This window comes from Microcaecilia unicolor, chromosome 8 (genome assembly GCF_901765095.1).
Source record: "Microcaecilia unicolor chromosome 8, aMicUni1.1, whole genome shotgun sequence".
NCBI lineage: Eukaryota > Metazoa > Chordata > Amphibia > Gymnophiona > Siphonopidae > Microcaecilia > Microcaecilia unicolor.
Genome location: NC_044038.1, coordinates 171,286,804 through 171,863,519, shown reverse-complemented (window position 1 = coordinate 171,863,519; position 576,716 = coordinate 171,286,804). Strand labels below are relative to the sequence as shown.

The 576,716-nt window shown below is 42.5% G+C and overlaps 1 protein-coding gene across 2 annotated transcripts; it reads right to left on the bottom strand.

The window, feature by feature from the left end:
• Positions 1-104,625: 104,625 nt before the first annotated feature.
• On the bottom strand, positions 104,626-521,246 carry FSTL4 (follistatin like 4). Of its 2 annotated transcripts, XM_030213353.1 has the most exons (16): positions 521,069-521,246; positions 507,572-507,707; positions 471,138-471,171; positions 381,541-381,789; positions 284,365-284,555; positions 266,291-266,411; positions 174,673-174,839; positions 162,437-162,557; positions 151,133-151,294; positions 148,718-148,852; positions 145,007-145,033; positions 133,464-133,582; positions 129,807-129,956; positions 127,529-127,636; positions 109,068-109,177; positions 104,626-106,321 (listed from the first exon to the last, which is right to left on the bottom strand). In XM_030213353.1, exons 2-16 carry the CDS (start codon positions 507,695-507,697, stop codon positions 105,619-105,621), a joined length of 2,523 nt encoding a protein of 840 aa, XP_030069213.1. In that variant the 5' UTR covers positions 507,698-507,707; positions 521,069-521,246; the 3' UTR covers positions 104,626-105,618. The 2 variants fall into 2 exon arrangements, with proteins under 2 accessions (XP_030069213.1, XP_030069214.1); XM_030213354.1 differs by lacking the exon at positions 145,007-145,033.
• Positions 521,247-576,716: the final 55,470 nt, after the last annotated feature.

The following is a 576,716-nucleotide window of genomic DNA, read 5'->3' as shown; positions in this document are numbered from 1 at the left end:
ATGAATCAGTGAGTCATAGGGTGTTCCTAAGAGTCACTGCTGAGGTCTGAATATTGATACTTCTCGAATAATATTTGAAGGTGTTGGGTTCTGTACAGTATACTCAGAGTACAATACCAGGATTTGAATGCACATGGCTTCTCATCAGCTTACTGAACCAAAGAATCTTCTAAATCATTCTCTAGACTGAAATACTCAGCTTTTGAGGTTCCACGTAGAAGATTCTCTCATCCTTCTTGACCTGTGTGGAAATTGTTTAGATCCTGTTTCACTTACTGCTCCAAAATCTCCCACAGGTGAGGTTTGTTTATTTATTTATTAGGGTTTATACACCACCTTTTTGAAAAATTCCACCCGGCGGTGCTGCATGTTCCTCATAGAAGCTCAGGGTTTCACTATGAGATTGGCATGTTCTTTTCTATTATTCCACCTGTGAATTTTCTGTCTCTTATTCACTGCGGCTGCTCACACACACTGCATCATATGCTAAACTTCAACTTGAGACTGACACACTCCCTTTAGTGGACAGTACCACCTGAAACATGCCCTCTAGTGGACAGTACCACTAAGGTTCAAACTGTAGGGGTCCACAATCTACCATGCGGCAGAGATGTTATATTTACTATTTATGGTATTTCATTAATATGCAGGTACTGAACCAAGAACCCAAAGAACTGGCAGTATATTCATTTCTATCACTGCAATTTGTTACATTCGCATAATTGTGTGAATCAATATGAACATTAAGAATATAAAAGGTTATGAAATAATGAGGCATACACCAGTATTCATGACTTTTCTTTGGCACAATGGGTAGAACTGCCTAATTGTCATAAATTGTTAGCATAATCAAATGTCAAATGCCATCAATTATACTTATTAAATCCATGCTATGATTTTTAATTAAAAAGCTCTAAATCTCTTTTTCTGAAATGTAGATTTATTCCAGATGGCTAGAACTTATGATCTTATGCAAGACTAATAAATAAATTAACTAATTACTGATTTGTGATTTTTCAGTTCTTATAAATAGTTCAAAAAAGTTTTGTTATGCTGCTTTTGATTTTCACACTAGAAAGGAGATGGGACTTGATATAATGCCTTTCAGTGGCTACAATTAAAGCAGTTTACATATTATATACAAGTCCTTATTATTTTTGTATCTGGGGCAATGGAGGGGTTAAGGGGTCCTTTTACTAAGGTGCGCTGAAAAGTGGCCTGTGCTGGTGTAGACACGTGTATTGGATGCACGCAGGTTCATTTTTCAGCGCACCTGCAAAAAAAGGTCTTATTTTGGGCTGAAAATGGATGTGCAGAAAAATGAAAATTGACCCTGAGACCTTACCGCCACCCATTGACTTAGCAGTAAGGTCTAACGCGTTAACCGGGCAGTAATTGTCAGCACGTGTACAATGCCGATAACTGCCCGGTTAGTGTTGTGCGCCGGAAAATTTCCAGGACGTCTACTGGATGTGCGTGTAAAATGAAATTACTGCCCAAGCCATGCATTAGCTGGGTTGTAGTTCCAATTGGCATGCATTGGGCACACGTAGGCACCTATGCGGCTTCACTTGTCCAGAGTCACAAGGAGCTGCATCAATACCCAGATACTTCAAGACAGGAAAAAAGGTGTCCTAAGTTGTCCAGATTCATTTCCAGATAATGGTGCTGCATATCACTATGATCTGGATGTTGGCAGTGGTCAGCGCCACACTCAGATCCTCAGCACTGGCCATTGAGTTTAAATATTGCCTCAACAGAATATGATGTTTTGGTGGATTGGTACATACTTTATATTTGCTGTATTGTATACTTTGCTTTTTATTGTAAATTGCCTTGTGACTCTTCTAGAGAGCCACAAATGCAAATGTTATGCTTCATTATTGCTGAAAATGAGACAATTCATTTTACTGTATTTCTTCTCTATCTTAACATAGATAGCTGCACAGTGAAAAAGGCACGGCCATTTACAAAGTACAAAGCTGTCTAATCTGAGATTGTATTTTTGAATAGATTGCTAGTTCTCTTTTAAAAGAATTCATGGCCCATGAAAAGAAAAGCATAACTAGTTCCCAGATCTTGACTTCAAGAAATGGGATCATTGTTTGCACTTTCAAAACAGTTAGAGGCATGATGCTAATCTCTGGAGAACAGGGGAAGGGACCCTCTCTGACCTCATGTGCACATTTCTTTAAATTAGTCACCGTATTTTCTAACGCCTCTTACTCTCTTATATGTTCTATCTTTGCTTATACCCTACACTGTCAATTAAAATGTTCTATTACGTATTGTGTTGACATTGTAAGTAGTATACCATGCCATACGTTGTATTGTTATTTGAATACTTTTACTGCTGTAATTGTCCATTGCTCATGTTTGATTTATTCATACTGTACACCGCCTTGAGTGAATTCCTTCAAAAAGGCAGTAAATAAATCCTAATTAATAATAATAATAATAATAATAATAATAATAATGTTTGATCACATCCATTGTTATAATGGCTGGTTGTTCATGTGTTTGGGTCACAGACCATCTTGCCATATACAGTGCAATTTCAAAGCAACTGAATTATCCGATCTGACTCTGACTACCTCCTCCTTTAAATTTAAATTTAATAAGACCTTAACGTGCATATCCAAAGCCTGACCTGTTGGAGGGTAGGTACAGGAGAAAGTGCAGAAGCATTATAAATAATTTACTCTGCTGCTTTGATACCATTCATTGCGGCTTTCTTTATACCCCATAAAACCAAATGTACCATGCTATTTCTCTCAGTTGCAAACTGCTCTTCTGGGGAAGAAAATGGAATAGTACTATCAGACCATATGCTGTGGAGACCTAAGAGCAAAGGAAATTGCAGTGGTACCGGCAGGAAAACAAGTGCATGGTTCATGTGGTCAGATATAGCTCATTTCCTTGCCACTGCATTGTAGCTGCCAATAAACTTTTAAGGTGGCAAATTGTATTCGCATCAGGTCCAAAATTTTGGGGTATTTACTGAGCATAAGACAAACAAGAATTTGCAAGGAGCTTGAACTCCAAAATGATTTGGAACCTAAAGAACAGATGCAACATGGCATTCTAGGTCCAGCACAGTATTTCCAAGAGAAAGGATTTTATTTATTTAGAATGTCTTCTCTGAGGACAAACTTGTTCCGACATGTTTAACTAGTAGAAGAGTCCCACTGGGGAAGTAGTCTACATGAAATTTCAGATAGTTCACTCATACATAGTTACACGGTTCAGCTTAAAATTCAGTCAGCAGAAATGAATACCAGGCAAGCTGTCATTGTGGGAAAAAAGCCTGTCTAAAAACATAAGGGGTCCTTTTACAAAGGCGCACTGAAAAATATAGGCACGGGTTTTGAGCGTGCGCAGATCCATTTTTCAGCATGCCTGCAAAAAAATGCCTCTTTTTTTTTGCTGAAAATGGACGTGCAGCAAAATCAAAATTGCCACACATCTATTTTGGGTCTGAGACCTTACCGCCTGCCATAGACCTAGCAGTAAAGAATTTGGGCGGTAATGACCTACTTGTGTCAGTTGCCAGTTGGCGCCCATCTGCTATGCACCAGAAAAAATATATTTTTCAGATGCGCGTAATGGATGCATGCCAAAATTGAAATTACTGCAAGGGCCACGCAGTAACCGGGCGGTAACTCCAATTTGGCATGCACCTATGCAGCTTAGTAAAAGGGGCCCTAAGTGAGGTTTAAAAATATTGGTGGTACTGTAGACTTTGAATATTTGGATTATTAGTTATTGAACCAATTGCTTACTACTGATCTTCTGTTGTGGCTGAACAGACTGGTGGTTATTTCTAAGATACAAAGCAGGGAGGGAACAGGGGGGCAAAAGGAGCGACTAGTCGACAGCTCCCCTCTTTGAGCAAATTACTAGTAGCACCATGTCCCAACCTTGCTCTCTGTTGAAGGTGATAGTTTAGCCCTGCAAAGCTTTTGTCCCAGTGCATTTTTACCCCCTTATCTATAAAAAGCGAGAATTATTCTGAAAAACCTACACTGTTGGGACAACAGCATGGAAACCAGGGTCAGATTGTGATCACCAGGGACATGGAGTTAAACATACTCCCTAATTCTATAAACTTGCGTGTCTAATTTTATGCTTAGCATGCAAAGCTGTGTGTGCAAGTTACGCACATAACATAATCAAACATATAAATGGCAAGTGACCGACTCACCTGCAAATGCGCAGTAGAGATTTCCCTCTCTGTCCTGCCCCCGTGTCAAGACATGATGACGGAACAGAGAGGGAAACTGCACTGAGGAGTGCACCACACGGAAGGGGAGGGAGAGAACCGCCGAGGTCGCTACTGCTCCCCCCCCCGAGGTCGCCGCCGGCCCCCCTCCACCCGGGCCGGGCCCTCTCTTCTCCATTGAACTTACAGCGCTGAAACCGCAGCAGGCAGATCAGCTCCCCTCGGCCTTCCTTCCCTGCCTGTGTCCCACCCTTGCCGATGTTACGTCACATGAGAGCGGGACACAGGCAGGGAAGGAAGGCCGATGGGAGGCGATCTGCCTGCTGCGGTTTCGGAGGTGAAGCGCTATACGTTTAATGGAGAGGAGAGGGCCCGGCCTGGGTGGAGGAGGGGTGGCGGCGACCTTGGGGGGGAGGGGCGGTGGTGACCTTGGGGGGGAGGGAGGGGAGGGCAGGAGAAATGCTGGACATGGGAGGTCTCAGAAGGAGGGGGGACTTGGAGCTGGGAGGGATGGACGGAGGGGAGCCTTGGAGCTGGGAGGGAGGGGGGCCTTGGAGCTGGCTAGGAGGGTTGGACGGAGGGGGGTCTTGGAGCTGAGAGGGAGGAGGGGGGCCTTGGAGCTGGAAGGGAGGAGGGGCCTTGGAGCTGGGAGGGGAGGGGATGGGGAGGGACAGAGGGCCTTGGAGCTGGCACGGAAGGAGGGAGGATGCTGGACATGGGAGGTCAGAAGGAGGGGGGCCTTGGAGCTGGGAGAGATGGACAGAGGGGGACCTTGGAGCTGGCTGGGAGGGAGGGATGGAGGGGGGCCCTTGGAGCTGGGAGGGAATGGGGCCTTGGAACTGGGAGGGAGGGCGGGGGCCTTGGAGCTGGGAGGGGAGGGGGGAGGGGAGGGGGAGGGATGGGGCCTTGGAGCTGGAAGGGAGGGATGGAGGGGGGCCTTGGAGCTGGGAGGGAGGGACAGAGGGCCTTGGAGCTGGCAGGGAAGGAGGAAGGGCGGGGGAGGGAGTGGGGCCTTGGAGCTGGGAGGGAGGGAGTTAGACATCAAAATAGAACATACCAATACTCACCCATTTTAACGGGCTTAATGGCTAGTATAATAATTAGCTACTAATTGTCATTAACTACCAAACTGCTCTTAGGATTCTGTAAATTGTGTGCACAAAATCCATAGCATGCAATTGGGATGTTCAAATCTGGAACTAGGATAAAACCTCCCTCCTGGAAATGGGTAACTTGGCAGCTTTACTTAAGTTGAAGGAGTATAAATTGTTGATTTTGCGTCTTTAGTATTAAATTATTTGTTTCAGCCAGGATTGGAATCAGCCTTAGTTACTTTATCGCTAAGAAAAAAAAGCAATGTTGCTCACCTGTAACAGATGTTTTCCATAGACAGCAGGATTGATAAGACACAAATGGATGATGTCATTGAATGGTGCTGGGACTGAACTAGTCTCCCAGAGCTAAGAAGACAGTGTTAAGTTCTGAGCATGTGTAACCCTTCCTGCATTCAGTGGTCTCCTTAATACCTCAGCTTTTAAGAAGGGTGGCTCTAGATTTTCTTTTACATTTCTTAACAATTCTTCCTTCTAAACATTTACCCCCCACTTTTAAAAAAGCCACTCTAGTGGCTGCCAGTGAGATAATGCTGACACAGCCCATTCAAAGTGTAAAAAGGGGGAAGGGGTTAGCTAGGCGATGCAAACATTATTTATTGGAATTTCTTTTCATTGGAGGAATTAGATTTAAATATATTTTTGATTTCAGGTTACTAAACTCTGGCTTGATCTTCCCTGGGAAATTAGACAGATTCCATTTTTTCCTAGGCATTTGTCATACTCTGAAGACATTTTAGTTTGCTAAATATTATTCTAATGAACAGTTTGGGCTCTGTTGTATCTTTTATATGTTTTGGAAATTCCTGGTGAATTCATTGATTGGTTCTTCTCCAGATTAGTAAGTCAATTAGAATCTTTGTTGTGGAGTGGGCGACTAGTAAATGTAATGAATAGAAGAGACTAGAAAAGTAGAACTAGATTTTCTCAGAAACAATTTCTCTTGTAATTTATTTCATATTTGATGCATGGTGCATGAAAGAATTTTACTTTGACTCTCTGTCATCAACTATATAACATGTACCTCCTGCAGGTACCTTGAATAGTGCTCTGGGACAAGAAGAACATATTAGTACCTCATCTGACCACTTCCATCCATCACCCACCTGCTAAATAGCTATTAAGATAAGTCTGCCATCCCTCAGAGGCTTGACAGCTGGAGGAAATTACTCTTGTTTTGGTTATCACCCCTTTTGGAACTGCATCTGCATTGGGACTTTGTGCTGTAGTCGCACATAGTGGAACAGACCCAATTTGACACCTGGCCCACTGCTGCATCTTGTTCTCCAGATAAGACTCATCCTAAATTAATTCACCCATCCAGCAATAAAGCAAAATGTATTATTATATATAAGCACGGTGTCCCTGCTGACCTAAGGCCTGAAATTCTCACTGTGGGTGAACATCTTTTTCAAGGTCTTCAATTTCATAATTCACTTTAGGGTTTTAAATCCTCAGAATGACACTGAAGGTGCTGGGAAGCTTGCCAGCCCCTGGCCTGCCCTTTCCTGTTCTTAGGAAAGAAATCTATTTGCAGCAAAAGAGGAGAGAGAAAAAGAAAAGAAAAGAAAAAACAAAACATAGCCTCAATTAGAACAATTTCAGAAGTGAGACTGGACGGCAAGGAGTTTGACTTAATGTAGCTCTTTTTGTATTAGTTTATCCTAAAGCAAAATGTCACAGTGAGAAAAATAAAATGGCACTCATTTATAAGGCAGGATGCTGCAGAATTGGGTGAAATTCTGCAGCATCCTGTAGGTACTGCGGAGGAGATTTGAACCCAGGCTTCTGAGTTTTGGCTTATGATTCTTATCCTCAGTGCGTTGTTTCTAGCAAAAAGGTGCCGGTACTCAAATGGTAGGCCACTCTTCAGGGGTAGGGTGATCACTGAGGGACGCACTTCACAATAGCCAGGCCCCCTGAAACCAGTCACAGAATCTATGACAAGGCAGAATTGGTGTGTAGAGTCTGAGCTCTTTCATTAAAACTTGGAGACCATGGGTCAATTTTAGCAGACAATGGAAAAGGTGCCAGTACTCAGTACCCCCTCAAAAAAAGAGGGTGAGATCAACTGCCAGGCTGCTGTGGTAGCCCGGTGGTACTTCCCTTGTAGTGAGCAATAAGCCCACATTGGGCTTAGCGCCACTTTGTAAAAGGATCTCTAAGTGCTGATGTTCAGAACTTAACTAAGCCAGGTAACTGCTTAAATCGGACTGCAAAAAAGTCAGCCCTATCTTTATGTGATTCACCATAGTCACATTCATTATTCAACCAATAATGAATGAGGTATAAATGTGAAATGCACCCTATAGGTCTAGCTTCATCAAAATAACCTGCCTTCCCTTATCTCGTTTCAGGTGTAATTCACGCATAATTGATGCAAGAACAGTTTTTGTACTAAAAGAATGTCTAAAAGCAGATTGAGCACTGTCTCAGAAATCATTCAGCACAGAATAGAAAAAAGATGCGAATCGCCAATGACAATGTTGAGAAAAATAATTTCTCAACATTGCCAATGGGGATGTGCATCTTTTTTTCTATTCTGTGCTGGATGTTGAGAATCACCTGCCTATTTGTTTTCTCAGAAATCATTCATACTGAGATCCTGTGAAGCAGACAGATTCCTTCAAAAAGATGACTAGTTCAGAGGGAGGCTACTATAATGGTCAGTGGTCTTCATCATAAAGCGTATGGGGACAGACTTAAACATCTCAATATATATTCTTTGGTAGAAAGGTGGGAGGGGGAGATATGATAGAGACATTTAAATACCTATGCGGCATAAATGCACAGGAGGCGAGTCTCTTTCAATTGAAAGGAAGCTGCGGAACGAGGGGGTATAGGATGAAGGTGAAAGGGGACAGACTCAGAAGTAACCTGAGGAAAGTCTTCATAGAAAAGGTGGTGAATTTGTGGAACGGCCTCCCAGTGGAAATAGTGGAGACGAAAACAATATCTGAATTCAAGAGAGCTTGGGTCAACTATATAGGATCACTAAGGGAGTGATGGGGAGAGTAAATGGCATGGATGGGCAGATTGGATGGGCCATATGCTCTAAATCTGCCTACATTTTTCTTTGCTTCTGGTAAGGAAGGAGGACCTGGTACATCTAGCGTAAGTAACTAGAACCTGTGTGTGCACAGAAAACTTTAGCGTTCCTTTTTGTCACCTTTAGTTTTTAAAGTTTTCCATAAATTTACTGTCCCTGTTTTTAATGATTTAAGTTATTCCTGCCTTGGGCTTTGACACCATGGTTTTAGAACTAAAAAAAATACCCATTTGTTACTGAAAGCGAAAGGGGAAAAAAACTGATGCGGGGCTCACTGTTATTTATTTATCCGTTTTCTCTTGAAGTGAAGGGCACTGTACATCTTCTTGATTACATTACCCCACTGAGAGGCAGAAGTGATCCTGAATGCACCAATTTAAATCACTGCATCCTAATTTACTGAAACAACACTAATATGAAAAGATTTTCTTCTTCTCTCGTTTCTTTATAGCAATACTCAGCATTAAGCTGTCTGGATTCGCAATTCATAACGATGAATAAGTAAAGAAAAATGCCATATCTCATGCCACACTTTAGAATTTACTATTGAAAGCAGTAACAATTTCTCAATGAAAACAAAAAGGTTTCAGAGCGTCTTAAGTACTGCAGTAAGTCACCCCAATTTATGAGTTCCATAGGAAGAAGAGTGTATATAGTGCAGCTCGACAGCATAAAAAATTGATGAAGACCTAACACACACACACAAAAAAAACCAAGAGCATCATTAACATCTTGATTTAATTCTCTCCATCTTACAGAAGGACAATGACCACAGGCAGGGTGAAATCAGCCCTACAGTTCTACTGCACTGTTGAATCACATGAAAACATCTGTGTGTGCACATCACAGCAATTATACCTGAGGGGCAATTGTACAGCTCAGACCAGATCATGCAATCCCATGAGTACATTGTGCTTGTAGGAATGCAAGGGGTTTTCCGGGAGAATCTGGCCTATGCCTTGGTATTTACCGTTGCACCCACTTTGAAGCACATACGGATGTATATTACTTTATAGTAGACATTTCTATCCTGCAAATACTTTTTCAATTCAGCATGACTAACAAAACAAGAGGACTGGAGATTCCCAGGAAAATTACAGCCTTTCAAGTTACTGGTTTACAACAAATTTCCAAAAAGAAAAGATAGCCATATTGGGTCAGATCAGTGGTCCATCTAGCCCAGTATCCTGTGTCCAACAGGGTCCAATCCAGGTCATAAGTAGCAACATTCCATGCTACCAATCATAGGGCAAGCAGTGGCTTCCCCATGTCTACCTCAATAGCAGACTATGGACTTTTCCTCCAGGAACTTGTCCATATTTTTTTTTAAACCCAGATACGCTAACAAGCTAACCTAACGCATCTTAACAGTAGCCCTTATTGGTAACTATGCCCCTTAGTGCAAAGTTTCCGTATCTGATAGCAGATATTGTGATGTCATAATGCCTTATTCCACTAATGCCTGAGAGCCAACCTCAACAGTGATGTCACAATGGCTTGATTGTCCTATTCTTGCCTCACTTTTATTAAATACAGCAGTGATTTGGATTTCTAGAGACATTTCTGTTTTCTTTAATTAAGGGGGAAGTTATCAACGTGGGCTACTGTTAAGATGTATTATCTTACTTTCAACCCCAGTTATTAGTAACTAGGTCTCATTGCATAAAATGGAATCTTTGTTAAAATAGCATGAGTAGGTGATAAAATAAGATGTCTTAATGGAAAGCCAACTTTGATAACTTCCACCCCTAAGGTTTTTTTCTAATGTTACCTTAGTTCATGCACTGTTTTGGCACAGTATAGAATATCAAATCTAATTATATTTTCTGTATGTTTGACCTTGTATATGGGACTGCTAAACACCCAGAAATCCGTAGTTTCAACTTTTAATATTTCTTTGTAAAAGCACAGAATTTGCCTGCATAGTGGCAAAAATGATAGGCTTGCATTTGAACATTTTGTGTTGTATGTGTGTATATTTTTGCAGACAGGACTGGCTATAAGTGTATATTCCCATTACCAATATTACTGTCTCTGTGGTCTAAATGACTTCCATAACCTTTGGCAAAAATGAGAAAATGCAGAGCCCACCTGGAAGCTATAGAGAATGAAGAGAATGCGTTACAAAACCATGGATGGAAAACCCCCACAGCATTGTTATTTCGAAACTACCCTGTCTTATAAATCACTCTGCTAGGATGATAAATGGGGTCCATTTTGGAAAGGCAACATTTTTACTTGACTGGTACTGTGTGTTTAACATAGCCTAGCCCCGAGTCTGAAAAGGGTGATGTGGTAAATGCATCCATGCATTTCCTTTTCTATTAGGACGGTATTTTTTCTTTCACATGAAGATCCTCCGAACTTTCTATCGAGCTGGCATTCTGTCCTCTGCTTTATTCAGCTAAAGTCTCCTTGCTGACTTTGCTTGGTTGGTGAACAGCTTCCACCCTAGCTGCAGTCGGCAACTCTTGTGTACTTGGTTACACAACACAGAGACCCTCTTGTTTTTAGGGTTTGCAGGTTTTCTGTGAGTTGCAGTGATCGACAACATTATACTGTCATTTGCAAAATAAATGTAAGATCCATATAGGTCTTGGTTTGCTTGAACAGGTTGCCATGCATTTGCAACTGTCCAAGCCATTACAAAAGTTTTCTGATTTTGAGAGGAAACTGGGACGAATTGTCTTTTTCCTGTGGGCCACTGTAGAAGCCTGGAAATTTTTATTTGTTGTACCCTATGGTAGTAATAGGCACAGAAATGCAACTCTTTTATACAGGAATTACAAATAGGAGGGCACCTAATAGGAGCCTATTCTATAAAGGTAAGTAGGCGCCTACTTTTCTTTAAAGAAGACTTACCTAGCTGGTGCCCAGATGCTCAGAAGCGAATGCAGCAGCTAGAGGCCATTAACGCCAGACTGGGGCCCGCATTTGCTACCATAAAATGTTCATAGTGAGTAAGCACATAAAATAAGGAGCTCGCCAGCTCTGAATGCTAATTGTATGCAAATGCATGCTAAACAGGGCCATTAATATTCCTCCCCAATGCTCAGCGGGCAGCAAGCCAAACAAGGGCACTGCTACCATGGCAAACCCTATGCCAGCTCGGAGCTGGCATTAGGGTTTGCCAAGGCATTGGGGAGGAATGGGGAGACCCTATTCAGCATGCATTTGCATGCTTCCAGGCTCCCCCCCAAAGATATGAGGGCCTGGTGGTCCGGTGGACCCCAGGTCCCCGCCTACCTCCCAAAATAACAATTAAATGGTGGTCCAGTGGGATCCCCCACCCCCTAAATGACTTTAACCCTACCGTAAAGACCATCCCAGGGGCACCGGGCACCAGGGCAGGGTGCTGCCATTTTGGGGAGGTGCCCGCAAGAGAAGGGAGCAGGACAATAATGGTAGTTTTATAGTGCAAACATTTGCGAATGCACAAAAATCGCTGAGTGGTCATGCTAAAAATAAAGTCTGTAACTTTGCCATGTTTAAAGATGATCTCATTCCACTCAGCACATAAAAGTAGATAGTAACAGCATATAAAGCTATAAAATTTCACATTGAAATTCCAAGCAGTTGCTGAGAAAACTGCAAAAAACTCTAAGGGGTTACTTTTTTTTTTTGGCCTTGCTCGGTATAAGCTGCATGTTCAAATTCCAGGATGCGCAGCTTCAGAATGTGAACCTGGGAGGGGCATGGGCGGGTCAGGTCGTCAGGCAGTTAGGTGCTCAGCTTATAGAATACTAGTATTTACCTGCCTAATTGCCTACTGTTAGGTGCAAACAATTACACCAGCCATGGTGCTGGCATAAAAGCTCATATTTAAAGTTAGGCAAATAAATGCAGACTTAAACTAGTATTCTCTAATGCACATCATCCTGGTACCTAACTTCAGGCAGCCTTTTGAGAATTGCCTCCATGAGTGTGTAATTGTTAACTTAGTGCCTGTGTTATAGAATTGCCTCCTCCCCCCCCCCCCCCAGTGCATTATAAATCTGCTGAACTACAATAACAATCAACTTGAGTCTACATAGAGATCTACTGAGTGGCAGGTGAAATGAACATATTATATTATCGTAACGTTAATAAGACAATTGCATACCCTTGCCTTAGTGGCTTGTCTAGCAGAAAGCAAGACTGCCACCAGTTTGGAGATGGAGGAAACTTAGATCAGAGCAGAAAGGAGATGAGAGAGGGGCTTTTGATCTGTTGCTGTGAATCTGGGTCTGTGCTCTTCCAGCAGAATGATCTGTCGGCATCACAGAACAGAATTTCTGAACCTTAGTCACTTTCTCTGATCATTCGTATTCTGTTAATGTTACTTTTGATGTCTGGTAACTTTCCATCTGCAGACATGTACTGGCCACCGAGAATGGTTGTTTTTTTTTCTTTTTGCCAATTCATTTTCTTTGATTAAACTTTCTATATCCAAGGACACACTTGTTCATTCCAGTGGTTTTCTCTTAAAGTGCTGGAGCACTTTACATCACTTTCATCAATTCCTCCCATTTCAGAAATCTAAACAATTCTAGTTTTGCTGAAAATGGCCGAGGGGGCACAGACCCCAATGTGTCTGAGTAGATCAGACACAAGCAACATACTCAATGCCAAAGGCTGGTTTAAATTGTCACGCCTAAAGTTGGCAGTTATATTCTATAACGTACACATGCAACTGCCAACACATGCCCCTGTCCTGCTTACATGTACACTGTAGCATTTAGGTGCTAAGGTCTCGATAGTCAGCCGGCGGTCCATTAAACCCGGATATTCAAAACCAGGCCATTTGTGGCAACCAGCATTGAATATCCAGGTTTTTTTTTTTAACTGCTAAAAAGTTAATTTTTGAGCAGTTAAAGACAGGACAGCTATATATGTAGTCCTATCAGTGGCACAGCTGCATGGGTCCATGGGGGCCTGGGCCCCCCTAAATTTCCTCTGGGCCCCTGGTTTTGCTGGTGGTGGTCCCCAACCCCTGCCAGCTGAAGCCTTGTCCAGCATCGGTCTCTGGTACCGCTGCATTGCCTGCCGTGCTCTGTCTTCCCCTTATGTCCGGCATGCTCCTTTTAGTGAACTGAGCATGCTCAATTTCACTAAAAGGAACGTGCAGGACATGAGGAGAAGGATACAGTAGGGCAGGCAACGCGGTGGTGGCGCTGGAGACCGGCGCTGGACAAAGTTTCAGCTGGTGGGGGTTATGGACCCCTGTCAGCCAAGGTATTTGCTATGGCAGTGGGTGGGGGCAGCAGGGCGGTGAGGCGGCGGGGGCGGCAGCCCAAAATGTGCCTCCCCCACCTTGGCCTCTGGCCCCCTCTCACTGCAAGGTCTGGCTACGCCCCTGGGTCCTATATGACCACTAAACTTATCTGGTTAGGTGCTGAATATCAGTGCCTAACCAGATAGGTCACGCAATATAGCTGGTTATGAGCTCAGTGCTAATCGGCAATATTCAGTGGAGATAACGGGTTATCTCCAGCTGAATATTAGTGGTTAGACAGTGATATAGTATTTAACCAGTCAGCAGCCATGTCTGGCCAGTTAAATAGCTTTGGATATTGGGGGTAAGTTTATAGAATAGCAGCTAAGAGGCCCTTTAACTAAGCTGCAGTAAAAGGGGGCCGTGCGTTAGCGGAGGCAGCTATTTTTGCCGCATGCTGAGGCCCTTTTTACCGCAGTGGGTAAAAAGGCCAAAAAAAAAATGATCATGTGATAAGATCATACTTACTGCATGGCCATGTGGGGTGAGCACTTACTGCCAACCATTAAGGTGGTGGTAAGGGCTCCCACGCTATCCCGCTGGTAACCAGCCAGCATGCTGCGCTGCCCGATTATCATCGGGTAATGTCCTGCTGAAATATTTTTCAAATATTTCCACTAGTGCCAGCAATGCTCCACGCTGGGGTGGAACTACCACCGGCGCCCGTGTTGGGGCAGCGATAGTTCTGGATTACTGCATGGTAAGTCTGCCGTGGGTTTACTGCCGCTTAGTAAAAGGGTCCTTAAGTGCAGTTACGTGCAAAACTTAAGGGTTATTATTGATAGTTAACACCAATTACCACCTAATTTAACAATTAACCCCGTTTACAGCTGCTGTGCGCTCATGCCAAAACAGCTCATTCACTTTGAATGGGCTGTGTCGGCATTGCCACGTGGCAGCCACTAGTGTTCTGCTGTGCTAGTTTTAGTTCATTTCAATTCTTTGTTTTTTTTTTTTTTGTCATATGGTTCTTCATTTTCAGTGTAATTTGTCAAGTATTTAAAAAATAAATTGTAAATCTCCTTTTCTGACTTCCAAAAGGTGGTATTTAAAGAATCTAGGAGTCCTTTTACTAAGCTGTGGGAAAAAGGGTCCTGCAGTAGTGGCGGGGGCCATTTTCCCCGCACCACCAGGGCCCTTTTTACCACAGTGGGTAAAAAGCCTCCTCCCCAAATGGCTATGCAGTAAGATAACTCTTACTATGTGGCCAAGCGGTGAGGAACACTTACCATCACCCATTGAGGTAAGGGCGCCTACGGTAACCTGGCGGTAACCGGGCAGTGCATGGCGATGTCCGATTACCGCCACTCTAGAAAAAAATGTAAAAATTTCCAGAGCACTGGAAATGGCGCACGCTCAACCCAGAACTACCACCAGCAGCTGCGTTGGGCTGGCAGCCATTCAGATTTAGGGTGAGGTAAGCCCATGTTGGGATTACTGCCTGAAACACCCCCCTAATAAACCCGAGATCCTTGGTGGCTTAAGGAAAATCAGAGCACAGTAACTCAATCTCGGTTATATGGGATAAACTTAGATTTTCATTCATACATTAACTAGGGAAAAGCATTTGTTTGAAATAAAACAGGGTGTTTTAGAAAAATGGCCCATTTTTTCAATTAGTTTTTAAACAAAAGAAAATAAATTAAATTTGATTGATTCTAGTTAAAAAAAAAGCTGGTGGCTATCAGGGGCGTGTCCAAGATGGCGACTCACACCCGAGGTTGAACGCTCCAGGCGTTCTGGATGTGAACCTCTTTCCTTTTACTAACAAAACAATAATGCCTCACACTAAGAGGAAAGGCGTAGTGAAGAGTAAACCGCCGGTGCTCCTTACCTCTACGCCCCTCCAGACAAACTTGGACCGTTTCACCACGAGCTGCCCTCGAGTGACCGGCGTGTTGCAGGCTGCGTCGAGAGAAGTCGAGGGAGTGACTTCTCCCTTGGCCACGGAAACATCTCTTTCACCGCCGGATGTTAACATCCCTCCGTGTCCTGCCCGTTCGAGAGGGAGGATGTTAGACCCGATCTCTTCGGAAGGTGATAGAAACGGCTCTGAAAATGGCGGCGCCACCCCGGAGCGAGCAGAGGAAACAGCTTTGGAGCTTTTTACTCCACAGGAGGTAACGCTGGACTCGATTTGGAAGGCTATTCAAGGTCTGACAACGATAGTGACGAACACTGCTCGGAAGACTAAACTTCTTGTGAGTAAAGTTAACTCTTTAACTGAAATGGTAGAAAATATTAAAACTGACTGCTCTGAAAAGTTTGAAATGATTCAGGCTGAGATAACAACGTTGAAGGTTGTAAATACGACTTTAATTAAAGACAAAACAGTGATGATGAGGAAAATTGAACAAATTGAAAATTATAACAAACGATTGAACTTAAGAATCCTGAATTTTCCTGTAATCAAAGGCATTGGCCCGATGGAATTATTCCGAAAATATTTAATTGAGGTACTACAATATTCCCCCTCTCTTATACCTCCTGTAAATAAGATTTTCTATATTTCTTCTTCAAAAAAAAGTCAGGGGGAATTGAAGGAAGGATCTCAACCTGAAGGTGAACACAATTTACAGGATATATCAACATTCCTTGAGCAATCCTTTTCTGCTATATCTCAACAACAAACATTATTAATATCCTTTGTTTTTGAACAAGATATGACTTCATTGTTCAAATTATACTTTAAGAATTCCACGAAGACCTTTTGTGGGTCAAGACTTTGGATATATCCTGATGTTACAAAAACTACTCAGGACAGAAGGAAATTATTTCTATCTATGAGAGAGGAAACCCGAGCACTTGGAGCCACTTCTTTGTTGTCTTACCTATGTAAATGTTTAGTTAAATATTTGAATGTTAAATATGTTTTTTTGAACCACAACAGCTTAAATGTTTTATAGAACAGAAAAAGCTTTCCAACGTGAGTCCAGCTTAAGATAATAACGGTTAACATTGAAAAATAATTGGGTAGATTATAGAGTCAGGCCATTTTCTTTTATTTTAATTTTCTTTAGATCTCTCTAATTAAACGACTAACCCCCCATACTTGTGGTCTAAGGAAGAGTAGCATAATTTGATTTATAATTTTAGAGAGTGGGAAAATATTTTCACTCCTATTTCCGTTTGTGTATATTTTTATCTCTGTTTTTCCTTATACAAGATATTGATGCTTGTAAAATATTTAAATAAATAAAAAAGCTTTCACAGCTACAAAGACCCTCTGCCCCCAACACCTCTTATGACTTCACCTACAGACCCTGAGAATGACATGGGGACAAAGTTTGTCTCCGTCCCTGCCCCGTTTCCTTTGGTTCTGTCTCCGTCCTCACCCCATCCTCGCAGGTTCTGTCTCTGTCCCTGCCCCATCCCTGCAGGCCCTGCCTCCATCCATGCCCCATCCCTGCAGGTTCTGTCCCCATTCCCCGCCCCATCCCCGTAGGCTCTGTCCTTATCTGCATAAGTCTTGTACATTTACGATTTTATTTTTAAATATTTTTATTAAAGTATAAAAAGGAACAATATGTTGTGTAACTGTTGTGTATAAATTACAAATAGAAAACAATAATAACAATGAGCAGCTATAATAACTCCACCATCAGCCTCTACCCTTCCAACCCCAACAATAGCTGATTTCTACTACCTAAGGAATCCTAATCCACCCTGTTAAAATGCCCAGGGGTACAAAATGCAACCCGTTATGTATGCCCTAGAGGGGAAAATATGCCCTATAAAGCACGTTTATGGTTTTTTAATCTGTGGATGAATAAGAAGTCATCAACAATCTTAGGATTCAGTCTAGCTTGCCTGTCTTCAACAGTCCTTCCTGGAATAGAAGTTGTCTTCTTAGAAGATGTGCTGGTAGCAGGATGTACAGGATCACCCATGAAAATTTTGCTAGTTGTGGACAGTATGTTTGCTTGTTTTTCCAAAAGATCAAAATATCTTTGTAGGCATCACTTAAACATAAATAACAGTCCAGTTCATTAACAGGCTTCAAAGTAGAAAATGACACAGGGACAATGTTTGTCCCCTGTCCCTCTGGGGTCTGTCCCCATGTCGCCCCAGCCCTGTGGGATCTGTCCCCGCCCCATCCCCGCGAGCTCTGTCCCTGTCCCCATCCCCATCTCCACGGTTACTGTGGTTCCCCATCCCCGTGTCATTCTTTAACCCAGACTCTCTAGCCCCCTCTTACTCAATGGAAGAATCTTCTCAAAGCAGGAGCAATCCTGGGTTGATGCTGGTACTGCAGTTACAAAGAGAAAACCAGCTTGAAAAGATTTTGTGGGCTGATTTTCCCAAACAAGGATAATTATTCCCAGTGATGTTTAGTTTTCTTTTTTCCAGGTTCCCCCACAGCAAAGTTTCTGGCAAAAGTTTGCTGTTGAGCTCATTTGTTTCTGTATCAAGCTTTTACCAGAATTGGGCTGGTAATGCACGGAAATCCTGTGGGCTCGTGCATTAACCCCTTAGTGACAGAATACCTTTAAGGGTCACAGAAACCTCACAAATATAATTAATGTCTACTGCTAAATATAAAGCACTCTTTCAGACTTGCGTTCTATAGAGTCATTATTTTATGATGTTAAAGCTTATTTTAATTAGAATCTTTAATGTAGTTGAACTCAACCCCTGAACTCTGAAACAAGCACATTTATGACTACTAAAACAATTAGCACAGCTAACTGATTTAAGTCAAACACAATTTCTCAGAAATATTTCAAATTGTTCCTGTCAGTTTACAATAGCACGTTAAAGTAACTGTACACAATTACTGAAACTGAATATTGTAGATGTGATTTTTAGAAATATCTTGTGCCTGAAATAAATCCATCCATATCCCTGAGCTAGAACTAAAAAACAAAATATTCAGCAGATGCTGCATGTGAGTTCTTGATAACCGCTCTGCTTTGTTACTGACAAGGTTTTTTTCATCTTTGAAATAATGCACTGGTGTTCCTTTTCTCTTGCTTTTATTCACGAGGAGAATTGTTGGATGGAGTTTTGAAAGAGGTTTTTGATCTTTCTATTGTCTTTCTACATAGTTCAAGCGCAATGTATGCAAAGTGATGCACATAGGGAAGAATAATCCAAATCATAGTTATCTGAGGCTAGGATCTGCTTTAGAAGTCAGTAGTCAAGAAAAAAAACCTAGGTGTTATTGTAGACAATACGCTGAAATCTTCTGCCCAGTGTGCAGGGGCAGACAAAAAAGTAAACAGGATGCTAGGAATTATTAGGAGAGGGATGCAAAATAAGACCAAAAATATTATAATGCCTCTTTATCGCTCCATGGTATGACCTCACCTTGAGTATTGTGTATAATTCTGGTTGCTGTATTGCAAAAAAGATATAGCAGAATTAGAAAAGGTTCAAAGATGAGCAAACAAAATGATAAAGGGGATGGAACTGCTCCAAATGAGAAAAGACTAAAGAGGTTAGGGCTTTTCAGCTCGGAAAAGAGAAGGCTGAGGGGGGATTTGATTGAGGTCTACAAAATCCTGAGTGGTGTGGCGTGGGTGGGGAGTGTCAGACCTGATACTCAGCTGGCTTGTTTAGCATATAGGATTAGATTCTATAAATGACACCTAAAAAATCGGGCGCTGAACCCCCCTACTTAAGCGGTATTCTATAAGCTGCACCTAAAGTTTGATGCAGTTTATAGAATAAACTCTTAACTAGACAGGTTGTGCATAAATTTAGAAACCTCCATTTCCACCAATGAAAACGTGGTATAAATGCTCGTTCCTAAATTTACATGCAGAGCACCGTTATTCTATAATTACGTGCATAACTCAAAAGCACGCCCTGATCCATCCCGAAACACACATGACCCTCCCATTTCCATGCCCCCTGTTTTTGGGCCACGTGTAAATTTTAGTCATGGATTCCATGCCTAACTTTACGCACGCAATCTACAATTAAATCTAATTAGAGCCAATAATTACTTCTTAAAAAGCCAATTATTAGCACTAATTGGCTTATTATTTGATTAAATTGCATGTGCAAATCAGAGCTGCATCTTAATTTGCCCGAGCAATTTTTGGCAACCTTTACAGAATCAGAGGGATCACGTTAAGCAGTGGTGCTTAACTTTGTATATTCAACGATGCTGGTGTTTAACTACTGCCACTGTATAGATATATCTGACCAGTGACCATGCTGGCGACTGCTGTTTTAAAGTTAGGCCTCATTCCAAATTCCTAGTTTTTCTGTTTAAGGGCTGAATATTGCTGCAAAATGTACAAATGTTTGTTCTATTTTTGTCCCTCACCAATTCTAGTCCCTTATTCTACTGATAAAATTGGGTCAATTAAAGAGTTAAAATGCCAAGTTTTATCTATGTGGAGAACAATTTTAAAGGGGTGTCTCTAGGTGCCCATTTGGAATCTATTCTACAGAATATTAGCCTAGGAGTGCCAAAATGCACGTGTAAATTAGTGCAAACGCTTTCACTAAAGATGGCAGTCAGTTCTACCCCCACTGATTCAACCTACTTGCCAAACATTAAGACATGCCCACTGCAGGTTTGCCCTCTTCTCCCAGTTTCATGACCATAGTCACAGAGTCAAAAAGGGGCAGGAGCAATCTCCATTTGCATCAATTTTCTCTTTTGGCCATTGATGAGGTCCAAACCTTCCAACAAATTGAACATTTTTGATGTGGGTATTATAGCGTATTCCCTTTATTATATAATATTTGTGTTGTCATATAGCAGGTGTTTCCTTCACAGTTGACAAAGTCATGTGATTTTAGTTTTGTGACATGTTTAATCGAGGGTCCTTGCCCATTATTTTATTGAAGGGACGTGTGTTTTATATATAAATTTGTTAGTGAGATTTAATTGGCTAGGGTGCAGGCTGGCTATGCTCTGTGAATGTAAGAAAAATGAATTTTTGTGTTATTTCATTTACAATATGAGACTAATTAAATGAGATAGAAAATTGTCATGGGAAGCAGAAGCAAATCTATAACATTTTCTTGGATTTTAAGAGATTTTAAACATCCTGTGTCCTTGGGGAAATATCTTAGTAAATCAGGCCCCTAGTTCTGTCTAGGACAGAGCACGTATCCAGCTTCTTAGTATGTGCAGTCCGTCAATGTACACCCTACAGTAACTTCATCATCCACAGAATCATTTTTTATTGTAAGATGTACGCAACCAGGTTCAGACTTCAGAGTAGATTTTACTTGGCTCATAGCAAATGAGTCAAGAAGACATATTTTTCAATTGTTTAGACATGTCCTTGCTTAAAAAAAATCATAGTGTAGAATATAAAGAACATGGTTGAACACATCCTGTCCTCTGCTGCACTCGTCATTGTCTTTGTTTCTTGCCCACAATGACCCTGCTGTAAGAAGGATTGTGTGAAGGAAACTAGGAATGTGATTTCTCTCTTCTTGATAGCAGTCAAGCTGCCTAGTGAGTGAAGAGAGGCTCCTGGTCTCTGAGGTGTGCTGATAGACTCCATTAGTATAGAAACGAATGAGTGGAGAACTGGGCTGTGACGGGCAGTGAGCCTGCTTTGATCTGAGAAGACATTGAGACATGCTTTAAAGTTATCAGGCTTATGTTCTAGTATTTCTTAGGCACACATGTGTACCATTAAGTAACACGTAACCTGAGCCTCAGAAAAGACATATCTTCCCATGGGACTTCTTATGAAAGAAACTGAGAGAGGATAAAACATGCTGATCTGAGGCTTGGCAGGATATATACAATGACATAGGGGTGGGGATGGGGACAGAGCCTGTGGGGACTGGGCAGGGTGGGCACTGAACCCACGGGAATAGGGTGTGGATAGGGACAAACTTTGTTCCTTTGTCATTCTCTAGCAGGATGGATTTTTTTGCTATTGATATACATGAGTTCAATAATCAAAAGCACTTATCCACTTAGCAGCATGTGCTCTCCAGATAAATACTGCTAAGTGAGATATGCAGAGGAACTATCCAGACAGAGCCTCTGAATATCCTTATAGACCTCCTCGTTACTATCCGGATAATGCCTCTGAGTAGACCACCTGAGCACTACCTGTATGGTGCCAGGGCAATATTGAAACTTACTGGACAGTAGCAATATGGAAAAATGAAATTCGAAAGAGCCAAACTCCTATGAGAAAAACTGCACTGGCTCCCAATCAAAGAACGTATCGCATTCAAAATCTGCACCCTGGTTCACGAAATCATTTACAGAGAAGCCCCGGGATACATGACAGACCTCATAGACCTACCAACCAGAAATATAACCGGATCAGCACGAACATACCTAAACCTCCACTACCCAAGCTGTAAAGGACTCAAATCCAAATCAACTTATGCATCCAGCTTCTCCTATATAAGCACACAGCTATGGAACGCATTACCAAAAGTCGTGAAAACAACATATAACCACTTGAAATTCTGGAAATTACTAAAAACTAACTTGTTCAAAAAGGCATACCCTAACGATCCAACTTAAATGCCTTAACCCAGCAACACAACAAAACCAAAGCTCATACTGGACATTACCTAACTCTTCTTCTTACGATTCCCCAATGTGTCTGTCACACATGAACTTTACTTTACCACAACCTCACTTTGTATTTGTTATAACCGGTATTGGCGATCGCCTCTAAGGTACTATGTAAGTCACATTGAGCCTGCAAATAGGTGGGAAAATGTGGGATACAAATGTAAGAAATAAATAAATAATTTATCTGGATAATATAGGACAGCAAGTGGAATGGAGGAGTCTCCTATCCCTTCATTGCCTCAGGTACAAATTTAGATTTTGAGTCCTCCAGGGACAGGGAAATATGTACTGTACCTAAATGTAACTCACCTTGAGCTACCACTGAAAAGGTGTGAACTAAATCCCAACAAATTGTGAAAAAGCAGTCCTGGGTTATAGGTATAATGAAATGAATGTAGCCACTGTTTGGATAAGTTCCAGTGCTGACTGTATTAGCTCGATATTCAATGCCAGCCACTATGCAGAGAGTGCTACTGAATAGCTGGATATATTTTTAACATTGAAGCTGGTGTTAAAAAAAATTGCTGACCCTGGTGGTCCAGCAAGAAGGAAGCACGAAGGGCCTCAAGAATTAGTGTAGTAGAACAACCTTTATTAAAAGACCCGACACGGGCCATGTTTCAGCAATATGTCTGCTTCAGGGGTTTGAATTGTGGTAGAAAACAGTGTGTATAAAGCATGAAGAGCTTTCAATGGCATAGGCACATTGATTTTATTAAGGGCTCTTTTTACCAAGCTGTGGCAAAAGGGGGCTGGTGCTGGCGTCAGTGTGTGTTTTACATGCGCGCTGAGGCCCCCTTTTACCGCAGCTGGTAAAAGGGAAGTCTCGCTTTCCAACAGGAAATGGCCAGGCGGCAAGTAAAGCACTTGCCGTGTGGCCATTTCGGGGGGAGCCCTTACCACCACTCATTGAGGTGGCGATAAGGGTTCCTGTGTTAACCCGGCGGTAACCGGGCAGCGCATGGCACTCCCCGATTACTGTCAGGCATTGGAGCCGACTCTGTGGGTGCTGTGGGTGCTTGAGCACCCCCAATATTGAGAAAATTCCTTGTATGTGTCCAGGGAGGGGTTATTTACATTGGGCTTAGCACCCCCAATAATTTTGAAAAGTTGGCTCCTATGCTGCCAGGGACACTCCGGTTCTACAAAAATAAATACATTTTTGTAGCGCCGGAAATGATGCTGCGCTAGGAGTGGGAAGTACCGCTGGGCTGCTGTGGTAGCCCGGCAGCACTTCCTTGGGCTTACCACTGCTTAGTAAAAGGAGCCCTTAACAAATTCATAGAATATTACTATTCTTTACCTTCTTATCATATAGCATTTGCCTAATTTTGTACATTTGTAATATTGGATGAAATTATACATGAAAACAGCGTTGTTCTTAGAAGCTGATAGTTTTTCTTCACAACCACATATGTTGCAGCATTTCATATGCTTCTAGAAGTGTAAACCTTGCAGCTCATCCACTGCTTAAATGATGCAAGTCTTGCTTTCTTCAGCTAAGACAGAAAGTAGATGTTTAAAAATCTTGATTGGATTTTTCTTAGCTGGAATGTAGCAAGAGAGGCAGATCAAAGGAAGTGGATGATGCACTATTGAAGTTCGCGTGGTGATGGAGGCTAATTCAATTACAGTGATGCTATGTGTAGCTACAGTTCTGCTTAAATATACGCTGTTCAAATGTTTTATTGGCTGAGGGGAAAGATGACTTCAGAAAAAAACAAAAGAACTTCTGTTGTCTGAATCACAGAAACCCGACGAAAAAGGCAAAATGCTCTCTGCTTAAATATTGTTAAATATTAAGCCTACCTGCTTTTCAAAGGGGTGAATATAGAGGAGCCATGGATTTTGCATCCTGCCGAGTCTCTTCTCCCAAAAGGAGTGAAACTGAAGTAGTGAAACATAAATGACTAGAAGTGAAAAAAGCAGCAGCAGGAACAGGCTTTTAGACAAAGGATCCAAAGAAATCCCAGGACATCAGTCTGTCTGCTTTCTACCATTGCCTTTCTGTGATTTCTGGCAAGTCATTTCATACTTTTCTTGGTGAATCAGGAAGGAGGGTAGAGATGTAAAAATAGGTAGAATTTTTTTGGGGGGGTGGGTGGGTAATTTTTATTAGAGGATGGGCTGGGATTTTATTCTATATTTCTGCTCTGTATGGCCTTTTGGCTGAAAGTGTGTCAGGTTATAAAACACTACATTAAACTAAATTAGTTTAACTTAAATCTCTCTGTGCCTTGTACCCAGTTGAAAATGAGACACTTTCACCTGGATGTATAATGAAATGATGATGTTGCCAATGGCCTTCTTTCCTCTTGCTTTGAAAGTTACTTTGCCAGCTCTCTTTTCCTTTTCTGTCCAGCTCTGTTGGAATCAGGTTGGGATCTGGCACATGTGGAGGGGCATTTTCAATATCTAAATCCAATTTTGGACATTTTGTGAAAAACGCCCCAAAATCCTGTAGCGAACATGGCCATTTTCAAACCAGAAAAACATCCAAATTTTTGTTTTGAAAATGGCCATTAGGACCAAACACACAAAACAAGCCACTGGTCACACAGATACCCCAGCAGAGCACTGGGTCACCCTAGGAGGCACTACAGTGGACTTTAGATAATAGGTCCCAGGTATGCATCTCATCATTGCTCCCTTATATTGTATGAGGAGCCTTCCAAAACCCGCCAAAAACCTACTATATCCAACTGTACACCGCTACAATAGCCCTTATGCCTACAAGTGTCATCTATATGTGGGTACAGTAGATTTTTGGTGGTTTTTTTTTTTTTGGGGGGGGGGGGAGGGGTTGACACTTTCCACCACAAATGTACCAGTTAGAATGGGATATGGGCCTGGGTCTCCTTCTCTACAGTCAACTGCACCAACCACTAGGCTACTCCAGGGACCTGCTTGCTGCACTAATAGGACTGGCCATAACATCTGAAGCTGTCATAGAGGCTGGTATTACTATTTCATTCACATCTTTGGTGGGGGGGGGGGGGGGGGGGGGGTAGGAGGGGATCAGTGACCACCGGAGTAAGGGGGGGGGGGTCATACCTTAATCCCTTCAGTGGTCATCTGGTCATTTAGGATACCTTTTGTGGCTTAGTCATGATTGAAACAGGTCTAGACCAAAGCATCTAATTTTTAGCCCTGGATGTTTTTGTTTTGTTCCATCATGGCAGAAAAACATCCAAGTTGTGGGAATGCCCAAATCCCACCCCCCAACACGCCCTCTTGTGATGCTGTCTGTTCTATAAAGGGAAGTAGGTATTAGCATAACCAGGTATATATGTGCCTATAATTTAGACATGAGCATTTACAGCAGTCATAGAGTTCGTGTCAGTGATAGCACCTAAATGCCAGAGATATGTGTGTATCTTATATAACTTATGAGTGTAAACATGAGTCCTGCCCATGCTCTGCCCAGATATCCATCTATGTAACATAGTAACATAGTAGATGACGGCAGAAAAAGACCTGCACGGTCCATCCAGTCTGCCCAACAAGATAACTCATATGTGCTAATTTTTGTGTATACCCTACTTTGATTTCTACCTGTGTTCTTCAGGGCACAGACCATATAAGTCTTCCCAGCACTATCCCCGCCTCCCAACCACCGGTTCTGGCACAGACCGTATAAGTCTGCCCAGCACTATCCCCGCCTCCCAACCACCAGCCCCACCTCCCACCACTGGCTCTGGCACAGACCGTATAAGTCTGACCAGCACTATCCCCGCCTCCCATGTGTATGCCTACCTGTAAAATGTATGCAATGTAAGATATGCACATATTTATGGAAAAGCGTTTAGGTCGTTTTTTGGCATGTATGCATGTATGTGCACACACTCGTGCATATATACCACTGTTCTAATAATTACCCCTTTTGTGTGTATGTTGGTTCAGTAGATATATAAATACATGTTTTGGACTTTTGCGAATGCTTCTTGCATTCGGTTAGGTTGCTCATTATCTAGATTACACATAACAACGTTGATGAACAATTATCTCTAGGAAAGCAGAAAAACATGCAGTGAGGCTCTTATCTGAAGAGACAAGCCTTCAGCACAAATTGATAACATTCAGAATTGACCCATCAACCTGCCCCATCACAACCGCTGGGCAAAATAACTGGAAAACACACTGCCAGTAAGGATAGTTAGACTCTAGGTCAATCTTATCTTCCTGACACCTGGCCATGGGAAATGAATGAGTTAATTCAGAAGCCAAATCAAATACAAAGCAGTTCTGAAATTGGTCTGTCAAGAACAGCAGCAAAATGAGGAGCTTGCAATGAGGCAAGCAGCTGAAAGGGTCAGAAGGTATGTTCTGCCTCAGTCAATCTTGCATGAATATCAATTTACTAAAACACTGCAAAATCATTGCTTGACAAAAATCATTTTGAAAACAGAATTTGGAAGGCCTCGGAGGTGGAAAAAGATACTGTACAATCATCAATGTGACCTGCAAGAGCCCCAGCATTGGACAAATAGAAGAATGAGATGCTAATAACTTGGCCATGCTGAAAGTTGGCCGTTATCGCTCCTGTGATAAGTGTAGAAGAACTCGCCATGAAGGAGAAAGGTTCTGACTTTGATTTTGAACTGCCCAGGCTGAAGCTACTTCATGTAAAAGACTTTAAGGAAAATGAGTGAAAGAGCTTTTAACTGAGTGGATAAAATATATTTGAATCTGAGCCTATTCCCCAGCCCTGACAAGGAACAAAAATCTTACCATTATTTAGCCTTATAGGGAGTGATTTTTTCTAGAAAAAAGGTGGCTGTTTCATTCATTTCATTTATTCATTCTTATATCCCACAATAATCCAAAACAAGTTTCAGTTCAATGTGGCTTATAATTAACAGGAGAGGTTACAGTGTTGTATTACATTTACATTCAGTATGGAGCATGGGGAACCTTAGTAGCATGTGAAGTTAACCATAAAATTTCTTGAAAAGATATGTTTTTAATTCTTTTCTGAACTGAAGGTAGTTTGTTATTTTTCTTATGACCTTGGGTAGTGAGTTACACCATTTGGAGCTCAGATAACTAAATCCAGCCATATAGATGGATTTGTATATTGTGTTTCTGCAGTTGGGTAAGTGTAGTAGTAGGTAACCACTTGATTTTGGACTTGCATTTCTTGATGCTAGTTCAATCATGTCTAACATGTATTCAGGAGCCAAGCCAAACAGTCTGTAAGGATATACACAGGACAAACCTTGGTTCCATCCCTCCCTGTGACCCCACATACCTGAGCTGGTAGGAACCCCAAGTCCTGCAGAGTGGAAGCTGTCTTTCAGCTGAAGTCTGGCACGTATCCTGGGCTGTTGCCACTGTGTAAGGCCCCCGCCCCTGTGCATGCTTGGTTTTCACAAAACTGAGCATAAGCAGGAGAAGCCCACCATCTATGCATGTTTGGTTTTCCTGCATGAATAGGGGGAGGGCCTTTTTCATGCATGCTCAGTTTCCCAAACAAAGCATGAACAGGGGTGAGGCGGTATGGCAGTGGCCCAGGAAACATGGCAGCCTTCAGTTAGAGGAGGGATTGGGGACCACCACCAGCCAAATCAGAAGACAATGTCTCAATTTGGGGGGGGGGGGCTGAACCCCCCCAAGGCCCCCTGTGGCTATGCCACTGGTGCATACCTTTGATAGCACAAAGTTTGCAGGAGGGCATTCACATGGGTAAAATATGGGTAAAACAAGTGCAAGACTCACATACAAGGAACTTATACTGTAAGTTATGTATGTATCTTCCAAATCTAGGCAGAAGAATTTATACCAGCTCCGTGACTGTCCTAGCCACGTGTGCATGTATCTATCTAGTTACACTAGTATTTTATAAGAAAAGTAAGCGCCAACTTTCCTTTAAAGAAAACACTCCACACAGACTCCCTTTTCTAGAATTACTCTCAGTTTTTTGGACTTCTCAAATAGGCCTTTTCTTATAAAATCTCCCATTAGTATCCAGTAGAGCAGGAACATAACATAAATCAACTGAAGGGTTCAAGTTGTCGGCACTGATGTGCCAGTTTCTTAATGAGGGCATCTTGAGAGTTCTGCTTCACTCTGAATGATGCTGTATGTTTTCATGACATCATTTTACAGAGGGCTTCTGATCCCTCACAGTACCTCACTTGCGGCACGTTTCTGTTTTACAGACGCTATACAGTAAATCTGAGGCTTACAAGACGAAATAGGATCTTGCTTACCAGGCTAGGAAAGTTTTAAAGAGGGTAGCTGATAGTGTATTGCGTGCGAACCCTCCATTGCCCCAGGTACAAATACTTAGATTGTGAGCTCAGTAGGGACAAAGAAATTACCTGCTCATAATTGGGGGCATTCTAGAAACAGCGACAAGGCGAAATATGTTGGACTCGACTGACATGAGCTGTACATTTTTCCTGAGAAGAGTATTGTTCTATACTAGTTATATATTAAAGAGAATTGAGTATGAGTTTTCTAATTCCTATATATTTGCATAACTAAATTTGACTCGATTTTGTAAGTGTTTTGGAGATTTTGAAAATTTAGAGCTCACTCGGGTCAATGAGGAGGTGGGTGCGGAAAGCTTGTTAGAATCAAATTTAATAACCTTTGAGTGGCACCGCTGAGACCTGTGTTGGCTGTAATGTATAAGTGGTGCTTCCTTTCTTATTACATTGGCCAAGATATTGGAACCAGAAAAAAAATCAGAGTGGAGCGCTAGTTATAGACTAAGACTTAGAGCCCATTTCTGCGTTAAAGGTTGGGTGCCGGTATTTACACAAGCTGAAATCCGGTGAGATTTTGGTGTGGAAATGCGGCTGTTCTATAACCCTTCATGTAACTTTTAAGAACGCCCCTGCCGTGTCCCTGGCCACGCCCTCTTTTAAATTGCACATTAGGGGATTTAGACGTGTAAATTTTGGTGCCAAAATCTCGGCACTCTATATAGAATCCAGGGGAATATGTAAACTGCTTTGGTAGTACCATGGAGAGATATATATCATATTTCATGACCCATGACCATGACCCATAATCACAGAGGGAAAAATGACAAATTATGGGCCCCATTTGCTAAGCCGCGCTAGAAGTGCGTTAGTGCTTTTAGCGCTCACTAACTGTGTAGGCGCCCACAATATTCCTATGGGCACCCACACAGTTAGTGCATGCTAATTTTGTGCATGTGCTAAAAATGCTAGCGCACCTTAGTAAACAGAGCCCTATGCATTTCCCCACTGGGAAAAGCAAAATAAAAACAGAAGAAAATAAAAAAGAAAATATAAAATAATAAAAAAAGAGAAACACTGAACTGAGAGAGAATTTCTCTGACATGCTCAGGGTTTTATTATCCTTGTATCACATTTACAACCATGACCTAACTAAAAGGAACATTTGCCCATATATTTCCAAACCTTGTTTCTGTGATTACTATAATGAGAGAATTTGTATTTTTAAAAGCTCTACCACCAGGGTGTTTGAGTGTCCCAGACACAAAGACATGACAAGCAGGACAGTTGATGCTATTGGATGTTATTTTCACTAAGCAGAGAGAGAGAGAGAGAGAGAGAGAGAATATCACAAGAGTCCAACCTACCGAATGACGATGCTGTTGGTGGCGCACCTTGGTGCATTCCAGTAGAATCCACAGCAGTTTGTTAATGTTTAATCTGCATGTATAAAATAGATTTGTTGGGTTCCTATTACACAGGAGGTCCGCTGGTGCATTGCATTTCAAGGTTCAGTGCAAAGACAGAGTAGAGAGACTGAAGTAATTGAAACATTGGGAAAATGATGTGTTGAGGAAACCTGGGTAAATAACTGTGTCAGCTGTGCCTATTCATTTCTAACAATCTTCCCCAGAATGACACCGTAAAGAACTTTACCGAGGCTTATCTCCCAGATGTTACTTCCAGTAATTTAACTTTTCTATGACTGAGTTTGGAACTCCAATGGAATGCATTTCACATACAATTACTGAAATGTATCGGGCATGCATATGAAACATTACAGATTTGTTTAGTTTAAATAACCCTTCTACTGTGCAGAACTTATCGAGAATACCTAGAAGTTGTTTCTCTGATCAGTGAGTAAATGTACCAGGGGTGTAGCCAGACCTCATGGTAGGAGAGGGCCAGAGCCCGAGGTTGGGGGCACATTTTGAGTGCCGCCCCGCCGCCCCCCACCGCTACGCCTCCTTGCTGCTTCCCCTCACCTCCTTGCCGCTTCCCCTCACAGTCCTGCTGCTTCCCCTCACCGCCTCGTCGCTCCCCCCGCAAAAACAAATACCTTTGCTGGCGGGGGTCCCCATCCCCTGCCAGCCGAAGCCTTCTTCAGTGCCGGTCTCCGGCGCAGCTGCGTTCGCTACCCTGCTCTTTTTTCTTCTTGCTTCTCCTGTGCACGCTGATGCTCCTTTACCAGGGGCCTGGATGAAATTTGCGGGGGCCCAGGCCCCCGTGGCCCCCATAGCTACGTCCCTGAAATGTACGGAGTAACTTTTCTGATTAGAATACTTTCAGTGTCCATCTTAATTGTATTTCCAATTTTATATTGTTCTGTACAATGCCTTGAGCTTCTTGGAGAGGCTGTTTAAAATCAAAGGGTCAATATTCAATGAGATTTAACCAGCCAGAAATGGGTCTTGGCTGATTAACATAGAAACATGATGACAGATAATGGCCAAATGGCCCATCCAGTCTACCCATCCTCTGTTCCGTCCAGTCTGCCCATCCTCCGTAACCACTTCCTTTTCCTAAGGGATCCCACATGCTTGTCCCATGCTTTCTTAAATTCTGACACAGTTCCAATTGCCCTTTGCCCTTTCGGGGCTAACAGGTCATTTTTAACAGCACTTAACCAGTTAGCACTGCTAAAAATAATTGGTTAATACTAAACTCATAACTGGCTATTTGGAGGGGGGAGGGGTTCTGGGGGTGGCGTCAGCAATTAAGAGCTGATATTAGAATTTAACCAGCCAGGTTAACTGCATAAAGAGGACCACAATAAAGTCAGTCCTATCTTTACGCAGTAGCCCATAGCCAGTTAAGGGGTCCTCTTACCAAGCTGCCATTTTTTCCCGCATGCCAGGGCCCTTTTTACCACAGTGGGTAAAAAGCACCCCCCCCTCCCAAAATGGCCATGAAGCAAGATTATGCTTACCATGTGGACATACGGGAGGGGGGGAAGCACTTACCACCACCCACTGAGGTGGCAGCAAGGGCTCTTGTGGTAACCCGGTGGTAACTGGGCAGCGCACAGTGCTGTCCGATTACCTCCAGGATAATGCCGCACTAGAAATTTGGAAATATTTTCCAGTGCACTGGAACTGGCATGCGCTCAAGCTAGAATTACTGCCAGCAGTGGTATTGGGCCAGCGCTAGTTCCAGGTTGCCGCACAGCAACCCTTACATAAATGGGGCCCCTAAGTGCTACCAGTAGAGGGTAGTGCTTCAGTATTATGTTTTCAATTGCAGGTTCCCTGGACCCCTGCAGAGCTTGCCTGTCTCTCACTATTGGATATGAGATAGTGAAACAGCACCCCCCACTGGCAGGACTGTAGCTGGAGGACTCCTGCTCAACTTAGAGGGAACAGTACTGCAAACTTGGAAATTCAATGCTGGTACCCAGACATGGCCTGGCACTGAATTTCCAAGTTTAGTGCCGGTGGCAGTCAGCAAAATGCTGAGTGTTGCCGGCTAAAATTGGCCCAAAATAAATAATGCAGTTTTTAAAAGCTAGGTCTACTAGAGTCTCAAGTACAGTTCAAGTTTGGGACTGTTCCTGCCACAACATTTTAAGTTCAGCAGAAAAAATGGTCCTTAATATTTAAGTTAATGATGGAAACACCCCCCAACAAATACTACAGGATTTATAAAATCTTACCACATGTGTACTACACTTGTAGACTCAATTCACACAGCATACTTCAATGTAAATGCAATAATGATACAAAATTAAGTTGCTCTGTAAACGTGCACATCTTTATCTCAGTTATTACAATAGACTTTGCGATTGATTGCTACCAAATAACCATAGGCGTAGTTTGACTGTTTCATTTGGGGGGGCAAAGAATGGGCGGAGCATATTAGCATATCATTTGCATATATAAATATGCAAATGAATATGCTAATATGGAGGAAGGAAATGAAATTTACAGGCAAAATATCACAGATGCATATTTCAAAAAGCTGACACATTTCAATTAATAAATTATGAATAAAATACTTTTATTTACCTTTGTTGTCTGATCATTTAGTTTTTCTATTCGCTTTGATCCCAGTGTCTTCTGTTTTATGCAGTGTCTTCTTTCCAGTAGGCTTCCCTCTGCTCCCCACCCTCCCAGTCCCATCCATCTCTTGCTCCTTCCCTCTGCTCCCCAACCCTCCCAGTTCCATCCATCTTCTGTTCCTTCCCTCTGCTCACCATCCCTCCGTCCCATCCATCTTCTGCTCCTTCCCTCTGCTGTGCCTGACCTCTCCCAATCCCATCCATCTCCTGGTCCATCCCTCTGCTCCCCACCCCTCGCAGTCCCATCCATCTCTTGCTCCTTCCCTCTGCTTCCCACCCCTCCCAGTCCCATTCATCTCCTGCTCCTTCCCTCTGCTTCCCACCCCTCCCAGTGCCATCCATCTCTTGCTCCTACCCTCTGCTTCCCACCCCTCCCAGTCCCATCCATCTCTTGCTCCTTCCCTCTGCTTCCCACCCCTCCCAGTCCCATTCATCTCCTGCTCCTTCCCACCCCTCCCAGTCCCATCCATCTCTTGCTCCTTCCCTCTGCTTCCCACCCCTCCCAGTCCCATTCATCTCCTGCTCCTTCCCTCTGCTTCCCACCCCTCCCAGTGCCATCCATCTCTTGCTCCTACCCTCTGCTTCCCACCCCTCCCAGTCCCATTCATTTCCTGCTCCTTCCCTCTGCTTCCCACCCCTCCCAGGCCCATTCATTTCTTGCTCCTTCCCTCTGCTTCCCACCCCTCCCAGTCCCATCCATCTCTTGCTCCTTCCCTCTGCTTCCCACCCCTCCCAGTCCCATTCATCTCCTGCTCCTTCTCTCTGCTTCCCACCCCTCCCAGTCCCATTCATTTCTTGCTCCTTCCCTCTGCTTCTCACCCCTCCCAGTCCCAATCATCTCCTGCTCCTTCCCTCTGCTTCCCACCCCTCCCAGTCCCATCCATCTCTTGCTCCTACCCTCTGCTTCCCACCCCTCCCAGTCCCATTCATCTCCTGCTCCTTCCCTCTGCTTCCCACCCCTCCCAGTCCCATTCATCTCCTGCTCCTTCCCTCTGCTTCCCACCCCTCCCAGTCCCATTCATCTCCTGCTCCTTCCCACCCCTCCCAGTCCCATTCATCTCCTGCTCCTTCCCTCTGCTTCCCACCCCTCCCAGTCCCATTCATCTCCTGCTCCTTCCCTCTGCTTCCCACCCCTCCCAGGCCCATTCATTTCTTGCTCCTTCCCTCTGCTTCCCACCCCTCCCAGTACCATCCATCTTCTACTGCCCCCCCCCCCCCCCCGCGAGGTCCAAGATGGTGACTCCGTTTACCCCCTCTCTTCCTCCCTCCCTCCGGTGCAGGCAACAGTCTTCAGCTTTTCCAGCGTTCCTGGCAGCGGTAGCGATGTACACGCTGCCTTCGGTCTGCCCCGGAAGCCTTCTCTTCAAGTTCCTGTTCCCACCTATGCGGGAACAGGAACTTGAAGAGAAGGCTTTGGGGCAGAGCCGAAGGCAGCGTGTACAACGCTACCGCTGCCAGGAACGCTGAAAAAGACTGCTGCCTGCGGCGGAGGGAGGGAGGAAGAGAGAGGGGTAGACGGACACGTTCCTCTCCGTCCGCTTGGCTTCCCTGCCCTCTCTGTCTGCGTCCCGCCCGAAAGGAAATGACGTCAGAGGAAGGCGGGACGCAGATAGAGAGGGCAGGGAAGCCAAGCGGACCGAGAGGAGCGCGTGCCTGCCTGCATGTGGTTTTTTTTTTTTTTTTTAAACTAATGGCGCGGCGGCGCCTCGTGTCGTTTGGGGGGGCATTGCCCCCCCCCTCGCCCCCCCCCCCAGTCTACGCCTATGCAAATAACTATAATTACTTTCCATAACTCTTAAATTGGAAGGGCAATAATGATCTCCCAAAAGAACATTTAAATAAGATATACTTTCAGACGTGGTGTTTGCCATAATATGACAAAGTACTAATAGTGATAACATGTACTGAAAGAGCAATGGAAACTGCGTGTTAGAATGATTCCCAGGGGCACAAATCCATGGAAAATAAACCTCATAAACAGGAGATATTGGCCCTTATTTGAAAAAGACTTTTCCACATTTCATGCCTATGGAATACATCTTTATAGGCTAAGGCTGCTCTCTATGAATGTGCTCAGTACTGAGTTAAATGAACGCTGAGGAAAATCATCCTATGCCACCCAAAAGTCCAAACTTGCAGAAGTCCTTGGATCTGAGCTGACCTAGAACAAATCCCATCTTGATGTCTCCAGAGATCAGCCTGATCCCCATGACCCAGGCTGTAATTCATTGCTCGTTCGTAAATAGCCTCCTGTCGTTACTGAAATGAGATGCATTTGGTTAAAGAATCTCTCTATCCACTTGACACATTTTAATAGGGCTCTGTTGGAATCCTATTACTATTATCTGCCTTAATGGAGAAATTAAGTGGCTCTTGTACCTGTTTGAACTCAGAAGGGCACATGTACTAATGGCAGTCTACACATTTGTAGATATTGCATTTCAGTGTCTCATCACCATTAACAGGTGTCATTCATGTTAGCCACAGAAGATTTTACTTACCCCACTGCACCTGCACGCTAGAATTAAACTATTCTTGTATGCTCCATTCAGCCATTGTTTATCAGAATCACACACAATTGAGGCAATTCTAACCTAGGAGCTAACATTTACTCATGTATAATGCATGTATCCTTTATGGTCCAGATTCTAAATATGGTGCCTAAAAATTCCACACAGAAAACATTTCTTCTTAAGTGTATTCTATAAATGGTACCTAGATTTAGGTGTGGTATATAGAATACGCTTAGTTGATTTCCTGGCACCTAAAACTATGCACTTCCATTTACACCAATGAAAATGTGGCATAAATCCCGGTGCAGAGGGCCATATTCTATAACAGCATGTGTAAATTTTGGAATGCCCATTTCCCCATCCAGAACCAAGGCGCTTGTTGCCTGCACGCATTTGAAGTTAGGTGCACTGCATTACAGAATATGCTTAATGAATTGTGCATGTAAATTCTAATTATTGCCAATTATTGCTCTTTATTGCTTGTTAAGTGCTTTTATCAACGCTGACCAGTTTCTTAAGCCAATTAAGTTACTCGCGTTGTTCTAGAGTACATCTGGATTTCGATGTGGATCTCTAGGTGCGCTATATAGAATTTAGGAGTATGCGTGCATCTGTGCAACTTATATGCATAAATGCTTGCATGCTTCCTAACTTACATAGCATGTATTTGCAAGGGGTTATACACGGAGGCGGAGCATGGGCGGGACTTAGGTGGGTTATGTTTGTCCATATATTGCATATGCAATATTTGTGTTCTTGTTAAGAACAGCGGATAGTGTGAGTAATAAATATTTTTAATAACTAAATAAATGGCGAGGAAAAATCTAACGGTGGTGAACATTTTAAACATTCTCCTTACAGCAGCACAGAGAGGGTCCAAAGCACAGAACAAAGTCCAAATAGCAAAAAAAAGTACCAACAGCCTTCAAAGTAAGGACATAGTTCCTTTAATCGTATAACTTGAACATCAATCTTGCATAAATGACCTGACACGGGCCGTATTTCGACGCACAGAAGAAGGAATCTCAAAAGCATAAGCATTGTTACTGGAATCTTCACACTTGTGCTTCCAGGGGACACAGGGTAACGTGAGCAGGCAGACTCTATGGGGCAGGGGCAGGAGAAGATAGAGCACAAGAGCCTGGGCAAGCAGACAGCCTAGGAATGGAAAATGAACCCTCAGAAGGGTATTGCAAAGTCCTTGCTACCTGCTACATTCTCTTTAAACATCAGAAGTGCAGAATAATTTGGAAACCAAGGTGAGAGCAGCAGTACTACTACTACTACTACTACTTAACATTTCTAGAGCGCTACTAGGGTTACGCAGCGCTGTACAATTTAACAAAGAGAGACAGTCCCTGCTCAAAGAGCTTACAATCTAATAGACAAGTGAGCAGTACCCTTTGCCTGAACCAGGGCCGCCGAGAGGGGAGGGCAGGTGGGGCAAAATTCCCCGGGCCTCCAATGGGGGCCCGGTGCTGGGGTCTCTCTCTCTCTCCTGCTTCTGACGGGACCTGAGTGATCGAGTCCTGACAGGAGCAGGAGAGAGAAAACTCCGGCGCTGGGCCCCCCTTAGAGGCTGGGGAAGACCTGGAGCTTCCTCCAGCACTGTTCTTCTGCCCATTGCTGAGCGGCTGCTTTTCCTCTCAGGCGCACATGCTTGGTTTTGAAACCGAGCATGCCCTGAGAGGAAAAGCAGCTGCAGGGGCACGCAGTCAGTGCTGGAGGAAGAAGACGTGTTCTACTGGCGGGGCCTCGGGATCCCCGCAGCCAGTGTACTTCAATTTTGTTCTGGTAGCAGCTGCGATCCGGGGGGGGGGGGGGGGGGGGGGGTTAGCAGTGGCCCTGCCCTGGGCCCGGTTCAGTCTCTCAGCAGCCCTGGCCTGAACTGCCTTAAGAAAGTAAGGAGTCTTCTAGTAAAGGTTAGCGCCTGTTATCTGCCACAGGAGCCATCTTACTTTTATGTACCCTGCTGCTGATAACATGAGCTAAATGTTTAGTAAAAGACTTGCTAAGTGATAAACTAAGCCTTGTGTTTCTTTAAAACTAAAATGGAAATAAGAGCACAACACGCTCATTCTATATCGGACCATGTTCTGTTGGAATGAGTAATAGCCCGAAGATGTTTGCAATCAGGAAGTTCAAAGACCCTTTTAAGGAGAACAAGCTCTCTCAGCTTTCCTGTGATCGACCTTCATGAGATTTACCTACAGCTTCCTATTCAAATCACAGGTCTCTGCTGGAAGGTTACGAAGGTCGGGGCCTGCCTTGGTTCAGCAAATGAAAACTCAATTGACTTTGAAACTAGTGTGCTGTTGCCTTTGTGTAAGTTTGTGCTGTGTCTTTTATAGAGCTTGTACTTCAATAATGTGTTTCAGGGTGAAAAGGATATGTGCAAATTCCGAAGAATGGTGTATAATACACATCGCTCGTGAGAGGAAAAAATACCAGCTCTGCAGAAGCTAGAAGAATGGTCTAAGGTTTGGCAATTAAAATTCAATGCAAAGAAATGCAAAGTGATGCACTTAGGGTATAGAAATCCACGGAGACGTATGTGTTAGGTGGTGAGAGTCTGTTATGTACAGACGGGGAGAGGGATCTTGGGGTGATAGTATCTCAGGACCTGAAGGCGATGAAACAGTGTGACAAGGAGGTGGCCATAGCTAGAAGGTTGCTAGGCTGTATAGAGAGAGGTGTGACCAGCAGAAGAAAAGAGGTTTTAATGCCCCTGTATAAGTCGTTGGTGAGGCCCCACCTGGAGTATTGTGTTCAGTATCTTGCTAAGGATGTAAAAAGAATTGAAGCGGTGCAAAGAAAAGCTACGAGAATGGTATGGGATTTGCATTACAAGATGTATGAGGAGAGACTTGCTGACCTGAACATTTATACCCTGGAGGAAAGGAGAAACAGGGGTGATATGATACAGACGTTCAAATATTTGAAAAGTATTAATCCGCAAACAAACCTTTTCCGGAGATGGGAAGGCGGTAGAACTAGAGGACATGAAATGATATTGAAGGGGGGCAGACTCAAGAAAAATGTCAGGAAGTATTTTTTCACGGAGAGAGTGGTGGATACTTGGAATGCCCTCCCGCGGGAGGTGGTGGAGATGAAAACTGTAACGGAATTCAAAAATGCGTGGGATAAACATAAAGGAATCTTGTTCAGAAGGAATGGATCCTCAGAAGCTTAGCCGAGATTGGGTGGCAGAGCCGGTGGTGGGAGGTGGGGCTAGTGCCCTGAAAATGGCAGAAACAAATCAAAGAACCGCAGAAACAAAAAAGGTCCAAAATTTCCACAAAAGTCCAATACAAAAAAAGAAACAGGTGGAAAAACAACTTCAAGAGATCAATCCAAGACAAGGGGTAAGATGCTCCAGAAAAACTTTATTAGGGACCCAACACGGTCCGTGTTTCGGTTTTTAAAAAAACCTTCATCAGGGGTCTATAAAATAACAACAAAACGCATATATAATTAAATGAAAAATTAAATAAAAGCAAATTGGATCAAGTATGTTACAACAAATATAAAAACTTAATATAAAAACGTAATATTAAAAATATTGGTCATTCTTAATATAAATCAGATTTTCTAACATAGAATCAGATATATTGACTAAATCAATACATATACTATTGCTATACCATCAGACGAACAACGTAGAAAGCAAAAGGTAGACTATATATAATTTAATTAGCATTATAAAAACCTATTTCCAAAAATCAAAGTCAGGTATACACAAAAAGTAGCACATATGAGTTTATCTTGTTGGGCAGACTGCAGATCGTTTTCTGCCGTCATCTACGATGTTACTATCCTGCTTATTTTTGAACGAGAAGGCCAGCCATCTTCCAATACAAATCGGGAGATGGCCGGCCATCTCCTGAAGCTGGTGAAATTGGTATAATCGAAAGCCGATTTTTGCCGGCTTCAACTGCTTTCCGTCGCAGGGTCGGCCAAAGTTCAAGGGGGCATTTCGGCAGGGTATGTAAGGCGGGACGGGGGTGTGGTTATGAGATGGCCGGCTTCAGTCGATAATGGAAAAAAGAAGGCCAGCTCTGACGAGCACTTCGCTGACTTCACTTGGTCCATTTATTTTCAGGACCAAGCTTCAAAAAAGTGTCCAGACTGATCAGATGACCACCGGAGGGAATCGGGGATGACCTCCCTGTACTCCCCCAGTGGTCACCAACCCCCTCCCACCCTAAAAAAAAAATTAAAAACATTTTTTTGCCAGCCTCTATGCCAGTCTCAAATGTCATACCCAGCTCCATGACAGCTGTATGCAGGTCCCTGGAGCAGTTTTAGTGAATGCAGTGCACTTCAGCCAGGTCCATCCCCCCCCCCCCCTACCTGTTACACTTGTGGTGGTAAGTGTTGAGCCCTCCAAACCTCCCCAAAACCCACTGTACCCACATGTAGGTGCCCCCCATTCACCCCTAAGGGCTATGGTAGTGGTGTACAGTTGTGGGGAGTGGGTTTGGGGGGGATTTGGGGGGCTCAGCACCCAAGGTAAGGGAGGTATGCATCTGGGAGCAATTTTTGAAGTCCACTGCAGTGCCCCCTAGGGTGCCCGGTTGGTGTCCTGGCATGTCAGGGGGACCAGTGCACTATGAATGCTGGCCCCTCCCATGACCAAATGCCTTGGATTTGGCCAGGTTTGAGATGGCCGGCCTCGGTTTCCATTATCGGCAAAAACCGATGCCGGCCATCTCAAACCCGGCCATCTCTGACATTTGGCCGGCCCCAACCGTATTATTGAAATGAAAGATGGCCGGCCATCTTTTTCGATAATACGGTTCAGGACCGCTGTTTGTGGTGCCGGCCCTATAGATGGCCAGCGCCATTCAATTATGCCCCTCCACGTTACTATGTAATGTAACCAGTCTTCAGACAGGCTGCAGGCACGATTATACATACTGCATCCATGCACAGAAAGGCCTTTTATTTTAAAAATGGCAGGGAAATAAAAAAACAGTTTAAACAGGGTTTTTGTTCAATATATGGCAGGTTTTGGTAGTAGAATCCTTGAGTTTCAGCTAGTCGTATATTTTGTAAGACTTACAGTCCCAGCATTGAGCACTGTTAAACAACAGTCTTTCTAAAGACCATCTCTGTTCTTACTACAGTTCTCATGATTTTAATTGTTTGAGGTTTTAATTCTGTTTTGCACACAAATTCTGATGCAGGCCCTCCGGCTGAAACACAACGTTGTATTGAGTCGCTTTTGATTTTCAATAAAGTCTTGTTTTAATTCAAGACATTGTGTGCTCCAGTCTCTGGAACCCATGGTCTTAGTTCCCACATTTCCTTCTCCAGCAGATAAAGACCTGCATGGTCCATCTAGTTCTGCCCAACAAGGTGGTCAGAGTTGAATCTGGCACTCTGCACAGGTTCCACCATTTCGTAATTAAACACTGGCAATACTTAATCTCTGCTCAGTGTGCTGCAGTGGCTAAGAAAGCAAATAGAATGTTAGGTATTATTAGGAGAGGAATGGAAAATAAAAATGAGGACATTATAATGCCTTTGTATCGCTCCATGGTGCGACCGCACCTCGAATATTGTGTTCAATTCTGGTCACTGCATTTCAAAAAAAGATAGAGTGGAATTAGAAAAGGTAATGAGAAGGGCGATGAAAATAATAAAGGGGATGGGACGATTTCCTTATGAGGAAAGGCTGAAGTGGCTAGGGCTCTTTAGCTTGGAGAAAAGATGGTTGAGGTGAGATATGATAGAGGTCTATAAAATAATGAGTGGAGTGGAATGGGTAGATGTGAAGCGTCTGTTTATGCTTTCCAAAAATACTAGGACTAGGGGGCATGCGATGAAGCTACAAAGTAGTAAATTTAAAACGAATCAGAGAAAATGTTTCTTCACTCAACATGTAATTAAACTCTGGAATTTGTAAATGTAGTAAAAGCAGTTAGCTTAGCGGGGTTAAAAAAAGGTTTGGATGGCTTCCTAAAGGAAAAATCCATAGACCATTATTAAAATGGACTTGGGGAAAATCCACTGCTAATTTCTAGGATAAGCAGCATAAAATGTATTTATTGGGATCTTGCCAGGTACTTGTGACCTGAATTGGCCACTGTTGGAAACAGGATTCTGGGCTTGATGGACCTTCGGTCTGTCCCAGTATAGCAATACTTAAGCACTTATGTCTCTCCCTGCCAATTTTGGGGCACAAACTGCAGAAGTCTGCCTGGCTCTGGTCCTACTTCTCAACTTCTGGGGTTACAGTTGAAGCCCACTCGATCTTGATCTATTTTTGCCATTTATGGGTTCTAGACCATATAGAAATCCGCCTAGCATTGGTCTTACCTCCCAACCTCTGAAGCTGCCATCAAAGCCCATGCCAGCCTTCATCCTGATTTGTTTTATTTATGTAATACATTTATACCCCACATTTTCCCGCTAGTTGCAGGCTCAATGTGGCTTACACAAAACTGTAGGGAAGGCTACAGTACAGAAAAGTACAATTAAACAGTGTAAAAGTAAGATAGTAAACATATAGGCATCATTTAAACATTTTGCCATTTACAGGACGAAAACAGATCAGGATCAAGACTGGAATGTGCTTTGATGGCAATTCTGCTAGTTGGGAAGTAGGACCAGTACCAGGCACACTTGTATAGTCTGTGTCCTAAAGTGGAAGAATAGCCTAATGGCTAGTGTAGTGGCCTGAGACTCTGGGAACTGGGTTTGAGTCTCACCACAGCTCCTTGTGACTGTGGGCAAGTCACTTAACCCTCTAGTACCCCAGGTACAAAGTAAGTACCTGTATAGAATATGTAAACTGCTTTGATTGTTACCATAAGAAGGCAGTATATCAAGTCCCATCCCATTTACCTTTACAAAGACAGATTGAAAGATTGTGAAAAATACCAATAATTTCTACTTATAAATAGTTTTCTATAATGTAGATTTATAAGGAAGCTTGTATACTAACAGCATGCAATATTTAGCACATATTTTTATTTGATAGGCAGTATGTCAAGCTTATTAAATTGTAATATGTTAAATTGCTCACCTTTTATTTATTCCTTAACTCTAGTTAACACCAATTAAAGTAGGTCTAGGGCTGATAAAACTAGTGGTGCTTAAATGTACGATACACTGATGTCAGGTTAGCCTTGTTTTCTGTAACCAAATCTGGGTGGTCAGATGCTGTTATAGAATAGAATCTCACTGTGCATCATTGGGGGCACCTCAAAGGAGGCCCCCACTTATTGAATTGCCTTCACAGTGCATAAGAACATAAACATCACCATACTGGGATAGACTGATGGTCTATCAAGTCCAGTATCTCATTTCCAACAATGGCCAATCCAGGTCACAACTACCTGGCAAGATCCCAACTGCTTTTATGATGCTTATCCCAGGCATAAGTAGTGGATTTTCCTTAGTCTATCTAAAAAATGATTTACCGACTTTTCTTTTAGGAACTTTTCTAAACCTTTTTTTAAACCCTGCTAAGCTAACTGGTTTTACTACATTCTCTGGCAATGAATTCAGAGTTTAATTATATATTGAATGAGAAATAGTTTCTCTGATTTCTTTTCCAGTGGTTCACTGATGCAGTGCTGGAAATTATGACTTACTTATAGATCTGGATCTTTTTCAGGCACTCGTCATGAGCCTGGTGAGCCATGTGAACTTAGTTCAGTGTTATAGAGGACTTAATGCATGTAATAATGGTTCATATTTATTCTCCTTAAATTATATAATATTGAGAGGCTAGTAATAAGACCTCACAGATATGAGCAATTGCTGCCGAGTCAATATGAAAAATTGTTGTACTGATGCAGAGCACAAAAATCCTAATTTTGAGAAATGTTGCCTATTAAAGAAAGCTTAGCACTGGTGACATTAGATGATACTTAGAGTAGGTGGCTGTATTAAATGTTTCATCTTAATTTGTTTAGCCTCATCTGCAATGTTTTGAAAATAATGTACTTAGTGGTGAGTTGATATGAGGTCAGTGGCAGTGAAACCTCACATTAATCAGTTGTGCCACTGCTAATTAGTGGAAACAATTAAGAAGCTTCACTGAATAAAATTATTTTTCTTTCTTTCTTTTTTTTTATTTAGTATGAGAGATGTGTCAGTTTCCTGAGAGAATGATAACAGAGAAGTTTTAAAATTGTGCAATGCTGTGATGCCAAGGAGGTTGGTCCAATTCAAACCGTTCACACGTCTTTTACACTGAAGGGAGGCACATTGGAAAAACCGTAACTGTGGAGATGCAACTTACATCTGTGAAAATCCTAATCAGAGGTCCCCACATTTTTACCTTACACCACGGGTAGGCAATGTCAGTTTTCAAGAGCCTATGGCAGGTCAGGTTTTCAGGAAACCCACAATGAATATGCATGAGATAGATTTGCATGTACTGCTTCCTTGGTATGCAAATCTATCTCATGTATATTCATCAATGGGTATACAATAAAGTTTCAAAATGTTTTTTGAGTGCTTTATCTATGTATCAGCCTATACGGTCACTGCGTTCTGAAGTAAATAAATATATATTTGCAGCACCAGATATGAAGGCATGCTAGGGAGTGGGAAGTACTGCTGTATTGCTGCGGCAGCCCAGCAGTACTTCCTTTTTAGTGAGCGGTAAATCCACGTTGGGCTTACTGCTGCTTTCTAAAAGGGGCCCTCAATAAATAAATGAATAAATATCCTGAAAACCTGAGCTGCCTGGGGCTCTTGAGGTTCTGAAATTGCCTACCTCTGCCTTACACTACCTTCCTCTATCTGACATGGTGCCACCCCTCCCCTTATCTATCCATTATCCTCTCTACCTCCCATCCTTTCTTGTTCCTCCTAACTCTATGGTATAGTTATGCCTTTTGGTTAATACTAGCAATCCCAGTGGCACTGCTCCTATAGGGAATGGGCTCTGATGGCCACCACTGGTGACTGGCAATACATATCTCTCACCAGTGCTGCTTCTATCTCCTTCCATGGCATGGCCAGATAGCTGAAGCAGTAGGGCAAGGGACAATGCCAGAAAATGTGGTAAAGACGGTTAGCTTAGCAGAGTTTAAAAAAGGTTTGGATGGCTTCCTAAAGGAAAAGACCATAGACCATTAATAAATTGGACTTGGGGAAAATCCACTATTTCTGGGATAAGCAGCATAAAATATTTTGTACTTTTTTGGGGATCTTGCCAGGTATTTGTGACCTGGATTGGTGACTGTTGGAAACAGGATTCTGGGCTTGATGGACCTTTGGTCTGTCCCAATATGGCAATACTTATATAAGTGCTTTCCAGCTCCTGTGGCCACTTATATGTCAGCAATCTGGTTCTTTCCTATCTACTTTCAGAATATTTGGGTCTCCTTTTTGGTTTCTGGACATTGATCTTAATTTCAGTATAGTCCAGAGAAAAGCACCGGTACAGTTGGCAACCCTATCTAATTGACCAGTCAAGTAGGACAACTCATTCTTTTGCTGCATATGCTGCCCCAATATATCAGTGCCTCAAGGAATAGGACATGTTTAGTACAATGCAACAGAAATGATTCATTTTACAGGAGTCTGATGCACTTATTATTGGGCAAAAGTTCTACATAGAAACAGAGAAAAATGAAGGCAGATGAAGAACATGGCTTATCCATTCTGCCCACCTACACCATTTACTATTCCTTAGAGATCATCTGTGGTGGTCCCAAGCTTTCTTGAAATCAGATACAGTCTGAGACCATTTCATATATTCATCACCCTTTCCCTGAAGAAGTATTGCCTCAGTTTACTTCTGGGACTATCTCCTTTCACCTTCATCCTATGCTCCCTCATTCCAGAGCTTCCTTTCAATTGAAAGAGACTCTCTTCCTGTACATTTATGCCATGGAGGTATTTAAGTCTCTCTCATATCTCCTCTCACCTGCCTTTCTTCTAAAATACAATTAATTGACCCAAAAGATTTTTTAAAACAAATATGGGGACTTAAATATAGCTAAAGTACATGTGCAGGGGCATAATCGAACACGAACGCCCATCTCCATGGGCGTCTATGTCCGAGAACGGGTACGGTTTGTGCCTGGCAAATGCATCGGATTTGTGCAGATTTGAGATGGGCAGTTTCGTTTTTCAGCGATAATAGAAACCGAAGGCGCCCAGCTCAAAAACGAACATATCCAAGGCATTTGGTCGTGGGAGGGGCCAGGATTCTTAGTACACTGGTCCCCCTCACATGCCAGGACACCAACCGGGCACCCTAGGGGGCACTTGTAACAATTAAAAAAAAAGTAAAATACCTCCCAAGTCCATAGCTCCCTTCCTTTGGGTGCTGAGCCCTTCAAATCCCCCCCAAAACCCACTGCCCACAACTCTACACCATTACCATAGCCCTTATGGCTGAAGGGGGGCACATAGATGTGGGTACAGTGGGTTTTGGGGGCATTTGGAGGGCTCACATTTACCAGCACAAGTGTAACAGGTAGGGGGGATGGGCCTGGGTCCACCTGGCTGATGTCCACTGCACCCACTAACGATTGTTCCAGGGACCTGCATACTGCTGTGATGAAGCTGGGTATGGCATTTGAGGCTGGCATACGGGCTGGAAAAAAATTGTTAAAGTTGGTTTTTTTTGGTGGGAGGGGGTTAGTGACCACTGGGGGAGTCAGGAGTGGTCATCCCCGATTCCCTCCGGTGGTCATCTGGTCATTTTGGGCACTTTTTTGGGACTTATTCATGAAAAAAAGGGTCCAAAAAGTGACCTAAATTCGCGGTAAAAACGCCTTTCTTTTTTCGATTATTGGCCGAGGGAGCCCATCTCTCCTCGGCCGATAAACACGCCCCAGTCCTGCCTTCACCACGCCCCCGTCAACTTTGCCCATTTCCGCGACAGATTGCAGTTGAAGATGCCCAAAATCGGCTTTCGATTTTACTGATTTGGGAGCCTTTGTGAGATGGGCGCCCATCTCCCGATTTGGGTCGAAATATGGGCGCCCATCACTTTCAGAAATAAGGCCGAAAGTGTCCCAAACATTGATATTGCAGGAGAAAACTCAACTGCAAAATCTACAACAACATGACATTTTTATATGAGAATATTTTTTTGGGGGGATCATCAGATCTTAATGCAACTCACACCATTAGAACATCATGTTCCTTCTTCATATTGAAAAAAATGGTTGCGGTGCAAATCGTCATTAGATCACCCTGATTTTGTGATTTTTTGGCATATATCTTTTGCAATATTTTATAATTCTTTTTAGAAAAAATGTAGTATAGCACAGCATAACACTTATCTTAATAAGCTGGCGACAGTATCTAGTAGCAGGAGAACCTCCACCGACATGGCCAGGTTTCGTAAAAAAACTTCCAAAATATACATATTGAGATCTTAAGTCTTGTCTCCATAGGCTTTATGACAAAGACAACTGACCATTTTAGTAGCCGCTCTCTGAGCCAACTTTATCCTCTTTATATCTTTTTGAAGCTGCAGCCTCCAGAATTGTACACAGGTACTCTAAGTGGCCCTTTCATTAAGCTGCATAGGTGCATATGTACATCCTACGTGCGTCAGTTTTGAACTACCGCCTGGCTACCACATGGTCCGGGTGATAATTTCATTTTTTATGCGTGTCCACTAGGCACAACGGAAAATATTTGTTATTTTCTGGGGCGCAGTGCTAACTGGGTGGTAATCAGCATTGTATGTGCGTAGACCATTACTGCCCGGTTTACGTGTGAGACCTTACCGCTAGGTCAATGGGTGGCGGTAAGGTCTCTGTCCCAAAATGGATGCGTGCCAATTTTCATTTTGCCGCATGTCCATTTTTGGACAAAAAAAGGCCCTTTTTGCAGGCACACTGAAAAATGGACCTGCGCACGTCCAATACATGCATCTACACCAGCGCAGGCCATTTTTCGGCACACCTTAGTAAAAGGACCCCTAAATGAGGTCTCACCAAAGACTTATTTAGAGACAGTACCACTTCCCTTTAGACACCATCTAACAATATCAACAAGGCTGATTCTGACGTTTAAAAAATAAATTAAGGAAAATATTTTAGTCATATTTTGTGTTTGATGTTGATATAGACAAACCACAAATGTCTATTTTTAAAAAAATCTTTGGTTAAATGGACAAATCTATAAATGCAGTAACATAGCATCATGATTGTAAGGCTTCAGGAGTCACCCTCTCAAATGTAAAAAAGATAGTGGAGACATGTGAGCAGTGTACTAGACAGATCGGCTAATGATTTTCAGTTCACTTTTTAATGGTCTATAGAATTTTTGTATAGAAAAAGGTAAGGGCTAGAGTTTGATGAATAGAAAAGAATTGTTCACAAAGCCCTTCAGTGAGGGAAGCATTCTTTTCTAAAGATTAGCCGAGAATGACTCGCTGTCTCCAACTTAGTGACAAGTTCAATGCACACTCACAAAAGGAAATCAAGGAACTACACAAATGCAAACCCCCCCACCTGTCTATCAAAGGTACTCTAGGCGACTTTCAGCTGAGTAAAATTCCAGAATATTGATCAAATTGCATGCTTCAGGACCTCAGTAATCAAAACTAATGATTATTTGTCTCAAATCTGTAAATGTAGAAAGTTGGTGCAGAAGACTCTTCCTGTTTCTAGTAATAATGGATATTTTTTTCAGTCTTCTTAAATCTGTAACGTTAACTAGCTTATAATGTTGTTGTACTTGTTTGTATCATCTCAACTTTATCTCTTGCATGATCTGTTTAGTTTTTTTAAAGATGTTAGCACATTTAAAATAATTCTAATTAATTTATTTCTAACATTCTAAGAGATCAATGTAATATATTATATATAATGGTTTGCAAACATTGAAAAAATATACAACTCCCCAACTTGTCAATTTCAAGGGTTTTAAATATTTTTCCAAGTGTACTGAGGGCTCTCAGGGGTCCTTTTACAAAGGTGCGCTGAAAAATGGCTTGCGGTAGTGTAGACATGAGTTTTGGGTGTGCGCCGATCCATTTTTTAGCGCGCCTGTAAAAAAAGGCCTTTTTTGCCGAAAATGGATGTGCGGCAAAATCAAAATTGCTGCGCATCCATTTTGGGTCTGAGACTTTACCGCCAGTCATTGACCTAGTGGTAAAGAATCCAGGCGGTAATGACCTACGCATGTCAAATGCCACTTGGCGCGTGTTTGTTACACGTGCCTGAAATTTAAAAATCTTTTTCAGATGCACATATCGGACAGAGCCAAATATGAAATTACCACAAGAGCTATGCGGTAGTCGGGTAGTAACTCCATTTTGGTACGCATTGAGCATGTGTAGACGCTTACGCGGCTTAGTAAAAGGGCCCCTCAGTTTGCTTATAAATCACTTCTGCAGAGCTATGTCCAGTGCCTTGCTGTAATCTAGATATACAGCATGTAGTACTCTCTTTGATCAACTCATGGGCTACTCAGGCAGAGGCATGATCAGATTCATCTGAAAAGACCTACTTCTAGTAAACCCATTCTGTCTTCTTGGATCCTGTAAGCCCAAACTCCGCTGTTCTCTGTTTAGCAGTGACTCCATTAATTTACTTCCCTACAAGGTCAGACTAACCAGTTGTAGTTCCCAACTCCTTACTTCTGTTTATGTTAGAAGGAACCCCATTCACCTATCTGCAATCTTCCAGGGCCATTCCAGACTCTTAAGAAGTGTCAAAAAGATCGGATAGTGCAGTTTGCAATAAAATTGGTGTCATTATTTTCCGCCCCTCAAAGAACTCCTGCATCTCTGTAAGACACACTGATCACAGAAACATTGCCTTTGAATAATCTTTACATGATATGTTGTCACCATTTTGATATCACATTTTTTTGAGCTTTGCTTGATTTGGTGCCTCTTCATGGCAAAGATTATTGTTAGTCCTGAAGACCACAGTGAGGCATTATTGCCATCCCCTGTGAAGGCCTGTTATGATATCCTTGAGATCTTATCTGACCTTCAGATATAATTCTGTCAGCAATAAGACTGGGGGAGCCAGTTATGCCTTAAGCTTCAGCAGAATCACTAACAAGGTTATCAAACTAGAATAAATGAAGCCTTTCATCAAATGATGAATGAAGCCAGCAAATGGTGGTGGTGATGTCACATTACATCTGAGATGATAACAAAGATGTTGGAAGGTTTAAAATAAAAGAATATTTCACCTGTTTGTTAGTTAAGATTTCGCTGTTAATATTTAGCTGTTGCATGCACACTCCTGGATTCTATATGGATCACCCAAATTTGGGCTTCCAGGGCAAATGTGCCCATAAATTAAGTAACATAGTACATAGTAACATACATAGTAGAATTTGTACCTGTCTTTTTCAGGGCACAGACCGTATAAGTCTGTCCAGCAGTATTTCCCGCCTCCCAACCACCAGTCCCGCCTCCCATCACCAAAGTAGTTAATGAGATGTTAACAATCAATTATTGATGTTAATAGGCACTAATTTGAACTTATATGCACTTATATGCACGCAATGTGGAAACTCAAACGCGTGAAACAATACCTCCCGAGGGAACATTTTGCAATCTGATACAATCAATGGTACTAAGCCATTTAGACTACTGCAATGGAATCTATGTGGGATATAAGGAACAAACCTTAAAGAGACTCCAGACCGCTCAGAATACGGCAGCCAGACTTATCTTCGGAAAAACTCGATACAATAGCCCAAAACCCCTCCGCGAAAAACTACATTGGCTCCCAATTAAAGAATGCATTGCTTTCAAGATCTTCACAATGGTTCACAATATTATCTACGGTGAAGCCCCGGGATACATGATAGACTTGATTGACCTACCTACAAGAAACACATCCGAATCATCACGAACGTACCTAAACCTGCACTACCCAAGCTGCAAAGGACTCAAATACAAATCAACCTACACATCCAACTTTTCCTACATAAGCACCCAACTGTGGAACGCATTACCAAAAGCCATGAAAACCTCGTACGACCACCTACATTTGCGAACAACACTAAAAACTTATCTTTTTAAAAAGGCATACCCTACCAACCCAACAAATGCATGATCTCTGCAACACAATAACACTAGAATTCAAAATGCACAAAACACAACTCTCCCACTGTTCAACGACCTTATGTGGCTGTCCCACATGAACTTTATCTCATCTCAACATCACTCTGTATTTGTAAACACCGGAGACTGCAAACGCACCTCCGTTAAGATGTAAGCCACATTGAGCCTACAAATAGGTGGGAAAATGTGGGATACAAATGCAACAAATAAATAAATAAATTTGCCTAAGTGCTATTCTATACCACTGTGCACGTGGAAGGGCATTTTTGATATGACATCCAAGTCTGACTTTGGACGCTTTGCACAAAATGCCCAAAATCCGAATAGGAATGAAGGCCATTTTCAAAAAAAGGAAAACATCTATCTTTTTTTTCTAATACCATTTTGAACAAGGTTTTGTGCTTTGTGTGATTTTTTAACCAGTTTTGAAAAAAAGTCCAAGTGTAAATCGTAGAAAATTAAGCTGGGATGTAGGCAGGGCCAGCATTTTTAGTAGACTGGTCCCCCAGACATCTCAGGAGAGAGATGGGGCAGCTTTTTACCTGCTGTGGTAAAAGGGGGCCTCAGCATGTGTCAAAACACATGTTGATGCTAGCATAGGCCCCCTTTTACCACAGCTTAGTAAAAGGACCCCTTAGAGAATAAGCTCAGATAAAACATAATTGTAGCACCCAGTTCTAGAATTGTCCCTACAGTGAGAAACTAATGTGTAAAAAAGCCCAACACTGTTTTATTCATAAACTTTACAATAATCTCATACTGACTCCATTATTTTTTGGCATAAGGTTAAAAATTTACAAATGTTATTAATAAGCAAAGTTTTATGCTTGTCATGAAATAATATAGTTAGATGCTATAAGAGCCTTAATTGAGCACTGCATGAGCAACTATTAATTAATGACTGGCTTAAGAAAAAAGTTCATTGGACTTGGGAAGCATTGCTAATAACCCATTACAACATGTCTGTGGGTCAAATAACCATGCTGTGTCCAATGTGAGATTTATGACTATTGTGTTCATCAAAATAATTAAGTATTGTGTTATGCCTTTGAGCGCACAGACATTAATTGTAAAATCATACATCTGCATTACTAGGTAAATGAGCCGTTTGCAGCAAAAATGAGAAACAACCAGTGTATGTGTTCGTTCAGTTGAAAAAGTCATCATTCAGTTTCTATAAATCTATTTTCCATCATTAATAGCAAATATTAGTTAATGTTTGATGTGCCTTCCCTTCAAAATATTACTACTTCTGCACAAAGGAAGGAATATTGAAGAAGCAGCCAAGAAATGAAAGCAGGCTTTTTAAGGTAGGGGAATAAACAGATAGACTGTACTTAGGAAAAATATTAAATATACAATTGAGGCAGTTGTTGTCTGTATTGGCAGATATGCATGATAATGCACCATGTGCCATTTCATAAGGTATTGCATAAGTGCCTTAGGGGCATTGTTATCAACATGGGCTACTGTTAAGACATGCTATTTTACCACTAACATGTTATTTTCGCACAGGCCTCATTTTATGCAATAAAATCTAGTTACTAATAACTGGAGTAATCAGTAAAATAACACATCTTAACAGTAGCCCACATTGATAACTTCCATCCTTAATTAAATAAAAATAAATGTCTTTAGAAATTGAAATCACTGCTATATGTAATAAAAGTGAGCCAAGCATAGGACAATCAAGGCATTGTGACATCATGATGAGGTTGGCTCTTAGGCATTGGTGGAATGAGGCATTATGACATCACAATATCAGCTCTGGTTACTACTAACAAGCTATTTTGGCACAGGGTATCATGCTTAATTTATATTATTTATTTATTTATTTGGATTTTGTTCACAGCTTTTCAGTAGTAGCTCAAGCCGAGTTTTATATATATATCTATATTAATAAATCCCACCTTGAACGTTCTGAAGCTCACTCCAAGGCAGAGAAGCTCACTCCAAGGCAGAGAAGCACAAAAATCCTGTAGTCTTCATAGGCTAGGACCAGTCACCCTCACTCATAGACCCGCCCTCAGCCACACCCCATCTGTACATAAAACGCTACCTCAACATTCTGAAGACAACCTGCTGAAGCCATCTGCAAAATCCCTAAACAGTTCGTAAGTTCATGGTGGTGAAGCCATCCAACTCACCATGTCTCTCTGTCCCGCCCTCGAGGGCGGAACACAGAGAGTAAAGGGATCCATAAAGGCACTCCTACCAACTTGCAACCCCCTCCAACAAACAACGACCCAGGCAGGGGGAGTGTTTCCGTACTCCTCCCGCTGCCTAGGAATCGCTACAGACTGCTGGCAAACTCCCCAACCACACGACCACAAAAGCCACCCGCAACCCCCCCACACACACACAAACACACACACACACACAAACATATACACACAAACAAACAAACACACACACACACACAGAAACACACACATAAACACACACACACACACACACAAACACATAAACACACGCAAACACACACACAAACACACACACACACACAACGCACACACAAACACACATACAAACACACACACAAACATAAACACACACACAAACACACACACACACACAAAAACACACACACAAACAAACACACACACAAAAACACACACACAGAAACACACACACAAACAAACAAACAAACACACAAACACATACAAAAACACAAACACACATACATACAAACACACACACACAAACAGCCTCGACGGTGCACCTCTAAGTGCCCCCCCCGCCGCATCGCCACAACAACCCGTGCAACGGGGCATCAGAAAGCCCCTACCCCCTTCCCTCCTTGCCGCATCACCCAACCCCTCCCTCGCTGCTTCACCAAGCCCCTCCCCCCCACATCGACCGCCTCGCCACCCACGACCGCTAATACAAACTCTGTCCGGCAGCTGCTGCTGCTTCTATTCAGCAGCAGCAGCCCATACATAAAGAAAACAAACAAACAAAAAAACAACCTCCTAAAACGCACCTCCGTGGAGAACCATCTTACATTGGCTGACGTCTCTGCAGCCGCTCCTCCTCTCCCCTCAACGTCAGTGCCCCTGCCGGAAGATCCCGGAGAAATGCCGAGACGTCAGAGGGGAGAGGAGGAGCACATGCTGAGACTTCAGCCAATGTGAGATGCTTCTCAACGGAGGTGCGTTTTAGGAGGTTTTTTTTTTTTCCTTTATGTACGCTGAATAGCAGAAGCAGCAGCCGCCGGACACAGTTTGTATTAGCGGTTGCGGGTGGCGAGGGGGTTGATGAGGGGGGGAGGGGCTTGGTGATGTGCCATAGTGGGGGGGGGGGGGGGTTGGGTGATGTGCAAAGGGGGGGACAAGGAGCTTTCTTTGGGTGCTGCGCTGGCTGGGGGGGGAAGGGGGGGTCTCGCTGGACATGGGTGGCTGGAAGGAAGCAGGGGAGGGGAGGGTCGCTGCACATGGGTGGCTGCAGGGGGGGCAGGGAATAGGGAGATAGGGATGGGGCTCCACACACCACATGGGTGCCTGCAAGGGGGACAGGGGATACAGGACGGACACTGCAGGGCGGGCAGGGGGACAGAAGGGTTGGTGGTCATCAGGGGGGACAGGTGGATCGATGGACATGGCTGGCCACAGGGGAGGAACAGGGAAAAAGGAAAGGAGTGTCCTCAGACATGGGTGGCTGCACAGGAGAGGAGGGCCGCTGGACATGGGTAGCTGCAGGGGGTGCAGGGGGACAGAAGGGTTGCTGGACATGGCTGGCTGCAGGGGGGACAGGGGAGAGAGGAGGGAAGCTGCACATGCATGCCTGCAGGGGGACAGGAGGGATGCTGAGGGGGGCTTAAGACCACATGGGTGGCTGCAGGGGGAGCAGGGGAGACAGGAAGGACGCAGCAGGAGGAGAGGAGGGTTGATGGGCATGGGTGGCTGCAGGGGGAACACAGGGAGAGGAGGGTCGCTGCACATGCCTGGCTGCAAGGGGGCAGGGAGGGGGTTCCTCACACCACATACGCAGTCACTCATTCTCTGTCTGCCACATACACTCTCACTCACACACTCACTGTCTTTGTCCCTCTCTCTCACACAGTGTCACACAGAAACACAAACACTGTCTCTCACACACACTCTCTCTCGCACAAACACATACACTCTGTCTGTCTCTCTCTCTCTCTCTCTCTCACATTCTCTGTCTGACACACACGCTCTATCTCTCACACATGTTCTTTCTGAAACATACACTCCAAGGAAAACCTTGCTAGCGCCCGTTTCATTTCTAACAGAAATGGGCCTTTTTTACTAGTATATATATATATATATATATATATCTATATATCTATATATATATGCATGCATGTAGCGTATTTTATAATCTATACAATATTTATGAACTCTACCTGTGCTCTGCCTATACTCTGTCCTTGAACATGCGTACTGACAAAGTGCACATCATCACATCATGGCATGTTGGTATTTTATATGAGGCCACATAAACATGTATGTGGTCACACATGTGAAAATGACTTTATAAAATTAACTCCCTAAAGTGTAGCTGTCTGAAACAACAGGAAGCTGAAATGACCATACTGAGTTATCAGATGAAGCACTGGATTGAACTTTGAAACTGGTGTTACTTAAGCCTATATCTCTAGAAGTGTAAACTCTTTGCCAAAAAGGGGTCCAGTTTGAAATCAAATTAAACAGAAGAGTCAATATTCAACATAGTTTATGTTAAATTGTCTCTGTGTGACTATCTGGGGATATTCAGTGGCAAGTTACTGGATAATGCCACTGAATATCTCCTCTAACCACCTAAGCCAAAACTATCAATTTTGTGGGTGGTTCAGGGGTGCAGTCAGTATTTATCTGGCTAATGAAACTAGACAAACTGGACACCATGAAACACAGTCCTGTCTTTGTCCTATCTGGTTAAGGGCTGAATATTGGCTCTTGACTGGATAAATGTTGGCTGTCTACACATACCCAGATTTTCAATGCCAGTGCCCAGTCATAGCCCAGCACTGAATATCTGGGCATAAAGCTAGTGATGGCTAAAACATTGTTGACCACTGCCAGCTGAATATTTATCCATCACAATATTAAATAGCCTTATGGCCTAAACCATTGTTTCTATTTGTATTCCTACTGGGTAATTGATATAGATTAATATTCAAATGTTGTGGTCAGCATTTAAATGACTGCTGTGGCGTTAAATTGTCTATATATATATTAAGTGCTGCTGTCCACAGAAGCAGAAGTGCTGAATACATGTATTCAGTGGTAAATTGGCACTTGCTCTATGGATAGCAGCAATATTCAACCACTGTCCACAGTGGTGGTACTGAACACATGTATTCAGTGGTGACTGGTACTAGCTCTATGGATAGCAGCAATATTCAGCTGCTGTCCACAAAAGCAGTGATGCTGAATACATGTTTTCAGCATTGACTGGTACTAAACTCTATGGATAGCGGCAATAATCAGCCGCTGTCCACAGAAGCAGAGGTCCTGAATACATATATTCCTTGGTTCCTGGTACTAGCTTCATGGAATACAGCAATATTCAGATGCTGTCCACAGAAGCATAGGTGCTGAATGCATTAATTTAATGACGACTAGCATTAGTTCTATGGATAGCCACAATAGTCAACTGCTATCCAGGTGCCTGTGTGGTAATATTAGCATTTTTGCAGTGCTAACCTTACTTCATAGCTATCTAGATAAAGACTGAATATTGCCAGCTATCCATAGAGTTGATTGGAATGTCCTGGCTCCACCCTGAAACTATCAAAATAGTGCTGGGGTGGTCTGTAATAATTTTTAGTTCCATTATCTGGATACCATTACTATTTTACACACACAAAAGCTATACTACATGGATGCCTATTGGATCAGTATTTAAACTCCATGGCTGGCATTTAAAATATTCATATATATTCAGGAGCATTCTTCATATAGTCAGCACTGAATATACATGGACAGCCTTGAGTGAATTCCTTCAAAAAGGTGGTAAATAAATCCTAATAAATAAATAAAATAAAAGGAAATTTTAGATAGAACATAGAAATTGGAATTGATGCGTCCAGGTTGGGATGTAAGCAGCTCCAGGATCCGCCAAAGTAGAGCGTGTGAATTTGCAGGTATGTGCAGTAGGAGCAGCCATTTCAGAAAGATGCATGTTGAAAAACTGAACAGAGGAACACAATAACTTATATGGGTAAGTTGGTATTGCGTAACTTATATGTGGAAGTTACATTTGCATTCTGCCATTTTGCAAACCTAAATGTATACATGCTGCTAATTGACAACAAAAGGCTGCAATCCTTTTTATCTATTTTAAAGGTAGGAATAAGCAATGGGGGCTTTAGGAAAGATTCCCTCAATCCCTCCTTAAAGGGTTGCCCAAAATGAGCATTTTTAAAGATATATACATACAAAGGAGCAGCTGTTAATCCTGATGTTGAAATATCGGGACATACATGTGCATTTCTTTGCTGAAAGGGAGAATGCATGTCTATATATTGGTTCCACACAAACCCTGCCTAAAGCACACCCCATTGCAATCTACACATAGTGCAGTAATCCATGTGTAAACACCAGCTTTCTAAAATCAGGTTTTGTACATGTATTTGAGATACATGTGCAAATGCTGGAATTTACACATATGGATTGTGAATAGGTTTTCCAGATTAAGAACTCTACATTTAGCTATATAGATAATAGTGATACTCAGCTATTAACCAGATAAGTGCCCTTGAAATATACCAGTATTGCAACAACACTCTTTCTGGTGCTTATGTAATAAAGCCTATACTAACGAGGAGCACTACATTTTTCATGTAGATTATTTAAAGTTCCAGGCTACTGATTTAATAACATAATGATATATATTGCATAAAGGTGAGCCAGTTGATGTAGTGTATCTAGATTTTCAGAAAACTTTTGACAAAGTTTCTTATTTATTTATGAACATTTATACCTCACTTTTTTCCACATAAAGCAGACTCAAAGTGCCTTGCAATGTACAGATTGCATGAGATTCCTGAGAAAATTAAAAAGTCATGGGATAGGAGGCAATGTCCTTCTGTGGACTAGGAATTGGTTATTGTACAGAAAACAGAGGGTAGGGTTTAATGGCCATTTCTGTCAATGAACAAGGGTGAATAGTGGAGTGCCACAGGGATCTGTACTGGGACCAGTGATATTTAGCATATTTATAAATGATCTGGAAATCAGAACAATGGGTGAGGTGATTAAATTTACAGATGACACAAAGCTATTTAAAGTAGTCAAAACACATGTGAATTGTGAAAAATTGCAGGAAGGAACTGGAAGACTGGGCATCCAAATGGCAGATTAAATTTGGGGGGTATGTTTACTAAGGTGTGTTAGCATTTCTAACACCCCTTTAAATTTAAGGCATGTTAAATGCTAACACACCTATACATTTTTATGGGTGCTCTAGCATTTAACATGCGTAAACCATTTACACGCGTTAAAAATGCTAACGTACCCATAGCGCAACTTAGTAAACATAGGCGTTAATGTGGACAAATGCAAAGTGATGCACATTGGGAAGAATAATCCAAACCATGTTTACCTGAAGCTGGGTTTCACTTTAGGAGTCAGCACTCAAGAAAAAAGTGTCATTGTAGAGAATATGATGAAATCTTCTGCTTAGTGTGTGGCAGCAGCCAAAAAAGCAAACAGAATGCTAGAAATTATTAGCAAAGGGATGCAAAATAAGACCAAGAATATTATAATGCCTCTATGGTGCAACCTCACCTTGAGTATTGGCTGCGTTCAATTCTGGTTATCACATCTCAAAAAAGGTTCAAAGAAAAGCAACCAAAATGATAAATGGGATGGAACTTCTCCCATAGGAGGAAAGGCTAAAGAGATTAGGGCTCTTCAGCTTGGAAAAAAGACAGATGAGGGGGGATATGATTGAAGTCCACAAAAACCTGAGTGGTGTAGAATGGATAAAAGTGAATCGATTTTTCACTCTTTCAAAAAGTACAAAGACCAGGGGACACTCAATGAAATGACATGGAAATACTTTTAAAACAAACCGGAGGAAATATTTTTTCACCCAAAGAATAGTTACATTCTGGAAATCATTGCTGGAGAATGTGGTGACAGCAGTTAGTGCATCTGGGTTTAAAAAAAAGTTTGGACAATTCCTGGAGGAAAAGCCCATAGTCTTCTATTGAGAGAGACGTGGGGAAGGCACTGCTTGCTCTGGGATTGGTAGAATGGACTGTTGCTACTAATTGGGTTTTTGCCAGGTACTTGTGACCTGGACTGGCCACCATTGGAAACAGGATACTGGGCTAAATGGACCATTGGTCTAACCCAGTATGGCTATTCTTACGTTCTTATAGTAATTAAACATGTTCCTGAAACGTTTAGGAAAATAACAGCACCTCTCTTTTAACTGCAGTACTTAGAGTAGGAAATTACATTTAACTCACATATCTAACTACTAAATTATAAAAAAAAATTAAGTAGAAAGAAAGAATAATAAAGAAAAACAAAGAAAACTAAATTCTATTTTCATGTATTGAAGTGGACTAATATGTCATTCTCACAATTTTATGCAAAAATAAGAAACCCCCTGGCCCTGATTGTCCACGTTCATGGGCCTTGCACTGTGGAACCTGAGTCTGGGAGCCCCACATTGAGGAAGCCCAAGTCTGGGGACTTCTGTACTTTGGAAGCCCGAGTCTGTGTGCGTTGCTCCTAGAATCTGAAAGTCTCACTCTCTTTTACATCAGTTTGTTAAAGCCCATCTTGCCTTTCTGTATTTATCTCTCTCTCCTGGCATGACACACTGGAAATTGCTCTGAGACTGAATCATGAATTCTGAATTTCAGTACGGCAAGAGCCTACTAAATCTTCATGGCTGGGTTGGATGATCCTTTTACAGTTATATGCACAAACTTTTTAAATTCAATATATTATACATTTTAAATCATTTCAGCAATGGAAATCATTATACCTATCAATCTGAAAGCACATTGAGTTATATGGTGTTTAGGAACCTTATTAAACATTGCATATTGGGATATTTTCCAAAGCCACAGCACAATTCCTTAATTTGAAGAGTTAGAAATATTTTAGCAATGACATTCAGTTGCTAGTCAAATCACAAAGGGGAAAAACATTTATCTGAAGGCCAGTGTATACGCTAACAGAATAGCAAACACAGACACAGCCTTCCTAGGCAAAACAAATTCATGAAATACAAAAAGAGCCCTGGTTTGTCAAGGTTCCTATCATGGATATATGATAATTGCTGATAAATAATACTTGGGCCATAGTACAAGATACATCTATTTAACTTTGATTTGTGTGCAAGGAAGGGAAAATGCAGCTTCACAGTACAATCTGCTGAATTTTTCCCCGTGTGGTCAGGCAGTATTGCAAAATTTTATGCTGTAAACTCGCTAAACTTCCAAATACACACATTTGCATTGGTTGCATTAGTGTTTCAATGAGTAATGTTATAATTTTGAATAGTGTTACCAAACTATACTGAGCACAACATTTACCCATGCGTTTGGTTTAAAAGGTCCTGAAGTGCATAGTCTAGAAAAATGCACTCATCTTAATCTAAAAGGCCTTCATATGCAGGATACATTCACACTTCCACTAATTGCTATATCTAGTTCCCGTCTTATAGGTCCCATTAAGGAGGCTGTGAGACCCTGAACGAAGGTTGGGAGTGGGCTGGAGAAATAATGCAACCAAACAAAAGGAATGTATACAAAATAAGTATTTATTTACAGAACTCCCTGGGCCTGTTCCTTCACAGGGCCAGAGACATAGTGTGGGTAAACTTCTGTGGTTTTAATACGCAAATGAATCTTTTCCGGAGATGCGAAGGCAGTAGAACGAGAGGACATGAAATGAGATTGAAGGGGGCAGACTCAGGAAAAATGTCAGGAAGTACTTTTTCATGGAGAGAGTGGTGGATACTTGGAATGCCCTCCCACGGGAGGTGGTGGAGATGAAAACGGTAACAGAATTCAAACATGCGTGGGATAAACATAAAGGAATCCTGTTCAGAAGGAATGTATCCTTGGGAGCTTAGCTGAGTTTAGGTGCCAGAGCTGGTGGTGGGAGGTGGGACTGGTAGTTGGGAGGCGGGGATAGTGCTGGGCAGACTTATACGGTCTGTGCCAGAGCTGGTGGTGGGAGGCAGGGCTGGTGGTTGGGAGGCGGAGATAGTGCTAGCCAGAATTATACAGTCTGTGCCCTGAAGAGGACAGGTACAAATAAAAAGTAGCACATATGAATTTATCTTATGGGCAGACTGGATGGACCATGCAGGTCTTTTTCTGCCGTCATCTACTATGTTACTATGTTTATGAAACACGGTTATTAAGCAGATCTCTAGTGGCAGGCCTCACAACTTGTGACTGCTGGGGTTGCCAGGGCCGGTCTTAGCAAGTGCGGGGCCCTGTGCAGACCAATTTGGTGGGGCCCCATCCTAGCCCCGCCCCCACCTCAGCTCCACCCCATTGATTATTACATTTTTAGAACATTTTTTATTTATGAAATTTCAAATAAAGACAAATGAAGCTAAATTTGTACAGAAAAACTGATTGAAATAATAAGCACAATTAAATCATGAAACCCTCCCTCCCCAGAAATTATTCAGTTCAAGTCCACTACAATTAGTAGTTCCAGTTCTCATAACCTCGGGGGGGGGGGGGGGGGGGGGTCAGAGGTGCGGACACACAATCTCTCCACCGCAAAACACTATACACAAACTTGTACAAAAACGCACTCATAACCTTACCAAACCGTAACAGCACTAATTCCAAGGACAGGATGAGCTACAACCTTATGCATGTAGAGGAGTGTGTTAGCCGTGTTAGTCCACTCTTAAGGTTATCAATAGAAATCAAACAAAATAAAACATGGAAAAGAAAATAAGATGATACCTTTTTTATTGGACATAACTTAGTACATTTCTTGATTAGCTTTCAAAGGTTGCCCTTCTTCGTCAGATCGGAAATAAGCAAATGTGCTAGCTGACAGTGTATATAAGTGAAAACATTCAAGCATTACTATGACAGTCTGACAGGGTAGGAGGATGGGGGTGGGTAGGAGGTATGCATGGGGACATCAAAGCATATCATTAATATTCTAACAGGATGGGTGAGAATCCTGAAAGGTAACTTTAAAACCATACAAGAACGTAAGACCTTTGAAGTCAGAATGATTGAATATTTTAACACCCAACAGAAAGGACTTAACAAGGATCTGGGGTTCCTAGCCCATTATAAACCATAAAGCTGTATGTCTCTGTTGATCACCCCACCCCTCACCTATCCACACCCATCCTGTTAGAATATTTATGATATGCTTTGATGTCCCCATGCATACCTCCTACCCACCCCCATCCTCCCACCCTGTCAGACTGTCATAGTAATGCTTGAATGTTTTCACTTATATACACTGTCAGCTAGCACATTTGCTTATATCCGATCTGACGAAGAAGGGCAACCTTCGAAAGCTAATCAAGAAATGTATTAAGTTATGTCCAATAAAAAGAGATATCATCTTATTTTCTTTTCCATGTTTTATTTTGTTTGATTTCTATTGATAACCTTATGCATGGAAAGACAGAACTGTAATTACACCAGGCTCTAAAACACCAATACACTACCTCGTGAAAAAAACAAAACAAAAAGGGCTGCAAATACTACACGCTAGCAGGATACTGCACCTTGATCACACATGAAAATCACATGACACAACAGATATGAAGGCAAAATACTGAACTGGAAAGTTACCTCAAGAAGTCAGACCCAGCATGCAGCAATACTCAAAGCTGCTAGTGTTGCCTACTCAACTCAAAGCTGGGACTCCCTGCTTCACAACTGTGAAGAGAGAAAATGGCAACGGTCAACGATGAAGTTTTGCTGAATGGTGACTTTCGTTTCAAGGACAAGACAACTGTTGTTTGCAAATATTGTGGTAAGGATTTCAAATATCATAGCAGCCTCACTACGCTGTCCTACCACCTTAAAAGCAAACATCCTTTTGTTCACTCATTAAAAGCTTCAGTTCCTGGAACTTCAGATTCATCTGACAATCAGAAAATTGAAAACTTCTTCAGAAAATCAGCTGTTGTAAGTAAGACAAAAGCTGATGCAATGACCAAAGCGTTGATACAATGGATTGCTATGGACTGCAGACCGGTTAATGTTGCAACAGATTCAGGGCTGCAGAGACTTCAGGTGGCCATTTCTAACTCTACTTATGTGTTGCTTTCACGAGCTACCGTTAGGCGAATGTTATCTGAACTTTATGATCATAAAAAGCAGGAAAAAACAATGCACATCAAAAGCTACATGTGTATCTATAACAGCAGATTACTGGGCTTCTGCTGGGAATGATAGCTATCTTGGAACAACTGTGCATTTCATCGATGAAAACTGGTTTCTTCAGTTGCTGGCTTTTGGAATTTGTAATTGTAAAGAAAGACACACATCCCTCCCGCTCCCATGTCCACCTGCCCGCCCTCTTCTCTTCAAATCTTCAAGTATTCAAATTTACCTCCGTTGCAGGCAGCTTGGCAGCGTCATTGAAAACGCTGTCTGACGTCCCACCAGCCTTCCCTTTGCTCGTTCGTTCCCTCAGTGGCCTGCCTTCTTCTGATGTCATTTCCTTGTGGGCGGGGCACTGAGAGGGAATGAACGAGTGAAGGGAAGGCTGGTGGGACGTCAGACAGCGTTTTCACTGATACTGCCAAGCTGCCTGCAACGGAGGTAAATTTAAATACCGCTGGAGCGAAGGAGGCTGACTGAGGCCCCCTTAAGCGTGAGGCCCCCTTAAGCGTAAGGCCCTATGCGGCCGCCTTGGTCGCCTCAGCCTATGACCTGCCCTGGGGGATGCCATGCCCCAAACATAGCCTATAGTTCTTGTTTTCCCTCAGAGGTCTAGGTCTGGCTCCAGCCAGACCTCAACAAAGCTTGTGAGTCATAACAAAAGCAGAAGGTTGGCTTACCTCAGCCAAGTCACAGCAGCTAGATGTAGTCAGTCATGGCATAGACAGTGGCTTCTGTTCTTCCTTCCCTGGACCTCCTTAACTTCAGCCTGTCTCTGTCTTCTATACTTCCTGGTATGGGCTCCACCCCTCCCAGTTCACCTCTTCCCAGGTTTCTGCTCTTAAGCTGGCCTAGGCTATTGGAGGGACTGTTCTTAAGGTGGCCAAGACTATTGGAGGGACTTTTCTTAAGGGAGAGGAGCAATGTTCTGTAGACCCCCTCACAGAGGCCATTTATAATTTTGGTTAGAGATAAATAGAACACACTACACTGTTAGCATGCACTATGAGCCCTGAGGCAGACAGTGCACTTGAATGATGTCAGTAAAGACCTTTTTCGTGTTTTTTTTTTTTTTTAAATTGCAAGAACAAACCCAACTATGATGATAAGTGGGGAAAGAGGTATGGCAATGATATGAAGTGCTAACATATTCCATATATGACAACCCCTTTGGACTAATATGAGTGCATTTTTCTGGATTATGCATCTATGAGGATTTTATGAAATCAAATATAGGCAACGATTGTGCTGAATATTGATCAAGTTTATCCTTGGATTTTGTTTTGGTAATATCTAAATTATTTTTCACATTGAGACTCCAGTAGTATATTTTACAAACACACCTTTTATTGCATCTGTGTGTCCTTACAAATCGAAAGACACAAATAATCTATAAAGAAACATAGATACACCACCATTCATTCACCAATGTGAAAATTAATGGTATGACTCTGGTGTTTCAGCATTTTCCCCTGGTTAGTAGGTTTTGATATCTAAATTATGTCAACATCCCCTTGATTCTATACATCGTGCTCAAATTTCCAACTAGTGTGCAAATTGTAGATTCAGACCAGTTGCGCACAGAATTTAGGGGTCCTTTTACTAAGCTGCGGTAAAAGGGGGCCTGCGCTAGAATTAGCATGTGTTTTTGACTTGCGATGAGGCCCCTCCCTTTTACCACAGCAGGTAAGGGCTGTCTGTTGTTCTGGGAAAGAAATAGCCATGCAGTAAGTGAACCACTTGCTGCATGGCCATTTTGGGGTGGAGCCCTTGCCGAGCTAACCCGGCAGTAACTGAGGGAAGCACCGGTGCTACAAAAATAAAAACTTTTTTGTAGCACTGGAAATGGCATGCACTGTATTGCATTTATAGTCCTACACAAAAACTCTAGCCAGATCCAATTATAATTATATTTGAGACGTTGATGGCTCGCAATGGAAAGTGAACATCCATGAGTTGAAAACTAAGCTCAACATTTCATTGTTTATTCAGGCCAGAACATTATAAACAGAATTGTAACCACAGAGAGTTTACCATAATACTTCCAAATTGTTGCTCTTCCAGCTATAGTTACATTTAATGGTGGCTGAGTCTGCTGGGGCTGGACTGTTACAAGTTGTCAGAAGTCAGAAATCTGCTATTTGATGAAAGAAATTGCAACACTGTACACATAATGGGTTTGAAAGCTTTTTCTTTATCTTTCTAATGGCGTAAATGTTGTGCCAAGAAACCCCCCCCCCCCCCAACAATTTATGGGCTGCTTTCATTTTTGAAGTGTTCATTTCAAGCCTCTAATACTTGTCTAGGACAGACATTAAACAAAAACAAAATAAAACAAATTGATCAGTGGCTAATTATACAATTTCAAATCATATCAACAAGATCTGGGCATTTTTATATAGATCTTCATATATCAATAGCTGGAAATGCCTGGAGGTCTAAAGGTCAAGTTTAAGTAAATCTATACAAACACGTTTAAACACTAGTCAATGATGAGCTATCCGAACTCATGTGGTATTTCAAAAGGAGAAAATCCCTCAGAAACCTATTGGATTTAAACATATCCTAGGTTTACAATGGCAGAATGCTTATGCCGTTGTTAAGTTTCTATCATCGGGAAAAAACCCGTTGGACTTAAATTAAGTACTGTTGTTTCCTTATCTGTCGCTGATATATAGAGTCTGATTTGAATACAAGAAGTGAATATAAATGTTTTGAATTTTCAATTGAGCTACAGTACTTTAAAAGATTACACGCACATATAAAAAAGTAAAAATAGGGAGTTTTTTCCTCGATGATAGAATCTTAACAATGGCATAAGCGTTCTGCCATTGTAAACCTAGTATTTGTTTAAATCCAATAGGTTTCTGAGGGATTTTCTCCTTTTGAAATATCACATGAGTTTGGATAGCTCATCACTGACTAGTGTTTAAACTTGTTTGTATAGATTTACCTAATTATCACACTAGTCATCACTGCACATTTTTGCATAGTCAAGTTTAAGACTCAGAGAAACTTCAGTAATTTGAGCTCAATGCACCCCATGTGTTTATTTAGGGACCCTTCTACAGAGCAGCAGTAAGCCCAATTCGGGCTTACCATTTGCTCTTTCGGGACTACCGCCGGCCCAACGTGCCCACTGGCAGTAGTTCCACCCTGAGCGTGTGCCATTTCTGGAGAAAAAGAAACCCCCCAGAAATGGCTTGGACGATGACTAGCCAGCAATCATCGGGCTTTGCTGCGTGCTGGGTGGTGGTAAGGGCTTCCTGTCACATGGCCATGTGGTAAGAGTTCTCTTACCGCATGGCCACATGTGTACCTGTTGCAGTGAAAAGGGCCCTGGTGCATGGGAAAAATGACACCTGCCACCAGAGCACGACCCTTTTTCCCGCAGCTTGGTAAAAGGGTCCCTTATACATTTTACAACACAAACTGTTCTGAGCATGTGGGGAAAGATAGTTAAGAAATTGTAGTGAATAAATAACAATGCAGACAACAAAAATAGTAATTAATAAAAATAATGAAAAGGCAGCGATAGAGAGAAAATGCATGTTTAGATTATGCAATAATCATTTTGTAAACATTTAGGGCCCTGTTTACTAAGGTGCGCTAGCGTTTTTAGCATACACTAGAAATTAGCACACGCTAACACTAAAGACACCCATAGGAATATATGGGCATCTCTAGTGTTAGCATGCGCTAATTTGTAGTACACGCTAAAAAAGCTAGCATGCCTACAGCGCGGCTTAGTAAACAGAGCTCGTAAAAAGCTTCATCATTAATCCCAACCTCAAATTTAATTCCAGTTTTATAACATTTTCACTTAGTTTATGTTGCTTAATGATTAAATAATTGGTCGGTCTGTCATAATCCCCATTGAATCCCTGATGTAGAAAAGATTTTGGAACACAGTTCTATGGTGGATCATTTTTATTATAAGTAATGTTGGATATGATTGCAGCTTTTTAAGCCAAGTATTTTTGATATTTATGCACATGTTAAAAGAAAAGTTCATTCAAAAGTATTTGAATAATTAGTTTTTTAGACCCCTAGTTATACAATTTGCAAGTCTTACAGTGAGACTTTTGTCTACTGTTTATACGCTTGCACATGAAAATCCATCTGAATGTACATAAAATTTGAGCTGAATCCTGTTTTTCAGGCAATTTAAGTGTAATGGTGGGTGCTGTGAAAGGTGTAATGTGAAAGTGCAATAAATCAAATCAAATCAAATTGTATTGTCTGACAGCAATTTTCAAGCACATGGGAGAGGAGCAGCACTGGAACTCTGTAACAGGAGGGTAATACATTGCAGCCACAGTGAAGCCAATACTTGGCCAAATGCAAAGTTGACCATTCATCTGGCCCAGGAGAGCATCAGATGGGTGCATTGTAACAGGGACCAGGGACCATATACACTGCAGCTGCAGTGCTGACCAGGCAAACCCACCTGTACTACTGCTACTACTACTGCTAATCATTCTATAGTGCTACTAGATGTACGCAGAGCTGTACACTAAACATGTAAGAGACAGCCCCTGCTTGACAGAGCTTACAATCTAATCAGGACAGACAAACAGGACAAATAAGGGATGAGGATAAAGAGTGGCAAGATTCCGGAATCCCAATCACTAATACTAATTATCATTTCTATAGCGCTAATAGACGTATACAGTGCTGTACAATGGACATGAAAAGACAGATTGTAAACTCTTTTGGGCAGGGACTAACTAGGACAGACAAACAGGACAAATAAGGGATAAGGACAAAGAGTAGCAAGATTCTGGAATCCCAAAGAGAAGCAACATTCTGTGCAGAATTCCAAAGAGTAGTAAGATTCCAGACTACCAAAGACTGCTACTACTACTTATCATTTCTATAGCACTACTAGACGTTTGCAGCGCTGAACACTTGAACATGAAATGACAGTCCCTGCTTGACAGAGCTTACAATCTAATCAGGTCAGACAAACAGGACAAAAAAAGGATAAGGGAAATACTTAAGTTGGGAATGATAAAACAGACATGGATACTGTAATACTGCAAGCTGCTGCAATAGGTCGTGGCCGCCATTTTGCAAAGGTGCTACAAGGGGCAGGATCAAGGAGGCTCTGCTCCTGTGTCACGTTCTCAAAGCAGGAACTGGGTTTGTGAGCCCTTGGGCCACTGCCGAGGAGTGGCAGCAGGCAAAACCACCCCACGCTAGAGACAGGGCAAATCTCAGGCAAGCAGTTAGGCTTCACCTGCACTTGGCCACTTTTCACCCAGAGTTGAGCTCTGGGCTTCAGGTGGCCGGCAGGACTTGCTGGACAGGGCAGGACTGGATAACAGCAAGGCAGCACAGGAACTGAGGGTCAGAGGGGAGAGGGAGGAACATGGGCAGCAAGGCAGGAGACTGGGCAAGGAAGGGAAAGCTAAAGGGCAGAACAGAAAGCTGCAGAACAGCCACTAAACAGGGAACAAACACTGACTAACAAGACACAGAACTAAGAGCTGCAAGCAGCCCCAAAGCCAGAACACAGACAAACAGAACCTAAACACAGAATTACAAACAAGAAACCAGGCAAGGAAAGCAAGCAAACCTAAACTAAACACAGACTAACTAGAAACAGGCAAGAATCTCAGGCAACAACCGGACTAGCAGAAGTGCAACAAGCACCAACATACCAGGGCCTTAGACGCAATGCAAAGGCAAAGGCAGAGAGGATTCAAATGGCTAATAAGTCCAGCAGGCAGCTGAGACTCAGGTGCAACAATCACCAGGCAACTAAGGGTCGGGCAGCCTGGAAGATCCGGACTGGACTAAGCTGAAATCTGGAACGGGAGACAGCACACCAACAATCTAATACAGCCAGCACACAGAGACAGAGACAGAGACAGAACTAACTCACAAAGAACAGACAGAAGCCAGCTCAGAAGCTGACCACAGGAAATAAGGTGAGTCTGAGAGGGGTCACGGCCACAGACGTGACATCCTGCCCCCAGAAACCACCACTGGACCACCAGGTATTAAGGTAGGCCTGGGGGGGCCTATATAAACTACGGAGGGAGGAGGGATGGGGGTTTGGGGACATGTGGAATTTGGAGGGAACGGGGAGAGGCTTCTGAACACGGATTGGGTGGGGGAAGGGGAGGGAATGCGACACTTTGGCGTCTAGGGGCTTCAATTAAAAAAAAAAAAAAAGCTTATGCGAGTCCATGACTGACCTGATATTCAGGCAAACAAAAAAAGCAAACACTGGGCCTTCAGGATTGAGAAAAATGTAGTCCTTTAATATCACAAATACCCGACATGGGTCGTGTTTCGGCGTACAACCGCCTGCATCAGGGGTCAATAAACTCCTATCGGTCAACTTGCAAACTGTGGCGCAAGAGGTAAGTGAAACAATCGGGGTAAAACTCCCGTTGTTTGAACAGCTCGTCTATATTCAGAAAGACGCCTCCAATACTGAAAACCTCCAACTGATGCAGGCGGTTGTACGCCGAAACACGGCCCGTGTCGGGTATTTGTGATATTAAAGGACTACATTTTTCTCAATCCTGAAGGCCCAGTGTTTGCTTTTTTTGTTTGCCTAATTGTATTTGTATGCTGTTTTCCCTCTCTTTTGTGACTGACCTGATATTCAGCCAGGGGCTGCATAAGCCATGGATCCTCTCCAACATGTCCCCTGGCCTACCTCTGACAGGCTCAATTTTTGGGGGGCCAGTCAGAGGCGATATTCAGTGGCACTGCCTGGTTTAATGCCTCTGAATATGAGCAGTTGGGTGGGACAGGTGATTTAAGTGGGCCAGAGCCTCTCCATCCTGCTTAAATCGCTCTGAATAACAGCCTGTCAGTTTGCAGAATGGGGTATAAGTTACATGTGCAGCTGCTTATTAGTGTCAATTAGTGCTTGTTAATGACAAATATTTGTACTTAATTAAATGCCAATTAGCTACTTATGTTACATGTGTAACTGATTGTATTCTATAACTGGGCACACAATTGCACATCTAACTTTAGGTTCCATTTATAAATTTGAGAGTTTATGGCACTGAATCTTGCTACTTCCTGGGATCCTGCTAGGCCCTGGTGACCTGGATTGATCACTGTTGTAAGCAGGAAACTGGGTTAGATGGCCCTTTGTCCTGTCTCAGTCTGACAATTACGTACAGGACAAGAGTGACCCAAGGACAGAGGAGAGCTTGGATCTTGCCACAGGCAGAAAGGTGAGAAAGGGTTCAGAAGTTTACTGCTGGGCGGTGACACAAAGAAGCTCGGTGGAATGAATGCTGACTCCTGTACAAGTGCAGAAAGCAAAGCAAAATGAATGACTGCAGCAGCTATTGAATACTAGATTATCGTAGTATACATGCTGCTGGAGTGCTCTGAATTGTTTCTCTAAGGTACTGAAAAGACAAAAGAATCACTCTAAATAAACAACAGCTACAATAAGCCAAAAATGTAGAATAGTTTCTTTTTTATCAGATGCAGAGATTTATGTACACAAATACATCAGCTATGAATTTTCAGTCATACAACCAAGGTTTCATAAATGATTTAGTCAACTGCTTTTGAAATCCTCATGCACTCTCTGCTCTCTTTTTCTTGGTACATTTCATGTTTATAAATATGTGCTTAGTGCACTCTTAACATCCATCATACATGCAAATTTAAATATTCACTGAAATAAGATGAAAAAAAAATTTATTCCAAACCTGGGCACTTCCTTTATGAATTCTCGTTATGCATACCTAAAAATTGGCATCTTGAACACTAGCCATGCTTTGCCTTTTCATTTTCTGTGATGATTTTTTTTTTGTTCAGTAGTTTTTAAAAGTTTATTTATAGATTTGCCTCTTTTAGGAACTCTAGGGTCCTTTTACTAAGGTGCGCCAAAAAGTGGCCTGCGCTGGTGTAAACGCGTGTGTTGGATGTGCGCAGGTTCATTTTTCAGCACACCTGCAAAAAAAGGCCTTTAAAAATATTTTTGGCTGAAAATGAACATGTGTCAAAATGAAAATTGGCGCGCGCCCATTTTGGGCCTGAGACGTTACTGCCACCCATTGACTTAGTGGTAAGGTCTTACTTGTTAACCGGGCACTAATTGTCAGCACACGTTCAATGCTAATTACTGCCTGGTTAGCGCCATGAGCTGGAAAATTTCCAGTGTCCATAAAAAATGAAATTACCACCTGGGCCATGTGGTAGCCGGGCAGTAGTTCTGAATTGCCCTGCATTGAGCGCACGTAGGCGCCTATCCTGCTTATTTTTGAAGGAGAAGGGCGCCCATCTTCCGACACAGATCGGGAGATGGGCGTCCTTCTCCTAAGGTCGCCCAAATCGGCATAATCAAAAGCTGATTTTGGGCGTCCAAAATGTGGATGTTTCTGTGAGAAGGACATCCATGCCTTTGCTATGTCTCTGACACCCTCTTTATTTATTTGGATTTTGGGTCACAAGTAGCAACAGTGGAATTTGAACTGGCCACCTCTGGATTGCGGGACCAGTTGGAGTATCTGGATACTGCAGAAAGAATGACATTCAACAGGGGAGATGTGATATAAACTGAGAGAAATATTTCTGAATCATTTTCACTATGGGATCCTTTTACAAAGACACACTGAAAAATGGCTTGCGGTAGTGTAGGTGCAGGTTTTGGGTGTGTGCCAATTCATTTTTTAGCGCGCCTGTAAAAAAGGCCTTTTTAAAATTTTTGCCAAAAATGGAGGTGCGGCAAAATGAAAATTGCCGAGCATCCATTTTGGGTCTGAGACCTTATCGCCAGCCATTGACCTTGTGGTAAAGACTCATGCGGTAACCAGGCAGTAATGACCTACATGCGCCAAATGCCACTTGGCGCATGTTCATTACGCACGCCTGAAAATAAAAAAATATTTTTCAGGTGCGCATATCGGACGCGCCCAAAATGAAATTACCACAAGAACCATGCGGTAGTCAGGTGGTAACTCCATTTTGGTGCGTGTTGGGCGCGCGTAGACACTTATGCAGCTTAGTAAAAGGGCCCCTATGTTACTTGAAAGATACTGTGTGATACTCATGGTGTTTGGATTGGTTCATATATCATTTCTCTAAGTTCTTTACTATTTTTGTCCAGTAATGATTGAACTTAAGTGTCACAGTTTCTAACAAATGTGATGGATGAGAAAGCATCAAATTAAACCGACTACAATCTTCATTCAGATCTGTGAAATTGAAATAAAATGAAGACAGATTTACAGATTTATTCCCTATTTTTCCAATCTCACATTGGCAATAGCCATGAAATCATTGTTCCAAGAAGACAGAGTGCTCATATTATTGACTTTTCAACTCTCCTCTAATAAGATGCATAAAACGGAAAAATTAGTACATTAAATTCTACATAAATAACGAGGGATCAAAGAGGAATTGTTAAGACGTGGAGTAGAAGGGTGAGGTGGGGGTCTTTAAAAGTGAGAAAAGTGTTTTATGTTTTATTTATTAGGATTTACTTACCACCTTTTTGAAGGAATTCACTCAAGGTGGTGTACAGTGACCTTAGTTCCCCATGGAAGAGTAGCCCAATAGTTAGTGAAGTGAGCTGAGATCCTGGGGAACTGGACTCAATTGCCACTTGCAGCTCCCTGGGTAAGTCCCTTAACACTCTATTGCCTCAGGCACAAAATCTTAGATTGTGAGCCCACCAAGCACAGAGAGAGTACCTGCAAATACCCCTGGATTCTATATATGGTGATTAAAGCTGCATGCACAAATCAGCGTATGTTGCTGATTTTCACATGCAACTTAATTGATTAATGAGCCAATCAGTGCCAATTATTGGCTGCTAACAACCAATTATTGGTAATAATTGACCTTAATTGGGAGTTGCGTGCACATCGTATTCTATAACACTGTGTGTGGAACTCCTGTAGAATGTAATTTCAAGGGGGCATGGACAGGAGCATTTCAGGGGTTGTTCCCAGAATTTACATACATTGTTACAGAATAGACTCTTTTTGCGCCTAACTTAGGTGTTGGCATATACACTTGCTTTTAGAAGTGGTTAGGCATCATTTATGCACTTAGCACTATCCTTTATAGAATAGCACTCTCTTGTTTGACTCCATTTATAGAATCTAGTCCTTAATGTGTACAGCACTGCATACATCTAGTAGAACTAAAGAAATGATAAGAAGCAAAAGTGTGATAGTGATTTGATAAACATGTCTGCTGTCCAATTTGTTGATAAAATATCTTTTAAAAAAACAGGCACTGTATATTACCATTCAGAAGGTCATCTAATACCATATCAATCAGGTTTCTACTTTTCACCCAGTATACTTCTGGCTCTCACATCATTCATCGAAAAGAAGAAGCATTTTATTTTATTTATTTGTTGTATTTGTATCCCACATTTTCCCACCTCTTTGCAGGCTCAATGTGGCTTACATAGTACCGTAATCGGCGTTAGCCGATTCCGGTGTGAACAAATACAAGGTGTGAGTAATATCAAGGTGATATTATGGTAGAAAGAGATACATGTATGGTAAAGACAATTGGGGAGAACTTAGTGAGGGAAAGGAAGAGTTAGGATTTGTCCGTTACGATCTTTGGTTACGTTGTGTTGCAAATGTCCAGGTTTTTTATGTTGGGTGGGTGGGGTATGCCCTTCTGAACAGTTCTGTTTTTAGTGCTTTCCGGAAATTCAAGTGGTCGAGTGTGGTTTTTTTTACTGCTTTTGGTAGTGTGTTCCACAGTTGTGCGCTCAGGTAGGAAAAGCTGGATGCATAAGTGGATTTGTATTTGAGTCCTTTGCTGCTTGGGTAGTGGAGGTTTAGGTATTATCGTGCTGATTTTATGGTGCTTCTGAGTGGTAGGTCGATGAGGTCTGTCATGTATCCCGGTGCCTCGCCATAGATGATTTTGTGAATCAGGGCCGTGTCAACCCGGTAAGTGGGGTAAGCATGGCAGGGGGCGCCTGCCTTCATGGGCTCCACACCGGCCACGTCGCTGCCGTCCAATTGTATTTAAAAATAATAATTAAAAAAAAACCTTACCACGTCGGCGCCTATGCGCATGCACTGCTGCCTCACCCGCGGATGCAGAGCACATTGTGAGTCGCCTCCTCTCCCTCTGCACAACTCCTCTGTCTCCTCCCTCTCAGTGAGACATCCCGCCTTGCTGGAAACAGGAAGCCGCGTGAGCGTCAGAGATGAGCGGGCCCAAGGAGGAGGTTAGATCAGATTGAGACCAGGTGGTAAAAGACTATAACATAAGTGCCAAGGGGGAGGAGGCTGTGAAAACAGGGGGTTATTTAAAAAAAAGAGAACAAGGAATTTGGCTACTTGTAAGCAAAAGTGCTGCAGGGCACACGCTACCCAAGAGCATACCACGCTTCCAATAGTCTGTTTTGTTTGTGAAGTCCTGTAGTTGTGCTCATCAGCTTTTGTGTCTTGCGATTAAAAGGATGAACGGCTGTACAGTGCAAATGGAGAACTGTGATGGTGGTGCAGTGGAGGTGGTGCACGGTGGCTGCCCCAGCTCCGGCTTGCTGAACCTTGGGCAGTGCATGATGCCACGTGCTGGAGGAGGAGAAGGACAAGGATGCCCGCTGCCCACAAGCTCAGGACTGAAAAGCAAAGGTCCAAAGCGGCGTTGCACCTCCCCGGTGCTTCTGCACTGTAAATGGCGGCTGGCTTTCCAGGGACTGGATGCTCTGAATGCTCTGTCCTTCTCAGACTGCGTGTGCACCACTGGGGGAACTGAAGCAGAGGGATGTAGAATAAGATGACTGAATGGGCTGTTGGTGGCATGGAGGAAGGAAGAGCATATGAGGGGGGAGGGGTGTGGTAGAATAGGTAGAAAGTCAGTGAAGGGGAGAGTGAATGGAAAGGGGTATAGTGTGTGTGAGGGGGTTGGGGGGGTCTGTGCTTCAAGAGGTGCAACGGGTAGAGTTAAGGAGAGGGGGGGTGGGTTTACCTTCTCTTTTCTGATTTCGTGTCCAATCTAGAGCCCCCTCCTCTCCAGTCCTCACCCATCAATTCCCTGCAATCCCTAATCCATTCCTTATCTCTCTGTTTCTGCTACTTGAGACACCTTCCTTATTTCTTCTTCAAAGCCCCTGCCCCCCTCCTCCGCTACCATCCTTGCTGTCCCCTCCAAAAAAAAGTTCACCCCTCCTTAAGTTAGCTCACGAAAAGTATATTTTTGCCATTGGGGTTCAACATTCAAATAAGTTAGACAACCCTGATCCAGCAGTCTTGCTTTTCTGCTACCTGGATTTGGGGGGGGGGGGGGGAGCTAATGGGTGAAATTCTACACCTTAAACCCAATTCTATGCTAGGATAGGAGCAGAGAGGAAGGAAGAAGGGGAGAGGCTATGGATTGTCATGATTTTAATAGGAAAGTGTCTACTGAAGGGAGGAGTTAGAAGGGAAGGGTGCCTTCTGTAAAAGACTACAACATAAGTGCCAAAGGGGGCAGGGTGGGAGAAGAGGGAGAAGAGGGAGAAGAGAGAAAGCAGATGCCACATGGGGGGCGCCAACTGATAGTCTGCAGGGGGGTGCCAGAGACCCTAGGCATGGCCCTGTTGTGAACTGTCACGGTCACGGTCTTACTGTGATTCTGCCGCTTCAACAACCCCCCCCCCCCCCCATTCCACTCTGACATGCTGCAGGATGACACCTCGCCTTCCCCATCTGTTGAGTGCCGCCCTCCTAGGGTGTGTGTGCTAGCCACAGCCCTTACTTTATCTGGCCTGTGGCGGGAACATCCTGGGGATGCATCTGGATGATGTCAAGAGTCTGAGAATATTTATGGAGGCCCAGATCCTCTTCCAGTGGCTTTGCAACTCACTTACTCCTAAGGTCCTGCCTCGTTCTTAGTTCCTGCCAAGCCTGCCTTGTTCCTGGTTCCTGCAAACTAGCCTTTTTCCTGGTTCCTGTCAAGCCTGCTTTGTTCCTGGTTGCCACCAAACCTTCCTCATTCCTGGTTCCTGCCAAGCCTGCCATGTTCCTATTCCTGGGTTCCAATTTCGCCTGATCCTGAGGTCCAGCCTTGCTCCCTGTATTGGTTCCTGAGTTTCAACCTTGCCGATCTTGACTTTGCCCTTTGCTTTGAACTTAGCAGTGACCTGTTTGCTTCAGCCAGGGCCACGATTGTGGTCCAAGGACCCACTACTCCGAACATAACACATTTATTTTTTTTCTAATTTTTGCAACAATTACATAGGATACAATATTTTCTTTCTTAGTATTTCTATTTTTAGCATTTGCTTTTTTGATACTTTGCTTAAATTCTGAATCCACAATTTTTACTGGACAGATTTTATAAGCTTGGAGGCTAGAATGGAACGTTTGTAAAATAGCTCATCACTAGAAGCACTTTTTCAGGACAAATTACCTGCTAATATGTACTGTGGAGTTGTGACAGATGTTTCAGAGAGCTTGCAGGCAATTTCATTACATTAACTACTATACAGTAACTGCTTATAAGCAGTTTGCTGCTCAAAGGTTTGGAAGGCAAATCACCTAATTATTTGTTAGCTAATTAAAATGATCTTTATAAGATAATCCCAGCCTTGGGGATCTTCGCCTACCAAAAGTTATATTTATATTACCTCTCTGCTGTATTATTTAGCACCTATTACGGTACCTCATTAGTTACTTATTTCAGCTCCCAAAAGGCCATATGACATTATTTGCTGGATACCATTGATAATAACCTGAAAGATAGGTGACATCATGACTACTTATGAAACTTTAAACATCTGTATCTCACAAACAAGAAATAATGGTGTATACATTTTTGAGAGAGGATAATTTGGATTATATAGTAAATAGGGAAAGATGTCTGACAATCAATTGACAAACCTTTGAAAAATCACAGGCTTGTGGATTTGGGTTTGATAGACCTCTCTCAGCAGATCTGTATTTGTGGCACCATCCAGAGCAGATGTCCAGAAAATGCCATTTCAATCTGAGGAAACCCACTTCCCCAGATGCACAGAGAGATTATTCAGCAGCATTTCACAGTGGCCCTTGGAGAAAGTTAGCATTTTACAGTGAACAAGAAGAAAGCTGAAATCCACAGGGGTTCATACAACATCAAATAGCTTAGAGCCTCCCTACAGTAACTGGAAAATACTTTTATACCATTTGGCAGGGCTTAAGAGGATTTAGAGAGCATTTCCATAAATCCATTATGTTTGAATTTTAATTCAGTTTGACTCTAGTTTAAGAACACATTTATAATTACTTAGCACAAATAAAAAAAAAATCTCAGTTCATAATGAAATATTCCTGCTTGCAAGTAGGATCATATCTTGTCCACAAAACCATGCCAATTGTGGTAATCTGGTGGTAGTTCTGGATTACTGCCACTTCGTAAAAGACCCTCTTAGAATCTTCAGACACTGACGCTGCGACAGCTTCAACTTTACTTGCTGCTTTTGTTCTTGCACCAGGTAAATATTGGTTGATGAAAATGTCCTTTAAAAATAAAGATAGGCCTTTTTTGGACTTCAGACTTTGGAGTGGAGGAGTAGCCTAATGGTCAATGCAGCAGGCCTTGATCCTAGCAATGTGGGTTCAATTCCCACTGCAGCTCCTTGCAAGCTTGGGCAAATCACTTAACCCTCCATTGCTCCAGGTACAAAAACGTACATTGTGAGCCCTCTAGTGGACTGAAAACATACCTGCATATAATGTGTACAGCACTGCATACATTTAGAAGCACTATAGAAATGATTATTATTAGTAGTAGTAAAATTCAGATTGTTCCAGATGTATCAAGAGATACTCAGAAGTGATGTCACCAGTTTCTATTGCTGAAACCAGGTATACTTCAGATTGGCGTCACATTTTATTTGCGCTATAGCTGTAGTTATAAATGTGTAGTTAGGTACCAGTTTGTAAATTATATATTTTTTGAATCTTCTTACCTCATTGTTTTTCTCGAGGGTCTAATTTTATCCTTGTGATTTTGTTCTGTTTTGAATATTGGAATTCGGTAGCATGTCAGGTGTAATTTTTCCATTATATGTAAAATGATTCGCTTTATGTAGTCTTGGATCTGGCAATGTGGAATTGAGTGTAACTTCCTTAATTATTTACCTAAAACATTTCTATTTCTTTTTTTAAAATTATATTATTTGGATACTTAAAATTTAAAATGTTGATAAATAAAAAGTTTGAAAAAAAAATGATAGGCAAACACTGACAGATGAATGTTCAGGAAACGGAAGTAGGCCTAGTGGAGAAATTCCTTCTGTTTATGCTACATTTTTCCCATTGTAGACAACACAAATATGCCCCCAGATAACACACCAGATTTCCAATTAGCATCTTCTGACAGTTTCACAGCCGCACATAAAAATATACCACCCACTTTTTGTTTCCTTGACAGAATGTTTTTAAAACTCTATCTCAAATGAGGAAGAGATAGGCAAGTTAAGCACAATAGTCAGAAATTCCATGCTATCATAGAAAATAACCATCAAATAATAAGCCATAATATTAGAAAGTTATTATATAGAGTTTAATGAATTAATGTAAATAAATTTCCCAGTCTAAGACACATAAAGATAAAATATTAAGCATGATATAAAGGAAAAGAAATTTGTCAAAGTGAATTTAAATTATTCCAGTGCCAATGTGATACTTCTAGACTGCAGTTTTCCCAATACTGGGGTTCAATGCAGTATACATTAATAAAGAATAAGATGACATATAATCAAAACAATCTAATGAGACATAGAGGGGCATAATCGAACGGAAACGCCTATCTCCATGGGCGTTTATCTCCGAGAACGGGTCTGTGAAGGGGCAGGCCGAACCGTATTTTCGAAAAAATGGACGTTTTTGAGCTGGGTGGTTTTTTTTTTTTTAGCGATAATGGAAAGTAAAAATGCCCAGCTCAAAAACGTCCTAATCTGAGCCATTTGGTCATGGGAGGGGCCACGATTCGTAGTACACTCGCCCCCATGACATGCCAGGACACCAACTGGGCACCCTAGAGGTCAGTGCGGTGGACTTCAGACAACGCTCCCACATGCATAGCTCCCTTACCACGGGTGCTGAGCTCCCAACCCCCCTCCCCCAAAACCCACTACCCACAAATGTACAACACTACCATAGCTCTTAGGGGTGAAGGGGGCACCTACATGTGGGTACAGTGGGTTTTGCAGGCCTCCCATTTACCAGCACAAGTGTTACAGGTGGGGGGGGGGGGGGGATGGGCCTGGGTCCACCTGGCTGAAGTGCACTGCGGTACCCACTAAAAGTGCTCCAGGGACCTGCATACACACAGGCCTCTAGGACTTGTTGCTGCTGTATAACGTTGGCAAACCAGTTGACACCTGAAGACTAATCTCTCCGAAAACATCCTTTATTGGAATAACCGCCTTCACTCACAGTTAACTGCAGATCAGAGGTTGTGCCCCACTGGCAACGAGTCTCCCTGGTACTGAGATGAGCAGTATGTCAGAGCTGGCAGAATGCTGTACAATGCCCTTTTTCAGCCACATTCAAGGTAAGAACTAAGTTGTCTAACGTGGCTAACACAGGAAAGGGAAGTAAAACTGGCTTACAAAAATGGCCACTACTGCATGGACTACAACAGGAAACACAACAGGGCACACTCTGACCCAGTAGGCAGGGGGAAAAGCACCATGGGAGAAGAGCCTACCAACTACCAACATCGTGAGACTGTAACACAAGCTAATGAAATCACGGAGCCCAATACCCTACACCCACCACAATGCAATGCTGATGTGACCCTGTACTGCACCCGAGAGCCACATCTGACCCAGGGAAAGGCTGTGACAGGATCGAACACATTCTGCTGTCATGGAGGTGGGTACGGCATTTGAGGCTGGCATAGAGGCTGGAAAAAAAGTTTTTAAAGTGGGTTTTTTTTGGTGGGAGGGAGTTAGTGACCACTGGGGAGTCTGGGGAGGTCATCCCCGATTCCCTCCAGTGGTCATCTGGTCAGTTGGGGCACTTTTTTGGGACCTGTTTGTGAAAAAAAGGGTCCAAAAAAAGTGACCCAAAATCATGGTAAAAACGTCTTATTTTTTTGTCGATTATCAGCTAAAGACGCCCATCTCTCCTCGGCCGATAACCACGCCCCAGTTCCGCCTTCACCACGCCTCCGACACGCCCCCAGCAACTTTACCCGTTTCTGTGACGGATTGCAGTTGGAAACGCCCAAAATCGGCTTTCAATTATACCGATTTGGGCGCCCACGGGAGAAGGACGCCCATCTCCCGATTTGGGTCGCAATATAGGCGTTTTTCTCTTTCGAAAATAAGCTGGATAGCAATCCACAGTGTCAATAAAAGAAATTAAGCCAAAACACATAAGAACATTTTCATCATCTGACAAAACTTAAAATAATTCTGTTCAACTCTAATCATTAATTGGAGACAATTCCTTTCAGGAAATTTCTGTTAACTGTAGAACTCCAGTTTGCTGAAGAATATCATATTGTAAATCCTGTTTCTCTCACTAACATTTCCTTATTTCTTCTAGGTTTTTCTTCCACACTCATACATCAAGTCAATGTGGTGTGACGTGCTCTATTAAAGTGGAACCAAAGGTCAAGGATTTCAATCTCAGTGTACCCAGAGGGACATGTTTTTGTGCAACACCTGACTGATTTGAAAATGAAATTCTAGTTACCAAATCTATAGAGGCCTGAAATAGTCTAATGTATCTATAACAAGAAAGAAATGAATACAGTGGGAGTATAATATCTACACAGTTTCCTTCATCTCGTTAACACCCCTTTCCTTCTAAAATATTTTAATGACAAATTCATTTATAACATGCTTAAAGATGAATATCTATTTAGGTAAAAGCTATCCTGTGATATTTTTACACTTCATTAAAATACATGCTCTGATTTCTTTCACAAATAATAGCGTAATATGAGTTAGTGACAGAACTGCTGTTACTGCTCTTTCGTTTTATGTTTACATTATTATTAGGTGGTATACTGGTGATTCATAATAATACCAGATATATGCAACGCTGTACAGAGACACATGGGGGTCATTTTATGAGGCATTTTCTACATGCTAAATACGTTTTACAAGCTGAAAATGTCATAAAATTATGTGGAAGTAAAAAGTAGATGCACTATAACGTAGAGCCTACCTTTTTGTGGTCTGCACCTAGGTCTTCCCAGCGGCATAGGGGCCCTTTTACTAAGCTGATATAAAAGGGGCCATGCACTAGCAGCGGCGGTCATTTTTGCTGCGTGCCAGGGACCCTTTTACCACAGAGGTAAAAAATGGCCTTAGAGCATGGAAAAGACCCGCATAAGGGTGCGCTAAGGCCACTTGGTAAAAGCTTGGTAAAAGGACCCCAGAGTTTTGCTTGAAAAGCTTGTAGTTATAGGGGGAAGTTATCAATGTGGCTACCACTGAGATGGGTTAGTTTACTGTTTAACCCCAGTTATTAATAACTAGGTCTCATTGCATAAAATGGGAGCTGTGCTAAAAGAGCTTGGGTTAGTGGTAAAATAACACATTTTAATGGTAGCCCACATTGATAACCTTCCCACCTTTGTGTGAAGAGTTTCCGTCTCTAGTAACCAGAGCTGATATTGTGATGTCATAATGCCTCATTCCACCAATAAGAGCCAACCTCGTGATGTCACAATGGCTTGATCGTCCTATACTTGGGTCACTTTTACTACATATAGAAGTGATTTTGATTTCTAGAGACATTTCTTTTTTCATTAATCAAGGGAGAGGTTATCAACATGGACTACCATTAAGATGTGTTATTTTACTGTTAATCCTAGTTATTAATACATAGGTATCACTGCATCAAATGGGACCTGTGCTAAAATAGCCTGAGTTAGGGTATAATAGCATGTCTTAACAGTAGCACACATTGATAACGTCCCCCTTAGTGTGAAGAGTTTCAATCTCTGGTAACCAGAGCTGGTATTGTGATGTCATAATGCCTCATTCCACCAATGTCTAAGAACCAACCTCATCAGTGATGTCACAATGGCTCAACTTTCCTATACTTGGCTCACTTTTGCTACATACAGTAGTGATTTTGATTTCTAGAGACATTTATTTTTTCTTTAATTAAGGGAGGAAGCTATTAACATGGGCTACTATTAAGAAGTGTTGTTTTTCTGTTAACCCCAGTTATTAGTAAGTTGGTCTCATTGTATAAAATAACATGCTTTAATGGTAGCCCATGATGTTAATTATGCCCCTATGTTTCCTTCTCTGTAGTATCTATGCTCCTAGGAACACATCCCTCCTTCAGCTTGGCCAAAAATATGTGTAATATTGAACCATTGGTAGTAATCAATTTTCAAATAGTTGAGGGATGGGGTAAAACAGTTTGGAAGTTGTGCTCTGTATGGATTTCATATTGCTGGGTGTTTGAATTTCAAATTCTGGGGCCTTTTTACTAAGACTCGGAGCCGCCTACGTGCATCCAACATACATCAATTTGGAACTACCACCCAGCTACCGCGTGCCCTGAGCGGAAATTCCATTTTTGACACGTGTCCAAAACACACGGTAGAAAATATTTTCTATTTTCTACCTCATGGCACTTACCTGGCGATAATCAGCAGTTTATGCACGCTGCTGCTTACTGCTCGGTTAACGCATGAGACCTTACCGCCAAGTCAATGGGTGGCAGTAAGGTCTCAGGCCAAAAATGGAGGTTATAATTTTATCACACGTCCATTTTCGGTCACAAGATGTGCTGAAAAATGGACCTACGCACGTCCAAAACACGTGCCTACACCAGCATAGGCCATTTTTCGGCATGCCTTGTAAGCAGTCTTTATTGCATCTGGTACAGTGTGTTTCCAGATTGTTTTGGGCAACATACAGAAATTTTAACTGCAATCATTATATCTGATCTGTTGCCTACAAGGCTTAAAGACATTCAACATTAGACACAGCTTAAAATATTTACTGGGTTATCAATATTTTTGCCCAATTTCAAACAGAGTAGTTTAGGATGAGAAGAGTATCTTATTACAGTGAAATCCCTGCAGACAGTGTTTTGCTTTCTACAGCTCATAAAACCGTGGTTTTCTTTCTGATGGGTTTTAAATTATAGCACATTTTAGAATTATAAGGTCATCTTTAAAAGAAGACAGTGGAAAGAAATGTATTGTGTTGACCCATGAAAAAGAAATGCAAAGAATTGCATCAAAGTGGTGGGGTTAGGTGATATTTCTAAGACTAATGAATGTTTAAAGATGCAGGCGCAGGCATTCATTTTAGATTTGCTGACTAGGATAGACAGATTAAGACAAAAGCTTTGATTTCATTTGGATCCCTGGGGAAAGTGGAGGAGTATAAAAAGAACTTGGAATACATTAAGAGGGAAGAGATTTTTAGATTTAGCTCACACTTTTTCAGTAGTAGCTCAAGGTAAGTTACACCCAGGCATAGGAGTCAACTTTTCAAAATGATTGGGGGTGCTAAACCAAATGGAAATGTCCTCTCCTTGGACACATTCAAGGAGTTTGTCCAATATTGGCAGTGTTCAAGCACCCACAGAGCTGGCTCCTATGCACTCAGGTACAGTGGGTATTTCTCTGTCCCCAGAGAGCATTCAAAGAGGCCCCCTGATATTTAAACTCCATGGTTGGCATTGCCACTTTTCTAATTTAAGGCCTTTGTATGTGTTTCCCATTAAAAGGCTTGGTGCACATTCACCTGTGTGCCAGATAGCACCATTGGAGAGGGTCTACAGTGCAACTGGTTTCAGCATGATAATTCACCTGCCTAGGGGGGGGGGGGGGCCCTTTTACTAAGCTTTGTATGCGCCTACATGCGCCCAATGTGAACCAGTTCTGAATTACCACCCGGCTACTGCGTGGCCCAGGTGATAATTTCATTTTTGACATGCTTTCGATATTTTTATTTTCTGGTGTGCATGCGGTAATCTGCATTTGGATGCATGTTGACCATTACCACCTGGTTAACGTGTGAGACTGTACCGCTAAATCAATGGAAAGTGGTAAGCATTCAGACTCAAAATGGACACATGCCAACTTTCATTTTGCTGCATGTTCATTTTCAGCCCTCCCCCCAGTGGCGTTCCGTGGTTGCCTGACACCCAGGGCGGATTGCCACTGCTCACCCCCTCCCCCACAGTCCCCACTTGCCTTCCAAGTTCCAGCTCTGTCCACCCCAGCGTGGCGTCTCGCATCTGCAGCACTGCTGTAAAAAGAAGAAAATCGCCTCGTCGTCGGCCCTTCCCTCACTGTATCCCGCCCTCGAGGAAATAGGAAGTTATGTCAGAGGGCGGGACATAGTGAGGGAAGGGCCAACAACGAGGCGATTTTCTTCTTTTTACAGCAGCGCTGCAGATGCGAGGCGCCACGCTGGGGTGGATGGAGCTGGAACCTGGTTGGCAGGTGGGGACTGTGTGGGGGGGGAGGCGGCACCACGCTGGGGGTGGACGGAGCTGGAACCTGGTTGGCAGGTGGGGACTGCGTCGGGGGGGAGGCGGTTCCATGCCAGGGAGGGTGTGGATGGACGGAGCAGAGCACCCCCCCACCTGTTGACACCCGGGGCGGACCGCCCCCACCGCCCTTGCTATGCCACTGCCCCCTCAAAGGCATTTTTTACAGGTGCGGTGAAAAATGATTCTGCGCACTTCCAAAACTCGTGCCTACACTAGCACAGGCCATTTCTCAGCACACCTTAGTAAAATGACCCCTAGATTTGGAGATTAAGCGGGATATAAATATTTTTAAATGAATGAATCAAGAAATAACTAAGTTAGGTTAGGTCACCTGTTTATATGTAAAAAAAAAGCTTTTGATAAAGTAGTGTGGTTGCTGTGATAGTCCATTTAAACGATTAATAAATAAAAATAAGTTTAAAAAAGAATATAAAATGATGGGCTCCATCTTAACCAGAGTGGGACCAGGCTGCTGGCATCGGCGTTTAAGAAGGAGATAGAGCAGCTTTTAAACTAGAAATGGGGGGAAGGCCGACAGTCGCTCAAAAGAGCATGGTTCGGGATAAGGTATCTTTCAAAGATATCACCATAACAGGGAAGATAGAGTATCCTGATAGTGAGGTTGCAAAAGAGATTGTAGTAGATCGGGTATCCTTAAATAACAATAAAAATCAGACAAAAGATTGCCAATTAATACTGTCAAGTACTAAGCATGATGTACTTAGGAACAACAAACATAGTTTGAAATGTCTATATGCGAATGCCAGGAGCCTAAGAAATAAGATGGGGGAGTTGGAATATATTGCACTAAATGAAAAATTAGATATAATAGGCATCTCTGAGACCTGGTGGAAGGAGGATAACCAGTGGGACACTGTCATACCGGGGTACAAATTATATCGTAGTGATAGGGTGAATCGGATTGGTGGAGGGGTAGCATTGTATATTAACGAGAGCCTTGAATCAAATAGATTGAAAATTCTGCAGGAAACAAAACACTCCTTGGAATCACTGTGGATTGAAATTCCATGTGCAAAGGGGAAAAGGATAGTGATAGGAGTGTACTACCGTCCGCCTGGCCAGGACGAACAGACGGATGCGGAAATGTTAAAGGAAATCAGGGACGCAAACAAACTGGGCAACACAATAATAATGGGGGATTTCAATTACCCGCATATAGACTGGGTTAATGTAACATCTGTACACGCAAGGGACATAAGATTTCTTGATGAAATCAAGGACAGCTTCATGGAACAGCTAGTTCAGGAGCCGACAAGAGAAGGAAAAATACTAGACTTAGTCCTTAGTGGTGCTCATGATCTAGTGCAGGGGGTAACGATACGAGGGCCGCTTGATAACAGTGATCATAATATGATCGGTTTTGATATTGGCATTGAAGGAAGTGAAACTAGGAAATCAAGTACGCTAGCGTTTAACTATAGAAAAGGTGATTACGACAAAATGAGAAAAATGGTAAAAAAAAGACTGAAAGGAGCAGCTCGCAGAGTAAAAAACTTGCATCAGGCGTGGATGCTGTTTAAAAACACCATCCTGGAGGTTCAGGACAAATATATTCCACGTATTAGAAAAAAGGGAAAAAAGACTAAACGTCAGCCGGCGTGGCTAAACAGTAAGATAAAGGAAATCATTAGAGCCAAAAAACAATCCTTCAGAAAGTGGAGAAGAGAACCAACTGAAAGTAACAGGATAGATCATAAGGAATGCCAAGCCAAATGCAAAGCGGAGATAAGGAGGGCAAAAAAGGACTTTGAGAAGAAATTAGCGTTGGAAGCAAAAATACATAGTAAAAATTTTTTTAGATACATTAAAAGCAGGAAACCGGCCAAAGAGTCGGTTGGGCCGCTGGACGAAAATGGTGTTAAAGGGGCGATCAAGGAGGACAAAGCCGTAGCGGAGAAATTAAATGAATTCTTTGCTTCGGTCTTCACCGAGGAGGATTTGGGGGGGACACCGGTGCCGGAAAGAATATTTGAAGCGGGGGAGTCGGAGAAACTAAACAAATTCTCTGTAACCTTGGAGGATGTAATGGGTCAGTTCAGCAAGCTGAAGAGTAGTAAATCACCGGGACCTGATGGTATTCATCCCAGAGTATTAATAGAACTAAAAAATGAACTTGCGGAGCTACTGTTAGAAATATGCAATCTGTCCCTAAAATCGAGTGTAGTACCGGAAGACTGGAGGGTAGCCAATGTTACTCCGATTTTTAAGAAGGGTTCCAGAGGAGATCCGGGAAATTATAGACCGGTGAGTCTGACGTCGGTGCCGGGCAAGATGGTGGAGGCTATTATTAAGAATAAAATTGCAGAGCATATACAAAAACATGGACTGATGAGACAAAGTCAGCACGGATTTAGTGAAGGGAAGTCTTGCCTCACCAATCTAATGCATTTTTTTGAGGGGGTAAGCAAACATGTGGACAATGGGGAGCCGGTTGATATTGTATATCTGGATTTTCAGAAGGCGTTTGACAAAGTGCCGCACGAAAGACTCCTGAAGAAATTGCAGAGTCATGGAATCGGAGGTAGGGTATTATTATGGATTAAGAACTGGTTGAAAGATAGGAAGCAGAGAGTAGGATTGCGTGGCCAGTATTCTCAGTGGAGGAGGGTAGTTAGTGGGGTCCCGCAGGGGTCTGTGCTGGGTCCGTTGCTTTTTAATGTATTTATAAATGACCTAGAGATGGGAATAACTAGTGAGGTAATTAAATTCGCCGATGACACAAAATTATTCAGGGTCGTCAAGTCGCAGGAGGAATGTGAACGATTACAGGAGGACCTTGCGAGACTGGGAGAATGGGCGTGCAAGTGGCAGATGAAGTTCAATGTTGACAAGTGCAAAGTGATGCATGTGGGTAAGAGGAACCCGAATTATAGCTACGTCTTGCAAGGTTCCGCGTTAGGAGTTACGGATCAAGAAAGGGATCTGGGTGTCGTCGTCGATGATACGCTGAAACCTTCTGCTCAGTGTGCTGCTGCGGCTAGGAAAGCGAATAGAATGTTGGGTGTTATTAGGAAGGGTATGGAGTCCAGGTGTGCGGATGTTATAATGCCGTTGTATCGCTCCATGGTGCGACCGCACCTGGAGTATTGTGTTCAGTACTGGTCTCCGTATCTCAAAAAAGATATAGTAGAATTGGAAAAGGTACAGCGAAGGGCGACGAAAATGATAGTGGGGATGGGACGACTTTCCTATGAAGAGAGGCTGAGAAGGCTAGGGCTTTTCAGCTTGGAGAAGAGACGGCTGAGGGGAGATATGATAGAAGTGTATAAAATAATGAGTGGAATGGATCGGGTGGATGTGAAGCGACTGTTCACGCTATCCAAAAATACTAGGACTAGAGGGCATGAGTTGAAGCTACAGTGTGGTAAATTTAAAACGAATCGGAGAAAAGTTTTCTTCACCCAACGTGTAATTAGACTCTGGAATTCGTTGCCGGAGAACGTGGTACGGGCAGTTAGCTTGACGGAGTTTAAAAAGGGGTTAGATAGATTCCTAAAGGACAAGTCCATAGACCGCTATTAAATGGACTTGGAAAAATTCCGCATTTTTAGGTATAACTTGTCTGGAATGTTTTTACGTTTGGGGAGCGTGCCAGGTGCCCTTGACCTGGATTGGCCACTGTCGGTGACAGGATGCTGGGCTAGATGGACCTTTGGTCTTTCCCAGTATGGCACTACTTATGTACTTATGTACTAGTAAAACAGGCCCATTTCTGAGACAAATGAAACAGGTGCTAGCAAGGTTTTTCTCGGAGTGTGTATGTTTGAGAGAGTGTGTGTGAGAGTGAGTGTGTGTGAGAGAGAGAGATAGAGAGAGTGAATGTGCGAGTGTGTGTGTGTGATAGAGAGTGAGACTGCTGGATGCGAGTGTGTCTCCTCTGTCCCCTGCCCCCCCTCCAGCCACCCAGCAATTGTCCTCTGTCCCCTGCCCCCCCTCTAGCCACCCTGCGATTCTCCTGCCCCCCCTCCAGCCACCCATCGATTGTCCTCTCTCCCCTGCACCCAGACAATTCTCCTCGCTCCTCCAGCCACCCATCGATTCTCCTTGTTCCCCTGTTTACCTCTGTCGAAGCGGCCGTGTCTTTGAAAGCCCTGCCCGTCTGTAGCCTTCCCTTCGACTTTGTTCCCTCTGAGTCCCGCCTGCTGACGTCATTTCCTCTTTCTGCAAGGGAAGGACTCTGAGGGAACGAACTCGAAGGGAAGGCTATAGACGTTGAGGTTGTGCCTCGTGCTGCTATCTTGTGGTTGGTCAGTGCTGTTTGTGACGAACCCGGAAGTACGTGACGTCAATTCAGGAGATGGATACAGCGTTAGAGGCAGCACAAACCCTTCAAACTTTCACTGCCATGGAGTCAGCTTCAGAACGTTGGAGGTGCTTTTTATTATATAGGATACCTTTTCATTGGACTAACAATACATTTTTTGACTTCTTCACCCCCAGAACTTTAAAACTTTCTACCATTCTTCAAAAAATAGTAGAGAATTATGCCATCACAAAATTCTTTTGATAAAAAAGGAATATTCAGTGCCAGGTTTGCATATTTAAATGAGTTAATTTAGGACAGCTTTTGATCTATCCTAAATTAACCCACTTATTTATGCAGGTGCTGGCACTGAACATTGCTGGCACCCGCATAACCCTGGGGTCCTCCCTAATGCCGCCCCCTTTACCACCCCTGACCTGCCCATTTTTTTTATAGTGGGTAGAGGTGATATTGAATGACACTGCCTGGTTTAGTATGGTTGAATATTGGGGGTCAGGTGGTCCTAGGGGATTTAAGGCAACAGGAGCCTCTCCTGCCTGCTGAAGGGCCCCTTTTACTAATCTGCGACAAAAGCGGGTCGGTGCTGGAATCGGCGAGTGTTTTACATGTGTGCCAAGGCCCCCTTTTACTGCAGCTGTTAAAAGGGAAGGTCTCACTTTTCTGCAGGAAATGGCCGGGCAGCAAGTAAAGTACTTGCTGCACGGCCATTTTGGGGGGATCCCTCACTGCCACCCTTCGAGGAGGTGGTAAGGGCGCCTGTTCTAACCCAGCGGTATAAAGATAAATACATTTTTGTAGTGCCAGAAATGACAGTGCTGTAGGGGTGGGAAGTACCGCCGGGCTGCTACAAGAGCCTGGCGGTACTTACGATATAACAAACGGTAAGCCCCCATTGGGCTTACTGCTGCTTAGTAAAAGGAGCCCTAAATCTCTTTGAATATTGGGGGGGGGGGGGCTTTTATGTTTACCTATTATGCTGTATGGTTGTAGCATAGGGAAATAAACTGCTGAAAGCTGTCACTTCATGCAGGTAAAAAATAATCATTAACACTGAATGGAAGGAACTACACCACTTTGCTGTTTTCTATCAGTAATCCTTTTCGACAGTAAGTGCTCATGTCCTTTTTGTTTCGGTAAAAAAGCAGCAAAATTGTTTCTGTTCCTTTTGAGTTGTAAATTTGCTGCTCTTTAATAGATGTGTTTTAGCTGCCAATTGTTTAACCCCTCGGAAAGGCTGCCAGAGATTGTTTTAAAAGTGTTATATGATTTTTGATATATTTTTTACATTTTAAGAAAAAGTCATACTAACTGCCAACTGTGGTTTTAGAATTTAATTATGAGATCAGGGGAATTTTTATTTATATGCTTTTTAAATATCCATAGAAACAGAATATGTGGTTTAGACCTTTACACGTAATGGTAATTATCTTTTAAGCTGAATGAAGTGACAGCTTCCAATGACTTATTTCTCTATGCTACACCTATATGGGACTAAATTCAGTGAATGGTGCCCAAATGTGGGCACCGGAAAAAGTCAGAGCACCCTATATAGAACAATGCTGCACACGGAGTCGTGTGCCGTTTATGGAATAACAGGTAACGCCGGGATCCACACCAACTGAAACCAGGTGTAACTCCTGGCGCATAAAGTTAGGCGCAGATCCCCCGAATTCTATAATACTGCGTGCATCTTTAATGAATGCCCCTGACTTGCCCATGCCCCTCCTGTGGCCACACCCCCTTTTGAGTTGCACATTAAAATATTTGCATGCAGATCTTTATAGAACAGCGCATAGCAAGATGCATATGTAAATCCAAACTGTTGCCAATTAGCACCAATAACTAATAAGAGGAGGAGGCATAGCACTAATCCATAGATCCCACTTCACCGTAACAACAACAGCCAAGTCCATAAGACCCCAACTTGAAATCGCCTCAGTTAGAATCCACCATACAACCTTGCTTGACCACCTAAACGTTGTCTTGTTTTATAGACCACCAGACAACTGGCATGAATGCCAACCACTCTTCATGGATTTCATATCGAATACTTGTGTATTTAACTCCAATCTACTTATAATAGGGGACATAAACCTACACCTAGAAGACCCTAACTCAACCAATGCAAGTGAAGGATTTCCTCCAATTATGGGACCTCAACTGGCTAAATATGCAAGCAACCCATGTCAAAGGACACACATTCGACCTCATCACACACAAACTATCCTCAGACTTAAACCTAAAACTAACAGATACAAAATGGACAGACATACCATGGTCAGACTACCACAAATTAAACCTAGCTCTACAATGGTGAAAAAAAGGCTCATACCACAATCAAGAACGCACAACCTACACCACGAGAGGCCAAATTGACCCTGTAACATTCTGGCAACAGATCTACAAGAACGAATGGATAGCACAAATGGACTCGAAACACTATCTCCTAGATTGGGACAACACATGCAGAAGCATATTGGACAAAATAGCACCACTACAAATAAGAACCTCACGAAGACACAACTCGACACCATGGTTTAACGAAGAACTGAAAAAATTAAAACCACAAGTTAGGAGACTTGAATGAGCATGGAATAAAATAAAAGATGAATACACACTTAACGCATGGAAACAAATGCAAAGAAAATAGAAATATGCAATAAGACAAACCAAAATGTCATTCTACAAAACCAAAATAGGGCCAGACTACAAAGACATGCATAAACTTTTCCAACTCGTGAACAAACTACTAGATACCACACCGGTTACCACAACCAACACAGACACCCCATCAGCAGACAACCTTGCTAAATACTTCAACGAGAAAATTATAAAGCTACGAATCACGCTACCACTTAATACCACCGACCACGAAAAATTCATTGACTGTCTGGACCCAATCCCCAATGAATATCCAGCAGACCGTATCTGGACAAACTTCGCTCTACTTACCGATGAAACCGTCACCCAAGCGATCAACAGATTCGCCAAATCCCACTTCAAACTGGACATATGTTCCAACAACCTAATAAAATCCGTCCCTCAACATTTCATAGCAGACCTCACATCACACCTAAACTACATATTACAACATGGACTTTTCCCTAAGGATAAAGGAAACATACTACTCACCCCAATACCTAAAGATTCAAAGAAAAAAGCAAATGACATAACCAACAACCGCCCGTAGCATCCATCCCCCTGGCAGTCAAACTAATGGAAAGTATGGTAACCAAGCAGCTTACCGACTATTTAAACAAATTCTCAATACTACATGAATCACAATCAGGATTTCAATCCAACCTCAGCACCGAAACAGTGCTAATCACTGTCCTAACCAAATTCAAACAAGCAATTGCAACCGGCAATAGTGTACTTCTCCTACAATTTGACATGTCCAGCGCGTTCGACATGGTAAACCATAAAATACTATTAAACATCCTAGAATACTTTGGGATTGGAGGAAGCGTACTTAATTGGATCAAAGGCTTCCTAACTGCAAGAACATACTAAGTGATATCAAATTTGAATACATCATCACCATGGAAACCAGAATGTGGAGTACCCCAAGGATCACCACTTTCACCAACCCTTTTCAACCTAATAATGACACCTCTAGCCAAATTGCTATCCAACCAAGGCCTTAATCCTTACATCTATGCAGACGATGTCACGATCTACATCCCGTTCAAACATGATCTAACAGAAATCACAAATGAAATCAAACACAGCCTCCAAATAATGAATTCATGGGCGGATGCATGTCAACTAAAACTCAACGTAGAAAAAACACAATGTCTCATCCTTTCATCACAATATAACATGAACAAACCCACCACTATAAACACCCCAGACTACACCCTTCCTGTTTCAGATAGCCTGAAAATTCTCAGAGTTAAAATTGACCGAAATCTCACACTAGAAAGCCATGCGAAAAATACAACAAAGAAAATGTTCCATTTAATGTGGAAACTCAAAAGAGTAAAACCTTTCTTCCCAAGGGAAATATTCCACAGCCTGGTACAATCAATGGTGCTAAGCCACCCAGATTACTGTAATGCCATCTATGCTGGATGCAAAGAACAAATCATTAAGAAACTCCAAACTGCCCAAAACACAGCAGCCAGACTCATATTTGGAAAACCGAAATATGAAAGTGCCAAACCCCTAAGAGAAAAACTATACTGGCCCCCACTTAAAGAATGTATTGCATTTAAAATTTGCACCCTGGTTCATAAAATCATTCATGGCGAGGCCCCGGTCTACATGTCAGACCTCATAGACTTACCAACCAGGAACACAAAAAGGTCAGCACGCACATTCCTGAATCTCCACTACCCCAGCTGCAAAAGACTAAAATATAAATTAACATATGCATCCAGCTTCTCCTACATAAGCACGCAACTATGGAATGCACTACCAAATGCCATAAAAACAATACACAACATAACTAACTTCCGAAAATCACTAAAAACCAACCTGTTTAAAAAGGCATTCCACAATGATCCATCCTAAATATCAGACACCGAAACTTATGCCAGAACTGGACAAAACCGAACTCTCTATACTTGACTGCTTCATTTACTTTGTCACTAATGAACTTTAACGCAATACCACTTTATTTCTCATTCCGGAAATGAACTCTCTATACTTGACTGTTTAATTTACTCTGTCACTTATGAACTTTAATGCAATACCACTTTGTATTTCTCATTCTGGAAATGTCGATCGCCATTACGGCATAATGTAAACCACATTGAGCCTGCAAATAGGTGGGAAAATATGGGATACAAATGCAACAAATAAAATAAATAAATAGAAATAAATAAATAAATAAATAACTGATTGTTAGAGCCCAATTATGCCACTAATTGGCTTGTTAGCCCATTTATTTATGGATGCATTTCAGTAGCACGCAATTTTGCAAGTGTAAATTTGGGCACCATATTTAGAAAGTGGGGGATGGTGTAATAGGTAAGAAAAAATTTCAGTGTTATACACAAGGATTTTGATAATGGCATAATTATCTACTATTTATAAGGAATGGAGGAAAATTTGAAAGTTCTGGAGGTCCTTTTGCTAAGCTGCAGTAAAAGGGGGCCTGCACTAGCATCACTGCTTGTTTTTGACATGCATTGAGGCCCCCTTTTACCACAGCTGGTTAAAGGCCTTTTCTGTCCTTAGGAAACGGCCGTGTGGTAAGTGAACCACTTATTGCATGACCATTTTGTGGGGGAGAACTTACCGCCACCCATAGCACCACTGTGTACCCAATGGTAATCAGGCAGTGCCGTTACTGTCCAGTTACCGCAGGGTTAGTGCGGGAGCCCTTACCGCCACCTCAGTGGGTGGTGGTAAGGGGTACCCCCTGAAATGGCTGTGCAGCAAGTGCTTCACTTGCCATACAGCCATTTCTTAAAAAAAAAAGAAAGACCTACCTTTTACCCACTGCAGTAAACGGGGGGCCTTGATGCGCATCAAAAACATGCACCAACGCCAGCGCAGGCCCTTTTTTACTACAGCTTGGTAAAAGGGGCCCATAGTTTGTTGAGAAAACAAATAGCATATAGAAAGGACAAGGTCTAGTAAATAATTAAAAAAAAAGTTTTTTATTATGAAATTCTCAGAAAAGGATCATTTACAATACATTATAGTTGGTGAAGTGTTGATCATCTTTCGACAAGGACCACTGGAAAAACAGGGTGTGCAAAGTATTCTCAACCCAGTCCTTGGGGCACTCTCAGCTAGTCATAGTTTTAGGATAGCCACAATAAGAACACAAGAACATAAGAATAGCCATACTGGGTGAGACCAATGGTCCATCTAGCCCAGTATCCTGCTTCCAACTTTGGTCAATCCAGGTCACAAGTACCTGGCAGAATCCCAAATAGTAACAAGATTCCATGCTACCAGTCCCAGGGCAAGCAGTGGCTTCCCCCATGTCTGTCTCAATAGCAGACTATAGACTTTTCCTCTGGGAACTTGTCCAAACCTTTTTTCAACCCAGATACGCTAACCGCTGTTACTACATCCTCCGGCAAAGAGTTCCATAGATTAACTATTCATTGAATGAAAAAATATTTCCTCCCATTTGTTTTAAAAGTATTTCCATGTAACTTCTTTGAGTGTCCCCTAGTCTTCGTACTTTTGGAAGTAATAAAAAAAATCAATTCACTTCTACTCGTTCTACACCACTCTATACTCAACAGTTACTGCTGTCATGTTATTAAGTGCCAGGAGTTCAAATAGCTTAGATTCATACCTCTCAATATTCAGACAGTGGCGGGCAGTGCTCTGACTGCCTGCTGCTGGAGTTCAACCCAGTTATTCAATGACAGGCCATTTCCGGCAACCAACATTGAATATCTGGGGTTTTCAACACTGGCTAGCACATGACCTGTTAAATCAATATTCATATTTAACCAGCCATGGCTTAGGCAAAGATAGGTCTCTTTTTTATGTAGCCTTATTTGACCCCTAATCCTGGTCGGTTAAGTTTCGAACATTGGGTCTCAACCACTCATGCCCCTGGAATGCCTCTAACATCGCAGGCTTTATTTTCGGTACTAACCAGGCATTTTCAGCAGCAATAAACCAGTTGAATGCCACTGAAAATGACTGGTTATCTGCCACATTGACCACCCTACACAGGTTCCGATACTGTTGTAAATGTGTATGCATGAGGTAGATCTGCATACAATAGAGGCAATATGTACAAATTTTCATGCATATTCATTGTGGATATCAAAACCTGACTGGTTGGGTGTATCTTGAGAACTGGGTTAAGATCCACTGCAGTAATGCAAGCACATATGAAATTTCAAATGCCATACACTATTAATTGGGTGATGACAACTTTCTGTTGAAGTTAATACATCAAAAATGATTTTTATTATTTTATATACAATAGACATAGGCTAGTTGCTATCAAAGTGTGCCTTTGGAACAAAGCTATACTACTCTGATGGGTTTGTAAAAAATTGTAGTTTTCATTGAAAGATGACCTTTTCAGTCTGTTGCTCTATCACTCTACACCAAGACACACAAGATACACAGTATTAATTGAACCAAATTATTAAATCAGATTTATGGATACCCTTTATGCTTAACCTGTGACCAATCATATGCCAATGATTAAATATGTCATAGTAACATAGTAGATGATAGCAGATAAAGACCTGAATAGTCCAGTCTGCCCAACAGTCACAACCATTATCAATTTTTGATTAAAGCAACAATTAATGTGGTATAAAATAATCAACAATGAACATGAGCATGGTTTGGTACAGACTGTACTGTTCTGGATTATAAATTTATAAGTCCTTCAAAGGTGGAGAATAGGGAATCTGGGGACCTCATAAACAATAGAACACACATGGGTGATTTGCCATTGGTATCAGAACCCAAAGAAGGGTTTTACCCAAGGATGTTTGATAAAGACAGGAGATGGCATGATGTCAAAAAGTTGAAGCCGGTTTCCCCCAGCAGCCATCATAATGGTGTACCCAAACCAAACCCCTGAAAAACTTCCCAACCCCCCCCCCAACTCCCCTCCTAAGAGAAACAATGCAAAATCAAGAAGGTTTAATACAATACAAACCTCACAAGTTTGCAATTGTTTTTCACTAGCGTCTGCAAATGTTTTGGGTCACTCAATATGGCAGCAAGCTTCAGCCCACATAATGGGCCAGATAGGCTCATGTCTCTCCTATCTTATTAAACCTCATAGCTTTTACCAGCAATAGCTCCCATTTCACCAGCTCATTCAATCAGCCTGATCTAGCCCTGGTTTGGTCCTATTGCTTAGGGAAATGAAAGTGAAAATAAGAGCTATCGATCCATCCACAGAATGGGGCAACACCAGGATTGGATTCAGCCAGTTCTGTTCTTCTGGCCTGATTTGGAAACCTTGCTTACAGTCTGTTTTATAATTATATCAATTCACTTTGTGTAATCCATGTACATGTGCCCCTTCTTGCTGCAATCTACTTCTGTTTTTTCAGCTTAGTGTGGTGGTGCCTCCTTAAACTTCCCTCAAATAGGTGATGGTTCCTTACTCTTTTGCTTTTCCCCCATTCCTGCGGTGAGATCCTCCAGACATTTTAGAAATCTCCTGGTTCATTTATCTCTAAGATCCAACTCTTCTCCTGCCCTCTCATTCTATCTTTTCTCTCAATTAAGGCCACCGTATGGTCTATTATTTTTGTTTACTTCTAAGGTTGAAGCAAGACTTTACTGTTGAACTGGAACTGATTTACAAACTCTGCCAACCATTGTATGTTTTTGATAGGAAATCTCTTCTACCCCTTTTATTTCTTAATAATTTCTCCCACCACAGAATTTATGAATAAAAAAGAACCTTAAAAGGCAATTCTGTGAAAGGTTTAAATTTAGGTGCCCATATCATGCAAAAACATATAGAATACTCACACTTATGTGTGTGAGCAGTTATGCGCTTGAGTGCTAGGTGTTACTCTATAAACAGTCTGCCTAAATCACGTAGGACTAGATTCAGTAAATGGCACCTAAATTTGGTCACTGAAAAAAATTGCACCCTGAGTGCTATTCCATAAATGATGCTCTAAGTTGGGCTCTGTTTATAGAATAGCGAATGGTGCCAAGATCCATGTCCAACTTTGGGTGTGAGGATTTACACCAACAGAAAACTGGCGTAAATTAGGTGCAGATTCCGCCAATTCTATAACACTATTAGGCTTATTTTCAAAAGAGAAGGGCGCCCATCTTTCGACACAAATCGCAAGATGGGCGTCCTTCTCACAGGGTCACCCAAATCTCATAATCGAAAGCCGATTTTGGGTGTCTTCAACTGCTTTCCGTCACAGGGACGACCAAAGTTCACGAGGGCATGTTGGCACCATACCGAAGGCGGGATGGGGGCGTGGATAAGAGATGGGCGTCCTCAGCCGATAATGGAAAAAAGAAGGGCGTCCCTGACAAGCATTTGGTCGACTTTACTTGGCCCCTTTTTTTTCACGACCAAGCCTTGAAAAGGTGCCCGAACTGACCAGATGACCACCGGAGGGAATCGGGGATTACCTCCCCTTACTCCCCCAGTGGTCACCAACCCTCTCCCACCCATTTTTTCCAGCCTCTATGCCAGCCTCAAATATCATACCCAGCTCCATGACAGCAGTATGCAGGTCCCTGGAGCAGTTTTTAGTGGGTGAAGTGCACTTCAGGCAGGCGGACCCAGGCCCATCCCCCCCCACCTGTTACACTTGTGGTGGTAAATGTGAGCCCTTCAAAACCCACCTGAAACCCACTGTACCCACATGTAGGTGCCCCCCTTCACCCTTAGGGCTATGGTAGTGGTGTACAGTTGTGAGGAGTGGGTTTTGTTTGGGGGGATTGGGGGGCTTAGCACCTAAGATAAGGGAGCTATGCAGCTGGGAGAAATTTGTGAAGTCCACTGCAATGCCCCCTAGGGTGCCTGGTTGGTATCCTTGCATGTGAGGGGGACCAGTGCACTATGAATGCTGGCTCCTCCCATGACCAAATGCCTTGGATTTGGTCATTTTTGAGATGGGCGTCCTTGGTTTCCATTATCGGCAAAAACCGAGGTCGCCCATCTCTAAGGTCGACTATCTCAACATTTAGGTCGACCATCTCTAAGGTCGACCTAAATGTTGAGATTTGGGCATTCCTGACCATATTATCGAAATGAAAGATGGACGTCCATCTTGTTTCGATAATACGGGTTTCCCTGCCCCTTCGCTGGGACGTTGTTACAGATGGACGCCCTTAGAGATGGTTGTCCCCATTGAATTATGCCCCTCCACGTGCATCTTTAGAGAATGTTCTGACTCATGCCCCTGCCATGGCCACACCCTCTTTTCAGTTGTGTGCTAAAATCTATGTATGCACATCTTTATAGAATAGCGCTTAGCAAAATGCGCACCTAATCCAAATTGTTGCCAATTCCAATAACTCATTGTTAGCGCCCAATTATTGGTTCAATTGGCTTGTTACTCAATTAAATTGTGCATGCAAATTGGCTACACACCCAAATTTGCATGTGCAATTTTGAGCGCTATTTATAGAATTTGGGGGGGATAGCGTGCAACTTCAAGGAGGGGTTAACATGGGCAGAGCATGGATGTGTCATGGACATTTTGCCTAGTGACACGTGCAACTTGTTGAATACTATCAGTCGTGCACATTGCATGGCACGCTTAGACACGCCCACTTTAACCTTTGTATTGAGATGACATACGAGATTGTGCCTAAATTTATGTGTGACAAAGTGGGTGCACCTTTCAAAGCATTGTAACTTGGGGCTAAGTGGTGCACCCCTTTGTGGCACATGAAAATTAGAGAATTTTAGGACCCAATATTGAGCTAGTGGTGGGCAGTGCTGTTGTTTTCCGCCACCAACATTTAATCCGGCATTGAATATCTGTGTTTTTGATAACTGCTAAAACGTTAACTGGCTATACCGATATTCAGCGCTAACCAGTTAAATTTTCAGCAATTGAAGATAGGACAGATATTTATATGGTTCTATTTGGCTGCTAAACTTATCCAGTTAGGTGCTGAATCTCGGTGCCTAAGCGAATAAGTCACGTGATATAGCCGGTTAAGTGCTAAGGTGCTAACCAGCAATATTCAGTGGAGATAACCAGTCACCTGCCACTGAATATTAGTGATTAGGCATCGATATGCTATTTAACTGGTTGGTGGCTGTGTCTGACCAGTTAAATAGCTTTGAATATTGGGGGGGGGGGGGGGGTAGTGTTCTGTAACTTAGGTACATTTAGTTGATAAAATAATATGCAATTATCGTATTGTGGTTTAACACAGGTGTGTGACTTGTGAGTAGCAAACTTGTCAATGCTCCAATCTATGGATGAGAATCTGGAACTACTTTCACCCCGGCGATCAGGGGTGATACAATTTCTATTACAATATGCCCTTGTGTATACTATTTACATTAGCAATTCCATGAGTGGAAATTGAAAGGCGCAGGATTATCTCTATTTATAACAGGGTGCAACATTATCATTTGCAATAATTTTCTAGAGTTCAGACCCTTTTTTCAAGAGCTGAATTGAGAGTGTTCTCTAACAGCTGAAGTAGAGAGATGTGGTAGCCATGTTAGTCCACTTTTAAAGGTAATCAATAGAAATAAAACAAAATAAAACATGGAAAAGAAAATAAGATGATACCTTTTTTATTGGACATAACTTAATACATTTCTTGATTAGCTTTCAAAGGTTGCCCTTCTTCGTCAGATCGGAAATAAGTAAATGTTGGTAGATGACAGTATATATAAGTGAAACATCAAAGCATTTCAGTGACAGTCTAACAGGATGAGGGAGGGTTAGGTGGCTCTCCCAGTCTCTCACCTAACCCACTCTCATCCTATTCGAAAGCTAATAAAAAATGTATTAAGTTATGTCCAATAAAAAATGTATCATCTTATTTTCTTTTCCATGTTTTATTTTGTTTTATTTCTATTGACTATCTTTAACAGCTGGAGGAAAGTAGAATTTTCAAAGCCTTGTCTAACAGGGCCTAACACAAGCTCGCTGGGGTGTGCATTGGAAACCTTAAGTGTGTTATTTCAGGGGGTTTCTTCATTATTTATGCACACTATTTAAAAATAAGGCACACTAATTAAGTAATTGGCACTATGTAGGAATAGTATAGACTATATGCTGGATTCTGTATAGGTCACTCAGGGGTCCTTTTACTAAGCTGCAGGAAAAAGTGCCCTGTGGTAGAGGCGGGGGCCGTTTCCCCATGCGCCAGGGCCTTTTTTACCACAGCCGGTAAAAACCACCCCCCAAAAAGTCACCTCCACATGGCCATGTGGCAGGGAGCCCTTATCGCCACCGATTGAGTTGGCGGTAAGGGCTCCCACGGTAACCTGACAGTAACCGGGCAGCACACGGTCATGCCCAATTACTGCCACATTACCACCATGCTAACCATTTCTGGGGTTTTCCCGCTGGAAATGGCACATGCTCTAGATGGCCAGCGGTAGACCCGGAAGAGCGAGCGGTAAGCCTGCATTGGCCCTTCAATTTTGGATGTACAATTTTGAGCACAGATCATAGATCTGCACATAAGCTAATTAGGCAATAACAACCAATTACTGATGTTGACAAGCACTTAATTGGCAGTAATTAGGAGTTACGCATGGATCTGCCCTTGGCCCTAATTCTATAACATGTGAACCTAAATTTCATAGCACACAACTCCTAAGGGGGGGCATGGATGGGTCAGGGCATTCCTAGAAATTGGGTGCGATATTATAGAATACCTGCATTTGTGCATCTAACTGCAATTAGTTGGGTGTGAACATTTATACAAGCCTTTGGCAGGCATGAAATGTGCACTGAGCTAGCATTCTGTAAAGTCTTAGTATGGATCATCCCAGTGCCTAAATTTGGGTGTAATTTATTGAATTTCCCACTTAACGCATCCTAATGTGGGACTTTTTCCCCTATAAAAATGAATTAAGAAAAATATAATATATCTAAAATCATACTTGAAAGGCAAACATACGGTAACTTTTATCATACAAGGAAATCTCAAGTAACTTTTTATTGCAGCAAAAAATAAGGGTCCCATATCATAAAAACACTAGCTTTTGGGCTTCTAGGTGGTATATAAGAAATTAAAAATAAATAAATAAGATGAAATTATATGCAACATCTTAAGATCAGATTAACAGTAACTGGGGTTGTTCAGAAGTTGAGCCTAAAGCAACATTGCTTTATGCTGTTGCTATGAAACTAGAAATCCTGTCTTCAAAATGTTTATAACAAGGGATTTTTTTTTAAAGTTAATGGTTGTCAAATGTTTTGCAATAAATGAAAAGAAGTTAACATACCAATTAGTATCCTAATGTCAATAAAACCAGAGACCCATGCTAAAATGCACAGAGCTGCAGTACAACATGGCGATGTGCTCTTGACACATCCTACTTCCTCTTCTCGCTCCCAGCATTGCTTTCCCCTCCACTACTTCAGGCTGTAATTTGAGACTCAGTGGGAGTGACATGTTGGTTTATTATGTTGTCTGCACCTTCATCATAGGGAGTTCATGATGGTTGTACGGGCAAAACAGGATTGGCAGTGCCCCATGATGCAAGAGATTCTGATGCATTGAGAGCACGCACGATCCTCCTAGTCAGAGACTTCCCTATTCTCTGCATCATCTTTCCTTAACATTCCTTGTACAATCGCATGCAGATTATCTGGCCACAGTTACTAAGGGGCCCTTTTACTAAGGCTTGTAGGCACCTAGATGCATTCAATGCGTGCCAAATTGGAACTACCATCCGGCTACCATGTATCCCGAGCAGTAATCCCATTTTTGATGATCGTCCAAAGCACACAGTAGAAATATTTTCTACCTACCATGTGGCACTTACCTTGCAGTAATTGGCAGTTTACGTGTGCTGGCTGCTTACCCCCCGGTTAGCACATGAGACCTTACCGCTAAGTCAATGGGTGGCGGTAAGGTCTCAGGTCAAAAATGGACACGTGCTGGTTTTAATTTTGTCGCATGTCCATTTTCAGCCACAAAAAATTCCTTTTTTCCAGGCGCACTGAAAAAATGACTTGCGCACGTCCAAAACACATGCCTACACCAGTGCAGACCACTTTTAGGTGCACCTTATTAAAAAAGCCCCTAAGGTAAACATGATGTTGGTATTCATTATAATTCAGTTGGGCTTAAAGAATTTGGTAATGCTAATGGTAAACCAGTCTTCTATCCTGCTATTACCTCGTAGTTCTAAGCGGGTTACAATTCATAAGAAGCCAGTGTCATTTAACTGGGATGAAAAACAATGTTAGTAGTGCTAACAATCAGAATGAGATACATATTTCTGAAACAAAAGAGTTTTCATATTTTTCCTAAAACCAAAATAGGATTGGGAGGATTGAAAAGTAGAAGCCATAGGTTTGGTGGTTAGGTGGTTAGGTAATCACAATCAAGAGAACAAACAATTTATGCAATGTGATGTGGTCCAATCGCAGACTGTGGTTGATAACAAAAGTATTCTAGGACTATAGTTAAAGGACAAGTTATTCTAGGACTATGGTTAAAGGACAAGTTATTCTAGGACTATGGTTAAAGGACAAGTAGACAAACTAGTTGAGATCCAGAAGCAGCAGATTTGGTATAAACAAACAAGAGTCAACTTTTTCAGATCTGTATGGATGATTAAATGCACTACTGTAGTCTCTAAATTAATGGGAGACCAAGGGAAAGGCTACAGTATGACTACCCAAGGTCTACAGTAAGTTATCTGAGCTAAATGGTGGAGTTTATGAGAAAGACACACTTGAGGTCCAAATCTTCAGTAGGTTGGGCCCCTGAGAAATAATGTTTACCCGCATGGGGTCTTATTGCTCAAGTATGTTAAGTTTTTGCACCTGAACTGCAAAATTTAAGGTACGATATGTGCAAAGCCTGTGCGGTAAATGCAGACAGGCTAGCCTTGCCATTGGGTGTACTAGGCATCTGCCTAGGGTGGCAAAATTTGGGGGTCAGTGGTGTGGCTCTGACATGCTGGCCATCGGGGTGGGGGTGTGACTAGACAGGGAAAGGAACATGCTGAACTAGGAAGGGTGGAGGTAGGGTCTTGAGCCATCTTGGGTGAGGGTCACACTCTTGATGGTTTGACTAGGGCATCTGAAATCCTTAGACCAGCTCTCAATACAGGGGGATGCCCAGCATTGCTCTACAATTACCACATAGGTCCAACTTTACATGCATTGGCAGGTAGCACAGTTGCAGCTGGCAGGCTTCTGGTTCAACAACAACAAAAACAACAACAACAACAACAACAACAATAACAATAACAAACAAAAGCCTTGTTTACAATCCAAGTCCCCTTGCCCAGTCTGGTACCCCTCACGATCACCCCATTGCCGAATTAGGTGTCTCCCAAAACAAGCCATACCTATTAAGTGTCTTCTATTATGAGCAGAGGACCTCTTCAACAATCTCTTACCCTCTTGTGCCCCCTGATTCCTCCACAAGGACTCACTTGGGGGTTGCCCTGGTAGTCAAGTGAATGGGCAGTTGTTGTCCCCCTCTGCTCCCACTCCATAGCTGCTTTGGGTTCAAAATGACAGCTAAGACCTCTATTGGTAACCTCATGATACTATTACTAGAAGTCAATCTGCCATGTAAGGAGTGATTGCCAGGGTGATCCCCTGGGTGAGTCCAGGGGCATTGAGTGCAAGGTCATGGATTATTGAAGGGGTCTTTTACTTTGGGGGGAGCATGCTTACTGGAGGGCACCTGATTTTTTTTTTTTGGGGGGGGGGGTGTACCTAATCAGAGTAAATTTCAGGTGGTTATAAGTTTTCTTTCAGGATGAATAGAGAGATACATTTTGTTCTCTAAGTTAATGCATATTATAGAGTTGATTTATGTCCTTCCCAGTCAATTATGTTTTGCATTATAAGCTCATAAATATTATATATTATTTTGGTGCAGATGAAATCTACTCAGTATGGCATGTCCTCTGTAACTTCTTAATAGACAACATAAAGAAAATGAATGGATTTAGGTATGGTTTTATCATTTCTGTAGTTACGGGTGCATCGTGGTTTCATCTTCATAATGTGCAGACCAGTTTTTCATAGTAATCGAATGTTGAGTTTATTTACATTCACATTTGCAGCAGTTCTTGTCTAAAAAGTCTGATGTTCAAAATAAGTAATGTGTTCACTTGAGGCAGCATTCATGTTTCCAGATAAGACACTGGATCTTTAATGTATCACCATATACTGTACATTTAGTGAATAGTTATAAACAGTGCAACAAGGTCATGATAAGGTACATTAAAAATAGCTTTGGAGGATGGGGATTCGAAGGTGCAAACTGCATGGTTGTTAGGGCTGCTGTTATGATGTTTTATTCACATGTAAATCACTGGTTTGACAGCACAAACCTGTAAAAGGGAATAAATCCCATAAAAATATCACAGAAACTTCAGACGTCCTTTACTTTTGGGATTTATGGAGTTGAGTATTGAGGTTGCTGTGTTAATCTACTTGCATGTGTTGCAATAAGAAAGCCCCCTATCGGGGGTGGAGTGTATGAAAATAATATCCCAAGGGATTTTTCTCATACCAGCTCATCCCCTCAGTGTTGGCTAAAAGGGTCCCTGAGGCCTGGCCCAGAGCATCAACAAACTCCCCTCCACCCCCGCAGGGCCCCTGAGCTTCTGGTTCTGCTGTGTTGTTGCCTCCTCCTTCTGTGCCAAAGGAAAGGATGGCAAGGCCTACAGCGTAGCAGCAGCTCAGAGGCCTCATGTTTCTTTTTCTTCTTCCTGGGCAGTGCAACCTGAATTGTGTGCTGCCGCTACTTCCCACTCCCAGCTCCTAAGCAGCAGTCAGACCACCATGGAATGCCCAAATGCCTGAAAGGACAATCTGTCCCTATCACCTACAAATTGTTTGGGGATTTATAGACGTGTGTGTGTGTGTGTGTGTTGAAGGTGGGTGGGGGGGGGGCAAGAAGGAAGAAGAGTGGAGGTGTTCATGAGAACAGTGGGGGGGGGGGTATTAATGAGAACAGCTAAGACCCCTAAGTGGTAATCTCACAATACTAATGCTAGAGGTCTATCTGCCATATAAGGAGTGATTGCTAGGGCAACCCCTGGGTGAGTGAGGGGGGGGGGGGGTCATGGGGCAGATGAGGCATTTTTTTTCTTTAAGTGACTAGTAATGACATTCTTTTCCTTCCTCTTTACCCTTTGAAGCATGCAATGGGGATCCAGAGCCCTTTGCAAAATTTTAATTCAGTATAGTGTTGGACCAGGTATCAAAGCTTCTAGTAACAGAGACATATGACTGAGAAACATCTATTTACACCCTCAAAAAAGACTGGGGTGAGGGTCTTCTCATGCTGCCAACCTGTTTAACTGTAGACAAAGAGTTCACAAACCCCAGAAAATTCCTCGCTGGTGAGAAGTTTGAGTTACATCTACTGGTTTCTCTGGTATGGCTTTCGTCTGTCTCCCTACATCTTAAAGAGAAGGTTAGGTTACCATCCTATGATTCATGAAGAGGCAGAGCTTCAAAACTTGCCTGATTCTAAAACAGTCCACAAAGTGACAAAACTCTGCAAACTTCTATTGTCTTTCTTCGGCTTCTCTCTGCATTTTGGTAACGGACCTACTTTCCAATGCTGCCTGTTGTGGTTTTCTTATTCTAAAATATCTGCATTCAGCTTGTTGGACAGCACAGCCAGATTTGGATGGATATCACATGAATTCAAAGCCCAAATGAAGTGAAAGAATTATTAACCCTAAAGCTACCACGTTTACTTCTAGGTATCCCAGTATGTGGGCAGGTCTCTACCTCTGTTGCAAAGATCACTGTAGTTACAGTATACTTAAAAAAAAAAAAAACTCAAAGTAGAAAGTATACTTCCAAACAAAGCTGAAACAAAGCAAGAACCTAATGAAACCACTTCTTATTAGAAAAGTAAACCTTATACCATCAACCTTGTGAATAAAGCAGTGTTGCACCGTAAAGTTAATCCTGGAAAAAAAAACCTATGTAAAAATATACAGTGTTACTTCAGTGTTAAGTCCAATTTGCACTCATTAGCTGAAAGCTCTGCTTTTTGTCATTTTATATGTCTCCGATCCAAACCACTGTATTGCCTCTCCTCATCCCTGAAACTTCACAGTGTAGAGTATTTTGCCTCCCATTGATAACAAACAGTGACTCGTTAGCTGGGGTGATGAGGTACTGTCCAAATAATCCACTGTCTCTTATAATTCTGTTTTGGCTGTCCCATGGCCAGTCTTTTGATGCTATAGGATCCTTTAAATTCTTCAGCATGCCCATCCTTCCAGTAGACAGGTCTACGAAAAGAACATCTGTTTGCAAATGTGATGTGACATAAATGTAATATTGGTTGCCTTCCGAGAAAGAGGCTTGAAATGTCAGGTCAGATATTAGTAAATTTGTTTGCAAGTTATAGATCATCTCAATTTTGCCCTGGAAGTTTATTGCCTGAATTTGTATTCTGCCAGTATCTTCATCTGTACTAACCAAATAACGCCCATCAGGGGAGATGTAAGGCTTTCCAGATATGTTGCTGTTAGGGCCAATCACGGTATCGGTAACACTGTCAATAACAAGCTGAAGTGACTCCGATATTGATGTATTCTTTTTACACTGGACAAAGAAATAGCCACCCAAGTGCGTACAAGCCATGCTCTGTGGGATACAACCATAATTCATGAAGCTGATAGTTTTAATGGGGGTCACGGTTTCCAGGTCAATTTTATGAAGGGCAGAGTTGGATCTATTGAAGATGAAACCAAACCTGAAAAGGAGAACATGACACTGATGTTATTTTCTTGGGAATTAGGCTCTGTTGGGGCAATTCTATAACTTGGCTCCTCAAATTAAATGCCTTGATGCCTTCTGTTGAGTGTTAATTCTAAAGTCACCTTGGTGCCAAGATCCTATTATAGAATACTAGGGCAAGTTAGCATTGATTCGCCTACATTTAGGTGTGACCACTTATACCAGTTCTATAATTCTGTTTATAGAATTATAGACCTGGTGCCATGCAGTGAGCATAACTTATAATATTCTATAAGTAATGCATGTAAGTTGGTGCCACATCCATGGCCTGCCCACCCTTGTATGTAATTGCATGTGTCCAGTTATAGAATTGCCTTTTTGTTTAGAGAATGCATTAAGGAGTCTGATACAATACAAGGGAGCTGATGCATAACTCGGTGGTCTGATGGACTACGAGGAGGCTGATATTCAGATTGTGGGATTTAGCCTAGCGGACAATAACAGTGGTGGAATTCAAAAAGGTGTGGGATAAACACAGAGGATCTCTAATTTGAAAATGAATGGTGTAACAAACAAAACTTAAAGGGTTGCATATGTGTTTGCATGTCAAGTGGTGCTTAGAAGGCAACTCTGGCTGTAAAAGCTGAGGCCGGTGCTGGGCTGGCTTGTACGGTCTATGTCCTGTATATAGCAATCTGTTTTAGGATAGGCTGGGAGCTCAAGTAATTTGGAATGTGAGGACATTCCTGAGCAGACTTTTACGGTCTGTGTCTCGTAAATAACATGACAGATTCAGATAGGTTGGAGTGGACTTTGATGGCAATTCCAGCAGTTGGAACATAAAGACAGAGCCGGGTGGACATCTATGGTCTATGTCCCAGAAATACCAAAGAAATACCAAGATCAAATATATAATCTCATGTTCATTGTTGACTTAATCTTGAATTGATAATGAATGTGACTGTTGGGCAGACTGGATGGACCGTTCAGGTCTTTATCTACCGTTACTTACTATGTTGCTATGTTACTATTATCTCATTATTCTACCATGTTACCACATGCTAACATGCATTGACATTCATTATTTACTGTAGATCCCATTCTATGCAATAGGACCTATTTACTAATAACACGTTAACTGCTTTAGCAGATGCTAATGGTAAATCTGCCCTCTGTATCAGTTTAAAAATAATCTCTTTTTTAAAGGTTTTCACATTGCAGAAGGATGGTATTAATCCTAGAAGTTCCATTAAGCATCTAGAAGATTTCAAAATGTTCCAGAAGTTTCAGAAAAATCAAACCATGCCTCACATCTACCACCAAATTATACTGGGACTTTCTTTAAATTTCAAAGTATTATTAACTTTACTGTACTGTAAATATCTAAAATGCTCAGAAATGTAATCATATTACTCCTCCCTTGGTCCACCCGCTTTGGCTTCCAGTGGAGTTCAGAATTCAATATAAGATGCTTTAGCCCATAAAGCTCTTCATGCAGGTCTACCACCCAATTTATCTGTTCTTACTGTTCTAGACATACCTCCTGTTCCCTTCGCTCATAAACTAACCATTACCTACTCCTTCGAGGCTCTATGTTGGCTTTTTATTTCTTAGCACTTTTTCTGTGGAATAATATCTCTTTACCATTAAGCTTTGAGGCTTCTTATCTCAATTTGGAAAAGGACTGGAGGCTTATCTATTTCAGAAGGACTTTGTGATACTGGTAGTTAGCTAGAGCAGTTTATCATATTATGTGGCTCAGATTGTTTTGATGTTGCCTGATTGTATCTTAGCTGTTTCTTTTCTTTTCCATTGTTTGATTAAGGAGTTTGCTTTTCTGTTTCTTGCCTCTAGTCTCTAACTCTGCTTTGACTTGCTTGTGCAAATAAAGTGGTATAGCAAATGCAAATAACCAAATAACTAAATGGTGTATCCCCTGCGCCAACTTCTTTTCTTGCAGAAGGTCCTATGCCTGTTGCTTAGAGAAATGTAGCAAAACAAACCTATTCAGTAACTTGACTGGGTCATAGTAACATAGTAAATGACAGCAGATACAGACCTGAACAGTCCATCCAGTCTGCCCAACAAGATAAACTCATTTTACATGGTATGCGATACTTTATATGTATACCCGAGTTTGATTTGTCCCTGCCTTTCTCAGGGCAAAGACCGTAGAAGTCTGCCCAGCACTGTTCTTGTACTAAAAGTTCTGAAGCTAACGTCAAAGCCCCTTAAAATTTACACTCAAGCCCATCCAAATCTATTCAGTCACAGGGGTGTGTCCGGTGGTAATTGGACAGTACCATGCACTGCCCGGTTACCGCCAGGCTACCACAGAAGCCCTTACTGCCTCCTAAATAGGAGACAGTAAGGGTTCCCCCAGGAAATGGCCACAGGGTGAGTGTTTAACTTACCGCACAGCCATTTCCTTCCTTAAAAAAACCCATTTTACTGGTGGCAGTAAAAGGGGACCTTGGTGTGCGGCAAACTCGCATGCTGACACCACTGCAGGCTCCTTTTACCACTGCTTGGTAAAGGGAGCCCTTAGTAAATCAGGAAGGACTATTTCAAGAGAGTTGGTTTATATGCAGAAACTGCTATTTACATGTGGAAATAATTTTGAAAATTGTCTTTGAAATGCCCAGTTTTCTCAAGGACCAAATCATTACCTTTACTGCAATCTCTGCTTACTTCATTATAATTGCATTCTATGTACCTGCTCATATTCTCAAAATGTCATGTATTCAAATGGCATTTCTTACCTAACGTGATTAATTATAAGATTTGTTGGAGGAATAAAAAAATCGTCCACTCCTTTAAATGGTGTGCGAATGACATGTTGATCGTCTCCTGTGCTTGCCTCCGATATAACCTGGAATAAAAATGCTATGGTTGATTAGGCAAAAGGACTTGGTATAGGAGATAGTTTTTCCTATTCTGGAAAAAAGCTTAGCAATCAGGTCAATAGTCAAGTTAGAAAACAACCAGATAAGCCAATGACTAGATACTGCTTGTACAAATTCTCTGATAAAAAAAAAAAACATTATAAAAAATATACTTAAAGGTTAGCAGGTTAGATATGAATTGTCGAATAATGTTTCTGTATAAAATGAAATAATCATGAGGTGACAACAATAAAGCTTCAAGAAGTGGGGGGGGGGGGGGGGGGGGGGGGGGAGAGATGGGACTTGATATACCACCTTTCTGTGATGTTAATCAAAGTGATTTACATATTATGTACAGGTACTCATTTGTACCTGGGGCAATGGAGGGTTAAGTGACTTGCCCAGAGTCACAAGGAGCTGCAGTGGGAATTGAACCCAGTTCTCCAAGATCAAAGTCTGCTGCACTAACCACTGGGCTACTCCTCCACTAACACTGTATTGATCAACACCATTAAAATACACAGTGGCTTGAAAGAGTAAAAATCAGCTGGCGGTGGTTACTGCTTTAACTCAGAAGACCAGTTCACTTTCAGTACACAAAACTGAAACATGAAAAGATGAGATTTACAAGGCACTGCATTGTAGTGAAGTCTATCAGCACTTCTACAGAAATTTATTATCATAAACTGTGCCAACATATTACTACCTTCACTGAAGATAAAGATCACCTGGGACATCCCCATCTCGACTGATAAAAAGCTGAATGCAAGAAAAGCGAAAATAGTAGTAAATGAAGAAAACAGCAGTGCTGGCATTGTTTATAGAGGTATCAGTCCCAAATGATTTACTCAGTGACTTGCTTGGAGGGAGAGAAGATCCTCAAGTACCAAGAGATGCAGTCCGAGACCAAGAAAATGTGGCAGAAAGATACAGAAATATTTACCGTCCCTGGCCGCCTTCAAATCCGGGCTAAAGGCCTACCTGTTTGATGCTGCTTTTGACTCCTAACTTGTCACTTGCTCGTAACCTTTATCTTGTCGTCCTCTCTTCAATAGTCCCTTTTCCTATGTGTCCTGTCTGTCTGTCCTGATTTAGATTGTAAGCTCTTTTGAGCAGGGACTGTCTTTTTCTTCATGTTCAATTGTGAAGTGCTGCTTATGACTGGTAGCGCTATAGAAATGATTTAGTAGTAGTAGTAGTATGGTATATGTAAGACTAAGCGGCAATAAAACAGAAGAACACAAACCCTTGCAATCACACAAGCGAGTCAAACACAGTGAGGGTGACAAATAATTGAACAGCAGACGATGTCCGATATATTGTACCTTTATTTGCAACATCCAAGACTCGACACGAGTCGTGTTTTGACCAAAAATGGCCTTCCTCAGGAGTCTTCCATTGGATGTATGGAATTCCTAGCTAGCCTCTGTTAAAATACATTTAATGTCATATATCTTACTGCTGATTCCACATAGAAAAAAGTAAACGCTTGAACTCACCAGTGTATGTACAAAACAATTACACCTCAGGTTTGTTTTAACCGACTCCTGGATTGCGCTCTTACAAACAGTACTACTGAAGGTCGCTGTATTTTTTTTTGTACATACACAGTGACTCATGGCATTATTTACCCATTCAGACTCCTGAGGCAGGCGCCTTCTGCGCTGAAACACCCCACCGTGTCAAGTCTACATTTTGGGATAACAGGTTGAATAAATTCTGTGTATGACATTTTTGGCGCCCTCGTGCTCTTGTGAGTGTCATTTCTCTGCATTTACCATAAACATGACAAGGCAATAATTAATACGCTGTAAGTGTAAAGGCTGTGTGCTAATTGTTGGTGGTATGTCCAGCAGGTCTACTGTACTATCACATGTAAACCTGGTTGCAATTAGTGTCTCCTATTGAAGAGGCGCTAAGTAAACCCATGCTAACTTCAAACCCATGGTCAGGGCCGTGCCTAGGGTCTCTGGCGCCCCCCTGCAGACTATCAGTTGGCGCATGTGCGCCCCCCCCGGACTTTTAAATTTACCTCCCTCCGACGTCTGCGCAGCGTCAGTGAAAGCGATGCTTGTCTGACGTCTCTCCACCAGCCCAGCCTTCCCTTCGCTCGTTCGTTCCCTCTGTGTCCCGCCTTCTTCTGACATCATTTCCTTGAGGGCGGGACACAGAGGGAACGAACGAGCGAAGGGAAGGCTGGGCTGGTGGAGAGACGTCAGACAGGCAGCGCTTTCACTGACACTGCGCAGATGTTGGAGGGAGGTAAATTTAAAAGTCTGGGGGGGCGTGTGTGCGCCAACTGATAGTCTGCAGGGGGGTGCCAGAGGAGTAAGGGTTTTTAAAAAAAAAATACAATGCGACAGCGCGGCACCCTTGAAGGCAGGCTTACCGCGCTTACCATGTTGGCACAGCCCTGCCCATGGTAAGTACGTGCTAATTTTAGCATGCAGTTTATACCCATTCTTCACCCATGATCCTCCTAGTTCTCATCCTCTAACACAACATGCAGTTAAGCATGCGGATTAGCACATGCTGTCTTGTCACTGCGGACTGCGGTAACCTGTGTGGAAGCAGCTATGTGCTAATTCACATATGACCTGCTTAGCACTCTTTAGTAAAGGGCTTCATAATTTGTTCTTTGTCTAAAGAAGGGACCTATGTGGTTTCATAAGATTTTTCATGATGTCATCTTTTCTGCGAGACCATTAAAAGGTATAATTGTTAATAAATGATTCCAGTTCTCTCCAGAACCAATATGGCTGCTAACCCACTGCAATAGACATTACTGTGTAATTATGGAACTTACAGCAATTATAAAAGCTTACTCAAAAGTAGGGGTTCTCAGCCCAGTCCTTGGGACACCCCTACCCAGCCGAGCTTTCAAGATATCCACAATTAATATACATGAGATAGATTTGCATACAGTGGAGGCAGTGCATGTAAATTTATCTCATGCATATTCATTGTGCATATCTTGAAAACCAGACTGGCTTAGTGTGTCCCGAGGACTGGGCTAAGAACCCTTGCTCTAAAGCCACTGGTACTTAGAGAGCAGAGAGGTAGATTCCTTTCATATTTAAGAAAATACGAATACACATTTAGCTAATGCTAAGTCACGTCTTTTAGGTGCAATTTGCTAATCACAAAGCATCTCTTGGGATCTGCTTAAGGATCTATAAAAGGCTGTGTCACATGGCTGAATTCATTGGTTTCAGAATTGGAGAAAAAATCGTTTGAAAAGATCAGACATTAAAGCTAAAAGCTGTAGTGGTTGCTGATAATTATCACAAGCATGTGTGTGTGCGCACATGCATGTGTTTTCTACCTTCCAATATTACAGATAACACATCTGAGAGCTGAAGACTTTCAGTCAGTTTCCAGCTGTGCTGACAGTGTGTTCCTGCTAATAATCACTTGCCTGTACCGTCTTCCCTTTAATTATAAGAACCTCTCACAGCAGGGAAGACAGCAAAGAACGCAATCCTGTTTTCTTACTCCCCCAAACATTGTAAGATGGTTGATCCTGCTGGAGGTTCCTCACACAGATTCTATTATTTCTGCATCATTTATGTAAAATATTAATGAAGAACTCTGCAGACACAATTGTTTCTTTGAACCTCAGGCCATTGCATTATGCTGAATTCCCTCCATCTGCTACAGCTTGCAATATGTAATTGGCTTCTATAATATACTTTAATGGGATGCACATAGCTTGATCATCAATGATGCAAAAACCAAATCCTTATAAATTTAACTATTGTACTTTTCAATAGTTTTCTGTTAACTCCTGTCAGTGATTCTCCATTCCTTACAGATGTGGTGTTCTTTGGTTCATTAGAACAACGATAGACTTTTAAAGAATGGCAGGCAAGCATATATCAAAGAGGTGCTGTTTTCTGTACGCCGACTATTTGATTCTCCAAAAGAGATGGAGCTTGCTTGAATATAATCACTTGGGCCAATATGCAAAGCGATTTAACCAGCTAGAAATGGCTCTTGGCTGGTTAAATCGCCTGTTCAGGGTTAACACATCATTTTCAGCAGCACTTAATCGGTTAGAAAAGAACCAGACATTTTGGAGGTGTTCTGGAGGCAGACTCGTTGGCTGAATATTTATTTATTTGTTGCATTTGTATCCCACATTTTCCCACCTATTTGTAGGCTCAATGTGGCTTACATCGTACCGGAAGTGTGTTTGCAGTCTCCGGTGTTTACAAATACAGAGTGATGTTGAGATGAGATAAAGTTCATGTGGGACAGCCACATAAGGTCGTTGAACAGTGGGAGAGTTGTGTTTTGTGCATTTTGAATTCTAGTGTTATTGTGTTGCAGAGATCAGGCATTTGTTGGGTTGGTAGGGTATGCCTTTTAAAAAAGTTTTTAGTGTTTACTTGTCCTGTCTCTCTGTCATAATTAGATTGCAAGCTCTATTGAGCAGGGACTGTCTCTCCATGTTCAAGTGTGAAGCTCTGCGTACGTCCGGTAGCGCTATAGAAATGATAAGTAGTAGTAGTAGTAGTTCTCCGGAAGTGTAGGTGGTCATATGAGGTTTTCATGGCTTTTGGTAATGCATTCCATAATTGGGTGCTTATGTAGGAAAAGTTGGATGCATAGGTTGATTTGTATTCGAGTCCTTTGCAGCTTGGGTAGTGCAGGTTTAGGTATGTTCATGATAATTCGGATGTGTTTCTCGTAGGTAGGTCGATCAAGTCTGTCATGTATCCCAGGGCTTCACTGTAGATAATCTTGTGAACCATTGTGCAGATCTTGAAAGCAATGCATTCTTTAATTGGGAGCCAATGTAGTTTTTCGTGGAGGGTTTTTGCGCTATTGTATTGGGTTTTTCTGAAGATGAGTCTGGCTGCTGTATTCTGAGCGGTCTGGAGTCTCTTTAAGGTTTGTTCCTTACATCCCGCATAGATTCCATTGCAGTAGTCTAAATGGCTTAGTACCATTGATTGTATCAGATTGCAAAATGTTCCCTCGGGAGGTATTGTTTCATGCGTTTGAGTTTCCACATTGCGTGAAACATTTTCTTCGTTGTGGATGCCACTTGGTTTTCTAATGTTAGGTAGCGGTCTATTGTGACGCCGAGGATTTTCAGGCTGACTGAGATAGGGAGGGTGTGGTCTGGAGTGTTGATAATTGTGGGGTTGTCCATGCTGTGTTTAGATGAGTCAATGAGACAGTGTTTTTTCTTTGTTGAGTTGCAGTTGAAATGTATTTGCCCAAGTGTCCATGATGTTGAAGCTGATCTTGATTTTGTTGGTGATTTCAGATAGATTTGCTTTGTAAGGAATGTATATTATAACATCGTCAGCATAGATGAAAGGGTTAAGGCCTTGGTTGGATAGGGTCTTGGCTAGCGGGGTCATCATTAGGTTGAAGAGCATTGGGGATAGTGGTGATCCTTGTGGTACTCCGCAGTCTGCTTTCCAAGGCTGTGATATGTTTGTGTTTGATATTACTTGGTATGTTCTTGTGGTTAGGAAACCTTTGATCCATCTTAGTATATTACCACCAATCCCGAACTTATCTAGTAGTCTTAGTAGTATGTTGTGGTTACCATGTTGAACGCACTAGACATGTCGAATTGGAGGAGGAGGATGTTTTTGCCTATTGCTATTTCCTGTTTGAATTTGGAAAGGAGAGTGAGCAATACTGTTTCTGTGCTGTGTAGGGGATGGAAACCTGACTGAGATTCGTGTAGAATTAAGAATTTATTTATATATTCTGTGAGTTGTTTGGCTACCATGCTTTCCATCAGTTTGACTGACATCAGGATGGATGCTACAGGATGGTAGTTATTGATTTCATTTGTTTTTTCGTGGAGTCCTTTGGTATCGGGGTGAGTAGAATATTGTCATTTTCCTTAGGGAAGAGACCTTACTGAAGCATGCAATTTAGGTGGTATGTGAGGTCTGTTATGAAGCAGTCAGGGGCAGATTTCAGTAGGTAGTTGGGACAAGTGTCTAGTTTGCAGTGAGTGTTGGAGAACCTGCTGATCACCTGTGCAACTCTATCGATGGTGAGAAGGTCAAAGGTTAACCAAATTCGGTCAGCCAGGTATCCTCCATTAGTTGGGTCCAGTTCATTAAAGAAGTATTCGATGTCAGTGTTGTCATGAGGTAGTGTGTTGCGTAGGTTTATAATTTTTTCATAGAAGTACTTGGCAAGTTTGTCTGCGGATGGAATGGCGGTTTTTGAAGTTGTGACCAAGTTGGTGTCTAGGAGTTTGTTCATAAGTTGGTATAATTTCTTTGTGTCTTTGTAATCTGTCCCTATTTTAATTTTGTAGTATGATCTTATGGTCTGTCTTATTGCGTATTTGTATTTTCTTTGTGATTGTTTCCATGTATTGAGTGTGTGCTCATCTTTTGTTTTTTTCCATGCTCCTTCAAGTTTCCTGGCTTGTGTTTTTTGTTTTTTCAGTTCGTCGTTGAACCATGGTATCGAGTTATTCTTTTGTGATGTTTTTGTTCGTAGAGGTGCTATTTCGTCTAGTATGTGTTTGCATCTTTTGTCCCATTCCAAGAGATAATGTATGGAATCTGTTTGTGTTGTCCATTCATTGTTGTAAAGCAGTTGTCAGAATGTTTTTGTGTCTACATGACCTCTTGTTTTGTAGGATGTGTGTTCTTGGGTTTGGTGTGATCCCTTCTTCTGCCAGTGTAGGGATAGATTTAGTTTGTAATGATCAGACCAGGGCGTTTCTGACCATTTAATATCTGTCATTATGAAGTTCTGGTCTGTTGAGAGTTTGTGTGAGATGAGGTCCAGTGTGTGCCCTTTGATGTGGGCTGTTTGCATTTGCGGTCATTTGAGATCCCATAAATGGAGGAATTCCTTACAATCTCGTGTGTTAATTGAGTTTGGGTCTTCTAGGTGAAGGTTGATGTCTCCTAGTGCTAGTACATTGGAGTCGGCTACACACATGTGTTTGAGATGAAGTCCATGAAGTTAGTTTGGACTTTGTTCCAGTTGCCTGGGGGTCTGTAGAACAGGACACAACTCAAATGGTCATGTAATGTTTTGCTATGGATTCTAATTGATGCTATTTCAAGCTGGGGTGTCAAGGACTCGGCATTGATTTCGGTGGTGAAGTGGGATCTATAAATTAGTGCTATGCCTCCGTCTCTCTTTCCCTTTCTGGTCCAGTGTATGATTTTGTATCCTGGAGGGCACAAGTCTAGGATTATGGGGTCCTTTTGGACATGGATCCAGGTTTCATTGATGAAGAGTAGGTCAAGGTTTTCTGTCATGATCCAGTCTGTTAGTATTTCTGTTTTGTTTACTGTGGATCTGGCATTGATGTAACCCACTTGGATTCTTTGGTATGGGTCTTCTGCGTAAGGTGTTGTGTGGACCTTTATTAGTTGTCGTTTGTTTGTTGTGGTATGCTTGTTTGGACCCTTCTTTGCATTCTATAGTAATTGTCTGCATGTTGGTGTTCTTCCTCTGTTTAAGTTATTGTCCGTTTGATGAGGTGTGATGTGTCTGATCAGTCTTTGGTGGTTGTACAGTATGCGTACAGTATTATGTTCTGTGAGAGGTGTGGTTGATGTAAGGTGGAGCAATGTTAAGGAGTAGGTTATTAGCAGTAATTTAAAGGTGTTCATTTAGGTTATTATTTACTGTGGGCTTCTAGGAAGACCGTGTTCTGATGGCTGGATGCGTGAGTTGCTTATGTTCTTTGGGTGGGTCTGGTGAGGGTATTCATTATGGTATAATATAATGAATGGTATAACCCAGGTCAAAGTTTCGGCCTGCCTTTCAGACATCGCTGCCTGGATGTCCAACCGGCATCTGAAACTGAACATGGCAAAGACTGAGCTCCTTGTCTTTCCACCCAAACCCTCTTCTCCTCTTCCCCCACTTTCTGTCTCTGTTGACAACGCCCTCATCCTCCCCGTCTCTTCAGCCCGCAATCTCGGAGTCATTTTTGACTCCTCCCTCTCCTTCTCTACCCATATCCAGCAGACAGCTAAGACCTGTCGCTTCTTCCTCTATAATATTAGCAAAAGTCGCCCATTCCTCTCTGAACAGACCACCCGAACCCTCGTCCACTCGCTCGTTACCTCTCGTCTTGACTATTGCAACCTTCTCCTCGCTGGCCTCCCGCTTAGCCACCTATCCCCCCTTCAATCTGTCCAAAATTCCGCCGCACGTCTTATCTACCGCGTGAACCGATACTCTCATATCACCCCTCTCCTCAAGTCGCTTCACTGGCTCCCGATCCGCTACCGTATACAGTTCAAGCTTCTCCTATTGACCTTCAAGTGCACTCAATCTGCAGCCCCCCATTACCTTTCTACCCTCCTCTCCCCATATGTTCCCACCCGTAACCTCCGCTCTCAGGACAAATCACTCCTTTCTGTACCCTTCTCCACCACCGCTAACTCCAGACTCCGCCCCTTCTGCCTCGCATCACCTTATGCCTGGAACAGACTTCCTGAGCCCATAAGCCATGCACCCTCCCTGCCCATTTTCAAGTCCTTACTCAAGGCCCATCTCTTCTCCCTTGCTTTTGGTGCCTAACCACCTTCCCATTCCTGATACCTACACTGACTACATAGTTTTTACCTTTAGATTGTAAGCTCTCTTGAGCAGGGACTGTCCTTCCCCATGTTTAAACTTGTACAGCGCTGTGTAACCCTGGCAGCGCTATAGAAATGCTAAGTAGTAGTAGTAGTAGTAGGTATATATTTCCTGTGGTTACTATTAAGACCATGTTGCCCCAATCTGCTTTCCTCACAAGCCTGCCTTCTCCGGTTGATCAAATGCAGTGACTCCACTGTGTCAAAATGAGAGGCTGACTCAAACAGGGCAGGCGGCGCCTTGGCACTCTCTTTTTAGCCCACCCCAAACACTCCATCTGTCAACACTTGACACATTATCCGAGAAGAAGAGTGTAATTTATTATGACCCCAGCATTTTACTACCTATATATGCAAAGACATTTACAGTATCATGCAATTACATTCATGCATGCAGTTTACAATGTCAAACAGTTAAGTACATGACTAGATCTTCTATCTAGAGCATTTTGGGGCAGGGTGTCTAGCGTTTTCAGTCTCACAGCTCCAACTACTTCCGCCTTACTTGCGAAGCACATTTCCTGCTCCGCCTGTGGCATATACCGTAGAAATGCTGAGGCGTTACCATCACTTCCTTGATGAAGGGTTGCCATACAAGCACATTCCCTTGAACTGTTGACTCTCTTTCTGCTCTTCTCCTGTGACTTCTGGGTCATGTTTGCTTAGTTTGCTGGTTGAAACAAGGTAGGCTTTCTGCTGGCCCTTAACCCTTAACACTGGGTCAACTCAGCTTGGGAAAGCTGTGGGGGTTATTTTTTTCTGGCTTATACACTACCTCACACCATCCTGCAGCCAACGTTCCCCAATCTGACAATCATGTTCTGCTGAAAATTTGTGAGCAAGTGATCTTGGCAATAAAACCATGTTTTATTTTTTTTCACTGTTGATTTTGTTCAGTCATTTTAAGCAGCCTACCTATGTTACTAGCTGAAATACTATCATAAATGTTAGATTGCTAAAGGCAAAGAATCGATCTTTTGGTGTAAGTTTATTGTGGGTCTCGTAAGACACACACTCCTCCCATCACTTGTTCTCTCTCACTCTTTGCCCCAAGCCAAGGTTCCACCACATTCTCTCTCATATCCCTTCCAGCAAATTCTTTCTTTCTCATTTGGAGCTGATTGAAGTGGAGGGTTAACTATCACTACCATCGCTACTACTACTACTAATCATTTCTACAGTTCTACTAGACATAAGCAGCACTGTAGACAAACATGTAAGAGATAAACCCTGCTCGACAGAGCTTACAATCTACTTAAGGCAAACTGGAGAAATAGGAGGTAAGGAAGTTTAATTTATTATGGGAAATAATTAAAATGACATGGGAATTAAACAGGGGAATAAAGGGTTAAGATATAAAAGCAGCCTCAAAAAAGTGGTCTTGTAGCCTGCATTTGAATAGGAGCAGAGAGGGAGCATGATAGACTGACTCAGGAAGCCTATTCCAGGGCATATACTGCAGGAACGTGGAAGAAAGGAAGACTGGAGTTGAAAGGCATAGGTAAGAGTGAAATACTGTTAAACATATTAACCCCTCAGAACATTTGGCTTAGACTGAATATTTTCCTGTGGTACCCAGGCAGGATGCAGGTTTCATGGTTTTCACTCATTGGCCCCCAGATTCTATATAGCACAACTGAAATTGTGCATGCAAATCCAGGCATGGTCTGTACTTGTGCATGCAATTTAATTAGTTAACAAGCCAATCACAATTGGAGTCACAATTGATCACTTTCTCACCCTGGAAAGTCATGCAAAAAATGTAACAAAGAAAATGTTCCATGCAATGTGGAAACTTAAAAGAGTTAAACCTTTCTTCCCAAGGGAGGTATTTCGCAATCTGGTGCAATCCATGGTGTTAAGCCATTTGGACTACTGCAACTCCATTTTTGCCGGATGTAAAGCACAAATTATTATAAAACTTCAAACAGCCCAAAATACTGCAGCTAGACGTATATTTGGAAAAACAAAATATGAAAGCGCCAAACCCCTCAGAGAAAAATTACACTGGCTCCCTTTAAAAGAGCGAATTATATTCAAATTATGCACTCTGGTTCATAAAGTTATTCATGGCAAAGCCCCGATATATATGTTAGACATCATTGTTCTACCAACAAGGAATACAAAACATTCATAACGTACATTCTTGAACCTCCATTATCCCAATTGTAGAGGACTTAAGTTTAAATCAATATATGCATCCAGCTTCTCTTACATCTGCACGCAACTTTGGAATGCACTGCTGAATGCCATAAAAACAACACATGATTTGGCAACCTTCTGGCAATTATTAAAGACTAAACTGTTCAAAAAGACTTATCATAGGGATCCTTCTTAAAAACATGACATTGAACTGTACTACAATTAGCTAACACTGAATCATTCTTATTTGGTTACTTTATCACATTGTTATTATTGAATGCTTTTCATTACCCTTGTTCTTAAATACCTGAATTGTACTGTTTATCTATTTTTCTACCAATTTATATTGTGTATTCTCTATTCTTTAACTGGAATGTTACTTGTATTTCTTATTCCGGAAATGGCGATCGCCACTATGGTATTTGTAAGCCACATTGAGCCTGCAAAGAGGTGGGAAAATGTGGGATATACAGTGGTGGAAATAAGTATTTGATCCCTTGCTGATTTTGTAAGTTTGCCCACTGACAAAGACATGAGCAGCCCATAATTGAAGGGTAGGTTATTGGTAACAGTGAGAGATAGCACATCACAAATTAAATCCGGAAAATCACATTGTGGAAAGTATATGAATTTATTTGCATTCTGCAGAGGGAAATAAGTATTTGATCCCCCACCAACCAGTAAGAGATCTGGCCCCTACAGACCAGGTAGATGCTCCAAATCAACTCGTTACCTGCATGACAGACAGCTGTCGGCAATGGTCACCTGTATGAAAGACACCTGTCCACAGACTCAGTGAATCAGTCAGACTCTAACCTCTACAAAATGGCCAAGAGCAAGGAGCTGTCTAAGGATGTCAGGGACAAGATCATACACCTGCACAAGGCTGGAATGGGCTACAAAACCATCAGTAAGACGCTGGGCGAGAAGGAGACAACTGTTGGTGCCATAGTAAGAAAATGGAAGAAGTACAAAATGACTGTCAATCGACAAAGATCTGGGGCTCCACGCAAAATCTCACCTCGTGGGGTATCCTTGATCATGAGGAAGGTTAGAAATCAGCCTACAACTACAAGGGGGGAACTTGTCAATGATCTCAAGGCAGCTGGGACCACTGTCACCACGAAAACCATTGGTAACACATTACGACATAACGGATTGCAATCCTGCAGTGCCCGCAAGGTCCCCCTGCTCCGGAAGGCACATGTGACGGCCTGTCTGAAGTTTGCCAGTGAACACCTGGATGATGCCGAGAGTGATTGGGAGAAGGTGCTGTGGTCAGATGAGACAAAAATTGAGCTCTTTGGCATGAACTCAACTCGCCGTGTTTGGAGGAAGAGAAATGCTGCCTATGACCCAAAGAACACCGTCCCCACTGTCAAGCATGGAGGTGGAAATGTTATGTTTTGGGGGTGTTTCTCTGCTAAGGGCACAGGACTACTTCACCGCATCAATGGGAGAATGGATGGGGCCATGTACCGTACAATTCTGAGTGACAACCTCCTTCCCTCCGCCAGGGCCTTAAAAATGGGTCGTGGCTGGGTCTTCCAGCACGACAATGACCCAAAACATACAGCCAAGGCAACAAAGGAGTGGCTCAGGAAGAAGCACATGGAGTGGCCTAGCCAGTCACCAGACCTTAATCCCATTGAAAACTTATGGAGGGAGCTGAAGCTGCGAGTTGCCAAGCGACAGCCCAGAACTCTTAATGATTTAGAGATGATCTGCAAAGAGGAGTGGACCAAAATTCCTCCTGACATGTGTGCAAACCTCATCATCAACTACAGAAGACGTCTGACCGCTGTGCTTGCCAACAAGGGTTTTGCCACCAAGTATTAGGTCTTGTTTGCCAGAGGGATTAAATACTTATTTCCCTCTGCAGAATGCAAATAAATTCATATACTTTCCACAATGTGATTTTCCGGATTTAATTTGTGATGTGCTATCTCTCACTGTTACCAATAACCTACCCTTCAATTATGGGCTGCTCATGTCTTTGTCAGTGGGCAAACTTACAAAATCAGCAAGGGATCAAATACTTATTTCCACCACTGTAAATGCAGAAAATAAATAAATAGATCAGCACCGATAATTGCCACTTAACAGCACAAGTGGTGTGTGTAAATTCTAATTAAAGCCAATTAATGACACTAATTGGCTTTAATTAGAATTTACACTGATCCTTTGCTCGGCGTATTCTGTACAGTGGTGCACGTAAATTCTAAGGCGTGCAGCCAAAAAGGGGGGAATGGTCATGGGCGTGGAATGGGTGGATCATGGGAGTTACAAAACAATTATGTGTGTGGTTATAGAATATCCCTGTACCGCGTCTAACTTAGGTGCCAGTATTTATTACCATGATTAGGTTTAGGCGTGCGCAAGGGCTCTAGGTATATTCTATAAACCGCACCTAAAGTTAGGTGCGGTTTATAGAATTCGCCTAGGCAGAAATTTTTTTGGTGCTCATTTTTTAGTTGCCATATATAGAATGTAGCCCTAAATGTGCCCCGATTTTCAAAGTGAAAGCAGGTGTACTCATACATTCAGGTTTTGAAAGGTGGCAAAGAAAAAATTAGCCTATGATGCTTGCAATTCCCTTTTCCTGAGCATATGTCCACTTTAGAAAATGCAAAACCAACCCTCCCCCCCCCCAAAAAAAAAAAAAAACACATGCACTGTTTAAATCCTTGCCCTAACCGTACCCTTGGGAATATTCCCAATGAAAACGTGCATTGTGAACAACATCCTTACTTTAATCTGTAGGATGACCAGTTTACAAACATCCCATTTCTATGGACAAAACACTGTGTTACCCATGGGAACAGCTTTGAAAATTGCTCTCTCTTTTTCAGAAAAATAAGAACTTTGAAGCCCTGGGTATCTCCTGAGAGTAGGTTGATTGCTTCTTCCCAGCTCCGATAGACATGAATCTGCTGAATGTGCAGACCTGTCTCCTGTGCCTCAAAATCAATGTCTTCATTTGAATGATAATCAAATTTGAAGGAACATTTTATTCAGCAAGCAACATCATACCAGGGCACAAAGGGGGCAATTTTCAAAGACATTTATGTGAATAATACAGAGATTTGTGCATGGGAATAGCTACTGCACTCTGCACACATAAAATTATAGGCATATAGTGGAGGTATTCCTATGGATGGAGTTGGCCACTTATACACATGTTTTTGCAATTTCTGAGAAAATTGGTGTGGTCTTTGCTTAAAAAGTACTTGTAGATTTACACACAAGCAAAGTCTGAAAACTGCCTCTAAACTACCATTACTAACATAGGCTACTGTTAAAACCAGGTTATTTTACCACAAGCTGTGCCATTTTAGCACAGGGTCTCATTGCATGAAATAGCAAACTTATGGTTAAATAACACACCTTAATAGTAGCCCACATTGGTAACTTCCTCTCTTAGTTCCTTTTTCAGAATACATGAGGGATTTTTTTTCTTTTCAATTCTATTTTTTTCTAATATTAATATTGCTAAACCTCTTTTGAGTTGAGCATTACTGTATGTGACTGTGTGAATCTTCTCCTTCATAATAAGCATCTTTGCTCATAATTCATCATTTTTCCTTCATGTCCTTATATGCCTCCACAGTAGCCCCAGTTGACCTTGGAAGTGAAAGGGTTGACTTGAGAATTGAACTTGGGCATCTTATGCAGGGTAGTGTACAGCATTGTTGCTGAGCAACTAGGCTAGCCTAGTAAAACTGATATTAATCTTGAGCTTTGGCCTTCAGGATCTTTTCACAGGATTCAAACCGCACACATTAAAGGAAGATTTGCATAGTTTATGCAAATATTTCTTGACACTCAACTGCAGTGAATCCACATTTCTCTTTATGGGGTCCTTTTATTAAGCTGCGGTAGTGTGTGTGGGTGTGTGTTTTGGAGGCACGCTGGACCGTTTTTTACCCCAGCTGGGAAAAGGGCTTTTTTTGATGGGCCGTGAAATGGGCGTGCGCTGAAATTAAAACTAGTGCGTGCTTATTAATGGCCTGAGCCCTTACCACCACCTATTGACTTAGTGGTAAGGGCTCACGCGCTACCTGTGTGGTAACCATGCAGCATGCACCAACTGCTGATTACCACCAGGAATGCCCCTGCAATAGAAAATAGAAAATTATTTTCTACTGTGGGATTTGGCGCGTGCCAAACTCAGAATTACCACTGGGTGCATGCGCTAACCCAGCGGTAGCACCGATTTGGCACACGCTACCCATACGATAGCCCTCATGTGTCTTAGCAAAATGGCCTTTTACTGAGCACTAAAGGTCTCTTCTGCATTACCAGCTTGTCTCTGCTTGACAGAGCTGACTAACCTTTCCTCTTCTGGACGCTCAGCCAGTGGTAGAGCTGTTCTGTATTTTTTAAAGTCTCAGTCAGTAATGCAGGTTTGCTGCTTTTTGCATATTGATCAGTATACGAGAGCAGGCCATAAAAGTGAAGTGTTTACTCGCTGTCAACATATGTAGATTTTCAGCTTTGTATTTCAAACAGCTTGCAAATAGATTGAAACTTAGGTGAGCAGGCAGAAAATTAATGCACACTGGACATGCATACTAATGAGCAGCTTAAATGCCAAACAGCAAAACTGATCATCTGATTATACATGCACAACCAACAGGGCAGGAAAATGAAGATGATTTGGGCACTTAGGGAAAAGTAAAAGAGAAACAAAATACTTTGAACGATTAGAATCAAATCAAATGCATTTTAATGCTTTAAAAAAACTTTTATTGCGCCTGTGATTAAGCAGACAGAGTGGCAGAAATTTTGAGAAAATGGCTGCTAATTATTGAAAGGGAAGTGTGCATAGATCTGAGAATGTATCCCAGCCTTGTGTAAATGGAAATTTAGGGGGCAACATTTGGCCAGCAGTGGTCGGCATGTCTTTAAACACTGGCTGCTGCTGGCTGAAATAGAACCGGCTATTCAGTGCTTTTCTGCTCTCCAATTAGCCATATAGTTTTTCAGGTAGTGACTAAAAGATATCAGTGCTACCCAGGTAACTCCCGGCTCTGCCCCTGGAGTGCCCTGGCACTAAACAGAGAGTGAAACAGAAAACAATATAGAAGGAGAAAACCTCATGTTGTCTTCTGGAGAGCAGAATAATGAGAAGATATGGTCCAAGAAAAAGGCAGAAAGCCTTACATTCTTAAAAAGTTTATTAATACCAACAGTAAATCACAAGGTACTTCCACTTGACCGCGAATAGTCATGACACAAAAGAATGGACTTAAAAATGGACTCAATACGGCTGTGTTTTGGCGGGGATGTCTGTGTCATGAGGTAGTCAGTCTAAAAAGAAAATGTACAGTCAATGAATATATCTGCACAAATCAACAATCAATAAATAAAAGACAATGTTCACCCAATGAATACATTTACACAAAATCAATCAATCAATCAATCAATCAATCAATCAATCAATCAAGGACATCTAACAGCTTAAAACAACAATAGTGAATTTGTCCATATCTTACAATTTTCCAGACTGGAATGTTAATGACCAAATGTGTTTGTTAAAGTTTTTATCATTGAGCTTTTAATATTGAGCATTCCATGTTGATGTTATTTTCTTTTTTCTCTTATATATTGCCATCAATTCTACTACTGTGTTTTTAAGCTTTCAGATTACCTTAATTTATTTATTTGTATAAATATATTCATTGGGTGAACATTGTCATATTTATTTATTGATTTACTTGTGCAAATGTATTCATTGGGCATAATTTTCTTTTTAGACTGACTCAGGCATTGCCGCAAGTCCATTTTTTTTGTGCTACGACCGTAGTCGAGTGCAAGTACACTGCAATTTACTGTTGGTATTAATAAACTTTTTAAGGATGTAAATCTTTCTGTCCTTTACTTGGACCATCACTAACCAAATAGTGCCACAGAAGTCTGTCAAATACTCAGCAGCACTATACCAACCTGCACATCTGGGGTTGGTTTTTGCAACTACATTCAAAGCAGTTTACATAAGGAGTCCCAAGGAGCTGTAGTGGGAATTGAACCCAGTTCCTCAGGATCAAAGTCTGCTACACTAACCACTAGGCTACTCCTCCATTCCGCAGAGCCATGAAGGATTTTCTTCATATTAGGAAATATGAAAGGGGAATGATAGCCATAGACTATAAACAGGATTAGAGAAGGAGCTTGGAATCAGGAGAGAATCTATAGAGAACAGTATACTGTTTGAGAAGAAGTTGTAATCTAGGAAAATGGTGGTCTCAGTGGAAGAAGCAGGGCTCGGACCCTACTGTTGAAAATCATGAACAGAGTTAACGGAGCAAAACTTGAAGAATTATTTCAGGAGTATTTTCTCAAAGATTTTGGAAATAAAGTGATGTGGCTCACCTGATATCCCCTAGTACCTGACTTAGCACTCATCATATTATGAAAGGACTAGTTCCTTTTCAGGAATGTATTACCAACCTTAGTGTCAAACTGGATCCCCTTTTAACCTTGGAGCCTCAGATTGCAGCAGTTGTAAGATGTTCATTCTTTACCATCAGACAGATGCATTGAATTAAACATCTATTTAACGCCTGGGATCTCAAGATTCTTGCATTTGCCTTTGAGTACTGTAACTCATTGCACAATGGTTTAAATCAGACTATCCTTCAATGATTTCAAATTATCCAAAACACTGCTGCAGGACTTCTCAGCAGAGCCAGCCTATTTGACCACATTTCTCCCACCTTAATGCCATTTCAAGACTACCAAATCAAAATCCTACTGAAAATACATAACAGACCACTCAGGACTCCCCATCTATCTCTCCATCCTAATAACCCACTCTACTCATGAAATACGATCTCAGTATATAAAACACATTGGTTCTTCCTCTTCCCTTCACATTATTGCCTAGATACTAACTCCTTTTCTTATTTTGTCTCACTTTACTGAAATGCCGTGCCCCCAAATTTAAGGGGTGGGGGGAACTGTAGAACTTGTTATTTCGTCAAATTTTTGGATATCCATGAGGTTCTCCCTGGCTGAGGAAATTGGGGGATGAGTTAACACCACTTTTCTCTTTCTTCTTACTCTTAACCAAAACAGAAATTGCAGTTTTCTTGTGTCTTTTCCTTTTTTCTACAAATGTTTTATATTGTGTATTATAAACTGCTGTGATGTCCCAGAAGACCTAATGACAGTAATGGCAACTGACCAAATTAAACTAAAAAGAGGAAGACGTATGGGTGATAGGCTAATACCCAAGAGAAGTTAAGGGATGGTATTTTTCAAGAGTATAAAGTGAAAGCAGTGGCATAGTCTAACTTAGTTTTTGTGTGGTCTGAGGTTAACATAGGTGGGAACAAGGCAATATAGATGTTGACACCACTTCCAGTTCTCTTCTTACTGACCATTACCACTGCCACTGACTTGTTGAGCCAGACTGCAAATTGGAGGAGCCATCACCCACCCAGGCCTACCCTTGGCTATGCCTCTGGTGGGAAGAAAGAAGGGATAGGATGGATTGGGCAAATGAATGAAATTAGAGGAAGTGAAAAGAATAAGTCAATGGGCGAATACACACAGAAAGAATATTAGAAATTTGATGATGCTATTCAGACTTACCTGTAACGTTGAATGGGACTTCTGGATGTCCCCCCAGCTCAGAACCCAGACTTGGTCATGCGACTTGTCATAAAACAGTTTTGCTGGCAGAGAATCGACATCCAGAGACTTTAAAGAAATATAAACATTTAGAAGCATTCAAAACCCTCCTCCCCCCCCCCCCCCCACAAGGTCTCCAGCAAGCAAAAAGAAAGACTGTTCAGGAAATATTTTGTGTAGCTGTTTAGCTGAAATCAAATGACTGCTCAATAGCTAATGACAGATTTAATGGCACATTACAAACCAGGATAGACTCTCAGCTTTCACATCTACCTTTTTCTTTTTAGACACTTGTTTTCAACTGACATTTCTGTCTGGTTTGCTCAGTAAGAAAAACATCAACCAGAATCTGTTTTCTTTTGAGCAGGCAATGAAACCAATGTCCTAATTATGTAGGTTTTTGGTCTTTTTGAAATGCCCTGGCAAAATTTAAAAAAAACAAAACAATAACATTGTCACTGATGTACAGTTTTTTTGTTTTTATTAAACCAGTGCTCAGAAGAATAAGATTTAAGGTGTAGATATTCAAAATGATTTAAGCAGGCGGGAGAGGGTTCTGACAGGTTAAACACTGATGTTCAGCAGCAGTTTACCAAACAGTACCACTGAAGATCACGGCATTATCTGGTTGGTGCCAGGATGGTCTGAAGGCAGAGTCAGGGCAGAGGGAGGACTTACCCAGCTAGTGACAATTTTCTGACCTTTAACTGAGTAAGTCCCTGGATAAAATTAGGCTGAACTAATTTTATTCACTCTAGGCACCCTGCTGAATATTGCATTGCACCCATATAACTGCTGGTGGCCACACATGACCCAGATATTCAATGCCAGTTCCTACTTCAGGCTGACCCCTAATGGTAGTACTGCGAGACTACCACTAGGTGTCATGAGCACTATTTTGGTTGCTATGGGCCTGGATGGAGTGGGATAAGAGGGGAACTGCTCCTGACTCCCACCACTAGACTACCAGGATCTTCTCTGGGTAGGATCCTGGGGTGGATGGGGGGCAAGGATGTTGGGGAGGGGTTGGGATAGCTAGGAGGGGCTTACAATAGGGTGGAATTCAAGATGGAAGGATTGTATTATGAGTAAGGCTCAGAGGAGGGATGGTTTGGGGTTTTTTTTCAAGTGGAGGGAACAGTTCTGTGGGGAGGGGGTGTTCTGGAGTGGTCGGATGAGGTGGGAGGATTCCAATTGGGGGATGTGATTGGAAAGGAGACCTCTTCTTGGGGGGGGGGGGCTTTATTAGGTTGGTCACCTCTTCGGTTTGAAATGGGGATGGAGACCTCTTCAGGTGGGCTGATGCCAGGGGGGTGGGGTAGAGTGGAAGATCAGATCGGGGGGGGGGGGGAAGATCATATTGGGGGGCTGATGCCAGGGAGAGGATAATTGGACTGGGGAGGGGGATTTCATCAGATCTGTCAGTGGGTGCTATTTGGATAGGTTTGCAGGATTGCTTCTTATATGTGTATGTATTGCCTTGCAGACGTTTGGCGGTTTTTTGCAACCTACACAAGTATGTGACAGTAAACATACATGTGTAAGACCTTGTGCTTTCCTCATGTATATTTTCCAAATTTGTAATTGTAAAATTGATCCTTCTCCCACAATACAGGTGCCAGTATTATTCCTGCCTTAAATATAGGCACATTTTCAGTATTCCATAAAAAAAGTAGGGGTCTGCTGGTGGGGGTCTGATGAAGCGGGAGGATCCCAATCGAGGGACTTGTGATAAGGAAGGAGACCTACTATTTTTTAAAAGAATAGGCTTGAAACAGGCCCCCAAATCTAACTGCTCCCATCTACAAAGGGATTTAAAGGGTGCAAAGAATGGGTCTACCTTAATATAGAAACCTTTGCTGATAGTTATCAGGAATGAATCCCTAGAAATAAATGCCAATAAAATCTCCATCCTCAAATATACATGTTAAGAACCCCAGTAATTTTCACCAGTGCCAATTTTGGACATTTCTCATCCAAAGGGTAGACTATCTGATATTCTAATATTTTGGCTTGATACATAGGGGTTGCCCTACAAAGTTACTGATGCACATAGTTATATACTCAAATTTGAAAAAGGTGGGTAATTAAGTCTAGAATTCAAATCCCAATCTCAATCCAAATTTCCCACTGTTTACAAAGAAACATATCTTTGAAAGTAATGCACCTAAATTTTCATAGCACATCACAGATATCTATCTATTTATATTAATCAAATCTCCCCTGCATGACAAAGTACCTGCTTGACTTTTTGAGTTTGGATGTCAACAATCAGGACTCTGTTCTGCTTGGGCTGCGTCACATAAATATACTTGTCCCTGACATTGACGGCTGAAGCCCAGAGGCAGGACTGAAATGATTCCCCTCCAGCTCCAAGACAAATCTCTTCCTTCAAAGGACAGAGAGAGAGAAAGAAAACACAGTTTAACTTCATTGCCCTGCTTAAGCACAGTGTGAACATGTCAGCTCAATGAAATTATCATACTTAGCAAAAATTCTTCCAGTCATACTAATTCTTCTGAATGTCAATTTTTCTCTGAAATCCCCGGATGGGAGCAGAAATCATGGCTCATTCCTAATGCCTCTCTCAATCGCAGAAAACCATCGAGGATCAAAGAAGCACTTTTAAAAAGTTTATTTTTAAAGAAAAATAATATTTTAATCCCAAGACAAAAACTCTTGTAACAGAAAAAGGACAGAGTAGTACCAATATTATAAAAGAAATGTACATAAAAGAGAAAGAAGCACTTTTAAGCAGGCCTGACGTTAAGGGTAACTCCCTCCTTCTTCTCCCTCATGTCCCTCCAGTAAGATAATGTATTTGTCCTGGTGACCGTATAGCTGGAGAAAAAGGCAAAATCCCAGCAACTCCCCTCTCTTCTATATGTATTTTACAAAAGGTGATAAGGGGTCCTTTTACTAAGCCATGTAAGCGTCTACGCACGCCCAACGTGCGCCAAAATGGAGTTACTGCCTGGCTACCACGTGTCGCTTGTGCTAATTTCATTTTTGGCATGTGCACGATATTCACATCTATAAAATAATTTTTATTTTCAGACGCGCGTATTGGACACGCACCAAGTGCCATTTGATGTGCGTAGGTCATTACCACCCTGTTACTGCATGAGGCTTTACCGCTAGGTCAATGGCTGGTGGTAAGGTCTCAGACCCAAAATGGATGTGCAGCAATTTTCATTTTGCTGCCTGTCATTTTTGGCAAAAATAAAAAAAAAGTCACAAAAGAGAGAGAAAAACAGCATACAAGCATAAACAGAAACAGAAAAAAGCAACACTGGGCCTTCAGGTTGGAGATAAATGTAGTCCTTTTTATTCTGAGAATGACCCGACATGGGCCGTTTTTTTTGGCGTACAAACGCCTGCCTCAGGGGTCAAAACATTCTTATAGGTATAGTAACTATCCTGACAGCGTTTATTCACGCAATATACCCTGATTGTTTGCTTCTTTCCAACTTTCTATGACTATACCTATAAGAACGTTTTGACCCCTGAGGTAGGCATTTGTATGCCGAAACGCGGCCAGTGTCGGGTCATTTTCAGAATAAAAAGGACTACATTTATCTCCATCCTGAAGGCCCAGTGTTGCTTTTAAAATTAAAGAAAGGCATTTTTTTAGAGGTGCATTGAAAAATGATTCTGAGCGCGCCCAAAACATGCATCTACACTACCGCAGGCTATTTTTGCACCATTTTTGCAGGCCAATTTAATTTACATAGACATCATATGAAAAATGCCAGTACCAACCAGGATGTCACCTCTGTGGGGCAGCACGTTACAAAACCAGAACACTGTACCAGTGATTTTGTGGTAAGAATACTGAAAGGGAACTTTAAAACAATATAGGAATGCAAGACCTTTGAAGTCAGAATGATTAAATATTTTCACACCCACAAGACGGGACTTTAAGATCTGGGTTTTCTAGCCCATTATGTACTGCTTTGTCACCCTCTTATCTCCATGCATATCTCCCTGTCCCTTATCCACCCAGTTCTCCCTGTCCCTCACCTAACCCAACCCAACCTCAACCTGTTAGACTGTCACTGAAATGCTTTGATGTTTCACTTATATATATTGTCATCCATCAACATTTGCTTATTTTCGATCTAACGAAGAAGGGCTACCTTCGAAAGCTAATTAAAAAATGTATTAAGTTATGTCCAATAAAAAAGGTATTGTCTTATTTTCTTTTCCATGTTTTATTTCATGTTCCATGTAAAATAGGCTTTTTATTGTTCTAAGATATATACTTTTGCAAAAATGAGATGAATCCTCTAGGTTTAAAGGCAATTTATCTCAGAACCAGATCACTCCAAGCTTTGTATTACCGTGAAACCACACATATCTGATCAATAAACATATTCAATGCCAACTCACACCTCAGAGAGTCCTGAGGGAATGTGTTATCTGAATGTAACACATGCCTTCTTATGCCCCCTATTTAATTTCATTGGCTGTGAAGGTAAAGTGTCATTTGCATGAAAACTAATTGTGTTTTGAATTGTTATGGCAGTTCATATGACTGTGGAATCAACCCAGCCTCATTCTGTAGAGATAATTTAAATCTACAAAAGGCAGCATAAACAGAGATTGTTTATTTATTTTATTAAATTTGGTTATGAAAAGTTATCATTTTTCAAGTTGGATGTATGCTTAAGTGATTACTAGCACAGCAACCACATTGAACCTAAAGCTGTCCCGATAAAAATGGTGAAGGGTCTACATTATAGACTATGAGTTCCAAAGACGATCAAGTTTCCTATTAAATATGATCTTACATAAACAATTAAGCTCAACCATGTCTAGTTAGTTAGTAAGATGTAATGTAATATTGTTAACTGTATACTGAACAGTTCCATTGTAAGTTATTACTAATTAATGTTAGCTAGTCTTTTGATAACATACTGTTAAATGTAAACCGCTCAGAACTTGTTGGTAAAGTGGGTTATAAATGCCAAATTAAATTAAATGTTATTATAACTAGTTTTAGGGTCAGATGAGTGAAAATACCATTTTGTAATGTCCAAATGCCCGGTAGGGCAGTCTGTCCCTATGCATATGTTCATCGGCCACCAATGAATGTATAAGTTCTTTTGGATATTGGGTTGAATGGAATTTATTCTTTTGCTTTTTCCCAATTCCAATCTGAAATGACAACCACTGAAATGTATTTTTGTTGATGGTTTTCATTATAGCATGCGCTGAAATAAAAAGGAATTAAAAACAAAGCAAACCCAATTATGAAACGCAACACAATACAACAAAATAACAAACACCCCTCCCCCCCCAACAAAATGGCATCTGTTTTCAAGTACACCACTTCCTTACAATTACAAAAAGCCATTTTTGTCACTGCCAATTCTTTTTCCATAGGGATAGGCCTCCCTAAGGGGTCCCTTTACTGAGCTGCAGTAAAAAGTGGCCTGCTGTAGTGTAGGCGCGGGTTTTGGGTGCATGCAGAATAATTTTTCAGTGCGCCTGTAAAAAAGCACTCTTTTTTTCTCAAAAATGGACGTGTGGCAAAATCAAAATTGCCATGCGTACATTTTGGTTCTCTGACCTTACCGCCAGCCATAGACCTAGCGGTAAAGAATTTGTGCGATAATGGCCTATGCGTGTCAGATGCCACTTGGTGCACGTCTGCTACATGCGCCAGAAAATTTTTTTTCAGTTGCGCGTAGTGGACGCGTGCCAAAAATGAAATTACCACAAGAGTTGGGCAGTATGTTCATTTTAGTGCATGCTGGGCGCATGTAGACGCTTACGCAGCTTAGTAAAAGTGGCCCTAAGTGCACAATTTTGGTCACAAATGCATTTTAGCAAATAAACAGATTTAATTTCAAGTTATGTGTCGAATGTTTACAAGATAATTCCCACTTACATAGCTGGTAAAAATCTTCTCACTGGGCTTAATGTGCCTTCGAATCTCACAGTCAGTCGGTTGAATTATTGTGATTCCATCATCAGAAAAAACATAAAACATATTTCCTACGCTAAGACCTTTAAGAAACAAAGAGATAGGACAAAAAAAGCAGCATTACTAAATAAAAATAACTTTTTTTTGAGGACCAACAACAACTCATGATAAATAATAATAATAAAATAAAAAAATAAGTGCCTTGGATGCAGTTAGAATTTTATTAATAAAATATAATTTCATAATTAATATTTCAAAGACGTGATGGAAGGAGGCACAGGCATGCCAAAAAATGCATTGACTTGGTGGCATGTGGGGTGGCAAAAATCATCATTGATGAAGCTGCTATTTCCAGCTCAATTCCCCCCCCCCCCCCCCCCCAGAAATATTAGGCTTGTTTTTGTTAAGGTGCTATTATTTCAGTCGATCTAATCAGGAAATTTCAATTCTGTTCACTGGGCCGATGTGTTTTAAACATTTTTAGGGTGGTTGTTTACACCATTTAATTCTAAATTAATAGGCAGTTTTATAAAATGGGACATATGCTCCTCTGGCTACGTTTGATAATTTATCAGTTGCAATCAAGGAATTTCGGGTGAAATGACCCAATAATACAGTGAGACTGCCAAGGAGTCTGGTGTTGGAGCAAAGGTTGTTTTGCGCAGACAGCATTGGTAGATAATTTGGTAAGTGCAATGGATGGTCGGAGCCACCCGACCATATTTAGGGGCCATTTTACTAAGGCGCAGTAGACCTAACGTCGGTCTATTGTATGCTAAAAGATCGGTACTGTGGGATGCGCTGAGGCATCCTGTGGTAGTGTTCCACTTAGCGTGTGCTAATCCCACACTGAAAAATATGTTTTATTTTTTAGCGCAGGAGGCGTGCCCATAGGCAGATAGTAGGCGTGCCTGTGCTAATCGAGTAGTGTGGGCACATTACCACATGCTACCTGAATATTGTGGGAGTAGCATGAGAGCCCTTTTTGCCTCCTAAATAGGTGGAAGTAAGTGCTCCCGCAGTAATGGCCATGCGCTAATAGGGGAATTAGCGCATGGCCATTACAAAAAAACCCTCATAAACACAACCATTTTATTGGTGTGTTAATGGTGGCCACAGCGCATAGGAAACCCATGTGTTAAAGGTAGCGAAGGCCACCTGTTAATGCACCTTAGTAAAAGAACCCCTTATTGCCCTTGTACTTTTGGCGCAAGTTTCCCTAATTTTAGTGCTCTGACACCAGACTTCTTAGCAGTCTACCTGAAATGTTTTCACTGTGGGGCCCTTTTGCTAAGGTGTGCTGAAAAATGACTTGTGGTAGTATAGATGCGTGTTTTGGGTGCACGCAGAATCATTTTTAAGCGCAACTGTAAAAATGCCTTTCTCAAATTTTTGCCGAAAATGGATGTGCGGTAAAATGAAAATTGCCGTGCGTCCATTTTAGGTCTGAGACTTTACCGCCAGTCACTGACCTAGTGGTAATGTCTCACACGGTAACCGGGCGGTAATCGTCTATGCAGGTAAAATGCAGATTACTGCCCGATTACTGCCTGCGCATCAGAAAAGAAAAATATCTTCCGGCGCACGTATCGGACGCACATCAAAAGAGAAATTACCGCAAGGGCCAAGCGGTAGCTGAGTGGTAACTCAAAATTGACTCTCATTAGGGCAGTGCTTTTTTTGTGCCGGTACGCAACGGTACGGCGTACCGGCACCTTTTTTTTTTGCTCCCCCCGCCCCGTGAGTCCATGTCCCGCACGCAGTGCCAGCCCCCATTTCCGGCCGCTGCTGCTTCTCCTGTTGAGCAGCAGCGGCCGCTACACAAAGAAAAAGATTTTAAAAAAAATTCAAACCTGGCTGAAACGCGGCACCCTGGCACTGTAGACAGCCATTAGGCATTGGCTGTTGCCCCGCAGCCGCTCCTCCTCTTGCCTCTACGTCACTGCGCTCCTCCGGGGTCTTCCTCCAGGGGCAGTGACGTAAGGCAAGAGGAGGAGCGGTTGCGGGGCAACAGCCAATGCCTAATGGCTGTCTACAGTGCCGGGGTGCCGCGTTTCAGCCAGGTTTCAATTTTTTTTAAATCTTCTTTTTCTTTGTGTAGCGGCCGCTGCTGCTCAACAACAGGAGAAGCAGCAGCGGCCGGAAATAGGGGCTGGTGCCGCGTGCGTTGCGTCTTCGCGCCGTTCGCGCCAAACTTGGCAGGGAGAGGGAATCCAACAGAGGGAAGGATTGGGGAGAGAGGGAAAAACAGATGGAAGGATGGGGAGAGAGAGGGAAAAACAGATGGAAGGATTGGGGAGAGAGGGGAAAACAGATGGAAGGATGGGGATAGAGAGAGAGGGAAAACAGGGAAGGATTGGGGAGAGAGGGGAAAACAGATGGAAGGATGGGGATAGAGAGAGAGGGAAAACAGGGAAGGATTGGGGAGAGAGAGAAAGGGAAAACAACAGAGGGAAGGATTGGGGAGAGAGGGAAAACAACAGATGGAAGGATGGGGAGAGAGGGAAATACAGATGGAAGGATGGGGAGAGAGGGAAAAACAGATGGAAGGATTGGGGAGAGAGGGAAAAACAGATGGAAGGATTGGGGAAAGAGAGAGGGAAAACAGATGGAAGGATGGGGAGAGAGAGGGGGAAAACAGATGGAAGGATGGGGAGAGAGAGAGGGAAGATGCTGGATGGAAGAATGCAGAAAGAAATAGGGGAGACACTGGAAGGATGGGGAGAGAAAGCAGAGCTGCTGGATGGAAAAGGGGAATAGAGAAAGACTGGAGAATAAGAGGAAGGGGCATGGGGAGAACAAGGGTGAGGAAAAGATGAAAAGCCACAGGTAGATGAAGGAAATTAAAGAATGGATAGTAAGAATGAATTAAATCTGGACAGAGAGAGAGCCTGAAAAATATTGAAGAAAGCAAAGAAAAAGGAGACAAAAATGACATGGCACAGAAGAGTTAAGCGAAAAGAAAAGAAAGCAGAATCACAGACTGGGACCAATATGGAAAGAAAAACAGTCACCAGACAACAAAGGTAGAAAAAAATCATTTTATTTTCATTTTAGTGTTTGTAATTATGTCCAATTTGAGAATTTACATTGGCTGTCTTATTTTGCACTGGGTATACTGGAGCTGTAAGAGCTTACAGAGATTATTTATAATGAAAAAAATCACTTTATTTTTTTCTCCTATAGTACTATAATATTTTCAATGATGTCTGTTTATATGCGCCATGGCTGGTATAGGGGGTGTGGTTAATGTGGGTGTGGCTATCATAGGGGTGGAGCCATGTGTGGTGACCCCGCCCATAATGAGTACCGGCACCTTTTTTTCTACAAAAAAAGCACTGCATTAGGGGCATGTGGAGGGGCATACTAAAACGGTGCTGGCGATCTATTTTGGCGGTGACGCAACAGCTGGCCGTAACTGTATTATCGAAAAAGATGGCCGGCCATCTTTTCTTTCGATAATGCGGTTTGGCCTGGCCAAATGCCAGAGTTCGCCGGATTTGAGATCACCGGCTTTGTTTTTCAGCGATATTGGAAAAAAAATGCCGGCCATCTTAAACCCGGCGAAATCCAAGGCATTTGGTCATGGGAGGAGCCAGCATTTGTAGTGCGCTGGTCCCCCTGACATGCCAGGACACCAACCGGGCACCCTAGGGGGCACTTCTAAGAATTTAAAACAAATATACAAATACCTCCCATGTGCATAGCTCCCTTACCTTGGGTGTTGAGCACCCCAATTACACCCCAAAACCTACTCCCCACAACTCTACACCATTACCATAGCCCTTATGGGTGAAGGGGGGCACCTACATGTGGGTAGAGTGGGTTTTGGGGGGGTTTGTAGGCCTCAACACTTACCACCACAAGTGTAACAGGTAGGAGGGGGATGGGCCTGGGTCCGCCTGCCTGAAGTCCACTGCAACTACTACTACTACTACTACTATTTAGCATTTCTATAGCGCTACAAGGCATACGCAGCGCTGCACAAACATAGAAGAAAGACAGTCCCTGCTCAAAGAGCTTACAATCTAATAGACAAAAAATAAATAAAGTAAGCAAATCAAATCAATTAATGTGGACGGGAAGGAAGAGAGGAGGGTAGGTGGAGGCGAGTGGTTACAAGTGGTTACGAGTCAAAAGCAATGTTAAAGAGGTGGGCTTTCAGTCTAGATTTAAAGGTGGCCAAGGATGGGGCAAGACGTAGGGGCTCAGGAAGTTTATTCCAGGCGTAGGGTGCAGCGAGACAGAAGGCGCAAAGTCTGGAGTTGGCAGTAGTGGAGAAGGGAACAGATAAGAAGGATTTATCCATGGAGCGGAGTGCACGGGAAGGGGTGTAGGGAAGGACGAGTGTGGAGAGATACTGGGGAGCAGCAGAGTGAGTACATTTATAGGTTAGTAGAAGAAGTTTGAACAGGATGCGAAAACGGATAGGGAGCCAGTGAAGGGTCTTGAGGAGAGGGGTAGTATGAATAAAGCGACCCTGGCGGAAGATGAGACGGGCAGCAGAGTTTTGAACCAACTGGAGAGGGGAGAGGTGACTAAGTGGGAGGCCAGCAAAAAGCAGATTGCAGTAGTCTAAACGAGAGGTAACAAGGGTGTAGATGAGGGTTTTGGTAGAGTGCTCGGAAAGAAAGGGGCGGATTTTACGGATGTTGTAAAGAAAGAAACGACAGGTCTTGGCAATCTGCTGGATATGAGCAGAGAAGGAGAGAGAAGAGTCAAAGATGACCCCAAGGTTTCGAGCTGAGGAGACAGGGAGAATGAGAGAGCCATCAACAGAAATAGAAAATGGGGGGAGCGGGGAGGTGGGTTTGGGGGGGAAAATGAGAAGCTCGGTTTTGGTCATATTTAATTTCAGGTGGCGTTGAGACATCCAGACAGCAATGTCAGACAAGCACGCTGAATCTTTGGTTTGGATGCAAGGTGAGATATCAGGGGTAGAAAGGTAGATTTGGGAGTCATCAGCATAGAGATGGTAGGAAAAGCCATGGGATGAGATTAATGAACCAAGGGAAGAAGTGTAGATAGAAAAGAGGAGGGGACCAAGAACAGAACCCTGAGGTACGCCGACAGGCAGAGGGATAGAAGTAGAAGAGGATCCACCAGAGTGAACACTAAAGGTGCGGAGGGAGAGGTAGGAAGAGAACCAGGAAAGGACAGAGCCCTGGAATCCAAGTGAGGACAGGGTATCGAGAAGTATGCTGTGATCGACAGTGTCAAAAGCAGCGGAAAGATCAAGAAGAATGAGAATGGAATATTGACCTCTGGATTTAGCCAGTAATAGGTCATTGGAGACTTTAGTAAGCGCAGTTTCGGTTGAGTGGAGAGGGCGAAAACCAGATTGTAGTGGGTCAAGAATAGCATGTGAGGAGAGAAAATCAAGGCGGCGGCGGTGAACAGCACGCTCAAGTAATTTGGAGAGAAAAGGAAGGAGGGAGATGGGTCGGTAATTAGAGGGACAAGTAGGATCGAGTGAAGGCTTTTTAAGGAGAGGTGTGACCACAGCATGTTTAAAGGCAGCAGGGACAGTCGCAGTGGAAAGTGAGAGGTTGAGAATGTGATAGATAAAAGGAATAAGAGCAGGAGAGATGGCATTAAGAAGGTGGGTGGGAATGGGATCAGAGGAACAGGTGGTACATTTTGAGGAAGAAAGGAGAAGTGTAGTTTCCTCAATAGTAACTTCAGGAAAGGAGGAAAGGGAATGAGGGGAAGGAGAGAGAGGGGAACGGACTAGTGGAGGGAGAGGTGGTGAGGTAGAGAAAGCAAGGTTTATCTTTTCAACCTTGTTGTGAAAGAATTCAGCAAGGGTCTGAGGAGATAATGAAGGAGGAGTTGGGGGAGGGGGCACCTCAATGTGGTGAAGAGAAGTCGAGGATTAGAGCCAAGAGAGTTGGTCAGTTGGATATAATAATCCTGTTTGGCATGTAAAAGAGCAGATTGGAAGGAGGTCAGCATGAACTTAAAGTGTAGGAAATCAGCAAGGGCCCGAGATTTCCGCCAGAGGCGTTCGGCGGAGCGGGTACAGGAACGTAGGTAGCGGATATTAGAAGTCAGCCAAGGTTGGGGTTTTGTACGCCTTACAGGGCGGGTCATCAAAGGTGCAAGAGTGTCTAAGGCAGAGGATAGAGTATTGTTGTAAGAAGAAACAGCCTCGTTAACAGATGTGGATGGTGCCACAGTAGAGAGGAGGTTTGAAACATGGGAGGATAGAGATGAAGGGTCAATATCGTGAAGATTCCAAGATAAATGAGATAAGATAGGACGGGACTGGGAGGAAGGAGATTTAAGTGTGAAAGTTATAAGATGGTGATCAGAGGAGGGAAGATCAGAGGCAAGGAAACTAGAGGGTGAACAGTTGGAGGAGAAGATGAGATCAAGACAGTGACCATTTTGATGAGTGGGGGAGGTGGAGTATAGTTGGAGATTAAAGGAGGACATTAAAGCGAGTAACTTGGAAATATAAGAGTTGGAAGGATCATTAGCAGGAATATTAAAGTCACCAAGGATGAGAGAGGGGGAGGAACCACCAATAACTGTTCCAGGGACCTACATACTGCTGTCAGGGAGCTGGGTATGACATTTGAGGCTGGCATACAGGCTGGCAAAAAAGGTTTTTATTTTTATTTTTTTGTGTGTGGGAGGGGGTTGATGACCACGGGGGGAGTAGGGGGAGGTCATCCCCTATTCCTTCTGGTGGTCATCTGGTGAATTGGGGCACCTTTTTGAGGCTTGGTCGTGAAAATAAAAGGAACAAGTAAACCTGGTTAAATACTGATTAACGCCGCTTTTTTTTCCATTATCCGCGAAAGCCGGCCATCTGGTAGCCACGCCCATGCCCGCCCATGTCCTGCCTTCGCTACGCCACCGACATGCCCCCTTGAACTTTCGCCGGCTCGGCGACGGGAAAGCGGCGAAAGTGTCAAAAAAGCACCATTTGATTATACCGATTTCGCCGCTTTTGAGAGATCGCCGGCCATTTCCCGATTTATGTCGGAAAATGGCCGGCGATCACTTTCGAAAATAAGCCTGATAGCCACCTACGTGACTTAGAAAATGGGCCTCTGTATTAGTGGATCCTTTCACCTGAAATGACTTTATATTCAAATTTCAAATCTTCAAAATCCATTCATATAAACAGAAGCGCTTCCACCAAAACACATACATTTTTTAAATTTGAAAACTATAATTCACAGAAATGATATTTATAGCATTACAATGGTGCTCATCAAAACTGGGGCATTTCGGAGATATTTATATACAAACAAGTTGGTGGATTTGTTCCAAAGGCACATATTTCCATTTCCGTTTGACAGAAATATCCAAAACGTTTGGACTCTATGACACTATGAACTCTATGACTCTTCATCTAAGTACAACACAGGTGATTGTGTCCTGGAAACTCGGTTTGAGGACATTTGTGCATATTCTGTTCCCCCTCCTCAAAAACCTTAGCTTAATCTGTTTTGCGACACAAGAAAATTCTAGCAATGTTATTTTCATTGCATGGTATACAATCGATAAACTTATCAGCCAAATTTTTATGACTCGCCCATGTGAAACACTTTTTTGCAGATATGATTGAGAGACCTGGAAAGTTTACAAATTCAACAACAGCCATGTAACTGATCCATGTGCTGATGTATATGTCTACATTTAACATCTAGATTTAGGAACTGAGCTCACTTCTCTGTGGTCCTTTTGCAGACATACTGCTTCTCCTGTGCTGTGCACTGTGTTTTCTGTACCTGAAAACTCTGAGCTGGACAAACTCGGCAGATGTAGGCTTTATGCACCCTAAGTAACGGAAGATGTCTTTCTAGAGCATGGAGACTGGGAATTAATTACGTTTTCAGATGTTTATCATTTTGTGGCTCCTTTAACATTCTTATGTGTTAAACTTTAGCTTCTAATCTAAAACATACTTTGGAAACACCCCAGTTAAGGCATTGCGCATATGAAGGACTTATGATCCCCCGTCTGATGCCACAGGTAGAGATCATGCATTCTAGATATATATATGGACAAAATTCTATAAATCAGAACCAGAAAACCCAGCTCTTAGTTCTATTCTACAAACGGTGCTTACAGTTAGGTGATGTTTATGGAACAGCGCTTAGCGCCAGGAACCATGACTACATTTAAGGTGACCATTTATACCAATAAAACCTTGGTGTAAATCCCGTGCAGCAAATCCCCTTTATTCTATAATAACATACGTAAATTCAAGGAACGCCCCTGATCCACCCCCGACCCTCCCGTGGCCACGGCTCCTTTTTAGACCCATGTGTAAATTTTGCACGCGTAATTTTTAATTAAATCCAATTAGTACCAATAATAGCTTGTTAAATCTCATTTATTGGTGCTAATTGGCTCGTTATTCAATTAAATTGCGCTCAAATTCGTGCACACAATTTTTTTAGCAACTTTTATAGAATTTGGGGGTAAGAATCCCTTTTACTAACTCTTAGCATGTTCTAATGGGTGTCTGCACGTGAAATTTGCTGCTGAGCTCATAGGAATAAAATGGGCTATGGCAGCAGATGGCACACGCTAATGACAAAAAGGGCCCTGCATCAGTTTGCAAACTCATGCCTCACCATCTAGGGCTCTGGAGATTTATACATTGATGAGCATTCTTAAATTCTACTTGTTTCCTATAATAGAATTTTTTTTTCTCTCCATTTTATGTTTATGCATTACAAATGATGTGAATTTGGTCATTTTAATGGGGTCAGTTCCAACAGTAAAGTTATGATTATGACTTTTTTACAATTTGCATTTTTCTGTTCAATAGTTAATGATGACCATAAATTTGTTGACTAGGAAAGCCAAATTTAAACAAATGGCTTGCTTTCCATTAGGTTCCAAATGGTAGAGAGTAGCTGGCTCAGAGCCTAATGTACTAGTAAGTTAGGACCCCTTTTACCAAGCTGTGGCAGAAGGGGGCCTGCGCTGGCATTGGTGCATGCGCCGAGGTGCAGCTGGTAAAAAAGGCCCTAACTTACTAGTACTTTTCTGCAGGAAATGGCCATGGGGCAAGTTAAGCACTTGCCGTGTGGCCATTTCGGGAAGGAGCCTTTACCGCCACCCATTGATGTGGCAGTAAGGGCTCCTGCGCTAACCTGGCGGTAACCTGGCAGCACATGGCACTACCTGATTACCGCTGGGTACACCCTGGCACACTGGGAGTGGGAAGTACTGCCTGGTTGCTGCGGTAGCCTGGTGGTACTTCCTGTTTAGCAAGTGGTAGGCCCGTATTGGGTTTACCACCGCTTTGTAAAAGGGGCCCTAAATTACACATCTTCACTAGGGTTAGAACAAGAATTCTATATATGGCACCGAAAAAAATGAGTGCTAATAGTTGGGCTTGTTTATAGATTAGAGTTTAGAGCCGGGATCTGTGTCTAAGTTTTAGGTGAGAGGATCTACCCCAGCTAAACCCGCTGCAAATCCTTGTGCCTAATTAGGTTCGTATATGCCGTATTCTGTAACTCTGTGTGCCCCTCCAAATGAACACACTTGAGAAAGATTTGAATGCCCACTGTATGCAGATCTCTCTCATGCATATTCATTAGAAATATCCTGAAAACCTGGTCTGCGTGTAACCCACGAGGACTGAACTTAGACACCTGCATTAATTGCTGCATTAAACAGATAACACCCTAATTTCTATCAGGTTGCAGGATGGGTGGGGACTACGCAGGGAATGTGCCTTGCAGCTAATGCAGAGGTCAATTACCGTATGTGAAATGCTAACTGCATTCTGTGTTATTGGCCATGTCATTAATGCATGGTAGCAATCATTGCTCTGCATTCATGTCACAGCTACCTTGCCTGAAGCGTTGGGAACACCCTGAACAGTTAATACAGAGGTTTTGCACCTTAATGTTGGTTGTTAAAATTCATTAGATGCAAAATCTTAGCGCAGATGAATAAATAGGCCCACAGAATTTTTGAGTCCCAGAAAAAGTTAAATCAATCAAATTAGTTATTATGTTTTGAAGATAGTATTATATTCTATTTTCTTTAGGATTTACTTTCTGTTTATTTTACAATAACACAATGGCCATTACAATGACTTGAGTGACACTGCGCTAGATTCAGGTCTCTAGTCTTGAGGTTGGGTTTGGGATGATGGATCTTTGTAATTAAGCCTTGGTAGGACACAGATGGTTACACAGCACTGGTGTAGCCAAGGGTGGGTCCGGGTGGGCCCAGGCCCACCAACTTTGGACTCAGGCCCACCCAGTAGCAGCACACCTATGATGTGACTGACAGGGACCCCGAAGCCCCACAAGCTGAAAACTCCCAACAATTGACCCTCCTGCATACCTTGTAAATAGCAGATCTTCACCTGGAGTGAACAGCGACTGATACATACTGCTCGCACTGGCCCCACAGCCTTACCTCTGACGTATTTCCACCTATGCAGAAACAGGAAGTTCATCAGTGGAAAGGCTGTGGGGCCAGCATGAGCAGTGTGTATTAGTTGCTGCTCGCTGCCGGTGAAACTCTGCTATTTAAAAGGTATGCGGGAGAGAGGGGATGTTTGAGAGACCATATGGCATGCAAGTGAGAGAAGGAGAGTCCGAATCACTTGTGGGACGGGGCAGGGTTCTTCTGCCCACCCATCTTGGGCAAAGGGCCCACCCAAAGTTGGGTGTCTGGCTACGCCCCTGTTACACAGGGCCCCTGCAGTCATTCATGTGGTGTACTAAGCTATAATTTCAGACACTAGAGGGTCTTTTACTAAGGCGCGCTCACGTTTTTGGCGCGTGCTAAAACTGTGGGTGTGCTAAACGTTAGAGACGCCAGTGCATTCCTATGGGTGTCTCTAATGTTTGGCGTGCCCACAATTTTAGCGCGTGCTAAAAACGTGAGCGAGCCTTAGTAAAAGACGCCCTCATTCTCTTCCAGTACTTATGCAGCAGTGAGAACTGTATCATATGGGGAAATCATCTTGGTGAGATGTAGGGTTTGGTAATGAAGGGAAAGTAGGACAAAATGTGAAAGATAATATATTGTACAAAACCTTTTTAACAGGTAATATAAGTTTGTGTCCTGAGTTTATTCTCAGCTTTATTCTATTCTGTATGAGTTTAGTTTTATGGGAAAATGTTCTTTGTGGATTGAAACTGTTAATATGAATTATTTATTTAAAACCTCAAACCAGAATCTATGCATTTTAAGGATAGAAGGAAGAGATCAATGCATTTTAAAAGCCATTATTTATAAAGTTTAATCAAATGCATTATAAATGTAATGATTTAAAAAAAAAATAAATGACAATATATTATCTAGAAGGAAAGGAACATAGTATAAGATATTGGATGTCTAAACAGAAAACATGAGATGAACAATTAGATTAGGAGACTTTTTTAAATTTGTAGCTTGTTAGCCTTAGAACTGTCAGAGCTGATAGAGGGATAGTGAAGAATGGCCCATTATGAAATTATTAAATCAGACAAGCACATTAGCATTACAACAAAACAATATTACTGCAGTACCTGCCTCTCGCCACAGTATATTTGCAACTGCAGCATCAATGAATTGGGAAAGCCAAAAAATAATCAAGAAAAACAAGAAAAACACATTGTCAACATGTTCAGTTTTAGCAATTAAATTAATACTTTAGGGTCCTGTTTACTAAGGTGCGCTAGCGATTTTAGCATGCGCTAAACATTAGCATGCTCTAATGCTAGAAACACCCATGGGTGTCTCTAGCATTAACGCATGCTAATTGTTAGCGCACACTAAAAATGCTAGCACGCCTACAGCATGGCTTAGTAAACAGGGCCCTTAGTTCGTAAATTAACTTTTTAAAATAAAGAAGTTTAGCCTTCTGCATCATGTGTCAATTATACTCGTATGGGGTTTGAAGGAGACATTTACAGAATCGAAGCATGCACTTTAATATTTCGTATAGATTACTTAGTCCATTTACCCAGATTTTGACATACTTTGTACTTCCAGGAAGTGAAATGTGCACTAAATATTTCATGAGTCTCTTTGTGGCTATTAGGAAGGATTTCATAGTTCTAATTTCTATAGAAAATAACTATATTTTTGTTTAATTTACCCTTACTCTACATTTCTATCACTGCTCTCATGCAGCGAAGCCTAGGTTGTTTATGACTTATTAATGGGAAAATATCGTTATGTTTGGGTCAATGTGAGATTCTATTCCATGAACATTTGTGACAATCAAAATTCTACTGAACTCTTTTAAAGATAGATAAAGAAGGAGGGTAAGCAAATACAAGATATAGCTTATGTTATGCAAAGCAGCAACAATAAATTATCTATTAAAAAACTATAAAAGGCTAAAATGAACTTTGGTGCTCTCATTCACATGAAAAAAAAAAAATCACCTCTTGCTCACAGCTGCTTATTTTACCAGTTAACTCTCCCCTCTCCCAATGTTTATATGCTGACATACTAAGGACCCCATATACTAAATAGTGTCATACATTAATTGACAAAATGAATGCACTTTCACTGCAAAATCTCAGTGTTCACTGTTTGGGTTGTTCCCAGTATTTTCCCATTCACTTAATGCTGAAACACTTTGGCTACCCTGTGTGAACTGCACTACAGATAACACAGTGCAATTTGTTGTAACTATTCAGGTGTGTCCCAATGGCGCTGTGTTAACAGTTGATGTGTGGTAACTACCTCTGCGTTAACTGTAAGGTGAAGTCCCCACTCATTCTCTACTTATTCCAAGTCCTGTTTCCAAATTGGCCGTTAACAGTGGCAATTACAGTATGTTAACAGTTAACATGCTGCGTTAACTGCTAATGTGGCTTAGTAAATGTTTTGAAGTCTGGAGGCATCTTTAAATAAGTAAGTTTGTTCACTTTGTGCATGTTTCTTTTACATATATTATTAGCACGGATGTATTTTATATCATTTTTTAGGTTAATTCAGCATATACAGCACTTAGGACCCCTTTTACTAACTGGTGGTAAGTCCAATGTGGGCTTACCGCTCGCTAAATAGGAAGTACCGCTGGGCTACTGCAGTAGCCTGGCAGAACTTCCCACCCCTAGCATACTGTCATTTCCAGCACTACAAAATTATATTTATTTTTGTAGCACTAGAGTGTACCCAGTGGTAATCAGGCAGTGCCATATGCTGTCCAGTTACAGCCAGGTTAGCTTGGGAGGCCTTACCGCCATCTCAATGGGTGGCGGTAAGGGTTTCCCCCTAAAATGGCCACACAGCAAGTCCTTTACTTGCCACATGGCCATTTCCTGCAGGAAAGTGAGACTTCCCTTTTACCTGCCGTGGTAAAAGGGGGCCTTGGCACATGTGAAAAACACATGCTGACACCAGTGCAGGCCCCCCTTTTGCCGCAGCTTGGTAAAAGAGGCCCTTAGTCCCCTGAAGAAGCTTGAGTAAAAGTGAAACAGAGAGCCCCCGTTGGGTGTGAAAGTAAAACGCTAAGGGTCATGTTTACTAAGCTGCGCTAGAGGTGCGCTTACATTTTAAGTGCGCACTAACCATTAGCGCACGCTAACTGTGTAGGCGCCTACAATCTTTGATATGTCTGACCCATTGAACGATTGTTTCCTTTAATGTCTTTCATAGAGAATTCCAACAACTCAGACTGAATTTGGAAAAGTTCAAAGTGCCTAACTAGGTTGTGCTTGACTAGATTTCTCAGATCCCTGTAATGTAACCACGTAGGTGGATGTCTGGGTTTTACAAATCTCTTTGTAAAAATGCTGACTACAAGTTATATGGCTATTGCCTTCTTCTAAAGGTTCCTTTTGAATAATGACCCATAGACCCTTAAGTCTCCTGTGCCCCTTCTTTCTCATACTATAGAAGAATAGACAAAGATATTTTCTGTTTGAGAAAATCAAACATTTAAAAAAATCCCCAAATTTGGAAAATCATCAGAATGGTTCAATTTAGTTGACACAGTTCCTTAGTTCTGTGACCCACTTTTGAAATCAACTAGACTAAGGGACTCTTTTACTAAAGCTTAGCACAAGCTAAATGCTAAGATACCCATTTTATACCTATCGGCTTCTTAAGTCATTATAAAATGTTCTGAAAGCAGCTTTTATCATGTTAAATAATTATTTTTTAACCATCTCCATCAGAAGTGGACCTCTCAAATCCTTATGAGCTCATTTTTCTCCTCTTGTGTAAGAAAGTAGTGAAAAAGAATTAAAAGCGATTTGTTCGTGCTCTAAGGATACTAATTTCTTAGACTTGTGACCATTTGGCAAGTTTTATATTAATGCATTTCAAAAGATAAAAGATCACTATGAACAGAGGGAAGCAAACTAGTATATAAATCACAGTGTCTGCAACAGAAATGTGTGTTTCTCTCATAGATCAATATATATATATTTAATGAAATATAAGTCTATTAATTCTTCTCTGTAGCTCAAATGTCCTCCCTAGGATCCCAAGGTTACTGCTTCACAAACACATTTCAGAAAATATTCCAGTAAGTTTCATGTGCTATTTTGTTTGCATATATGCAGTGCAATTTAAAATATGCATGGTATATAAGCTATTACAAACAAAGAAGGCCACTATACTTTGTAAACCTCCATACTTTCCAATATCAATGAACAGAGTTCTGGTGCCAGTAAACCTCAGTAGCAATGCACAGTGCTTAGTTCTTTTAACCACAGTGTCTTATTTGTTGCAATCCTCACTGCATCTTTTGAGTGCAATATTAAGTCTAGTGGGCTCGGGGGGTCACTTCCCTGGACTATAGCCTCTGACCATCTTGACGACTTTCGCCTGCTATAGCAGGATGGTCAGAGGCTATAGTCTAGGGGTCTTCCTTGATAAAGCTACATAGTGAAACGGGAAGCGACCCCCGAGCCGACTGGACTTAATATTGCACTCAAAAGACGAGTATATAGTCATTAAGAGCATTTATAAGCATTTAAAAGTAAACACACAGTGTAAATCATTAAAAGAGTACCATTACGATACAAACGACAAACACTACATGGCAATGGTGGTCAGAAACCGGTGAGGATTGCAACAAATAAGACACTGGTTAAAAGAACTAAGCACAGTGCATTCTTACTGAGGTTTACTGGCACCACAACTCGTTCATTGGTATTGGAAAGTAATTAATTGAAATCCAGGACCTAACTATACACGCCTAGGCTAGTGGTATATAAGCTAGACATTGACTGCTAAACAAATAGAATGGAAGGGAGAAAAAAAGAGGTGCTTACGAGTCTTCCTAGCTGAGTCTTCTACAAAGAGGGAGGAAATGTCCTCATCCACTCCCACTTCATTCTTGGCGATGCAGGTATAAGCACCGGTGTCTTCATAACGAACGCTGGGGATGTGAAGCTCACTCCCATTGGCTGGAACAGAGATATTCATAAACAATGCTCTACACTAGGGGGGGGCATAACTAAATCCATCCTCTTTCCTCTCCTGAGGGCTTCTTCTTCCTAGAAAAGTGCACCCTCTTAGAGAAAATGCACACGTTTCCTTTCATAATAAGACATTTGGGAGGATAGGGGTGAGATTTTCAAAGTCATTAAAAATAAGTTTGAATATATTTCAAACTTGCTAGTAGGATGGAGCAGATATTTAAGAATTTCTGTTGAAGCTTTAGAAATGCACCTTGGGATTTTCCAAAGTGGATTTTATTGCATTTATCCCCCTAGATCAGCCTGGGACAATAATTTGAACACCTCCTCTCAAATGTCTATTACCAGCTTCAGCAAATGATAGGAGACATACAGAACTCAATGGATTAATAGAATTTAGGGGCTCTTTTATAAAGGTGAGGTAGGGTTACTGCACTGGTAGGGCACACCAAATCAGCCTTACCACCAGTGTAGCGCAGGAGCCTGGCAGTAGTTCCGAAGATGGCGTGCACAGTTTCCCACGGTAGAAAATAATTTTCTATTTTCTACTGCAGGGGGAGTTCCTGGCAGTAATCAGCAGCACAGCCACATTGCCTTGTGCTGGACGATTACCAAGGGGTTAGCGCATGAGCCCTTACCGCCAAGTAAAGGTGGTAAGGGCTAATGCGGTAAATGGCCAGGCACTAATTATGAACTTAGCACCTTGTCATTATTACTGTAATTAGAAATTCATCTTTTTGGCAGAAGCGCTAAGAGGTGGCCTGAGCACACGGGGAAATCACGCGCTAAAAGTAGCAGAGGCCACTTTTTAGTGCATTTTTGAAAAAGGACCCCTTAGTGAGCACTGATTAGAACACGCTAAATGATAAGACATCCACAGGAATATAATGGGTTTCCTATCATTTAGCACATCCTAATTGATAAGCGCGTGCTAACCCCAAATTCTATATATTGTACCTTAATTTCTACACGGAAATCAAAGCATATTCTATATCAATGCGCATACATTAATTGGTTAACTAGTTAATCAACACTATCAATTGGATGTTAACAAGCAACTATCAGCACTAATTGGCATTAATTATGATTTATGCACACAACTTGCTAAGCGTATTCTGTAACATGGTGCGCATAAATTCCAATTTGCACAGTTGAAAAGGGGGTGTAGTAATGGGTGTGGAATGCATGTTGTTATACAAACACCTGGTCTGCCCTGGATTCTATATAGCGTGCGTAAAGATTGGCACCAAAATGGCGTGGATTCTATAACAATGCACATAATTTAACAAGCTAATGAGCGCTGATAACAGCACTTATCAATAATGAGCACTAATTGGCACTGATTACAATTTAAACACACAACTCGCTAAGCGTATTCTGTATGAAGTGTGCTGAACTTCTAACGTGCGCAGGCAAAAAGGGGCATGGTTATGGGTGGGGAAATGGGCGTTTCATGGGCAGTCCAAAATTTACATGCCTAGTTATAGAATATGACCTAGTACACCTAAATCTATGCACAGGGATTTACACCAAGCTGTCTTTGGTGTAAATGGATGCATGTAGATTTAGGCACTGAAATATGAACTAAACGTATTCTATAATCAGAGCCTAAAGGCACTCATTATAGAATATGCTTAGGGCCCCCTTTTGCCAGCGCAGGCATCGGCATGTGCTTTTCATGTGCGCCGAGGCCCCCTTTACCGCAGTGGGTAAAAGGGAAGTCTCTCTTTCTTGCATGAAATGGCTATGTGGCAAGTAAAGCACTTGCTGCTTGGCCATTTTTTTTTTTTGGGGGGGGGGGTAGCCCTTACCACTCATTGAGGTGGCAGTAAGGGCTCCCATGCTAACCTGGTGGTAACTGGGCAGCATGTGGCACTGCATGATTATCACCAGGTACACTCCGGCCCTACAAAAATAAATATATTTTTGTAGCGCCGGATATGACAGCACACTAGGGGTGGGAAGTATCGCTGGGCTATTATTTTTAGCATGTGGGTAGTGCACACACATCCCCAAATTACAGCAGGATGCCTCAATGCACCCCGTGGTAACCACAGCTTTGCAAAAAAGCAGACTCTTAATGTTCTTCTTTTTAAAAGACTGCAGTGAATTTCATTTGAGTCTCAAATACATTTGGATATATGTGCTTCAAACTCAGACACCAAGCAGTTCGAATGCATTTGAAGGGAAATGAGCTGACATGGTTATCATCTGATCTCTGCTTCCCGTGCTTAGACTGGATCATAGAAACCCAAGGCATGATCTTACCTAACAGTAACAGTTGCTTTGGCAGTTTTGGCATGATATCAATGCCATTCTTTAGCCATGTGATTTTTGGGTTGGGAATGCCTTCCGCGTGACATTTCAGACTGGCAGATACTCCTGGCTCCTGTGCCTGAGTCTCAGGGTATACTCTAATCACAGGAGGCACTGTGGAAGAGAGAAAATATTGCTGATTTCAGACTAACTATGACACGCAACATCTGGTGAAGCAGTGACTTTAGTGCAAATGAAACAACTAGCACTAATGGAAGCCAGATTCCTATCCTAAAAGTAGGCTTATTTTGAAAAGGCAGTACAGGAAGTTTCAATTTTGTACCAAGAACTGGAATATACAAGATTATTCAGTGAGGAAATGTATATCCAGATTTAAACAATGTCAAGTAATTATATATTCATTGCACTAAAATGCCCTTAATAATTTACTGCATATCTTTGCCAATGAGTAGAATACAAATGAAGCATTTCTTCCCATCAAAAATAGTCAAAATAGAATTAATGTCCTGCAGAAAGCCTTTAATGAAGCATTCTATGTACTGACTAGCAGAACTACTAATTATTTTGCTTTTTCAAGAGAGTCCATTGATTTTTCAGTCTCCACAACATCCAGTAATTCACCTCATCTTTATTCCCTTTCATCCCTTTATAACACTTTATTTATAACCTTTACATCTGCTTTCATATTAATTCTCTTGTTAATAATCTTAATGAAATAATATGGACTGCACTAAGGGGCCCTTTTATCAAGTTGTGGTAAAAGGAGCCCTAAGCCGGTGTTGGCGTGTGGATTTGCCATGTGCCGAGGCCCCTTTTACCACAGCAGGTTTAAAAAAAATTTAAAGGAAATGTCTGTGCGGGAAGTACAAGCTTGCTGCGTAGCCATTTCCTGGGGGAGCCTTTACCACTTCCTATTTAGGAGGCCATAAGGGCTCCGGCGCTAACCTGGTGGTAAAAATTAAAAATATTTCCAGTCGCACTGGAAATGGTATGCACTGGGGGCAGCCAATGCACTTGGGACATGCGCCAATGCTGCTGTAGCTATACTGCGGCATTGTAAAATGGCACCTAAACTGGCTAGATGGGAGGACCTTAAAATGACAGTTTATGCCTTTTCAGTCTGGAAATAGTTTATTCTACAGGTTAGCAGTGTGGCAGTCCAGTAGAGACTCTGGGGTTCATTTCTGGAGGTTCATTGATGTCTTTCTGTGTCTCTTGAGGAGCCTAAATACCCTGGGGTAATTCCTAAAAGCCCAGTACCAAGAAATCAGAAATCCCCAGGTCAATATTCAGCTGCCGTGGTCGGCAGTCAGTTAAAACGCTGACTGCCGTGGTCAAAATATATACACATATTCAGTGCCACTATCAGATAGTGGCTGACACTGAATATCCAGATAAGGCAGACTGTGGTGGAACTTATAGAGTTACTGGCAATATTTAGTCTACTATCCAGATAACTTAGAATAACTTTTTATCTGCCCTAAGTTATCCAGATAAGATCCAGGATGATTCTGGCTCTGCTTCTGCCCCACCCTAGCACTACAGTCTAGATTCAGTAAATGGCGGCCAAATTTTGGCACTGAAATAGATCGACACTCAATGCTGTTCTCTAATGGGCACTCAAAGATGAGCTCCCATTAGAGTACAGCATTGAGTACCGATTTGGATGCCAGCAGGCTTATTTTCGAAAGAGAAGGGCGCCCATCTTCCGACACAAATCGGGAGATGGGCGTCCTTCTCTCAGGGTCGCCCAAATCAGCATAATCGAAAGCCGATTTTGGGCATCCTCAACTGCTTTCCGTCGCGGGGACAACCAAAGTTCACGAGGGCACCGTAGCGAAGGCGGGACTAGGGCGTGATTAAGAGATGGGCATCCTCGGTTGATAATGGAAAAAAGAAGAGCGTCCCTGACAAGCACTTAGCTGACTTTACTTGGTCCATTTTTTCTTGCGACCAAGCCTCAAAAAGGTGCCCGAACTGACCAGATGACCACCGGAGGGAAGGGGGGATGACCTCCCCTTACTTCCCCAGTGGTCACCAACCCCCTCCCACTCTCAAAAAAAAACTTTAAAAAAATGTTTTGACAACCTCTATGCCAGCCTCAAGTGTCATACCCAGCTCCCTTACAGCAGTATGCAGGTCCGTGTAGCAGTTTTAGTGGGTGCAGTGCACTTCAGGCAGGCGGACCCAGGCCTATCCTCCCCCCCCACCTGTTACACTTGTGGTGGTAAATGTGAGCCCTCTGAAACCCACTGTACCCACATCTAGGTGCCCCACTTCACCCCTTAGGGCTATGGAAGTGGTGTACAGTTGTGAGGAGTGGGTTTTGGGGGGGCTCAGCACTCAAGGTAAGGGAGCTATGCACCTGGGAGCAATTTGTGAAGTCCATTGCTTTGCCCCCTAGGGTGCCCGGTTGGTGTCCTGGCATGTCAGGGGGACCAGTGCACTATGAATTCTGGTTCCTCCCATGACCAAATGGCTTGGATTTGGTCATTTTTGAGATGGGCGTCCTCGGTTTCCATTATGGCCGAAAACCGGGGACGGCCATCTCTAAGGTTGACCATCTCAACATTTAAATCGACCATCTCTAAGGTCGACCTAAATGTTGAGATTTGGGCGTCCACGACCATATTATTGAAACAGAAGATGGACGCCCATCTTGTTTCGATAATACGGGTTTCCCTGCCCCTTCACGGGGCCGTCCTGCGAGGACGCCCTCATGAAAACTTGGGCGCCCCCATTTGATTATGCCCCTCATGGACTTACGCTTACTGAAACCAGATGTAATTCCTGGCCCTGAATTGGGCATGGATTCCTTGTATTCTATAATACTTGACACAAATTTTAAGAACACCCTCGACCTGCCCCATGCACATTCTGTGGCCATGCCCCCTTTGGGTTGAGTGCTATAGGATTTGGGTGGACATTATTAAAGAATAATGCATAGCAAAAATGTGCGCCGAATTCCATCCAAATTTGTGCTAATGCCAATTAGCACCTAATTATTGGCACTAATTGGCTTCTTAGTCAATTTAATTGGGCACACATCATTTGGGCACCATATATAGAATCCAGGGGTATCTGGATAGCACAGAGGTGATCTGTAAGGATATTCAGAGATGCTGAAAACCACTTTGCAGTCTTTGTGGGCCTAACGCAGAATATCATGCAACCATGTAGTTCATTTGAATATCCCGCTCAGCAGCACTTAGGGGGTCTTTTACTAAGCTGCAGTAGCATTTTTAGCTCACAATAGAAATCAGCTGGCAGTAAATGTTGAGATACCCATTGGAATATAATGGGCATCTCTGCGTTTAGTGTCAGCTGATTTCTATTGTGACCTAAAAATGCTACTGTTTCTTAGTAAAAGACCTCCTAATACAGATAGCAGAGCTGGTGTTAGACATTCAGGGCCAGATTCCATATTCCGTGCATAAAAAATCTGCGCAAAAAACATTCTGCCTAAGCGTATTCTATAAGCAGCACCTAGCTTTAGGTGGGGTATATAGAATACACTTAGTTGATATCCTAGCACCTAAAACTATGCGCATCCATTTACACCGATGAAAACATAGCGTAAATCCCGGCGCATAGATTTAGCTACAGAGGTCCATATTCTATAACACCACATATAAATTTTGGAACACTCATGAAATGCCCATTTCACTGCCCATAGCCATGGCCCTTTTTGCCTGCATGCATTAAAATTTAGACGGCAATGCGTTCAAGAATATGCTTAGGGAGTTGGGCGTGTAAATTCTAATTATTGCCAATTAGTGCTCATTCTTGCTATTAAGTGCTGTTAACAATGCTGATTGGCTTGCTAAGCCAGTGAAGTTGCACATGTTGTTATAGAATATGCTTGGCTTTTGCGGGGAATGCTAGACGCGCTATACAGAATCTGGGGGTCAGGGGCCCCGAAGTTGGTTTTTAGCCTATGCCTTCTTTAGCTTGAGGCATGTTTGAAAGCCCCCTGTAGTATGGGAGCCTGGGACAATTGCCCTGTTTGCCACCCCCTAACACAAGCCCTGACAGAAAGCAGGTGCTGTTATCTGGATAAATGCTTTTGAATATTGACCCATCTGAAAACAATGAAGAAATTACATAAGACATGATGAGGCATATTTTCAAAGCACTTAGACTTACAAAGTTCCATAGAAACCTATGGAACTTTGTAAGTCTAAGTGCTTTGAAAATGAGCCCCCATATCTCCCAGACTCTTACAAATTATGGGGAGAATATTCAAAAATTTTAACGTGGGATAACAACATACTAGCTCAAATCACTGCTTGAAAATGATCTCCTTGTATGTTGTAAAAAAAAGTGAGTCAGGTTAGGTTGGGGGAGGGAAAATGCATACTGCATTACATTTTCAAATCACTGTGCATACTTTTAGGCATGTGCTTTGTTATAATGCAAGTGAAAATACTTGGATACAAAAGTTCTTACGATGTGTGCCCTATCCATATTTTCAAAGGGAAACGCTGTGAGTTGATGAAGAGCATGGGTTCACTTTTTGCTCTATGGACCATGAATAACTTTCAAAGGAAAAGATCACGTGTACTCTTGCTTTGAAAATTATTCCAAGCAGTTACAAGTGTAAAGGACAGTAGACAGCGGTACACTTTATTTTAGGTCCCTGAATAAAAGAAAAGGTACAGAGTGAACCAACAAATTTGTCATAACCGTGGAAAGGGTAAAACAATTCTTGCAGCAAAGCCTGTACCAAAACTTGGGTATCTTCAACCACAGCCCTAAAAGATTGTAGTTGGGACAAGAATTATCTGCCAAAATGCAATTTCTCATATCTTTGATAATGTACCAGCCTGGTTTTCACCACTGGGTTTTAGAATTGCATTAATGTCAGTTCCTAAGGCGCATTAGTTAAATTTCTCTCTGCAGCCTCTTTTATAGCTGCACTATAATTCAATTTGGAAATGAATGCAACCTGAATACATATGAACTTTGAAACACAATCTCAGAGCTCACTCATCTAAACATAGTAACTGACGGCAGATGAAGACCAGCCTGGCCCATCTACTCTGCCCAGGTGGGTGGACGGGGTTTAACCTATCAGTCCATGCAAATTACGCTCTCTGTCTGTCTGTCTCTCTCTCTCTCTCTGTTCCTTTATTTGTATGAGTCATTTATGTTTTACTTCAAATAAAGATAATCTGAGTGGAGGGGAGGTGATATTCAGCCAGTAGAGGCCAGTATTATTTTAAATGGTGACCGTGGCCGGCTAAATTAGCCCTAGACATTCAGTGCTGGGCCATGTGCCAACACTGGCACTAAATATCCGAGACTAAGTTTGGTGGGGTCCCGGCTCATATTCAGCCACGGCCCGAATAAGACAGTTATGAATACTGGTCAGGACTCACATAACTATTAAAAAAGTGCCTGGAGCCCTAGGAGCCCCCTCTTAGTCCTGGGAGCCCCCTGCTTCTCTTCCCCCCCCATCCCGCAACAATCAGAACACCCCAGTCTCCTTGGAATGTCCCCACAACCCCAAACCCCTCCGGTCCAGACTGGCACCCTCGGGCCTACCTTCCATCCCTAGTGGTCCAGTGGAGGCGACGGGTGCAGGAGCAAAGTCCACTTACTCCTGCTCCTTGTGGCTGCCTGCAGAAAATGGCTTCCGTGACCTCTTGTGGCAACTCACAATACTTGTATGTGCACTATTTTTTGATACACACAAAAACTAATGTATTTGCTAGAAGTATAAGCAAATATCTATGTTTGGGTCATAATCAAATGATGGTTTTTATTCTGTACCTCCTGCATAAATTCAAGGAGCTAAGGACTAGCCCAACTTCTCACCTCCTGTGAACAAATAATTTATTGATGTTAAGAAAAGAGTCAAAATGTTCAATATGCAAGCTATTATATACATCAACCAGTGTTCATACACTCGTTCATAATCATAGACCCTCAAATGCACGACAGTGAAGCTATAGTGGAGGAGTGGCCTAGTGGTTAGAGCACTGGTCTTGCAATCCAGAGATGGCTGGTTCAAATCCCACTGCTGCTCCTTGTGATCTTGGGCAAGTCACTTAACCCTCCATTGCTTCAGGTACAAACTTAGATTGTGAGCCCTCCTGGGACAGAGAAATAGCCAGTGTACCTGAATGTAACTCACCTTGAGCTACTTCTGAAAAGGTGTGAGCAAAAATCCAAAGAAATAAATATAAGAAAACAAATCTATTTTAAGTGTACAAAACATAGGGGTCCTTTTACAAAGCCGTGGTAAAAAGTGGCCTGCGGTAGTGTGGGCGTATCTTTTATGTGTGCACTTGGCCATTTTTTACTGCATCTGGGAAAAAGGCTATTTTTTAATGGGCCTGCGCTAATATTAAAATTAGCGTGCGCATATTTATGGCCTGAGCTCTTACCACCACCCATTGACCTAGCAGTAAGGGCTCATGCGCTACCCATGCTATAGCTATGCAGCGAGTGCCAACGTGGGCGAGCTGCCGGTTACTGCCAGGAAAGCCCCTCGTGGTAGAAAATAGAAAATTATTTTCTATTGTGGGATTCGGCATATGCCAAAATTGGAATTACCATCGGGTGCACTCGCTACCCCAACAGTAGTGCCGATTGAGTGAGCGTTACCCACGAGTTAGCACTCCCATGCCTTTGTAAAAGGGTCACTCGGTTTACCCTCATATCAAGAATGGCAGTTTTCTGTGTATCAAAACATTGTGCACCATGTTCCAACTGGCATGTTACACCAACTTCCTTAGTAGAAAAGAAAATTTAAAAAGGCATAATAGTGTACTGAAGGCCGCCGATTGAATATCGACCCCGATTAGGATAAGCCAGTTATGTGCTCACTGTATGCCAGCCAATGTATATCTTGCTTTGAAAATTGTTCCATAGCGTGCAAAGAAATAGAAAGAAATTAAGTATGAAATAGAACATGCATTAAGATCCTATTGCATCAGGTTACCTGTATCTAGAAATTAGATCAAGCTATTCTATTAACATATACTTAATGCAAACTGAAGATTATCAGGCTTATTTTTAAAAGAGGAGGACGCCCATCTTTCGACACAAATCGGAAGATGGGTGTTCTTCTCCCAGGGTTATCGAAAGCCAATTTTGGGCGTCCCTAAGGGCTTTCCATTGCGGGGATGACCAAAGTTTACAGGGGCGTGTCGTAGGTGTAGTGAAGGCGGGACTGGGGCATGCCTAACACATGGGCGTCCTCGACCGATAATGAAAAAAAGAAGGGTGACCCTGACGAACACTTGGACGACTTTACCTGGCCCTTTTTTTCTTACGACCAAGCCACAAAAATGTGCCCTAAATGACCAGATGACCACCGGAGGGAATCGGGGATGACCTCCCCTTACTCCCCCAGTGGTCACTAACCCTCTCCCACCCTCAAAAAAATTTTTTAAAAATATTTTTTCCAGCCTCTATGCCAGCCTCAAATATCATACCCAGCTCCATGACAGCAGTATGCAGGTCCCTGGAGCAGTTTTAGTGGGTGCAGTGCACTTCAGGCAGGCGGACCAATCCCATCCCCCCCCCCACCTGTTATACTTGTGAGCCCTTCAATACCCACCAGAAACCCACTGTACCTACATCTAGGTGCCCCCCTTCACCCATAAGGGCTATGGTAGTGGTGTACAGTTGTGGGGAGTGGGTTTTGTGGGGCTCAGCACACAAGGTAAGGGAGCTATGCACCTGGGAACAATTTCTGAAGTCCACTGCAGTGCCCCCTAGGGTGCCTGGTTGATGTCCTGGCATGGGAGGGGGCTCAGTGCACTACGAATGCTGGCTCCTCCCACGACCAAAGGGCTTGGATTTGGTCGTTTCTGAGATGGGCGTCCTCTGTTTCCATTATCGGCGAAAATTGGGGACGACCATCTCTAAAGGTCGACCTAAATTTCACGATCTGGCGTCCCCGACCGTATTATTGAAATGAAAGATGGACGCTCATCTTGTTTCGATAATACGGGTTTCCCCGCCCCTTCGCTGGGACGTCCTGCGAGGACGTCCTCAGGAAAACTTGGGCACCCTTTTCAATTATGCCCCTCCACATATGCTAAAGCTGGCAGGTCTTGTTCCTAAGTCTCCTGCCACTGTTTTAAATTTAGCATTTATTGTTCTCTCTGCTGCTCTGATTTTCTTGGCTGTGTATAATTTTGCACACTCATACTTTGTATGCCACAAAAAGAAGGTGGGCAGGGAAGCATTAACCCATCAATGTTTGTTTTGGTTTAACAAATATTTTGACTAGGTGAACCAGTGGAGCGTAGTCTGGTCATCAGTTTTGATCCAATATCCCAGAATGAAACGTAGACCAGAAATCCATCTGAGGATAAATCAAGACCTTTCAAGATGTAGGGTTATCCAGGCATGATAAGAGCAGCAACCAAGCAGTTCTTTATAACTTTCAGGCTCAGAAGGGAATTCTAGATGGAGGACGAGACAAGGAGGTCTACTGCTCTTTCTGACTTTTTTCCTGTGACATTTTCCGCACATTAATTTTCTCTCATGTACTCGTGACCTACTAAATCACCAGCACTCAACTCTCCCATGCTAGTCTCCTTTCCCTGAAGTAAGCAATAAAGGGTAAATTCTAGTGCCTAAAAATCGGCGCCGATAATGTGATGTATTTAGCATGATTCTATAACAAGTATACTCCCTTTATAGATTCATGCTTAGCATTAAGGAGCACCTAACTGTAGGCGGATGAAATTAGGCCTGCTATAAGCAAACCTAAATACTGGCTCCTGAGTTCACATAGGCGTGATGCTGTATCAACACGCATAAAATCCAGGAATGCCACCCAGGAATGCCCCTAACCATGCCCCAAAATTTTTATGCCAATAGGATTTAGGCACAATCTGTTATAGAATTGGATATGCATCTAAATTAGTGCTGATAATTAATTGTTATCTCCCAGTTATCAGTGCTGATTAGCTTGTTGCTCAATTAAATTGTGCACACTCTTTATAGAATCACGCTAAGCATGTCTTTAATCAGCGCCAATTTTTCAGGCAATATATATAGAATTTGGCCTTAAATCCTTAGGATGCACAAAATGTGGTAGAGGACCTCAAAGGAATAATTGCAAGCATGCGTGAAGCAAGCATAAAGCAGAACAATCCTACAGTATTTTGCTTCTGTTGGAGTCAATATGTTTATTCTTTAAACCTTTTATTGGAAATTCCAACACCAGAAAGCAATCAATGTCAGGACATATATTTGCTCCTGATAAACATCCTGAAAAATCTAAATTGCCACATTAGTATTAGCATTCGTGACATCCCATTAAAGCCACATACCACGAGTTGCAATACCAGGTCTTGTTAATACAGCTCCGCCTCCTATTCACCTATCCAAGAACACTCCCAAACTGTAAGCTAACATTTTTAAAAACGGTATTTTTCATGCTTCCTAGTTATTGAAATGCGTCATTATCGTTACTGCCAATTTCATATCCATTTGTTTTCATGTCATTTTTCTTACCGTATTATTTCACATAGGCCATAAATAAAATAAACATATGGAATGATGGCAATACTGTTTACCATTTTGCAAATTATTCCAATATTAAATACTAGCCGTTAAACCCGTAACAACGGGCTAGTTTTTTTGTTTTCCTATGACCTCCCCCGTCCACCAACCCTGCTCTCTCCCCTGCCCTACCCCCATGCCCAGCAACCCTCCTCTCCCCCCTCCCATTCGCTCCATCCACCCTTGTCCATCAACTGTTCTCTCCCCTACCCTCCATCCTCGGGCTCCCATCCACCGCGATTGTGACCTCCTGTGCCCTGCCATCCCCGCCGCCACCATTTTGCCATCCCCGCTGCCACCATTTTGCCGTCCCCCCGGCGTCGCCCCCCTCTTTCTGCCGTCATCATGTCGTCAGTTCTCCATCGCTGCGTCTGTTTCCCTCAGTTCTGCCCCCTCCTTCCCTCCCTGCTCCTTCCTCCTCCGATTTCCACGCCCATGTCCAAGCCCTCCTCCCTACTGGGCTGTACTGCTGGTGGAGGCGGGGCTTGGACTTCTACACTCTCAGCGTTCTGACTCTTCTGCGCATTTGCAGGTGAGTCGGTCACTTGCCATTTATATGTTTGATAAGTAGGGCTTCTGGTTTTAGGTTTTAACTGGTAAACATTAGGGATGCGCCTTAATTTCCCATATAGTTGACAAAAGAAACAGAAAAAGCATGAAATTTCAGTTTTGTGTGTGTGCTGGCAACAGTTTGCACTTTTCCAACAGGCATGCAAATGACAGTAGTCTATAACATTACCCTAACTTTTAGGAATTCCCCAGATCCACCCATGTCCCTCCCATGGCCATACCCTTTTTGAGTTGCACCCTACGAAATAGGCATGCATTTTATAGGACAGATCCATGCATAACTCCAAAGTGTTGCCAATCAACATCAATTATTAATTGTTAATGGCTCATTAACTAATTAGTTTCCATGCCGATCCAGGCTTCAAATCCAAATTTGGATGCCCAACTTTGGGTGACCTATATAGAATCGAGGCATTAGTGGGTATGATCACAAGGGATTGGAGTCCACAGTGATACAACTGCATAGGATACCCAAGTTTTTTTCAGCTGGTTTGAAGATAACTGGCTATGCTGATATTCAGACATAGCTGGTTATCTTTAAACCAGTCAAAGATATACCAGGGATTGACATGACCAAATATGACCACCAAACCCAGTTTAAAAATTGGTGGATAGCTGGTTATATCGCATGATATAACTGGTTTTCCATGGATATTCAACGGAGGATAACTAGTTTATCCCCCACTGAATATCCATGGATAGCTGGTTAAGTGCTATTTAACTGGTCAACATCCATTCTGACTGGTTAAATAGTGCTAAATATCAAGCAGAATGGTTTTACATGTATGACAAAAGTACATTAAAATTCAATAAAGCAGTCTAACACGATGCTTCCAGTGTCTTAGGACACAGGCTCAGAACATGAGAAAAGCCCTTACTAAAACAGTGTTTAGAACAGCTAAACTGCCGAAGATGTAGTTTCTATGATTTACAAACTTTCATCTGAATTTAGAGGCATGCCTCTAGCAGAATGACTGTAGCTTAAAAGTTAATGTTGCTTTTCATTTTTACCTGCCGGCCTCTGTTCCACAATATGAGTGAGTGTTCAAATGACTGTGCTGGGTTTCACTTTTGAACATTAAAGAGAAAATAGGAACGGGTCATATCTCATTGCTTTGGCATTAATTGTATTAATGACAGGAACGACTAATGGGCAACATTTGCAGTGGATTATCACTTGTGCCATTTACTAACCATTCACCTGAAGGATATGGGTCTGATACAACTCTTCATAGCCAAAGGCGTGACACGTATAATTGCCCAAATGGATAGTCGTTACCTTGGTGATGTAGAGAGAATCATCTTCCCCAAAATCCTACAGACATCAAAAACAGAAGACGAATGCAGATTATTGGCAATCTCTTGTAAACAGGGGGATGCAATTTGCATGCGGTGACTCTGGGAAGAGTTCAATACCCAGGAATATGATGCTCCCTTAGGCTTGTCTTATGGAATTTTCATAAAATTAAGAGCAAGAGAATACTAAGAGAAAATCCATTTAGCTTTCTGGCACAGTCCACAGCCCATCGAGCTGACCAAAGAAATACATTTTAAAGCAACTTTATCAGCTTAGAAACATATTTTCCCAGCTGATGGCCTCAATTATTGCATTTAGCAAGCTTAACAACAATGTCTAAGATCAATTATCCCATAAGAGTGCTTCCAAAGGAGTCCAGAGGTAAACAAACCAACACACAGGATCAAACAGTAGCTCAAATACTCCCAACTTTATAAGCAAAATCAGGCAATGTTGAGTTAATTGCTGTTGGCACATGTACAAAGCATGTTTACCTGTGGAAATCAGCATGTATGTATAAATAAATAACAATTTTAGAAAAGGCGCTACTTATTCATGTATGCTGTGGCATGCAAGGAGATAATGACGATTTCTGTCCATACATTTGATATTCTGCTTTTCAGATAGCATTATGCAGTTTACAAATTAAAAAGATATCAATTACAACTATACAAATAAAAAAAAATTAAACTAATCTCTTCTCCAGTTTCAGCTGTGTTTTGGGCAGTGCTGGTGTCCCCCTCCCCTGAATTATCATTCTTGCCACTAGTCTCCCCCCCCCCCCTGAGATTTCTACAGTTAAACTCAACAATCATGATTACTCCAACATCTGCCCTACCAGAATAGTCACGTAAAAGTGCATACAAGTGTGGAAGGGAGGAAAAATTCCACAAGACTAAGGCAAACTAGAAATAAGAGCTTCTACAATGTTTATTTGCCAAAAATAGTAATCTATAAGATAGCACAGAGGTAACCCAAGTGACCCTAAATTGGCTGTGTTTTTCTGCACAAAACCTTCATCAGGGGTCACTGAAGATAAATGTCACAGCTTGTGGAAAAAGGTATTTCAGAGTGCTATATAGAAGCACCTTTTGCTTTTTAAGCATCTCTATCTTTCTGCGCTCTGAAATACCTTTTTCCACAAGCTGTGGAGTTTAACTTCAGTGACCCCTGATGAAGGCTTTGTGTTGAAACACAGCCCATGTAGGGTCACACTTGGGTTTCGTCTGTACTAACTTGTGGATTACTATTTTTGGCAAATAAACATTATAGAAGCTTTTACTTCTAGTTTGCCTGTATCTTTTGGAGCTTTTCCTCCCTTCCACCCTTATTCTGTACTTTGGTTTTTCATGGAAGCTGTGAAGACCCCCTTTTTTGGCTGAAAGTGCATAATTGGTCACAAGGAATGCAATATTCAGCAGGATGGCTGCCACTTAGAGATATCTGGATAAGTTACAATTTTTACTGTATATTGACTTACACAATAACGCAGTAAATGATGGCAGATAAAGACCCACATGATCTATCCAGTCTGCCTAACCTGGTGGCCAGATCTGCTAGTGGTCAAGTCTCCACCATGCCTACTTTATAGGCGGCCAAACATGATGAGTCTTGGTTATACTCACATATCCACAAGTATTACTGACAGTATTCAACTGACAGTAAAGATGTCTCTCCCCTGAGCTGTACAGCACTCTCACTTGCAGTACACGACAATAATGTGATCTACAACTCTTGCCGAAGTTTCACCTGTCTTTTGTCATTTGTTGGACACAGACCGTAAATGTCTGTCTGGCACTGGCCTTGGTTCCCCCAGAGCTGGAGTTGTTGAATCTTCTTTCAGTCTTTTGTCATTTGTGGAACACAGGCTGTAGAAGTCTTTGCAGCATCAGCCTCAATTCCCCCATGCTGGATTTGGTGACATGTAAGGTCCACCACCTTTGCACCAGGCAGGCAAGTGACCAGGCAATCCTCACTTCCACCAGCCTTCCAGCTATCTACATGCCTAATGATCGAATTACCAACTACAACAGCTGACCTAACATTTCCCTCCTGGGCAGAAGCTCCAGGAGACACATCAGAAGATCTGAGTTTAATCAGGGGCCTTCCAGGACAGCTCCAGATAACATTGAACATAAAATATTATTTCAATTTCATATTTGAAAATCACATGTCACACTTAAAATGTTGCTCCCTTGTATTATTTCATTTACTGGATTTCTGGAAATCTGATTTCCTCAAATCTAATTAAGTAATTACATTTTAAAACCTTCAAACAATGCTTGAAATAACTTGAAAATGATTTGCCTATAGTAATCAAATTCCTCTGATGTGTATGTGTGGAATACATTAATGAGCCTTTCACACAAAGACAATAAAAACTAATGAAGCAAAAGAATTGAAATCGCTTTCCATGGCCTGGCCGCTAATGATTCATTTCTAGAGGAAAATCAGATCTGGAGAAGAATGTTCATTTTGAGCTGCCAAATTGTTACACGTGTTCATCATGTTACCAATTTAGGGCCTCTTTTATCAAGCCGCGATAGCGGTTCCCGCCCGGCAAAGCCGATGAAGCCCATTCAAAATGAATGGGCTTTGTCGGGATTACTGCACTGGGGGCCCCTTTTATAGCAGCAGGTAAAAGGTGGGTCTTGCTTTTCTGCAGGAAATGGCTATGTAGCCCTTACCGCTACCCATTGAGGTAAAAAAGGCCTCAGCCTGCAGCAAAAATGGCCGCTGCTGCTACCGCAGGGCCTCTTTTACCGCAGCTTGGTAAAAGTGCCCCTATGTGGTATCTTCATAAAAGAGCGCAAATTATTCCCAACATTGCCTTTGAACCCCCCCCCCCCCCCAAAAAAAAACCCTAAAACCAAATGAAATGTTCTACGAATGACAAATGAAACCAATGAAAAATTGTGGGTTGTACACCCCTACATTGTACATTATTTCGTATGTTCCAGTTAGAGCTCAGTTCTGGTGCGGCACTCAAGATTTGAATACATCTATTTCTACATGTGCCTTATTTTAAAGTCAATAGAAAACAGGCAGAGATAAAAAAAAGAATTCTTTTAGGGGGTCCTTTCACTAAGCTGTGCTAAAAGGTAGCCTGCACTATTACTAGTGCATGGATTTCCCAAGTGCTGAGTCCACATTTTAACATGAGGGTAAAATGGCCGATTTTAGTAAGTCATCAATAATGGCCACGTCTAATTTTTCCATTAGTGCGTGGCCGTTAGCAAATAAGCCCTTAACTACACCTATTTTTTTAATGTGGTAAGGGCTTATGCACTAATTACACACTAATGGAGTACCACATGGCAATATCCATGATGTATTGTAAGTCACATTGAGCCTGCAAAGAGGTGGGAAAATGTGGGATACAAATGCAATAAATAATAATAAATAAAAATACCCAGGTGCTAACCCATTAGTGCTGAACACACCCACTCTCCACCCCCAAACAAGACCCTAGCACTAAAAAATAAAAAATGATATTTTAGTGCATGGAAAGTGCGCATATATGCCCAAACTACCGTGGGACGCCTCAGTGAACCCCGTGGTAGGTACTTTAAACTTGTGGCAAGCATGCGTTAGTTTCTTACCTAACATTCTTATTCTTTGCATTTTCCATTTCCTAGATAACTATTGTACATATTAATTTCTTGTCTGCTTTCGTAAAGATAACCTCTGTCTTCACTATCTTTTCCAAGCAGCTAACCTTTGGCGCTCCATTAGTAACCCACTGTGAGACGGAGCACCATCAGTTTGACAATCTATGATGCACAGTATTAGAGCATTTAAAGCCCTCACAAAGAAGAGGAGACATGAGTCGTATATTGCGTCAGGCTGAACAGAAGTGGATATTTTTCTTTAATTTGATGGAACCTGATGGACTTAACGTCAAGGTAGAGTGGTCAGCATTTTTTTGAGAAAGGCTGTCTTTACAAAGTAAAGAGCTTGTTATGGGACTGTGGGGTTTTCCTTGTGATTCAGGATGAGAAGCAGTGGAGTAGTGAAGCTGGAGGCCAGCACCACTTTGGATTGGTTGTTTTGAATTGGAAAAGGAGGAGCTTGATCTATTTATAGAAGGATGGAGGCGTCTCTGTGTCAGTTACATGGTTATTTTTCGAGTACCGCAGAATCACAGGATTGGCATCCGAGATGGAGCATGGAACCCCTGATGCAGCGGAAGCAAAAAGGGACTCCCTGTTGGGTTAAAGCTGGTGATTTCTTGGACAGCGTAAACACAATAATGACTGGATTGAAGCTAAGTGGTTTATGGCTGGAATCACCGTGAGTGTAAAAATGCAGGATTGACTGGATATTGAACTATTATAAACTGCATGAATTGTACTGATTGAGATTCTGTGCTCTAAGGAATATATGTATAGGTCTGTCACTGAGAAAGAAATTTTTAGGAAAAATGGTTTATAAGATATGCTTGGAAACACTGAGTAATTGTGGAGGGTTTTTTTGAGCCAGATGATGGTGTGCTGGGCCCACGCCTTATAGTCTGATTTTGGGCTGGCTGGGTGGCGTTACTGAGGCTTTTTTTCTCCACCACTAAGTGTATGGTAGTGTTAAGCCAGTGGTGACAGCTGTGATGTTTATGGTCAATATACGCAGCCGGTGTGAAGCTGGGTTTTGAGTTTTGAAACCTTTATTAAACCCAGATACGCTAACACTGTTACAACATCCTCTGGCATTGAGTTCCAGAGCTTAACTATTCTTTGGGTGAAAAAAAAATGTCCTCCTACTTGTTTTAAAAGTATTTCCATGTAAATTCATTGTCTTTGTACTTTTTGAAAGAGTAAAAAATTGATTCAGTTCTACTCGTTCTACACCACTCAGGATTTTGTAGACCTCAATCATATCTCCCCTCAGATGTCTCTTTTCCATGCTGAAGAGCCCTGACCTTTTTAGCCTTTCCTCATATGAGACGAGTTCCATCCCCTCTATCATTTTGGCCGTTCTTCTTTGAATCTTTTCTAATTCCGTTATACCTTTTTTGAGATACAGCGACCAGAACTGAATGCAATACTCAAAGAGAGGTCGTACCATGGAGCAATACAGAGGCATTATTCAAACCTCCAATTACTGTACTTTTTAAATCGTCCTTAAATATGTTCTTTGCTCTGTTCTGGTTTTGAAAAGCTTCAATATTTCAAAGTATAATGCCATGCTGAGTATCTAAGTGAGGGCTTACAGAGGTGAACAAAAATACCTCTGAAACTATTTAGTTGAATATGATGTGGTCACCTCCAAAATTTGCAAAGCAGAAGTAAAGAAAATAGAAAAAAATGAAGGATTGAAATAGATGCATATCCTTTTTTTTTGTTAACAATATTGACAAAGAGGTTGTGTCAAGCCATCTTGTAAGTATCAAATGCTTCAGATGATTGGTGACATTTGATTTCTATTGGACTTTGCGCTAAACCATAAATTGTAGAGCTGCCTCCTACAGAAGAAGGATTTTCATTGCTGTTATTGCCTTGAATCAAATTGAAAGATTCACAAAATGTTCTGTACAGATCCAACATTCCTTGATATATCAAGTACAAACTGTGCATGCTAGTGAAAAAAATATCTGCTCTTTTTTTTGGAATGATGACTGCCAGGCACATTAATTTGTGACATGTGACAGTAACCCTGTTCTAAAACAGAATGTGGTGTTAATCTATGGCTACCTGCACTGTTCTTGCACATTTGCCGTGGATTGAAATGCCAGTGATTCCAACAGAGCTGATTGTCGGCTATCTTGCCAACAGATTTGCATGAATTTTATTTGCAAAGGCCCTGGGGTGCTTTAGAGCTGTTATTCATATTTTAGATGGTTCATAATGCATAAACGTCTGCATCCCAGTTTCAACAAAGTTGGGATATGAATGTCTAACACTGAATAATGTCCATATGGCAGGGGGCGTGGTCTGGGTGTGTTTTGAGCACCGCTAAGGTGGGATAAAAAATAGACATTTGTTTCTCATTTCAGAAGGGAAATTAAATCTGGTATCTGGGATGTTCAGGTTTCAAAAGCATGCTCCTATTGAGCAGTGCTCCACTGGAGGGATTAGGGGAAATCACCTCCTTAATCCTTCAGTAGCTGGTGTCTCTCCTCACCCCCCCCCCCCCCAAAAAAAGTGAAACTGTTAAGGGATATGGGACTCTGTGACAGTCTTGGGAAAAATAAACCTTGATGGGGTTGTTATTCAAAGCGAATTAACCGCCCAGAAGCGGTCCCTGGCTAATTAAGTTGCCTGTTTGGGCAAACCGCTAATTTTCAGCGACTCTTAACCAGTCAGTGATAAACTGCAAACCAGCTATTTTGGGGGAATTCTGGGATTGAGTTGGCATGTGGCCAGTTATTTATTTTTTTATTTATTACATTTATATCCCACATTTTCCCACTGATCGCAGGCTCAAAGTGGCTTACAAAGTCTGTAGTGCAAGCTACAGTCCAAGAAAAACAATTATACAAATTGAGAATAAGATATAAAATAACAAACATCAAAACGCAAGTGCTGATATTCAGCACTGAGGGGCCTTTTTACCAAGCTGTGGGAAAAAGGGCCTTGCGCTGGCAGCGGGGTCCTTTTTTCCTGTGCGTCAGGGCCCTGTTTACTGCAGCGGGTAAAAAGCCCCCAGCACACATGGCCAGAATTACCACATGGCCATGCATTGGGGAGCCCTTACTGCCACCCATTGAAGTACATAAGTACATAAGTACATAAGTACATAAGTAGTGCCATACTGGGAAAGACCAAAGGTCCATCTAGCCCAGCATCCTGTCACCGACAGTGGCCAATCCAGGTCAAGGGCACCTGGCACGCTCCCCAAACGTAAAAACATTCCAGACAAGTTATACCTAAAAATGCGGAATTTTTCCAAGTCCATTTAATAGCGGTCTATGGACTTGTCCTTTAGGAATCTATCTAACCCCTTTTTAAACTCCGTCAAGCTAACCGCCCGTACCACGTTCTCCGGCAACGAATTCCAGAGTCTAATTACACGTTGGGTGAAGAAAAATTTTCTCCGATTCGTTTTAAATTTACCACACTGTAGCTTCAACTCATGCCCTCTAGTCCTAGTATTTTTGGATAGCGTGAACAGTCGCTTCACATCCACCCGATCCATTCCACTCATTATTTTATACACTTCTATCATATCTCCCCTCAGCCGTCTCTTCTCCAAGCTGAAAAGCCCTAGCCTTCTCAGCCTCTCTTCATAGGAAAGTCGTCCCATCCCCACTATCATTTTCGTCGCCCTTCGCTGTACCTTTTCCAATTCTACTATATCTTTTTTGAGATACGGAGACCAGTACTGAACACAATACTCCAGGTGCGGTCGCACCATGGAGCGATACAACGGCATTATAACATCCGCACACCTGGACTCCATACCCTTCCTAATAACACCCAACATTCTATTCGCTTTCCTAGCCGCAGCAGCACACTGAGCAGAAGGTTTCAGCGTATCATCGACAACGACACCCAGATCCCTTTCTTGATCCGTAACTCCTAACGCGGAACCTTGCAAGACGTAGCTATAATTCGGGTTCCTCTTACCCACATGCATCACTTTGCACTTGTCAACATTGAACTTCATCTGCCACTTGCACGCCCATTCTCCCAGTCTCGCAAGGTCCTCCTGTAATCGTTCACATTCCTCCTGCGACTTGACGACCCTGAATAATTTTGTGTCATCGGCGAATTTAATTACCTCACTAGTTATTCCCATCTCTAGGTCATTTATAAATACATTAAAAAGCAACGGACCCAGCACAGACCCCTGCGGGACCCCACTAACTACCCTCCTCCACTGAGAATACTGGCCACGCAATCCTACTCTCTGCTTCCTATCTTTCAACCAGTTCTTAATCCATAATAATACCCTACCTCCGATTCCATGACTCAGCAATTTCTTCAGGAGTCTTTCGTGCGGCACTTTGTCAAACGCCTTCTGAAAATCCAGATATACAATATCAACCGGCTCCCCATTGTCCACATGTTTGCTTACCCCCTCAAAAAAATGCATTAGTGGCGATAGGGACTCCTGCACTAACCCAGCAGTAACCTGGCAGCAAGCGGTGATGCTCAATTATCCCCGGGTTACCACTGTGCAAACCATTTTCCATGGAAATGGCGAGTGCTTGGGGTGGGTCTACCGCTGGCGGCCACAATGGGCTGGCGACAGGCCCGAAAGGGTGAGTGGTAAGCCTGTTGGACTTATCGCCGTTCTGTAAAAGTGCCCCTTATTTTATTTTACTGATAATCCCATTAGAAAGTATCAGTAGCCCATATTGATAACTTCATCCCTAAATTCCTATGGGTATGGCAGCAGATAACGCACATTAATGCCCCTTTTGCGCACTAACAGTAAAAGGGACCCTTTTTACTGTTGGTTGCTGGTGCACAACAAGAGGAGTTAGTCTTAATATTTTTTTTTTCAATCACAAGGAAGCCAGAACAACAAACCTTAAAAACATTTCAACATTAGTTCAAATTCTACAATATCTAGTGATCTTGAGGTACTTAAACAGCAGAATGTCCATGTTATTTTACAGTTAGACATTCCAACTGCTGCTTTCCTGGTAATCCTTTCCATGATTGGAAGAAAGCTCTGTTTATCGGAAGCTAATATTCAAAATCCTCTCTGCTTCATTCTCGTAAGCAATGGGGAACAGAACTGCAGGTGAAAGCAACGGTTGCCAAAAAACAGACTGGGTTTCTTCAAGTTAAAAAGCTTCAATTAACCTCCTGTTGCACTTACAATTAACTGAATTGCTAACCTTATTGTGAAAAGTAGAAATGCAATTGTGCTCATGCTGGAGGCACAGAAAAAGAATGAAAATGGAAATAATTGAATTAGCTGTCTGAGTGTATCAACAACACACTGCCTAGGATGTTTTTGGCAATGTGTTTACGTGGACTATGGCATGATGGGAGTTCTTGCACACTCTACAGACTTTGCAAAAATATTCCCAGTGGGAAAACATGCACATTATATCTTTCATCAGCAAAATCAATTTCTATTTGAAAATCTCTACTGGTCATGCAGTTTTCCCATGAGGAATGTACTTTGTTAGCAGGAATACTAAATAAATGGCAAAGACAGGTGAGGATCAAGTTTGTGTATATTATATCACATTTATATCATATGCTATGTGTGTAGGTGTTATGTATTTCTGCGGTTAGTGTATCTGGGTTTAAAAAAGGTTTGGACAAGTTCCGGGATTGGTAGCATGGAATGTTATTACTCTTTGGGTTTCTGTCAGATACTTGTGACCTGGATTGGCCACTGTTGGTAGCAGGATACTGGGCTAGATGGACTATTGGTCTGACCCAATATGAATATTCTTATGGGGGGGATGACATCTTAAGGTTGAAATTAGTGAATAAAATGTTGATAATTAGCAATATGCTTAGATTCTTGGTTTAGTAGTTATCATAATGAATCTGACTATGCTGAGACCATGATAATAAAACCACTCTTCAGACAATTGGCATGGTGTTATGATATTATGGCATCAAATAGAACTGCCTATATGTGGTAGACATGGTAACAAATTGCCAACTGCACTGCTTGTGATGCCAGTGTTCAATCATGAAGGACTATAACCTGCACAGAGCAGCAATGTGACTCTAGTCACCTTGTTGGGCAGATTGGATGGACCGTGCAGGTCTTTATCTGCAGTCATTTACTATGTTACTATGTTATTCTTTGGGGTTCTACATGGAATGTTGCTACTAATTGGGATTCAGGAATCTTGTAACTCTTTAGGATTCCAGAATCTTCAGAACTTTTAGTACAAGAAGAGTGCTGGGCAGACTTCTACAGTCTGTGCCCTGAGAATGACAAGGACAAAATACCATGTAAAATGTGCTCATCTTGTTGGGCAGACTGGATGGACCGTACAGGTCTTTATCTGCCGTCATTTGCTATGTTACTATCCAGCTCGTTTTCAAAAGAGATCGCCGGCGATCTCCTGACACAAATCGGAAGATGGCCGGCGATGTCCTGAAAGCGGCGAAATCGGTATAATCAAAAGCTGTGAAGACGGGGGTGTGCTCATGAGATGGCCGGCTTCGTCCGATAATGGAAAAAAGAAAGCCAGCCTTGATGAGCATTTCGTCAGTTTTACTTGGTCCCTTTTTTTCAGGACCAACCTTTAAAAAGAGGCCCCGACTGACCAGATGACCACTGGAGGGAATCGGGGATGACCTCCCCTTACTCCCCCAGTGGTCACTAACCACCTCCCACCTAAAGAAAAAAAACTGAAGTGCTCGTCAGGGACGTCCTAAATCAAAACTATTTTTGCTTGGCTTTTTTAGTAGTACCAGTAGGATTTGAACTGCCGGTGCTCTAACCACTTGGCCACAGCTCCACTTACTTGGATCACAGACAGGGGTCTTTCTCAGCCAATCACAGTGCATTTAGCTGTCTGTGATTGGCTGAGAGAGACCCCTGTCTGTGATTGGCTGAGAGATACCTGAAGGGGCATAATCAAAAGGGAGGGACATCCAAGTAAGTGGAGCTGTGACCAAATGGTTAGAGCACCCGAGGTGGCTGGTTCAAATCCCACTGGTACTACTGAAAAAGCCATCCCTGACAGCACTTGGATTTTTTCCCACTTTTTTTGAAGCCGGCCATCTGTAAACCCGGCGATCTCAACATTTGACTTAATGTTGAGATTTAGCCGGCCCCAACCGTATTTTGAAAGAAAGAAAAGATGGCCGGCCAACTTTTTCGATAATACAGTTGGCACTGCCCCTTTGCAGAGCCAGCCCCGAAGATGGCCGGCCATATAGATGGCCTGCGCTGTTCGATTATGCCCCTCCATGTTACTCTTTGGGGTTCTACAAGGAATGTTGCTATTAATTGGGATTCCAGAATCTTGTAACTCTTTAGGATTCCAGAATCTTCAGAACTTTTAGTACAAGAACAGTACTGGGCAGACTTCTACAGTCTGTGCCGTGAGAATGGCAAGGACAAATCAAACTCGGGTATAAAGTATCACATACCATGTAAAATGAGTTTATCTTGTTGTGCAGACTGGATGGACCATGCAGGTCTTTATCTGCCGTCATTTACTGTGTTACTACATCGCTGCAAACATTCAGGAAATTATATAAAAGTATTCCCATTCAACTATTAAGCCTGTTCACTTTGATGATTTGCAAAAACAAAATGGACCAAATGTAGATAGTAAAAAATATATATATATAAATTTCTAATTGCACTATGATTTTGATTCTTTGCTAGTAGTCTTCATAAACTGAATGGAATGGGCCAACATAATGTTTTCTTCAATGTACAGATTTCTTGCAAATTCTGCTGTGCATGATGGGCTAAATCGATCCTCATGGAATTTGGTGGGCAGGACCCACCAGAGGAAGTCACTGCTGATATTACATTGGGACCAACTCACATTTTTTTAATATTTGCTGATTTAAGGCTTTTATTGCAAATATACTAATGCCCTGTGTCCTTCTTTAACTATTAATGCCTTTGAAGGTTCCAACCTTGTAAACAGTATCTGGGCAAGAAGCCATATAGAGTCTCACAGTTGCTAAGACAGGACCATTTTAATCAAAACCTTAAAGAATTATTCTAAGAAATCTAAGCAGGTAAGCTTAGTTTGTTTTTTTTTTGGTTTGGTTGTTCTGACTCTTTTAATTAGTCTCTTCATGTCCCTGTGTCGATTACAATCTGTTTGCCTGATCCTGTGGAATCACAATGTGCCATTCCATGCAGGAGTTACATGTGGCTACAAAAACTAGAAGAAAATAGCCTTGAAGCATTCATCTGAGTTGTGGAAACCAGGAGCTTTCTCTATCAAGGGAAATATTTGAAAACCATGTACTGTATTCTCAGAGGTGATTTACAGCTATGATTGTGAGATTTTCAATTCCTGTATGTTATCGATTGAGTCCAGTAAACATTTTACAGCTCTTCAGAAGGGGACATGTATGACGATGATGGGACCTAAGAAAAAGAAACCCAATAGTGCACATGGGTCTGGGGAAGGTGGTAGGCAGATAATGAAATATTATAAGGCCCATTGAGGCAATGCAGAGAGCCAGGTACTGCCCAAGCAGGGAATTGCTAACATATCCATTCATGGAAGCAGACTTACATTGATATCTTCCAAATCTAAAAAGTTGAGTGCAACTCCATTGCGTTTCCAGATGATGGGAGGCCTCAGAAATCCATGGATGGCACATGTCAGAACAGCACTCAGCCCAACAGTTACTGTGACTGTTGTGACATTTTGCTCCTCAGGTAACATTAGTTGAACGACTTCTGTAAAAACAAAGCAACAATAATGTTAAACAGAAAGAAGGAAATAACTAAAAAATTAACATAAATCTAAGCCTGGTAAGAACTAATGCGTGCTTACTGCAGGGTAAAAATCACTCCCATGGGGTGCGTTCAGGCATCCCATGGTAGTTTTGGGATTTGTGTGCACTACCCATATGCCGAGGCGGACTGACCATTTGGGCAACCGGGCAGTGCCCGAGGGCTCAGAGGCTCTGGCCAGATGCCAGGCACACCGCTGGTGATCTAGTGGCCTCAGCTGGGGGGGGGGGGGGGGGGGACATGTTCTTTTCTGCCCGGCCGCTGGGCTACTGCTATTCCCCTTCGCCTGGCACCACCGTATTTTAAAAATGGCGGTCGAGACTCCCTGCAGAAGTCTTGCGAGACTCTCAAGACCTGCGAGACTACCACAGGAAATCTTGGATGCCATTTTGAAAACACAGCAGCGCCGGCAGGCAGCGGAATAGCAGCAGTGCAGCAGGTAGGAAAGAACATGCCCCCCCCCCCCCCGCAGAGGCCACCAGATTACCAGAACCCCTCAGGTAGGACCGGGGCAGCGGGGACATTGGCTGCGATGATAGGGGCAGCAGGGGGGGTGTCGGGCAGGAGCCAGGCAGGGGGCCCAGACCATCCTCGGTGCCTGGGGGTCCAGACCACCCTCAGTCCACCCCTGCCACATGCTAAAAAACATAATTTATGTTTTAGCACTGAGGGCGTGTCTGGGGTGGAAAGTAGGTGTGTTCTGTGGTAATCAGTTAGCACAGCTACATCACTGTGTGCGAACCAATTAGCATATGGTTAGTGAAGGAGCCCTTACTGCCTACAAAATAAGGACTCATACGCTAATAGGAAAAATGGAAAATGGGGCCATTTTACCACTGCGCTAAAAGTGACCTCAGCGGTCGGGAAACACCCGTGCTGGGAATAGAGCAGGTCATTTTTTAGTGTTGCTTGGTACAACGGCCCATAGTGTTCAAAGACCCCTGTCCTGAAAATCTTACGATTTTGGACACATTTGAGTTTTCCATCAACTTTTTTTTTTTCAAAGGGCTAAATTAGTTTCTGATAATGATCCAGCATTTCATTGTTAAAACAAACTTCAACAGACAATATACTGTAGCAGGAAGACCCTAAGGGCTTCTTTTACAAAGCCGCGCTAGCGATTCCCGTGCGGCAAACGAGAGGAAGCCTGTAGGAATTGAATGGGCTTCCTCTCATTTGCCGCACCGAGAATCGGTAGTGCATCTTTCTAAAAGAGGCCCTAAACTTGCTCAATGAAAATATTACAGTACCTTTACATCAATCAATTCTACCTTATCATTATTATAAGAGTCAAACCTGTCTAAGAAGACCCACAATAGGCTATAATTCTTGCCTTTTTTGGACCTGTGGTTTTATTCCACAGATGTCTGATAGCATAGGATCTATTGACTGTACTTGTGCTCTTAAGAGAAAAAAAGAAACAAATTTCCCTCCCCCAAAGGTGTCTTCAAGTCATTATATGTATTGACTCTACTTAATCTATCCAAAATTTATTTATTAGGATTTATTTACTGCCTTTTTGAAGTAACTCAGCCTGTTGCTGTCTTTGAAAGAACCCTTTGTAAAATGCATATAAGGCCATGGAGAATATATTTGGGGGCATGTGCCAAGAGAACAGCCTTTATACAAAATAACACTCAGAAAAAGCTTAATATTCCTTAATCTCCATTTATTCGTAGTGTTTTACTTAAGTACAATATACTCTTTAAGAACATTCATATCTGCTGTCACTTAGGGGATAATGTGCTGATATGAATTCATGTTCCGTCTCTGGCTGATTCAAGTCTTTGTTCTTGTATTGCTCCATTGTGTGACCGCACCTCGAATACTGTGTGCAATTTTGGTCACAGAATCTCAAAAAGATGTGGAGGGGCATAATCGAACGGGGACGACCATCTCTAAGGGCGTCCATCTCTAAGGACGTTCCGGAGAAGGGGTGGGGAAACTCGTATTATCGAAATAAGATGGACGTCCATCTTTCGGTTCGATAATATGGTCAGGGATGCCCAGATCTCAGCATTTAGGTCGACCATAGAAATGGCTGACCTAAATGTTGAGATGGTCAACCTTAGAGATGGTCATCCCTGGTTTTCGGCCATATTGGAAACCGAGGACGCCCATCTCAAAAACATGGGAGGAGCCAGCATTCGTAGTGCACTGGTCCTCCTCATATGCCAGGACACCAACCGGGCACCCTAGGGGGCAATGCAGTGGACTTCACAAATTGCTCCCAGGTGCATAGCTCCCTTACCTTGTGTGCTGAGCCCCCCCAACCCCCTCCCCACAACTGTACACCACTACCATAGCCCTTAGGGATGAAGGGGGGCACTTACATGTGGGTACAGTGGGTTTTGGAGGGCTCACATTTACCACCACAAGTGTAACAGGTGGGGGGGGGGGGGGAGATGGACCTGGGTCCGCCTGCCTAAAGTGCACTGCACCCACTAAAAACTGCTCCAGGGACCTGCATATTGCTGTGATGGAGCTGGGTATGACATTTGAGGCTGGCATAGAGGCTGAAAAATGTTTTTAAATTTTTTTTTAGGGTGGGAGGGGTTGGTGACCACTGGGGGAGTAAGGGGAGGTCATCCCCAATTCCCTCCAGTGGTCATCTGGTCAGTTCCTTTTCGAGGCTTGGTCATGAAAAAAAAGGGACCAAGTAAAGTCAGCCAAATGCTCATCAGAGACGCCCTTCTTTTTTCCATTATTGGCCGAGGACGCCCATCTCTTAACCACGCCCTCATCCCGCCTTCAGTACACTGCCGACACGCCCCTGTGAACTTTGGTCGTCCCAGCGATGGAAAGCAGTTGAGGACGCAAAAAATTGGCTTTCGATTATGCCAATTTGGGCGACCTCGGGAGAAGGACGCTCATCTCCTGATTTGTGTCGAAAGATGGGCATCCTTAAATATGCTAGATAGTGGAATTAGAAAAGGTACAGACAAAAATGTAAAAGGGGATAAGATGATTTCTCTATGAAGAAGGCTATGGCTGTTAAGCTTGGAGAAGAGACAGCTGAGGGGAGCTATGATAGAGGTCTATAAAATACTGAGTGGAATGGGTAGGTGTGAATCACTTGTTTACTCTTTCCAAAGATATTAGGACTAGGGGGCACGCAATGAAGCTACTAAGTAGTAAATTTAAAACAAACTGGAGAAAATATTTCTTCACTCAATGTGTAATTAAACTCTGGAAATCGTTGCCAGAGAATGTGGTAAAAGCAGTTAGCTTAGCGGGGTTTTTAAAAGTTTTGGCTTAATTTCCTAAAAGAAAAGTCCATAAGCCATTTTTTAGATGGATTTGGGAAAATCCACAGCTCAATTCTAGGATAAGCAGCATAAAATCTGTTTTACTCTTTTGGAATCTTGCCAGGTACTTGTGACCTGGATTGGCTGTTGCTGGAGACAGGATGCTGAGCTTGATGGACCTTCAGTCTATCCCAGTACGGCAATGCTTCTGTTCTTATGTTAGTCCCTTTTTGACTCTTGGCTATCCGTATTGCTCTTCATACTTTTAAAAACAAAGGATTCTACATGCAGTCAGCCTGTCCTAAAATGCCTTGCAAATTTTGAACATCCCAACTTGGATTATCCCTTTCTGACCTCAATGAGCTGTAAATAACTGTGCTGCTGAAATCAAAACCAATACAATCAGACAGTGAGCCTTGGCCGATTCCTCGTTATGCTGTCAGCTCTTTCTGCCTTATACAATCTTAAAAGATAACTATGATTACAAATGGTCTTTTGCCATGCCAATAGTAAGTGTCTGCCCAAGTAGACAAATAAGAGTAATTTTCCAAGCCATTTATGTGGGTAAAATGCATTTTAGCAGAATAAATTGGTCATCTGAAAATTGCCCTCCCTCAAAGTGGCTAAAAGTATATATAGCGTTCCAGAGGGATTTCTTCCTTACGGTTTTCTAAACTGCAATATACAGGGCTTTGGGTACATCTGCATTAGTCAAGGTTTCAAAATGAAAACTCCTGGCCAGCACATTTTAATTCTCAAAAGACCTCGCTCCATTTGAAGGATTAACAGCCTGCCAGCTTTATTTTCTTTTTTACATAAAGCAGGTTTCTTTCCATCTCAAGGTTGGAAGAAAGCTATCGGAGAGCGTGACCAGGGACTTGATGAAGGGAGAACAGCTCTCAAAAGCTAGCCACAAACGCATTAAGTTAGTCCACTACAAAGGTTTCACCTATAACTCATTTGTTGACCTATATTTCTGCCGAAATAACTAAGCTTAACTGTGAGCAGTGTCCTAGGTGTCAAAATTACTTATGAAACAACCTGTTTATCTTGACAGCGAATCTGACATCTGCCAGTTCCGCAACTGCACTGTAAATTTTTTCAAAGGTGTTGGAGAGTAGATGTCAGGTTTCTGTTTCATCAGTAACACTGCTGCCACCGCTGGCAGTAAACATGACTCATCTCTCTTCATTATCGGGGGGAAAAAGAGGCTCTGCCTTTGAGACTGAGAATGCAAATACAAATTATTTCTTGTATTCCGCAAATACCACTAGTTTTGATGCGGATCTCAATTAATTTAACCGATTATAATTGGGAACTACAAAAAGCAATAAAACAGATCTTACAGGAAAATTCTACAGCATGTATCACAATTCCAAATCCAAATATTTCTTAAAAAGATACGACTTCAGGTGTTTTCAAAACTGAAGATGTGAATCTATTCTCCTAATGTGAATAGGGAAGGAATTCTAGTGGGATAGTATTAATAAAATTTCTCTTCAAGCGATTGCCTTTAGGATTAGGGAAATGAAGTGTCCTAATATCTCAGATTGGTCTGGAAACCTCCCTATTTGGAAAACTGATAAAATCTCTTAGGGGTCCTTTTACAAAATGATTGGCCTGCAGCATTAGGCTTGCCGTGTACCAATCTGGAATAACCACCAAGCTACTGCAGCAGCCCGGCGGTAATTCTGCCCCAGCATGCGCCAGAACTATGGAAATTTATTTCTGTATTTTTTACTGCCAGGGATACCCGGTGCACAGTGCGCTGCCCGGTTACTGCCAGGTTAGTGTGGCAGCTCGTATTGTCCTCTCAATGGGTGGAGTTAAGTGCTCCCTCCCAAAATGTCCACACAGCAAGTGTGAACTTCCTGCATGGCCATTTCTTTTTTTGGCCTTTTTAACTTCTGCGGCATGCGGCAAAAACACACCCTGCTGCCAGCGCAGGGCCCCTTTTACCATAGTTTGGTAAAAGAGCCCCTTAGGATAGAGCCAGACCAAAAATAATTCAATATACCATTGTACAAATCTTAAAGAGCTGATATTCAGCCATTGGTAGTTGGTGTTTTTTAAAAATGCCGGACACAGTGGCCATAAAAAGCCTAAATATTCAGCGCCAGTATCTGGCTAGTGACCTGTGTTAAATATCCATAGTGGTGATAGAGTACACCATCTTGATAGTTAACTGGAAAAATTAGGGAAGCCTTTGTTTGCCATCCTAATTTTCGGACCCTTTCACTAAAGTGCAATAAGCACGTAGGAGTAGATTTAGTAAATGGCGCCCAATGGTGGGATGATCTGCGCTAATCTCAAATTCTATAAAGGCAGTTCTGCATGGAGCTGTATTTATAGAATACTAGTTTAAGTCATTTTCATGCCTAACTAAATGTTTTTGATCTAGCAGAACCTGCTACCCTGATGAAGAAACCAAAATCTGGCTATGTTGGCAGCAGGCCAGGACTGCCTAGTCTTCCAGTTTCCTAAGATATTCTTGCAATTTTTCACAATCTGCATGTGTTTCGACAACTTTGAATAGTTTTGTGTCAACTGCAAATTTAATCACCTCACTTGTCGTTCCAATTTCCAGATCATTTATAAATATGTTAAATAGCACCGGTCCCAGTACAAATCCCTGTGGCACTCCACTATTCACCCTCCTCCATTGAGAAAAATGGCCATTTAACCCTACCCTTTGTTTTCTGTCGAATAACCAACTCCTAATCTGCAGAAGGACATGGTCTCTTATCCCATGACTTTTTAATTTTTTCAGGAGTCTCTCATGAAGAAGTTGTCGAAAGCTTTCTGAAAAAGTATTTCCTGATGTTGCTTTTCAGTTTCCTCTCTTGCTTCTTTATTTCATGTCCTTGAGTTCTACAGCCTCCCTGTTTTGGAAGAAGTTTGTTTGTTCATTTATATCCTTCAAGTATTTAAATGTTTGTATCTGGATTCTTAAATCGCCCTTATCAGATGACCTTTCCCTCCCCAAATCAAGTATGTGCAATGTATCAAAATGAAAAAGGCAAAATAGAATCAAACATATAAATGGCAAGTGACCGACTCACCTGCAAATGCGCAGTAGAGACTTCCCTCTCTGTCCCGCCCTCGCGTCAAGACGTGATGACGTCAGAGGATGGAACAGAGAGGGAAACGGAGTTGGACTGTTGGACGCTGCCGCTGGAGCCTGGAAACGAACATCGCACGCATCAACTTCCACCCCCCCCCCCCTTATCGGGCCCCCTGCACTGACCTGACAGCGCCTCTCACCTCCATGTGGAAGCACTGCAGGCACCAGCAGAGCGAGCTGCTGCCTGCTGCGCTTCCACACGGAGGTGAGAGGCGCTGTCAGGTCAGTGCAGGGGGCCCAGCATGGAGGGGGGAGGGAGTGGCGGCGAGGAGGGTAGTTGGAAATCTCGCTGGTTTTAACGGGCTAAATGGCTAGTAAATAAAAGAAAGGACCAATTGTTTTCTCTAACTGGGTCCTGATAAGAATGCTTCACTTGAACCTCCTTCTGGGGTTCTGATTCTTTACATCAAGATTCCAGAATGGGTACCCCAGACTTCTCAATAATCTTCTTGCAGAAGTCAAGACAATCTCACTTAAATTGTAAGTGGGCTGTTTCTCCAAATGTATTAGTTTTGCACATAGCACAACAGGAATGATTCTCAAAGCCAGGGCATGTGGATTACGATCTCAGTCTCTCAAATTCACTGCTAATGCTCACTGTAAAACTTGCATTGTGCCAAAGAGATTCCCTCTGGAGTTCATAACATGTAACATGTATGAGCAACGTGTCCAGATGTATTTGGAAATTCTTTTTGATCGAGCCCATGGCACCCCAAAGGATGGTAAGTATTTCTCTATCTTTCTGCCACATTTTCTTGGTCTCAGACTGCATTTCTTGATACTTGAGGATCTTCCCTCACTTAACACGATTCACAGAGTAATTGCGTGGGACTGACACCTCTATGATTAATGTCGTTCTGGTGTGTCATGCATCCAGCTTTTTATCTGTCAGGATGGGGATGTCCCAAGTGATCACAACCTCTTCATTTTCCACAGTTCTCTTTGGGTCATGATCCCAATGCTTCAGCGATATTGTAATGTTTACAGAGTTCCAATGAATGAGACATGTCACCTTATGCCTTTCTGTATAAACATTTTCTGCCATCAGCACTTCACAACCAGTTACTAGATGAGTAACCATTTCCAGTTCTTATAGATTCTAAAAATGTTGGATGCACCAACTGTAAGCTCCATGAAGCTGGGACTGTCACTCTTATTTACATCTTTATTTCACTGCATATGCCTGGTAGTGCTTTAGATTCTGATAAGCGGTAATAGTACAAGGTATTTATTGCCAGCATTCAGTACTTTGCATCTATTTCTAGTGTGGACATTTTGCTGGAAACATCCCCAGAAGCTCCTCCCAACACACCAGCTAAAAGTATGCATGATGTAGGATCCTCCCGTAGTGGAGTAGCCTAGTGGTTAGTGCAGTGGATTTTGATCCTGGAGAACTGAGTTCAACTCCCACTGCAGCTCCTTGTGACTCTGGGCAAGTCACTTAACCCTCCATTGCCCTTGGTACAAAATAAGTACCTAATTATATGTAAACCACTTTGAATGTAGTTGCAAAAACCTCAGAAAGGTGGTATATCAAGTCCCATTTCCCTTTCAGCTGCAGTGAGGAGCACAATTTTCAAACCAGCAATTTACCAAAGAAAAACTGAAAATTGCCTTCTTAAAATACAGGAGGACAGTGACTACTTCAACCTTATAAGAAGAGATCCCTGCTTTAAAGTAAATTCTTTCAGGAGATTTACCTATATCATTGTTTTAGTTCTGAATTCGTTCTACACTTCTGCTGAGACATATTTCCAGGGGTGTTAAATTACCTCATATATTGTGGTTATGCTAACCTAGGTGGGTATTGTGTATGGGGCTCTTCTTATCATGGAAATCGTTCCTTTCTATCATTTACAGCCTGCCAATGGCAATCATAATTTCAGAATGAAGACATCTATAATTGAGGTCACTAGAAAGTGGTCATATGTTGAGCAAAACTTATTGATTTAACAGGGCTTAGAGATAATTTACACAGTCGATGTAGTTGCTTTTCTTGGGCTCCTGTACTTAAAGTAAGTTATTTGACATGATTTTGAAAATGATGGCTGCTGATCTTTAATTAGATCTTTCCAGTGCAAGACTTATAAGCATATTTTTCACTCTTAATAGGCAATTGTTCTTATATTTGCTCATAGATACAGTGCCAGCCTTTCATTCCTTCCAGCGAATTGTGTTCATACTGTGGATTTGTTGGGCTCGGGGTGGCCTGACCATTGGGACCATAGGGCAGTACCCGAGGGCCCACAGCAGTAGGGGGTCCACTCTCCCCTAGCCTCTATTTAATTTAATCACTTTTGACAGGTGGTTAGGGGCCCATTGTCTATATTGCCTGGGGGCCCAGACCACTGTCAGTCCACCACCAGCTTGGATTGCAATGTAGCTCCACTGAGGTCCATGGATTTAATCAGGGGCTACTACGGTAGCCCTGGCAGATGCTGCAGATTTCAGAAATGCTATGTGATGGAAACAAAATTGACAAGACTTTCTTAAATACCTTGAATATAGCTCCCACCCAAAATATGATGTAAGTTCTTTTTTTTTTTTAACCGAAGTCCTTTTGTTAGTAGCGTTGATGAACAGAATTTATAATCTGCTTCAACAAAAACTGAAGAAGTCAGTGGTAGACACAGGAAAAGAAACTAAGAGGTGAATTTTCGAAAGAGAAAGGCGCCCATCTTCCAACACAAACCAGGAAATGGGCGTCCTTCTCTCAAGGTCTCCCAAATTGGCATAATCAAAAGCCGATTTTGGGCGTCCTCAACTGCTTTCCGTCACGGGGACAACCAAAATTCACGGGGGCGTGTCGGCACCGTGCCGAAGGCGGAACTGGGGCGTGATTAAGAGATGGGCATCCTCGGCCGATAATGGAAAAAAGAAGGGCATCCCTGACGAGCATTTGGCGGACTTTACTTGGTCCATTTTTTTCCACGACCAAGCCTCGAAAAGGTGCCCGAACTGACCAGATGACCACTGGAGGGAATCAGGGATCACCTCCCCTTAATCCCCCTAGTGGTCACCAACCACCTCCCACCCCCCCCCCCAAAAAAAAATTTAAAAACATTTTTTCCAGCCTCTATGCCAGCCTCAAATGTCATACCCAGCTCCATCACAGCAGTATGTAGGTCTCTGGAGCAGTTTTTAGTGGGTACTGCAGTGCACTTCAAGCAGGCGGACCCAGGCCCATCCCCCCCTACCTGTTACACTTGTGGTGGTAAATGTTGAGCCTTCCAAACCACCCCCAAAACACACTGTACCCACATGTAGGTGCCCCCCTTCACCCATAAGGGCTATGGTAGTGTTGTACAGTTGTGCGGAGTGGTTTTGGGGGGGGGGGGTTGGGGGGCTCAGCACCCAAGGTAAGGGAGCTATGCACTTAGGAGGAATTTATGAAGTCCACTGCAGTGCCCCTCGGGTGTCCGGTTGGTGTCCTGACATGTGAGAGGGGACCAGTGCACTACGAATGCTGGCTCCTCCCACGACCAAAGGGCTTGGATTTGGTCATTTTTGAGATGGGCGTCCTCGGTTTCCATTATCGCTGAAAACCAGGGATGACCATCTCAAAAACAACCTAAGGACAACCATCTCTAAAGTCGACCTAAATTTGCTGATTTGGGCGTCCCTGACCCTATTATCAAAACGAAAGATAGACGCCCATCTTGTTTCGATAATACGGATTGCCCCACCCCTTTACGGGGTTGTCCTGCGAGGATGCCCTCATGAAAACTTGGGCACCTCGTTCGATTATGCCCCTCCACGTATCCCTGATATCAGTAGCATAGAATCTTTAGGATGCTCCTGGATTGTCTTAAGTTTCCTTTTAGTATTCTCACCATAAAATCATTGATGCAGTGTTCTGGTTTTGTAAAGTGCTGTCCCACAGAGATGACATCCTGGTTGGACATCATATGAAAAATGCCAATGCCAACCAGGATGTCACCTCTGTGGGACAGCACTTTACAAAACCAGAACACTGCATCAATGATTTTATGGTGGGAATACTAAAAAGAAACTTTAAGACAATCCAGGAACATAAAACCTTTGAAGTCAAAATGATGAAATATTTTGACATCCACCAGACAGGATTTGGGTTTTCTAATCCATGATAAACCATAAAATTCTATATCAACCATCCATCGTTCCATGTCTCTCATCCACCCAGCTCTCCCGACCCTCTTCCTGTGATACTGTCATTAGAATGCTTTTGTGTTTCATTTATATATTCTGATATTTATCAACATTTGCTTATTTCTGATCTGAAGAAGAAGGGTTACCTTCGAAAGCTAAGTAAAAAAAATGTACTAAGTTAGTCCAATAAAAAAGGTATCATCTTATTTTCTTTTCTATATTTTGTTTCATTTCTATTACCTTTAAAAGTGGACCAACACTACATCACTTTACTCAATATTCAAAGAGAATCTATATAAAAAATTGTACTCATCTGATTTAAAGAAGAAGTCATCTAGGGGATACTGTTCCGACATGGTGCATGTTTCGCACAACTGTCTTCTGTTCACTCTGCAGACTAGGTCTGGCTGCATAAGTGGTTCTCTGATACAGCAACTGTGAAACAAGTGCCAAGTCTGAACAGTATCTCCTAGCTGACTTCTTCTTTAGAACAGATGAGTGCAATTTTTTTATGTAGATAGTCTTTGAATATAGAAAGTATAAAGATAAAAATACTGACCTGTGATGATTAAATGCATAATGCTCTTCAGTAAAGTATAAATCCATTGAGTTGCACTGTTGAGGTCATAACAAAAATAGCTGATGAAGTTTGAAGTTGCTTTGAAACTATAATCTATTGTGGATTGCTTGTCCTGTACATTCTATAAAGCACAGTACCTAACTTCAATCGTGAGTATCTGAAAAGAGTGTGTGGCCAGGGGTGTGTTGGGGGCATTTCAAAATGTTAATCATCTCCTGAGCATCTCCTAGTGCAGCTTGGTAAAAGGGCCCAAAATGTGTTTTTTCTGCTTATTTTTGTTTAACAGCATGAATCGACATGAGATTTGTTTTTGACATTTCCTATGTCAGTGCAAATAGCAGCCCATCGATGGCAAGAAGCACCTCCATTTCTTTATAGAATAGACTCCTAAATAAAGGCTCCCGTATATAAATTTCAGTGGCGTACCTAACTTGATTGCCACCTGGGGTGGAGAACCCTCTCCCCTCCAGGTGCGTCACCCTCCCTACCCACCCTCCTACTTCCTTCCTCAAAGTAAGAGGGTGCTCTGAGCAGTTTCGCAGCTGTCAGCTCTGCCGGTCCCCTGCCCTGGAACAGGAAGTTGATGTCAGAGGGGGCAGGGGACCGGCTGAGCTGGCAGCCACACAACTGCTCAGTGCACCCCCTTGCTGCCTGCCCCCGGGGTGGACCACACCCACCACCCTGCCCTTGGTACACCACTGATAGAATTAGCACCAAGGTTTACTAAAAGATTGGAGCACACAGAAACAGAAGTATTAAACTTAGTCTGAAGAAGAAATCCTTGACCACGTCCTTGAGTGTCTAATAATGATGCATCTTGTTACGAGTACCAGGTGTCTCATCTCATTATGTAGTAAATTATTCGGCAGAAGGATTTAACGTGAATGCTGCAAGAAGTGGCATTAAAACTCCAAGCTTTACACTCTTATGCAGAGAAAGAGATTAAATGATCTTAGTGAAGTAAGTTTCAAGAAGGAATATGCCATTCATCTTAAAAGAAAACTGCCAAGTCTGGCTAAAATCGGCAATACAGTTTGAAGCAGTAACAACAAAATTATATAATCAAATGGCAATTATTTTTAATTTTCCAAATTTTGTATTCAGTTTCCACTTGAAATGGAAGTTCATTGTATGTAATTGTGATGTCATTAGTGACATAAATTATGTCTCATTGTTCATGTTTCTTCTTTTGTGGTCTGATGATTCAGCTGACATACTATGCACAGTCTAAGTAAAATGCAATTTAAATAGGATTCTACTGACAGTATTCCAATACAGTCATGTCTTTTTTTTTTGCTAAACCAGTTATGTACCTATTTATCACTTTAGTTAATAAAGGGGGCAGTTTCAGTCTATCCCTATGGGCTGCAAGCCCATTTTCAAATGGAAACTTCCTACAGGGTTTTCCTATGAAAATACCACTGTCTGAGTGGAACGGATAGATGTGAATCGTTTGTTTACTCTTTCCAAAAATACTAGGACTAGGGGGCACACGATGAAACTTCAAAGTAATAAATTTAAAATGAATCGGAGAAAATCTTTCTTCATTCAACGTGTAATTAAACTCTGGAATTCGTTGCCAGAGAATGTGGTAAAGGCGGTTACCTTAGCAGGGTTTAAAAAAGGTTTGGATGGCTTCCTAAAAGAAAAGTCCATTAGTAAAACGACTTGGGGAAAATCCACTGCTTATTTCTAGGATAAGCAGCATAAAATGTATTGAACTGTTTGGGGATTTGCCAGGTATTTGTGACCTGGATTGGCCACTGTTGGAAACAGGATGCTGGTCTTGATGGACCTTTGGTCTGTCCCAGTGTGGCAATACGTATGTACTAAACTTGGTCTCCTGTTTTGGCACCTAAATTTGTATCTGCTTTGAAGTAAGTGCAAATATATGTGAAGGAAGTACACAGGCGGCTTTTGCAATCTGCATGTGCCTTTCTTTCTTTGGCTCATTCTGTGAATGGATAAAGGCATGCACAATATCTGCCAAGGAAGGGGGCAATTTTCAGAGAGATTTTTTTGCATACTTTGCAGTTCTAATTTTCAGACTAATAAAGGACTAGTTACTCTCTGAACATTTGCTTAAAGTATGCATAAGTGCTTACACAATTTGCAACTTTGCCGACTGTCTGAAAATTGACCCTTACAGTGTTTCTGATAGTGAGGACATTATAATGTTTTTTAAACACACAAACCCAAAGGAGCAGCCATAACAAAGTCCATTTAAGCTTTGCCTCTATGCTCTTCCCATGTGGAAAACTTGGACATTGCCACTGATAAAGCTGGAGTAATGCAGTACCAAATGGAAAGGACTGTCCCACAGCTCAAATCTGTTTATCTGATTGTGCTGACAGGGGATTGGTCAGTTTTCCAACAACAAGATAAAAGTCCAGTGTAATAACAACTGTTTGATTACTATAATTGTTGACATGTTTATCTTTTAAGCCTTTGCCAACTCATTGACATTTGTTAGAGGGTACAAACCTGCAAACGTAGTTCAATGATGGCCAGGAAATATACCATTTTAAGATAATAAATAAAACAACCATTTTTACAAAGTTAAAGTTTAGCCATGAAAGTATGCTGTGCTCCACTGTGGTTCAGTGATTCTTCTCATTTATTAATAATAAATTGTATTCACTACACAAAGCAGCAAGGTGCCTAATATATACATTGATAGCAGCGGGGAATTAACTGTTCATTGGAAGTATACTTGGCATAAGCAAAAGAAGATTACTCATTCTGTCTCAAAGGCATATGAAAAAATCTAACTTGCTGCAGCTTAATTATCTCATCTCCAGAGGGTGATAAGTGTGTATTCATTATACAAATAGATGTAAGTACACTGTTTTTGGAGAATAGGTTACAGTAATGTATTTGTTTGGGTTTTAAATCCCACTTTCCCAAGCATCCAAAGACTGATGTTCATCCGATTAATTTTTGATGAAGCATTTTCTATGTTGTGTCAACAGTACCTTGTACAGATTGTGAAGGTCATGGACACATTATTTTCTAAAATAACTCTAATGGCTTTTACACAACATCTCGGTGCTCATAAGGCTTAGTAAGGGCATGACATATGGACCTTCTTGCATACGAGTCAGTCATAACTGATGTTTTCAAACACTGCCCCAGAAAATGATATTTCATTAATGAGAACATTAAACTAAAACTAAACTGTACCAGTTCTACGCAGTTTACATCAAAGAAATCCAGGCATACCTGAGAATAACAAACAGCAATGTAACACGGAGAAAACCCAGAAAAACCCAGGATAGAAATTGACTGAAAGCTTATTTCAGAAATTTCTCAAATAACCATGTTTTGAGAGTTTTTCTGAATAGCAAAAGACTATTAAGAGATCAAATGATCCCCAGAAGCTCATTTCAAAATTTTATTCCCATGAAGGTAAAAGAAGACTGGAAGACTGCTTTGAATCTAACTACTCTAGAAGACACAATGGTATCCCGTAAGTGATGGAGTTACACTGATAATGGAGAATAAAAAAATTGCAGCATATGTTTCTGGAGCGAGACCTTGTAAAGTTTTAAAAACAATGGTGCAAACTTTAAAATATATCCTAGCTGGAGCCAGACCTGGAACTTAGAGAAGGACAGAGATGAACTTACAGGTTGTGTTTGGGGTGAGGCAGCCCCACCAGCCACAGACTGCTTTGGCCCTGCCAGCTAGAGGCCTGTTTGAGACTGTATGTACTGAACTATAGAAGGGTTTCACCTTGTGTTCCTGACCCTGTGACATAACAGGACTCAGGATTCACTTAATAAAACACTTGTTTTCGTTTATACACCTTTGTCCGGCTATGTTATTTTGCAGGCCCACCTTTAACCCTCGCTTGGGGTATGACACCCATTATCTTTCCACTTCCCTTATTTCCTTTACCCTTTCAGCTCTTCCTTTAGGTACTTCGCTATTTTACTGAAGTCAACATGTTTGAAATCGAGGACTTTGAGTTTGGTGGTACTGGACTCCACCTTAGCTTTTATATCAAGACACCTGAGTGACAGTATTGGTCACAATCACTCAGGTGGTTGCCCATCCAGACATTAGACCCACTTTCTTCATTTGTGAAACCTAAATCCAGTGCTGCACCTTCCCTGATGGGTTCCATCGCCATGTGTCTGAGCAAGGCCCCTTTAAGGCATCAATGATCTTTCTGCTTCTTTCCAGATCTGCCAATGGGATACTCTAATCTACTGGGTGTGGATTGAAGTCACCTCCTCTTTCTTTCTCATCTTTGAAATAACATTGGTCAAATCTCTGTCTAGTTCTTTTGTTTACCTCAGAGGTCTGTAGAGGACACCAGTGTGAATGAAAATGCCATCTGCTCTTTCCAAGACTATCCACAAGGCTTTCTCTTTTTCCCATAGTCCAGTGGTTCCCAAACCTGTCCTGGGGACTCCCCAGCCAGTCAGGGTTTCAGGATGTCCACAATGAATATTCATAAGAGATTTCCATGCAGTGGAAGCAATGCATGCAAATTTTTCTCATGAATATTCATTGTGGATATCATGAAAACTTGACTGGCTAGGGAGGTTTGGGAACCACTGGTCTCTGAATTTCAGCTGCTTCACTACTGTTTTTGACATTGGCAGCTATTCCTCCTCTCTTGTTTGCCTTTTTAAAAAACATCAATGATTTATGTTGTATCATGAAAACAAATGTGACTAATTCAGAGAATGGTTCAATTAAAATGAATGTTTACATAAATGGTTAAAAATCTTGGATAAAGTAGTATGGTTGCCGTGCTAGTCCACTTCAAAAGTAATAAATAGAAATAAAACTAAACAACAGAAAGGAAAGTAAGGTAATACCTTTTTCATTGGACTAACTTAGGGCTCCTTTTACATAGCCACGTTAGTGATTCCTACGCGGCAAATGAGATGAAGCCATTAGGAACTGAATGAGCTTCCTCTCATTGGCCACGCAGGAATCACTGGTGCAACTTTGTAAAAGAAGCCCTTAATACATTGTATTATTAATGTGTTAAGCTAGTCCAATAAAATGATTTATTTTGCTTTGTTTTATTTTTGTTTATTACCATTAAAAATCTTGTAACTGCTATAATAATAGCAAACACTTGTGCATCATTTGTCATCATATGCCAGCTACAGACCAGTGGCATCTCTAGACAGAAATATTTGGGGTGGCAACAGGGGGGTAACTAGGTATGTGGGGGGGGGGAGGGGGGAATCAAAGCAACATTTTTGGACATTATGTCTTTCCCCTCTATCTTTCCCTTCCCTTTGTGTGCAGCATGTCTCTCCCTTCTCCCTTCCCTTTGTGTGCAGCATGTCTCTCCCTTCACCTTTCCCTTCCCTTTGTGTGTAGTATGTCTCTCCCTTCACCTCTCCCTTCCCTTTGTGTGAAGCATGTCTCTCCCTTCACCTTTCCCTTCCCTTTGTGTGTAGTATGTCTCTCCCTTCACCTCTCCCTTCTCTTTGTGTGCAGCATGTCTCTCCCTTCACCTCTCCCTTCCCTTTGTGTGCAACATGTCTCTCCCTTCACCTCTCCCTTCCCTTTGTGTGCAGCATGTCTCTCCCTTCACCTTTCCCTTCCCTTTGTGTGCAACATGTCTCTCCCTTCCCTTTGTGTGCAGCATGTCTCTCCCTTCACCTCTCCCTTCCCTTTTGTGTGTAGTATGTCTCTCCCTCTATCTTCCTGTGCAGCATGTCTCCCCTCCCTCCCACCTCCATTCTCTCCTGGGGATCTAATCTCCCTACCTCCTTCCTCCTCACCTCTGGGATCTGGTTTCTTTCCTGTCAGCTATGAATTTGCTAACTTATATCTGTTGCTGGCAGGGATTATATCAGACTTTCCCTCTGGCCACCCCAATCCTCTCCCTCTGCTGTGCCCCACTCATGCAGCAAAATGAAGTTGTGTCTGAGGGAAGGAAGCGGGGGCTGGCTCAGATGTTTGGGGAGGCTAAAGAAGGACGGGACTGACTGGGCAGGGCTATGGTGAAGTGAGTGGGGCTAGGAAGGGGTGGGATGGGGTGGAGTGGGGGGGTTGACACCTATATTGGCAATTAAAGGGGCACTTTTGAACATACCAACTATTTTGATTGCTAGTACCTCTATTACTGATGGTAATATGCACATTCAATACACTTCAGGGAATTATGTGCCAAAAACAAAGAAAAGAAAAGAAAAAGAAAACAATGTACCAGAACAATACAATATATTAAACAGAACACTAGTGCAGTATTCTGGAGACATATGCAGATACTTTAACATTTGACTCTTAGTCGACCCCAGCCTGCCAGTTCAGGTGCTCCTGTTGGCCATCTTCACCGTGATGTTCAGCAGCACTGTAACAGAAATCCTGTGGTTACTGGCAACCATAACATAAATTGCCTATCAATGTTTTTGGTAGGTTGCCAAATGACCATCAGGCTTCAGATCTGCTCAGCTGCTCCCCTCCCGCCCCTCTGATGTAAACTTCCTGTGTCAGAGGGGTGGGAGCTGAGTTAGCGGTGGCATGTGTAGGAAAATAATCCCGCACATCTTGGCTTGTAAAAATGATACCGCCCAACTGAGAAAGCAGCAAAGCGTGAGTGGGAGGGAAGGAGAAGAGAGAGAAAGGAGAGGTGCTGGGGGTTGTTGGAGTAGCGTGGAGGGGCATAATTGAATGAAAACGTCTATCTCCATGGGCGTTTATCTCCGAGAACGGGTCCGTGAAGGGGCGGACCGAACCGTATTTTCGAAAAAAATAGACATCCATGTTTTATTCGACAATTTGTGAGCTGGGCGTTTTTGTTTTTCAGCGATAATGGAAAATGAAAGCACCCAGCTCAAAAACGAATAAATCCAAGGCATTTGTTCGTGGGAGGGGCCAGGATTCGTAGTGCACTGTCCCCCCTCACATGCCAGGACATCAACCGGGCACCCTAGGGGGCACTTTTACAAAAACAAAAAAAAAGGTAAAAGAGCTCCCAGTTGCATAGCACCCTTCCCTTGTGTGTTGAGCCCCCCAAATCCCTCAAAACCCACTGCCCACAAGCCTACACCATTACTATATCCCTAAGGGGTGAAGGGGGGCACCTACATGTGGGTACAGTGGGTTTGGGGGGTTGGACGACTAATAAGCATTAAGCAGCACAATTGTAACAGGTAGGGGAGGGATGGGCCTGGGTCCACCTGCCTGAAGTCCACTGCACCCCCTAATAACTGCTCCAGTGACCTGCATACTGCTGCCAGGGAGGGTGGGTATGACATTTGAGGGTGAAAATAAACAGTTGTGAAACGGCATATTTTGTGGTGGGAGGGGGTTTGTGACCACTGGGGGAGTCAGGGGAGGTCATTCCCAATTCCCTCCAGTGGTTATCTGGTCATTTAGGGCACTTTTTGGGGCCTTATTCGTGGAAAAACAGGGTCCAGGAAAAGTGCCCTAAATTCTCGCTAAAAACGCATATTTTTTTCCCATTATCGGTGAAAGGCGCCCATCTCTGATCGGCCGATAACCATGCCCCAGTTCCGCCTTCACCGCGCCTTCGACACGCCCCCGTCAACTTTGTATGCTTCCGCGATGCAGTGCAGTTGAAAACGTCCAAGTTCCGCTTTCGATTATACCGCGTTATTCGTTTTTGGGAGATAAACGCCTATCTCCCGATTTAGGTCGCAATATAGGCGTTTTTGTCTTTCGATTATAAGCTGGATAGTAACATAGTAGATGACGGCAGAAAAAGACCTGCACGGTCCATCCAGTCTGCCTAACAAAGAGAACTCATATTTGCTACTTTTTGTGTATACCCTACTTTGATTTGTACCTGTGCTCTTCAGGGCACAGACCGTATAAGTCTGCCCAGCATTATCCCCGCCTCCCAACCACCAGCCCCGCCTCCCGATCTTGACTAAGCTCCTGAGGAAGTGCTGGTTCGCGTTGGGGTGGCAAGGCAATTTTTGGGGGTGGCACTTGCCACTCTGTAGTGATGCCTATGCTCCAGACTGTCCTGTATTGTGCAGCCTGGCTCCATATTTCCCCCAAACTCTCCAGCAAGGTCCAAGAAGTGTGAGGGATCGAATGATACCTGCTGTATCAGAGCTAGGCAGTCATTTTGTGCAGCTAGGACTGGGACAGTGGTGTGTTGTGGCCACACCCAGCAAAGTTGCCTTTCTGGGAGGGAAGTTAAACACTAAAATAGTTAAGTTGCCCAGCATTTGGAAAACCTTGGATACTTCCATCTGCACATTCTTTTAATGACAGAAGTTCAGCAGTTAATTGCATTATGTTATGTGTTTTCCCATTTTCAATGTTTATTTTACTGTTGGTGCACAGCAAGGATCCCAACATTTGGAGCCATTAAGTTTTTCCCAAAGCATCTTTGTCTTACTTTCAAAGGGTACCAGATGGCTCGAAATGTCAGTGTTCTCCTCTAAAACAGAAATTGAATATAATAAAGTGCTACCTAATAACTCAAAGACAGAATTCGACCAGAAGGGCATGTTGACTGTGATGATGTGGATTGCAGCACTGCCTGCAGTGTACCATACATTGTTGATGATATAAAGTGGTTTATGAAGGTTCACACCATACATACTGGGAGCGATTTTCATTAAGCTGCTTAGAGGCAAGATTCAAAGGCAAGTTTATTTATTTATTAGCATTTTTACACCATGTTTCACATTTCTAAACAGAATGGTCTGGGGGGTGTAAACTGAAAGAAATGGCAGTTACAACCAGAGGTGCAACCAATCCCCAATTTGGGAGGGGAGCATGAGCCCAAAGTGGGGGGGGGGGGGGGGGGGGGGGGGCAAAATTCCCCGGGTCCGGCACCGGAGTCGCTCGCCCTCTCCTGCTCCCAGGCCGCTGGCGCCGCAGTCCTGTCTCCACCTGCCTACCCTCAGCTCCCTTCTGCCTGTCATCCGACCCCTTGCATTTAAAGAAAATCTCTAAAGCAGCAGCACAGCACCTTCTCTGTGAAAGTGGCAGATCGCCTTGGACGGGTCTTCCCTCACTGTGTCCCGCCCTCCTCTGATGTAACTTCCTATTTCCACGAGGGCAGGACACAGTAAGGGAAGGCCCGCCCAAGGTGATCTGCTGCTTTCGCACAGAAGGCGCTGTGCCTGCTGCTTTGGAGATTTTTTTTATTTAAATGAAGGGGGCGGATGTCAGGCAGAAGGGAGCAGAGGGTAGGTAGGTGGAGACTGGGAACTGCACCGCTGGTGGCATGGGAGCAGGAGAGGGAGGCGACAGCAGTAGCGATTGAGGGGTGGGGGGGGGGGGCGATCCTTGGGAGGGTGGGGCAGCGGCAATCCTGGAGGGAGCATGGCAATCCTTGGGGGCTGCGGCCTTGCCCCTGGCCCGGCTCAGTCTCTCGGCGGCCCTGGGGGGGGGGGGGGGGGTTGGCACATTTTGCCCGTATCTCCACCACTCTCGACTCCTGCTTTAACCCCATATACCTGGGCTGGAGGGGGTCCCCAAGCCCCGCTAGCAGAAGCTTTCCTGTGGCGATATTTGCCACCATGCTGCCTGTCCTGCTTTCCTGCTCTGATGTGCATACTCGTTTTTAATGAAATTGAGCATGTGCAAAGCTCGTGCATGCTCAGTTTCACTAAAAACGAGCATGCACACAGGGTAGGTGGAAAGCGGGGCGGGGCAGGCCAGGCCAGAACAGGGTTAGGAGTAGGACCCAACATTTATTTTCCTTTCATTCTGTTTCTTGTTGTCTTTTTTAAATTATTGGTGTTGCTTCAATAAATGCACTGAAAAATAAAAACCAGTACTGAAAGACAAAAATGAAAAAAATGTCAGTGTCTATCCCTAGACTTCATTATCTTTTAATAAACAATTTTCAAGTTAGTTTGAATTCTTCCATTGGGGTTTCTACGCTACTGTTTCTTTCTGACCTTACCATGACTTATCTCTCACTCACCAGGTTCCATAATCTAATTGATTATTAAGGGGGAAAAATACTTGAATTAAGAAAAGATAAAAGTCCCCATCACAAATGAAATCCACATGAAACATTTTTATGCACAATGGTATCATAATGTTCTTTTATTTATACTTTCTTTAAAGTTAGGGCCTCTGCAGTTAAGCCCTTTTCATGTTATTGAATAAGCTGAATAAGTAATTTACCAGATCTCCTGCTTTATTCTTGGGAGGCACCTGGAGCTTTTTACAATAAAAACCTTGCACCAACTTTTCAAAGACAGTACAGTGCAGGGTCTCAGGGAACTTAGTGTCCTTAGGGAGGGACTAGTGGAGAAGCCTTGAATTTAAGCTTAAGGTAGTTAGAGAATTATTAGAGGTGGGGGGAGCAAGGGGAATTTAAGTTTAGAGTGTGTGAGTGAGAGATTCCTTCCAAATGCATGGAGTGGAGGAGTAGCCTAATGGTTAGAGCAGTGGGCTTTGATCCTGGCAACCTGGGCTCAATTCCCACTGCAGCTCCTTGAGACCTTGAGCAAGTCCCCTAACCCTCCATTGCCCCAGGTACAAAGATAAAAAGTAGCAAGCAAGATTAGATTTGCATATATAAAAATAATATATGATGGAGAGCCTTAGAGCACCAGTCTTGACATCCAGAGGTGGCCAGTTCAAATCCTACTGATGCTCTTTCTGATCTTGAGCAAGTCCCTTAACCCTCCATTGCCTTGCCTTAGGTACAAACTTAGATCATGAGCCCTCCTGGACCAGGGAAATGCCTGTTCTATCTAAATGTAACTCACCTTGAGCTACTACCGAAAAGATGTGAGCAAAAGTCCAAAATAAATACATAAATATTCTGGGCCCCATATTGAAAAGCACTTATCTGATTAGCAGCACCTGCCAACTGGATAAGTATTACTGATTGAATCTATCCAGTGATTTTCAGTAGTACTACCTAGACGGTGATGCTGAAAATCATTACTGACAGCCCCACGCTATCTGGATGCTGCTGGACCAGGGTTTAGATGGAGCATGGGCAGTCCTGGAAATGATCTGGATAGTGGCAATATTCAATCAGTCATCTAGATAACTCAGGAGAACAAAAGGCTATCCTAGGTTATCTGGACAGCAGGTTGAATGTCACCACTGTCCTGATAAGTACATAAGTATTGCCATACTGGGAAAGACCAAATGTCCATCAAGCCCAGCATCCTGTTTCCAACAGTGGCCAATCTAGGTCACAAATACCTGGCAAGATCCCCCCCAAAAAAGGACAAAATATTTTATACTGCTTATCCCAGAAATAGTGGATTTTCCCCAAGTCCATTTAATAATGGTCTATGGACTTTTTCTTTAGGAAGCCGTCCAAACCTTTTTTAAACTCTGCTAAGCTAACCACCTTTACCACATTCCCTGGCAACGAATTCCAGAGTTTAATTACACGTTGAGTGAAGAAAACTTTTCTCCGATTCGTTTTAAATTTACTACATTGTAGTTTCATCGTATGCCCCCTAGTCCTAGTATTTTTGGAAAGTGTAAACAGATGCTTCACATCTACCCGTTCAACTCCACTCGGGTAGATGTGAAGCGTCTGTTTACGCTTCTGTACCTGGTTGCTGCTGTACCTGGATACTTGGTGTCATTCACTATCCGACTAGCAATGGGAATATTCAGACTGAAAGCTGCCTTAGGGGCTCTTTTACTAAGCTGTGTAGGCACTTACGCATGCCCAATGCCTGTCAATTCGGAGTTACCATTCAGCTACTGCGTGGACGGGCGGTAATTTCATTTTTTACGTGATTTGGTTACACATGCCGGAAAATAATTTTTCTTTTCCGGCGTGCAGCGGAAACTGGGCGGTACTCAGCATTATAGGCGCATAGACAATTACTGCCCGGTTAACGCGTGAGACCTTACTGCTAAGTGAATGGGTGGTGGTAAGGTATCAGGCCCAAAATGGACCTTTTTTCCAGGTGTTCTGAAAAATGGATCTGTGTGCACCCACAACACGCACCTACAGTAGCGCAGGTCATTTTTCAACGCACCTTAGGAAAAGGACCCCTGAGCTGGCTAAATCTTGACTCCCCTATGAGAAAAGGCTAAAGAGGGGAGGATTTTTCTGCTCGGAGAAGAGACGGCTGAGGGGAAACACGATAGAGATATATTAAGTCCTGAGTGGAATGGAATGGGTTAAACATGAATCACTTGTTTACTTGTTCAAAAAATACAAAGACTAATAGCATGCAATTAAGTTACTAAGGGGCCCTTTTACTAAACCTTAGCATTTGCTAACAGAAGTACTGCGCCTAAATCTAGGCACCGCTTATAGAATACGCTTAGGCAGAAATGTGTTTCATGTGGATTTTTTAAGCGTCTGTTCCTCATGCCCGAAAATAAAAAAAATATTTTTCAGGCGCTTGTATCGGACGCGTGCCAAAAATGAAATTGCCGGTAACTCCATTTTGCTGCACGTAGATGCTTACGCAGATTAGTAAAGGACCCCTTAATGTTACTGAAACCCAGTCTGCCATTTTCTAATGTGTCTTTTACTTCCATTTACAGATTTCACCATTCATTGACCTCATCCTTGAAGCTATACTGAAGACATCTAATGGATCCTAGGATGCAAACTCTCTCACTCTGATCTGTGTTGAGTGACATAATTGAAATCAATGATCTTGCGTCATTGGGTTTACTGTAACATATCTGGAGAATGAGCTGTGAAAGACGACAACACCTTACTGCTTTATTTAGTACTGAGAAAAATATATTTGTCTAGCAAATCGAATAAGGGCCCCATTCTCCTTGACTTCAATTTTAATTGGCACATTATGATAGCTACAGCGTGAAGTGTGAAACTTTGATTAGGGGGATTGCATATTATTGAATTATCGGGCCGTCTCTTTCTTTCAGTTTACACCCCCAGACCATTCTTTTAGTTATACTCTAGAATGCATGCTGCCCATTTGCACTTCAAAAGCCCTTATTAACATATAATAAACTGGCCTGGATCTGAGCAATTGTAGTACTGAAGCATTGCCTTCAAGATGCAGTTAATAAAGGGTGAAGGGTGAAGGGTGTGGTTAGTTGTGGGTGAACGACTTATAGTAGGAAACGAATCGCTTTTATGAGTGAATGCGTAAGAAAAGTCTATTGTTTTGGTTAATCATCAGAGCTGAAATTGTAAATGTAGCCTAAATAAGATGACAGATTATGATTTGAAAGATTTGAAAAAAAAAAAAGTGAGTTTTTTGAAAATCTAAAAATGTATAGCAAAGGAATCACACTTTTCTCCAGTAACTTTGTAATTTTTCTTTTCATCTTTCTCCGTAAACTCAACTCATTATCTTTGCCGCCTGAACTGAGCTCTGTATAATATCCCTTCAATCCAACCTGACCAGCTCTAAAAAGCTCTGAGGGCCCAATATTTAGACTGTGAGAGGCAGCCCACACAAGTGCCGCAACCAGGGCATTTCCGGTGACCGGCATTGAACATCCGTTTTTTATTTGGCTGGCTCAATCTTAACTGGCTAATTCAGGGGTCCTTTTACCAAGCTGCAGAAAAAAAAACCCTGATCTAGCGGCAGGGGCCATTTTTCCCACGTACCAGGGCCCTTTTTACCACAGTGGGGAAAAAAAGCCCCATTGGGTCAAATTCTATATATGGCACTTAAAAAATCCACATGGAAAACATTTTTGCCTAAGCATATTCTATAAGTGGCGCCTAGATTTAGGCGCAGTATATAGAATATGTGTAGTCAATATCCTAGTACCTAAGGGGCCCTTTTACTAAGCCATGTAAGCGTCTAAGTGCACCAAAATTGAGTTACCGCTCAAGTACCGAGTGGCTCTTGTGGTTATTTCATTTTTGGCGCGTGTCCAATACGCGCATCTGAAAACGATTTTTTATTTTCGGGCGCACATAATGGACATGCACCAAGTGGCATTTGATGCGTGCAGGTCATAACCACCCGGATTCTTTACCGCTAGGTCAATGGCTGGCAGTAAGGTTTCAGATCCAAAATGGATGCGCGGCAATTTTGATTTTGCCGCAAGTCCATTTTCAGCAAAAAAGGCCTTTTTTTACAAGTGCGCTAAAAAATGAATCGGCATGCGCCCAAAACCTGTGCCTACACTACCGCAAGCCATTTTCAGCGCACCTTAGTAAAAGGACGCCTGAAACTATGTGCATCCATTTATACCAATGAAAATGTGGTGTAATTCCCAGCATGTAGATTTAGGCGCAGAAGACTGTATTGTATAACAATACATGTAAATTTTGGAACGCGCATAAATCGCCCATTTCCCTGCCCATAACAATTCCCCCTTTTGCCTACATGTATTAACATTTAGGCACAGCACATTACAGAATATGCTTATGCAGTTATGTGTGTAAATTCTAATTATCACCAATTAGTGCTCATTATTGCTTATTAAGTGCTGTTAATGCTGATTGGCTTGTTAATCCAATTAAGTTATGTGCATTGTTATAGAATATGCTTGGATTTTGGTGCGGAATGCCAGGCGCGCTATATAGAATCTGGGAGGTTACGCCCATGACCCTCCCATTTCCACGCCCCCCCTTTCAGATCGCACATAAATTTTAGGTCCGGATACCAATGCCTACATTTTCAAGCATAAATGACAATTAAATCTAATTAGTGCCAATAATTGCTTCTTAAAAAGCCAATTATTGATGCTAATTAGCTCATTATTTAATTAAATTGCACACATGCCCAATTTGCACATGCAATTTTTGGCAATTTTTCTAGAATTAGTAAAAAGACTCCTTAGATTGTAAGTCCCAGGGGTCAGAGAAATATCTCCTGAACCTGAACGTAGCTCACATTGAGCTATTACTGAAAAGGCTTGAGCTAAATCCAAATAAATCCAAATGTTATCATGGGTTTTTTTTCCTACATATACAGTGGGGGAAATAAGTATTTGATCCCTTGCTGATTTTGTAAGTTTGCCCACTGACAAAGACATGAGCAGCCCATAATTGAAGGGTAGGTTATTGGTAACAGTGAGAGATAGCACATCACAAATTAAATCCGGAAAATCACATTGTGGAAAGTATATGAATTTATTTGCATTCTGCAGAGGGAAATAAGTATTTGATCCCCCACCAACCAGTAAGAGATCTGGCCCCTACAGACCAGGTAGATGCTCCAAATCAACTCGTTACCTGCATGACAGACAGCTGTCGGCAATGGTCACCTGTATGAAAGGCACCTGTCCACAGACTCAGTGAATCAGTCAGACTCTAACCTCTACAAAATGGCCAAGAGCAAGGAGCTGTCTAAGGATGTCAGGGACAAGATCATACACCTGCACAAGGCTGGAATGGGCTACAAAACCATCAGTAAGACGCTGGGCGAGAAGGAGACAACTGTTGGTGCCATAGTAAGAAAATGGAAGAAGTACAAAATGACTGTCAATCGACAAAGATCTGGGGCTCCACGCAAAATCTCACCTCGTGGGGTATCCTTGATCATGAGGAAGGTTAGAAATCAGCCTACAACTACAAGGGGGGAACTTGTCAATGATCTCAAGGCAGCTGGGACCACTGTCACCACGAAAACCATTGGTAACACATTACGACATAACGGATTGCAATCCTGCAGTGCCCGCAAGGTCCCCCTGCTCCGGAAGGCACATGTGACGGCCCGTCTGAAGTTTGCCAGTGAACACCTGGATGATGCTGAGAGTGATTGGGAGAAGGTGCTGTGGTCAGATGAGACAAAAATTGAGCTCTTTGGCATGAACTCAACTCGCCGTGTTTGGAGGAAGAGAAATGCTGCCTATGACCCAAAGAACACCGTCCCCACTGTCAAGCATGGAGGTGGAAATGTTATGTTTTGGGGGTGTTTCTCTGCTAAGGGCACAGGACTACTTCACCGCATCAATGGGAGAATGGATGGGGCCATGTACCGTACAATTCTGAGTGACAACCTCCTTCCCTCCGCCAGGGCCTTAAAAATGGGTCGTGGCTGGGTCTTCCAGCACGACAATGACCCAAAACATACAGCCAAGGCAACAAAGGAGTGGCTCAGGAAGAAGCACATTAGGGTCATGGAGTGGCCTAGCCAGTCACCAGACCTTAATCCCATTGAAAACTTATGGAGGGAGCTGAAGCTGCGAGTTGCCAAGCGACAGTCCAGAACTCTTAATGATTTAGAGATGATCTGCAAAGAGGAGTGGACCAAAATTCCTCCTGACATGTGTGCAAACCTCATCATCAACTACAGAAGACGTCTGACCGCTGTGCTTGCCAACAAGGGTTTTGCCACCAAGTATTAGGTCTTGTTTGCCAGAGGGATTAAATACTTATTTCCCTCTGCAGAATGCAAATAAATTCATATACTTTCCACAATGTGATTTTCCGGATTTAATTTGTGATGTGCTATCTCTCACTGTTACCAATAACCTACCCTTCAATTATGGGCTGCTCATGTCTTTGTCAGTGGGCAAACTTACAAAATCAGCAAGGGATCAAATACTTATTTCCCCCACTGTATATATGGTGCAGGCTTTGAAATCTTTCTTTTACAGCCAATACAATCTCAGGTCTTCTACATTTTTATTCCATCTACAATTTCTTGCTGAAGCCGAAAGGGGTGATCAAACCAATTCTCCAGTGTTTGTCCAGCGCTAATAGCTTCAAAAGCTGGTAATAGACACTCTGTACCTCAGATGACCTTGACAAGAGGAGGAACATTTACTGATTTTCCAAACTTCTGCAAATAACAGAGATACATCTTCAGCTGTAATATAATTTAGCAGCTGGCAGAGCAGACTGACTACAGATTTTTAGTTTATTGGTATTAGTTCAGTGAGTAATATATATTAGAAACCTAGTAGAGTGGGAAAATGAATTTGCTTGATCTGAACTTTGATGGGACCGAGACCTCACTTAAAATATTTAGCTATGGCAAATATCACCTAGAGAGGCATTTTGCATCTGGAGAGTTTTACAGTTTCATATTTTACATGACTAAAAACAAAGATCTCCCGGCACTGTCACCTTTTATATGCAGTTCCACATCATTAGCATCAGTGTATAATGTAGATGCACACATTTTCTGTGTGATTTGACAAGATTCATTAACCCATTAGTGCCCAATGTTCCCATAATAAGCCATATGGGAACAAATTGATTTGTTCCCATATAGGGAACGTTGGGCACTAATAGGTTAATGATGTACCAAAAATTAATGCTACCTCTATGTAATCGATATGGTATTTGACACTGTTAGAGCTCCCATCTGTTTCTCCTCCTTGAGGGCCCCTTTTACGAAGCTGCGGCAAAAGGGGGGCCTGCGCGGGCGGGTGTTTTTGACGCATGCTGAGGCCCCCTTTTACTGCAGTGGGTAAAAGGTGGGTCTGTTTTTTTTTTCAGTAAAGCCCTCGCCATGCAGCCATTTCAGCAGGTGAGGGGGGCACTTACCACTGGGTATACACTGACGCTACAAAAATTTTAATATTTTTGTAGCGCTAGATATGACGCACACGGGGAGTGGGAACTATGAATATGTGATGTAGAAGGTCTGGGATCAGGAGCAAATACATATCAATGTCAATTTTCAAACTGTCTGTTTTAGAACAAAGTTTGTGCTTAGCTTTTGCTGTAGACTTTGCTCCAAGTTTCAAAGTGAAAGTAAACACATAAATGACGGAAGATAAAAACCTGTACGGTCCATCCAGTCTGCCCAACAAGATAAACTCATTATACATATAAAGTATCGCATATCATGTATAATGAGTTTATCTTGTTGGGCAGACTGGATGGACCATACTGGTCTTGATCTGCCACCACTTACTATGTTACTCTGTTACTATGTTACTTTCACTTCTAAACCAGTAGCAGATACAAAGATACCATGGACAAGTGAGCTGCATAAAAGTACATAAGTACATAAGTATTGCCACACTGGGACAGATCAAAGGTCCATCAAGCCCAGCATCCTGTTTCCAACAGTGGCCAATCTAGGTCACAAATACCTGGCAAGATCCCCACCAAACAGTTCAATACATTTTATGCTGCTTAGAAATAAGCAGTGGATTTTCCCCAAGTCATTTTAATAATGGTCTATGGACTTTTCTTTTAGGAAGCCATCTAAACCTTTTAAACCCCGCTAAGCTAATCACCTTTACCACATTCTCTGGCAACAATTTCCAGAGCTTAATTACACATTGAGTGAAGAAATATTTTCTCAGATTCATTTTAAATTTACTACTTTGTAGCTTCAACGCATGCCCCCTAGTCCTAGTATTTTTGGAAAGAGTAAACAAATGATTCACATCTATCCGTTCCACTCCACTCATTATTTTATAGACCTCTATCATATCTCCCCTCAGCCGTCTTTTCTCCATGTTGAAGAGCCCTAGCCGCTTCTGCCTTAGGGAAGTTGAATAACCTTAATAACCTGATTCTGCCTTGACAGCCTATAGTCAAACTCTACCCCCAACAGCACCCCATCCACACACAAACACTCAGGCCAAAGATGTACCCTGGACCGGCCCACAGTCATAAGTTCTGTTTTAACCACATTCAACATCAAGCCATTTTCCAACATCTATTCCTGTACAATCCCCATACACAATTTCAACTGAGCAGCCAATGCATCCCCCAGGCATCAATCAGGAAAATAAAAACTGCACATCACCTGCATACATATGAAATGACACATTCATCCCTGGATTATATATAATTTATCTAACGTTATGAGTGGAAATCCAAGCATATTCTATAACAATGCGCACAACTTAATTGGCTTGACAAGCCAATCAGCGTTGTTAACAGCACTTAACATGCTATAATGAGCACTAATTAGCAAAATTAGAATTTACACGCACAACTTCCTAAGCGTATTCTGTAGCGCACTGCGCCTATATGTGAATACGCACAGGCAAAAAGGGGCAGGGAAATGGGCGTTCCAAAATTTATACGTGTTGTTATAGAATATGGCCTGCACCTAAATCCATGCACTGGGATTTATGCAAGTCCAAAAACTAACAAGTGGTGTTTTACTGCAGCCAACATTAGTATATTTTTGCTGCATTAGGGACATGTTAGCGCCTAATGCAGCTCAGTAAAAGGACCCCTTGACATCCAGTTCCACAGGCATCAAGAACCCTCCACATGACCCCTTGCCCCTGGCATGAAGAACCTTCCCAATCAGCCCATACAACATCCCCAAACCCTGATCCCATCTCCTGCCTTACTAGAGACTTTGATATCTAATGGGAGCAGAAGGAATCCCCAGTTTCTCTCTTCTTCAGCTCTGGCTTCCAAAATGGCGCCCATGACCAGTGGTGTCCTGGTAAATATTTAACAACAGGCTCGCTCTATGGGCGTAGCCCTGCAATTTGGGAGAGGGGGACCTAGGGGTGGACTGGGGGGCGGGCAACATGCTCCTCTCCCCCCCCCCCCCCGGGTGCAGGTTCGCTAGTCATTCCTTTGCTGGCAGGGATGCTGAGCCCCACAACTTAATAAATGGACAGCCGTTGCTCCCCACTTCTTGTTTCTGGCTCTGAACAGCATGCCAGGACTTCTCATGCATTCTGACAGCATGCACAGGAAGTCCAGACACACTGCTCAGAGCAGGAAACAAGCAGCGGGGAATGGCAGAAGTTTATTTGACTGGTGGGGGCTTGGCAAAACCAAAAATCTGTATATACAGTGGGGGAAATAAGTATTTGATCCCTTGCTGATTTTGTAAGTTTGCCCACTGACAAAGACATGAGCAGCCCATAATTGAAGGGTAGGTTATTGGTAACAGTGAGAGATAGCACATCACAAATTAAATCCGGAAAATCACATTGTGGAAAGTATATGAATTTATTTGCATTCTGCAGAGGGAAATAAGTATTTGATCCCTCTGGCAAACAAGACCTAATACTTGGTGGCAAAACCCTTGTTGGCAAGCACAGCGATCATACGTCTTCTGTAGTTGATGATGAGGTTTGCACACATGTCAGGAGGAATTTTGGTCCACTCCTCTTTGCAGATCATCTCTAAATCATTAAGAGTTCTGGGCTGTCGCTTGGCAACTCGCAGCTTCAGCTCCCTCCATAAGTTTTCAATGGGATTAAGGTCTGGTGACTGGCTAGGCCACTCCATGACCCTAATGTGCTTCTTCCTGAGCCACTCCTTTGTTGCCTTGGCTGTATGTTTTGGGTCATTGTCGTGCTGGAAGACCCAGCCACGACCCATTTTTAAGGCCCTGGCGGAGGGAAGGAGGTTGTCACTCAGAATTGTACGGTACATGGCCCCATCCATTCTCCCATTGATGCGGTGAAGTAGTCCTGTGCCCTTAGCAGAGAAACACCCCCAAAACATAACATTTCCGCCTCCATGCTTGACAGTGGGGACGGTGTTCTTTGGGTCATAGGCAGCATTTCTCTTCCTCCAAACACGGCGAGTTGAGTTCATGCCAAAGAGCTCAATTTTTGTCTCATCTGACCACAGCACCTTCTCCCAATCACTCTCGGCATCATCCAGGTGTTCACTGGCAAACTTCAGACGGGCCGTCACATGTGCCTTCCGGAGCAGGGGGACCTTGCGGGCACTGCAGGATTGCAATCCGTTATGTCGTAATGTGTTACCAATGGTTTTCGTGGTGACAGTGGTCCCAGCTGCCTTGAGATCATTGACAAGTTCCCCCCTTGTAGTTGTAGGCTGATTTCTAACCTTCCTCATGATCAAGGATACCCCACGAGGTGAGATTTTGCGTGGAGCCCCAGATCTTTGTCGATTGACAGTCATTTTGTACTTCTTCCATTTTCTTACTATGACACCAACAGTTGTCTCCTTCTTGCCCAGCGTCTTACTGATGGTTTTGTAGCCCATTCCAGCCTTGTGCAGGTGTATGATCTTGTCCCTGACATCCTTAGACAGCTCCTTGCTCTTGGCCATTTTGTAGAGGTTAGAGTCTGACTGATTCACTGAGTCTGTGGACAGGTGTCTTTCATACAGGTGACCATTGCCGACAGCTGTCTGTCATGCAGGTAACGAGTTGATTTGGAGCATCTACCTGGTCTGTAGGGGCCAGATCTCTTACTGGTTGGTGGGGGATCAAATACTTATTTCCCTCTGCAGAATGCAAATAAATTCATATACTTTCCACAATGTGATTTTCCGGATTTAATTTGTGATGTGCTATCTCTCACTGTTACCAATAACCTACCCTTCAATTATGGGCTGCTCATGTCTTTGTCAGTGGGCAAACTTACAAAATCAGCAAGGGATCAAATACTTATTTCCCCCACTGTATGTATGTAACTTTATTATACATTATATTGGTACAAAGGATGTGTGTAGTAGAGAATGACACAGGGATACAATTTGTCCCTGTCTCCACCCCGTCCCCATAGGTTCTGTCTTCGCCCTACCCCGTCCCCGCAGGCCCTGTCTCCATCCCCACCCCGTCCCCGCAGGCCCTGTCTCCTTCCCCACCCCGTCACTGCATGTTCTGTCCCCGCCCCCTCCCCATCTGCAGAAGTCTCAAACACTTATGATTTTATATTTAAATCTTTTTACTAACGTATAAAAAGGCAAAATATGCTGTGCAACTGTTGTGTATAAATTAGAAATAGAAAACAATAAAAACAATGAGCAGCTATAATAAACCCTTCCACCACCACTACCCTCTACCCTTCCAACCCCAACAACAGCTGACTTCTACTACACCAAATCCACCCTGTTAAAATGTCCAGGGGTACAAAATACAACCCGTTTCATATGCCCTAGAGGGGAGAAATATGCCCTATGAAGCACTGTTATGATTCTTTAATCTGTGGATGAATAAGAAGTCATCAACAATCTCAGGATTCAGTCTAGCTCTCCTGTCTTCCACAGTCCTTCCTGCAACAGAAGATGTCTTCTTAGAAGATGTGCTGGTAGCAGGAATATACATCATCCCCCATGCAAATTTTGCTAGTTGTGGCCAGCATATTTGCTTGTTTTTCCAAAAAATAAAAAGATAGTCGTGTGCTTCAATCAAACATAAATAACAGTCCACTTCATTAATAGGCTTCAAAGTAGAAAGTAACACGGGGACAAAGTTTGTCCCCGTCCTCATGGGGTCTGTTCCCGTCCCCATGGAATCTGTCCCCATCCCCACCCCGTCCCCGTCGGATCTGTCTCTGCCTCGTCCCCGTGGACTCTGTACCCATCCCCGCGGTTACTGCGGGATTCCCGTCCCCGTGTCATTCTCTAGTATGTAGCATCCAATTTACAATCTGCATGTTTTACCAAATAAATACTCCAAATAATAGCAAATAAAATCCAAAAGGGTCATTCAAAAATGCATTGCTGTAACACATTGCAAGAAAAAAGAAAATTGAAATCAGGTGCAAAAATACACTGCCATGAAAAAATGCATTAGAATACTTTGATGACCTTAAAATACTGCTTTAAAAACAGTTGCACAAGGCCCTGTGCTGGCACAGCTTGCAGTTGCTGTAGTTGTGTGACAGTGGTAGCTTCAAGTTCAGAGGCAGCTGCAAACTGGTAAAGAGAATCGCGGTCACTGCGAGGAGCAGGGGCGGGGGACAGGGGAGAAGAAAAAGACCAGAGATGTTGTGGAAACTCAATTATAAGCCGAGATTCCAAATTCTGGCCTTTTTTTTTTAAAGCCCCCAAATCTCGGCTTATAGTTGAATAAATATGGTAACAACCGGCTCGCAAAATTGCTCTGAAGTTAACAACCAGCTCTGCAGAGCCGGTGCGAGCTGGCTCCAGCACATCACTGCCCATGACCTCTCGTGGTAATATTTTGGTACTACCACTAGGGGTCAGGCTGCCAAACAGACTTTATTATGTAGTCAGGATTTCGCTCTATTCACAGCACTGAAACTGTACTAGTCACGCTCATGACCAAACTCAAACAATTGATAGCAAACGGCAATAACATTCTACTGTTACAATTCGACATGTCAAGTGCATTTGACATGGTTGACCATGGAATTTTACTACACATCCTCGAATACTTCGGAATCGGAGGCAACGTTCTCAATGGTTCAAAGGGTTCCTCACTACACGCTCATATCAAGTGACATCAAATTCGACCACATCAACTACATGGATACCTGAAAGCGGAGTTCCACAGGGATCCCCCCTCTCACCGACCATATTCAACCTAATGATGACACCCTTGGCCAAACTACTATCGAATCAGAACCTAAACCCATATATATATACGCTGATGATGTAACGATCTTCATCCCATTCAAACAGGATCTAAGGGAAATCTCCAATGAAATCAAGCAAAGTCTACATACTATGAGTTCCTGGGCAGATGCATTTCAGCTGAAACTCAATGCAGAGAAAACCCAATGCCTGGTACTCACCTCACAATACAACAAGAATAAATTTACCACCATCAACACACCTAAACTAAATCTACCAGTTTCGGACACCCTAAAAATCCTTGGAGTCACCATTGATCGACACCTAACACTCGAGAACCATGCAAATAACATAACTAAAAAGATGTTTCATTCAATGTGGAAACTAAAAAGAGTTAGACCATTTTTTCCAAGAACTGTCTTTCGCAATCTGGTACAATCATTGGTACTCAGTCATCTGGACTATTGTAACTCACTTTACGCTGGCTGTAAAGAGCAAATACTTAAAAAAACTCCAAACAGCCCAGAATACGGCAGCCAGACTAATATTCGGCACATCAAAATACGAAAGAGCGAAACCCCTACGAGAAAATCTACACTGGCTCCCACTAAAAGAATGCATCACGTTCAAACTTTGCACCCTAGTCCATAAAATCATCCATGGTAACGCCCCAGCCTACATGTCAGACCTAATAGAACTACCACCCAGGAACGCAAAACATTCTTCTCGGACATTCCTTAATCTTCATCCTCCCAAGTGTAAGGGTCTGAAATACAAATCAATGCATGCATCTACCTTTTCCTATATGAGCACACAGCTCTGGAATGCGCTGCCACGTAACTTGAAAATGGTCTATGAATTGACCAATTTCCGCAAACTATTGAAAACCTATCTCTTTGACAAGATATATCACAAAGATCAACATGTGTAACTGTTTAATCTTTAAAACTTCCAGAACTGTCTTATAATGTCTTTTGCTTTAACACCATCATGTATTTCACCACCATGTAACACAAAACCCTCTGTAAACCAAATGTATATTCACTTCTATTTCCAGTATCCATGATGAATTGTAAGCCACATTGAGCCTGCAAAGAGGTGGGATAATGTGGGATACAAATGCAATAAATAAATAAATTACTGTATGATGCTTTTTGACAAATCATAGTGTTTGCTTTTTCTCAAAGAATTTCAAAGAACGAGTATCTTAGCCACTGGGGAAGTGTACTAAATTCACATTTTTCGGTGAGCTTTTAAACTTAGGAAATATCTCTGGAGTAAATACAGTCACACAGTTCTTGCTTTTAAAAATGAAGATAAAAACTGAGCATGATCAGTAAAGTAGGATGAGAAGAAAGTTGAAGATTGGATAAAAGTACTAGGTTTTCTCTTCACAGGTTAGTTTTTGGGTTGAAAAGGCTGCAATAAGAGCTTTGTGAATTAATTTTAAAACTAGAACAATATTTAAAAATATTCCAGTGGTTTTAATCTGTTTTTGTTGTGCCACAATTGGATGAAAGTGCTTGTGTTAGACTACAGCTTCTGATGGCAATGCTTTGATTCATTCCCCTCCCCCCCTGCACCATCAGAAGAGCTATGAAAAGTCCTCTAATCCAATTACAGGCAACGCTGTGAGCCTGAAGAGGCTGCAGGCAGAGCCATAAAGCAAGTGCCAGTTTTGAATATTTGCTCACCTGGGAGTTCCTGCTGCCTTTAACATTTCACAAACTGGGCAGGCGGCACCTTGGCACTCATGATCGCACACTATACCTTAGACATATCTACACTGGACACATTATCTGAGAAAAGTGGAATTTATATTCAGTGCCGGCACCCGCATAGCTAAGTAGGCACAGTTAAGGACTGCTTTTTGTGCAATCCTATCTGCCCACTTAGCTGCAAGGACACCAGTACCAGATCTTGCTATCAGCTGAGCACCTGCTGGCTCCTCCCTGACTCCACAACTTGAAAATGATAATAGTAGAGAACTGCTGGTGAATATTAAAAATTGACACATAAATATCCATAAAGTGAAGGAAAAATGCCTCAAATAGCTCAAAATCTTACAGATTTACAGAGCTGACAGGATCAAACGATCTCTTCATCACTGGCAAAAAACCTTCACCTCCAAATTATCCCTTATAGCTTATCACTTTTTTCAATATTATTTTTCAATGCTTTTTTGTATTTTTTACTTTATCATGAAAGCAAAAATGTATGCACTTATTCTACTAAACACTTAGTAGGCACTTATACAACTTGTGCTGCTCGTTCTCCACTCGCCCCCAGGCCGAAGATGGCCAGCATGCCAAACTCAGAATTACAACCATTTGCACATGCTAGCTGGGTGGTAATGCTGATTTGAAGCATGCTGCATGTGCACAGGCCCTCACGCGCCTCTATAAAAGGGCCCATAAATAAAGAAAGAGTATTCATAGTGAGTGTTAATTTGCAAAACGTGTTTGTGTGTACGTGATTTTTTTTGCAACCTATGTGGATAATTCATCAAGGTCTGAGCCTAATGTTTGGCATAATTCACAACCTTACAGGTGTAATTCTCAACATGTGGTCAACAAGGTGGAAACTTACACACTCACCCCAGATTCTATATATGGCACCCAACTTTGGATGGGCTGCTAAGATGCCCAAACAAATAAATTGGCTAATGGCCTCTTAACCATCAATAATTGGGTGCTAACAACCAATTACTGATGTCAATTGGCATTCATTAAACTTTGCATCTACGGAAAGATATAAACAGGATGGAGTCGGTCCAGAGGGCAGCTACGAAATTAGTAAGCTGTCTTGAATGCAAAAATTATAGACAGGCTTATGAACCTCAACATGTATACGCTGGAAGAGAGGAGGGAGAGAGGAGACATGATAGAAACGTTTAAATATCTCAAGGGCATTTATGTACAGGAAGAGAGCCTTTTCCAAATGAAGGAGAGCTCTGGAATGAGGGGGCATACGACAAAGTTAAGAGGGAATAGGCTTAGGAGTAACCTAAGGAAGTATTATTTCACAGAAAGGGTGGTGGAGGCATGGAATGGCCTCCCGGTGGAGGTGGTGGAGTCTAGGACTGTTCAAGAATTTAAAAAGGCATTGGATAAGCATGTGGGATTGCTTAGGAAAAGGAAGAGTTAGGGGTTAGAGAGGATGGACAGACTGGATGGGTCATATGGCCTTTATCTGCCATCATGTTTCTATGTTTCTATCTGGCTGCGTACAATTCTAGAAGGCATAGCGCCTAACTCTACTACTACTATATAACATTTCTAAAGCGCTACTAGGGTTACGCAGCGCTGTACAATTTAACATAGAAGGACAGTCCCTGCTCAAAGAGCTTACAATCTAATGGACAAATGTACAGTCAGTCAAGTGGGGGCAGCCAAATTGGGGCAGTCTAGATTTCCTGAAAGGTATAAAGGTTAGGTGCCGAAAGCAACATTGAAGAGGTGGGCTTTGAGCAAGGATTTGAAGATGGGTAGGGAGGGGGCTTGGCGTAAGGGCTCAGGAAGTTTATTCCAGGCATAGGGTGAGGCGAGGCAGAATGGGCGGAGCCTGGAGTTAGCGGTGGTGGAGAAGGGTACTGAGAGGAGGGATTTGTCCTGTGAGCGGAGGTTTTGGGCGGGAACGTAAGGGGAGATGAGGGTAGAGAGGTAATGAGGGGCTGCAGACTGAGTGCATTTGTAGGTGAGAAGGAGAAGCTTGAACTGTATGCGGTATCTGATCGGCAGCCAGTGAAGTGACCTGAGGACAGGGGTGATATGAGTATATCGGTTCAGGCAGAATATAAGACGTGCAGCAGGGGTACTTTTAGTAAGCAGTGGTAAAAAGTGGACTGTGATAATGTGGGTGTGTGTTTTTGGTGTGTGCTGGGCCATTTTTTACCGCAGCTGGAAAAAAAAAAAGCATTTTTCAATTGGACAGTAAATGACTGTGTGCTAAAACTAAAAAAAGCAAGTGGTTATTTAATACCTGAGCCTTTACTGCTTCACACTGATCTAGTGGTAAGGGCTCATGTGCTACTCATGTGGTTAATCATGCAGCATGTGCTAATATGGATGAAAATAGGAAGGAACCTCTTCGTCAGGTAATCACAGCAAACAGGATTAGCGGCTGACCAAAGGACGAATCCAACACTGGAAATAGTGTTCAGTAATACTTTTATTGTAGCTGATACACAAGGACACGACATAGTCCGTGTTTTGGCACAGTGAAGTGCCTATATCAGGGGTCAGGTAGTAACTCCTCAGAGTGCACTATGTACTTTAAAACTGAAAGAAATCACAGCTCAGAGGAATGCAGTACAGCAAATGCAGCCGTACATAAGTACATAAGTGTTGCCATACTGGGACAGACCAAAGGTCCATCAAGCCCAGCATCCTGTTTCCAACAGTGGCCAATGCAGGTCACAAATACCTGGCAAGACCCCAAAAAAGTACTAAACATTTTATATTGCTTATCTCAGAAATAGTGGATTTTACCCATGTCCAATTTAATAATGGTCTATGGCCTTTTCCTTTAGGAAGCCGTCCAAACCTTTTTTAAACTCCGCTAAACTAGCCACCTTTACCACATTCTCTGGTAACGAATTCCAGAGTTTAATTACACGTTGAGTGAAGAAACATTTTCTCCAATTTGTTTTAAATTTACTACATTGTAGCTTCATCGCATGCCCCCTAGTCCTAATATTTTTGGAAAGCGTAAACAGACGTTTCACATCTACCCGTTCAACTCCACTCATTATTTTACAGCTCTCTATCATATCTCCCCTCAGTCGCCTTTTCTCCAAGCTGAAGAGCCCTAGCCGTTTTAACCTTTCCTCATAGGGAAGTTGTCCCATCCCCTTTATCATTTTCATCGCCCTTCTCTGCACCTTTTCTAATTCCACTATGTCTTTTTTGAGATGCGGCGACCAGAATTGAACACAATATTCGAGATGCGGTCGCACCATGGAGCGATACAAAGGCATTATAACATCATTTTTGTTTTCCATTCCTTTCCTAATAATACCTAACATTCTATTTGCTTTCTTAGCCGCAGCAGCACACTGAGCAGAAGGTTTCAACGTATCATCAACGACGACACCTAGATCTCTTTCTTGGTCCGTGACTCCTAACGTGGAACCTTGCATGTCGTAGCTATAATTCGGGTTCCTCTTTCCCACATGCATCACTTTGCACTTGCTCACATTAAACGTCATCTGCCATTTAGACGCCCAGTCTCCCAGTCTCGTAAGGTCCTCTTGTAATTTTTCACAATCCTCCCGCGATTTAACGACTTTGAATAACTTTGTGTCATCAGCCGATGCTATCCCTAGTAGGTCTGCTCATTAGGTAAGGTATGAACTCCAATAAACGTATTACTGCACACTATTTCCACTCCTGTTTGCTGCACATGTCAATAAGGCCACACTGTCAGTTACCGCCAGGAATGCCCCCTGCGGTAGAAATCAGAAAAGTATTTTTTTACCATGGGAAATAGCGAGCATCAACTTTGAATCTACTGCAGGGTGCCCATACTACCCCTGTGGTGGTGCCGATTTGGCACACTCTTCCCACCCACTAGCCCTACTGCTGCTTAGTAAAAGGACCCCATACTGCGTATCTCAAAAGGGGATGTGGCCATGGGTGTGTCAGGGTTGTTCCAAAAAGTTGCACATGTAGTTACAGACTACTGCCTCAGTGCATCTAACTTGGATGCAGTGGCGTAGCTAGGTGGGGTGCCAGGAGAGCGGCTGCTCCCCCAAATGGAGTTCTGCCGGCGTCTTTTTTTTTTCATTGTGTTGCACTGAAAATGTGCGCCGGCGGAAGTCCGCTCTTTCTCCCCCTGCGCCAAATGTGCGCTGGCGGAAGTCCGCTCTTTCTCCCCCCGTGCCGTCAACCTGGCTCTGCTTCTGCTTGGACGCCAGCATTTATACCAGATTTCAGCAGGCGTAAGTCTGGTGCCTAAAGTTAAGCGTTGGAATTTGTTCTCCGCACCCTTTATAGAATAGTATTTAGTTCTGATTTTTTTTAGATGCCCATTTCTGAGCGCCATTTACTGAATCTGGTCATCAGCATTTTGCAGATGCACAATTAAAAACAACATAGACAAATAGACAGGCATATAAAGCATTCCACAGTATATGGACTGTAAAGAGCGCTCTGCTAATCAGCTGATTATGCTTTGCAAGATAAAAATACGCCAAAATGACCCACTTCAGGAAATCTGAGCTTGTTAGAGCATGAGGATACAAGTTGAGTTTCTCTTCTTAAGCAGCCGTCAGACATAAATGCTAAAGGCATTATTACTAAGTACAGATACAATGCCATTTGTGCTAAGATGTGGTGAATAAAACCTGAAACCAATTTTATTTTAATGAGTTTTCTTTAAGAAGCATAGCTTGAGTATCAAGTGAGCAGAACCACAAGGTAGGGAAATGCAGAGGGTTTTGTTTATTTTCAACATGAGGTTAACCAGATCTTTTCAGCTTGAGAGCTGATAGGTTTCTTAACTCTCTTCTAATTGGACAGAGATTATAGTCTGTGACAGTGATAAATGCACTTGGATTTTGCAATAAATTTTATATTGGAAAGTTATATCATGGTCTGACTTTTATGGAAAATTTCACGGCTTCTGAGCTTTAGCTTGCAGGCACAGATAAGAGAGAGAATACAAGTTTAAAATTTATTGTTGAAAAAGCAGTTTTGAAATGTACTAAATAATAGAAATTTCAATGTATGAAGCAATTCACAGACTTCTTTCCACTGAATAACATGGGTAGGAAGCTTCCTGGTTTGCTTGAGTCCTCCTTCTGTCCCCTACAGACCACTCAAAATTTATTAGATAATCTATCAACATCCTCAATTTAACCCCTAGCTCCTGCAAAATGCCTCCCTGCAGTCTAAATTCAACACGGCCAGTCAAGGTTCTCCTCTTTATATTCAAACTAGTAAAAAAGCCCCGTTTCTGATGCAAATGAAACAGGGGCTAGCAAGGTTTTCTTCTGTGTGCATGTGGGAGTGTGTGTGTCCCTGACCTCTGCCCTCTCTCCCCTCCCCCCTCTGAGTCCTTCACTGTTACAGAGAGAGCGATTTGATTTCCTGCTTTGCTCTGTTTTCCTTCACTGTTTGTGTTACAGAGAGAGCGAGGGCGGGGCAGACACTCATGGGGAAACCGGATATCTCTCCCCCTTCACACTTCCGGCTGGAGGCTTCATTTAGAACGTTGGTGGTGCCTTTTATATATAGAGATGCTTACATGGTCTCCCATCCCCATCTCTATCCTTCCTAATTAATTGATTCACTGTCTCCACCCTTCAACTGTTCACAAAACCTCTGGGTTGGAAATAGGATGTCCAGGTCTTGACATTCACAATTTCTTGGCTATTTTGCAGAAGGCCTGCTGAATGCGGAGCCTTGTGTAAAATGAGTTCAGATTCACAAGAAATGCATGTGTATTTCTGCAAATGTGAGGTGGGAGCTAGCATTTCACAAACATGCTGTTTCTAAAGTGTTCACAAAAAGAGGAGCATCTCTTGGAAAGTTTGTAGGTGCAGGTGCTGGTGCCAATTTTTTCAAATTACACAGGGAAAGTTTTTGAAAAAATTATAAATGTATTCTAATGCAAAATATGGAAAACACATCATTTTTGGACAACCCAAACCACACTGAAAATAGGCCTCCACTGAATCTGTGCATACTTATGGCATTCATATGTGTAAATACCTGCATTGTAAATCAGCATTTCCATGTATATGTCAAATATTTAGGGGTTCTTTTAATAAGGTGCGCTGAAAAATGGTCTGCAGTAGTGTAGGTGCGTGTTTTGGATGCGTGCAGAATCATTTTTCAATGCACCTGTAAAATGCCTTTTTTAAAATTTTGACCAAAAATGGACGTGCGGCAAAATGAAAATTGGTGCATGTCCATTTTGGGTCTGAGACCTTACCACCACCCATTGAGGTCTACGTGCGTAGAATGCCTTTTACCGCCTTGTAGGGACACGCGTCAAAAATGAAATTACTGCCCGGGCACACGGTAGCCGGGTGGTAATCCCAAACTGACGTGAATTGGGCGTGCGTAGGTGCCTACGCTGTTTTGTAAAAGGGCTCCTTAGCTTGGTGAGACCTTTGAGCTGGCCCTGATAGGCCTAACAGGAATCTTAAGGGGAGCTGAGTAAATGAAGAATTTCCCCAAATTAGGAGAAGAAACACTTATTTGTGTTGGCTAAATTGTAAGCCCCAAGGATCAGGGCATGTCTCCTATGTACAGAGCTGTGTACACCTTGTAGCTCTGTATAACTTTTAAATAGAAATAATAGTAGAAATAGCCCTACCCATGGTCCCGTGAACGTGAATTGCCTGGTAGATCGAGCAGGGATTAGATGGACAGCTGAAGGCTCTGCCCAAATCATAAGTACATAGGGCCTACCATTGGTGTTAAACCCAGATATTAATGCTGGCCTGTTTCTGGCAACTGGCATTAAGGGGGAGCTTCTATATATGGTGCCTGGAAAATCCGTGTGGAAATCATTTTCGCTTAAGTGCATTCTATAAGATTGAGGTGTGGTATATAGAATATGCTTATTTGATATACCAGCACCTAAAACTACACACATCCATTTACACCAGCGAAAATGTGGCATAAATTCCTGTATGTAGATTTAAGCAGACTGGGCCATATTTTATAACAATACATATAAATTTGGGAATGCCCATGAAACACCCATTTCCCCACCCATAACCATGCCCCCTTTTTGCCTGCACAGATTAGAATTTAGGCGGAGTAAGTTATAGCATACTGTCAGGCCTGTACCACGATATGTGAGCCCCTGTGCCAAACAATGTCTGGCAGCCAGACAGTTCTGATCTTACCTGAAGAGACAGGGCAGGAACTTCCAAAGAAGCGCAGAGCGGAACACCGAATGGCTAGAAGACAGATGGCCAAAGACCAGGTCCAGGTTCCACCAAAGGAACGCAGCTGGAAGAAGCAAAGTCTAGATCCAAACAGAGGTTCAAGGCAGGCGGCAGGCCAAGGCAAAGTCTAGGTCCAAACAGAGGTTCCAGGCAGGCGGCAGGCAAACACAAAGTCCAGGTCCAAACAGAGGTTCAAGGCAGGCGGCAGGCAAACACAAAGTCCAGGTCCAAACAGAGGTTCAAGGCAGGCGGCAGGCAAACACAAGGTCCGGGTCCAAACAAAGGTTCAAGCAGTCGGAAAGCAATCCAAAACGCAGAACTCTGGGATCCGCAAGCAGAAGCCGAAGCAACGAGTTCTGCCAGCGTCTGCACTAAATAGCCCCCTCATCAGAGAGATCCAGATCAGCTGTCCGGAAGGTGGAGCCAACTACCCACCCCAGGGCGGAGTCCAGCCGCGACCAGCCAATCCGGGCCCAGAAAGGGCGTTCACAATGCTCCCAGGCCCCGCACCCGGAAGAGACTTACTAGTTAGTGAGCGCCGGCCATATTGGCCGCGCCGGCGCTCTCCAGCCGCCACCGCGCTAAAGCGGCGAACCGGCATAGTCCAGGAGGCGGGCACAACTCTCCGCCCACGCCGCCCATCGCCAGCGATACCCCGCTCTCTCCTGCTCGCGGAGCGAGGCATCCCAGCGGGCAGAGCGGCGCAGGTAAGGGACGCGACAGTACCCCCCCCGTAAGCCCCTCTTCTCCGTCTGGGTCCTGGTTTAGTAGGGTAGCGAGAGTGGAACTCGTGCAACAAATCAGGAGCAAGGATATTATTAACTGGCTCCCAGGAGTTATCTTCAGGACCAAAGTTCTTCCACGAGATCAAGTAAAACAATCGACCCCGTTGAAGTTTAGAGTCAAGAATCTCTTTGACCTCAAACTCCGGATCAGGGTCAGAGTCTGGAACCAGAACTTTCTTGGGAGCAGGATGCCAGTGGGAAGTCCGAAAAGGTTTAAGCAGAGACACATGGAAGGCATTATGAATGCGAAGATTACCAGGTAAGTGAAGACGATAGACCACCGTCCCCACTCTAGATCTCACAGAAAATGGCCCGATGAAGCGAGGAGCGAACTTGAGGGAGGGAAGACGAAGCTTGAGGTACTTGGTGCTGAGCCATACCTGTTGTCCTGGCTGGAATACGGGAGCGGCACAGCGACGCCGATCAGCAATTCGCTTGTATCGTGCAGCCGCCCTCCCCAACTGCTGACGAACTGTCCTCCAAGTAGCATGGATGGTGGTGATAGTAGACCGGATCAATGGAGGGACCTCCGTCACAGGAATCGGAGGCGGAAGACGAGGATGACGTCCAAAAACAGTAAAAAAGGGTGATGTTCGGGAAGCAGAATGGAAACTATTGTTGTATGCAAATTCAGCCCAGGCCAGGAGATCAGTCCAATTATCTTGACGAGCATTAGTGAAGGCCCGAAGGAAAGCTTTGAGGGTCTGGTTAGTACGCTCCGCCATGCCGTTGGTCTGAGGATGGTAAGCAGAAGAGAAATGCGTGGTAACCCCAAAGGCGGAGCATAAACATCTCCAAAATTTAGAGGTGAATTGAGATCCTCTATCACTGATGATACGATGCGGTAGTCCATGCAACCGAAAAATGTGCTGGATAAAATGGGACGCCAGAGTCTTCGCGGAAGGCAGGGACCGCATGGGAACGAAGTGGGCCATGCGAGAAAAACGATCCACCACCACCCAGATGATCGTGTTGCCCTTGGAACAAGGCAGGTCAGTTATAAAGTCCATCGAGACCTCGTGCCACGGGAAGCGGGGTACTGGCAAAGGTTGAAGAAGCCCCCACGGCTTGCCGGGCAAGGACTTGGTACGGGCACAGGTAGGACAGGTAGAGACAAACTGTCGAATCTCCTGGGCCATGTGGGGCCACCAAAAATAACGGGAAATAAGATGGTAGGTCTTACGAAACCCAAAATGTCCCGAAAATGCAGCAGAATGACCCCACTGAAGCACCTTGCGACGAGACCGAGCTGGAACAGACGTCTTGAGATAGGCGGAGGCCCCCACCATAGGGGAAAGGCAAGCAGGATTGAGCATAGGGTAGAGCTCTGCAGGTTCCTCAGGCACATCAAATGCTCGGGAGAGGGCATCCGCCTGTACATTCTTGTCCGCAGGACGAAACACCAAGTGAAAGGTAAAACGTGCAAAAAATAGTGACCAACGGGCCTGCCGGGGATTCAAGCGTTTGGCATTTTGTAAATAAAGCAGATTTTTGTGATCAGTAATAACTGTAATAGGATGAGCCGCACCCTCCAGTAGGTATCGCCATTCCTGAAAGGCGAGCTTCAGAGCCAGCAGCTCTCTGTCCCCGATGGTATAATTGCGTTCTGCAGATGAAAACTTCTTAGAAAAGAAAAAACAAGGATGTTTCTTACCAGAAGAGGTAGTCTGGGACAGCACCGCCCCCACTCCCACAGCAGAGGCATCGACCTCCACGATGAAAGGCTTCGTGACATCCGGACTACGGAGCACAGATGCAGACAGGAACGCCGTCTTCAAGGCAGAAAAAGCCTCCAGGGCAGCAGGGGACCAATGTCGCACATCCGCCCCCTTCCGAGTAAGGGCTGTCAAAGGAGCCGTGAGGAGTGAATAATGGGAGATGAATTGTCTGTAGTAGTTAGCAAAGCCAAGAAAGCGTTGCAAGGCCCGGAGACCTTGGGGAAGAGGACAGTCCCGGATAGCCTGCAGTTTAGCAGGATCCATCTGTAATCCAACAGCAGAGATAATATGACCCAAAAAAGGAATAGTGGATTGATGAAACGCACATTTTTCCAATTTGGCAAACAATCGATGATCCCGGAGTCGTTGAAGCACTGTGCGGACATGTCGGGGATGATCCTGGGGAGAAGCAGAGAAGATCAGAATATCGTCCAAGTAAACAATGACTGAGGAATAGAGGAGGTCCTGGAAAATGAAGTTGATGAAGTCTTGAAACACAGCCGGAGCATTACAAAGTCCAAAGGGCATGACACGATACTCAAAATGGCCTTCGTGAGTATTAAACGCGGTTTTCCACTCGTCCCCCCGGCGGATACGAATCAAGTTGTAGGCCCCTCGGAGATCCAACTTAGTAAAAATAACAGCCCCCTGGAGTCGATCAAACAGCTCCGGGATAAGCGGAAGGGGATACCGGTTCTTGACTGTGATCTTGTTAAGTCCTCGATAGTCAATGCAGGGCCGCAAGGACCCATCCTTTTTGGAGACAAAAAAGAACCCTGCCCCGGCAGGAGATGAAGATGGTCGGATGAACCCTTTACGGAGATTGTCCTGAATGTAGTCCCGCATGGCAGCAGATTCATCCCGGGACAAAGCATATAATCTCCCTCTAGGCGGCATCGTGCCGGGCAACAACTCAATGGGACAATCGAACGGGCGATGGGGTGGGAGGGAATCTGCCTCCCGTGCATCAAAGACGTCAGAAAACTCCTCGTATTCCCTCGGAAGATGAGCCTCAACAGGGTGAAGAAGTCCAGGCAGCGCTGGCACCTTAGTAGGGGGAGGGTGCACTGGAGTCAGACAGGTCTCAAAACAGCGAGTACTCCATTGGCTGATCTCTCCCGAGGGCCAGTCTATGCAAGGCGCGTGCAACCGCAGCCAGGGTATACCTAGAATTACAGGATGAATGGCTTGAGGTAAAATAAGAAACTGTATCTCCTCATGATGAAGAAGACCCACCTGCATCCGAAGCGGAACAGTGAGATGAGTAATAGGTTGTGGCAAGGTAGAGCCATGAATGGATGTTACTTGAAGAGCTGGTTTACAGGGAAGCACCGGCCTTCCTAGGCCCTGAAGTAGACTAGCATCAATAAAGTTGCCTCCTGCTCCTGAATCCAGCAAGGCTAGGGTATTTATCCTGTATTCTTGCCACAGTAAGATAATAGGTACAGTCATTAAGTTATCCGGAAGGGTTCCTGAGCGACCCAAAACCACCCCCTTCACCAGGCTAGGGTCTAAGCATTTCCCGGCTTATTGGGACATCCTTTCACAAAATGCCCAGGTTTCCCACAGTACATACATAGTTTATTCTCCCTTCGGTGATTTCGTTCCACAGCTGTCAGTCGGTGCCTTCCAATCACCATAGGTACTTCCGATCCCTCCGCAGTCGGAACCGCAGTTTCCTGAGAAGAGACAGTTCGTTGTCTTTGAGGAGAAAACCTGCGAGACGGGCGAGAGGCAACTTGTTCTCGTGCCCGTTCCTGGAAGCGGACATCAATCCGAGTACTTAGGGAGATCAGAGCGTCCAGGGTGCTAGGGATTTCACGGCCGGCTAACTCGTCCTTTATGCGCCCACTCAAACCCTGCCAGAAAATGGCCGTAAGAGCCTCTTGATTCCATTTAAGTTCAGCCGCCAGGGTACGGAATCGAATAGCATAGTCTCCAACCGTACCGCTCCCTTGCTGAATCCGTAGGAGCTCTCCTGCAGCAGAGGAGGGGCGCCCTGGAACATCAAAGACCATACGGAACCGACGCAGGAATTCTCCAAGTTCCGAAAGGAGCGGGTCCTGTTGCTCCCACAGAGGAGAAGCCCATGCCAGGGCCGAACCGGAAAGTAAGGAAATGATGTAGGTAATCTTTTGCTTGTCCGTAGGAAAAGAAGCAGGTTGCATGTCAAAGAGCATTTGACATTGATTCAAGAATCCGCGGCATGCGGAGGGTGTGCCATCAAATCGAGGAGGTTCAGGCAGACGAAAGGCAGGCTGAGGTGGGGACGTCCTACTTGCTCCGGGAACCGATGCTCGCTGCGCTGACATCTGAGAACATACATCTTGCAATACTCCAGACAATCTGTTGAGCTGGGCCTGTTGCTGCTGAAGAGCTTGAGCCAAGTCGGTCAGATCAGGCTTATCTGGCGAGCTCATGGCTTCGGCTTTCTGTCAGGCCTGTACCACGATACGTGAGCCCCTGTGCCAAACAATGTCTGGCAGCCAGACAGTTCTGATCTTACCTGAAGAGACAGGGCAGGAACTTCCAAAGAAGCGCAGAGCGGAACACCGAATGGCTAGAAGACAGATGGCCAAAGACCAGGTCCAGGTTCCACCAAAGGAACGCAGCTGGAAGAAGCAAAGTCTAGATCCAAACAGAGGTTCAAGGCAGGCGGCAGGCCAAGGCAAAGTCTAGGTCCAAACAAAGGTTCAAGGCAGGCGGCAGGCAAACACAAAGTCCAGGTCCAAACAGAGGTTCAAGGCAGGCGGCAGGCAAACACAAAGTCCAGGTCCAAACAGAGGTTCAAGGCAGGCGACAGGCAAACACAAGGTCCAGGTCCCAACAGAGGTTCAAGGCAGGCGGCAGTCAAACACAAAGTCCAGATCCAAACAGAGGTTCAAGGCAGGCGGCAGGCAAACACAAAGTCCAGGTCCAAACAGAGGTTCCAGGCAGGCGGCAGGCAAACACAAAGTCCAGGTCCAAACAGAGGTTCCAGGCAGGCGGCAGGCAAACACAAAGTCCAGGTCCAAACAGAGGTTCCAGGCAGGCGGCAGGCAAACACAAAGTCCAGGTCCAAACAGAGGTTCCAGGCAGGCGGCAGGCAAACACAAAGTCCAGGTCCAAACAGAGGTTCAAGGCAGGCGGCAGGCAAACACAAAGTCCAGGTCCAAACAGAGGTTCAAGGCAGGCGGCAGGCAAACACAAGGTCCAGGTCCAAACAAAGGTTCAAGCAGTCGGAAAGCAATCCAAAACGCAGAACTCTGGGATCCGCAAGCAGAAGCCGAAGCAACGAGTTCTGCCAGCGTCTGCACTAAATAGCCCCCTCATCAGAGAGATCCAGATCAGCTGTCCGGAAGGTGGAGCCAACTACCCACCCCAGGGCTCTGGATAGGCTGGTCGCCGAGAGAGGGCGGAGTCCAGCCGCGACCAGCCAATCCGGGCCCAGAAAGGGCGTTCACAATGCTCCCAGGCCCCGCACCCGGAAGAGACTTACTAGTTAGTGAGCGCCGGCCATATTGGCCGCGCTGGCGCTCTCCAGCCGCCACCGCGCTAAAGCGGCGAACCGGCATAGTCCAGGAGGCGGGCACAACTCTCCGCCCACGCCGCCCATCGCCAGCGATACCCTGCTCTCTCCTGCTCGCGGAGCGAGGCATCCCAGCGGGCAGAGCGGCGCAGGTAAGGGACGCGACACATACTAGTAAAAAAGGCCCATTTCTCACACAAATGAAACAGGCGCTAGCAAGGTTATCATGTAATGGCGATTATGTTTTTAAGGGAACCGTTAGGAGAAATGTTCTGTCATGATAAGTAATAATTGGGAAGAGTGTATAATGAGTAATATGCTCCAGGGGTATGAGATACGGATTGTTTTATCTATGTTTTCTTTTGTTTTAATCTTTCTTTTTTTGTGATTTTTATTTATAGTATTTTTTAAAAGATAAAAAGTATGCAGGCTCCATCCATGTCCAGCATTGTCACGTCTGTGGCCGTGACCACCCTCAGACTTACCTTATTTCTGGGGGTCAGCTTCTAAGACGGCTTCTGCCTATCCTTTCTGGAGTAGTTTTCCTTCTGTGTGCTGGCTGCTTCCAGCATGGCTCTAATTACTCCACTCTACTGCACCTGGGGGTGCTGCCTGAGTTAGCTCTACCTCTGTCTCCAGCCTGGCTCTGTTTGCTCCTCTGTGCTGCACCTAGGTATTCTAAGTCTCTCTGTGTTCTGTGTGCGCTCTACCTGCTCCTTGGTTTGTGCTCCTCTCACCCGCTGGTGGCCTGAGCCAATGGCTGCCATAGTTTGTCTTGCTGTTCCTACCCGTTCCAGACTTTAGCTCAGTCTGGTCCGGTTCTTCCAGGCTGCCGGACTTGTCTCTCTTGTTTGTGCCTGGACTGCTTACTGATGGCTGCAGCTGCTCCTCAGGTGTTGAAGGGCTTTATTAATCACTTAGAGACTGCAGCCTTTGCATCGTCTACGGTCCCTGGTATGTGTTAAGTGCTGCTAACAACCTAGATTGGCTTGTTAAGCCAATTAAATTACGCACATTGTTATGGAATACGCTTAGATTTAGGCACGGAATGATAGGCATGATATATAGAATCCGGCAGTAAATGTCCAGGTTTTTTTAACTGCTAAAAATTTAACCGGCTACGTCGATATTCAGCACTAACTGATTAACTTTTTAGTGGTTAAAGATAGGAGAGCTAGTTATGTGGTCCTATTTGACCGTCAAACCTATCCGGTTAGTTGAATATCGGTGTTTAACAGGATAAGTCATGCGATATATTTGGTTATATGCTAGGTGCTACCCAATAATATTCAGTGGAGATAACCAGTTATCTCCCACTGAATATTAGCACTTAGGCATTGATGGTCAGCGGCTATGTCTGGTCAGTTAAATAGCTTTGAATGTTGGGGGTTACTTTTTTATATCAAACTATTATGGAACAGTTTGAACAATTCTTATTGATTATATAAACGATACACCTTAATATGTCCTCCAGGTTGACTTTCCATCCCATTTTATTTATTTACTTTTTGCATGGAAATATGTGCAATATATTTGTCCATTATTATGTTTTTTTTTAATTCACTGTTTTTCTTTTATCTCAAATGCAAGTGCATATTTTATATTTCTGTTTTCAAATGTAGAAATTCTGCCCCTGATGCAGGCAACTGGCAACGTGGCTGCATCGGGTCCATTGTACGCCAGTAAATGCTATTTTGCCATACTGGTCTCACTTTTTTCAACGTGCTTCTACTTCTCACCAAATCAGAAACTATACAAAACCATATAAAGTCTTTCAATCTAGTCAACATTTAGGTCACTCAGGGGGGTTAACTTGTTCAACTGCATTAAATACCTATGTCAGAACTGAACATGAGTTAAAGCAGCACTAAAAGGAATTAACATGATGTAATTCACTTGTATGAATGGTGATGCAGATTATGAGGCAATTAATATGTAAAACTATGATAATTAGATCACTTATATGCAACACAGATCATATTAATGCATTTGTGTGTGTTAACAGCTCTGTTAATGCAAACCTCTAGAGAAATAGCTAAGTATTTGCAATAAATACTTCTGCTAAGGTACAAGTTTAATGAATGTGTTAGCAGCACTTTAAACATGAATTTATCCTTTAGTGAACTATGTATTGGTTGAACTGCTAATACGTGCATTAAAATTTCATGTTAACACACTTCAATAAATAACTCCACGAGATTACAGTGCTGCTTTAAAAATGCTTGCCTTTTCCCTTGTTTTTTTTCTATACCATTAACAAGGGTAACCTTTCTAATTCCTTTAAGGCTTCTCATTTGCTTATTCTCTTTGGTATTCTAAATATGTTGAAATTCGTAGCATTTGTAACACAGGACAGAGACAGTAATTTGTCTCGATGAACACCACGTGAGTCTGATTAAGAACGTATTGCTAATAGGACCATAAGCTTGTGCTCTAAAACCCAGAATTATTCCTTAGCTTCATTATACCCTAGAAAATTAATGAACTTTATGACACGCTGCATGCTTTTATGGTACAAATACATATGTACTTGTCTATTATTCTATACATTTATAGAGCAATTTCATTAGAGGATGGGCAGTGAATATACATCTCTTTAAATATTATATACTTACAGCATGCCACGAAAGTCTTACCTTCAAATCCACTGGTGTCATGGCAGTGGAAGTAATTGTGACATTATAATGAAACTGTACTTTTTATTTAAGGAACAAATATACAGCTCTTAATGATTCCCTAATAAAGAGGTGACCCATTTGAAGAGCTTATGGTGCTTATTTCAAAAGTGATATTTGTGTTTTAGATGTTCATAAATTGTCATTTATCTGTGTACACTGTATACACATCTGAACCTCAGTTTTACAAAACCAGGGTATACATGTGTTAGGGGGAAAGCTGCATTAGGGCAATAACCCAAGTTCAGGGCCGGTGTTAGGCAGAGGCGACCAAGGCGGCCGCATAGGGCCCTGTGCCTAAGGGGGCCCCGCGCGGCGCGCCTCAGCTCTGCCTCGCCGCCGGACTGCCGCTGCTCGCCCGCCCTCCACCCATGTCAAACGACGGGACTCTCCGTGTTCCCCTGCTTCCCCTCCCTCCAGGCACCTGAGCCCCCCTCCCGTCCGAGCCCCCCCTCCCCGACCCGCCAAGCGATCCTCTTCTGCCACCCGATCCGGCCGGCACCTCACCTGACCCAACATTTTGAAAAAAATCTTCAAGCGGCGATGCCTGCGTCTGACTAGAAGAAGAAAAATCGCTTCGCGGTTCGTCCATTGGCCGGCCTTCCCTCATGTCCCACCCTTGCGGAAGTTACATCAGAGGGCGGGACATGAGGGAAGGCCGGCCAATGGACGAACCGCGAAGCGGTTTTTCTTCTTCTAGTCAGACGCAGGCATCGCCGCTTGAAGATTTTTTTTTAAATGTTGGGTCAGGTGAGGTGCCGGCCGGGTCGGGTGACAGAAGAGGGTCGTTTGGCGGGTCGGGGAGGGGGGGGGCTCAGACGGGAGGGGGGCTCAGGTGCCTGGAGGGGCAGCAGGGAAACGAGGAGAGTCGCGTGCTGGACAAGGGTGGAGGGCATGGGGGGGTTACTGGACATGGGTATATGGCAGGGAACGGGCAGGGGGGGTTGGACATAGGTGGATGGCAGTTGGCAGGGGAGGGCAGGGAGGACAGGAGGGTCGCTGGACATGGGTGGATGGCAGGGGAGGGGGGTTTTGGACATAGGTGGATGGCAGTTGGCAGGGGGGACAGGAGGGTCGCTGGACATGGGTGGATGGCAGGGAGGGGTTTCTGGACATATATGGATGGCAGGGGGGACAGGAGGGTCGCTGGACATGGGTGCATGGAGGGGAGGGGGGTTTCTGGACATAGGTGGATGGCAGGGGGGACAGGAGGGTCACTGGACATGGTTGGATGGAGGGGAGGGGGGTTTCTGGACATAGGTGGATGGCAGGGGTGGGCAGGGAGGACAGGAGGGTCACTGGACATGGGTGGATGGCCGGGGAGGGGGGTTTGGACATAGGTGGATGGCAGTTGGCAGGGGAGGGCAGGGGGGACAGGAGGGTCGCTGGACATGGGTGGATGGCAGGGGAGGGGGGTTTCTGGACATGTGGATGGCAGGGGGGACAGCAGGGTTGGTGGACATGGGTGGGTGGAGGGGAGGAGGGTTTCTGGACATGGGAGGATGGCAGGGGAGGACAGGAGTTCACTGGACATGGGTGGAGGGCAGGGGAGGGGGATTTCTGGACATAGGTGGATGGCAGGGGCGGGCAGGGAGGACAGGAGGGTCGCTGGACATGGGTGGATGGCAGGGGAGGGGGGTTTCTGGACATGTGGATGGCAGGGGGGACAGCAGGGTCGCTGGACATGGGTGGATGGAGGGGAGGAGGGTTTCTGGACATGGGTGGATGGCAGGGGAGGACAGGGGTTCACTGGACTTGGGTTGAGGGCAGGGGAGGGGGATTTCTGGACATAGGTGGATGGCAGGGGCGGGCAGGGAGAACAGGAGGGTCGCTGGACATGGGTGGATGGCAGGGGAGGGGGGTTTCTGGACATAGGTGGATGGCAGAGGGGACGGGGGGTTGCTGGACATAAGGTATTAATTGTGTCTATTTTATTTTTACTTATTTTTTTTCTGTGTGTTGTCAGACAATTATGGATGACAGACAGAGTCGGAGTCTTCTTGAGTCAGAGAGTTGTGGTATATGTGTACATGTTTAGAAATTTAGCATTTATATGTAATTACTCGATACTGCATAGTGTGCAGTTGGTCATACATATGGGTGGCATCTGGGAAATGTCTGTAAAAATGTTTAGGCTGTCCAAACTCTACCCAGAACCTACCTCTGTGTCCAAGCCATCTACATGTGTAAAGAGCATCTGCCTGAAATAGCATTTACATGTGTTGCCAAATCTACACTTATAAATAAAGCTATTTAAAAATGTAGATGCTTCCAAAATGACCTCCTCCAACTACAAGTGAACCCAGTCCAAATTACACATCTCATACAATGCAACAGTACATCAGGACTCCATGTGGTTCTTCAGATTAATAATGGATGGCAGTCAATGCCATTAAGAACTCATACTCACCTCTCAAATGTTACTTTAGCTTTGATGTTGTATAATAAAGGATTAAAAAGCCTTTTCAATGACAAAGAAAGCTTTCTAATAATGGCTTCATTGTGGTACTTCTACAGAAACTCTCACTGAATACGCAGAGATATTAAACCAGAACCTTCTTTAGATCAAAGGGCATGAAATCTGTAAAAATTCAGATCACGCTTTTAAAAAGACAGATGAACTGTACGCAGCCATAACCAAACCATCCCCTACCTTCTATCTGATTTTGTTAAACACATCAAGACAAAAAGTCAAGCCGATAGTGGCATTATAAACGCTACAGCGTTACAAATATAAAACATAAATCCTTATACGCAAACCAGTTCTAAATCATGTGCACATTATCCCCTCAGTTAGGCAGTCCTGAAAACTCATATACATCATGCTTGAGGTAACCCTCCGTATGATGATTTGCTAATATCAGCCTCCCAGGTCCCTGCTGCATTGGCAAGCAAGGACGCCCTCTCCTGGTGTGGATGCATTTGATGCAAGCTGCTAGGCACTTTGAAGTATTCTCCATGTTCTACCTGCACCATTGTTCCAGGCTCTTACAGTTGGAAGTAAAAGTGCCTTCTCCAGTGTGGCCGAATTCAACACACATTAGTTGTCCACTAAGAGTGTGACCAGGAAGCTCATACCACTAACAGGCCATGGCTATGTTCCCAGTTCCTGCTGCATGGACTCCTGAAGTCTCCCCATACTGCTGACCTTTCAGATGGGTTTTTATATGCCATCACCATTGCTGAACTTGTTCCCCTAGGTGTCAGACATTCCCATGCAAAGAGGGGAGGAGGTGACCCCTCTTCTGTAAGTACTTGGGAAGGATTCATCTTTTTGAGTAGCTCACCACAGGGGCTTATTATAAGCCCCCCCCCCCCATTACCTAGCTGTGACCTAAAGAGGAATTTATGAGTTAATCCCAACACCTAATTCAGGGGCTTATTCACTATGTGCCAGGATTTATGCCACATTTTTGTTGGTGGAAATGGATGCACATAATTTTAGGTGCTAGGATATCGAATAAGTGTATTCTATATACTGCACCTAAATCTAGGAGCCAGTTATAGAATATTCTTAGGCGGAAATGTTTTTCACGTGGATTTTTTAAGCACCATATATAGAATCTGGCCCTTAGAGCGGCATAATCGAACGCGAACGCCATCTCCATGGGCGTCTATCTCCGTGGACGGGTCTGCGAAGGGGTGGGCCAGACCGTATTTTCGAAAAAAGATGGGCGTCCATCTTTTGTTTCGATAATACAGTTTGTGCCAGGCAAATGCATCAGATTTGGGCGGATTTGAGCTGGGCGGTATCGTTTTTCAGCGATAATGGAAACCGAAGGCGCCCAGCTCAAAAACGAACAAATCCAAGGCATTTGGTCGTGGGAGGGGCCAGGATTCGTAGTGCACTGGTCCCCCTCACATGCCAGGACACCAACCGGGCACCCTAGGGGGCACTTGTAACAATTACAAAAAATATTAAAATACCTCCCAAGTCCATAGCTCCCTTCCCTTGAGTGCTGAGCCCCCCAAATCCCCCCCCAAAACCTACTGCCCACAACTCTATCATTACCATAGCACTTATGGCTGAAGGGGGGCACCTACATAGTAACATAGTAGATGACGGCAGAAAAAGACCTGCACGGTCCATCTAGTCTGCCCAACAAGATAAACTCATATGTGCTACTTCTTGTGTACACCTTACCTTGATTTGTATCTGCCATTTTCAGGACACAGACCGTAGAAGTCTTGCCCACCACCCAAACACCATCCCCGCCTCCCAATCTCGGCTAAGCTTCTGAGGATCCATTCCTTCTGCACAGGATTCCTTTCTGTTTATCCCACGCATGCTTGAATTCTGCTACCGTTTTCATCTCCACCACCTCCCATGGGAGGGCATTCCAAGTATCTACCACTCTCTCCGTGAAGAAATATTTCCTGACATTTTTCTTGAGTCTGCCCCCCTTCACTCTCATATCCTGTCGTCTCATTCTACCGCCCTCCCATCTCCGGAAAAGGTTCGTTTGCGGATTAATACCTTTCAAATATTTGAACATCTGTATCATATCACCCCTGTTTCTCCTTTCCACCAGGGTATACATGTTCAGGTCAGCAAGTCTCTCCTCATACGTCTTGTAACGCAAATCCCATACCATTCTCGTAGCTTTTCTTTGCACCGCTTCCATTTTTTTTACATCCTTAGCGAGGTACGGCCTCCAGAACTGAACACAATACTCCAGGTGGGGCCTCACCAACGACTTATACAGGGGCATCAACACCTCTTTTCTTCTGCTGGTCACACCTCTCTCTTTATAGCCTAGCAACCTTCTGGCTACGGCCACCGCCTTGTCACACTGTTTCGTCACCTTCAGATCCTCAGATACTATCACCCCAAGATCCCTCTCCCCATCTGTAACTATCAGACTCTCCCCACCTAACACATACTTCTCCCGTGGATTTCTACTCCCTAAGTGCATCACTTTGCATTTCTTCGCATTGAATTTTAATTGCCAAACCTTAGACCATTCTTCTAGTTTCCGCAGATCCTGTTTCATGTTTTTCACTCCCTCCCCGGTGTCCACTCTGTTGCAAATCTTAGTATCGTCCTCAAAAAGGCAAACTTTACCTTCTAACCCTTCGGCAATGTCACTCACAAATATATTGAACAGAATCGGCTCCAGCACCGATCCCTGAGGCACTCCACTACTCACCTTCCCCTCCTCCGAGCGAATTCCATTAACCACCACACTCTGGCTTCTGTCCGTCAACCAGTTCCTAATCCAGTTCACCACTTCAGGTCCTATCTTCAGCCTGTCCAGTTTATTCAAGAGCCTCCTATGGGGAACTGTGTCAAAAGCTTTGCTGAAATCTAAGTAGATTACGTCCATAGCACGTCCTTGATTCAATTCTCCAGTCACCCAGTCAAAGAATTCAATGAGATTCGTTTGACACGATTTCCCTTTGGTAAAACCATGTTGTTTCAGATCTTGCAACTTATTGGCTTCCAGGAAATTCACTATCCTGTCCTTTAGCATCGCTTCCATTACTTTTCCAATAACCGAAGTGAGGCTTACCGGCCTGTAGTTTCCAGCTTCTTCCCTATCACCACTTTTGTGAAGAGGGACCACCTCCGCCGTTCTCCAATCGCATGGAACCTCTCCCGTCTCCAAGGATTTATTAAACAAATCTTTAAGAGGACCCGCCAGAACCTCTCTGAGCTCCCTCAATATCCTGGGATGGATCACATCCGGTCCCATGGCTTTGTCCACCTTTAGGTTTCCTAGTTGTTCATACACACTCTCTTCCGTGAACGGTGCTAAATCGACTCCACTCTCACATATACTTTTGTCAGTCCATCTTGGTCCTTCTCCAGGATTTTCTTCTGTGAAAACAGAACAAAAGTATCTATTTAGCAAATTTGCCTTTTCTTCATCATTTTCTACATAGCGGTTCACAGCATCTTTCAGTCTCACAATTCCCTTTTTAGTCGTTTTCCTTTCTCTAATATACCTGAAGAAATTTTTGTCACCCCTCCTTACCTTTCTAGCCATTTGTTCTTCCGCACGCGCTTTCGCCTGACGTATTTCGCTCTTGGCTTCCTTCAGTTTCATCCGGTATTCCTCTCTGTGTTCCTCTTTTTGAGTTTTTCTGTATTTCTGGAACGCCAACTCTTTAGCCTTTATTTTCTCAGCCACTTGCTTGGAGAACCATATTGGTTTCCTTTTTCTCTTGCTTTTATTTACTCTCCTTACATAGAGGTTTGTGGCCCTATTTATAGTTTCTTTCAGCCTGGACCACTGCCCTTCCACTTCTCGTACGTCCTCCCAGCCCATCAGCTCCTTCCTCAGGTATTCCCCCATTTTACTAAAGTCAGCATGCTTGAAATCCAGGACTTTCAGTTTTGAGTGGCCACCCTCCTCTTCAGCCGTCATATCAACCCAAACCGTTTGATTGTCACTGCTGCCCAGGTGGGCACCCACTCAGACATTTAACACACTATCCCCATTTGTGAGTACCAGATCTAGCATCGCTCCCTCCTTCGTGGGTTCCGTCACCATTTGTCTGAGCAAAGCACTTTGAAAAGCATCCACGATCTCTCTACTTCTGTGGGTACAGTGGGTTTTGGGGGCAGTTTGGAGCGCTCCCATTTACCAGAACGTGTAACAGGTGGGGGGGATGGGCCTGGGTCCACCTGGTTGAAGTTCACTGCACCTACTAACAACTGCTCCAGGGACCTGCATACTGCTGTGATGGATATGACATTTGAGGCTGGCATACAGGCTGGCAAAAAAGGTTTAAAGTTCTTTTTTTGGGGTGGGAGGGGATTAGTGACCACTGGGGAGTCAGGAGAAGTCATCCCCAATTCCCTCCAGTGGTCATCTGGGCAGTTGGGGCACTTTTTGGGGACTTGTTTGTGAGAAAAAAGGGTCCAGAAAAAGTGACCCAAATTCTCGCTTCTGGCACCCTTCTTTTTTCCATTATCGGCCGAGGCCGCCCATCTCTCCTCGACCAATAAACACACCCCAGTCCCATCTTCACCACACCTCTGACACGCCCCCATCAGCTTTGTCCATTCCCGCGACAGATTGCAGTTGGAGACGCCCAAAATTGGCTTTTGATTATACCAATTTGGGCGCCCACGGGAGACAGGCGCCCATCTCCTGATTTGGGTCGAAATATGGGTGTCTTTCTCTTTCGAAAATAAGCCTGTTAGTGTCCCAAATGACACATTAGAATTGAGACCAAGGCCACATGATGTCCATGCAGAATCCCAAAGAGTAACAAGATTCCAAAATCCCAAAGAGCAGCAAGATTCATGCACCGATATTCATAATAACATAAGAACATAAGAATAGACATACTGGATCAGACCAATGGTCCATCCAGTCCAGTATCCTGTTACCAACAGTGATCAAGCTAGGTCACAAGTACCTGGCAGAAACCCAAATAGTAGCAACATTCCATTTAGAATCTCAAAAAGTAACAAGATTCCAGAATCCCCCCAAAGAGTAACAAGATTCCATGCTACCAATTCCAGGGCAAGCTGTGGCTTCCCCCATGTCCATCTCAATACCAGACTCTTTCCTGGACTTCCCACAACATGGCTGGATTTGGCTAAAGCACTTAGTGGGGATATTCAGTGGCACTGTCCAGTTAAGTACCACTGAATACTGGTGGATAGCCCCATTCAGGCGATTTAAGTGGCCAAAAGCCTCTCCTACCCATTTAAATTGCTTTAAATAACGATCCTTAGCACCTCGCTTGACAAACTCTTTCATCTTTCACTAGCCATTGATGCTTGCTTTTAGACTAAGATAGAGTATACAGCCTGCGCCATCTGAAATTCAGCCAAATGAATTTCTATAAAGCAGCCCTCTGGGACTGCATAAAGCACGAGCTATGCCATTTTGTAATGACATATACATTTGACATTTATCACCAGCTGATCTACACATATCCTTATGGAAGTTTCGGTCTGGGGCTGGTTATGTGGTGTGGCTTATTTCAGTGCTGCTGGCTTAATTTATTTCAGTTGTGTGCTCAGAGTATATCAATTTCAGTAGAGAAATTACTTTGAAAATATATCACATCATGCTGAATATAGATTTAACATATGGCAATTTTATTAGTTTAAATTGTGGTTTATTGATAATACTAGTTGGAGCAGGTTATTCTGCTTTGTATTATATTACTCTATATATGAAAATGATACACACAGGAAGGTGGTCTTTAATCTTTGAATTTTATGGATATGCACATATTTAATTTTACTTTGTCACTATTATTTGATTTGATAATCTAACTCCAAAACCTACGACTCCATATTCTTACTAATTCAGAGCTGAACAAACAAAAATAATAAGGGGCCAATACTCAAAACCATTTAACCGGGTAGGAGGGGCTTTTACTTGGTTGAATGGCATTTAGCTGCCCATCCTCGGACAGTCAACAGCACTTATGTGGAGAGTGCTGTCGAATACACCTACTAGCAAAATGAGCTACTTAGTGGGCAGTCCAAGGTGGAGTCGGCACCTATCTGGTTAAAGGCAGCTGTTTAGACCTTAACCCAAGAAGTTAAGCCAGCAGAGATAGGACTACTATTTAACAGTTCTTAATAAAAGCCGGTGGCAGTGAAAAAAAATCACTAACTACCACCAGCTGAATATTTATCCCTAAATTTATAAAGCACTGGGAACAATGACCCTCTAGTAGCAGTATCAACATTGTTAATGACTAAGTCAATCCGAGCGCCAACTCACTTAGTTATGTTGCCTTAAATCATTAGGTTTTCCATGGTTCTTCCAGGTGATGGTTTATATGCACATGAGACAATGCATTGACTGCTCTTCTGGTTGGCGTAGTTTTCTTTCCTTAATGAGCTGCTGTCAGCACCAGACTGGTTTAAGGTAGTGGGATGGATCCAAGTGCCTATGGTTACATCTTGTTATCCTGTGGTGCTTTTACCATACCTTAAGCCATATATTCTCCAGAGTTACAATTTTAGCCTTGTACCAATGGTCATATAAGAGTAAAGTAATTACGCAATCCGTTTGAATTACCCCTAGTAATTAATTCTCCCTGAGTTTTTCTATTTATTTAGATTTTGATCACACCTTTTTCAGTAGTAGTTCAAGGTGAGTTACATTCAGATACACTGGGTATTTCTCCGTCCCTGGAAGGCTCACAATCGAAGTTTCTACCTGAGGCAATGGAAGGTTAAGTGACTTGCCCAAGATCACAAGGAGCAGCAGTGGGATTTGGCCACCTCTGGATGTCAAGGCTCGTGCTGTAACCACTAGGCTACTTCTCCACTCTATCATGGTCATCTATCATTAATCTTCTCATTGTTTCATTTATAAGTTCTCATTCACTGTAGATTCTGAATGTTAAATATCTTTAATAACTAATTCTCTATGAATTGGTCATTTATCTTTAACTTTCCTAATCTCTCATGTACTATTTCTCACTCGGTCTAAAATGTTGAAAATCCATAGATACCCCAGTAAACCTAAAATACTCTATTATACAACTGGGATTTTACAATTAGATTAATCTTTACTGTCCATTAATTTCTGTTATGTATCATTTACTGTTTATTTGTAAGCCACATTGAACTCAAGCATGTTTGGGATAATGTAGGATAGAAATGTGCCTGTGCAAGAATCCGCAGAGTGCATTATCCCAGTTCAGTTACCGTGCTTCATTAAATGGTCATGAGAGGAAAGTATATTCTAGGATCTACTAAATCTATAAATCTATTCATCTAATACACTTAGGGGTCCTTTTACTAAGGTGCGCAGAAAAATAGCCTGCGGCAGTGTAGACATGTGTTTTGGCACACGCAGAATTATTTTCTAGCATACCTACAAAAAATGCCTTTTAAAGATTTTTTCGGAAAATGGACATGCTGCAAAATGAAAATTGCCGCGCATTCAATTTGGGTCTGAGACCTTACTGCAAGCCATTGACCTAGCGGTAAAGTCTCACACAGTAACCGGGCGGTAATGGTCTACACACGTAGCTGCTGTGCATCAGAAAATAAAAAATATTTTGCGGACGCGCGCCAAAATTGAAGTTACCACAAGGGCCATGCAGTAACCGGGTGGTAACTCCAATTTGGCGCGCGTTCGGCACGCGTAGGCGCCAATGCAGCTTAGTAAAAGGGCCCCCTAGCTGGAAGTTGTACCTGTTTGAGGCTTCTATGTTGTTATGCTATTGTTCTTCCAGCCTCTAGGTAGTGCCGTGAGGGCTAAGTGTCATCAACAAGCACTGTGTTTTACATTTAAGCCACCCATCACTACTGTGAGAGCTAAGAAGCACTATACATAATTGCTATCGTTGAAAGTCAACAGGTATCGACTAAGGAACATATAATAGGATAGCTATATATAACTATGCAGCTATTCATTATTCTGTGTTAAAAGTAATGGAGATGGAGAGGCATATGTGTAACAATGGCTGGTACAAGAAACTTTTGAAGTTGTATACATATGCAAGACCTTGTTTTAAGTATTGTGCAGGGAACAGATGGATTCTTATGTGAATTGCTTGCTTATAAGAGCTGCCTCAGGCTCATATGAACAAGCAATATCATATGATACTAGTCCCAGAACTTCTCCTCTGTCGAGCAGTAACGCTGGAAGAAAAAGGTCTTCACTGAGCATGTCACTGCTAAAAGCAAAACGCTACTTTTAATAGAAGCTCATCAATGGAAAACGAATGAGGTTTTATCGTTCAAGCCACCTGAGCAGAACACTTTCACAGATGACTGAGCATTGTCAGTAGTCTGAAGGAGTGCACAGTTGTGATTATGTCAGAAAAAAATAGAAATGAAAATAAATTGTTTGAACAGAATATTATTATTTAGTAAAATTGAATAAAGTGCTGTGGTAGCCGCTTTTAAAGGTAATACATAGAAAAAAAATAAAGAAAAGAAGATGATACCTTTTTAATTGGACTAACAATACATTTTTGGATTAGCTTATGAAGGCAAAGCCCTTCTTCTTCAGATCAGAAATAAGCAAAATGATAACAAATGTCAGAATACATAAGCAAAACATAAAAGAGGGAAGAGGGAGAGGGGGTGAGAAACAGGGAGAGACGGATAGGTGATCAGTAAAAATGAAGAAATCGCTAGTAGGCTATAAGGCATCCTGGATAGATATAAGCTGAAATAGACCTTGTAATGTGACCTGCAAAAAACTGTTGCACTGTGTGCACCCATGAGTTCAGTAACTATTGGGCAGAACCAGGTGGGCAGCGTTTTATCAGGAAAAAAAGGGTTTCAATGATTTTGCATTATGTAAGGTTCTAGAGCCTTGTGTGGCAACAATTATAATTTATTAGGGAATCTGGGGTAGGAAAAAAGTTATGCTGGCTCCAGGGTTTAATTTCTGGATGAATGACCTGGAACACGATTCTGCTATTTCTTTTCAGACTCCACAGCCAGAGTAGCAGCGATGTTCTGCTCCAACTTCTCTCCCAGGCAACATGCAGGGAAGAGGAGGGATGGGGGCGGAACCTGGAACTGGTAGGACAGGGAACAGCCAATCTGCTCCCTATTCCAGCCCCTCCTGTTGCTCCTCCCCTCTGCTCCTGAAGGGACTAAGAGTGGAGGGAGTGATCCCAGGGCAAAGTACAGATATAAAAAGGTGAATTAGTGAAATTTGTGAGCAGCAGTGCCAGTCTTCACGGATTCAACCCTGGTATGGTTGGTATTTCTTCTCTCAAGTTTCAAATTTGTTCTAATTCAATCCCTATTTTGGTTTTGCTACCCAGGTATTTGTTTGTAGCATAAGAACCTAGAATGGCAATCCACCACTCTTTTTTTTCTGGGCTATGAGGAAGCAGACAAGGATACAGAAGAACAAACAACCTCACAGGAAAATAACCACAAAGAGAACAACGAAGGTGACTCAAAGAGATGATGATGCTGTATGAGGTCTAGAAAGTTTATTGATCAACAATAACGATTCTATGATCAACACAACTCGACACAGCCGTGTTTCGGCCCATCGGCCTGCCTCAGGAGTCTATACATAAAAACATTAGAAATGCATAAAAAAATATAAATAGTAATCATTATGCAATGAAATGACATAACATTATAAAATATGACAATGATAAATAAAATATGCAGTGACACAGTAAAATTAAGGTTAAAATCATAGGGGCTCTTTTCTAATGGCTCTTGCGGTAATTTCATTTTTGGTGCACGTCCAATACGCGTGTCCGAAAAATATTTTTTCAGACACGCATATCGGACGTGTGCCAAGTGGCATTTGAAGCACGTAGGTCATTACTGTCTGGTTACCATGTGAGACTTTACCACTAGGTCAATGGCTGGCGGTAAGGTCTCAGACCCTAAATGGACATGTGGCAATTTTCATTTTGCCACGCATCCATTTTTGGCAAAAATTTAAAAAAGGCATTTTTTGTAAGTTTGCTGAAAAATAATTCTGCGTGCCCAAAACACGCGTCCACAGTACTGAAAGCCATTTTTCAGCGCACCATAGTGAAAGGACCCCTTTAGAGTTTTGATCAGAGCAGAGCCTGCAGTGTAAATCTGTTCTGGCTCCCCATGTAAACAATGATGTAAAATCAGTTCCAAGTTAGTACCTAATTCTAGCTTTCAGAAAGCCACATAGGTGCCTAGGTGTTTTTATAAAATATGAAGAGCAAAGTGGCAGAAAGTGCTCCTAGGTCTAGGTTGAAGCTGGGGATATTTATGTCTGCACAGGAGCAGTATAAATGTTCACATGTAAAATAGGCATACTCATGACTCTGCTCATGCTCTGCCCTTAACACGCTTACACACATTATATAAATGTACATGCCTTCTAGCTACTGCACATGATTTTTATATGCATAACCTCTGGGTTAATTTTTTAAAAATCCTGTTTGTTTCCTTGGGACATCAGGACAGCTCAATTCTATGCATAAAAAAAAGTTGTGGACAAAAGGACAAACCAACGAACTTAATCTGTATGCAATGCCGATTCTTGCTTAAGAGATCGATACAAGATGTTTCAGATCAGACCGGGCTCAGTTATTCTCAATGCACAACACAAAACTGAACTGTAGGTTTCAATTCAATTGAGAGAAAAAAAAATCCCATTTAAGCAAGCAGTTCTATCACAGATGTTTTCCGCCTGAGTTGGAGTATTCATTATTTGCACAATTAAAGAGATGAATGAAAGACTTACATAGATTGGTACTGGCATGATGAAGTTATACTGCAAAGCCAGGAAAGAACTCATCTACACTCTTCTCAGTAATGCCAAGATGATGAAACCCAGTTGTAACCCAAGAAGCCACTGATGCAAAAAGCAATAAACACAATTATTGTGGATGCCTTTAGACAAAGCGCAGAGGTTAGCAGCCAGGGCTGGAATAATCTTCATATGTCAAAAGCATTTGAATTTGAATGTTGAATTCATTTCAGGGACGTGAAAGTCTTTCATTTTGTTTCTGTTTTGCTTAGTAGGGGACTTTCGTTTTGTTTTGCTAATTAAAGAAAAAGGTGACCTCTAACTTGAAATTTAATATCCCTTTCTGCTTCCAAACCTTTACCTCAGACACCTTCTGTCTCCCCTCCACTTACCCTCTATGCCTAGGGTTGCAAAGGACAGGAAAGATGTCCTGTTACTCTTGCTTCACTGGCTTGTACGCTTAGGCCTGCAAGCAAATTTTCAAAGGCAAATTCTCTGTAAATTTGACTTTTGGGAATAGTAGGGCAAGAAGAACTTTGTTTGTCTCAGACTTTGCACTGGCAAGATCCGCACTGTGACCTTAGTAATGATGGTAGATAAAGGCTGTGCAGGTTCCACTTCTTCATGATTAAACACTGGTATAATTTATCTCTCTACCTATTCTGGGGCACAGACTGTGGAAGTCTGCCCAGCACCGGTTCTACTTCCCAACCTCTGAAGTTGCTTTTAAAGTCCACTCCAGCCTCGATCCTGAGGTCTATAAAATAATGAGTGGAGTGGAATGGGTAGACGTGAATCATTTGTCTACTCTTTCCAAAAATACTAGGACAAGGGGGCATGCGATGAAGCTAAAAAGTACTAAATTTACAACGAATCTGAGAACATTTTTCTTCACTCAATGTGTAATTAAACTCTGGAATTCGTTGCCAGAGATTGTGGTAAAGGCAGTTAGCTTAGCAGGGTTTAAAAAAGGTTTGGATGGTTTCCTAAAGGAAAAGTCCATAGACCATTATTAAAATGACTTGGAGAAAATCCACTGCTTATTTCTGGGATAAGCAGCATAAAACGTATTGAGCTTTTTTTGGATCTTGCCAGGTATTTGTGACCTGGATTGGCCACTGTTGGAAACAGGATGCTGGGCTTGATGGACCATTGCTCTGTTCCAGTGTGGCAATACTTATGTACTTTCTTTCTCCGGAGTAGCCCCCACACTCTGGAATGCATTGCCTGAAAGGCTCTGCTTAACACAAGGCTATCTCTACATCAGGAAGCAAGTGAAAGCTTGGCTCTTCAACCAGGCCTTTAATGGAAGAAGTAACTAATTTGTTAGTCTCACTCACACAAACAAAGAGTGACATGGGCTGCATATACTGCAGCAGGACATATTTATCCACTCCTGCCCTAGCTGAGATATTTACCCGTCTCACTGACCTTATGTGCAACTTTCTTTAAATCAATCACCTTACTTTCTAACTCTTCCTACTTTCTTACCCATCTATATGTTACAACTTTGCCTTACCTTTCACTATCAATTAAAATGTTCTATTACATATTGTGTTCACATTGTAAGTAGTATATTATGCCATACTTTGTATTGTTAGTTGAATATTTTTACTGCTGTAATTGCCTATTGCTCATGTTTGATCTATTCTTACTGTACACCGCCTTGAGTGAATTCCTTGAAAAAGGCGGTAAATAAGTCCTAATAAATAAATAAAATGTACTCTTTTTGCCATTTACAGCACCTAGATCAACAGAAGTCTGCTCTGCTTCAGTGTTACTTCCCAACCTCTGGAGCTGCCATCAAAACTCACTCCAGCTATGAGGCCATTTAAGTTTTGTTTTACTATGATCCCATCCGTTTTTCTACATAGGAATCCTTCATGTTTATTTAACTTATTATTTAATTCCATCACTGGCTTTGTAAAGCATGTGCAGGAATTTCAAACTTCTGGGCCTCTTCCTTCTCTTATTCCTTGCAGTTCGGGTTCAGCCATTTTGTGAAACAGAAGAGGGCAAGGGCAATTTTCAGCTCCCCAATTTCACCCAGGTAAGTGCTTGACCTCCAAAGTAAAATCATTTGAAAATTGCTTTCTATGTTGTGCAAGCCTGAACTGAGATTCTATGAGGCAATGGAATTCTCAGTTTAAAATATACTTCATAGGCAGCAGAATGGGGAGGGTCACACTGGGGCCACAACCCAACCAATATTTTACCCAACAGAGACTCAGCAACTAAAGAGCTTAGGTGCGGGCCCAGAGATTGGTTTGCTTGACCCCTCCAACCAAAAAAGTGTTCTACTGCCCTTGTTTTGGGCTCAATATTTATACCCCCACTAAGCTCCTAAATTTAGGCTGTGGGACTACATTGCCAACCTCTCCTACTACTACTACTACTACTTAACATTTCTAGAGCGCTACTAGGGTTACGCAGCGCTGTACAAATTAACAATTAAGGACGGTCCCTGCTCGGAAGAGCTTACAATCTAAAGGACGAAATGTCAAGTTGGGGTAGAAAAGTTTTCTGAGAAGAGGTGTAGTGATTAGGAGCCGAAGGCGACATTGAAGAGGTGGACTTTGAGCATTGATTTGAAGATGGGTAGGGAGGGGGCACTGCGTATGGGCTCAGGGAGTTTGTTCCAGGCATGGGGTGAGGCGAGATAGAAGGGACGGAGCCTGGAGTTGGAGGTGGTGGAGAAGGGTACTGAAAGGAGGGATTTGTCTTGAGAGCGGAGGTTACGGGTAGGGACGTAAGTGGAGATGAGGGTAGAGAGGTACGGAGGGGCCGCAGATCGAGTGCATTTGTAGGTGAGTAAGAGAAGCTTGAACTGTATGCGGTATCTGATTGGGAGCCAGTGAAGTGACTTGAGGAGAGGGGTGATATGAGTATATCGGTTAAGGCGGAAGATAAGATATGCGGCAGAGTTCTGGATGGACTGAAGGGGGAGTAGATGGCTACGTGGGAGGCCGGTCAGGAGTAGGTTGCAGTAGTCAAGGCGAGAGGTAATGAGAGAGTGGATGATAGTTCGGGTGCTGTGCTCGGAGAGGAAGGGGCGAATTTTGCTGATGTTATAGAGGAAGAAGCGACAGGTGCTTCCCCTTCAGACCTTAAAACTTGGCATTTTAAGGAAGCATGCATGATTTAAGCCTAGGGTTACCATATGGCTCCAGAAAAAGGAGGACACATTAATCCAGTCTGGGTTTTGCTTCCATTGACAGCAATGGATGTAAAACCCAGACTGCCTGAACTTGTCCTCCTTTTTCTGGAGCCATATGGTAACCCTATTAAAGCCCTTTAGAATGCATTTTGGTCATCAGATCATCTGTTAAAATTGTGGATTTGGGCAAGGATAAACTTTTTCACGCTACATATAATGTTTGTTGAAATAAGGTGACTTGATGCTCTTTCCATTTCATAGTCATGGCACTCTCTTTCTCTTTGGTGCTCTGGTTGGGGTCACCAAGCAACTGACAGAAGAAGTGTGGAGTAGTAAGATACATATTTCTTTTACACCAAATATCTTTTTTACTGGATAGTATCGTTGAACTAATAATGTCCTTCAAGGTTCAATATTTTTGCTGGACATGGTTGTTATGAAATCTGCACTTAGAAAGTGGATTAGGTTGCTCTACTTTAGCATAAGTTACAGAAGTGTTCCCTGCGATTACGATCATAGAATACACAGCTTTATGCTAATATGATAGCAGATGATTTGTAACATTTTGTATCTATTTATAGATGATTTGTAATATTTTGTATTTTTTAAATAATAAGATGAGATGTATGAGTGTATGAGTGCGATGTTTAAGAATGTATGGAAGAGTGTTGGGTTGTATGCTTTTTAATGAGTGATGAATAACATTGCGATATATTAAACAAAAAAGTTTTTGAATAAAGAATGATAATTATATGATATGGTTGTTTATGTAATTGTAGATTAAAATAATTGCATCCAATTGAAGAAATATTAGCCTAATATTGGATTATATATATATATATATATATATATATATATATATATATATATATATATATATATATATATAAATGAACAGTTCTTTCCAAATAGTGTTCTCTTTCTCTAATCCTTCCTTCAGGCACACACTGTCCATTTTCATTTTCATATCAGTGCTCAGAAACAATTTTGAGAACTCCTTTGTCAGTGACTGCTATGATAATTTGCCCTCAGTCAATTTATTTTAATTCAAACAGCAATTGGTTTTCAGTCCATATATTTATCATTCAGCCCAAAGCTTCGTCGATGGCTAATTAGCATTCTTGAACCTCAAAAAATAACCTCAAAAAATAAACCAAATCCAGTTTGCAATTTCATTCTTTTTTAATCTGTTTCCTTTGCTATGGATGACTCTACTTTACTTGACTGACGTTTATGTTTGGGAGAGATTGATACAGAAACTTTTCGTCTGTAGAATAGTTTATATCTCAAGTGACTGGAGACTTATACAGCATAGCCAGAGTGTTCATGGAACTATCTACAATTAATTTAAAACTGAGGCCAAGCTGAGAGGCCACTGACTAGAGTAGCCACACCCAGTGGCATACTGACGGCTGGGTGGTGGAGGTGGTCCGCCCCGGGTGCACTCCGCTGGAGGGGTGCAGAAAGCAGCCGTGCGGCTGTTGGCTCCGCCGATTCCCTGCTCCCTCTGCCCCAGAACAGGTTACTTCCTGTTCCGGGGCGGAGGGAGCAGGGAACCAGTGGAACCGACAGCCGCATGGATGCTCCCAGCAGGTAAGAATGCACCCGGGGGGGGGGTGTCAATGCTCTGGGGGGGGGGGGGGGCGGACACCACTGCACCCGGTGGGGGGTGCACAGCTGCGATCTGCCCTGGGTGGCAACTGACCAAGGATCACCACTGGCCACACCTTTTAAAACAAAACTCCATACCCGCTAAGGGGTAGATTCTATATATGGCTCCTAAAATTTGGTGCAGAAATCAATGTCGGCTGAGAGTATTCTATAAGTGGCACCTAGATTTAGGCACAGTATTTAGTATACGCTTAGTTGTTATGTCAGCGCCTAAAACTACTCACCTCTATTCACAGCAATGAAAATGTGGCATAAATCCCAGCAGGTACATTTAGACACACTGGGCCATATTCTATAATTTGCCGAATAAATTTCAGAATGCCCATGAAACGCCCATTTCTCTGCCTATAACCACGCCCCTTTTTGCCTGCATAAGTTAGAAGTTAGGAACACTGCAATACAGAATGTGCTTAGTGAGTTGCGTGCGCAAATTCTAATTATAGCCAATTTGTGCTCATTATTGATTAAGAGCTGTTATGAACGCCAATTAGCTTGTTAAGCCAATTAAGTTACACGTGTTGTTGTAGAATATGCTTGGATTTTGGCACAGATCTCCTACCAACCTTCTTACCCTCAATGCTCTTCCCAACTTCTCCTTTATCGCCCCAACTCCTTACCTATCCCTATCCTTTCTCTCACACCTCTTCTATCCCATTTACTCCTTGTTCATTTGTCCTATCATATACCTCCTTTGTTGATTCTGATACTACAGATTGTATTTTCTTGTTACTATGTAAGCCGCATTGAGCCTGCGATGAGCAGGAAAGCGCGGGGTACAAATGTAATAAATAAATAAATAGGCGTGCTATATAGAATCTGGGGGTAAATACTGTGCAATATTTTTTAAGAGTTCAAACACCAAAATATAATGCATATACTTTAAGGGGCTCTTTTAGTAAATTGCATTTAAAAATGGTCTTAATGCATTTTAATGTAGGATTATTCCCAAGCACCGAACCTATTTTTGACAATGTCGTAAATTAGGGATTTATCTTTTTGCAAATCCTTCACTAACTTTCTATTAGCGTGCAAGATCTGCAAGCTGGTTAACACAGATATGCCCATTCTCTGCCCCCTGCCAGAGATATTTTAAAAATTAATAGAAAATGCAAAATGACTATAAAACACTTTAACAAATAGTAAATAGGCCCCCAAATCTGAAAGGAACTTCATATGTCAATCAAATGTTGATAGCGTGACAATGACATGCAGTGGTCAGAGTTTCATAATACAACCTCAAATCATTTCAAGGCAGAATAATCACACATTTTATTTATCCCTTGGTCAATGAAACTGAAACCTCTATTCTGTCTAATAGTGTAAAGCAGCAGTGTATAAACCTGCCCTGGGGTCTCCCCAGCCAGTCAGGTTTTCAGGATATCCACAATGAATATTCATGAGAGAGATTTGCATGCAGTGAAGGCAGTGAAGTGAAAAAGGAAAGTGGAAATTGAACCTGGGTCCCATTGTTCACTGTCCATTGCACTGACCACTAGACTACTCCATCCACTTGGAATGGCCATAATATCTGGAGCCGTCATACAGCCTGGTATCTGGCGCGCTGGAGAAATGTAACCCTGTGAACCATCTTGGTAGATAGTGCCACTAATGACTACTGATACCATATTATTAAAAACCCATCAAAGCAGCATATACATTTCTGGTAAATTGAGCAATAATTCCAGCTGGCAGTTTTTAGCAGTCAGAACTCCTTTTCTGACTTGTGGTAGAGTCCTGAATTAAATGTGACTTTGGATTTTCGGACTGATATCGTGAACCACTGCACAGAATTTTCCTTTTAATGCAGAGAATAATGTGCTGCTTTCAGAACAATTTGTGTTAGTCAAAAACCATAATAATCTAGACAAAACAAAATGAAATAAAAGCCAAGAAGATGCTATCAGGCTTATTTTCGAAAGAGAAGGACGCCCATCTTGCGACACAAATCGGGAGATGGGCGGCCTTCTCCCAGGGTCGTCCAAATTGGCATAATCGAAAGCCGATTTTGGGTGTCCCCGACTACTTTCCGTCGCGGGGACGACCAAAGTTCCCAGGGACATGTCAGAGGTGTAGCGAAGGCGTGCCTAACACATGGGCATCCTCGACCCATAATCGAAAAAAGAAGGGCGTCCCTGACGAGCACTTGGACAACTTTACTTGGTCCTTTTTTTTTTGTTATGACCAAGCCATGAAAAGGTGCCCAAACTGCCCAGATGACCACTGGAGGGTATTGGGGATGAACTCCCCTTACTCCCCCAGTGGTCACCAACCCCCTCCCACCCTCAAAAAAATTCTTTAAAACAATTTTTTGCCAGCCTCTATGCCAGCCTCAAATGTCATACTCAGGTCCATCGCAGCAGTATGCAGGTCCCTAGAGCAGTTTTAGTGGGTGGAGTGCACTTCAGACAGGCGGACACAGGCCCATCCCCCCCACCTGTTACACTTGTGGTGGTAAATGTGAGCTCTCCAAAATCCACCAGAAACTCACTGTACCCACATCTAGGTGCCCCCTTTCACCCATAAGGGCTATGGTAGTAGTGTACAGTTGTGGGTGGTAGGTTTTGGGGGGCTCAGCACACATGGTAAGGGAGCTATGTTTCTGGGAGCAATTTGTGAAGTCCACTGCAGTGCCCCCTAGGGTGCCTGGTTGGTGTCCTGGAATGTGAGGGGGACCAGTGCACTATGAATGCTGGCTCCTCCCACGACCAAAGGGCTTGCATTTGGTCGTTTCTGAGATGGGCGTCCTTAGTATCCATTATCGCCAAAAATCAGATACGACCAGGTCAATGGATGACCATCTCTAAGGTCGACCTAAATTTCCAGATTTGGGCGTCCACGACTGTATTATAGAAATGAAAGATGGACGTCCAGCTTGTTCCGAAAATATGGGTTTCCCCGCCCCTTGACGAGGACATCCTGCGAGGACGTCCTCAGAAAAACTTGGGCGTCCCTTTCGATTATGCCCCTCTATGTTGCTCCCAAAATGCCTATATCCCAACTGACTATAAAACAAAGCATGTTCTACAATTAATGTTGACTTTTAAGTATAGCAACTTCTTTTAAATATATTCGCGAGTAGAATGATGTGGTAGCTGTGTTTGTCCACTTTTAAAGGTAATCAACAGAAATAAAATAAAACATGGAATAAAACAAGGAATGGATCCTAAAAAGCTTAGCCGAGATTGGGTGGCAGAGCCGGTGGCGGGAAGCGGGGATAGTGCTGGGCAGACTTACACGGTCTGTGCCCTGAAAAGGACAGGTACAAATCAAGGTAAGGTATACACAAAAAGTAGCACATATGAGTTTATCTTATTGGGCAGACTGGATGGACCATGCAGGTCTTTTTCTGCCGTCATTTACTATGTTACATAGAAAAGAAAATAAGATAATACCTTTTTTTATTGGACTAACTGAATACATGGTTTTTTTTTTAAATTTGTACCCCGTGCTTTCCCACTCATGGCAGGCTCAATGTGGCTTAGGTACTTATTTGTACCTGGGGCAATGGAGGGTAAAGTGACTTGCCCAGAGTCACAAGGAGCTGCAGTGGGAATGGAACCCAGTTCCCCAGGACCAAAGTCCACTGCTCTAACCACTAGGCCACTCCTTCTTCTTCAGATCGGAAATAAGCAAATGTTGATAAATAACCTCAAGGACACCCCACCCTCTTCCTGTGAGACTGTCATTGGAACGCTTTGATGTTTCACTTATATATGCTGTTATTTATCAACATTTGTTATTTGTGATCTGATGAAGAAGGGTTACCTTCGAAAGCTAATCAAAAAATGTATCAAGTTAGTTCAATAAAAAAGGTATCATCTTATTAATTTCTGTTTTATTTTATTAAATATATTCTCTATAGCAACCTTTATCCTGGGGGGGGGGGGGGGGGGGGAGGGGGGGAACAATACTTGCAACATCTGTTTTCTGAGCCACACCAGGCCCCCAACTTCCTTCATGCAAAGACATCTGTGACAAGGTTTCCTCCTGGCTCTGTTTCAGCTTACTAGTGACAACAAGGTAAGAATGCCATCTGAAAGCACTTTGAATTTCTGAAGAACAGAACATTTTAATATGCTTTTTTTGAAAGTGTGGGCTGTTACCACTGTGCATATAAAGCACTTTGTAGCTTCTGGAAATCTTCGCAACCTTCCATGAAAAAAAAAAAAAAGAAAAAAAGTCTAGATGAAAAATGACTGCTCTAAACAAATTTTCAGCAGTCAATTTGTTAAGCAACCAGGCAAGTTCCTCGGGCTGGAAGCGATGGAGCAATACAAACAAGATTTGTATACTACCGGTGAACCTGTATTATGATTAATTACTGTATATTAAAGTGTATGAATAAAAGCATGGGGGAATGAATGAAAAGGAAATCATCTTGGCTTTTATTGGTAGGGGGAATAAGAAAATATTTAGGCTATTTGTCTCTCTAAATGAATAGAACCCTTTAACGCTAGTCAATCAGCTGGCATCTTTCTTGCTGCAAAATGCCAAGACTAAGTGCCTGAAAGCTGGGGAGTCACACAAAAAACTGGATTATAGCCTAACGCAGCAGGGATGAATGGGTTGAACTACAGTCAGGTACTTGCACATGCTGCCATTTTATTTTCTGTCAGCAATTAACTTGGCTGCCACTTCTGGCTGGGATTCAATGAAGGCTACAGTAAAGATTGTTTTCTTTTTTTCTCCTTGTGAGTTTTGCATCATTGCAGATAGGCCTAGGAACGTACTACACAAATGTGAAAAAAAACCCTTCAATTATTCTGTTAATTGCGGGGAAAAGCAGAATACACTTTCAATGAAAAAATGTGTTGATTTATTTCATGTGTTTTGTTTACTACATATAATTAAGGGGCTCATTTTCAAAAGAGAAAAACATCTCAAAAATGGTATAAAGTGGCATTTGGATGTTTTTCAAAACTCAAGATTTGAGACATTTTTCTCTGCAGTACGAGCAAATCACAAGGGGGCGTGTTGGGGCAGGATTTGGGCATTTTCAAAACTTGGACATTTTTCTGCCATAATGGAACAAAACAAAGACGTCCAGGGTTAAAAGTTAGATGTTTTGGTCTAGATCTAAGTCACAAAAAGGTGTTCTAAATGACCAGATGACCACTGGAGGGATTAAGACATGACATCCCTTACTCCCCCAGTGGTCACTGACCCCATCCCACCCCCCCAAAGATGTGAAAGAAACAGTACGTACCAAGCTCCATGACAGCTTTAGATGTTATGGCCAGTTTTATTAAAGCAGCAAACAGGTAATCCCTTTTATCTGTCATATTCTCATGCTTTCACTTTCCACTGCAACTGTTCCTGATGCCTTCAAACATGCCGCAGTTACACCACTCCTTAAAAAACCTTCATTGGACCCTACCTGCCCTTCTATTGCCCCATGTCTCTCCTCCCTTTGCTATCCAAGATACTTGAACATGCTGTTCACCACCATTGTTTTGACTTTCTTTTATCTCAAGCTATTCTTGATCCACTTCAATCTGCCTTTCGCCCTCTACATTCAACTGAAACAGCCCTTGCTAAGGTCTTTGATGACCTATTCCTGGCCAGATCCTAAGGTCTCAATTCTATCCTTATCCTTCTCGATCTATCTGCTGCTTTTGACACTGTTGCTCACTGCCTACTCCTTGATACACTGTCCTCACTTGGATTTCAGGGATCTGTTTTTTCTTAGTTTTATTCTTATCTCTTCCATTGCACTTTTAGACTTTGCTTTGGTGGATCCTCCTCCACTTCTATCCCACTATCAGTTGGTGTACCTCAGGGATCTGTCTTGGGACCTCTTCTTTCCTTCATCTATACTTCTTCCCTTGGTGCTCTGGTCTCATCCCATGGTTTTCAGTATCACCTTTATGCTGATGACTCCAAGATCTACCTCTCAACACCAGAAATATTAGCAAGAATCCAGGCCCACGTCTCAGCCTGCCAGTCTGACATTGCTGCCTGGATGTCTCATCTTTCCCCCTAAACCCACCTCTCCTCATCCCCCATTCTCTGTCTTTGTTGGTTAACACTCTCATCCTCCCTGTCTTGTCAGCTCATAACCTTGGGGTCATCTTTAACTCCTCTCTCTCTTTCTCTGTACATATCAAACAGACTGCTACAACTTGTCGTTTCTTTCTCTATAACATCACCAAACTTCTTCCCTTCCTTTCTGAACACACTACCAAAAACCTTATCCACATTCTTATCACCTCTCGTTAGAGTATTGCAATGTCAAACCTGGAAATTCAATGGCCCAGCATAAAATTTCCAGGCTTAATGCGGGTGGTGGTCAGAATAACGCTGAGCACCCCTGGCTGAATATAGACCCCAGTATATTTAGACCTTAAGAGGGCAACTTCCAAAAGTATTTCTTGGTAACCTTGCCAAACTGAAAATTTCCCTCTCCAAATGTGGCTGAAAGCAAGAATGGGATCTCGTTATTAATAACATATGCTAAGGTGATTGCACATGTTAGTAATTCTAGCTTTTATATCAGGGGTGGGAAACCAAGATCTTTGAGGGCCACAATTCAGTTTGTTTTTCAGGATTTCCACAATAAATGTACATAAGATCTATTTGGATACAATAGAATCAGTAAGTGCAAATCAATCTCATGCATACTCATTGTGGAAATCTGGAAAATCCAATTGGGTTGTGACCCTCGAGGACCGTGGTTGCCCACCCCTTTGTCAGACTATAAGCCCTGAATGAACTCCCAAAGAAAAGGCATGAGCTCAATGTAAATAACATATTACAATACAAATATAGTGGTATGCAGCATTTTTCTTCTTTTATCTTTGGTGTTTCTCACACTTGCAGAGATGAAACAAGTACCTTCATGTTGGCGCAGGACATCAGCAAAAATGAAATGGTGGGTGGGAATATTTGTTAGTAGCTGCATCAGTAGTTAGTCCAATGCTATGTCCTGGGATTGCATCAAGTTGAATTATACATAGGGCTTCCATTCATAAGGTTTACATGAATTGAAAATTCAGGTGTTTATTTTATAGCTAATTTGTGTGTGTGTGTGTGTGGGGGGGGGGGGGGGGGGGGTTGAGATACAAGAAAATCAATGTTATTGGTGTTTTCACGCACAGGTGCTGTTGCCGGTTACCTCTTCTATGGAATCCAATATGTATGTTTGCATCACTTAACAACTATTAGCTCAGGAAAAGTACAAAAATTAAAGTGGAGAATTACAAGACAAGCCAGAGGAGGGGTGAGAGAGCACTAGGGAAAGTAAAGCATTTGTGGTGCTTATCCAAAAACCGTTTTGTGTTTTTTTTGTTTAGTTTTTGCATTGGAAGTGTTTTATCAATGTTCATTAGTTAAAACCTACAATCTGAAGCCCTAAATATAGAACTTCAGGGTTCGAAGTTAATTTTGACCGAGTCAAATCCAAAGAGATGAAAGTTGGTAGCATGAACCATTTATCAGAAAACCCTGGCTTTCAAACGAGTATAGTTGAATTGATAGTGTAAATCAGAGCCAAGACACACTGTGAGGATTGTTTTCATGTAAATCACATTGTAACTATAGGGAGGGGGAGGGGCTATAAGGGAAATTGGCTGTCAGCTCGATTTTACCACAATTACTTTTAAAATATATATACTCATGCAATTTCAGTGACAGGCAATAGCGTGAGGTGGGCACATTCTCAGTGTTTGAGATTCACTTGGTACTTGATAGCCTGCAATTTCTCAGCAGTCTCACAGTTCATAACATCTCAGGCACTCTTTCTGGCAGTCAAGTTGCATTGATGCAAATGAAATAGCTTTGTTTCATTCCATTAAAGTCTCCTAGATAATTTGAAAAATGTTCTGTTCAATCTAATTCCAAAGGGTTCTTTTTTGCACCAAAGTTACAAGAAGCAAGCAGCATATCTTCAGGAGATTTGAAGAACTTTGCTGAATATGGTAGAGGATCAAATTTACAGTTTCTGTCACAGTGAGCCATGTAAAAGTGAACACATTTACTAGCAAATCTCAAAAGTATAAATGTGAAGAGGGGTGGGGGTAAAGCTAAACCAAAGCTAGAACCAAAAAAGTGTTTTCTTCATGAGTTGAGTAAAACTCTTCCACATAGGGAGGCAAGAGTAAGCAACTGATATGGGAATGATAGTTTCCTAGGGGTCATCTTCGATGCATCGCTCTTTCATCCTCTATATGCATCCAAATCATTCTTAAAGTTTGTCTTCTCTTCCTCCTTAACATTGCTAAAGTCTGTTCCTTCTTTTCTGAGCCCACCATAAGAATACTCATCCACTTTCTAAGTTGATGAAAATTTAAGAAGAAAGAGATTTAATTGAAGAAATTCTCAATATTGCTATCAAAAAGAAAATACCTCTCATAGATGATTTCAATATGCTGGATGTTGTATGGAATATACCACCTGTAGTGTCATCTAGAAGTAGGGAGATCTTGGATTCTTTACAGGAAGAACTGTTCTGACAACTGGAAATGGAATCTACATTGGAGGACACCATAGTGTTTATGAATGAGAGTGTATTTCTGATATTATAGTGGGTTATTATCTGGCATTTAGTGATACCCATATGGTGCGATTCAATATTAGGACAAATCTAGGACAAATATTAGGACAAGCATGGAGAGGATTCATTCAAAAGTAAGGGTCTTCAAGGAGCCACTAGCTGCATGAAAACATTTGGAGGAAGTAGAAAAGCAATGTGACACAGTGGCAGCATCTCCGGAGAATGGGTGCAAAGAATGTGCTAGTGATAGGTACACCAGTTGAAAAAAAAGCCCCCCCCCCCCCCCCAATTTTTGAAGTATGCAAACTCATATATGCTTATCCCTAAACATACTCCAGGAGCCTTACTAGTGAAAAGATTGACCTAGTACGGTTCTGGGTGACCAATATATAACTATGTACTGTTTTAAATTAATAGTGATGTCCTCAGAAGTGTAAACTCATCCAAGTGAGACGCCCACTGTTTAGGGAGCCCTCTAAGGGTGGACGAATTTCTCTATAATAATTTTGTGACAATATTCTAAAAAAACACTCTTGTGAGCTCTAAGCTTCAATCTTTTTTATAAATTTTCACAAATCTCAGAACCGAGTAAGTCAACCCTAGCACTTACTCCTATAAAAAACTCATGCGCATCCCATATCTCTGATATGCGCAAAAACTTAATATATTGCAGTCAATGTATAATGTCTGTATACTAATGTACATTATACATTGACTGCATTATATTAAGTTTTTGCGCATATCAGAGATATGGGATGCACATGAGGTTTTTATAGGAGTAAGTACTAGGGTTGACTTACTCGGTTCTGAGATTTGTGAAAATGTATAAAAAGATAGAAGCTTAGAACTCACAAGGGTGTTTTTTTTAGAATATTGTCACAAAATTATTATAGAGAAGTCCTATGATAGAGGAATGTTTAGTGATAGACATAGCAGGGAGGAATGTCATCATCCAGTGCGAGGCCAGAATGATTGCTCAGCAGATGGTTGCAATTACTGTGCAGTAGAAGACTGGTGGGACTGTACAGTGGAAGGTCCTTGGAGGAATTGCACAGTAGAAACTTGAGGCAGTGACTCATTGTAGGCCTGATACTCTGCCCAGATGGGAGGTACTGGCCTCATGCACTGGTTACTGACTTTTGGAATTGAATCACAGCTTTTTCTATGCCGGTATTGCAGCACATGTTTTGAATCTGTGAATGCATTGTGGAAACCTATGTGATCCTGCCGAAGGGTTTTCCAAAACTTGGCCAGGTTGGATCCTGTTTCCATTAAAGTTGACATTTGGATAAACTCTTGCTGTGTTGGTCCTTCCTTGGATCGCTGCTGCAGCTTGGTTGTCTGGTTCAAGCTTCATCAATGAAAGTGAACCCTTCATAATTCAGGTTGTCTGATGCAGAAAGAAAGCCATGGAAATGGTCATTTTGTTGAACTACTGACATAACCATACAGTTTTCGAAACCGTGACTGGAACCTCTACAGCACAAGCAGAAGAGATGATTCTTCAGGATGGCAGTCTCCTGCAAAAAGTGGGCACAACTGAAAAAAAGACATTTGAAAATTGTAGAAAGAGGTATCTGCAGAACCTGAAGGACTGAAAAACTTTGAGAACTTTGCTGGTGTACCAAAAAAGAAATTAAAACAACAAAAAAGACGGTGTTTGTTCAGGAAAGCTTTGCTATATAGCAAAACGGAAGAAAGAAAACTGAGGAGGTGAGGAGACCGTGTGCATGGGCTCAGAACTTGACATAAACTTCTGAGATATAAGACAACAGTTCTATCCTGGCACTGTCAGATGACGTCAACCAACGTCTACCTTAATCCTGCTTGTCGATGGAAAAAATAACTTTTTACACTAATGTTATTATTATTATTATCATTATTATTGCTATTTTAGAAAGGAGCATGCTATACTTAATCCCTGTGTGTCACTGTGGAAGTGTTTAAACATTGACAGTTTTCTGATGGTTGTCTGAAAGTGTCTCTTCAGTAGAACTCATAGTAACAGAAACTGACAGCTCTTTTGGGGGAAGAGAAGAACTGCTCTCACTGTGACAGCTGTCCCCATGAGAGTTATTGCAAGAAGCCACAAGAAAAACGTAGTGACGCATTTAGTGGCCATAGCTTAATGCTGTTACATTTGGTGTCTGTGTGATGAGATGGAAGACACAGAAATTGGCAAAAAGGGCCTCTTTACAAATAGTTCACAGTGCAAATATATATTCTAAAGATAGTTATAAAGAAAAAAATATGTTTGAGGCAGACAGATTTTCAGCAGTACTGCATGTCAAACCTTCAATCTCAGAGAAAGATATTCCATAGAATATGTAAGCATGTGGATGTTTAGATACCAAAATCCACTTGCAAGACTTTTAAAATAAGCTTCAGAAATGAGTCAACAACTACATTTTGCTGTTGGTGCTATAGAGACTGGCTTTTACAGGTGATGCTCTGAAACACTTCACCAACTATACTTTGGTAGCATGGAATGTTGCTACTAATTGGGTTTCTGCCAGGTACTTGTGACCTGGATTGGCTACTGTTGGGCTAGATGGACGATTGGTCTGATCCAGTGTGGAGGAGTAGTCTAGTGGTTAGTGCAGTAGACTTTGATCCTTCGGAACTGGGTTTGATTCCTACTGTAGCGCCTTGCGACTCTGGGCAAGTCATTTAACCCTCCATTGATCCAAGTACAAATAAGTACCTATATATACTATGTAAACCACTTTGAATGTAGTGGCAAAAACCACAGAAAGGCGGTATATCAAGTCCCATTTCCATTTCCCTATTTGAGATTCTATGTGGAAGAGTAGCCTAGTGGTTAGTGCAGTGGACTTTGATCCTGAGAAACTGGGTTCAATTCCCTTGTAACTCTCTAAAAACCACAGAAACGTGGTATATCATGTCCCATTTCCCTTTCCCATTCCCCAGTGTGGCTATTCTTATGCTCTTATGAGTTACAGCCCGGATAGGGCTTGAGGAAAGAGGAAAATGCTCTGACCCTATTGTCAGAGGATGAAGTACCCTGTGTTTCTCTGGTAACAGAGGGGGAAATTCTATACAATGGGCACTAACATTTATACCATGATATATAGTTATGTACAGAATACTATGAGTTATGTGCTCATCTCTGGCATGAGCTCTTACTTCAGTTCTATAGTACTTATGACTAATTTATAGACACATATATCACTTAAGCATTGCCATACTGGGACAAACCGAAGGTCGATCAAGCTGAGTATCCTGTTTCCGACAGTGGTCAATCCAGGTCAGAAGTGCCTGGCAAGATCCCAGAACAGCAAAACAGATGTTATGCTGCTTATCCTAGAATATGCAATGGAGTTTCCTAAGTCCATCTTAATAATGACTTATGGACTTTTATTTTAGGGAGCTATCCAAACCTTTTTAAAACCACGCTAAGCTAACTGCTTTTACCACATTCTCTGGCAATGAATTCCAGAGTTTAATTATACTTTGAGTAAAGAAATATTTTCTCTGATTCATTTTAAATTTACTACTTTGTAGCTTCATTGCACGCCCCCTAGTCCTAGTATTTTTGGAAAGAGTAAACAAGCAATTCACGTCTACCCGTTCCACTCCACTCTACCCATTCAGCTCCCACCTTATTTCTTAGGCTTCTGGCATTTGCATACAGACATTTCAAACTATGTTTCTTGTTCCTATTTACATCTAACTCAGCAGTTGACAGTGATAATTTGCAATCTTTTGTCTGCTTTTTATTTAAAGACACCTGGTCCACTATGGTCTCTATTGCAATCTCGCTATAAGGATACCCTATCTTCCCTGTTTTGGTGATATCTTGGAAAGATACCTTGTTCTAAATCATGTGCGTTTAATGACTGTCAGCCTTCTCCCAGTTTCTAGTTTAAAAGTTGCTCTATCTCCTTCTTAAATGCTGATGCCAGCAGCCTGGTCCGACCCTGCTTAATGTGGAGCCCATCATTCCGGAATAGGCTCCCCCGTCCCCAGAATGTTGCCCAGTTCCTTACAAATCTAAACCCCTCCTCCCTGCACAATTGCCTCATCCATGCATTGAGACTCTGGAGCTCTGCCTGTCTCTTGGGCCCTGCACGTGGAATGGGGAGCACTTCTGAAAATGCTACCCTAGAGGTTCTGGATTTGAGCTTTCTACCCGAGAGCCTAAATTTGGCTTCCAGAACCTCTCTCCCACATTTTCCTATGTCATTGGTACCCCCCATGTACCAAGACAGTTGGTTCCTCTCCAGCACTAGGTGATGCATAAGGTCCGCCATCTTCGCGCCAGGTAGGCAAGTGACCAAGCGATCCTTATATACTGTTCTCTCAAAACTTCTCAGAAAGAAAGTTGAGTGGGACCTTTCCTCTATATATAGTTTGGATTCTAAGGAGACTGCTTCAAACAAACCCTTTGAAGCTAACGGTGCAGTCGAGATGAAAACTCAATCATAGATGTTTGCAATAAACCCTAGAATAATTCAGAAGTCAAACCATACACCACTTGAAATAATAAACGTAATGATTTAAACAAAATTCGTTGGCGTATCGGAAGCAAATGTAATGAATTCAAGTAGGATGAAACATTATCAATTTTTTTGAGTCTATACATCAACCTTGCAGAGGTACTCTGAATAATCTGCAGCTTATTCATGAATTTAGAGGAGAGATCCGGATCTAGCACATTGCAATAGTCTATATGAGATATTAGTTGCATTTACATGTCCAACTGCCACATTTAGGTGCCACTATTTACGCCAACCATAGACATGGGGTAAGTGGTCATGCCAAATTTGGTGCTTATACTAATGGATTTGGCACATAAATGCGCCATTATAGAAAACTAGCTTAGCGCCTAATATTTTCATGTCTAACCTTTAGAGCCATTTATACAATTACCCCCTAAGCTATACCTTTACCTGAATAGAGTCCAAGCGATATTATGACCGGACGTTTCCATGAATAAACCACTGTTTTATGCTTATTTATATCCTGCCCTTTATCCAAGACAGGCAACAACGCAACATACATAATATTAAAAAAACCAACAATACTGACTACTAATCAGTACAATAACATCAGTTCTGCACAACTATAGCAGCAAAAGACACCAGAAAGCATCATTAATCAACAAGATGGGTGGAAATAGCTTCCAAAGCTATCTGCATAGTTGATTTATTCTCACTTAGGGGCTGTTTTACTAAACGGTGGTAAGCCCACTACGGGCTTACCGTGCGCCAAACAGGAACTACCACTGGGCTACCCCAGTGTTTACCCAGCGGTAATTGGGCAGTGCCATGTGCTGCCCAGTTGCCACCGGGTTAGCTCAGGAGCCCTTACTGCCACCTCAATGGGTGGTGTAAGTGCTCCCCTGAAATGGCCATGCGGTAAGTGGTTCACTTACCGCAAAGACATTTCTTTTAAAAAAAAAAAAAAGAGACGACCTTTTACCCGCTGTGGTAAAAGGGGGTCTCAGCGCAGGCCCCCTTCTACTGCAGTTTAGTAAAAGGACCCTTTAAGGTGCAACTTAATATTAGTGGCAGAATAAATTTAACAGAAAATAATCACTCCAGCCTGGGGTGCTAAGCACTGATTTTTTAAAAAGTTTATGAGACCAGACTCAATAGACAGGAATACCTTCAAAAGGCATGACCAGATATTTGGGTTACGCTCTTGCTATATTGCATATGATGAAATATATTAGGCTGGCCTTTGAACAATCTTTAGCAGTGCAAGCAATTTATGTAAACAGTCTGCAAAATCACCAAACTGACCTTCAACATTCCATTTCACGGAAAAACAGAAAGCAAAACAAGGAACAAGAAAACATGCTTCCAATTGATAAAAGCAGGAAGCTATAAATGCCAAACGGTCATAGTTTTTTTAAAAAACAGATACATCATTGCATGATGATATTAGGATGCTCTTATCACTGATACACACGTGAAGTATTTCTGAGTGTAATTGTGGTCAGGTCACTATTTAAAGGTTTCATTTATGATGACTCTGCGTCCACGCTATCCACGCTAGCAACATCATTAAAACATCCACAGAATGTCACCTGTAACAGTTCCTAGATTTAGAGCAGAGACTTTAAAAACAAACCAGAAAAAAAAAGGAAGCAAATCGATGCCTTCAAAGGAACATTTTTAAGACCAACAAACATTGGTATTTTAATGAGTTTGTCTTTCCAATTTGTGCACTAAAGATTTCCAATAACAAGCAGAAATAATTTCATTTTCTTTCACTTAGTCATTATATACTAAGGCCCATTAACATTTTCTGGTTCAGATCTTCTGAAATCAAAGTGGACTTGAAAAATTACCAGGTTCTTGCAGCTGACACATTATGTGTTTCAGTCCAGCACTTCATTTTGTTGATTAAAGGAAAGCTGGGTGCCACACTGACAGTGCAGGTCAGGGACACATGTTCTCTCTCTCTCTCTTGTTTAGGTTGGTGATTTTGGACTACTCAGAAATTATTATGAAAAGTTATGAATTGTGACTGTTCAGTTAAGCTGCTCTTTAGTAGCATTGTTAGGATTGGTAACTAATTAATATTAATGACATAGTAATTGCAGTAGAGTGGTGTCCATGGGCACAATATAACATGGAACTAAAGAGGAAGACAAGTTTTTCTCACTAACATAGTTGCCATATTTGGATGGTATGAGCATCTATTGAAGAACTGAGATTTCTGCACCAACATGGTTAAACTCAGAGTAACTCATTGATTTTAATGTAACAGTGCAGTTAGACCTATATTTTTGCACTCAGAGGCGACCCGACCATTTGGCCACCTGAGGCGGCACACTTCAGGAGCGGCATCTCCCCCCTCCTTCCTCCAGCCCGTTAGTGGCTCTCATCTCTTCCTACATTCCTCCCCATGAACTCTGCTCACTGGACAAATCTCTCTTGTCGTCCCCCTTCTCCTCCACTGCTAACTCCAGACTTCGTTCCTTTTCCCTCGCGGCACCTTATGCCTGGAATAGACTTCCTGAGCCTGTACGTCTAGCTCCATCTCTACCTGTTTTCAAATGTATGCTGAAAACCCACCTTTTCACCACTGCTTTTGGCTCCTAGCCACTACTCAGTTGCCCTCCCCTTGTTCCTTTCTCACCCAGTACTTCCCTCATCCTTAATTGTCTTGTCTATCTGTATTTTTTAGATTGTAAGCTTATGACTCTGGGCAAGTCACTTAACCCTCCATTGCCCCATGTAAGCCGCATTGAGCCTGCCATGAGTGGGAAAGCACGGAGTACAAATGTAACAAATAAAATAATATTGAGCAGGGACTGTCTCTCTGTGTCAGGTGTTCAGCGCTGCATGTGTCTGGTAGCGCTATACAAATGCTAATAATAATAATAATTTACCTGATTTGTCACATACCCAACATGGCAGCAGCAGCAATTCCCACATGCTTCCCTGCCGCCTCTTCCCTTCATTGCGGCTGCCTCTCTGATGTAAGTTCCTGTTTCATCAGAGGCACAGGCAGTTGGATGCCGGTGGCAGGGCAGCGTATGGGAATCGCTGTCGCTGCTGAGTTTGGAATGTGATGAAACAGGTAAACGCTGAGAATAGGCTGGAGGTAGGAAAGGGGTCTGCGTTTCGGCCTGGGGGGGCATGGCATCTCAACCCAGGGGGGCGGCGGTGGCATCTCAGCCTGGGGGGCAGCATCTTAGCTCCACCCCAGGTGCTGTTTCCACATATTGTGTGTTAACTGCATGTGAATTAAAGTGTAAAACCTCTGCAATAATTGTAGGGGGAGCGATTGGCCTTTGGGAATTAGGATTTCTGTGCACAGTTTCGAATTTTCTAAAGTACACACACACATTTTCTTGAAAATGTGCATGCATGGGATCATTTTAAAATATGCATGAAGTTTTGGGGGGATGTCAGCTGGGATGTTAATGCAAGGGACACACAGTTAACATCTTGGCAGCTAGTACAGATGTAATTAGCTAGGTCTTTGAAAGTGTAAGTTAACTGTTCCAATGCATCTCCTTGATCTGCATTTAATTGACACATGCATTAATTGCAGTAACCATTGCCCACCCTTTTCTGCCACATTCCCACCCCCTTCCTCATTAGGCATTTAGGAGGAGATTCTATAAAAGACACCTAAAAAAATCGGCGCTGAAATCAGTGCCGACTAAGCATAACCTATAATCGATGCCTAGATTTAGGTGCTCCAGCCAGAACTACTACTGGTGGCCACGTTGGGCCAAAGTTAGTTCCGCTTTGGAAAAGGCCCCCTAAGTGATTTTGCTTGGGTTGGTAAGAAGCATTCTTGGGAGTGAGAGAAGATGAGGGATGAAGCAATATCTGTATGTCTGACAGAAAAATTACCTGCAGAGGATGCTGGCAGTTTTCTGTGGGTAATTTTTCAGGGGGCAATAATCAGAGCCAAACAACCTATGCGTGCATGGGGATTTGCTCCAGCATTACATTTTTATATTGCCCTCTCTATGGTTATTCATCAAAGATTGTATTTATCGGGCAATAGCTCTTTAATCACCTTTCTCATTTCAATTGTCTGTGTGAATGCACTGAATCACGAATGTACCTATTCAAAAACTAGTTAATTTGTTTGACTTTGAAAGCTTGCTGTTTCCAAGTCTATACAGGAACAATTCCTTTCTACTTGGCACACATTATGGATTAGTAGACTTCTTTGTGTTTTTACAGTTTGCAATAAATAATATGCCTTTAATATTTGCAACCACAACAAAGATAGGACCCTGTTTACTAAGCCACGCTAGAGGAGTTCTAGCATTTTTAGAGCGTGCTAAGCATTAGCACACGCTAACTGTGTAGATGCCTATAATATTCCTATGGGCGACTACACGGTTAGCACACGCTAATTTCTAGCACGTGCTAAAAACGCTAGCACACCTTAGTAAACAGGGCCCCTAGAGTAATAGCAATAGCCATTTAACGTTTTCATTACTGAAACTAAAAAGTGTTATGCAAAATCTATAGCAAAGAAGGTGACTCTATTTTAAACTGTATTTATAATTTTTTTAAATAGTAAAATATCTATCCAATCTGTCCTCTGAATGTCTGAAAAGAATACAGCAGAGCTTCATAAGAGATCTGAGGACAGAAAGGACTGGGAGTTCCAGGGTACAGATACGTGCAGGGAACCAATTGGTGGATGCCTTCTACGAAGACCAATCAGCCCAAGGAATCTAGGAAAGGACCAATCATTTGGCGCTGCCTCATAAGGCAAAGACAGGTAGTAGTATAAAAGAAGAAAGAGGCCCGAGTTTAGCTGTCATTTAGGGTCTGGGTTCTGTGAAGTAAGTACATAAGAGGCTTAATTTTAGTAGGCTAAAATGTAGCTACATCATCACTTTAATTAATTCAAATTAAGGATGCCAACTTATATGGGCTCCTGGTTTAAATTACCTGTCCAGGGCTTACCGGGCATTTTCAGCAGCTTGTTAGTGCTGCTGAAAATGCCCAGTTAGAAACCGGCTATTTTGGAGGCATTTTGGGGGGTCTTCGGGGTGGAGTCAGCAGTTAGCCAGTTAAGTGTCAACTTTCAGTACTTAACCAGCTAAGATAACTGCATAAACAGGACTGCATAAAATGCAATCCTATCTTTATGTGGTTTTTCATAGCAGATTAAGTGCCAAATATTGCACTTAACTGACTATGGGGCACCTTTACTAAGCCGCAATGAAAAGTGGCCTGCGCTGGTGTATGCACATGTTTTGGAACCGCGCAGGTAAATGTTTCAGCCCACCTGGAAAAAAGACCTTTTTTGTGGCCAAAAATGGACGTGTGGCAAAATTAAAACCAGCGTGCGTCCATTTTTGACCTGAGACCTAACCTTCACCCATCGACTTGGTGGTAAGGTGAAGGAGATAAGTGGCCAGCGCATGTAAACTGCTGATTAGCACCTGCTGATTAGCACCGGATAAGCACCACACGGTAACATAGTAACCTAGTAAATGATGGCAGATAAAGATCTGTACGGTCCATCCAGTCTGCCCAACAAGATAAACTCATTTTACATGGTATGGGATGTGCTGTTCTGAAGCAGCATCAAAGGAGCACTGATTTCTAAAAACTATTTGTGTTATAAATTATGGGGAAAGGGATTGTTTATTTTTGGTTAGAATTATCAAATTGTTTTAAAACATTTTTCACTGAATTGCACTCAAACGATAGTGGCGAATCAGAGCTCACCCAAGAGTAGGCCATGTAACCCCCCCCCTTTCACAACAGCTCAAGCCTATACCCCCTCCTCAAGTAGCCAGCATCTCCCTTCCCCTTCCTAACCCCCCCCCCAATTCTCCCCTCTACTCCCCAAATGAGTAGCTCAAGGACATCTTTTCCCTTCTTTGCTGTAGTCTAGCATCTCCCCTTCCTCTCCCCCATAGCCTACATCCCCCTTTCTCTTCCTACCCATGGCAAATGGTCAATAAGTTCCCCCCTTTCCTCTCTCTACACCCCTACCACACAGGAGTGCCTGAAGACCATACTTTGTGTCAGCTCATATAGGGGAAGGGCAAAGATGCTCAAGTGTCTTCACTTTCCCTGCCAGTAAACCTCTTCACCCATTAATCCACTGTAACAATTCACCCCATGTCCTTCCCCCCCCCCCCACCACACATGCCAGTTCTTGTTCCTGAGGCACCATATGGTTCTCAAGGCGTATGTCGCAGATCCCACATCACACCAGTTTTTAACACATCCTGCCTGAAAACCCACTCAGGTTCCTAAGCTCATTCATTCACTCATATTCCAACATAACATTTGATTTTACACCTCTCACTATAAAAGGACCAAACAAATAAACTGGTTATCACTGCAATCGCAGAGTCAAATCATAACAGTTCAAGCTGACCCTTTTCTGATTGCCTTAACCAGCCTTTCACAATCTTTTCCAACACAGGGCTTTGGAGGCCTCCAGTCACTGTAACTTCCAGTAAATTGTTCACATTTTCAGGATCAGTGTATTTATCTACAAGCTAAACACCAAGACACTGTTTTCCCATAAAACATAAACGGTAGAAACTAGAAATTATTTTCTACCAAGTGTTTTGGGCACATGTCAAAAATGGATTTACTGCCCAGGGCATGTGGTAGCTGGGCGGCAGTTCCATTCTGGCATACGCTGAATGCGTGTAGGAGCCTAAGTGCCTTAGTAAAAGGGCCCTAAAGTTTTCACTGGCTCATATACCCAGAAATTCAATGCTGGAGTCCGGACATGGCGTGGCATTGAATTTCTGTGTACAACACCGGCAAAGACCAGCAAAAGCTGATTGCTACTGGCTGAATATCATTATGAGATAAAGTTTATCTTGAAGGTATGCAACTGTGGAAAGATGAAATTCTTCAGGAGTATTTCTCTTACTCTAAATTAAATTTTGCAAGGTTTTCGTTCCTACATTTGTACTACTATCCCAGACTGGAGACACAAAACAATATTTAGACATACATTTAAGCTAAAGAAAAACAAGTTGATCTAAGATCTTTAAAAGGCTATGTGGTCAGTCTTTTTCTATGGATTAAAACTCCTACCTGAGAGGTAAAACTACTTTAAGTAGTTGGACATTTCTTACCAGATCTGTACAAATTATTCGTAGGTTTTGTTCAATTATTAAAGTGAAAAGACACTAAGATCCTGAGTTTAGCACAATGCCATGAAAAAAAATGTACCCTTCCCCCCAAAAAAATATTCAACACTATTTAACCAGCCAAAATGGCTACTGACCGGTTAAATGGCTTAACCGGATATCCGCTAGTATTTAGCAGAGGATAACTGGCTATTCCCTGCTGAATAACACTGGTTAGTGGTTAGCTGGTTATAATGTGCAATATATCTGGCTATCTGCCGATTTTTAACGTGAGTTTAGTGGCCATATTTGGCCGCATGAAAGTATACAATATCTTTGGCCAGTTTCAAGATAACTGGCTAAGTCTGAGCTATCGACTTAGTCGGTTATCTTGAGTTAGCCTCTTAGAAGCTATAAATAAGGAAATACCATTTTTAACAGATGAAACCACTATTATTCTAGCTTCAATGATGTCATAGGTCACACGGGGATTGAAGCACACTATTTTTAATCTTAGAAATGGATACAACCAGTTGCTTTTATCCTGGGTTTCCTCTACCAGCTCATATTTTGTCAGCACTGGAAACGTTTTGTCTCAATCGCTTTAATTGTACCCAAATAAAGGCAGTATATCAAACCAATGACCTTTACCCTTCATGACCTGGATAACCCAATTGTGAAATTAAACCTTTCAGAAAACAACAAAAGCAAATCCACAAAAGCAGAGCATCACAAACTCTGTTTGTCAGAAACAAAGACCTGGCCTTCTGCTCCATGGTTGTGTTAAAGTCATCTCAGGGTAAGAAGAGTCTGTGCATACTAGATATGGATATGATTTGCAGAAATGGACTCTAGTTACCTTCTGCGGTGAAGTCACAGTATGGTCCATGTTCTAATGCCTGGCAATATCACTCTTGTCATAAATACAGCACTCACAACTAATCAGTGGTTTTTCTTACTGTATAGATTTATTGTAGATTGTATCTTAGCTACAGAGATTTTTTCAAAATTTTATTTTTTAATTTTTATTTACTCAAAAGAATTGCTGTTTTAACGACAAGAAAGAATTGGCATGTGAAGTATAGCTTGAGAAACAAAGAAGTAAAATATCAGACATCAATATGGTGTTCCCTGAAGAAGCCCACTGAAGCTTATGGGTGAAACGTGACTCGTTGGTGACACAGATCAAGTGAAGATACAAAAGATAAGTTGATATTTTGGCATCTTTGACATTGATACTGATATTATTTGCAGTATTTTGGAAAAATTGTGATATACAAGTTATATTATTCAAGCTATACTGGTTGAAGTTCAAGAAAAGAAAAGAGGAAAACAAAAAAAGAGGGTTTTTTGCCAATGAAGAGAGGTTGGTCGGCAAGTCTGTGAATACAATAACATTCAGCCCGCCGATGTACAGAGGCATTTTCCCTCCCTTAAAAATTATACTTCCTCAAGGAAAGAGATAATATCATTATTCAATTTATTAATTCAATTTTTTTAAGTAAATAAAAATTAAAACATAAAATTTTGAAAAAATCTCCGTAGCTAAGATACAATCTACAATAAATCTATACAGTAGGAAAAACCACTGATTAGTTATGATTGGTTTCAAATTGAAGTGGTTTAGCTCTTCAGACATTTGAAAAATAAATACAGCACTGACTTACGGAATGCAGTGTAGAACTCCGGCAAAGTTAAATAACCATCGTTATTATAGTCATCAAACCGGAGAAGATCCTCTGGCATGCAATCCAAGAAGTCATCGTCTAGGTCTTCCTGCTTCATTAACTATTGAGAAAAAAAATTATGAATGCAAACAATTAGCTATGACCATAAATTAAAGAACATCAAAAGACCCAAAAGAAAGGGGACTTTAGAAAAACTAAAGCAAAAAGAAAAAATGCCTTATAAACGTGATATACAGCAATAATAAATATTTGTGTTAACGGAAAGTTTTCAGCCAGGACTAACCAAGTCCATGAGCAATCAATATGAAATGGCTGCCTGGAAGATGCGACTGATTCAAATGCTCTCATTGCATCATTATACCTTCTGAGTGCCGTAAGTGGTAAGTGAACAAATCAATCCAATTCCCACATGAAAGAAATAGTTATAATTATAAATAGCCACTCCAGGACATCCAGCCATTTTGTTCTCACATCTTTATCCAGGCACTTACACGATTAATAGTCTGAAAATCACCACTAATAGGGTAAATCTTGACTCCACCCTTCCTCCCTGGACCACCCTGGCAGTAACAGACTAGTGCCACAGCAGTCTGCCTGGATTTTCAGTTGCAATGTCTGTATATATGCCACTGAAAATCCAGGGATCACCTGACCAGTGCAATTTAATCAGGAAGGAGCTCTCTTGCTTGGTTAAATCATTTTAAATATTGGCTTATATGATATTTTCTCTTGCAGAGGTAAACTTCAGACTACAGACAAGTATTGTTGTTTTCAAAAAAAATTGATAAAGATAATACTTGCCCTTTGTTTCTTTTTTATTTCTTATGAGATAGCAATGTATCTGACTAAACATGCTGGGTAGCTAATGAACCAACTGGTAGCTGTCTGAGTCTATCTGTTGGGTAATCTACTATGCCAGTCTCTTTACATTAGCACAGCTGTAGCATTATAGTCTCTGGATCTGTTGTCTTGTGCTGACAGTGAAACTGCAGCTTGATACTACTATAGGAGATGAATAAATCTAGTACATCAAGAAAGAGACCTCAAATGCTACTAATTTTAAGGATAATTTCTCGTCACCACTCAATGCAGCATTGAAGAAAAGTGTTTTCAGCAGTATATACAACTTACATTTGCAACTACCCTAAACAATGTCATAGTATTAGAACGAGTGGATCATAGAAGCTGAGATAGAATAACATTTGGTTCAAAATTCACTGGTTAAACAATGGGTTTGAAAAGTCATGGAATAAAAGAGGGAGCCATCTTCATAGTGTGCCAGCTATCACTAGAATGGATGCTAGTTTACAGCAGAGGTACCTGTATTGGGCCTGGAGTTTGGCTCAGTGTGGAGCCTACATTTTAGCTGACCCCTCATGTTTTGGTGCAAGCTTGTACAGCTCAAGCAGCCTGTGAGAAAGAGGATGTGCTAGTGTTTACTGGACTTGTGGTTAAAGGACAGTTGGAAACTGTCTGTGCAGAAGGGACAAACAGGAGATGAGTCAAAGGTGCCTGACTAGGAAATCATTTGTTTGTTATGGACTATAAAAGTAGTGGAAAGCCCCCCCCCTCCCCAGGTTGAAGCCCTTCGCTGAAAGAGCTTCATACAGTTCCCAAATTTTCTTTCAGGTTTCACTGAAAGAGGGGCTATCCCAGCTGATGGATACTGAAATGATGTTTCTAAGTTTGGTGATGTATCTTTAATCTTCTTCTAATAAATGTCTGTATTTCTTTAGTATCTGTATTTGTGTAAGTGTGTTTTCTTGCTTTTATTCATTGGGATCCAAATGGACCTAATACAGTACCACTCAAAATGTATAGGAGTGTCTGATAGTTGGCTCTCTTCACATGCAAATGGTGTGGAGAGGAATTTGGCAAGATCCCCAAATCTATAAGTAGAGGTGTTCTTGAAGGGAAGTGATCTTTTTGGTTTTTAGCCTCCCAGAAGCAGGTAGGTTGCTCATGGGGAAGCCTCAGTCTGTGAGGAAGGTCAACCCTTAAGTACTAGACAGGGCATGGGATAAAGGCAGAAAGGAGCATGTGACTATTACCTCCTCTCTGCCCTGGACAGAAAGTTGAGTGGCTCTTGCAGATAGTGACTCGCCATGTGTAGGAGTCAGGGAGGTGCATCAGGGAATTCTCAACTGAAGCTTGGTACCATGGGTGACTATCTCTGGGGAAAGAACACTAGCTGTTCAAATGATTAAAGAGGTGCTTGGTGATTAACCAAAGCTGGAAGTTTGGGGAGTCCCCTTGGCAGTGCGTTTTTTCTAGGAAAAAAGGTGCCAGTACTCAAATGCTAGGCCACCCTTCAGGAGTGGTTTAATAACTGAGGGACCCATCCCATAATAGCCAGGCCTTCTGTAACCAGTCACAGAGTCTATGACAACACTGAATAGGTGTGTAGAGCCTGAGCTCTTTCATTAAGACTTGAGGTCCATGGGTCAATTTTAGCAGACAATGGAAAAGGTGCCAGTACTCAGTACCCCCAAGTACCCCCTCAAAAAAGCCCTGCCCCTTGGGCTCAGGGAATACAGAATAGAGAAAGAAAGGTGCAGTGGGATGAGCTCAAGGAACTGGGTTTGATTTCCACAGTGGCTCTTGGTGACTCTGGGCAAGTCATTCAACCCTCCATTGCCTCAGGTATAAAACTTAGATGTGAGCCCACTAGGGATAGAGAAAGTACCTGCATGTAATATCTATCTATCTATCTATCTATCTATCTATCTATCTATCTATCTATCTATCTATCTATCTATCTATCTATCTATCTATCTATCTATCTATCTATCTATCTATCTATCTGTAAACTGTTTTGGTTGTACCACAGATAGGTGGTATATAAACAAATCTAGGGTCCTTTTACAAAGCTGCAATAAGAAGTGGCTTGCGGTAGTGTGGGTTTGTCTTTTAGACTCGTGCTGGGCCATTTTTTTCCAAAGCTGGGAAAAAGGCTATTTTTCAATGGGCTGGGAAACAGGCCTGTGCTAATATTAAAACTAGCACATGCCTATTTAAGGTTTGAGCCCTTACCGACACCCATTGACCTAGTGGTAAGAATTCACGCGCTACCCGTGCGATAACCATGCAGCACACCCCAAACGTGATCTAGAAACTGGAATGATAAGTGAGGTGATTAAATTTGCAGATGACAGAAAACTATTCAAGGTTGTTAAAACACATGCGGACTGTGAAAAATTGCAGGACGACCTTAGCAAATTGGAAGACTGGGCATCCAAATGGCAGATGAAATTTAATGTGGACAAATGCAAAGTGATGCACATTGGGAAGAACAATCCAAATCATAGTTACCTGATACTAGGGGCCACCTTAGGGGTCAGCACACAAGAAAATGATCTTCTGCCCAGTGTGTGGCAGCAGTCAAAAAAGGAAACAGGATGCTAGGAATTATTAGGAAAGGGATAGTAAATAAGACTGAGAATACTATAATGCCTCTGTATCGCTCTATGGTGCGACCTCACCTGGAATATTGCTTTCAGTTCTGGTCGCCATATTTAAAAAAAGATATAGCAAAAGGTTCAAAGAAGAGCGACCAAAATGATAAAGGGGATAAAGAGGAAAGGCTAAAGAGGTTAGGGCTCTTCAGCTTGGCTAAGAGATGACCGAGGGGAGATATGATTGAGATCTACAAAATACTGAATGATGTAGAATGAATAGAAGTGAATTGATTACTCTTTCAAAAAGTACAAAGACTAGGGGACACTCAATGAATTTACATGGAAATACTTTTAAAACAAATAGGAGGAAATATTTTTTCAGTGAATAAATAGTTAAGCTCTGGAACTCTTTGCCGGAAGATGCAGTAACAGCGGTTAGCATATCTGGGTTTAAAAAAGGTTTGGACAAGTTCGTGAAGGAAAAGTCTAAAGTCTGCTATTGAGACAGACATGGGGAAGCCACTGCTTGCATTGGGATTGGTAGAATAGTATGATACTACTATCTAGGTTTCTGCCAGGTACTTGTGCCCTGGATTGGCTACTGTTGGAAGCAGGATACTGGGCTAGATAGATCATTGGTCTGACCCAGTATGGCTATTCTTATGTTCTCTCTGCTGCAGCCCATCCCTTTTGGATGTAAGTTCTTGCTCCCACTAGGGTGGGCCATGGTAGAAAGGTTCCAGGCAGCTGCAAACAGCCAGAGGGAACTTTGGGCAAAGGTGAGGGGGGAGAGCCAGATCCAGAGACAAGGAGATGTTGGCCTCAGGAGGGGAGAGAGATGTTGGACCTGCAGAAGGGAGGGAGGGGACAGAGATGGTGCATCAAGGGGAGGGAAAAAGAATGAGAGGGAGAAATGTTGCATCAGGGGTGGGGGAAGATCTGAGGAGGGAGAGATGTGGGACTCAGGGGCTGGGGGGCCCAGGATTCTCTTATTGCCCGGGGGCCCAGATCCCTTTCATTCATTCTTAGCGCCATAGGCGGTCGGTGGCCCAACTGTTTGGGGAGGCTAAAGGGGATGGGGTTAGGGGTGGGGCCAGGGGCGGAGCTTACATCCATAATTGTCTGACAACACACAGAAAAAAAATAAGTAAAAATAAAATAGTCACAATTAATACCTTTTATTAAATTTAGATATTAGATATGTATCATATGTCAAAGAATAAAGTGGTTGTTCAAAGCATATACTAACCACAATCGCTCAACTGCAAAACACTATGCACAAATTTGTGCAAAAACACACTCAGAACCTTACTGTACCATAAATATCACACTGGGCAGACCCTAATACACCAATATACCAACCATACAGAAAATACAGACCGTCAACAATATGAAACAAGGGATCATATGTTTGTGCAGCGCTGCATATGCTTTGTAGCGCTATAGAAATGCTAAATAGTAGTAGTAGTAGTATCATAATATCACAATTCTCATGTAGAGGCACAAAACACCCTTTTAGGGTGGATAGTGTTCACAATGAGCTCCTTTCATTAACAACCATATGTAGATTCTTCAAAAGGTAGTGTGTCATGATTTAGGCTCTACACCCTTTCTGATATTTTGCTACCACCTCAGTAAGGCCCGCACACAATCTCTCCAGTGCAAAACACTATACACAAATTTGTGCAAAAACACACTCATAACCTTACCAAACCATAACAGCACTAATTCCAACGACAGGACGAGCTACGACCTTATGTGTGGAAAGGAAGCACTATAATTACACTATAAAACCACTACACAACCAAGTGAGACAAAAACAAAACAAAAAGGGCTGCAAATACTACACATTAGCAGAATAATGCATCTTGATCACACATGAAAAACACATGACACAACAGATATGAAGGCAAAATACTGAACTCATCCTCTGCGGCCTCCCCTCTTCTCGCCTCCCTTTACTCCTCCCCTCTCTTCTCCCAACCTACCTCTCCCTTTCCCTCCTCCTCCAGCCAACCTCTCCCCTTCCTCATCTCTTCTCCAGTCTGCCTCTCCCCTTCCTCATCCTTTTTTCCTCTACCTGCTTCCCTTTTGCCTTCCTATCCCAACCTGCGTCTCCCCTAACTCTCCCAGCCTGCCTCTTCCCTTCCTCATCCTTTCTGTCCTCCTCCAGCCTGCCTATCCCCTTTATCACCCTACTACTACTACTATTTAGCATTTTTATACCCTCTCCCAGCCTGTCTCTCCCCTTCCTCTCCAGCCTGCCTTCCCCCCTCTTCCTCATCCTATTCCTTCCTGAGCGTCTTCTACTCCCTCCCTCCCCAGTCCCTACTCCCAAATCCTTACCCTTCTCATTCCCCTCACTAGGCCTACGTCAAGTATTTTACGTCATACAGCCTTCCTTTGTGCCCCACCTACTTCTGGGCGTCACATCGCCTTGTCCCTTTCCAATTGGCTGGTTTCTGTGGGCCATCGCTTCTGATTGGTTGTAGTGCGCTGATGTGCCCCGGGAAACGAAAGAGTTTGACAGAGCCGGTTAGGGTCTTGCTTGGGTTCCCGTGTCAATTCCCCGGGTATCCAGGAGGCGGAACGGAACTCTGCCTGGGGCCGTTAGACGCTCTCGCCAATGCCCGAAACTACAGCGCAGAGACAAGAGCCAGGTGGGAACGGGGCCCTGTGGTCTGACCTGCACGTCACCCATCCACGAGCCCCACCCCGCCCCCCCTCACAGCTGCTCCTCAGGACCATCCGGTCCCCGACCTGACCTCACCTGGATCTGACCCCGTATCTTGCTGGGAGAGCTGGGTAGCACCTCAGGCATGGTAACGCAGTTTGCCGAGTTGCTGCTGTGGTGCGTGCATCGTGCTCCGGATACTGGGGAGGCAGCGCAGGCTTATCGGGTCGGCTTGCCGCTGGGGAGGCTTAGCCTCCCCAAGCCTCTTATACCGGGCGCCTATGCTTAGCGCTAAGTGCATGACATTGGGGTGACTAGGCTGCGGTGTCAATTTATAGAACTGCCCCAGTGAAATGAAGATGGAATTAAAACTTGCTATTATCTTTCTTCAACAAAATAGATATAAGCTTCTATTGCCTTTGGTCTTTAATAAAGATCCCTTCAGAGGGGAGGGATTCTATTTACTGAAGGGTTTCTTCTGTTTGAGGGTCTGTTTATTCATTTGTGACAAGGTTTGTAGTTACTGCAGAGTGATGACCAAATTTAATGCAAAAAATTGTGTTAATTGTTGAAGGCATTTCTAACAATTTGCTGTTTAGGTTACACAGAGGAAAATTCTTTACCATGTGTTAACTGAATGGCAGATTAAAGCAGAAATGGCAGAAACAAAATTACTAGGAGATTAAAGCTTAAATGGAGAGAACAGTTTTATAAATGCTTAGCCCGTGCTATAAAAGAGGAATAACTTACAAGCTGAATCTTGGGGTCATTTTATAAATGCCTACTTGAGTGTGTAAAACTGCTGTTCTGCAAGCTCAACTTGCTTGTAAAATCATCCCTTCAGTGAAGAAATCATCTTGCAAGAAAGACATGAGTCATTTGTTCTCTCATTTAAAAATACTTCTCCCTATGTCCACTCTCTCAGGCTCCCAGGACTTCCTAGTTTGATCATTTACGCCAGCTTTACTCTATATTAAATTCATATTGAATTATTCTGACTGTGGTTGCTTAAATTAATATCCTATTATCTCTCAACTCAAGATGCTTGATTATAGCTCACTCTCCATCCGTTAAAACAAACACAGTACTAATGAGAGGATTTGGAACCTAGTTTTGGTTAAGCCAAATGTTTACTGTAAAAACATGGAAAACATCTTTGAGATGTGTTAATTAAAATTTGTAGAGCTATTTTGATCAGCTCTGTTTAAGCTTTAAAGACAAACAGATTTTTTTATATAGAGTGATCACACATCTCCATGTCAAGGGGAACCAGTCCAGCCAGTCCTGGTTTTATCCCACTGAATGGAAAAAGTCTTTAATCTCTGCCTCAATGGGTGGTGGTAAGGGCTCCCCATCACATGGCCATGAAGTAAGAGTTCTCTTACCGCATGGCCATGTGTGTATGGGGACTTTTTTACCTGCTGTGGTAAAAAGGGCCCTGGTGCGCGGGAAAAATGGCCCCTGCCGAATTCCAACCAAAATCCACTAAATGAAAAATAATGGACTGGGGATGTGTGCAGAAAACTGTGATGAAGCTTAAGATTTTTTGCCATTCGGGACCCTGACGCCCGAGGGCACTGCATGCTGTCCAAGAAGCAACAGCTAGTTTCCGTTCGTGCGTCCTACAGACCACCTAAAATAAGTGCTTGTGTTTTGGACTGTTTTTTTTTGTCTCTGGACATATTTTGTCTACCTATTGAAACGAATTTTGAATATAAAATTTTTTTTCTGCAGTTTTGCAGTATTTATATCAGCAACTGGAAGGTTTTTTTGCCAATGATGAAAGAGTCAGAGATCATCTAGATCCTTGCAGCTCTGTCAATCTGCTTAGATTCGAACTCTTTGAGGCTTTTTCCTTCCTTTTGATATAACACAATTATTTTTCATTTTGTGGATTTTAGGGTTAGTAGTGCTTTGATTATCCACACCCATTGTGTATTGCTTTAGTGGATTCTAACTTTTTTTAAAACCAACTATGGCAAATGTTTTTACACACATCCTCTGGCAATGAGTTCTAGAGCTTAACTATACATTGAGTGAATATATATTTTTAAAAGTACTGTATTAACTCAGTAATTTCAGAGTGTTCCCTACTTTTTGAAAGAGTAAACAATCAATTCACATTTACCTGTTCCATTCCTCTCAGGATGTTATAGACCTCTATTATATCTCTCTTCAACCATCTCTTCTCTAAGGTGAAGAGCCCTAACCTTTTCAGCCTTTCCTCACATAAGAGGAGTTCCATCCTCTTAATCATTTTAGTTTCCCTTCTTAGCACCTTTTTTTAATTTGCTACAATTGTTTTGAGATAGTGACCAAAATTAAACACGATACTCCAGGTGCAGTTGTACCATGGAGCAATACAGATGCATTTTTTATATTCTTTGGGCCCTGTTTACAAAGGCATGCTAACCGTGTAGACGCCCATAGGAATATTATGGATATCTAAACGATTAGCGTGCGATAATTTTTAGCGTGCGCTAAAAATGCTAATGTGCCTTTGTAAGCAAGGTCCTTTGTGTTCTAAAAAAACTCCCAACTGTCACACCTCCTTCTTCGTTAATGATCGAGTGGAATAAGATGCATCCGGTGAAAGGTAACATTCATAATTTAGATGATGAAATTTTTGCACATGCGACTTAAAATAACTTTACCAACCTATGCCTGCTATTAAGACCTATTTTTATATCTGATAATTTATCCATGAATTAGAATTGCATCAGTTAGGTTTTAATTTTGTGATGCTTTTAATTAAAAGACTCCTGCAGGCATACCAATGAATCTTTAATCACCAGAATGGATTTCAGAAAGAAGAAAAAAAAGATACCATGCTAGACTAGAGAAACCAGAATCTCATAGAAGAAAATCTGCCATACAAGCGGCTAAGGACAGGAAATGAAGTGAGTGGTAGGGTGGAGCAGAGTTCACTGATACTTTCTGCTTGCTGGACCTCAGTATGAAAGAAATAGCATGCTCCCGGTCTTTCAGTGATCTAGAAGACAATTTTTCCTTAATGTAAACGTACCTCTATGCTAATTCTCTACTCATAGGTGTACATTTAGATTAAGGAAAACCCGCCGGATTCTACATAGCACCTAACGTTCCACGCTGAAATCCAGGTGTATTCTATAACATGTGCAACTTAATTGGCTTAACAAGCCAGGCGGCATTAACAGCGCTTAACAAGCAATAACGAGCACTAATTGGTAATAAATTAGAATTTATGTGCATAATTCACTAAGTGTATTCTGTAATGCACTGTGCCTAAATTTTAACATGTGCAGGCAAAAAGGGGAGTTGTTATAGGCAGGGAAATGGGTGTTCCAAATTTTCATGCACTGTTATAGAATATGGCCCTCTGTGCCTAAATCTACACGCAGTGATTTACGCCATGTTTTCATTGCTATAAACAGAGGTGTGTAGTTTAAGCATTAGGATATCAACTAAGTGTCAGGTCTCAAAGCAGCAACTAGGTTTGTGAGCCCTTGGGCCGCTGCCAAGGAGCGGCAGTGGCAGGCAAAACCACCCCAACCAGCACTGGGCTAACACACACACAAAGCAGGGACTGCAGACAGGGATAAGCAAAGCAGGAACACACTGGACAAGAACACTTGGACTGGAACACAGGACTGGAGCAAGGCTTCACCTGCACTTGACCACCCTTCCCCAGGAGTTGAGCCCCTGGGTGCAGGTGGCCAGCAGGACTTACCGGACTGGGCAGGAAATGGATACCAGCAGGAAACACACAACAGAGTCAAGACTACAAGCTGCCAGGCAGCCACTAAGAAGGAAACACAGACAGGAGGTAGTCAGGACTAAAAGCTGCCAAGCAGCCACTAATAAAGAACACAGACACAAGACAAGGAAATGCAGACCAGAAACAAGACTAGGAACTAAACAATAAAACCAAAGCTAACTACACACAAACAAACAAGAACCAGGCAAGAACTCAGAATAAAACTGGACTAGGCAGAAGTGCACAGAGTACACCCACATACCAGGGACCTTAGATGATGCAAAGGCAAACACAGAAGTTTCTAGGTGATTAATAAAGCCCATCAGCTGCTAAAGCTCAGCTGCAGCAATCACAAGGCAACTACGGGTGCTGTTCAGGTACATAGTAACATAGTAGATGACGGCAGAAAAAGACCTGCATGGTCCATCCAGTCTGCCCAAGACAAACTCATATGTGTATACCTTACCTTGAATTTGTACCTGTCCTTTTCAGGGCACAGACCGTATAAGTTTGCCCAGCAGTATTTCCCACCTCCCAACCACCAGTCCCGCCTCCCATCACCGGCTCTGGTACAGACCGTATAAGTCTGCCCTCCCCTATCCTAGCCTCCCAACCACCAACCCCTCTTCCCCCCACCTGCTCCGCAACCCAATTTCAGCTAAGCTTCTGAGGATCCATTCCTTCTGCACAGGATTCCTTTATGCATATCCCACGCATGTTTGAACTGCGTTACCGTTTTCATCTCCACCACCTCCCGCGGGAGGGCATTCCAAGCGTCTACCACCCTCTCCGTGAAAAAATACTTCCTGACATCTTTCCTGAGTCTGCCCCCCTTCAATCTCATTTCATGTCCTCTCGTTCTACCGCCTTCCCATCTCTGGAAAAGATTTGTTTGTGGATTAATACCTTTCAAATATTTGAACGTCTGTATCATATATTTGCAGCAATCACAAGGCAACTACGGGTGCTGTTCAGGTACAAACAAGGAAAGAAATTCTGGCAGCCCAGAAGATCTGGACTGAACTGGGCTGAAGTCTGGAACGGGTGACAGTAAACAGACAGTCCATTGCAGCCACCAGGTCTGGCCACCAGAGGACGAGGTGAGCACAGACAAGGAAACGGTCACAAACATGACACTAAGCTTATTCTATATATTGTGCCTAAATCTAGGCACTGCTTATAGAATACGCTTATGCGGAAATCATTTCTGCATGGATTTCTCAGGTGCCATATACCGAATCTGGCCCAAAATGTCTTCTAGATCACCTTAAGACTAGATGCTACAGGTAGACTCTTTTTCTTTCATACTGAGGCCAAAGTTGCCCCTCTAGGATAAATACCACCAGTTTAGATTGTAAGCTCTTTGAGCAGTGACCGTCCCTCTATGTTAAATTGTACAGCGCTGCGTAACTCTAGTAGCGCTTTAGAAATGTTAAGTAGTAGTAGTTGTGCATCCCAACTGGTCCAGCAAGCAGAAGACATCAGTGCTCTCTGCTCCATCCCACTATCTACTTCATGTCTTGTCTTACACTCGGCCTTGAAGAAAATTTTGTCAAAAGTCTCCCCCAAAATCACATGAGAAGTCTGTAATTGTAAATATGGCAATTCTGTAACATTCATATTCAACAGTTACAGTCTAATTATCGACATTTCTCATTAAAATAATGGCATATATGTTCATATGTAAATGCACACATGGGTAATTGCCAAAATTCTGCTTAAGTTCTATTCTGTAAATACACCTTTATTTTACATAATGCACATTTACAGCTAGGCATAAGCTAAAGCAGAATTGGGGAGGGGGGGTGCAAAGTTATGTGAGTTACTTATAGCGTACTGTAAGTTATGTGTTTATCTCTAGCACCGAGGTGATAGCATATAAACCATGGTTTACGTTGGTGCATCTGCCTAACTTATGGGCATATATTTTTGCTCTTAGGAGGGCTATAATACAGGTTTAAATACTTAAAAGGTATTAATATGCAAACTAATTTTTTTCAGAGACGAGGAAGCAGTAGACCTAGAGGAGATGAGTTGAGGTTGCAGGGTGGGAGATTTAGGAGGTGGTAGATACCTGGTATGCCCTCCTGGGGGGAGGTTGCAGTGGTGTTCCTTGGTTGGCTGCCACCCGGGGCGGATCGCTGCTGCGCACCCCCCCCCCCCCAGTGCATGGTTGTCCCCCCTCCGGTGCATCACTTCCAAGCCCCCCCCCCCCTCCAGGTGCATTCTTCTTACCTGCTGAGGTGCTTGGAGCAGCCATGCGGCTGTCAGCTTCTCCGGTTCCCTGCTCACTCTGCTCTGGAACAGGAAGTAACAGCAGAGAAAGCATGGAACCGGCAGAGCTGACAGCCACGCAGATTCTCCCTGCACCCCTCCTGCAGCATGGGCAGACCATCCCCATCACCCCGTCCTCAGCCTCAGTACTCGCTGAGAGGTTGTGAAGACAAAAACAGTGAGAGTATTCAAGAATAACTTAGATAAGAGGAAAAAGGGATGAAATCCAATTAAAGTGAAACTTAAACTTCCTCATAACTGGAGTAGGCTTTGATGGCAGCTCCAGACGTTGGGAAGTAAGACCGATGCTGGGCAGATTTCTATGGTCTGAGTCCCGCAAATGGCAAAAAACAGGTCAGGATGAATGCTGGGGTGGGCTTCGATGGCACCTCCAGTAGTAGGGAAGTAGGACCAGTACTGGGCGGACTTCTGCAGTCCATGCCCCAAAATTGTGCTTAATCATGAAGAAGTGGAACCTGTGCAGAGTGCCAGATTCAACTCTGGCCACCTTGTGGGGGAGACTGGATAGACTGCAGGTCTTTATCTGCCAACATTTACTATGTTACTTTGAAAGTAGGCGCCTATGTTCCTTTGTAGAACTGACTCCTACCAGACCCCCTTGGGGTGTCTATTTATAGGCAGTTATACTATTTCCCCCAGTGTCATTCATCTATGCCACAATACTGTACTAGCACATTTTTAGGTATAAAAGACTTGAATATCCCTAGTCTCATAGAAATGAGCCAGATGGAAGCATGCAGAATGTAGACAGAAAACTGAGAGCTTTTGTTCAACAAATCTCTGGACTTTCTGTCTTTCTCACTGCCTAGGTAACAGACTCTGTTAGTGCCAGCCTGATAGGGAAAGGTTAGCCTCTAACCAAAGACATTGATGTGTGAAAGATAAAAGACAGACAGTGATGTGCTGCTTATGGACAGAGGCAGCAAATACTGAAGGAAATAGCAGAGAGAGAGAGAGACAGACAGACAGACAGACAGAGAGAACAAGAGGGAGACAGAGAGAACAAGAGAGAGAGAGAGAAAAGAGAGAGACAGAGAGAGAGAGAGAAAAGAGAGAGACAGAGAGAACAAGAGAGACAGATCGAGAAAAGAAAGAGAGAAATCAAGAGAGAGAGAGAGAAAAAAAGAAATGAGAGAAAAAGAGAGAGAGAACAAGAAAGAGGGACAGAGAAAAATGAGAGAGAGAGAGAGAGAGAGAGAGAGAGAAAAGAGAGAGATCAAGAGAAAGAGAGAGAGAAAGAGAGAAAGAAATGAATGTTATTGAGATTTCAGGCTCATTTAAGTAGAGGAGTGTGGTAGCCGTGTTAGTCCACTCTTAAGGTTATCAATAGAAATCAAACAAAATAAAACATGGAAAAGAAAATAAGATGATACCTTTTTTATTGAACATAACTTAATACATTTCTTGATTAGCTTTCGAAGGTTGCCCTTCTTCCTCAGATCGAAAGCTAATCAAGAAATGTATTAAGTTATGTCCAATAAAAAAGGTATCATCTTATTTTCTTTTCCATGTTTTATTTTGTTTGATTTCTATTGATAGGCTCATTTAATAACCTGAAGTAGCCAAATACAGTGCACTCCTTTTAAGTGCACGTCGGATAAGCACATGCTCTATTTAACTGCATGCCGTACTTTGGTCCTGTTTTTGGTGCCATCAAATTCTATGGAGACAAACTTCGGATTAGCGCACCACTGATAAGTGCAAGATTTGCTTATATGCATGGTTTAAGACCGCTCCTCTGCAGGAAAGACTCCTCATAAGCGCACTGCTACAAGTGGGCAAGTTTTGTTAGGGATGTGGAGAGGGACAAAACAGATGCAGCTGTTGCAAACGCGTCAGATGAACAGGCTATTGACATCCCAGTCAGTGTTACTGAAGAGGAGTTTCATCACTACATAGCTGTTGATTACGATCTACAAACAGCTGACGACAGCACTGATGTCGAGATATGCGCCTACACACAGGCAATGGCTGATGATGAAACAGATGATGAAATGAGCAGTGAGGCACATGCTGACGAAATTCAACAACCTCCTGTCACTTTGAAAGAGCGCTGGAGATTCTCAACACCATGCGGGCCTACCTGGAGGCCACTGGATGACAGTGATATGACAGTTTTTACCGTCTGGCAGACGTAGTCTATGGAACTCACAGACACAATAGTGTACAGAGGACTATGGCTGATTACTTCAAGTAAGCCTAACATCAGTTAATGGAGACTGTATAACGTCAGTTAACGGAGACTGTATACTGTACATATAATAAACAGTACTGTACATATGTTTATCAGATGTCAAGCTTCTTTGGGTCACACATTGCCTCATCTTCATATCCCAACACAGCACGGACAATCCCACAAGTATCAATACCCCAGATCACACCCTCCCTATCTCAGAAAGCCTGAAAATCCTCGGCGTTACAATGGACCGCAACCTAACACTAGAAAGCCAAGTGAAATCCACAACAAGGAAAAAGTTCCACTCAAAACTCAAATGCATGAAACAATTCTTCCCGAGGGATACATTTCCCAACCTGATACAGTCAATGGTACTAAGCCACGTCGACTACTGCAACAGCATTTATGCAGGATGCAAAGAACAAACCTTAAAGAAACTTCAGTCTGCTCAAAACATGGCAGCCAGACTTATATTTGGAAAGACACGATTCGAAAGCGCAAAACCCTTCCGCGAAAAACTACACTGGCTCCCAATCAAAGAACGCATTGCTTTCAAAATCTGTACCCTGGTTCACAAAAGTATCTACAGTGAAGCCCCGGGATACATGACAGACTTGATCGACCTACCAGCTAGAAACACATTCGAATCAACACGAACATATCTAAATCTGCACTACCCAAGCTGCAAAGGACTAAAATACAAATCAACTTACACAACCAGTTTCTCCTACATAAGCACACACATTACCGAGAGCCTTGAAAACGATTTACGACCATCTCAACTTCCGGAAAACACTAAAAACTAACCTGTTTAAAAAGGCATACCCTAACAATCCAACTTAAATGCCTGATCTCTGCAACACAACAAAACTAAAGTACGTAATAGACATAAAACAACTCTCCCACTGTACGATTCCCTAATGTGGCTGTGCCACACGAACTTTACCTACTACAACATCACTTTGTATTTGTTCACACCGGTGTCGGCAAACGCCTCTCCGGTACTATGTAAGCCACATTGAGCCTGCAAATCAGTGGGAAAATGTGGGATACAAATGTAACAAATAAATAAAATATCAGGTTAACTTCTAGGAATAGCACCGGCAACCTGTAATTATTCACTCACTGGATCTGCAAACCATGTGAGTCAATGTTCTAATCATTCTGGGGCCCTTTTACTAGACTGCATTAAATGCTAATATGAACTTAACATGGGATTAAAGGCTTTTACCATAAAATGTGTTCAAACATTTTGCAGTATTTTGTCCAGAGATGGTGTGTCATTGACGGGGAATGGACATGGAAGCATTACCCAGCTGGCAGGTTCACATTAGTACACTAACTGGATAATGCAGAGTTAATGCGGGAGCACTTAGGGCTAGATTCTATATATGGCACCTAAAAAATTGGTGCAGAAAAAGCGCTTAAAGTTACTTCGGTTTATAGAACAGTGCTTATGTCCAGGACTCATGCTTAACTTTAGGTGCATATCAAGTCTTTAAGGTATTACTACTATTTAAATAGAGGGGGCTTCTCATACAACAACATCAATATTATACCCAACTCTCAAATCAATTTCAATATTTCTTCTCCTCATATCGTATGTATTACTTGTATAGGATCTATCAGATTACTCTGTCACCATCATTAAGGCTATATGCGAGCCAGGCACTTCTCATGAAGGGCAGATATTCCTCATTTAATCCAATTTTTTTTTAAAAACTTTTTAAACTTTTTAAATATCATTTACTTTAAACGTTCTTCATCTCCTATAATCCACATTAGCACTTAGCTCAAATGCAGTATCTTCTCCGATCTTCTATCTTTAGATTAACAACGATCATTCATCTCGGAGACCCCTCAGTCCCTGACTGAGGGGTCTCCGAGATGAATGATCGTGACAGAGTAATCTGATAGATCCTATACAAGTAATACATACGATATGAGGAGAAGAAATATTGAAATTGATTTGAGAGTTGGGTATAATATTGATGTTGTTGTAACTTTAGGTGCAGCCATTTGCACCAAATGAAATGGGGTGAAAATGTACATGCCTACATTAGGCGTGCATCCTCGTTATTCCATAACAACACATGTTAATTTTAGGAACGCCCCCGTTATGCCTATGGCCCTCACATTTCTGCACCCCCTTTTTCAGATCACAATTAAATCTAATTAGTGCCAATAATTGCTTGTTAAAAAGTCAATGGTCATTTTACTAAGGTGCACCGAAAAATGGCTTGCACTGTTGTAGGCGCGTGTATTAGATGCAAGCAGGTCCATTTTTCAGCATGCCTGCAAAAAAAGGCCTTTTCTTTTAGCCGAAAATGGACAATCAGCAAAATAAAAATTGGGCTGAGACCTTTCTGCTACCCATTGACTTAGTGGTAAGGTCTCACACGTTAACCGGACGGTAATCGTCAGTGCGCCTACCTGGCTGATTACCGCCCGGTTAGTGCCACACGGTAGAAAATAAAAAATATTTTCTGCCACGTGTATCGGACATGCGTAAAAAATGGAATTACCATTCAGGGCACGTGGTAGCCGGGTGGTAGTTCCAAACTGACGCATGTTGGATGCACATAGTCACATACACGCCTTAGTAAATGGGTCCCTCAATGATTGGCACTAATTGGCTCATTCAATTAAATTGTGCACGCAAATTGGACACACATTCTAATTTGCACATGCAGTTTTTGGCAACATTTAAGGGTCCTTTTATAAAGGCGCACTGAAAAATGGCTTGCGGTAGTGTAGGCGCGGGTTTTGGGCGCGCACCAATCCATTTTTCAGCACACCTGTGAAAAAGGCCTTTTTTGCCAGAAATGGACGTGCGGCAAAATCAAAATTGCCACACGTCCATTTTGGGTCTGAAACCATACCGCCGGCCATTGACCTAGCGGTAAAGACTCATGCAGTAACTGGGCAGTAATGACCTATACATGCCAAATGTCACTTGGCGCACGTCCATTACGCACCCGAAAATAAAAAATATTTTTCAGATGCACATATTGGACGCGTTACTGCAAGAGCCACTAGTCGGGCGGTAACTCCATTTTGGCACACGTTGGGCGTGTGTAGACGCTTACGCAGCTTAGTGAAAGGGCCTGTTATAGAATTAGAGGATAATTGCTTCCTGGATAGGAGGCAGTAAGTGTTCCCATGTTAATATTTTTGCAGGACTCACATGTTAACAGAAAAATTAGCTCAGGACCTGCAAAAAGAACAAGGCTGCATTAGGAATGGGAAAGTCCCGTATTAAAATGTGCTAAGTCCATTTCTTAAAACCTTTTAGTAAAAGGCACCGTCTTTTAATTACTCTTAATAATCAAAGCTTCAATAACTGCTCAGAGAATATGGTGAAAGAAAAAAAAAAAAAACAGTGTAAAAACTGATCAACTAGACTGTATAATTATCTAAGGAATTGGGATGAAAGAAATTGCTATCCTCTGTAATCAAAATAATAATAAAAATGCCTATAGATTACTGGGAGAATTTCTAGACAGGTTTGTAAACACAGAGAAAAAAATAAGTTGACATGATCTGATTTGTTAGTATTTTAAAGAGTTTTTCGATACAATATCCCTAGCCTTCTAGGGCTGAGAGGAAAAGCTCCGTATACCAAGGCAGGTTTCCTTCTTTCATTTAATGTTAGATAGACAGTTGCAAACAACTGTTCTCACAAGAATTCCACTGCCCTACATTCAATTTACACTCTGAATGAAAAATGCAATTCTCTTCATAATTTAATTTTCAATGAACAATAAAACCCACCTGAGCCAGTTCGGAGCTGCCTAGACGCCCATCACTGTCTCTGTCCAAATACTTGAACATATCTTCCACCAGGAAACGTTTCTGAGATATTTGATTGTCTGTGGTGTCACGATGCTGGGCCAGCCGGTGAGCTTGAAGGTCTAGAAGTATGCTTTTAAGTCGGCTGTAGTCAGCCATGGTGCAGATGTCACCTAAGAGGTACAGGAAAAAAACATATGAAGCATTAAGGAAGTACAAGAGGCTTTAAAATGAAAAGAACAAATCTAGGACCTTGTTTACTAAGCTGTGCTAGAGGCGTGCTAGCATGCCCATAATAATCCTATGGGCGTCTACATGGTTAACGCGTGCTAATTTTTAGCATGTGCTAAAAACAAAAGTGCACCTTAGTAAACAGGGCTCCTAGTAGGGGCGGACTAACTATTCGGGCAGTGCCTAAGGGCTCAGAGGCTCTGCTTGGTTGCCTGCCACCACACACTACAGTCCCACAGGGACCTGGTGGTCTAGTGGCCGCAGCTACTATGCTCCCTGGTTGCACTGCTGTGTTTACAAAATGGCTGCTGAGACTCCCACGGTAGTCTCATGAGAGTTGAGACTACCGTGGGAAGTCTTGGCGGCCATTTTGTAAACATGGCGCCTTGCCGGGCAGAGTAGAGGAAGCAGGTGGGCAAGAAAGAGGGGATTTATTTCCTGCCCCTGAAGAAGCCACAGCCATAAGACCACCAGGGCCCTTCAAGGTAGGAGGGGGACAGAGGAAACATGGTGGGAGGGAGGCAGCATGGCGGACGGGGGGGGGGGGGGGGGGGGGGGGGGGGGGGAGCAGTAGAAGCATGGCAGGGTGACCCAGAGTAGTCTCGGTGCCCGGGGGCCCAGAGTTCTCTCAGTCTGCCCCTGGTTCCTAATGTTGTGCTTACAAAGCTAAGCCATAGAAGTGATAATTTTCAAACTGTACATTTGGAGGCAAAATCCGAGAGTACGTTTAGGGTTAGATTCAACAAATGGTGCCCAAAGAGGTACAGAGATGATCCACGCTAAACTAGTATTCTGTGCTCTGTGTGGAGCGATTTTTATAGAATACTAGCTCAGCGTGCATTTCAACGTGAGCACTTACACCTGCCAAAGGCGTAAATTAGGTGCCCAAGTGCAGAAATTCCATAACATGCTTCATTTCTGGGAACGTCCCTGACCTGCCTATGCCCCTCCCATTGTCACACCCCCTTTGCGGTTACGCACTAGGGAGTCCTTTTACTAAGCCTCAATAAAAAGTGGCTTGCAGTAGTGTGGATATGAGTTTTTTGCGCAGACTGGCACTTTTTCTTTTTTTTTTTTACTGCGGCAGGAAAAAAAAGGCATTTTTTAAATGAGGCAGTAAATGGTCATGCGCCAAAATTAAAAGTAGCATATGGCTATTTACTGCCTGAGCCCTTATCGCCACCTATGGACCTAGCGGTAAGGGCTCACGTGCTACATGCGCAGTACTCATGTAGCGCACGCCAATGTGGCCATCCTGCCAATTACTGCTAGGAATGTCCCCTGCGGTAGAAAATAGAAAAACATGTTCTACCACGGTGTCACGTAAGGGGTCCTTTTACTAAGCTGCAGTGGAAAAGGGCCTGCACTAACCAGGGGCGTATCTGAACTTCAGCGGTAGGGGGGGGCCAGAGCCAAGGTGAGGAGGCACATTTTAGCCCCCCCCCGGCGCCGCTGATCCCCCCGCCGCCATCGCCGACACCCCCTGCCGCCGCCAGCATCACCTCCAACAAGTTTGACCCCCCCTCTCGACCCGCCCACCATCCGTCGCCGTCTGTACCTTTGCTGGCGGGGTACCCAACCCCCGCCAGCCGAAGTCTTCTTCCTGCGTTTGGTTTCTTCTGAGTCTGACGTCCTGCTGCACATACAACGTGCAGGACGTCAGACTCACAGAAACAGAAAGAAGCCTTGCGATCTGCAGGGCTTCGTTCTGTTTCTGTGAGTCTGATGACTTGTACGTGCAGCAGGACGTCAGACTCAGAAGAAACCAAACGCAGGAAGAAGACTTCGGCTGGCGGGGGTTGGGGTCCCCGCCAGCAAAGGTACAGATGGCAACGGCGGGTTGGCGGGGGGGGGGGGGGGTTTGAGAGGGGCGTTGGCAGGGGGGTCCAGGGCCAAATTTACAGGGGCCCAGGCCCCCGTGGCCCCATAGCAGCTACGCCCCTGACACTAACATCAGCGCATATTTTGGGGTACAAATGTAACAAAACAAAAACACGCTAAAAATATATTTTAAAAAACCTCATCTGGAATTACAACAATGTTAAATAGAGTCCATATGGGGCTCCAAAATTTAAAAATCTTAAATCATTTCTATTAAAAATCTACTAAAAAGGGTCCGTCATATAGTGCATAATCGATTGCTTGTAAAAAGACATAATGGAGGAAAATCTTTAAATGTCATTTTCACACATAAAAAGCTGTTAGATACAAACAGAATTGGCATGAATAAGAAACTTTAAACTTTAAAAAGCCTCAAAAGACTTTTACAGCTTGCATCGTGCAGAAAATTGTGAAGTGTGAAAATGCAATTCCGTTAGATGCTATACATATGTGTCAGAATGCACAAGTCATTTTCATTGCTATTGCAAAGGATCTAACATTCAGATGCCACCACCATTTTAAAAGGGCTCTTCTAGCTATTTTCATGTAATTAAAATATTTTACTTTACTGATTCAAACTTGGCTTTGATTATTCCCGCATTTCTGTTTGAAAAGAGAAAGTTTTCAGCTGTCACATCAAAATGGCAGGAAGAGTGCAGCTTGTGAGCAAAGGATGTTTTTCTTTTTAAATCTGGAAATTATTTGAAATTTATAGATTAGTAGTGGACCACATTCAATTTGAATACATTATTTTCAGTTACATCATTTTTTTAGGTAATTACCCTTTTTTTTGAAGACCGCTATGCAACATGATTTGAATTAATCCTGTATGTTCTATCAATATCACGCATTATGAATCACATTGGTTCTCCTTTTATTTAACAGAAACTAAATACCATTTACATTACTAGTGCATGTTTGATATTTTATGTTTTAATTTCAATGAATATTTATTTAGTTATTGCATTTCTTTCCTTTTTCTGTTATGCATGTTGATTGTTGTTACCCCTAATGCAGCCCTATATGTTACTCAGGGGAGTTAGATATTGCAATGGAAGGTTGGTTTGGGGGGGGGGGGGGGATCTAAGTTGAGGTGAGGTACCACTGGGGTGGAGGCTTGTTTGGCAGAATGGGAGAGTTAGTAATGTGGGGAACCCCAGATGTCGATCGGCAGCGTGAGTTGAATTTAAACTTTTAGGTCTTGCTCTTGATCTTTTTGGAAGCTGCCCATCTTAGGGGCCCCTTTTACTAAGCTGCAGTAGGCACTAATGTACACTAACACAGATTTAAATGGCTTAATATGAGATGTGCTTTGGTATCCTGTGGTAAATGACAAATATGTGTGTGCTAAACATTTTTTTGGAGGGGTGTGTCTGGGGGCAGAGAATGGGTGTCCCTGTGCTAAACAGTTAGTGCATCTTCATTAGCATTAGCGCAGGAATGCTCCCTGAGCCCTTACCACCTACAAAATAAGGGCCCTGTTTACTAAGGTGTGTTAGCATTTTTAGTCAGTGCACAAAATTAGCATGCGCTGTGTAGGCACTCACAGAAATATTGTGGGCACCTACACAGCACACACTAAAAATGTTAACGCGCCTTTAACGCAGCTTAGTAAACAGGGCCCTAGGTATCGGTAAGTGCTGATGTGCTAATTTTTTTTAAATGGCAGTCCACTGATGGCAACATCAGCATATATCTATTAATTGACAACATTGAAAATCGGCCATATTACCACTGCAGTAAAAGTGGCCAGTGTTTCCTGCAGGTTGATAAAAGGATCTCTATGTGATTTATTTTCTTTCATTTTCTTCTAATTGTGGTCAATGTAAATTAAGAAAATGATTAATACTACTCCTACTACTTATCATTTCTATAGTGCTACTAGACGTACGCAGCGCTGTACACTTGAACATGAAGAGACAGTCCCTGCTCAACAGAGCTTACAATCTAATTAGGACAGACAAACAGGACAAACAAGAGATAAGGGAATATTAAAGTGAGGATGATAACATAAGGGTTCTGAACAAGTGAATAAGGGTTTGGAGTTAAAAAAGCAGCATCAAAAAGGTACATGTACATTTTGCTACTACCTCCCAACCAATCATGTTCAAATGCTTTCCCAACCACCCACAGACAATAAGTTAAAAAAAAACCCTGCCCTACTATAAAATCCCCTCCCTCCAATAAAAAACTGCAACAACCATATATGTCTTCGATCAATTAATATAAATAAAAGATATAGAAGAAATGTATGACTAGACAAGTACGTACAATACATATTTTATTTCTTGCTCTAATTTCTGTAGGTCACATTGTTTACTATCCATAGGTGTCTACATATTGTACATCTCATTAACTCAAACATCCTGAAGAGAAGCAAGTTAGTTGTGGCATTCATTGTTAATTGAGTTTTTCCAGCTGTAGCAGCTGAAGAGTTGTTAATGTTCATGAATTTACATGAAGACATCTGTTCCTCTAAAACTAAGATCTAGTAACATTCAGAAAACCAGTAAATTAGTTGTCTGATTAAAATGCAATTCTGTATTTCCATAGTATCGTTGATATATTTTTCACCATTGTAAAATTTATTGGAGTTGCAAATCATGGGGTCAATTTTGTAGCAAATAAAAAAAGCAAGTACCAGCCCACAAGGAGTGTTGAGGGGTTTCTACACAAAATGCTATACCAATAACCTGAAAAACAACAAATAAAAACCAAAATGGTGGAGAAAAAAAGGCCTCAGCAAAAAAACAGTCACTATCCAATGCCACAACTAGGATAAGAACCTTCTCCCTATCATAGGTCAAGGAAAAAAAAAACTCTACTCAAAAAATGTATCAAGATGCATCAAAAATAAATTTCAAAAAACAAAGCAAAGTTGGGTAGAAACTAAAACATACCATCGAAAAAGACTAATGTAGGTCCCCAAATATGTTTTAAAGTGCCCCAAAGGAGTTTGCTGCAGTGGCGTCTGAGAAGTAGAACTAGTGAGGTGAACTGATGACTAATCAGCTTTCAGTGTATTGGATAGTGTTTATTGAGAGAGTGGATTTCAATCATTAACCCCTGACTCAGGCATTTATGCTAAAAAAAACAGCCCATATTGGAGGGCTTTGGTGCTCTTGTATGTAATAAGTCAGAGAAACTTGATAAAACAAGCTAACTTAAATACCTCCTATACCATGTCGGCTTCTTCATACAAAATAAAATAAATAGAGGAATTAAAAATAGCATTAATCTCTAAAAGGCAAAAAATTGTAGAGTCCACTTGTAAAAATCCATTAAAAAAACACAGTAATAGGTGTAAAAAGCATTGTTATCCTCTTTAAAAGTCCATTTGAATCACTGCTGATGCCTTTCATCCAGCAGGGTACTGGAGTTTTTTTTAAGAAATAAAACCCATCATAAACTTATGCTGAAATGTTCTACATAATTTTCCCAGCCAGAACACACAAAATACCATCTGAAAAGCTCTTAAATGTACTTAAAAGTAGTTAAAACAGTGTTGGAACATTATGCATTTCAATGTGTGTGTTCCAATGATGTCACTGCATTTCAGTGACATCATTCATGTGTTTCAACCTCAGAAGAAATCTGAAACTTCCATAAAACCTTTAAAAAGTCTGAGGAATATTATTTGAAGGCTAAAAAAAGGCTGAGAATTCCTCCAAAAAATGTAAAACTACATCAAACATATTGTTTGCATAGCCATAAAATGTCAGAAATGTTAAAAGTGAAACTCAAGGCTGGAGAAAAAAAAGAAGCCACCTCTCTGGTCCAATGATATTGGTACAGACACTTAGCTTCCTGTTTATTAAGGTGCGCTAGCGTTTTTAGCACGTGCTATAAATTAGCACCCTAACCATATAGACGCCCATAGGAATATTATGAGCATCTACACGGTTAGCACACGCTAATGCGTAACACATGCTAAAAACACTAACGTGATCTTCTCATGCAAATTCAATAAAACTTGCCTTTCAAATAAAAACCACTTTTAAAAAGCAATAGCTAAAAAATACCATACAGTAAAACAGATATCATGGCAATCATGGACATTTAGTTCAGAATCAGTCTAGATGGGTTTTGTGGTCTTGAACTGGCTCCGTATTTTATGCTTCTGATGACGTTTTGATGAATAAGTTTACAGACACTTAGATGATTTAAATTAGAATACTGTATTTGCTTTTCACAGATCCACTCCTTGCTATTTAAAAAACGAGCATTGTCATTGTCTGTTTCATGCCTCATTTCCTGAAATGCTGCATGCTTTTAATCAGCTTTAAGAAGCAGGTTTATCTTGTACATTGAAAAGGCTCAATGTTGTTTTGCTCATATGATGAAAATGGTTACAGTATTCTTTTGTATTTTAAGATATAGGAGTATTACACATATTTTAGCATATTTAGGGGTCCTTTTATTAAGCTGCAGTAAGTACTAGCATGTGCTTACCGCAGCTTAAAGTGGTTTGCTGTGGGGTGCGCTGAGGCAAACTAGTCTTGATCCACTTCAATCTGGCTTTCACCATCTTCATTCAATTTAAACAACACTTGCTAAACCCTCCAATGACCTCTTCCTGGCCAGATCTAAAGGTCTCTATTCTATCCTCATTCTTCTCAATCTAACTGCTGCGTTGACACTGTTGATCACCGCCTACTCCTTGACACGGTGTCCTCACTTGGATTTCAGGGTTCTGTTCTTTCCTGGTTTTCTTCTTATCTCTCCCATCGCACTTTTAGTGTATACTTTGGTGGATCCTCCTCCACTTCTATCCCACTATCAGTTGGTGTACCTCAGGGCTCTGTCTTAGGACCTCTTCTTTTCTCCATCTATACTTCTTTCCTTTGTACTCTGATCTCATCCCATGGTTTTCAGTATCGCCTTTATGCTGATGACTCCCAGATCTACCTCTCCACACCAGAAAGTTCAGCAGGAATCCAGGTCCAAGTATCAGCCTGCCTGTCTGATATTGCTGCCTGGATTTCTCACCATCATCTGAAACTAAACATGTCTCACCACCATCTGAAACTAAACATGACCAAGACTGAGCTTCTTATCTTTCCCCCTAAACCAACCTCCTGCTGACACTAGACACCAAGAAATGGGTAAGAACTGGGGTAGGAAGATCAGGGAGTTGGGGAAGGTGTGTGTGGTGGGGTCTTCCTAGGAGCCATTAAGTGGCATCTGTTGCTGGTTGGAGGTGGAGGGAGGTTGTTAATGCCAGGAAGGATTGGAAGACAGGGACATTTGGATGATGGGGTAGTCGTTGATGGTGGGAAGGGGAGAGATTGGATGATGGGGATGGCTTTTGTGGCCATGGAGGGGATCAATGTTGAGGGGGGGGGGGGCAGGTGATCAGGGTATGCATGGGGAATGGGAGCAGGGATTTTAGACATCTGCTGTCAGACGCATGTCAGCTTTCTGAAATCATTGCTCCCACAGGACATGGGGAGACGGGGACGTGCACCTTGAGTATTGTGTTCAATTCTGGTCGCCGCATCTCAAGAAAGATATAGTAGAATTGGAAAAGGTGCAGCGAAGGACGACTAAAATGATAGCGGGGATGGGACAACTTCCCTATGAAGAAAGACTAAGGAGGCTAGGGCTCTTCAGCTTGAAGAAGACGGCTGAGGGGAGACATGATAGAGGTATATAAAATAATGAGTGGAGTGGAACAGGTGGCTGTGGAGCGTCTGTTCACGCTTTCCAAAAATATTAGGACTAGGGGGCATGCGATGAAACTACAGTGTAATAAATTTAAAACAAATTGGAGAAAATCTTCACCCAATGCCTAATTAAACTCTGGAATTCGTTGCCGGAGAACGTGGTGAAGGTGGTTAGCTTGGCAGAGTTTAAAAAGGGGCTAGATGGTTTCCTAAAGGACAAGTCCATAAACCACTACTAAATGGACTTGGGAAAAATCCACAATTCCAGGAATAACATGTATAGAATGTTTGTACATTTGGGAAGCTTGCCAGGTGCCCGTGGCCTGGATTGGCCGCTGTCGGGGACAGGATGCTGGCTCGATGTACCCTTGGTCTTTTCCCAGTGTGGTATTACTTACTGTATGTACTTATATATTTTACAAGAGGCTCTGCATTTGGCAGAATCTTTGTCAAATAGGAGTGAGGAGAGGAGAGGGGCTATGCACATCTCGACCTGGATGTCTCAAATCCCAACTCAGGAAGAGGCCAATCCGATTAGGGAGGCCGGACACAATTGGGCTGGAGGTCAGCAAATGAGCAGTGGTAAGGAAAGGGTTAAGGGAAGGAAGAGGTCCAGGGGGGGAGGGCATAAAGGCGAGCTCCGCAGGTAAGGAGGGGTCATTTTGAGCAGGCAGCGGAGAGGCAGTGGAGCTCTCTTACCGCTTTCCGATGGGAGTGGAGCCAGAATGCCTGATTTCAACATTTTGCTGGTTTCAAAGAGGTGCTGTGAGTTGTTTCCTTGTAGCAGTGACATTTTTCCTAGACTGTCTAGCTTGCTCTAATCTTCCTTCATCAAGCCCATGTACAGGCGCCTGTGTACAGAGTGTGTCTCCTGATACAAAAAAAAAAAATTGGAGGAAAGTCCTACAGGTTGGGTTGTCGCCGTTTGAAAGGGGTTTTTTTCCTAGAGGGCTCGTGGGGGTTTGTGGATCAGGCTGGCGCCAGTAGTGGGTGTTTTTTCAGGCCAGGTTCGCGGGTCTCCTACATCTTCCTCCGCTCCTGCACGAGATGGGTGGGGGGGCCATTCCCATGACTGCATCCTTCTTAAATTTAGGCTTTATAACTCTCTCCATGTTAATCATATTGTACATTGCAAGGTTACGAAAAACAGGAAATAATTGCAGTTTCATGCACATCACTTATCCTACCATCACCTTTATGATGCACAGGATACCAGTCTGAGTTCAAAGTGCCTCTCATTTAAAATGTTGTTAGTTGCTCAATTGCTCTGTGCCCTGTTGCCTCACAGAGGTTTTCTTAACATCTGTAGTCAGTCTGCTAGTTCTTCCTTCCACCAACCCCCCCCCCCCCCCAAATCCCTTTTACTCTAGTCTCATTATTACCAGAGAAACAGACTTTCCAGGACAATGAAAACAGCAAAAACTGCTGAGTCTGGTAAATGTGTGAATCCATTCTTGGCCGGAAGTCTTGGAACTCACGTACCTGAAAATGTTCATCCAGCCCTTCTATCTGTGCTGCATTCCGTTGCAGAACTAGATTAAAACAAATTAAATCCAGCACGTGGTTTTGCTTGGGACTGGCTACATTTTTCATTACAGACCGCCATAGACAGATTGATTTCTAACAGTAACTCTAACCCAACCATCATGTAATTTAAATTAGCAAAACCACATGGACCTTGTTAGATAAATGGTATGTTTGCTCTCTGTGCCGTCTGGTTCAGTTGCTGCTGCTATACACTCTGCCATCTGACATTTACAATCCTCTATCTTATTCCTGTTAGGGGGAGCAAAATTGGTTGGATTCCTGGGAGAGATGTTGTGGGATCACTTCTTACAGCTGACTGGAATATCTATCCTACAGTACTAGAGAAGAAACGTAACATTAGAAAAATGGCATGATCAGATTTCACAGATACTGATGTTTCTTTTGAAAATATCTAACTCCTCCTGACAATGGAAATTAAATAAAGAATGTTTCCATTATGTCCAAACTAGATGAGCACAGTTTTAGCAAATTGTTTTGACAATGGGGCAAGTATCTTAATGTGCATTAATGCTTTATCACAGGCAGTTAACATATTCTAGCAGACTTATGCATTCCTATTAGGATTTAGTTCATGCCTTTCTCAGTGGTTCAAAGCAGGGCTGCCGGGGGGGGGGGGGGGGGGGTGGATTCCCCAGGGCCCGGCATCCAAGGGGGACCCGCCCGGCACTAGCATTACTCTCCTATTCCTGCGTGTGGCAGTGCTGCAGAGCAGACTACTTACTTCCTGCCACGTCCAAACAGCCTCTTTGGACGCAGCAGGAAGGAAGGAAGGACTCTGCTCTGTGCTGCACACAGGAACAGGAGAGCAGTGCTAACGCTGGGCTGTGGGGAAGTTTGCTGTGCACAGTGACAGGAGCAGGACAGGTAAGCAGGGCACCGGCAGGGTGGTGGTGGACCTGCCCAAAGAGCGGGCGGGCCTGTCTAGAAAGGGGACGGCTGCCCAGAGAGGGGGCGGGCTCACTCAGAGAGGGGGCGGGCCTGGGGGGTGTTTGCTCCGGGCCTGGCTTTGTCTCTCGGCAGCAGGGGCGTAGCCACGGGTGGGCCTGGATGGGCCTAGGCCCACCCAGTTTGGGTTCAGGCCCACCCAGCAGTGGAGCGGAGGGAGCAGGCAGCGCTGATCCTGCATCTGCCTCCTTCTCTCTGACGGCAGCGCTTCCCAGACGCTGCCTACCGCCACCACGATCTACCTCCTCCCTCTGTCTCACTCTCAACAGCAGCGGTAGCGATTCAAACACGCTACCTCCTGCTTCTAACCCGGAAGCGTCTCCTCTGCAGAGGAGACGCTTCCGGGTTAGAAGCAGGAGGCAGCATGTTTGAATCGTGACGCTACCGCTGCTATTGAGAGTGAGACAGAGGGAGGTGGTAGATTGTGGCAGCGGTAGGCAGTGTCTGGGAAGCGCTGCCGTCAGAGAGAGGGCGGGCAGGTGGAATGGGAGGGAAGGATGCATGGGGGTGAAGGAGAATCGCTGGACACATGGATGGGAGCGGGAGGGGAGGGGAGAGAGGAGAGTCACAGGATGGATGGATGGAGGTAGGGGGCAGGGGAGAGAGGAGAATTGCTGGGGATGATGCATGGATGGATGGAGGTGGGGGGCAGGGGAGAGAGGAGAATTGCTGGGGATGGATAGATGAATGGAGGTGGGGGCAGGGGAGAGAGGAGAATTGCTGGGGATGGATGGATGGAGGTGGGGGGCAGGGGAGAGAGGAGAATTGCTGGGAATGGATGGATGGAGGGAGGGAGGGGACAGGGGCAAGAACAGAATTGCTGGGGATGGATGGATAGGGGCAGGGGAGAGAAGAGAATTGCTGGGGATGGATGGATGGATGGAGGGGAGAGGAGAGTTGCTGGACATGGGTGGATGGAGGGGAGGGAAGAGGAGAGAGGAAGGTTGCTGGACATGGGTGGATGGAGGGGAGGGCAGGGGGCAGAGGAGGGTTGCTGGACATGAATGGATGGAGGGAAGGGCAGGAGAGAGGAGGCTGCTGGATATGGATGGAGGAGAGGGAAGGGAGAGAGAAGAAATGCTGGACATGGATGGAGGGGAGGGAAGAGTGAGGAAGGAGATGAGATGAGGGAAAAGGAAGAGAGGAGAAAATTGCACATGGATGAAGAAAATTGGCAGAAGCTGGATCCACTGGACAGTCAAGTCTGTGGAGGACCCAGAGCAAGAAATGAAGAAGAAAGGCGGAAAGTAAAGAAATAAATGGAAAGGAAGCCCTGGAAACGGAGTAAAGAGGACAGATAGCAGCAGAATCATGATACTGGGCCAGTATGATCAGAAAAACAAAGTCACCAGACAGCAAAGGTAGAAAAAAATCATTTTATTTTCATTATAATGATTGGAACATGTCCACTTTGAGAATCAGGTGTTCAACATTAAAAGTTTATATTTATTTACTTATTTATGGCATTTTATCCCACATTAAACATGAATTAGATTGGAACCTGGGATCATTTAATGTTTTTTTTCCTGGAGAGAGTAATGCATTGCCTCCCCCACCCCCCAGGCTCTCTCCCCGGCTATAGCCAGCTCTGCAATTTTGAGGGGAGGTGCACAGGTGGACGGTGGATGGGGGGGGGGGGGGGGGGGGGGCGCAGAGGTGGACCAGGGAGAGAGCCTGTTGTTAAACATTTACCAGCACACCACTGTATAGTGCCCACCCATCCAACCTGTTGGCTCACCCAAAAATTGACTTCTGGCTACGCCACTGCTCGGCAGTCTTGGTTCAAAGCGAGTTACATTCAGGTACAGCAAGAATTTCCCTGTCCCAGGAGGGTTCACAACTTTTACTAACACAGGGGCCCTTTTACTAAAGGGTTGGCGGGTGGCAACAGGCTAACGCAGGAGCCTGGAAGTAGTTCATACACGCAGCACGTGCCATTTCCAGTGCTACAAAAGTAGTTTCTATTTTTGTAGTGCCAGTGCTTACTTGGCGGTAATTGGGCAGTGCTGTGCACTGCCCAGTTACCACCAAGTTAGTGTGGGAGCCCTTAAGTGCTCCCCCCCCAAAATGGCCGTAAAGCAAGTGGTTCACTTACAGCATGGCCATTTCTTTTTGAGAAAAAAGGCCAGCCTTTTACTTGCTGTGGTAAAAGGGGGCCTCAGCGCATGTCAAAAACATGCACTGATGCTAGCACAGGTCCCCTTTTCCTGCAGTTTAGTAAAAGGACCCCATAGTAACATAGTAAATGACGACAGATAAGGACCTGAAATGGTCCATCCAGTCTGCCCAACAGTCACACTCATTATCAAGTCATGATTAAATCAACAATGAATGTGCCATAAAATACTTGATCATTCTTTCTCTTTGGCATTTCTGGGACATAGAACGTAGAAGTCCGCCCGGCCCTGTCCTTAGGTTCCAACTACTGAAGTTGCTGCTGAAGCCCAATCCAGCCTATCCAAACTCGTCTTCTCATTTGTGGGACACAGACCGTAAATTCTGTCCGGCACTGTCCTCATGTTCAAAATTACTGGAGTTTCCATCGATGCCCTCTCCAGCCCATCCTAAACTAGATTGCCATATACGGGACCCAGAACAAACAAGCTTGCCCAACACCGGCATTAGTTCTTCAGAGCCGGAGTTGCCATCTAAGCTCCACTTGACATGCAAACACACTTACAACCATTTAAGATTTGCTTTTTGTTTTTTATATCATCCATTTTCTAATGAGAGATCCTCTGTGTTCATCCCACGCCTTTTGGAATTCTGACACCATTTTTTCTCCACCATCTCCCTCGGGAAGGCATTCCAGGCATCAACCACCCTCTCCGTAAAAAAGAATTTCCTGACAATGCTCCTAAGTCTACCACCCTGCAATCTCAATTCATGCCCTCTAGTTTTACCATTTTCCCTTCTCTGGAAAATATTTGTTTGCTAAGGAGTGGCTGGAGAATGGGCAGAGAATGGCACATTCCCATGTTATGCAGCTAAAACGAGATTATGGAAATGGTGCTCAAATTTGGATGCCGAAAAAAGTCAGTCTGGAACGCTATTCTATAAACAGTGCTCTGAGTTGCATGCTGTTTCCAGAATCACGCTTAGAGCTGATTTCCATGCCAAACTTTGGGTGTGAGGATTTAGGGCCCCTTTTACTAAGCTACGTAGGCGCCTATGCCCGGTTACCGAACGGCCCTTGCGGTAATTTCAATTTTGGCACGTGTCCACTACATGTGTCTGAAAAATATTTTTCATTTTCTGGCGCGCGTAACGGATGTGCGCCAAGTGGCATTTGATGCGCATAGGTCATTACCACCCAGATTCTTTATCGCTAGGTCTATGGCTGGCAGTAAGGTCTCAGAACCAAAATGGACATGCAGCAATTTTGATTTTGTTGCACATGCATTTTCAGCAAAAAAAAAAAAAAAGAGGTCTTTTTTACAGTCGTGCTAAAAAATGGATCGGCATGCGCTGCAAACCCGCGCCTACACTACCATAAGCCATTTTCAACACATCTTTGCAAAAGGACCCCTTAGGGATTTACACAAACTGAAACCTGGTATAAATCCTGGGCATGCAAGTTAGGTGCAGATTCCCCATACTAAAGATGGGCGCATCTTTAGTGAATGCACCTAACCTGCCCATGCCCCGCCCATGTCCCTCCCATGTCCACGCCCCTTTTTAGTTGTGCACTGGGATCTTTATAGAATAGCGCTTAGCAAGATGCGTGTGCAAATCCTAATTGGAGCCAACTAACTTCAATAATTGGTTTTCAGTGTCCCCTTTTGCGCTAGTCAGTTAGTGCAGCTACACTGACATGCGCTAATCGATTAGCGTGTGATTCAGACGTGAGCCCTTACCACCTACAAAATAGGTGGCATAGAGGCTCACGTGCTAATAGCCACATGCTAATGGAAAAATTAGCATGTGGCCATTAATTCAAAAAATAGAAAAAGTGGCCATTTTACCCATGCAGTAAAGATGGCCTTAGTGCATGGGAGTGACCTGCGTAAGGACGCACTAAGGCCACTTTTTACTGTAGTTTGGTAACAGGGCTCCTTAAGCTCCATTATTTATTTGAAAATAGGATAAATTTAGAATATTGGGCTCCAAATATTTTTTCCCTCTTACATGAAGGAAAAAAACCCAACCCTTTTGTAATTAGGCTCCTCCCACCCCCAAGTTTGAAGGCTTTGTTAATACAATGGCAAGTAAAAGTCTGAAAAACATTTTTGAAATTGATAATATAAACATTTTCCAGTTCACTTCCTAGGTTTCGGAAAAATGACAAATGTTTTGAGATGCAGTCATTCAGGTAGAAAAATGTGCCTATAGCTGTCAGAAAAATTCATTTGAGGCTTCAAAAAAAATATTCTCCTCCTTTTGAAAGGAAAAGCAGACATGTCATTGTGGAGATATCACCATAGTCCTATTATCTGAGCTCATATTTCTGAGGCTTTTAATGTGACCTGTGTATGCAGCACCTGCAAAGAGAATTAATGAAGCTGTGATTTGCATGGCTAGGTTTCATGAAAACAATACACGGGGGCTATGCTCAGTTAGCAAAGTGGAACAAAGGAAATTTAGCCATGTGGGGTACAGCTCTGTGTCTGCTTTGCCTATCTCTTTACAGAGGGACTGACAAATATCTCACTTCTGCAGGGATGACCTGAAGGGGATGTGGGCTATAGGTAGACACTCATTTTAGGGCGTTCTTTGCATTACCAGAGGTCATTCTGCCTCACTTTCCCCCTTCCTGCCTCCTACCTCCAATCCCCTCCTCCCCTCATACTCTCTCTTTCCTCTGCCAGATACTGTAAGTGAAACTTCAGAAAGAATGTGGAATGGAAGAGTGGCCTGATGGTTAGTGCAGTGGGCTTTGATCCTGGTTACCTGAGTTCAATTCCCACTGCAGCTCCTTGTGACCTTGGGCAAGTCTCCGAGGCGACCTTTTACTAAGGTGCGCTGAAAAATGGCCTGCGGTAGTGTAGGTGCATGTTTTGGCCGCATGCAGGATCATTTTTCAGCACACCTGTAAAAAATGCCTTTTGGGGGGGGGGGGGGGGCTGAAAATTGACGTGCAGCAAAATGAAAATTGGCGCGTGTCCATTTTGGGCCTGAGACCTTACTGCCAGCCACTGACTTAGCGGTAAAGTGTCACGCATTAACCGGGCAGTAATGGTTAATGAGCGTCCAAATGCCAATTACCGCCCGCATGCCAGAAAATAAAAATATTTTCTGATACGCGTATCGGATGCGCGTCAAAAATGAAATTACCGCCTGGGCCATGCGGTAGCCAGGCAGTAACTCACACGCAGGCATTGGTCATGCGTAGGTACTTGCGCATCTTAGTAAAGGGACCCCTTAACCCTCCATTGCTCCAGGTACAAAAAAACTTAAGATTGTGAGCCCTCTAGGAACAGAGAAAGTATCTGCATATAATATGTACAACCCTGCATATGTCTGGTAGTGCTACAGAAATGATTAGTAGTTCTAGTAGATCGGAATCGAGACAGGTTGGGCTGTATCAAATTCTGACAGTATTTTGAAAAGAATCTGCAGATGTAGAGCCATTTCACAAATGTATTCAGGAGTGGACTTGTATGGGGAGCATCCAGTTTACAACTGTCAAAAGTCTAACATAACATAACATAACAGCTTATTCTTATAATCCATAAAAACCTTGCAGTTCAATGCAGATCACATTACAAAATAGCTGGCCACAAGCAGGAAGTACAAACAATTATAATATAATCATTATAAATACAATATAAAATCTACACCCTCTGACATAATCTATTCACTACCCCAGACACACAAGTTTCTGAAAAAGTTAGATCTTCATCTGACACCTAAAGTCTTAATAACCCATAGCAGTCAACAAAAAACCTGTAATTTCTTTACCCCACCCAGCTGCCTGAAACATTAATAAGTGTTCCAGATACTTCAGTCTTTTCCTACCCCTCACTGAAGTATAATCAAATAAATATGATTTCTCAACAGTCTAAAGCAAGATGCTAAAGACAATCAATTATGTAAGCAGGTGCCAATCCATATAAAGACTAACTGTGTAGGCAATGCTGCATGGAAGCTGCTAGCGTGGCTTTGTAAACAGGGGGGTTATACAGCAAACAAGAGAATTTAAACAAAACTCTAGCTGACATTGAGGGGCATAATCGAACGTCGACCGCGAAATAGATCGCCGGCGATCTATTTTGGCGGCAGCGCAGCAGCTGGCCAGAACCGTATTTTTCAAAAAGATGGCCGGCCATCTTTTTTTTTCAATAATATGGTTTAGCCGGGCCAAATGCCAGAGTTTGCCGGGGTTGAGATCGCTGTTTTTCAGCGATAATGGAAAAAACTGCCTGCCATCTCAAACCTGGCGAAATGCAAGGCATTTGGTGATGGGAGGAGCCAGCATTCATAGTGCACTGGCCTCCCTGACATGCCAGGACACCAACTGGGCACCCTAGGGGTCAGTGCGGTGAACTTTAGAAAATGCTCCCACATGCATAGCTCCCTTACTTTGGGTGCTGAGCACCCCAACCCCTCCCCAAAAACCCACTACCCACAAATGTACAACACTACCGTAGCTCTTAGGGGTGAAGGGGGCAACTACATGTGGATACAGTGAGATTTGGAGGGCTCCCATTTACCAGCACAAGTGTTACAGGTAGGGGGGATGGGCCTAGGTCCGCCTGCCTTAAGTGCACTGCGGTACCCACTAAAAGTGCTTCAGGGCCCTGCATACATGCAGGCCTCTAGGACTTGTTGCTGCTGTATAACCTTGGCACACCAGTTGACACCTGAAGACTAATCTCTTTGAAAAAGTCCTTTATTTGAATAAGCACATTTACTCACAGTTAACTGCAGATCAGAGGTTGTGCCCCACTGGCAAAGAGTCTCCCTGGTACTGAGATTAGCAGTAGGTCAGAGCTGGCAGAATGGTGTACAATGCCCTCTTTCAGCAGCATTCAAGGTAATAACTAAGTTCTCTAACGTGGGTAACACATGAAAGGGATCTAAAACTGGCTGACAAAAATGGCCACTACCTCATGGACATCACAACCAGGGAAAGGCTGTCAGAGGATAGAACACATTCTACTGTCATGGAGGTGGGTACAGCATTTGAGGCTGGCATACAGACTGGCAAAAAAGGTTTTTAGTTTTATTGTTTTAGTGTGGGAGGGGGTTGGTGACCACTGGGGGAGTACTGGGAGTCCATCCCCCATTCCCTCCAGTGGTCATCTGGTCAGTTGGGGCACCTTTTTGAGGCTTGGTCGTGAAAATAAAAGGACCAGGTAAACCCGGCGAAATACTGCTGAACGCCGCTTTTTTTCCATTATCGGCGAAAGCCAGCCATCTGGTAGCCACGCCCATGGCCGCCCATGTCCCGCCTTTGCTAAGCTACCGACATGCCCCCTTGAACTTTCGCCGGCGAAGCGACAGGAAAGCTGTGATACTGTCAAAAATGCCGCTTTCGATTATACCGATTTCGCCGCTTTTAAGAAATCGCCGGCCATCTCCTGATTTATGTCGGGAAATGGCCGGCGATCACTTTCGAAAATGAGCTGGATTGTCAACCAATGTATTTTAGCATAGAAATAAGATCAAATGTTTTGAAGAGAAAATCAGATGTACCTCAGAATTCTGGATAGTCTGGAGTTCTTTCGTCAACAGCTAAGGACAGTTTAAGTAGGTTATATTATAATAATCTAACAAAATTAACAACAGAGACTGAACAAGGAACTGAAACTGCTCCTCCACAAAATATTTTCTAATACAATGCAATTTGTACAAAAGGACAAATGGCAGTAACTTGCAACATACATGTGTAAGTGATGTGTATGTTAGTAATTTCAGAACATAGACATGTGCTGTCAGACACGTATGTTTACCATTTTAGAAATGTACATGACTAATTGTGCCCAATTAGGTACAGAGCCTACAATCATTTGGCACCATTGCAATTTGGACAGGGGATTGAGAAAACATGCGGATTAACGGGACAACCCCTGAATCCCTCCTGTAGACACTTTGCCTAAACCAGGACATGGCTGGGAACATGTGTAAATTCTACTGTTGAAACACATAGATGTTCATTCCTCCTTCTGAAATGGAAAATACAGGTATATATTTTGGCCCCACCACAGTCCTGCTGTAGTCTCACCGTAACCAAACCCAGGTCATGCCCCTTGCCATATGCATGCATTCACAACTTGTACATGTAATTTCCATGTTTCTAAAATTGGGGTTTCTTCATTTATTTGATAAGCACGTATGCAAACTGTAAATAGGGCTTCTAAAATAACCACATGTATGAACTAACACAAAACTTGGCAAGTGTCCACTCAGAAAATCTTATTCAAATTATTCCAGCACCAAGTCCCAGAACTCAAACTACACCAGCCTTACCTATGAAAAGTCAACACTGCAACACTCTAGAACACCTGTACAACTCCAGTTGGGAACAGATTCCTACACAAAACCTACATGTTAACAGAATCCCTCATCACCTTCTGCTCTGAAGCCAGGACAAAGCTGTGGGTCTTCTAAGCCTCCTCTGACTTGGCGTTAAGGCCCTGATGTTGTGATCTGGAGAAGAACAGATCATGATCAACGAGGTCAAAAACAGAGGTTCAGTTGAGAGAAAAAAAAAAAACAGGGGCTACCTCACTGGCATCAAATGTGAAATGGAGATCGCTGATAAGGGACCTGACCAGACTTTTGGTGCTACGTCCTGATCTAAAACCAGATTGGTGGGGATGCAGAATGTGAAATGCCTCCTTATGATGAAGGAGTTGAGAATAAATTAACGTTTCAGCAAGTTTAGAGAGATGTGGAAGGTTAGAGATAGGTCTATAGTTAGTAAGATGTGAAGTGTCAAGAGATTTTGTTTTTTTTTAGGATGGGATGAACCACAGCCAATTTCCAAATAGTGGGAACAGAACTTGTGAGCAAGATATTGCAGACCATAGAATGAATTAGGGGGAGAAGCCCATGCGCAGCGTTCTTCAGCCTTGTAAAGGGAGATGGAGTCTGGCAGGATGTGGTAGGCGTCGAGAAGGATACGAGTCTAGTGAAAGAAGTGAATGATGGAATAGCAAATTTGGACTAGGAAGGGGAAAGGAAAGGAGAGTAGCATAGGTCTAGAACAGGAAGAGAACTTGGAGTGGTTGAGTCTGTAGAACATCGCAAGAAAATAACGAGTGGAGAGAGAAGATTGTAGAGATAAACTGTGCAGCAAAGTCAGAGGCAATGATTGTATGCTCATTTTGTCCATTAGATTGTAAGCTCCTATGAGCAGGGACTGTCCTTCTTTGTTAAACTGTACAGCGCTGCGTAACCCTAGTAGCGCTTTAGAAGTGTTAAGTAGTAGTAGTAGTAGTAGGAACAAGATTTTTAGGACTGGTAGAAGAAAGATGTGAAAGAACAGAAAACAACTTTTGAGGGCAGTTGGCAGAGTTATTGATCAACCCTGTATAGTAAGAGCAACATAGATTTCTGAGTTGAGCACAATAAGAGTGAAAGAGCTCTTTGGAGAGAGGCAGAGCATCAGGGTAGATAAATAAATGAATAAATTGAATAGTATAAAACACAACTTAAATGGTTGCATGTGTGTGTTTACACGTAGAGTGACGCTTTAGATGGCAACTCTAACTGTGAAGAACTAAGGCCGGTGTTGGGCAGGCTTGTACGGTCTGGGTCCCGTATATGGCAATCTGGTTTAGGATGGGCTGGAGAGGACTTCCAGTAATTTGGAAAGGAAAGACAGCACTGGGCAGACTTTTACGGTCTGTGTCCCGCAATTGACAAGACAAATTTGGATAGGCTGCACTGGGCTTCGACGGTAACTTGGAAACTAAGAACAAGGCCAGGCAGACTTCAACAGTCTATGTCCCAGAAATGCCAAAGAGAGACAATGATCAAGTATTTCATATTACATTCATTGTTGATTTAGATGACTTGATAATGAGTGTGATTGTTGGGCAGACTGGATGGACCGTTCAGGTCTTTATCTGATGTCATTTACTATGTTACTATGAATAGGGCCAACCTTGCATGCCCTGCAAGAAAATCTCCCAGTTAGACTAAGGAGGGGCATAATTAGCATGTTATTGGAAGAACAGTCAAAGCAATTAGTAGCTAGAGAGCATTGGGGAAAGTCAACACTTATCTCTGAGACTAAGCAACAAGGAATGAATCTACTTTTTGGTAGCTGATGGTACTTTTTAGTGACCAGAAAAATGATTGTTGGAAACAGGATGCTGAGCTTTGATGGACCATTGGTCTGTATTAGCATGGAATCTCTTATGTAAATAACCGTCTTGTACATTGAAATCTGAAGAGCTAAATCACCTTTCACTCTGGGATGTTCTGGTTCAAAGTGTGCATGTGTTGGCCTTAGGTCATTGGGATGTTCTGGTTTGATTTTTGCATTGGTTAGAAACCTGGGAAATTAAGGACTTGAGAAAGTGAGGCAATCAGAGTAAGGCTGCTTATGTTCCATAAATTCTTTCTACAATAACAAATTGCACTTTTCTTCTTCCTGAGTTTTAGCAGATCATTTGTCAGCTCTGCATCCTGAAATATTTTGAATGCTCTGAGAATGATAAGGAAACAGGCATTTTACTGATGGGTTGTCAAAACACAGATTGCCGATGCCATTCATTAGCTCTTGAAAGAAACAAAGTAGATTTGCAGGTCAGATAAAATATAATCAACAGAATATTCTTAGGCCATGACATTTTGTTTCAAATCTCAAGACTACCAGAGAAAGATACCATGTGAAAATAGCTGGAAGAAACTAGTGTGTGCGGCTGGGTGCTTTTCAAATTAGCTCACATTTAGTACATGTTAGAAGGATGTCTTATAAACAGTGGCATGCCCTGTATGTTTCTACTACTACTACTACTATTTAGCATTTCTATAGCGCTACAAGGCATACGCAGCGCTGCACAAACATAGAAGAAAGACAGTCCCTGCTCAAAGAGCTTACAATGTTTCTCATGCAATTTACAAAAAGATACATTTTCAGCACAGTTCATAACAAACCAATCATACTTTCTGCAAGGTGCAACATTTTGAAAAATGTTAGTGACTTTTTCATCAAGCATTGCTACTGTTTCTCTGAGTTGGAGGATGTGGGAGGCTGGATTCTATAACTGGGGCTGGATTCTATATATTGTGCTCAAAATTCAGCGCTGTAAAAAATTGAAACTAAGCACAACTCTATAACTTTAGATGCCAGACTTACACCTGCTAAAACCTGGTGTAATGGGAAAGGGAATGGGACTTGATATACTGCCTTTTTTCAACTACATTCAAAACAGTTTCCATGGTATATAGAGGTACTTATTTGTACCTGGGGCAGTGGAAGGTTAAGTAAGTTGCCAAGGGTCATGAGGAGTTGCAGTGGGAATTGAACCCAGGTGTCTAGGGGTAACGTCCACTGTTCAAACCATTAGGCTACTCCTCCACTAGCAACATTCCATGTAGAATCTCAAGAAAGGAAATGGGACTTGATATACTGCCTTTCTGTGGTCTTTGCAACTACATTCAAAGTAGTTTACGTGGAGGCGTATTTTCAAAGCACTTAGACTTACAAAGTTACATAGAGGAGCATAATTGAACGAAAACGTCTATCTCCATGGGCGTTTATCTCCGAGAACGGGTCCATGAAGGGGCGGACCAAACCGTATTTTCGAAAAAAAATAGACGTCCATGTTTTATTCGACAATTTGTGAGCTGGGCGTTTTTGTTTTTCAGTGATAATGGAAAATGAAAGCGCCCAGCTCAAAAACGAATAAATCCAAGGCATTTGTTCGTGGGAGGGGCCAGGATTCGTAGTGCACTGGTCCCCCTCACATGCCAGGACACCAACCGGGCACCCTAGGGGGCACTTTTACAAAAACAAAAAAAAAGATAAAAGAGCTCCCAGGTGCATAGCACCCTTCCCTTGTGTGTTGAGCCCCCCAAATCCCCCTCAAAACCCACTGCCCACAAGTCTACACCATTACTATAGCCCTAAGGGGTGAAGGGGGGGCACCTACATGTGGGTACAGTAGGTTTGGGGGGGTTGGACAACTAAGCATTAAGCAGCACAATTGTAACAGGTAGGGGGGGGATGGGCCTGGGTCCACCTGCCTGAAGTCCACTGCACCCCCTAACAACTGCTCCAGGGACCTGCATACTGCTGCCAGGGAGGTGGGTATGACATTTGAGGGTGAAAATAAAAAGTTGTGAAACATCATTTTTTGTGGTGGGAGGGGTTTAGTGACCACTGGGGGAGTCAGGGAAGGTCATCCCCGATTCTCTCTGGGGGTAATCTGGTCATTTAGGGCACTTTTTGGGGCCTTATTCGTGGAAAAAACAGGGTCCAGGAAAAGTGCCCTAAATTCTAGCTACAAACGCATACTTTTTTTCCATTATCGGCGAAAGGCGTCCATCTCTCCTCGGCCGATAACCACGCCCCAGTTCCACCTTCGCCACGCCTCCGACACGCCCCCATCAACTTTGTACGCTTCCGTGATGGAGTGCAGTTGAAAACGTCCAAAATCGGCTTTCCATTATACTGATTTATTCGTTTTTGTGAGATAAACGTCTATCTCCCGATTTGGGTCGAAATCTAGGCGTTTTTCTCTTTCAATTATAAGGTGGATAGTAACCTATGGAACTTTGTAAGTCTAAGTGCTTTGAAAATGAGTCCCATAGTATATACAGGTACTTATTTGTACCTGGGGCAATGGAGGGTTAAGTTACTTGCCCAGGGTCATGAGGAGTTGCAGTGGGAATTGAACCCAGGTGTCCAGGGGTAACGTCCACTGTTCAAACCACTAGGCTACTCCTCCACTAGCAACATTCCATGTAGAATCTCAAGAAAGGAAATGGGACTTGATATACTGCATTTCTGTGGTCTTTGCAACTACATTCAAAGTAGTTTACGTGGAGGCGTATTTTCAAAGCACTTAGACTTACAAAGTTACATAGAGGAGCATAATTGAACGAAAACGTCTATCTCCATGGGCGTTTATCTCTGAGAACGGGTCCATGAAGGGGCGGACCAAACCGTATTTTCGAAAAAAAATAGACGTCCATGTTTTATTCGACAATTTGTGAGCTGGGCGTTTTTGTTTTTCAGTGATAATGGAAAATGAAAGCGCCCAGCTCAAAAACGAATAAATCCAAGGCATTTGTTCTTGGGAGGGGCCAGGATTTGTAGTGCACTGGTCCCCCTCACATGCCAGGACACCAACCGGGCACCCTAGGGGGCACTTTTACAAAAACAAAAAAAAAGGTAAAAGAGCTCCCAGGTGCATAGCACCCTTCCCTTGTGTGTTGAGCCCCCCAAATCCCCCTCAAAACCCACTGCCCACAAGTCTACACCATTACTATAGTCCTAAGGGGTGAAGGGGGGGCACCTACATGTGGGTACAGTGGGTTTGGGGGGGTTGGACGACTAAACATTAAGCAGCACAATTGTAACAGGTAGGGGGGGGGATGGGCCTGGGTCCACCTGCCTGAAGTCCACTGCACCCCCTAACAACTGCTCCAGGGACCTGCATACTGCTGCCAGGGAGGTGGGTATGACATTTGAGGGTAAAAATAAAAAGTTGTGAAACATCATTTTTTGTGGTGGGAGGGGGTTAGTGACCACTGGGGGAGTCAGGGGAGGTCATCCCCGATTCCCTCTGGGGGTAATCTGGTCATTTAGGGCACTTTTTGGGGCCTTATTCGTGGAAAAAACAGGGTCCAGGAAAAGTGCCCTAAATTCTAGCTACAAACGCATACTTTTTTTCCATTATCGGCGAAAGGCGTCCATCTCTCCTCGGCCGATAACCACGCCCCAGTTCCACCTTCGCCAAGCCTCCGACACGCCCCCATCAACTTTGTACGCTTCCGCGATGGAGTGCAGTTGAAAACGTCCAAAATTGGCTTTCCATTATACTGATTTATTCGTTTTTGTGAGATAAACGTCTATCTCCCGATTTGGGTCGAAATCTAGGCGTTTTTCTCTTTCAATTATAAGGTGAATAGTAACCTATGGAACTTTGTAAGTCTAAGTGCTTTGAAAATGAGTCCCATAGTATATACAGGTACTTATTTGTACCTGGGGCAATGGAGGGTTAAGTTACTTGCCCAGGGTCATAGGGAGTTGTAGTGGAAATTGAACCCAAGTCCCCAGGGGCAAGGTCCACTTCACTAACCACTAGGCTACTCCTCCACCCCAAGTTAGGTGTGGTGAAGCCATATTCAATAACTACATGTGCAACTTTTTGGACAATCCCCCCCCCCCCCCTCCGATGTGCCCATGGCCACGCCCTCTTTTGAGTTATGCATTAGTAGGCCATGCCTTATAGAATAGCGTGGAGCCAGATGTGCACTCAGATTTTAATGAGTGTTAATTAACTTCAATAATTAGTTGTTAGCACCCAATTATTGATACTAAGAGCTGGTTACTCAAATTTTGGTGAGCGTATCTGGACGCCATATATAGATTCCGGGGGTTCATGTCCATGGGCTGGATTAGGCCATGGAAAGCTGAGTTGTAAACATAGTAACAGAAAGTGAAAAAGTTGTAGATTATTTGTGGTTTTGAAAATGTTCGGTATTCCTTTCTTGACTCTTGTCCATTGAACTTGATGCACAATAATAACGATAATAATAATAATAGTTTTATATGTAGTGTCTCCTACCCTTAGATCTCATGGCATTTCAAAGACAAACTGCAGAGTGCCATTATTCAGTGCCAAATTGGTCCTCATTTTGTCCATCTTAGAAAGATGAAAGGCCGAGGAGATTGCTCTTAAATTAGAACCTGTGAGCCTTTGGTTTACCTGGCTCTTACCGGTGGCTGTTGCAGACAGAAGTGCATCTTCCTGTATCACTGTGACACTTCCTTATGTACCAAGTCAGGGTTCTCCACAACCACAGACAAAGAAAGCGTCTGCCAGTAATCACCCTGCTACAATTTAGAACAGAGAGAGGAAAACAGGCATGACACTGTCCAAGCAAATGAAGGCAATATGCTGAGTGGTGGCAGCCAGTGGAATAGGCCTGAAATGCTCGTGCCTTGGGTGACCCAGTTCTGGTGCTGTTAAGGGAAAACACTGACACCATCTGTGCTTCTGAGCTGCTCCGACTGCAAACTGATTGCGTGAGCAGCCGATCATAAGATTATAGACGTCTTTAGAAACAAATTCCACCTCATTCACAGTAATCCACCAACTAATCTGAAATGTCTTGAACATGCTGCTGTGTCATCCTTTTCTGTGAAACCGAAGATCTGAATTTGGCTCATCTGATGCACATTATGCTCTGGTTTAAAATCAGTGGAAGCAGTTTCTCAGGTCTGGCAAAGAACCGCACACTGGACTAGAGCCCACAAACCATTTGAAAAAGGCAAAAACTTTGCAGTGGCTGTTTTCACCCTGTAAACCACCAAGAGGCCCCCTTTCTAAAGTGCAGTAAGTCTTTACACTTAGCATGAATTAACAGATAAAATAAATATATGATAAGTATAAAGACAATGCAGTAAATATTGGGGGCGTGCCCAGCATTCTCCCCACAGCTTCTGCATAGACAAGAACCCAAGCGCATGGTAATGTCAAGCACAATTATCACATAGGCATCTAACACCACCTCTTCAGATGACATTAAATGCATGTACCCTAGCTCTAAATTCATAAGTACATAAGTATTGCCATACTGGGAAAGACCAAAGGTCCATCGAGCCCAGCATCCTGTTTCCAACAGTGGCCAATCCAGGTCACAAATACCCGGCAAGATCCCAAAAGTGTACTGCTTATCCCAGAAATAATGGATTTTCCCCAAGTCCATTTAATAACGGTCTATGGACTTTTCCTTTAGGAAGCCGTCCAAACCTTTTTAAAACTCCGCTAAGCTAACTGCCTTTACCACATTCTCTGGCAACGAATTCCAGAGTTTAATTACACGTTGAGTGGAGAAAATTTTCTCTGATTCGTTTTAAATTTACTACATTGTAGCTTCATCGCATGCCCCCTAGTCCTAGTATTTTTGGAAAGCATAAACAGATGCTTCACATCTACCCGTTCCATTCCACTCATTATTTTATAGACCTCTATCATATCTCCCCTCAGCCACCTTTTCTGCAAGCTGAAGAGCTCTAGCCGCTTTAGCCTTTCCTCATAGGGAAGTCGTCCCATCCCCTTTATCATTTTCATTGCATTTCTCTGTACCTTTTCTAACTCTGCTATATCTTTTTTGAGATGCGGTGACCAGAATTGCACACAGTATTGGAAGTGTGGTCGCACCATGGAGTGATACAAAGGCATTATAACATTTTCATTTTTGTTTTCCATTCCTTTCCTAATAATACCTAACATTCTATTTGCTTTCTTAGCCGCAGCAGCACACTGGGCAGAAGGTTTCAACGTATCATCGACGACACCTAGATCCCTTTCTTGGTCTGTGACTTCTAATGTGGAACCTTGCATGACATAGCTATAATTCGGGTTCTTCTTTCCCACATGCATCACTTTGCACTTGCTCACATTAAACGTCATCTGCCATTTAGACGCCCAGTCTCCCAGTCTCATGAGGTCCGCTTGTAATTTTTCACAATCCTTCCGCGATTTAATAACTTTGTGTCATCAGCAAATTTAATTACCTCACTAGTTACTCCCATCTCTAGGTCATTTATAAAATACTAGTAAAAAAGGCCCGTTTCTGACACAAATGAAACGGGCGCTAGCAAGGTTTTCCTTGGAGTGTGTATGTTTGGGAGAGTGTATGTGAGAGTGACTGTTTGAGAGTCAGAGTGAAAGTGTGAGTGTGTGAGAGAGAGAGTGAGTCTGGGTGTGAGTGTGTTTGTGAGAGAGTGTGTGTGTGAGAATGAGAGTGTGTGCAAGTGTGTATGTGAGACACAGTGTGAGAGAGAGTGTGTGTATGAGACCAAGCGAGTGTGTGAGTGACTGTGTGGCACATAGAGAGTGAATGTGATACAGTGTGAGACAGAGTGTGTGAGAGTGAGAGTCAGAAAGACATTGTATATGAGAGAGAGAGTGTGAGCCGTGCCCTCCCAATCCATGGCCATCTGTCCCCTGCCCCCTCCATTCATCCTTTTCCAGCAATTCCCCCTCTCTCCCTGAGCCCTGCCCTCCCAATCCATGGCCATCCATGTTTCTCTGTCACCTGCCCCCTCCATTCATCCCTATCCAGCATTTCCCCTCTCTGCCTGAGGCCTGCCCTGCAATCCATATCCATCCATGCCCATCTGTCCCCTCCATTCATCCCTATCCAGCAATTCCCCTCTCCCTGAGTCCTGCCCTTCCAATCCATGCCCATCCATGCTCCTCTGTCACCTGGCCCCTCCATTCATCCCAATCCAGCATTTCCCCTCTCTGCCTGAGGCCTGCCCTGCAATCCATATCCATCCATGCCCATCTGTCCCCTCCATTCATCCCTATCCAGCAATTCCCCTCTCCCTGAGTCCTGCTCTTCCAATCCATGCCCATCCATGCTCCTCTGTCACCTGGCCCCTCCATTTTTCCCTATCCAGCATTTCCCCTCTCTGCCTGAGGCCTGCCCTGCAATCCATATCCATCCATGGCCATCTGTCCCCTCCATTCATCCCTATCCAGCAATTTCCCTCTCCCTGAGTCCTGCCCTTCCAATCCATGCTCATCTGTCACCTGGCCCCTCCATTTTTCCCTATCCAGCAATTGCCCTCTCTATCTGAGGCCTGCCCTGCAATCCATATCCATCCATGCCCATCTGTCCCCTCTATTCATCCCTATCCAGCAATTTCCCTCTCTCCCTTAGTCCTGCCCTCCCAATCCATGCCCATCCATGCTCCTCTGTCCCCTGGCCCCTTCATTCATCCATTTCCAGTAATTCCCCTCTCTCCCTGAGCCCTGCCCTCCCATTCCATGCCCATCCATGCTCCTCTGTCCCCTGCCGCCTCCATTCATCCTTTTCCAGCAAGTCCCCTCTCTCCCTTCCATGACCCCCCCCCCTCGCATCCATGCTCCTCTCTCTCCCATGTCCCAGCCTGGCCCGCCCTTTTCTCCCCCCCCCCTTCGCATCCATGTCCCCCCCTTCGCATCCATGCATCCCTTTTTTTTTTTCTTCTTCGTTTTAACTTTACCTCCGTGGCGGTTCGTGCAGCGAAACATCAGGGAAGGAGGCGGCGCTCCCGACGTCTTGCTTTCCCTTCGCTGTCTCCCACCTTCTTTTGAAGGCGGAACACAGCGAAGGGAAGGCTAGACGTCGGGAGCGCCGCCTCCTTCCCTGACGCTTCGCTTCCGGATTTGTTTGGTTTGAGGCGAGGGCGGGGCAAAGACGGCTGGCTGGCTTGAAGGCTTCACACCACGAATCCGGCGCGAACCCTTCAGCCTGGGAGTGACGTCAGATGGCTTCATGGCATCAAGGCTTCAAGGCTTCAAGGCTTCAAGGCTTCAGGCTTCAGGCTTCAGGCTTCAGGCTTCAAGGCTTCAAGGCTTCACAGAACGTTGTCCTCAGAACGTTGAGGGTGCGTTTTATTATATTAGATGTTAAAAAGCAGCGGTCCCAGCACAGAGCCCTGGGGAACCCTACTAACTACCCTTCTCCATTGAGAATACTGACCCTACTCTCTGTTTTCTATCTGTTAACCAGTTTTTAATCCACAATAGAACACTACCTCCTATCCCATGACTCTCCAATTTCCTCTGGAGTCTTTCATGAGGTACTTTGTCAAATGCCTTCTGAAAATCCAGATACACAGTATCAACCGGCTCCCCTTTATCTACATGATTGTTCACCCCTTCAAAGAAATGTAGTAGATTGGTGAGGCAAGATTTCCCTTCACTAAATCCATGTTGACTTTGTCTCATTAATCCATGCTTTTGAATATGCTGTGTAATTTGGTTCTTAATAATAGTCTCTACCATTTTGCCTGGCACCGACGTCAGACTCACCCGTCTATAATTTCCCGGATCTCCTTTGGAACCTTTTAAAAAAATCGGCATTACATTGGCCACCCTCCAATCTTCCGGTACCATGCTCGATTTTAAGGATAAATTACATATTTCTAACAATAGCTCCACAAGCTCATTTTTAGTACTATCAGTACTCTGGGATGAATACCATCTGGTCCATTCGACAGTATGTGGTACTTACCATCTCTAACTACGAATGTACGGTTCACACCCAATCTCTGGGCAGTCACCTTGCCCCATTCCAGGCTGCATTAAGCAATTAGGACTACATTCTAAATATGGTGCCTGAAAAATCAGTGCCAGAAATAATTCCGCCTAGGCGTATTCTGTAAATTGTGCCTAGATTTGACACAGTTTATAGGATACACCTAGCAGCCATGCTTGTGCCTAACTTTAGGCACATCCGTTTATGCCAAATAAAACTTGGTGTAAATTCCAGTACCTAAATTAGGTGCAGAACAGGCGTATTCTATAACCTGACAGCCCGACCATTCCAAGCCCATGACCACGCCCCCTTTCGGCAGCGCACATTAGAATTTACATGCACCACTTTACAGAATATGTATAGCAAGTAGCGTGTGTAAATTCTAATTAATGCCAATTAGTATCAACAATTGCATGTTTAGTGGCAATTATTGGTGCTGATTGGCTTCTTAAGTAACTAAATTGAATGTGGAAATCCAGAATATGACCAGATTTGCACTTGCAAATTTTGGTCATGCTGTATAGAATCCAGGGGTTAAGGGTCAATTCTATAAGTGGGCAACCCTTTTTAGACATTCTAATGCCATGCAATGGCAGCCAACAGCATATGGGTGCACAGATTCCAAAATAGAATCCTAAAATCGAGTGTAGTACCGGAAGACTGGAGGGTAGCCAATGTTACTCCAATTTTTAAGAAGGGTTCCAGAGGAGATCCGGGAAATTATAGACCGGTGAGTCTGACGTCGGTGCCGGGCAAGATGGTGGAGGCTATTATTAAGAATAAAATTGCAGAGCATATACAAAAACATGGACTGATGAGACAAAGTCAGCACGGATTTAGTGAAGGGAAGTCTTGCCTCACCAATCTAATGCATTTTTTTGAGGGGGTAAGCAAACATGTGGACAATGGGGAGCCGGTTGATATTGTATATCTGGATTTTCAGAAGGCGTTTGACAAAGTGCCGCACGAAAGACTCCTGAAGAAATTGCAGAGTCATGGAATCGGAGGTAGGGTATTATTATGGATTAAGAACTGGTTGAAAGATAGGAAGCAGAGAGTAGGATTGCGTGGCCAGTATTCTCAGTGGAGGAGGGTAGTTAGTGGGGTCCCGCAGGGGTCTGTGCTGGGTCCGTTGCTTTTTAATGTATTTATAAATGACCTAGAGATGGGAATAACTAGTGAGGTAATTAAATTCGCCGATGACACAAAATTATTCAGGGTCGTCAAGTCGCAGGAGGAATGTGAACGATTACAGGAGGACCTTGCGAGACTGGGAGAATGGGCATGCAAGTGGCAGATGAAGTTCAATGTTGACAAGTGCAAAGTGATGCATGTGGGTAAGAGGAACCCGAATTATAGCTACGTCTTGCAAGGTTCCGCGTTAGGAGTTACGGATCAAGAAAGGGATCTGGGTGTCGTCGTCGATGATACGCTGAAACCTTCTGCTCAGTGTGCTGCTGCGGCTAGGAAAGCGAATAGAATGTTGGGTGTTATTAGGAAGGGTATGGAGTCCAGGTGTGCGGATGTTATAATGCCGTTGTATCGCTCCATGGTGCGACCGCACCTGGAGTATTGTGTTCAGTACTGGTCTCCGTATCTCAAAAAAGATATAGTAGAATTGGAAAAGGTACAGCGAAGGGCGACGAAAATGATAGTGGGGATGGGACGACTTTCCTATGAAGAGAGGCTGAGAAGGCTAGGGCTTTTCAGCTTGGAGAAGAGACGGCTGAGGGGAGATATGATAGAAGTGTATAAAATAATGAGTGGAATGGATCGGGTGGATGTGAAGCGACTGTTCACGCTATCCAAAAATACTAGGACTAGAGGGCATGAGTTGAAGCTACAGTGTGGTAAATTTAAAACGAATCAGAGAAAATTTTTCTTCACCCAACGTGTAATTAGACTCTGGAATTCGTTGCCGGAGAACGTGGTACGGGCGGTTAGCTTGACGGAGTTTAAAAAGGGGTTAGATAGATTCCTAAAGGACAAGTCCATAGACCGCTATTAAATGGACTTGGAAAAATTCTGCATTTTTAGGTATAACTTGTCTGGAATGTTTTTACGTTTGAGGAGCGTGCCAGGTGCCCTTGACCTGGATTGGCCACTGTCGGAGACAGGATGCTGGGCTAGATGGACCTTTGGTCTTTCCCAGTATGGCACTACTTATGTACTTATGTACTTATGTACTTAACATAAACTGGCACCGGTGCACCTTAAATCTAGGCAACTGCAGCTACACCAACCATAGACTGGCTGTAACTGCAGGTGCCTAAATGCAGAAAGAGCGTGCCTAACTTACTGTATTCTGCAAGTTGCATATATAAGTGGCGGCCACACCCACACCCTTCCCAGGCTCCACCCATCCAGTTAAGTGCTATGTCACTTACACGTGCTCTTACAGAATAGCGCTGAGTTGATTTGCTGTTACTTACCTGTGTAAGTGTGCACCTGCCTGTGAGAGTGCTGGGATTCAGTATATTTATGCGTGCAAGTGGCAGGTAAGTGCGGGTGCCCAGTTCTAGAGCTGCCCTTTCAGAACAAAGTGTGCACTTTTTCACGATAGTGGAATCATCATGCAGGCTCGAACCATTGCGCATTTGCAGGCTCAAGAAAAGAGTGCACCCTCTTTCCGACATAGGACATCCTCTTTTAAAACAGTGCACCCTCTTTCCATATAGAGCACCCTCTTTCCACATAGTGCATCCACATTCAAACATAGTGCAATATCTTTCTGGAATAGTGCACCATCTTTCCACATAGTGCACTCTCTTTCTGAAATATTGTGCTCTCTTTGTACATAGTTCATCCTCTTTCCTCATAGTGAACACTCTTTCTGAAATACTGTGCTCTCTTTGCACATAATGCATCCTCTTTCCACATAGTGCACTTTCTTTCTGAAATATTGTGCTCTCTTTGCACATAGTGCACCCTCTTTCCACATAGTGAACCCTCTTTGCACATAGTGCACTCTCTTTCTGAAATACTGTGCTCACTTTCCACATAGTGCATCCTCTTTCCACATAGTGCACTCTCTTTCTGAAATATTGTGCTCTCTTTCCACATAGTGCATCCACATTCAAACATAGTGCAATATCTTTCTGGAATAGTGCACCATCTTTCCACATAGTGCACTCTCTTTCTGAAATATTGTGCTCTCTTTGTACATAGTTCATCCTCTTTCCTCATAGTGAACACTCTTTCTGAAATACTGTGCTCTCTTTGCACATAATGCATCCTCTTTCCACATAGTGCACTTTCTTTCTGAAATATTGTGCTCTCTTTGCACATAGTGCACCCTCTTTCCACATAGTGAACCCTCTTTGCACATAGTGCACTCTCTTTCTGAAATACTGTGCTCACTTTCCACATAGTGCATCCTCTTTCCACATAGTGCACTCTCTTTCTGAAATATTGTGCTCTCTTTCCACATAGTGCACCCTCTTTCCACATAGTGCAGCCTCTTTCTGAAATATTGGGCTCTCTTTACACATAGTGCACCCTCTTTCCACATAGTGCACTCTCTTTCTGAAATATTGTGCTCTCTTTCCACATAGTGCACCCTCTTTCCACATAGTGCAGCCTCTTTCTGAAATATTGGGCTCTCTTTACACATAGTGCACCCTCTTTCCACATAGTGCACTCTCTTCCTGAAATATTGTGCTCTCTTTCCACATAGTGCTCTCTATTATCAAAAACTGACGCAATGACAAAATGGCCAGACAAACCTAAATATTCTCACAAAACAAAAATGTTCTGGCTGCCCATCCCTATTTATTTCTTCTCAATCAGTGCCTCACTGGTTCAACTCAAAACCTTTTTTTTTTCTTGGGATCTTGTCTGTCTTGGCTAGACAGTAATGTTTATGAACCTTTTCTAAGGAGCTGCTTATACCTGGTAGTGCTTCACAAATGACAAGAAGAATAATTACTCTTCCCCCATATTATCTGCAAATGACACCAACCATCAGCAGAACCCAGCTAGAGCAGCACGTTGAAACTAGGGTTGCCAACTGGACCCAGATTCACCCGACAGGGTTGATGCAGTCCTGGGCTTACTGCAATGCATGCAGGGACTTGTAGCCTTGCTTTTCTTAGGGAATCCGATGGGGAAATCAGAACCGCATGTCCCTGCATGCAATGGGGTAAAGCCAGACCTGGATCAACCCTGTTAGGCGAATCTGGATCTAGTTAGCAACCCTATTTGAAACACAGTTCAAAGGAAGAAATAATAATCATTAACAAAATCATAATAATCGTATGAAATGTTGGTGAAGGCATGAATTCCTGTGCCTACAACCACTATCCTACATTTCCTTTGCATTTCCATCTGACATTTTTATAAAAGAAGCACACTGCTTCACCTTTGTAGCTTTATGACCTATCACAGTGAAATTTATTAGCAAGTCAAACAATATATCTCCTCTGCAGAGTGCTGGCAGCAGAAATTCATTACATGAATGTGAATCGGAAAATGGTTTCTCGTTATTATCACCAGCTAATTTAGTTTGTTCCCCCATAAGCTATCGAAAATGCATAACTTTGCTTTTGTTAACAACTTCTTACCTGAGTATAGCAATTTTTATATTAAAAAAACAAAACAAAACAGTAGCAGTAGCAGTTCAGGGGTATAATTTTGTAACTGTCCACCCTACACTTAACCTTTCACTCCGCAGACTCTGTAGGATTTTTACAGTAAAAATATGCACTTGGAGAGAAGGCATAATTTAATGGTTAGTGCATTGGGCTGAGTACCTGGGGAACTGGGTTTGATTCCTACTGCAGCTCCTTGTGACCCTGTGTAAGTCACTTAGGGCCCCTTTTAGTTAGCTGCGCAAGCGCCTACACGCTCCAAAATGGACTTACTGCCCGACTACCACGTGGCACTTGCAGTAATTTCATTTTTGGTGCATGTCTGATACACGAGTCTGAAAAACATTTTTTATTTTCTGGCGCGTGTAGCCAGAATTCTGGGGTAACACGGGAGCCCTTACCGCCACCTCAGTGGGGTGGTGGTAAGGGCTCCCCCTGCATGACCAGATGGTAATTGCAAGCTTACTGCATGGCCATGTGTTTTTTTCGGGCTTTTTACCCTTTGTGGTAAAAAGGGCCCTGGCATACACACGGTATCAGTTACCTTGCGCTAGTAAAAAGGCTCCTTGGTTTAACTTTGAAAATCACCTCAGGAGAAGTCCTCACATCTGTTTACAGCTGTTCATGTGTAGAAATATTTTGTTCTGAGTAAGAACACATACATATTTTAGAAACTCAACAGTAGATGAACTCCCCTGGGTTCTACATAGATCGCCAAAATTTGGACACCCAAATTTGGATGCGGATCCCCGATCCATGCATAAATTAGTTAATGAGTCATTAACAATGAATAATTGGTGTTAATTGGCCACTCATTTGGGTTTATACGTGGAGCTGTCCTGTGCCCTATTCTATAAAATGTGCACTTAAATTTTATAGCGTGCAATTGAAAAGGAGGTGTGGCCATGGGAGGGGCAGGCCAGGGGAACATCTCAGAAATTAGGCATGATGTCATAGAATAGGGTTGTTTATTGTGAATCTTCTGGCGCCTAACTTTGGGTACCATTTATAGAATTTCTCCCATACTTCCCAGTTCTGCCCCAAACTGCTCCCAGAGATCTTTACCATTAGTGAGTGCAACTGGTGTTATGCACTTACTTTTACTACCAGCACTGATTAGTGGCTTTGAAATGACACAGTGTTTTTCCACAGATTGAGAAAATAACAGAGTAATTATACAAACCAGCAAAATATAAAAAAGAACAGGATTTATAGCTGTGACATGCATGAATTGGAACGTTGAACACAGCAACCCATAACAGCATAAATTGTCACATAGGTAGTGATACCATTGTACATGTCCTGTATTGTAACTGAAGCAACACAGCCTCCTACATGCCTCACGACTGGAATTTGTACTGAGGAAGAGTTTGAGGTGCAGTAAATAGTGTATAATAGCTATAAAGGGACAGGGGAGTAGTCTAATGGTTAGAAAGGACCCAGGCTCAAAGCCTCCAGCAACTCCTTGTGGCCTTGGGGAAGCAACTTAGCCCTCCATTGTCTTGGGAGAGCCTGGGGTGGTGCTGGGAACCTCACCTCATTTAGGAGTCCTTTTATAAAGGGGGGGGGGGGCTACTGTTTTTAGCACACACTAAAGTAATGTGCCTTTGTTAAGACCCCTTCAGGGGGGTACAAATGCAATAAATAAATAAATAAATAAATAAATAAACTAACTAACTAACTAACTAACTAACTAACTAACCTGTCACATTTGTGTCAGCCCCATGAGCTGTCCACAATTCACTGCTTATGTACCACTTAAAAGTTATTCCAGGATGCTATAAGGGTGACAACACATTATTTTTTGTTTTCTTTCGTATTTTTTTTTCAGTTTCATTTTATTTAAAATGAAAGACATCAAAATACTTTTGAAAAAAAAAAAGAAAACATTTTTTTAAATGTTGGATCTGGCCCATGCAAACAAGATCCTCAACAAAACCTCCTGGGTCCTTCACCCCATATCCATTCCCAACCTCTTAACCCCACCTGAAGACTCTTCATGGGGAGGAAAGATTTCCAGTCACTTCTGCTCCTCCAGTTCAGATGTACGAAACTGGTTCCTGCTGACCTAAGGCCGACACCATTAAGAATAACTGTCATACTGGAAAACAGTACTCGCTGATTTCCAGCGCTGGGCAACTACCTAGATGCCTGCATTTAGTCAAAGAAATTACCTTGGTTTAGGACTTCTCAAAGCACTGAACTGTGGTTGTCAATCTAAGACTTAGGGGCCCTTTTACTAAGCCACGTAAGCGTCTACGCACGCCCAACGAGTGCCAAAATGGAGTTAGTGCCCAACTACCATGTGGCTCTTGTGGGAATTTCATTTTTGGTGCACATCCGATACGTGCGTCTGAAAAATATTTTGAAATTTTGGGTGCGCGTAAGGGGATGCGTGTCAAGTGGCATTTGACGCGTGTAAGTCATTACCACCCAGATTCTTTACTGTTAGGTCAATGGCTGGCGGCAAGGTGTCAGACCCAAAATGGACGTGAGGCAATTTTGATTTTGCCGCACGTTCGTTTTTAGCAAAAACAAAACAAAACATTTTTTTGTAGGTGCGCTGAAAAATAATTCTGCGCACACTCTAAACATGTGTCTACACTACCGCAGGCCATTTTTCAGCGTACCTTTTTAAAAAGACCCCTTAGGCTTCCAAGTATGGCTGAAATTTTGCCAAACTTCAGGTGCCTGAACCCTCCTTTGAAAATCTTCCTCTTGGCAACCTGTAAAAATGAAAGTGGAAAGATGCCTTCATAGCTGAAGGGCAGCTCTACCACCTGACACCACCACCGAATTTACAATCTAAGCCAAAGAAAGTTAAGAAAGTTGGCAGCTGCAGCCCACAAGCAGGAGGGCACCTTGCGACAATATGTGACAACACAAGCACTGCCCTTTCTGCTCTCTTGAAGATCTAGTGCTGCTGGAAACATGAAACGGTATTAAAAGATATGACAGTCATTGCAGATAAGAAAAAGATTGGAACAAAAGAAAATATTGACTAGGGGTGAGTGGCAGAGGGCAAAAAAGCAATAGAAAGGAAGAACTCCCCTGAGGGAAGACGTACAGCTGTGAGAGAAAAGGAAATAAGCGAGAGCCTAGACAGGAGGATTATGTTTTACAGGTAGGTCTCAGATCAAGCTCTGTGATTGTGGTTAAAGAAAAGAACTTGGGAGTCCATGACTGAATTGGTTTATGCTAAAATCAGAAAAATAAGAATAAAAAGGGATTAAGAAAGAGAAAAATACAGGAATGGGTTGTTTGGTATTAAAACCAATGCAGTACACATGATATTGAGGGGTCCTTTTTAAATTTTTTTTATTTATAGCAATTTAAATTTTACAAGTAATAGAATAAACTTGCCATGAAATACAGAGAAAATAATATAAAGAAAACTATTACAATCAGGTAATTCAATTCACTCTTTCTTAGACCACAAATTGAGGGGAGTGGGATAAGACAAGGAGATCAGTTATCTATTAAAAAAAACAAAAACAAAAGAGAATGGCTTAACCCTGAATATCTCCACTAATTATTCATTTAAATCATTAGTCCCCATCGGTCCATTGGATAGTTTCTTCATATCTATAAAGGTGCGCAGTTGATTCGGTTCATAGAAAACATATTTATTTCTCAGAAAACATATCAAACACTTGCAAGGATATACTAGCAGAAAGGATGCACCTAGTTTCCTTGTTTCCTCTCTTAATGCTAGAAATTGTTTCCTTCTATCTTGCGTAGCCTTAGTCACGTCTGGAAAAATCCATATTCTTTGACCACAAAAAGGTAATGCAGCGAACTTGAAGTATAATCTCATCACTGAGTTCAAATCCTGCTCAAATACAAACAAAGCAATGAGCGTCCCTCGAGTAGATACTTCTGACAAAGAGTGTTCCAGCAACGCAGACAGATCTTGCCGAGGCAAATTCCCACCATTCACAGGTTCCACTCCCTTTTGAGCAAGAGTTGTTAAATAATATATTTTTTTACATGGGGGAATAGCTGAAGAAGGAATTTTCAAATTTTCCATTAAATATTTTTTGAAGAAATCTGTGGGAGTCATGCCTGAAGCTCTAGGAAAATTCAATAGTCTTAAGATAAGGAGTCTATTATAATTCTCCATTTGTTCAATTTTCCGATGAATTAAAAGTTCATCTCTTACCAGAGTGTCCGTTGTTGATTTCATAACCTTAACCTCTTCCTGTACCTGTAGAACTTTATGTGAAGTTTCAGTTTTAATATTCTCTAAGGATTCAGTTAAATTATCCATTTTACTCACAAATAAAGTTGTATCCTGAGCAGACTTATTAACTGCCACTGTTAGATCCTGAAGCACCTTCCAGATAGAAATCAATGTTATCTCCACAGGAGATAAAAACTCCACTTTGGCTTCCTTTGCAGGTTTAAAAGTAGCACCGCCGATGTGAGTTCTGCTGCTAACGACCTCCGTTTCAGCATATACTCCTGACTGACTCCTATACTTCACAGGACATGGAGGCAGGATGATTTCCGGGGGTGATAAAGTTGTTTCCAAGCCCAGGAGCGTCGAAGCTCCTTCACCGGCACTCAACACGGGGCTCACTAACCCGACAATTTGTGGACGACTCGTCGCGTAGCGGTCCAAAGTTGGCCTTTAGTCATCCCCTTTCTCTTTGTATGGGGCATCGCTGCTTAAAGAAGAAATTTTAGCAAGTAGAAAACTACAGAGTACAGCAGGGCCGCTCAGCATGCGAGCTTCAGGTCGCCATCTGGGTCCTTTAAAAAGGCACACTGAAAAATGGCTTGCGGTAGTGTAGGCACGGATTTTGGGCGTGCGCAGAATCATTTTTCAGTGCACCTGTAAAAAAGGCCTCTTTTTTTCCCCTGAAAATGGATGTGCGGCAAAATCAAAATTGCCGCGCGTCCATTTGGGGTCTGAGACCTTACTGCCAGCCACAGACCTAGCGGTAAAGAATTTGGGCGGTCATGACCTATGTGCGTGAGATGCCATTTGGAGCGTGTCTGCTACACATGCCAGAAAATAAAAAATATATTGCAGAGCATGTAGCGGATGCATGCCAAAATTGCAATTACCGCAAAGGCCACGCGGTAACCGGGCAGTAACTCTAATTTGGCACACGTTGGGCGCATGTAGGCACCTATGCAGCTTAGTAATAGGGGCCCTCAGAGAACACATAACTATTAAAAGTGCTGTTATATTTCTAAGGGCCCCTTTTACTAAGCTGCGGTAAAAGAGAGCTCTTTCCGCATGGCCATGTGGTGGGGAGCCTTTGCCTCCGCCCACTGAAGTAGTGATAAGGGCTTCATGCAATCCTGGAAATGACGCACGCTCGGGGCGGGCAACCATGTTGGGCCAGTGGTAGACCCAGAAGAGCGAGCGGTAAGCCTGCATTGGGCTTACTGCCGCTCTGTAAAAGGGTCCCAAAGGGAGGTACGGAAAATAGATAGAAAAGCAAAGGCCCAAATGAAGGAGGAAATAGCTCAATCCATAAACTGATGATAAATCCTTCTTTAGATCCATAAAGGTCAAAAAATAAAGGAGGGATCGGTAAAATATATGAAGCAAACTTACCACACAGCACTTACTTAGGCATATTTTCAAAGCACTTAGCCTTCCAAAGTTCCATAGAAACCTATGGAACTTTGGAAGGCTAAGTGCTTTGAAAATATGCCTCAAAGTCACCTATTTTGTAGGCCGTAAGGGCCCCTGTGTTATCCGTGCGCTAACCAGCTATCGTGCAATAATATAGATGCACTAACTGGTTTACGTAGGAACCCCCACTCTCCACCCCGATCCGCCCTCTTAAAATTTATCTAGTTCACAGTTAATACACTCAAATGCAAAAAATACCACATGACCCTTTAGCGTGACCCGTGGTAGTCTATTTTTTGTTGCATTAGGTGTGCGTTAGCACATAATGCAGCTTAGTAAAAAGACCCCTAAATTACTGTTTCAACATTTACAAAGGAAGAAGAAGGTAACAGACCTAAGGTAGGGAAAGCAAAATGACTGTAAACCAAATTGCAGAGAAGGAAGTACTTGTAGTATGCAAAATTCCCAGCAGCCTCCTGTTCCCAGGCTGTTTCTTAAAATGGCCTCCTCTGGGGTTTTCTTCACAGAGATCTTTAGCGAGCTACTTTATCTCCTTCCCTAGACAATTTTTTTTATTCTCTGATGAAAGTGTGAAGGTGGGGGGAAGGGGCTGATGTGCCAGTTGGCAACAGATACTGGAATCTTAACGCTGGAGGCATCATTTTAGTTATTGATGCGCTAAAACACTGTTCATCTCAGAAACAGGAGACATTTCAGGTCATTACAATTATTATTGCTGAATTTGCCTTCTTCACCCAGATCAAACACCTAGTAGGCATTTCATTTTCACTAAATTGTTGTAATTGAGCCTGAGGCATTGCAGGTTAAGTGACTGAACTGAGGCCTAAATGCCTGTAATATATTACCTAATGCCCTCCATGTTGGTTTTCACATGCAAAAAACATCAAAGAAGACTAACAAAGGGTCTTAATTTTGCTTAACATCTGTAACCCTCTTTTATACTCCCCTCTTTTCCCACAAGTCTTTTGAAGTGGGAACTTGATGGAGTGCACTAGGAATGATCAGAGCTCAGATCTGGGTCTATTTCTTTTCCGTAACTCAAGAGACAAGAGTAAATGTTTCATTTACATAATGGTCTCATGGCTGAAGCCTTCTTTTTTCATTTGCTTAATTTTCATAATAAGACAGCCAACATTACACTATGCCTAGAGAATGACACAGGGGAGAGAGAAAAAGCGCTTACACGAGAGCCTTCCTAGGTCCCGTTTCATTGTTGATGAAATGGCCTTGGTTCCACTAGTAAATAAATAAAATAAAAATACCTTTTCACCCAATTTTACCTTATTGGCTATGTTTTCTTCAATTTGCTTCTTTGCTTTCCTGACCATTTTACCGGCTTCTCTTAGCATTTTCAGGTATTGTTACCAAGTCCCCGCTCCCTGCCTCTGAATGCTATCAACAGCAGATATCCCTCCACATGCCGTTATTGTCCCAGATAATCCCCTATACACCCTACACATATCCTCCAGCCCCTGTACGCTATATCACCACCTTTTCATATAAATTCTTATCATAGACATCTATTCTTACACCTTCCTGGCCTCAGAATGCACCCACAAACACTGCCTGCTCCAGACACACTCTCAGTTTCCATACGTCTCTCTATACCTCCTTCCTGCACCCTAGTTATATTCCCCTTCACACCTCCCACTACCTTGGGCAATATGGTGTTCTGGGGGCCAATCTTAATTTCTTCACCAACACATTCTGTCTTGGGTATGCTACATGCCACAAATGAAGGCCAGGATAAATTAAACCCTGAGGACCAATATCGATATATGGTACTGAAAAAAAATAAGCGTTAAGGAGGAGATTCTATATATGACACCTAGAAGATAAGTGCTGAAATCAGTGCTGACTAAGCATATTCTATAATCAGCACCTAGATTTAGGCACCGATTATAGAATGCTTAGTTGATATTTCAGTGCCGATATCTGCGCACAACCATTTGTCAATGAAAATCTGGTGTAAATCTCACCGCGCAGATTTAGGTGCACTGGGCAATATTATATAACTAGATGCCTAAATTTTGGAATGCCCATTTCCCCACCCATAACCATGTCCCTTTTGCCTCCAAGTGTTAGAAGTTTGGCGCACATCATTACAGAATACGCTTAGTGAGTTGTGCGCCTAAATTCTAATCAGTGCCAATTACTGCCCATTATTGCTTAAGTGCTGTTATCAGCATTCATCTTGTTAAGCCAATTAACACCAATTGACTGTCTTATAGAATCCGCACCAATTTCAGTGCCTAAATCTAAGTGCACTATATAGAATCCGGGGCAAGCGCTGTTCTATAATCAGCGCTTCGAGTTGGGCACCTAGTTCTGGAATCTGCGCCTAAATTTTAGACACTAGGATTTGCACCAACTGAAACCTGGTGTAAATGCTCGTGCCTAAATTAGGTGCGAATTCGGACTATTCTATAGCAGTGCACGTAAATTCTTGGATTGCCCCATAACCCACCCATGCCTCTCCAATGGCCTTGCCCCCTTTTCAGATCCACGCACTAGAATTTACACATGCATCTTTATAGAATACGCTTATCAAGATTCACGTTTAAATTCTAATTCTCAAAGTCAATTGTTAATTATTAGTGCTTAATTATTGGTGCTAATTGATGCATTATTCAATTAACTTGTATCTGGAAATTGGGTGTGTGCCCAAATTTCGACATGCAATTTTGAGCGCCATATATAGGATTTGGAGGTGAATTTCAATAACCATGAAGTAAGAGAGAGAGAGGAACTGAAGGGAAGTTTTAAAAACAACATTCAGATAGATACATTTTGGAACAGGGCCCTGATATGGTGTGTACTCCAGGAGTAAAAAGAATTATTTCTTCCCAGAAAAGGTGGTGGATGTATTGCTGTGCTATGTTTCCCTCATGATGCAATAAACTGCAGTGGTACCTGTCAATTAAGGCCACTGCCGAGCCCTAAGCACCAGGTCTTTTCTAGCAACTGGTTTTATTGCACAGTTTTTAAAATATATATTTAATATATACCAGTAAATAATTTTACACCTACTTTATGGACAGTCATTTCTGTAAGGTAATTTACCCTAAGTCTGAACATACAAGATTCTCATAGCTAGCAGTGAGATTTCAATAGAGATACTGTGTTAAACTGGCCATGGTAAATGCAAGTGGCTGTTAGATATTCAATAAGTAAATTTTAATAGCCAAGAGGCTCTCCTTGACAGCTTTCCTTGTAAATACTGTTCCTATTTATGTCTGAAGAACATTTTGTGAAATATGTTTTTGATTATTCTGCTTGCTGCTCACCCTCATCACTTTTGCCATTTTTGATTGTTCAAATAAGCCAAGTGACATTTCAAACGTAAGGAAAATACATAGAGAAGGTAGAAAAATTTAGAGGACAGCATGCGTTAGAAAACTCAGGGGAGTAGGTAAGTGTATTGTTTAGAGGGTGATCAGAAGTAAAGTGCAGGACAGCGATGGTGCTTCAAGGATAAACTTTATTAAGGTCAACTAAATAGCGCCAAGAAAACAGTCATGTTTATGCCATTGTGTACAAGCTGGTGCTCATCCATGGCCTAATGACATTTACATCAATGTTTTGAGTGTCACCAACACAGCAACCTCTGAAGTATTTTTGCCAAGGACAATGAAAACAGTCCTGACCTACTTCCCATACTTACTGACCATGGTTGAAGGATAGGAAACAGAGAGTGGGGTTAAATGGGCAGTATTCACAATGGAGAAGGGTAGTTAATGGGGTTCCTCAGGGGTCAGTGCTAGGACCGCTGCTTTTTAATATATTTATAAATGATTTAAAGATGGGAGTAACCAGCGAGGTAATCAAATTTGCTGATGACACAAAGTTATTCAAAGTCGTTAACTCGCGAGAGGATTGTGAAAAATTACAGAAGGACCTTACGAGACTGGGCGGCTAAATGGCAGATGACGTTTAATGTGAACAAGTGCAAGACGATGCATGTGGGGAAAAAAGAACCCGATTTATAGCTACGTCATGCAAGGTTCCACGTTAGGAGTTATGGATCAAGAAAGGGATCTGGGGGTCATCGTCGATAATACACTGAAACCTTCTGCTCAGTGTGCTGCTGCAGCTAGGACAGCAAATAGAATGTTGGGTATTATTAGGAAAGGTATGGAGAACAGGTGTGAGGATGTTATAATGCCATTGTATCGCTCCATGGTGCAACCGCACCTTCAGTATTGTGTTTAATTCTGGTTGCCACATCTCAAGAAATATATAGTAGAACTGGAAAAGTTGCAATGAAGGGCGACAAAATTGATAGCGGGGATGGGTCGACATCCCTATGAAGAAAGACTAAGGAGGCTAGGGCTTTTCAGCTTGAAGAAGAGACGGCTGAGGGGAGACATGATATAGGTATATAAAATAATGAGTGGAGTGGAACAGGTGGATGTGAAGCGTCTGTTCACGCTTTCCAAAAATACTAGGACTAGGGGGCATGCGATGAAACTACAGTGTAGTAAATTTAAAACAAATAGGAGAAAACTTTTCTTCACCCAACGCATAATTAAATTCTGGAATTCGTTGCCAGAGATCGTAGTGAAGGCAGTTAGCTTGGCAGAGTTTAAAAAGGGGTTGGATGGTTTCTTAAAGGACAAGTCCATAGACCACTACTAAATGGACTTGGGAAAAATCCACAATTTCGGGAATAACATGTATAAAATGTTTGTACGTTTGGGTAGCTTGCCAGGTGCCCTTGACCTGGATTGGCCGCTGTCTGAGACAGGATGCTGGGCTCGATGGACCTTTGGTCTTTTCCCAGTATGGCATTTCTTATGTACTTATTTACCCCTGGATTCTGTATAGCGCGTCTAGAGATTGGCGCCAAAATAGGCATGGATTCTATAACAATATGCTTAATTTAACAAGCTAATGAGTGCTGATAACGGCTCTTAACAAGCAATAATGAGCACTAATTGCCACTGATTAGAATTTAGGTGCACAATTCGCTAAGCAAATTCTGTAATGATATGCGCTGAACTTCTAACATGCACAGGCAAAAAGGGGCATGGTTATGGGCATTCAGTGGGCATTCTGAAATTTACGCACCTGGCTATATAATATGGTCCAATGCATCTAAATCTATGTACTGAGATTTACAGAAAACAAAAGCTAAAGGGGATGGATGTATGGTAGACCAAGACCCGTTTACGGAGGACTGTGTTCGTGAGGAGCTTACCAAAATAAAAGTAGACAGAGCAATGGGGCCTGATGGGATACACCCGAGGGTGCTTAAGGAACTCGGAGAAGTGTGTCTGGTGGCTTTTTTACCCGCTGCGGAAAAAAGGGCCCTGGCGCATGGGAAAAACGGCCTCTTTCCCGCAGCTTGGTAAAAAGACCCCTTTATTTTTCCTGTTAAGTCAGTCTGTCCTGCCTCTGTTTTTATATTATTTTGAATGACGACCTCTTTGCTCTTACGATTTCTGTAATCTCCTCAGAGAACCATTTCAGTCTCTTTCACTTTTTACCTTCGGTAACCTGCCTTGTGCATAGATTTGTTGCTTTTTCAGAGCCCTTTTTTTCTTTTTTTATTGCCAACCACAGTTCCTTTGTACCCTTCAGCTCTTGGAATCCCACAGGGGCCTCCAACAATATCATTCAATTTTTGAAGTCGGCCCTAGTACAGTTCAGTTCAGATTGGAGTTTAGCAGTGAACTGCACGGAACACTGATACCAACTCTAAATTTTCTCTTATCCTGGGCACTGACACGGTCTCCATTTGTCAGTAGCTTATATTACTTCTAGATGTGCTGTACTTGTTCTGCTGATTAAAACAGGACCAGTGAAAAGCTTTTGGACAAAGGACGACTAGTTTTGCAGTATTTGTTCTGTATTTAAAAGCAGAATCCAAAGTGTCCAATATTCAGCCGGCGGAGCTCAATTTTTTGCTGACCGCCGGTAGTATTATGCCCAGAAATTGAATACCAGGCCATGCCTGGGCTTTGGCATTGAATTTCTGGGTTTGCTGAGCTGGTTAAGTGCGATATTCAGCACTAAACCAATTATGGGGCACTACCTAAAGACAGGACTGACTTTTATGTGGTCCTATTTTTGCAGTTACCATGTTCAATTCTGCCTCCAAAATGCCCTGCTGTGGTAAAGGGGAGCCTTGGAGCGCATCAAAAACATGCACCAACACTAGTGCAGGCCCCCTTTAGGCTGTCCTAATACACTGACATGCTTATTTTCGAAAGAGAAGGACGTCCATCTTTCGACACAAATCGGCAGATGGGCGTCCTTCTCGCAAGGCTGGCCAAATCGGCATAATCGAAAGCCGATTTTGGATGTCCGCAACTGCTTTCCATCGCGGGGACGGCCAAAGTTCATGGGGGCGTGTTGGCAGGGTAGCGAAGGCGGGACTAGGGCGTGATTAAGAGATGACCATCCTCGGCCGATAATGGAAAAAAGAAGGGCGTCCCTGACGAGCACTTGGCCAACTTTACTTGGTCCATTTTTTCTTGTGACCAAGACACAAAAAGGTGCCTGAACTGACCAGATGACCACCGGAGGGAATCGGGATAACCTCCCCTTACTTCCCCAGTGGTCACTAACCCCTTCCCACCATAAAAAACAAGCTTAAAAATACTTTTTTGCCAGCCTCAAATGCCGTACTCAGATTCATCGCAGCAGTATACAGGTATCTGGAGCAGTTTTAATGGGTGCAGTGCACTTCAGGCAGGTGAACCCAGGCCCATCCCCCCCTACCTGTTACATTTGTGGTGGTAAATGTGAGCCCTCCAAAACCCACCACAAACCCACTATACCCACATTTAGATGCCCCCTTCACCCGTAAGGGCTATGGTAGTGGTGTACAGTTGTGTGTGTGTGTGGTGGTGGGGGGGGGTGGGTTGGGGGGCTCAGCACACAAGGTAAGGGAGCTATACACCTGGGAGCAATTTGTGAAGTCCACTGCAGTGCCCCCTAGGGTGCCCGGTTGGTGTCCTGGCATGTGAGGGGGACCAGTGCACTATAAATGCTGGCTCCTCCCATGACCAAAGGGCTTGGATTTGACCATTTTTGAGATAGACGTCTTTGGTTTCCATTATCGGCGAAAACCGAGGTCCCCATCTCTAAGATCGACCCAAATGTTGAGATTTGGCCGTCCCTGACCGTATTATCAAAACGAAAGATGGACGCCCATCTTGTTTCGATAATGCGGGCTGCCCCGCCCCTTTCATGGCACCGTCCTTAGAGATGGGCGCCCCCATTCGATTATGCCCCTCCACGTTAACCAAGCATCAGGTTAACTTCTGGGTTGGTGCACACGCCTAGATATTTTATTAAATTTTGCCATTTATAAGCTGCGTATCCATCAAGTTCAAGGCAGAGAACAATCACTCATTATAAGCAGGTACTTTCTCTATCCCTAGAGAGCTCTTAATCTCAGTTTTTGTACCTGAGGCAATGGAGGGTTAAATGACTCGCCCAAGGTCACAAGAGCTGTAGTGGGAATTGAGCCCAGGATACCAGAATCAAAACTCACTGCACTAACCATTAGACCACTCCTCCATTCCTATTCAAAGCTGGGAGCGATGCATGCCCCATCATGGAAAATCTGGGGTTAAATCTTGCAAGCCACTTACTGCCACGAGGTGAATATTACCGCCAATATTATTTCATCTCAAATGGTTTGACCTTTGTTTACATGTTTTGTATGTCAGTATTAAGAGCATGATTCACAGTTTTTTTTAAATTTTAATTTTTTTTTATTCCCCATAGGCACAAAATAGGGAAAAGCTTTACAGAATCAGGCTGCTACCAGTGCTGTAAACATGAATCGAATCCAGGTGTCTTGGCAGATATGCAGTTAAAATGGTTATATAGTGCAAAATGGCAACAGCTTAACCTCAACCTGAAGCTAATGAGTTGTATCAATGAGGAATAGCTGACGAAGCCTGAGTCATATGGCAGCCTTACTTACTGAGAATCAATTTCACACTCATTAATCTCTACAAATGTTTGGGCATGCTGAAGAAGCTGATCAACGCTGGCTGCTTTAATTTCAACATTAAACCTCAGCCTTTAATAGCACAATGTTAATGCAGTAATAATGTCTTTGAATCTCTTACATTGACTAGGATATACAACTTATAGCACTGGCATGCTATATATCAGAATGTGTAACTCAATTTCAGAGCAATTCTATAACGAGGCGCCTGGTCCTACGAAGCTTATTCTATAAAGGAATGTAGGCTCTTATGTTCTTTTATAGAATACTAGTGTGCGTGCACGCCGGCACAAGTACTCACACCAGGTATAGAACTGGTGTAAATGCTCACACCTAAGTGTTGATATACACACTATTTACAATATTCTCAAAGGGGTCTTTTCACTAAGGTGCGCTGAAAAATGGCCTGCAGTAGTGTAGACGCGTGTTTTGGGCATGCGTAGAATTATTTTCCTGTGGTAGTGTAGGTGAATGTTTTGGGCGTGTGCAGAATTATTTTTTAGCGCAACTACAAATAATGCCTTTTATTTATTTTTTGTCAGACGTGAGGCAAAATGAAAATTGCCGCGCGTCCATTTTGGGTCTGAGACCTTACCACAAGCTATTGACCTAGCGGTAAGGTCTCATGCGGTAACTGGGTGGTAACTCCAATTGGGCACATGTTGGGCATGCATAGCCACCTAAGTGATTAGTAAAATGACCCCAATGTTATGTGTGCAGCTTTGATCCCTGCCCATGATATGCCTAAGCTACATCCACTTATGCACTCCCCGTTCACATACGCACTATGGGGCCCTTTGACAAAGCTGCAGCAAAAGGGGGCCTGCACTGGCATCAGTGCATGTTTCTGATGTGCACCAAGACCCCCTTTTACCACAGCGGGTAAAAAACCAGGGTTTTTAAAAAAAGAAATGGTTCGGCAAGTGAAGCATTTGCCGCGTGCCCATTTCAGGTGGGAGCACTTGCCACCACCCACTGAAGTGGTGGTAAGGGCTCCCGCGTTACCCCAGTGGTAACTGGGCAGCACGTGGCACTGCCCAATTACCGCTGGGTACACACTGGCAGTACAAAAATAAAAATATTTCTGTAGAGCCGAAAATGGTGCATGCTGGGGGTGGGAACTATTTTGAATATTGATGCCCAGATGTTGTTAAAAAGGTTTAAAGAACTAAGCAATAGACCTACATTGTAAGGATGTGCAGATGCAAAACATTTTTGGAAAATTTGGCTTCCCCATAATTTTTTTTTTTTCATTTTGTCCCACCCATTCATTTTAATGTGTTTGAGTTATTTAACACGCAAATCAATTGTTTGTATGTTAATATATAGGTTAATGCATGTTAAATCAATTTTGCACACACTTAATTTAAGGTATGCAAATGAAGCCGATGAATGCTAATGACTGAACATCTTCACTACATTGTAGGAGTAAGGAGGCAGAAAGGAAATTCACAGTGAGCCATAATTTTCATTCTTGTAATAACCATAGCTATCAAATTGTAATAATAAATTTAGAATTAAAGTAATAGGTGTGAAATCTCATGAAGTCTGAAACCATAATGAAGCTACGAAATCTATGAATGTGTGAAAATAAAGGACAGTTAAAAAGTATAAGGTCATGATTTTTATGAGACTAACAATACATTTTAACTGCCTTCAGGAAACAAACTTCCTTTATTAGATCAAAACTACTGACGAAGGGAATTTAGCTCCAGAAAGCTAACCAAGAAAAATATTAAATGAGTCTAATAAAAAAGTATCTTATATTTTTTCATTTATCAACATTTATTTCCATTCATTCAAGTGGACTAACGCAGTGATCACATTAGTGTTTCCATAGTCAACCCTGTTATTTATTACATGGGACATTTAGGGGTCCTTTTACTAAGCTGCAGTAAAAAGTGGCCTGCGGTAGTGTGGGTGTGTGTTTTTGGAGAACGCTGGGCCATTTTTTTTTACTGCAGTTGGGAAATAAGGCTTTTATCAATGGAGGTAATAAATGACCGTGCGCTAGAACTAAAGGTAGTGTGTGGCTACTTACTAGCGTATGAGCCCTTACCACCTCCTACTGACTTAGCAGTAAGGGCTCATCCGCCACACACACACAGTACTCATTTAGCACGCACCAATGTGGCTGCACTGCCGATTACCGCCGGGAATACACCCCCCATGGTAGAAAATAGAAAAATATTTTCTACCACGGAAAAACAACACGCACCAACTTTGATATCACTGCCATGTGGGCGTGCTAACCGGACGATAGTGTCAATTTGGCACACGCTACACGCGCAGTAGCCCCTTAAGGAGGATTTACTGGCTGAAGGTTGAATTCACATGAAGTACCAACTCACCCTCAGTTCATTATAACCTTATTTTTGTTTATGGGTATGGTGCATTCTTGGCTTCACAGATGATTTGTTTTCTGCAATGACGGTACATCTTCTGTTTAATTCTAACATTTTACTATTATGATCTAGCCTTGATCAGGCACCAGCTGCATTGTTATCGTACAGTACTAGACTATTGCTTGATAAATATGATTTGAGTGTAAATGTTTAAAAAGTATTAGGAAGAATACAAGTATTATGCAAAGTAATAATGCATTACAAAGGTGGATGGTGATTCTATAACACTATACCTAAATATATGGGGCCTAGAGGATGCCTATGTGGTACCTTTTATATAAGGGAAAGTAGATGTCAACTTTCCTTTATAGAATGCTAGAACAACATCTTTATTGCAGTTACAAGCACTTACACTAGACCTAGAGCTGGTGTAAATGATTGGACCTAAATAGTTGAAACACTTGCATAAATTACAACATAATAAATGCCGGCAGATAAAGACCTGCACGGTCCATCCAGTTTGCCCATCAAGGTGGCCAAAGTTTAATCTGGCATTCTGCAGAGACTTGACATGGAACCATGTTTTGGCAACAAGATGCCTCCTTCAGGAGTCAGTATATCTGGTATGTGATATCTGTAGCATAAACAACCTCTAAGACTTTAAAAAGCACAGGTAAAGTTTTTCCTGAGCTAAACAAACATCGTAGTATGCACACCGAAAAGTGCAGAGGGGCCTTTTTCTGGTTGGTCTTATAGAATTGCAAAATGCTGCCCAAATCCTTCAAAGCTATCAAGCCATAAAAGATCGAACATTGTCGCTATGTCTATAATACAATGTAATAAATAAAGTTTAAATAAAAGTACACCTGCTTACTAATAAAAATGCCATTAGGTTTTAGTATGCACCATAAATATATCCAGCAGCAATAAAGCACTGGTTTCACATTTTTATTTCAACAATGGCCATCATTTATTAGCGCTAGAAATGTTAGGAGAATAATGAAAAAGTTAATGTCTCAGCAAAGTTACAGTTTCAGAAAAACTTACCTGTCAACATGATAATGCTGATGATATATTTGGAAGGTGTGTAGGGTTGGAAAAGCATACTAAAACCTACTTGAGTGACTAGATATTAGAGATCATGCTGTGAATAGATGAACGAGATACAAGGAGGAAATTTTCACTTATATGGAAGACTGACCCCCCTGTGGTAGTACCGTAATACTACTGGTAGGGGTCAGCAACTACAATTTTGAAACTGGAGTCAGATGAGGCTAGAACAAAAGGGGACTATTCCTGTCCTGTCTAACTAGACTACTAGGGATTGCAACAGGTGAATCCCAGTGTTAGCTAGGATCTGAGGGGAGGGGGCAGGGGGGGAGGAATTGGGGGTTCTATCAATGGATATGGGGAATCAGAATGGGGGGGGGGCTTGGTGAATTGGGTGGGGGCATAGGATGTTTACAAAGGTGGGGATTGGGACCAGAAGGGGAGTTATGAGGACGTGGTAAATCCCCTTATGCAGGTCCCAGCCAATATTCAGCCATGACCTGCATAAGTGCTGGCAGGCTGGACATTGTTTGCTCATACCCAGATATTTAATGCCAGTACCCGAACATGGCCCAGTATTGAATAAGAACATAAGAATAAACATACTGGGTCAGATCAATGGTCCATCTAGCCCAGTATCCTGCTTCCAACAGTGGCCAATCCAGGTCACAAGTACCCGGCAGAAATCCAATTAGTAGCAACATTCCATGCTACCAATCCCGGGGCAAGCAGTGACTTACTTCCCCTTGTCTCTCTCAATAACAGACTAAGAACCTTTTCCTCCAGGAACTTGTCCAAACCTTTTTTAAACTCAGATACGTTAACCTTTACCACATCCTCTGGCAGTGAGTTCCTGAGCTTAACTAACCTTTGAGTGAAAAAATATATTTCCTCATTTGTTTTAAAAGTATTTCCATGTACTACTGAAAAAGGTGTGAGTAAAATCTAAATAATATCATTGACTGTCCCCTGGTCTTTGTACTTTGTGAAAGGGTGAAAAATTGATTCACTTTTACTTGTTCTACACCACTTAGGACTTTGTAGACCTGAATCATATCACCCCTTAGCTGTGTCTTTTCCAAGCTGAAGAGCCCTAACCTCTTTAGCCTTTCCTCATAAGGGAGGAATTCCACCTCCTTTATCATTTTGGTTGTTCTGCTTTGAACCTCTTCTAATTCACTGTATCTTTTTTGAGATATGGTGACCAGAATTGAAGGCAATACTCAAGAGGAAGTCACACCATGGAGCGATACAGAGGCATTATAATATTCTAATAATTCCTAGCACCCTGTTTGCTTTTGTGGCCAATGCTGCACACTGGGCAGAAGATTTCAGCATATTGTCTAAAAGGACACCTAGATCTTTTTTTTTTCGAGTGCTGACACCTAAGGTGGACCCTAGCATCAAGTAACTATGATTTGGATTATTCTTCCCAATGTGCATCACTTTGCATGTGTCCACATTAAATTTCATTTGCCATTTGGATGCTTGGTCTTCCAGTTTCCTAAGGTCTGCCTACAATTTTTCACAATCCTCATGTGTTTTGACAACTTTGAATAGTTTTGTGTCATCTGTAAATTTAATCACCTCACTCGTTGTTCCTTTTTCCTGATCATTTAAAAATATGTTGAATAGCACCGTTCCCAGTACAGATCCCTGTAGCACTCCACTATTCACCCTCCTCCATTGAGAAAAATGGCCATTTAACCCTACCCTCTCTATTTTCTGTCCAACCACAGAAGGACATTGCCTCCTATTCCATGACTTTTGAATTTTCTCAGGAGTCTCTCATGAGGAACTTTATCAAAAGCTTTCTGAAAATCTAGATATACTACATCAACTGGCTCACCTTTATCCACATGATTATTTACGACTTCAAAGAAATGAAGCAAATTGGTGAGGCAAGACTTCCCTTGGCTGAACCCATGCCAACTCTGTCCCATTAAACCATGTTTGTCTTGTGTTCTGTAATTTTATTCTTTATAATAGCTTCCACTATTTTGCCCGGCACTGAAGTCAGGCTTACCACTCTGTAATTTCCCGGATCACCCTGGAACACTTTTTAATAAAATCGGTGTTACATTGGCCACCCTCCAATCTTCAGGTCTAATTTAGCTGATGAAGGTTAGACAAAGGAGGGTTGTGATTTGCCCAACATCATAAGAAGCAGCAGTGGGATTTGAACCCTGGGCTTCTGCGTGTCTGCTCTAATCATCTGGCTCTTCCGTTAGTTTCTGCTTGGTTAGTTTTACTTTTATTGTTGCCCATTTGTTGTGATCACTGGTCTTGTTTTGTAAGCCTGCTACAGAAGGCAGCAAAGCTAAAACAAGAGGAAAGATTACATACTTGGCATTCATTATTTAGGATTTTACTTGCTGTATTTCAAGTTCTGGGCATGAGATCAAATTCTGTGAATCTACTGATTATTCTGTGGTGCATTGCAAAATGGCCTTCGAGAGAATAGTTTCTCTCAGCAGAGAGATGTCATTTGGTTGTCAAATATGATTCTAAGCAAAAAATAAACATAAAAATGCTTTACTTCCATACTCACTATACTTAGAAAATGCTTTATTGCACCTCTAAATAAAGAAATATCTCTAGACCACAAAACTTCGATCTGATTGGAAATTTGGGGGAGAACTCTCATAACTCCTGGTTTACATCTGTATAAATATTATGGTCGTTATTTCATTTTTTCATGATTTATAGAACAAGGAGCAATGCAAATATTCATGTGAAGGCCAATTCTGTAATCTAGGCATATATAACCTTTATTTATGCACTCCTTGCATATGTAAATGTCTAGGATGCTAGCGCTTATGAGCATATATTTACCTGCAAAAGAGTCTGCAGGGTACCACAGCGCTATTTTGTAATGGCATGCAGAACTTACACAGTGCATAAATGTGTATTCTGGATTTGTGCGTGATTTAGTTACCAATCAGCACTGATGATTGCCACTTAACAAGCAATTATTGATACTAATTGGCATTAATTATAATTCACATGCACAACTTGCTAGGTGTATTCTGTAAAGTGGGGTACATAAATTCTAATGCGTGCTGCCAAAAGGGGGCATGGCCATGGGCGGACGGAATGGGCATGGAATGGGACGGAATGGGTGGACCATGAGCATTCTGAAAATCTATGCCCATGGTTACAGAATACATCTACTCCATGCCTAACTTAGGTACTGGTATTTACACACGTAAATGGATGCGCCTAGAGTTTGGCGCAGACATGGCTTCTAGGCATATTCTATAAACCAACTAAGTGTATTCTGTAAATCGGGCCTAAATCTGGGCACATTTTACAGAATGCACAAAGGTGGAAATATTTTCAGCACCGATTTTTCAGGCGCCATATATAGAATCTAGTCCAATATCTTTAAACAGGAAATTTTTCTAAGGCCTGAATTTGGGCGAATATTGCTCATGGTGATTGGAAAAGCAAAATGGCTCAGTTTGCTGGTAAATTCTTCTTCAAACAAATCACACTGAGTAGAATAAAAACATGAAACCATATCTAATGACAGGGAAAGTGCCCACTTCTAAAATTCGTTTTGGATTTCACAGTTTAAATGGCTCTAAATACATCACTTCAGCATTTGTCATAGGAAATTGCCTGACCGAGCTCCGAATTTAACCAAGATTGAAGGTTTAAGGTTACAAGAAGGATGACCTCCTGTTGCTATTTTCCATCTCTAGTGCTGTCTTTGGCATGAGCCATTAGGAAAATGAGGGTTGCATATATGAGGGTGGATCAGCAAATGGTCTCACTTGCCCATTACTGCCTGAAAGGTCCCACTGCTCCCATATCAATTGTACAATGTCAGGCAAACCATCATCTCCAAAGCCAACTAGCTGCTCTGAGATTAGATTCTTTCCTTTCAATTTCTGCAGTATAGCAGAGTGAGTTATGACAGAGAGAAGTCCTAGCAACCACACCAACCCTGGGGAAAAAAAGAAATTCCTTGCAGACTAATGTTTTATTTGACTGATATAAGATAGATTCAGGTGTTTCTGAAAACGAGCATTTGAGATTTCTGGTACCTGGGTTACAATGCAGTCGATGACTATGTACTTTCTGCCTTTTCAGGTTTTCAACAGCAGAAAGAATGTAAGTCATTGTTTCTCCATCAGATATATGCAAGTTCTTATGGGATTTCACTGAACGGAATAGGTAATAAATAGAAACAGGGTTGGCCTTAGCAATTTTATATATATTTTTTTTATTTAAAACATTTATAGCCCACACTATCTGACCAATTGCAGAGCCCTGTGCAGACCAATTTGGTGGGAACTCACCTTCCCTCCCCCCCAGGACATAAGATTTCAAATGAGTCCATTATTTCCACTTTTGTTAGGGATATGGGTTTGTGTGCATCCCTATACCTGTGTCCTACACCTGGCTGAGAGATGGAAGGGGACTTTGTTGTAGCCGCCCATCCTTCTGGCCACCTCTGTTGGGACCCTCAGGAGAATGGCAGTTTACAGACGTCAAGCTAGGAGACCTAGATTTGGAGGCATCTGTGGGGTACTGATGCTAGCTGTTTTAAGGCCCCCACTGATGGTGGTGGCTGCACATCACCCCAGGGCTCGTGCCTGGGTGGAAGGGAAGTGTACACATAGTTGAGAGTTTCTATAGCAGGGGTTGGAGGCCCACTATGATATGGATATTTCAGGGGCCCCCAGCTTGGGCCTTCAAGGATGTCTCACAGGGCAGCATATTGACCTTTGGAGCATGCAATGGTATATCCGATGAGAGTGGGTTAGGAGACATGAGAGACCCTCCATTTGGGGGAAACTGATGCTGTGATGGCCCTATGTGGTCAATATATTGTCCTCCATGAGTATGTCACATTGAAAATGCCTCTCCACATTAACCAGTCAGGAGGTAGAAGGTAAAATGCGTTCTGATGGAGATGTAATTTTTTTTACTTCTAGCAATTTAATTGAATCAGGAGCTCAGCATCTTTCCATCTATAACTATTTAGAAATGTAACCTACTCCTTGGATTTGTGTGCTCAAAATTCACTTAAATTAGCATTTCTGCTGAATGGATTTTAATCAATGATTCTCAAATGTCAGTCCTCCTTATGTTTAAAAGTATTTTTAAACCTCCTTGGCTTGTGCAGCCTTCTTCCTCTCTTCAAATATTTATTTCATGTACTCGGTTTCCCTCCTTCAGTTTTCAGTGTCTTTTATCATGGTCTAATCACATTAATCTTTGATGTGTATCTCCATCTTTTAATCTTCTTGGTTTCTTTTTTCAAAGTCAGTTTTCCGTCTCATTCAAACTTCATTAGTCTATTAACATTTCCTACTCCTTAATTTATAGGTGAAGATGTGAAAGTCTACATGATTTTTAGATTAATTTTCAAATATGAATGTATATTCTGCTCAGCCCTTAATTAAATTAGAAATAATATACTAACATTACTGTTTCTTAAAAGTGGCGTGGCAGATGCAAGTTTTCAGTACTACAAAGGTCCTCAGATCAGATTTTGTTTCAAAGGTAAGCTAATAAAACCATCACTTGCAGAGAACTAATCTGTATGAAAAAATGGGAAAAATTAGCAAAGAAAAAGATTACACATTTTTATTCACTGGTCGCCATACAAAGGTCAAACGTGTCGATTTGGCATAAGGTGGATGTGCATGGAGTAGCCGCCTAGTGGTTAGTGCAGCAGACTGTGATCCTGGCGAACTGGGTTTGATTCCCACTGCAGGTCATTGTGACTCTGGGTAAGTCACTTAGGGGTCCTTTTACTAATGCATGCTGAAAAATGGCCTGCGCCGCATGTTTTGGACACATGCCTGTAAAAAAGGCCTTTTTTGGGGGAGGCTGAAAAGGGACGTGTGGCAAAGTAAAAACTGGCGTGCGTTCATTTGGGAACTGAGACCTTACCGCCACCCATTGACTTAGCGGTAAGGTCTCATGCGTTAACTGGGCGGTAATCGCCAGTGCGCGTACACTGCTGATTACCGCCTGGTTAGTGCCGCGGGGTAGAGAATCAAAAATATTTTCCAACACGCGTATCAGACGCACATAAAAAATGGAATTACCACCCAGGGCATGAGGTAGCTGGGTGGTAGTTCCCAATTGACGCACATTGGATGCATTCAGGTGCCTATACGCCTTAGTAAAAGGGCCCCTTAACCCTCCATTGCCTCAGGTACAAATAAGTACCTGTATATACCACGTAAACCGCTTTGAATGTAGTTGCAGAAACCACAGAAAGGTGGTATATCAAGTCCCATTTCCCTTTCCCTATTTGAGATTCGTAAATCAACAAAGCAGATCGTTATGAAAAAATGTAATTTATTAATAGATATTAAAAATTATATACAGTACAGCCCAACACAGGCCGTGTTTCGCCCAGCAGGACTGTACTGTATATAATTTTTAATATCTATTAATAAATTACATTTTTTCATAATGATCTGCTTTGTTGATTTTCCGTCATGGAGTTTGCAGACTGTCTGCCCTTTTGCTTTCTTGGACCCTCACTATTTGAGATTCTACATGGACTGTTGGTAGTGGAAGAGTAGCCTAGTGGTTAGTACAGCGGACTTTGATCCTGGCAACCTGGGTTCAATTCCCACTACAGCTCCTTGTGACCTTGGACAAGTCACTTAACCCTCTATTGCCCCAGGTACAAATAAGTACCTGTATATACTATGTAAACCGCTTTGAATGTAGTTGCAAAAATCACAGAAAGGTGGTATATTGTCCCATTTCCCTTTCCCACCCCTATGTGCCTTTGTAAAAGGGCTCCTAACTGTTGAAACCTTTCCATGTCCATTCTCTAATCATGCCTCACCTAGTTACACCCCTCAACAAAACTTGTTATTAATGCGTGGCTACTATGGTTGTGTGTTGGATGTTATCACATGCTTAACAACGTGTTAGCAGCCTAACACACTTTACTTAAAGTTCCTTCTAGATTCATAGATTAAATGATACTGATGAAGGAAGCCTTAGGACTTAAAAAGAGCACACAACCGAAAAAAGATAAAGCACTGTACAGTACTGGAGATAGAATGTTTCTCACCCTTGCGCATACTGAAAGCATAGTGCCAACAAAACTTTGGTAGAATAAAAATGAGAAGCCTATGAGATCTGGGATTGAGAAAATGAGGGGAGATGTAGTTAAATTAGGATACCAGCAAAGAACGATCTTTTACAAAAATGAAGGAGAGGTATCAGTATATTATTGCTGTAGATGTAGGCTGAACGCTTTCCAGCTGTCTCCAAGAGCATATACAGTAATGAAAATGGATGAGTGCTGGCCTGCACTCTGTTCCAGTGGCAGACTTCGTTAGGAGGATGGGATATCTGAATTTTAATGCCTCATTTAATTTGTGAGTTATAGACGTATGGTGGCCTTTTCAAGATGCAGTAATTAAATGAGCTGGTCATTTCAGTTCTTTCCTCTTTTAAGTCTACCTAACTTGTGAAGAAGAATCGGAAAAAAATGACCCATTAATCAAAATGCAGTACAGTGAAAAGGTCAAAACTTTGTAGTGTAGCATGTTGATATGGGTCCTTAATTAAATATGTTGGTCATTAAAATTCAGATATTTTGAAACTCTGCCAATGATGGAACAAGGATAGGTGATGACCTAGCCTAACCCCATCCCCAGGGCAAATATGTAGTCTGTGTTAAATAAAATTATAACAGAATGATCACGAGATGTTACACTGCTTGACTTTACCATTGACAGAGTGGTCAATGTTAACTAACCAGTTAATTATGTCATTTTCCTAGGTAAGAACTGGTGATACTGTTACTTTCATCATGCTCATTAATAGTTTATTAAAACTTGATATACCGTCTGGTCTAACGGATCACGGCGTATATGTTTTGTTTACTCAAGGGGAATATTTCCAAGTCTTTGTATGACAAAATTGATGAAAAGGAAAGGTAGTACAATTTTCTTGTCAGATAGGGAAAATCAATATTCGATTCAGGGGCATTGACCTGTAAATTCTCCAGGTCATAATCAACTTGATCTGATGAATATTGTGTAGATGGTGGGAACTATTTGACTCCGTCTTCTCAACTGGGATGAGTAAAATGTCCCACACAGGTGTGCATTTTCTCTTACCAAATGAATTCACAAATCCTCCTCCTCACTGCTTAATTTTCAATCAGCTGACTCATCTTTAGAATGTTTACAGTTTAGTTTTGTGTTTCCTTAAACAGGCTTACAATAGATATCAAACATGATCTGTAAGTTTACTAGTTAAATAAGCAGATATCAACTGGTCTTCATGAGGTGAATAGAGGATATGAGTTTGAATCTCACTGTAGTCAGGTACTTTCAGAAATGTTCTGTTTCACAATAGGAACCAAAATCACAGGACTTGGAGCAGCCTACTTTGCGGATGGGGGTGGGGCGGGGGAATTTTAAAAGGGATCTCTGTAGGGAAACAGTTGTTTCTTTATTCCAGGACTTGACAGTATACATTACCAAAGAAGTTCAAAATGTTTACAAAAAATAAAAACATTCTCTACACCACCATACATAAAATCCAAAAATAGACTGGCAGTGAGTGTGATTCCAAGATGGCGGACGAGACTACCTAGACGCTCTGAGATCTCGCTTCTACTATTAACATTATGCCGAAAAGACGAGGAAGAGCACCAGTTCGTGCTTCCCTAGCCTCTCCCTCTTTACCTATGGGCCCGATGGACCGATTTGCGAGACCCCGGGAGCAGGCTGAGTTGGTCGGGAGCGTACCCGTTGTTACCACCGGCGTTGCAGAGGAGCTTTCGGCGGTCTCGGGTCTTGATGTTACACTAAGCCCCGACCTGAGAGCACCACCTCCACAGCCGTGGATGACCAGTTCCCCATCCCTCGGTTCGACGGGGCCCCCGCCACGTAGCGAAGAGGGCATGACGTCAAAGGAAGCCGGAGAACAACTAGAGACGGGGAAACAACTGAGTCCTGCAGTAGGAGCTGTGGAACTACGAGGGACAGAGCAGCCCAAGGAATCTAATTTTGATAATATACCTCTCATCCAGAAACCGGCAGACGTAACATTAGAGTCCCTATGGGACTTAATGTCAATTTTTATTCAATCTTCTACCGTTAAACAAGAACAAATGGCAAAAAAGCTGATAGAAGTGGAAAAAACATCAGTTAAAATGGAAGAAGATATGAAATCTTTGACTACTCGGGTAGAATCACTGGAAAATAATGTAACTAATTTAAAGTGTATGCAAACGGATATGGTTAAAGATTTAACTGTATTAGAAGAAAATCTGAAATGCTTGAGAATTATACAAGATGTTGCAATATAAGATTCTTGAACTTTCCAAAACTCAAAATGGTTTCCCCAAGTGTAATGTTGAAAAGATACTTAACTGAAATTTTGGAAGTTCCTGAATCAGCTATGCCGCCATTTGCTCAAATATATTATATACCTCAAAAAGATCAATCCGAATTAAATGTTTCTGCCTTACTGGAGACCTCTGAGACAGAGCAAGCCATTGCGGCCACCCTGGCTCTTTTTCCGGACAAACAGTGGTTGTTCAAACTATTTTTCAAGAACAAGGACAAGCTGTTCCTGGGATTGAAAATTAACTTATTCCCTGATGTCTCACGAGAGACTCAGAAAAGACGGAAGCAATTCCTGTTACTGAAGCCGGTTGTTCTTCAGAAGGGGGGGGGGGGTGTATTTTACCTTAGATACCCCTGTAAATGTATCATTAGATACAATTCACTTAAATATATATTCCTTGAGCCCTCACAATTGTTATCATTTGTCGCCTCAAAACGGGTTGAATCTGCTCAAATATAAATAATAGTCTGCTCTTAGTCTAGGTATAAGCATCCTAGAAAATTTTCTTTTGTTAATTCCTCATTGTGCAATCTTGGAATCCATTATTATGTGGACTTGAGTACTTTATGAGTTTCATAATATTTTTAATTTTTTTTCTCTGTAATGTAATATATGATACTTTTCCTGATCAAGAGTTAATTCTTAAAATTGTATTTTGAAAATTTAAATAAATAAATAATCCAAAAATATCGGGCTTTAATACAGTTGCAGTCCCCCAGGATTTGGGATTACTCTAATCTCCTGTTGCTTATCGCATGGAACAACCACCTTTTCAAAAGTGCAGTCATGCTTCCATGGGGAAAAGGAGCGGAGCCAGGGAGTAGAGTCAGTGCAAGCAGGCAGAAATCAATTCTAGGATCTAATTTTGAATCCCTGACAAATTATTTACATGTATCTGTGAAGTAATCTCTGTAGTAGCAGATGACCATCCTTGAAAGGAAACAGCCAAAAGGAGTTGCACTTGCAGACACTTGGATACACAGTACCTGCAAGCCTGCAAGTTAAGCAAGAGCGATGATAAAGCAATGCATGCAGTAAGCAGCATTTATAGTGCGGTAAAACACATTTATTCAAAGCAAAATGGAAATATCTGGAATTTGTGATTGTTGCAAACTTCCAGGCATTATTTTTCAACCCTTAAATCTGTATAGAATAGTAAGACATCTTTAAAAATGTAATACTTGGCACCATTCGTTTGCTTAATTTTCATCGTTAGGTTTGGCATTTAATAAATTCACTACTTTGTCATTGCCAAACTAAAATCATGATTCCCTTTAAAACTGAATCACAGAGAAAGGAAGCTTTCCAATAATGTTAAATTACCCCACCAGGCACACACCAATTTGAAATAATTGCAGCTCTTCAAAATTTTATAAACACTTGAATTATGAAGTAATTGGAATTCTGCCCTTTTGAAATGCAGAGAGATTTAAAATTGTTGAAGTATTTCAGAATTGTTTTTCTGTATGCCTTGCTCGAGAAATGCTGGTGTCTCCCAGGATTCTGTAGTGTTAGGAGATTAGGGGCCCTGTTTACTAAGCCATGTTATAGGCACGTCACTGTTTTTAAACACGCGTTAATCATGTACACTTGTTAACTGTGTACATGCCTACAATATCCCTATAGACACCTACATGGTTAGCACACGTGCTAATTGTAGGCACGTTAAAAACACTAACACGCCTTAGTAAACAGGGCCCTAGATATGTCTTGTGAGTATTTGCCAGAGATAGGGAGATGCACCCAAGTTGAAACGGGTGGAACCTGCCATTTTTGTAAATATGTACTGTACGGATTCTGTCCTAAATTCATGTCCTCATTGTTTTCTCTGCAGACCGGTCATTATTCCCACAGACTGCCCAGATCAATAAGCTTTCTACTCCTTCACCTTCCATTCTCAGACTTACTTCCTCACCTTAAAAAAAAATGTTTCAATTTTGCAGCAGTTCCACTACGGCATTTGCTACCATCTGACTGAGACGTAAACATAATTACGATTTCATAAACTATTGAAGTTTAGGCTATTCAGGAAATACCTTTCTACTTAATCATTTCATTTCATTAATTAAAATCTATATTCCGCACTGATCCAGAGCAGAGTACAAAAACAACACAACTAATAAAAATACATCAAACAAAAACAAACTAACTACATACAACAAAAGACAGTACATAAATCATGTCCACTGGAGCCTGAAATCAAGTTTAGTTTGGAAACTGCTTCAGTAAGTGTTGTTTCAATAATCTCTTAAACACAACCAGATTTTTCTGTTTCCTAAGGACAACAGGCAATAAACTCTCCTTGTAGTAGATCCCAAACGAACCATTGGAAAGTAAAACACCATTTAAGGACTCTAGCAAACACAGGTTCTCGGAGTGTAGAGCTTGTTTCGGATGATACCAATGTAGACAGCCTGATAAATAGTGAGATTCTTGATAAACACTTTGGTGAACCTTGACCAAGAGTTTGAACCTAATGTGGTCCAGTTCAGAGAGCCACTGAAGCTTTTCCAGTAAGGAGAAACGTGTTCCTATTTTAACATGCCATACACAGCAAATGAACAGTAGAATTCATCACTGCTTGCAAAGAATGAATACACGTAGCAGGCAGTCTATACTAATTTGCTGATATGTTTTTGTTAACCTTGATGTTGTCTTAATTGGGTTATGATTACAATTTGTGATCATGATTAGATAAGTTAGACAATACATTTTAGATTTTTCATAGAAAGAGTTATTTTGTTTAGTAAGTTATTTTACTGTTTTTATTTTACTGTTATATTATTTTTGTTATTGTTTTTAAATTGATGCCAACATTATAAACCATTCTGAGCTATTGGTTGGCTACGGTATATAAGATTTGCTATGCTATGTTATGATGTACTAGTTGGTTTTTAAAGATGTAAAGGCCAAATTTTATAACTGGACATGTGCAGTTACACATGCCTTGTGTATATACAGTAAGGGACGCCTTAATCAACACATATGTACATAAGTGCACTAAGAGCTGGATTCTATAAATGACGTTTAAATTTTGGCACCAGAAAAAAACTCGGTGCTAAGCATGGTTCGATAAAGGGTACATGCCCTTAATTGAATCGCGCTTAGCACAAATTCCCGCACCTAACCTTAGATTCCAGACTTACACCTTCTGAAATCCAATGTAAATGCTGGTGCCCGAGTTAGGCACATTTAGGCAGTATTCTGTAATTATGCTCACAACTTTTCAGAATGCCTTCGACATGCCCCTGCCCCTCTCATTGCCACACCCCCTTTTGAGTTACATGCAAATAACTATTTTCTCCAATTTGTTTTACATTTACTAATTTGTAGCTTCATTGCGTGACCCCTAATCCTAGTATTTTTGGAAAGAGTAAACAAGCAATTCATGTCTATCCATTCCACTCCACTCATTGTTTTATAGACCTCTATCATATCTTCCTCATAGGGAAATCATTCCATCCCCATTATCATTTTTGTCACCCTTCTCTGTAACTTTTCTAATTCCACTATATCTTTTTGGAGATGTGGTGGCCAGAATTGCACACAGTATTTGAGGTGTGGATGCACCATGGAGTGATACAAAGGCATTATAATATCCTAATTTTTGTTTTCCATTCCTTTCCTAATAACAACTAACATTCTGTTTGCTTTCTTCGCTGCTGCCGCACACTGAGCAGAGGGTTTCAACATATCAACGATGACACCTAGATCCCTTTCCTGGGCGGTGACTCCTAATGTGGAACCTTGCATCACATGGCTATAGTTTGGGTTCTTCTTTCCCACATACATCACTTTGGAAGACTGGGCATCCAAATGGCAGATGACATTTAATGTGAGGAAGTGCAGTCTCGTAAGGTCCTCTTGTAATTTTTCACAATCCTCACTAGTTACTCCCATCTCTAGATCATTAATAAATTGATCAACGTAGTTATTCCTCTACACCACATCCGTTAGTTTCTACTCCCCAAAGGCGACTGATCTGACTCTGTCTTCCTAATCTATTCACAATATAACCCATAATCGTATTGTAAGAAACTGTATTTCCATCATTCACAATGTATTGTAAGCCACACTGAGCCCGCAAATAGGTGGGAAAATGTGGGATACAAATGCAATAAAATAAATAAATAAGTATGTTCAAAAGCAGCAGTACCAGCACAGACCCCTGTGGAACCCCACTATCTACCCTTCTATCTATGGAACCCAAGCCCACACGATGTTTACTCATCCATAACATGCAGTAGTTTAAATTACACCTGAAAGGATACAGGTAGCCAGCGAATCTTTCTTAAATGCAGAGAATATATTCTCTTACTAATATTCCTGCAGCCTCATTTTGCACTATCTGAAGAGATCTAAGGCCACAGCTGGTAGACCTACATATACTGCATATATTACATAGCAAGTACATATAGGCGGAGTGTGGGCGGAACTCAAACATGCCCTAGTGAGCACACAATCTTAAGTTTTTGCGCTTGGGGCAATGGAGGTTTTAGGGGTCCTTTTACAGAGCGGCAGCAAGCCCAACCGGGCTTACTGCTCTCTCTTTCGGGACTACCGCCAGTAGTCCTGCCCCGAGCGTGCGTCATTTCTGGGGGAAAAGGGAAACCCCTGGAAATGGCTTGTGCGGCGGTAACCCACAGTTACTGCTGGGTTAGCATGGGAGCCCTTATCGTCATCTCAATGGGTGGTGGTAAGGGCTCCCCATCACATGGCCATGTGGTAAGAGTTCTCTTACCACATGGCCCTGTGTGCCTGGGGTCTATTTACCCACTGCGGTAAATAGGGCCCTGGCACATGGGAAAAACGGCCCCCCCAATGCCAGTGCAGGGACTTTTTTCCCGCAGCTTGTTAAAAGGGCTCCTAAGTGATTTGCCCAGGATCACAAGGAGCTGCAGTGGGAATCGAACCCAGTTCCCCAAGTTCTCAGCCCACTGCGCTATGTCTTTGCAAAATGGCTGCTGCTATTACATGTGCACTCCTGCAGGTTATTTTAGAAAAGGCTCTATGTCAGATCAATTCTGACTTCAATGCTGTATATTGTGCCTGCAAATAGGTGGGAAAAATGTGGGATACAAATGCAACAAATAAATAAATAAATAAATGGGGCTGATACTCAGCGGTCAAACATATATTTAAGCACTGCTGAATATAAGTTTAGTGATGCTGAATATACATGAATGATTTAAATGTTGCAGGGTGTAAAATCTTGACCCAACAATTTTTTGAGTATTTCATGTTTTTTGCATTGCCTTTTGGAAGAATCATCCTAACTGCCAGAAGGATGCTCCTTGTAAATTAGAAAATTAAACAGAAAGCCTAAATACTCTTCAAATGCTCCACTGTCATGAGGGTAGTATCACTGCCCAACTGTGCAAATTAATAAAAAGCATATGGGGGAGATTCTATATATGGCCCATAAAAAAAATCGCAGCTGAAATCAGTGCCGACTAAGTGTATGCTACCAGTGCCTAGAATTAGGCGCCGATTATAGAATACGCTTATTTGATATTTCGAAGCCTAAATCTACACGCATCCATTTACAATACTGAAAACGTGGCATAAATCCCAGCATGCAGATTTAGGCACACTGGGCCATATTCCATAACTAGGTGCGTAAATTTCAGAATGCCCATGAAATGCCCATTTCCCCGCCCATAAACATGCCCATTTTGCCTGCACGCATTAGACGTTTGGTGTACATCGTTACAGAACATACTTAGAGAGTTGTGCACCTAAATTCTAATCAGCGCCAATAAGTTCTCATTATTGCTTGTTAAGTGCTGTTATCAGCGCTCATTAGATTGTTAAGCTTATTAAATTACATACAATGTTATAGAATCCACACTGATTTCAGCGCTGATCCCTAGGAGCCCTATATAGAATCTGGGGAATAATCATTAATGCAGTTTTAAAAGCAAATGCAAATTTCAATTAGTCAATATGAGAATGGGACTTGATATACTGCCTTTCTGTAATTTTTTGCAACTACATTCAAAGTGTTTTACATATTTACTTATTTGTACCTGGGGCAAGGGAGGGTTAAGTGACTTGCCCAGAGTCACCTGGAACTGCAGTAGGAATCAAACCCAGTTCCCCAGTATCAAACTCTGCTGCACTAACCATTAGGCTACTCCTCTACTCATGTTGTGTTAAATTCTTTGTTTCCTGGGTTGGCATTGTACTGCACTATAACTACACCACATGGTGAATCCCAAAAGAAGTATTTATCCTTCACTGAAAAATGTCTTTATACAGATGCAGTACTATTCCCAGAAATCTGTTCTAAGCTGACAAAAGCTACATCTCAATCTCTGGGTTCAGTTCTGTTCCATGCCTGTGAATGAGGAGTAACCAAGTCCGTGAATTCCTAGTTCAGAAGTGGTCACAGTAGAACGATCTGTACTACAGCCCAAGAGTATACACACATTTCTATTGTCCCTACATAGATTACTGGGCAAAAGGGCAACTTTGGGTGAACCAGTCCAATTCTGAATTATGGGGCCTGTGCATCAGGAAGAACTGGGAAATTGCTCCTGCCCTTATGGATTCATAAGCCCCTTGGTATTTGGGGGGGGGGGGGGGGGGGAGAGGGAGTGGATTTTGATTGAGTGTGAAAAGTGTTTTATGAAGGGGGAATTTAATGGATCTTTTGAGGGAGTGGTTCATGCTGCTTATTTGGAGAGAAGCTTCCTAACTTGGGGCTAGCTATCCCCTTCACATTCATAAAAGATGAAGAAGCAAAGGGCTAAACAGCACCAAAGGTGAGATGATGAGGTTGCCAAGAAGGGGAGGTCCCAGCAATGAAGGGCAAATCCCAAACACATGGTATGGCACAACAACACATTTATTGATTATAAAGACATCATAAAAACTGACACAGCTGCAGTTCAACTCCTGCCTGTATCAGGGTAGCTCATCAATTTCGTCTTGCGAAAGATCTACATCTTCCGGTCTGATATCAAAGTTGTCCGATTATGTTTTGTGAAAGATATATATTAAGCTTCTTGTCTGATATTGAAATTGTCTCTTTCTGAACACAGTGAAGCACTTGAGGTAACCAAAAAGACCGATACACAATTTTGATACCAAACAGGAAGATAATTGTTAATATAGATCTTCTGCATTTGCATAATTTTGAAACCAGACAGGAATATAGGTATTAATATAGATTTTTGCAAGATGCAATTGATATATCTGGTCCCTGATGAAGGCATGAGCTGAAACATGGCCACTTTGATGGCCTGGAATATCAGTAAAGGTGACATGGTGAATACAAATAAACTAAGTGCATTTTGTGCCATACCTCGTGTTTGACATTTGTTCTTCATTACTAGTTCTGCCCTTCACATTTTGCCCTGAGGTGCCCAAGGTTAAGCTTTTTTCGCCCATGTACCGGCATGTCAATGACTAGTCACAAAAGATAACTATAGCTCTTGAGACCCAATTAATTTTTGCTTCTCAGAGGCAATAACACCCCTTACACAAGCCGTGTTAACATGCTAATGAGTTAATTTGCAGTTTTAGAAAGGTAAGAGGCATTTAAGGAGCTTTACTGCTAAAACTGAATTTAATAAACCACATCAGCACTTTTAAGATGTGTCAATGTATTTTTAAAGCATGTGAAGGCATGAGATAGCAGTAATCTCCATAATTAGTTTGATCTATTTCTTCTGTAATAGAAGGTCTTATTACAAATGGTAATACAGGTTCTATTACAGCTTCTACTGTGACTTAACAATCGGTTATTAGTGATAGGAAAGAAGAGGGAGAGGACATCTTTGCTAACCCCCTGACTATGATTCATGATCTAGTTTCTTTCTCACTGTCCATCTGATTTCATTCACCTTAATTAATCAACGGATTAATGAGACAAAGCTAACACTGGTTTAGTGAAGGGAAATCTTGCCTCATCAATCTATTACATTTCTTTGAAGGGGTGAACAAACATATGGATAAAGGTGAGCCGGTTGATATTATGTATCTGGATATTCAAAAGGCGTTTGACAAAGTACCTCATGAAAGACTCCAGAAGAAATTGGAGAGTCATGGAGTAGGAGGTAGTGTCCTATTGTGGATTAAAAACTGGTTAAAATATATTATACTAGTAAAAAAGGCCCGTTTCTGACACAAATGAAATGGGCGCTAGCAAGGTTTTCCTCGGAGTGTGTATGTTTGGGAGAGTGTATGTGAGAGTGACTGTGTGAGAGACAGAGTGAAAGTGTGAGTGTGTGTGTGTGTATGAGAGAGAGAGAGAGAGAGAGAGAGAGTGAGTCTGGGTGTGAGTGTGTTTGTGAGAGAGTGTGTGTGTGAGAATGAGAGTGTGTGCAAGTGTGTATGTGAGACACAGTGTGAGAGAGAGTGTGTGTGTGTGTGTGCGAGAGAGAGAGAGAGTGTGTGAGACACAGATTCTCTGTGAGAGTGAGTGTATGAGACCAAGCGAGTGTGTGAGTGACTGTGTGGCACATAGAGAGTGAATGTGATACAGTGTGAGACAGAGTGTGTGAGAGTGAGAGTCAGAAAGACATTGTATATGAGAGAGAGAGTGTGAGCCCTGCCCTCCCAATCCATGCCCATCTGTCCCCTGCCCCCTCCATTCATCCTTTTCCAGCAATTCCCCTCTCTCCCTGAGCCCTGCCCTCCCAATCCATGCCCATCCATGCTCCTCTGTCACCTGCCCCCTCCATTCATCCCTATCCAGCAATTCCCCTCTCTCCCTGAGCCCTGCCCTGCAATCCATATCCATCCATGCCCATCTGTCCCCTCCATTCATCCCTATCCAGCAATTCCCCTCTCTCCCTGAGCCCTGCCCTCCCAATCCATGCCCATCCATGCTCCTCTGTCACCTGCCCCCTCCATTCATCCCTATTCAGCAATTCCCCTCTCTCCCTGAGGCCTGCCCTGCAATCCATATCCATCCATGCCCATCTGTCCCCTCCATTCATCCCTATCCAGCAATTCCCCTCTCTCCTTGAGCCCTGCTCTCCCAATCCATGCCCATCCATGCTCCTCTGTCACCTGCCCCCTCCATTCATCCCTATTCAGCAATTCCCCTCTCTCCCTAAGGCCTGCCCTGCAATCCATATCCATCCATGCCCATCTGTCCCCTCCATTCATCCCTATCCAGCAATTCCCCTCTCTCCTTGAGCCCTGCTCTCCCAATCCATGCCCATCCATACTCCTCTGTCCCCTGCCCCCTCCATTCATCCCTTTCCAGCAATTCCCCTCTCCCTGAGCCCTGCCCTCCCAATCCATGCCCATCCATGCTCCTCTGTCATCTGCCCCCTCCATTCATCCCTATTCAGCAATTCCCCTCTCTCCCTGAGCCCTGCCCTGCAATCCATATCCATCCATGGCCATCTGTCCCCTCCATTCATCCCTATCCAGCAATTCCCCTCTCTCCCTGAGCCCTGCCCTCCCAATCCATGCTCCTCTGTCCCCTGCCCCCTCCATTCATCCCTTTCCAGCAATTCCCCTCTCTCCCTGAGCCCTGCCCTCCCAATCCATGCCCATCCATGCTCCTCTGTCCCCTGCCCCCTCCATTCATCCCTTTCCAGCAATTTCCCTCTCTCCCTGAGGGATGCCCTCCCAATCCATGCCCATCCATGCTCCTCTGTCCCCTGCCCCCTCCATTCTTCCTTTTCCTGCAATTCCCCTCTCTTCCTTCCATGACCCCCCCTCGCATCCATGCTCCTCTCTCTCCCATGTCCCAGCCTGGCCCGCCCTCTTCTTCCCCCCCCCTCTTCGCATCCATGCTGTCGTTTTTCCCCTGCCCTCCTGCTCCCAGTGTTCAACTTTGCTGCCCACCCTCTTCTATCCCCCCAACATCCCTTTTTTTTTTTTTTTTTTTTTAATTTACCTCCGTGGTGGCGGTTCCGGCAGCGCAGCGTCAGGGAAGGAGGCGGCGTTCCCGACGTCTAGCCTTCCCTTCGCTGTGTTCCGCCTTCTTCTGACGTCATCATTGACGTCAGAAGAAGGCGGAACACAGCGAAGGGAAGGCTAGAGACGTCGGGAGCGCCGCCTCCTTCCCTGATGCTGTGCTGCCGGAACCACCACCACGGAGGTAAATCTAATATACTAAAACGCACCGTGCGTGGGTGCGATCAGTTTTTTTTTTCTGCCCTCGCGATCCGTTTTTTTCCCCGCCCTTGACGTCATGACGTTTGACGCGAGGGCGGGGCAGAGACGGCTGGGTGGCTTCACACCACGAATCCACGAACCCTTCAGAAAGTGTTTGAGTGACTTCAGAACGTTGTCTTCAGAACGTTCACGGTGCGTTTTATTATATTAGATGTCTAAAGCACTGTGTAGAGCTATATAACTGTTTAATAGCAACAGTAGTAGTAATGTGGAAGAACATTTTAGAAAAGATGTCTGACTTAGAATATGGACATCCAAGTAGGTAGGTCACAAATGGACATCCATCTCACATGTATTTTAGAACAGGACATGTTCTAAAATACATGTGAGATGGACGAACATGTGATGGAAACTTCCAGCATGAACATCCATTTTACAAACTGAAACATCCAAATTATGAACAGGGAAGAACAAGGGAAATGGATGTCTGTGAGGCAGCTTATTTAAAAAAAATAAAATAAATATATATATATATATATATATATATATATATATATATATATATATATATATATATATATATATTTTATTTTATTTTTTTAATTGTGAGCCCTCAGGAACAGAAAAATACCTACTATACCTGAATGTACACTACTCCAATACATAAGTACATAAGTGTTGCCATACTGGGACAGACCAAAGGTCCATCAATCCCAGCATCCTGTTTCCAACTGTGGCCAATCCAGGTCACAAATACCTGGCAAAATCCCAAAAAAGTACAAAACATTTTATACTGCTTATCCCAGAAATAGTGGATTCTCCCCAAGTCCATTTAATAATTATTGTCTATAGACTTTTCCTTTAGGAAGCCGCCCAAACCTTTTTAAATCTCCGCTAAGCTACCCGCCTTTACCACATTCTCAGGCTTTCAGGTGTCTTATATAGTCAGGTACAGTAGTTATTTTTCTGCCTCTGGAGGGCTCATAATTTAAAAAGAAATAGCCAAAGCAGGATTTGAACCTGGATGCCTTGGTCCTCAGTCTGTTGCACTAACCATTAGGCTACTCCTCAGATTTATTTGCTTCCTGTTAAGAATGTCCATAGTACCTGAAACTGTCGTACAACCTGTATCCTTTGCTGATTTCACATTCCAGGGAGAAGAAGGGGGACAGCAACCACAGGGGGATTAAAGAGGAGTTGTGCCTTAATCCCTCCAGTGGACACCTTTCTGTAACATGGATGTGCCAAGTACCAGGTCCAGTTTTTAGACATGAACATCCCCTTCTGTGATTGGAGTTGGATGTCCATATTTTGGCCCTTCTCTAGTCCTGCCCAAAACACACCCAGAACTCGCCCCCTTGCCATATGGATGTACTGTAGTATTAAACATCCTGGCTTTATTTAATTGGGATTTAGACGCCCATGCAATACGGATATCTAAGTGCCAGTTTTCAGACATCCAAAACAAGAATAGAGCTTCTTAAATAACTACAATGGTATAGTAAAGAGATCCCTTAGTTTATAAGCATTTTGCACTGTGCAGTTTTCAAGAGAATAGCAAAATACAAGAAAAAAAAACCCCCCAAATGCTTTTTATTTCTGAACTTATTAAATTGTCCCCCTCCTACAGGTTTGCATAAATTCAGGTAATGTTAGAGGTATCATTTCTCCTTTCCTGAAAGGTATGGGTTGCAGTGTTCTTTTTTTAGAATTAAAATATCATTCTTCAAGATAAGTAGAAACGTTTACAGACAAAAAAAAAATAGACAACGATTTCTAGCATCAGAAATGCAGTTTAAGACATTTTAGAAGTGATTTGTGAAGCCCTAGATGTCGTTTATACATGGGACGGCAGATTTAAATTTCTTCACAAGTTCATAGTTCATCTTTATTTGACATACAGACCATGAAATGACATCAGCAGTTTACAATCACAGAAACGGGAAGAATAAGGAAAAAACACATGAGGTAAACTAAGTTACATCAAATATAACAAAGAAAGGATAAATAAGGAGAAGGTGGAGTAGGCGATTAACTTAAGAAAAAATTAACCCAGCAGTGATACAAAAGGAAGGAAGAAAGTGAAAGTAGGTGTGACTAAGAGGGGAGGGTCATCATAACGTGATGCCCTCTACAGGCAGCTTCCAGTCTGTAGAAAATGCCTGAAAAATAATAGGGGCCCTTTTACTAAGATACGTAGGAGCCTAGCCAGCTCATTTTCGAAAGACAAGGGCGCCCATCTTCCGACACAAATCGGGAGATGGGTGTCCTTCTCTCAGGGGCGCCAGAATCAGCATAATCGAAAGCCAATTTTGGGCGTCCCCAACTGCTTTCCATCGCCGGAACGGCCGAAATTCCCGGGGGCGTGTCGGAAGGGTAGTGAAGGCGGGACAGGGGCGTGCCGGGGCGTGGTTAAGAGATGGGCGCCCTCGGCCAATAATGGAAAAAAGAAGGGCGTCCCTGGCGAGAATTTGGTCCGTTTTATTTGGTCCCTTTTTTTTCAGGTCCAAGTCCCAAAAAAGTGCCCGAACTGACCAGATGACCACCGGAGGGAATCGGGGATGACCTCCCCTGACTCCCCCAGTGGTCACTAACCCCCTCCCACCCTCAAAAAACCCACTTTAAAAACTTTTTTTGCCAGCCTCAAATATCATACTCATGTCCATCGCAGCAGTATGCAGGTCCCTGGAGCAGTTTTAGTGGGTGCAGTGGACTTCAGGCAGGCGGACCCAGGCCCATCCCCTCCCCTACCTGATACAATTGTGGTGGACAATGGGAGGCCTTCAAAACCCACTGTACCCACATCTAGGTGCCCCCTTCACCCCTTAGGGCTATGGTAATGGTGTAGAGTTGTGGGTAGTGGGTTTTGGGGGTGGTTGGGGGTTCAGCACCCAAGGTAAAGGAGCTATGTACCTGGGACCAATTTGTGCAGTCCACTGTAGTGCCCCCTAGGGTGCCCGGTTGGTGTCCTGGCATGTCAGGGGGACCAGTGCACTACAAATCCTGGCCCCTCCCATGATCAAATACCTTGGATTTGTTCGTTTTTGAGATGGGCGCAATCGGTTTCCATTATGGCCGAAAACCGATGGCGCCCATCTCTTAATGTTGACCTAAATGTTCAGATTTGGGCGCCCCCAACCATATTCTCGAAATGAAAAATGGACGCCCATCTCGTTCGAAAATACGGTTGGCCCCGCCCCTTCGTGGCGTCATCTTCAAAGATGGGCGCCCTTAGAGATGGGCATCCATGGTCGAAAATGCCCCTCTATGTCTGTCAATTTGGAACTACCGCCCAGCTACCACATCCCCTGGGCAGTAATTCCATTTTTTACGTGTGTCCGATATGCATGGCAGAAAATGTTTTTTATTCGCTACTGCGTGGCGCTAACCAGGCAGTAATCGGCAATGTATGCGCGTCAACAATTTACTGCCTGATTAACACTTGAGACCTTACCGCTAAATCAGTGGGTGGCGGTAAAGTCTCGGGCCCAAAATGAATGTATGCTGATTTTTATTTTGCCACACGTCCATTTTCAGGACAAAAAAAATGCCTTTTTTGCAGGTGCGCTGAAAAATGAACCTGCGCGCGTCCAATACACACATCTACACCAGAGCAGGCCATTTTTCAAGACACCTTAGTAAAAGGACCCCACTTGAATTTTTTTAAAGGAAATCTTAAGGTGGATATGAAGTGGGAGATGATTGTATGCAGTGGCGTAGCCATAGGTGGGCCTGGGTCGGCCAGGGCCCACCCAACAGTAGCACATGTTTAGCGGTAGCTGGTAGCTGGTGAGGATCCCAAGCTCTGCCAGCTGAAAACTTCCCCCCAGATGGTAATGAAAACACTACTCTCCATGATACCGGCATCTGCACATGCTCAGTTTTCAGTGCATGCCTGCTGCAGACTGCCAAGGAGGAAAGAAGCATTTTCATGCCAGCTGAGATATTTTTTTGGTGGTGGGGGGGGGGGGGGGGGGGGGGAGGAGGGGGAGAACACTTGGTGCCCACCCACTTCTTGCCTAGGCCCACCCAAAATCTGTTGTCTGGCTACTCCCCTGATTGTATGTATTTTCAAAAGTGAATGGGCTATGTCAGCATTGCCACGTGGCTTTGTAAAAGGGGGGAGGGGATAATTATACATGGATATAGTGCTACTCACAGGTATAAATCTCCTAATAATGCTGTTTTTTCTTGAACATATTTTATAAAATTATTTCTCCTGTACAAATGTCTTGCCAAATATACATTCTTCTTTGGCAATAATATCAATAAACCTTAAAGCATTTTGTACAGGCTCAGCATTCAAAGAGTCTTTTATAAAATACTACATCATTTGGAATAATGATCCTAAGCATCTGTTTTATGACCTAGACAACTTATACTGTTACCCTTTTAAAATATAATATTTGAGCAGTATTGTTGATATATTTCTCTTTTCTAAACTACCAATTCAGCTGAAAAACATTTACAAAAGACCTTTAAATACATCAGGTAGTGATTTTTATACATCAGAGATATTTGCAAAATAAAAAAAAGTTCTTCAAGCCGCAGTTCCACTTTTTTTTCTGCCCTGCATTGTTTCACCTTTACATAACAACTGAAAAGACATAAGTGCATTTTAATTGTGGCGCCATGATAAAAAAAATAAAAAAGTTAATTGTTCACACTTGCCTAAGCACAGTATCAGTAAGCTAACAGAAAATGTCTTTTTGACAGTAACCATGTGTTTAATGTACATGTTTCATCTTCTCAGTTCATTTTCACATCTTTCATGTCTTCTCACCTTTTTTTGGTTTTAATTTCATTTTTCATATTGAAAGATAATGTAATGCAGCAGGCTAGTCTTATTATCACTTCTCAGTTTTATTGAAAAAAGGCCCATAAGATTTATCCAAACACTTGTCTGAGTGGGCTGAGTTGATGCTGGCCTCAGAGAGTAAATTAGTTTTAATGCAAACGTTCAAAAAGGAGAGAGAAAGAAATCTTTCATGTTCTTGCAATTAGAGACAATTGCATTCCATGACTGAGCAATTCAGAATAAAACTTTTTATATTTTATTTAGGGGCCCTTTTATTAAGCTGAGGTAGGGCTACTGTGCGGATAGCGCGAGCCAAATTGACCTTACTGCTGGGGTAGTGCGGGTGACCGGTGGTAGGTCCAAAGTTGGCGCATGCAGTTTCCCATGGTAGAAAATCATTTTTTATTTTCTACCATGGGGGGTGTTCCCGGCACATTGCTGCACGCTGCTTCATTACTGTACAAATAGCATGTGACCTCTTACTGCCTTCTAAACAGTAAGGGCTCAGGCAGTAAATAGCCGCGCTAATTTTAATATTAGCACATGGGCCTTTAAAAATGGAACACAGTTCTTTAATTGGAGAAATTATAATAATTTTGCCCTCTTTGACTAAGGGGCCCTTTTACTACGCCATGGAAAAAGTGGCCTGCGCTAGTTTTGACATGTGAGATTGGCACATACTGGAGGGAAAAAGGCCTTTTTTAAAAATGGGGCAGTAAATGGCCATGTGCTAATATTATAGCAAAAGAGAGGGAACGAATTACAAACTAAAGTCCAAACAAAAAAACAGCACCACAGGCCTTTAAAAATGGAACACAGTTCTTTAATGAATAAGCCTTGACAAAAAGACCCCGACACGGGTCGTGTTTCGGTGACTAGCACCTGCGTCAGGGGTCACAGTGATGACGTGGAAAACTCGGGGAATGACTTGAAAATATTCCTCTACAATATATTATTCCTTACCCCACGTCTCCTATATCAGACGTGGGGTAAGGAATAATATATTGTAGAGGAATATTTTCGAGTTATTGCCCGGGTTTTCCACGTCATCACTGTGACCCCTGACGCAGGTGCTAGTCACCGAAACACGGCCCGTGTTGGGTCTTTTTGTCAAGGCTTATTCATTAAAGAACTGTGTTCCATTTTTAAAGGCCTGTGGTGCTGTTTTTTTTGTTTGGACTTTAGTTTGTAATTCGTTCCCTCTCTTTTGCTATAATATTAGCACATGGCCATTTACTGCCCCATTTTTAAAAAAGGCCTTTTTCCCTCCAGTATGTGCCAATCTCACATGTCAAAACTAGCGCAGGCCACTTTTTCCATGGCTTAGTAAAAGGGCCCCTTAGTCAAAGAGGGCAAAATTATTATAATTTCTCCAACTGCATGCCAGGAGTCCTTTTCTCTGTTTCACATCACTCAGGGGCACTTTTACTAAGCCGGGTAAGTGTCTACGTACGCCCAACGCATGCCAAAATGGAGTTACCACCCAGCTACCACATGGATCTTGTGGTAATTTTATTTTTGGCATGTGTCCGACATGTGTGTGCTAGTGGCATTTGATACGTGTAGGTCATTACCGCCCGGTTACCGCATTAGACTTTACCGCTAGGTCAATAGCTGGCGGTAAGGTCTCAGACCCAAATGGACATGTGGCAATTTTCATTACACTCACTGATCTTAATACATAGTAGTAAAGCAAAACAAAGGGGTTACATCCACCATAAACAGTGTATGAAGTAATCAACCAACTATAAATGGAAAATAACAAATAAAAATGCGAAAAGGAGGAAAAGACCTCAGAAAATGTCTGTGAACATAGATGAATTTTTCTTTCACTTAACAGATGAAAACTATTAAATCATTGGCCAAAAGCCTCCAGCACCACTGTGCAAAATATAATGTGCATGCTTATACTTTTACAAAAATATCTTTAATTATTCTATCTTGACTTTTTTCTTCAATGATCTTAATATGTTGAAAAAGCTTTTTGTATATGTAAAAACATGCACATTATATTTTCCACAATGGTGCTGAAGGTTTTTGACCAATGATTAAAAGTTTTCATCTGTTCAGATACAGGGGCGCTTTTACTAAGCCGTATAAGTGTCTAAACATGTCCAATGTGCGGAAATTCTGAGTTACTGCCTGGCTACCCCGTGTGGTAATTTCATTGTTTATGTGCGCCCACTACATGTGCCGGAAAATATTTTTATTTTCTGGTGCATGGGCGGTAATCGGCATTTTACGTGCATAGACCATTACTGCCCGGTTACCGCGTGAGACCTTACCGCTAGGGCAATGGCTGGCGGTAAGGTCTCAGACCCAAAATGGACACATGGCAATTTTCATTTTGCTGTACATCCATTTTTGGCAAAAATAAAAAAAGGATTTTTTACAGGTGCGCTGAAAAATGATTCTGTGCACGCCCAAAACAAGTGTCTAATCTACTGCAGGCCATTTTTCAGCACACCTTAGTAAAATTCTTCTATGTTAACAGACATTTCCTGAGGTCTTTTCCTCCTTGTTTGCATATTTTTTGGTTATTTTCCATCCACAGTTGTTGATTACATAATACACAGTAGCCATCTCAAAAAAGATATAGTGGAATTAGAAAGGTACAGAGAAGGGCGACAAAAATGATAAAGGGGATGGGATGACTTCCCTATGAGGAATGGCTGAAGCGTCTAGGGCTCTTTAGCTTGGAGAAGAGACGGCTGAGGGGAGATATGATAAAGGTCTATAAAAATAATGAGTGGAGGGGAACAGGCAGATGTGAATCATTTACTCTTTCCAAAAATACTAGAACTAGGGGGCATGTGATGAATATACAAAGTAGTAAATTTAATACGAATCAGAGAAAATGTTTCTTCACTCAACGTGTAATTAGATTCTGGAATTCGTTGGCAGATAATGTGGTAAAAGCGTTTAGTTTAGCGGGGTTTAAAAAGGGTCTGGATGGCATCCTAAAGGAAAAGTCCATAGTCCATTATTAAATTGACTTGGGGAAAATCCACTGCTTATGTCTGGGATAACAGTCAAAAAATTCAAATGGCAATGTTCCACCTATATCATATGAACTTGGGACTAAATATTTTATTTATTTATTTTTGTTACATTTGTACCCCGCACTTTCCCACTCATGGCAGGCTCAATGCGGCTTACATATTGTATACACAGATAAGTGGCACAGATGAAGTTCTTGTTTTTGTTGAATGATCACACAATAATGTGTGAAGGTATTTGATGATTTCCTGCATTTGATAGAAGCTTAAATAAGAAATGCTGTAATTTAAACGCAGGGTTTTTTTTGGTTACATTTGTACCCCGCACTTTCCCACTCATGGCAGGCTCAATGCGGCTTACTTGGGGCAATGGAGGGTTAAGTGACTTGCCCAGAGTCACAAGGAGCTGCCTGTGCCTGAAGTGGGAATCAAACTCAGTTCCCCAGAACCAAAGTCCACCACCCTAACCACTAGGCCACTCCTCCACTGGCAGTATGTGCATCAGTATGTGCAAGTAGAGTTATATGACAAAAAACGAAAAAAGTGTTGAAGAGAGCACAGGACACAATTGTTGAGTTTGATTTGTGCACGTACGGAGGCTGGGGGCAGTCAATGATTATAAAGTGTCACGAAGCATAGGCGCACCAGTTGAGTGATATACAGTGCCTGAGTGACTTTATGAGACGACCCCTTACAAATTAACAAATGCTCAGCACTGAGCACTATTTGCTCCACTAGTAGCATGTTGTGTATGTCTGGGATAAGCAGCATAAAATGTATTGAGCTTTTTGGGATCTTGCCAGGTATTTGTGACCTGGATTGGCCACTGTTGGAAACAGGATGCTGGGCTTCAATGGACCCTTGGTCTGTCCCAGTGTGGCAATACTTATGTACTTATGTATTAGTACAGGCCAGTGTAGGCTAAATCCCATGCTAACTGCTTAACATACTTTAATAAACAAGCCATGACATTTTATTTTTCAGTTCTTGTACAGTTTACCAGGGCCTTCATTGTGTTTTCTCATCCAAGAGTCAACCTCGATGAAAGATTTCCCTACAGGCCCTTACTAATATGAGCGTCCAATGCTCTAGGGATGTTTTCATTTCCAATGAAATTGGAAATAAGAATGACGTTTTCTTATTTTTGTCTAGAAGTGAAGGCAAGGAAAAACAATCAAAATGCTGGCCATTTGTTTTGTTTATAAAAGGAACCCAACCACCAAATTTAAACGAAATGATAAGAAAACAAACAAAATGACATTTTTGCCCTGCACACTCCTGACATATTTTCAGTGTTCAATCCAGCCTTTGAAAACTGCAGTTGGCTGTACTTGCTTATGTCTTGGAGAATCACAATCATTTCTTTCTACTGACAACGTGATAACTAAAGATATTGTATATGACAATAGGATAAAGTGAGAAAAAGAACAGCAGATGGAAGAACATATGAAAAGTATGAGCTGGGGGAGTCACAGGGAGAGAGGAGGAGAGAAATTTGGAGGTGGATGGGGTAAGGGCAGACGGAATGATCTTTTAAGTCCAGCTTCCTTAAAAGAAACTAGGGGGGGGTCCTTTTACTAAGGTGCACCAAAAATAGCCTGCACTGGTGTAGACGCATGTATTGGATGCACACAGGTCCATTTTTCAGCACACCTGCAAAAAAGGCCTTTAGTTTGGGCTGAAAATGGACGTGCGGCAAAATAAAAATTGGCACGCGTCCATTTTGGGCCTGAGATCTTACCACCACCTATTGACCTAGTGCTAAAGTCTCATGCGTTAACCAGTCGGTAATGGTCTACGCGCGTACAATGCCGATTACCACCCGGTTAGTGCTGCGTGCCGGAAAATTTCCGGTGTTCTTAGTGGACGTGTGTAAAACGTGAAATTACCACCCAGGCCACGTGGTAGTTCAAAACTAAAGTGCGTAGAACGCACGTATGCACCTATGTGGCTTAGTAAAAAGGCCCCTTGTTTAACAATAACAAAGGTAACACGTCTCTTATCAGTGCAAAAAAATACAAATGAAAAACTGTTTCACTATTTTTACTGTCGTCACACAGGCTGATATTCAAAAGCAGTTCTGATGTTTGCAGTGATGCTGACTGGATGAGGGCTTCTCTAAAACTCTTTGCATCAGATAGCTATATAATTAAGGCAGTCGTAATCGCAAAGTGGTCAGAGTTATGTTTTTTATGAAGGGGAGTGTCTTGGGTGTGGGTTGAGGTTCATCTACATAGTTACACATTCTATAGCACAATTCAGCTTCAGAACCTTCGCATCTAAGTGGTGATGGTAAATACTGGTCTAACTTTAAATGGATCAGTATTGATTTAAAGTTACATACTAATTTTCAATGGTGGGCACTTCCATGGACAGCAGCACTGAAAATACGAATAAATTTAAACGCATAAGTCATCTGCTTAAAGTTAAATAGCGTCCCCCACTGTTGAACATGGACCTTACAGTGTTTCCAAATATTTCAAGAGCCATATAAAAAGTATTTCTTAACCCATTAGTGCCCAATGTTCCCATAATAAGCCATATGGGAACAAATTGATTTGTTCCCATATGAGAACATTGGACCCTAATGGGTTAACAGAATTCTGTGGGGTACAATAACTACATAGAATTGGAGCAGTTCAAAAAGAACAGGTCACATCATTGCTGAGTCATCAGGATCCACGACCTTCAAAGCTCATCTGTGTTTCTGTTATTTTCTATCTCCCAAGGCTTGTAAGCATGTTTTCAATCTCCAATTCCATTATGCAATAAATTGGCCGAAGTAATAGCACAGCAACTGCCATATGTTCCGTCTGGCTCAAAAAAATAAGTACAAAGTCAACGTGCCCTATACTTTGAATGAATCCAACAAAAATATGTGAACTACTTTCTAATATTGGTCATTGACTTGCTACTTAAACATCATGATGAGTCACCCAACTACACTGTAGATTTATTATGTTGCAAGACCACATGCATGGATATTTCAAGACTTCTTGCCAAATACAGACAACAATCTCATATAAGACAATTCTATAACAGGGCACATACAGTTATGCATGCTGTGGGGAGAAGTCTATAAATTGCACTCAAACATGGACCCCCCCCCAAAAAAAAAAAATTGGTGCTAAGCAATATTCTATAGAGGGCACGTACCCTTTCTAGAACAGTGTAGAAGGCCAGATTCTTTATATGGAGAAAACATTTCCGCCTATGTGTGTTTTATCCCATGCATTTTTGAAATCCATCACTGTTTTTGTTCCCAATCCAGTTTGCTCATACACAGGGCCACCTCAACCCCCCCCCCCCCCCCCCGGATCACGGCTGCCACCCCCCTGGATCACTGTTGCTGCCCCCCCCCCCCCCCACAATCATCACCGCTGCTCCCCCAGATCGCTACCGCAATTGAAATACCTTATTGGCTGGCGGAGATCCCGAGGCCCCACCAGCAGAAGACGTCTTCCTCCAGCGCTGCTCTTCTGCCGGGTCCTCCCCAGTCGCCAAGGGGGGCCCAGCCATGGTGCTGGAATTTTCTCTCTCCTGCTCCTGTTGGGACGCGATCACTCGGGTCCCGTCAGGAGCAGGAGAGAGACCCTTGCACCGGGACCCCTTGGAGGCCCGGGCCCAGGGAACTTTGCCCCCCCGCCCCCATCTTGGCGGCCCTGCCCATCCATATTCTCTACTGTCCCTTCTTCTCCCTTAGAGATCCTATGTTTGTCCCATACTTTCTTGAATTCAGAATAAATAGTCTTTGTCTCTACCACCTCCCTCAGAATGCCATTCCATACATCCACCACCCTTTCTGTAAAGAATTACTTCCTTAGATTACGCCTTTCACCTTGATCTTATGCCCCCACATTCCAGAGCCTCCTTTCAGTTGAAAGACGCTCACCTTTTGTGCATTTATGCTACAGAAATATTTAATTGTTTATATAATATCTCCCTCTCCCCCTCCCACATTTCTTCCAAACTATACTTATTGAGATTGTTAAGTCTGTCTACATATGCTTTATGATGAAAATCACTGACCATTTTCACTGTCTAATGGTGGAAACTAGTGCTCGCTGGCTACATTTGCTTCCTTAATTTGACCTCACTCTGGGATCACCTGAAATTTGAGTAAGAGTATTTATCAGTTTGGAAGGGGAGGAGTCAAATCAGGGAGATTGATGTCAAGGGGTAGCAGCGGTAGGGAAGATCAATATTGTTGGGGTAAGTTTTGGGGAGTGGTGGTGTCAGGCTTTCCACCTGCCCCTTTAAGGTGGTGCTTGTGTGTGCCTTGGGGAAGAGGTAAAGGCCAACATCCATACTTTTTGCCCAACACGTAAATTCCCCTTGTAAAATGGAGAATGCACATCTACATTCAGCCTACCAAGCCACGCAGTATCTACACGCAAACCATACCCACTTGAAATACAGATGTGGTATGGATCTCCACATTTATTTATTTATTGCTTTTGTATCCCACATTTTCCCACCTATTTGCAGGCTCAATGTGGCTTACATTGTTCCGTCATGGCGATCGCCATTCCGGAGTGAGAGATACAAGTGGTATTACATTAAAGATCATGAATGACATACCAGCTTATAATCGAACGAGAAAAACGCCCAAGTTCCGACCTAAATCGGGAGATGGGCGTTTATCTCACAAAAACGAATAACGCGGTATAATCAAAAGCCGAATTTGGGTCGCTTTCAACTGCACTCCGTCGCGGATGCGGACAAAGTGGACGGGGGCGTGTCGAAGGCGTGTCGAAGGCGGAACTGGGGCGTGGTTATCACCCGAACAGAGATGGGCGCCCTTCGCCGATAATGGATGCGTTTGTAGCTAGAATTTAGGGCACTTTTCCTGGACCCTGTTTTTTCACGAATAAGGCCCCAAAAAGTGCCCTAAATGACCAGATTACCCCCAGAGGGAATCGGGGATGACCTCCCCTGACTCCCCCAGTGGTCACTAACCCCCTCCCACCACAAAAAAATGATGTTTCACAACTTTTTATTTTCACCCTCAAATGTCATACCCTCCTCCCAGGCAGCAGTATGCAGGTCCCTGGAGCAGTTGTTAGGGGGTGCAGTGGACGTCAGGCAGGTGGACCCAGGCCCATCCCCCCTACCTGTTACAATTGTGCTGCTTAATGCTTATTAGTCGTCCAACCCCCCCAAACCCACTGTACCCACATGTAGGTGCCCCCCTTCACCCCTTAGGGCTATAGTAATGGTGTAGACTTGTGGGCAGTGGGTTTTGAGGGGGATTTGGGGGGCTCAACACACAAGGGAAGGGTGCTATGCACCTGGGAGCTCTTTTACCTGTTTTTTTGTTTTTGTAAAAGTGCCCCCTAGGGTGCCCGGTTGGTGTCCTGGCATGTGAGGGGGACCAGTGCACTACGAATCCTGGCCCCTCCCACGAACAAATGCCTTGGAGTTATTCGTTTTTGAGCTGGGCGCTTTCATTTTCCGTTATCGCTGAAAAGCAAAAACGCCCAGCTCACACATTGGCGAATAAAACATGGGCGTCTATTTTGTTCGTAAATACAGTTTGGTCCGCCCCTTCACGGACCCGTTCTCGGAGATTAACGCCCATGGAGATAGGCGTTTCTGTTCCATTATGCCCCTCATAGTAGATTAAACAGTCAAGTATAAAGAGTTCATGTTAGGAATAACAGATAGTGTGGTATTTCGTTGAAAGTTTGTTCATGGTAGAGTAGGCTTTGGTAGTCGAGTATAGAGAGTTAGGTCTTGTTCAGTTCAGGCTTGAGTTTCGTTGTCCGGAATTAGGATGGATCATTGTGGTATGCCTTGTTGAACAGGTAGGTCTTCAGTGATCTCCGAAAGTTAGTTAGGTCACGTATTTTTTTCATGGCGAGTGGTAGTGCATTTCATAGCTGCGTGCTTATGTAGGAGAAGCTGGATGCATATGTTAGTTTGAATTTTAATCCTTTGCAGCTGGGGTAATGGAGGTTCAGGAATGTGCATGCTGATCTTTTAGTGTCCCTGGGTGGTAAGTCTATGAGGTCTGACATGTAGACATGTAAACAGTGGCTTTCTAAAAATCACCATTTGCATGTATGACTGATCTGAATCTGTCAATGCCTCTATTTACACGTGGAGATGGTTCTAAAATAAAAGCCACAGTAGTCATAACTTTTCCAAGTATGTAAAGTTCCTGAGCATTGCTGCTGATTTCTTTCGCATGTAAACACTGCAAAACATACAGGGCCCTGTTTACAAAGGTGTGCTAGTGTTTTTAGTGTGTGGTAACCGTGCAGACGCCCATAGGAATATTATGGGCATCTACATGGTTATCACGTGCTAATGCTTAGCATGTGCTAAAAACGCTAGCGCGGCTTAGCAAAGAGGGCCCTAAATAAAGGGCACAGATAAATAGGATGTGCTGTTTTATAAACACATACAAAATAAAGCATTTTTAGGTCCTTTTACTAAACTGCGGAAAGTGCTAGTGAATGGTTATGCAGCTTAAAAGTGCTTATCATGGGACGCACTCAGGCATCCCTCGGTGTGGGGCCCTTTTACTAAGATGCGTTGGTGCCTACATGCATACAATTCATGTCAAATTAGAACTACCATCCAGCTACTGCATGCCTCTAGCAGTAATTCTAATTTCTACGTGTGTCCAATACATGTGGAAGAAAATAATTTCTATTTTCTACCGTGTGGTGCTAACTGGGCAGTGATTGGCAGTGAATGCGCACTGACGATAAAAAACAACAAAGCAGTGGAATGCATTTGATTCCACTGCTTTGTTGTTTTTTTTATCTACTGTTTTGTAAGCAGTTATATGCCTTTTTGTTTTTTTGGTGCGCACTGACGATTACTGCCCGGTTAACACGTGAGACCTTACCGCTAAGTCAGTGGGTGGCGGTAAGGTCTCAGGCCCAAAATGGATGCACACTGATTTTCATTTTGCCACACATCCATTTTCGTCAAAAAGGCATTTTTTGCAGTTGAACTGAAAAATGGACCTGCGCGCGTCCAATATATGTGTCTACACCAGTGCAGACCATTTTTCAGCACACCTTAATAAAAGGACCCATAAGTTCTTAATCTGCACATGCAAACCGTGTGGTAATAAATATTGTTTATTTTTCTATGGCGAGAGTGTGTCCGGGGACAGAGAGAAGGCATTTCTGCACTACTCAAGGCATCTACATTACCGCATGCTAACTGATTAACGAAGGATTAGCGCATGAGCCTTTACCGCCTACAAAATAGGTGTTGGTAAGTGTTTTTTTAAAGGCCACACGCTAATTGCAACATTAGTGAATGGCCATTAATTGGGAAAACGGAAAACCGGTCATTTTCTAGCTGTGGTAAAAATGACCTTAGCATGCTTTAAATGCCCACATTTCTACTACAGTTTAATAAAAGGATCCCTTAAAGTTTCCCATTCGAAATTAATGGAAATGATGAAGTCCATGTCATTTTAGTGTTTACTGTTCAACATTAGCATGTGTTGCCAAAAATAGTATATGGTAAAGCAATTACATGATACACTTTTCAAGATGAAACAATATAATTTGAAGACAAAACAAAAATATATAAGAAATCATTTATTTCTATGCATACTCTTACAAATGACTGAAATATCGAATAATCAAGAGAAATCAACTATGTAGGAGCAAATACACCATAAAATCCTCCACTGTACAAAGCTTGCCACAGACAGATGACTGGACATGAGTATATCTTTAACAGAATTAGGTATTTCCCCTGTCAAGTTTTCAACAAAATCTCAATGGAGCACTTTCAAGATTATATCTACCAAGAGTGGTATCATTGTTTCACTTTCAACCTGTGATCAGATAATGAATTTCTGCAAGAACGGAAGACAAGGTCAGCAAGTCCTTTATCCTCATCACCAGAAAACTAATGTGGATGGGTTTGGAATTCCTCTAAAACATTAGGGTTAATGTAGAAAATTGTGCGTGACTTCTTTCCAGGACCAAAGACCAGTCTGATTTTCTAGGCATACAAAACAGGCTAAGTAGTTGTTTTTATTAAATTACATTTATGGAAATATATCTCATGAAAACCAGGCTGGTGTGTGGCTCTTAAGAAAGAAGTTTCTCCACTCTTTCATTGTAAAATTTGAGCCTGCTGCATGTATGTCAGACAGTGATGTGGTTGCTGTGTTTGTCCACGTACATACATAGAAATAACGATGAGACAAGTGATACTTTTTAAAGGGACCAACTAAGCAGAGCAGTAGCCCAATGGTTAATGCAGCAACCTGAGAACCTGGGGACTGAGTTTGATTTCCCACTGCAGCTCCTTGTGACTCTGGGCAAGTCACTTAACCCTCCATTGCTCCAGGTACAAATAAGTACCTGTATATACTATGAAAAACCACTTTGAATGTAGTTGCAAAAAGTCCCATTTCCCTTTCCCTATTTGAGATTCTACATGGAATGTTGCTAGTGGAGGAGTAGCCTAGTGGTTAGTGCAGCGGACTTTGATCCTAGGGAACTGGGTTCAATTCTCACTGCAGCTCCTTGTGACTCCTTGCTGCTCCAGGTACAAATAAGTACCTGTAACAGCAAAAAAAGAACAGCAAACCCATGTGAAAAAAATAAAACAAAATGTATTCAACACAGATGAGTAAAAGCCAACATGGCCGTGTTTCACTTTCTCATGTTATGCATCAGGGGCATAACATAAACCAGCAGGAACAAAGCAATGTATTCCCTGTCTGGTTGATATAAAGCAAGCTGCTTTTCTCCCAGCAGCTTCAGCAAACTGCTTTGATTGTAACCAGAGAAAGGTGGTATATCAAGTTATTATTATTGTTACATTTGTACCCTGTGCTTTCCCACTCATGGCAGGCTCAATGCGGCTTACATGGGGCAATGGAGGGTTAAGTGACTTGCCCAGAGTCACAAGGAGCTGCCTGTGCCGGGAATCAAACTCAGTTCCTCAGGACCAAAGTCCACCACCCTAACCACTAGGCCACTCCTCCACTCCCTGTCATATGTAGATGACTTTACTCCCCTCTTTACTAAGCTGCGAGGGTTAATATCTTAAGTCATCTATGTATCTTTCCTTAACTTAATATCTTAGTCAGATATTATTATTATTATTATTATTATATCCCACATTATATCAAATAGGATTCAAGTTCAATGTGGCTCACATGAAATCCTGATCACATAACATGTTTGTAATACATAGGATAGAATGTGAATATGGACAGAGTTGTTGTTATTGCAGGTTTAGTTATTTCTTTTTTTTATTATTATTATTTATTTATAATTTCAACGTTAATTTACAAGCATTACATCTTGTTACGGAAACACAGAGCAGAAACAATAAACATTAGGAATTTTAAAAAATTACCTACTCTTAACGTTCAGAGATAAGTAAAACAAAGAAAAATATAGCTCTTTCTGAGACCACCTACTAATAAGAGATAGGGGGTTTAAGTAACATTGGTGGAAAATATTATGAATACAGGAAATTATAATAAACAAAAATGGCCTAGTACACTTCACTTAAATTTTTTCTCTCAATCTTGATCTTTCTTATAATCAGAGACTATTTGGTCACTTTCTTCATTTCAAGGAAAACTTTCAACTGCTCCGGTTCAAAGAAGACATATTTTTTATCTAAATAATTGACCAAACATTTACAAGGATAAGACAAAATAAATCTTGCCCCCAACAATCGTGTCTCTTCTCTAAGAGCCAAAAATGCTTTTCTTCTATCTTGTGTGGTTTTCACCACATCCGGGTAAATCCATATCCTATCTCTGAGGAAAAGTTTTGTTCAGTTTTTAAAGAACATTTTTAAAATGGAGTTTAAGTCCTGTTCAAAAACCAACGATACAAGTAATGTTCTCCTTTCGGAAATCTCCATTACAAAATGTTCTAGAAGAGCTGTTAAATCTTGTATTCCCTGAAATTCCTTCAATTTCTCCCCATGCTTTAGATCAGGTAAATAATATATTTTATTTACTGGGGGAATTAAATCCGGGGAGTATTGAAGGTTTTCCGTCAAATATTTTTTAAACATAGCCAGCGCGTTCATTTCAGAGGAAACAGGAAAATTCAAAAATCGTAAGTTCAAACACCTGTTATAATTTTCAAACTGCTCTATCTTTCGGTGTACCATCAGTTTATCTTTTACCAACAAATCTCTGTTTTGCAGGTTTAGTTATTTCTATTGTTAGAGGTCGATCTTATCAAGTGAATTTTCAATAGTTTATGAAATATGAGATAGTCTTCAGTTTGTGGTCCATTATTGTTTCCAGAGCCAATACTGGAACCTCAAGTCATGCAAAGAAATATGGAAGACATTTCTATACATAGAGTCTCCTTTACGGTACCCCCAATGTTGCATGGTGAGAGCTTATTCTATAATGTCATCCGGGTGTCCGGATTCTGTTATAGATTGCTAGCACAATCTGGTATCGACTTGCCTTCCATAGATCTTCCATAATAGTATGTACTAAAATGCAGCAACCGCAGTTACACCATAAGTTCTGCGTATAAGTAGCAACACTGCCAATGCCCCTCCCATGTTCCAACAATATGAACACCCCCTTATATTTACACACTATGGGGCCCTTTTACTAAAGCATGCTGAAAAATGGAATGCGCCGCTGTAGGCATGTGTATTGGATGTGCCTTATGGCATTCATAGAGAGGACCCCCAGGACTTTTCTGGAGATGGGTTGCCCTGTTGTATATTTTTAGATGCATGATGAATGATCCTTTTTGTAAATAGTTTGATGTTTATATTTTATTTTTATAGTTTGAGGTTGAGAAGCTGCTATGTTTTGTTAAGAAAGAAACAGGGGAAGAATCTTGAGATGCATGCATGTGGACATTTTAATGGTTTGATTTGATATTATTTCCATGTTTTGTTATGTTTGATTTTATTATGAATATTGGTACTGTAACATGCCTAGATTGATCAGATAGGAGTGCATTTACTAAGCTGTGGTAAAAAGTGTCCTGCAGTACTGTAGGCATGTGTTTTGGGTTTGCGCCAGGCCAGTTTTTACAGCATCTACAAGAAAGGGCTTTTTTTTAATGGGACAGGAAAAGGGCATGCGGTAAAACTGAAACCAGCGCATGCTTAAAACCGGCCTGAGCCCTTAACGCCACCCATTGATCCAGCACTAAGGGCTCATATGCTACATGCGCGGTGACCGGTCGGTGAGTGCCGACTGCCGATTACTGCTGGAAACGCCACGTGTGGGAGGAAATAAATAAATAAATCATCCAGGCATTATGGGTACATGGCAAATCTGAAATTTCCGCCAGGTGTGTGGGGGGGGGGGGGGGGGGGTAAGTCTCATTTTGGTGTGTGCTGTACGCACATAGAGCCTAACGCTCCTTTCTAAAAGGACCCCATAGAGCGGGCTATAAATGTTTTAAATAAATAAACAATACAGTATACTGTCTTTCATTTGGCAAAGCAAGTCAGTAGTATTCTTCAACCAATACTGATTGGCTAGGAAATAAATAAATAATATCAATACTATCTCATAACAACATTTTAAAAAATCAAGGGGCTCTATTACTAAGCCACATTGGCACCTATGAGTGTCCAACGTGCACCAATTTAGAACTACCACCCGGCTACCGTGTGGCCCAGGTGGTAATTTCAATTTTTACGCGCGTCCACTATACGTGATGTAAAACTTTCCGGCGCATGGCGCTAACCAGGCAGTAGTTGGCATTATTCACATGCAGATGATTACCACTTAGTTAACATGTGAGACCTTACCGCTAAGTCAGTGGGAGGTGGTAAGGTCTCAGGCTCAAAATGGATGCGTGCCGATTTTTATTTTGATGCTTGTCCCTTTTTCGGCCCCCAAAAAAAGAGGCTTTTTTGCAGGCACACTGAAAAATGGACCTGCGCGTGTCCAATACATGCATCTACAGCGCAGGCCATTTTTCGACGCACCTTAGTAAAAGGACCCTCAAGTGTGTGTATGTGGCTGGGAAGGAGGGGGAGGGGCTCAGTCCTGTCTCTTGCATGTCTCTGATGTGAAACAGGACCATGGTGTAAAATCAGGTGTCTAGGTTTATGGTGGTTTCATACATTTAGTGAGTGCAGACTTTTTTGTGCTGTTTCTCCTCAGGCAGTCTGTTTTTTTCAGAATTGCTACAATGAACATGTATGAGATCCATTTCCGTTCACTGCCTCTACTGTATGCAAACAGATCTCAGGTGGAAATACTGAAAAGCTGAAAAGATTGGTGCTCTCAAGGACTAAGTTTGGGGATCTCTTGCTGTTGGCCCTGAAGCTATAATTTCTCACTACTGAAGAAAGCCAGGGGCTGCAGTAAGCTAGAGGACACCCTGGAGCAGGGCTGCCGAGAGTGATCCAGGCCCGGGGCAGGGCCATCGCCCACCCCAGGATTGCCACCGCCCCCCCCAGGGATCACTGCCACCGTCCCCCCACAGAATCACCATCGCCCCCCCCCCCCGCCCGAAGTACCTTGGCTGGCCTCCCAGCTGCAGGCAGCGCGGCTCCCTTCTCTGCTCAGTGTTGCCTGCCCCTGTGGCTGCTTTCCTCAGGTCATACATGCTCAGTCTCAAAACTGAGCATGTGCGGCCTAAGGGCCCAGCAGCTACTAGGCAGGCAATGCAAGGGGGTCTCTCTCTCTCCAGGTCCGGTCAGGAGAGAGGGAGAGAGAGAGGGGGGGAGAGAGGGAGAGGGAGAGAGAGAGAGAGAGAGAGAGAGAGGGGGGGGGGGGGAGAGAGGGAGAGGGAGAGAGAGAGAGAGAGAGACCCCAGCGCCTGGCCCCCCTCTGGAGGTTCGGGCCCGGGGAATTTTGCCCCCCCTGCCCCCCCCTCTCGACGGCCCTGCCCTGCAGCATTCAAATGTGCCCCTGCACACGAGGACATGACGTTTACACAAAGGAGGAAAAAATGTCAAACATTTGAAAGCTTTATCTACTAGTGATGGACAACTTTGCTCCTCTGTTTTGGCAGCTTTGCCTAACAAATGCCATATACACTGTGTGTTGAGTCCAAAGTGACAATCTTTCCATTTTGCTTTTAATCAGGAGCGAAATGACTTCTAATTGCATATTCACCCACCATCTACTATCTTGAGTTATTATTAAAACCATGTAATTGAAAGATAGCAATGAGTCACTTGTGTCAATCTTCATGACAGACCCTGTCTGAAAATGCAGATTCTCCTTAGATTATTCTTGCATTCGTGTTGCAATTTTGAGATTTGTTATCTGGAACTATTTAAATAATGTACAGGTGTATTGGTTCTTACCCTGCTTTTTTTTTTTTTTCTACAGATACAATCCACATGGTAGAAAATTTGTCCAATAAGTAATTGACAGTCACCAATTACAGCTTTATGGATTTTGTAGAATATGCTGTGCAAAGTTTTAGGCTGCACTGAATTAATCCAGTAAAGCCATCATTAAAAGTTAAGCTTGAAGTTTTTAGATAGCTTTGGCATTTCTGAAGGTCTTCTCTAATGAAATTTTAAGTGCAAAGAAGTCTAAAATTGGTGCGGTGGTGGCAGCTCTGGGGTGTGTACAACAGGACACACACTTTTCATATTCCCTTCCCCCCTTGCTCTCCTCCCCTCATGTCCTCTTCCCCCTCCCTCAATGCTCTCTCCTCTTCTCTGTTATGAAAGGTAGGTCAGTGCTTCTCAATACTCTCCTGGAGCATAACTGGCCAGTATGGTTTTCAGGATTACCACACTGAATATGCATGAGACAAATTTTCATTTGTTGGAGACTCATTGTATGCAAATATCCCTCATGCATATTCAGCGTGGTAATCCTGAAAATCAGACCCTCCAGGAAAGGGTTGAGAAATACCTTTTACTAAGCCATGTAAGCGTCTACACACGCCCAATGTGCACCAAAATGGAGTTACCACACAGCTACCGCCTGGCTCTTACAGTAATTTAAATTTTGCCGCACGTCTGATATGTGTGGCTGAAAAATAATTTTTGTTTTCTGCCTTGCATATCAGATGCGTGGCAAGTGGCATTTGGTGTGAGTAGGTCATTACCACCTGGTTACTGCGTGAGACTTTACCATTAGGTCAATGGCTAGCGGTAAGGTCACAGACCCAAAAATGGACGCGCGGCAATTTTGATCTTGCCGTATGTCTATTTTCGGCAAAACTTTTTTAAAAGGCCTTTTTTACAGGTGTGCTGACAAATGATTCTGCGTGTGCCCAAAACCCACGCCCAAACTACCACAGGCCATTTTTCAGTGCACCTTAGTAAAAGGACCCCTAAAGTAGACCATCATATTGTAAATAAATAAATCAAGTTCATACCACATCAGCAGAGTCAAGGATCTTTCGCCCAGTCAGGCTACCTCTGTCAGGCGGATCAGAAGGCTGTGCTGGTCCTTAAGTCTCTGCTAGCCATTTGGGGGGAGGGGGGTTTCCTTCAATTGTGCTGTTGTTCTGTCATGTTTTCAGGTGACTAGGTCAAGCCTCGCCACCAACACCCAGGTATAAAATTGCCCTCCACCCTCACGTGCCTATGTTTCCTTTCTGGTACCACACTGTATTCCATCCTTACAAAACAAGAGATTCAGAAGGCCTTTCCAGCTTTATTTCATGGTTTGCTCAGAAAACAATTCAAGTATGACATTGTATATCTAGTTCTGATAGAGCCCTTACAACGCTGCGGATTGTTGGAATGAGAAATTGCTTTCTTTAACACTATGTGGGACAAAGAATGAATATGAAATAGTGGGACAAATATTCTGAAAGCATAACACATCCGCCAATGTGAACTTTTTGCATAGTATTGGAGAAATATCTTATCACTAATAAAAAACCAGGCAAAAATACTGACACAGCATATTGTGCTAGCATTATATGCAGTCTTGAAAAACTTAAGTGTCTAGTGAAAGGCTGTAAAATACAGTAAAGTGTTTTAGTAGAACATTAGAACATCATTTTACGCCCCATTTATTTTGTGCATATTGTAATAAAAATCCATTGATTTTTACATTGTCACCAGTGTTCAAGATGCTGTTAAAAAAATAAAAAAACAACCTAATGCAACCCCTTTCTGGAAAAGTTTGCAATGTAAGGGTATTCATTTGCTTTATTATGAACCAGTGGGAAATAGATTAGGAATAAATACGGTAGTTCATTGGTAATTTACAACTGAACACAGAGTTAGCATTAGTTCTGCTGTAAAGGGACAAGCTGTAGGTTTCTGACTGGACGTCTGACAGTCATGCATTCCACAGAAACATTAAAGTGAGACCATGGAGATAATACTATAATTTATGTCAGTACCTGTGGCATGTAGGTGCGAGCATTTACACCTCACCCCATATTACCCATCTATGTTCATTTAAGAAATATGATTCATTCAAGCACCCTCTAGGCATCTATATATGGAAGCATTGTTACACAATTACTTCTCCACATGCCAAGTGCTGGTTAATTGTTAGTGCACATTACGTGAACCCTATTTTCCTCCTCGAGGATACTGCAAATTTTTAGGATGAAAGCGTGTGCATACTTATTTCCAGTAAATTTATATGTACATATTTACATCTGGTGCATGTAAATTTGGATTAATTTACATGCATATATGTGTATCTTACACTGTAAGGGCTAGATTCTATATGTGATGTCTGAAAATTCTGCATGAAGAGAATACACCTAGGCGTATTCTCAATAGTATGCCTACATTTTATAGAACAGGCTTAAATTTCCATGCGGTACATCGAAAGGAGTGAAGCCTGTGAAGACTGGGATTGCTTTAATCAGTGGGATTTGAATTAGAGACTTAAGTATATGTATTGTTAAATAATTTCTGGTTTTTAAAAGAGAGAGAATGTAATCAGATGTATTATTTCTAACTAAAATCTGGACAATAAGTATGTTCTCAATGAAATGAATTGACTATACACCATATTTTGGTCTTGAAGAAGCCAACCAGATGATCAATGTGGAATAATGAATTAGATGAATAATATCTTGGGATAATCAGGTTAATACTATGTTTTCTGTTTACTGTTTAATTGATCTCCTTGTCTTATCTCATTCTCCCTAATTTTCTTCACTTTGTGGTCTAAGAAAGAGAAAGATTGTATATAATCCATATATCTAGTTGGGATTGTTTTCTTCTTATCTTGTATTAATGTGCAGTCATCTCTGTATTACTGTTTGCAAGTGATCCTTGTAAAATGAAAAATTATAAATAAATGATTAAAAATTTTTTTTCCATGCAGTACATAGAATTACGCTGAGCGCCTGTCCACGCAACCAAATTTAGTCATGCCAACTTAGTGTAAATCCAGACACCTAAATTAGGCAAGAGCAGGTGTATTCTATAATAATGTGCATAGATTTTAGAAATGCCCATGCCTCACCCATGGCCATGCCCCCTTTTCAAATATGCAATTTAGAATTGACGTGCATCATGTTACAGAATATGCTTAGCGAGTTGTGCGTGTAAATCTTAATGTTAATTAGTGCTGATTTCTTGTTAACATTCAATTAACAGCGCTGATTAGCTAGTTTACCAATTAGGTTACACACATCGTTAAAATACACTTCAATTTCTGCACTGCAATTAACCCATTAGTGCCCAATGTTCCCATATGTGGGAACAAATATGGGAACATTGGGCACTAATGGATAGAACTAAAGGACATGAATTGAGGTTGAAGGGGGGCAGACTCAAGAAAAATGTCAGGAAGTATTTTTTCACGGAGAGAGTGGTGGATCCTTGGAATGCCCTCCCGCGGGAGGTGATGGAGATGAAAATGGTAATGGAATTCAAACATGTGTGGGATAAACAGAAAGGAATCCTGTTTAGAAGGAATGGTTCCGCGGAATCTTAAGAGGATGATTGGGTGGCGACGCCGGAAACTGGGAAACAAAACGGGAGCTGGGCAGACTTCTACGGTCTATGCCCTGATCGTGACTGAATAGATAGGGATGGGTTGGAGTATAAATTTTAAGGGGCTTCAACGTTAGCTTCAGAAATTAGTACAAGAACAGTGCTGGGCAGACTTCTACGGTCTGTGCCCTGAGAAAGGCAAATCAAACTCTGGTATACATATAAAGTATCACATATCATGTAATATGAGTTTATCTTGTTGGGCAGACTGGATGGACCGTAAGGTCTTTATCTGTCATCATTTACTCTTTGGGGTTCTACATGGAATGTTGCTACTAATTGGGATTCCAGAATATCGTGACTCTTTAGGATTCCAGAACCTTCAGTACTTTTAGTACAAGAAGAGTGCTGGGCAGACTTCTATGGTCTGTGCCCTGAGAATTGCAAGGACAAATCAAACTCGAGTATACATATAAAGTATCGCATACCATGTAAAATGAGTTTATGTTGTTGGGCAGACTGGATGGACTGTACAGGTCTTTATCTGCCGTCATTTACTATGTTACTATGAATTAATGCGCTCTTACATGCACTATCAGGAACATGTGTGCATTCTTTCCAAAGATGAGGGCTCACTCTTACTGAAATTGCCCTGAAATAAAAATGAAGGCTAACCAAAGCAAAACCAATGAACAATGTTGCAAAAAACATAAGAAATGAAATGAAACAACAATTTCTGGACTGCCAATCTCTAGTGCTTATTCCATATTTAGTTGGATTGTGTGACAGTTTTGCATCTCTTACCTCCACTCCACTGACTACCTCCATTTTACTAGTCCCTTCTCTAACTCCTAAGGGTCCTCCTTCTTTCATTTCACACCCCAGCCAGTTCTCTCTTTCACTTCCCTAAGCTCTTCACCACCCTAAGGGTCCTGCTCTTCTCCACTATGTATTAACAGTCACACAATACAACGAAATCTGGGATACAGTATTTACTGGAATCATGAGACCCATGCCATGGATGGCTTGCTGGGCTGTATCCCACAGCTGTGTCACTGGACCTTCTGCATCATGATATAAAAAGCTTAGCGAGTGGGATTCAAAAGTACCCTTGGGGAAAAAAACTGACACATGATAAACTCCCTCAACTGGAAGATTCTATTTTTGCTGATCGTTGTGATGTGAAAAAAAATAAGGACATGAAAAAATCTGTTAAGTAAATAAGAATGTGCCAAAAGAATCTGCTCTGGTGTAAAAACATCAGCAAAAGTTTTGTAACATGAAATGAAGTGAAAGCAATGCTAAACTGGAGTTAGGTTCAGTGTGTGTTGCTGCTGGTGAGACGACTAATGTGATAGATTTAAATGATGGCTTTGCCTGGTGGCAAAAAGCAGTCTGCCTGCAGTTCCACAAACCCTGCAGGGTTTGCAACAATAATGAAATCAAAGCTAAATGGACATTTTTACTTCTGTTCTTACCTATGAAAAATTACCCATCAAGATTTGCGTCAGCTGATTCTGTAGGTCATTTTTTTTTGCTATTTTATAAAATGAAACTACACACTGGTGCTTGCTCTGCCCCTGATGTCCACCCTTTGTACCCAAAGGAAAAAAGAAGGAAAGCAACCCTTCCACAAACAATCAGGAGTCAAACTAAAAAGTGGAAGGTACCATGACAAGGTACCAGAATGGCCAAAAACTCAGTTTATTCTTCAAATTCAACAGGTGTGCTCATAGTAAAATCTTCATATGCAGTATACAGGATGCACTGACAAGAAATACCCAACACATGTCGTGTTTCAGCACATATGCCTTCATGTCTCATTCAAACCGCACAAATGAATAGTGTCAGCAAAAAACTAAGTGGCATCTTCTAACGTGAAGAGGCACAATAATGTTAGAAGACACCACTTGATTTTTTGCTGACACTATTCATTTGTGCATTTCATTTGTCCCTGAAGTTAGATAAAATTTCAGTCAAAACATTTGGCATCTAAATCCAGATGAAATTTCACCTAATTTTAGGTTCGTAGTCAAGCAGTCAACTTTCTTTTGAAAACTGTCCTCAATTTATCTTTGAAACTTGGGCCTACCTTTGAAGAAACAGTCTTTGCTGTGGACAATGTAGACTTTCTTTTTCTGCAGGCAGGAGGCACGATGGAGCTCACAATGGTTCTCATAAAACTTGCCGTCAGATCCGCAAACGGGCATGTAACTGGGCTTGCAGTCTTCCAGGCACACACACTCGGGCTCTTTGGTCTCTTTATTAACTATACACCGTCTTCCACGTCCACAGTACTTCTTTCCACAAGATGAATGGAGTCCATCTTGCCCATAGAGAACTAAAAACAAAAGTTTCTACTGTTACTATATTTTAAACAATAAAATAGCTTGTAAGTAACATGATCACATCACATCGTGTCTATTAAAATTTCATTGGCTATCAATACTATATAGGGCAGAATTCAAAACTGTCTCGTATCTTCATAGACCATAAAGGAAATGGGCCAGAGTAATTGAAGAGCAGGATCTCTCTCTATGCAACTTCAAGGTCTCTGAGGTCCTTCCAAGAAACATCCCTAAGCACAACAATCACACAATGTGGCACCTGCCAATCAGCTTTCTCAGAAGTAGCCCCCATATTCTGGTACATACTCCTAGAAAGGCTTTGCCCAATGAAAGACTATCTCTACATCAAGAAGCAGGTGAAAACCTGGCTCATCTTCCAACCTTTAATGGAAGAGGCCAGAGTAACTGAAGAACAGGATCTCCCTCTACACACGTCCAAGGAGTGCACCCTTTGCAAACAGTGTGTACTATTATCAGCAAACAAAAACTAAATGTCCTGTTTTTATGCTCGTTCGCATTAACAACATGCAATGATATGGGATATGCCATTGACATTTCTTATGTCATTGCAAGTGATAGAGCTTCCCTAATATACAGCAATTTCAAACTAACCCTGCATACAAGCAGTGCATAGGTGATAAGACCTCTTGTGATTAAAACACCTCAGCCTACTAACCTCTGACTTTGGTGATGGCTTTACAGTAGCTGGTTATTATTGTTATTTGCAGTATCATAATCTATATTAGGCTAATATCCTTAATACTGTAGCAAGTTTTAAATTATTGAAAAACTCAAAAACACTAAGATGGAGTCAGCAGTCCAGCAGCGAGAGGGGTGCTATCCAGTTAAATATTCAGCTGTCGGCGATGAGCGTTACCTAAATGAGAGGCGGTAAGTGTGCCACCACATGGCCATTTTTGGGGGGCTTTTTACCTGCTGTGGTAAAAAGGGCCCTGTCTTAAGGGGAAAATGTCCCCTGCCACTACCGCAGAGCCCTTTTTCCCGCAGCTTAGTAAAAGGAGCCCTGTGTTAACAATGGAAGTCGACATGGGGTCATGGTTGGTTCAAATCAGCACTGCCTCACCTCTACTTTGGATGGAACTCTCAATCAAAGCTGGATCACCTGTTTCTGACTAAGATACAAGGAAGGTTAAGATCTGTTTAGGTTATGGAGCAGGAATGAGAATCAGTAATACACAGACTGAGAGTCTGCCGTGCAAATGTGGGCAACAGACCTCAACTAATCTCTTGATGCCAGCAGTTGGCATTCTCAGTGGTACATGGAAATGCAAAGCCTTCGTATCAAAGGTTTTAAATCCAGTGGTTCAAAAAGGTTATAATAGCAAAAAAAAAAAAAAATCAATACAATAGTTCTATTTCTAAGCAGACTCCATTAGACTTGGCAAATTTTCAGTAATTTCTTTTAAATCTACAAGTTAAGAAAAGGGGAAAACATTTCTTTACAAAGCATTAACTGCCTGCATCAATAATTCAATAAAATTCATCCGGCCTTGGTAAGAAAGGAATTATTGACTTTTTCCTGAATCATAATAAACTAGGAGCGGTCAAAGTGTCACTGCACAGACCAAAAAGTACAGTCCCAGAGATCTGAATATCCTTTATGTTTTGTGCTAATTGTTTGTCATGTCTCTGCGAAACATGCACTGGAATATAAATACTGTTACCATGGTAGAACCTGTGCAATTTGGATCAGTTCGCCAAGCAAATTAGGGGGCCTTTTTACTAAGTTGCGCTGAAAAATGACTTGCAGCAGTGTAGGTGTGGGTTTTGGGCATGCGCAGAATTATTTTTCAGCGCACCTGTAAAAAATGCCTTCTTAAAATTTTTGCCGAAAATGGACATGCGTCAAAATGAAAATTGCTGCGCGCCCATTTTGGGTCTGAGACCTTACCACCAGCCATTGACCTAGCAGTAAAGTCTCATGCGGTAACCGGGCGATAATGACCTACGCGTGTCAAATGCCACTTGGCAAGCACCCAATACGCGCATCAGAAAATAAAAACTATTTTTGACCGCATGAAATTACCACAAGAGCCACGCGGTAGCTGGGTAATAACTCCATTTTGGCGTGCATTGGGCGCACGTAGATGCTTACGTGGCTTAGTAAAAGGGCCCCTACATGTATATCTGCTATAGGTAAAAAGATACTCAAGAACGATTACACTATTTCTGTGGGTTTGTTTCTTCTTGGGGAAAAAAAAACCATGTAGGGTTGAAAATGAAATCTCCGTGTGTTACTTTCAAGGGGTACACGTGAGGACAAAATTCACATCATTTTCTTGTTTTTTAAATTAATTTTTCCCTTTTAAATTCATTTTGGCACTCATTTTCGAAGTATATGGACGTCTCAAAAGACCAAAATGGTGTCCTTGTGCTTGAAACATCCCGATTTTGCAAAGACAGAATAGGGACATCCAACACTGCACTACATCTAAATAGCAAGGAGGTGTGTTATGGATGTGTTTTGGATGGGACTAAGGAGCAGTGGTGTAGCAAGGGCGGGGCAGTGGGGGCGGTCCGCCCCGGGTGTCAGCGGGTGGAGGGGGTGGGGAGGTGCTCTGTCGAGAGCCGACAGCTCTCGTCTCCTGCCTTCCCTCGCTGTGTCCCGCCCTCTTCTGAGGTAACATCCTATTTCCTCAAAGGCGAGACATAGCGAGGGAAGGCCCGACACCAGTGAGGCGATTTTCTCCTTTCACAGCACAAGCAGGGCAGACGCGAGGCGCTGCCTGCGCCGCTGCATGGATTTTTAAAAAAAGGCAGGGTGGTGGCAGGAGAAGAGGGCTCTGTCGGCTCTCGATGGAGGGGGGACGGGACCAGGTTCGGGGTGGGCTCAGATGGGAGAGGGGGAGCTCAGAGGGGAGAAGGGGATTGGGGAGGGTAGGGGAGCAGGGGATTGGAGAGGGGTTGGGGAGCTCAGAGGGGTGCTCAGAAGGGAGAAGGGGACTGGGGAGGGGAGTGCTCAGATGGGAGAAGGAGTCTGAAGCTGGAACTGGGGTCTGACAAGGGGGCAGGAGGGAAAATGGGTCCATGCCTGGGGCAGGTGGGAGAATGGGTCTGGGGCTGAAAAGGGGGGATGCAAGGCATATGGTGGATGAAGGGGGCTGGAACTGGGGGCTGAAAAGGAGGGTAGTTGGGATAAGGGGGCTAGTACTGGAACTGGGGGCTGAAAAGGGGCAGGGGCTGAAACTGTGGGGACTGGGGGCTTTAAAGGGGACAGGGAGAACTGGCTGGGGCTGAAGCTCGGGACTGGTGTGAGAAAAGGGCTGGGGTTGAAACTAGGGGCTGAAAAGGGGACAGGGAGAAGTGGCTGGGGGCTGAAGCTCAGGACTGATGGGAGAAAAGGGCTGGGGACTGGTGGGATAGTGGGGCTGAAAAGGGGGGCAGGTGGGAGATGTGGGCTGGGGCTGGAACTAGGGGCTGAAAAGAGGGGGCAGAGAGAGAGAGAGAGAGAGAGAGAGAGAGGAGACAGACCCTGGATGGAAGGGGGGAGCGTGAGAGAGGGCAGACCTTGGATGGATGGGAGAGGGAGGGCAGACGGATTGAAGGGGCAGAGAGAAAGGGCAGATGGTGGGTGGAAGGGGCAGAGAGAAAGGGGGCAGACTGGGGCAAATGGTAGATGGAAGGGGCAGAGATACAGGGCAGATGTGAATGGAAGGAAGAGAGAGAGGGCAGATATTGATGGAAGGGGGAGGAAGAGATGGCAGACTGGGGCAGAAATAGAGGGCAGATGTGGATGGAAGGGAAAGAGAGGGCAGACACTGGATGGCAGAGAGAGAGCGAAGACAGATGCTGGATGGAAGGAAGAGTGAAAAGAAGATGAGGAAAGAAGAAACCAGAGACAACAAACTGTAAATAAAATATTTATTTTTATTTTTTTGCTTTAGGATATACAGTAGTATTGTAGCTGTGTTAATAAATGTTTATAAATAGAACATGTAAATAAGGTAATCTTTTTATTGGACTAATTTTAATACATTTTGACTTAACTTTCAGAGAACAAAACCCCCTTCCTCAGGTCAGGATAGGATACTGTAACAGCACAGATTTTGGCCTCTGGAAGCTAAATGTATTAGTCCAATAAAATGGTATTATTTTCTGTATTTGTTTTATTTCTATTTGTTAATTTGTAAAGTGGTGATTGGTATTTGTTAGTTTTTTCAAATTTATATCTGCTGTCTTTATATTTTGCACAGTACTAGGGGACATTTTCTGTTTCTGTGGTGTTGCATTGTATGCAGAGTCTGGTATTGGGCAGTGGCGTACCAAGGGGAGGGCAGTGGGGGCGGTCCGCCCCGGGTGCACGCCGCTGGGGGGTGCCGCGGCGTGCGCCTGCTCTGAGTTCGCTGACTTCGCGCGTTCGCTGCAGCTCCCTCTGCCCTGGAACAGGTTACTTCCTGTTCCGGGTCAGAAGGAGCTGCAGCGAATGCGCGAAGTCAGGGAACTCTGAGCAGGCGCGCGCTGCAGCCCCCCCCCCAGCGGCGTGCACCCGGGGGGGGGTCCACGCTGCATTGGGGGTGGGTGCTGCACCCGGGGGGGCAGGGCGCCGCCCCGGGTGTCTGCCCCCCTAGGAACGCCACTGGCATTGGGGGTTCAGTTTAATTTTTGTATAAATAGAAAGTTTATTATTACTTATTCTATAGCGGATTAGGGTGTATCTGTGTTTGTGAAAAAGACATGGCTTTCGGTTGGCACTGACTGTGCAGGATCGACGATCTGTACTAATCTGTCTGGTTTCGTTTTAAAATAGGTGAATTGATGTTCTAGTGCTCACTGTAGTGTTTAAGATGCTTTCATTTTCCTTGTGTGACTCGTACAAATTACTGCTTATGGTATGGTAGAATTGCTCTATAGGTCCTGAGTGTTTTGTATTCTCAGTATGCCTAGTACTGGATTTGGGGGGCGGGTGTTAAAAAATGACCGGCCCCGGGTGTCAACTACCCTAGCCACGCCACTGCTAAGGAGGACCTTAAATCTGGACATCCAACAGCGATTACTGAAGGGGAAGAAACATCCATGTCTAAAAAGAAGGACATCTTAAATTAGACCTGATTGAGCAGCTGTCCACTGGAGGGATTAAGACATGATGCTTCCTTAATCCCCAGTAATTGTTTTCCCCCTCCCTTTCCTATGAAAGTGAAACCAGAAGGGGATACCAGGGCTCTATGACAGCATCAGGTATTAAAGGCATTCTTAAGAAAGCAGACAGCAGGTCTGAGGGAGTCTAGTGGTTAGTGCAGTGGACTGTAAACCATGGGATCCAGGTTTAAATCCCACTTCAACTCTTTTTTTGTTTTAATTGTGAAACCTTCAGAAACAGAAAAATACCAACTGGAAAAACCTTTCCCAGAGACAGAAAGGCGGTAGAACTAGAGGATATGAACTGAGGTTGAAGGAGGGCAGACTCAGGAGTAATGTCAGGAAGTATTTTTTCATGGAGAGGGTAGTGGATATGTGGAATGCCCTCCCGCGGGAGGTGGTGGAGATGAAAACGGTAATAGAATTCAAACATGCGTAGGATAAACACAAAGGAATCCTGTTTAGAAGGAATGGATCCATGGAATCTTAGCGGTGATTGGGTGACAATACCGGTAATTGGGAAGCAAAATCAGTGCTCGGCAGACTTCTACAGTCTGTACCCTGATTGTAACTGAATATATATGGATGGGCTGGAGTGTAAATTTTGAGGGGCTTCGACTTTAGCTTCAGAACTTTTAGTGCAAGAACAGTGCTGGGCAGACTTCTACGGTCTGTGCCCTGAGAATGCCAAGGACAAATCAAACTCGGGTATACATATAAAGTATCACATACCATGTAAAATGAGTTTATCCTGTTGTGCAGACTGGATGAACCATAAAGGTCTTTATCTGCCATCATTTACTGTGTTACTATGTTACTCTTTGGGGTTCTACATGGAATGTTGCTACTAATTGGGATTCCAGAATCTTGTAACTCTTTAGGATTCCAGAATCTTCAGAACTTTTAGTACAAGAAGAGTGCTGGGCAGACTTCTACGGTCTGTGCCCTGAGAATGCCAAGGACAAATCAAACTCGGGTATACATATAAAGTATCACATACCATGTAAAATGAATTTATCGTGTTGGGCAGACTGGATGGACCATAAGGTCTTTATCTGCTGTCATTTACTATGTTACTATGTAACTGTACTTAAATATATAAGACACCTGCAAGCCTGAAGGCTTTGGAGAGCTCACAATTACAAAAATAAAGGGGTAGGTTTATTACTACTACTACTACTGATTAACATTTCTAAAGCGCTACTAGGGTTACGCAGCGCTGTATAATTTAACATGGAAGGACAGTCCCTGCTCAAGGAGCTTACAATCTAAAAGACAGGTGTACAATCTAAGAGACAGGTGTACAATCTAGAGACAAGTGTACAATCTAAAAGACAAATATATTAAAGTGCGTTAGCATTTTTAACGCTCTTGTAAATTCAAGGCACGTTAAACACTAACATGCCTATACATTTCTATGGGCGCATTAGCGTTTAATGCATGTACACCATTTACACATGCTAAAAACGGTAACGCGCCCATAGCGCCACAGTTAAAATGGGATTTGACACCGGGTCCCTTGGTTTACAGTCTATTGAACTAACCTCTAAGCCAGAGGTTCTCAACTTTTTTTTTTCAGTTGGGACACACCTGACAGACGATGCTCAAATACTTGACACACTGCATACATGGCCGTCATGGATCTTTGGTCCAATACAGTTTCTTAAGAATTGTATGTAAACACGCTCTGCAACCACAAAAACCCTATCTCCCCTCTACAATAACTCGCACATTTTCTCCATGGGAGTTATCATACCATAAAGCACTTAGTTGTAGGCGGTATAAAAATCTGGAAAATAAATAAATTTGTAAACAAACAAAAAATTCTGAAAGCCAATACAGCTTAGCGGAGTTTTAAAAAGGTTTGGATGGCTTCCTAACGGAAAAGTCCATAGACCATTATTAAATGGACTTGGGGAAAATCCACTATTTCTGGGATAAGCAGTATAAAATGTTTTGTACTTTTTTGGGATCTTGCCAGGTATTTGTGACCTGGATTGGCCACTGTTGGAAACAGGATGCTGGGCTTGATGGAACTTTGGTCTATCCCAGTATGGCAATACTTATGTACTTATTTTAGGAATTATTAGGAAAGGAATGGAAAACAAAAATGAGAATGTTATAATGCCTTTGTATCACTTCATGGTGTGACCATACTTCCAATACTGTGTGCAATTCTGGTCACCGCATCTCAAAAAAGATATAGCAGAGTTAGAAAAGGTACAGAGAAGGGCAACGAAAATGATAAAAGGGATGGGACAACTTTCCTTTGAGGAAAGACTAAATTGGATAGGGTTCTTCAGCTTGGAGAAGAGACGGCAAAGGGAAGATATGACAGAGGTCTACAGAATACCGAGTGGAATGGAACGGGTAGATATGAATCACTTCTTTACTCTTCCCAAAAATACTACGACTAAGAGACACACAATGAAGCTACTAAGTAGTAAATTTAAAAGAAATCATAGAAAATATTTCTTCACTCAACAAGTAATTAAACTCTGGAATTTGTTGCCACAGAATGTGGTAAAAGCAGTTAGTTTAGCGGGGTTTAAAAAGGTTTGGATAATTTCCTAAAAGAAAAGTCCATAATCCATTATTACATAGTAACATAGTAAATGACAGCAGATAAAGACCTGTATGGTCCATCCAGATTGCCCAACAAGATAAACTCATTTTACATGGTATGTGATACTTTATATGTCTACTCGAGTTTGATTTTTTCTTGCCTTTCTCATGGTACAGACCGTAGAAGTCTGCCCAGTACTGTTCTTGTACTAAGTTCTGAAGCTAACATGGAAGCCCCTTAAAATTTACACTCCAGCCCATCCCTATCTATTCATTCACGATCAGGGCGTAGACCATAGAAGTCTGCCCAGCTCCCGTTTTGTTTCCAATTACCGGTGTCGCCACCCAATCTCTGCTAAGATTACACGGAACCATGCTTTCTGAACAGGATTCCATTGTGTTTATCCCATGCATGTTTGAATTCCATTACCGTTTTCATCTCCACCACCTCCCGCGGGAGGGCATTCCACATATCCACCATCCTCTCCGTGAAAAAATACTTCCTGACATTAGTCCTGAGTCTGCCCCCCTTCAACCTCAATTCATGACCTCTAGTTCTACCGTCTTCCCGTCTCCGGAAAAGGTTTATTTGTGGATTAATACCTTTCAAATATTTGAACGTCTGTATCCTAACACTCCTGTTTCTCCTTTCCTCCGATGGACTTGGAGAAAATGCACTGCTTATTTCTAGGATATCAAAAACAAAAAAAGGCTTACAAGTGTCTAAAAATATTTTGTAAACGATACACAAATGGGGATAGACACTGTGTGTTAAATGCAATGTGAAAATGTTGGCTAATGAAGGCGTCTCATATCAACATGGAAGTCTATATGTGTGAGCTTCCTTAACGGCTAAATAGCCGATGTACGGTTATAATCATGGACCACCTCCAACCAACCAGCAGTGCCAAATGTTGTTAATATTTGAAAACCTGAGAGTCAAAAAGTCTCTATAATCTATTTACTCTGAAATTTATCCTCAGGTAAAGAAAAATATAGAAGCGCACTGCTGTTCACAAAATAAACATTATAACAAAAATAGACATATAATGCAAAAATTCCACTTATCTTAATAGTTTAAATCAAAGAGGCCATCTGCTAGGGCCCGAATTCATCAAATTTCAAAAAAGATTTCATCCATCAGACTGCTGATATCTCCGGTGACATTGTGAGCCCGACAGGACCCTGTTTCGCGGTCTACTGCTTTTTCAAGGGCATGCACATTTTCACAGTCACTGGTGTATCGACACCAGTGACTGTGAAAATGTGCATGCCCTTGAAAAAGCAGTAGACCGCGAAACAGGGTTCTGTCGGGCTCACAATGTCACCGGAGATATCAGCAGTCTGATGGATGAAATCTTTTTTGAAATTTGATGAATTCGGGCCCTAGCAGATGGCCTCTTTGATTTAAACTATTAAGATAAGTGGAATTTTTGCATTATATGTATGTCTATTTTTGTTATAATGTTTATTTTGTGAACAGCAGTGCGCTTCTATATTTTTCTTTACCTGAGGATAAATTTCAGAGTAAATAGATTATAGAGACTTTTTGACTCTCAGGTTTTCAAATATTAACAACATTTGGCACTGCTGGTTGGTTGGAGGTGGTCCATGATTATAACCGTACATCGGCTATTTAGCCGTTAAGGAAGCTCACACATATAGACTTCCATGTTGATATGAGACGCCTTCATTAGCCAACATTTTCACATTGCATTTAACACACAGTGTCTATTTCTAGGATAAGCAGCATAAAATGTATTTTACTGTTCTGGGATCAAACAGGGTGCTGGGCTTGATGGACCTTCGGTCTGTCCCACTATGTTAACATTTATGTTCTTAAGTGTTTAATTCTGAGTCCTACCCACATTGTGCCAGACTTTTCCTATGTATTTCCCTACTTGTCAACTATGTGCTATATAAGACTTGTGTATTTACAGAATAGCGATTAGGCTGGTTTGGGGCATTACCCATTAAATTTGCCTGTCAGCTCACACTAATCACATGCTAATTATTTTTAAAATATCTTTTTTCAGGAGGGGGAGCATCATAAGTGGGGAATGGGTGTGGCAACATTATCCAGCTAGCGCACTCATATAGCACAAGTTGTCTTATGCAGGAGCACTTAGGGATCCTTTTACTAAGCTGTGGTTAAAGGGCCCCTTTTACTGCAGTGGATAAAAAGGCCAAAAAAAAGAAAGAAAGAAATGTCCATGCGCTAAGTTCGCACTTGCTTCATTGCCATTTTGGGGAGCAGCATTTACCGCTGCCCATTGAGGTGGTGGTAGGGGCTCCCACGCTAACCTGGCGGTAACCGCAATTATTGCCGGGTAAATCCCTGTGGAAATATTTTAGAAAATATTTCTTCTAGCACCAGAAATGACGAGTGCTGGGGGTTGAACTACCACCGACACCTACGTTGGACCAGCGGCAGTTTCGGGTTGCTGCTCGGCAACCCTTTAGTGAAAGGGCCCCTTAGTGCCTTCTAACTAGGAGGATCCTGCATTAATATTTTTGCAGGTCTAATGGAAAAATTAGTGCGGGACCTGCAAAAGTAAAAAATAAAAAAGTCCTATTTTAGGGTCACACTAGAAATGGGATTTAGTGCACGGGAAAATCCCTAGTTTGCTTGTGTTCTCAAAATGCAAACTCAGAATTTATTTCAGGTCAAAATCCTACAGGACGCTTTTCTAAGCCTTAGTCATATCCATCTGTTAAAGTCCCAAAACATTTTGGAGAATCGGAAAATGAGCAGGACTCTTGACCTTCACAAGACATATCAGGCAGTGCGTGAAACGCTTCAGATCACTTGCCAACTACTGAGATTCGAAACAAAACTGGGAGGTACAGCTCACTAATTAAACCAGCCCCACATCAATATTACCTTCATGTTATTAAAATTGAATGAATTTCCCACTCCTACAAGGATTATAAAAGCAGTAATGGAAAAGGTAATCAAGTGAAACTACCAGCTAACTGCTGGCGCTATTTATGAGTCCAACTGCCCTGCAAGAAAAAGACAGAATACATTTCATTTATTAGCCATAAAGAAAGTCATTTACCTAGGTTAAAAACGGATCGTGGTGCTGCAACAAGCCACTTTTCAGCAGTAATTAAATTTACAGAACATTGTCTGAAACTGAATGATTTTTATTAATATGATTATGACAGAAGAAAATGAACATTGATCGGGACAGTGTTAAAGGTAAAGGTTGTTGTTGCACACATGAAGTGCGGAAATTCTTTGCTTATAATTTCAATGTTCAATAAAATTTCTTGGAACAAAAAAGAAAGAGAAATAAATTCTGGGGAATATGGTAGAAAGAAGACGACACACTTTCGAATAGGGTTTGCAAAGCCTTTCATTGTTTTCTATTGAAAGCAAGACATGGCAAAGTGTTCCAGAGTTTTGGTCTGGCTATGTAACAATCAAGAATGCTTAGAAAATATATGATGGCTTAATTTATCTACTCGCTACTTCATACAAACTCAAGTGTAGACACTATATTCACACAGATGTACAGTACATTTTGTTATAATGGGGGAAATGGTCTCAATAGTCACTGGGATATGCTACTAGTTAGCAGCTTAAATTGTATCGAAATCCCACCTGTGACTCAAATCATCACTGACCAAAAATCCCCCTCCTACCTATTGCTGCAATTATATCAACTTTTATATTAATTTATCTTTTTTTGTTTTTCTTTTTACTTGTTTTATATACTGAATCAATAGTGGGGGTATCTTCCTTTTTTTTTTTAATGCTGAGCATGCACTCATCAATAATGGCCACACTTAGGCTGTACATCTGTGTGAATATAGTGTCTAGAGTTGAGTATGTAAAAATCAAGGCCTTATATATTAGTCCAGTATTAGCAAGATGCACGTGCAAATCCAAAATGTTGCCAATTAATGCTAATAATTGATTATTAGAAGCACCATATAATAATGCTTATGTATAAATTCAATTCATCTCTGTATGTTGAAGAACTCAACCAAATGCAGTTGTGGAGCATGTGATTGTTCCAGCAACCACTCTCCTATCGCCATTGGTCTTTGTTAATTTTTCATGTCTTCTTTTTCCTACAGTGCTTATTGTCTTCACTCCTTTTTGTGAATACTTATAACATTCCCAATCTATAATTTTTGTACCCAATTATTGGCACTGATTGGCTTGTTAGCCAGTTTAGTTGCATTTCAGAATAGCACACAATTTTATGCGTGTAAATTTGCACACCATTTATAGCATATGGGAGAGACGTTTTGTTAGTCCAATAAAAAAGGCCTTGTTTTGTTTCTGTTTTGTTTAATACCTTAGATTTGCATTGATTTGATAAACCATTTTATCACTTACATTTGCTTATCATTTACAATTTATCTTTAGCTGTAAGTTAATTCCCCTCCCTTACTCCTCCCAGGAGGTCTAATTTATTTCTATGGTAACAAAGCCAGTGGCCATAGAAGCATATTATATGTCTCATGCTAACATCTTTGATTTTACACTTCTTAATACAATCTCTAACTATTTTGTCATAGTCAATTACATATTAGACAGCAAAACCAGCATGGGTTTCCAAATGCAGCTCAGTCTAGCAAATGTGTAAACAGATTTATGCTTTAAAATACATACCTATCTCATATTGCTTTGTTTGGCTATCCACCTGTGTTAGAATAAACAAATTCTTCTCATCTGGAAACATCTCCAAGGAAAATGCTTGCTTTCAGGAAACAGCACGATTGATCCAGAGATCAATCAACAACTATATAGCACAGTGGAAATAGACTGCAATTCTAAATGAGTGACTAATGTCAGAAAAGCCACAGATTTAAGATCTGTATAACACGATGCAGTAATCAAGTTTAGGAAGTGAGAAACAGGCAGCTAACAAAGGAGGCTTCAAAATTAATGTTTTGCTATTGTTTGGCTCTCTGCCCTCTGATTTGTTCTTACACCATTGCCTATAGGTTCCAATCTGGATTTGTCATTTTCTTCTAGTTACTGGCCAGTGGTCAAACATCCCTTTACTTACAAAGTTGATAGAATCTTATGTAAGTCAACAGTTTTCCAGGTATCTAGATAGACTTAACTGTTTACACAAGTCTCAATGTGGGCTTACAGCTGCTCATATCACAGAAACACTATTATTAGTATTGACTACCTATGTGAAAGAGCTATTTGGTATGGGAAAGCAAGCGATCTTGCTTCAATTTGACATATCTGCAGCTTTCAATGCCATTGATCATTCTCTGTTGCTTGAGCGCCTGAGTGGTATTGACACTACTAGGAAGGTCTTTACATGGTTTTATGATTTTCTACATAATTGGAGTTATAATAGTGTTCGGTTGAATAAGTCCTTTTCTGAATTTTGGTCACTGGAATTTGGGGGTTCCACAAGGTTTTCCATTATCCTTTATTCTTTTTAAAATTTTAACGTCCACATTAGGAAGCATTGAATTAGGTTTGGGTAAACTCTTGTCACATGCTGATGATAATCTTATTATTACTAGTTTCTGTTGATAGTTTAGATTTCGTCAGCAGGATTTCTCTAGATATGAATAAGGTATAAGAATGGGCCCTAGAGAATAAGCTGAAATTAAACTTTAGCAAAACAAAGATTTTATAGTTTAGAACTATTGGCTTTACAGTTAACTCATCGATTCGGCTGTGGGATGATCAAATGTTTTTGGTAGAATCAGAATCAAGGGTTCTGGGTGTGACATTAGATTTCTCTCTATCTTATAACACACAAGTAAATCACTGAGGGGTCCTTTTACAAAGACACGGTAAAAAGTGGCCTGCGGTAGTGTAGACTCGTGTATTGGGCATGCGCCAGGCCAGTTTTTACCACATCTGCAAAAAAAGAGCTTTTTTTTTAAATGGAACAGGAAAACGGCCTGCAGTAAAACTGAATCCAGAACACACCTAAAACTGGTTTGACCCTTAACGCCACCCATTAATCTAGCGGTAAGGGCTCACGGGCCACACACGCAGTGACTAAGCACATGCCAAGAGCCTATTACCACTGGAAATGACTCATGTGTCAGGAAATAAGGGGTCCTTTCACTAAACCATGATAAAAGTGGCCTGTGGTACTGTAGGGCAGGGGCGTATCTGAACTTCAACGGTAGGGGGGGCCAGAGCCGAGGAGAGGGGGCACATTTTAGCCCCCCCCCCGGCGGCACTGACCCCCCCCCCCCGCTGAAGACGAAGACGACGACGCCACCACTCCCCCCCGCCCGACTACTTTAAACCCCCCCTCTCGCGGAAGACAGCTGCAACTACTTTGACCCCCCCCTCCTCCCGCCGTCGCGCCTCACCTCCCTTTGCTGGCGGGGGCTGGCCCGCCAGCCGAAGTCTCCGTCCTTCCTTCCGTCACTCTGCCGTCATGCCTCACTTCCCTTTGCTGGCGGGGGACCCCAACCCCCGCCAGCTGAAGTCTCCGTCCTTCCTTCGTTTGGGTTTGGTGGTTTCTGACGTCCTGCACGCTGCACGTTGTACGTGCGTGCGTGCAGGACGTCAGAAACCACCAATCTCAAACAAAGGAAGGACGGAGACTTCGGCTGGCGGGGGTTGGGGTCCCCCGCCAGCAAAGGGAAGTGAGGTGCAACAGCGGAGTGACGGCAAGAGGAGGGGGGTTGAAAGTGTCATTAGTAAGGGGGTCCAGGGGCAAATCTGCGGGGGCCAGGCCCCTGTGGCCCCATAGCAGATACGCCCCTGCTGTAGGGGCATGTATTGGGTGCACGCCGGGCCAGTTTTTATCACATCTGCAAAAGAGGCCTTTTTTTAATGGGACGGGAAAAGGGCCTGCAGTAAAATTGAAACCAGGGCACGCCCAAAACTGGCCTGAGCCCTTAACGCCACCCACTGATCTAGCGGTAAGAGCTCACGTGCTACACATGTAGTGACTGGTCAGCACATACCAAGTGCTGATTATTTATTTATTTAGATTTTGCTCACACCTTTTTCAGTAGTAGCTCAAGGTGAGTTACATTCAGGTACTCTGGCTATTTCTCTGTCCCAGGAGGGCTCACAATCTTAGTTTGTACCTGAGGCAATGGAGGGTTAAGTGACTTGCCCAAGATCACAAGGAGGTTTCAACCGGCCACCTCTGGATTGCAAGACCGGTGCTCTAACCACTAGGCCACTCCTACCACCGAAAATGACGCGTGTAGAGGAAATAAATAAATAAACAATCCAGGCAGTATGGACCCATGCCAAATCTGAACTTACTGCCAGGGGGGCATGGTAGCCTGACAGTAGTCTCGTTTTGAAGCATGCTGCACACATGTATCGCCTAACGCGCCTTTATAAAAGGGCCCATTAAGGCATAAAACTTTTTTAAAGCTTAAACAGCTACGCATATTGAGACCCTATTTTAATCAGGAAGCTTTTGCTATAGTTGAAGTGTTAGCTCAAATGCTAATTTTACCATATCTAGACTATTGTAACATTCGGTTTATCTTCTAAGCCATTGAAGAAGCTATAACTCATACAGAATACTTCAGCTAGGTTGATCTTTAGACTTAGGGTCCTGTTTACGAAGATGCACTAGCATTTTTAGCGTGCCCTAAATGCTAGAAACACCCATATATTCTTATGAGTGTCTTTAGCGTTTAGCATGCGCTCAAAATGCTAGCTTGCCCTTAGCGCTGCTTAGTAAACAGGGCCCTTAGTAAATTTAGTAGTGCGTCTTCCCATATTGCAAATCCTCATTGGCTTCCAATTCAAAAACATATTTTATTGAAAACATTTCGGCTGCTTTTCCAAATATTGTAAGGCTTAACCAGAACTATTGCTAAATATGGTTTTGGTTACTTTTCCTAGACTGTCGTGACATTTAACTGATCGGTTGTTGATTCATCCTCCATCCTTCTGCGATATAAGATTTTATAAAATTGTTAATTCCATTTTTTCAACTATGGGGGTTTCTCTTTGGAACTCCCTTCCACTAAACATTAGAACCAAATTAAGTTATTTATCACTTTGAAAGGAGATTAAAGCATTTTTATTCGATCAACCTTAAGATGTTACCTAGTTGTAGATATTTTATACTTTGCATTTTGTATTGTTGGGTAAGTTGATTTAATTATTTTATCTTTGTATATCACAATAAACCCTATTAGGAAAATTATCAGTTTATAAATATTGTATAGATATTGATTGATATTTCTCTTCCTCCACATCAGGGAAACCTGAAGATTTGGGCTCAGACCTCAGTGTGTGACTGTGAACAATGCTTCCAGTCATCCAGATGTAAAATCCTACCAAATTGGAGTTAGACTATAAGATCTGAGGGATTTTTGCAAAATTGGATTTAGACGCCATATCAAAAATGTCCATCCACAATACACGAGTTGTAATTATATATCTTTTGTTTATTCTTGGAAATTTCTAATCTATTATCCATTATAAATGCAATACTACATCAGTACTACAATACTTTTGACCTTCTACTCAGTTACTCATTTCTAATAACATTTTAGAACCCAAGCTGATTTGACAAAGAAAGCATTGCAATTCTTACCAGGCTGCCCCTCTTATAGGCCAGTAACCTAAGACACAAGATAAATCCCTCGGAGGAAATGTAAACAGTGCCAGACCAATATTAAAGTCAATATGAACCCAGGTTCTCTAATATAACCAAACTGACTACAGTTTATGTCGAACATTTGTGGTGAAATATTGATGGTACTGGGTCACAGTGCTCTTAGCTTATCCAAAATAACCTTTGAAAGAGAGGGGTAGAAGATTGACAAAGATGTATTCTAATTAAGAAGATAATGATCCTTGCAGTGCTTTGGAAAATACGAGGTGTTTTTGGATTTACCCGTCAAGATGTCGCATTCAGTTCAGGCGTTAATGTGGATTGACATAATATGACATGACTGATGCAACCTGAAGTGATTTGTGCCAACAAAACACAGCATTCAGAGAGGAATAAACTCCAAAAGCAGAAAGAAAAATTACCCCGAGAGAGTGTCTGGTGAACCGCTGAGCCCTGGAGATACTGGTAAGCTGAAAGCATTTAAAAGCACCCAGAAGTCACCTGCCCTCAACTCGAAGCATCATGAGATCTATTCATTATCTCTTTCCACATCCTCTTCACAGTCCTGTCACCCCAGAGCCTATAAGAATGGAGTGTTATCACTCAGACTAATCCCAGAGCATCCAATTTGCTGCTATTTATTCCCATTTTCATTTTTCTGCTACCCAACATTTTCCTTACAGAGACATACAACAGAATTCAGTCTTCAACCAGCAGTGACCAGAGAAGACTTATCATGTTAATTCAAATAATGGAAAATCAGCCATTTTCAAGCAGCAGTAAAAACGGCCATAGCGCGTGAGAAAGAGCCACGTAAGGCCACTTTTTACTGCAGCTTGGGGCCCTTTTACTAAAGTGCATTAAGTTTTACAATTACTGTACCTTAACAGCAGAACTTTATGGGGCCCTTTTACTAAAGGGTTGCCGCATGGCAACAGACTTGCCATACGGCAACCTGGAACTATCGCCGGCCCAGTAGATCCACCTCAATCACTTGCCATTCCTGATACAATGAAAAATGTTTTTGTAATTTTTACTGTGGCACTAATCCAGCGGTAATCAGGCAGCGCCACATGATGCCCAGTTACCACCGGGTTACTGCAGGAGCCCTTATCACCACCCCAATGGGTAGCGGTAAGTGCTCCCTGCTGCATGGCCATTTTTTAGGGGCTTTTTACCCGCTACAGGAAAAGGGCCCTGGTACATGGGAAAAATGGTCCCTGCCACAAGGGCCCTTTTCACCGCAGCTTGGTAAAAGGACCCTATATGCAGTAAGTGAAAAGGCAACACGGTAACTGTTGGTGGCATGCCTGGCATGTGCTCTGCAGTTCCTGTGCAGAAATGTTAACTCTGGTAACAATAAAGGCAGATGCACTGAGCACTCCTATCAAGGAGGAGCTAAGTGAATCCATGCTAGCTGCACAAGGGACAGTGTGCAGTATGTATCCCCTGCTATCTGCAGTATCCCTTCCATGCCCATTCTACACCCATGCCCACTTAGCTCCTGCCCCTAACACAAAATGCAGTTAGCATGTGAATTAGTGCGTGCTAACTGCTAAACCACCATGAAAAATGTTAGCATACTTGTGTGGTAGCAGTTAACACACAATAATTCCCACGTTAACTGCTTAAAGCACTTGTAAAAGGGCCATGAGTCCAATACAGAGATTCCACATTTTTTTGTGATCTCTCATAGAAAATTATCCAGAGCTGTACACAGGGCAACTTGAGGCTTCTCTATTACTAATGAAGAGAAAGTATGGCGAGAATTTATTCAGGAGACAGACTACAAAAATTTCCTTCTTAAAGAGATTCAGGCTTGTGTTTTGGGAAGCTATATGGCTTCTTCTGATAATTAACCTGCATACTTTATTTTAATATTGTTTATACCATTTCATATACTTTTTTCACTTTTAATTATGAGCGTGTTGATTGACCACTATAGCTATGTATTCTTTCAACCTGATTAGTCTCAATAAGAAGTTATAAAAAAGATCATTTATAAACAGTCAAAGACCGATCAATAAGTTGATTGATATAGAAAAGTATTCAAAGGTTAATGGGTCTAAAAATAATGAAACATGGTGTCTGGTTATTGAAAAAGTCCAGATTGTCACACAATGACTGAACCAATGGATTTGCTTACATGGGGATCATCCACATCAGTGATCAGTGCTGATTAAGCATTGTTATCATTCAAGGTTGACAGGGACAGGCTAAGCCAAGCTTCCTTTTGTCCTAGGGAGGGTGCATGAGCTTGAGGTTCTGGTTCGACTACAGTTTTAAACTATGGGAATGCATGGAGAACTTTTTTTGTTTCTTTGGGGTTTTTATTTCATTACTAGTAAAAAAAAAAGGCCTGTTTCTCAGGGCTATCTTGTGATGGTGATTATGTTTTTAAGGCTCTTGGCAAAGAGATTTCTCCGCTCTCTCCTACCCTCCCCTCCATGTTCAGCGATTCTTCCCTCCCCTCCCATCCCCTCTGTGTCCCATGATTCTGACCTCCCCTCCATGTGCAGCGATTCTCCACTGCCCTGCCCTCCCATCCATTTTCTGCGATTCTCTCTTCTCCTCCCATCCTATCTATGTCCATCGATTCTCCTTGACCCTGCCCTCCCCTCATCTCAATGTCCCTCAATTCTGTCCTCCCCTCCATGTCCTGCGATTGTCCTTTGCCATGCCCTCTCATTCATGCCCTGCGATTCTGCCCTCCCCAGCGATTCTCCTCTGCCCTGCCCTCCCATCCAGCATTCCCTGCAGGCAGGTTGGGCTCGCATCCCCTCCCCCTCCAGCGTTCCATTGCCTTTACTTGCTTGCCTTGCATTGGTAACATCCTGACATCAGCTCGCCTCCAGCGTTCCCTTCCCTCTCACTGTTCTGCCCTCCTCTGACATTATTTCATCTTTATGCAAGGGTGGGACAGTGAGAGAGAAGGGAAGGCTGGAGGTTTGCTGACGTCAGGATGTCACGAACCCAGACAGACAGCCATAGAACGTTGATGGTACAAATCATTATATTAGACATATTTTGCTTTACATTTTCATTTTAGCTTGCACTAAATGGTGTTAGCGCAAAGTAATCTGCTTTAGTGCATGTCAAAATGATAAAAGTGAAATGAAATGTTGGGATTTTTTGTGTATTTTTATTGGAAATAACAAAATGAAGCAACATATGTTAATGTTTTCCTGTCATTTTGAAATGATTGCACATCCTTTGGTTCAGTCATCCTGTGATAATCTAGACTTCATTATTTTTGGATCCATTGATCTTTGCATACTTTTTCTATATCTATCAATTTTTGGATCTGTCTTTGACTGTTTTTAAATTATGGGGTTGATGTGCAAAGCAATTTAACTAGCCAAAAACGGCTCCTGGCTGGTTCAGTTGCCTGTTCAGGGTTAACTGGTCATTTTTCAGCAGTACGTCATCAGTTAGTACCATTTCAAATGACCAGTTAATGCTTAAAGCAAAACCAACTATTTTGGTGGTGTTCTGGGGACGAAGTTGGGACTTGGTCGGTTATGTGCTGATATTCAACACTAAACTGGCCAAGATAACCACGTGAACAGCGCTGCATAAAAGTTAGTCCTATCTTTATGCTGGTTAAGTGCTGAATATTACAAGTAACCAGCTATGGTGTAGTTGGCTCTGGAAACCTGGAAATTCAATGCCAAAGCTGGACATGGCCTGGCACTGAATTTCTGCACATAACGCTAGCAGCAGTCAGCAAAACACTGAGCGCCGCCAGTTGAATTTGGGGCGCTATCTTTTCTATAACTTTATATGCTGAGATTGAGTTACACTTTTAGGGCCCGATATTCAGATGGATGATCAGCGTTTTGCTGACCACCACCCAGAAACTGAATGCCAGGTTATGTCCCTTGAATGAACCTATCCACATGTTCCCTCTGGACTGTTGGTGGCAAGTTTCATATAATCACCTTTCCTTGCCATGTTACTACTACTACTACTACTACTTAACATTTCTAGAGCGCTACTAGGGTTACGCAGCGCTGTATAAGTTAACAAAGAAGGACGGTCCCTGCTCAAAGGAGCTTACAATCTAAAGAACGAAATGGCAAGTTGGGGCAGTCTAGATTTCCTGAGTAGAGGTGTAGTGGTTAGGTCCGAAGGCGACATTGAAGAGGTGGGCTTTGAGCAATGATTTGAAGATGGGCAGGGAGGGGGCTTGGCGTATGGGCTCAGGGAGTCCATTCCATGCATGGGGTGAGGTGAGGCAGAAAGGGCGGAGCCTGGAGTTGGCGGTGGTGGTGAAGGGTACTGAAAGGAGGGATTTGTCCTGAGAGCGGAGGTTACGGGTGGGAACGTAAGGGGAGATGAGGGTTGAGAGATAAGGAGGGGCTGCAGATCGAGTGCATTTGTAGGTTAGTAGCAGAAGCTTGAACTGAATGCGGTACCTGATCGGAAGCCAATGAAGTGACTTGAGGCGAGGGGTGATATGAGTGTATCGGTCCAGGCGGAAGATAAGGCGTGCAGCAGAGTTCTGAATGGACTGAAGGGGGGATAGATGGCTAAGTGGGAGACCAGTGAGGAGTTGGTTGCAGTAGTCAAGGCGAGAGGTAATGAAAGAGTGGATGAGAGTTCGGGTGGTGTGCTCCGAGAGGAAAGGGTGAATTTTGCTAATGTTATAGAGGAAGAAGCGACAGGTCTTGGCTATCTGCTGGATATGCGCAGAGAAGGAGAGGGAGGAGTCGAAGATGACTGCGAGGTTGCGGACAGATGAGACGGGGATGATGAGGGTGTTATCAACCGAGATAGAGAGTGGAGGGAGAGAAGAAGTGGGTTTGGGTGGGAAAACAAGAAGTTCGGACTTGGCCATGTTCACTTTCAGGTGGCAGTTGGACATCCAGGCAGCAATGTCGGATAAGCAGGCCGATATTTTGACCTGGGTTTCCGCAGTGATGTCTGGTGTGGAGAGATAAAGCTGGGTGTCGTCAGCATAAAGATGATAGTGGAAGCCATGAGATGAGATCAGGGAGCCCAGGGAAGAGGTGTAGATTGAGAAAAGAAGGGGTCCAAGGACAGATCCCTGAGGGACGCCAACAGAGAGTGGGTTAGGGGTGGAGGAAGAACCATGAGAGTGTACTCTGAAGGTATGATGGGAAAGATAAGAGGAGAACCAGGAGAGGACAGAGCCCTGGAACCCAAAAGAGGACAGTGTGTCGAGAAGTAAGTTGTGATTGACAGTGTCAAAAGCGGCGGATAGGTCGAGGAGGATGAGGATGGAGTAATGACCTTTGGATTTGGCGAGGAACAGGTCATTGCAGACTTTAGATAGTGCCGTTTCTGTCGAGTGTAGTGGGTGAAAGCCAGATTGAAGCGGATCGAGGATGGCATGAGAGGAGAGAAAGTCAAGGCAACGGCTGTGAACGGCGCGTTCAAGTATTTTGGAGAGGAAGGGTAGGAGGGAAATGGGGCGGTAGTTGGAGGGACAGGTAGGGTCAAGTGATGATTTTTTGAGGAGTGGTGTGACTACAGCATGCTTGAAGGTGTCAGGGACAGTTGCAGTGGAGAGAGAGAGGTTGAGGATATGACAGATGGGGGGTGATAGTAGGAGAGATGGTGTTAAGTAAGTTGGTGGGGATGGAGTCAGAGGAACAGGTGGTGCATTTTGAGAAGGAGAGAAGATGGGTGGTTTCCTCTTCAGTGATATCAGGAAAAGAGGAGAAGGAGGCCTGGGTTGGTTGGTTGAGGGAGTGTGTTATGGGATGAGGAGGAGGAGAAGGTTTAGTGGTGAATTCGAGGTTGATCTTCTGGACCTTGTCGCGGAAGTAGTCAGCCAGTGATTGAGGAGAGAGTGAGGTGGGTGGGGTGGGAGCGGAGGGCACTTTGAGGAGGGAGTTGAGGGTGGCGAAGAGATGATGAGGGTTAGAGCTGAGGGAATTAGTCAAATGGGTGTAATAGTCCTGTTTGGCGAGGAATAGGGAGGACTGGAAGGAGGATAGCATGAATTTGTAGTGAATGAAATCAGTAAGGGTGCGAGATTTCCTCCACAGGCGTTCAGCCGATCGGGTGCAGGAGCAAAGGTATTGGGTGCAAGGGTTAAGCCAGGGCTGGGGATTAGTGCGCCTTGTGGGACGGGAAACGGACGGTGCGAGGGTGTCTAGGGCAGAGGAGAGAGTGGCATTGTAAGCGGAGACAGCCTTGTCGACAGACTCGGAGGACATGATGGACGGGAGGAGATGTTTCATTTTCATATAGATTTTAAAGATCTTGAAATACTTTCTCCTTCTTTAGTTAAATTAAAGCACTTTATAGGCACTGAGCAAGACACATTTTTATACCTTTGGTTTTAAAGTGAGGGGAGGAACAGAATTGCAACATGAACGTTGCAGGCTTCATTGTACTCTAATTAGCTTAGCATTTGTAATTGCAGTATTTAACAAAAGTTGTGTTTTGCAAGCAAGCAATGCATTCTGGAGTGGCTCTTTAACTTCCTTGCTTGGCAAAAGCCCCTATATCACATCTGTGCTACTTCACTGAGCTAAGGACCCCTGAAGGCAATGGAACTGAGCAGAAGCAGAAACACTTGTGTTCTTTTTTTCTGTCCTATTTTTAGTCGCTTACTTAACTGGTTAGTGGTCTACAAATGGCTGCTAATCAGGTAGGTCCTAGCTCCTCCCAAGCTCCGCCCACACACTGCCCCAGCACTAACTGGATAGCACAAGGGTGATCTGTGGTGAAACTCAGTAGCACTGTCTAGTTAAGTGCCACTCAGTATCACTACATAGGCAGTCAGAAATGATCTAACTAGGCAGAACCCTCTCCTGCCCGGTTAAATCACTTTGAATATCAGGCAGTGAATAAGCATTTCTTCCTATTTCCATGCTGAAAATGGAATCCACCAGACTCTCAAGTATTGCCACACCGGGATAGACCAAAGGTCCATCAAGTCCAGCATCCTGTTTTCAACAGTGGCCAATTCAGGTCACACATACCTGGCAAGATCCCGAAAAAATCCACTGCTTATCCAAGAAATAAGCAGTGGATTTTCCCCAAGTCATCTTAATAATGGTCTATAGACTTTTCCTTTAGAAAGCTGTCCAAACCTTTTCTAAAACCCTGCTAAGCTAACCGCCTTTACCACATTCTCTGGCAATGAATTTCAGAGTTTAATTACACTTTGAATGAAGAAAAAATTTTCTCTGATTCGTTTTAAATTCACTACCTTGTAGCTTCATTGCATGCCCCTAGCCCTAGTATTTTTGGAAAGAGTAAACAAATGATTCACGTATACCCGTTCCTATCCTTCACACTGGGGTTCCGCCTCTTTTCCCCACAAATTGATTATTCCCTTCTTGGGGCCTGTGTTCTACAGTTAACTTGGAAAGGGTGCAACAGCTGCTGTTGCCCTATGCCGCTGACTTTCTTCTTGGCCGCTGACAGGGGAAGCTCTGCTAACCAAGATTGCCCCTCCTATGTACTGCAGATCATTCCATTGAACTTCATTAGACTCAAATGAGAAAACAGGGGAAAGTTCCATAACTTGGGACCATTCACTACAATAGGAGTCAACCCTAATTTATAATACCTGTATTCATGTATGTTTGCAACATGGCCCATATATATCAATTGCAATAATTAAAAGGCATAGAGAATGATCAAATTCTATCATTGAAACCTCCTAGATCTGTTCAGCTCTTCTGAACTGCCCTGGGATTAGCTGAGCTTTTATGTGAACTGCAAACTAATCAGAATTCTGATGAGCATCGGTTTTAAATTTTAAATATAAGAACATGCATCGACTTGGCTCATTTGCTGCTAATTCCGTTTAGGTTGGCAGCTTGCATATTAAAAGAACAATTTGGTTTTGTTGTTGCTAAAAGTCTCTAGTGATTTTTTATGTGATAAAAGGCCAGTAAGGCACAAGACCTTTTCTGTTACAATCAGCAAAATTGCTACAGAAACTACACAGCATGGGTGGAATAATGCATGAGTTGACTGCAGTACTAGGGGATTTCATAGCTTAAGAAGAGATGGACCAAGCCTTGCAGTTATGGCTATGGGTTTTATCATGGAAAAAAGTCTGAGGCTTTTGTTCACAATAAAAAAGGATATTGGTTTTGTTTTGGTTTTAAATTAGTTAACTTAACAAAATTAGATGCTGGCGTGTGCATATTTTTGAAATATTTGCCGTGGTGTTTAAATCTATTCCATATATTTAACGACATTAGTGAGTGCAGCCCTTAACTAGATACTTGTCTGTGTACCAGCATTAAATATTGAAACTATTCAGATAACTTCCAGTCCTGCCTTAACTTTGCCCCTGTATTATTATTATTACACATTGCTTCTATTCTGCAACCACCTATTAAGTTCAGTGTGATTACAATTATAAGAAATTGGACACAATACATCCAAGAATTACAGAGCAAAAACAGAAAACACAGCTGTCTATAAGATAGTTACAAAAAGCCATATAATCTGTAATAGTTCAAATATATGTTGGCAATGAATTTCATATTGTTGATGCCTGATAATGTATAGACGAAGTAAACATCATACGTGATTTGAAGCTCTTTACTGTTGGAAAGAGTAGCAACATCTGGTTTCTGGTTTACCTTATAGAGCTTTTGTGAAGAAGAATGGCCCAATCAGATAAATAAAAAGGGGCCAAACCAGTCACGATCTTAAAAATGATGGCACATAGCTTGAATTGGGACCAAGCCTTGACTGGAAGCCAATGCAACTCAACAAGCAATGGGATAATCGAATCAAACTTAGAGGCTGAGAAAATCAGCCGGGCTGTCGCATTTTGAATCAGTTGAACTTTTTTTAGCAGCATGCTTGAGCAACCAACATAGATGGTATTACAATAGTCTATTCTAAACAGAACTAAAGCTTGGACCAGCAATCTGAAATTTGCACTATCAAAGAATTTATGAATAGTTCTGTTTTTTAAATAAACAAAAAGCCTTATGAACAAGAGTTTGGATGTGTTGAGAAAAGGATAACAAACCATCTACTTCAATCCCTAAAATACAGGAACGAGATACAAACAAAAATGAATCTAAGGCTATTTTAAAGCCCTGAGGGAATCAAACAATGGGAGTTCCTAGCCAGAAAAATGTGGTTTTATTACAATTAAGTTTAAGATAATTTCACATCATTTGTACATACTTTCTGATGGATTTCAGAGTATCGGGCCAGTGTTGTGATATTGGAAATAAAAGGGTGATATCTGCATATATAAAATAAAATAAGGAATTTCAAGTTGTTCTAAAAGTCTTTCTAAAGGTTGAAGTAAGACATTAAATAGTGAAGGAGACAAGGTGGAGCCTTGGGGTACTCTGTACCCAGGGTTCCAGTTTGATGACAATTCTTTATCCTTCTGAAATTTGTAATTACGTAAGGTTAAAAAATTCTTAAACCAAAATAGAACAGTCCCAGTAATTCCCAATTCACTCAATCTAGCCAGTAAAAGATTGTGATCTTCTAGATCGAAGGCACATGATACATCAAATTGGATTGCCACAGCTCTACAACCATGAGCCACTAGGGTTTACCACGTGCCACCAGAGCCCTAATCACAGATTCTGTACTATAAGATTTACCAAATCCAAACTGAGATGAATGTAGAATGTTACAATCAAAAAGGTAATTGTCAAGGAGTTTGACAACGTATCCTTCCATTATTTTTGCAAATAATAGAATTGAAGTAACTGGACGGTAGTTCGCAACATCTAACTGATCTCCATTGGATAGTGCTGGCGCAGTCAGTAATGATTTCCAGTGGCATTTTCCAGATAATGTGCTCAAAATCAGTGGCTGGTCCAGGTGAGCAGCACTTTCTAGGTTGGAGCCGTGCTGCTGAACAGCAAGGCCTATACTTCCTTACTCAAGAAACATTTTTAATCTGCAAAAATTCTTTTCTTTAATTTACATGCATTTAGAACTGAATCTACAGCGGGGAAAAAAAAAAAAAACTTACAAACTTTGGAAAAGGTCCCTTGAATCAAGAGATTGTGGTGTTCAGCTTTTTAGCAAGGAATCAATTTTATAAAATCTTTCCCATTTATAGGCAGAGACTGTTCAAAAGCACAAACTCGTTAATGGTTAGGATACAAGTTGCTGTATCTGGTCACAGAACATATTCCATTAGACATCTCTTGACTGCGCAAACTGAGATTATGACTGCTCACTGCACTTGGCACAAGGGACGCTAAAAGCAAATCCTGACCCTGTCTATCATCCATAATTCAAGAGAAGTCAGGGTTAGAAAAAGTGCATGAGTGAACAAAATAGGTTATACGCTACATGGGGGAGAATTTCCAATCTCTCACATCATAAAAATTAAATAGCTGTTGTTTAACACCAGATGTACCCACAGCTGTCCTAACTGAGATACCATTAGCTCCATTACTACATGAAGTAATGCTTTGCCAAGTTCGATGTTCTTGAGAAAATATCTCACTTGTCAGTTCTACTTCGCACAGTTGACTTAGTGTTGCATTTCTGCAGTGACTTTTCAAAACTAATAAGTTGAATAGCCACAGAGGTCATTGGGAGTTTGCCAAAGTTTGAAAAGGAGAGAAAAAGAAAGAGATAATGGAGGAGATGCTTTCGGATGGAGAGATGTATACTGGATGACAAGTTGGAATGAAGCAATCTCTAGCTGCCGTTGGAGAGCAATATCAACATATTAAGATGATTGAATGTTTTGATTAAGATTTCTTCTGTACTATTTGGTTTTACCTGTAAAAATCTAATTATTACTTTTCCCTGCTTTTTCTTGCTTTTCTTGTTTTTTTTTTTTAAGTTTGTAAACCATTGTTTATTTTTTTATCAGGAAAATGGTATATAAATTTAAATAAAAAAGGTGTCCTTTTACTAACGTGTGCTGAAAAATGCTTGAGGTAATGTAGGGGTGGGTTTTGGGCACGCGCCAATCCATTTTTCAGCGTGCCTGTAAAAAAAGCCTTTTTAAAATTTTTGCCAAACATGGACATGTGGCAAAATCAAAATTGGCGCGTGTCCATTTTGGGTCTGAGACCTTACCGCCAGCCACTGACCTAGCGGTAAAGTCTATGAAGCAACCGTGCAGTAATGACCTACACACATCAAATGCCACTTGGCGTGTGTTTAATACGAGCATCCGATAATAAAATTAATTTTTGGACACGCGTATCAGAAGCGCACCAAAATTGAAATTACCGCAAGAACCACGTGGTTGCCAGGCAGTAACTCCATTTTGGCACGCATTGGGCGCACGTAGACGCTTACGCAGCTTAGTAAAAGGGCCCCTATGTTTTATAGTTCTAGTGAGAGTGAAGATTACCGACCACACAATCCATCCAAACTTTTGTTATGATATCATAAGTATTGCCACACTGGGACAGACCAAAGGTCCATCAAGCCCAGCATCCTATTTCCAACAGTGGCCAATCCAGGTCACAAATACCTGGCAAGATCACAAAAAAAAGTACAAAACATTTTATACTGCTTATCCCAGAAATAGTGGCTTTTCCCAAGTCCAATTTAATAATGGTCTATGGATTTTTCCTTTAGGAAGCCGCCCAAACCTTTTTTAAACTCTGCTAAGCTAACCGCCTTTACCACATTCTCTGGCGATGAATTCCAGAGTTTAATTACACACTGAGTAAAGAAACATTTCCTCAGATTCATTTTAAATTTACTGCATTGTAGCTTCATCGCATGCCCCCTAGCCCTACTCCTCTTTTCCCCATGCATGGAATACCAGGGTGCTTTCACAGATAAAACTGGTTCACCATTTGTTCCCCAGTATACCCATATAACTGCTCTCATAAAGCTGTAGACAAGCCCTTAAGTCATCGACAATAAGCAAAACTGCATTAAAAATCTGTTAAAATGCCAGAGGTTGGGCTGCCAAGGTGCTGTGCAGGAAGAAATCCCACTGCTATTTCCATATAAACAGTTAGGAAGACATGCCAAAGGAGTTCGGTTTATTAGTCTGGTATTGCTGGAAATGTGGATCAGTGCTAAGAAAATACAGGGTCTGTTCAGCAACCACAGTCTCTTGTTAATTACTGGTCTGGGATCTATATTTGCCAAATAATTCTAGGAAAAATGAAACTGCGAGAAGTAAAAATTCGTTTATCCCTTGGTGACTTCGGAGAAACTAATTGGCAAAGCACTGCAGGAACTCAGACACTGTAAGCTCCAAATGGAAATGGAAAGCTGCCAGTGCTTAAATTCACACCATTCTTGTGAATCAGTAAAGGGCATAATTAAAATAGCATCACCTGAAATAGCATTGCTTTGGAGTTTCTCGTTGAAGATACAAACTCTTGCCTGGCAGAAAATCACGCACTGGGATTTAAAAGTAAAATCCCCTCGTGTTGTCTGCTGGTTCCACCCTTCTCCCATGGTGCTATGGGTAAAGCACATGTGTTTCTCCCAGCAGAGAGGTGGGTAGTTTTCAGCTTCCAACTTTACCTAGTAAAAATCTTCTGAAAATTGATCTCTTTCTCCTAAAATTTAAGGGGCCCATAGGCGCCGACCCCGTGGGTGCTCGAGCACCCCCAATATTTCACCCACCGAAAGTTTGTTCACCCACCGGAAGTTCATTCCCTCCCTCCCTCCCTCCTCCCTTCGAGTTCCAGGCCCCCTCCCTCCAAATTTTAAAAGTCATCTATTTTACCTCGTCGGGGTTAGGGCGTCAGCAGCGGTAAAAAGCATGCAGGCTCGGCTCGATGCTTAGTTCCGTTTTCCCTTCTCTCTCTTTCAGCTCTGGTCCCACCCTCATTTCCTGTTTCCGTAAGGGTGGGGCCAGAGCTGAGGGAAGGGAAAACGGAACTAAGCACCGAGACGAGCCTGCATGCATTTTACTGCTGCTGACGCCCTAACTCCGACGAGGTAAGATAGATGACTTTTAAAATTTGGAGGGAGGGGGCCTGGAACTCAAAGGGAGGGAGGAAGGGAGGGAGGGATGATGACCCTGGAACTCGGAGAGAGGTGAGGGGGGGAATGCACCACCTGTAAAAAAAAAAATTCAGCACCCCCAATCATTTTGAAAAGTTGGCTCCTATGAAGGGACTTATACTCAGCCCAGCAGCTGTGGGCTGATTTAAACCAGATATTCAATGCCAGGGCTAATCTGAATATACAGGTTGTCAGTGGCCATTAGAAGTTTTCTGATGCTCGCTGATATTCAGACTGGTGCCCAGTCAGCCTTTTTGATGTCCTGACTTTATCTGGGCACTTACCCAGTTAGTGGACTGAAAATTGCATGTACAATTTCTGAAACATCCACAACTCTGATCAGCCTAGGGAGTAGAGTCCTGGATCCAGAAATTAGAACATAAGAGTAGCCATACTGGGTCAGACCAATGGTCCATCTAGTCCAGTATCCTGTTTTCCAAACAGTGCCCAAGTCAGGTCACAAGTACCTGGTAGAAACCCAAATTGTGGCAACATTCCATGTAGAACCCCAAAGAATAGCAAGATTCTGGAATCCTAAAGAGTGACAAGATTCCATGCAGAATCTCAGAGTAGCAACATTCCATACTACAAATCCCAGGGCAAGCAGTTGCTTCCCATGTCTGTCTCAATTGCAAACTATGGACTTTTCCTCCAGGAACTTGTCCAAACCTTTTTTAAACCCAGATACGCTAACCGCTGTTATCGCATCCTCTGGCAAAGAGTTCCAGAGCTTAACTATTCGTTGAGTGAAAAAACATATTTCCTCCTATTTGTTTTAAAAGTATTTCCATGTAACTTCCTCGAGTGTCCCCTAGTCTTTGTACTTTTGTTTATGTTTAAAAACTTTATGTAGCGCCTAACTTTAGAGACCAAGTTTACAATCATATATAATAAAACAATATAAAATAAAATAAAATAAAAGGAACTTCATAGTATTAATAGGAAAGACCTAAGGGGTCCTTTTATAAAGGCGCACTAGCGCTTTTTGGTATGCAATAATAATAAGCATGCGCTAAACGCCACTTTTATAGAACTTATGTGTGAATAGGCCGATTACTGGCGGCAAATCCCAAACATAAGTGCCATTATTCTATAAATGTTGGTGTGCAAATGGAGCCTAACATTAGTGTGCCATATGGACGTGCCAAACTAGAGATCACCGTAAGCGTGTTAGTCTGCATATTCAGTCCCTTTTCATGACTGATGATATACTCTTGACCGAGGTTTCTCAACCCAGGCATCAGAAAAACCCAAGCCAGTCATCTTCTCAAGATATCAAACAACGAATATGAATGAGATATATTTGCATGCATTGCCTTCATTGTATGTAAATATATCTCATGCATGGATATCTTGAAACCCAGACTGCCTTAGGGTTCCCCGAGGACTGGATTGAGAAATCCTGCTCTAGATATTCTAACTTGGTAGGACAAATGTTTAAAGATGAGAAATTTTGAAGCACTGTTCCAATGAGGTGACATTTCCAGAAAAAAATGTTCACTGACTTAACAAATCTAAGAAACTGATGGAGAAATCTGATTTTTTTTCCTAAGTAATAAAGTTTGAGTAATTAGGGGGCCTGTTTACAAAATGTCTGGTAAGCCCAACACGGACTTACTGCACGCTAACCTGGAATTACCGCCGGTCCAACGCAGCCACTGGCGGTAGTTCCGCCATGAACGTGCGCCATTTCCGGCATGATGGAAATTTTTAAAAATTTATAGCGCGGCAGTAACCTGGCAGTAATCGGGCATCGCCACGTGCTGCCCGGTTACTGCCAGGTTAGCCTTTACCACCACTTCACTGGGTGGCGGTAAGTGCTCCCCCCATGGCCGCACAATAAGGGTAATCTTATCGCATGGTCATTTTTAGTTAGGGGCTTTTTACCCACTGCACTAAAAAGGGACCTGGCATGTGGGAAAAACAGCCCCTGCTGCTATCGCAGGGCCCTTTTTCCCGCAGCTTAGTAAAAGGACCCCTCGGTTAGCAATTTCTTCACATCTGCAATGCTGTCAAATATGTTGCAACTGTGCAGATCAAACATCTGCACATCTTTTGATATTCTGCAAGGCTGAATCACAACATGCCTGACTTGAGATGGGCGCTTATCATTCCTCAGCTTTACAACATGATCTGATCTGTCACTAGAAGTGATTTACTAACTAAAGTGCTCTGTGTAAGTGGCTAATGGCAAAAACAACATCAAGGCCACAGCTTCCCAGTTTGACTTTATAAATGAATGCTCCAGAAATTACAGAGTATAAAAGTACATGACATAGATTATGTGTTCCCAGGGGGAGTTAGAAAAATATTAATAAGTCAAACACATTTTATTTTAGGGGGTGATTTTACAACTGCCCAGATGGGAAAAAAGGGTGTGTATTATTCACTCCATGACCTTTGCCAGGTTTTCAAAGTGAACGTCTGTGGCCACTTTCACTTTCAAAATGAGCCCAGGAGAAATATCCACATATATTACAATACATTATTGATATACAAGCCGTACAGCCCGTTAAAATGGGTGACATTTTTGTTGTGAAAAATGTGATGAAATAGCCAAAGCAAGAAATGAGAGTGGATGTCTACAGTACACTTTTATATACTACAACCCTCCTCTCTTCCCTGCCCCCCTCCAGTGACTCTCCTCTCTCCCCTGCCCCCCCTCCAGCCACCCATGTCCAGCGACTCTCCTCTCTCCCCTGCCCCCCCTCCAGCCACCCATGTCCAGCGACCCTCCTCTCTCCCCTGCCCCCCTCCAGCGACTCTCCTCTCTACCCTACCCCCCCAGCCACTCATGTCCAGCGACCCTCCTCTCTCCCCTGCCCCCCTCCAGTCACCCATGTCCAGCGACCCTCCTCTCTCCCCTACCCCCCCAGCCACTCATGTCCAGCGACCCTCCTCTCTCCCCTGCCCCCCTCCAGTCACCCATGTCCAGCGACCCTCCTCTCTCCCCTGCCCCCCTCCAGCCACCCATGTCCAGTGACCCTCCTCTCTCCCCTGCCCCCCTCCAGCCACCCATGTCCAATGACCCTCCTCTCTCCCCTGCCCCCCTCCAGCCACCCATGTCCAATGACCCTCCTCTCTCCCCTGCCCCCCTCCAGCCACCCATGTCCAATGACCCTCCTCTCTCCCCTGCCCCCCTCCAGCCACCCATGTCCAGCGACCCTCCTTTCCCCCTGCCTCCCCTCCAGCCACCCATGTCCAGCAACTCTCCTCTCTCCCCTGCCCCCCCTCCAGCCACCCAGGTTGTCCAGCGAATTCTTCGGGGGAAGGTAGGAAAGATCCCCAGTCTTGCCTGCCTTCCCGCTGCTGGCGCTGACTCTCCCCCGCTGCCAGATCGCTCTTCAAAATGGCCACCGAGATTTCCAGCGGCGGCCTCACGAGACTTCTGCTGAAGTTTTGGCGGCCATTTTGAAGAGCGATCCAGCAGTGGGGGAGAGTCAGCGCCGGCAGCGGGCAGGCAGGCAAGACTAGGGATCTTTCCTGCCTTCCCCAAAGAATTCACTGGACAACCTGGGTGGCTGAAGGGGGGCAGGGGAAAGAGGAGAGTCGCTGGACATGGGTTTCTGGAGGGGGGCAGGGGAGAGAGGAGGGTCGCTGTACAGCACTGCGTACGTTTAGTATAGCGCTTTAGAAATGATAAGTAGTAGTTGGTTTTGTGATTATGATCAGCTGACGTCGGGAGAGACCTGTGACGTGCCACGCATGCGCAGAACAGCTGCTCTCTACTGTGCATTTGCGGGTGAGTCAGGTCACCTCTCATTTATATAGTTAGATTCCACAGAATACCAAGACTGGCTCTACATGGATCACAATTAAGAAACTAGCCATATCTAGGAAGTACAATTAAAAACAAGCTCATATAAAAAGATACATAATCTAATGATATAAAAGGATTTTACCAAACAAATATGTCTTCAATTTCTTACTTAGATAATTCTCAAGGGCAAAGAATTCTACACCACAACAGCTTGATAAGATAGTCACATTTTAGTATATCAACCACATTTAATACCTGTAGCTGATGAAAAATATAAAATCAAGTTATCACTAGCGTACAACAACCTTGTCTCCCAGGAACCTTTGTGGAGAATTCTTCTGAGCTAATATATATGCATAGTTTTGAAAATTCAGAACTATGTAGGTAGTTCCAAATCCCACTAAAATACCAAGAACACACAGAGCAGAAAAAAGGACATGAGAAATGGACCTCGCTGGCATATCGCGAGTTCTGTAAAAGCCCATTTCCATGGATAATGCATTGCCTTACCTGTGGAAATGCCTTAAAATTGCACTGCCTATGAAGAAAGAAGGCATTTTAAAAGCATACTTTGTCAAGATCACTTAACCCAGGAGCTCTATTAGGGGAGTCAGCTTTAATTAGACAAATGCAGTATAGAGAATAAGTGCCCACCTCCCAGGATTAATGACTTTAAAAGCATGTGAAAAGGAGTCAGCCTGGGGTAAGTAGCAGGGAATGGATTTCCTTTTCAGTAACTCCTGGATGATCCAGATTGATCAGGACCTAGCTTGCTCTGTTCTTAAGCCTGGAGCTCAATGAAAGTAAAATAAGAACATAAGAATAGCCATACTGGGTCAAGCCAATGGTCCATCTAGCTCAGTATCCTGCTCCCAACACTGGCCAATCCAGGTCACAAGTACCTGGCAGAAACCCAAAGAGTAGCAGCATTCCAGAATTCCAAAGAGTAACAAGATTCCAGAATCCCAATGAGTAGCAACATTCCGGAATGCCAAAGAGTAGTAAGATTCTGGAATCTCAAAGAGTAGCAACATTCCATGCTACCAATCCCAGAGCATGAGGTGACTCCAACTGACATCAATGCCAGAAACGTTGACACCACGGCGGTAACTTTTAGCCACATTGAGCGTACAAATAGGTGGGAAAATGTGGGATATAAATGTAACAAATAACGCTAGAACTGTATTGCCAGATCGGTGCCTATTCTATAAAAGAAAGTAGGCATCTTCTTTAGCGTAACTGGTTATATATACACATGCCAGCTATAGAGCTAGTGAGTGTGTGAGTTTATATTCTAGATACTCTATAAGTTATGCATGTAATTTTGCAACCCATGTGAACACCCACCATCCTATGTATACACCTACCATCAAACAATGCTCTATCAGAGATAAGGTCCAAGAAAACAACAGGGCAGTCTATCTGCAAGATCCAAGATGGCGACATGAAAAGCAGAACAGATGAAGAAATCTATATAAAGATGAATTTATTCAACCAATAATGCCCGACAAAGGCCATGTTTCGCCCACACATGGGCTGCCTCAGGGGCAAATTATGTTGAGAACTGGATACCTCTTCACATATGTGTTCTAACTCATATGAGAGCGAACATACGACAAGGGAATCCACATGATGGAAATGATGCTGGTGGATTCACAGAGACATCGTGTGGATTCCCTTGTCATATGTTTGCTCTCATATGAGTTACAACACATATGTGAAGAGTGACAAGATTCCATGTAGAATCTCAGAGTAGCAACATTCCATACCAACAATCCCAGGGCAAGCAGTGGCTTCCCATATCTGTCTCAATAGCCGACTATGGACTTTTCCTCCAGGAATTTGTCTAAACCTTTTTTAAATCCAGATACGCTAACCGCTGTTACCACATCCTCCAGCAAAGAGTGCCAGAGTTTTATGCATCTTTAAGGGCCTCATTTACTAAGCCGCACTACTGATTCTCGGTACGGCAAATGAGAGGAAGCCCATTCAGTTCCAATGGGCTTTCCCTCATTTGCAGTGCGGGAATCGCTAGCAAGGCTTTGTATAAGAGGCCCTAAGTTTGTAATTAAAGGGCAGACAAGGTGGAATACAAATTGTTTATGAATAGGATTGAATTGCTGTTTCCTGTCAGAGAATTTTTTCCCTTCCACCCAATTCAGTACTGAATGAGAAACTAGTAGAATCCTCAAAACTCAAATCACAATGCAATTATTTTTTTCTCATGATAATTTCATTAACAATGGAAGAGTAATTGATGGGAACAAATGAAAGAAAAAGAGGGAAAGCACAATAGAGGGAAAACAACTTTTGTTTGGAAAACAAGGCACAGTTTAACACAGCCAACATACTGGGGAAAACAATGCAAATACTCATTCGGCCTTCATATATAGCTGTCAAGATTATATTCTTTGGATCTGTACTGTGGCAACAATTGCGACAAATTACATTTCATGGATCACACTAATCCATAAAGAACCACCTTTAGCATAACAGGATCTGAGCTGCATTTTAATTGTGAAAGTAAAGACTGAGGGGTAAAGAATTAAGGAGGTCATTTTAGAAGGTCTGCACAGCATTTATACATCAACATTTACAAGTCCAAATTCCCTAAAAGTATATATAGGAATTAGAAAGGCATTAGTTAGATGTTTACATTTGCAGCATGCACATTTGGAAAGGAGGGTGGGGCAGATGCTCAAAATTCCGGCGCTGTACTGAACAGCGCCAGAAGAATGCAAAAGAACAACTCCCTAATGCTCAACACTAATGAGATGCAAATATAGGCTCATAGCGTTGAGCATTATGGAGTTTGGCAGGAGCACGGACATAGCCAGACCTCACGGTGGGAGGGGGCCAGAGCCCAAGATGGGGTGAGCACATTTTGATCTGCCCCACCACCACCACCTCACCGTCCTGCCACTCCCCACCCTCTGCCGCAGCAAATACCTTGGCTGGTGGGGGTTTCCAACCCCCGCCAACCTTGTCCAGCACCGATCTCCTGCGCTGCCACGTTGCCTGCCCTGCATGCCCCTTTTAGTGAAATGGAGCGTGCCAGACGTACAGGGAAGACAGAGCAGAGCAGGGCAGGCAATGTGGCGACACCGGAGACTGACGCTGGACAAGGTTTCAGCTGGCAGGGGTTGGGGACCCCCACCAGCAAAACCAGGGGCCCAGAGGAAATTTGGAGAGCCCAGGCCCCCGTTGTCCCAGGTAGCTATGCCACTGGGCGGGGAGGATTGTGCCTGGTGCATGTACTCAAGAGTTGTGTCAGCACAGCTCTTGAGTGCAAGTCCAGTCAAACTGGGGAGAAGGAGCCTGTGCCAAGGACTTGACGCCAGCAGGGCTATGCGCGTATACAACTCTACTGGGAAGAGCACTCATCACAAGATCTGGAGCAAGCTAGACTGTTAACGTAGAACCGCTAGAGACTGACAGAGCCCTGTAGAGCAAGTGCTGATCCACTTATCCCAGCAAAGAAGCAGTGAAGAAAACCAGGAGCTCAAAGTGATCCCAAGCAGGAGGACGACCCACCCCATCTGCTCCTCCCTCGCTTCCTCTTCCTTATAAACTGCAGATCGGGGTATTTGGGGGGAAATGTCAGGATTCCTCACCGCTGGATTTCTGGCCCCCTGCCCCGAGGCTGGGGATGTACAGCACAAGCCTCACCATCTGTCCTCCCTGCACACCGAGCCTGGCCCCACTGCACAGCACTGGCAGGATGTACCTGTGGTAGTGGTAGAGAGCGGTCAGTTTTTCTCTTGGCCCCGATGCCCAGACAATTTAATGCCTGCTCCAACCATAAGGCAGCTTGGTTCGGTGCACTCTTCTTCTGAGCACTTGGAGGGAACAGGAAATTATCTCGTTTGACTAGATTAGCATGCTATTTGTGCGATCCTTTGGCACGCTCATTGTTCCCCATGCTAGAGCCCTCTGCGCTAGCAAATGCAGTGCTAGGCTGGCATTAATGGCCTCTAGCACTGCATTTGCTTCTGAGCATTGGGGCTGGTATGTTGTGGAGATTATTTGGGTGTGGATTTCCATTTTTACACCACCAGCACATGCATACTTTTTAAAAATCTGGACAGCGGAATTTATACCTGCTCTGAGGCAGAGGTGTCAGTAAACAGCTTGTTTGGACCTGGGGTTCACACCAGCGATTGAGAGGTAATTGTGCTTTGTTCCCCAGTGTTCAAAAACACCTTAAAATTATAGTAAAAAAAAAAGGTATTTTTTGAGTGGCTCTTTAAATGGTAGCACGTTTTGAACAGCAGGAGCGAGCACCCTCACTATTTCTTCTCAGGTACCCTGCCCTCTATCCGTACAGTGCACCCATCCAAAACACATGCCTGCACAGGTGCAGGCCATTTTTCAGCGTGCCTCAGTAAAAGGGCCCCTAAATTCTCTGATAGAAATTATACCCTGATCCATTGCTTCCGTCAATATACTCCACACCAATTTCTGAAATTCCATGGTTGAATCTTCTGTCAATGGATGATCAAAAGTCAAATCTGATAATCCCTTTGCTAAATAGTAATGCCTATCTAGCATTACAACACCGCTCCCTCTTATCTGCATGAAAGGTTACTATAGAATGATCTTGCTGTTAATCTAGTACTGCCTCTCGTATCTTTCGTTAAATTTTGATACACATACCCCGTTTTTCCATAACTTGAACATCCCTAAGTACCAGTTTTGAAAGGTGTCTATTATAGAATCTAGTGGTCCAGGAGGGCACCATATTGAAGGCAAGCGATATTTATCCAGAAAAGTTACTATTTCCATTTGCAACTCATCCACTATGTCATTGTCTGTTCCAAAGTGTAAACTCAATCGTAACTTGCTAAACCCAAAGAGAGAAACTTCTTCTGATTGTTGAGTCAACATTTTGGAAGACAAATTAAACATTGCTACTGCTTCCTGTTCTATCTGTGCGGGCAAGTTGACTGGGACTTTGCTCCCCTCAGTTGAAGGGCTAGAATTGGAGTTGATGACAAAAAAAAGCTCCTATGTCCTGATTTGCCTGCAATGTAGATGCACTATTGTTAACTTTATCTGGGTAACTCATAGCTCCGCTCAGACTATGGATATATGATTGAATGAATGATTGATTATGTCAGTACAGTAATTGTTTTTATTTTGATTTTATATAGTTCAGATTATGTTCATTTGTGTAGTTTTGATTACAGATGTTTTATTTTTGTAATCCACCTTGGACAAGGGCGAACTATAGTGTCATGGAGGTGCATAATCGAACGGGGCGCCCAGGTTTTCCTGAGGGTGTCCTCGGGAAACCCATATTATCGAAACAAGATGGGCGTCCATCTTTCATTTTGATAATACGGTCAGGGACGCCCAAATCTCAACATTTAGGTCGACCTTAGAGATGGTCGTCCCCGGTTTTCAGTGATAATGGAAACCGAAGGCACCCTCTCAGAAACGACCAAATGCAAGCCATTTGGTCATAGGAGGGGCCAGCATTCAAAGTGCACTAGTCCCCCTGACATGCCAGGACACCAACTGGGCACCCTAGGGGGCACTGCAGTGGTCTTCACAAATTGCTCTCAGGTGCATAACTCCCTTACCTTGGGTGCTGAGCCCCCCCCCCAAAAAAAAAACCACTACCCACAACTGTACACCACTACCATAGCCCTTAGGGATGAAGGGGGGCACCTACATGTGGTTACAGTGGGTTTGTGGTGTGTTTTGAAGGGCTCACATTTACCACCACAAGTGTAACAGGTGGGGGGGAGGGGGAATGGACCTGGGTCCGCCTGCCTGAAGTGCACTGCATCCACTAAAACTGCTCCAGGGACCTACATACTGCTGTCAGGGAGCTGGTATGACATTTGAGGCTGGCAAAAAATATCTTAAAAGTTTTTATTTGAGGGGGGAGGGGGTTAGTGACCACTGGGGGAGTAAGGGGAGGTTATCCCCGATTACCTCCGGTGGTCATCTGGTCAGTTCGGCACCTTTTTGAGGCTTGGTCGCAAGAAAAAAAATGGACCAAGTAAAGTCAGCCAAGTGCTCATCAGGGACGTCCTTCTTTTTTCCATTATCAGCCGAGGATGCCCATGTGTTAAGCATGCCCCAGTCCCGCCTTCACTATGCTTCCGACACGACCCCAGGAACTTTGGTCGTCCCCATGACCGAAAGCAGTTGAGGACGCCCAAAATCGGCTTTCGATTATATCGATTTGGGCTACCCTGGGAGAAGGACGCCCATCTCCCAATTTGTGTCAAAAGATGGGTGCCCTTCTCTTTCGAAAATAAGCCTGATAGTGGTCTGCACTGATTCTCAGCAGCACTGTCTGGGTTATGTGCCTCTAAAAATCCAGGCATGACCCAGTAAGTCCTATTTAACTGTGGGGGGCTTTTCCTATCCAGTCACTACATTTTTTTTAATGTGTTAGCCAACCAAAAGTGTGCTAACACAATGGTTCCCAAACCTGGTCCTGGAAGCACCCCAGCCAGTCAGGTTTTCAGGATATCCACAATGAATATTCGTGAGAGAAATTTGCATGCAGTGGAGGTAGTGCATGAAAATCTCTCTCAATTTTCATTGTTATCCTGAAAAACTGACTGGCTGGGGTGTCTCCAGGATCAGGTTTGGGAACCACTGTGCTAACAAATGCACATCCCTAATTTGCATACTATGAAAACAGTGTATATAAAGCTCTCATGCATATTCATTGTGAATATCCTATAAACCAGATTGGTTGGGTGTGTCACAAAGGCTGGGTTAACCTTTTCCCTTCTAAATTCTTGAGCAATGCTATGGAAGCAGGGATTTTATGGAGAGCCTTTGTTGCTATTAAGCTTTTTCAAAGTCTTCTTCAAGAATCATTAATGATTTTTACAAATTATTAGTGCAGTCACATTTGGTATGGAGATAGGGAAATTGCTTCTTTAAGAATCCAAATTGCTCCAGTTATTCAGTTATTGCATGCATGAAAATCCACATTAAAAAATAAAATCTTGTTTTTATCCCTTTCACCCCACACTTTAGTTATCAGTATGCTAAAAAAAGAGAAGCACATGTGACCAGGTATATTTCAGAGACAGAGGCTTTTGCATAAGTAACAGCTGTAAATGCAACAGTAATGCCAGTGTTTGCAAATTACAAACATGGTACCTAATTTAAACAGCTGGAAGTACGCATTCAACATTTCCATTTGGAGTCTGGGATAGTGGCATTGTAATCGACTTTAATTGTTTAACTTACAATGATCTGCTTATTTCAAGAACAAGCATGCGTATTTTATACTGCATTCATGCCATATACTAGGTGCCCGATATTCAGACTGTGGGAGTTAGTTGGGCTGACTCACGCAGTCGACGCTGAGCCCGGATTTTCAGTGCTGGACCATTTCTGGTGACCGGCATTGAATATCCAGGTGTTTTCTGGCCGGTTTCAACTTAACTGGCCAAGCTGATGATCAGTTCTGGCCAGTTAAGTTGAAACCTGCCAAAGATAGGCATGCTGTTTTGGCAGCTGAATTCAGCCGCTAAACCTAGCAGCCGATGCATATCATGAGATAGAACCGGTTATTGGTAAGTGCTAACCAGCAATATTCAGTGGCAGATAACCAGTGATCTCTCGCTGAATGTTGCTGGATAGCCAGTTAAGTGCCATTTAACTGGCCAGTAGCTAGCCATGTTTATGTTGAATAATGGTAAGTTTATTAGGATCGACATGTATTCCGGATCCAGTCCGAAGATATATATTTCTGTGTTTTGTTTCTTTTTGCTGCTTGTTAGTGCTGATCTTGCATTTTATGATATGATTTTATTGCTCATCGTCTTAAGACTTATGTCACAACATTGGGTTATCAAAACAAAAAAATCCATGGCAATTTAGAGAAAGCAATTTATGAAATTTAATATAATGAAATGAAGCCTTGTTTCAGAACGGCATGCATTACCTTCCACATCTGCCACTTCTGAATGCTATGTTTTATGTTTTGAACAATCACTGTGGATGCTTCAGCTTGTTCTTGTTTCTTGTCTAGAGAATATTAAGAAGTTAAGCCAGATATTTGGTGGATTGTGACTAGCATGCCATGACCAATTAGTTTAGGCAGAGACAGTCAGGTTAGAAGATAGATTGCTCCTCAATTTCATGACGAGCAATGCCGGTGATTAATTAGATCAAATAACTGCATAACCTTCTTACTATTCAAATAATTTTGCTTTCAGTCTAGAAATCTCTCAACAATAGGTCTGAACTTTTGATAGACAAACAAAGACAGCCTGGCGAGCATCCTGTGTGCACATATTAACATTTCTGGATAAAGCAGCGTCCTCTGGAAATTGAAAACCCCTAAAGGAATGCACATTTTTTTTCCTTTTGGAGGTTTAGAGGTACTAAAGCTTTTCATGAGCATTTATGGAATCTGATCAAATGATTCTGGCCAGCTTTGAATTCTCCCATTTTCCTGATGCAGCAGAGCTCAGTGTGCGATGCTCAGAGTCTATAATAAATCCTCTCTTGTTAGCTGGACCTGCCTTTCAACTCTCACACTAAGGGGGTAATTCTATAAGGAGGCACCTATATTTAGGCAGCAGGAAGGGGGATAAATGCAGGTATTCTGTCATTTTTTGCATGTATACAGGAGCAGTCCAAGGTAAGATGTCATTCATTCTGGAACATAAATAAACCCGAAAAAAAATCATGAACATTCTTGGCTGCCCATCCCTAGTATGTCAACACATACATGAGTAAATGAAGAGTTTCTTGCTAATCCATATGCTGAGATGGTCATGTAGTTTTCAGATGGACATTCAAATGAGCACAGTTTGGGTGGAGTGTGGGTGGGCTGCATAATTATGCCGTAGTAGGCCCAGGTGGGCAGGGGTCCACTCACTTTAGGCTCAGTGGTTCACCACTGTTGTGGCTGACGGGGATCCCCAAGCCATGTTGGCTGAAGACCTCCTCCTCCAGAACTCCTACCAAGCTCAGCAGTTGGCAGCAATGTCCCTGGGCCTCTGCCATAACTGGGTCCAAGACACTGCTTGATGTTGTGGTGACTGGAAACAGTTATGATGCCATGGTATCCAGTGTCTTCATGTCTGTGCATCTTGCTGACTCGGTCAGGGTCTGCTTTCAAAAGAAATTTCCCATAATTTTCTTTATTCAAGATGGTGGATGCAGTGAAATACTACGGGAACGGAAGAACGCCTGGGAACTAAAGATAAAGTTGAAGGATGAGTACTACTACTTCTTATCTTTTCTATAACACTACTAGACGCATGTAGCGCCGTACACATTATATGCAGTCCCTAGTGGGCTCACAACCTAAGGTGTTTTTGTATCTGGGGCAATGGAGGTTTAAGTGAAAACAAGGACATTTTATTTCTCTTTATATTTGACCTTCGAAACATCATCTCATTACATCATAAGACTCCTGAGGCAGGCGCTTTGGCACTGTGTCGAGTCGTTTGGTAATTTTCAAGAAAGACCTGGGATTGCACATACATCTCCCTTGTTGTTTGGAAAGAGCCAGCTTACCCTACTCCTTTTTTCTCACTTCATTGACTCTCATAGGGATCAAGTGCACCTCCATTTCTTGTGGGTGCTGTTTTCTTCGGGTTAAGTGACTTGCCCAGGGTCACAAGAAGCTGCACTAGGAACGGAAACCAGTTCCCCAGGATCTCAGCTCACCACACTACATTATTACCAAAATGCTCAGACATGGCAGGCTTTACAGTCTAACTTCATTTTTAGTGCTTCCATGAAGAAAACATTTAAAATTGTACTGCGTTGTTGGATTCAGCTTACTTTCACGTGGCAAATGATTTATGAATTATAAACTGACTTCTGCGCTCCTTTGTGTAAAGGAACCATAGCAAGATATTCAGATATCGTTCTTCTGCAAGACAGCTGGTCTATGAAGGATCTGTTTTTTATTTATAAGAAAATGGATTATCTGACATCTGGGATAAGACAGCCTTAAAAGCCAAAACTGCAAACGACAGCACAGTGCGTAGGCTTTTCATACACTCAGTGAAAGGTGTATTAGCCTCAATCAGAGTTCCTCAGCCCAGTCCTTGGGATACACCAAGCCAGTCTAGTGTTTCAAAATATCCACAATGAATATACATGAGATAAATTTGCATGCACTGCCTCCATCATATGCAAATCTTTTTCATGCATATTCATTGGGGATATCTTGAAAATCAGACTGGCTTGGGGTGTCCCACAGATAGGTTGAGAACCTCTGGCCCAAATGGAGAGGGTGGTAATTTACCACTGGTAAATATACTGGGACATCCAACATGCCCTTGAAAGCAATTTCAAATCACTCTGAGACACTTTTACTAAACTGCGTAAGCTTCTGCGATCACCCAACATGCGCCAAAATGGAGTTACCGCTCAGCTACTGTGTGGCTCTTGCTGTAATTTCATTTTTGGTGTGTGTCCAATACGCACATCCAAAAACTAATTTTTATTTTCGGATGCGCGTATCGGATGCACGCCAAGTGGCATTTGACGTGTGTAGGTCATTACCGCCCGGTTACCACGTGAGTCTTTACCACTAGGTCAATGACTGGTGGTAAGGTCTCAGACCCAAAATGGACACATGGCAATTTTGATTTTGCCGCATGTCCTTTTTTACAGGCACGCTGAAAAATGGATCGGCATGCGCCCAAAACCCGCGCCTACACTACCGCAAGCCATTTTTCAGCGCACCTTAGTAAAAGGACCCATCTGTAACATACTGAAACATTTATGAAGAGGACAAAATTATAGATGCATCTTAAGACCTTAGCTAATTTTACAGACCTGATGCAGAATACTCCGTTCTTACCAGCCATGTAATGGTTTTTTTACAACATCCTCTGCTCACTAAAATTATATGACTCCCAGCGCTTTTATTCCCTTCACCCCTTATTGAAAGATCATTACACACAGTAATGGGCAACTCCAATTATTTATGGTTTTACTTGGGTTTTATGATGATCTTACTCTGCAATCTATTAATTTATTAGAACCTGTTGTCTTCCAAATAATTTAGCATTATAACTGAAATAATGTTAAACCAAGCAAAGCATATGCACAGAAAGGCTGCATCATCTACAAAGTCTTTTTCATTTTCCCCCTTTTTTAAACTCTCAGTTATCATTATAAATTGTAAACCGTTCTGTCTTGCAGTAGCAATAAGATACGGTATATAAATTGACGTAAATAAAAAATAAAATAAATAAATCAATGAAAGGAAAAGTTCAACATTTTAAGCTGCACTGGATTTATAAGTAATCAGGTTGGGAGGAAGTATATGTTCCCTATCATCACAGACAGCACTGTTTGCCCTGGGATTGGTAGCACTGAATCTTGTTACTCTTTGAGACTCTACATGGAATGTTGCTACTATTTAGGTTTCTGTCAGGTACTTGTGACCTGGATTGGCCACTGTTGGAAGCAGGATACTACGTTAAATAGACCATTGGTCTTATCCAGTATGACTATTCTTTTGTTCTTATGCAAATTAAGTCAAATTTTAAAAATATCTGCCCCTTGGAAACCTGTAGGTGGGGGTAAGAGGCATGGTGAGGGGGGGGGGGGGGGGGCTAGCAAGATGACAGAGAGCTGGGAAGCTTTGTAAAAATTTTTGTGGTTGTGGGATTTTTTGTGGCGGGGAGAACCTAGGTTGGTTGAAGCTGCTTGTGTGTGTATAGTGTTTAAGGGATATATATATATATATATATATATATATAGATATAGATATAGATATATATATATATATATATATATATATATACATACATACATACAGAAATTTCTTTAATTTTTCTTTCACTTTGTTTTACAAGTGAAATGATAGTAAATAGAAGATCTCAACAAAATTTCCTATTTCATTTCCAAACAATTACACATCCCTTCTCTCAGGGACTCATTAGCAACACTTTTAGACCCAATGTTTATTTCAGAGTAATCTAAGCAATTCCTCAGCACCTTCTGTGGGCATTGTTATTTAATTTTCACTTAATTGTGCATTCTTTCTCCACCTTGCCAAATAATACTCAAGGTGACTTCTGTTATCAGCATTCAGGCCCAGTAGATCTATGCAAACTGAACTGTTACTGGATTGATTAACCCAGGGGAGTTATCACAGCATTGCAGAGCCTTTTACCTCTAGACAACAGATGTAATTCCTTCTAAACTCAGGTGGCCCTTGTGAAGTGAAGCGGAGGTCACAGTGCAGTCCCAGGGGCCACAGGTGAAAAACTCACACTTATTTCACCAAAACTCGTGCTGTTGTTTGCAAAGCACAAAATATTCAGATTCTCCCATACAGCAATCCCTTGATTCTATAAATTATGCACACAAATTTAGGTGCGTTCTCGATTTGCACACGCAATGTAATATTTAATATTCCCTTATTTCTTGTTTGTCCTGTTTGTCTGTCCTAATTAGATTGTAAGCTCTGTCGAGCAGGGACTGTTTCTTCATGTTCAGGTGTACAGCACTGTGTATGTGTAGTAGCGCTATAGAAATGATGACTAGTAGTAGTAATAATGATTGGCACTAATTAGATTTAATTGGAACTTACCCACATAAAGTTAGGCACGGGATCAGCGTCTAAAATTTACATGCGTTCCAAAAAAGGGGGCGTGGAAATGGGAGGGTCAGAGCGTTTTGAGTTGCGTACGTAATTGTAGAATAATGGTGACCGTGCATTTGCACTATGTTTTCATTAGTGTCGTACCTAAATTTATGCATGACCTCTTTGTATAAAAGTGTTAATTCTATAAACCGCACCAAAGTTTAGGTGCAGGTTATAGAATACCGCTTACATGAGTTTTTTTTCTGCGCTTATTTTTTTTTAGATACCCTATATAGAATCTGGTCCCAAATGAATTCAAAGGAGAAAGATAGTCAGGAGATGTTCCGTTTTTCACTAAGGATAAATTTATTAAACATCAAGGGGCCCTTTTACTAAGCCACATAGGTGCCTATGCATGCCCAACGCACACCAAATTGGAGTTATTGCCCGGTTACTATGTGACCCTTGCAGTATGCAGGTCCTTGGAGCAGTTTTAGTGGGTGTACTGCACTTCAGGCAGGTGGACCCAGGCCCATCACCCCCCCACACACCTGTTACACTTGTGGTGGTAAATGTGAGCCCTTCAAAACCCACCACTAACCCACTGTACCCACATTTAGGTGCCCCCTTCACCCCTTAGGGCTATGGTAGTGGTGTACAGTTGTGGGGAGTGGGTTTTGGGGGGTTGGGGGCTCAGAACACAAGGTAAGGGAGCTATGCACCTGGGAACAATTTCTGAAGTCCACTGCAGTGCCCCCTTGGGTGCCCGGTTGGTGTCCTGGCATGTGAGGGGGACCAGTGCACTACAAATTCTGGCTCCTCCCATGACCAAAGGGCTTGGATTTGGACGTTTTTGAGATAGACGTCTTTGGTTCCCATTATCGCCAAAAATCAGAAACGACCAAGTCTAAGGATGACCATCTCTAGGGATGACCTAAATGTCAAGATTTTTTTTAGATACCCTATATAGAATCTGGTCCCAAATGAATTCAAAGGAGAAAGATAGTCAGGAGATGTTCCATTTTTCACTAAGGATAAATTTATTAAACATCAAGGGGCCCTTTTACTAAGCCACATAGGTGCCTATGCATGCCCAACGCACACCAAATTGGAGTTATTGCCCGGTTACTATGTGACCCTTGCAGTATGCAGGTCCTTGGAGCAGTTTTAGTGGGTGTACTGCACTTCAGGCAGGTGGACCCAGGCCCATCACCCCCCCCCCCACACCTGTTACACTTGTGGTGGTAAATGTGAGCCCTTCAAAACCCACCACTAACCCACTGTACCCACATTTAGGTGCCCCCTTCACCCCTTAGGGCTATGGTAGTGGTGTACAGTTGTGGGGAGTGGGTTTTGGGGGGTTGGGGGCTCAGAACACAAGGTAAGGGAGCTATGCACCTGGGAACAATTTCTGAAGTCCACTGCAGTGCCCCCTTGGGTGCCCAGTTGGTATCATGGCATGTCAGGGGGATCAGTGCACTACGAATGCTGGCTCCTCCTATGACCAAATGTCTTGGATTTGGTCATTTCTGAGATGGGCGTCCTTGGTTTCCATTATTGCCGAAAGCCGGGGATGACCATCTCTAAGGACGACCTAAATGTTGAGATTTGGGTGTCCCTGACCGTATTATCGAAACAAAAGATGGACGCCCATCTTGTTTCAATAATACAGGTTTCCCCGCCCCTTTACGGAGCTGTCCTGCGAGGACGGCCCCAGGAAAACTTGGGCGCCCCGTTCGATTATGCCCCTCCACACCGCTAGGTCAATGGCTTTCAGTAAGGTGTCAGACCCAAAATGGACACGCTGCAATTTTTACTTTGCCACATGTCCATTTTCAGCAAAAAAGGCATTTTTTGTAGGTGTGCTAAAAGATAATTCTGCGCGCACCCAAAACACACATCTACACTATCGCAGGCCTTTTTTCAGTGCATCTTAGTAAAAGGACCCCCAAATGACTTCTCGCAGCACTTTGGTCCAGAAAAGCAATGGCTTCAAGTAGGAATAACTATATTCAAGTCTGAGCACTCCAGGACATAAAACAGATGATACATATGAGTTTGAATTAGGTGCTTGTGGGCTGATCAGTGAGTAGATCAATGATAGCCCTTTCTCTGGCTAGTTCCAGGAAAAGGGTGACCCATTTGGGCACACATTTGATTTTTGTCCGCTGACAGATTATGACCAGAAGTTTCAGGCTGAAAGAGATAGAGAGCTGCTTATATTTCAAGAAATTTTTCTGCCAAACCCTCTCTCAGTTAATTCACTTCAGATTTGGAAAGGCAGATAATTAAAACAAAAATCTAAATGTAAATCTGAATTAATTGATTCTGAAATTTGCAATAAACCACTTAAAAAATCCAAACCAAGTAGTGCCTAACACATTCATGATGAATACAAAAGTAGGGGTCTCAGATAAAACCAATAAAATTGTGACCAGAAGATGAAACTGCAGTCTTACTTACCTGCAATGGGTTAAATCATATGAAAGCAAAAGAAATGTAATATGCAGACAGAGCAGTGCTAACTGCAGGCTGTGGAAGGTTTAAATAACTCATTAGATGTTTCAATGAGATTTCAGGACATCAAGTCAGGTTTAAGCTCTATTCATGACATTTGCCACAAGGCTAACCAATCTGTTAAATAACCAAAACCATTTGCTCATTCCTTTAGCCACAGGGCTTAAGAAGAATCATCTAATATATTAGGAATGGACCAATGGATCAGATCTATTAGGACATTTTCCCTTGGGTTCCCTCCACACAGAAATCCCTACCTTGTCCTGATAATCTCACAGTAGTTGAGATATTCAAGGATATCTGTAATGAATATGCATAAGATAAATTCACATGCAATGAAGACCCAGTACATAGTAAACTTTCTCATGCATATTGAGAGTGCTGGTATCCTAAAAACCTTACTAGCTGTGGGAGTCACCAGAACAGCATAAGGAAGCCCTGTCATAATACATCTCCTCCGCTAAGTTTATGCTTCATGCTCTGTGCTGCAACATTAATCATGGTTTAAAATATGTTCATTTGTGCCAGAAATTCAGAATGAAGAAAAAAAATAGATGGGGCGCTGTGGAAGAAAAGTAGGTTCAAAAATAATTAGATAAATGAGATCTCAGAAATAAATGATTTCCATCTTCATTGAGAAGACCTGAGGGTGGTGATCCTTCACTCAAAGTTATTTCATCTGGTGGTTTAGATCTGTCAGTGATTTTGGAGAGATTTGAGGAAGAAGTTACACACAGAGGTACATTATTGGTTTCTTCTGTATTTCTGCAAGATAAAGAAGCACTTTTGAGATGGTATTTTATACCTTTAGTGGTATCTTTTTTGGAAGATATGATTCAAATTTTCCCAGATGTTTCTCACTGGACCCAGGACAGGAGGGCATTTTTAGCTATGCAGCAAGAAGTGGTCTCTATGGGTGTTCGATTTTAGTTACTTTTTCCTTGTAAATGTGTAATTAATGTTGTTAATAGAGTGTATCACTTCTTTGAATCTGTTCAACTATATTTCTGGGAATCAGAGAACATCATTTCGATGATGTCTATATAGGTTGATTTTATTAGGAATTTGATCATTTGTAATGTTAGTGTTATCTACTCTTAGATGTCTTTTTAATTTCCTTTCTGTATCAGTTTCCCATGATTTTGTGCTTAGCCCCCCACACCTCTTTTTTGAGGACTACTGAGCTCAAGTAAAAATCTTGCCAGAGAAAAACGATCCTCTTTCTTCGGATAATATCATCTGCAACCTGGGCAGTAAGCCAAGTATCTCCCAACAGCTGCCTTCATTTGCGATTGGTGGATGAAGCTTCAGAGGTGATATCCTTTAGGATATCATCTCATCTCTCCCTACACTTCTTCCCAAGAACTCCGTTCACTAGGCAAATCTCTCCTAATTGCACCCTTCTCTTCCATCGCTAACTCCAGACTCCGTTCCTTTTATCTTGCCGCACCTTATGCCTGGAATAGACTTCCTGAGCCATTACGTCAAGCTCCATCCCTGGCCACTTTCAAATCTGGGCTAAAGGCCTACCTGTTTGATGCTGCTTTTAATTCCTAACTTGTCACCTGCTCGTAACCTCTTGTCTTCCTCTCTTCAATAGTCCCTTTTTCCCTATGTCTCCTATCTGTCTGTCCTACCTTTATCCCTTATTTGTCCTGTCTGTCTGTCCTGATTTAGATTGTAAGCTCTTTTGAGCAGGGACTGTCTTTTCTTCATGTTCAATTGTGAAGCGCTGCGTACGACTGGTAGCGCTATAGAAATGATTTGTAGTAGTAGTAGTAGTAGTAGTATTTTATTATCTCTTTTAATGGAATAATGTTTCCTACAACACGGGCATTCGGCATTCACTCAGTCACCCCCTTCTATCCAAACACCACACCAGAAGCCAATTTCCTTAACAAATGTGGATTTATTTAGGCCGCAGCCAGGTCCGCAAAATTTTATTTACTGTAAACCTTCACATAAACAATCATTGGTAAACATCATTGATAAACATCTCCCTCCGAGTACACAGCCCTTCTTGCTTATATTACTACAGGCTATGCCGTACAAGCACCCTGTTCCTCCTCAGTGCTGTCTGCTATAGCACGCTGTCCAATCAAATGCATCCCATACAAGGATGCATTTACCACTTTAACCAAAGCTATTGGCCCCCTGGCCGTCCAAGCCAGGAGACTAGCCGTGTCCATCTTGTTCTGTAATCCTGCCCGCATGCAGGCATAACATTTTGCTCAGTATTGTAACTTTCAACAGGTCATTAACATATACATAGTAACTCACTTTGCCATATTATCCGCTGAGGTGCTGTGTACTCGTCGCTAATGTTACCTAAGTTCCATAGCTTATGCCACAGCCCACGGCAACGACTCCTCGTTCGCCGCGGGCTCCCCCCAAACCCTGGCTGCGACCTACCACCAGCGTAATGGCTTCAATAAAATTCTGTAAATCAAAGTTGAATATATCAAGGCCCACATCAGACAGGTGGACCCCATCCGATCTATACAAACCCGCACAAGATTCTTTAAGGAACTCATGCACAATCACTTGCCCTTTAACTGACCCCATAAATTTACCCATCCACCTCCTTCTGCTTGCTGCAATCCAAATGGCGCTGTGTTTCCCTTCACAGCCCTTCTTCACCCCTCCTCCCTACCCGCCCCTTTACCCATCACCCTTCAATCTCTTAATCTCCCTATCCACTCCCACTCATCCCTCCCTCTCCTCCCCACCCCAGATTCTTCCTGAGCCTTCAGCCCGGTTGTAATCGGCTCCCCTTTAAGGGTGAGCCTTTCCATTTACCCTTTTTTGATAATTTTTTCAGCAAGATTTCTATACAAAGAAGTTGTTTGGGTTTCATTGTGTAAATGTAAAAATAAAATATAAGGAAAAGAAATAAATTGCTTCTAGGATCTTATTACACATAATCAGACTTTTGTTTCTAGGATCAATATCTAAGCAGTCCGATGGTTGCAAATTTGGCGTCTCCATTCTCTATATGGGTTTTATCTCCATCTTGCATAACAGGAATTGTTTATATTTAAGTCACGAGCCACACCAACAGCACAAAAAAAGCAGAAAAAGATCCTTATGAAATGAAGAACCAGCCATCCAAAAATAGGGAAGGCTATCACAAACCACAACAGGCCAAAAAAGACTCAAGAAAAAATGTAAAACTATAAAAGCAAGGATCCGACACTGTCCATGTTTTGGCAGGAGTGCCACCTACCTCAGGGGACAAAATCATCTTAACTGGTGCCGTAGCACTAGTGGTGGGCTGTATAAATCAACCATCAATCTTAAAATGGCTAGTGCCGCTATATGATAGAGAAGCTCAGCACCCAAACTTGTAAGAGCATCAGCGTCCATAGGTTTTGGAGGGCATTCATATGCTGAAGTTCTTCTTAAAAGTTTGGTTGCTGAGCTTCTCCATCATATGGGGGCACTTGCCATTTTAGGATTGACCAAGAGGGAGGTGGCACTCCCGCTGAAACACGGACGGTGTTGGGTCCTTGCTTTTATAGTTTTACATTTTTTCATGAGTCTTTTTTGGCCTGTTGTGGTTTGTGATAGCCATCGCCCGTCCCTATTTTTGGATGGTTGATGAGCCAAACCAAAGTGTGTGTCTATAATGCAGATCACTTCTTTCATTCTATCCCTCTTCCTTCTCTTACCAACTTGAAACCAGGTGTGAATGACACAATTTATGGGGGGGGGGGGGGCAATAACGAGACTGCCTGGGGTAAAACAAATTAGTATTGCTACAACTATTACTATTTATTTCCATAGGGCTGCTATGAAACAACGCAGTGCTGTAGACACACAGAAAGTAGAAATACCCTGCACTACACAGCTTAAAATCTTTTGAAGAAGAAGTCAAACAGGACAAAAAAATGGTGAAAAACAACATGAGAATGAACACATGAACAAGGAGTTAAGATTTAGAAGCAGCTTTAAACAGATGAATAGACCAGAGAGAGAAAGCAGGACACACCAGCTCAGGAAATCTCTTCCAGGTATACTGTGCAGTAAGGTGGAAGGCATAGAGTCTAGAGTTGGCGGTAGAGAGGAAGGCCACAGATAAAGGTGGCTTAGTTGATGAGCAGAGTTCCTGAAGAGGGGTATGGGGAGAGATAAGAGAGGAAAAGCAATTAGGAGCTGCAGAATGAATGCACCTACAGGTCAGTGTGAGAAGTTTGAATTCTAGGTAGAGATAGATAGGAAGGCCAATGAAATGACTTGAGAAGAGTGATTATGTGACTGTAGTCACACTGGTGGACTGTGAGTCATGCAATTGAATTTTGAATAGATTGAAGTGGCGAGAGATGGTTCAGCAATAATGAAAGCAAAAGGACAGGTACACCTATTTTCATTACTACCCCTTGAAAAGTTACCCAAAAAGAACGGTGCCTGCTTTCTTTGCAGATATATTTTCTGTAAGAAACATGCTTTCAGTTTGATATAAAAACCAGGCAGGTTGCTTTATCCCTCTTCCTCACTTTGCCCCCAAGAATGTTTCTTTAAAATGTGGGTAAAATGATCCTCATTGTAAATTGCTTTGGGTAATTTTATGTACATTGACGGTGGACAGTAATCTCATTTTCACACATAAAATATCTTACCCATGGAAATGTTTTAGATTGTTACCTTCTTTATGTGTAATAGTTACACTCCTTGAATCACAAATATTAAACAATAATTTTACAATCTGTGCGTCTACAGTTTGAGTCTCAATCCCTAGTTGCCAATAATGGCCATCTTCAAACCCCAGAAATGTTTCCCATATTTAAAATACCACACAAATGAACCTCTTCCAGGTACAGGAAGGTGGTAGAACTAGAGAACGTGAATTGAGGTTGCAGGGGGGCCAACTCAGCAATAATTTCGGGAAGTACTTTTTCACAGAGAGGGTCGTATATACCTGGAATGCCCTCCCATGAAAGGTGAAGGAGAAGAAAATGGTAACGGAATTAAAAAATGCATGGGATAAACATAAAGGGATTCTGTATAGAAGGGATGAAACCAATCAAGCTTAGCTGTAATTAGATGGCAACACCAGTAACTAAGAAGTAAAGCCAGTGCTGGGCAGACTTCTACAGTATGTGTCCTGAAAATGACAAGGACAAATCAAGATCAAGTATACATATGTAGTATCACATCACACTTTATACTATGTGTTTATCTTGTTGGGCAGACTGGATGGACCGTACAGGTCTTTATCTGCTGTCATCTAATATGTTACTATGTTAAAGGCATTTGTCCTTTGTGCAAGAAATACTCATCCAGCAAACACTACCTGACCAGTAGTGCACACTCGTGGATTCCAGGAACGTCTCATGCAGACTTCTGAAATCTGCAGACATAATGCAAACACTGACTTAGGAGCTGTTTAAAAATGAGGGATAACGAGTTAAAAAAGCACAATGGAATGCAAGATAGCTTAAAACAGCAGACAATTAAAACTAATATGTAAAACTGTAACCTTTGGGATGCTCACATGAGAGTTTTTTTATGTTGATATCTTCTCAGTTCACTGTCAATTACTGTATAATAAAAGTATGTTCAGATGTAGGATGATTCTTTCGGGAGCCAGCATTATTCCATATTACTTTCCTATTGTATTTAGAAGAAAAAAATCATTCTGAGCTTTCTGCTCTACTATTTCTTTCTGTGGCTGCCTGAAAATATTAACTGACAATTGTTGAAGGTATGTTAAGCTGCAGAGATAGACCCTTTGAAAGCTGTCCTTCCCTTTCTATGGGGTTGACTTCTCCACTACAGTAGCTCTCAAGCTTGCAGGTATCACCTATATGTAGGTACAGTAGGTATTTTATGTATTTTGGAAAGCTCACACATTATATCACAAGTGTACCAGTTAGGGTGGGATATGGGCCTGGGGTCTCCTTCTTTACAGTCCACTAGGTTACTCCTGGTACCTAAGAAAAATGGCCATTATATAGTAACATAACATAGTAGATGACAGCAAAAAAAAAGTCCTGCACGGTCCATCCAGTCTGCCCAACAAGATAAACTCATATGTGCTACTTTTTCTGTATACCTTACCTTGATTTGTATCTGCCATTTTCAGGGCATAGACCGTAGAAGTCTTGCCCAGCACTAGCCCCGCCTCCCAACCACCCACCTCCCACCATCGGCTCTGCCATCCCCACCTCCGGCTTGATTTTGTGAGTTTCACTTGGACTTTTTTTTCTTTCAAAAATGGACCAAAAAGATAAATGTAGAGCACAAAAACATCTTGCATGTGGCCGTTTTTGGAAAAAAAGAGAGACGTTTTGCTGTTTCAAAAATGGTTATATTTGCTATTCGGTTTTTTTTCAGTACAAATAGAGCTTCCATTATATGTGAAGCTGTCATAGAGCCTGGTATGTACTGTCACATCTTAAGGGGCTGGGAGATGGGTCAGTGACCAGTGGGGGAGTAAGGGGGGGGTTATGCCTTAATCCCTCCAGTGGTCATTTAGGGCACCTTTTGGTCACTTGCTTCTCACAGGTTTCCCACTAAGCCATCTCTCTCCCCTTCAATCTGTTCAGAATTCTGCTGCACGACTTATATTCTGCCACTGTCGCTATGCTCATATTAGCCCTCTCCTCAAGTCACTTCATTGGCTCCCTATTCGTTTCTGCATACAATTCAAACACCTCTTATTGACTTAAAAGTGCTACTCTTATTTCTCCCTACACTCCTCCCACGGGAACTCCATTCATTGGGTAAAGCTCTCTTATCTGTACCCTTCTCCTCCACTGCCAACGCCAGACTCCGTTCCTTTTATCTTGCTGCGTCATACGCCTGGAATAGACTTCCTGAATCAGAATATCAAGCTCCATCTCTGGCCATCTTCAGATCTAGGCTAAAAGCCCACCTTTTTGAGGCTGCTTTTAACTCCTAACCCTATTCACTTGTTCAGTACCCATGTCTGTTTTATCATTCACACCTTAAATAATTCTATTATCCCTTATTTGTCCTGTTTGTCTCCCATATTGTAAGCGCTGCATATGTCTAGTAGCGCTATAGAAATGATAAGTAGTAGTAGTTGTTGTCATGATTGAAACTGGTGTAGCCAAAAACATCTTAATTTTGGCTCTAGATGTTTTCATTGTATTCTGTTATTGCAGAAAAAAAACATTTATCTTTTGAGCTGCCTGTGTCCCACCCAAATCCCACCTAAAACATGCCCCTATCATGCCTCCTTGAAATCTGGATGAATTGTGGAGCAAAACATCTAAAATCAGGGTGTCAAAAAATTGCAGTCAAAAGTTGGCAGATGGACATTTTTCTCTCAAAAATGTCCATCTGCCACCTGTTGACTTTTTTTGGATTTTTTATTTTGTTTTGAAAATGAGCCCTTAAATATTGCAAACTAAAATGAACACTGTGATTTTTTTTCTGTCATATTGTGATTTTCTGTCATTTTCCTTTCTTCTTTAATAGTGGCTCTCTCTAATATTCTGCTTGTTTGTAAATAAAATTATATAAATTGATACTGTGTGAAAGCTAGAAAGATGCTTGGGTGATTAGGGAGAGGAATGGCCAGTAGGAAAAAGGAGGCGATGATGCCCCTGTATAAGACTCCAGTGAGACCTCATTTAGAATATTGTGTACAATTTTGGAGACCACTCCTTCAAAAATATATAAACAGGATGGTGTCGGTCCAGAGGGCGGCTACTAAAATGGTCAGTGGTCTTCATCATAAAGCATATGGAGAGAGATAAACATCTCAATATGTATACTCTGAAGAAAGGTGGAAGAGGGGAGATATAATAGAGACATTTAAATACCTACTGGCATAAATGCACAGGAGGCGAGTCTCTTTCAATTGAAAGGAAGCTCTGGAATGAGGGGGCATAAGATGAAGGTGAAAGGAGATTCCTCAGGTTACTTCTGAGTGTAATACTTCTTCATGGAAAGGGTGGTGAATTTGTGGAACAACCTCCCGGTGGAGATGAGAACAGTTATCTGGATTCAAGAGAGCTTGGGACAAGTAGGTTGGATCTCTAAGGGAGTGACAGGAAGAGGAGATGGCATGGATGGGCAGAATGGATAGACCATATGGTCTTTATCTGCCTACTTTTTGTTATGTTTCTATGTTTATATATTTAAAACTCACAGCATATATCTAAATCATACCAGTAGGGTTCACCTAGACCCAAAGAAGTATCAAAGCAGTATAAGTTTTCAACTTCTTTAGCCCTTGCGACATTTAGAGGGTTAAGTATTTCTTAGTTTTCGAAAGGAATGCAAAGCATTTTTAGTGATTGACTGCACTGTCATAAAATGGTGAAATCTGCAAAGTTAGAAATAACATTCTGTAGATTAGTAATACAGACCTGTATTAAAATCCTTACTACTTTCCACTAAAACATACCATACAATTATTTAGCATAATTTTTAATAACTCAGCTATGATATTCAAACTCCTGTGGGTATATTTTCAAGAATATAGAATATGGCTTCCTCAAATATGATGCTAGTTTGCTCAACGCAGACTTTATTTCACTGGCACTTAAAATGCAATAAAAGAGCTCATATAGTGATATTAAAATGGTATTAAAAATATTATTCCCTGTGTCTGTTTAAAGGCTTCTGCTGTGTTTTTGGCAAGTGAAAAATGCGCTGGGAACATGATTTTTGTTGTTTTATGAGTGGTATTTTCGTCTTTTGATCTGACATGTCAAAGTGAAGCGCCACCCAAAGATTTGATAAATACAAACGCTGCTGGCACATGAAGACGGCACTGGAAGTATAGATTGCCCAGAAGTCATTACACAAGTATCATAATTTTAAAAAAGGCCATCTTGCATTACTTTTATTTTTATATTTTAGAACTCTCCAAAAATTGCAGGAGCAGATATTCAACCAGAGGCAACTTTATCTCCGAATATTCAATGCCAGGTCATGTCTGGACACTGGCATTGAATGGAAACTTATGCGGTTAAATATCAGCAACTTAACCACATAAGTGCTGATTCCGCTTCCGGACTCGCTACAAAATAGCCGACATATTTGGCAGCACTATCTCCCGGATTCTATATATGGCACCTGAAAATCCGTGCAGAAACCAAAGCATATTCTATAACAATGCGTATCACTTAATTGGTTAACTAGCTAATCAGTGCTGTTAATTGGACATTAACAAGCAATTAGCACTAATCGGCATTGAGATTTACACCCAAAACTCGCTAAGTGTATTTTATAACATGGTGTGCCTAAATTCTAAGTCGCATTGTTGAAAAGGGGGTGTGGCCATGGATGGGACATGGGTAGGGTTACCATATGGCTCCAGAAAAAGGAGGACGGATTGAGCCAGCCGGGTTTTACTTCCATTGCTTTCCATTGAAAGCAATGGACAATTACTTCCATTGAAAGCAATTGCTTTCCATTGAAAGCAATGGAAGTAAAACCCGGCTGGCTCAATCCGTCCTCCTTTTTCTGGAGCCATATGGTAACCCTAGACATGGGCATTTGTAAAATCTATGCGTATTATTATAGATTAGCACTGCAGCAATCTGGTGGTAATCGGGCATCACCACACGCTGCCCAGTTACCGCCAGGTTACTGCGGGAGCCCTTACTGCCACCTCAATGGATGATGACAGTAAGGCTATCAGGCTATTCAAGAATCATACACAGTTGAACCAACACTGGCAAACTCAGCGAGGTCCACTCGTACAAATAGCCTGATAGAATTGCAGTCCTTTTGGTTCTATATTCATAGTATATCTACATGCTCTATCAGATGATTTATTTTTGACCCCTGATGTAGGCATTGTGATACGCCAAAACACGGACCGTATCGGATCTCTGAACTTTCGCATCAATAAAAGTAGGTTTTTATTACATCTCCAGTGTTGGATTCATCCTTTTGATCAGCCTCTACTTTCTCCTGCTGGATTCTTTTGGTGTAGAGGTTTGTTTCCCTGTTTGTGTTCTGACTTCTGGTGGGGTAAGGGCTTCTGTGAGTTTTATTACTGCATGGCCATTTTGTTTTGGGGGATTTTTACCCGCTGTGGTAAAAAGGACCCTGGCGCACATGAAAAATGGCCCCTGCCACTACCACAGAGGGTCATTTGAGAACTTACAATGTGTGAGCGATGGCGTTGCGAGTTGAAAATTCAGATAACTCTGCTCCTGTTTGTTTCTCTATTTTCCAGTGTGGACTTGAGTTAAAGATGCGTAAAGACTCCTCTTCACTTAACAGTTAGAAGCTCGTTTTTCTCCTCTATAAGGTGGACTCTGGCAACACAAGACATTAGTAGAGCATATTATTATTTTTATTTGGTTGTGATTTCACTTTGTACTGTGTATTTATGCACTTAATCAAAAATTTGACTGCCGTTTGGGGAGTGTTTAGAGAGCCGTTCAAGTGAGCCGCTTTTGGGGCGGTCTGACTCACTGAAGTACTGCTCGGCTGTATACACAGGCTATACTGAACTTTCCTTTGGACTCTTTAAAATTTTATTAGAAATTTATTTTATTGTATTTAGTTGGATAGTTCTCTACTACTGTCTGTTTGATAGAGTCGCCAAACTCTCACATTGTTGGGATTGACTCTGTGTGGTCTGATTAGTTTTGTCTCTCCCTTGGGATTCCTTCAGCTCTTTATAAGGAATAAGGCACAAAATGGTGCCCTAGATGACCACTGGAAGAAATCAGGGATGACCTCCCTTTACTCCCCCAGTGGTCAATGACTTCCTCTCACCTCCCAAAAATGTGATTAAAAATAGTACTCATCAGCCTCTATGACTGCCTCAGAAGTGATAGCCAGATCCATTAGAGCAGCATGCAGGTCCCCATAGTAACATCTCTATATATAAAAGGCAGCACCAACGTTCTATGAAGCCTCCAGCCGGAAGTGTGAAGCGCCAGAGATATCCGATTTCCCCATGAGTGAAGGAAAACAGCACAGCAGGAAATCCCTCTCTCTGTAACAGTGAAGGGCTCAGAGGGGGGAGGGGACAGAGACGCCCTCACTCTCTCTGTAACACAAACACAGCACAGCAGGAAACTTAACACTGAAGGACTGGACTCGGAGGGGGGAGGGGGAGGGGACAGACAACACAGGGGAAGGGAGAGAGGGCAGAGGCCAGGGACACACACACTCCCACATGCACACTCTGAAGAAAACCTTGCTAGCCCCCGTTTCATTTGCATCAGAAACGGGGCTTTTTTACTAGTAGTAACATAGTAGATGACGGCAGAAAAAGACCTGCACGGTCCATCCAGTCTGCCCAACAAGACAACTCATGTGTGCTACTTTTTGTGTATACCGTACTTTGATTTGTACCTATGCTCTTCAGGGCACAGACCGTATAAGTCTGCCCAGCACTATCCCCGCCTCCCAACCACCAGCCCCGCCTCCCAACCACCGGCTCTGGCACAGACCGTATAAGTCTGCCCAGCACTATCCCCGCCTCCCACCACCGGCTCTGGCACTCATCAGCCTCTATGACTGCCTCAGAAGTGATAGCCAGATCCATTAGAGCAGCATGCAGGTCCCCAGAGTAATATAGTGGTCGGTGCAGTGCACTGTCGACAGGCGGACCCAGGCCCATACCTCCCCTACCTGTTACACTTGCAGTTGAAACTGTGGGCCCTCCAAAACTCAACAGAAACCTACTATACCCACATATAGGTGCTCCCTTCACCCATAAGGGCTATTGTAGTGGTGTACAGTAGGGGGTAGTGGGTTTTGGGTGGGTTTTGGAGGGCTCAGCAGACAAGATAAGGGGGCAACAGTGAGATGTGTAACTGGGAGCATTTATATGAAGTCCACAGCAGTGCCCCATAGAGTGCACCATTATTATCCTGGGATGTCTGGACCAGTCTGCTAAAAATACTGGCCCTTCCTACATCCCAATGGCTTGAATTTCTGTTTTTAACTTGTACGTTTTTTTTTTTCAGAAATAGATTGAAAAGATAAAACGTACAGTACATAAGTATTGCCATACTGGGAAAGACCAAAGGTCCATCAAGCCCAGCATCCTGTTTCCAACAGTGGCCAATCCAGGTCACAAATACCTAGCAAAATCCCAAAAAAGTACTAAACATTTTATCCTGCTTATCCCAGAAATAGTTGATGTTCCCCAAGTCCATTTTATAATGTCTATGGACTTTTCCTTTAGGAAGCCAGCCAAACATTTTTTAAACTCCGCTAAGCTAACTGCCTTTACCACATTCTCTGGCAACAAATTCCAGAGTTTATTACACATTGAGTGAAGAAACATTTTCTCCGATTCGTTTTAAATTTACTACATTGTAGCTTCATCACGTGCCCCCTAGTCCTAGTATTTTTGGAAAGCGTAAACAGACGCTTCACATCTACCCGTTCAATTCCACTCATTATTTTATAGCCCTCTATCATATCTTAGCCGCCTTTTCTCCAAGCTGACGAGCCCTAGCCACTTTAGCCCTTCCTCATAGGGAAGTCGTCCCATCCCCTTTATCATTTTCGTCACCCTTCTCTGCACCTTTTCTAATTCCACTATATCTTTTTTGAGATGCGGCGACCTGAATTGAACACAATATTCGAGGTGTGGTTGCACAATGGAGCAGTGGCATTCCTAGGCTCTCTGACACCTGGGGCGGACCGCCAATGTGCCCTCCCTGGGTGCAGCGCAGCCCCCCCCCCGGTGAAATTACACCCCCTCCCGGGTGCAGCGTGACCCCCCCTCCCCGGGTGCATTTTTACCTGCTGGGGGGGGGGGGGTGCTGCGCACCTGTTGGCTCAGAGTCCGCTCGTTCCCTGCTGCTCCCTCTGCCCCGGAACAGGAAGTAACCTGTTCTGCGCAGAGGGAGCAGCAGGGAGGGAACGAGTGGACTCGGCCAACAGGCGTGCGGCACCCCCCCATCGGTGTGCACCTGGGGCAGACCGCCCCCAACGCCCCCCTTGGTACGCCACTGCCATGGAGAGATACAAAGGCATTATAACATCCTCATTTTTGCTTTTCATTCTTTTCCTAATAATACCTAACATTCTATTTGCTTTCTTAGCCGCAGCAGCACACTAAGCAGAAGGTTTCAATGTATCATCAACAACGACACCCGGATCCCTTTCTTGGTCCGTGACTCCTAACGTGGAACCCTGCATGACGTAGCTGTAATTCGGGTCCCTCTTTCCCACATGCATCACTTTGCACTTGCTCACATTAAACGTCATCTGCCATTTAGACGCCCAGTCTCCCAGTCTCGTAAGGTCCTCTTGTAATTTTTCACAATCCTCCCGCGATTTAACAACTTTGAATAACTGTGTCATCAGCAAGTTTAATTACCTCACTAGCTACTCCCATCTAATTTTTCACCTGCACCTGGATCCGCAAGTGCGAGCGGTCACCAAGCGGATGTTCTATGCAATGTGGAGGCTGCGGTGTGTTAGGTTTTGTCACACCAGAGAGCTCTTCCGCACTCTCGTTCACTGGCTAGTTCTGTCTCACCTGGACTACTGCAGTGGGATTTATGCAGGCTGCCAGGAGCATCTACTGAGGAAATTCCAGACTGCCCAAAATACTGCTGCAAGACTCATCTTGGGCAAACCGCGCTTGGCTTCTGCGCAGCCCCTACGTTTCAATCTACATTGGCTACCTGTGAGAGAATGAATCGCATTCAAGATCTGCTCTCTGACACATAAAATAATCTATGGCTTAGCTCCGGAATATATGATTCCTCTAATAGATCTCCCACCTAGAAATGCCATCACAACAGCACACACCTTTTTACAACTACATTATCCATCTTGCAGGGGTGTTAAATACAAGCTTCTTTTTGCCTCTACTTTCCACTACTCCAGCCCGAAGACTTGGAACGCTCTTCCCCTGTACCTAAAATCACAAGCTGACCACCTTCTTTTCAAGAAGCTGCTGAAAACGTACCTTTTTGAACAAGTGTATTCTATTAGTAATTCTGCTGTTTAGCCATCCTAATTGCTGCTAACGTTTTATCCTTATTCTACTGATAAATTCATGTGTTGTATCTTTTAACTTTTGTAATTCATGGAAGCCACATTGTGTCTGCATTTGCGGGAAAATGTGGGGTAGAAAAGAACCCTAAATAAATAAATAAATATTCTAACTCTCCCATCTTATTTCTTAGGCTTCTTACATTCGCATATAGACATTTCAAAGTATGTTTGTTGTTCCTATTTACATGATGCTTAGTACTTGACAGTATTAATTTGCAATCTTTTGTCTGATTTTTATTTTTATTTAAGGACAACTGATCTACTATGGTCTCTTTTGCAACCTCACTATCAGGATACTCTATCTTCCCTGTTTTGGTGATATCTTTGAAAGATCTCGAACCATGCGCTTTTGAGCAACTGTCGGCCTTCCCCCCATTTCTAGTTTAAAAGCTGCTCTATCTCCTTTTTAAATGCCGATGCCAACAGCCTGGTCCCACCCTGGTTAAGGTGGAGCCCATCCTTTCGGAATAGGCTCCCCCTTCCCCAGAATGTTGCCCAGTTCCTAACAAATCTAAAACCCTCCTCCCAGCACCATCATCTTATCCACGCATTGAGACTCCGGAGCTCTGCCTGTCTCTTGGGCCCTGTGCGTGGAATGGGTAACATTTCAGAAAATGCTACCCTAGAGGATCTGGATTTGAGCTTTCTACCTAAGAGCCTAAATTTGGCTTCCAGAACCTATCTCCCACATTTTCCTATGTCATTGGTACCCACATGTACCAAGACAGCTGGCTCCTCCCCAGCACTATCTAAAATCCTATCTAGGTGACGCGTGAGGTCTGCCACCTTCACACCAGGCAGGCAAGTCACCAGGCGATCCTCGCGTCCACCAGCCACCCAGCTATCTATATGCCTAATGATAGAATCACCAACTACAACAGCTGTCCTAACCTTTCCCTCCCGGACAGCACTTGGAGACATATCCTCGGTGCGAGAGGATAGTACATCCTCTGGTGGGCAGGTCCTGGCTACAAGAGTACTTCCTACTTCACCAGGGTGATGCTCTCCTTCTAGGAGACCTCCCTTCTCCAAGGTAGCACAGGGGCTACCAGACTGGAGGTGGGACTTCTCTACAACATCCCTGTAGGTCTCCTCTATGTACCTCTCTGTCTTCCTCAGCTCCACCAAGTCTGCTACTCAGGCCTCAAGAGAATGGACATGTTCTCTGAGAGCTAGGAGCTTTTTGCATCAGGCACATACATATGACATCTCACCAACTGGGAGATAATCATACATGTGACACTTAATGCAAAAGACTGGATAGCACCCCTCTCGCTGCTGAACTGCTGACTCTTAGTGTTTTTGAGTTTTTCAATAATTTAAAACTTGCTACAGTATTAAGGATATTAGCCTAATATAAAAGTGTCTTTTAGTTTATGTGAAGGGGCATAATTGAACGGAAATGTCTATCTCCATGGGCGTTTATCTCAGAAAACGGGTCCGTGAAGGGGCGGACCAAACCGTATTTTTGAAAAACATGGATGTTTATCTTTTTTTGAGCTGGGCGTTTTTGTTTTTCAGCGATATTGGAAACCAAAAGCGCCCAGCTCAAAAACGAATAACTCCAAGGCATTTATTCGTGGGAGGGGCCAGGAGTCGTAGTGCACTGGTCCCCCTCACATGCCAGGACACCAACCAGGCACCCTAGGGGGCACTTTTACAAAAAAAAAAAAAAAAAGGTAAAACAGCTCCCAGGTGCATAGCACCCTTCCCTTGGGTGTTGAGCCCCCCCAAATCCCCCTCAAAACCCACTGCCCACAAGTCTACACCATTACTATAGCCCTAAGGGTTGAAGGGGGGCACCTACATTTGGGTACAGTGGGTTTGGGGGGCGGTTTGGAGGGCTCTCATTTACCAGCACAAGTGTAACAGGTGGGGGGGATGGGCCTGGGTCCACCTGCCTGAAGTCCACTGCACCCTCTAATCACTGCTCCAGTGACCTGCATACTGCTGCCAGGGAGGTGGGTATGACATTTGAGGGTGAAAATAAAAAGTTATGAAACGGCATATTTTGTGGTGGGAGGGGGTTTGTGACCACTGGGGGAGTCAGGGGAGGTCATCCCCGACTCCCTCCAGTGGTCATCTGGTCGTTTAGGGCACTTTTTGGGGCCATATTCGTGGAAAAACAGGGTCCAGGAAAAGTGCCCTAAATTCTCGCTAAAAACGCATATTTTTTTTCCATTATCGGCGAAAGGCGCCCATCTCTGATTGCCCGATAACCACGCCCCAGTTCCGCCTTCACCACGCCTTCGACACGCCCCCATCAACTTTGTCCGCATCCGCGACGGAGTGCAGTTGAAAACGTCCAAATTCGGCTTTCGATTATACCGCTTTATTCGTTTTTGTGAGATAAACATCTATCTCCCGATTTGGGTCACAATATAGGCGTTTTTCTATTTCGATTATAAGCAGGATAGCATATTGTATGATTTATTTAGTGTTTCCTTCTTAGATGGTAATGAAATATATTTAAAACTCTGTAAGAGCACCCCTTGCTTGTTACCCTAATTACAATACTGACTATAAATGAAGAGTTGTCCTATGGGTGTTGGGGAGGGTGGGCAGGAAGACTAAACCAGATCCTGCAGTGCCTGCTAGATTCTAATCTGTTAATGCTGTGGTACAAAGTGTTTTAAAACTAAGTGGAAAAGACTATGGAGATTAGTTGATAAAATTTGCTTTCTATATTTTTATTTTGCCTATCACTAATCTACAATCCTCCTTTAAACCCCAATCTTTAAGTTCCCAAAGCACAAAGCAAAATAGTGTTCATTTACCAGAGAAATGTTCTCTTCTCTCGGAACTTCTCAGAAAGAAAGTTAAGTGGGATCTTTCCTCTTTATTTAGTTTTGAATCTAAGGAGCCTTTTTTAATCAGGCTCTTTGTAACTGACTCATCAACCTATGCAAGTATTCTGCTTCCCAACACCTTAATTAACACTTCATTGAGGTCACTGGATGTGCATAAAACCTTTTTACAAACAATATTGTTGAAAAAAAAAAAAGATGTTTTGCTTTTTCGAAAATGGTTACATTTGCCATTTGGATTTTAGACGTTTAAGGTAGATGCTATATATGGTGCCTGAAAAATCTGCACGGAATAAATTTCTGCCCAAGCGTATTCTATAAGTGGTACCTTTAATTAGGTGCGGTATATAGAATATGCTTAGCTGCTATCCTCAGTACTTACAACTACACACATCCATTTACACCAAAGAAAATGTGGCATAAATACTGGCGCATAGATTTAGGCGCAGAGGGGCATATTCTAGAACAGTGTGCATAAATTTTAGAACGCCCATGAAATGCCCATTTCCCTGCCCATAACCATGCTCCTTTTTGCCTGCACATATTAAAAGATCGACGCACATAATTACAGAATACGCTTAGCAAGTTGAGCGCCTAAAATATAACCAGTGCCAATTAGTGCTCATTATTGTTTAAGTGCTGTTAACAACACTGATTGGCTTGTTAAACTAATTAAGTTACACACATTGTTATAGAATATGCTTGTTTTTTGGCACAGAACACTAGTGGAAAACATTGAAAATCCAACAGACATCATATCGAAAACGCTACTCTGTGTAACTTTGTAAGTCTACGTACTTTGAAAAATACGCCTCTGAAGTTTCCTTGCAAATGTGTTGTGAAGTTATCAGTCTCACTCGTATATTTTCTTCGATTCGTCTCAGTTAACTGTCTTTCTGAGCAATAAGGTCATTGCTGCTGGTCAGAGTTCTCACTTGGCTGAACAGAATTTCTAACCTTGATTGTATCAATTTATTTTTTTTTCTGCTAAGTAATAATTTGTCTTATAACTAGGGTTTTCTTCTTCTTAGTTTTTAGATACTGTTAAGTATAACTGTCCTTTTTTTCGAGTATCTCTTGCTCTCCTCTTTAATGAGGACTTTTCTTTTGTTCTAATTGTATATTTTACCTAATATGCCCTCCTGTGTTAGGAAGTTTTTGTTAAATTAGACCAATTTTCTGTACAAGTATTTTTTTTTTTATTGGTAGTATTTAAAAATATTCATAAATATAAAGAAAAGAAAAATACATCTCAAATTATGCTCTTAATATCAACCAGATCCATTTATACACTGTGCTGCAGTTTTTGTAGTTTATTTGGGTCTGTTCAAATAAATTACTAGGGACATGTACGTGTTTGAAATGTGTTTTTCTATATTTAGGTTTTAAAAGGTAATGCAGTCTTTAGTCCATAACCAAGGTTTTTCATTGCAATGATTGGGCTAGATTCGGAGGAGGAGTTATAAAATGGCAAAATGTAATATTAGCTCTGATCTGAACGAAGACTAAATGCTCAAAGGAGCAGAGCAGGAAGAACGTGCAGGGACAAAAAAATTCAATGACTGCCTGTCTTTGCATTTGACCAACTTACAATAACTCTTACTTTCAGGATGAATGATTTTGAAGTCATAGCAGCAAGATCATCTTCTGATAGAGATGTCAACTGTTGGACAGTTCTTGATTTAGGATTTAATTTTGAAACATCTAAACGTCTCTGCATGGCACTCTTAGCTCTGACTGCAACATCACATACTATTAAATGCCACATTTGTATCTAGTCTGAAGGTTTTTTCCTTATCAAGATAATGGTTGGGAGTACAATCAATTTCCAGCTGCAAATATTTCCCTGAACCTTTCTAGCTCTTCCTTTTGGCTCAAATGGTCTCCATTTCATCTTCTGTTTGATAGGTTAAGTTACCTGCCACTTCACGGTTAGCACAAACTATCCTCCTTGTATTGACTTTCCAAATTGAATCTATTTTTGCAGGTAACTGTCCTATTCTCTATCTTATACTTTCAGGATGAAATGTCCTCCACATATTTCATAAATTATGCAAGTTATTACCCATCAAAGATTCTAACTTGGTTCATAGTGCCTGATTTAGTTTTAATGTGCTTTCTTAAACTCTCATGCTGCAAGACATGAAATGAAAAATGAGTTTATCTTGTTGGGCAGACTGGATGGACCATTCAGGTCTTTATATGCCATAATTTCCTATGTCACTATGAAATGTTTTTTCTCTTGCAGAGTTGTGTCTACTTAATCAGCATAAAACATTGCATGATGTATAGTGATTCTCTAACTTATACAGAATAAAACATCAATATTCAGTGATTTTCAACCATCTATTAAAAGAAAGAAAAAGTCTTCTTCCTTTCAGAGCCATTTTACAGTTATAATCTTTGTCCCTAATCATAAGTTGATTAAATTCATTGCTAGGTTTGGAAAGGAATGCCATATCTTTTGTCTAATGTTCAGCATTTCAAAAGAACACAAAGCACATAATATTCACCCTCTGCAATGATTCGACTTTAAAATCATTCCATTAAGAATGGGCTGCATTTGCAATGACATGAGAAATATCAATGACATATCCCATGCCACTGCATGTCGTTAAATGAAAATGAGCAGAAAATGTTTTTTTTAAATATTTTTTTCTTTCACTTAAGTACATAAGTATTGCCATACTGGGACAGACCGAAGGTCCGTCAAGCCCAGCATCCTGTTTCCAACAGTGGACAATCCAGGTCACAAGTACCTGGCAGAAACCCAAAGAGTAGCAACATTCCATGTAGAACTGCAAAGAATAGCAAGATTCTGGAATCCTAAAAAGTAACAAGATTCCATGTAGAACCCCAAAGAGTACCAACATTCCATTTAGAATCCCAAGTACATAAGTACTGCCATACTGGGACAGACCGAAAATCCATCAAGCCCAGCATCCTGTTTCTAACCATGACCAATCCAGGTCACAAGTACCTGGCAAGATCCCAAAAAGGTACAACACATTTTATGCTGCTTATCCTAGAAATAAGCAGTTGATTTTCCCTCCAAGTCCATTTTAATAATGGTCTATGGACTTTTCCTTTAGGAAGTCATCCAAACCTTTTTAAAAAAAGATAATAGTACACAGTCTTTGCAAAGAGTGGTCCTATTTGCAAGGAAGGCACATTCTTTCTAAAGCACATGCACTATTTGCAAAGAGGGCACACTCTTTTCCAGATAGTGTGTGCATGCTCGAACCATTATACATATGCACACTATCGAGAAAAGAGTGTGCACTTTTTGCAAAATGTGTGCATTCTCAGCAACGTAACTTTTTGTAACAAACAAATGCCCAGAAAAAAAAAAATCAAACAAAACAAACATTTCCAGAAATGACATGGGAACAGACGCAAAAAACCAAGGATCATCCCACTCCTGACTCTTATCAGGGGTTGCTGGTATCTAGTGGACAGCAGGAGTAGACCCCACTTGCTTTTGCTCTGACAGAGTTCCAGGTTCAAAATGGTACTACCACGAGGGAAAAAGGGAACCTTTTGAGGCAGCCTGTGTGGTCAGTACTGAAAAATTACTACTAGGGTTTTGGGGGGGCTATTTTGAACCCAGAACTTTGACAGAGCTTAGCAATTGGGGCCCAAGCCTCCCCACTAGATGCCAAAGACCTCCATTTGGGGGTGGGATCAGGCTGGGAATCTTTGTCTACTTGTCTAGGAGAGTTTAGAAGGGGGATCAGAAAGGTGGATATGTTGGGAGGGGGATCGGATGAGGGTATGGATATGTAGAGGGAGATCAGAAAGGGAGTTTGCCTTTGGCCTTTGCACCTGCCTTTCCATCAGGCACATACTCGTGCCTCGGGGCAGGTGTAAATGTCAATGTGGATTTATTTTTATCCCCATGAATATTCCCATGTAAAATGGGGAATACATATTGGTATGTTTGGCCCACTCTACTGTCTCCCCATGCAGACAAAGAGGGGCATAATCGAAAGGGGCGCCCAAGGTTTCCTGAGGACGTCCTTGCAGGATGTCCCGGTGAAGGGGCGGGGAAACCCGTATTATCAAAACAAGATGGACGTCCATCTTTCATTTCGGTAATACGGTTGGGGACGCCCAAATCTTGACATTTAGGTCGTCCCTAGAGATGGTCGTCCTTAGACTTGGTCGTTTCTGATTTTTGGCGATAATGGGAAACTAAGGACGCCCATCTCAGAAATGACCAAATGCAAACCCTTTGGTCGTGGGAGGAGCCAGCATTCATAGTGCACTGGTCTCCCTGACATGCCAGGACACCAACTGGGCACCCTAGGGGGCACTGCAGTGGACTTCAGAAATTGCTCCCAGGTGCATAGCTCCCTTTCCTTGTGTGCTGAGCCCCCCAACTCCCCCCCCCCCAAAACCCACTACCCACAACTGTACACCACTACCATAGCCCTTATGGGTGAAGGAGGGCACCTACATGTGGGTACAGTGGGTTTGTGGTGGGATTTGGAGGGCTCACATTTACCACCACAAGTGTAACTGGTAGGGGGGGATGGACCTGGGTCCACCTGACTGAAGTGCACTGCACCCACTAAAACTGCTCCAGGGACCTGCATATGATGTTTGAGGCTGGCACAGAGGCTGGCAAAAAATATTTTTTAAATTTTTTTTGAAGGTGGGAGGCTATTAGTGACCACTGGGAGAGTAGGGGAGGTGATCCCCGATTCTCTCCGGTGGTCATCTGGTCAGTTCGAGCACCTTTGCGTGGCTTGGTCATAACAAAAAAAGGACCAAGTAAAGTCATCCAAGTGCTCGTCAGGGAAGCCATTTTTTTCGATTATGGGTCGAGGATGCCCATGTGTTAGGCACGCCCAAGTCCCGCCTTCGTTATGCCTCAGACACGCCTCTGGGAACTTTGGTTGTCCCCGCGAAGGAAAGCAGTTGGGGATGCCCACAATCGGCTTTCGATTATGTCGATTTGGGTGAACCTGTGAGAAGGACACCCATCTTCCGATTTGTGTCAAAAGATGGGCATCCTTCTCTTTCGAAAAATAAGCCTGATAGTGAGCTTCTCCTTTATAAAATGACTTTTAAAGCTGCTATTTACATGTGGGGATGCTTCTAAAATAAGGGCCACACTGTACACATTTAAAACAAAAGTGTGTGAAAATAAAACACAAACCACAGCAAAAACAAATCTGTAAAAATTCTGAAAATATGAAAATGAGCTGAATGTTCTTTTGGTGTTTACATCCCTAGAAATTATTATGCAGTATAGGGGTCCTTTTGCTAAACTGTGGCAAAAGGAGGGCTGCACTGGCATCAGTGTGTGTTTTTGAAACGCACTGAGGCCCCCTTTTACTGCAGCAGGTAAAATGCTGTCTTTTTTTTTTTTTTTTTTAGAAATGGTCGTACAGCAAGTGAGCCATTTGCTGCTCAGTCATTTTTTTTTGGGGGGGGGGGAGCACTTACCGCCACCCATTGAGGTGGTGGTAAGGACTCCTGCACTAACCTGGCAGTAACCGGGCAGGACGTGGTACTTCCCAATTACTGCTAGGTAAACACCGGTGCTACAAGCCAGAAGTGGCATGCGCTGGGGGTGGGAACTACTGCTGTGCTGCGGTAGCCCAGTGGTAGTTCCAGATTAGCGAGCGGTAAGCCCACATTGGGTTTACCACCGCTTCGTAAAGAACATTTTTGCAAGCAATGCTGTTCCAGAAGGCTGAGAGAAACTAAAAGACCGGCAATATCAGTAAAAATTCAAGTCAAAAATATTTTTAAAATGACCACCAGGGAAGATGGACATGATGTATTTAATAGCAGCTGCTAAATTAGGGCTGATAAGAAACTGGAAATAATAAAAAAAATAGCTCAGGTTATAAGGAAGACAAGGAAAGTTGAAGAAATGATGAGCCATGAAAAAATAACTTTATCTATGAAAGTGAAGGGAATGTTTCTATTTAAGAATTGAAGAGTACATGCTGCCAAGAGAAAAGAGAACAGAGGGATTAAATGATATGAGAGTACATGATATAATTTACATAACAAGAGCTGTGTCGTGTCTTTGTTTAATTTGTAATAAAAAGATATTATGTTCTGGGATTAGCAGTATAAAATGTTTTATACTTTTTTGGGATCTTGCCAGGTATTTGTGACCTGGATTGGCCACTGTTGGAAACAGGATGCTGGGCTTGATGGACCTTTGGTCTTTCCCAGTATGGCAATAGTTATGTACTTATGTGGGTGTTTCATATATTGACGATAACATGAATGAGGACGTCCTCAGCAAAACTTGGGCGTCCCTTTCGATTATGCCCGTCTGTGGGTCCCTGAGACAGGTCCTAATTTATTTTCTATACAAATTATGTATGTAGGTCATTGTCTGTGTCTAATAAAATTATTTTTGCTAATTTCAAGGACATCTCCAATGTAATTATTAAGCAGCGATTCAGTCAGTGTAATTTTCTAATCATTGTCCATGTAAGCTCTGTTTCTAAAAGCTTTATTGTTAATGGAAATGAAAGAAGCTACTAATCCATGTAAGATATGTAAATTTTCTGACCATCCTCATTTGCCTGCTAAATTGTGCTGCCTTACCACCTTGGGCTCCATTCCTGTGAAATCTGAGGTCAAGCAGGCACAAGCTGAACGTGTGCTTGGACTGGAACAGACAACAGTGCATGCTGCAGATGTGGTGACCTATCATGAAGGACAACTAGATAACTCCATGATAAGTTAGTCTTATTTAACCCTACTTTGTCTTTCAACTTGTAACTTACATTTTGCTAAAGAAAATTAGGCTTGGAAGCCAGTGCATGTGATGGGACATCAAGCCGCCTTTTCTCATACAAATCAGAAAGGTAGAATGTGGTTGCAGATGAGAACCATAAGATCTATTTAGTGTACTCAATTTTCCTCTTGATGCTAATTATTCATTCATATATACATACATGCATAAATGTATCACTCATCTATTCACCAGTGTTCAAGGTAAGGAACAAAACATATACAGGCATCATACCAAAATAAATAATAAGACAATAGACTGTGGGGGTAATTCTCTATAGATCCCCTAAAGTTACAACTGGGATAATGCGTTCTAACACCCTGATTCTATAAAACTATGCATTCAAATTTAGGTATGTCTACAATTTGCACACACAATTTAATAGAATAAGCAGCCAATTAGTGCTAATTTTAACTAGCAATTATTGGCACTAATTAGATTTAATTGGGACTTACCCTAAAATTTACACATGACCTGAAAAAGAGGGTAGGTAAATGATAGGGAATCCCTATCTCTGAGCAGACTGGGGGCATGGTTTTGAGTTATGCACATGCTCTGCATGTAAATTTAGGTATGGGCATTTGCATCACTTTTTCACTGGTGCAAAGGTGGCACCTAAATTTGCATGCAACCTCTCTGCTTAAGCGTTAATTCTATAAACAGCACCAAACTTTAGACGTAACGCTTAAGTGTTTTTTTCCACACCAATTATTTTAGGCGCCTTATATAGAAATCTAACCCTAGTCTTAATCTCGTTTCACATCTAGTCCTGCCTAATTATGCTCTCACCTATCCACCCTTAATTATTTGTCCTTGAGAGTCTAAATCCCTGGTTACTTACTGCACATGTATTAATTTGCTTCTTGAACTTATTGTAATTTGTGTTATATTCTGTACATTATTATGTTTTATTCACTTTATTGTTTGTTTGTAAGCCACATTGAACTTGAGTCTATTTCAAGCTAATGTGAGGTATAAATGCCATGAATAAATAAATAAATAAATAAATAAATAAATAAATAAATAAATAAGTGCTGTTTTTATAACTACTTGACCAAATCTTCTTGTTTTCCTTGTCTTCTTTGTAACACCAATTGTACTCTCTACCCTGGCATAACAGGTCTCTGTAAGCCACATTGAGCCTGCAAATAGGTGGGAAAATGTGGGATACAAGTGCAATAAATAATAATAATAATAATAACAGTGATTGCATGCAGAATTACTGTTATAGACCAACGAAAACATGGGTGTGGAACCACACTTTCTAAAAAGAAAAAATTACCAACAAAGTGATCCACTTAGAAAAAAAATAGAGTCCCTTAAGTCAATCATATCAGAATATAGGAAGGAAAAGCCTCAAAGAGCTCCAAACCCAAAGGTTTATAGATCTAAATGTGATCACACAGATCCCAGGGTCCAGGGAGAAAGGAGATCAGCATAAGAAGCTGTGAGCAGTTGCTCCGGATGTTTGCCGACTTACAGATGAGATACGAATGACATTTGATGACATTGTTTATATACTGAGCAAAATTATGATTGAACATTGATAGAACTTTATTGCAGATTTAGAACTACGGGAAGGTTTTTTTTGCCAATGATGAAGAGAAGATCCGTGTGATCACATTTAGCTCTCTAAACCTTTGGGTTTGGAGCTCTTTGAGGCTTTTCCTTCCTATATTCTGATATGATTATTTGAGTTCAGAGACTCTTTTTTTGTAAGTGGATCACCTTGTACAATTACTGTTATAGAAATACTATGCCTACATTTACGCATCTAACTTCAGACGTGAGCTGGTGTAAATGCACCTAATTGTAGGCAGTTAAACACATAACTACAAGTATTCTATAACGAGTATATAACTGCTAAGCACACGCATGACCTGCCATGCCCCTCCCAGGTCCGTGTCCCCTTGCAGTTATGCTGGAATTTGTGCAGGCGGATTATAGAATACTGACTAGGGGCAGTTATGCGCCTAACAACTAATTACTGCCAATTAATGCCAATGAACACCAATTATAACAAAGAATTGGTTGTTAATGCCAATTAGCAGCTCGTTTGCTCATTGAGTTACATGTATAACTCTGCCTATTCTATAAATTGCATGTGCGACTTTGCATACTAGTTGCAAATTTGGACGTGCAACTTTATAGAATTAAGGTGTATGGGGCAATTCTATAACGGGGTGCTCCCTTTTTAGTACCCCCAAAGCCACATGGTGAGAATCTATTCTAGAAAGATATCTGGGCTCCCAGATTCTGTTATAGAATATTAGCGTAACCCAGCATCGGTATGCCTATCGTTTAAGTGCTTGCACTTATACCAGTCTACGTGAGCGCCATCTCGCACCTATGCACTATCTGCCAGATTCTATATAGCACGCCTAGCATTCCGCTCTGAAATCTAAGTGTATTCCATAACAACATGCGTAACTTAATTGGCTTAACAAACTAATCAGTGTTGATAACATCACCTAACACACATTAATGAGCACTAATTGGCAATAATTAGAATTTACACACCCAAATCGCTAAGCGGATTCTGTAATGAATTGCACCTAAAGTCTAATGTGCACAGTTCAGAAGGGGTGTGGTTATGGGCAGAAAAATGAGCATTTCATGGGCATTCCAAAATTTACATGCATAGTTATAGAATATGGCCCAGGGATTCACACCACATTTTTGTTGGTGTAAATGGAGGCGTGTAGTTTTAGGCACTGAGATATCAACTAAGCATATTCTATATACCGCGCCTAAGTCTAGGTGCCGCATATAGAATACATTTAGCAGGAAATGTTTACCACACGGATTTTGTAGATGCCTTATATAGAATCTGGCCCTATGGGACTTTTACATGCAGTTACAGAATAGCACTTAGGTGCTTAAGAGGTACCAAACAACTGTGTTCACATGTGTGTGCAAATAGAGATAGATTCTATATATGGTGCCTAAAAAAATTGGTGCCAAAAAGACCACACTTAGCACTATTCTATAAACCTCACCTTACATGAGGCACGGTTTATAGAAATGCATAGCGGCCATCCTGTGATTCAAATTTAGGTGTACTAAAACCTGATAGAAATGCATAGCGGCCATCCTGTGACTCAAATTTAGGTGTACTAAAACCTGATAGAAATGCACATGTCTTATATAGGGCGGATCAGGCATATTCTGTAACTGTGCGTGTAAGGTTTTGGAATGCCCATGACCTACCATGTCCCCTTTTGAGATCTGTGTGGTCTGATTTACATGCATTGCTTTATAGAATTCGCTTAGCGAGCTATGCACATAAATCCTAATTAGTGCCAATTAGTACTGATAATTGTTTATCATCCAATTATCAGTGCTAATTGGTTGTCAACCAATTAAGTTCCATACGCAAATCAGCTATACGTGATTTGTGCGCAGAACCTTCGTTGCTATTGATAGAATCCAGGGGATGGTGTGTATAAATGCCAGAGTTGCTCTTTACATCATTTATCATTTATTATATTTGATATACCATTTTTCTAGTAGTCAAACCAAAATGGTTTACAATAAAATCAAGAACAATTATAAATAAACATAAATTTATAGAATAAGGAACTCCAGTATAGATAATAAAGCTCAAATATTCAGGCCGGACATTCAATAAACAGGCATTCACTTACAGTCACAGACTGACAAAGAACTCTGATACAAGTATATCAACATCATTATAAAAAACATCAGTTATTTTCTTCATGTCTTCCTTCCCCCCCATTGCAGTAATCAGTCAGTAGCCTGAAAGGACACCCCAAAGCTAGATCAAAGCTCCCTTCATAATCCGAAGGCCAAATTGAAAGAAGTGTGTTTTCAGAAGTGTGCGGAAAGTAGTAAATGAATTCTGCAGTCTGAGATTTTGAGGAAGCAAATTCCAAGGGGCTGGGGCAAGGAAAGAAAATGCAGAGGAGCGTGTGGATTCCCATTTGATCTTAAAATAACTCACTCGGGGAAACACAAAAGAGAGTACATGCCGATCAGTGCAAGCTATGAAATGCTTTAGTACACAGTAACATTTTCAGATGTTTCCAAAAGTCCTGTAAATTTGTCGGTGTAAATAATTGATATAGCAACACGTTCCATAATGCAGAGGCACAGAGGGGAAACTCACTAATTCTCACAACCTGGTTACTTTCCTTTGCCAACGATGGCACAGTAAAAGTATATTGTAAACATAGCCTAAGTGGATGATTGGACACATATGGTTGCAGCACAGTCCCCAAATCCCCAAATCCTCAAAGCAAGAAGCATGCACCATCTTAAACACTAGGAATCACGCTTTATACAGTATTCTGTGTTCTACTGATAGCCAGCGAAGCTGTTTCAAGGCCAGAATTATGTGCTCAATGCTTAACTTCCTGAGGAACGACCTGGCGCTGCATTCTGCACTTATCATAACAGGGAGCCCCTTGTAGACATTATAATGGTTCAAGCATAGGTTGATAAGGACCTAGAATACCATCAAAAAGTCAGACTACCATCAAAAAGTCAGACTCTGACATTTTAAAAATGGCTGAATGGACAACCTTATTAAGTTAAGGGTACAGTGTCAACTGCTGAGCCAAGATAACTCCTAGATAGGCTATCTCAATTCTAACAATTCCACATCACTCACCTGCAAAATATTTGAAGAAAGACACAGAGGACCTTTGTCTTTTTAGAATTAAATGATATACCATGTGCAGATAACCACTGGATTATTACCTGAAAACATTCCACTATAGCAGAATATATTCAACCTCCCATAACAAAAGAGGCAAATAAGATACCATCTTCTGTATGGAAATAATACACACTTTGCAATCCAATTATGTCACAGAGCAGCTGTAGGTAAATTATACGTCTTCAAAAAGTTACACCAAACTTTACCCAACAATCATTCTCTGGAAGGTAGGACCGAAAACCAATCTAGAACAACTAACCCAATTCCAAATGTCGGCGGATGCAACAGCAGAAGCCTATGACAAACAGAATCAAAAGCTGAGGTTACATCCAATAAACTCTGAACAAAACCTGAATCAGTAGCTGGAAAGCCCTGAATCAGTTTATCAAACACAGATCTCAGAGGGGTCTCAACCCTATCATTCTTCTTCTATTCCTGTTTCTGAGAGACCAAGGGTCAGTTCACATCTATATAGTCCTGCAATTGCATCAGCAGCATCCCCTCTATCACTTTTCCCAAGAAAGGCAGGCAAGATATGTGGAAGTAGGAACTGGGTTCCAACATGGATTTCTACAAGACTGGCAGGCATTACCCCTTTAGCCAGCAGCAGTTTCACAGTTCTCAATATGATTCCTACCAAATTGACCTTAATTGCCTTAACCCGACTGTTCAGACATGGACCAACAATATTCCCTGTGAAATAAAAGCTGCCCAGGCATTAGCATCAGGCTAGCCCTGTAAAAGTGAGTCTAGATCAGGGACACAGGAGTTTAGGCCTTGAGTGCCACAAACAGGCCAGGTTTTCAGGATATCCCTATGAATATGCATGAAATATTTGCATACAATGGAGGTAGTATTCATGTACATCTATCTCATGCACCATTTATAGAATTCCCACCCTACCCTGTATGCAAATGCCAGAAGCCGAAGAAATAAGATGGGAGAGTTAGAATATATTGTATTAAATGAAAAGATAGATATAATAGGCATCTCTGAGACTTGGTGGAAAGATGATAACCAATGGGACACTGTCATACCAGGATACAAATTATATCGCAGTGATAGGGTGGATCGAATTGGTGGAAGGGTAACATTATACATTAAGGAGGGCCTTGAATCGAATAGACTAAAATTTCTGCAGGACACAAAACACATCTTGGAAATCCCTATGGATAAAAATTTTGTTCTGTTCACCGTATCTCAAAAAAGATATAGTGAAATTAGAAAAGGTACATAGAAGGGCAACAAAAATGATAAAGGGAAAGGGACGACTTCCCTATGAGGAAAGACTAAAGCAGCTAGGGCTCTTCACTTTGGAGAAGAGTCGGCTGAGGGGAAATATGATAGAGGTCTACAAAATAATGAGTGGAGTGGAAAGTGTAGATGTGAATCACTTGTTTACTGTTTCCAAAAATACTGAGCACACAATGAAGCTACTAAGTAGTAGCTTTAAAACAGAGAAAATATTTCTTCACTCAATGTGTAATTAAACTACGGAATTCGCTGCCAGATAATGTGGTAAAAAGTTAGCAGGGTTTAAAAAAGGTTTGGTTAATTTCCTAAAAGAAAAGTCCATAAGCCATTAAGATAGACTTGGGGAAATCTTGTTTGTAGAATAAGCAGTGTAAAATTTGTTTTACTTGGGATCTTGCCAGGTACTTTTGACCTGGACTGGACACTGTTGGAAACAGGATTCTGGACTTGATGGTCCTTCAGTCTACTTTGGTGTGGTGCAGGTTGTTTGCTAAACCATTTCAGCACATTTCGGCCTCTGAAATTTCGAGTTTTCACAGTCTCTATAGCAGTTCAAACACCACCAAACTTCTGAGGTATATTATAAAGAAGAAGGCTTCTATTGAAATGAAACAAACCTCTACTCACATCCTAATGATCTTAAAGGTTGAAATGTCATAAATGGGACACTGTACTGGAGGTCTACTAAACCCTTTAGCTGAGCTTCTAAAGTCACAAATCATGTTTCTGAACCAATAGGAAAATATTTAAGGAGATCAAGTGAATGTGGCAGGACAATGAAAGACTCATCCGCTAAGATTAGACATATTTGCATACCATAGAAAGTGAAAATAGAAAAAAAAAGCAGTGTCATTGAAATAGTTAGTAAAACAAAGTTTGAGATTAAAAAAGGGCTGTTCATTACATGAGTTAAATTATCATGCAGTCAGAAAATCATTAGCACCCTCAGCTGTGGTCTATTGTAAAATGAAAGAGATAAAACATGTTTCAATTAACAACTGCTTGGTTGTATTAATCACTGTGATATCTAGTAGCGAGATAATCCTTGTACCTTAGCAAAAAAAAAAAAAAGCAAACAGTAGAATTTGGAAATATAAGAACTGACTTGTTACTTATTAATGAAACAACTGGACTACAGTAGGTTATCTTATTCTGTGAACCGAAGTTATACTGTTCCAGGTTAGAAGAGCATTACTATATGGTAGAGCAGTTGGCTCTAATAGTTCTGACAATGTGCATTACAATCACCAATTAAATTGTGTTATATTAAAGTGGAGATGAAGAATCTCCATATCATCAGTCTGACAGTGGCATCCAGACTCAGGGGTCCTTTTACTAAATGTGCTCTGAAAAATTGCCTACGGTAGTGTAGGCGTGTGTTTTGGGCGCACACAGATCCATTTTTCAGTGTGCCTGCAACAAACATCTTTTAAAATTTTTGCCGAAAATGGATGTGCAGCAAAATCAAAATTGGTGCGCGTCCACTTTGGGTCTGAGACCTTACCACCAGCCATTGACCTAGCGGTAAAGTCTCATGCGGTAACTGGGCGGTAATGACCTACGCTCATCAAATGCCACTTGGCACGCGTCTGATACGTGCATCCGAAAATAAAAATTTTCGAATGCGAGTATTGGACATGCGCCAAAAATGAAATTATCGCATGAGCCAAAAATGGTAGCTGGGCGGTAACTCCATTTTGGCATCTGTTGGGTGCGCGTAGACGCTTACGCGGCTTAGTAAAAGGGCCCCTAAGAATGTAAATGCAGAGGCCATGCTAACAAGAACCAAAGAGAAAGATTTGATGGTTGTGCCAGGGCCGTGGAAGTCCCTCCAGAAGTGTGCCAGGCCAAGGATTATTGCACCTTTAGCAAAGCCTTTAAGACATGGATTTTCATTTAGTCTCTCCACACTACTTGAGACTACCACTAGAGGTTGGTGGCCATTTTTAGCATGGAGCTGCTAGGAGCAGGAGCTAGTGTGGTTCGCTCCCATTCCCATCACCTTGTTAGACCATCATGGCATTTGGATAGGCCTGGGGGAGATGCCTATTCTGACTGGGGGTTGGGAGGATGGTTGCTTACTTGTTGGAGTGGGAAGGGGGGTTGCTTACTTATCAGGGAGTGGGGGTGGGGGACATGGACACAGCACTTATGTGGTCCTGGCTGAATATCAAAGGGACATGCATAAGGACCAGAGGACTGACACAATCTCATTATCTGCCCATATTCAATGCCAACTGCCTGTACTTGATCCAGCATTGAATATCAGTACTTGATCCAGCATTGAATATCAGGGCCTTATTGTCCCTACGGAAGTCAGTATTTAAAAAAAAAACACAGACCAGCACTAGCCGAATATTGATGGGAGAATATCTTTGTAGAAAGGAAGGGATTGTAAAGCTGGGCAGTATGTTTGAATCATGGTAAATGGATAAAACTTGAAAACGCTGCCTTGGGCAAACCTTGTCTCAGTCCTTTTTTGTTCACGAAAACTGTGCACATAGCAGTTTGGAACAGACAAAGTTTAACTGGATTGTGGGGCGAAGAAGAGGGAGAAATTTCTAAATGGTTATATTGATGTTGAACTGCATGAATCTTTTGGCTATTAGACCCTTAGCTCATTAGGAGGCGCTGTTTCTTCATTTGGTAAAGACACAAATTGTTCACCTTATTCTTAATCATGAACAATGATGCACTGCCAGTGCCTAGTGCCAAGCTATGTCTCTCTTTGTAGTGTCTGCTGTGCATCTGATTAACATGAATTAAATACCAGTTATTAACATTTTGTAATTAGTTTTATAGATACATTCATAATCATTACATACCAAAAAGTTATTACTGAGCTAATGTTCTGTATGTGCTATAATTAATAATAAGATAATAATACCCCTAAGGTCAGATGTTATAGCTGCCTGGAGACCACTTTGTCCAAGCAAGAATGCTACCAATGCCTTCATATCAGATTCCGACGGTGTCTCTCAGACTGGCTGTTACTTTCCCAGCTTACTGAAAACACTCATATAGCATATTCTGTATACTGATCCTGCACATTGAGAAGGAAATAATGAAAGCCCTATTCCAGGGTGAATAGAACATTATCGTGGGAAAAAGGCTTTTGTTATAGCCAACCATCCAAAGGAAGAAGTACTACTACTACTACTATTTATCATTTCTAAAGCGCTACTAGACGTACGCAGCGCTGTACACTTAAACATGAAGACACAGTCCCTGCTCGACAGAGCTTACAATCTAATTAGGACAAACAAGAGATAAGGGAATATTAAAGTGAGGATGATAAAATAAGGGTTCTGAACAAGTGAATAAGGGTTAGGAGTTTAAAGCTGCATCAAAAAGGTGGGCTTTTAGCTTAGATTTGAAGACGGCCAGAGATGGAGCTTGACATACCAGCTCAGGAAGTCTATTCCAGGCACATGGTGCAGCAAGATAAAAGGAACGGAGTCTGGAGTCAGCAGTGGAGGAGAAGGGTGCAGATAAGAGAGATTTACCCAGTGAACGGAGTTCCCTGAGAGGAACATAGCTTTGGTGTTCAACAAGATACATTCCCAGGAGCAGAAAGAGCAGAAAGGTTGGAACAATGCCTGCCATTCTCTAACAGGTTGCGAAATTTAAGTGCCTTTTGCATGCTTAAAGTTATAGTATACAGCCATCCGCAAGATTCTATAATTACACACACAACATGCATAGTGCATAATTATTAGAAGGGGAGGGGCATGGGTGGGTTGTAGGCAGGGCCATCGTTTACATGGACTACTTACAGAATTACTGCAAGTTGATTGCATAAATGTCACTTCTTGGCACTAATATTTGGAGTGGAGGAGTGGCCTAGTGGTTAGAGCAGCGGTCTTGCAATGCAGAGGTGTTTGGTTCAAATCCCACTGCTGCTCCTTGTCATCTTGGGCAAGTCACTTAACCCTCCATTGCCTCAGGTACAAACTTAGATTGTGAGCCCTCCTGGGACAGAGAAATATCCAGAGTACCTGAATGTAATTCACCTTGAGCTACTACTGAAAAAGGTGTGAGCAAAATCTAAATAAATAATATTTACATGAGCCATTGATTTGTTGTAAATGTTGGTGTCTACATCAGGCACACTCATGCTGGGTAAGGCTAGTGTTTTATAAGGACAAGTGCATAAATGTCTTTAAAGACTAGACTTACTACCCTCATTATGGTACCTAAATACCAAACGTGGTTGCCATTTGCATTTTTGCTGGCATTAAGGTTCTTCTTCCTATTAGTTTTATACTTAAGTTAAGTTACAACCCCTGAGGAAGGCTCATTGCTGAAACATGGTCTATGTTGGGTCTGTACTGTTTTATGCTATGGAAGATATTGGACTTCTGGCGTTTTGGGGACTTTTTATTTCCTTCCACCCTTTGCTTGGTTTACCTAAATGATGGTGCGCTGTTACAGAATTGTATATATTTAAAGAATGTATTTTGATTATGTATTGTGCATTGTTTTACATGCAATATTAATCCCTAAGGAAATAATGAAAGGCAACTTATCAAAGCAGTTATGTGTAAACTGCCTCGATTTGTGCTTCAATAGAGGCGGTATATCAAAAATTGAGAAACTAAACTAAACTTTCATCAAACCATGGGTAGTTTGATTATCCCAACCATGGAGAGGTGGGAGGGGGAAGAGTTACTCTGTCATACTTCAGACAAAGATCTGAGTATATACCTTTTCCTTCTCAGGCTGCTTTGTAGAAGGGCATGACAGAGACTGTTGACTGAGCAAAGGCACATCTTGGCCTTTGGCAAAATTCAGATTAGATGGATCTAGTGCACTTTTGTAAACAGGACCCTTAGACTTTTCCCTGGATGTGTATCCATGAGTTTTACTACTACTAACCATCTCTATAGTGCTACTAGATGTATGCAGCACTGTACACATTATATACAAGTACTTTCTATGTCCTTAGAGGATTCACAGTCTAAGTGTTTATACTTGGAGCAATGAAGGTTTAAGTGACTTGCCCAAGGTCACAAGGAGCTGCAGTGGGAATTCAACCCAAGTCACCAGGATCAAAGCCTCCATTATCAATATGAAAATATGCACATTTCTTAAGAACATAAGAATAGCCATACTGGGTCACACCAATGGTTCATCTAGCCCAGTATCCTGCTTCCAACAGTGGCCAATTCAGGTCACAAATACCTGACAGAAGCCCAATTAGTAGCAACATTCCATAAAGAATCCCAACGAATAGCAGGATTCCAGAATCCCAAAGAACAGTAATATTCTATGCTACCAATCCCAGCATAAGCAGTTGCTTCCCCCATGGCCATCTCAATAACAAGACTGTTCTGAAAGTTACTCCAGGGAATTTATGACTGACATTTATACCTGCTTTTACCTAACATAAATTATCTAAGCTATTACACATACATATGTAAAAATTTACATAGTAGCTACATGTTTTATTTTGTTTGATTTCTATTGATAACATAGTAGCTACATAAATGGTAATGTCTCCTCAACACCTCTGCTAAGTTCAGCTAAAGTTAAAAAATGTACAGGCTCTCTATGTGTAACTCCGCCCATATCTGATGGATACTTTCCACACATAAATGCAGAGAAATATTTTTCAAAATTGCTCTGAGACCCTTTTTTGCTTAGCACACTGGCACGGGGTGTTACACAGAGCACTTTTTAATGCTGGGGTCTTTGTATATAAAGAGTAATTCTATAACCTAGGTGCCACATTTATACACATGATATGCATGTAAATGTTTAGAATATTTGCATATATGACTACATATGCGCACATATATTCACATAAATGCAAAACTTCTGCCCCCTGAATTATTCTGCAAATACCTGCTTAACTTCCACAGCACATATTTGCTAGGGGGTGTCACAGGGGCAGCACAGGTAGGAGAAAGGCAGGGATCCCATATGCACATGCTGTAAATGACACGACCCTGTCATGCTTAGATGCTCACACTTATGCCAGCAGGGGCACCTAAATGTTAGTCATGCCAATACCAGGTTAAGCTAATATTCTATAGAGGAATCCAGACACCTTGGTTCCATTACATAATAGGTTCCTACCGTGTGCTCTTGAGGCCCCTAAATGGAAATGCCCAGTAGTAGAATTGCCTCCACAGTGTGTGAAGTAACCCATGCTAATGAGATTAATGCAGACATACATTTTAATGCACCTTTAAAACATTGACCCATAACCAAAAAAAGAGTCCTGTAGTTGCATAGCACAGAAAGAAGGAGCTAGAAAAATTAGGAACGGTTTATGAGAAAATTAAAAATATTGCCTCACCTTAATTAAATCTACTAACCACATCTATTGCTTGGGTTATGTCCGTGATGGATGTGACTCTTCAGAGAATTATAGTCATTGTATAAGATAGAAACAATCTCAGTTTGATTCCAGGTGTTTTGCTTTGATTAGATGGGATACAATGTATGTAATCACCAAATCAGAAAAAAGCTCTTTAGTGCCTGCGATAGCTAGACACGGTGCATGCAATTTAAGACAAATGTATTGGAAATTTATATTTGAATTCACTGCGATTAATCCCCTCACACCACTATTGGATTTCAGATTCCCCACAGCCTTTCCTGTCCTGCATTAGTATGCATCAAGCAGATACCGCAGAATGATACGTCTAAGATCACCCTTATTTTCTGGTTAGTGTAATACTATGCCTGTCACTGGCTAATGAATTTCTTTTCCTCTCCATTCTCCGTTCCCCTCTCTCACTATGGCTCTCTCTCTTTCAGCCATCATAGTTTATTGAGGCAAAGGGAGGGTGTCAAGGAATCTCTGCAGTCTTGCAAGGGCTGTCTGGAAATTCTTGAAACTGTCAATTTCAAAACATTACAAAGATTCTGACTCTCAAAGGGGTTGTTAATTGCAGCACAGATGATCACATGGGAAACCATTATCATCCTACCTGCCCCCTTTTCTCTCTATAATTTAAGTGATGGGCATATATTTACTACAAATTTCCATTGCTATCATATTTTAAGAACAGGTGATTTTTAATTCAAAGACACAATAGATTAATTTTGATCAAGGAAAATCTTACACAGAAAGACAGATGGACGATAGGGATCCTTTAGCTCACCCAGTCTGCCTGGCTTCATATTAGTTGGTCTTAACCCAGAACTAGGTGTTGATTCATTTAGAACAGTTTTTACTATGGTGTCCTTTTACTAAGGTGTGCTGAAAAATGGCTTGCGATAGTGTAGGCGCGGGTTTTGGGCGTGCGCCGATCCATTTCTCAGGACGCCTTTAAAAGAAGGCCTTTTTATTTTTGCCAAAAATGGACATGCGGCAAAATCAAAAATTGCCGTGCGTCCATTTTGGGTCTGCGACCTTACCGCCAGCCATTGACCTAGCGGTAAAGTTTCACACGGTAACCGGGTGGCAATGACCTGCACACGTCCAATACGCTCATCCAAAAAAATATATATTTTTCAGCTGCGCGTGTTGGACACGCGCCAAAAATGAAATTACCACAAGAGCCACGTGGTAACCGGACAGCAACTCCATTTTGGCACACGTTGGGTGCACATAGACGCTTAAGTGACTTAGTAAAAATGGCCCCTATATTTATTTAAAAAATTTCTATACCACCAATAACTAGATAGTTTACAAAATAAAATTCACAATATTCATAATTTTCAAAATCTTTTAAGTTCTGGCTCCTGGAAGGTTAAATTGCCAATTCGGTGTTAACCAGTTATTTTCAGAAGCACTTTACTGGTTAGTGCCGCTGAAAATTACCGGTTAGCTGCAAACTACAAACCAGCTATTTTGAGGATGTTCCAGGAGCAGAGTCAGCACTTGGCCGGTCAATGTGCAGAAATTTCGAGTTACCGCTTGGCTACCGCGTGGACTGTGTGGTAATTTCATTTTCTATGTGCGCCCACTACGCGTGCCGGAAAATATTTTTATATTTTAGCGCATGGGTGGTAATCGGGTGGTAATCGGCATTTTAAGAGTGTAGACCATTACCACCCGGTTACGGTGTGAGACCTTACTGCTAGTTCAATGACTGATGTTAAGGTCTCAGACCCAAATGGACATGTGGCAATTTTCATTTTGCCACACGTCCATTTTCGGCAAAAATTTAAAAAAGGCATTTCTTACAGTGTACACTGAAAAATGATTCTGTGCACGCCCAAAACACGCATCTACACTATGGCAGGCTATTTTTCAGCACGCCTTAGTAAAAGGACCCCTAAGTGCTTACATTCAGCACTTAACCAGACAGGTCAACTGTATAAATAGGACCGCAGAAAAGTCAGTCCTATTTTCATATGGTAACTCATACCTGATTAAGTTCTGAATATTGCACTTAATTGGCTTTGCATTAGCCAGCTCCAGAAACCTGGAAATTCAATGTTGCTGCCCAGACATGACCTGGCATTGAATTTCCAGGGTTATGAACATAAGAATGGTTTATCTAGCCCAGTATCCTGTTTGAGCAGTGGCCAATCCAGGTCACAAGTACCTGGCAAACATCCGATTAGTAGTAACATTCCACGCTACTAATCCCAGGGCACGCAGGGGCTTCCCCAATATCTATCTCAATACCAGAACTTGTCCAAACCTTTTTTAAACCCAGATACGCTAACCACCGTTACCACATCCTCTGTCAACGAGTTCCAGAGCTTAACTATTCTTTGAGTGAAAAAAAAACTTCCTCCTATTTGCTTTTAAGGTATTTCCATGTAATTTCGTTGAGTGTCCCCTGGTCTTTACCCATTCTACACCACTCAAAAGTTTGTTGACCTCAATCATATCCCCCCTTAGCCGTCTCTGTTCCAAGCTGAAGAGAAGTACGATTTGTATTGCTGCTTAATTTCTGTACACCGCAATGAACCCCTCTTAGAAAATTAGAGGTTTATAAATACTGTATTGATATTCTATTTTGTTATTTTTATTTATTATCCTTTATTTCTATACATGACAAATAGCTCCTTTTGAAGAAGGGCGATGTGAAATAAATGCAGTCATGGTATTTGCTACAATCCATTTATACAAAATTAGTGAAGCATTGCAAATATTTCTGACAACTTGAACTCTGCTTAACATATTTGTAAATGTTTATAGCAGTTCAGCGGTGGCAGTAATTATGCTGCATTGCACCTTTCAGCCTCTTCCTGACGATCCTGCTCACCCACCCCAGTCACCGTAATGGAACTCCATACTGTGGTGGTAATAAGGCACCACAAATAGCTGTACTTATCTCCCCTGACTAGAGATAACAGGAACAAAAATTAGTCAAAGCTCTGAAATGCCTTCTTTCTGAAGAAAAACCCACTCCTTTGGTGACAACTCCCAAAGACTCGTAAAAAGTTCCAACTGCACCACAATACATGAAACACGACATTATGGACATCTTCCAAATCAAATTCTTAACTTTTCTTTTTCCTGCTTTTGACTTCTGTTGCCACCCATCTCTACCGATGCTGTTTTTGAACATTCAAATCTGTTCTTATTATTGAGCTTATCCAAGCACAGACTGCAGATCAGCAATGCCAAATAGTTCATTCTAGTTCAAAAATGGTAATCCAAACCACTTGCCTTCTAAGAGCTTATATCTCTAGATAGTCAACTAGATTTCAAATCAGAAAATACAGAAATCGAGTCACAGTGTAAAGAAGCCATCATCATCCTTGAATCTCCCCATATAACACATGGAATAATATTAAATACCCAATTAGACACACAAATATTTATAGAAATGGGGCCGACATACAAAGAATTTATGCTTCTAACTTTGGGGTCCTTTTACTAAGATGTATAAGATATGAACACGTGCTTAACACAGCACAAAATGGAGTACAATGGGATGCGCTTAGGTGTCTTGCGCTAACTTTGCAATCTGCGTATGCTATCTGCATATTAATATTTTTCTTAAATTTTTTTAGGAGGTGGGTCAGGGCTAAAACTGGACATTCCTGCACTAATCACATCTATATTACTATGCGCTAACTGGTTAACACACGGATAACACCACCTACAAAATAGGTAACAGTAAGTGCTCCTGCAGTGATTTTAATAATGGCCGCACTCTTATGGCAAACAGGAAAGAAGGAACCCATAGCACAAGGAGCCAAGCCAAGAAAAAAAAAAAAAAAAAAAAAGGAAAAAGGACAATGAGCCTCCGAGATTGGGTTGACATCTAAAATTAATGAAGGATCTGACACAGGCCGTGTTTCAGCGTTAATGCCTGTGTCAGAGGTTGTCAATGGCAGTAGTACAGTCTGAGCAGTGCTCTCTGTTCTTTCAAATATCAACAGGCCATGCCAACAAGTATAAAGGTAAAAACAATGTGGACAGTTTCACATAGAAGAAAAATTGCAGCAAGGGCGCTATAGCGTCAGATCAATTATCTCTCTGGTGTCCATTGCAGGGGTGGACTAACCATTTGGGCAACCGGGCAGTGTCTAAGAGCCCAGGGGCTCTAGGGAGCCTAGAGGATCTGCCTGATTGTCTGCAACTGCATATTACAGCCCCTCCCCAGTCCTGCCTTGAAGGTCCCTGGTGATCTAGTGGCCTCTGCAGGGGGAAGGAAAGAATCCCAATCTTTCCTGCCCGCTGCATCTACTCTGCCTGGTGGTGTCACAGTGTTTTCAAAATGGCTGCTGAGACTTCCTATGGCAGTCTCACAAGACTACCGAGACTTGCAAGGCAACCAAAGGAAGTCTTGGCTGCCATTTTGAAAACACAGTGGCACCAGGCACAGTAGTGATAGCAGGCAGGAAAGTGTGGGGTTCTTTCCTGCTCCCAAAGAAGCCACTAGACCACCAGGGCTCTTCAAGGTAGGACCGGAAAGGGCCCACTTTGACTCAGGGGTCTGTAGTGTGTGGGAGGGAGGCAGCAACTGCAGCAGTGGGAGGGGGTTGTAGTGTGCGGGAGGGGGTGGCGGTGCAGTGGTAGGACAGTGGGGCGGCAGGCTGTGACTGGGGGGTCCCCAATGACAGTTACTGCATCGGGGCCCCGATCACTGTTAGTACACCCCTGGCCCACTGTGTTTTATTTTGCTTGCAACATTAGCACATGGCCATTCATGCAAAAAACCCCCAGAAAATCTGGGTTTTTATGGCCAAAATAAAAATGGTCTTAGCATGTGGAAAAGACCCATGTAAAGGCGCGTTAAGGCCTATTTTTACCGCAGCTCAGTAAAAAAGACCCCTTTGAGAGTTACTAGGACCGAGTGCATAACTTTTTATTCAAAATTTCACTAAATTCCTAAATTTAAGAGCATAAAAGTGTGTGGCAACAGGGGTAGATTTAGGATGGGGGAAAAAGTGAATGAGCTTAGCGCTGATTTTCACTAAGCTCATAAATGTAGGTGACATGTCAGGCCTAAATTTATAAGTATATCTTTAAAGCTTCTAAATTTAAGAAGAATTTTCAGCTGAAAACTTAGGCTCATAATTTTGGCTGAAAATAGGGGACAAATTTAGGGGCTAACATTGGAGCTCAGCTTTTTTTTTTAATATCAAGCCCATGGCATTTCTGTGGTATGTGTTCAAAACTATATGTAAGGACCACAATTCCACGTAATGTTAAACATGGATATCACCAGTTAGGTTAATATTTTTAAAAGAAAAAGTAGGCACCCATGCTCCTTTACAGAACAGGCTCCTATCAGGCACCATGTTAACCATGTTAGAGAATTCACATGTGTATATTACCACTGTGGTTTTCCTGTACAAATATCTGGAGCTTAATTTTTCATAATACCTTGTGGAGATATGCCACAAGGTTGGTTCTCAGACAGGCTATTTACAATTCAACGTCAGGCGGCCAGGCTTGTGATATACATCCTCCTTCCGCAAAGTTACCTCCCGATCCCTCAGCACAGTGACAAGAGCATGGATAATTTTGTTTTTCCTACCTTTTCTTCTTATCACATCAAAGCTTCTGGGTTCCTACAATGTAAAAGAAAAGTGTTTAAAGTACTGCACTGGATGTAGGCGTTATCCACACATTCTCTCCATGAGACCAAACTTCTGCTATAAACAAACTGTATAAATATAGCCCAGGTGAATTACAGATTAAGAGGGAAAGTTTCAAAACAACGCAGCGGATCTCGAAAGGGAAAACACCTGTGCATTTTCCCTTGAAAAAGCATCCACGGAGATTTGTACCTGCCTTTTCTGCAGTTACGTTTGCAATGAAAAACAAATGCATGAAGTATTGAAAATACAGGACTAGGATTGCTGTTCCCCCCTTCTCCCTCAGGGCTAGCTACAAAGATACCTACACCTTTTGTCTCCAAATGGACATGTCAAACAAATGAATAAATAAAGACTATACAAATAATGACAAACGCTACAGCTAGCTGCCTTTCCTTGTCAAATACATCTCTTCATAAACAACTACACAAGCTACAAATGTCATCTCCAACTGTAAAGCCCAATTGTAACTCCACCAAAATGTAAATTGTAAGCCACTTTGAACCAAAACTTGCTTTTGGATAATAATGGGATACAAGAATGCAGAAATAAATAAATAAATATTGAAACAAGTTAAACCAAGAACTAATAATAATCAGGAAACACACACTTATGCTGAATAAACTTTGCTTTGATTATCCTTTACATTTTTTTTGTCCCAGAAAATAAATATCACACTCATTCCTAGTGGTGGAATAGAAAATGGTTTATTTGATCATGTTTCATGAATAAACTTATTGGTTCGGGAACTTCCCACTCTTTCCATTTTCTAAGTCAATATTTACACGGCAAGAAACTTTGACTGCAGTGTTTGCCATGCCTGGCTGCTTCCTGTGATTGCAGGCACACTTTCTTTCAAATCTGCTGCTGTCAAATCTTTATGAGAAAATTTGCAATGGAAGAATCTGTCATTTTTCTTCAGAATGTGAACTCCGATGGCAGCGGATTTGCATAGGGCCATCTCACCAATGTGACAGTTGTTCTTTTGCTTTCTTTAAAAGGTAAGGGCCTCCCTGTCATATAGCTTACAGTCCTGTTTGCTGAGCCTGAAGAGTCTTGTAAGACGGAAACAAATGAAGTGCTTAAGCATTTCCACAGAGACAATGTAACTTAGCTCACTGCCCAGTTTCTGCTGGCTTGGCCCTTTCTTGTACTGCGCACTTCATCCAGTCTTGTGAATCACCTTCTCTTGCATCCATATCCAACGTTCCATTTTTTCTGCCTTAGGAGCCCTTTTAAAAAGTCACGGGAGCAGTGGTTTAGCCACAGGTGGGCCTGGGTGGGCCAGGGCCCACCCAACAGTAGCACACATTTAGTGGTAAGCTGGTGGGGATCCCAAGCTCCGCCAGCTGAAGGCTTCCCCCTGATGGTAACAAAAACGTTACTCTCCACGATACCGGCACCTGCACATGCTCAGTTTTCAGCGCATGCCTGCTGCAGACTGCCAAGTTCCCATCAGCACGGGAGGGCTAATGCATGGGTAGCGTGTGCTAAATCGGCACTACCACTGGGGTAGCACATGTGCCTGACAGTAATTCTGAGTTTGGCGCACGCCGAATCCTGCTGTAGAAAATATTGTTTTATTTTCTACAGTATGGGCTTTCCCAGCAGTAATCGTCTGCGCAGCCACATTGACGCATGCTGTGTGGTTACCATGCGGGTAGCATGTGAGCCCTTACCGCTAAGTCAATGACTGGTGGTAAGGGCTCAGGCATGCGCTAGTTTTAATTTTTGTGCATGCCCATTTCCTGGCCCATTAAAAAATATGTCCTTTTTTCCAGTCACGGTACAAAAGTGGCCCAGAGCACACCCAAAAGACATGCCCACACTACCACAGGCCACGTTTTACCACGGCTTTGTAAAAGGACCCTTTAGTAAATAAAGAGATGCTGATCAGTTTGTAAGTGAAGTCCCCTCTGTCTGTGGACAGTTGTGCAGGATTAGGGCCATTGATAATTCTATTTTCTGTCTTTAGAAACCCATAATCTAACAGTATTTCAGCCGTTGTACATGCAAGTTTTTGTTAATTATCCCTGACGATGCAGGGAACATTAATATTCTGGTCTGGAATCAGTCCGAGGCTGACCTGATAGATGCAACTTTATGAAAAACAAATTTCAAACTCCTTTGACTTAGGGAATGTAGATGATCACAAGATGCTTCTGATCCACTTGTCCATATTGGACTTTATTCTATAAAGATTATGCTCCTAAATGTATGCTAAATCTATGATCATAATTGGTCCCTTAGGACGGCCCCGTAAAGGGGCATGGCAACCCGTATTATCGAAACAAGATGGATGTCCATCTTTCATTTCGATAAATACGGTTGGGGACGCCCAAATCATGAAATTTAGGTCGACCTTAGAGATGGTCGTCCCCGGTTTTCGGCGATAATGGAAAGTGAGGCGCCCATCTCAGAAACTACCAAATGCAAGCCATTTAGTCATGGGAGGAGCCAACATTCATAGTGCACTGGTCCCACTAACTGAATGGAAAAAGCCCTTCCCTTATCGATCCGGAAAGGAACGGGCATGCATGAAGGAAACTGCATGCAAATGAGCTGCTCGCTGTTAGCTCATTTGCACACGATTTCCTTCCTAAGGAGGGGAAGCAACGGCAGTTGAGGACGTCCAAAATGTGGATGTTTCTGTGAGAAGGATGTCCATACCTTTGCTGTGCCTCAGACACCCTCTTTATTTATTTAGATGTTGTATCACAAGTAGCAGCAGTGGGATTTGAACAGGCCACCTCTAGATAGCAAGACCAGTGCTCTAACCACTAGGCCACTCTTCCACTCTACTCCACTCCCTTGAAATTTGGCCGTCCCTATGGGGGGCAGCTGAAGGCATTCAAAATGTTTGAAAGAAGGTCGTCCACGCCTTCATTACACCTCCGCTGACACACACATACTGCCCCCCCCCCCCCCACAGAGATGGCCAAATTTCAAGGGAGTGGAGTGGATGACGAAAAAACAGAGAAGTAAACAATGACAATAGAACATATGCTAAATAACTGTGTCGAATGGAAAACACGTGCAGTTTGTATCAGAAAGCTATGCATACATGACTACCTAAGAGACGACATTAAGGTGACATACACAAATTGCACCAAGCTGTCACCAGAATGCGTGAGGTCCTCTCACTAAAAATGAAATCCTAACATTGACTAGGGAGATGTTCCACATTTTTCAAAAAATTCAGTGCTCCTTTTACTAAGTAGCTGTAAGCCCAATGCAGGCTTACCCATAGGCGCCCGTATAAGAGGCTTGGGGAGGTTAAGCCTCCCCAGCCGCAAGTCCCAAGCAAGCCGCGTCCCTCACCTGGTTTTTGTCACGTGGCGGCAGCACGACACCGACGGGCCGCGCGTTGGCGAGCGCGGCGCTCTACGATTGGCTGCAGCGTGCTGAGGCTTCACGTCAGACTCGGAGTTGTTTGGCGCTTGGGGCTGCGCCTCGCGTGGCGTGTGTAAGTTGGTTTTGGCCTACAACATCAGGCTCGTCTGGCTGGCTCCACCTCCTAGGGTCTGGATTGGCTCCTCAGGTTCTGGACTCTTCCTGCCTTGTGATCAGGAGCCTATCAGGAGCCTGCCAGCTGATTCTTTGCTGCTCCTGCGTTTAACAAGGAAGCTTTCCCTCGCCTCATCCGCGTGTCACCCGCGCTCCTCTGACCCACTTCCAATCCTCCAGTTCCCGCAGGGGTGGCACGCGGCAGACTGCAAGCAGACCAGGCGTTAAACACTGCTGCCAGCATGGATGAGGAACGAGAAGAAGAAATCAAGGAGGTCAGGTCATATCAAATTTCCTTGGAAAAAAACTCTGGACCGGGAGGGAGGGAGGGGGGGGGTGGGAAAAAAGTTGGTGCCATGGTATAGGGGGAACAAACAACTGGAAAGATGCTGTACTACAACGGAGAGCGCTACAGAGGGCGCAGTGAGAGAGGCACAGATGCTGGATAGGGGGGCGAGGGATGAACGAGACAAAGATTTTTTTGGGGGGGGGGATAGGAAAAATTTTGGACATAAGGAGATGGGAGAGTTGCTGGATATGTTAGAGCATAAGGATAGAGACATGGAGGAAGGATATGGTTAGAGAGGGAATATTGGAGATGGGCATATGAACATAGGGAGCGAGCACAGGGTAAAGATACTGAAGATGCTGGACATGGGGGGGGGGGGGGTTGCTAGGAACAGGGATACACAGGGGTGATACTGGACAATGGAAGGGTTTGAGACAGAGGGGTGATATAGGGAAAGGGATGATGTTAGACATGTAGAGAAGGAAATAGACACAGACTATGCAGGACAAGGAAAGATAGGGACACCGAAAGGGGAGATGTTGTATCTCTGAAGATAAAGATACAGAAAAGGGAGATGCTGAATTTGGGGGCAAGATAGACGCAGAGTGGCATAGCTAGGTGGGGTGCAGGGGGAGCGGTCGCTCCCCTAAACAGCTCGTGGCAATAAATATTTTTTCTGCTTCCTTCCTCCCAAGTCCTCTTCTGCCCGTCTCTCCCCTCCCGTCCGCGTGGTCACTTTTTACTTCCCCGAATCCTTCTCCCCCTCCTGCACAGCACCAGCGATTCAATTCACAGTCAGCCTTCTGCCAGCGTCGGGGCCACTCTCTCCTCAGGCGCGTCCCACCTCTGTGGAAAACAGGACGTTGCAATAGAGTAGGCGGGACGCACCTGAGGAGAGAAAGACCCTGACGCTGGCAGAAGGCTGACTGTGAATCGAATTGTCAAAGGCTTCAGGGATGTAAAAAGTGACCACGCAGACGGGACGAGAGAGACACTGGGACCAAAGCTAAGAGAAAAACTAAATGCTCAGACAGCAAAGGTAGAAAACTTTTTTTATTCAGAATTTATTAATTGGAATATGTCAGCATCTGTGATATTTTGCATGTAAGTTTCAATTTTTCTAGTATTGCTGCATGCTGAGTCTGACTTCTTGAGGTAACTTTCCAGTTCAGTATTTTGCCTTCATATCTGTTGTGTCATGTGTTTTTCATGTGTGATCAAGATGCAGTATTCTGCTAGCGTGTAGTATTTGCAGCCCTTTTTGTTTCACTAGGTTGTGTACTGGTGTTTTAGAGCCCAGTGTAATTATAGTGCTGCCTTTCCACGCATAAGGTTGGAGCTCGTCCTGTCCTTGGAATTAGTGCTGTTATGGTTTGGTAAGGTTATAAGTGTGTTTTTGCACAAGTTTGTGTATAGTGTTTTGCAGTGGAGAATTTGTGTATTGGCCTTACTGAGGTGGCACCAAAACATCAGAAAGGGTGTAGAGCCTAAATCATGACACACTACCTCTTGAAGGATCTATATATGGTCGTTAATAAAAGGAGCTCATTGTGAACACTATCCACCCTAAAAAGGTGTTTTATGGCTCTACATGAGAATTGTGATATGATCCCTTGTTTCATTTTGTTGACAGTCTGCATTTTCCGTATCGGTATATTGGTGTATTAGGTGCTGCCCAGTGTAATATTTACTGTACAGTAAGATTCTGAGTGTGTTTTTGCACAAAGTTGTGCATAGTGTTTTGCAGTTGAGCGGTTGTGGTTAGTATATGCTTTGAGCAACCACTTTATTCTTTGACATATGATACATATCTAATATCTAAATTTAATAAAAGGTATTAATTGTGATTATTTTATTTTTACTTACTTTTTTCTGTGTTGTCAGACAATTATGGATGTAAGCCCCTGGCCCCACCCCTAACCCCACCCCCTTTAGCCTCTCCAAACAGTTGGGCCACCGACCGCCTATGGGCTTACCGCTCGCTATTTAGGAAGTACCACCAGGCTAATGCAGCAGCCCGGTAGTACTTCCCCCCCCCCCCCCCCCCACCGCACCGTCATTTTCAGCACTATGCAAATTTGTAGTGCTGGATACTACCCAGCAGTAATCAGGGTTACCGCTGGGCTAGTGCGGGAGCCCTTACCGCCACCTCAATGTGTGGCAGTAAGGGCTTCCCCCCCAAAATGGCTGTGCAGCAAGTGCTTTACTTGCTGCCCGGCCATTTTCTGAAGGAAAGCGAGACCGGCCCTTTTACCAGCTGCGGTAAATGGGGGCATCACCATGCATATAAAACATGCACCGATGCCAACGCAGGCCCCCTCTTGCCGCAGCTTGGCAAAAGGGGGCCTCAGTACTTAAGAACAGTATTAATACAATCTTTTGGGTATAATTCCTTTGCTATTACAGACCTTGGGGAGTCCTCATTCCTTTTAACAAGTCTACGAAAGCAGGCAGGTTCTTTAAAATTATTTTTAAATTGTGGGAGAGTGCAGCTCCATAGTAACCATGCTGATGGGCCCAAGAGGATTCCCAAAACCTTTTAAAATAATGTGTTATTTTGGAGGGCAGCAAAAGAAAGCAGTGCATCAAGCATTCAGAAACTGTATTTAGTGGGAATAAATTTATGCATGTTTACCTGAGAAACACTCTCAAGCTCTCCCTGAAGCCAAAGAGTTTCAGACTGGAAATGGTTTGAATTCTTTAGCATATGCAAGTTCAGAGAATGCAACTGAGCAAATACTGTAACTCAAAAACAATCAGGTCAATTTGCAAAAGCACTTTTCCTGATAACAGGGACTGTTGCCTTGGATTGTCAAAGGCACTATCTGGATAGTGTCTCTGAATATCCTTACAGACTTCCTCTGTACTATGCAGATAATGCCAGGGTGGTCCCAGAACGTATACGGATAGTGGCAATATTCCCTCTGCTATCAGGATAACTTATCTGGATATCTTAGAATACATAGAAGACACATCCCTTTTCTGGCCTTGACCTCACATGAAAAATGGGGTTTCTTGTATATTTTCAGGGGCACTTGAAAAGGATTGATATATACTTAATGGAGAACCTGCTATTTAATGTGTTCACTTGTAAAATTATATGATCGGCTGTTGAATTTCACAGCTCTACATGTAATATGTCTCTCAGTACTCACTCCACTCCCAAACCGTGCATCTTTCAGACATATACGTGGCAATTTTATAAATTAGGTGCTGACATCATATTCACATTAAGCAACCAATTCACAAGTGGGCACCGGGATAAATTCACATTTGGTGCTATCTCTAAAGGACACACCGGACTGAGTTCTCTTTATGGAACACAGCTTAGCTTAGGATGCAAGGACGCACACCAACGAAACCTGCTGTAAATCCCGACGCAACTTGGATGCATAACCCCCAATTTCTGTAACACTGCATGTAAATATTTGGAATGCCCCTGACCCCCCCCCCCCCCCAATGCCCCCATAGCCAAGCCCCATTTTGGGTTGCACGTGAGCAGTTTTGGGCACAAGAATTGCACACAATCAGATCTGCATGTAAATCTACATTTGAGTCAATTATCAATAATCGATGGTTAACAATTATTGACTATTAACTGCTCATTAAGAGGTCCTTTTACTAAGGCCTGTGGTAGTGTAAACGTGTTTTTGGTGTGCGCACAATCACTTTTCAGCACACCTGCAAAAAATGCCTTTTTAAAATTTTTGCCGAAAATGGACGTGCGGCAAAACGAAAATTGCCGCATGTCGATTTTGGGTCTGAGACCTTTACCAACAGCCATTAACCTAGCGGTAAAGTTTCACACGGTTACTGGGCGGTAATGACCTACGCACATCAAATGCCATTTGGCGCGCGCAGTTGATGCACACCAGAAAATTAAAATATATTTTTTGGGCGTGCGTAGCAGACAAACGCCACAAATGAAATTACCATAAGGGCCACACGGTAGCCATGTGGTAACTCCATTTTGGTGCACGTTGGGTGCACGTGGACGCTTACGCGGCTTAGTGAAATGTCTCCTAACTAATTTATTTGCGCATAAATCTCAGAACTGCATACAATTTTAAATGCCTAACCTGCACAATCTAGGCACACCAACACAGTACAGCATATGTATATAGTAACACAGTAACATAGCAAATGACGGCAGATAAAGACCTTATGGTCCATCCAATCTGCCCAACACGATAAACTCATTTTACATGGTATGTGATACTTAAGATACTTATATGTTTATACGTCACAATAGCTCCAAATAGTAGAAGACGACAGGATAGCACAAAACAGCAATTTATACATGAACCTCATAGACTTATCACCCAGGAACACTAAAAGATCAGCACGCACATTCCTGAATCTCCACTATCCTAGCTGCAAAGGTCTAAAATATAAATTAACATATGCATCCAGCTTCCCCTACATAAGCACACAGCTATGGAATGCACTACCACTTGCTATGAGAAAAATCCGCGAACTCACTAACTTTAGGAGATCACTGAAGACCAGCCTGTTCAAGAAGGCATACCACAATGATACAGCCTAACTACCAGACAACAAAACTCAAGCCTGAACTAGAAAAATCCCAATTGACTACCAAAATCTACTCCACCACGAATAAACTCTAACGCAATACCACTCTTATCTCTAACTCCGAATATGAACTATTTATACTTGACTGTTCAATCTACTATGCCAATCATGGTCTCTAATGTAATACCACTTGTATCTCACTCTGGAAATGACGATCACCATGATGGAACAATGTAAGCCACATTGAGCCTGCAAATATGTGGGAAAATGTGGGATACAAATGCAACAAATAAATATATAAAAGCAGAGTCTAGAGTTGGAAGAGGCACAGGATACAAGGAACGTTGCGAGGGTGAACTCCCAATGTCTAGTAGTCCGTCTATGACCTTAACAGGCTACAGTTGGACAGTTATAACACCCTGAGCTATGTCTGGACAAGGAAACATGAGGCAGATCTCATAGGCTCCAAATAAAATCTGAAATAACTCAGGGATCCTTTTACTAAGGTGCGCTGAGAAATAGCTTGCAGTAGTGTAGGCACAGGTTATGGGCACGCGCCTGTAAAAAAGTATTTTTAAAAATTTTGCCAAAAATGGACATGCGGCAAACTCAAAATTGTCGCACATCCATTTTGGGTCTGCGGCCTTACCGCCAGCCATTGACCTAGTGGTAAAGTCTCACACAGTAACTGGGTGGCAATGACCTACGCGCGTCAATTGCCACTTGGTGCGTGTCCGATACACACGTCTGAAAATAAAAATTCTTTTTCAGCCACACATATTGGACATGCACCAAAAATAAAATTACCACAAGATCCACATGGTAGTCTGGTGGTAACTCCATTCTGGCACACATTGGGCGCACATAGACGCTTACGCGGCTTAGTAAAAAGGCCCCTGAAACAGCTATGCAGTGGGAGTCTTAAAAATGTAACCTGGAAAGGACTGAGCTATCACCAAACACTTCTCCCCCACCTCTACCCCTCCAAAAATGACAGCCTACTTCAAGAGTGAAAAAACCAGATGGCTATAAACAAGAGTTATTTTGTCTGCACCATTTAATGACTGAACATTTTATCTTAAATTTTTTTTTTTTGCACAGCATGATTTGAGCTCCTGGAGTGCAGAATGCCTGTCACATTTTTCATTTATTACTCATCCCGCCTTGGGTGAAAGTGACAGCTGAACATTTTACAATAAATAGCATGCACACCAACTTTAAAGTTCCACCCCTTCATTTATCCCTTCACGGGCCTTTTGTCTTGTCTTCTCTTGCAACCGTACTCAACAGCTCGCTAACAACGAGTTTGTTTTCTTTTTGGAGTAAACCCTGGTGTGAACACAATGTACAGTTGAGGCCTTTCCTACAAATGAATCCATTAATTTTAAATGCAAATGATGTTTACATACTTGCCTGAATTTAAGTGAGCACCATAGAGACCAGAGGAAAAACTAATGTTTGGAAACTGAATGTTTTTATAAACACAAATTACTCCCATAGGAAGAAATCCATTGGGAATGTAGAAAGATGTTGTGAAAACATTCAGCCTTCTTATTGCAGGAGTTAATTCCTTATTCAGAAAGTGGTATGTGCACTGCTCAGACTATGTGATGGAACAGCTCTAAAACACAGTTCAGTGCTAGATGGAGGGTGGAGTGGTGATAAATTGATTTAAGATATATAGACCGCCTTCCTGAGGGTTGACAACCTGTTTCAAGGAGGGTAACGAAAGTTGATAATTTGAGGCTTCCAATAAATATTAATCTGCCAAAAGTAACAGCCTGAAATGCACAGGCAGGAGTATCATAGAAAAATAAAATCAATATATGACGAAACAAGGAATGCTTCCCTATGGGAAGACTAAGGCAGCTGCAGGGAAGGGATGTAGGCCTAACCAAACAAACAAATGTCCAGAGGTTGCTTGTAATCAAGTATGAATTTATTGAGAAACCAAATACCATAGACTCGACATGGTCCGTATTTCGGCAAAGTTTGCCTGCTTCAAGAGTCAACTATCTGGGAAGTATTTGTAATATCAATAATTAGTAAGGGTAAATTTGATAGAAACATTTCTAAGTGGTTTGATTACCCTTTCTGGTTATTGATATTATGGATACTTCACAGATTTATGTTTTTCTAAGGCCTCAGAATATAATTCAGAAGCAGTGATTTTAGCATGTACTGTATATCTTTGATCTCTTTTCTCATATTTCTGGATAATTCTATGTGAGAATAAAGGATGATATCCTTAATATATTTAAGTTTAGAGAATACTGTGGCTTATCCGGACATAGCAAGGCAGGTCTTGTATGATAAATAAATAAGTAAAAATGAACTAAAAATGATGGAAACAAACTGCTAGAGTGACTATTCTGAAAATATTTGTGAAATTCAGTATTTAAAATTGTCTTAGTTATTATTACTTTAAAAGGAGTGAAGCCTGTGAAAACTGGGATTACTTTAATCAGTGGGATTTGAATTAGAGACTTAAGTATATGTATTGTTAAATAACTTCTGTTTTTTAAAAGAGAAAGAATGTAATCAGATGTATTATTTCTAACTAATATTGGACAATAAGTATGTTTTCAATGAAATGATTTGACTATACACCGTATTGGCCTTGAAGAAGCCAACCAGATGATCAATGTGGAATAATGAATTAGACGAGTAATATCTGGGGATAATCAGGTTAATACCACTTTTTTTCTGTTTACTGTTTAATTGATCTCCTTGTCTTGTTTCACTCTCCCTATTTAGTGGTCTAAGGAAGAGAATAGAATTACCTGACTGAAATAATTCCTATATATTACTTTCTCTGTATTTCCGGCAAGTTGTTTTATCACTTGTAAAAATTTAAATGGTTATAAATAAAAAATTTTAAAAAAAAATTGCCCTAGTTCTGGTTAATGACATTTTTGATCTATACTTCCATTGGTCTTCAGGGCCACATAACATTCAATGGCTGGCTGCATTCGGCCTGTGGGCCACTGGTTACCCACCCCCACTTTAGACCATTCATTCTCCCCGACATCGGATTTAGAATGAAGGTTTTGGTTTCCACCTTTCTTTAAAAATTACAATCTCGTATTTGTATTCAAACAATCTAAAAGCAGAATTATATCTGAATACCAATTGAAAATATGCTGTGCTATGTTTATTTGAAAAAGCTCCTGTTCCTTAATTAGCCATTTAAAACTGTTATCTTAGGGCCTGATGCATTTATTTTTTCTCCAGAATGAAGAAGAAGTAAATCACTTAATCTGTGTATAGTTTATATTAGGAGACCTGTAAAAAAATGAACACAGTTTTATGTTGCTGGCAAACTAGCATAAATTAAATCCTAATTAACATCTTGATCTGGAATGTAATCAGTGGTGTATCACAGTTATCATGTAATCATGTCTTGGGCTGTCATACTGTTAGCAGTTCAGTGATCTAATTCCAGTACCTCCAGGGAGGTCTTCATTAATATATCTCAATTTCCATCAACACTCCTCAAATAGAATGGGAAGGAGAACGACTTATTCGCACCAAATATGAGTGCATGGGGTACTGTAGCCTGAATGCTCCACACTGATGCAAAGCTCAATTCTATTGGCCAAATTTGACAGCTTAATGACATACAGGGGGTTATTCCATAAATTAGATGATGCAGACAGAAGAGAGGGAATCAGAGCACAGCAGTAAAAACCAGCTAGTAGGAAAAGCAGGAAGGGCCTCCAAGCACAGGCTGGTGTCAGAATACGGATTTATTAAAAGATTATAAGTGAGTTCCGTGAAACACAGCCAAATATTCTATGACCCCTGAGGAAGCCGTTAGTGAAACGGAGATCCCTGTTGGGAGTTAAAATAAGCACTGGGATTTTGTTAAATGATGAACCGCTGAACACCGATTGGATTATCTTTAATCCAATTATTGTATTGTATACTGATTGTTACATTTGTACCCCGCGCTTTCCCACTCATGGCAGGCTCAATGTGGCTTACATGGGGCAATGGAGGGTTAAGTGACTTGCCCAGAGTCACAAGGAGCTGCCTGTGCCGGGAATCAAACTCAGTTCCCCAGGACCAAAGTCCATCACCCAAACCATTAGGCCACTCCTCCACTCATACAGTGAACTTGACACAGGAGTCATTTAAAGAATTGATTTTGAAATGTTTCTTGTATATATAAAAATAGTGGAAATGGTAGCACATGATTCTAGATTGTTAATGTGTTAATACATGTGCATGTAACAGGAGTTTGTTAGGACCTATGATTATATGCTGACTTGTTTGAAGCTTTTTTTTTAGCTATTTAACTCAATGTGCTTGGCCATATGAGGTCATTTTCTCCTATCTTATAGATAATATACAGTATATGTTTGTCCTACACATGTTTGTTTAGGGTTACCATGTCTGGTTTTATCCGGACATGTCCTCTTTTTGAGGACACGGCTGGGCAACCGGGTAGGTTTTGCCAGCATGCCTGTTTGTCTGGATTTGCGGATGAATGGGCAGGCTGGCGAGCGGATGGGCAGGTGGGCATCCTAACCTCCCCTCCTTTACCTTAGTGTGGTACCCTGGTGGTCTAGTGACCTCTTCAGGGCAGAAGAGAGCCTCCTCTTTCCTGCCCGGTGCATCTGCAGACTGCCTTTCTCCTGGCGCTGATTCAAAATGGCTGCCAAGAGTTCAAGCGGCAGCCTCACGAGACTTCTGCAGAAGTCTTGAAAGGTCACTGGCCAGTTAAATCAACTCAAATATTGATCCCAATATTTTTTTTTTGGCATTACAGAAAGTAAATTAGGATGCAATTGCCATCCTTGGGGCTTACCTGGAAGTGCTCCCAGGTCATCTAGTGTGAAGGGGCAAGAGTGTTCTACTTCCGCTCCCACCCCATCTGGCACCAGTTTCAAAATGGCAGCACTGGCCCCTAGCAATAGTCTTGAGGTGCTACCACTAAAGGTCAGCCTTCCATGTAAGAGCTGTTTTAAAATCTAACTTGATATGTCTCTGTTCAAAGAGATGAGCAGTCCCAGGTCCAGCAGAAGCTGGTCTGGAGACAATATGGTGGTTCTGAGGTTTAGTGTTAAGTTTTCTAAGCTGTTGTGGCAGCTGCTTCTATTCCTTACCTGGTGGCTGAATATGATGGCTTCAGGCTTGGAGGTGAGTGAAAGATCTACAAATGAGTACTAGGGTTAAGAGCAATCTCCTGGCATTGAGTTCTGTGTGCTGAGGGAGGGTTCCCATCACCCCTTGTCAATTATTTCTGAGAGAACCAGCCCCTTTCCCTCATCGTTTCATTACTTTTGGTGGAGGTAAGGTCCTCCTGGCCCTCAGTGCCTAAGGGTGCATTTTAAATACAGCCCTGTCGACAGCATCCAATAGTTTTATGAAGTAACCGAAATTCATTCATTCAAAAAGTGCAAAAACCAGGGGACACTCAATTAAATTACATGGAAATACTTTTAAAACAAATAGGAGGAAACATTTTTTTCACATAAATAGTTAAGCTCTGGAACTCACTGCCAGAGGATATGGTAATGGTGGTTAACATATCTGGGTTTTAAAAAGGTTTGGACAAGTACACTGGGACAGACCAAAGGTCCAGGCCAGCATCCTGTTTCCTACAGTGGCCAATCCAGGTCACAAATACCTAGCAAGATCTCAAAAAAGTTCAATACATTTTATGCTGCTTATCCCAGAAATAAAGCAGTGGATTTTCCCCCAAGTGCATTTAATAAGTTCCTGGAGAAAAAGTCCATAGTCTGCCATTGAGATAGACATGGGGAAGCCACTGCTTGCCCTGGGTTTGGAGCATGGAATGTTGCTGCTGTTTGTGTTTCTAACAGGTACTTGTGACCTGGATTGGCCACTGCTGGAAGTAGGATACTGGTCTAGATAGCCCATTGGTTTGGCCCAGTATGGCTATTCTTATGTTCTTATGGAATAAACTGCAGAGGTTTTCAACACAGTCCTTGGGACACATCCAGCCAGTCGTGGTTTTCAGGATATCCCCATTGAATGTGGCCAAGGACTGAAATGAAAACCTCTGGAATAAGGGATCATTTGGTTACTAGTTACAAGAGTTTATTATTATATGCAAAATGGATAGTTCCATATTTTATACAACTAATTTCATAAGAATGTTCATGGATGAGAATTTTTAGTGTCTCAAATTTGCAAGTGGGACCCTGAAGCACCATACCATGTACCCTTTAAGAGGACTCTGGAACAGACAGAGTCCTTCTCAGTGACTGTGGGATCTTCCTGACTACATTAGTGAAGATGAATTCATAGCATCAGAAATAGAGCATCAAATAAAAAGTCAGATGACATTGCAAAATACTCAGAAGATATCTAAAAATGTCAATTTCAAGCCCTCAAAAATCCAACTTATTTTAATTATAGTGCTGACCTGATCAAAGGAAACTCTGTGCAGTGGTTTCAATTATGGTTTTCAGAGCTGAACAAGATTGGTTTGCAAGTACTCTTTTTTTTTTGTTTTAATGTTCTTTGTAGAGAAATTAGCAAGTGGCTATATTAAGAAAATCATATTTCATGTGTTATGTTTCAGCAGTGATGATTTGCAAAAATCCTGTTACGTTTCTACTGTAAATCACACACTTTAAATCAGAGACAGTAACAGCAGCGCTAAAGGCTTACTGCAACATATTATCTTTCATAAAAAGGTGTTAATGAGACACCAGGATATGTGAACTAAAAGCAAAGATGGGCCATTGGCATTTATAAGCATAGGAGCTTAAGGAAACTATGTAGAGTCAGACCAAGGTCCATTGAGTACATCATCCTGTCTCCGCCAGTGGCCAGTCCGTCACAAGTTCCAGGCAAATCCCATAACTGATTTCCAGGTACGATTAATAGCTCTCCTAAAATCATCTATGGAGTTGCCCCGGATTGCATGCTCCCCTTTATTGACTTTCCGCCTAGGAATGCTAATCCTGCTGCTCGGTCCTATCTCCATCTCCACTTCCCGAATTGTAAGGGTGTCAAGTACAAGAAGATCTTCTCCTCGTCCTTCCACTACTGGAGTCCTAAACACTGGAATGCTCTCCCACAACACCTTAAAACTCAAGCGGACCATACCCTCTTCAAGAAGTTGTTAAAGACCTACTTCTTTGCTAAGACCTACTCCCCACTCTACACCGCTGATTGATGCACCCTCCCTGACCCTTACCCTGCTGTTATGCAGTTAACAAAATTAAGTTTTATGTTAAACTGTACCTGCTGTTCATTGCCTTGATGGAATCTCTTCCTGAAGGCATAAATCCCAATAAGTAAATAAAAATACTTGGCTAATGATTTTTATGAACCATTTCCCCAGCAACTTTTCCTAAACGTTTTTGAATCACGCTAGGTTGGTCTCCTTGACCTTATCCTCTGGTAACAGATTCCATAGCTTAATTATGTGGTTCGTGATATTAAAAAAAAACCTCCCACTTTTCTATGATTTATTTTAACACTGCTGGTCATTAGTTTCAGGGGAGGTTAGATATACTAGTATGTTAACATGTTAGTGGGGCCTAACACCATTCAGGTGTGTTGTTAGTATAGATATACCCAGTGTTGTTTTTCTAGCAAAAAAGGTGCCGGTACTCAAATGCTAGGCCACCCTTCAGGAGTGGGGTAATCACGGAGGGACCCACCCCATAATAGCCAGGCCACCTGCAACCAGTCATAGAATCTATAACAAGACAGAATTGGTGTGTAGCGCCTGAGCTCTTTCATTAAAACTTGGGTTCCATGGGTCAATTTTAGCAGACAATGGAAAAGGTGCCGGTACTCAGTACCCCTAAGTACCCCCTCAAAAAAAGCCCTGGACATACCTGCAGTGAATAGCACATGCTAAGATGCATTTAACATGTTTTAACATCATATGTAATATATATCTGAAGGCCATGTAGGGGTCCGGAACTACCGTCGGCTCCCGCGTTGGAGCCGGTGGTAATTCCACCCCTGGCTTGCACCATTTCTGGCACTAGCGGAAATATTTCAAAATGATTTCCCACAGGGGGCTTAGCGCAGGAGCCCTTACCATCACCTCAATGAGTGGCATAAGTGCTCCCCCTGAAATGGCTGCTCAGCAAGTGCGAATTTACCCACTGTGGTAAAAGGGGCCCTGGCACGTGCTAAACATGGCCTCCGCCGCAAGCGCAGGGCCCCTTTTACCGCAGCTTAGTAGACGGGACCCCTTAGGCTCTTATTTTAGAAGCTCTATGCCTGAAAACCAGCATTTAGACATTCATATTGCATGGACAGGCAAATCTGGATTTTATAAAACCAGGATATGGACGTCTGAAACTACTGTACATCCATCCATATGGCAAGGAGGCAGTTAAGGGCAGGAACACAGAAGAGCTAAAATACAGACTTCCAACCAAAAGGAGAAGACGTTCATGTCCAAAAGGGTCGTCCAGGTTACAGAAAGTTGCTCCGATTAAGCAGGTCTCCACTGGAGATGGTAAGGGAGATCACAGTAGGTATTTTCTGTCCCCAGAGAGCTCACAATTAAAGAAAAAAAATTACAAAAAGCTGCAGAGGAACTTGAACCAGCAACCTCTGGATTTCTGCTCTGGTTCTCAGCTGGCTTCTCTAACCATAGGCTACTTCTCCACATGGAGGTCTATGTGGTTATTTATAAAATGGATGTTTCTGCTGGATGTAGCCAGCACGTGGATGTCCATTTCTCATGTATTTTAGAACAGGCAGTTTGTCAGCAGATCCTGTTCTAAAATACAGGGAAAATGGACGCCCGTATCTGATGTACAGACTTAGGTGTCCATATTCTGAGTTGGATTTCTGTTCTAAAATGCCACTCATCGTTATTTGTCATTCTTAGAAACCTTTTAAGGTTTTATGGTAAAGCGATGGATCATTATTAGCCTTCACTGACTGGAATTTTTTTCATAATATACAGTCATTTCTGATTGGGTCATTGTCATGCTATGTTAACCTAGCACACAATTTCATGAAAGCATTTCAACATATGTCATACTGCTGTACTCAATTTCAGGTGACTTTATTATTGTTTCTCTTTGGAGGGGAAAGGTTGGGAGAGGCTGAGAAATTATTGCTGCTTTGCAATTGCTGGGGGTAATTTTCAACAGTGGCTGTCAGCGTTTTAATTTAAACATTAGCTATGACATTTAAATTAACATGTATATTCAATGCCATTATGACACTTATTGTAGGAGCATTGTTCGTGTTTTACACAGGCATAAACTGGCATTTAGACATGTATATTTAGACATGTATATTCTGGAACTCACCTCCTTTATCTATACAAGCTGAACCATCTCTGAAAAACTTGCCTTGAAAACCTTGCTCTTTCTTTCAGCTTTCATAAGAAAATAAGAGTACCCATACTGGGTCAGACCAATGGTCTATCTTGCCCAGTATCCTAATTCCAACAGTGGGCAAGCCAGGTCACAAGTACTTGGCAGGTTAGGTTGTGATAATGTTGGTCGACCCTCACGCCCGGGATGGTGTAAATAAACTGGACCCTGGGAAGCCTGATGGAAGTAGTCGTGACGACTCTTCAGGAACCAGTTCCCAGGAGTGAGGAGCAGACAACAGTCACTAACCTCGTCCCTTGCTTCTGAAGCAAGAGAGGAATGGAAACTAATTTCAAGATTTTCCCACTTTGAGAGCACAAATCACCAACTCACCATATAAAATTGTAAACTATTAGGAATTTATTTTAAACAGATGTAACATTTTGCATAACATTTAACAAAATTTATAATGTCAATCAAGTAGGTAATTTTATTTCTCTATTCCTTTCATAGGTTTTCTCTCCACACCACCCAGCCTCAGATAAGTATCCTTAACCTCTATTCCTATACTGTACAATATCCATGAAAATTATTCAATTTCTTTTCCAGAATTGTTTTCATATAAGGATTTTGATCCTTTGTGTGATTTTTATCTTTTACAGGATTACCGGACCAACCTTCCCCAGAACCAGGTAAGTATTACTCTTTATATTATATCCTACTAGTAAAAAAGGCCCGTTTCTGACACAAATGAAACGGGCGCTAGCAAGGTTTTCCTCGGAGTGTGTGTGTTTGGGAGAGTGTATGTGAGAGTGAGTGTTTGAGAGTCAGAGTGAAAGTGTGAGTCCAATCCATGCTCCTCTGTCACCTGGCCCCTCCATTCATCCCTATCCAGCAATTCCGCTATCTCCCTGAGGCCTGCCCTGCAATCCATATGCATCCATGGCCATCTGTCCCCTCCATTCATCCCTATCCAGCAATTCCCCTCTCCATGAGTCCTGCCCTTCCAATCCATGCCCATCCATGCTCCTTTGTCACCTGGCCCCTGCATTTTTCCCTATCCAGCATTTCCCCTCTCTGCCTGAGGCCTGCCCTGCAATCCATATCCATCCATGGCCATCTGTCCCCTCCATTCATCCCTATCCAGCAATTCCCCTCTCCCTGAGTCCTGCCCTTCCAATCCATGCTCCTCTTTCACCTGGCCCCTCCATTCATCCCTATCCAGCAATTCCCCTCTCTGCCTGAGGCCTGCCTTGCAATCCATATGCATCCATGCCCATCTGTGCCCTCCATTCATCCCTATCCAGCAATTCCCCTCTCCCTGAGTCCTGCCCTTCCAATCCATGCCCATCCATGCTCATCTGTCACCTGGCCCCTCCATTTTTCCCTATCCAGCATTTCCCCTCTCTGCCTGAGGCCTGCCCTGCAATCCATATCCATCCATGCCCATCTGTCCCCTCTATTCATCCCTATCCAGCAATTTCCCTCTCTCCCTGAGTCCTGCCCTCCCAATCCATGCCCATCCATGCTCCTCTGTCCCCTGCCGCCTCCATTCATCCTTTTCCAGCAAGTCCCCTGTCTCCCTTCCATGACCCCCCCTTGCATCCATGCTCCTCTCTCTCCCATGTCCCAGCCTGGGCCGCCCTCTTCTTCCCCCCCCCCCCACTTCGCATCCATGGTGTCGTTTCTCCCCTGCCCTCCCGCTCCCATTGTTTTTCTTTTGTGGCCACCCTCTTCGCTCCCCACAACATGGTTTTTATTTTTTTTTTCTTGTTTTTAAATGTACCTCCGTGGCGGTTCCGGCAGCGAAGCGTCAGGGAAGGAGGCGGTGCTCCCGACGTCTAGGTTTCCCTTCGCTGTGTTCCGCCTTCTTTTGACGTCATCCTTGACGTCAGAAGAAGGCGGAACACAGCGAAGGGAAGGCTAGACGTTGAGAGCGCCGCCTCCTTCCCTGACGCTTCGCTGCCGAGCGTTGCGATTGGATGAGTGTCATTGCTCCGCCCTCGACGTCATCACGTTTGACGCGTGGGCGGGGCAGACACAATGCGATCTCACCCCCTTCACTTTTGGCTAACAGAGGCTTCATTCGAACGTTGGAGGTGCGTTTTATATAGAGAGATTCCCCCCTTTTTTTTCCCTTTTCAAAAATCCCGTTTTCCTAAACGGATGCAGCAATGCAGTCTTTTCCTTACGCTCCTTTTAGCTGGTCGCCAGTCTTTCTTGCGTGGGGGCCCGTGTTCTCAGCTTCTCTCCTCCGGCGCGTCTTCGTCCTAACCTCACCCTTAAAAACCAAAAAGGAGGCAAGACCCTCTCTCCCTTTCAGGTACCCCCACTTAATGACACTATTTTATTACACTATCAAAACTTTGGTTCTATTTAACTTTTAAACAAATACAATTATAATTCCCTAGTCTAAAAAAAAAACCTAACCTTATTTTATTATAGAACCTAAACTAATAAAGGAGCGATCAGGTGATCAACAGGAACCCAACACAACACCCCACAATCACTCTTCTTCCCCCCTTTAACCCTAACATTCACATTCAACTCCAAATATATACAAATCAGCCCCACCAGCATTAATTCACCCTTTAACACCAAATCCTTCTTTATTCACTTTCCTCCTGACCATTCACTCCCTTCTTCCAACTCAAATCAACACCACTCACCCTCAAATCACCTATCTCCACCAGCCACTCCAAAACACACCCTCTCCTCACCAGATCCCAACTCCTTCTGCCAACCGCCAACGACTCCGTATCCAAGGATACGGAGCTTTCGGTGACATTCCAAGCCCTTCCCAACCAATCAGCCCTTTCCCTTAACATTCCGAGCTTCACTGCTGACCGGCGGAATCTTGGCCAGCAGTGCTAAATCCCCATTTTAATTACTGAATTCCCATAGAAAATAATGGGGAAATCAATAATTAAAATAAAAACCCAACTAAACATCTTCCAATCTACCCCAAAATTCCCATACCCAATAACACTTTTATTCCCTACCTAGCTGTAATTTCAAAATTTAAATTTAACCCTTTCTAAACCATACCTCACTATTTTTCCCCAAATCCCCTTTTAAAAATCCCCCAAAAATTCAAAAAATATCCCAAAAATTCAAACTCCCCCCTCTAAACCTACCCCGTCGAATAAAAAAAATTAACCCTTTCAGAACCCCTTTTAACAGCACCCTATCAAAAACTCCCACTTAAAATATGCAAATTCAAAATCTAACCCGCCACAAAAATCCCCAAAAATTCCCCGACCCCAAAACTGAAAACCAAATTTAAAAAACTCAAAACCCCGAATTTTTAAAAATAAAAAACGCTATTTCTACATTTTAAAATTCAATAAATTAAAATTTCGGGTCAAACGACCCCTTACCTGAAAGAAGAATTTCTTCTTTCGCGAAGACCCCCGCTGGTTCCGGTCCCGATGATCCCTCTTCAAAACCGGAAGAAAAACAAAAAAACCTCCATGTCCGGGCCCAAAATTTAGCCCCCGGCTTCGGCCTTCTCGGAGTTTCGCGCGTCGCCGATTCGTCCATGAGGCGCGCTGCCTCATGCACGAATTCCTTCTCTCCTCCCGCCTCTCCTCTTCATCCGGCCTCACTCCAGGCTTGCAGAGCGGCCGCAACAGGGCCCAAAATGCCCGATTCGCGACCCGCGCTCCTTCCCCGGCCCGAAACGGCCCCGGACACCCACCGGTCGCCGTAATCGGCCCAATCCCGGAACTACCCGGTACTCTTCTTTGCTCCCGGGAACGTGCCTAATCGTTCCCGGGAGTCAGTAAACTTGGCGCCAGTCCCTCTCGGGCCCACGCTCTCCGTAGCGGCCCCCCCCCCCCGCCAAAAACGGAGCTTAAAAAAACAATACAATGCTGCTTCGTGCAGCCTTTTCCTCCTTTAACCCCCCCTGTCCCCAGATAGCCTCCGTTTCCACAAACGGGCCCAAGAATGGCCCCGAACAGCCCTGGACCCCAGGTAAGTATTAAACTTTTTATTTTAAACCCCCTCTAACAATAACCTCCTCCTTTGCTGGGTTCCTTTTTCCTTGCCCCTCTGTCTTCCCCTGTTCCTATATTGCTAGCTTTTTCTTTTGCTTGAATTTCTAGAGCACTACCAGACATACACAGTGCTGTACAATAGGTCTGGTGTTAGCCATTAACAACAGATTCACAATTTCCCTTCAGTGGAGAAATCTGTTCATTGGACATGCTGGTTGGAACAGATATGCTGGGAAGTCTTTACCAGGTCTTGCCAGACTGAGGACTTTTGTGCCCGATATACAAGTTTGTGGCGATGTCCACACTAGACTGTGAGGTCCTTTTACTAAGCTGTGTAAGCACGCCAAAATGGAATTACCACCTGACTGCCACGTGGCTTTTGTGGTAATTTCATTTTTGGTGCACGTCTGATATGCATGTCTGAAAAATATTTTTATTTTCAGGTGCGCATAATAGACACGCGCCAAGTGACATTTGGCGCGCGTAGATCATTACCGCCCAGTTACCGTGTGAGTTTTACTGCTAGGTCAATGGCTGGTGAAAGACCAGCAATTTTCATTTTGCCACACGTCCATTTTCGGCAAAAATTTTAAAAAGGCTTTTTTACAAGTGCGCTAAAAAATGGATTGGCGCCCACCCAAAACCTGCACCTACACAACCACAAGCCATTTTTCAGTGCACCTTTGTAAAAGGATCCCTATGTCAGGTACGGTGTCACAGAATTTCTGCAAGGGCCTGTGTCAGCAAAGATTGCTCAGTGGTACCCACGGGGGATTGGTGGATAAAGCAAAGAGAACAAATAAAAAAGTAAGGGTACTCCTCAATTATCAGTGCTGCTCAACAATGTGCATCCCTACTGCCCCTTTGCTCACTTTCCTCCACCTGAATTTTTAGCTTATCCTTCCAGAATAATCAAGCTGTTGTACTACAGGGTGATGCTCCCTTTCACCCATGGGTCATTCAGAGTGACTTATATGTAAAAATCCTCTATGGTGATGATTTCAACCTATTTTGCAATTGCGTACACAAGGAGTCCATCAGCATTAAAACTTCTGCTGTCGATCTCTCTCACTGTCAAAAATCCACTAAGTTCATCTCCATGATATTCACTATTGGAGTGACAAAACCCAAGGTAACTTGAATTGAGTTCCTTCATGGCATCCTTGAAGGGGTTCAGGAGAAAGTTGTCCAATTCTGACCAACTATGGTCTCAAACAACATCTGATGAAGAGTTTTCTGTTGCCCCAATAACATTGTATTCGCTTTCTATAAAGCAAAGGTCCCTTTTTAAGACTGGATTTTGGTCTTCCTCGAGTTGAGAGGAGTTGGGTTTAGTTACTTGAGGGAGAAAATTGAGTAGTATCAACCCAAGTGAAACAAAAGACTAAGTCAGCAATGCCTGGCTCAGGTACTCAAATTCAGGGAGATGGGAAAGGTAAGGATTAGAGAAAAGGTTCTCTCAGTAGTGGCATTCTCTCCCGGTGAAGTTGTGACAATAACATGAGAATCCAAAGTTTAGAAAGACATTAAAGGCCTTCCTTTCTCCAGTAGATGGATAATTATGGAGTGGCAGGAGCTGGTTGTGATGTTGGAATCCCTCAGCAAATACATCAAAACCATTGTTTTCCCTCTCCCTCACCAAAAACACTGAAGAGAAAAATCATGAATTTTCCCAGTAAATCTATGGAAAATTGAAAGCCCATGTAGCTCGATTGAAATTTGACAGTTTGAACCTTGAATTTAAAGTACACTGTATCTCCAAGAGTGACCAAAAGAAATACTGAAACAATTGGCCAGCTTACACACTCATGCCTGCCTTTTGTGTACTTCTTTTGTCTACATCTGTCAAACCTGTCGGCCTCTCTCTGAACAACTAATGCAGATCTCTTTAATTGGATGCAAGACAAATTTGGCTCAGTCTGCCAAAAAGAAATTATGCTCACCAGGGATACTTGAAACCTTATCATTCCTTTTCACCAATTAACAACAGACGGGCTACTATAAAATGAAGCAACATCTGTGAACTGAGAAACTGTAAGCTAATTTAATTAGACATTGCACACATCTGAAAAAGAAGGTATTGGATGAGTACTGGAAGCAACCAGCAAAGCTAATCGGAGCAATAAGAATCTATGAATCGATATATACTCACATTTTTATTTATCATCACCAAAGGGTCCAAAAAAAAGTATTGAGTACTTTAAAATGAATAGAATTCAATAAAGGAAACAAACTAATTTCAGGAAGAACATTTTTGTAAATTCCAGAGAGATTATAAGAATCCTTCACAGAAAAGGAAAGCAGAAAGAGTTTGTGTTTTCTTAAATGTTTCTTTTATCTGTTAACTTTCCTCACACGATTCTTACTTTAAAAGTCCCTAAAAGCAAAGGGGACCTTTTACTGACTGGTGTTAAACATTTAACACTACAATTCTCAAAACAGGAAGGAGGTGGAGTACCAAGCATGCAACTTACAAAAAAACAACATCTCACACCCAATTTAGTTTTCGTTTGGATCTATGTATTCAGGATACAAGCCCAGACCTTAAACAACAGGTCTATCAATGACTTTGGTGCAATCATTGGCACAGAAAACCTCCTGTGCTCCCAGGAATTTATTAATCTTTTTACTTTCTTTAAAAGATAATTGCTGGTTCAAGATGTAAAGTTTCTACTTAGCTTATTAAACTGTCCATTGCAGCTGTAGCACTTCTCAGCAGCATGTCCACATCTGACGATGGCCAGCGTTTCGTTAAACTGCATCAGGGATATGCGGAACTCCCTTCTTGAATACAGTGCAGCAGCATTCCCATGTCAGATGCAGACATGCTGCTGAAAAGTGCTACAGATGTAAACAATGGTACACAATTTTTTGTTTCTAACCTTTGCATCTCTGGTCATTGATTTCTTCTTGTGCTCATCTTTCCAGCTGTTTTCTCACCTTTCATTCTCATCTCGCCTCATAGTATTTTATTATTTTTCTGTCTCTTTTCTTCTTCAGTAATTGTGGTTCATTTTATTCTTTGGGGCCCTTTTACTAAGCTGCGGTAGGCTCTAAGCACATGCGGTATGCACCAAAATGAGACTACTGCCAGGCCAGAGCGCCCTCCTGGCGGTAATTTCAGATGTGGCATACGCCCATAATGCCTGGATGAATTATTTATTTCCTCTTACGCACACCGGTTCTAGCAGTAATTGGCACTTGGTGTACGCCAACTGGTCACCGCGCGTGTAGTGCGTGAGCCTTTACCGCTAGATCAATAGGGTGTTAAGGGCTCAGGCCAGTTTGGGGCGCACGCTGATTTTTTTTTTACCACAGGCCATTTTCCCGTTCCATTACAAAAAAAAAAAAAAAAAAACAATTTTTGTAGATTTCATAAAAACTGGCCTGGCGCATGCCCAATACACGCACCTACATTACTGCAGGCCACTTTTTACCGCAGCTTAGTAAAAGGACCCCTTTGTTTCCCTGCTCTCCTTCCATGAATCTTTTCTCTTTTTATTACCTTATATAATCTTTCCTTCCCCAACTCCTTTTCATCTCTCTGATCTTTAATTCCCTGATTCTCTCTTAGCTTGTAGTTATTTCCTACTCAGGGTTTTTTTTTCAACTTTTTTAACTGGGGAGAAAGAAACAAAAAGAGCGAGGGGCCCCCCAAGGTCATGTAGTGATTCCCATATCCCAGCAGGAGGTAGGGAGTAGAAATCCATATCTTGCCCAGGTTAGACAGGGAGAGTTAATCCCTGGGGTTAGAGATCCCTATGGCTCAGTGGAAAAGAGTTGGGAGCAAGTCCCTAAGGACAGGAGTCATTACCAGACCAGACATGCAAATAGAGGATGGTCCCTGTAGTCCAGCAGCCCCTGTACCTGTGGGAAAAGCCTTGAGACCGAGCAGTTCTCTCAACAATCAGGGAAGAGAGCGTGGCCAGTGAGTTTCCCCAGGTTCATAGGTAATATGTCATGTGAGCCCTCTGTTTCCTTGCTAGAGCAGACAGAGGAAGAACCTGGGGAAATGGAAGTAGACCTCAGTGAGGAGATGTCCTAGAACCCAGCTGAGGATATAGACATGGAATGCATGGAAGAAGGCTACTAAAATCATGAGTTTTGTTTTCTATTTTATTTTTGAAGTTTAAAGCCAGCACTAACTTTTAACGTGGTGCCTAACTATTAGCATTGGTCAAAAGATATATTAAACAGCAAGTGGCCCTTTTAGTAAGCTGCGGTAAAGCCTGCAGTAGTCTGGTCACATGAAATTGGCACGTCCTGGGCCATTTCTTTTATCATGGCTGGGAAAAGGGTTTTAGTGGGGCAGTAAATGGCCATACGCTAAAATTAAAAGTAGTGCGTGGTTATTTACTGCCTGAGCCCTTACCGCCACCCATTGACCTTGCGGTAAGATTACTTGTGCAGTAATCAGGTAGCGTGCACCAATGTGGCTGTGCTGCCGATGACCATGGGAACGCCCCCTGTGGTAGAAAACAAAAATATTGTCTACTGGGGGAACCAGCTTGCGCCAACTTCAAAATAACTGCTGGGTGCCTGCGCGTTAGCCCTTCCGCATCTTAGTAAAAGGGGTCCAGAATGTGGCAATTAAACTTTTTATCATGCATCACACAGTATCCTACGAAACAGTCATAACAAGGGTGACAAAAAAAAGAGGGCAGCAGACGATGTCCAGAACTGACAACTGTACTTCAGAGAGTTCAAGTGTTCCATTAGGCTAATTGGAAGAAAAACAGCAAGATATTGAACATCACCTGCATCATATTGGGCTTATTTTTTTTTTTTTGTTACATTTGTACCCTGTGCTTTCCCACTCATGGCAGGCTCAATGCGGCTTACATATTGTATACAGGTACTTATTTGTACCTGGGGCAATGGAGGGTTAAGTGACTTGCTCAGAGTCACAAGGAGCTGCCTGTGCCTGAAGTGGGAATCAAACTCAGGTCCTCAGTTCCCCAGGACCAAAGTCCACCACCTTAACCACTAGGCCACTCCACCACTCCTTAGCTTAGCTTTAGATCAGCACACATCCTATCAAAGACTCCTGAGGAAAACCCTTGCGGGCCAAAACACGACTCGTGTCGAGTCCCAGATGTTTAATAAAGTTGTCAGTTTTGAACATTGTCTGCTGCCCTCTTTTTTTTGTCACCCTTGTTGTGAGTGTTTCATCTGTTGCCCTGCCTGTCACACAGTATCCTAATAAAGGCCAGTTTTATAGGCTTTCTGATGCCCTCAACCATTCTGGGGCCAATTTGAGCTGTAGAGTAGGTAGCAGATGGACTATTTATCCGGCCTGTTTTGTCAGTGAATGTTTCGTTTACCCATTTAGCTGTTTGTTGTTCTGGTGAAGACTAATTTGACATTTATAAGCTTCTGAAATTTTAAGCGATTCAGATGTCATGCAAATACTTGGTAATAAACAAAGTGAATGGATCATATGCTAGGATGAGGAAGCCTGCCAACCACTCGCAAGAGGAGAAATCATGAAACCTTTAAAATGTTTGCCAGTTGTTACATTTATGAGTATAAAAAGTTTTCTCTAAGGAAACAGTTTAATTAGCAACACTGCAAAACTATATGAGGAAAGTAAAAAAAGAAAAACTAAAACCAAATAAACAATCCTATTGTGTGTCTAAGGGGCCCTTTTACAAAGGTGTGGGAGGGCCTACGTGTGTACAGCGCATGCCGAATCAGTACTGCCACCCGGCTACCGCGTGAGCCGGGCGGTAATTCTGCATTTGGCGTGTGCCGAATCTGGCGGTAGAAAGTAACTTTCTATTTTCTACCGCAGGCTGCTTACCCAGTGGTAAACAGCAGTTGGCGCGCTGCATGTTTACCGTGTGGGTAGCACGTGAGACATTACCGTTGGGTCAATGGGTGGCGGTAAGGACTCAGGCCGAAAATAGACGTACAGTGGTTTCAATTTTAGTGCATGTCCAATTTCCAGCCCCTTAAAAAAAAAAAAAAAAAAAGACCCCAATGGCCCAGTGTACTCGCCCGACCGCAAGCCATTTCTTACTGCGGCTTAGTAAAAGGACCCCTAAGTGAGGCTATATTAACTGGATGTTATTCTGCCGAATAAGGTGATTATCAGGCTCATTTTCAAAAGAGAAGGACGTCCATCTTTTGACATAAATCTCCCAGAGACGTCCAAATCGGTATAACCGAAACTCGATTTTGGACATCTCCAACTGCAGTCTGGCGCAAGGATGTCCAAATTTCAAGGCGGCGTGTCAGAGGCATAGCGAAGGTGGGACTTGGGCGTGCCTAACACTTGGACGTCTTTGACCCCTAATTGAAAAAAGCAAGGACATTTTCACCCGGACGTGGTTTTTTTTACGAATAAGGCACAAAAAGGTGCCCGAAATGACTAGATGACCACTGGAGGGAATTGGGAATGACCTCCCATTACTCCCCCAGTGGTCACTAACCCCCTCCCACCCTCAAAAAACATCTTGAAAAATATTTTGCGCCAGCCTCAGATGTCATACTCAGGTCCATGAGAGTGCATGCAGGTCCCTGGAGCAGTTTTAGTGGATAATGCAGTGCACTTCAAACAGGCGGACCCAGGCCCATACCCCCCTACCTGTTACATCTGTGGAGGAAACAGCGAGCTCTCCAAAACCCACCACAAATCCACTGTACCCATGTATAGGTGCCCCATCACCCGTAAGGGCTATGGTAGTGGTGTACAGTTGTGGAAGTGGGTTTTCGGGGGCTCAGCACACAAGGTAAGGGAGCTATGTTCTTGGGAGCATTTTATGAAGTCCACTGCAGTGCCCCCTAGGGTGCACGGTTGGTGTCCTGGCATGTCAGGGGGGCCAGTGCATTACAAATTCTAGCTTCTCCCATGTCCAAATGGCTTGCATTTGGACCTTTTTGACTTGGACATCTTTGATTTCGAAAATTGTGGAAAGTCAGAAACGTCCAAATGCAAGGACATCCAAATTTAAGGATTTGGATGTTTCCAACGGTATTTTCAAAACAAAAGATGGACGTCCATCTTTTTTTGAAAATACGTTTTTCCCCAACCCTGGATTTCGCCGTTTTGCAAAGACGTCCAAATTGCAACTTGGACGTTTCTTTTGAAAATTCCCTTCCACGCAAATCTGGTATTTTTCAACCTTTTCATTGACTACCCTGAAAATGAATATGCAGGTAAGATTTGCATATATTTGTCTGTACTGCTTCCATTGTATGCAAATCTGTCTCATGAATATTCATTTATGGATCGCTTGAAAATCCGACTAGCTAGATGGTACCTTCTAATGTAAATTAATAATATACCTTTGGATGTTTGTGTCTTCAACAGTGTTGGATGCCTTAATTAGTTTTAAAAAAAAATTATATCACATTTTATTTAAAAATTCTAAGCCTTACAGAAGGGGTTCTTAATCCAGTCCTCAGCACATATGCAACCAGTATAAGAGATTGAACTAATGTGCAGAAGGGCACCTTTTTATAACTTAGTCATGTTTGAAACAGGTCAAGACAAAACTGTCTCAGTTTTTGCCTCAGACATTTTGGTTTTGTCCATTATGGCAGAAAAATGTCTAATTTGGGGGAATGCCCAAGTCCACCAAAAACACGCCCCCAACATGCCCCTTTGAAATTTGGATGAACTGCGGAGAAAAATGTCTCAAATCAGAGTTCTGAAAATCTCAAAGAGAAAAACCTACAACTTTATGGCCCTTTTCAGACCTTTTTCTCTTTTGAAAATGAGCACCATTATCTCTAGTGATCTTGAGCCGCTTAGATACCTATCTGTCAGGGACACCTCTGTGTACAAGGGGCCCCTTTTACAAAGCGGCAGTAAAAGGGGGCCCTGTGGTGGTGTGGGTTTGCTGGGCGTCAAGGCCCTCCTTTTACCGCCGCCCGGAAAAAGGAACTTCTGGGCAGGAGACGGAATTGGCTGTGCGGTAAGTGAAACACTTGCTGCATGGTCATTTCCTGGGAGAGCTCGTTCCACCACCTATTTAGGACATGGTAAGGGCTCCTGCACTACCCCGGCAGTAACCGTACAGCATGTGGTGCTGCCAGATTACTGCCGGATAAGCCCCCTGGTGCAAAATGTTTTTAAAATCCTACTTGCTAGAAATGGCACACGCGGTAGTGCTGGATTGTTGCACGGCAAAGTGACAGTACAGGTACTGCCGCTTTGTAAAAGGGGCCAGTGGCGTAGCTAGGGGGCGCCAGGGGAGTGGCCGCTCCCCCAAATGGAGTTCTGCCGGCGCCTATTTTTTTCTCAACGTGTTGCATTGAAAATGTGTGCCAGCGCCGACGGAAGTCTGCTCTTGTGCCGTTTTCACTCCCCCTGCACCGTCAAGCTGGCTCTGCTTCTGAAAGGGGCCCAAAGTTTTTATGTTTCCTTGAATGCATTTTTTCCCAAGGCGTTCTCTTTTTCCTCTGATCCTGTGTCCTTGTTGGTAAAATTCAGAAATAATTTTTGCTGCATTTGTGGTTGATTAATTTTATATGCTATCAATTGATTGTCCTGTCGTACAGGTTATGGCCTTATTCATCTTAAACTCTTTACTCTGAATGTTACATTCAACTTGTGTAATCTCTCTCTCTCCTGGAACCCAGCAAATTCATCTATTTCCAGATAGGCTAGTAGCTCAACTGCTAATTCCTCCACCTCTTGGTCTTTTTCCTGCATTTCTTCTTCTTCTGCAGTTGGTTTCTTCAGTGGCGTACCTAGGACGGGGCAAAGGGGGCAGTCTGCCCTGGATGCATGCTGCAGGGGGGTGCAGGGAGCAGCCATGTGGCTGTCAGCTCCACCGGTTCCTTCCTCCCTCTGATGTTACTTCCTATTCTGGGGCAGAGGGAGCAGGGAACTGATGAAGCCGACAACCAAAAGGCTGCTCCCAGCACCCCAGGAGGTAAGAGCAATACACTCAGGAGGGTTGTTTTGAGGTGATGTGCTGGGGAGAGGCTGCACAGCAGCGATCTGCCCCAGGTGGCAGCTGATCAAGGAACACCACTAGGTTTCTTAGAGAGATCTCCCATACTGTGAGATAGCAGGCAGTATACAGGTGCTACAGAATAAAGAGAACTCATATCAGTTGTTATTTGTAACTTAACTATCATGCCTGTTTGCAAACTGGTATTTATTTATTTAGTAAGACTCTACCCACAAGATCCTTCAGAGTTACTAGCCAACAAACCCCCTAGCAACAGAACAAAAGCCTAACCTTCTTATGTATCTTAGGAAAGAATTTCTTATGTATCTTTCTCTCCATATAGATTGATTTACTAGAAAAGAAAATTCTTTTACACTTTATGATGCACTGGGAAATTGTAGCTGCTCCTGGTGAAATAGGTTATGTAATTAACCTGACTTTTTACCTCAGGTTACAAAACATTTCTTAGTACAGCAAATGGGAAAAATTAAAAAAACAAGATACTTTATATATGAAAATTTGCTTGGCTGTCTTTTGTTAACTAGAGTCCATTAGGGCAGTTTACAGACCAAATAATAAAACCATAACACACTAGTCCTAGATTAGAAGGAAATAATTATCTCTATGCGAATGAGCAATATAGCACTATAAATACTGTTACTTCTTGAACATACTCTAAGGGTCCCTTTTAATAAAGTGTGGTCAAAATTTGCAGTTACTGTGCATTAGTTGCAAACATTAAAGCATAGAAGAGATGAGCCTCTGTGGTAACTATTGGGAGTGTGCCCCACTTGTTCTTTTTTTTAAGGTTCAAATACTTTTTTAAAATTCAAAATTGGAGGAAAAGACCTCAGAGGCCTTGGAATAAGACACACCAATGAAAGTGAAACGCTTGCTGCATGGCCATTTCCTGGGAGAACTTGTTCCATCACTCATTCAAACTCTATCCTAGGTCAGAAAACCCTCTAAAGAATTGGGGGGGGGGGTTAATTTTCAGCGTGAAAAATTGTGCTATATAAATCATTTTTCACTAAGGCTGGCTTCAAAATTATAGGACGCACACGGCAATTACAAAAACACTCATCGCTGCCCAACAAGACTTGTTTCACCAACTAAATGGGTTCAGTGGATGCTGTCTGCATAAATTTTTCACGTACAAGCAAGTTACCTCACCATTGTTGTGTGAGAAAAGCCACAGTCTGCCTCAGGCATATAGTTAAACAGAGATAATATCCATTTCCAGCTGGTTGAGTAGCATTTATAGCTATTTGTTATGTTATTATTTTAATATATTGCTTAATTTGTACTGTGCAATCATGATAATTGTTATGTTATTGTTTTATGTTGCATATTTTTTATTTTTGTGTGTTATGTGTTTTTCTTGAAAGAAATAATGAAAGAAATATCTGCAATGTAATCAGCATGTGGTGAGTATAATGCAGATACAGTTAATGCCACCTATTGAATCTGCATTATTGGTTGCAGTAACAGCTGATGCTATTTGGGTGTGTGGCCAGGGGTGTTCCTAAATTTTATGAGGGTACATATAGAAATGCACATAACTGTAGGTGTATACCAACTAGGCCTGCTCATAACAGGCACATACAGTTAGGTGCAGCTAGGAACTAAGGGGTCCCTTTTACCAAGCTGCAGTAAAAAGGACCCTGCGGTAGAGGCTGTTTTTGCCACATGCCAGGGCCCTTTTTACTGCAGCGGGTAAAAAGCCCCTTAAAAAGACATGGCCAAGCGCTAAGATTATTCTTACCGCATGGCCATGCGGTAGCGCCTGAGGAGGCGGTAAGGGATCCCAAGGTAACCGAGTAGCACTGCCATGCTAGAAATTATGGAATTATTTTCCATCGCGCTAGAAATGGTGCATGCTCAAGGCGGATTACTACTGGCAGCCGCATCAGTCCAGCGGTAGTTCTGGGTTGCCACATTGCAACCCTTTATAAAAATGGCCCACAAGTGCGAATCTATAAAGAATGCATACTCTTTATAGAATTACGCTAAGCGTGTTAAATTTTCAGCGCCAGTTTTTAGTCGCTACTTATAGAATTTGGACCTTACCCCTTAAGTATTTACCACTCTTTAGTAAAGGGGTCTTAACTATAGTTTACGCCATAAAACTATCTCATTCTCTCTCTTTAGAAAGAACAACATTTCAGTATTTGGATACTATTCATACTGGTTGCAATGATTTACAAATCTTTAGGATAAGCATAACTGAAGCTCAGAACCATCTACTCTTTTCAAAATCAAGTAATTGGTTTAATAAGTTGGCTCATTTCAGAGCAAGATCAATTACACAAATTCATTTCAAGCATTTCAAAATACATAATAGAGGACCATTACACTAGACCATCAGAATAAAGACGTTTCAACTTGAGGACCAGCATGCGTCAGTTACAAAAATTATTTCTTCACCCTGTGCTGTGCCAATGAGAAAAGCCTTTGATCCATCAAGAAATTTTCTAGTCTAATTATGGTCAATGTACTTTGAAGAAGAGGCAAGAGGAAATTTTATACAAAACATGAAAAAAATAAACCCAGTGGTAATTTGCATCATTTTATAATTAATGAAACAACATCATTCACGTGGTTTGATAATGTCTTACAGCCCAATTTAAAAGGGGGGGGGGGGATAAAAGATGCATTTCATATTTGTTATTTAAAAAAAAAAAAAATAAAGTAGTTATCAGGCTGGCCATAAGGATCAGTTTTGATAGTCTTGTTTGCGGCCAGCAGGCAGTTGTGTGCAATGGGAGGGATGTACTACATTCCCAGGGAAGCAAAGAAGATGATTTCCACTAACCTGGTGACTCCCTGCCAGCAAAAGGCACAATCACAGATAAGACCTTTCTCCGTCCCCTAGCCAATGAGGATACAGGTGTCTACCCAAGATGCACTCTGGGGAGTAGGGTATACCAAAAGTATGAAAAGAGGAGATTTAAAAACATCAGATGATCAAACCACATGAATTCATGGCCTGTTGCATATGAAGAAAATATACATGGGAGAGAGGTGGGGGGCAAGGTTAAGGGATCTAAATTTAGCACACACCTTTTCGGTTCAGCTGTAGCTCAAGATGAGTTACAACTCAGATACGCTAAGGGGTCCTTTTCCTAGGATGCAGGAAAAAGGGCCCTGAGGTAGCAGTGGGGACCATTTTTCCCGCATACCAGGGCCCTTTTTACTGCAGCGGGTAAAAGCCCCTCCCCCCAAAAATGGCCATGCGGCAAGATAACTCTTACTGTGTGGCGGGGAGCACTAACTGCCACCCACTGAGGTGGTGGTAGGGGCTCCCGTGGTAACCCAGCAGTAACCAGGCAGCGAGCAGCGATACCAGATAACTGCTGGTAATAATTTTTTACAACACTCTGGGAATGGAGTGTGCTCAAGTCAGAAGTACCGCTTTGTAAAAGAGTTCCTACGTGTTTCCTGTTCTCAGAAGGCTTACGATCTAAGGGCCTTGTTTGCTAAGCTGTGCTGTAGGTGCACAAACATTTTAGTGTGTGTTAAAAATTAGCACATGCTAACAATAGAGACACCCGCAAGTGCAAAGTGATGCATGTGGGAAAGAGGAACCCAAATTATAGCTACGTCATGCAAGGTTCCACGTTAGGAATCACAGACCAAGAAAGGGACCTAGTTGTCGTCATTGATGATACGTTGAAACCTTCTGCTCAGTGTGCTGCTGTGGCTAAGAAAGCAAATAGAATGTTAGGTATTATTAAGAAAGCAATGGAAAACAAAAATGAGGGCATTATAATGCCTTTGTATCGCTCCATGGTGCGACCGAACCTCAAATATAGTGTTCAATTCTGGTCGCCACATCTCAAAAAAGATATAGTGGAATTAGAAAAGGAGCAGAGAAGGGTGACGAAAATGATAAAGGGGCTGGGACGACTTCCCTATGAGGAAAGGCTAAAGCAGCTAGGGCTCTTCAGCTTGGAGAAAAGGTGGCTGAGGGGAGATATGATAGAGGTCTATAAAATAATGAGTGGAGTTAAACAGGTAGATGTGAAGCGCCTGTTTATGCTTTCCAAAAATACTAGGACTCGGGGGCATGCAATGAAGGGAAAGGGAAATGGGACTTGATATACCGCCTTTCTGATGTTTTTGCAACTACATTCAAAGCGGTTTACATATATTCAGGTACTTGGGGCAATGGAGGGTTAAGTGACTTGCCCAGAGTCACAAGGAGCTGCAGTGGGACTCGAACTCAGTTCCCCAGGATCAAAGTCCACTGCACTAACCACTAGGCTACTCCTTCACTACACTGTAGTAGATTTAAAACCAGAGAACATTTTTCTTCACTCAACGTGTAATTAAACTCTGGAATTCGTTGCCAGAGAATGTAGTAAAGGCGATTAGCTTAGTGGAGTTTAAAAAAAGGTTTGGACGACTTCCTAAAGGAAAAGTCCATAGACCATTATTAAATGGATTTGGGAAAATCCACTATTTTTGGGATAAGCAGTATAAAATATTTTGTACTTTTTTGGGATCTTGTGACCTGGATTGGCCACTGTTGGAAACAGGATGCCGGGCTTGATGGACCTTTGGTCTTTCCCAGTATGGCAATACTTATGTACTTATGTCTATTGTTAGCGTGCGCTAATTTGTAGCATGTGATAAAAAGTTAGCGCACCTACAGGGTGGCTTAGCAAACAGGGTCCTAAATGCCTCTTTTATCAAACCACATTAGTGGTTCTCAATGCCAACGGAGCCCATTCAAAGCGTGGCTTAATAAAAGAAGCCCTAAGTTTGAACCTGAAGCAATGGGATTTAAATGTTTGCTCCCCTGGTTCTCAGTCCACTGCACTAACCACTAGTCTACATAGAATAGTCTTGTATTATTTTTTTTTTCAATATATATTTTTTTGAGATTCTGTGAAAAAAATAAGAACAATAACAATCAAAACAACGAGAACATACAAAAAGAAGTCAATATTAAATGGCTTTCATCTATATTGCATACACAAAGTATACTTAAATTTCAGCAATGGTTATCCGTCTCGCAGGGCACGTGAGGTGCCCCAGCCCATGGCTCCAAAAGACAGATGGAAGACCGTAGAGAGGAATGAACACGAAAAACAACAAAAAACAAAAAAAAGATGAGCTGGCCACAAGCAATAGTAAAGAACCACAAAGTTCCACTTTATAGTCACACCTGAAATGTGCTGAAATGACCTGAAATGGACCATGTGTCAGACTATACCTGCACCAGGGCTCAGAAACCAAGACCTTAAGCGAACAAGGTTTGTGCACATCAGAGGTAGTGTGTGCCAGTATCAACATAGGCAGAGCTCCCACGTATGCACGTAACTTACAAAATACTGTATGTTATGCGCTAAAGTGACTCATTGAAGTGAATGTCTTTATGTCTGCTATTGACATGATGTAAGTAGATGCACCTAGATGTAATCATGTAAATGCAGATTTTACACTCGCATTCTATAACAGAATCTTGGCGCCCATAGCCCTTATAGAATTTGCACTCAGTGTGCTACCCAGTGATACAATTACCCCCATAGCTGTTTTGGTCTTCAACATTGGGTTGAGGTAGGATAACATTAAAAATCAAGTGAGAAGGTCCGCCAATGTCCGATGAGTTATCTTTCTGAAAATGTCTGGAACCTGATAAGGCTGAGGTCATTTTCAATAGGATAACATTGGAAGGTGTTAGAAAAATCATGCATAGTTTTAACTTTTTTTCTTCTTACTGAAGTATTGTATAACACAACACATCATCAACATAATCCTTTTGTTCTTAGTAAGTGCATCAAAACCAGTCCTCTATATTTTAGAAAGACAAAAGAAATTGCTCAGAGACTGAAACTACATCACTAGTCAATTTACCTCTTGCTGCAACCTCCGCGAAGCCAACACAGACCTTCTGCTCTTGTCTGACTCCATCCATTCCCATGCATCTGACAGAAAGACCCCAAGTAGTACAAAAATAGGCTGAATGCGTCTTGATTTCATTATCACCAATCTGTTGAAGACCAGACAAGAGGTATGAGTAAAAGAACTAAGAACTAATTCTGACCATTAACCATTAACTGATTTTTTTTCCCTCTGATAATTTCAGATACAATAATAAAATGTACTATTCAATTTCAGTTTCATATTTTTGTTTATGCATGTCTTCTTGTTAACTGTGGGTTCCTTGTCTATGTTATTGACATCATAGAGACCTAGGTAGAACCCCCCCCCCCCCCCCAAGATTCAAAAGCATTTAACTGGACAGGATCAACACCTGGTCGGTTAAATGCCCCATAACCGGCTATCTGCAAATTTTCAGTGGCATAAGGCTGGCCATGACCCACTGAAAATTTGCAGTTAGCGGCTAGTGGATAGCCAGCTATATTGCATGATAGAATTGGCTATCAACCGACTGCCAGCTAAGTTTGGTGGCCATATTTGGCCACATGAATACCAGGTCTATCTTTAGCTGGTTCAAACTCAACCAGCCAAAACTAAACTGGATATTCAACTGGTCACCGGAAATAGCCTGGCATTGAATATCCGGACTGAGCATTGACCACGGGAACTAGCAAGGTTAATTCCCGCAGTCTGAATATCGGGCCCAACATCTGTAGAACACAGAGAATTTACATAGTTCAATGGCTGCCATTTTATTACTACATCCAGTAGCCCTGCTGATACTCATGGTAACCTTATGGAGAGCATTGTAGCATTAATTCACAGTAGAGATGGGCTGTCTTTTGCAACAACATGGGAATGTATACCCCACATCATTAACAAATGAAAATAAGCTCAAAAGAATGTGACATTTACCCCGGGATTTCATATATCTCTCCCAGATTTGTGTGCCCAACTTTCCCAAGATGCATGTCCAAATGAGTTCTAGTCTGAACCATCAATAATTGGGTGCTAACAACCAGTTATTGAGATTAGTTGGCATCCATTAGAATTGCATGCATCTGGCTGTGTGCTATTCTATAAGGCAGGGCACCTAGCTCCCATGGTGCGATCTGAAAAGGGGTATGGCCATGAGAGGGGCTTGGATATGACAGAAGTATTCCAAAACGTTGTGCACATGCTTACAGAATATGGGGTCAGCATGCCCAACTTGGGTGCCAGCATTTACACCAGGTTTTAGCAAGTGTAAGTCAGCCGCATGAAGTTTGGTTGTGGGAATTGGTGCTAAGCGCGATTCTATAAAGGGTGAACACTTTTAGTGCAAATCTTTTCTGGTGCCCAGTCAACAATTTCTCATTCATAATAGATTTTCTAAATGTTAAATATCCATAGCTATCCCAGTATGTTTATGATATTGTATTGCAAGATTGGATTCTTACAACAAAATTAATTTTCTTATGCATTATTCTTTGTTATGTATCCTATACTGTTTATTGTAAGCCACAATGAACTCAAACTTGTTTGGGATAATGTGGGATATAAATGTCATAAATAAATACATACAATTAATTAATATACTAATAATAATTATTGAGGCAGCCCCCTGCCCCAGAACAGGAAGTAACATCAGAGGGGGCAGGGGACTGGTGGACTAGACAGCCGTGCAACTGCTCTGTGCACCCCCTTGCTGCCTGCACCCGGGGCAGAACGCCCCCACCACCCCACCCTTGGTACACTACTGGTCCCAAGAACATTAGATAAAATGCAGCTTAGCTAGTGTAAGTGAATAAAAATTGCAGTTTGTGTCACATACACTGTGATACCAACCGTACAGCATTTCAGTAGGATCAAGGAACTTCGGACTTCATGTTTCATCTCTTGTTCCCTACATTCCATCAGGAAACCAAATCATGGGAACGAAAAGGGGGACTTATATAGCCAAGTCACCTTCATTGTGACATATTTGCTATATTTAAAAGGTACCACTCAGCATGAAAAATAGATAACATTTGGGTACACTAAACCCTTCCTGCATGTTGTTTCCATGGTGATAAAAAGCAATAACTTTACTGTAGGCTCCCACTGAAAATATTACTTGTTCTTGCAGTGCCCAAAAGAAATCTATTTGTTGCCCGGATGATTGAAATCTTTCAGCGATGCTTTACAGTCACAACAGTTATCCACAATGATAAACATGCGGTTTTTCTACTTGGATCTTGTTTATATATTGGAATACTCTTCGACAGAAAGACTGGCACAAACAGGATGCAGCATCTTTGGCATCCTGAACCAATGAACAGAAAGTAGAGCACTTCAACTTGCTACCTATACCCATGCGAGTCAAGTGTGAATTCTATAACAGCAGTTCCACGTGGGACTACTGTGATAGAATACAAGTGTAAGTCCACAGTTTTGCAGCTAACTTTAGGTGCGAGTAGTTATGCCATATCAAAGGTTGGTGTAAGTCTTTGTGCAGTTAGACATGTAACCCCTAGTATTCTATAACCTGTGTGTGTAACTCCTAGGCATGACCCTAACTTGCCCTTGCCCCTCCCCTGTCCATACCCCTGAAAAATTGTGGGCAACTTCTAGAATAGTGACTAAGGGCGACTGCTAACTGGGGCCAATTACCATCAGTTATCACCAATTTAGGTGAATAATTGGCTGTTAATTCCAATAGCCAATTATTAAATTAAGTTGTGCACACAACTGACTTATTCTATAAATTGTGTGTGCAGCTTTGTGCACTAACACCCTAATTCTATATATGGTGCTCAAAATTGCACATGCAAATTTGAGTACACACCCAATCTGCATATGCAATTTAATTGACAAATGAGTCAATTAGCGCTGAAAATTGGGCACTAAATCAATTATCAGCACCAATTGGCATTAATTTAAATTTACCTATGCATCTTTAGGTGCCAGGATCCATGTGCAAATTTGACATGTAGATCAGAAAAGTTGGCACAGCCACAGGAGAGGCATTCCTGGATTTTGCATGGAATGTTATTGCTGCAGGTCCTGTGTACTAATTGTGACCTGGCTGAACGCCCATCAACAGGACCCTGAAGCAGCATTGCCTATTGGAGCACTAGCAAAACGCTGGCCAACGTTGGTCTGTGGGAATGTTTGAGCTTTGGAAATGATTCCAGGATAGACAAATTTTAAGCTGAGTACTTCCTGGAAGTTCTTTGATTTATTTTCTTTTTTTTCATATGGACAATATTTGGTGACAGCACCTGACAGTTTGATTGAATGTACTGCTGACTTTTGCACACGTTGCACCTTATGAAGTTTAGAAATTGTTATTTTGAGAATTTAACTCCAGTTTTTGACAAATATTGAGGAAGGTTTTTTTTCAGCCAATGATGAGAAATTGATCGAATTGATCACCTTTAGCTACTACTACTACTATTTAGCATTTCTATAGCGCTACAAGGCGTACGCAGCACTGCACAAACATATAAGAAAGACAGTCCCTGCTCAAAGAGCTTACAATCTAATAGACAAAAAATAAAGTAAGCAAATCAAATCAATTAATGTGTACAGGAAGGAGGAGAGGAGGGTAGGTGGAGGCGAGTGGTTACGAGTCAAAAGCAATGTTAAAGAGGTGGGCTTTCAGTCTAGCTCTATTAGTCTGGAGCTCCCTGAGGTTTTTTCCTTCCTCATGGTGTAAGGGAAAGGGAAATGGGACTTGATATACCGCCTTTCTGTGGTTTTTTGCAACTACATTCAAAGCGGTTTACATATTATATTCAGGTACTATTTGTACCAAGAGCAATGGAGGGTGACTTGCCCAGAGTCACAAGGAGCTGCAGTGGGAATCGAACTCAGTTCCCCAGGATCAAAGTTCACTGCACTAACCACTAGGCTATTCCTAGGCTACTGTAGTTCCACATATTTGTTTTATATTAGTGGTCCATTTTTGAATGACATTTATAGAATACGACCCACAGTATGTAACTGCAGGCATAGGAGCCAACTTTTCAAAATTATTGGAGGTGCTAAGCCCAATGGAAGTAACCCCTTCCTGGACACATACAAGGAATTTTCTCAATGTTGGGAGTGCTCTAGCACCCACAGCACCCACAAAGCCGGCTCCTATGACAGCAGGGAGGCATATATGTGGGTAGAGAATTGGTGGGCTAAGGGTATGTCTTCCAGTGATGTGCATAACTTGTAGAATACTGTCAGTTACAAACATCACTTGGTGCATGTAGATGTGCCCTTTTTATACCTGCCCTTGACATGGCATAGATTGTCTCACCTAAACTTAGGCGCTCTTATGCCAGCTTATGCTAGTCTTCTATCACATCATCTTGGTGCACAGATAGCATTTAGAATTAAGAACATAAGAACATAAGCGTTGCCATACCGGGACAGACCGAAGCTCCATCAAGCCCAGTATCCTGTTTCCAACAGTGGCTAATCCAGGTCACAAGTACCTGGCAAGATCCTGAAAGAGTAAAACTGATTTTATGCTGCTTATCCTAGAAATAAGCAGTGGATTTTCCCAAGTCCATCTTAATAATGGCTTATGGTCTTTTCTTTTAGGAAATTATTCAAACCTTTTTAAAACCCTAAAGGAAACTGCTTTCACAACGTTCTCTGGTAACAAATTCCAGAGTTCAATTACACGTTGAGTGAAGAAATATTTTCTCCGATTTGTTTTGAATTTACTATTTAGTAGCTTCATTGCATGTCCCTTACTCCTAGCATTTTTGAAAGAGTAAACAAGCAATTCCCGTCTACCCATTCCACGTCACTCAGTAATTTATTGAATCTCAGGGACCCTTTTACTAAGAAGTGATAAGCCCACAGGAGCTTACTGCACGCCAAACAGGAATTACCACTGGGCTACTGCAGCAATCTGGTGATAGTTCCCACCCCCATGTGCTATTTCCAATACTACAAAAACCGTTGTGTTAACGCAGGATCCCTTACCACCACCTCAAAGGGTAGCGGCAAGTGCCCCCCCCCCCCCACCCGAAACAGTCTTGTAGCAGACAGCAAGTAATGGGATAAATTTGACAATAAAATCACTTTCAGGATTTTTAAAAATGGGTTTCTCCTTGTCTTCCTACTCTAAATCCACCATGTTTGCAGTTTTTGTGCAGACATATGATTAGTTCACGTTCTGCTGTGTAGACACATGGTTGAGGTGTATTCTTAAAAGTACAGAACATGCAGTTTTGCAGAAGAATTGTACTTTATAAAAAGAGTTAGTACACATCATAAAATCAATCAATCAAAAAGCAGTGCCAGGGATGTGCATGAGCAAAAAAATGTTTGGTTCATTTTCTGAAATTTTAGCTTTTCAGTTCATTTCACACATGGAAATTGATTGTATACACGTTAATCCATAGGGTAATGTGTATTAAATAGATTTTTGTATATAAAAACAATTAAGATGCCTTAAAGAATCAAAACATGTGCTAACGATTACACGTCTGTACCAGCTGTCAAACACCCAGATGTGAAAATGTTTCCTAGGCAAGTATTCTCTAGAAAGCATTACACAGCAACTCAGACCCACACTTTTTAATTACCCGCTCTCCACAAATCTCTTAAAAAGAATCAGTGACACACTCTTCATTACTCTCCTACACCAAATTCCATCAATAACTGTCTCTGGTCATTCATTGCATCTCTACAGGATGAACTGGCTGCCAACTCATTGCTAATGGAATCTCTGGAAAGCACAGGAGGGAAGAAGATAACCTTGGTGAGAGCCTCCTGCTGCTCACATCAGAAACAGAAGAGGAAAAGACCTTAGGTGACCAATTTGTACAAGCACAAGGAAAATGGAAATGAAAGACCCGACAGAGGGCTCATGTAGCTGTTGGTGTCTTCTGCTTGATGTGAAAACAGCTATCATGGGGTTATTTCTTTAAGCAATATTTCAAAGCCCCTGAAAACAAACATTTAATCATTCGCTCACTAACTCTCTACAACTGTCTAAAAAGTCTAAACTCTGCTGCATTCAGCTCATTTCATAAGGTGAGAACAATTAAATATTACAATAGAGTCTTATCCAACGTAGAGCAGAGAAAACAAATTCTAGATGAAAGGATATTCTTATCTTTGAGGTTTGGTGTCTCTAACCAGTCTTATGATTAAAGCCTGGTACTACAAGATACTGTTTGCAGTACAACCACAACCTGTAAAATCTTTTTCAGAGTAGGTTACTTTTACAGAGCATTGCCAAACCAAGGAAATTAAGCATGAAATAAAATCCCAGGCTAACCTTTCAGCTAACCATAATTAAGTTAAATTATATTTCCAATTAATTATCAACACTATCCCAGATTAATACTTCAGCATTTGATAAATTAGGTGCTTAAATTGTACCATGTGTAATATATGCAAATTTGTATCACACACTGTAATTTAAAAAGAGATCATTTTTCTAGCTTCAGAAAAGGAGGGCTTAAGACTTTATATATTAAAGTGATATTTCCTTTCTTACAAAGTTTTTTGCAGAGTGAACATTGCTAATGCTACATCATGTTAAAGTGTTGTTTTTCTTTTCTTAACTATTCATTGCTCTCTGTTTATTGTTGCTGCTAGAGCTTCTTTGAAAGTTTCACTTAGAAGCCCTTTTACTAAGCTGCGTAAGAGTCTATGCGTGCCCAATCAGCACCAAAATGGAGTTACCGCCCGGCTACCGTGTGGCTCTTGCAGTAATTTCATTTATGGTGCATGTCCGATATGTGCGTCTGAAAAATAAATTATTTTGGATGTGCATATTGGATGCACACCAAGTGGAATTTGACATGCGCAGGTCATTACTGCCCAGTTAACCGCATAATACTTTACCTCTAGGTCAATAGCTGGCGGTAAAGTCTCAGACTCAACATGAATACGCACCAATTTTAATTTTGCTGCATATTCATTTTCTGTAAAACTTTTAAAAGGCATTTTTGCAGGTATGCTGAAAAACGGATCTGTGCGCACCCAAAACACACGCCTACACTACCGCAGGCCATTTTTCAGTGCACCTTAGAAAAAGGACCCCTTAGAAATGTATCATTTTCTGCAAACCCTTTCATTCTCATCACTCATTTCTTCAAATGTTCTGTGCTGTTCACCTCAAACTAGGTGACCATGAGATAACAGCACTTGAGTAGAAAGTGCTGCAAGTCACCGGTTGACATCATAAAAACAGAAAACTGGCTTAGAAACAAGAAGTTTGTTAGAGAATTAGAATACTTTAGTACCAATTGAATGAACTGGAATTCACCATGTTCCTTTTATCTTGCTGCACCATATGCCTGGAATAGACTTCCTGAGCCGGTATGTCAAGCTCCATCTCTGGCCGTCTTCAAATCTAAGCTAAAAGCCCACCTTTTTGATGCTGCTTTAACTTCTAACCCTTATTCACTTGTTCAGAACCCTTATTTTATCATCCTCACTTTAATATTCCCTTATCTCTTGTTTGTCCTCTTTGTCTGTCCTAATTAGATTGTAAGCTCTGTCGAGCAGGGACTGTCTCTTCATGTTCAAGTGTACAGCGCTGCATACGTCTAGTAGCGCTATAGAAATGATAAGTAGTAGTAGTAGTTCCAATGAAAACCTGCAGGCAAAAGCCAAGAAAGTGTTTGTAACCGAACACAAAGAGAAAAGAACCACATGTACTATACAGACATTTCCCCATAGATAGGAAAGTGAGAAAATCCCTTTCAAACAGCAGCTCCTACATGAAACATGATTGCAGTACAATATACTTGCTATTTAGAGAAGAGTCAGATCCCCTGCCAGAGCAGGAATATGTAACCTCCAGTGATATGGATCTGCACCTCTTACAATCTCTTCTAATGGGGGGAAGGGGTAGAGAAAATCATTATGTTTTCCTGTAGTTGAATTGTGCAGGACAATGAAAAAAATGTTCAGATTTATTTAAAAAAAAAAAAAAAAAAAAAAGATTTGGATTTTAGAATTAATTACATGTCTTTCCACATCCAAGTTCAAGATGAGTTGCAATCAGGTACATTACATAGGGAAAGTCTCTTTATAAGAAGACATACAATCTAGTTTTTTTATGAGACAGTAAAGGGAGAAGTGATTTGTCCAAGGTCACAAAGAGAACTAGTAGGAGAAAAAAGATTTTATCTCTAGCTACCTTGGTTGGCCACTAGTCTACTCCTAGAGGCAACCAATAGAACAATTGGATTTTGTAAGTTTTGTTTCAATAAATCCATTTACTTATCCATGGCTACTGAGCAAGTACTGAAAACTGTGATCAACTGAGCTGTCAAAAATAATGTCTTCACATTTTTGAGGGGAGGGAAACAATGAAAAGAGCCCCTTTTACAAAATGTTAAATTCATGTCAAATTTAGTAATTTTCTTCAGTTCTGTGGTTAACGATTAAGTTTTCTATAGGTACTTACAAGGTGGATATTGCAGTTTATCAGTCAAGTAAATCTGGGATTTATCCCACTTGCAGGATAACAGAAGGGCAACATATCAGATAATATGTGAATGTGTGTGTGTAGAGAGGACACCTGCAGGCTAAAATTTGAGAGAAGGGAAGTGGAAGATTATATATAGGTGTAGATATATAGATATATATAAAGATGGTTAAATCCCAATAAATAAATAAAGATATAGTTCAGCACCACTTTTACTGGACAGCTCACCTGAGCTTTTACACAGGGGTTGCAAGAGGTAGGACTTCAGTCACCTTTAGCACTTGTTCCTTAATTCAGTCCTCCTCAATCTTAACTACCTTAATCTATTTTCTATTTTCTACCAGGAAGGGCATTCCCAGCAGTAACCGGCAGTGATCCCATGTTGGTGCATGCTACATGTTTACTGTGCGGGTAGCGCGTGAGCCCTTACTTCTAGGTTAATGGGTGGCAGTAAGGATCAGGCCATAAATTGGCATGTGCTACTTTTAATATTAGTGCAGGCCAATTTCCTAGCCCTTTAAAAATAGCCTTTTTCCCAGCTGCAGTAAAAAATGGCCCAGTGCACACCTAAAAGACGCATCCTCGATACCGCAGGCCACTTTTTATACCACAGCATTGTAAAAGGACCCTAAGTTCTGTGTATCAAAATCTGGGACAGCCTTGGACCCACAGTGCCTGGTATCAGTGAAAGAGTTTTGGATGGCCAAGAAAGAGATTTCAAGCTCATATTTTGACTAGAACATTACTGTCTAGTCAATGTGTTGTTTTGAATTTATGGGATTAATATTTTGTCTGGAATGGGAGAACCAATTTGATTGAACAACTGCATTATCATTACTGTTTTCTTATATGAAAATGTGCTAACAATACCGCAGCCCTGTTGTGCCACATATGTTGTGTAATTTGTTTGTTTTGGTGACGGGTGGTGACTGTGAATGCTTTATGTTGAATTCTAACAATAAAAATGTACCGGGGAGAATCCCTATACATGCAGAAAAGAATAAGATGACACTTTTACAAAATCAAGGCTTAGTTTGACAGTGACCAAGAGGTATACTGCTAATCTAACATGATCTCTGTTAGGTGAAAATGGGTCTGTGAGACAGATCAGCCAAAGGAAATAACAGAAGAGGAAAGTGAAAATATTCTGAAACTGGAGCAACATTAGTCCTTGGTCCCATGGGAAAGAATGTAGTACTTCCATAAACACACTAGGTAGCAGTTTTTCCTGTGTGGCTTCATTGTTCAGTAGCTGTCAACTCAACACAATGTAACTTATTCTGGAATATTTAGGAATGAAACTAAAGCTTGTCTGTCTCAATGCAAGAAAACTAAGTTGGACAAAATAGCTGCTTTTTATAAAACAAATAGTCCATAGTATCAATGCTTGAGAAATCAAGAGACACAAAGCAATGTGCCACTTTTAGGACATTTTTCTCTTTAGAAAATGAGCCCCAATGGTAACCTAGCAACATAGTAAATAATGGCAGATAACGTGCATTCAGTTAACCCAGAAACTCATCCACACAAAATCCCTTCTACAACCCTATATCAGCTCTTGCTTCCCCATCTTTTTCCTGTCTTAGCATACTCAAATCTGCTAAAATGAAGGGTTTTATTTTTACCTCTCTTCTATGAGTGTTTCAGGTCATGCCATAGTCAACTTTGCTTCTTACTGCTATTTAGAGTTATAACTACTGGTCACCCCAATATTTAACTTTTAGAAATGTATTTGCCACTCAATGCAGGTTACCCTAAAGTATTATCAGACGTTTAAGTGATATTTTACTGTGGTTAGGGGCTTATATTGCTGCTCCCATGCAGGTTTATAGATAAACAATAGGAGGTATTCATAGAAACATCTGGTAGTGCAACCATTATTCCTTGCAAATAACCTGAAAACATGGCTGGCTCTGGGGTTCCCGGGGCTACCATCCATCAAGCTCCCTTATGATGCATTCTGTGTGCTATTATCCTTCTTGCCTCAATGCAGTGATCCTCTTTCTGAGTCTGTGCTCTCATTCCTGGTTATTTTCTCCTGAGGTACTTTCACTGGACTCCTAGAGGCACAGGCAAAGAGTGGAAGAACTGGAGGAAAAAGTGACAAAAGCTCAGGAGTTTATTTATTTACCACCTTTTTGAAAGAATTCACTCAGGGCAGGTTCCTTTCATATCAATCTTGTAGTGGTCATACCACCAGTCTCCATCCCATGCCAGTTCATGAACCCCTTGCTATCAAGGACTCTTGTGAGCTACACCTGTTGTACCAATGATAGATCTATCAGTGGAGAAACTGAGGAGGGATGAATGAGAGTGAGATACAGCAGAAGGGAGAAAGGAAAGGTGGAGCATGAAAGATTTGTGGGGAATGTGGGGAGGGCAGACATGAATGAAACAAAACAGTACAGGAAACGGTGAAATTCAGAAGCAATTGAAGATATCAGAGAGGTCAGAGAGTGAAAAAAGGTGGTGGTGGTGGTGGGGGGGGGGGGGGGGACCTGAAATGTCTACACTGGAATAATCACTGTCATCTGTTAGTTGCTCACTATGTGCTATTAAATAGGACCTTAGAAACAAATGTCCTATATTGTCAACATTTTGTATCTATTAGCTTCAGGAATAAGGAATGGTTTCTAAAATCTTGAACAGAAAGGAGGTCCCTCGCAGTCAAAATACCATACAAAAAGATCAAGGGGAACCAAAATGTTCAACTGAACGGGAGGGCAGGCAAAATGAAAGGTTAAGGAACCTGTAATAAAATACATTTGTAAAAACAATATACAGGAACCTCTTTAAAATGACCTGGTATGGATAGTTGCCAGCATCAGGGGTATGGTAAAGTTACAAAGACCAATTATCAGAAAAGTAAACAGGATACGACTACTCTGTAAGCCAGACAGAAGAAACTCTTTAAAGAAATTCCTTTTTACTCATCTTAGGTCAGATATAATTCATGTGAAAGAATCTCAAAAAGAACAATCAAGGGAAAAGAGCTCATTACATACATATCTAGAGTACCTTGAACAAGTACACTTATACAATCAGCTGTCTCACACATGCACATGTAAAAACATGTATTCTGTTTCAATTTGTCCTCACACCTTCCTTTTTCTCTTCTTTGTTGAACAAAAGTCATTGGGCCCTACACTTCTGATTGGAGAAAGGAAGAAGCAAACCCGTTTAACCCCTTTTCTTTTGCAATAAATACGTTCTTATTTGGGGGAGGGGCAGGAAAGCCTACAAAGTATACCACATCCCTTTTCTTATAATCTATCTGGATGGATAGGGCAGCTAGACCTGGATTTTGGACTAGTTCTTTTTCACCCAAGGAGGGAGGATCTGGGTCAAAACGAGCTAGCCCTGAACTAACCCAACCCCCATCATGACATTCCTTTCACATTTCTGTCTTCCAGGGATCATTAAAAGGGAAGGAGGAACTAAGGAATAAGCATATGGGGTACAACGAGTTTCATGGCAAGAAGTACCTCCATTAGATTTGAACATTTTTACACTGGCAGAGCGCCTGTCCTGAGTTTGAATGAAAAACAGATGGTCCTGTTCCCTCTCACTTCTAAATACAGCATATCTGTATTTCATTTGGAAGTACTGTATTAACAGAACATAGGTACTGGGGATATTTTCATAGTTACTGCTGCTTTGTTAGAAAGACAATGATTAATTGCTGCTTTAGTAACAAGCTGCCAGTAAGAGGTACATAGGGCTTGAAACCGTTGGGCTAAAGAAAACAGAAGATAAAAGCCATTGTAGGCTGAAACTGGAGACAGACTCTTCCTTGAATACAAGCCAGCACTTTTCAGAAACGCTTTCCTGTCCTGCATCCATCAGTCGCAGTGGGTAAGCTTATTTAAGCTTGATCCCACGCCCTAGCTTAAGCCCGGGAGATACACCTACTAGGAGGTAAAGACTACCTTCTAGAGCATCATTCTCTCAAAGAAAAACGTGACAACTCTGTCAGAACAGATTTCTGCAAATACAAACCCAAGAAATGCAAAACGTACCATATTACCACATAAGCAAATGCAGCATGAATCAAGGGGGGGTTGCTGGCCAACAGCGGGGATTTTGTTCAGCAGTTCCTAATTGGATTCATTTAAGGTTATGTTGACTGAACACATGCTAGGTAAATGCCAGGACTGTATTGTTACAGAAAAAGAAAGTCGCCTTATTTAATTGTTCACATTTGCAAGGGATGCGCGCAAAATCACAATTCGTTTTTCAAAACAGCTGGAGAGAGCCGCTTCCCTTCCCATCCCTTGTGCACTGCCAAAAAGTCGAGCTGCTGAACCGAGGACTAGAAAGATTTCTTTTTTTCAGTGCTTACAGCTTTTCCTTAAAGCAAGGGATTGCAGAAGGAGAGAGTAAACAGAGTTCAGTTTGATAAGGAGTATCTGTTTTATGAAGGTTTTGGTACGTACAAGTCTCGTTATTTGCTGTTCTGAAATCTTGATCTGTGCATTTCACACGCGTTCCCTCTGCAGTCAGTGCTGTACAAACAGCACACTGTAGCTTGTAAACATCACAGAAGCCAAGGACATGATCTTGGGAGAGAAAATGCCTGGATAAGCAGCTTTCGCAGAATAGAGGTGTCAGAGGCAAATAACCCTGCTTAGTCCTTCTCTCTCACTCTCATTCATAAGAACATAAATCCATTACCAAAGTCACACAACACACAGAGGGCTGTGCTCGAATCACAATTTCGTGTTCCTCTAACGACGTCTCACAAACTCTGAATCTGGGCACTACAGAAGGCAGCTCCCCCACAGTTAGGTGAATATTGGTATTTGCAGAGACCTTCCCCATCAGATCCTTTGCAATGCAGTTCCCCCACCCCCAAAGCATCAGCACATTCTGCTGAAGAATCGTTTCTGCTAAGTTCACGTTCCAACTATGTCCGGTTTAATTAGCTCTGGTGCTTAACGTCTCAGTCACCAACAATTAGCGTCGTGCGACTATGGCTCGCCCCTTTTCAAATTTAATATTTGCAAATTCACTAGCATCGACTAATTGAGCACACGCTTCTATATTGCACTTACCTGCGATATGCCAGTGCCGGAGATTTAACAGATGCAGTGTGGACACCTCAGATCTTGCAGCCACTGGCATTTAAAAAGCAAGCTGAAGAATTAGTATCCCACGTAAAGGTTAAAAAAAAAAAAGTGTGCGGAGCGCTTAGAGAAAGCGCAACGAACGGACGCAAAGGTGAAAGCTTCGGGCACAATCCGTACAGGAGCGCTCCAAGGACTGCTTTGTACTGCCGCCTGCCCTACTTCTGCTGTCTGGAGCAAAGCTCGCTGACGTCACGCAGCTAGTTACTAATTCCGCCCAATGGCGGACACCTGTGCGTTTATCGCTCTGTCAAAGCTGGAAAGAGATCTTCTTCCTTTCCTTGCCCTATAGCCCCTTGGCATTTCTTCAAGGCCCAAGCCCTCTGCTGTACCCCCGACCTCCTGGAGGAAACCTTTTCCACCCCTGCTGCGTCCAGAAACAGTAAGGCAACAAGTCTCTGAATCATGCTTTATGTCAGCGATGCTTAGTTTCCTGATTTAGAGGAAGCAGCTTGTAACTCTTTGGATAAAGTATTACATGCCTGCAGCGAAGGCTAAGAGCATCAGGGAATTGAATGTAAGTATTTGCCTTTTTAGAAATCCAAGCTTGAAGCATGCTTCAATCAAGTACCCAAGTTATTGCCCTATCCACCTGGGTTTACTATCTAATTTGTCCCAGAAACACAGCAGGGTGAAGGGACTTGTCCAAGGTCACAAGGAGCATCATGGGAGAAGCAGGACTTGACAAAAACAAAAAAAAAAAACCCAAAGAAGAACAGTAATCCTTGCAGTCATGCAAACAAGTCACACAGCGAAGGTGACAAAAGAGAGCAGCAGACGATGTCCAAAAACAGTTGGCTTTATTGCAACATCCGAGACTCCACACGAGTTGTGTTTCGGCCTGAAAAGGCCTTCCTCAGGAGTCTTCTGTTGGATATGTAGTGATTCTTAGCTAGTCTTAATGAAATACTAGTACTACTACTATTTAGCATTTCTATAGTGTTGCTAGACGTATGCAGCGCAGCTTGCTGACAGAAAAAGCGTGTAAACGCTTGGACTTTCCGGAGAAACAGCAAGGTATTAGACATCACATGTATTTCATTAAGGCTAGCTAAGAATCACCACACATCGGATAGAAGACTCCCGAGGAAGGCATTTTTAGGCTGAAACACGACTCGTGTCGAGTCTTGGGTGTTGCAATAAAGCCAACTGTTTTTGGATATCATCTGATGCTCTTTCTTTTGTCACCCTCACTGTGTTTGACTTAGAAGCAGGACTTGAAAATTGGCTTTCCTAGTCTTTAACCTGCTGCATAACCATTTTGCTACTCTGCTCCAGCCCTCCTTCCATTCCATACGTTCATCCCCCTATGTCTAATGCTTCTTGCTGCTAGGACTTTGACTACTATTTCCCAAAATGTCCTGGGGGCTGATTCAACCATTTTGTGATAAGGTATACAGCCCATCCCTTTACATTTCATTTAAACCATAGAAAATTCTATAAGTAGACATTTTGCAAAATACTCCTGTGAATGAATGATAGAGACATTGTCAATATCCCCTGTAGAAGCCCTTGATCTTCTGCAAAACAACGTGTCTTTGTCAGGATGTAATGGGATCTAATCAGTGGATGTGCTTTTAATGCTATTGTACTTTAGTAGAAACAAACTTATCCAAACTGGGGAGATAGAGTCAAACAAACATCTCCTTGTTGAGTATACAATGTGGAGATTTTTTATAATATAATGGAACAAAGAAGACCCTCAGAAATTCAACTCATCCATGCAACAGGCCAACAATTGGCCGCTATAGAGGGTCGATTTCATTCACTGGGTCTTCACACTGCTCGTACTGGGCCCTTAACTTAGCCGTACCACCATGCAGCAGTGTGCACAAGCCAATTCAATCATTCTCCTCAACACCGTGAGCATTCTCACATCAATTGTAACAGACTATCACATGCAGTAACAGTCTCTTATTGCTATATAGTGTTGCTACATGCATTGAAAAATACACTTTTCAACCCACCAAAATATATTCTTTAAATAGCAACAAATATATCAGGCAATAGCATAATAAAGAACATAGTAATCTTCAAGCTGCCGGGTAGAACTTCAATACCCAGCAGCATTGTAGCAAACGCATCTGAACTTATGGGAAAATCAGCAAGCATCGCTCCATGCTGAAAGCGTTCCTCTCTGCAGTCTCTGCAGGCTCCCTAAATGCCCAACACTGTGGGTTTCAACATCATCTTCAGGAACTCGGGTAACTACAATAAACTGAAACACGAAGACGCTAAACCTTGCTGCTAAGTAAATGGGTGGTGGTAAGGTTGCAGGCCCAAAGTGGACACGCACCAATTTTGATTTTTTATACAGAAAAGGCCTTTATTTGCAGGTGCACTGAAAAACGAACCTGCACGCATTCAATACACACGTCTACACCAGCGTAGGCCATTTTCCAGCGCACCTTAGTAAAAGGTCCCTTTAGCGAGTTCAGTGCCACTGAAAATTAGTGGCTAGCCCCAACCCAGCAATCAGGGCCACCGAGGGGGGAGGGCAGGGAGCAAAATTCCCCAGGCCCGGGCCACCAAGGAGGGCCCGGCACTGGAGTCTCTTGCCCTCTCTTGCTCCCAGGCCGCTGGCGCCGCAGTCCCATCTCCACCTGCCTACCCTCAGCTCCTTTCTGTCTGTTGTCCGACCCCCTGCATTTAATCTCTAAAACAACAGCACAGTGCCTTCTCTGCAAAAGCAGCAGATCACCTCGAGCGGGCCTTCCCTCACTGTGTCCCGCCCTCCTCTGATGTAACTTCCTATTTCCGTGAGGGTGGGACACAGTGAGGGAAGGCCCGCCCGAGGCGATCTGCCACTTTCGCAGAGAAGGCGCTGCACTGCTGCTTTAGAGATTTTTTAAAATTATTTAAATGAAGGTGGTCAGATGGCAGGCACAAGGGAGCAGAGGGTAGGTAGGTGGAGACTGGGAACAGTGGCACCGGCGGCCTGGGAGCAAGAGAGGGAGGTGACAGCAGTAGCGATTGAGGGGTAGGGGGTGATCCTTGGGAGGCAGGGCAGCGGCAATCCTGGGGGGGGCACGGCATTGCCCCGGGCCCAGCTCAGTCTCTCAGTGGCCCTGCCAGCAATTTAACCAGTCAGCGGCTTGCTAAATCACTTTGAATATTGGCCGATGGATACCTAAATCTAAAAATACTGTTCTAGAATTAACCCCCTAAATACCAAAGAAAAAAAAGACTGATTCCTGAGAAGGCCACAGGGTAACTCAATTTCTTGGAAGAGTTCTTTTTCCAGACTACTCTCTCAAAACTATCAGCCAGACGTGACTATATTCAGCCCATTGCCAGATCCAAGTGGCCAGCAGAAAACCATTGTCCACAGTGCCGATGTCAAAAAAACATCATTAAAGGGGTCTGACCTCATCTACACCCTGTGGTAGTTATAGCACATCCTAAATGAAACAAAAATAGATTCTTGGTATGAAATGGAGACTTCACTGAAATTCGTTTTCTTGCACATCTCTAACATTTTGCTGTTGTTTGCTACCTGGAGGCCAAGAGAGCTTGAGAAAGAGGTAAAAGTGGAATTGACCTCCTCAATGAATAGTAAATGCAATTTTAATAATAACTGCAACCCACTGAGGGCACAAGGAATTAGCAGAATATAAATGTTTCAAATAGATAAATGTTTCATAACACCACATTTCAGCAACACAGCACTTCCAAGATGCGTTATACGTGTCTGATGAGCTTTCATTATTCATGTCCAACAGACTTTGCCAAGGAATTCTCCATGTTTGTACATAAAGTTTTTGCTATTATTAATTTACTATGTAGCATTTGCACAACAAAGGAGCCAGTCGTGCAGTCTAGAAGGAAAGAATGAGTAGGGGAAAAAATAAATATTTGATTGGCATATTTATTGCCGGTAATAAAATGCCTATTAATAAAACAGATAATGCAATCAGAGCTTTCTAGAATACATCTCAGTTAGAGTCATGATTGATCCATGTAAGGAAAATGTAATATGGGAGAAGATAATCACAATGTAAGGCTAGAAACTCACACACATATATTACGAGTTTACTTCTTGGCTTCTTTGGCTTTGATAACTGTGTATGTATAACATTAATTATACGGCTGAATTTAAGTTTCTATATTATTACAGACAATGGCAAATTCTAGAATGGTCAGCAAGAGAAAGGAGGTGATATTGGCTCTGTATAAGTCTCTGGTGGGACTCTACAGTTTTTGACACCACATACTCTTTGGGAAGAGATATATAGTTCGTTTTATAAAGGCTCGCTAGTGTTTTTAGCATGCGCTAAAAATAAGCATGCACTAAATATTAGAGTCGCCCATATTGGCATTGCTAGCGTTTATTTATTTATGTTATATTTGTACCCCACACTTTCCCACTCATGGCAGGCTCAATGCGGCTTATATGGGGCAATGGAGGATTAAGTGACTTGCCCAGAGTCACAAGGAGCTGCCTGTGCTGGGAATCAAACTCGGTTCCTCAGGATCAAAGTCCACCACCCTAACCACTAGGCCACTCCTCCACTCTAATGATTAATGTGCCCTAAAACTGCTAGTGTGCCTTTGTAAAAGGGCCCCATAAAGATTTAAATATGTATAAGGGTAAAAGTAGTATGAAAATAACTTTTATGGCACACATGAGTCCGAGTCTAGGTTTCATGTTACAGAAATCATTCAAGTGTCTCCGCTTTTGCAGATTGGTTGAAGGGACATCTTCTACAAGTAAATCTCAGTAAAACGCAATTGCTGGGGATTGGTAGGGTCACAAGAGATTTAGCTCATGTGCCATTTTACGGTTTGTCAGTAAAGACCTTGGAGGTGTCTTGGTCATAGAGTCTTTGGGAAGAGATGCAAAGATCTAAATTTGTATTAGGGTAAAAGTTACCCACTTTATTTAAGTACAAGTTGTGAATGGCATATGGGGGCTGCCACATGTGTGATGGTTTCTTGGCAGAGTATTACTAGGTTGGTTTGCCATTGCCTTCCATAGTCATCTTTACCCACTAACTGAAAGTGGATGGATTGCTGAATTGTCTATTAGATTGTAAGCTCTTTGAGCAGGGACTGTCTTTCTTCTATGTTTGTGCAGCACTGCGTACGCCTTGTAGCGCTATAGAAATGCTAAATAGTAGTAGTAGTAGTAGTAATTGAATAAAGATTGGCCACCTGACAGAAATCCCGGTGCAGGATTTAAACACAGGTTATGGATGCAATAGAGAAATGACTAATTGATTATGTATACCCTAGAGCAGTGGTTCCTAAACCTGATCCTGGAGGCACTCAAGTCAGTCAGGTTTTCAGGATATCCACAATGAATATTCATCAGAGAGATCTGCATGCAGTGGAGGCAGCGCATGCAAATCTCTCACATGAATATTCATTGTGGATATCCTGAAAACCTGACTGGCTGGGGTACCTCCAGGACCAGGTTTGGGAACCACTGGCCTAGAGGAAAGTCAATATAGGAGTGATATAATAGAGAACCCTATGGAGGAGGGCTACCATTAAGATAGGTTATTTTACCACTAACTCATACTGTTTTAGCACGTCCCATTTTATGCAATAAGATCTAATTACTAATAACTGGGGTTAACAGAAAAATAACACATTTTAATGGTAGCCCATGATAATAACATCTGTCCTTAAAGATTTTCTAAGGCATCAGGAACAGGAAATGAGGCTCTGGAACAAAAGGTCATAGAAGGAGGATAAAAGGTGAGTCTCAAGAATAAGGAAATATATTTTCACGATAAAGGTGGTGGTTGCATGGAACAGCCTCCCAGTGGAGGTGACAGGGACAGTATCCGAATTCAAAAAGCATGGGACAAACATAGAAGATCTCTGTGGGGAAGGGATTGTAGAGCTGAACAGTTGCTGTAGATGGGCAGACTGAATACACCATATGTCCTTTTTCTTGCATCATGGTTGGTTTCTATGATTTTCTTAATATTCATGTACATGTGGATAGTCACATTTGTTCATAATTTCAATAAAAGCGACTTATGCATGAATTATACTGAGCCACTGCATAAAAATGAGGGGCTTTGGATTGCTGCATGTATATGTCCTGTGATATTCTGCTCCTACTTCCTCATATGACTGGTTTGAATTCTTTGTTTCTAGAGAAAATAGAATATGAAGTCTGGATCGAATGTTTTGTTTCTATAGCTGATGTAGCTATTGTTGAATAAGGGGTACACTAGCAAATGTGGGATACAAATGCAACAAATAAATAAATAACTATTGTACTATGAAGGCGATTTTATAAGTGGTGCTCTGATACCATATGATGATAACTGGTTTTATAATGGCATCCGTGTGCCCAGATTCTGTTATTTAATACTAGCATCAGTCGGTATCAGCGTACCTTTTATTTAAACACCTATGGTTACTCCAGCTATGAACTGTGGCCACTTAAATGCAGCAAGAACATGCATTATTGACAATATTCTGTAAGTTGCAAGAATAAGTGTGAGCTCCACCCACATTACAACCCATAACTGGTGGTATTGTGGAAATAAATTGGTTTAGAATAATGTTATGCTTATTTTCGAAAGAGAAGGATGCCCATCTTTCGACACAAATCAGGAAATGGGCATCCTTCTCGTAAGGTCATCCAAATCAGCATAATCGAAAGCCAATTTTATGACACCCTCAACTGCTTTCCGTCACAGGGACGACCAAAGTTCATGGGGGCATGTTGGCAGGGTAGCGAAGGCAGGACTGGGGCGTGATTTGGAGATGGTCGTCCTCGGATGATAATAGAAAAAAGAAGGGCGTCCCTGACGAGCACTTGGCCAACTACTTGGTCCATTTTTTTTCACGACCAAGCCTTTAAAAGGTGCCCAAACTGACCAGATGACCACCGGAGGGAATGGGGATGAACTCCCCTTACTCCCCCAGTGATCACTAACCCCATCCCACCATAAAAAACCAAGTTTAAAAATACTAGCCAGCCTCAAATGCCATACTCAGGTCCATCACAGCAGTATACAGGTCCCTGGAGCAGTTGTAGTGGGTGCAGTGTACTTCAGGCAGGCGGACCTGGGGGGGGGGGCGGTTGGGGGTCTCAGCACCCAAGGTAAGGGAGCTATGCACCTGGGAGCAATTGGTGTCCTGGCATGTGAGGGGGACCAGTGCACTACAAATTCTGGCTCCTCCCATGACCAAAGGGCCTGGATTTGGACGTTTTTGAGATAGACGTCTTTGGTTTCCATTATCGCCAAAAATCAGAAATGACCAAGTCTAAGGATGACCATCTCTAGGGATGACCTAAATATCAAGATTTGGGTGTCCCAACCGTATTATCAAAACGAAAGATGGGGGCCATCTTGTTTCGATAAGACGTGTTGCCCCGCCCCTTCGCAGCACCGTCCTTATAGTTGGGCGCCCTTAGAGATGGTCATCCCCGTTCAAAAATGCCCCTCTGTGTGTCCTATATTTTGTAGTGAGAAACATAGGCCAATGTAAATGATCAGCAGTCAACAAAATGGTAGAAGAATGATAACGATGAGACACCAGTATGATGCATAAACATTTTTATTAATAGAACACAGAAATGATTAAAAAAAGATATAGTTTAATTTAGTTTAGTTTATTGTGGGTTTAATATACCGCCCTTCATAACATCAGAGCGGTTAACAAAGAGTAAATAAAATCAATGCATAAAATGAAAGGATTTCTTTGAGGAATCAGGTTTTGTTCCCTGATTTCCTTTATGTGTGTGTGTGTGTGTGTTATGTGCGCACACGTGTGCGGTGATAACGGTGATAATTTAAACATAGCACTAAAATGTGAGATCTTTTTAGGTTCTGATACTTTTTTAAAAAGAAGTGACCCATGTGATCTCCAAAGTTCATATGTCAAAAACGTATTTCTTGCTGGTTTTTAACAATGACATCAACCTACAAATATTCCAGGTTTCTGCAGGACTGATGCAGCAGCTAGAACTGCACTCAAATTTGGGGAAATTGTTTCCCTTGTGAAAAGTTGCTTTTCTTCTCACTGAGATTTAGAACTTGTGTGCTTTAATTTAGAACAGAGAAAGCTTCCATTTATCATGCATTCTATCTTGGGAACCTATCTAGAAGGGTTTATGTTAAAGATGTCTGAGATTGGGGAAAATTGAATCATAGTCATTCTTATGCAGGATGTATATTTTGCTCTTCAAAAGAATGGAAAGTTGAATCATTAAAACAAAAAAAAACAGGCCAACACGCCATATATGGTACAAACAGCAGAGACATGGCCTCCTCTCTTTAATGGGGCTGTACTAGCAAAAACACATTTTACATAATTTGAGTTAAAACAAAATCATTATGATTTTCAAGACTTACCCACATCCCTCTCTCCTGGATTCCCTGAGACTCCCAGACTCATTGTCTTATTCCATCTATGAGGTCATAATGAGACAAGAACAATCCTTAGTCCTAAAAAGCATAAGCCTTAGATTAGCCAGTGCAATTTTTGAATACAGCACTGGTGATTGCTCCTGCCTCACTTAGGACCTCCCCCCACCACCACCCGGATGGGGTATGATTTCTGGATAGGAGTCATGGCATGAGGGAACATGGACAAGCCTTGCTTGGGTGGGTGCTAGAGCTGTTTAAAAAAAAAAAATAAATAAATAAATAAAAAGCATTAAAGCAGGAAAGTGAGAGGGCCTGAACCTCACAAACCATTTTTAATTTCATTTTGTTTTATCCATGTGACCACCTATGTCTACTTTTTCCAGAGGCAGAATTTAACTTAAAAAATACAAACATAGGACCCAATCCTATATATGGTGCCTAAAATTAATGCACATTAGGCAATTACTCCTAAGCATGTAAATCTATGCGCGGTATTTAGAATATGCTTAGACATAGTTCATGCGTGTAAATCTATGCGTGTCCATTTACTCCAACAAAAAGCTGGTGCAAATCCCTGCACATAGATTTCTGTGCACAGGCCTATATTTTATAACAATGCACACAAATTTTGGAATGCACATGAAACACCCATTTCCACACCCCTTTTTGCCTGCCCGTGATGGAATTTAGGTGCAGTACATTACAGAATACGCTTAAATTCGAATTTTTGCCAATTAGTGCTCATTATTGCTTGTTAGATTGTGTAGATTTACATGCAGAACCATGGGTAATTCTAGGCGTGATAAAGAGCCCTGTGCTAAATGCTGTGGAGGGGCATAATCGAAAGGGGCGCCCAAGTTTTCCTGAGGACGTCCTCGCAGGATGTCCCATGAAGGGGCGGGGAAACCCGTATTATCGAAACAAGATGGGCGTCCATCTTTCATTTCAATAATACGGTCGGGGATGCCCAAATCTTGACATTTAGGTCGTCCCTAGAGATGGTCGTCCTTAGACTTGGTCGTTTCTGATTTTCGGTAATAATGGAAACTAAGGACGCCCATCTCAGAAACAACTAAATGCAAGCCCTTTGGTCGTGGGAGGAGCCAGCATTCGTAGTGCGCTGGTCCCCTTGACATGCCAGGACACCAACCGGGCACCCTAGGGGGCACTGCAGTGGACTTCAGAAAAAGCTCCCAGGTACATAGCTCCCTTACCTTGTGTGCTGAGCCCCCCAAAACCCACTCCCCACAACTGTACACCACTACCATAGTCCTTATGGGTGAAGCGGGGCACCTAGATGTGGGTACAGTGGGTTTCGGGTGGGTTTTGAAGGGCTGACATTTACCACCACAAGTGTAACAGGTGGGGGGTGGGCCTGGGTCCGCCTGTCTGAAGTGCACTGCACCCACTAAAACTGCTTCAGGGACCTGCATATTGCTGTCATGGAGCTGGGTATGATATTTAAGTCTGCCAAAGAGGTTGGCAAAAAATATTTTTTAAAATTTTTTGGAGGGTAGGAGGGGGTTAGTGACCACTGGGGGAGTAAAGGGAGGTCATCCCCGATTCCCTCCGATGGTCATCTGGTCAGTTCGGGCACCTTTTTTAGGCTTGGCCGTAAGAAAACAAGGACCAGGTAAAGTCGTCCAAGTGTTCGTCAGGGACACCCTTTTTTTCCCATTATGGGTCGAGGACGCCCATGTGTTAGGCATGCCCAAGTCCTGCCTTCGCTACGCCTCTGACATGCCCCTGGGAACATTGGTCATCCCCGCGACGGCAAGCAGTTGAGGATGCCCAAAATCGGCTTTCCATTATACTGATTTGGGCGATCCTGTGAGAAAGAAGCCCATCTTGCGATTTGTGTCAAGGGATGGGCGTCCTTCTCTTTCAAAAATAAGCCTGATAGTCACCCATATGTTCCTATGGGGACTTTAGCACTTAGCAAGCACTAATCATTAGGGCACGTTAAAAATGCTAGAACACCCTTAGCACAGCTTAGTAACACAGGACCCCCAGATTTGCAAATTTGATCTATGCATATGCTTTTCATCCCCCAGTGTACGCATGTGCCTGGGAAGATCTCTTCTCCAGGGGGTAATGTTAGAAGCAACTTGGGCATATAGAACAACTTTTTCCGTACTGAAGTAGACTTTGATAGAAATGCCTGGGATTATGAGCTAAATTCAGTAAATGACACCCAAATTTGGGGGCCGAAAAAAATGAGAAGTAAGCACTATTCTATAAATGGCGCTCTGAGTTCTTTATACATTTTATAAAGGCACATAGGTGTGAATTGTGCCTCTAGAGCATGGGTGTACCATATGTGTCGTTCTGGCATAGTTGCCTTGTTATAAAATTCACTTCAATATTACTGAGGCCTGATAGTGCAATCGGTAGGTCACTTACCTACTGCACCCCCCCTCCCCCAACTGAATTCAAATCCCACATTGCAATTTCTATCGGGTAACTGGCCAACTTAGCTATCCATCCACTCTCAGTCAGTAAATGAGAATCTGGCCTGAGCCAAGGGAAAAGATGACTAGGAAAGGCAATGACAAACCACCCCACTAATAATCTGCCATGAAACAATCACACATGTGGCAGCCCCCATAAGCCAGTCACATGGTGTGTGGGGGCTGCATTCAGGGGATTAAATTTACCTGCAAGTGCGACTGACATGCAGACAGTGCACCACATGGAGGGCAGACAATTTTCAGATAGTCAGTGGATGCAGGCAGAACACATTTTACCCCTGTAAATCTCCCTTTGTATTGAAAATAAGCAAGCTGGGCTCTTGTTTTCACTACAAATCATGCTAGTGAAGAAAATAACTCAAGCCACAGCTGTACAGCTTTCATACCTACATACTGTATCCATACGGTGAAACATTGTTACTTATAAACAGTACTAGGACAGGAACTCCATCAAAGAGCAAGATCTAAGAATGGATTTTCTTAAGCAGAAGACCTATTACTTCTTCCTTTTACCTAGATGCTTGTAATTCTGTCATTCCCCTGATAGCTGCTGAAAATATCACTCTACTGCAGCGGCAAAGAATTAAAAATTTCAGCAGTTGGTTGAAAATATAGCTCACTGGTCAGAAAAAGGATAATGGGCTAGATGGGCCATTGGTCTGACCCAGTATGGCTATTCTTATGTTCTTATGGAATACTGAACCTGTAGAATAGTGAAATAGGAATAAACAACCCATGGACACTTTCACTTTCAGGCTTTGTCACATTACTTAAAGATTATTGCCTAGAGTAAATTACCCTGCACAATTATGTCTGCTTATGTATGACCACACTTTTTTTAGGCAAAAGTATTACACAATTCTACTTATGTATTTCCTTCCCTTGACCTCACACTGCTCTGCAAATCCGTCTCAAACCTAAAAAATAAACATAAAATCTTGGGCTACTAAACATATGTTGATGCTGACAAAACAACAATTTTATGGTTTTTGGTAATTCTTTACATTCTAGCCCTTCTTTGATTTCACTAGAGCAATCTAACTCTCTGCAAATTCTGGGCAGTAGTTTTGATTCTTCTACTCTTTCATTTGAACCTCAAATCAATAGTCTATCAAAAAAGATATTCTTTAAATTGAAACAGTTGAGATGAATCCATTCCTATTTTCAGAATAAGCATTTTGCGCTTCTGGTTCAACCTTTCAGGCTTTCTCAGCTGGATTATTGTAATTCCATTTATGTTAGACTTCCACAGAAGCAACTTGATAGATTACAATTACTGCAGAGCACTGCCACTAAAATGATTTTTCAAGGTAATAATTATGATAGTCACTCCTTTGTTAATTGATTTATGTTGGTTACTATTGAAAGCTAGGATTATTTACAAGATTTCTTGTTTAAGGGCCTTTTTAGCATGTGGATTTCCCATGTGCTGAGGCCACTTTTTGCTAGGTGGTAAGGGGTCCCACGCTAATTGGCAGGGCGTGTTGATTTGCTGATTAGCTCAGGGCATGTCTATTCTCCGCCCCAAACACACCCCCACACCAAAAAATATTTTATATTTTTTAGCATGGGATTGGCATGCGCTGATCCCAGAACTGCTATGGAGATGCCTGAGTGCGTCCCACAGTAGCGCTTTTTAGCGTTTGGTAAGCATGCATTAGTGCTTACCACCACTTAGTACAGGGCCAAAGTGGAGTTACCGCCCAGTTACCGCATGGCCCTTGCAGTAATTTCAATTTTAACACATGTCCGCTACGCTCATCTGAAAAATATTTTTAATTTTCTGGCGAATGTAGGTCATTACCACCCAGATTCTTTACCACTAGGTCAATGGCTTGCGGTATGGTCTCACACCCAAAATGGACGCGTGGCAATTTTGATTTTGCCGCACGTCCATTTTTAGCAAAAAAAATGTATCTGTGTGTGCTCAAAACCCTTGCCTACAGTACCGCAAGCCATTTTTCAGCATGCCTTTGTTAAAGGACCCCTTACATAGTAACATAGTAGATGACGGCAGAAAAAGACCTGCACGGTCCATCTAGTCTGCCCAACAAGATAAACTCATATGTGCTACTTCTTGTGTATACCTTACCTTGATTTGTATCTGTCATTTTCAGGACACAGACCATAGAAGTCTTGCCCAGAACTAGCCCCACCACCCAAACACCAGCCCCGCCTCCCAATCTTGGCTAAGCTTCTGAGGATCCATTCCTTCTGCACAGGATTCCTTTATGTTTATCCCCTTAGTTTTTAATCATTTCATGGTCAGACTCCTGTTTATGTACATTATTTACTTTTTCATTCTCTTTTTAAGTTAACATTGAGATTCAAGGATAATAATTTTCTTCTTTATCTTCCAGCTAGTATCAATGAGGCATTATGAATGTCTATATGCTTTTCAGGTTGCCTTTCATTGGAATTTTCTGCTGATTGAATTAAGCGCTAAAAATTCATATTCTTTTATTTTGTAAAAATCTTAAGACCTTTTTATTTAATGAATATCTACTTATAACTTCCGTTTAATGAATATTTATTAAACCATATGATTGATTTTATTTTGTACTTTTTAAACTTTTGTACACCATCTTGGACTTTCTTAGAATTTGGCTGCCAGGCTAATTACTTTGAATACCATCCCATTAGTTTGCTAATGTTCTAACCATCCAGGTCCTCTCTCTGCCCCAACCATACCTACATGACTCCTGCTTTTTTGATGACTTAATTCATGAACCTGTTAAAACTAGGCAGTTAAATTTAGCAGATCAGTCCTTACAAATTTCCAAAGGCTTAGATCTAGCTAACTAAAGGGCCCTTTTACTAAGCTGCATAAGGCTGTACGCACACCCAACGTGCGGCAAAATGGTGTTACCGCCCAGATACCACGTGTCTCTCATGGTAATTTCACTTTTGGCGCACATCCAATATGCACATCTGAAAAAGAATTTTTAGTTTTGGCCTTGCGTAAGGACACGCACCAAGTGGCATTTGGCGTGCGTAGGTCATTACTGCCCGGTTACTGTATGAGACTTTACCACTAGGTCAATGGATGGCGGTAAGGTCACAGGCTCAAAATGGATGTGCTGCAATTTTGATTTTGCCGCACGTCCATTTTCAGCAAAAAGTTTAAAAAAGGCAATTTTTACAGGTGCGCAGAAAAATGATTCTGCATGCGTCCAAAACCCGTGCCTACAATACTGCAAGTCATTTTTCAGCACACCTTAGTAAAAGGACCCCTTAGTCCTTATTTAGAAAGCTAGATAGCTTGGAAACTTGTCCTCATATTCCAAACGGTGACATAAATTAATCATCCAACAGCACAAACTACATAGCATTCTGAGCCAAAGTTCATTAAATTGAATCTATGGTTCTCTTAGGAACTGCTGACCTCTGTCCAGACAAGTTACATTTTACTACAAGAACCATGACATGAAGTATCACCAACATTATCCCATGTCCCCACAACAATCACCACATCCTTCACCAGCTGCAAACTGTGCAAAGCTCCATTTGCTGACAGACACTGAGGGCTGCACAATCACTTCGTTTATTTCAGTGACTCTTATTGCACCATTTATACAGATTTTCACTGCATTTTCATCCTCCCTGCCCGCCCAATTCAATATAGAGCATAATGTTATAAAGGCATTTTTATTCATATGGACAGTCTGAATGTATAAAATGCCACTTATTTATTTTTGTTACATTTGTACCCTGCGCTTTCCCACTCATGGCAGGCTCAATGCGGCAGGCAATGGAGGGTTAAGTGACTTGCCCAGAGTCACAAGGAGCTGCCTGTGCCTGTGGTGGGAATTGAACTCAGTTCCTCAGGACCAAAGTCCACCACCCTAACCACTAGGCCACTCCTCCACTCCTTACATGAAAGTATGAACGATGACCAGAAAGTGTGTACTTTTACGTGATCTGTGCGTAGGCGTGTTTGTGGGTGGGCTTTGGATGGAGCGCGGGTGGAGTTGTAGTTTGTGTGATTTTTGTGGATATTGGATGTGCTTTTATCACTTGCTTCCAAAGAGGAGTGTCCTGTGGCATCACATCTGCAGCAATTTCTGTAGGAGGGGTTTGGATTTAGCTCACGCCTTTTTCAGTAGTACAATTTGCAGCTTATTAAGACACATACACCCAGATTCCATAAATGGCGACTAAAGTTACACGAGCAAATCGGCACGCTTAGCCAATTTGCACACGTAACTTAATTGGTTAACAAGCTAATCAGCATCGATAATTGGATGTTACTAAGCAGTTATCGGTACTAATTGGGACTAATTAGGATTTACGCACATAACTCACTAAGCGTAAATCACTTTATAGACTGTGTAAATCAGACCATGTGGATCTCAAAAGTAGGTGTGGTTGTGGGAGGAGCATAGGAAGGTCTGAGCATTCCAAAAATGTACACACACTGTTACAGAATATTCCCAATCCGTACCTAAATAAGACGGTATTTACAGAGTTTAAGTTGCAATAAATGCCTGAGCTTAAACTTTAGTCAACACGTATTCTATAAACCACACTTAACGTTAGGTGAGGTATATAGAATAGCGTTAATCGTGGTTTTTTTCAGTGCCAATTTTTTTTAGGTACCATATACAGAATCTAGCCCATAATGGGGCAATTGTACCATACAGCTTGTGTAATGTAATCCATGACCTTGTGTGAACCACCCATGCTCTGCCCAAACCTTGCCCATGTGAATATCCACTTGCAAGGTACATGCAATTGCATCTTAGTGCATACTTTCAGAATTCCTCATTACCCTGTACCTCTTAATTTTGCTCACTGACATTCCTGTCAAATCATTATTGTATCTTTCACAGCAATGTGTCAGAGCAGCTTTCCGGGAAGAGTTTAGAGGTCCTTATTTCACGCCACACACAGAGCAGAGGAAGAGTCCAGTGGTTAATGCAGTGAACTGTAGACCAAGGGATATGAGTTCAAGCCCCTCCAGAACCTGAAAAATACGTATCGGACCTGAATGTAAACCACTTCAATAGCCTTCAGGCTTGTAGTGTCTTATATATTTAGGTACAATATGTATTTTTCTAATTCTGGAAGGTTCAGAATTATTTTTTTATTTTTATTTTTTTATTTATGATTTTACATTATTACATCCATTTCAAAAATGCATTAGATACAGAGAATATATTTAACATACTATAACAAAAAGCTATTATTATTATATTACTCTTCTTTGACCACAATCAACACCACATTATGAGGCAAGAAACTAGGAAAAAAATAAAGAAGACAATTTGTTGAGTTTAATTTACTCTACTAAGGGGAAGAAAAACCTCAATTACACGCTAGCTGATATAACAGCATATTTAAAGTGGGGCCTCAGGTCTGAACATCAATCCTACTATGCTCTTTTAATTCAATATATGTTTGCAGTTTTCTGGGGTCAAGGAACATATAGTTAACACCATCAATAGACACAAAGCATCTACATAGATATTTAAGGAAAAATGTTCCAGATAAGGTGAGGACTCGTGGTTTAAACACCAGGAATTCTCGCCTACGCTTTTGTGTCTCTTTATTAAGGTCAGGAAAAATCTGGATCTTGGCTCCAAAAAAGAGTGCATTCATATGCCTGAAAAACAATTTAAAGATATTATTTTTGTCAAACTCAAGAGCGAATGAGACCAGGAGGGTTGTGCGCTCAGTTACCACATCCAGTGAGCTCTCAAGGAACTCGGTCAAGTTCAGGTCCGGATGAGGTTGAAAAACCAGGGGTTGAGATCGAATTCCAGATATATAACGAGCTCCAGTGATGGGAGGAAAACACTCCACTGGAATTCCCAAAATTTCTCCGAAATATTTTTAAGCATATCTTTAGCAGGGATTAAGGGAGACTTCGGAAAGTTAAGGAATCTCAAATTATTTCTCCTCCCCTGGTTATCCAAATACTCCAGCTTTTTAGCTAGAGTATCTCTGTCCTTGACCAAAGATCCTGTCAAGTCTTGTATTTTCTTAAGCTGTCCTCCCAGCGCTTCAGTTTTTTCTTGATTATTTTGTATTTTCCCACAAAGCTGTTCTTGGGTTTGTTTTAAACTTACAATTTCTTCTTTTATGGAAGTTGTTTTCTTAGTAAGTCCGTTGTTCATCCCCTGTATGGTGTCCCACAGCAACTCAAGCATTATCACAGCTGGTTTCATCATCTCACCGCTTGCCATGGAAGGTGCCACCAGGACAGGAGTGAGTGCAGGACTCACTACACCCAAAGCTGTACCCACTGTCTTCTCTGGGGTCGACGCTTCCACGGGGCCTCCTCCGGGTGCTAGCGCAGTGAGCACTTCGGTTTGCATTAGCTGCCCCTCCGATAGAGAGCGAATGCTTCCGGGTTGCGGTGGAGCTGTGAGTGGGGGCGGGCTTAGTGACACCGCCTCTATGCTGAGGTCCGATAGACCAGCTACGGATCCCATTGTCGTGGGTGTTGGGGTTCTATTTGTCTGAACTCCATACTTCTCTAACGTTTGCTGCCGGAGCGCTGGGCTTCCAGGGCAGGAGGAGGAGGACTGAATCCCTGTTTCCCCCTTCCTTTTCCCCATGAATCCTCATGGGGAAAGTGCCGCTTTCTCAGGTAACTACATCAGGTTTCAGGAGCTCAGAGTCTGCTTCCTCTCAGATCACCATCTTGCCTCCCCAGAATTATTTTTAAAAAAGTATTGATGTGAGACTGAACCTGAGTCACTTGGGGGTCCTTTTACTAAGGTGTGCTGAAAAATGGCTTGTGGTAGTGTAGGCATGGGTTTTGAGTGCACGCTGATCCATTTTTCAGCGTGCCTGTAAAAAAGGCCTTTTTGCCAAAAATGGATGTGCGGCAAAATCAACATTGCCGCGCATCCATTTTGGGTCTGAGACCTTACCGCCAGTCATTGACCTAGCGGTAAAGAATCCGGGCGGGAATGACCTACGCACATCAAATGCTGCTTGGCGCATATCCGTTACAGGCGCCCAAAAAGAAAAAATATTTTTCAGATGAAATTACCACAAGAGCCATGCGGTAGTCAAGCAGTAACTCCATTTTGGAGTGCATTGGGCACACATAGATGCTTACGCAACTTAGTAAAAGGGCCCCTTGGTTTACAGTCCACTGTACTAACCGCTAGGCTTCTCCTCTGACCCACTTGCTGTTTTGTTTGGAAGAACTATAATACCTGCAGCTGACATAGAACCTGGTTTTCCTTTCCAGTTTCACTTTCATGGGAAAGGGACAGAAGCCACTGGAGGATTATGGAGGGGTCATGTCTTAATCCCTCCAGTGTTCAGATGCTCAATTAGAGCAACATTTCCTAACGTGGACATGACTAAAACAGGTATAGATAAAAACCTCCCTCTTTTTAGACTTGGACTTTTCTTCACATCCGAAAATCCCTGTTGGATGTCCTACTTTTGAGCTCTCCCTGGTTCCACCTGAAACACACCCACCTCATGCCCCCTTGCTAATTGGATGATGAACTGCAGTGTGATACGTCCAAATTCTGACTTTCCAAATTCAGGATTTGGGTGTTTTTAGTAGATGAAGGTGATTTTTAGGCATTTTAAGATGTCCAACATTATTTTTTAACCTGAAGCAATGGTGAAAGTCATCCACTTGCACAGGCATCTCTTGCGTTAGTCAGCCATGGAGGGATAGTGCACGAGCTAACATGGACGAGAAAACAGTAAAGGTGACAAGTAAAAATTCATTGCTCAAGTGAAAATTCTGAAGTAGGAATTAAATTCTATCACTGGCATTATTCAAGGAAATCCTCACAGGGAAATTAGGATGCCACAGTCACATAGGGAGATTAAGTGATTTAATATATCATTTGTGAAAGATGTGGTTGAAGGGGTAAAAGCAGTAATATGTGTGAAATCCTAAGCATTAAGGAGATGGAAGGGGAAGGCTTTAAATGCTTTTTTTTTCTGTGTATCATAGAAAACATACCTCATTTTTCACTTCATTGGCAGTCAGTTAGAACCCATCAATACAAAAATAATTTGTTCGTGGCATACATTATCGTGCTGCTAAAGAGTGATTCATAGTTGTATTCATGTGTAGAGGAATCTTTCCTTTCCTAATAACCATAGAAAGGATCAGTTCAGGACAGGCTTGGCTCACTTGTGTCCAAATTCATCTTCTTTATCAAAGTAATTGTTTTTTTCTTTGCTCAGCCACTAACATATACTAGTATTCCTTATTGAGTTCTTGAAATACTCAAGGAATCCTTAAACACCTAAGAGTGATTGAAGCTCATTTTCTCGCTCTCTACATCAGCGTTTTTCAAACAATGTGCTGTGGGAGTTGAGGGTCATTTTTTAGTAGGGCCAGCTTAATTTGTGCTGGAAGAGTGTACCTTTAAAAAATTTCCTTATCTCTAGCAGTCAGTGCCAGCGAGCAGTGATTCATACAGCCTGCTTGCGCCAACCCTGAAGCCTACTCTCTGATGTAACTTCCTGCTTCCACATAATTAGGAAGTTACATCAGAGAGAAGGCTGAGAGGTTGGCATGATCAGCCTGTCTGAATCGCTGCTCACTGCCGCTGACCACTGGAGACAAGAAAACGTTTAAAAGGTAGACAGAGGGCAGTAGGGGTGGGGGGTGGGGGGTCAGATACCAGGGAAGATGCCTGGTTGCTGGCTGGAGAGGGAACAGGAGGGAGAGATATTGGACTGTTTGTGAGGATGGAGGGGATTGAAGAGAAGGTAAATGCTGGACTAGGTGGGAGGAGGTTAAATGCTGGACCATGTGTGGGATGCAGGTGGGGGGGGGGGGGAAGAAGGGAAAATGCTGGACCATGTGTGGGTGGGGGTTGGGGGGAAGAAGGGAAAATGCAGGACCATTTGTGGAGATGTGCCTTGACAATTTTAGCGCCATGTAAGTGTGCTGTGAGACTAAAAAGGTTGAAAATCTGTGCTCTACATGGTATCCCTTTTTCCTGCCTAACAATTGATGCCCGTGTACAGCTCCAATGCCTGTAGACTTGGTAATGATGATTGTACATACCAACTGAATCCAAGTCATCATGATCCCTTGAAACCAGTCCTAGCATTTTTACGCCAGTCTTGAAACATACTAGAGTTTGTATTCATGTATCCTGGGTTGTCAGATGGTAAATTATTTAAAGATGGAAGCTAGACTTGAGTGTTAGCTAGCAAGTGGGTCATCATCTAGGTTATATTATGTTATGTTATGTTGGGTCTTTTATTCCGCCACTACCTTCACAGTTCAAGGTGAATTCCATTGAACAAGAGTCTAATATGTCTGGAAAATTACAATAGGAAACAAACAATAACAGCAAGCAAGACTATTGTACCCAAAAAATTTCATAAGGGACAATAAAAAAACAGCAATAACATTGGCCCTTGTTTTAGAAGGTCTATTCATATTTTAGATGTCTGAAAATTTACATTTAGACATCCATATTGCAGGATATGGATGTCTAAAACTGCAAGACATCTATATGTCAAGGGGGTGTGGTCTGGGTATGTTTTGCATTTGACTAAGGAGGGGCTAATCTTCGATTGCACAAAGGGAAGGGACATCCATTTCAAAAAAGACTGATGTCTGTATTTATACCTAGTACTTGGCACATCCAGGTTACAGAAAGGTGCTCCAATTAAGCAGTTCTGCACTGGAGGGAATAAGGGAAGTCACGGTAAGTATTTTTTTGTGTTCCCAGAGAGATCTTGAACTGGCTGTCTTTGGTTCTCTGCCCTGGCTCTTAGCAAACTGCATTAACCATTAGGTTACTCCTCCATATGGATGTTTGAATGTCCATTTTACGATATGGACCGGGCTGATTTTCAAAGTGATTTAAGCAGGCAGGAGAGGCTTTTTGCTGTTCTAACTGTATTTGAGCCCTTCCCCTCGTATCAGACTGAATATCTCTACTAACTGGGTGGATCCCGGTGTCACCCCAACTCCACCCTCACACCAGCCAGATATGACCAAGGTAGTGCTATAGTAGTCCCACTGGATTTTCAGCGGCTCTGTGTTAATTTGCATGGAATATCTGAGGAAAGCCTGCTCACTGCAATATATCTAGGCAGGAGCCTCTCCTGCCCAATTAAATCATCTATATACCCCACAATTTTTTAAACCTTTTAGATGTAGATGAACTATCATTTCTATAAAGCATTCTTATTATTCTGGTGAAGAGATGCAAATGGAAATGTAATTTATTCAAACATTGGAGCCCTTTCAATAAGCTGCGGTAGGCACTAAAGCCCATACACCACCCAGCTTTTTGTTTCTTTTGACCCAATCAGGAAGGGGGTAACCATCGACAAACACACTATTTCCAATTGGCTAGCAGATCGCATCTCCTTCACATATGCTCAGGCTAGGCTGACTCTAGAAGGTCATGGCAAGACTCATCATGTCAGAGCCATGACTAGACAACTTGATTCGCCTCCATTGAGGAAATTTGCAAGGCTGCAACGTGGTCTTCGGTCCACACATTGACATCTCATTACTGCCTTGAGCAGGATACCTAACATGGCAACGGTTTGGTCAGACAGTTCTGCAGCATTTGTTTGGTGTCTAGAATCCAACTTCACCCTCATAGGCCCTGTTTTATTCTCTTCCAGGCTACGCCTTCACAACTAGTATGTATATAGTTTAAAGTTGATTGACTTCAAGGCCTTGATGTTTTAAACCCTATTGTCCTAGCATTCTTGTTTTCAGTGAGCCTGATAGCTAGGGATACCCAGATGTGAGAATACCGACGGCCTGCTTGTCCTTGGAGAAAGAGAAGTTACTCACCTGTAACAGCTGTTCTCCAAGGACAGTAGGCTGAGTATTCACACCCCAGACCACACCCTCCCTATCTTAGATAGCCTGAAAATACTCAGCGTTACAATCGACCGCAGCCTTACACTTGAGAACCAAGTGAAATCCACAACTAAGAAAATGTTCCACTCAATGTCGAAACTTAAACGCATAAAACTTTTCTTCCCGAGGGAAATATTTCGTAACCTAATACAATCAATGGTACTAAGCTATGCAGACTACTGCAACGGAATTTATGCGGGATGTAAGGAACAACTCACAAAGAAACTCCAGACTGCTCAAAACACAGCAGCCAGGCTGATATTTGGTAAAACACGATTCGAAAGTGCAAAACCCCTCTGAGAAAAACTGCATTGGCTTCCAATCAAAGAACGTATTACCTTCAAAATCTGCACCCTGGTCCACAAAGTTATCTACGGCAAAGTCCCAGGATACATAACAGACCCCATAGACCTACCAACTAGAAACACAATCGGATCATCACGAACCTATCTAAACCTCCACTACCCAAATTGCAAAGGACTCAAATACAAATCAACCTATGCATCCAGCTTCTCCTTCATAAGCACACAACTATGGAACACATTGCCAAAAGCTGTGAAAACAATCTATGACCATCTAAACTTCAGGAAATCACTAAAAACCAACCTGTTCAAAAAGGCATACCCTACCGACCCAACATAAATGCTTACATTCTGCAACACAGCAAAACCAAAGCTCGTAAAGGACACTACATAACCTTTCCTCTCTTCGACCCCCAATATGCCTGAAATACATGAACCTTATTCGACCACAACATCACCTTGTATTTGTTTCTTTACCAGACCTGGCGAATGCCTTTTCAGTACTATGTAAGCCATATTGAGCCTCCAAATAGGTGGGAAAATGTGGGATACAAATGTAACAAATAAATACTCTCCCACCTCTCCTAGTTATATTCCTTCAGCTATGTTTTTCTACGAGGAACCTGCACTCATGTGTCTGGCAGGAAGGCACCCATGGTGGGATGCTGCTAGAATTTTCTAATAGCTATATAGGTTAGGCAACATTGGCGCCAGGCTCCATTGGATGATGTCACCCAGATGTGAGAATACTCGACCTGCTATCCTCAGAGAACACCTGCTACAGGTAAATAACTTTACTTTTCCCGGCAGCACTAAAGTGGCCTTAGTGCATGGGAAAGACCTGTACTGGGGTCAATACAGGCCCATTTTTATTGCTGCTAGTAAAAAGGCCCCAAAATTTCTGACCTCTAAAAGCACTAGAAACTGAGTTGTAGTTATATATTTTTCAGACATGAGTAGATGTAACTATACAGTAGTATGTTTTTAAAAGAATTTGCTGCGAGCATAGAATTGTTTCTTTTAAATAGAGATGTGCTGGAAGAGACTCAAATGGCACACAAGTGACTCCTATGGCTCTTCTTTAATTAGTGATTTGCACAGTCTGCAGCTGCTGTCGAAGTGACGCTGGAGTTTCTGCTTGAGTGTTTTCCTTTCATGCTCTTGTTTCCAGATGCTTTGGATTTCCATGGGTGGCTGTGCCATTGTCTGGAATCTCCATGGTCTCTTCAGGATGTATAACTCATTCTGTCATTGCTACAATTTCCATTATTCTTCGTGTTCCCATATGGTAATTACTAGATCCAAATGGTTTATAATAGGAGGGAACCGAGGGAGCATCGATACAAGTTGCTACCTTTGCAAAAGCAAAAAAATCCAGGGATAGCCCGCTCACCGCTGTTTAGAATAATGTTGCTGATAAGAGTGAGATGTATTCTATAACCCTTCTTGTAGTTTTCTGGAACACTCATGGCACACCTATAGCCACACCCACTATGCACATTAGAATTTACGCACACTGCCTTGCAGAATACGCTTAGTGGGTAGTGCATGTAAATTCTAATGGATGCCTATTACTGCTGATAATTGCTTGATAACATTCACTTATCAGCTCTGACTAGCTTGTTAATTAATTAAGTTATGCGCATTGTTATGGAACACACTTCAATTTCCACGCAGAAATCTCAGCACAATTTATAGAATCTTCATAGTCAGTTAAGTGCTGAATATCGCACTTATTTGCTATATTTTGGCTAGCTCTGTATACCCAGAAATTCAAAGCTGGAACCCCAACATGACCTGTCATTGAATTTCTGCCTATATTGTCAGTATCGGTCAGGAAAATGCTGATCACTGCCTGCTGAATACTGACCCTCTAGTTTATAGAAAGGCTTTTCACGTACCGACAAAAGTATGCAGTAAAGCTGAGTTAACTGGCGTGCAAAGCCCAGTGCACTTTATTTCCTCAGTTCCTTCTGCAGATATTACCTCTCTGGTGTACAGTTTTCTCTGTGTACCCATTTCCATTTCAAGGGGTCCCTTTACCAAACTGTGATAAAAAGGGCCCTGCGGTAGTGTGTGCCAGGGCCCTTTTTACCGCAGCCGGTAAAAAGCCCCTAAAAAAGATATCGCCATGCAGTAAGGGCTCCTGCAGTAACCCGGCGGTAACCAAACATTGTGTGGTACTGCCCTATTACTGCTGGGTTAGTGCCACACTAGAAATTATGCAATTATTTTCTGTAGTGCTGAAAATGGTATGTGCTTGAGGCTGAACTACTGCAGGTGGCCATGTTGGGCCGGCGCTAGTTCAAGGTTGACACGTGGCAACCCTTTAGTAAAAGAACCCCTAAGCGCTGGTATATATCAGAACCTAATATGCAAAGAAGGAAGATAAGTATGCATCATTCCTGTTTTAAAATGCTGTCCTTTAATTATTTCATTAATCAAACTATTTATTCGGATTTATTTATCGCCTTTTCGAAGAAATTCACCCAGGGTGGTGAACAGCAAGGATAAGCCAGACAAAAGCAATAGATAGTTACAACAGTGAAAATATTTAAATAATAATTCATGGTATGAGGGACCATCTTTCAGGTTATTTAAGACTTTGCATTGACTATCAACAAATTAAGAAATCGCTAGAAACTTTTCTATTTTGTAAAAACATGTATTGATGGATAAGTCTGATTCTCTGAAAGTTTTCCCTATTTTGTCTATGACAATTTATGATTTATGATTTTATGTGATTGTTGGCGTGTGTTTTGATACTGTGAATGTTTTTCATATAATCTGCTTTGACTCTAAAGCGAGATATAAATCCTTGAAATAAATAAATAAAAACACAATACGCAATTAAACATCTTAAGACAGGATAGGGTGTAAGCAGGATAGAGGCAGATAACAGGAATTAGATAGAAAATAAGGGTGTCTAACTTAAGGAAGAATTGGATGTGGAGTCAGAAAAGATGTAGGGAAATGATTTCAGCTAGAGTAGGAGTGGATGAAAGAAAGTTCTGCTGTAGGATGTACAGCTGGTTTTGGTCCCTGAAAAGTTTTGTTGCATTTTCCTGGACTGTGTCCAAATACATGAAGAGCAAACAAATGACAAATGAACAGAGACAAACTTCCTTCTTTATAAAAATAGATGCACAAATGCATCTATTCTTCCTAGCACATATACACCTGTTTTGGGTGGTACTTTTATCATTGTGAATGTGCAGAAAAGGTATGTGCATAACTTTCCCTGTGCCCAGATATTCTATGCACTTTATGAACTACTCATGCACTTTGCAACTCCGCCCAGTTCTGCCTAAACCACACCCCCAGGAATGCCCACAATCCCCCAGATTCTACATCTGGTGCCCCAAATTGGGCACTGATATTTAGGCACCAATCCAAGATGTGCACCCAACTAAATAGGCTAAAGGACCAATTAGTGCCAATAATTAGGTGTTAATTAGTACTAATCAGCACCAATTTAGAATTTGTACGCATATCTTGCTACTCAACATTCTATAACAATGTGCACCGAAATCCCATAGTGTGCTTCCAAAAGGGGGCATGGCCATGGGATGCATGGGCGGGTCAGGGGTGTTCCTAAAATTTGTGTGCAGTTTTACAGAAAACCAGGAATGTGCACCCAAATTGGGCACCAAGAGTTACACCTTGATTCAGCAGGCGCCAAAATCGGTACTCAGTGCAATTCTATAATGGGGCCTCATCTTTGGGCAGAAGGGCTTACACCAACTGAAACCAGGTGTAAATCCTGATGCACAAGTTGGGTGTGTATCAGTGGCATTCTATAATAGTGTACACAATGTTCTGGAGGTCCCCTGACCTGCCAATGCCCCTCCTATGGGAATGCCCCTTTGCACAGATTCACTTAGGTGCTATGGTATAAGTGGCTGCATTTACAAAGCAGTGATAGGGCTAACACGCAGGTAGCATATGCCAAACTGGCACTACCACTGGGGTAGCATGGGCACCCAGCAGTAATTCTGAAGTTGGCACGCACTGGTTCCCATGGTAGAAAATAGTTCTATCGCAGGGGCGTTCCTGGCGGTAATAGGCAGTGCAGTCACATTGGCAGGCACTGCATGATTACTGCTTGAGTAGCAATTAAGCTAGGTCGATGGATGGTGATAAGGGCTCAGGCAGCAAATAGCTGCATGCTTCTTTTAATTGTAGCGCATGGCCATTTACTGCCCCCACTGAAAAAAGCCTGTTTGCCCAGCTGCGATAAAAAATGGCCAAGCGTGTGCCAAAACATGCACCCACAATACCGCAGGCCACTTTTTACTGTGGCTTAGTAAAAGGATCCCTAAGTGTGTTTCTATACCGATCTGCCACTTCATCCCTATTTCGATGCATTTTATCCATTAGAGTGCATTTCTTTGCCAGACGGGCACAGAATTAGTGCCTAACATTAAGTCCCCTGTATAGAATTCCTTAGAAAATGATGTCACATCCATGGTAGCTCCCCCTGCACACCCTAAGTAGTTAGTAGTTATTTTCTGAGTTTTATGAGTATTTTTTAGGAGAGGGGTTGAATATCTCTCAAATTTCCACTTTCATTATTTGTATTTTTCCCCTAATATTTGTTTTCCAGAAGCCAAATTTAATTTGGGTGAATCAAACCTGAAATGAGTGGGAAAGATAACTGAAAATTAGACTTTGGTTTACTGCTGCAAGTTGCTGTTATTGTTTCTGGCCTCAAATCCCAAACTGTTTGGCTATAGCAGCTGCTTCTTGACATTATTTCCACACGATAAACTTAAGAATCAGGGCTTTGAGAATGAGACTTTAGCTTATGCTCACCTGTTTTTATTCTTTTATCCTTTAAGGCATCCATCTGCTGAAATAAGGTCGCTCTAAACAGTGAGGCCAAAGCATGTTAGAAAAAGGCTCCATTTCACGTATGTTGCCATATTTGCTCACTTAAGCAGCTGAATAGCACAATTGTTTATCCTAAATATCAACACCAAAAAAACTTAGGGGTCCTTTTACTTACATAAAGTGCAATCTGGGCTTAAATTTGCCCTAATGTGAGACTTTTTTACGCACTAAACCTGGTTTTAGCATGGCATATTTGCAAGGCATTGCCAGCTAAGTTTGGCATCCAAATTAGGTCATATTGAACAGGCCCAAGTGCATTTGCCATGCCAGAAATTGCTAGCATGGTTTAGTAAAAGAGGCTCTTAGTTTTACTTTGAAAATACTACAGTAAAACTATATACATATATATCCCCTTTCTATTTGGTGCATATCATTTTCCCATGAAAAATTATACACATGTGCTTCCATTTTTAGTTTTAGTGCAGCTCTGAAAACCCATGTTTGATCGTTTCTATGGTACCCAGTCTACCTCAGAAGCTGGGGGCTGCAGCTGCCATGCCCAAAACATGTTCATATGGATGATTAGGACAGTAAGTCCCAAAACTGATCCTGGTAGCACCCCAGCCAGTCAGGTTTTCAGAATATCCTCAATGAATATTATAAACCATGGAGTACGGTGAGGTTTGTAATCCACAGAATACTGTAATTTGCCCCAAATCCCTGCGCTTGGCAGTCCTCTTACAAGGCAAAAACTGGGGTGGTTATATATGCCTTCTCTCCCTTCCCGGCTTTAACTCCAACTCAAACACTCAGCTCAAACCTAGGCAGCTGCCTAGAGCTGCTGCTGAGACATTGGTCTTTCACTGGGAATTTTCTAGCTGTCATCAACCAGTCTTTTCCCCACTGCAGGTGATGATAATCCCTCAGTGGGACGAATCTCTCAGAGTTTCACAGAGTCCACAATAAAGTCCAAACCATATTAAACCCCAGACTGTGGCAGTCCCTTTTCCCCAGACCGCTCCCCCACCCACAGGTCCTTTCACTTCTTAATCCTATTAAAGAATACGTTTGTCTATAAACATAAATTAAGCCTTTCTCTTGCCTTTCTTTCCTTTTCTTCAACACAGTCCAAGTATATACAATACAGCTTGTTGGGCTTCAACCCTTGCTTCATTCCCCTCCTATTACCAGATTAGGGAATGAAAGGGTCCCACCCTTTCCTTGTCAGCACCAGCTCCTGACAACCTCCCACTAGACCTAGGCTAAAACCTTCATTTATTAGTTCACTGCTGTCGTAGCCACCTTTTTCCCCTCCCCTTATCAATTCAGAGAACTAAGCTGCCATAAGCCCTTATAATTGTCTACCTTTGACTGGAGCCAGAGCAGACATGTCCGTAGGCTCCTCTTCCAAGATCCCTTCTCTCCATGCCTCCACACCCCCCCCCCTCCCATTTGCCAATCCATAGGCTCCTCTACAGCCCTCTCCTCCAGCTGTCCCTCATCCTCATGATTAATCCTCCCCAGATCCTCCTTGGAATTCTGGGACTGGTAGTTGGAGACCTCTTCCTGGTTCTACCCTGGGTCTCCCTCAAGGGGTACTGGGAATTATATTCTATGGATCTCAATGGTCTCTCTGGGGAAGGTGACAAGCTGCTCTCCTTGATCTGTTTGAACCTTATGGACCTAGGTCTTTGGGTTCTGTACTCCCGTGAGGGTTTAGGGCACCCTAAGAGAGACTTTCTCCCTCCCCCCTCTGCTGTTTCCCAATCCATGCTCCTGGACTCTTCACAATATTCATGAGATAGATTTGCATGCATTGCCTCCACTGCATGCAAATCTATCTCATGAATATTCATTGTGGATATACTGAAAACCTGACTGGCTGAGGTGCCTCCAGGACCAGGTTTGGGAACCACCGGATTAGGACATTTTCCTATCTGAAGTGGATTTCCTTTCCTTTCCTTCTTAACTGTAATGTACATCACTCATGTTCTTTAAGAAAGGTGGTACAGCAAATCTGAATAAACTATAAACCATACATTATTAAAAGTAGGTGTGCCCTACCCTGGGACCATCTCTGCCCACTGCAGGTACAAGTACATGCATGCATCTGTGAAAAATGACTGGGACAATTACTCTCCCTCTCAACATGTTGTACAAATTATACCAGCAACATTTCAATGTATTAACATCTGTGCCTGTCTGGTCTTTATGTCATAACATAATAAAACTAATCACCTTTGGTACCCACTGAGACATGTACTTTATTTCTTTGGCATTTATTTTACATCAGAATTCCAGGCATCTTAAATCAAAAAAAAAGTGGTCACAGGCTGAGGTATGTACATGGATGAAAAGCAAGTTGGAGCACAGAAGGGTTTGCAGAAGGTTTCAATCTTTTTATTTTTTATTAATATAACAAAATCAATCAAAGAATCACCCAACAGTATTGAGTCAAAACATGCTTAAAGTATTTCTCTCTAAATCCCTTTTATCTCCACTCTATTATGGGCATGCCTGTCAGACACACATGGTTTCTGAATTCTTCTTTCAGAGATTTTTTTTCAGATAAAGGTATCCTACTGGTGATTTTACAAAAAGCTATTTGCAGAATGACGAGCCAGTGAAGCATTGTCTAGTCATTCGCCCCTCCATTCCTCCAGTGATGTGATGATATGTGGAGTGTTCAGATTTATCTAAAGCCAAACTTGTGTAATCAGTCAGGTTTGATAGCAAATCTAGACATATGAAGGGCAACTCTATAACTGGGCAGCTGCATTGACACACCCCTTGAATGCGTAAATGCACAAAATATGGTCATTTATACACATAAGTGTACATTACCTGCGAAAGTGACAGCAGGGAAGCTAAGTGCTGTTATGTAATGATGTACATAAGTGGCAGGGGATAAATTCTCAAAAGGTCACCGAAATTTAGGCAACAAGATGTTGCATACTAAGAGGCCCTTTTACTACGCCGTGTAGGTGCCTACACATGCCCAACCTGCGCCAATTCAGAACTACTGCCCAGCTGCCATGTGACCCAGGTGGTAATTTCATTTTTCATGCAGGCCTCCTAAGCATGCTGGAAATTTTCAGGTGTGTGACACTAACCAGGCAGTAATCATCATTGTATGCGTGCTGATGATTACCGCCCAGTTAACGTGTGAGACATTACCGCTAAGTTAATGGGTGGCAGTAAGGTTTCAGGCCCAAAATGGATGCGTGCCAATTTTCATTTTGCCGCACATCCATTTTTGGCCCAAAAAAGGCCTTTTTTGCAGGTGCGCTGAAAAATGGACCTGCGCGCGCCCAATACACACGTCTATACCAGCACAGTCCACGTTTTGGTGCACCTTACTAAAACGACCCCAGAGTGTGAATTCTATGATGGCAATTGAATGCATAAATGCTAGTATTCTATAATCTGTGTATGCAACTGCCTGACACGCTCCTGACCTGCCCATGCCCCCATTGAAGTTGTGTACCCTGGAATTTGGGCATGCAACTTATAGGATAGCAACTAAGGGCAGTTACATGCATAACTGCTAACTAGTGCTAGTTAAAACCAATTACAGTCCATTATTGCTCGTTAACATCAGTTATCAGCTTATTATTAAATTAAGTTATGTGCTTCACTGTCCTATAACTTCTCTGTGCAACTTTGTGTGCTAGGACTCATTTTTTTTTTCCATCCTGACACTTAACTCTATCCTGAGTTTCACAGCCACATATTCCTTCAGGTGGCTTTGCCTTAATTTATGAGCATCATGACAGGAAACAGATGTCTTGTGATTGATATGAAGGTAGAATGTGAGCTATATATGCATACATTGCTGGCATGATGCAGACATGCTTGTTTGTAGCAGTGATAATAAAACCCAATTGTGAGCTTAATATGAACAAATTCAGGCTTCTTTGGACAACTTGTGCTGCATGGGTTACAAACTTCACAGATAGACACCCCCTGCCACACAGGGTCAAAGAACTGGGTAATGTTTTGCTGACTTGGATCTCATGAACCCATCCTATACTTTCATAGATATTGGGTGGCAGGGCCTCCAAAGAAATGAATAGCAGTATGATTGGTTCATTGGGTCATGCTTCTCTGTTAGAGCTGGAATAATGAATCTTCATTTGCAGGTACTCAGGAAGTCTTCTTCCAAAAATAATGAGCTTCTACCCACTAGTTACCGTGCTGTGCAATGACTGGGACTCTCTTCCCACAGGGTTCTGAACACTGCCTCTGCAGTATTTCCAGCCCATTTCGACAAGGAAGCAGAAGAACTGAGCTGGTCACTCTGCATGCTAGTGCCCAAGGCACCAGGCTGGCCCAGGTGCTACTCGATGGGTACAAGTAATCCATCAAGATTTAGGCATCATCACCATTGGTCTTTTTTGAGATGCATCTTTTATCTATATATTTTTCAAGAATATTTTTTAAATCTTATACAAACTTTACATCTAATACATGCACTTATCTTATATCGGCTCAGGGGTCAAGTATACGACATGAATCATGTTTTTGCCATTTGCTGTATCAAGGATATACCCCCTGAAAAATGAAAAAAAAATTGTAAAATTCTCAATGTTACCAATATTTATAATCTAAAATAACCCAATAAATAAGTCCCATAATCTCCTAGACCCCCTTACCTAATATTAAGCCAGGTCCATCTTGCTGACATGTGTTATTATGGTCAAGATGGCACCGGCATCCTACTTCCTGATATTTAAAAGTCAGCTGTTCACTCTACCTACCAATCACAGAACCCCTCACATTAATGATGTGCATTCAATCGCAGCATTGAATCCCTTAGGTATAATTGATTGTAACAGAAAAATCAATTGTTGTTCCTTATAGTTTAATATTTATTTTTACATTGACCTCCCTCCCACCCTACAGTTACTTGATCTAAAATGTTCCACCTTGGATAGTATGTTGCTTCTCTACCTAATTTGGTACTAATGGGGCTTGAATATTAGCAGTAACAAATAATATTAAACTATAGGGTTTGAACGCTGAGATAGAGTAGGCTTCTGTGATTGGTGGTTGGACTTAGACATCACATTGAAAATGTCACTCTATCAGGCTTATTTTTGAAAGAGAAGAGCACCCATCTTTTGACTCAAATCGCAAGATGGGCGTCCTTCTCCCAGGGTCGCCCAAATCGGCATAATCGAAAGCCGATTTTGGGCGTCCTCAACTGATTTCCGTCGCGGGGATGACCAAAGTTCACGGGGGACATGTCGTAAACGTAGCGAAGGCGGGAGTAGGGCATGCTTAACACATGAGCATCCTCGACCGATAATGGAAAAAAGAAGGGCGTCCCTGAAGAGCACCTGGCCGACTTTACTTGGTCCATTTTTTCTTGCGATCAGGCCACAAAAAGGTGCTCAAACTGACCAGATGACCACCGGAGGGAATTGGGGATGACCTACCCTTATTCCCCTAGTGGTCACTAACCCCTTCCCACCCTCAAAAAAACCTTTTAAAATATTTTTTGCCATCCTCAAATGTCATACCCAGCTCCCTGACAGCAGTATGTAGGTCACTGGAGCAGTTTTAGTGGGTGCAGTGCACTTCAGGCAGGCAGACCCAGGCCCATCCTCCCCCTACCTGTTACATTTGTGGTGGTAAATGTGAGCCCTTCAAAATCCACCACAAACCCACTGTACCCACATGTAGGTGCCCCCCTTCATCTCTAAGGGCTATGGTAGTGGTTTACAGTTGTTCGGAGTGAGTTTTGGGGGGCTCAGTACCCAAGGTAAGGGAGCTATGCACCTGGGAGCAATTTCTGAAGTCTACTGCAGTGTCCCCTAGGGTGCCCGGTTGGTGTCCTGGCATGTGAGGGGGACCATTGCACTACGAATGCTGGTTCCTCCCATGACCAAATGGCTTGGATTTGGTTGTTTCTGAGATGGGCGACCTCGGTTTCCATTATCACTGAAAACTGGGGACAACCATCTCTAAGGACAACCATCTCTAAGGTTGACCTAAATGTTGAGATTTGGGCGTCCCCGACCGTATTATTGAAACGAAAGATGGCCACCTATCTTGTTTCAATAATACGGGTTTCCCTGCTCCTTCGCGAGGACGCCCTCAGGAAAACTTGGGCGCCCCGTTCGATTATGCCCCTCCACATGTCCCAAGGACTGGGTTGAGAACCACCATTCTAACCATTGTTGTGTGTAAATTGTTAGAACCTACTTTTAGAGTTACTCCTTAGCCACCACAAAATGGGAACATCCACCCCATGGACTGTGGCAAATATATAACACAACAACATCTGTATTTAGTAGATTTCTCCCTTATTTATGACACTATCGTGATGGGCAGTTTTGGATAGATGCCAAAATGAAATGGGGAAGCAGCCAAAATCAATGGAGGATGAGGTAACAGCGGTTAGCGTATCTGGGTTTAAAAAAGGTTTGGACAAGTTTCTGGAGGAGAAGCCCATAGTCTGCTATTGAGATGGATATGGGGAATCCACTGCTTCCCTGGGATTGGTAGCATGGAATGTTGCTATTATTTGGGATTCCGGAATCTTGTTACTCTTTGAGATCCTGGAATGTTGTTACTATTTGGGATTCTTTGAGGTACTTGTGACTTGGATTGGCCACTGTTGGAAACAGTATACTGGGCTAGATGAACCACTGGTCTGACCCAGTATTGCTATTTTTATGTTCATATGACTATCCAGCTTATTTTCGAAAGAGAAGGCCAGCCATCTTCCGACACAAATCGGGAGATGGCCGGCCATCTCTCAAGGCTGGCCAAAATCGGCATAATCGAAAGCCGATTTTGGCTGGCCTCAACTGCAGTCCATTGCGGAGCTGGCCAAGGGGGTGTGTCGGCAGGGAACAGAAGGCGGGACCGGGGCATGGTACGAGATGGCCTTTTGAAGTCTGACATCGCTGCACGTACGTGTAGCGATGTCAGACTTCGAAAGGAGCAGCTTTGAACAACACGGACTCTAGAGGACAAAAAATAACTTTAAAAGACCTCGGCTCGGCTGGCGGGGGTTGGGGTCCCCCACCAGCCGAAGGAATATTTTTAAAGGCAGCGGCAGGAGGAAGCGGACCTCGGCTGGCGGGGGTTGGGGTCCCCCGCCAGCAAAGGTAGGTGACGGCGGTAGGGCGGTCCAGGGTGAAATCTGTGGGGGCCCAGGCCCCTGTGGCCCCACGCAGATACGCCCCTAGCCTCATATGTCATACCCAGCTCCCTGACAGCAGTATGCAGGACCCTGGAGCAGTTTTTAGTGGGTGCAGTGCACTTCAGGCAGGTGGACCCAGGCCCATCCCCCCTACCTGTTACACTTGTGGTGGTAAATGGAGCCCTCCAAAACCCACTGTACCCACATGTAGGTGCCCCCCTTCACCCATAAGGGATATGGTAATGGTGTAGAGTTGTGGGGAGTGGGTTTTGGGGGGGTTTGGGGGGCTCAGCAGTCAAGGTAAGGGAGCTATGCACCTGGGAGCAATTTGTGAAGTCCACTGCAATGCACCCTAGGGTGCCCGGTTGGTGTCCTGGCATGTCACGGGGACCAGTGCACTACAAATGCTGGCTCCTCCCACGACCAAATGCCTTGGATTTGGCCGGGTTTGAGATGGCCGGCCTCAGTTTCCATTATCGGCAAAAACCGAGGCCGGCCATCTCAAACCCGGCCATCTCTGACATTTGGCCGGGCCCAAACGTATTATCGAAATGAAAGATGGCTGGCCATCTCGTTTGAAAATACGGTTGGCCCCGCCCCTTCGCGGCGCCATCCTCGGAGATGGGCACTCTTAGAGATGGCTGGCCCCATTCGAAAATGCACCTCCACGGGACTTATAAAAAAATACCGTAGATGCCAAATCTGTGTTTTTGATCATGGTAAACACTGAAAGTCACACATCTAATAAATTATATAGAAAGAGATTCTTTTAATTTTAACAATGCATAAATTGACCCAACCTAGCAGTCTAATCAACCATCAGTGATTGTATTTACTGTCTTGAAGTGAAATCACCTCTTCCAGGAAATAAGCTTTATGGTGGAACAGTTGCTCTGGCAACCACTAAAAATGAGGAAAATGCACTTACTGTAACAGGCATGATGCTCTACTGATGTATTACAAATTAGTGTGTATTTCATCCCAGTCTCTGACATCTTCATCATTTTGGACTCATCCTGTACATGCCACTGTACTAAATAACTTACTTGATGGATGCCATCTCAGCATTTAATCCCTTGAGTAGCTTAATCAATGGTATCCATCAAGATCACATCTTCTTTTCTATTTCCACACTTCCCTTGCTTGGCAGACTATAACCAAGTAGGGTATTATCCAAAGCTATCAAGCTGCTTTTTCCCAACTCAGATACACTGGAGAAAATTTTCAGGAAAATATTTGTTTTTCTTCAACAAATATGGGTTAAGCTAATAGAATTTACAATCCTGAATCAGAATATAACCATATCACTGTCCACGTAGAACCATATCGTGTGGCATTGATGTCAAAGTTGATGACAGATTGGGATATTTGTAAGCTCTTTGAGCAGGGACTGTCTTTCTTCTATGTTTGTGCAGCGCTGCGTATGTCTTGTAGCGCTATAGAAATGCTAAATAGTAGTAGTAGATATTGAAATTGACTTTTTGTTTTGGGGAAACAAAGCCTAAACATTTGACAGAGAGAAATAAAAGTCTGTAACATGATCTTTCTGCTCCCTTCATATCAGTGGCGCAGCAAATGGCAGGGTTGGCCATGAACCTATGATCCAATCCCTCAGATTACCTGCAAATGCCCCCAGATTCTATATCAGGTGTGGTGAGTAGCGCGCCTTATGAGTAACAAGCCAATCAATGATGATAATTGGCCAATAACAACCAATTATCATCACTAATTGCCAATAATTGGAATTTACCTGTGCTTCTATTTAGGCGTATTCTAAAAAGAAGCATGTTCAAATCACAATGCGCATAGCTGAAAAGGGGGCCCAGTTATGGGAGGAGTGTGGGCACGTTGGGGCTTTACTCAAATTTACATGCATTGTTATAGAATTTGGGGGATCACACTTATATTTAGGCAGGGGTATTTACACCAGCTTTTCAGTGGCGTAAATGACTGCACCTAAATGCAGGCATGGTCCACAGCCCTATGCGCTATTCTAACTTTAGGCGTGGTTTATGGAATAGCGCTAAGCACTTTTTCTGGACGCATCTAGATTTTAGACACCATTTACAGAATCTGGTCCATTGTGCAATATGGGGAACTAGCGTTTAAGAATATAAGAATAGCCATACTGGGTCAGACCATGGTCCATCTAACCCAGTCTCCTGTTTCCAACAGTGGTCAATCCAGGTCACAAGTACCTGGCAGAACACTTGTCTTGATCACCAACTTTACATCCAACATTCAGGTCATAGGCCCCTTCTTCACCAGTGAGTCATGGTTCTTCTCTGCACCTTCAGACAACTCGCTTCAGAAGTAGCAGAAAATGTCAGCATGATTCATATGTTTCTGTGACATTTTCAGTTCAGTTAACCATCAGGTCATGCAATAACTAGCTATTCATCAACTTCTCCTAGAAGCAACACATAAAAATAGGGCTAAGTGACATCATAATATACAGCATTCAAATATCTATTGGAAAAGCCCAATCTTATTATGGCAACAAAAATCATGTTGTCCAGTGTTATGAACTTGTAAAAGACAGAAACTCTAACGGGTTGTTGTAATTTATTTGTTTAGACCAATTTAATGACACACTTTATCATAATATCCAAGGTGCATTCCCAAACTAATACTATATAAAATGTAGTTACAATAAGCATAAAATAAACAAAACTAAAATTAATGGAAAACCAAAGAACAAAACCCTAATCTTGAAGCAGAAATTCCAAGTTGCTCATTAACACACAAATAAAGAAGTATTTTACTGGTTTCTGTTCAAATGGAAAGAACCCCAATACCATGTTAAAACATTTCCCTGGATGACACTGATGGATGACAGCTGGGATGGGGAGATACGTTTATTTTGTGTTGTAATGTTTTCTAAAGCAATGTAATATTATAAAATCCAATAGAAGCTAGATGAAAATTTAGGGGGTAATTGCTTAAGGGACCCCTTTATTAAAGCTTAGCGCGTGCTAAATGCTGCAAGTCCTATTCTATATTGAAGTAACAGTGCATGCTAATATCTGTTGGTGTATAGCTGCACCAAATGGAATCCCTTCTGCAAGTACCTTCTACGTCTGTTTGTGGGTTGGGAGTTGGCTGCTTCCCAGTTCCTCATTTCCTGCAGCCAATCTCCTGAGCGTCTGTGAGTCTTCCTACCCATTTACCTCGGGGTGGGGGGGGTGGGGAGGGGCTGTAAACATTGTGCCCGACATTCAAAATGATTTAAACTTCCAGGAGAGGCTCCTGTCCGGGGCTAACCAGGCATTTTCAGTGGCCAAACAGAAGCCAGCTATTTTGGGGACATTCCAGGATTTGCATCAGCACTTAACCAGTTAAAGTTAAGTATATAAATAAAAGGCAGTCCTGTCTTTACCTTATAGTCAGTTAAGTGCAGAATATCACACTTAACCGGCTTTATTTTGGCTGGCTCCATAAACCTGAAAATTCAATGATTTGTGTGAGTGTGTGTGCATATATACATGCATATGCATAGATGCATGCTGGTTTTCATTTTGCCAAGTCCATTTCCCACCCCCCAACCCCCCCTTTTTTTCTAGACACGGTAGAGAAATGATCCAGCACGCGTCCAATACATGCACCCACACTACCACCATAGGAGCCAGCTCTATCGGTGCTGTGGGTGCTTTAGCACTCCCAATATTGAGAAAATTCCTTGTAAATGTCTCCATGGCATTCAAACTCCCGGTTGACCCAGGAAGCAGAAGCTGGACATGGGAATCAACCCCAGAACTTCTGCATGGCAGCAAACACCACTGCCACTGAGTCATAATGCCAGCCTCACCTTGCCCATGTGATTTCCCCTCCACTACAACTTCTGCATTGTAATGGATATTGTTATATAGTAGAAGGTGGTACCAGCAACGTACCTACCTCAGATGCCACCCAGGAGGGAGCACCACCCCAGGCGGAGTACCCCCTCCTCTGAGCAAGGAGAGGCACGGAGCAGGCACGTGGCTGTCGGCTCTGCTGGTCCATGCCCCGGAACAGGAAGTTGACATCAGAGGGGTCAGGGGACTGCAGTGGCGTAGCCAGACAGCCAGTTTTGGGTGGGCCTGAGCCCAAAGTGGGTGGGCACAAAATTTTCTCTGCTTCGCCCTCCCTCCACCACTATACCCACCATTTCTCCCTCCTCTCCACCCCTATGCCTACCATTTCTCCCCCTCCCCACCTATCCCCTCTGTATGCAGCATGTGTCCCTCCCCTCCACCTCATACACAGCCAAGACTTCTCCCTTCCTCACCCCTCCACCCCTTTGCTGCATCTCCCTCACCCACCAACCAAGCCTCATCTTTCCATCTTCCCTTCCCCCTGTGCAGCTGCTGTGTCCTCCCCATCTTCCCTCCCCCATGCAACATCTCCCCCCCCCCCCCCCCCCCCCCCCGTGCAGCTGCAGCATCTCACCCTCCTTGCAGGCCCACCCAGCAGCAAAGTTCCTGACGGCGATTCCAGTCGCAGCGATTCCCACACGCTGTCTGCCGGCTGCCGCTCAACAATCTCCTCACGCTACTAAGTGCTAACCCGGAAGTCTCTCCTGCAGAGAAAAGACTTCCGGGTTAGCGCTTAGTAGGGCAAGGAGATTGAGCGGCAGCCGGCAGGCAGAGTGTGGGAATCGCTGCGACTGGAATCGCCGTCAGGAACTTTGCTGCTGGGCGGGCCTGACCCGAAATTGGGTGAGCCCAGGCTCACCCGGGCCTGCCCGTGGCTACGCCCCTGCAGAGCCAACAGCCATGTGCTTGCTCCGTGCACCCACTTGCAGCCTGCACCCGGGGCAGACCGCAACCACCACGCCACCCTTGGTACACTATAGGGTGGCACTTAGAGTTTCAGATGACAAAGCTGTATCATACAGCCCTTTCATTTTCTAAAGGCTATAGATATATCTGGCATTGCAAAACAAGTAAAAAGGCTGAAAGCTGTTAAAGTCATTACATTTTTGTTTAGATTTTGACTCTCACCTCTTTCAGTTGTAGCTCAAGGCAAGTTACATTCAAAAACAGTACAGTAGATATTTTGCTGTCCCCAGAGGGCTCACAATCTAAGTCTGTACCTGAAGCAATAGAGGATTAAGTAACTTGCCCAAGACCACAAGGAGCAGCAGAGGGACTTGAACTCAGGCTTTCTTGATTCTCAGCCCACTGCTCTAACCATTAAGCTGATCCTCTATTCTCTGCTCACAAACACTGTTATATATCACAACTGTTAGTGCTTTGAGAAGCCAACGTAGCCCCAGCAGCATGTTTGATTTCACTGTCAGTAGAAAATCATTCCTGATGTTGGATAGCTCCGGGGCCAATTTATCCTATGGATAAGCTGAGGCACTGGCTTGGGGCTACAGTGATAGAAGGCTCTAAAATCACTGTTCTCTCTAGCCGGTCTGTGGTTTGGCATCGCTCCCTCTCTCTTCCCTTGCCAGGTGACTTCTACCAATTGAAGGTAGATGAGGGGGAGGGGGACAAGTGAGAGCAGGAGATATTGGATCCTGGGGAGGGGGGAGGCTCCAATGCAAAAGTTGGCTTGAGCCTGTCCTGGATGGCTCACATAAATTTTGTTAACTGTCACCATAGACCAATGCCTTGATCGCACAGATGACAATTTCCTTCATTGTAGTATAAAGCATATCAAGGCAGGGGTTGCTAAATTTTATAACAATGTGATCTTGCTAATCTTCAAGAAAAACAGTACTTTCAGTGACTAAAGTAGATGTGCAGAAAATGAAACAAAGTCTAGGAAGCAAAGATGGGGCTTGATTTTCCCTGGTTCAAGACTTAGAAACATTTCTAGCAGAAGGTTACTTGCTGACTTTAGTAAATAAATTATCAGATTCTATGCTTAGAAAATGGTGCTCTGAGTCCCTGCATATTTCACTAAAGTCATATAAAATCCTTCTATGTGCCTGTTCTCAGTGTGCAGAAGACTTGTTTGTTTCATGTTTTGGAAGCCAAACAAACATGCACCCATCCTGATGTCAGTTTAAAGTAAAAACAGAAAGCCAAAAACATTTACCCACATTTCATTCACTATCACGCTTATTTTCGAAAGAGAAGGACGCCCATCATTTGACACAAATCGGAAGAGGGCGTCCTTCTCACAAGGTCGCCCAAATCGGCATAATCGAAAGCTGATTTTTTGCGTCCTCAACTGCTTTCCGTCACGGGGACGACCAAAGTTCATGGGGGCGTGTCGGTAGGGTAGCGAAGGCGGGACTGGGGCGTGATTAGGAGATGGTCGTCCTCGGCTGATAATAGAAAAAAGAAGGGCGTCCCTGACGAGCATTTGGCCGACTTGGTCCATTTTTTTGCAAGACCAAGCCTCAAAAAGGTGCCCCAACTGACCAGATGACCACCGGAGGGAATCGGGGATGACCTCCCCTTACTCCCCCAGTGGTCACTAACCCCCTCCCACCATAAACAACAAGTTTAAAAATACTTTTGCCAGCCTCAAATGCCATACAGCAGCATCGCAGCAGTATACAGGTCCCTGTAACAGTTGTAGTAGGTGCAGTGTACTTCAGGCAGGCGGACCTGGGGGGGGAGGGTTTGGGGGGCTCAGCACCCAAGGTAAGGGAGCTATGCACCTGGGAGCAATTTGTGAAGTCCACTGCAGTGCACCATAGGGTGCCCGGTTGGTGTCCTGGCATGTGAGGGGGACCAGTGCACTACAAATGCTGGCTCTTCCCATGAGCAAAGGGCTTGGATTTGGACGTTTTTGAGATAGACGTCTTTGGTTTCCATTATCGCCGAAAACCAAGGACGAGCATCTCTAAGGTCGACTTAAATGTCAAGATTTGGGCGCCTCGACCATATTATCGAAACAAAAGATGGATGTCCATCTTGTTTCGATAATACGCGTTGCCCCGCCCCTTCGCTGGAATGTCCTTAGAGATGGACACCCTTAGAGATGGTCGTCCCCATTCGATTATGCCCCTCCATGCTGCTTAATTTAAGGGACCCTATTGCAAAGGTGCGTAAGGACCTACATGTGTGCAGCATGCATCAAATCGGCTTTACCGCCTGGCTAGCATGTGTGCCTGTGGTAATGCACCAAAACCCCACGGTAGAAAATAATTTTCTACTTGAAGGCATTCCCAGTGAATAATCAGCAGTTGGTGCTCGCTGGACAGTTACCGCACAGGTAACACGTGATCCTTTACTGCTAAGTCAATGGGTGGCATTAAGGGCTCAGGCCATGAATAGATGCATGCTGGTTTTCATTTTGCCACATGTCCATTTCCCGCCCCCCCCCCCCTCAAAAACTCTTTTTTCTAGACACGTTGGAGAAATGGTCCAGCACGTGTCCAATACATGCGCCCACACTACCACCAATGTGCTTCCACGGCCAAGGAAACAATGAGAAAACAAGGATAAATAGAACAAAAAAATAGGTATCTTTAATATTCAGTGTTGTGTAAAAGCACTGACTTTGAATAGCAAATAAGGCATATTAAAAATATTTTTTCTAAGTTTCAAGTATGTTCACATCAAAAAACAAACAATATACGATTCCTGGGCATACTACATGCTCCGTCAGCCATGAGCAGTAAGGTTGCACTGGAGATCACACAGTGAACGCAGGTTTTTGGGAGGACTAATAGCTCAATAACTGCCCTAGTGAACTAATGGTCACTATTGTATTACTCTTCTGATCCAGCAAATGAGTTCGGAGCAGAGTTATTAATAGCCAGGGAAAGAAAAGATCTATTTTACGGCCTGCAGAGGTACAGCAGGAAAGATAGATGATCCTTTACTATATTCACATTTCACATGTGCAAGCTTATTTAATATATTGCAAATAAAAGAAATATATCTAAGTGGTTTACAGAAAAGCAAATTGAGGGAAAGAAGACTAGGGAGAAACCATGTACGGAGGCCAAGATTACACTTGAATATCTTAATTATAAGTAAACAAAACATTAGATTAATATTACCCTATAAAATAGATGGGGGAGAGAGCGAAAAAAGCAGACATAGGGGTATGTTTACTAAGGTGCATTAGCATTTATAACATGCATGTAAAGTTAAGGCATGTTAAATGCTAACGTGCCTGTACATTTCTATGGGCACATTAGCATTTAATGCACGTAAACCATTTAGGCACGTTAAAAACCTTAGTGAACATAGGTGATAGGCATAAGTGAATACTACTGCCCAGTGCTGTAAGTATAGACTATGTAACAGTTTATTGATTATATGATATATTTATTTTTGGTCAGGTACAAAAACTGTAGATAAATTGTAGTATCATCCTGCCCTGGAAGGGAAAATATTGCTAAAGAAGTAACTAGGACCCTAACAAAAAAACATAGTAATGAACAGGAAGCCAGTGTTGGTGAACAAGACAGATGTGACACGGTCAAATCTCTTTGCCCCTTGAATTAGCTTAACTGCAGTTGGTATTGGGGTAGAACATGAAGGATAGAATTATATTAATTAAGTTGAGTGATTATCAAAGAATGAATTAAGTAGTAAAGGGACTCAGTATCAAAGAATAAAGGTGAGTCTGATTAATGTAAACAGAGATTTCTTCAAAGTAGATAAGAGAGGGTTCCAAGTACGGTAGGTAGTGATTTGGCGTGCGCTACCCACATGTGAGCCCTCCCCCGCTTTAGTAAAAGGGCCCCTTAGGGCCTTGTTCTGTAAAGGTTATGCTGCTAAATTCACACTCCTAAATTTATGAGCATAATTTATGCTTCTAAATTCATGCTAAATCTATGAGCGTAATAGGCCCTCAATTAGGAGCATAACCTTTATAGAATAAGTCCCTTACTGCATGATAACGTCCGTTAGCGCGTGCTAAGTTTTGGAAAAAGGGCCCCTAAATAAGTAAATAAATAAGAAATTGACAGTGAAGTGAAATGTAAGAAACCCCCTAACTCATTCTGGTTTTGATCTATCCAACTTCTATACCAAGGTAAAAAGAATTTAGGGGTCCTTTTACTAAGGTGCTATAACAGATTTAGTGCACGCTAACGATTAGCGTGTACTCAATGCCATACAGTCCATTATATTCCTATGGGCTGCATAGCATTTATCATATGCTAATGATTAGCATGTGCTAAATTCATTAGCACGCCTTAGTAGAAGGACTGCACAACTCTATTGAACTGTTTTCTTGGGCATTCATGAAAACAGCTGTACTCCTGATGTTTCCAGCTGCAGCCAGTGCATATTGACTCTCATCAGCTCAGAAATTTTAGTGTGAGTGAATAAAAGAGCTTTTCACAGTGCTGAGCTTAATGATCCTTTTAATGCCATCGCACATGGGATTTTTCTTTCTATCTGCTGTTCTCTGTCAGTCATGGGGTATTAAGCAGGTGATAAAAGCGACTTTTTGGCTAGGTCTACAGACTCACCAAAAAATCGCAGAAAAGCAGTGTAGCCACAAAGCATGAAATCAAAAGCTAATCGAGGCAGATTTTGCTACTTTCGCTAAGCAAGTAAGCCACTTGTGATTTTATTGCATGTTGCCTATCATGGTTTCCCAAAGGGGATGGGATTTGATATACCGCCTTCTCGTGGTTACAGTCAAAGCGGTTTACATATTATACACAGTACCTGGGGCAATAGAGGGTCCAAAGACTTGCCTAGAGTCACAAGGAGCTGAAGTGAGAACTGAGCCCAGTTCCCCTGGTTCGCAGGGTGCTGCCCTAACCATTAGGCTCCTCCTCCATTCCAATGTGACAAAGGTGTGAGCAAAATGGAAAATGGAAATAAAAATGTATAACAGTCAAGGAACTATTTTTCAGATTGTATTAGGTCTCTGATCTTTTTAGCTGAGTGGCAGTAGCAGCACATAGCAAGCATGAGGTCACTGTGAGCCTGGTTTGCTTGATTACTGAACGTTATTAGATGTTCACTGCTTTTTGTAGAGTGACACTTTTTTTCACTAAAATTTGTTCACAAATTATTTTGCAGGTTTTAAGCTCCAATCCCTTGACAAAGCAATGGCGAAAAGGATGTCCTTCGGGACATAGAGAACTAAAAGGTAATTGCTACCCTGCTTAACTTATGAGTTTTTGCCAGTCACTCAATATAATTTTAATACTTTAGTTATATATCACTTTTTGAATGCTACATAACACTTGGACGGAGGTTTTTTTTTTTTTCAAAGATTACACTGATCACAGAAGGGTTGTTGAATCAGGCTCCTTTAAGCGAACAGCAGAGCATTGACCCAATGATTTATGAGACTTTTTCCCCCCATTTAATCTTCCATGTGTTGATCCACTTATTTGCACAATGAACTATTGGTCATACAGTTCCTTTAGGCTCTATTCATCCCAAATATTTAGGCCTCCTGAGGGCAAATATGAAAAAAAAACCTTAGGAGCCTTTTTGCTATGGTACGGAAAAAAATGGCCTTTGTGCCCCATTGTGCAGGTTATTCCCATGTGCTAAGGCCATTTTTGGAGCAGATATAAAAATAGATTTTTTTGTATGTTCTTTTATTAATAGCCATATGCTAATGTTGCTATTAGCATGTGGCCATTAATAAAAATGACCATGTGACCATTTACTGCCATCCATTTTGTAGGCAGTAAGAGCTCATGCAATAATCCTATACTAACCAGTTACACACAGTAATGTAGCCCTTTAACTAAAGGGTTGGTGCGCGGCAGCAGGCTTGCGGTGTACTAATCTGCAACTACCGCAGGAGCCTGGCAGTATTTCCCACCCCCAGCATGTGCCATTTCCGGTGCTACAAAAATATTTCTATTTTTGTAGCACTAGTACTTACCTGGCGGTAACCACTGCCCAGTTACCACCAGGATAGCACGGGAGCCCTTACCACCACCTCAATGGGTGGCGGTAAGGGGTTCCTCCCGAAATGGACGCACAGCCATTTCTTAAAAAAAGAAAGACCTACTTTTTACCCGCTGTGATAAAAGGGGGCCTCAACGTGCATCAAAAACACACGCAACAGTGCAGGCCCCCTTTTGCCACAGCTTGGTAAGAGGGGCCTTATCATCATTAAGCCTGTCCTTGTGCTAAGCTAAAATTATATCCCTGATGTTGGCAATTGCCGAAACTTGGCCACGCCAGGCTATCATTATTCAGTAAACTTTCTTCTGACATACTGGTAGTCTACTGTCATCATTTTCCTTCTATATTGATGACCGATTGCATCTTGTTTCATAAATGTTATTTTTTCTTCTGTGACGGCCAAGCCAGATTATTTGAACTGGTTGTTTCAAAGCTTAGTCAGAAAGAAAATATCTGTTGAAGTATTTTAGTACAGTGGGAATGTGCGTCGTTAATATGTGTTAATTACAGCACCACCTTTCAGCACATATCACAAATCTGAAACTAGGTGTCTTGGGAGTCTCATAAGAGAGAGCGTGTAAATAACAAAAGTTAACACATTTCTACACAGAGTGTGCTACTGTTTCTCAATCTGTAGCATCTTGTGCAGCTCAGTCTGACTCTCTCCTTCACTTTATTTGTCCAGAAAATAACATCTGAAAGATATACAGATTTAAATTATAAAGGGCTCCTTTTACTAAGCCGTGTAGGTGCCTATGCATGCCCAATGCACGCCAAAATGGACTTACCGCCCGACTATTGCGTGGCTCTTGCGGTAATTTCATTTTTGGCGAGCGTCCAATACGTGCGTCTGAAAATATTTTCTATTTTCTGGTGCACGTAGCGGACGTGCGCCAAGTGGCATCTGACGCGGGTAGGTCATTTCCGCCCAAATTCTTTGCCATTAGTTCTATGGCTGGTGGTAAGGTCTGAGACCCAAAATGGATGCATGGCAATTTTGATTTTGCCGCACGTCCATTTTCGGGAACAAAAAAAGAGGCCTTTTTTACAGGTGCGCTGAAAAATGATTCTGCGCATGCCCCAAACCTGCGCCTACACTACTGCAGGCCATTTTTCAGCACCCCTTTGTAAAAGGACCCCAAAGTAAATTATTTAAAAAAAAAAGAGTTGAACAGGACCCTGAATCACATGTGAATATCACTTCTGAAGTAACTCGAGTTCCAAACCTTCCTTAATAAAAGGATCGAGTCTTCTGTCTTTTCCTGTTCATTTCTGGCTGATGCACACCGGATAGGCTGATTTGTACTGAATAAAATATGCAACCTGGTGATATTGGAAATCATGAGGTAGCTGATTAATAATGACAACAGGCTATAACTCCCCAGAACCCAACTGGGATAATACTAGCAGGTTGGTGGGGGTCAAGTACTGTCCAGCACGTTCAAGTGGACCCATAAGACTAAATGTTCAGGTTACAGCCTCACTGCTTTTAGGTGCTGTGTTAGGTTTTTGCAGGTAGGACATGGGGAAGGCGGTAAAATCTAAACCAATTTAGATAATACAAGTGCTCACACCTGTATGACTGGCAGCTCAGATATATTAATATCAGTATAGACTAGAATAACTGGTGGTCAGGATGAGTCAACTGGTCTTTGTCTGCTGCCATGAATTATGTTACTGTGTTATTATATAAAGCATACAGCAGAGTGAACTTATTCACCTATGATCCATTCATAAATCTCATAGTTAGAATGCTGTGAGGAAAAATAATAATAATCATAATAATTATAATAATCATAATAATACATGACACTTAGATCCTACACTTCCCAACATAGTTCAGTGTGGTTCACAAAAGAATGAACCAGACCAACTCAAATAGTCAACTGACTACAATTAAAACTCACCTAATTCACATTTTAAAATTTTCTAAATAAACAAATTTTCAATCATTTCCAGAAAAACAAATAATTAGATTGTATTCTAAGATCAACTGGTAATACATTCCAGTGACTAACAGCTAAATATGCAAATGTACCAGCAAAAGCCTTTTTATACACCACCTCTTTTGGATCTGGATATTGTAAAATCAAAAAACAACTAGATCCAGGAACAATATTCTTAAGTGATAATCATATTAATCTTAACATATACGTAGGTGCTTCGCCATGCACAATTAAAAAGATGAAGCAACAGAGCTTAAAAATAACATGCGCTTGTCAACCAGTTCAGCTGCAGTGGAGAAACTCTATAAAATTTAGATACCCTAAATATTAATCGTGCAGTTGTGTTTAGCAAGGTCTGAAGTTTTTTTTTATCAACATATCTTTGCAACCTATATAAATGAGGAGTGGCCTAGTGGTTAGGGTGGTGGACTTTGGTCCTGGGGAACTGAGTTCGATTCCCACTTCAGGCACAGGCAGCTCCTTGTGACTCTGGGCAAGTCACTTAACCCTCCATTGCCCCATGTAAGCCGCATTGCGCCTGCCATGAGTGGGAAAGTGCGGGGTACAAATGTAACAAAAATAAATAAATGATGTTACAATAGTCGATATGCAACAACACCTTTGCTTGCGTGATTGATCTAAACACTTCTGAAGTGAAACTAGATCTTATACGATGAAGCTTCCACAATGATTAATATGGGCTTGCACTTATCCTTCAAATGAAAGATATTTATCGAAAATTACTCCCAAAATTTTAAGTGCGGATTCCAATGGAAAATCAATGTTATCAATATATAGCTTTTATTCATTTCCCCATATTACAATTTATTACCAAACACAATAAAATAGGGTTATCAACTGGCTCCAGATTTGCCTGACAGATTGATCCAGTCCTGGTTTTACCTCCGTGCATGCAGGAACATGTAGTTCTGATTTCCCCATTGCATTTCCTAGTTAAACCAGACTGCAAGCCCATGAATGCAGTGTGGTAAACCCAGGACTGGATCAACGTGTCAGGCAAATCTGGAGCCAGCTGACAAATCTAAGAGAAAAGGCAGCAGGTTCAAAAGGGTTCCAGCTTGGTGAGCCAATGTGATCTTACAGAAAATCACCACTAGTTTTCCAGTGTGCAGACAATATTACAAAGAGAACAAATGGATTAAACAACACCAAATGGAGTGCAATTGCTAAAAAGTGCTATCAAGAGTCATCAAGAGGAAAGGGGTTTTGTGGAATAACTGAAAACAGTCAGTGAAGCACATGTGCCACAATGAATAAAGAAACCGGCAAGACAGTTGTTCTCTAGACTTACCTCCAGGGACAACATTATATCACCTGTATTGATTCAGCGCTAGTGCTTGTTAGCTACCGTCTTCTCCTGACCTTTTTCTGGGATACTGAAAAAGAACCAGACGTAGAACGTGACTCATAGCAAATAATACTGTGCAGGAAGATGAAGTAGTCTCTAAGGGGTCCTTTTACCAAGCTGCGCTAAAAAGGGCCCTGCGGGGCGGGGGCCGTTTTTGTCACACGCCAGGGACCTTTTTACCACAGCGGGTAAAATGCCTCTAAAAAAGACATGGCCACGCGGTAAGATTATTCTTACCGTGTGGCCATGTGAGGGGGAGCACTTACTGCCACTCATTCTAGAAACTTGCGTGCTGTTATAGAATAAGATCAGTTGTGCACCTAACTTAATAGACTGATTAGATGTTAATCAGTATTAACAACTGATTATTGGCTTTAATTGGTACTAATTGGCATTAATTAGCATTTATGCATGTTGTCGGTATTCAATAAAATGTGCACACAAAATCCATAGCACACAATTGCAAGGAGAGCCTGGACCAGAAAGTGACATGGACCGGGGAGGGGCATGGACCATGGGGGCAGAGACCAGGGAGGGGCATGGATGAGGGGGGCATGGACTTGGGAGGAGCCTGGACCAGGGTGGGACATGGACAAGGGATGGCCATAGACCGGGTAGGTGCATTGACCATGGAGGGGAATAGGGGCCTGGACCAGGGAGGGGCATGGACCAGGAAGGGGTATGGACCCGGGGGGGGGCACAGACTGGGGAGAGGAATGGACCAGGGAGGGACATGGACGAGGAGGGGAATGGACCAGGGAGGGGCCTGACCAGGGCAGGGCCTGGACTAGGAAGAGGCATGGATGAGGAGGGGGCTGGACCAGGAAGGGCATGGGTGGGTCAGGGCCATGCGCAGAAGTTGTTCACACATGTTATAGAAATATGACAACTAATTTTCAGCAACCTATAGAGAATTATCCCCTAATAGTTTTAGGCTGGGCTCTTGAGCTAGCAGACACATGGGATTCCAAAATCAGAGGCAGCTGGACAACCCTGTGACCTTCCAAGGGATGATGGATTCAGAAATTATGAAAGGATTTAAACATTACATCATAAGGTGATTACTAACATGTTGATACGTTTTGTGGTACCATCAGTTCTGACAGTTACCAACTCAATGGCTGTCCTATGATGAGTTCTGTCTGTTTTCAGGCAAATCAGTTGCACTGATAAATACTATAGTGAATGTCTCATGCTCATTATGCCGAACAGATGGTGACAGACTCATAGTGTCTAGCAGTTTAACAGACAGTATCGCTAACGTGTTCAGTATCAAACTTGACTTTTGTTTTCATTCGTTTTGGAAAAATACAGCCAATAGAAAAATAAAAAAACTTGTTGTTGCTCATCCAACTCTAGGTTTCAATCAGCGACGGGATATAAAGTATAATAAGGAGTTAAAAGAAAGATTAGGAAAATGAAAGAGGAACTTTTAGCCAGACTCCTTGTTTCATTTCATCTTATTTTTAAGATGAAATATTTGCTTCGTTTTAAAATGTGGATTAGTGTCCACTGCAAACACGCTTGAATAACAGAGACTGCCTTACTAGCAGCAAAAGACCCAGACCGAAGAGTTTCCCTGCGGTTTCAAAACAGTCTAACTCCAAGGACTGTCATTTTAAAACTTTACAGGTTGGTTTTGCACTCTCCCATCTTGTCTCCTGCACCTTGATCATTTCCTAAGCATTTCATTGTTTTGCACAAAATCACTACCAGGCTGCTGTAGTTTTCTTGCAACTTGACATATGATTAAATGCTTTATATTCATTAATGTTGATGCATGTTGGCAGCATATAAATGTCTGAAGAGACTCAGATGTTTAAATGCCATTTCAAAACACGGGGAAGCTGAATATGTGTAGATGGCAAGGGGTTCGAGGATAGGGCAGAGAGAGGGAGAGGTCTGTATTGAGAACCCTAGGTGTTGGCACATCTAAGTGCAGGCTATAGGTGCAGCTGTAAATACCAATGTCTGGAGTCCCCCGGATTACCAGCTATGCCCCCCAATCGAGCTCCCACCCTGATGCTAGTTTACCCTTCTTATAGCACCCCCCCCCCCCCGAGCAAACCCCTCCATCACAGCTTCTGACCCCGTCTGAATAGCCCCCGATCATGACACAGTTCTCCCCTAAGCAACCACCATTATGGCATCATTCCCCTCTGAATAACCCCATATTGTGACACAGCCCTCCCTAGAGCAATCCCCTCTATTGTGGCACAGTTCCAACCTGAGTGACCACCCTGTCAAGGCACAGATTCCTTCCCAAGAAGCTCTGATATGTGGCAGCCCCCCCCCCCCCAAGTTAATTATCCTTCTTGCAGGCCCAAGCCCCTCAAATATACACCCATTAGTAGGACCCCCACCCCTAATCCAGTCACCAGGAGGTTCCTGATGTCTACTGGAGCAGGACAGGCTCTTCAAAATGACCACCACAACCCCTAGTGGTAATAGCACAGTATTACTACTAAGGGTCAGGCTTTTATATATGGGGAAAAAAGGGCAGAGGCTTTTGTAAAATAGTATGAGAAGTTCCAGCATCCTGACTTGTAGAAGTGAATTTCCCTCTCCATGTTCTATCTAAAATCTTCCTCTTACTATAGCAATTGGTTGGTAATAATCAGTCTATATGTTTCATTGACAAGTGGACAAATTGAGCTGCACATGATAGAGTTCAATTTGCTGTATGATTCCCAGTCAGGAAACTATAGCACTGAAACAGTCTTAGGTGCATTACTGGCAGACAGAAGGAACCTTATAGGAAGGGGTCAGAAAGCTATTATTTTACAGTTTGACCTCTCAAGTGCCTTTGACCTGGTAGGTCATCAGTTGTTATTAAGTATAATGAATGGTTTTGGTAGCGATAGAAATGTATTATCATGGCTTAAAGGGTTTCTAACTTTTAGGATGTATAAAGTTACATTTCAGGGCTCTCTCTCTCAGATGCATGGTGAACGGAATGGGGTGTTCCTCAGGGCTCTCTCATGTCCCCTCTTCTGTTTAATATTTTGATATCTTCATTGGGAATGATACTAGAGAATAAATGCTTTAAAATCTATAGTTATGCAGATGATATCACAATTGTTCTACCTATATACCACCCAATAGAAGAAACTTCTCTTAAAATTAGAGATTACATTAATCTTATTGAAAATTGGCTATCGAATCAACAGCTAAAATTAAATACCGATAAAACCAAGTTTTTGCTATTGGGCCAAAGCAATATTATATGTATTCTAAAACTGAGTAGTTCTAAATTTAGCTTTGAGTCTAGCATTAAAATCTTGAGGGTTATTATAACAAGCTCCCCAATGCTCGATTTCCAAATTAATTTGATAATTTAAAAAATTGTTCCTACTTCTAAGAAAACTTAGACGATTCCATATGTTTTTGGGACCTCCCGTTTTCCATATAGTCATTCAGAGTGTCCTTCTATCTATGTTGGACTATAGTAACATCATATATGCAGGATGTCATAAAACTTATATTAAGAAAATCCATACGATTCAGAACACTGTATATGATTTTTCCAGCCCATGGATATGAAAGAGTGACTCCTCTGTTGGTAAAGTTGCATTGGCTGCCTGTTGAGTCATGGATTCATTTTAAGGTTTGTGTAGTGGTATTTAAGATCTTATATATATTTATTTATTTTGTATTTTTTTATATACCACATAATTGAGACTGGACAGGCAACTAAGCTGTTTACACCATGACGTAAAACAACAGAACAAGAAACAGTACTGATGAAGTAGGTCTAGGGATAAAGAAAAGACAAAAGGGATCAAAGGGGAAGACAGAGGAAGATGAGCAAGAAACTGAAAAAGCTGTAGATAAACCTATGCCCTAACTAAAGGCTTCAGAAAATAGATGGGTTTTCAGAAGACACTTAAATGATTGTAGATGCATAGGTACCCTCAAGGAAGAAGGCAACAAATTCCACAGTTTAGGACCCAGATAACTGAAAGCAGCATCTCAAGAAAGTGAGAGGTGAAGAGCCGATGGGGATGGTACATGGAGGAGAATATCAGATGGGAAGCGAAGACACCGAACTGGACAATAGGGGACCAATAGTTTGGATAAATAAATTGGAGCTGCAGCAGATCGATTCTAAACATAACATAGTATCATAGTAGATGACGGCAGAAAATGACCTGCACGGTCCACCCAGTCCGCCCAACAAGATAAACTCACATGTGCCATTTTTTTGTATGTATACCTTACCTTGATTTATACCTGTCTTTTTCAGGGCACAGACCGTATAAGTCTGCCCAGCACTATCCCCGCCTCCCACCACCGGCTCTGGCACAGACTGTATAAGTCTGCCTAGCACTATCCCCACCTCCCAACCACCAGCCCTGCCTCCCACCACCGGCTAAGCTTCTGGGGATCCCTTCCTTCTGAGGAGGATTCCTTTACGTTTATCCCACGCATGTTTGAATTCCGTTGCCGTTTTCCTCTCCACCACCTCCCATGGGAGGGCATTCCTAGCATCCACCACTCTCTCCGTTAAAAAATACTTCCTGACATTTTTCTTGAAGACAAGCATCAGTATTTTATATGGTTTAGCTCCTTCTTATTTGAGCGATTTGGTCCTGCCACACTCTAGTAACTACCATTCTCGAGATCCTTTAATACTTCTCTTTCTAAGTCCTAAAGGTCTGAAATATACATCTAATTTTTCTGCTAGTGTTATTTGCCAGGCAACCTCCATTTGGAACAACCTTCCTCTAAGCATGTGATCTATAGAAGCTATCCTCTGTTCAGGAAAATTTAGCTTATTTTTTAAAGAAATTCTTGACTATTTAGTTGTTATATTTTGAAGAAAGTTTTAAATGTATGTATCTGGAATTTTTGATTATGTTATTTACTATTCTTAGTTTTAATATTTTATTGTAGATCACCGGAGATTGCCCGTTGTCTTATGAGATGTAATCTGCATAGAGCTGCAAGGAATTGCGGAATATAAGAATGATTGTAAAGTAAAGCATCAATCCAGCAAAAAAAGGAGTATAGTTCAACTCAGATCACCAGCCACTTTAATTCTTTTAGCCACTGCAATTTCAATATTCTAGAGGCCAACTGACACATTAATTAGAATACCACTTAAGGGTAAGCATTAAGATAACAATGACCAATAACTTAAATGTTTCTGAGCATGTACAGTTGATTGGCCTTTGCTATTTAACCCCAGAGAATTCTTTGACTGAAATCATTATTCGTAGGTCTTAACTAACATGTCCCCAGTTTTTTAATATATGCTATGATAACCATCTGTCTTTCAGAAATGGATAAGTTTTTATAGGAAAGGATGGAAAAGCCTTTATTCACTTTAAATTCTCCTCTTCATATCATGGAACTTAAAAGTAAGAGATGCCTTAGTGAGTAATGATCGTATCTATCTATTTATCTATACACACACATTTCTATCTATCTAGCTATCTATCTAGCTATCTATCTAGCTATCTATCTAGCTATCTGCCTAATATTCCACCTCCCCACAATATATGATATAAGACTGTGAAACCTGAAATATAGAATAAAGTGAGCCAGGTATCCCATTACTGTGACAAATTTGTTTTCTTTTCAATTGTTGCATCTACTGTACTATTTGTTTCTGAAAACCAAAGTGATACATGCCAATAGGACATATACAAATGACCAAAGTTGTGTTTTATTATGAAGACGTCCATATAATACATTGGCTGGAATATATTTCTGCCCAATGTATCAGACTTCCTATTACTTTGTAAGTTGATATGCTGCACACTGTAATCAGCAGATCGAGAACCCTTCGAGCACACACTGAATCTTCTTTATGTCGTCAGGCCTCGAGGCACTGCCAGCCTTCACTCATCTTTATGCCAAAATGCTGAGACATTTTGACTTTTTAGGCCATTCTTCAAGAAAAGACAAGATATTCACAAGAGTCTGTCAAATAGAACTCAACTCAGTCACAATAAGCCTTTTAAGAGATCCGTGTAATTTATCTTTGTTAGACTACATTAGATAAATGGTAATACTATAATTGATTCCTAATGTTATTACTACGCAGATTTATAGCATGCTATAGTCATACTTTTCCTGTCCCAAAGAGCATGTAAGGCAGGGGTTCTCAAACCTAGTCCTGGAGGCACCCCAGGGCCGCCGAGAGACTGGGCCAGGCCCGGGGCAAGGCCGCCCCCGGGGCCCCGCCCCCATCTCTGTCCCCCCTGAGGCCACTGCGCTGCAGTCCCCAGTCTTCACCTGCCCACTCTCAGCCCCATCGACAGTTCTGTTCTCTGAGTCTGACACCCTGCACGTACAACGTGCAGGACGTCAGCAACTCAGCATGCAACTGTTGAAGGAAGAAGACTTTTCTGAGCAGCAGAACGGTCGGAGAGGACGCGCCAGCAAAACCAAAGGTAGGTGGGGGCGGGGACGGGTTCGCGGCGGGAGGGGGGTTGGCAGAGACGGGGGCAGCAATGGCGGCGGGGGGGGGCGGCGCCGGGGGGGGGGGGTAAAATGTGCTCCCTCCCTCGAGCTCTGGACCCCCCTCCCACGGAAGTCTGGCTACGCCCCTGCTGCATATAATGCCCTAATCACCACTTTTGCAGTTAGCACAGGACCACTTACTGCCTCATAAATAAGAGGTGCTATGTGCTTCCACACTGTCTTTAAGCTCAGCACCATGTGCCTATAACAGTAAATGCTGGGAATGCCTCCAATGCTTGCCACATTAAATTTGCAGCTACTGTGGTAATGGCAAATTTTAACATGGCTTAATAAAAGGGCCCTGGAAGCAGGATTCAGAAGGAGCCCTGGGGCATACTGCAAAGACAGAAAGAGTAAGTCGGGGCTGTATATAAATTTGGATAAGAAATTCCAGTGTAGCTGCAGATCTTGGCCCGATTCCAACTGACCTGGAAGTACAAAGAAGCAGAAGGAAGCTGCTGGGTCAAAAAAAAAAAAAAAGAATAACAACTGGATCCTTCTATCCTAGTAATGAGTTTCACAGTTCCAAAAAGAGGCAAAAATCAGTGAACTATTTAAAACAATTTCCAAAGGAAAGCGTATTCATCTTTGCCAATGTAGAAAATTCAAAGTCAGACAAGCACAGGACTGACAACAAATGAAAAGGACTGGCCCATACAATTTATTAATTTCCAGGCATTGTGGGGTTCCTTGGACTGTTGGCAGGCATTCCGATTATTTCTGTAATTCTGTTTGAATGCTTAACAATGTAATTTTTGTTTAGTTACAGCATACAATCGTAATGTAAATAATACTGTTAGATTTGTTTCTCACCATGATCCATCAAAAGATTTCTCCAAGTGTCTTAAAGGTGTTGTTCCACAAAGCGTAAATACCCATTATAGAATTACACTTTGCATCGATCTTTTCTGGCACCCATTACGTAAATCCTACTAACTAAGGGGCCCTTTCATTTAGCTACTTAAGCGTTTACGCACGCCCAATGCATGCAAAAATGGAGTTACTGCATGGCTACCATGTGGCCCTTGCAGTAATTTTGGCGCACGTCCGCTATGCGTGCCCCAAAAA

What these genes read in the sequence shown, in the direction of transcription:
- FSTL4 (XM_030213353.1), bottom strand. Translation starts at nt 507,697, where the DNA reads ATGAAATCAAGACGCATTCAGCCTATTTTTGTACTACTTGGGGTCTTT. An exon ending in GCAGCTCCGAACTGGCTCAG is followed by an intron (nt 266,412 to 284,364) that starts GTGGGTTTTATT and finishes TTTTCTCAATAG; the next exon opens with TTAATGAAGCAGGAAGACCT. An exon ending in AGAAGATTTTTACCAGCTAT is followed by an intron (nt 129,957 to 133,463) that starts GTAAGTGGGAAT and finishes TGTCCTTTGAAG; the next exon opens with GAAGAGATTTGTCTTGGAGC.